We start from the raw sequence: 576,716 nt of genomic DNA, 5'->3' as shown, positions 1-576,716 counted from the left end.
AATGGTATGTTTTGGGGGAAATCCAGAAATGCAAAATATAGTTGCAGAAAGTTCCCATAATTGACACAAAATTTTGGTTTTATAATTGAAGTCCAAAATGACAAAATAAATGAGTACCAAAATTTTCTCTATTGCTATTAGGAAAAAATTAGGAAATAGTGGTTGCAGCACCAGGCTTGCATGAGTTCAAGAAAGCATTTGGACAAGCTCTCGGGTTCATGGTGTGATTCTTGGAGCATCTCATGCAGGGCCAGGAGCTGGACTCAATATTCCTGATGATTCCATTGCAACTCAGCATATTCTGTGATTCTATGATTCTATAATAAAAACATTTAAAAGCCTAAGGCTGTGAAAGCAATATAATCTCTGTCAAAACTAAACTTGGCACCTTATTTCTCTGGGACAAATTACCTGCTGGCATGAGCTGGCTCAGATCCACTGAGATTTGAATTGTCAAACCCTGACCCTGAATTTCATATTCCTCTCCTTTCACAGGAGCAAATTAACTCAATGAAAGAGGACTGGCACTTTGCTTAGAAATAGTTATGTTTGCCTATGTTATTTGTTTTTATTGTTTCTTCTGTTTATTGCAGATCCTGTGATTCAACCACACAGATCTAAGCATATTTTGCAGTATAGAATCCACTGCACTCCCCACAGATGTGGCCAAGTAAGGTGTAGTCAGGAACAAAGCACTCCTTTTTTCCAGTGCCAAAGAAAACATGGAAAAATTCAGTCACATGTGGGTATGTGCCATAGCCTTTCCTCCAAAACCACTGCTAGCAGTTTTCTTGCTCTGCTTTGTGGGCTATATGCAATAGTCAGCCACCTGTGGTTTAAACGAGCCTCTTTTCTGCTGCACTGGAACAGAACAAAGACGAGCTCTCACCACCGCTTTAGCTGAGGGGCATTAACAGATGAGCCACAGCTGCAGGCATTGCAATTTCTGCATAACTTTGACAAAACTGCATGGAGAATAGATATTTAGCTCCTTACTCACTTGGAGAGAGCAAGAAGTGACATGACAACAAGGGCCAGTGTCTGCTATCTATCTATCTATCTATCTATCTATCTATCTATCTATCTATCTATCTATCTATCTATCTATCTATCTATCTATCCCTTTGTGAGTAATGAGCAAATTGCACTTTCATCATTTATTGTCAAAAACATTGTAATTCTACTTGCACAAGAGATAGAAATACATCTATTTAAAACATTTTCCACTCCTATTGCTGTCTGTTTACACTTATCCAGACATGAATCTTCCTGTTCACACAAGAAGAGCTGGCAGCTACCTGACACTGTCCTGTAGTTAAAGGAGTTGTTTGCTCATTTCTTTCTGTTGCAGATCATCATGCTTGTAAAAGAACTTAATCTGAGTAAGCTACTTTCTACAAAGTAGAAATGCCAAATACCCCAACTGCCCCAAGAGATATTTCTTCTTAATATTCAGATGACAGACAGCTTGGAAGCACTACTTCAGTTTAGTATAAAAAGATCTATTGTAGTAAATCACAAATCATAACAGTAATGGAGACACATCATAAATGAAGCTGTGGACAGACAGAGGAATTAGGATACTAAATTTTCCTGTTTCCTTGTGCTTTTTCTAAAACTCAATCAAAATTTATACAAGTGAGTAGTTTTCTATGATTTTTGATGTTTCTTTCATGCAGAACCAACTAATTATAGGTATTTGTAATTTAAAAGACTCAACTTCTGTATGAGTGACACAGACACTGCACCTTCCCTGAGACAGCACAATGGAGGAATCTGGAAAGAGAGAGAATTTTGTATGCTGTATGTGTAAAGAAGAAAATCTCATTCTTCAGGATTAGTTATTTTACTCCTAAAGATGTATTTCAAAGAATTCTTCCTTCTGCTTGTGAATAACATAGTTTGCCTATGAAGTACTCTGCCACCTATCTGTATGAATAGCAGTAGATTATAAAATATCATTATTGTTCCTCTAAGAGAAAAAAATGCTCTATGCTTGTAGTTTCAGTTGGCAATGAATGTCATATCCAGGTTATGCCTGAAAACCATTTTCTGAATCAGTGAAAAGTATCAGACTGTAAAAATTTCATTTTGCTTAACTGGCTAGCACTGACTTAATTCTTACTCACCAGGAGTCCAATTTGCCTTGACGCAACACCCATTTCCAGTAAAGAGACCATCAGAATGGCTGCTGCCAAGAAATGAGGACTGAATTGCACAGTATTGTGTGAATTATCCTTCAGTTTACTTTGTAAGGTTTAGTGCAGTGTATCCTGCATTTTGACTATGTTAGCTGTATATAATTCTATGTTCTGAGTTTGTATAGGACTCACTGGACTAAATTCACTGTTTAACACAGTTTGAACTACCTCATTTAATCAAGCAATTAAGACCTGTCTTTGACCATTTTAGCCATGTGAAATCACCAAAAGCAGTCAAAGCATACAGGTGGATCTAGACCAGAATCTCCCTTCATACAGAGGTAATTTCAAAGGCAAGGCAATCCCATTATGGAAAACAAGCCAGTATAAATAGTATATGAAGAGGCCAGAGAAGGAAACTGGATTTAACACAGCAGCACACAGTGATACCCACCAGCAAAGATCATTCAAACAGAACCTGTCCTTCCCTCTACAAGTATTTGCCTCCTGCTTTTTAACATTAGCTAAATTAATGCAGACCTGATTTGGAATAGCACAAGCAAAAGAATTCAACTACTTAAAATTAAGAAAAGAACAGTGAAGTGCATGAAGCAAGTATGGGTCTTTCTAGTTTACCCATCTTGTAAGTTGAATTTCAATTGGCCAGTAACACTATGTAGAGATTAGACTAGATCTTTTAAAAATGATTCTGTGATATTTTCTCATAGAAAATAACAAAGAACTTGGATAGTATCAGAGTTGCTCACTGAAAAAAAGATCTGCCCTATAGCTAAGTTTCTATTACTTTCTACAGTATAATTATTACAGATAATAGCAGAGGATGTAATTTGAGGTGAAACTTCTGACTGAACCACTAAGTTTAGTGGAGTTAAAAATGAAGTCTGGATTTTATAAATAAAGTTTTAAGACCACACTGCTATTAGAAATTTCATGGGAAGCCAGAACAATCATGTTCTTGTGCCACTTTTTTCTTGTATTCATATGGGAATGGAATTCAGGGCATTGTCATCCTAGTAAAAATCACAATGAAGAAAAAAGTATTTATCTTGGTGATTTTATTTTTGAAAGATTTGCTTGGAAAGTTTTTATTATTTGCAGGCAGAATGAAGGTTCCCCTTACACTGAAGATTTTTTAACTCATTTTTAGATGGGAAATTTTCTCTTTCTATTGTCCAATTTGGGTTTTAATTCCCCACAAACCAATATTCTCCTAGTTGGTCTACAAAAGTAGTTGGTTTTTTTCTAAGGAAGCCTGAAACTACATCACACAAATTATTTTGGGTAGATGTTTTGTTCAACACTTCTCTGATCGGGCAAGAACTCTAAGAAATGTTGTTGAGATTCTTATTGAGCTATTCATAATGTTTTCCACTCTGTGTCTCAGCATGTGAGGCATTGTTCATATTGTCTCAAATGCTGTCCACAGATGCAACTTCAATACTGCATCCAGCTCTTACTTAGCCCAAGAGTTTTGTCATTCACAGGAAATACATCCTAACATTTCAACCCTGAAAGCAATGGGGAACCAAAAATATATCCAAAATACAGCTCTTTGAAGTAGAACAAAACAAACAGTAATATCAAACTACATCTGAGAGCAAGAACAAAGGCATTAATTTAAAACAAAAAGGATGTTTTTGTCCTTCCTGTTGTCTTTACAGTGCAGGTAAAATATGGATTATGGCTTTCTTCGAACTCTACTGATATAGTGTCTCTGATTGCCTTATAGAGCTACCAACAGCTCCCTCAGCTCCTTTGGGGATTTTCTAAGATGATTCATGTAAATGAATGTGTGGCAACTGCATTGAAAAGTGTGAACTCCAGAGATGCTGTAAAACCATTGATGCACTTGGGTAGTTTGGAAACCCACCACACTGACTGATGCATTTTTAAAGTACAAGTTTTAATTTCATTAATTAGGATTTCCTCCTGCAACTACTTATCAAAATATCTTTATATGTAGCAAATTCATGACATTAATGAGACAAAGTATTTAATCAAATTTACCAACAAACCAGAGAAGATAATCTGGCCTAGTGATATAACTGAACCACAGAGGTTGTGTCTGAAAACAAAGCAAGGCACTTTTATTCACTGTAAATGCACTAAATGGCAAACTGTATTGGGAATAAAATAGAAATTTTTACAACTAAGTAAGTTCCGTATACATAAATTGTGTTCAGAAAAGTTATTTTTAAACCTAGAGGTTTTAACAAATAATCTTTGGAATTTCTGGCTCATTTCCATTAAAAAATCCATGGAGTTGAATTCAAGTTGGCTGCCAATGTCTTTCCTGTCCAGATAATTTCAAATTGATTCCTATGTACCTTTTAAGTTTTTATTTTTACAATAACATGACACTCTATTATACACTAGATGAAAGGGGCTAGAAGAGCACGGAAGGAACACCAAATAAATATGAAGCTATTAGTAGTGATTCCATGTGTTTAATTAATTAATTAAATAATTCTTAAATACAGCTGTAACTGTATTTTCTTAATAGAATATTTTCTCATTATTTTCTTAATAGAACTGTGCACACATAAATACTATGTACCACTTTTCCATTTCCAGAGGATCTTCTTATCCCAGTCTAACTGTACCAATAAATCTTATCCAAAACAAGACTCTTTAAATTCTAGTTGCAAAGAGCAACTTATCCAAAGAAAATACTTGCTTTATTATTTATTGATTTATTCTCTAACAAGTTTGATACACATCACCAGTGAATTCCAAGGATATAACTCTGAATGATATATAGATTCTTGTATGGAATTCTTTAAAATCACATCTAAGTAGCCAGACAGATGAAAATTATAAAGAAATCCAAGTAATGAATTAGATATTTTTTTTCTGATTATTTTAGCCTTTATTTGGGTATGTTAAGTTGATGTAGAATATAAAAACTTCAATTGTGCTTTGTTTGCTTCTACTTGCTTTGAATATCAGCAATGCTTTGAATCAACAGGGATTATTTATTTATAGTTTATATTAATATGAAGGCTCTACTTTTCTGGCATTTTTGACACTCAATATTAAGTGGCATATTCCAGGTTTCTCAATACTATAGAAAGAAAGTATTCATGATAACATCTGAATAAAAATGCAGAATATTTAGTAAGCATGAAGAATTTTTATAAGAGTGCTCAGTAGGCCTAAGATGATTTTTTGAAAGCAGAATTCAACAGCTAAATGGCTTCTGAGTTCTCACTTTTGTGGTCACATTAGAAGTAAACATAAGACTGACTGCTGATTATGAGCATTATATTACAATTTTTATTGGTAAAGGGCTTCAGTTTATAGCTGTCATAATGATATAAACTTTAGCTTGACTGTGTGCTAAGTTTTAAAAAACTGTAGAAGTGCTGTCAGGGTACAAAAACATGACAACAGGTGATAGTAAACCAATAATGTAAACATATTATTAATAGTCCTTGTGTCTATCAAATATATTTAAAAGACTAAATCTATTAAGGGCAATATATTGCCAATGTATGGGTTGTCTGATGCATCTCTGTGGTGATTTGGGAATTTACTAATTTTTTTTTTTTCCTTTTTCTGTTATGCTTAGTTTTTTCTGATATCTAACTGTTCAAATGTGATGGGAATCTGCTAAAGAGCATGAAGCTATGCCTCTCTTTTCTTGCAATATTATGATATTCTGAGTTTATGATACTGACTAAAATTTATCTCCTCTCTAGATTAATAGAATTATGCAGGTTAGAAGGACCCCAGAAAGTTATTCCTACTGTAAATATTGGAAGATATTTAAAGTTGCAAGTTTACACTGGGAGTTTTTCTTTTGATGAACCTAAATGACTATGTTTCAGCAAATTCAGATGAGATCAAATTAACCACGAAGTATTTTGCTTTTTCAAAACCTCAGACATTATGTTTTGGTTTTGCAAGTACAAAACCACCCTGTAGTTTCATATTGAATTGTCAATCCAAAGGAAGCAATGAAAGAGAAGAGTGGCAATTATTACAGCACAATTATAGGATTTATTTGTCTTGTTAGAGGCTGGGGGTTTGTTTGAATACAAAAATTAAACTATCATTTTTTTTTTATGTTCCTAAAACAAAGTTGGAGAATCTTTTTTAATTCTGCAGTCTTTTAATTAAAAGATATTTTGTGGTTATTGTTATGGATAATACCTGACATTGAAGTTTCAGAAATAATGGGTTTGATATTTGAACCAAACTCTGCCCAGACTCAAACTCCAAATACTTTACAGCTTACAGAAGAATCATAGAACCATGAATCACAGAATACCAGGTTGGAAGGGACCTCAAGGATCATCTGGTGCAAACTTTGTTGGCAAAAGTACCATTCTGATAAGAATGTTCAGAATCCTGTCCATCTAAATCTTAAAAATTTGCCATATTGGGGAGTCCACTACTTCCTTAGGGAAATTATTCCAATGGCTAACTGTTCCCTTTGTGAAAAATTTTCCTTTTTTGTCTAATCAGAATCTCCCCAGGAGTAACTTGTCATCATTGTCTTTGATCTTTTAAGAAAAGAAAGCCTCTACCTTCTTCACAGCTACATGTTAAACATTAATGGTGATAAAGGTCTCCCCTAAGCCTTCTTTTCTCAGGGCTGAACAAACCCAGTTATCTCAGCCTTTCCTTACATGGGAGGCTTTTCAATCCTTTGACCATTTTTTGGCCCTCCTCTGGATCCTGTCCACATCTCTTTTGTATAGCAGTGGCCAAAACTGAATTCAGTATTCCAAGCGTGGCCTAACAAGTGCTGAGCAGAGTGGGATAATGGCTCCTTTATCTGTGCTGGTGAAGCCCTTGTTGAGCCAACCCAGTGTCCTGTTGTCTTGCTTTGCCACAGGAGCATATTGGCCACTCACATGGAGCTTGTTTTCCACTAAGAGCCTTTCCACAGGTATTCTTCCCAGCTGGGTAGACCCCAGCCTGTGCTGTTCACATGGATTGTGTTTTTCCAGGTGCAAGACATTGACCTTGTCCTTGTTGAACTTCACAGGGTTCTTGCTAGCCCATTCCTCTAACTTGTCCAGGTCCTCCTACAGGGATGCTCTCCCTTCCAAAGTGTCAACTTCTCCATTCAGTTTGGTATCACTGGCAAACTTTCTCAGGGTACATTTGATCTCATCTTCCAGATCACTTATTAAGACATTGGACCCAATACTGACCACTGGGAGACCCCACTTGTGACCCGCTAACAATTTGAAATGGAACAATTTACTTCCAGTTCCCTACCTACTGCATAGACTACTTGTCTAGATTGTAAGGCAAAGAAAAATGTCTTTTTTGTGCTGCCTAACCCTATGAAATTATCTTTTGGTAATTTATTCTGATAGAGTTTCAATAAATTCTTGTCTGGCTGGAATTAATGACAAACACAGCTGTTCATTCTGGACCTCAAATATGAACTTGAGAAAGAGTAACACATTTTTTAAAGGAACAATCTGATGGCAAATATCGAAGGGGCAAAAAGACTTCCACATTGTAACTTGTAATATTTCTGGAAAAATAGTTTTTTAAGTGTTAAGTGTATGACAAGTCAGGAAAAGGTTCTAGGCATTTTTGAAAATGTGGCCTGCTATATCTGGGAACAGACACTTGAAATAATCTGTTTCCTGTTTTGCTGGTCTTGGTAATCATTTTCAAAAGGAAAATACTAATTACACCTATAAACTTGAAGTTAATCAGCTGTCACCCTGCTAGGCATCATAAATGAAAGCATTTTCACAATGAGAAAACAGATCAAAACATGCTTCACATCTGGTGACTGCGAATACAAAGAAATCAGTCATTAGAGCTAGCAGTCTTCTGGGTAGAGAAATTTCTTGATGAGGGTAAATAAGCTTGCAAGTTCCCTATTTCAAAGCTGAAGTGGTCAAAAGAAGTGAGAAAAGAGTGGAAAGTTGCAATCTCTTCTTCCTCTGGGCGTGCCGGGATATACGGAGCTGGCTGCTGACCAAGGCTGATCTGGTAGCTGGCACAGCACAGGACACAACCTCCTTTCTTCTCCTAACCTTTATAGCAGCCAAACCAACCTACTCACAAGGCAGAGGCAGCCTGGGGAATGTGTTCTGGCTTGGAGGCAAGAAAACACATCTCACATACCCCATTCCCATTCTTCTGTCTCCCATACACGTGTCTTCCCCATGTCCCTTTATTGGCCTCAACATACTCCACAGGGAGGAAGGAAGGTAAGGACAGCTCTGCCCTTTGAGCACCTCTCCTTTTGGAAAAGCTTTGTGTACTCACACAAAGTTACTGGAAAACCTCTTTACAATGTCACAGTAACACACATAGATCTCTGGTGAATTTTGAAGAAGCCACATTCATAAATAATTTGGTTTCTCCCTGGCAAAGTTGACTGAACTGTAGGATTTCCTGCTTCCTCACCCAACAAATACAGACTGAATGTTATGTTTCTTTCTTAACTTAAATTTCCATAAGTACTTACACTAATTTACATCTGCCTGTGGGTTGGACCTGGGTGCTTCAGCTGCTGGCTAAATATCCAAAGCGAACACCTCCCTTTATTGCAGCCCTGCTCCCTACTCTGAAGTTAATTCAGAGCCGACTGAAAGCAAACCACTGTCCTGCCAGTGCTATTTCAGTTTTAAGGGTGTCCAGGATTTAAACCTAGACCTGGATCCAAACTTCCTAAATATCTTCCATCCTTTTAATTGGCTAAATCAAAATCTTGGATTCAGAAACCCTCAACAATTTCACATTATTCCAAAGGGATTTTACTGAAACATTACAAAACTAGCTTTTGGTGTATTTTGGCAGAGAGAATAAAGTGAAAATTCAGCCCGTGAATAATTTGTTGTGGGATAGAGAAAGCAGGATGCTGGCAGACAATTTCCTCAGAAATCTTGACATGTAAAATAGGATTTCTATAGCAACAGGTGTGTGGGGTGGAAAATTAGGTTAGACAAGATTTTCTCCTCTGTGTGCAATCGCTGCTGACAGGCATGTGTCTCCCAGAAGACCTAGGGAGACAGATATTGCTCCACTATTGTTCTGAGTCTCAGGACTGCTACAGAATTAGCTATTGCCTCAACCACTTTTAGGTCATGGTTCACTTTTAGGCATTGTTCCAGTTCTTTATGGATATAACTGCACTTAAAACACCCATAAAAGATGGGAATTGCAAAATAGAGGTTTCTGCAGAAAGCACTGCATGGAGCATATGATGACCTTGTCTTGTTTTTCCCTTCTGTCTGAAGGTTTTATGTCCTTTCTTCATGTTGATTGCTAGGTTTGTAAAGAACATCCATTAAACTTCCCAATACTTTTATTTTTGATTTAAATTCACATGTTCAACAACAAAGGCAATAGTCTGTATGTAGTTATCTGCTATATGGTATGGTTCTTACTGAACATATTTATTGTTTCTGTAATTCTACCTCAATCTCCCTTATTAGTATGTAAGCTAAATGCATCCCTTAAGTACAAGAAAAAAAGCACAGAAACAAGACACAAAACAGCATTTAAGCAACACCATGTAGGATTATTTTGCCTGTCACTCTGGTCTATAAGGATTAGCTACAGACACTAGATTAGGCCTATAATTTGATATATCTAAATCAAGCAGAAGCTAAATGATCCATGGGGATATGCCTAGAGCTACTCAATAGGAAAACATAGTTCAAGTAAGGATCAGATGCATCCCCAGCTGCTGTGACTTTAGATAGTGAATTTGTCTCTTGAGGTGAGGTGTCTGACGGCATGAGGGTCAAGGGAAGGTTCTGGGAAGGGGAAGGAAGCTTGTTGGTACACTGGCTCAGTGCACCTTCAGGAAACCTGTGGGTGCTGCTTAACAATGAGGAGTAGCTGACTTGCCAAACACAAATCTTCAGTCTAAGGATATTGACAAACTTGAAGCCTAGGCCAATTTAAAACCCATGAAGTTCAACATGGAGGAGCAGCAAGTTCTGTACCTGGGGCAGAAAGAAGACACATGTCAGTTGTGGCCCTGGTGGAAAATACATAAGGGTTTTAACGGATGCAAGGCTGAAAATAGGACCACAGTGAATTCTCAGGACAAATAAGGAAAACTGAAACATCAGGAAGACCAGAATGTCATGGGAACTTATGACTGTTCTTTATACAGTGCCAGTGGGGCTATGCTTGGCATAATCTGCCAAATTTTGGGCTCTCCCTAGTTCAGGATGGATGTAAAGAAACAGAGCAGTGTCCAGCAAAGACCTATCAAGATCATTCATACATGTATGAAGAAAATTTAATCCTCAGAGATCTAGGAGACTCCACCAGACCATAGCATGGCTGACTTGATCTGCTGCTGGCATTTGTCCTGTTCCACATGTGAGATTGCACTTGATGTCCTACAGGGCTCCCTTCCAACCAACATGTTTCTAATGCCATGATACTGTGATTTTATTTGCCTATGATGCAGGAGATCTGAACCTTAGGTCCTTGCTGGTCTCAGGGTATTTGAGAATATAACTCCCAAATTTTTTTTAAGCAAGTTCTGTTAGCTGCTCTCCAAACATCCCATTGAATCTTGGTCAACATTCAAGGAAAACAGAGAAAGGAAGAGAGGGAAAAAGAGAGAGAGAGACAGAGCAAAATGACACCAAAGTCAAACTCCTGTCCTGTGTTTTCACTTCCTAGAATCATGGCATGAAAAGCAAACAGAACCTGGAAGAGGAATTTAAAGCAGCTGATACCCTGTCCCATTACAGCTTGGACTATTCTTCAAAGTGAGCAGTGTTAGTCACTGCCTGACACTTTCATGACTAAACTCCAATATAAGCATAATTTAAGGAGTATGAAAATACCCTGAAGTTTTTAGTCAGTGGGCAATTGAGAGTGAAGAACCTTAGTGATTGCTGATAGATATATCAGGAGTGGAAAGAATTGAATATTCTATTGAAAGAGGAAGATGTAATTTTTAAATTTGTATTTGTAAGGATCGTGAAGATTAAAAAGGGGGAAGGGTTGTGACAGATGAGAAAGAATAATGAGAAGAGAAAGCTGAAAGGAAAGAGGCAAAAAATTGTTGCTAAAACTGAAGAAAAAGTTTAAGATTAAAAAAGGACCAAGTCTTCTGTGTCATTATCAGGAAATCTAGAACAGAGTGACACTAAGAAAATAGAAAAGTGAGGAGGTCTCCCTAGATCTAGACAGATTCTTTAAATGATAAATCAGTGTTCTCTGTAGAAAGAGGAGAGCTCAAAATACTTTCTATAATGAAGTCTAAAGGCAGTGAGGCATGAAGAACATCAGATATCATCTTGCCAAGAAGAAATGCCTGACTGAAGAATGGCAGAGTAAATTAAAGTCCTGTAATTATACATGGTAATGAGATTTTTTTACAAAGGTGTACAGAAACACAAAAACAGAAGCAAAGAGAAATTTTTTCAAAATGAGCCAGCAATGGAGATTAGTGAAACAGACAGTGGAAAAGAAGAGATGGGCAGGCAGACCTGAAGGCATGCCAAGAGTACGGTTAAAAAAAAAGTCCCCAAACCATCTGACAACAAGATCAATAGGAGAAAGAACAAGGAGCAGAAGACAAACAGAGGCATTTAAATCCTGGGGAGTGCTCAGACACTTCCTGAATATTATTCCAGACCAATGACCTGAAGGTGAGTTCATTTCCCTGCTCTGTCAGTCTTTAACTGTTTTGCTAAATCTGCCTGGGCAGAGATCCACTGTATTCTAATTGAGGTACTGGGATGAAAATGAAGTGGTACAGGGACAGAAGACAGCCCTCTAAAAATACCTGTTTTTCTGATCTAAATTGATAAAAAAGGTCTAGCATTTGAAATAGTGACTTACAATATGTCTAAAGCTAAGACATTGCTGCAACTACAGCATTCAGTAAATGTTTCCAAGTTATATATTAATTATCTAACTCTGGAACTGCAAGTCTAGTTCTGACCCCATAACTCTGTGTTGCCATTAAACTCAAATATAAAGCTAAGTATCACAGAAATTTGCCTGTGCTGCCTCCACCCATACCAACTCTTTAGAGTAACTCAATGGTGTTTCTACTTTACAACTGTCATAGTGATGTGCTAACCAACAGCTTTAGAGGAAATATAGCCAGTATTCTGTCACTAATTCCTAATAACTAATCCCTAATCACTAATACTGTAAATGCATGAAATTAAAATTAGTGAAAAAGAAAGATGTTACAGAGGTGTTAAAAGACCATTTTAAAATATATTAGTTATAACTTAATCACTGGCTATAAAATCAAAACTCTGGACCTGGACAAAACTCTCAACTTTCTCTCCAAGTGTAGAGCCAGCATTCCAGACCCAAGCATTGCACATATTTATCTTACCACATTCCACCAAAAACTGGAATCCAGTCACTTTACCGAAAATCTTAATTTCAAGGGAAATACATGTGTGTTTTTAAATATTAAATTTTAACTGTTCACAACCACAAATTCCCAGATGGTAAGCAGTAAGCAGTTGCAAATAGAAAAGGGAAACCTTGCAAAGCATGGAAAAAATGCTCTCTGGCAAAGCTAAAAAATTATAGGAACTGGCTTGCCTTTGCTATACTTTTTCCAAGATATTAAAAGAAGTCGACAGATGGCTGCTTGCCATTTGTCATAACCCATTTCAAATATGTCTCCTTGTTACCTTTTTTCATACACTTTTCCTATCCCTCTTTTCCTTCTTATCTTCAATCAAAATCTCTACTTCTTCTCAAGAACTCTTATTGCAGAAACATTTTCCAGGTTTTAGTATGTCATTGGAATATTTTAAGATTTGCCCTAGTGTAAGGGTCTCTCACAGCTTTGTAGCACATGCTGACAAAAACAGGAGAGTTTGTGCCTTAAATTCATTTGGTCTTACTGCTCTGAACCATGAGTGTTCTATGACTTAGATTATTGGAAACCAGCTTTCTGGCATTAATCTTCAAATTATATTCATTTTTGTCATTCAAAGTTTTGACATAGCAATCTTAGAATGTCTTGATGAATATTAATTAATTTTTAAATTAGTTAACTTATTCAGGTGCCTAAAGAGGGAAGTATAGAAACATCCAAGATACTATAAAATATTCTTCACCCAGTCTCCAGATGCATTTCCAAAAAGATACAGGTCTCTTATGTCTCCTATGTCATACATGCTGGGCTTTTCGGGGTGTCTGAGGTACCCTAAGGAATCTCAGGTGATACAAGAGATTTATGGTTTGGTACATGAACTGTGCCCTGATCACAGCTCCACTGAGCATTCCTAAGTTGATCAGGTATCAGTGATTTTCACCTTCCAGTTTCAAAGCTATCAGGACTATAAACAGTGAGAATAAAATAATGTTTTTCACTGATGTGGTTTTAATTCATCTTAATATTGCAATTATTAGCTGGCTGTTTGAGATTTTTTATAATTCTAATATGCCTCCTTTCCCGCTTCTTTATTCTTCTATGAAACTATAGTTTTCTAAATTCTTAAAGAATACAATTCTCTTGTTTTCAATAGAACTAAACCTATGCCTAAATTTTGTCTGGGCCAATCACCTACAATCCAACAATGCAGAAATCCAAAGATGAAAAGCAAAGTTACTATATGCAAAAGACTTCACAAAATTATGTACAGGAATGTTTTAATAAGTACATTATTCTGTGGAAACACTTTAGGTTCATTCCAGCCCGTACAGCAAATGAATTGAATTCTGCATGTACCCTTGTACAAACAGGATAAAGCTCCCTTTTCTCACCCTGTAGGGCAAAGGATATTGGATCTTAAGGCCATAATATATCTGTGCATAGAAAACTTATTGCAAATCCTGGGTCTGGTCCAGACATACAGATATTTTAAGGAAACCATTCATTTGGAGAGAAAAGAAGGAATGATATCCGTCTCAAATTGAAGTTTGAGGTTCTGGTGTTTTTAGGTTTTGTTGTTTTTCTAATGAATAGCAGCTGTTCAAATGTGCTCAGAAGGTAGAATGCTGAATAAGCTCCAGTGCATGGGATTATTGGGCAAGGATCCGGGCACAAGGTCAAAGGGGAGATATAAATAAATATTTATATAGCAGCTCCCATTGTTGTCAGTAAGGGATGATGGCTCAGCAAATCTAAAAATCTGCAAAGTTTTATTTAGGTGTCTGGATATGAATATGAGAGACTGTATACAGTCCAGAAATAAACCATACTTTTTCCAGTTAGAAAAAGTAATATGACTGTGTTAATCTGACTTCTTACATAAGCTATTGATTCCTGAAGACAATAGTTCTGACTGTGTGACACTGCTTTTTTAGATACGTCCTTCATTTAAGAATGGAAAAACAGTAGATGGAAGGTACTGTACACATGTAAAGGTATATGTGTTTCTGAAGTTTACTTTTTTTTCTGAAAATCCATTTCAAAAATATTGATTTGGTGCAATTAAGACCTTTTTTTCTGATATTAATGTAGGTCTTCTAAAGAACAGGTTACAGCAACCTACCTTTTTGTTGATGCTGAGAGGAGTTATCAATGGCTGAGAAAATAATGCAGACTGGCTAAAGTTATTTTACTACGTCTTACTGCTTTAACATTAGTTCTCTACAGGTTTAATCCAAATTTCTCATGCAGCCATCTTTGCTGCTACTTACTCACTTCTCTGTACATACTTTAGTACCCTCTACTGGTCTTAAATTTACTGTGATGTTCAGCTAATCTGAGGAGGTAGAGGCAAACCCCTAATAGACATCTGAATGATGAATACTTTCCCTTCTTCTGTTTTGATCAGAAGGTCATGATCTCTGTTCCAGTTAAAGGCACAACTCTACTCGGTAATGTGGGGTGGTTTCTATCTGTCCTACAGCTCATTAAAATTGTGCATAAAAGCACAGATAGTGGAATCAACAATAAACCAGCACTGCTGGAAAAGACATAAAATATTGCACAGCTAATCATAAAGAAAATATGGCCCCTATAACAGCTCTTTGTTCTCTACATTCTTGCTGTCATCTGTTGCACTGTTTTCAAGAATGTCAGATGTGAATTGATTTGCAACATCTTTGTTTGAGGGGAGCAAAGCTATTTAATGTATATGGGTTTCAAAACTCTATAGCAGCCTATGAACTGCCCTGGAAATACATAAATTCAAATTTCGTTCTAGTTGAAGAAAAAAGAACAGTAACAAAAATGGTCTAAAAGGAAAATATGGCTAAAAGGAGCACCATGGACAAGAAAGCACTGAATTTCTCAAAAGGCAGATTATTGTCCAGATAGGGAGTCTCATGAGCCACTTTTACAGTTTGGCAAAGTTATAACAAATAATGCAATCGCTGGACTATACCAAAAAGCCCCACATTTTTCAATGCATTAAATGACAATTTTGATCTTAAAGGCTCCTTACCCAAATATTCCAAAAAGGTTTCTAAGTAAGTGGGCATGAACTTGGGCATGAACATTAACCAATAAATAAAACTGTTTTAAACTACAGTTTCCAGAAAATGGAAAAAGGAGATAATTCTTGTCCTGAGACTTTGAACCATCCATGCCAATATTTCCAGTTTAGCCCCTCAATAGGATGCTGGACTTCAGTAATATTTAATATACCATGATATTGTGCACAGATCCTACAGTTCCCCATGGCTGAGATCCTCTAAAAATAATAAGTTCTGCTTCAGCAATGGCATACACTGATGCAAGAGGTTGACATGGCTTTCCAGTGCTAGAGGACTCTTGGAACCCATAACTAGAGCTTCATTACCAGATAGTGTCACCACCAGGTTCAGCTGAACCTAGTAAAGGATGAGCACCAAAAAACTGCTGTAGGTGGAGTGAGAGCCACATTGGATGTTTCATTTGGATTTTTTTTTTTTTCCTCTCTTATTTGTTTGGTGTTTATAGACTGTTACTTTGTATGAAAGAAATACATCCACAAACTTTTCTGGTTTGGGTTATTTTTACTGAGCAAATGTTCTATATAATACTAAAGCCCTTAAAGAGATTTTTTTATATTATGCTTAAGCTTGGTTACCCATGGACTTTCTCTCCCTTTGTTTTCATGCTTGGCCTTGTTACAAAGGAGCACAAATTTTATTCACGCCAAGGAAACCTTTGAACAGTAACAATAAATTAAGAGACTGGACAACTTATTCTGAATGCTTGCTTTTTCAATTGTAAAATGAGAAGAATGATCTTTCCAAGGGAAAAAATGAAAAAAGAAAATGCATTCTTTTTCTCTTGAAAATTGCTAAATGATTTCTAGCAACTTTTCTTATCCGACTAAATTGAAATTACCTTAACTGATTTCCTCAACCTGGTTCTCTGAGAAAGATCTAAATAATCTCTAAGATCTAAATAATTCCCATCTGCATGTCCATCTGAATGTGCCCCATCATTCCCTTTATTTTCCCTGAACCCTTATCCAGTAACCTATTAAATTCTTAAGATATTAGAGAATATGTTAGAGGGAGGTGAATTATCCAAGCTCTAGCATGTTCTTATACTGCCATGAAAATAAGAGGGTAAGAAGATCAGAGTTCCCTTTGTGCCCCTTGAAGGAAAAGGGAAGGAACACTAAAGGGGTAGTGACTGGTAGGCCAGTCAGGAACATGCATCTCTAAACTACTGACTTGGCACACTACTTCTTGCTCAGCTAGAGAGCAATAAAATGTGCTTAGTTATGGTACTAAGCTGAAAATATTGTGATTGCTTGGATCACAAGAGGAAGTGAAGAATTGTGTTTTAAGCAGCAGGAAATGTAGGGAGAAGGGCTGTAAGAGGAGGCTGGTTTGCTTAGTTCTGCTTCTCAGTGAGCCATTAAAGGATACTTTTAGTTGTTGTAGTTTTATTTTTTTTTAATTAGCCTGATTGTATCACATTTCTTTGGAAGAATGAATTAAAGATTATTAATATTTCATTTTCTATTTTATTTCCAGATTTCCCTGTTTGGACTGTGCCTTAGACTCGCGGGTAAGGTATGTTATAAGGACAAACTAATTCACGTAAGAGGAAAAAACACCCTCTTCCCAGTTCTTTCTGAATATTCAGATACAGAAATCATAGAATCATTGAATGGTTTTGCTTGGAAGAGGCCTGAAAGGTCACCAACTCTCCTGCTATAGGCAAGGACACCTTTCACTATACCAGTTTGCTCAAAGCCCCATCCAATCTGGCCTTGAGCATTTCCAGGAACAGGGCATCCATCCCCAGCTGTTCTAGGCAATCTGTTCCAGGGTCTCACTACCCTCACAGAAATGAATTTCTCCCTAATAACTAATATAATCCTACTCTTTTGTTTTAAAGCCATTACCCCTTGGCCTGTCACTATATGACCTTGTGAAAAGTCCCTCTCCTGCTTTCTTATGTGCCTCCTTTAGGCACTGGAAGGCTTCTTTGAGGTCACCCTAGAGTCTTCTCCAGGCTGAACAATCCAACTCTCTCAGCCTGTCTTGATAGAAGAGGTGCTCCAGGTGCTCCAGGCCTCAGATCCTCTTCAACCTTTCTTAAACAGAATAGAAGGGACACTCTTCCAGAAGTAAAGAATAGGGAAAATAAAGCTAGAGAAGTACTTGGGACAGAATTTCATTCAACCCACAGTACAAATCAAAACCAAATTTAAAATATCTTTTAAACTATTATTTTAAAATATATGTTTGTTGAATTAGTCTCAAATTTTTGATGACAAGTATCCAATTCCACAGTCTTTCCTACTGTATATATTACTTAAAATAGGAGAGAAGAACTGACTCTTCTTCAGTGCCTTCATATAGTTTAGAAATAAAAACTTCTGCATTTTGGGTTCATCCCAAGTCTCATGTGGGATATGTAATACCTCTATGCTTCTACTAAAACACTATAAAAACAGAACCAAGACAAACAGAGAGATAAATGGACAGATAAATGGCAAATGTTTTAATTTAGATAAAATTACAAAATAATAGATAAAAGAAAAGAGGACAAGGACATAAATCAAACTACCATCTGCTAGGAATAACTTGTGGGAATATAGCTGTCAAGTCCTTTAAATTCTAAACAGTACTACCATTGTGGGCATTTTTGTGCCTAAATTGTGTGTCTACAACTCCCTGTGTGTTTCGCATACACATAAGAAAATTTTAATCTTAATTAAATCAAGAGAGCAAAATGAAAATTAAGTTCCAGCTATGAATTCTGGGAAACAACTTGAGATAGAGATAATGAAGGGATGATTAATTTGACAAGTTATCTAATGTAAGTAAATATTGCTGGGTTGCGAAAGTAATTTTAAAGAAAATGCAGAGTTGATAGTTATATTTGCCCTAGGGAAAATATATATGAGTGATATTGTCTTCATACTCCTACTCAGTCTACCCTTTGTGAAAATATATTTATTGCCTGTTTTTCAGTCTTGGTTCACATGATATATATTTTATGTGTTTTGTTGAAAATCATGTATTTTACAAAATATGTGGAATATATACACTTTAATTCACAAATATATACATATATGTCTAGATATTTTTACACAGAGAGATAAAGAAGAAAAAGAGTGAATGTGTGTTACGAAAGCAAAGACAATCAGCTTCCCTGGCTGATTGTTGTTGTTTCATTGGAATGGAAACAGCAGAAACATATATTATCCTGAGGTGTGAAAAAAGTCTTCCTCCAGTTATTAATGTCTCAGCTGACTGTTTTGTGAATGAATGTCTAAACCAGGCAGAACCATAGGAAATTTAAACAGCTATTATAAACTCATGTGTAAAAATATTTGAGATTATACATGGGTGGAAGATTCAACTTGACTACTATATCATAATTGACACCCATCTTAAAGCATCAATTTGGTAATTTTGTTTCTTATCAAATGTTTATATTTTATTTACTGCCCATCCCATTTCCCTGTCTCCCACAAGAGCCATATCAAGTTTCAGGTGCTGAAACATTTTCAGAAACTGCAGAAACTATCCACATATAAAACATATGACAGAACTGTGACCCCTGAGACAGAGAATTTATTTATGATGATATTTAGCTTTTTCAATCCCTTATTTCCCTTTTCAATCACTATCTGGAAATGATACTTTACAAATTTTAGATTGAGTAATCCATTTCAGCGTCTGTATAAGAAACAAAGAAATTTTCAATCTGGCACTTGTAATAGAATCACAGAATTAATGAATTTGTAAGTGAACAGCATATAATGCAAATAAACCTAAAAAACATTTTTATTAGTCTTATTTTTTTACATGCTGGTTCTGGCTAGTCCAAAAAAAGCTTCAATAGAAAATATTGTGTCATTTTTTTCTATTATATAAAATCTATTATTTTCAGAAGTTTGTAACAGAATCATAATAAATTAATCATTCTGTTTGCAAATTACACTGCAGTTATTTGTGGTTTTTTTTAAATATAAGAATCTTCAGGGAAAGAGATAGGATTACTCTAAGATACCATAAGTAAAGAATGGAAAAATTCCAAGTTAGTATGTATTTGAATAATTTTAAATGGCACAAAATCTTCTACAAGACATGAACATTAAATTCATTTAATTAAATTATAATATTTATATAATCAGCAAGCCAAGGTATCTCAGACTGCTCTGTTGTGTGGTTCCCATGGACCCTTTCATTCTAGTTGGGGCAAAAAGCTACAGACTATATTTTCTTTGAAATGCGTCATTTTGTTTGATGAAAACTGTCCCAAAGCAATTAGTGTCATAGCTTTGAAAGAAACATAAGTAGAAATTGAAAAAACAAAGGGGAAAGGAGCACTTATAAATCTGCCTCTTATGCCCACAAACCAGTGCAATGCTGAGTGTCCTGATCTAGTGAAGTAATCCTGTTGGAGGAGATCCTCACAGCAGAAAGGTGATTTGTGTCACGAAGCCACAAGCCTGCCTCCCTGGGGGACATGTGCCCAGACCACCCAGTACTTAACCTGGTTGTATAAATGTGGAAAACAACAGTGTTAGCATAATGCTGGGCATGAGCTAACGTGCTCAGGCTTTTAATTCCAGGTTGCTTTATTTGGCTGTCCCAGGGCATGGGTGAAACAGATGCATAACTGCCTCCAGCTGCTTATGAACATATCCTCTATATGAATCTCAGTGAAGGAGGGGGAAAGGAGGTGAACACACCCTTCACAGCAAAGTTTGGCTGTAACCAATTTGCTTTGATTATCAGATCCCCTGTTCAAAATAACTATCTAGCCAGGTCGGCGTTTGGGCAATACAAATTTGCACATCAGGCTAAGACCAGAAGCCTCAAGGGAGGCCCGGTTGCCACAGACCCAAGCTCCAGAGAAGTGATGCCACCAGAATGTGCTTCTCATTAAAAACCACATAGCATTGTATGCTGCCTGTTTCTAACATTCTGAGGCAAATAGATTAATATATTTAAAACATTCCAGTCTTTTCAATCTTCTAAAAATATATCCTGGAATAGACAAGGTTTAATGTTTGATACAGGTACACCTATTCAGGACCTTCATCTCAGACTAATTCTCCTAGAAGAAGGACTTTTGGCAGAACAATCATGACTGTATGCTCAAAAAGACTAAGGAAAAAAAATTTCATTTTATTTTAACACTTTGCTTTTGACAGCAACCATTTTTACAGATAATCGGTTTCCTGTGGTGCTTCCCAACAAATAGAAAAGATTTGTAGCTGGCAGCATTGGTCAATCTGAAAAGCAGAGTAACCTTCAAAGTCTGCACATGAAGAAGGGAGGTTGCTGTAGGATAGGACAGGAGAGAACAGGAAAAGGTAGTGAAGGCAAGGCAAGGCAAGTCATACTCTGTTCTGTAATGTTAGTTATATTAGATGTCTACTTCCCACATTATTGTAATATACATTCCATCTTCCATTTGCAGTAAAAACTAAATTGTTCAGTTAATGTATTTCATATGAAATTCACTTCTATTGAAAAAAAAAAAAAAGAACTGGCTGGTTCATAGTTATGAATCTGACTTACCTAAGTGGCTGATAATTATGCCGCTAACTTGAGTGGACACAGAACCCCATCCTTATTAACTTGTGCTTTCTTATTGACTCACTGCATTTAAATTGTGTCTGGAAATGCCATCTATAAAATTGTTTTGAGGGCATTTTGTGATGCTATGTCACCACACTATTGCTTACAAATTGCTGCAAAAGTTACACTTAAGAGCAATATTAGGAAACAGTAGTAATGTGTACCTAATAAAATCCAGACTGTATGCTAGGGAACTGCTTTCTCATTGTGAGACTAGTTTTTCCTCACAAGGAAACTAAAGAAGTCCAGAAAGTGGCCTAATCACAGTTCAGTTCTCAAGAAAGTCATAACACAGGGAGTTAATACACCTTGGAAGAAAACAATGTGTAATTCCACAACACTCTGCATCCCACCTAGATAATTTAACTCTGTCTGACAGTCAAGGAATGACACAATAAATCACTAAAATGGTTGGTTGCTTTATAAAATATTTTATTTCTGGTGTATTACCTCTAGATACCTGGATGAAAAATATTTCTTACTGAAATTGGATTTTAAGCTCCTCCCCCAACTACTCCATTACATTAATTAATTCCTTTCCTTTACATAATGAGGTAATTGGGTTCTCCTTTACTTTCCATGCAGTTCTGTGTAATTTTTAAGGCTAGCTGTGATTTAAAACATGGCAGAGAGGTGGTTCATTTTTTAAAATCAAAATGGAGTATCAATGTATGTTGTTGACACAAGTATCTAATTGCATTGGAATCCTAGAATTCTGTCTATAAGGTTAGACACAAAGACTGTTTAAGAGTAAGGGTGTCGTGGTTTGACATGTCAAACCATGACAAAGGGTAACTATGCCAAAGCCTGGGACACATCCATTTCAAAACACATGCCCAGGTGGTGCTTCACTGGAGTGAGGACTCGGAACACAGGAAAAGGTGGCCCTTGGAAATCTACTAGTATAATGCACTGTTGCATGGCCCACTGTTCCCAGATCCAGTGTATTTACAACACAGGAGCAAGACTTCGATCCAGCACTTTCATGGTGCCACATGGAGGTGCAGAGGAAACAGAAGTGTTTTTCCTCTACTCTCTTGTCAGCAGTGCACAGGAGAGCAATCAAAGCTGGGTGCTGCATGTAAACATCACATGGAAGGTGAGTCTAGATTGGGAAAAAGTGTACAGGTTTTGCATCACAGTCCAAGTGCTGTCAGAAGTCGGTACCATGGAAGAAAGAATGCAAAATACCACTGTGATATCATTCAACAGAAAACATGAGAAGGTAACTACCTGATGTATGTTCAGTCATTCCCCATGTTTCAGCAATGTTCAGTAAACACCCAGTGATATCCTTAAAGTTCGTAATTCATGATACTCAGCTTATATTTGATTTCCATTAAATTTATGGGCTATTTACCTTTCCTATGCTGCCATCCCCTTCAAAAAGAGCGTTAAATGTTAAAAAATCACAGCTGCACCCCTGTCATTTGTCTTTTTAATGTACATGTGTTTGAATGCAGCTTCCTTTCTTCCCCTTTCCCAGTTTCCTCTCAGATAATATGTACTTCCTAAAAGCATGAATCTGTACCTAACTTGACAGAATAAGAGAAAAGGGGTTGACTGGATTGGATCCATCTGATCACTCATATTATGCCTACCCGTATTAAATGGTGAATTTAATCATTATACATACACTACACATATGAGAACACTGCAGCATTAAGCAATAGAAGAGATTCACAGGAAGAAGATCATTGAACAAACATTCCACAAGCATGGGTTCATTGACAAGCTTAATTATGCCTATTATACCTGAATGGTATTACTTTTTTTTTTTTTTTTTTTTTTTTAAGAATAAAAATATGACAAAAACAGAAGTTGGGAGCTATTCAGCCATAACAACCACAAACCCTTAATTAAGTGTGGTGATCCTGGATGTATTGAAGCCATAATTGAATTTTTATTGACTTTAATGGGGACAAGATTTCACCAGCAAACATTCAGAAATCTGTAAGAGTTTAAAAAAAATAAAATGAAGTCACTCAAGTTTCTTACACTCTGAGTATTAAATAAGAGCAAACCATGATGCTAATCAGGTTTGACTTCTAAAATGCAGTGTTTATGGAAAGAAGTTTGAACATTGAGAAATCCACAATGGGAACTATTTAAACTAAAATATTTTATGATGCTTTAATTACCTTGGGCTTAGTTATGATTTTGGCTTTTTTTCTCAGGACTGTCAGCTGCAGTAGTGATGGGTACAGATAGCTCCCTAGGGATGAGGATGTGAAAGTAGGGAATGACTGATTTTTCTATATCACAAAAATATTTTAAGTGCTTTAAACATTACAGTTTGACTTTTCAGTTCTGAACTATATCTTTTGAATAAAAAATGATACTTGACGAGGCAAGAAAATGTATTTAAAAGTCCAAGAAAAAATTATATTGCAGGTGGGTTGCAATAAGCCTGGTGAGCTTTGGACCCTTAATTGCTCTCAGAAGCCCCAGAATAAAAAAACCCTGCCATATTATCAAGTAAGCTGCAAAAAGCATAGAAGGTTGGGGAAAATAGACCTCTCAAGGCTTCCATGGTTTTGGCACATAAATATCCCTCCAGGTGCTCTACTGATGATCCTGTAGCTTGAAGGAGGAGCTCTAATAAGAAGACAGGCAGAGCAATTTTAATACATTAAATATGTCATCATACCTGCAGTTTCAGCAAATCAAAATGTTTAATGGAAGCAATATTCCCTTAAAAAATTTCCAGTTATTCAGAATGCTGCTTTCATGCTACAATGCAAAATCACATGGATGACTGTTGTCCTGCCCCTGTACACATCTTTCTTCTCCTTTTCTATGTTCTTTTTCCAGTTTTGGTGGGTTTAAACTCATAATAGAATATACTCAGGTTTTATACTCTGTTTATTCTCCTTGAATATTATTCTTTACTGTGTCTGTCTCCAAAAGTCTTAATCCAGTGTTTTGACGGAAAAAAATTCTACAGATTAGGAATGTTGGTTATGTTTTAGTAAGATTCTTAGTTTCAGCTTCCCTGTACTACACTACCTTCTAACAGTAGTGTATTCTAACAGTATTTTCTTTACAATCACTGTACTGTCCAAAAATATCTGGTGTATTAAGGTGACCTACAAGGTAGTCTAACGGAGGTTCAACTAAGTTGGCATGCAAGAGACTATGCCCATTTTTTTGTACTGCCACTGGCATGTACCTTGGGCATCAGACATCTTAAAATGGAAACACAAGCAGCTTTATAAAAATCTTTGAAAATAGCTTTTTAAAGTTTTTTTTTTTCAATTGTTCATAATAACTACATTATTATTTTCCAATCCTGTGCTTCATTAAACTACAGAGGTAAGTAATCTAAATTACATAAAAGTAATCTAAATTACTTCTGTGAAAGCTATTTATGAACAACAAATTTTTTGCTGGTTGGTCAAAATTGTTCCCCAGCTTTCAGAACCTCCATAAGAAATGTCATTATTTCAGAAGAGGAATATGTTAATAGTCTCAGTTCTTTAGATCATGGTGCTAATAACGCTGATCTTATGGGTTCAATCCCCACATGGGCCATTCCTTTGAGAGTTGGGCTTGATGATCCTTGTGGGTCCCACCCCACTCAGAATGTCCTGTGATTCTGTGAAATACTGACCAGAACAAGGAAAAATAATGTGTTCATTAATTCACAAAACCACTTCATTCAGACAGGCTCAGTTTATTTTCCAACTTAGATCAGACTGTTTAATACCTATATCACAGAAATTGCGTTTCTGTTACAAAGACAACCAAACACTTAAAAAATCAGCTGTGAAAGAAAATCCACAGCTTCAGACATTGATGGTGTGAAGCTCCCAATCCAAAATGTTGTGTATCTGGTTTTCAAAAAAGGCTGAAGTCCAAAGATTTCCTTAGTTCAAAGTGGAAACCCACCTTAAAATAATGGGTTTAATTTTTATTTGAATGTCTAAATATGACTTAAAAGCCTTCACCAAATGGTTTTCCACTATGGAGACACCACAACACATCTAACTTTTCTTCGTAAATTTTAATATGCCAGAGATTATTTGATCCTTGGGAAGCAGCATGGAACTCCTTTCAGACACAAAAATTTGAGACCACTAATGCTAGGCACCCCTGCTCCAAGCAAGAAACTTTGATACAGGTCAAAATCCATAAATTCTTTATTAGCCCTTCTTTAAAAAAGAAACTCATTAGAAAGAAACAGTTCTTATGAAAATCTTAAAATACAATGTGCCTGTTTGGCAGCAAGGGCTCCTCAGAAGTGACTTCTATACTTGATATTGACAAGATGTGGAGTCCTTTTACTTCACAGCTAAAACTCATTAGGCCCACAGGTCAAGCCCATTTCTCTCTTCAAAATTATTTTACTAGTTGTCTAGTTTTTGTACTCTCTCTTCACATTCTTTTAAGGAACTCAGGGAGCTCGATACACTCAACTGTTGATAGCTGGTTATCTAAAGCAAAGGTCATCTTCAGTCCTCTTTTCTGGTGAGATAAAGTCAGTTTCTTCGCAAACATCTCAGGTCAGTCTTACCTTGCATTTTCTGCTGAACTTCACAGTCACATTGTCCTTGCCCATCTTCTCTCATTTTAAGGGTTTATTGGTCAGCCACACTCAGTAAGGTGACTCAAAAGCATTTTTATATTATTGTTTTAGGAGCTAAAGGTTATAAAATACAGCGATACCAGAAAGCTCCTTTTTTGCTCCAGGTGCAAGTTAGTGTGTGCCAAGAGGAAGCAATTCAGTAGGCCAAGTGGGCTTCACCACCTTACTTAACTAGCACTGTAAAGAGGCAAAATTCTGATTTAAAGACACCTCACTACCTCTAGGGATAATTTTGTACCCTTGGCAAAGAATTAATTCTAAGCCCCTGGGTTGTTTAGGCTCTACAATCCATAAAATAACTTAACAATTTTTTGACAACATTTTCACATTCCCCATGTGTGTAGAAGTTATTTTTCATGGAGTCTTCAAACAAGCTGACACAAGAGAAGCCTGCTGGGGTTGGCTCAGTTTATCTGTAATGAGTCAAAAAAGACAGAAGCTAATATTCCACTCTACAACTGGAATCAGCAGCTTATCTCATTAACTATTCACAGTGGAGCTGCTATGCTTGAGGAAGCTGGATAATTCTCCCTTTCTTTAGGTGAAAACGTTACTCAAGCATTGTGAAGCTGCAATTTATCCTTAGTGCAAGCCTGCCATGAAATAACTACTTTACTATTTACAAAAAAACCTCATAACAACTTAGAGTTTTTATGGCATTTTCAGCTAAAGATGATTCTAACATTCCAAAACACAGTACGATGATTTCCATTTGCTAGTTTAGGTATTTTAAATCTTTACAATGTCTGAAAGCATTGGATAAAATTCTCAAAGCACATCTGTAAGTTCAAAAAGCCACATTGAAATCAAACTAGCAATAAGTGTTTCTTGACTGATATCTTAGATGCCAAATTGTATTCTGGAAGCAGTTTTATAACCAGATTCTGAACTTTGAAATAGGGTTTTAGGTTTATAACAGAAACAATTACAAAAGCAAGGCCAAGTCCCTGCATCTGGATTCAATGGTCGCACCATTGGTCTTGGAAGTTCCAAATCTAAGTCTGTACAAAAAAATGTTAAGAACTTCTGTAGTGTAGATACAGTGGAGGTATATTGGCTTATTCTTTAAGAAAATAAAAGATAGTGATAGGAATAAGCAAGAAATGTTTTTAAATGTATCTACATTTCCAGTTGGAAAAATATATTTATATTTCATTTTTCAGAACATATTTCTAAAAAAGATTAAACTAGTACTTTCAACTCAGCTTTAAATCTGTTTTAACCCCTCTCCTAGATATGGCCTCCAAGTGTCATTTGTAGCAGATTTTGCTACGTCTGCTTATCAGAGCAGACATATGAAAAACACTGCTTTCTAATATTTTGGCCACTGGATTTCATTTAGCCATTCAGATCACACAGACTTGTCTAATGCTGCACTACTAAAAACATTATAAAACTGAATAAGATACAGCAAAACATAATCTAAATCTGCACTTATCTATCTGACATGCTGAGCATTAGGAAAACATATATTATCTTCAATCACATGCTGTTATGCTACTTACCAGCTCAGATAAAAAACAATTATATTCTGCAAGTCTACACATGAGTAAATCAAAAAAGCTGTTCATTGCTAAAATCCTCTAATCTCTAAAATGATATGTTTTTGTTTTTGCTGTGTCCAGTTCAGTTCTTATAGAGGGCATTAAGGTATCTGTGGCCTATAGGAATATTTAAAAGATGAAGCAGAACACATCTCATGATTTCTCCAGGGTTTGTGGCATGTTTTGTTAACACTCCTAGAGTTTTGTTACTTACCTGGCACCAGCTATACAAAGCCTCTTTCAGTACATCTAGTCTTACTGCTGAAATACATTCAGTGTAAAGTCACCTGGGCATCCACTTCAGGATTAAGATTGCCTTCCACTATGTAAAATCCAGTGACTCTGAAGTGTTTCTGTGTTAGTTTTTGATGCAGAAATACACAGAATACCAAGAAGGGTAGGAGAAGCACTTGTTTCAGTCAAGAGAGTGTTTCTGAAATCAGGGATAGATAAAAAATGGAGCTGGAATAGCTGCCCAGTGAAATAGGGAAAATATCTCTGATTAGTGTTCCTGAGGACCTTGTTAAGTTTCTGGAAATAGCTGTACATCAGGATAGCCTGTGTTATTAGGAGTCTAAGTTTATTGGCCTAAAAGTCACATGTGCTTCCTACTGAGGTAACAAGAAGTGACAACACATTGTAGTGTTTCAAGCATGCACCACAAAAAGTGTAGCAAATCTTGGAGCTTAGAGGGAAGAGCCAAGTATTTGGGGTCTAAGTTTCATTGGTAGACAGGACTTGAACAGCTGAGCAGCAGTTCGGCAGCATTCTTAGGACAAAATTTGTTCTTCAACTTGAAATGTTGTTTTTCAGTATAAAAGGAACAGCAGTGGCTGAGAAGGTTAAAACTGAGGAATTGGAGAAGCGTTTTGTAATTTCAATGCCAGATAATATAGTGTAAACCACAGTAAAGTGAAGGAGACTCTAGTGGAGAATGTTTGCTGCCCACTGCTACAGATAATTATTTTTCTTTTTTTTATAATACTGTAATGAAAGTTAAATTCTTAGCTGAGGAAAGCAAGCAAATAAAATAAAGTTCTCATCACCTCTTTTATTTCAGCTCTTTTTTTGAAAAAAGGGAAATATTTTTCTTTCCTTGGCTAATTCTTTAGCTGACAACAGAAAGAAGAAAATTTGTCTCTATTATGCTTAATTTTAAAGATCGGGAAGTTGCATAGAAAATGCCCAACAACAGTTGCCAGTTATTACTCCCAGGTTATTAAAAGTCTGATAGAAGCAACCTATGCAGTTAAAAGAAAAACTTCCTCTTCACAACATTTCACTGGGAAAACAGAAATAAAGTAAGAGAAATAAAGAGATACTGGCACACAGCCAGAGGAAACTATACCTATTTCTTCTAGTGGTAACTCTTATTACAGATTGAAGTAGATTCTTTCATTCATACTTTTAATCACAGTGCCTCTTTATTCCATCACTTGTTAATACTTTAAGAAGCTACACCATTTCCTGCCCCTCTGCTTTGTCGTTTGGAACAAAGATAAAGCAGTACTGCATCTCTTGAGGTAACAAGAGGAACAATCTTGCCCCATGGGCTTTCATCCAAGTCACCCCTCAGATAAGCTAAGTACAAATGTGCTACACTGGTCTGGGGGAAACTGAAGAGCCCTGTGTAGCTGCGGCAGTGTATACAGCACTTGTCTGTCCTGTGCTCAAAGGTCTCCGGATGCAAGTCAATCCAGAGACCCGTGATGGGCAGAAGAGTCAGCCCAGCGCTGTGCTCAAGCAAACAAACTCTGCGCAAAGGCAGACATGGGATCAAGCTAACACAGCCATACAATCCCCGTCTGGAGCTGCCCTGCAGACACAGCCAGTGGGCTCCAGCCACCCACCAGACATGCCCAAAGGCACTGGAAGCAAGGACAGCCGTGTGACATTTTTGTTTGCACTGGCACAAGAAACAGTTCTGTTTTGCTGATGGCAGCTGAGGGCCCACCAAGGCTGTGGCAGCCCCTAACACCCTCTGTTACTAACTCCCTGCCTCCTCTGTTGCCTGTGTTTTCTGCATACCTCAGTGAGCCTTGGCCTATCATTGCTTTCCCTCCCACACTGCTGACCCTCATTTTTTCTTCATTTCTTGTTAATCAGCATTTACTCCAATTAGTTTGTGATATAACATGTCAGGCATTATAGTTCAAACACATGAAAGACCAAAAGTAAATAAAGGAAATACTGACGCTGGCAGTAGACCCAGCATGCCCTCCCAATACAAACACTCAGAGCCTGAAGACAAGTAGTGAACAAGTCATGACAGTACGTGGGTATTATTTCTGTAAGCTAACAGTTTGTTTTTCTGCATCATAAAGTTGAATGCAGTCCATCAACTTTTCTAGAACTCTTCATTTTTCTGATGGAAGTTAAACAAGGTCCTAATTCAGCTGCAAAAATTTATTCCCCATTTGCTGCCAAGTGGTAAAAGCAATAGTTAATTTATTACCAGCTCCAACAGAAGGCATTTTAAAACTGCTGCTTTTTCATGTGTGTCACTCATGGGATTTTCAGTCTTCTGGGCTCCCTCTTTCTGCTCTTTTGGAGACAGCTGTCAGGAAAGTTAACCTGTCTACCAAGTTTATTCATCATCAAAACTGTGATGGTCTACTCCTCTCTTTTTTAAACCACACCAATAAAAAAAAAAATCAGTTTCAACTTCAAAAATTTTGTCTTGTTTAATAAACAGAATCACAGTGCTCTCTCTCCTTCCTGCATGAGGCTGCTTGACAAGAGAAACTGAAAGAGAATCCCAACTCACTGCTATGAGAAGGAAGACATTTGCCATAGATAATAAGAGAGGAAAGAAGACTGGAAGTTTAATTCCACATACAGCTATTCTTTCAGCAAGAACCATGGGATAAAGCAGTACACTTCGATTGGCCAAGAAGCAGAACCTGGGGCAAGAAGGATAATCATAGAATAATAGAACTGGTTAAGTTGGAAGGGACCTTAAAGATCATCCTTCTACCAGACCACTTTACTCAGAGCCCCATAAAACCTGGCCTTAAAATGATAGAATAGAATCATCAAATCATCAAGGTTGAGAAAGACCTCCAAGACCGTCAAGTCCAACCTTTGACTGAACACCACCATGCCAACTAAACCATAGTACTATAACTGCCATGTCCAATCATTTCTTGAAGACTTCCCAACTCTATCACCTCCCAGGGCATTCTGTTCCAAAGTTCTTCATGTTCACCCAGGTGCTGACCAGCACCCCCAGGCCCTTTTTCATTCTGCTTTTCAGAGCTTTTCAGGCACTCTGCCCCCAGCCTCTAGTGCTGCATGGAGTTGTTGTGCCTTGAACACTTCCAGAGATGGAGTGTCAACAGCTTCTCTGGGCAACCTGTTCCAGTGCATCATCACCCTCACAGTGAAGAATTTGTTCAAAGTATCCAATCTAAATCTACTCTCTCAGCTTAAAACCATTAAGAGCAGCTAAACCATGTAAAAAAAAAAAAAAAAAAACCAAAAAAAAACAAAAAAAAAAAACAAAAAAAAAACAAAGAGGAAAATCTGAAGGCAAGGAGGAAAAAAGTTGTCTGAAGGGTATAGGAAAGAGTCCTTGCAAAGGGCAGCAACATACTGGCACTGCAGCTGCAAAGAGAGAAGCAGATAACTGGCTCTTGGAAAACCCAAAACTTCATTTCTGAGAGAGCAGTCATGCTACAATAGTTTGCCAAAACTGTGCTTTGGTGTTGGCTCTTACTGAAGGTTGAAGGTAACTTCTCAGCCTGTGAGCTAAGCGACCACAAGGACAGTGGTAGTGATGGAATTTTACCTCAAACACTGCCAATCTGAACAAAGTGAAGGTATTTCACAGTTAGTGAAGTTCAGTGAAAATAAGACAGTTCTCTCTAATTGTACCATTTCTCAAACTTTCATGCTTGACTTATCCTCAGCTGCCTCCCAGTCCTGTCAAAAAGCCTGCCATTTGCTGCTACCTACAACAAACAGGTTCTTGTTCATGTGGACAACCTTTTACCTTCAGACTAACTTTCAGAAATTACTGTATCAGAAACTCACTTGGTGCTCCCTACACTTCAAGTATTTCTACTTGGTTTCCCTTGTTCCTTTGAAATATTTTCCTACCCCTTTGTAAATTCTGTGTAAACAGCAGGTACCACAGCTGAAATGGCAAATATCAGCAACATGGATGATTTCCTTCACCATTTATTTGCTCTGCCTGTCCCTATACACAGTATAAAAACTTGTAAATATGTTTGTAAATATGTTTTCCAACCATTTACTGTACCAGATGCCAAACAACCTAGCATCACAGAAATTATACTGCTGCAGCAGCTGTCTATCTAGATACTAGTGCCTCCTCTTGAAATTTAGCTGAAACCACAAAGTAAAAAACTAAAAAAATACTGTGATCACAGGGCTGTCCAAGTACATGTAGCATCTATAAGTTCCATATCATGGACAATATTTACTGCTAACTCCCTAACTGTAAGTACTATATATAATTTTTTTTAAAATCCTGTAATTAATACTTTTCATCCTATAATTTACATTTTAAAATTGTAAAACTTTGCAATAAAGTAAACATATATATTAGAGCCGGATGTGCTTCATTGTCAGTCGTGTGGTTTTTACCCTGGGAACTGTTGATGCATTTACTGTTAATACAGAGTCGATACAACAATATGGGTTGGTACTGGCTTTGCTTGGCTGAAAAAAATTATTAAGATAGTGAACATCATCTTAGTGGTGCTATTTCTAAATGTCTGCAATACTTTATTCTGGCATTTATTTGAGTGTAGCTTATATATAGTGCTGTGTTTTAAATTTGCGACAAAAGCAGTGTGGAAAACACAAGGATGCTTGATCTTACTGCTGCTCAAGGCTGGTGTGCTGTTTGGGTGTTTTCTGCTTCTCACACTATCTCACCAAGAGAGCAGGCTGGGAATGCACAAGGAGCTGGTAGGGGACACAGCTGGGACTGCTCCTTGGATCAGTCCCCAGCTGATCCAAGGGATATCCACCATATGGTGGTGTCATGTTCAGCATATAAAGCTGGGGCAGGAAGGCAAAAAGAGGTGGGGGGGCGGGGGGGAGTGTAGGATGTTTGGAGTTACAGCATTTGCTTTCACAAGTCACTTTTGTTCATAATGAAATCTAGCTTTCCTGGAGGTGGCAGAACACCTGTCTGCCTATAGGAAGTAGTGCATGAATTCCTTGTTTTGTTTTTGTTGTGCTTCACTTGTCAAACTGTCATTACATCAACCTGCGATTTTTCAAACTTTTTCCCTTCCAATTCCTTCCCCCATATCAAACTGGGTGAGGAAGAGGCTGTGTGGAGCTAAGCTGCCCACCACAACACAAAAAAGGTTCTGCACCTAAAAGCACGGATGAGCTTTTCTTTTGAAAGTGAAACTTTATTAGTGCATTTAGAAGATATGACTTGTCAAGATTCTGAAAACAGCTTATTGCTAGCAGTTGTTTGCCCACCAACCCTTTTGATAATCACACCTCTCACGTTTCAAAATAAAAAATGGCTAATCGATTAGGATTCTGATTATTTCTATTAATTTGGTGATGATCCACTTGCCAAAGTTTTACAGCCTTAAACATAATGCCATTCACTATATTTACTTACCCTGGAGACAGAATTTGAAAGTTCCATACCAAAACACAAGGCATTCTTAAGACTCAAGATGCATCCATGCTTATTTCTGCGATTATTTTGTGCCTTGAAAGACTGAGTTCTTTGGCTTTTTAGAACAGATGAGGGAAAGAGCCACACTGGCCATCTAGGGAACAGAAAATTGTGCATATCCAAAAACCACACAGTGGAACCAATTAGACACTAGTGGTCTTCTGAATGCATTTTTCACTGGACTAAAGACAGGCTTACTTTTCTGTACTGAAACAATTGCTAATACAAGAGTGAAATTGAGAAGAGGGATGTCAATGATTTAAGGACCTTAAAGTTTGCTTCTCTCATGGAATTTAAAGGTAAAAAGCAATTAATAACTGGGCCTACATTCAGTCTGTTTAATTACTGTTTCCTGTCTTTTCCTCTATTGTTGTAATTTTCTATTTCAGTTCTGAGATTTTCTGTTCACATGCATTTGTTGGAGTGTCGGTCATGAGTATGATCGCAGAGACCGAATTCCCACAATACAGACAGGATACAGAGGTCTCTGCAGCAGAATTGTGTCAGTATGAAGTATAAGGATTAATGTCAAGTTGGTCCTTTGTGTTGTGATGGGAGACCTATATCAGAGAGCTACAAAACCTTTAAGGCTGGAAAAGATCTCAAGATCATCGAGTTCAACCATTAACCCTGCACTGCCAAGCCCACCACTACACCATTTCTTTAAGCACTGTATCACGATGGGAAGAGAAAGAAACCCAAACTGTTCGGTGCATTTTAGGGATTATGTGCTGAACTCCTGTGCGTATACGTGTGTGAGAGCGCACAAGATGCATAGCAGCACGTCTTAGCGCTTCAACAGTGCTGGATGCGCCCAAGTCCCAGAGACAAACTTTCTGTAAACTTCAGGTCCCCGAACCAGGCGAAACCGCAACTGCCGCGACCCCTGTCCGCCGGCTCCGGAGCCTGCTTTACCCACCCCCGCCCCCGGCGCGGGCCCGCCCGCAGCCGCCCCCTCCCCGGAGGAGCCGCCCACCCCGCAAGAGGAGCGGCTGCTCGGCGCCCTGCCCCTGCACAGCGCCCGGCGCGGGGAGGCGGCGGAGCGCGGCGCCCCGGCTCCCGCATCCCTCGTCCCCATGCGGCGGCGGGCGGCGGGACGCTGCCGCCGCGGGAAGAGCTGCGCGCCCGGGCAGAGCTGCGCGCCCGGGCAGCCCGTCCGGCGGCGCGGAGCCGCCCGCATCGCCCGCTGCCCCACGGAGGTCCCGGAGCGACGCGCTGGGCTCCCGCCGGGGCTGAGGGCTTGAGGCGTCCTGACTTTCGGCGGGGTCGTGGGGCACCCGGAGAAGGGCAGCGCTCGGAAACAATAGCAGTCAACACAAACCAGCACCCGGCGGTGTCTGCACGGCTGCCGCACATCGCTTATGCTTGTTCGGGGGGACCCAGCCGCGGCGGCGGATCCCGCAGGATGACGGGTGATGAGGAGCCCTAAATCGGCGTCGAGGCGGGCCACCGCAGGCAGCGATGAGCCTCGGCGAGCCGGTGGCGGAGGGGAGGCCGGGGTCCAGGTGACCGCCGGCCCCGCGCCGCCGGCCGCCCGCAGCGCCCCGGAGCGGCGGGCAGCGCCTGCCGACAGCGCCTCGCCCAGCCGCAGGTACGGAGCGCCGCACGGCCACCGCCGCCGAGCGCGGGCGGGTGCGGACGGGCTGGGTTTGGGGTTCCCGGCAGGGGAGCGGGGCGGCGGCTGGGTTCTCCCGCCGGCGGCCGTCGGGCTTCCCGCAGCCGGTACCGCCGTGTGTCGGCACCCGCCCTCAGCCCGAGCGCTCCCGTCGCCCGGTCCGGAGTGGACGTTCTTCCCTAATGAGAAGCATCTGTCGTCCGGTACGGCAGAAAGAAAAACGGAGGCGAGGGGGAGTACGGCTCCCCACAGCCCCCTCCGCCCAGCCGCTGCTGGCGCCCGGCCGCGCCCGCCCGCCGAGCGCCCCGCCAGAGCCGGGACAGCGCCGCCGCTCGGGCCGTGCCCGCCTCCCGGGCGGGGCCGCAGCCCATTGGCCGGCACGCCGCGCGGGCGGCGCAGGCAGCCAATGGCGGAGGGGCGGCTGAGCGCGCCCCCGTGCGGCGGGGCGGCGCGGTGCGCGCTGCTGCGGCGGATCCGCGGGGAGCGGGGCCGGCCCAGCCTCGGTGACACGGGCGGAGCGCGGAGTCCCGCCCGCCCTTCCGCAGCCCCCACGAGCCACTGCAAACTCCTCCTCACCCCAGTGTCCTGAGAGGGACCTCTCACAAAAGGAACGTAAATGGGTAGGCTGTTTTATAGGAGGAATTTTCATCAAGGAGAATATAAAGAAAACAGCACCTGAACATTCTTAAACAAATTACAAGCTATTTGTCTTGTAAAGAATGCTAAGCGTCCCATTAACTTGACCACAGATATTTGGGAAAACCCTTCATCCCGACGAGCCTCTCTTTTGAACTGTAATAGTTTGCACATGGTAATCTTAGGGAAAAAATGTGCATCTTGTTGCTTGCAGACCTAAGACAATCTGACTTTTATACTACAGGCAAATAACTAATGGAACTAATAACAACTGGTAAAAGTGAATTCTGTCATTGTCACAGTCTTGTATAAATGCAAATATAAAATGTTTGTTACTAATAGCAGCCTGTATTCTTGTATGGCTTTAATTTGGAAAGCTTTCAAATTATTCTGTTGGTAGGAATAAGAATAGAAGTGTTTAAAACTCATTTGTCCAGAGTTATGGTGCTTAATTGGTATTAAGACATTACATACATTGTTTGATTTTTAGAAATTATTAGTGCTCAAGGTCAATAACAGATGTGTTTTCTTGTCTGTGCTTCTTTAAATGACTCTCCATGGTTGTAGTCATTCAGACTTCGACACGTAGTTCCAAAAATCTGAACTTGAGTATTGGTAGACATACTATTAACTTTTCCTCTGAGGTTTGTGCTTACCGTTTTAAACAAATTGTCTAGTTTTATCATTCCTGATCGATCATAATACCTGTTTGGTTTAGATTGCAATGTTACAGTATATCCAACATCACAGAGCGACCCATGGCAAAGGACAACAGAATCTAGATCTATGGCCAACCAATTCTTTCACTTTCTATCTCAAAAATTCCCCATATCTATTATGAATGAGAGTCATTGAGCCACATTTTACCCTACCAAATGTTAATAGCCTGTCTAAAAATTAGGCAGCTAGGTGAGGTGAATTTGCTAATTTGCTACCTAATGAAGATCAAGCTTAGTTGTACTATTTCTACTTACCTGATGAGGTGCTTAACTGATATTATTAATCATAAGGTGATTATGGCTTGTTTTTGGTTTTTTTTTTTTCTTTCATTGACTGTAGAGGGAGCCCTGGCAATTTGCTTGAGCTAGATATGTCCCTAAAATATTTCTGGTTTTTCTGTGAGATGAGTACTAATCTTGGTGTTCAGAATAAGCCTATAAAATTTGTTACCATAGGGAGATAGCATAACTTTATTAGAATAGGTGTTTAGTAGAAGTGAGTAATGGGGGGAAAATGACACTGAAATAGAAAATGACATGGAACAAAGAAAATGGCTTTCCAACTGAACTTGACCTTGGTTGTCTACAGACTTTCTAGACAATGCAGGTAATCACTAGGTATAGAAAGGGTTTAAAATATATAAAGAGTATATAAGTTTTTAAAAATCATAATTTCTTCTCTCTTTTCTTCCTCCCTGCCCCGCAACAACGTAGGAGGAGCCAGGCGAGGGGAGGCGACAAGATGGGGGAGCGGGTGGCGGCTGGAGCGCTGTCCGTGGTGCTGGTGCTGGGGCTGGGGGTGCCGCTGGGCGCCCTGGGCTGCCCCCAGCCCTGCGCCTGCTACCTCCCCACCGAGGTCCACTGCACCTTCCGCTCCCTGCCAGCCGTGCCGGCGCGTATCCCTAAACACGTGGAAAGAATCAACTTTGGGTTCGTATGGCAGCGTGGAGCAAACACTTGTATGCTCTTAGTGTGGAAGCCTGGAATGCTTCGTGCACGTGTGGCAAACCAGGATCTCTGTGTGAACTTCTTGAGTAGAATCGTAGAGATGGGTACTTACCCATCGGTGCTGTATTTCAAACACTACAGCTGCTGGCATGGAGGAATTAGCTTAGCCTTTTTGTTTCAAACAAAAGTTACTATTATTTTCAAATAAATATTTATACCACTGTGTGAGTTGTTTTTTGGCAAATAGAACATTTAGTCTTTTAGAGTGTTTAAAAAAAGGTATTTAATTAAATCCATTATGAGATTTCTACAGAATATGGATTTTTATACATGATGTAAAAAAAATACGCAGTAGGAGTAAAATTCTATGATGTAACCCAGTAGCATTTTGGAGAACAATGAAATATAGCATATCTTAAATTAATACATTGGTAAGAAATTTGATCCATTGCCTTTGGAGTTGTGGTTTGTCTGCCTTTGGTGTTGCAGTTTTTTCCAAGCAACTAAACATAAGCAGTATAAGCATACTTTGGGAAGGGATTGCTCAGACTTTAATTCACTGTCCTCTGCCAGGATATTGCCAACTCACATCTTTCAGATTTTGAGACAAGAGGGCAGGGACTGTTGGTAGGCCTCATATCACAAAAGTACCTTGTTGGGTCATTGTGTGACATGGAAGAGTGCAAGAGTCGCAGTCTATTTCTCCTTGGTGTCAGGCTGCCCCTCTACCCATGACGAACTCACCCTGACAACCTCAAGGCCTGTAAGCTGCAACTGATCATGCAATGACTGGCAGTAGTGACCTTGATTAGGTTTTTGTTTTTGCTTCTCTGTAGTTAAAATTTTTGTCCACTCACATTTTATCCACCTAAAGCCTAATTTTGTTCTCAAAATACTCTTGTGCTCAGTAAAGCTGTATAAAAGAAATATGTACTCCAATCCCTAAATTGCTTTTGAAAATGGGATGTAGGCTTCTAAGTTACTAAGGTGTTTGGGCTGTTTTTTAGTAAAGTACATTATTTCATACAGTGTTAGCATGAACAACATTTCCTCCCTTTGTATTTCATCACTACAAATGACTCTTTCTGAGTTGTATCCTTTCCCAGGAAGAAACAGTCTTAACTGTCTGTTGTTGCACTTTCACTTTGAAAGAATGCCTTTATGATATTGCTGTTTTAAGTGCAATGCATTTAGAAGGTGAAGAATATTTTTCTAACTGGTAATTATTCAGGAAAAAAAATTTTAGACAAGTTAATTTTTTTTTTTTTAATTACTGATTCTGAAATAAGGGATTTTAATAAGATGTCTGCTATAAGCTTAGTGGATCTGCAGAAGGACTAAACATATTAATACAGTGTTATAAAATTTTAGCAAACTAAGGATCTTTAGATAGATAACATGGTGAAGATCCAAAAGTATTTTGTCCATATTCAAAGCATTTTAATTTCGTGTTCTGAGTTTCCTTGCTTTCTAGAAAATACTAAGAAATTGGAAAAAATCTCTAGAATTCTATGCTTAGTTTTAAGACTTCATGCCTAGATTGGAAAATACATTTAATTTTCTGTATACATATGAGAAACACAAATGTAGAGCTAGGCCACCAAATGTAACTCTTCCAAACTGGCAAATAAAGCCTGATTTGCTTGTCCAAGGCAAAACTGATTGATTTTCAAAGAGTAGATATTCTGTATTCCTTATCTAAGAGGAGTTTCAGGGCTCAAATGATGTAATTGGAAGGTCAATTCCTAGATCTCATGTATTTAGTTAGTAGCCAATTATATGTTGTAACAGTAAGTGAAAGAGGATGTGACTTACTGCTTCTTGTGCTGTTTGGAAGATAACCCATTTTTAATGTTTACTCTCCAAATCTCTGTGTATTTATTTTTAAATGCTGCTTTGGCAACACTGCAGCTTGTCTAGTTTGCCAGGCTCCATAGCATCAGGGTTTGGCCGCAGGCCATTAACTTATTTCCATTCTATAAACTGAGCTGCATGGAAAAATATACTGACAACTATTAGAATTTAAATGCCTATTTATTCCTTTTACTCCTAATTTATGGCTAAAATGCCACAAAGTGAGTTGAAAGAAATCTTAATGTAAACATGAACTAAGTATGCTTGGGTCTTGTAAGAGTCTTTCAGTAACTTCTGGCCTTTTGACAATGCATTAAGGTCCCTCCAGTTTTTCCTGAAAGTTAGGTTACACTAATTTTACATTTGCAGTCTGTGACAGTTAATGTATAAATTGTAACTGTATGTGTGATTTTTTTTTTTTTTTCCCTAGGTTCAACAGTATACAGTCTATATATGAAAACTCCTTTGCAGGACTTACAAAACTGGAATTGCTCATGATACATGGAAATGACATTCAGACTATTCCTAATGGTGCTTTGAAAGATCTTGTGTCTTTACAGGTAAGCTTATGTTTTCCTAAATTTCAAAACTAACTTCCATGAATAACAGAAAACAGAAATACATGGGTTTTTTTAGTGCCTTTTTAGGATTAACATACCATTTCCCCCCAAAATACACTGAATATCTATTAGCTGTGCCTAACTTGATAATGCCAACTAAAACTCAATTTTATTCTACCTCTGATCAGCATATAATTTCTCAATGGTGCAAAAGATTTGAGTGTAGGAGGAAAAGGTTTGCTTGATTGCTATTCTATTTGGATTTAGATTAAAAAAGTAATATTTGGTTCTTTTTTTTTTTTTTTTGGTTGATGCTTGTTTTTGTTTTGTTTAGGTTTTCAAAATTAGTTACAACAAATTGAAAGCCATAACTGGACAAACACTCCAAGGACTTTCAAGCTTAATGAGACTACACATGGACCACAACAGAATTGAGTTTATTCATCCCAATGCTTTTAATGGTTTAACCTCTCTAAGACTTGTCCACCTAGAAGGAAATTTGCTCCAGCAGCTTCACCCCAACACCTTTTCAACATTTATGGTCCTTGATTATTTCAAATTATCAACAGTAAGACATCTCTACCTATCTGAAAATGCTCTTAGGACCTTGCCTGCAGGGATCTTTCAAGGCATGCCCCTGCTGGAAAATCTTTACCTTCATGGAAATCCATGGGATTGTGACTGCGGTTTGAAGTGGCTCCTTGAATGGAATGAAGTTTCTGGAGGTAGGAGCATAAGCTACCAGTGTTTATTGAACTCCTAATTTTGATTTTTTTTCCTGTACTGTGCATTGATGGTTTTGTTATTTCCTAAGTATTATTACCTACATGATGTCTAAGTGCAGTATTAAATTCTGTTACTGTTCAATAAATGTGTGTATTTAAAAATACTGCAAAAAGCAAGCAGTTCTGTTTTATTAGATAAAAATATGCATTTAACAGCAAAGAAATTAGCCATTACATTTGGGATGATGGAAGTGGTAGTGAAGTTTATCACTGGAAAGGGGTTATAAGCTTTTACTGCATTTTCTTGCTCAGCAGTATACGTTTGGGCTGCCAACTGTCCTCAACCAACAAAACTACTGACTGTATCCTCTTGTGGAAGGTGGTCACATTGGATTTGAACTTATTTGTCCAAGGAAAGAAGGAAATCAGTTACCAAATTCCTGGTTAAGCCCTCTAACTTTGAATCTATTAACATTAAGGCTGTAGTATGCATTCTTCACATCCATCCATGTTTCTTTATTGACCACAACTTCCTTTTATGATGGAGCAAATCTATTTTAAATATTTGAAGTTCTTGTAATGTATTTATTTTCAACCATGTAATTTTTTCATAAAATGTCTTGTCTAGCTTTGTTCAGGCTTAGAGATGAGAAAAGTATCACGATGCCTAGGCTAGAATGCTCCTGATTGTGTGCAGAAGCAAAAAAGAGAGTTTTGTGATGCCTCTGTATCAGGAATACTCTAAATGAAGAAGAGTTTGAGTGTTAGTTTTCAACTTGGGCATCTCAGTGCAGCAGAGGAACTGGTGTCACACCAGAGCTACTGCTAAAATATTAGGAGAGAATTGGCATTTAATTGTAACTGAAGATGTCTCAAATGAGTGATGGAGTCCCAAGGTTTATATAATGATTTTTTGAGCACATATGGTAAATGATGGTAGGTCTTGTCATCTTAGAATACGTAATTCATTGTAATTTTCCACTTGACTGTAGGACAGTGCTTTTTGGGAATGTGAGGTGCTTGAATGGATAAGTCTTCCTGACTGAACAGATATTTGAGTCATCTAATAGAAATACTGTATTTCACTAGCTTACATTTTAATATTCTTACATTGTGTTCTTGATCCAAATTGTGTATGTGTATGTGTAATGGGTGTACTTAAGTTTTCCTGTAAGTTATAATAATGAGATATTAATTGAACTTTCCATCCTTAGTGCAGTGTTGGCTTGCTAGCATTTTTATTAAGTTAGGTTACCTCTTTACACTAAAACAGTAGTGATTTTTGGAGGGAGGAATAATTTATTCATGCAACTTTCATGTATGACAGATTTTGTATCTGTATATGACTATAGCATTAACTTATTTAGGAATTCTGTCTAGAAAGAGTTATTAAATTTCTTCAGACCAGTATAGCCACTGCCAAGTTGATTATGGGCCAGTTATTCCTTATCTTTGAAATATCCAGTTTGAATCTGCAAGTGACAAACTGCATATATATCTATATATATGTGTGTTTGTGTATACTATATATATATATATATATATATATATATATATATATATATATATATATTGCTGTGTGTTTCTCTTTTACCTGACATTTTGCCTTATTACCCACCTGTATATTGTTCATTCTTTCAAAGATCCTCATTCTTCAGGATGATACTTATTCCTAGGATAGCTGTAATACATTTTATTTACTATATGATTCCAAATGAAAAACATTTGAGTGAGCATTAAAATATAATAAATATATGATTGTTACTTTGCAGACAACATTCTGCATTGACAGAAGAGAGGAGTCAAGAATGTAATTTCCTGGTCTAGCTCTCCTTCTCTGTTATAGCTTTTTTTATTATTATTACAAAGTTTGCAGTTATTTCAGAGGTCAGGGCAGAAGTGGCATTTTTTTCCCCCTGCTGATAAATAGCTTGTAAGTGCAAAAACTAGTCAGCCCATTTTGGTAGGTACAGTAAAATGTTTTGTGTACTGCTGATACTATTCTTAATCAATAGAGAAAAATAAAAAGCTTCCTGCATTATTTAATGAGAAAGTCCAGCATTTCTCTGGTAAATGCTGTATTTTTGAAAGCTGAAAGGTCCCACTCCTCTTCATATTAGATCCACAAGTTAAGCTGTCACTACAAATGCAGTCTTTTTCACAGAGTAGTTTGTTACTGATTTAAATGTTGCCCTGCACACTTCGGTTTCCAGGCATTTAATTCAGAGGCAGTGAATCTAAATTTCAGAAAGTTGAAGAATTCAATCCTCTCATTAAAGTCAGAAGAAATTGTGGTCAGATTGAGAATCAGGTGCCATTCAGCTGTAAAACAAAGAGGTGCCATTCTATAAGTCTTGCCTTATGTGTCATGTGACATAATGCAATCCTCATGAAGTTTATTTTATATTTCTGAGAGTTGTCTAACTCTAGAACAGTTTTTCAGCTTATTTATCTCTTGTTTTCCTTTTTATTTTCTTTCTTCCTTTTTTCCTTTTTTTTTTTTTTTTTTTGCAGGTGTTTTAAAATGCAAAAAGGACAAAGCCTATGAAGGGGGACAGCTTTGTGCTAAGTGCAGCAGCCCAAAACAGCTTCAGAAAGAAGATATTCAAAACTTGAAAGATATTTCCTGCAGGAAGCCTGTAATTCAGTCCTCACTGAGGCAAAATAGCAGTACTCAAAATGAGGAAGATGGTGACAGTTATGAACTCCCTCTGGAAGAACTTCAGTCCTTGCCATGGAACATTACTCTAAATATGACTGATGAGCATGGCAATATAGTCCACCTGAACTGTGAAATCAAAAAACCCACAGGTTCTACCAAAATTCAGTGGAATCAAATCCAGACTCAGGACATGGAAATAAATGCCACAATTGCACTGGATTTTGAATGTCCAATGAATCGAGAAAACTATGAAAAACTATGGAAGCTTATAGCTTACTACAGTGAAGTACCTGTCAAATTAGAGAGGGAACTTATGCTCAGAAAAGAGCCTAAAATAAGCTATCAGTACAGGCAAGGTTCAGATTATGATGCTCTTTACTACACAGGTGTAAAAGCTCAAATACTGGCTGAGCCTTCCTGGGTGATGCAGCCTCTTATAAATATCCAATTAAACAGGCGCCAGAGTACAGGGAAAAAAGTGGTGCTATCGTTTTTTACTGTGTTTTCTCAGACAATTCATACCAAAACCACCAGACAGCAGAGAAACTGGGTAATGATAGAGCAAAATCAGAGCACAAGGAGAACGCAGAGTGTGGTGGAAGGGTCAGAGTGTCAGCTGAGCTGCAGTGTGAAAGCTTCTGAGAGCCCCTCCATTCAGTGGCTTTTTCCAGATGGAACTAAACTTCAGGCACCTTTTAATGAGAAAGACAGTAGGTTTTCGATTCTCAGTAGTGGCCAACTAAGAATAAAAGCAGTGAGTTATGCTGATGGAGGGGTGTACCACTGCATTGCCCAAGTGAGAGATGATACGGATATAATGGCTTACAGACTTGTTGTGCAGCCCACAGCTATTCAGGTAGCTGATTCAGATGTAGTGAGGGTTGAAAAAAATGTTGGTGATCCAATAGCTTTGCCATGCAATGCAATTGCCATCCCAGACCCACAATTGAGCTGGATTCTTCCAAACAGTCAGGTACTCAATGATTTATCAAACTCTTCAAAAGGCTATATGCTGTCCAATGGTACTTTGCTTATTCCAAGGAGCCATGTCACTGATAGTGGCCATTACAGATGTGTGGCTGTCAATCAGCAGGGATCAGATCAGATTGTTGTAAGGGTCACAGTAAATAAAATGGTGTCTGACAGGTCATTTAAACGAATAAAACTAAAGAAGCGTCCGGGCTTGTCAAAAACAAGAGGGCGGGTCATAGATGATGAAGAGGGGTCAGGGGCAGGAGGGGTGGAGGAGTTCCCACGAAGAAAGAACCACCTAAAAGACTGGGAAATACCTTTTAAACAAAAAAGTGACCAAGTTCCAGAGGCTCAAATTAAAAAGGGGAAGAAGAGCAGAAGGAAAATGAAAATCTGGAAAAGTACTGATGGAACCCAAGACAGCAATGTTGCAGAAGGCCGGAGAGTATTTGAATCTCGAAGGAGAATTAATGTGGCTAGCAAACAAATTAATCCACAGCATTGGGCTGACATTTTGGCAAAGGTCCGTGGGAGGAATCTTCCTAGAACAACAGCTACAACTATCTCTGTAACAACTTCATTGCCATCAGTCATGCAGGAAACTACTCCTGCCCCGTACTCCTTAGCCAGCCCTCCATCTTCAGAGACAGGAGCTGATGTGGTGGATTCCTCTGCTGATTCATCACCTGTGGATGAAGATGAGCAAGTCTCAGTCACTGCTTCACAGAACACGGAAGTGTTTACAGTCCAGCCTGTATTAATAAGGTCAGAAACTGAACCATTCTCCAACCACAGGGCTTTAGAAACACCTGCAAATATGGACACTCTAGAGATTACTTTGTCAGGTCCATATTTGACTCCTGTCTCTGCAACCCCACAAACACAAGGGGAACAGCATCTTGATGTCAGGACAGATGATTCAGTTTCCTTTGCTGAAGAACCTCTAGCCAAAAAAAATGTGACAAACTTTCCTAATGTTCAGAGCAGTTTATTTAGAATGGAAAACGTAGATAAAACTGTATCTTCTGTATCTGAAGAAAATTCTGCTTTTGCTGAGCTACCACTTGATGCTACTCTCCTTGCTGAATCTCAGACTGTAGATCTTCATAGCACCTTGGAGAAAAGCTTGACATTAAATGAAGTGGGCCCAATTAGTGTTGACACAGTAACTTCAACCCCTTCTCAGTTTGATGAGATCATCCCAACATATTCTGGAACTACTACTGTTCCTTCATCTACTTTTCCATTTGTTAGAGAAAAGAGCAATGATGCAAGATACCAGCGCAAAAAAATATCCACAGGTCATACAAAAATGGCAGACCTAAGTAACAGTTTTCTAACTGCCATGCCCATCAGTGTTCAGAGCGAAGAAGAACCTGAAACCCAGAGGAATACAGTGACTCAAGAAAGCATATCCAGCAGTAATGCAGACAATTCTCAAACAGAGGAACGTAGAAACCTAGCTATTCCGAAACACGGTCCCATATTCATTTTGCATAGTGCTAATGCTCCTCATAAAACAGCAGAGGGGTTAGAAACAGCTTTGTCCATGAGTAGATTGACCACTGTGGCCACCACAACAACTCCATATAGAAAGACCATGCCCTCATTTATTACTCAACATGGTAGAAAAAGGCCTTATGGGAGAAGGAGGAGGCCAAACAGAATCCGACAACGACCAAAGCCTTTGCCCCACATTGTTTTAACAACAGAGGGAATGCCTGTAATTCCAAGGACACCTGGAATTGAAGCTGTTACCAAAACTTCTTCTGCAACTCTTAAAAGCCCTGATCTTAAAAACACCAAAATACAGGCTAGGAAAGAGGAGCATATGCAATCCACTCCTTCATTAATTCCTGATTTGGGTGTCACAGAGGAAATTACAAAAATCAAAGACGTGATCACAACTTTCTCTTTTAAGTCTACTACTTCTCCACCTGGAACCAAACGTGTGACACCCCCTATTAGCCCTGAAACATTGGAGCTTCCAGTGACTGAACCACTCACAATTTTATCATCATATGCTGTAGATGATGTGCTTCCCACAAAAGAGTCAAGTGTATCTCTGAAACCAGAACAAAGTGAAGTGCCAGCATACCCCTCATTAGACAATGTCTCTGTGGAGAAGGACACGAAAGCAGATTCTAAAACTGTGGATCATAAGGCAGAGCAATCAAGGACCACAACTTCTCCTGTATATAGAAACAGCTCAATATTATCAACAAAACCAAAATCTCAAGAAGAGTCTAACCTATTTGACTTAGAAGTTGTAGTTAATGAAACAAGTGCTGGAACATTCCAGTTGGCACGTCCCACTATGAGTGACTTAAGTATTCCTGTTGGCACAGTTGAAGTTTTTAAGGACCTGTCAGTTTCAAAAGAGCTATGGAAGCCCACAGTATCTATAGAAACACCAACAAAGGCTGAGCCACCTCAGCCTTATGAGATCATTACTTTATCCTCCTCTTTCAGCACTGCAGAAACTCAGACTTTTCCAGTTAGAGAGACAGAGAAATCTGTTACTTCCAAGGCTGCGACAGAGCCATCTTCCTTGGACAGAAAGGAATCTATGTTACATGTGTTTTATCATTCACAGACGACTGAAAAGCCTCCTACTACGTCCACTGCTTTTACTTCATTTATAAATCTTGTCACTCTTCCCCCTTCCATTTCAAGCACTTCACATCCTTCTCTTCATTATACCACCAAGGACAGTAATGCCTTTAATCAAGAAAGGTTCCCAGAAGCAAAACAGTTTGGAGCAGGTGGTGACAAAATAGTGATGACCTCAAAACAGAATGTTCACCCTACTCCTTCCTCTAACCAGAACAGAATTAGCATACAGTCCAAAGAGCAGCAATTCAATGAGTTGTATAGTAGCAAATCAAACAACAGTTTACTGCTAAATTCAAATCTTCCCCATCCACCTGCTGGAATGATACCAATCATAAACCAAAGACTACCTGTTGTGCCTCCAAAGCACATTCCAGTAAGAGGCACAATGAAGCTTCCCGTAACACAGGGCCCACTTCGCTATTTTATAACACATCAGCCTCTTCATTACACAAACAAACCAGAGATAACAGCGTATGCAGCACATACCACCCAGGACAGAAAAAATTCTGCTTCCCAGAGAGAAACAGCTACCCTAACACAAGCCTCTCCAGTTCACAAAATTAATCCATTAACTGAAAGCAAATTCAGTAATCAGGGTCAGAATAGATACAAGCTTAATTCAAGACTTTTTGGAAATAACCATGTTCCAGATAACAGAGGCACAGCTGGGAGACTACCAAGCCAAGGGATCCCCTATTACCCCAGTTCCAGAATACCATTCCTTTTCAACAGAACAAGGATGTTCCCTCACTTAAATATGCATCCTAAACCAGATGTTCCTAGTCTAGTAGTGCCAAAAGACATAAATGAGAAGAAGGTTGCTCAGGTCTTCCCTACTGGGATCACATTGCAGAAAGCTACAGCTATTCCAGTGCCTCCAGTGCCACATGCCACAACGACCACATCACCACAGGTGATTTTAAAGATCACCCCTCCAGCCTTTCTCTCTCAGAGCACAAAACCACAAATAACCACTACAGTTCATCCTTTTAAAAATGTCCATGATCGTAATCAAAAATTTCCATCTGTTCCTTACATGGAAGGCATTATGCCACACAATTCAACTATAATTCAGTCTTCCAGTAATTTTAGGGTACATGGAGAAAGACCTAAAATTATCACAAAAGCATCTCAAACCATATCCATTCTTGCTGAAATGGATGTTTTTATCCCTTGTGATGCAGTTGGGGAACCCAAGCCTTTTATTACCTGGACAAAAGTCTCTACAGGTAAGACAGATAAAAAATGTGTTGTTCCGCATGGTTTGTGGGGGGGGTATTGAACAGAACTGCAACATGATCACAGGAGTAGTTCAAAACAGTGAAATATACTTCCTGTCACTTATAATCATTGTAGAGAAAATTATTAATTGCAACTAATCAATACAAGTAATAATAGATTCGCAGTGCTCCTTGTTGTAAAAGAAAACCTCTACCATTTAATGAGTTTGGTTTTGAAGAGTAATTTTTGGGTGTGAAAAGCAGCCAACTCTTCTTATTAATAGCAGTTAGAATTTATTACAGCAATACTTGTGAGTATGGGCTTGTTAACATTGCTGCCTTAAATATTGATGTGTGTGTCATCTCCATATGCAAAAGTAACAGAAAAGTTACATAAAGATTTAAGAGGGATCCTAAAACAAGGCCTTCAAAAATTTCCATGCTGTCCATGTTTGCAAGTTAGTGGTTAGTTCTGCAATAGGACTAATAATAAGACTAATTTGTGCTATGGAGAGTGTCAGGAGATATCATGTGGGCCCTCTGAAGTTGTAATTGGTGTTGTGTAAACCTAAAATCTCACTTAAGACTTCTTTATTTCAGTAATGTACATTTTAAACGCTTTGAATTTGTCTTTCTTTCTTTCCTCTCACCTTCACAGGAGCTCTAATGACAGCCAACAGCAAGTTACAAAGGTTTGAAGTCTGGAAAAATGGTACTCTCCTTATCCGAAATGCTCAGCTTCAGGATCGTGGGCAGTATTTATGCACAGCTCAGAACCTGCATGGTGAAGATAAAATGATTGTTGTGCTCACAGTTGTAGCCCACCAACCCAAAATTTTACTTTCCCGCTATCGAGATGTCACGGTCTACTTTGGAGATACCATAGCAATGGAGTGTCAGGCTAGCGGGACTCCAAGCCCACTAATTTCATGGATATTCCCAGACAGGAAGATCTTGCAGGCAGTCACAACCACAGAAAGCAGGATAATGCTTCATGAAAATCGAACTTTGTCTATCAAGCAAGCAACTTTTTCAGACCGAGGAGTTTACAAATGTGTAGCCAGCAATGCTGCAGGAGCTGACAGCATTGCAGTGAGGCTGCACATTGCAGCTTTACCCCCCATCATCCAGCAGGAAAAGCAAGAGAACATTTCCTTGCCCCTTGGTAGCAGCATTAACATCCACTGCACTGCCAAAGCAGCACCTTCTCCCAACATCCGCTGGGTGGTCTTTGATGGCACGCAAATCCGACCTTCTCAGTTTGTCAATGGGAATTTATTTGTTTTTCCTAATGGGACTCTTTACATTCGAAATGTCTCTCCCAAGGACAGTGGGGCCTATGAGTGCATTGCTGCTAACATGGTGGGAGCTGCCAGGAGAACAGTACAACTGCACGTGAAAAAGCACACATCTAATGCTAAGATCACTGGGAGCTCTCCTCAGAGAACAGATGTAACATACGGTGGCATCCTGCATTTGGACTGTAGTGCTTCTGGTGACCCTTGGCCTCGGATATTATGGAGGTTGCCTTCCAAAAGGATGATTGATTCCCTTCACAGGTAAATTACTGATTGGGGTGTCACAGGTAAATTGCAGTTTAGATGAACTTAGAGAAGACCCCACTCATATATGTACAAGTTTCCTTCCTGACTTCTGTGCATTTTGAATGATCCTCCCAATCCTTAAGAAGGAATTTCAAATTATATCAAAAAATATAAGTCATATGTTAGCATAATTTTCTTGAAAGCAGTATAACTCTTGAAAAGTTAGTTTCAAGATTTTAGGATAAGCTGCCACTATGTAAACATAGCAAAAAGTCCAGATATAGAGTTTGTGTGCTGCTTGTTCCAATGTGCTTAGTCTAAATAATATTGCAGAGGTGCCTGCTTGTCCCCAGGAGAAAAGGGATAATTGAATTTTATCTTTCAGGCAAATCATTACTTACAGTAAATACAGGGCAAGTAAATAAACTTATAATTACTTAAAAAAACACAATTATTTTAATGTCATATATAAACAAATGTTGCCACACAATAAGGTCTATGCAAACCTGGTTGTATATAAATGCCTAAAACAATACTTTCTCCAATGTTTGCAATATCTAGTAAACTATCACTTCTACAAACCTACAGTAACTGTCCTAATACTTGGCTAAAAACAAATTTCTGTACTATAAATTATTCATAGCTTACCTTAGAGCATTATAAAGAGACGAGAAATGCACTTTAATTAAAATGCATAATTGGGAACAATTTTCTTCACAGCTGAACATAGTAATAATTTTTTTTATATTGACAGGAAATATATTTAGGTAACCTTTATAGCACAAAATATAAAGCATAAAATCCAGATTGCATTTTATGCCTCATAGTGGTAGCAAAAAACTGTGTTTCCTTTTTATTTTCTCTCATGACCTTTATGTGGGCTGCTTTTCAAATACTGGAGATCTTCTTTGGGGAGAAAACTGTGACTACTGAGGGCATTGGTTTTGACCACAATACACCAATTCCATAGTGAAGTAGAGAGGAATAATAGCTCTTTTAGCATACTGGATTTTTTTTTTCCTTAAAAAAAGGAAAGCTTAGCAACATTTTGCTTCTTTGTGACTCTTCTAAATGTTTAATATTTATACCTAATGCTGGAGAAACTTCCTCATCTTTATTTGTTTTCAGCTGAAGACCCAGGTACCAGACTCCATTATGGTCCATAAAGCCTCATGTGGATTATATAATTCAAAGATCTCATATTTCAGTGTTATAGAATAATGTACAAGTAGTCAGAAGCATCAAAACCACCATTATTTGTTATTTAGTGGATGTTTAATAGTCAGAAACAGTATTAAAGTCGTTAAACACAACAAAATTATGTGGTTACAAGTATGTAGAATTATTTTTTTCTATTTGCTTTTTGGTGATTAATATTCTGGAAATTTCTGACCATCTAATTATTTAACAATAGCAATTTTCCTCTCATATTCTTTTTTTCTTTTAATACAGTTTAATTGTTATCCCCCCCAGATTTCTCTCAGTAGTTCATACCCAAAATGTGATTTTGTAGCTCATGTTAGGTTCTTTTTTCTTTTCTTACAGCACTTTGGAGACTAGAATCAAAGTATTCAGCAATGGGACTTTGGTTGTTCATTCAGTTACAGACAAAGATGCAGGAGACTATTTGTGTGTGGCCCGCAATAAGATAGGGGATGATTATGTGGTCCTCAAAGTGAATGTGATGATGAAACCAGCAAAAATAGAACATAAGAATGAGTATAACCACAAGGTCAAGTATGGAGGGGACCTGAAAGTTGATTGTGTAGCCACAGGTCTGCCAAACCCGGAGATCTCCTGGGGTCTTCCAGATGGCAGCATGATCAATACTTTCATGCAGTCGGATGACAGCGGCAGCCGGACAAAGCGATACGTGGTCTTTGATAATGGAACCTTGTATTTCAATGATGTTGGACTGAGAGAGGAAGGGGACTACACCTGCTATGCTGAAAACCAGATTGGGAAGGATGAAATGAAGGTGCGGGTGAAAGTAGTGGCAGAGCCTGCAACCATCAGGAACAAAACATACATCGCTATTAACGTACCTTATGGCGATGTTGTCACAGTAGCATGTGAAGCCAAAGGAGAACCCACTCCCAAAGTGACCTGGCTTTCCCCAACCAACAGGCCTATTCCTGCCCTATCTGATAAATATCAGATATACAGAGATGGCACCCTCCTCATTCAAAAGACCCAAAGGTCTGACAGTGGTAACTATACTTGTGTAGCACGGAATAGTGCTGGAGAGGATCGGAAAATAGTTTGGATCCATGTTGATGTTCAGCCTCCTAGAATCAATGGTCATCTCAGTGCAATAACATCTGTGAGGGAGACAGCCATCAGAGACAGCCGGAAACTTATTGACTGCAAAGCTGAGGGCATCCCTGCTCCGCGTGTCCTGTGGGCTTTTCCAGAAGGGGTGATCTTACCAGCTCCCTACTATGGGAACAGGATCACTGTGCATCGCAATGGTACGTTGGATATCAGAGGGGTGAGACAGACAGACGCCGTGCAGCTTGTGTGCATTGGGCGGAATGAAGGTGGGGAAGCGAGATTGCTTGTGCAGCTCCTCATCACAGACCATTTGGAGAAACCCTCCTTCAGAGATCCTGTCAGTGAAAGGATCACTGCCATTGCTGGGCACAGCATCAATCTGAACTGCTCAGTCCAGGGGAACCCCAAACCCAGCACAAGCTGGATTCTTCCCAATGGCTCTGAAGTGCTGAGTGGCAGTCGCCTGCACAGATTTTACCATAAGAGGGATGGGATCTTACATATCAGCAGCTTATCTGCTGGGGATGCTGGGACCTACCGCTGTACAGCCAGAAACCCAGGAGGTTATGTGGAACGAGTAGTCTTCTTGAAGGTGGGACTCAGGCCAGAAATTAGCAACCAGTACAACAACCTGGTGAGCATCATCAATGGAGAAACTCTGCAGCTTCACTGCATCACCCAGGCAAGCCACCGGGCACAGATCTCTTGGACACTGCCCAATGGTATGGTTATGGATGCCCCCCAGGCTGTGGGTCGCTTTTCCCTGATGGAGAATGGCTCACTGACAGTGCGTGAGGCTTCTGTATTTGACAGGGGCACTTACCTGTGCAAAGTGTCAACAGAGTATGGCACTTCTGTTATGACTGTGCCTGTCATTGTGATTGCCTATCCGCCTCGGATCACCAGTGAGCCAGCACCTGTCATTTATGCCAGACCTGGAAATTCAGTTAAACTGAACTGCATGGCCATTGGGATTCCTAAAGCAGAAATTACATGGGAGCTTCCAGATAAATCACATCTGACAACAGGAGCTCAATCCCGTTTGTATGGAAACAAATTCCTCCATCCTCAGGGATCATTAGTCATCCAGCAGTCCACTCAAAGGGATGCAGGCTTCTATAAATGCACTGCTAAAAATATACTAGGCAGTGATTCTAAAACAACCTACATACACATATTCTAACACTAAAACAAGTGCCTTTGACTGGATACTGATGTTCAAGTCACTGCCAAACATGTGCAATGAGAGGAAAGTACTGCTTGCAACAATGGCTAACTAGAGAAGAAGAAGGAATTAATCTGCATTTCTTTTGTACTCAATATGGTAGTAAGTCTGGAACTGAGAAGACTAACATGTTGAAAAAGATTGTTAAGACAGTGTAATGTGGTTTTTCATGCTATCCAATAGCATCTGAGAACTAAAGTCCTTTATTGTCAATAGTCCAAAGCTATTTCTTGTTCTAACAAGCACCTTAAAAGTACCAAAGAAGTATTAACTATTAATAAATGAGCTGCAATGATAGAAGTACTTTAGTAAAACATAATTTTCTTTATACCCTGCAGCGCCTTTTCATAATCTAGGCTTATAGGACATGATTATTAACCTTTCTGTTCATGCTTCTATCAGCTCTTCAAAATCAAAGACTAAATTAGCAAATAAGAGTGATCTATTTTAATAAAAATACATGCAGAGATTAGCTACCTTAACATATGGACACACATTTGCCAGATACTACGGATGCTATGGTCACTTAATTCATTATATATTTTATATATATTTTTAATCTGACTATGAGACTAGAAAGAGTAGCAATGAAATTGGTCTCATTTTATAAATTATTGGTCTTTACAAGACTCTGATACATTACAGTGTTTTATAATATTAAGGTCAATATACTGTACATTTTATAATAAAAAAATATTTTCCAAAATATGTATTCACTGGTTTTCTTCTTTTCTTCTTTCAGAAAATAAGGAACTCCAAAGAGTGGGAGTATGGAGTTAGGTCAAAAAACCTTAAGTCATGTAGTGTTATATGTACTTGTATTTGAACCAATTTCTGTTTGTTTCATTTATAGATGTTTTAGAGAAGACAAATTAGTATAATTGTTTATATTTTTATAAGTGATTTATTAATATAAATTTATGTATATTTCAGCATATATTTGCAATGTCAATACTCTTTCTGCAGTCAAAGATTGTTTACTGGATACTGTCCACAATTTTATGAAGATTTTTCTCTTATGCTGTAGAAGTATTTACTGCAAGGTGCTGACTATGCCCATGTTTCAACAAAGATCAGAATTTTGCAAATGTTAACTTACTTTTAAGCATGTGGATTCTCTCAGATATTCCTGAATTCTTAAAATTCTGCTTGTTCATAAAACTTATGTTTTAGAATATGGTTAGAATAAAAGCTTTATTTTTATTTTCTCTGTTTATCAAAACATGCCAGTAGTGTAAAGTGTCTTACTAATATTTACGTTTTGCAAAAGCTGAAAGCAAAGATTTCTGGCCTCACAGGTTTATCCAGTTTAGAATATAGTGAGCTGTTGCAAAATGTGTAATCATTGTAATGGTAAACAGAACTGAGCTACTTAAAGTAAAATGTATTTTATTAGAACAAGAATATAGAATTAAGTGAGAAGGGCATTACTGAAGATACAATTTATATTATAGAATATATTATAAAACTTATTTTGAAAAATTCAGTGCAGGCTAAAAATCTGTGGTTTGTACACAACTTCATTAAAGTTGTGGATATGTTGTCTAATTAAATAAATCTAGTTTCTTTTTTATGGTTTAAACCCTTGGGCCTTAAATCACCAAGCAGTACTTGAGGGGAAGCATGTTTCTAAATATCTGGCAGGGATGTAGCTGCTTGTAAGAATAGTTAATTAGTTAATGAAGAAAGGAGGCATTTAAGATTTTTAACCAGATTGCCCACGTGGTACTTTCTAATCTGGCTATTTTCCTTGAACGTATCAGATACATCTTTAGATCTTTTATTTTTAACTTTATAGTAGTTTTCCAATTTGGAAAACGGTCATGCAACATTTAATAATAATAATACATTCTGTAAAAGAGTCTGAAGTCAGCATTTGGCATTGTAGTAGGAGTCAAGCACTTTTAATCATTTGTCCAGCCTTCACTTAACAGTTATGGGAATTTAGAGATATTTTTGGGTGCTGAATTACTTCTGTATATTTCTATTAAGAAGATTTCTTTTTATGTTAAGGGAACAAAACAGAATCCAAACCCAAATTCAAACATTTGATCTTTTAGGATCAAAGAAGGCATCAGATCATGTTTTATTCCTCAGTCCAGAATTTTCACAGCTGCCAATGGAAGTTTTGGAGGCTAAGAAACGAAAGATTTGGCTCTAGACATTTTCTTAAGTCAAAACTTGTATGCTTGCAAAATTCCTTCATAAGGGGACTTAATTTTTTTTTAATGTGTTAGAATTTTCATTATGTTTGCCTTTACCCCTTTTGTGAAAGTATACTCCCAATGAGAGACATAAAATATAATTCTCTTCCAAAATAAATGTAACCACAACTTAAAAATATCAAATGAATGCTTTTTACACTCAAGCAGTGTTGGGCCATATGTTGTGTCTGTCATACTCTTTCTGTGCTGATATGACTGTTGTCCAGGATTTCTATCTTGAGTCCCTTTTGTAGAAAGAAAGATATTCACAGGGAAACTAAGTCTGTTCTAGGACTTATCTTCTTGAGCCTGAATCTACGTGTCACTCTATGTGCTGAATCATCCATCAAATGAAGGCAGTCAGGCAAGTAGGACACTGAGTTTAAATCATAATTTCTTCCTTTATTTCCAGGTAATTATCTGCAAGTTATGTTAAATAAATTAATGACAAATTCGCATTACTTCAAAGATGCAACACTTTATTAATTTTTTTTTCTTCGAAAATCTTCATTCCTTTTTCAGACCAAGCAAGATCCCTGCATTCAAAGGCTATGTAGTTTGTTCTTTTCTGATTTGGGGAATGCTGGGAAATTAGGTGTTTGCTCATGGTTTGAAGAGGTTTCTAAGATTTTATTTGATCAATCAAAGCAGTTTCTGGATAGTTTCCCTGGAAAGGAAAAACATTTCTTTCTTGCTTTTGCTTTGTAAATGGAGAAGAAAGATTTGTTTATCTTCTATTTGCAGAAGCAGAATAACAAGGTGACTTATTACAATTGTGCTGATTGAAAATTACTGCAGTTGTTGATAAATTTTTTGGCCTTTACAAAAAGAGATTCACTGTAGCCATATCCAAAACACAACTAGCAGCTAGTAACAGAAATGGATGTAGGAATATAGACCAGAAAAGCAATAAACAGGAAATTTAACTAGGGTATTCATGTCTAGATCTGATAAAATTCCTAAAACACTATTGAGTTCACTTGCATGCTTTAGTGATTATCTTCAAATGCTTGTGAAGTCCAGTTGTGATACAAGAAGACTGGAAAAAAATACCAAAGCTATAGTTGAGAAAACATGGATCAGCAAAACTCTGGTGTTAAGAGAGGTACTTTGTTTAGCTCATTATTAAACAATCAATTTAAGGGCATCTGTAGAATAACAGAGTGATAGGAAGCAGCTGCTCTGCTTGCTTCTGTAACAAATCGTATAACAACAATCTCACAAAACAATTATGTGAGAACAATCTTGTTCTCACACAAATAGTTAGTCCAGAGTATGGAAAGAGAGGATTGATATACTGTATCTTACTTTAGCATTTTTTTTTTTAATTATGCAGCCATATGGGATGTCCTCATGTCCAAACTAAAGAAATGTGATTTATCTTTTATAAAGTGGGAAGAAAAACATGTCAGCTGAATCCAGCTTAGGTCGGGTGACTTCCCACATTCATTAATGGCTACCAGGTATAGAGAAGACATTTCAAAAATATGTATTATTAAATTGAAAATATTAATGTACATCAGACCAAGTTGCATTTCTGAAGGATCTTTCTAGATGGGTGAAATGATTGGAAATAAAAAAAAAAAAAAATCACTCCTCCCCACCAATAAATATAAATGTGAGAATTATATTCAAAAGAAAGACAATGAATGCACAATAAACAGTGAAGAAGGTGTAGGAGTTGCACAAGTTAACATGACATTCCAAACAAAACCTTATCACTTTGAAATCTATTCAAGAGGGCTGTGTGAATGAACATAATGGACATACTCTTCTTGCAGTCAGGCTCAAAAAAAAAAAAATTGGAAAGAATCCAAGGAAGTGATTTAGAAAAGATAACTTATAATGCTAATTGAAACTAGATGAGCTTGTTCTGCCTAAGAAAAAAAAAGGTGAAATATTAAATTCAATAGTTAAGAGAATATGTAGTCCTTATCAAAAAAGTGATGAGTTGTTTTTCAGGCTCAGTGAGGGTAGTATGAGAATCTTACTCCAAGCAAGCTCTAGGCCAGATACTAAAACTTTGTAACTGTAAGAACAGTTGAACAATATTATTTTTCTTGTGAACATTTTGAAATTCCCATCTTTGGAGCCAGTTTAAAAAAAGTCTAATAACTGAAACAGGTAATCAACATCCTTGTCCAAGAAACTGAGAAATCTTGGTGTTTATTTACATTTACTGGGGGGGGTGGTGGTGGTGGTTATTACATTTATTTGGTGTTTCATTACATTCCTATCTTTCCTTGATTTTCCTATTTGGTAGATACATTTGTAAAAGAAAGATTTGTTTGCTAGCTTTAGTCTGGGCTTGTGATTTTTATCTATGTAATCTTCATTATAATCTATGTGGTTGTTAACCATTTAGTACATAACAGATATGGGAAGATGACAAATAGGTCCACTGTGACCACATCTTTATGGTGGATATCTCATGGAGACATTTCTAGGAGCAGCTATGTCATAGGATCTTTTTTTCATTCAAATAGTTTGGTTTACAAAGGAATCTCAGAGCACATCATTCACAAGCTTGCCCAGAGCAGAAATAAGGAACTTCAAGGACTTTATATATTTCTTTTACCTAGTCTGGATTTCATTTATCTGCATGTTTTCAAAAATGCATTTGCAATCTTTCAATGCAGCCAGCTACCATGAAAATATTCTAAAAGCTGTACAAGCATAAGTATAGCTTTTAATGTAATTTCCTCTTTTATTGTTTGCAAATTGACCACAGCAGGTTTTGAATGACAAAAGGCAGAGCAAATCCTCACAGAGAACATTTAACACTCTATCAATCATCCCTCAATGATGTTTCCTGAAAAAGATGATAAGACAGAAGCCACTGCACACAGTGAGGAAGCACATGAAGTAGATTGTGACAGGTTATCATCCTGCAGAAGAAATAGTGGTTTGTTAGAGCTGTTGCAATTTGTTGATGTTTAAAGTTAAAAATGTATTAGTTTGCCTGAAAGGTGTGTATACTTTTTGCATCTATCTCTCTTGGCCTAAGAAAATATATATACTGTTTTTTCCTTAAAACCTTTTCTTTCTGGTTCAGTCAATAACACCAGCATGGAGCCATTAATTAGAAGAAATTCTAGTAGCTATTGTAATTATCTGAGTTAGAATCTCACCTGCCATAAACCAGTTGATCCTGGTTCAAGAGCCACCCAAAATGTTCACCCATTCTGTGAGCATCCCCACCCTTTTACTTGGAAGAAAGCTGAGTTTCATAGGTGATATAATGGTGAGTGAAAGAGAGTGCAAGCAATAAAGAGACGGTGTAGTGGTAATTGAGAGCATTCCTATTTTTGAAGGGTCTTCACCACATGGGAAGTTCTGAGCCTCTGCTTACTCTTTTGAATAAGCAAACTTTTCTTTTCCTGGGAAGTATATCTCTCATATTTCTTTATTCCCTAGATGCAAGACCCACTGCTACTCTTCATATATGGTGAGAGTGCTGCTTCTGATGCATGGGGTAATGCAACAAGAAAGATGCTATCATGTTGGACTGTGGATGTTATGATGTTGAACTGCAGCTGTGTACCACCTACTAAGCACTTCTTTGAATGTGGGACCTCCACAAAGGAAAATGCATGTTGGCAGCAGTACTGCTGCTTATTCCCTTCTCCATGACCCCATTCATCAAGCACAGCTGGCTGTTATATCAAAGAATTCAGACTGGCCACGTCTGATGTGCCAGATCACTGAGTGGTTAAGAGACATAAATATATGATGTCTCACAGCTGCCAGAACTGGAGATGGCAGACAGCAGTGTGAGTTTTGACAAATGAGGGGTAGAATGACATGAGATGGATAGTCAAATTATAAAATTAAAAGAACAAGTGGTGCTGTCACACCTAAGTACCTCCTGTGGTGCTCTGTATCATTCAAAGCACACTTGATACCACATGTATGTTCTATAACCCTTGAATTAACAACACATGTATGGATTTCCCTGTTACCTTTAGTCCCAGTGTTAGTCAAAAATTAATTCAGGCTCTGAATCAAAACTAGATTTTTTTTCCTTGCTTCTACAATAAAGGGTCAACAGATTGAGTTGCTGTACTCACCTACTAAGAACTGCTCTGTGTTTTTATGAGCTTCTTCAGAATATTACAATAACAGACAAAATGAGGAACATTTTAATAAAACCCTATTTACTAAACTGGGAAAAAAAAACCCTGGTAGTCATGGATGAAAAATGTATGCAGCTCCTTTGAAGCTAGCAAACCAAACATCTCTCTGAAATCAGTGGGAAAGTTCCTGGACTCCAAATTGTCTAGACAAAGAAATTCTTAACTGTTTCTTAACTGAATCATCTTTTTCAGTAAAGTGAGACTGGAAACTGATAAGGAAATTAAAAATTGGAATATTTTGAAAAAGCAAAGGAAAAGTATGGCAACTGGGACTTGAATGTGATGCAAAGGGCCTTTCTTATATAAAAATGGAGGTTTAGAAAGCTAACATCTTGTCAAAGGTTTTTTTTACAGTGTGCAAAAAAGGTGTTACTATCTGATCAGTAGCTTTTAAAAATTCTGCTAATATCTTGCTTAAAATCTGAATAAGAAGTGTTATGAGGCAGTCCTAGTGACAATATTACTGTGCTGTTATTACAGAAAATGTACATAAACAAATATCCATAGTTATAAGAAAACAATATCAGGCATCTTATAATACATTCTTCGTATTGTAAACTGCAACAATTATATAATTAAAATTTATTTCTCTTCATCTTTGTGTCTCACACCTGTAACACAATAGGGGGGGCAGTGGGTGTGTGGATAATAAGATTGCTTACAATGCAGCTAGGCAAGGTGGGGTTAGCTGATATGTTATTTGTTTTCCTGAAGATTATGTGCCTTCATAACTGCAGGTAATGACGCTGACAAGCAGACCACTGTAGCTGGGGAGTTGGTGACCCACATCACAACTAACCCGAGTAGGTGCAGACCTGTGCAGAGCTTGCACTGCTGTGTGACATGTACAGCATGGCCTTCAGACCCATCTTGTGCTGTTCACATCCCTTGACTAAAATAAACTGGCATAGAAATTATAAAAAAGAAGCTTGAAGTCAGCTCTCACTCAATGCCAGCATTTACACTGCCTGCATGGCTTTGCCTTAATCTCACAGTGCGAGTTCACGTGTGCACATCTTCTTTGCTTGACAGTAGAAATTATGAGTGGAGTTGTTTACTTTTAAAAAATAGTTCAGATTACCAAACTGGCGCAACTGTACAATGGGTGGGCTCTTCCCAGCATTCCTCATCCTGATTAGAAGCCTGTTTGGCACTGCACAACTCAGAGTTTCCAGAACTTGAAGGGAAGAAAAGTTATCTATATCACCCTCCCTTTATAATGCTAGCTCTATTAAATACTGATTTAAAATACCCTTTATCGAGTGCAATTTACTGCAATCATAATGAAGCAGTACCTCCTGGTACAATGCACAGTGTATTCATTCCTCTTGATTGCATAATAGCTGTATATTATAATAAGCATTGTATGGGAGAAGTGTTTTCTTTTTAAAAGGCAGTATTGGAAAGAAAGAGAAAACTCAGGCAAAATCTCTTATACAATTTTTTTTGTTGTTTTTCACACACTGCTGTAAAGGAGGAACTCCTTCAAATGAATTTTTAGCTGCTTTATAAGGCCCAGAGGAATTTTCAGAATTTTCTCTGTTTTCTCTGACTTCAAGGACATCTTGAAGACTTGCCCTCAAACAGACCATATTCTCAACTTTCTTGTAAAGTTGCAGAACAAAAGGATCATTAATCTATTCCCTAGTCACCTCAACAGACTGACAGACAATTGTGCTTCATAATGACCATGAAGCCAACAATAATGAGAAAAGCAAGGATCTCATTCCTTTTCCCCTCATTAATGAACATTTTGTGTACCCTGGGAAGCACTGTAAGACACACACTTACAACAAAGATGTGCTTGGCCCCATGAACTTATGCTATATGTCATGCTGTTCCATTAATCACAGTGTTTTGACTTATATAAATGGATTCTTGCTGTGTAAGAGAATTACATATAAAGGGTTAAAAATAGAGGAGGCTTGAGGCAACCTTCTGGATACATGACACACCATCACCAAAATTATCTGCAAGAAAAGGTTTGAGAGACTGAGTTTTGAGTTTTCTTTATTGTGACTTTTTTTGGTATTTCAGAATTCACTTTGGAATGTATTTGGAATATGTTGTGCCAAGCCTTTAAAACAAAATATATCCTGTTACAGTTTTTTCTTACAGCTTTCAGTTCCATTCTTAAACTGCTGGACAATGTTTAAGAGTATTCAGCTTACCCAGCTGAACTTTTATAAAAGACCTATTATTAAAATAAAAATAGTTCTGGTGATTCATTCAACATGTCAGTGAATCTGAGGGAGATTCCCAGCTCATAAAAAATAAAACAAATCAGAAACAGGCTGATTTTGCATAATCACACACAGCAAATGGTGACAGGCTTAATATTTGTTAGCTAACAAAATCAGAAAAGTTGTGGTATTTTTCTCTCTGATTAACCTCACATAAAACATGGTAACACATGGAAACATGACATTTGAAAATATAGGAAATAAAACTACTTGATCATGGGAGATTTACTCGACTGTCTTGAACTGTCCCTCATTAGAGATTTCTTCATACAGGCTGATGCAGCCAATCAGCCAAATTCAATTACTGAAGATTGGAATTGTGCTTCCTGACATTGTATGGGGTTCCACCAAACAGCAGAAAAGAAAAACTTGCAGTAATTAGAGATGTCAGACCACTCCTGAGAGCAAAATGTAGCTTAATTTCTTTTACTGAGTCATACAGACACTGTTTTAGCTTTTCCCACCCTTACTAAAACCTGTGTAAAATTTAACTGTAGTTGATAAACATACATATGCAGCAAGGTATTAATAATTAGAGGCTGAAGTGTGAAATTTTGGTCCCAGGGATGAGGAAACAAAATGGCTAAAGTCTGCTTCCTGTTCAACAATGTCCAACTGCTTTGTGCCATCTCCCTGTTGCAGCTGTTCTGTGAGTTTAAGTACCCGTGGAAGAAAAATGGGAGTTGAGATGCTGCTACTTACGGCCAGTTTCTAATAGCCTGGGTCATAGTGACTTACTCCAAAAGCAATCCTGTGGCATGCTCTTCAGTGTGTCTGTCTGTACCATAATTTGCTTTCAATCCTCACTTAGACCAAAAAGCCAAACAGAAACTCCAGGATTATAACATTGTATCAAGTTAATTATAAATTAAGTGTAACATTTTGCAGATATATCTGTTTTCTCCAAAGGTGCAGATCCTTTTATGTGTACATGCGTTTGTGTGTCTTTCCTTCTTTCTTTGGCTAGATATGTGTGTCTTTGTGCATGCATATATTTTATGTTTCCATACATATGTTCTCTTTGTATATATGTGTATATCTGGATGTGCCTATATAAATTTTTGTTTAAGTTCACTCTCCCTTTCTTTGTAAATAAAGAAGAGAAATAAATTGCAGACGTGCATGGAACAAATTTATTTGTCCTGATAAGAAAAAACCACGTGCTTTCTCTTTACTTCTGAGCATGAAGTACTCTACTGTCATGTGGAATAAAACCTTAAATTTGAGGAAGACCAGCCAGTGCTCCAAAAGTCTGAAATATCACACTAGCTAGCTGAGGGAACATTTTTATGATTTTGGAAGTACCCAGATATTCCACCTCACTTAGAGGCTCAGTTATTGCTTTTCCTGGCAAGGGAGTATCTTCCAACTCATCTCTGAATAACCTTTTTTTGCTCTTCTCAGCCAGCATGAGATACTTCGGAAATTGATGACCCAGCTGCAGTGAAACAGCAAAATTTGCAGTGCTTTGATCATCTCAGGAAAACTCTCAGCTCTGGAAGTCTTTTATCTTATATTCTGCCAGCATGATCCATAGAAGACACTAGCAGTAGCTAGCAATAACTAGCATCTGCTAATGGAATATGAATGAGATTTACAATCTAAATTAATCAAATATGTTTTTAAAAATTCCATTGTGATTTTCCTTGGCTTAGTAATAACACAAATGAGCCGGAGGATTACACTATATATTTAAAAATACATATATTAAAATTGTATTGATGAAGCTTTTAATTTAATGTTTTCTTAGTTTTGCAACATTCTCTTAGAAGTTTTCAAGGCTGCCAAAATCTATATCCAGCACAGCAAGAGAGAAACGGTGTCTGCTGAACTCAAGCACTCTTGGATGGTGGTGGATATTTATACAACACTTCCTATTTAACCTTTCCCTCTACTTTTGTACTAATCTGCAAGACATGCTGAGAAAGATAATAAGCAAGATTACAAGATACAACAGGCAAGACATGTAGAAGTTATCAAAATAACTATTGCTGTTATAGGCAGTCTGACAGAGAATGGAGGCAAGTGAATAAATGATGCTTTGTTTCATGTTGGTACAAAACTTTTGACATAGGTAGTTAAAAATTAGGAAAGATTTTAGGCTGTGTTCAGCTGTGATACATAAACATAGCTCAATCCTTTGCAACAATTTCTCCACTGAAGAAAAATTAAGATGACACAGAAACCTAAGGAATCTCAGATATCAGGCAGCAAGATTTTTTGGGGGGTTGACAGTTACTTTTTACTATGATTATTATAGTATCAAGACTATACTCTCAGGTTTTAGTTCAGGAAATATATTAAACAATCATTATGTTTGGAACCAATTTTCAAATCACAGGACAGCAGCTGGCAGGTCTTTGTGTAAGAACAGTAAATTAAAAACAAGTACTGAAAATTTTTGGAAGAATTTTAAGAACTAGAGGACTGAACATAGAAGATGGACAAGAATAGCAACAGAAACCACTGGATTGTTTGAATTAAGTTAAACTTTGAAATATTTATTTTCACAGTAGCTCGAAAGTGAATTGTCCAAACAGCCTGCTCTTGCCAGTGTCTGGTTATTTTACTTCATATGTTCATTAGATTAGAACAATACTCAAACCAGATTAGAAATATAGAATACTCAGATTAGAAATAAGACACTGAGTCATATTTCTACATTATCTGAGTCTAAAAGAGTTTAAATAGAAACCATCAACTGAGTAATCCTGTAACTGCAACCTTTTCATTTTTGGAAGTGCAAGGGAGGGGTATTTTGTTATAGGCATAGCAAGTAGTAATGTCTAAATTAAGATTGTCTAACTCAATGGAAATATGAAAAGCTTCAGCTTGCACATATTTATAACTTGGTTAAACTAATTGCTGAATTTAAATTTTCCATACTTGTCCTTTGCTTATGATGCAGGATTTATGGTGTTTTCAGTTTTTTGTGTTCTTTTGTCCTTTGTAATTTTAAAGGGTATTGCTGAAAAAGGCTCAATTGTTTCCAAAAATGAAGCTAAGGAAAAGCTTTCCACCAATATCACAAACACTTTCCAACTATTTCATTGAAGCGTTTGGTGAAGACTAAGAAGATTGGAAGAAAATAATTCTAGGATCAAAGGAGGGGTGTGTGTGCTTGCTGTTTTAAATCTCAATCTCAGATGGCTTCTTACCACAAATGATGTGGATATGGGTTGGACATCACATTGGTTAATATGACTCCCAGCAAGAAAATGCTGTAAACTAAATTCTCAGTGGTGCCTCCACATCCTGTAAGGATAACAGACTCCTTCTTGGGGAATAAGAACCCAAAATTAAGTTGCCACACTTCAGATGTTCAGCATCTTTCATAATGGGCTGGGCTTCTTCACTACGCTGAAACAAACCTCAGGTTAAATTGAATAAAAATTTGTTCTCTTTATGAAGTATAGGAAAATTTGATAATGAAGAACTGAATTATAAGAAAAGGAAAAAAACTACCACCACCACCACCAAAACCAACAAAACTCAAATATTGACATGGGAAATCAAAATGAATCCATGACAGCACAGGAACTGAGTTTTTAAACTGCTTGACTTAACTGCTTGACTTTGATGAATATAGTTTTATTGAAATCAACTTCTAGGACATTGCTGGTAAAGAAGTCATCAAATTAAAAATCATCAAGCAATATCTGAGTAAAACAGAGATACAGGCAAGTATGAGGAGACCATAGCCTTTGAAAAAATGTCCTACATCTACATGAAAATAAGTGTAATTCAGTAATTATTTTACCCAATAGTCCTGGAAACCTCAAATTGGGACAAGATGAAATAAAGGCTTTTGGTCCCCAAATAGTGTGCTAATTAATTGTAAATACGTATTGCCATGTTGTAAAATTCTAAGTAAGCATGATATGCCTTGAGAGCATATTAATTTTTTTTTTTTTTCAGATGTTTCAGACATTTGAGAAGTAATTATTTTGGTAGAATATCTTTTTTTAATGATTTTATGTCTCCTTTCAGGAAAATGCAACCAACTATATGTCAACTGAGATCTTCTTCCTCTGCCTCACTTTGATTTCCAGTGAATTTGAGAGCTCAGAAATGAAGAAGGACTAGGACTACTAGAGTGATCAAATCCCTCCTGCTTTATAAAACAATGTGCAATCGAAAAAAATAAATTCATTGTCTAGACTTACCTGCTGGGATGCACTGCAGTGAAAACCACAGCTCTGTCTCCCAGTCTTCCAGCTCAGACATCTGCCAGGGATCCCTGTGAGCTCACATGTCCTCGCCTCTGTTTTATAAAAGAGTCTTGAATATGGAGAAGAAAGGTGGATGACATGCTAATATCTTGCCTCAATATGAATACAGGATACTGGGAAATTGGAACACTTCCTAGGCTCTGTAATATAAATAAATGTGTTCATTGTCCAACAGACTAAGAGAATATTGTTCTTTCTGGGTTCTTTTTATTTAATTTTTTTTAAATTTTTATTTCTTGACCTAAGATAGGACCAGGTTGTAAAAAGAGATGCATTACATTAACTCAGTCAAACAAATTACACTTTTTCTGGGATTCCTGATGACATATTTCTAATGTAGATTCTCAGTTAAGCATCTTTACCACTTATGAATGAATGGGCCAGTAATTACTGAATTGTGCTTGTATTCTCACCAAGTGGCTTAAGAACAGTCAAGAAATATTGCTGACTATATTTATATAAGAAATACTGCTGAAATATTGCAGAGTTTGAATGCAGACCATTTAAATGTTTCTTTGAGGTCTTAGTGTCTTTGGGGCTTGAGTGTAATTACCTGGTTTACCACCACTGAGACAATATTAGACACAGACAGCCAGAGGCTGAAATGACATGACGTTGTTCTCAAAGTATGGCCTCACTTGTGTACTTAAAGCACATATTTGTTTATGTTGCACAGCTTCCTGAGCATTTGTCACCTTAAAAGTTCAGCCCTGCTGTCAGCACTTTCAAAGTATTTGCTATTTTATACACTGTAGACTCCTATGGGCTTTTCCTCCACTTATTTTCCATTGAAACAATCCTTGGAGCTTTCATTTAAATTTATTTTGACTTCTCCTACTGTATCTGATGAAGTGGTGTCACATATGGTGATTTTGTTTACTGCCATAAAAATGTCCCTGTCATTACATTTCAAGGGGATTGATGCATTTTTTTTACAAAACTTTTGTTTCCTTTCACAATATAAGAAAGGGTTTTAAGAATGAGTATAGTCACTGAGAGGTTCTCTTCTGCTGTAAGCAAGAATTGATTATATAAAAACATACTAGAGTTTAAAATGCTACCACAAAAAAAGGTAAACAGAATATGTGTTGTTTAGCAATAGGGAAAGATTCCTTAGTTTTCTGGGATTTTGTCTTCAGCCTAGTTCTGAGAAAAACTTAGATTATTTTCCTTGGAAAAATAATTATGAGTTATTAGTTATTAACTCATAACTTTAGGTAGGTGTCTAGTCAGCCATTGCAAAGAGGGTATCCACATGCTTAAGTGCTTTTCTGGATTGGGGCCCTAAGCATTTTTCAAATAATCTGCCAGAAATGTATTTAGTTCACTGCAATGCAATAACTTTCCTAGGCTGAGCTATCCTTCCTTGACTTGGAAAAAATCCCTTTCTTCCCGGTTTTCCTTGGCAGAGTTAAACTTTTCAGTTCTTACCTCTATAGATCTCTAGGCAAACTAGCGGTCTCCCCAGAACTTGTCTGCTTGGTTTGTGTCAGGTTGTGTGATAATTTCACCAATTACTTGGGCCAATAGTCTAAACAAGCTTGCAGTCCTATTTTGAATTTTTGTCCTATTCCAGAACAAAAAGCAAATTTGGTGAAGGGAATCAGACATTTTTTTATTTAAAAGAGAAAAGACATCTAAATGCAAGCAAAATCAGAGCCAGCTTAATGCTTAATGAACGTTTATATCTTGACCTTTTAAGGCAAACCTTCTCAAACTGCAGACTAGATCTATTGAACGATTTAGTATATAGTCCTAACTCATATTTTGCATTACTCCATGGCTATCCTGCACCTGAGAGGATGAAAATTTGGTATCAGGATCGATATCTAATCTATGTTTGAGAAAAGTTTTTTCCTAGCTGACAGAAATTTTGTCCAGAGAAAACTCAACATGAGAAATTCTGTGCAGTTACAGTCTGTCTCAATTCTAGTCCCAAATCAAAACCCAGCATGCTTGCTCTGAGGACAAATACTCATTGAAGTCTACGCAAAGCCTAAGGGAAAAAATGAGATGGGTAAACATAATATCCTTGCATCCATCTTACCTTCACTCCCTCTCCTTCTTTTACCTTTCAGTGAAAATACCTGTAATTAATATTTTAGACAAGGGAATTCTCTGTCTCACAAATATGATGCTTGGTTCAGTTTTTCTGTCTTTCAAAATAGGATTACCAATATGTCTTACAGAAGGGGTCTGATTCAGGTCTGCTAGGAAAAGGTGACTTTGTCTTCCTCTTAGAGCTACTCTAATTGATGTTAAGTTAGTTATTTAGGAATCTCAATTAAAGCAGGTTCTACTGCAATATCCTAAAATGTGAACTCACTTTTCAACTGGATTTTGCTCCTGTTGTCTAATGGGGAGGATGTTTAAACATTTCAATATTCTCATGGTTAGAAGGCTGCTAACATCTATCCCATTATATGTTCTTAATTAGTTTATACATTATATTCTCTTTTCAAGATTATTCTTTATAAAACTCATGTTCGCGACAATAAATAAACACACATTTCTTCATCTCCAAATGTTTCCTTTAAAAATTTTTAGGTTTTCAAAGGGACTATTCAATTAAATTTTTCATTATTTTCTTTCCTTAAACTTTTTATTTATTTAAAATGATTTCTTTCATAAATAGTTTGCATCTTGTTGCCTCATTTGATAGAATTCTTTCTTATATTCTTTCTTCATTAGCTTTTAAGACAGTTCTGCCAAAAACTCTTCCTTAGCAAAGTGTTCCTGTAATTTGAATACAACTTCAAATAGAGGAGTTTGGTGGGTTTCTCTCTTTTTTTGTTTTTCAAGTCATTGGTGCACAAACTGTGATATATCCCATATAGGTCCCTGATTTTTATCTTCTGTCCAATTTTATTAACTATTCTCACAGTTCACCAAGGCTTAATAATAAAAAAATACTGTTAGATTACTTATACTAAATTATTTTAAATACTGAATGTCAAATATTTAAATATTTATTATTAATGCTTAGATACTTTTGTATTTGGGGAGGATTTTGGTTTGGTTTGGCTTTTTTTGTGCTGTTGTTGTTGTTTCTGTTGGTTTGGGGTTTTTTTTGGTTTTTTTGGGGTTTTTTTTTGGGGGGGGTTAATTACTTCTGGGGTTTTGTTCCCCTTAAACTCCATTGTCTTTCTAGGGTTCCATACGAAAGTACTTTGTACACTGTTTCTGTACAGTGTCTTCACCACTTTCCAACAAATATCAAACAGCTTCATTTTTCCCAGATGTGTAAGTGATGAAGATATTTATTATTTCCTTCACAAACATTACTATTATCATCTGCTTCTGAGAAATTAGTGTTTTCTGTAATTGCATAATTCTCAATAGTATTTCTCTAACAATAGTTGAGAAACATACTGACTTCCAACCCAGGGAAAGTAAAACAAATTCCCACATCAAGCTTTGTTTATACTCAACTTTGGGCCAATTAGTTTAGTTTTCCATGTTATCTGTTTATATCCCCAGATAAGACTCATGACATAAATGTTATTTTTTACATTTTTTTGTATTTTTAAATAATTTCTTATGACTTATGTTCTATGAAGACAGAACTGATTTTGACTGTTAATTATGTTTGGTTTAGTTTTAAGTCCTGAAGTATCTAGGATATTATTGACTGATTTCTTTATAAATATCTCTTCATCAAAAGAAATTATGAAATTTTTTGTTGAAAGGAGATAACTCTCAAAGTGACCAAACTTCCTGGCTCTTGCATAAATTTTACATTCTTTCTATCAATAGTGATTTCAGAGGGCTTCATTGAAGTGCTGAGCTTCAGGATCTTTGTCACGAAAGACAAAATCCCCAAGCAGACAACAAAGTAAGAAGCTGCTCGCAAACTGCATCCCTTGTAAATTGCATCAAACAAAATAGCTTTGGATGGAAAATTCATTTATTACCAAGGTAACAAACATTGTTGTCTTTCCCCTTCAAAAGCAGATTTTACATAAACCTTTACTATTTTCTCTGTGTACAGGAGAGAAATACCTATGATTATTGCTTATGAAAATATTTTACGTGCTAATACTTGAACTGGACAACAGTACTTCCATCTCGCCGTGCTTTCCCTATCCCCTGAAGTCAACATCATCACTTCTATTGCTATTTCCTCTGGGACCTAGAGATTCTGGGACCAGTCTTTGATTAGATGTACAAGTTTGTGTCACACCTCATGGTCACAGGGCACAGATCACTGATCCAAGGCAAATGTGACCAGGAGATTTGAATATGTTTAGGCTAACATTTTAGGATCATCTGGTCATGCACATCCAGAAACAAGCTGGGACAAAGGAACACAACTAGCTTAAGCTCCTTATCTGACACTATAGATAATTTGTCAGTGCATAAATGTTGACATGTGCTTACATCATGACCTGGATCATATCTGTGCTCATGGGTTGTGCAGGGTGAGGGGGAGCACAGACTGGGAAACTCCGGTCTGTTCATGCAAGGAGGAACAACTTCAGCAGGTGGGAAGGAGAACACTCTCCCTAGTCCTAAACCATATTGTCTCAATTCAACAGTCTTCCCAGAGTTTGGCACAATACATTTTTTCTCTTTCAGTGTTTTTAGGAACCAGAAAATACTCCCCAAAAGCAAGACAGCAGCAGTCAGCAGCTGGAAACAGCTGGCTTTCACAAAAATCTCTCAGTAATATACCAGCTGCTGGCTCTGCTGAATATCATTGAGAAAACTAGTCTGTCTTTGGTCCCACTGTCTTTGTTGCTGACCCTGCTCTATTTTAGAGTTTTTCTGAGAAAAATTGAGCATATAGGTATAGAGGTGCACTGAAGGAGAACTGGATCAAGTATTTCATACCTTCCTCCATGTGTTTTGTTAGGAGGGACAGAAGGTTATGCCTCTCTCACACAAAGGTCTCTAACTGCAAATGATGGGTCAAGACAAATCCCAGAGGAAGGAATGATAGAGGGAAATAATCAAATTTCATGTTTACAGTGAGACTCAGAATGCACAGCTGTCTTCATCAGGACCTGATGATTACTTTAGGAAAATTGTATTCTTGGCCTTGGTGGTTCTTTAAATTTATACAGAGCATCTAGTTATCTCATATAGGGCTTTGATTCTGCTGCTCAGGATAAGTCCATTTGTGCATGGAAGTCTGTTTGCCTGATATAGAAACATAAATAAAAATTAACTTGACTGCACTTTTTTATGCATCTCAGAAGTATTTGACTTGTCTGACTAGTCAACAACCATCAGAAAATAGAAATGGATTATGATAAAATAAAACCCTTTTCTGTCAATATTTCTTTGCAGGTTTTTCTGGCCATGGAAGCCTATTTCTGTGCTTTTAGGAAATAGGAAAATAAACCTCTCTTTTTTTTTTTTTTAATTTAAACCTTTTGGACAAAATATTTTACATATCTCAATGTCCATCATATAAGACTAATTTCCTACTGCATGTGTATCTTTTATATTAGGTGAATTTCATTAACACCTCACATAATTTATTTTGATAGGTTACCTTAAAAATCATATGGCGATAATAGAATTGCATTTGATGTGAGTAAAAAGTTTGGTATGTACAATATATCAGGCAGTTCCCTACATCCCTCACAAGAGCTAATGAAATCACTCCATATTCTGGCCTTCACCAATGGATTCGCCTGCCATATACTGAGCCAGAGCTCTTGGCACCACTTTTATAGGACTGTCATTGCCAGATTTCAGCCTGGCAATGTTTTAGGGCTGGTTAGACACCTGGAGCAGAAGATTATATCCAAATATAAAATAAGTATCTTCCCACTTGCCCATCCCCAGACAATGATTTTAAAAAATGCTTTGTCAGTTTGGGGTTAGACAGAGAGAGATACAGAGATGTTAGTTTTTGTTTCATACAGGACTGAATAGTTAATTGAACTTACATGGTGCAAAGTTTGAGCATGTGGCATGGCAATTGCATGTGCTAGTGAATTCCAACATTAGGCTAGGGTCTGAGGAATCAAAAACCCTTATCCTAGCTCCCTGTGAGAATTAGTTTGGATTTGACCCAAGGTAAGACTCCAGCTGTGCCTCCCTATTCCCATCAGACAGGAAACTTAAAAATCTCAATTAATCTAGACTAAGCACAATCTAAACTATATCATAGTTATATATTAAAAGCCATGCCTTTGTACAGAGATTTATTTTATTAACCAAACAAGATCAGTTAGTCTTGTCTAAAACATCTTCTGGTTGTCTAGAAAGTGTCTTTGTCTTCTGCAGAGATGTATATTAAGCATATCAACATAAACTCTCTCCTTGAAGCTGTACTATGTAAAGAAACAATTTTGTAATACATTTAAGACAAATTAGCTGTCAAACTTTTCTTAGGCTTTTTGCAACTTTTTGTGCAATCAGAAAAAGAAACATTTCAAAATCTGTACATAGTGGTAAAAATCCCATTCTGTCATTCTAAAATTATCTGTGGCCAATGTAAGTATTACCATGTGTAGGAGGAAACATCAACCACAGTCAGAGTCAGTACAACAATATCTGAGATGGGGTGGTGTTTGGAAAGATGGAATAAACCACAAAAAGAAGAGGCAGGGAACTAAACAGGAGAAGCTGCTCTACCAGCAACCTACCAGCAGTCTGTCAGGAATCCATGTCTTTCAAAGAAACTGGTTGCAAGTTTCATCAGGAGAGAAAAAAAAAAAGAAAAAATACATGTGGATAGTACAGATAAACATTCAAAGCAAACTTTACAATCCTGGGAAGTTTACTTGTCTCAAAACTCCAAGGACACAGACCTATTCCTATTTTCAAATGGAAGATACAGCTTTTCCACCTCGAACAAGCTGCAGAGTATGTATCCCACCACCTGCTGTACCTGCCTGCTGGACAGTTGCCACAGTACAATTGTTGTCTTACCTGTGTAGCAGGGAAACACCATGTGGTTCCCAATGGGTTTTCCATACAAGATATTCCATTGGTGAATACCTCGCCATTATTAAAGCTGTGATCCCTCCTTTGCCAGCTGTTCTGCAGTTCCACCCTTGCTTTCAGGGCTTAATAACTCTGTCTCAAAAAAAGTCTTCACAGGCTCAGTTTTAGCAAATAAAGTCTCAACACAAGTAAACACTGCAACATGAACTTTAAATTATCATCATGTTTATTTTCCATTATTTGGATGAAGTATTTATTGTTTCTACTTTCCTAAAGAAGCAAGTCCGAATTCTAAATTATGAGCTTTACTTTTACAAAAAGACCAGTGGTAAACATGTAAAAAAAAAAAAAGGAACTCTTCTCATGTAGTGCTGTATCTTCCTTTTATTTATTATGGGACTTATTATGTACATTGCTATCTGAACAAAAGTTTTCTGTTCTGAAGTTTTGTTAGGGTTAGTAATTTGCAATAGCAGCAATATTATACTAAAACACATATTTAGATGTAGATTTGGATTTATATACACATTTCTGTACTTCTCTAAAATTTTTTTTCTTTCCCTGATTATCATCAAACTCTCTATATTACAGCATTCCCATGTGTATTGTGGTCATATCTCTATTGCCCTTTGACCCTCGAATTGCTGTTTGGCAAAAGAAGTGCATTTCAGAACCCAGTATATGTTTCATAAAACTCAGTGGTTAGATATTATAGCTTTACAGTTGTTGGGATTTTTTTAATATCATCTCTTACAATTATCTTCAAACACTAATCTTATATTCACATATAATTCAGAAAGATACCTGAGCCTGTTCAAAATAAATTTTCATAAGTTATAGAGAATGAATGTCTGATGCATATATTGAAGTGTTTAGGACTTTTTTTTCCATAGAAACAGATTTTTTAGACATGTAAGGAAAATTGTATAGAGACTACAATAAGAAAGCCCAATTTACAAGAGCATGAAGAGACAGGGGGAATATATTCAAACTGAAAGAGAGTAGGTTTAGCATAGATATCAGAAAAAAAAAAGTCATTACTGTGAGCAATTGTGCTGTTTACTGGTCTGTTTGAACCTAAAATTTTATCATATACCTATAGACATCCTTTGAGTAAGGCCCTCCATTTATCTCCAGGATTTTGCTTTTGCTCCCTGACTAGTAGAGCCAAGATCTACAGCTGTTCCACCCGCAGTGAATTTTGGTTCCGTGTTTATTGGAACGCATTTTGAGCAAAGCCATGACTTACAGATTTGGAATCTGCTGTCTGAAAACATTCATATGAACAAAAGTTTTCTCAGATTATTCACAAATGTTAGTGTACAATAAAACTTTCTACACAGACTGAAGCCACACCCAGAATCTATTTAGAAAATGTTTCTTAAAATTCTTTCTACAATTTCAAAACGTCTAATCCAACATATTGTTTTTTCTCTCTTTTCTATGTACTCTCTTAATCTATGTGTTTTATTAACATGGTTCATCTTAAAATGGTTTCTCCCTGTGAATTTCATGTTTTGCTATTTAGATCTGCGGAGTTTAAATGCATTTAAAAGAAATCGCAGAAAATGTAAGGAGGAGAAAGGTGTGACTTTTAGACTCAGGTTTGTATGATAATGCAGTTTGGAAGGGAATCACATGCATCTTTCCTAGATAGTATATCAGCTCTTTCATTTTCCATCAGCCCAGTTTACATCACAGAAGTCATATCAAAAAGGCTGGACAGATTTCCTGCACATCATGCAGGTAGCAGCCTACTGTTGTGTTTCATGGAATACATGCCCCATATCACTGAGAATAATTTCATTTTAAATAAATTTAAATTAATTTAAAGTACGATCAAGACATAAGAGCTTCTTCAGCCAACATCTGGTTGATATCAAGATGAGAGGAAATTTTTTCCCTTTAACAGAAATGTTTACTATCACCACTAAATAAAAAAATAACAGGTTTAAGTTTTTGCTTGTTTATTCAGACTGTAGATTTTCAAGTTATCTATAGAAAGCATTCCATGTTTTATGTTTCAGTTTATTTTTCAGCATCCCTTTCCTCAATGGGGAACATAGAAGAATTTAAGATAAATAATTCTCAAATATTTAAAGAATATTGTAGATATATATATAACAATGAAACACCCTTTGTTTCCTCAAGCTATCTTTCAAAACATTAAATTTTTTGGAGTTCACTTATTTCCAATATATTTGGTTTAAACAAGATGTACTCAGAGCTAAGTACATCTAGATTGTCCCCAGTAGCATAAAGTGCAAATAACAGCTATAAGCACTGATAATTGCTGTTGTTTTTAAGAGGCTGAGAATCATGTCTGATAAAGATATTTTACTTTACTAATTTATTGTGGGTTGTTTTCTTTTAAATTTTATCTTCAGGACAAGTTAAGAAAATTTGCATATTTTTTTCCATTTTTAACTCCTGCTTAAATTAATTAATTTTAGACCCCATTTTTCACGTATCTTTGCTCAATAGACAAACATATATCTAAATTCCACTACTTGGGAAAAGGCTGTTACTATGAATATGAACTTCATGCTTGGTTCTGGCTGACTAAGCATCCAAGGGTGGACAAGGGCCACAATATCCCTAGGGGTACATTGAAAGTATAATCATATATTGTATAGAGCATCTGCCATAACACAGTCCCCATCTGGGGGTTTTTATGCACCCTCAAAGAACAGGAAAAAAAAAATAGAAAGCTAAACTATTTGACAAGTATCAGAACACAGATATAATGTCCAGACTAATGTTCAGTGTTCATGTGTAATGACAGTGTTCATTCACATATTATCATCTCAGGTAATTGCCAGCTCCTCTGTCAGGGGAATAGGTGGGTTATAAAGTTTTATTTCAAACCAGATGTCATGGCTTTTCCTCTCAAAACTTATATTCTGCTGTCAACAACAAAGAAAAGACTGGAAATCAGTGATCACATAGATGTTAGGCTTAAATCTGATAGTCTCAATGGCCTGGAATTTACTTGTGAAATTTGCATGCATTGTAATTTTTGCTTCTGAAATTGAAAATGAGGAAACACAAAATTTCTCTGTCTGAGATGGTAGTTTGGAGTAAGGGCAGCTATATTTGAAGGATGCTTATATTTTATGCCTGCTGTTGTTTTAAAGCCAAATTACATGGGACCAAACTTAAAGAGAGGAAGTGTGCACAAGATGTTTGTGTAAGGCATCTAAAATATTCTTGAGCTTCTTTTAAGTTGTTGGAGCAACTTTCTTCGTGTCCCCGGTATAATTACAGTTAATTTGACAGATTTTGTTAACAATTTTAACAATAAGAGGGTTCTTATTTTCAAGGGGAAGGTCAAGACTTTCAGTCTGAGTAGATCACCATTCCACAGTATTTAAACACTGACACCAGAGAAAAATGGACACATCCTGAATTACTGAAAAAATGGACACATCCTGAATTACTGAAATACAATCACTTGCATCTGCAAACTACCCTGAAAGCTTCAGGATCAATGATGATGATGGTGTCTGTGGATTCTGCACTCCAATTTGTCTGGAAGTGCTGCCAGAAATACTATGGTGCTCCTATGTTTATGTTTCTGCACTAAAACTCATCCAGGAACAACTCAACACGAAAGGGAATCCTAGGCCGTAGAAATGCAGACTTGAAATTTTATTTAATGTTATCTTTCAGGGAAACAATAAATTATTATTATTAATCATCTTCCTCCCTCCTTTTGGTCTAAACCACATTCTTTAAGAGTGAGTAATTATTCTTTTAGTAAAAGGTAAATTGGAAATTTGTCTTATGTAAGCAACATGAGAGATCAGATGTGAAAGATAAATGACTATACAAGAGTCCAAGAAGTGTAAACAATGCTTTTTGAAACAAGTATAAATACTGTGAGCAATACTAGCAGTAACAATACAAAAATTTCAAGGTAAGTTTGTTTCTAAACAGTTTATGTGTCTTGAGCCAACTCCATTCCTTTTGTATACATATCCACACAGGCTTGTTCTAAAAAATAGTAAAACCAATGCTAGAAAAAGCTCCACAGCAGACTCCTGATGAGGACCAATATTCAGTATAGTTTTTACCCCATGTGCTAACTTTTTGACTAGAGGTATTATCATTATTTTTTTTTACATTAAAATGTCTTCAAAGCAAATGTTCTATGCTATAAATTCGCAAAAGTTAACCAGATCACTGAAAAAAATTGAAAAGTAGGTTTGTTAATGAAGTAACAAATAGCACATGTCACTGTATGGCAACGTGCTGCATGCTAAGCCAGAAATTTTAATCACTTTTCAGACTAATTTAGAAGGAAATTATGCACATTTATACCAAGACAGGGGATTTAATCAGAGTATACAAAGCCACAAACATAAAGTACAAATATGCATAAGGATCCTATTCACATGGCTCTTTATCTGAATTCTTTTAAAGAGGTAGTGTTATGACCACAGCTTCTTCACAAATTTCCTGAGCCTGGTATTAACATCAGGGATTCACTGACCCCTGAACGGATCTACTCTAACTGTGTACATGGTGACAGAAACAGCAGGAAACTTGGCTGTGACATGAGGCAAATGGATCACAGAGAAGAGCAATAAAATTCACTGTATACCAAAAATGAATGTTGTGAATCTGGATTTTTGGCTGTGCTGAGTAAATTTGTTCCCCTGAGGGCAGTTTTTAAATATTTTTTTAACTCTAAGACAAAGTAGGGATGTAATTACAAGCAGAGAATACTAAAAATGCAACCAAGTTGCTGCTGTAGTGGAAGCAAAAGTAAAATTCCATTAATGTAACCTACAGAACCTATAGAACTATACAATACATATTGGTCATTAGTACATATGCCTAAAATAATAGCTGACAGATTGAAAATATGTGAAGTTACAGCTGTAACTGACTTTGTACCCGGATAAAGCAACTCTTAAGTAAAAGATAGTGAAGAAGAGAAATGATCCAACATTAAATATTAAAAAGGACCTCTTTCCCCATCTGATAGCAAGATGAACTGAGCTGTCTGTAAACATATAGAAAAAGTCTCACTGATATAAGCTAAGATAGGTCTCAAGTGAAAAAAAAAAAAAAAATTGTTCATTGTTTAGGAGTTAAACCAAGTAACTTAGTCAAATAAAATACTTTTGAAATAATAATATATCAGGGCCCAAGATGCCCCTAAGAACCTGGTCCTTAACCCATGAACCCATGAACTGCACTGGCATCCAGGACAACAATCCCTAGAGAAGTAAAACTTAAGCTATCCCAGCTGATATTCAGTCTTCCTCTTTCTCTGTTGGAAAAGACTTGAAGGCAGTTGTGTATGGCCTAAAAGTAGCATAGGGAGCATTTTTAGTGACATCAGATATCTGCCTTGCTAAGTTCACAGAGATGCCTAAGTAAGAAAAATATTTGCCTAAGAATTAGCCATTTTTTCCATTGTCATATTATTTCTTAATGTAAGCTGGTTCTTTAGTTCTGTGGCAAAATAAAATATCCAGATCTGAGCAGCCTCAATGTTCTCAGGTTAAAAAATCTATACTACTGGGAGGAGCTGTACATTGCTTTTAGCTTCAGATAGTTTTTAACTGAAAGTGCCTATGTATCTGCAATGCTTTTACAAATAAAATGTCAGAGGGAGTAGGGATCCTTAGCCTGCATAAGAAGCCCACAAAGCAGTGCAGGCATTCCCATAAACTCATGACATTGTAGATGCTTTAATAAGTGGGAATAGAATCATAGACCTCTTTGCTGGTCATTAAATATACTTCTTTAATAATAGTCTCAGAAATAGAGCTACAATGACTACAGGTTACATATTAAATGAATAAAACTATTTAATTTATTTTTCTAATTAGGTCATTAGACAAAACTATACTTAAGTTAAATTTTGTCATCAAAAGTGTCTGAATTCAGTCAAGGGAGACCAAAATTCATTGTAGAATTACTATTACCAGAGCTCTGGTACATCTGAATAGAAGGCAAAACCAGTTAGAAATGCACTCTAACCCCTTCCCCCCAGCACCTCCCCATTAAAACCTTGTTCTGCAATGTTTTCTGCACAGCCCAATCTAGAACCTTAGGGGTCCTTAGAATTGTATAAAGAGGCTTAACAGCTAACATGGCCAGTAGCAGAGTGGAATGCCAGTGTGGATTTAGCTTAATGCACAACATCCTGGGCCTATCCAGTCTACAAACTGCCCCCAGACAAAGCCTATTACACTGTGATGTATCTGGCTTAAAAAATCAAACCAAACAAATGAGACCAAAACAGGAGCACACAGTATTCCATCAGCTTTTTTCATTGTGGCAAAGAGCTGAAAGTTTATATGTGCATAAATGAAGGGGGAAACGTCCTAACTCTGTCAAAAATTTTGAAAGGTGAAATTTAAGTCTCCTTTTCACAACTTCATTTTTGTGGGAAGAAAAGAAGGCTTTCTCTCTCAGTCTTTTTCTGCCAGACATTTTAATCCACTAAAAACCAGGTATGAGAGGAATTTAAAAAATTTTTTGTTCCAATATAGAAATGAAACCTTATAGGTATTTTGAAACTTCTATCTTGAAAAATAAAGTTAAATTAATTATCAAATGTTTTTTTAAAGTTGCTATGGTTTGCTTGAGTTTTGTTTTTATTTCACTCTGCTCTGCCTTGCAAGAACACAAGAGCTGATGCATTTTTTTCATTCAAGAGGCCAGATTTTCCTCCTTTAAAATAAGAACAAGAAAACTGAGCTTCTCTCATTCTTCCTAGGATATGACATTTGCATTTAAAATAATAACCATTGCAAATGATCATATGTAAGACTCCATGTGCTATGATCTTCCATAATGTACCCAAGTCAAATTTCTACAATGCAATGGGACTGGAAAGGAGAGCTGAAAGGTTCTGTTAGCAGACTTTATCTTTCCAGACTTTCCTGCAAAGGGTTTTCTGATGAGATTCACTCAACTGGCTATACCCTAAAACACCTTTTTTTCCTTCTCAGTTAATACAGGGTTTTTTTCCTACAAAGGCTTGTCTGGGTTGTATTACCTGCATTAATCCCCTCTTTATGAGGCATACAGCAAGTGATTTGGTTCCTGATGTCTGCCATTCAAATAGGTACCAACATGGGGATGAGCTGAACCCAGACCTCAGCAAGTAATATGGTGGAGAAATGCTGATCTAGGAGAAGTCTGTAGTAATTGCAAATTTTAAAAAACTCTCCTAGAATTAACTTCACCTAGATAATTTTAATCTGAAGATTTTTAAGATCTTAAGTTAGTTTCCCCCCACTTTTCTTCTTTTATTATTTTACAGGGAAACAAATTCCTACTAAATATTTATGTGAGTTTGTTGTTAACTTCAATGTGCATATAGACTTGTTGAGGTTTGAGCAAAAGGTTTTGTTTAGCAGATTTTTCTTTTGGTAGTAGGATGAGGGAGAAGGGGAAACATAGTAAAATGTACAATAGATTTGATGACTTGAAAATAAATCTGATGACCAATGGACAAACATGAGAGAATAAAGTCTGAACATGTGTTGGAGAGAGAAAATCACCTTCCCATCTGCTCTTTCATGTCTGTAACAAGTTAGAGATGTGTAATAAAGGAAACATCTGGGTTATAAAATAAAATTCCCAAATTAGATCACCACAAATCAGTGGTTAATGAAACACTAGACTCTCCTCAGTGTTGGAAAAAATTAATAATTTCAATCTAAATTGTGGGATAATCTTTTCTCAACTGAATGGAATGTTTTGCAACATTTATTTATTTTATTTGCATTTATTCACTTTATCTAGCTAAACTTTTGTTCAGATTGAATTAAATAGTAAATGCAAGTAAGTTAATTTCACAGTGTGTTCCATGGAAGTTCACTTAAACAACTACAGATAATAAGATATAATTTTAAAATACAGGGGATCATCTGGTCCAAACTGCCTGCTGTAGCAGGGTCATCCCAGAGCACATGGCACAGGATTATATTCAGAGGATTCTTGAATATCTCTGTTGAGGAAGACTCCACAATCTCTCTGGGCAACCTGTTCCAGTGCATGGTCACCAGCACAATAAGGAAGTCCTTCCTCCTGGTGAAACTTATCGTGCCTCAGTTTCTGCCCATTGTAGTTTGTCTTGCCTGGCACTGCTGAGAACATGGCTCCATTCTCTTGACACTCTTCCTTCAGATACGTGTATACTGATTCTTCTTTATGGATCAGGTCCCCTCTCAGCTGTCTCTTCTTGAGGCTGACCGGCCCAGTTCCTTCAGTCTTTCCTCATAAGAGAGATACTCCAGTCCCCTTTGTTGCTTTCCACTGGACCTGCTCCAGGTGCTCCACATCTCTCTAGTTCTGAGGAGGCCAGAGCTGGAAGCTCCAGATGTGCCTCAGGGCTGAGCAGAGGGGCAGGACCACCTCCCTCATCTTGTGGGCAATGTTCTTCCTGACGCCCCCCACAATACCATTGGTCTTCTTGGCCACATCGGGCACTGTTGGCTCATGGAAGCCTTGTTGTCCACCAGCACTCTTCAGTTTATAATAGCTCCATCTGTCATGAAAATTCCTGTTGAATCTTCTCAATCGCTTGGAAACTTCAGGAACCACAGTGTACAGTCTTATGTATTTCCAATTTGGAAGCAGTAGAAACAAAGTTAAATTGCCCCATTTGTTTCAAGTAAGCAAACTATTCTAAACTATGTGGTTAAACACAGAATACTCAAGTATCAATGAGATAGAAAACAAAGTGTCATGAATGGCATAAATAGCATAACAAAATCAAAACTCCCCAGCAGTTAGCAGTTCTTAAATATTTGTTTCAGAGTCTTCATATGATACACATATTTCATTTGCTAATTATTGCTAATTATTGCTGAGCAATTATTAATTGTTCTTGCCTAGAATAATCATAGAATAATAGTGCATTTTAAAAAAAATCACACTAGTAAATTTACTATTAAAAGCAGATACCTCACTTCTATGCTTTTTATAGAATACCAAATTACTTTACCATAGAAACTTTGCCATAAAGTTTTTGTCTAATTTATACCTCATTTCAAAAAAAATGACATGTTTTTGAATTATTTTGATGAGTTGCAGAGACTGTAAAAAAACTATTTTGTCTATCATACTATCTAAACCATCACAAACATTTCATAAGACTATTGAATCTCTCCTTCATTTATCTCTAAGGGAGATAATTAGTGTTGATTTGAGACCAAAGTATTGATTTTATGCTGCTCTGAAGTAGCCAGGCAGTGAGTGGCCAGATGAGATGCTTAACATCCAGTATTGTTCCAGATCAATTTTTCTCATTGCAAGAACAGTACTGAAAGAAAACTGTGAAGGTGATAATCATAATAGACATCTTGGGAATGCATACTTGCTGGAAAATTTACTTTCCAGTTAGGGAACTGGTCTCTTGTCCCTATAATTGAAAAGCAGTTACTTTAAAGACATTGAGGGAAGGTCTCTCTTTTATACAGGATTTAATGCCAGATACTATTGTGATGAAAGAGTTGGTGTTGGCACCTGGAGAATTTCATATGTGACTTAAACAGTGAGTGCTTTTTTTTTTTTTTTTTTTGGAGATTTGAGGAGGTACTTCTGTAGGATAAGTCACAGCTACAATATGAGGAGGCCTTGTAAAAGTAAAGAATCTGTTATTTAACAAATTAGTCAAGGAAAGTACAAAAGAAGACTGGAAATTACTTTTGAAAACTTATGAAGTATTAAAAAAAATATTCCATATAAACTGTCAAGCTTAAAACTTTCTCCTGTATATAATTATATATATATATATATCATATAATTACCATATGCTTAGGCTTTTAAGGTTTCATATCTTGAAACCAAGATACCATAGCAAGACAAATATTCTGCCTGTGCACCTAACTTGCTAATAACAATAAAGTAAGCAGACACAAACCCACCGACATGTACCTGTAAGTTCAGATGCCTTTCCTCCCTTTGTATGTCCTCTTGCTATTTTGAGTGCTTAAAATAAAGCTTATATTAGGCTCTTCAGAACATGTTATTTAGACCTGAAACTGACTATGATGTGTGGAATTAATTATTACATAATTAATAACATAATTAATAATCATTACATTTCCATCATGTAGGCATCAGATTTGTGCTTAATTAAATATTTATACTGTGTTTTTTGAATAGATGAAAATTCTAGATAATAAATTAATATCCATTTCATTGATAACTTTTAACTCAGTATTTTATTTCTTTCTCCTGTCTTACAAGATCAAACATCTTTTCAAAATAATTTTACTAGCTACAAGTTCTTTCTTGAAATAAATTCAGGGACAGGAAATGCTTGCTGGAAGATGGATCTGAAGGAGGAATCCTTGTTGCTTGAGAAGTTATTCTTGCCTATACCCATGCTGCTTGAACTTGATGTTTCCTACAGTTTGGAGCTTGTATTAATTACTCTGTACATCTGTACCTCCCAAACAGATATTGATGTTTGCACAAAAGGCAAAAAGTGGTGTGGTCTACAAATATTTTAGATATGTAGTTGTATTACTCTCAGAAGGTAGATGACTTTACACTTCTCCATAAACTCTGCCCCAGCTAAAGTGAATCAGGATCAGACCACAAGGGATTTTTCTTCCGCCCTCATGGAACTTTGACGTCTGAACTTTGCATTTTTCTTAAAATGACAGCATCCTCTGGTGAGCAATAACACAGATTACTTTCACTGAACTGTTACAAAATCCCTTTCGAATCTCAACCCTACAGTGAGTTAGTCATCTCAGTGTTGCAGATGATAAAATCCTTCTCATAATATTACAATCGAGTCAGGCTGACCTGGTACACAAAGGAAATGAACAGAAACATATGCCTTATGTAATAGTTTCACATGTAATTAGTTTTCTATAGGTTGGATTTCAGCCACAATTTCATCATTCTCTCCATTTTTGTTGAATCCCTGTTGACATCTCAATAACTTTCTTCCATCACAGACAGATGCTTTTACCCTGTCTGGCTGGTGAAGTGGTATGAATAGTTTTCATGGGAGCTGTTGTATAGAAAAATATGTGTTCTGTTGAACACAAAAGCAAATAAAAAGCAGTTTTCTTTAAAATTAGAAATGTGTCAGAATCAATTTGTACAATATTGTATGAGCCAATTTCACACAGACTAAGATTACTGCTCAACAGCAAAGAGCAGATATATTTCCTGGACCAGCCAGCAGCCCCACTGTGGCAGGACCCACCTTCAGTGGGGGCAGCTGAGATTCAGTTTCCCCTTCTGCTTGGTCTAATTTAGTTTAATTGAGCTACAATATACTGATTTTATGATCTCAGAAAAATTTGTTAATTCTTGGGTAAGTGGATTTCTCCCCTTTTTTCTTGCCTTTTTTTTTTCTCTCTCAACAGTTTCAAGTTTTTGGTTTTGTTTTTTTCCAACAAAAAAATCAGTTGTAGAGAGATCTGTTCATCATCTTTGAAAGCCTAAAGTTTTTCCTTCCAACTATTTGACACTAAAATCAGAAGAAAAAAGGAGAGGCTCATCAGAAGAGCTCTTAATATTCAACCCGCCTTTAATTTAGTTTTTATTAATTCCATCACACAGGTCCAAGCATGTTTTAGAAATTTAAGGCAAGGAGAGGGTCTGCAAAATAATCAAATTCAAGGTTTTCTACACAGTGTCTCACAGAGGTTTAGGGCAGTGCCAAAGCATATCTATTGATCAGACCAGCAGAAGAGAGTTATTGCTGCAGGATGAGGCAGAGCAGAGCCACGCAGCTGCCAAGTGCCCAAACAATTTGCTGGAACACAGCACCACCTTAACAGAAAAGCATTTTTAGTACCTGAAATAGCTTAGGCACCTCCTACAATGTTTTCCAATATGGAAGGGGTTACAATCTTAGGAGCCTACAAATTTTGCATTCAGTAAAAGAGAAGAGATAGTGCTGCATAGAAAAGGTAGATTTAACCTGACCCACTGAAAAAGGTGTAAGAAAAAATCAGTTAACAACTTCACTGTTTCCATATTACTAAATTAAATGCACCCATTAGAAACAGACTACCAACCAAAATGGAGAATATTTACACACCAGCCAGAGTCTGCAGTCTGACTACGCTACAGTTTACTGGGAGGAGCTACTCCTGTCATCTCTAAGTTTGTGCAAGATTTCAATTAGCTTTCAGTACTTTAATAAGTTCAATGTGCAAAATTTAAAAATGGCTCTTGATTTCCCACTACCTCAATCTCAAAAATCTCTTATTTGACAATATTTTTACTCTTCGAAGGCACTGGGCAGTATCAGTTTGGCTTAATGAATGGGATATTATTTTTGACACAAGTCTTGTTACTGATAAAATTATGAGATGCAATGACGCAACCAAAGATTTAGAAAACCTATTCTACTTACAATTGAATGCCAGGGATTTTTTCAGTATTTTTCCTAAATATTTTAGCAGCAAAAAAATCATGTTGTGTTTTTTAGACAAACACTTCACAGATTGGATTGCAACCCCAAACCTGAGGTAAGAATGTTGTCTCACATAGAATAAAAGATACCACATGCAAGAGCTAAGTAGCAAGAAAAATTATGATAAAGGTCTTAGGTTTTAACCTGGTGAAGTGTGAAAAGTTTGGGTTTCTTTTCAGATGGTCTGTTCCACTGAATTCAGTAAGAACAGAGCCACTATAACTCACAAAAGGAGGAGCAGCACTGGGTACTTTCTCTTGACAAGAATCTTCCCTGTGCAACAGAGCTCACTTTCTATATGTGCTTCAAAAACAAACAAGCAAGAAAATAGTGTGACAGCATCTGAATAATGAGACCTTACCAGCTACTGGCTTGCTAACAATCTCACTGCAAAAAATTATTTCAGGAGTTACTTTTTCCTCTGCTCTTGCTGTACAAACAACAGAAAAGAGATAGTAAGTTTGGATTCTTTTCCTAGAAGATTGAATTTATTTTACCTGTGAACAGAACATAAAGAGCATCGCCATAGCTGGGGAAATATTTTACTTTGTGCTCATTTGCCTCTGTTACATGTATAAATTTTAAAACATATTGTACAAAAGTCAGAGTAGGTAGTTGAGAGATCACTTCCTACTTTTCAGTATGAGTGGTGATGACTGAATTACACTGTTAGTTTAATGCACTACTTGAAATGATAAAATTGACTTATGACCAACAAAACCAGCACAGCATTGCTCTGACCATCAAAAGTATACAAATAAAATTTTTTTTTTATTTTTCTATCGATAATCTTGAGAAAATCCAAAGAAGCAAATCTGTAAACATAAAGTCCTACCATTAAATTACTCAGATATTGCAAAAGCAGATAGGGTATCTATTCCTATGCCAAGAATGAACACATTTTATTGCTGTCCTTTTCCCTGTGTTTTACACATAACTTTTTGCTCCATTTGAATGTTTGAACATTTACTTTTATGATATGTGTTCCAATCTTCCTAGTAAGATTTAGCATACATGCCACCTAAACTTAAACAAGAGAGGCATCTGAAGCTCTTCCCCAGTCTCTGAGAAGTGCTTTGTAAGATGAAACAAGTGTCAAATGGAGAGTTTAGGCTAATGAATATGTTTGAAAATTAAGGCTTTAAGTATGTAGAGCAATAACATCATAGAACCATAGAACAACAGAATGGTTTGGATTGGGGCATATTTTAAAGAAGGTATTTAAAGATCCACCAGCTGAGCAAGCTTGTCATGGGCAGGAAAACCTTTCACTAGACCAAGTTGCTCCAGACATCATTCAGTCTGGCCCTAAACACTTCCAGGAATGGGATACCCACAATTTCTCTAAGAAACCCATTCCAGTGCCTCACCACACTCCCTGTAAAAAATGTATTCCTTTACATCCAATTAAAATCCACCCTCTGTCAGTTTAAAACCATTTTCCCTTGAACAAGCCCAATTCTTTCAGCCTGTTTCTGTAGGAGAGGTGCTCCAGGCCTCTGATCATCTTCATGGTCACTCTCTACACCCAGCAAGTCCACAAATTTCCTGTGCTCAGGTCTCCAGAGCTGCACACATACTTCAGATGGGATTTTATAAGAGTGGAGGAGAGGGACAGAATAACCTCTCTCATCCCACTGCTCTTGATGCAGCCCAGGATAAAGTTGGATTTCTGCACTGCAAGTGTATATTGTTGATTCTTGTACAATTTTAGTCCACCAATATCTCCAAGTCCTTCTCTGCAGGGTTACTTCTATCAATCCATCCCACAGCTTATTTTGATACTGGTGATTGCCCCACATGCAGGAGTTTACACCAGCTTAGCTGAACTTCATCAGGTTTTCACAGCCCCACTCCTCAGACCTCTCAATTTCCCACTCAATGACATCCCTTCCCTCCAGCAATTGAGCTGCCCCACTCAGATTGATTCTTTATCCATCCAAAGATCACAAGGGACCTAGAGGGAAAGCCATATCTGAGGCAGATGAGGTCACTTTGTTCAGCCTAGAGAGAAGACTAAGGGGACACCTTACTGAAGTCTACAACTTGCTTGTGAGGGGAAGAGGAGCAGAACTGATCTCTTCTCTGTGGTGATCAGAAAGGTACGAAACTGTGTTAGGAGAGATTTAGGTTGTATACTAGGAAAAGGTTCTTTATTGAGACTGTGGCTGGGCACTGGAAAGGGCTCCCCAGGGAAGTGGTCACAACACTGACCTGACAGATTTCAAGGTACACTTGAACAATGTTCTCAGGCACATGGTGTGAGCCTTGGGCTGCCCTTTGCAAGGCTGGAGTTGGGTTTCAATGCTCAAATGTGAAACTAGTGTCTTGTCAGGCTTATGCAATATCCATCATGCAATTATCATCCTGGAAATACTACATATATGAGTTGTCTTACCAAAAGAAGTTGTGATAAATGCTATAAATAAACACTGCAGGATCAGAACTTGTATGTGTAAGACTCATCTGCTCTGATTGTTAAATATATACGTGCTTGAGCAAACACATACTCATTTTGCATCCTCACAATAAGTATGGCTTCCAGATAGAGTACAGAGATTTCTATCAGAATATCTGCATATAATTCATTTGTGCTTGCAGAATCTGAATTACTAGTTTCTTAAGAGGCAATATTTTCTTTCTAGAGTCTCTTCTATAAGTACTCCTTGAAATACTGCAACTGGAATATTTGAAAAGGTCCCAGAATATTTTTAAATTTTAATTTGAACTTTGGAGGTCTTCCATGTCAATTCACTTCTCTATAGTACATAAGTTTAATAATTATCTTCTGTTACAGACAAATGCATGGACATGAACTTCTAGTTACCTTTTATCACCTCATTTTGACAAAGTTTTTTGTTGTTTTTCTGAATCAAAGTAGGTAGTGGTTAGTAGTTGAGGGGTTTTGTCATGAAAACATATCTCAGACTTTCCAAAATGGAAAAAGTACAATCACTTTACTGAAGAGAGTTTAAATAAATGTTGCAGAATGTTTCTTACCTTTGAAATGGGTCTATGTCTATCAAATGGAAGCTTCAAATGGCAATACAGAACATATCCTGTTTTTCCCGCTGACTACATGGGAGTTCCTTTTTGGACCTGGCTGACATCTGTCCTCTGGATGGACTGATTTTAAGAGAATGGATTTAGAAGTCAATGCATATTTCAAGAAAACTATCAACTATATTTATCCTATAGGTGAATATAACCTAACAAAATGTTTTGAAACACAGTTTTCTAGAACTTTGATCACTTTTGCTTTTAAAGTTAAATGTTGAAATGAATGCAAATTACAAGTGCTATTTCTATGAAACTTTGTACACTATATATTTCAATTGCAAAACATGGTCTTATGGCTTAAAGGAGACATGTTACCATCAGAAATAAAGAGATATCACAATGATTCAACTTACAATAGGTTGGTTACACCTGTCACATTTAGTTTTTTCACAAAAGTTAAACAGTAAGCCTGAACTGACCTGACAGTAACCCTCTAATCCACTTATTTTCTATAGATTAAAGTAATTTGAATAAATGTCATATTTATTCATTTATATTGCCACATTTTAAAAGCTAGATTGAGAAATTATTTTACGAGAAGAAAAAATTTGCCTCACAGCTTCCTTTTTTTCAGGGAAGTTTTTATTCAGTTAAACGGGGAATATTAGGGAAGAGGAAATAAGGTAAAAATTATCTTTTTCTGACTGCAGTTTCTGTCAGATATAACATGATCTAGATTGTGTAGTAATATTAAAAAATCCTTACATTTCAAAGATTTGTAGTGGCAGATGTGGTTATGCTCTTTAATTTATGTGCAGAACATGTTGACTTGGTGAGTAGATTTCCTGTCCAGATGATATATAAATAATTAAGGAAAAAATACAGGAAAGAAGCATTGTCTTCCTTTTCTGTAAGTTTTCTAGCAGACCTTACAATTCATCACAAGATGAGGAGACGACAGATAGCAGGGAAAACTCTCTGGTTCCAAGCAAATCCTGGGAGAGACATAGCTCAAGGTGACTTTTCACTCAGTGTACCAGACTCATTTAAAAATGTAAGAACTTGGAGAACTAATGGCCCAGGTCACAGAAAAAGTGACCTCCTTTCTAGGAGGAAGGCATTCAGATAGGTATACAATGACCTATGTTGCAGCAGTCTGAGGAATTTGTGCTTACTTTCCTTTCTAACAGTAAATAACTTCCTTTCTAACAATAAATTTGGGCTTACCTTTCTTTCTAATAGGCAAACAGTAATGTTAAATAGATATATATGGTCTTTTTGAAAAGCCCTGCATATTAGTGTGGTTTTTGCTTACAGCTGAGGTGAAAAATAAACAAAGATATTTAAGAAATAGGAAGAGAAGGGAATTTGATATGCTATTTGATATGCTGTAGATAATGTGATTCTCATCAGCATCTCTTTCACATGTTCATTTATGCATACTTTTATTTGGAATGGCGTTATATACTTACTGGATAAATGATTCTGAAGACCTATGACATTTGGCAATATTTTTTTTTTCTTTTCTCAATCTCACTTTCTGCAATACAGACCAGTTTTTTCTTGTTGGAGGAATATAAAAATATTTTTTCTTCCTTTCTTCACTCAGTTGATACATAGAAAATGGTTTCTATGCTTCCCTTAGTTTTCTTGCTTTATAACCTAAGCCATCCATGTTCAGTCACCCTTCTGCAGTTCTTTTTTTATGCACAATCTCATCAGCACCAGTGTTCTTCTCTGATCATTCTGGTTTACATCTTTTCTTAATTACAGTACCCCAGATAATACTCAGTGCTCCAGATGAGGCTTCAAGGGTCTCCAGAAAACTTGAAGGATCACTTAATGTGTCATACAAATGATATGTATCCTAAAGTGCCTTCTGCACAGCACTGTTGTCTCTCATTCTGATTGTCCTCCACAATGAGCTCAGTTCCTTTTTTGTTGTTGTTGTTGTTGTTAGAAAGTTGCTCCTTAGCCAGCTCCCTCCTACCCTGTGTGTGCAGATGGCAGCTCCTAAAGAACAGCTGTCCTCAAGGATGCTGCCACCAGCTCAGGAACCCAGGAACTGCTGTGAAGACTCAGAAAACCAAGACTGACTCAAATACAAAGAGAATAAGGGTTTTCTACTCTGGAAGAGGTAAAGGCTTGAAATCCAATGTCTCAAGGGATGCCATTAATGCAGAGCAAAGGGGGCAGTCATTCAGATTCCCTGCAGCTATGGCAAGGATGGAAAGAACAAACAACTGAATTTACAGCAGTAAGCAGAAGCATGGAATTGATCCCTGTGTTGGGAAACTTATATACTAAAGCAGCATGTTAGGACAAAAGGGGAGGAAAGGCTTTGGGAACGGGGGAAAACAGTCCCTTCTCTGGAGCTGCCCCTTCACCAGAAGTTCATTTTTAATTCAGTTAGTGGTGACAGATTTGCCACAAGAGGCATGGGGAGCTGCATCTCCTTTTGAACCCTCTCCATTACACACACAAGAAACAGATGGAGGTTGGCATAGGATGGGCTCATCGTGGAAGAAAAGCTCTCCCACATTTCCAGTTGTTTCTTAACCATCACGTGGCCCTGTCATCAGCCCTCTCCCTCTAATTAGTCCCTGTAGCAGAAATTATTATTCTATCAGCCTGTCCTTCAAAGGTGTAAAGGTGTATTTTAAGTAATAATCTTTCCTACATCATGTCAGATTTAGTAATGATGATCACTGTCAAAGGAGTGTTCAAACAGATGCAATTACAATATTTTAGTTTTTTTTCTCTTTACCAGTTTTTTCCTCTCTTCATATAATTTCTCTGTCCTGAGTCTTGGTTTTCTGAGGAGCAGACAGGGAGAGGTGAACTTACAAGCCACTAAAGAAAAGATTCAGTGTGTAATGGTATTTTTCAATATAAATTAAAATGGGGAGGAGAGGCAGATTGCTGCCAAATGGTGAAGGCTGCAACTAGTAATGGAAGAATTATTTTCATGCATTTAGGAGAAAGTGCTGAAGTGATGAAGAGTTTTATAATCTGTTTTATAAAGCATTTGACAATGTCCTTCTAGCATAAACCTGTCCAGCATAATTACTAGATTCCTTGGCTCTTCTCAGCAAGTTAAAATAAAATCTCCATCTTTGAAGAGTTGTGATTTCTGCCCTTTCAGAGGGAATGAACTACTCCTCCTGCTCCATGATATGGCCTCCTCCAAGTAGCTCAGGGCCAAATAAAATGCAATGTTTTCTGCTTGTGGTTCTTTTTACTAGTGCTTGAAAAGGGCTGCTGGGCCCTTCCTCTGCTGTTTCAAATTTGTAATGAGCCCCTGCCAAAGCCCAGGTCAGCAGTTTGCTGATTTTTTTTTTTTAACTTAATCCTCCTGACAGGCACAGGTCCAGCACCTCTCGAAGATCCTCATTAAGTATGTCTGCCCTGCTTCAGTCAGGTGAACACTGTGTTGATGAAATAGCCCAGAGGAACTGCATGAACCCAGCTCTTTTTACTTACACTAAAATACTACTTCTACTAGTCTTGGCAGGGAAAGGTGTTGTTTCTCTGAAACTCCCCACTCACCAGGTGGACTGCAGCAGCTCCAAGAGCATTCCAGCCATCGTCTTTTGGAAAACAACACAGAAAATTGCATCCATGTACAACTATGAGTCACTTGAGCATATACACTACTTTTATTGCTCCATTAATGATGTCTCAGTAAAAGACACCAGTGTTCTAATAAACAGCCTGCAAGACTTTGTAGAAAAACTCTAACTACCAAATGCATGAACAAATTCTTACACCAAATGTAAGAGTTCAGAACTGCTCTTTCAGACAGGAGCCTTTGACTCTGGGAAAGTTCCAAAAGATCTGAGCAAGTAGAGCCAACACGTGGCAGGTAGAGCTGTCTGTAAAATCCTTGATGGCTTCAGAAATAGTACATCAAAATCTATGACTTGGCAAAAAGCTGTGTGGTGTGTGAATACAGCTTATTCTGTAACCAATTTTGGAATGCTCATTCATCTTTCCTTCTTCAGCTAGCTGCTTATGTGAGTGTGAGAGGGAGATGTCTTGCAGTTTCACCTGTAGAACCCCTTAAGAGGATGGTCAAAGGTAATGTCCAGGTGCACATTTGATTATAATGACTGCTACAAAGTAAGCATGATTATAATGATTGCTACAAAATAAGCATCATCTTTCAAAGCTTCTCTTTCAAACAATGTGTTAGAAACCTACAGGCTTACGGCAGGTACAGAATCTCAACAGGACTATTACAGTTCTTTTAATTATGGAGGTGATAGAAATTAAATTTTCTGATCTCCCAGCATTTCCTTCAAATTTAAGGCTCCTGTGGATCTAGCTGCCACTGAATTAAAATCTCAGTACCTGAGGATGGGGTAAAACATTAAGTTGTGGTCATAGAGCTAAAAAGATGTCATTGACATCAAACTGGTGCAACTTAAGTAATTTTCCATGGAAAAAATTTTCTCCAGAATGCCTAAGGTTGTAATCCTGGAGGAATAAAAAGTATTTCCCCAAAGAAGCTGTGACCTTTGATCACCTATCTTTAGCCCTTCTATTCCCCACCAAGAGGATAACACTACTCAAACTTTGCCTTAATTTTCAAAAGCCCATAATTACACCCTAGTAAGTTATTTACTTAATGCACCTTGACAAAGTGATACTTGGTCAAGAGGAAGAATCTCCCAAGCATGCAAAGAGCAATTTCCTTTCAACCACTAGTGAAATAAAATCCCCTAGAAATAACTAATGTCCAAGATACAAAGCCAAGCAAAAGAAGGTCCTTCTTTGTCATGGCTAGGGGTCCCTTCACCTTGACTGAATGCTGCAGGACATGCCTTATTTGTTTTTCTAGATTTCCTGCCTCATTAGTGAGAGAAACCTACTGAGCAATGAAAAAACTTCAAAAATGTTTTCCAATGTTTACTGGAAAAACTGGCCAGGAAATCATGGTCAGGAGCTGCAGGGTGGCCTTCTGCACTAGCTCTGCCCTTCCCAGCAGGGCAGCTGGGTAAGCTTCTTTTTTATTCTGCTAATGAAACCCAGGTCAGCTGTATCTTTTTGCAAGTCTGTCTGACACTGGACACCTAAGAAAAAAGCCCCAAGCATCCCAGCATTTTTAAATTCATTAATGAGAATGGCACAAGTGTGATCAGAGCTTACACAAAGGTCCATCCCTTGACTCACAGAAAACTGGGTTATTTTCAACAAAGTCATGGATAGTAGTTTTAAAAGGGAGTGTCTGCACCTCCTGCAATAAATGCTACTCAAGATATCTTCCAAGAAAGAACTGTACTTGTATATTTAAAAAATAAACAGGTCTGACGAACTAACCAGAAAACTGAAAGGTGTCATCTTCTTCAAGGAAATGCTGGATGCTGAAAATCCCAAGTCCTACATTTCTGTTTCTGCTACAGCTTTCTCCACCAGCTATTATTATTTAAACTCCTGGTAAGACCCCAGACAGAAGATAATTTAAAACTCCATTCTATGTACATATAACAAAAAGATTACTCATGCACTAAAAAAGCTACATTCTTCCTGAAAATTATGTTCTTGTGAATAATGAATATTCCACTTTATCTGCCATGAAAAACAGAGACAATAACACTGCCTCCTACTATGGATTTTGAGGCTAGGACACACAGTTCATAAATATTTGGCAACTGCTTGATTTCTAAGGGGCAGGAAACTGAGGAAGGATAAAGTCTTATGTACATTTATGTACATTTCCCTCCAGAGCAAAATAAGCATTGCAAAGAAATTATGTAGCACATATAGCTGTTGCAAAATAAGCAGTTGTAGAATTTTGGATATTTTTTCCACATGAGCAATGAATAATCCAGTGACTTTAGGGTATTTTGTTAACTAAGACCACATTCCTTCACAAGTCATCACAGTAGATTTTTTTATTAATAATTGTATTAAAATGTTCATTAAGTTACAGTAACACTGGAAATATCACTTTCTTGTACACCCTCACTATTAGATCATCAGTTTGACAGTGAAATACCCAGTTCTCAAACCAGCTCAGAAATATATGTATTTCAGTAGACATTAAAATTACTTGGTCTTTAACCAGGTCTCTCTGGCTTAACAACAGCTAGAATTTTACAGCAGATGCATCTGCTATTAGAGATTTCTCTTTGCCAAAGTGTTCTTCTGGCTGGGATCAAACCCTTGGGTGTTGTGCTGGAAAGCTTGCCAGAATTAGGGGGCTTGTACTACATTTGGAGCTTTCTATCTATTCCTCAGTTTTCTTTTTTAGTTTGATCTTCTTTTCTGAAAAAGGTCATGGAAATTACAATGCAGTTAAAAAATTACAACACACAATATTCATGTGACATACTTACATAACAATCATATCTTGTCAGAATTTCAATATTTCCAATGCTCTAAATGTAATTCTGCAGGAGAAGGAAATAAGTAGAAAACTTGTTCTCATGTACATTAAGCTGTTATAGTGACTAAATATAACAATATGGAAAGCAACTTTATAATAACCTGTACAGTATTTTTTTTTCTTTTTCTTTTTTTTTCCTTTGGATTTGGTTCTAATGCAAGATCTTTTAAATTTTCCACTATTTTTCTTTGCAAAATATTTCCATATTAATATCCTACACATGGTAGCAAAGTGGTTATAAGCCTGTGCAAAAGAAAGAAAAAGTGACTGATTTTATGATATACAGCCAATCCAAAGCTTACAGAGGTTGACTCAATTCTTTGTTTTGGCTTCTGTTGGTTTTGGGATCAGAATCTACAGCAGGGTTTCAGAAACCCTAAAAGTTTATTTTAAATAGGAAATGATGAACTGCAAGCCAAACAATTTATTTGCAATAGAGAGAGAGAAAGAAGAGCAAGTCATAGATTATTCTTCTTTCCATGCTGTGGATTTCCATGCTGGGGAAACAGCTCTATTCATAGTTTTGCTTTAAAAATAACTCTATTTCCCATCTGAAAAAAAAAAAACATAATGATAACAATAATAAAATAATTGCTATTGTTACTATTGTTATTCACAAGAAGCAAGGCTGAGAATATCAAGGCATCTCATACCTTATGAAGCAATAAAAATTGTGAATTCTTAAACACATGATAGTGTCTTTTCATAACTTAGAATTTCTTCCTTTTTGGTAATTCCCATGAAAATAGCAATTTTAGACACCCAAAGCCCTTTGGATCACACATGTATTTCGAAATCTGAATTTCCATTGCATACTTAATTTATCCCAGCATTTCTTATTGAAAGTATTAAAAGCAACAATTTAACTGGATCCCACTATCTGTTCAGCTCATCTCAGAGATTCTGTTCCTCCTTTGCTTTATCTGGATGTATTTTCTGAGACCTGTTTCCCATTAAGTGGAGAGCTCCTGCCTTTGGAACAGCTACTGGAGGGCTTAAAAGTTCATTCCAGTGAAGACTGATTCAAAAACAGATTCCTGTGTCTTAATGGACTCTTTCTTCCACTTAAGACAACAGTGGAGCATAGATTTTCTCACCCCACATAAGACAGTGACACCACATCTTGCCTCTGACAGCAGCCAGGTCTGGGTGCATCTGACAAAAAGGAGCTGACTTTCATTTTAATGCTTAAGGGGTTTATGTTCTTAACATGATGGCCTACAGTTCCATTGGTTACACATTTTTAAAACACTTTTAATCCAGTTGTTCTCAAATTCATTAGAATTCCCTATCTACTGCAATATAAGAGGCATCTTAGTAACCTCTTCCAGAGGGTTGTGTGTTTTTCTTCAGTTTTACCCTATGTATTTATGTTAGCAGGAAATCTCTCTGATATTTCCCTTATCTAAAAGCAGTTTAAAGAAACTACTTTAGATTTTTACAGCAATGCCATATGTCTTTGTATAATTTCATCTCTGTGTGTATTAACACACAATATCTTTACAAAAATGGAGAGTATTTCAGCTAGAGGAATTTCATTTATTTATCCAGTAGCAACATAATCTCTTCCATTTCACAAGCTGATTTAATTTCTTACAAAGTTTGTCTGGCATGAGACAAATTGTTTTGTGAATCAGTTAATTTCACAGACTGAATTTCTAGGGTCTTCAAGCATCAGAATTTTGATTGATTTTGGATGGTGGGTGTCACCACTTCATTATCCCATGAGCTTTGCCAGCTCTGATAACCAAACAAAATACAAAATAAACTGTACCTTTCATAAGTCACTTTGTTGTTAATTATTGTGTAGTACTTTTCTCCTCAAGAAAACAATGTCTAAACTATACCAAATTTCTTCACATTTAATATTTTTTTTCCAAAGACACACTCTTTGGCAAAATGAAGGCTATAACTCCTGCATGTGATTTAAAGGATAAACAAAGAGGGGGAAAAAAATCTTCTGGTTCAATAAAATAATTCTGCCAGAGGAAAACCATAGCTAATGTCAGACTAGTGTGAAAGCCCACTTGGGCTACTTGTCTTTCCTTGAGGCTGCCTTTCACAGCAGGATGGTGGTCTCTCTCTCACCAGCAGCCTGCCTCCCACTTTAACTCCTCATTTTTGAACAACGTTTCCTTTTCCTGTCTGTAGTAAGTTATTCACAATCACAGAAATGTATAAATTCTGGGGAGTACAGATCTTTCATTCCTGAGTAGCTGCAATGAGAACTTAAAGTGCAAGCTCAGTGTGTAATATCTCTCATAGGCAGACACTTCCAGCAGCTCCCCTCCATGCAGTATGGAAATTACCCAGTTATTTCCATATCTATTGCCAAAGAAATGATCTGACTTTTTTTTTTTTCAAACATTAATATTAATCAGTTTTACAATCTATATTGCATATCCTAATAAAGAAAAAATGTCACCACTGTCAATAAATCTATGCCAAAATTATTAACTGAGAACCCTTTCTATGTCAAAAGTTGTTGCAGGAAAGTTCATCTCCTTGGGGGTTCTGAGGTGAAAGAACAGACAGCATTGAGGACATAGTGTATAACAAAACCAGCCATGGTTACTGACTAATACCACCCTGCCACAAACTGTAATCTGTTCTAATTGCAGTACAGGCTTGGAAGAAAACACCAGTCTCTCAAGGGGACAATTACCACTATGACATTTAATAGTTATACAGCTGGATATCTAATGCTTATAATGGCCCATAGCTATCCATTACGAATGCATATATTTTTCTTAATATATTAATTATTGAGCATGTGTATCTGTGTATTCAAAAAGGATAGACACATGTTGCCCAAATCTAAAGTTAAGATAGAGTTTCTTGGGATATTAGAGCCATTACTAATCAATGTTGGTACTTGAAATCTGGAAAAAGGTATTCAACAACAATTAAAACTACATTAGGTATTCATCAGTGGATTCACAGACATAACATTACTCTTATTCAGAAGAAAATTTGCCTTGGTATTTCATAGGCATTTATTTTAGCATAATCTATAATTAAAAGCAAGATGGAAAAAAGAAAGTTTTGTTATGATCTGAATTGTAACATACATTCTAATTTGTTCAAGTTAAATTTTAATTAAAAATAATAAAAGAACAATTATTTTTTGTAGATATATTTTTGTTGTGTTCTAAAATAGCAGCTGACTTAATTTTCCATACTTGAACTCTGACTGTGGCCACTTTGGAGATTGCACTCAAAATGCACATAAACCTAAATCTTAGACAAGCATTCAGTTATGCAGTGGCTAACTTCATTTCCACACAAATTGCACTGGTTTCTGAAAAAACACTGCCAGAGCAAAATTAAAATAACATAAATGAGGATTATTTTAGCAGTACTGCCTTTACAATCAAAATTTTGACAATCTAAATCGTAGAGATTAACATAGTACAAAGTAACACACTTGGCCTTATAATAAAGGGTCATATCTTGGATCATAATCTTTCTTTAGAAGAAAATCCTGCCTCTCAGAAACCAAATATGTAATAACTGTAACTTCATATTTGACTTTTCTGACTAGACCTGGTTCTTGTCATCCCCAAGCTGATATAGTGTCTGGTCTTTATTTTCTAAGAAAAATATAAATGTTTCAAATGTTGTGGTTCTTCAGAGCAAAAGTGAAATGAAAGGAGTTATACTTTATCCAAAATTTCTCATTATGAGATACAGCAAAGAATACAGTGAAATCATTGTCCAGAATTTTTAATAAAGGTTAGTTAGCTGTATGAAATTTAAGTCGTATCTCAAAACTGAACCATAGGTTTCATGCAGAGTTCATGGGTAAGGCATTAAAGTCCCTTTTTAAGGGCTTACATCTACTTTTATGCAGCAGATTGGATTATAGCAAAGATTTTTGTGCAGCTCTAACACTCACTGCTATTTTGTCTTCCAAAACTGAATTCCACAGCTGTCAAGAAAATACTGTGCATTCAGCAAAAGTCTGATTTTGGGTGGTAACAGACCCAGTGAAACACTAAATCCAGGTCCACACAGCACTGCACGGTGCTGGTTATGCATTTTAGCAGAGCTTTGAACTCTCATTCCAAGTCACGTCTATCAAAATCCATTGTATTGGGAGCATGCTGGGATAAACACTTTTTTTTTTGTAATTTGAGACTGCCAAATCCCACATGATGAATGTGAGACTCAGTCAGCTGCCCCTCATCCCAAATCCTTGCCCTGTGTCTGCATCTTCCTTCCTGTGGTGTGATACCACCACCTCTTCCCTCTTCCTCATGACCTTCCCATTTTTCTGCCTAAACCCACCACAGCCAGAGCCGTGGCAGCCCATGGGTGCATTTGGGACAATCTGCCAAATATAAATCTCATGGGTCAGTATTTAAGTGTCTTAACGTGTCTCCACTTTTCCAGTGTATGTGCAAAACTTTTAGCAGCATGTTGCATTTATAATATATGTGCTTCTACTTTCAACAAGAGGATTATTTGCTATTCAGTTTAAGAGTAAACATTAATATTTTTCAAATGCAAAAGAAACATTGGAATTCTGCTGTGGGTTTCCTATGTTTTTGGCTGTCTCTCTGCAATGGAGAGGGTGGCAGAACATCCTAGCATGCCAGTGGCACTGTAACAATCTCCTCTGCAGCAATGGCCTCCTACATGACGTTCCGATGTGGAAGTAGTGACATTTTGCAACAAAAACATTATTCTAAAATCAAAATTTTCTGTGCAGGTCTAACATAGAAGTTAGGAAATATACTGTTTCCCTAACTTTGTTCCTAGTTTCACAAAAGAATTCTTTGTAAAAAGCACATTGGTGGCAAAAGAGAAACAATGTGCAAGTTTCTTTAAAATATCTTGATGTTAACATGACATCAACACCTGAAAGGACAAAAGTCACAGCTGAAAGTGTGAATCCTATCTAATGAAAATGTAGGCCAAACTAAAAACTGTATCTTTAAACATAACCAGAGTGATACTAATGTAACACAGACCCTTACATTCTTCAATCTTCTGACATGTTTTTATTCTCCTTTCTATTATTTTGATTTAAATAATAGACTAAAATTGGTTCTGCTTTTACAGAGAAATTGCCATGTTCAGAAAGTCGTGACTACAGAGACAGAAAAGTAACAGACATACAGCAAGACAAAAGATTAAATTCAAACACAGAAGGAAAACAAAGGCAGAAATATCCCTATAAATTTAATGTTAATCAAATAATGTAAATAAAGGACAGGAAGTAGAACATCCATAGTACCAAAAAACAAAAAAGCAGCAACTGTGAGGTCCAGAGAAGATGAAATAAAAAATCAACAACACAAAAGCAACTTGTGAGCAACCAGTAGAGTGAAATCTGTACATCAAATGAACAATTATCTACTTGTACTGTTCACTGCTTGAAACCAGCTACTGCAATAATCAGGAATAAGGGGTATGTAACAAACCACATAGAAAATGCAACAATTTACAGAGGAAAATATTCATTCTAGATGTCACTGTCCTGTCAATCTAAGTATTAAAAAAATAGATATCCATGAGCAGAACGCATTTATAAATATCTGAAGATAAATCATATAAACACAATGTACAGAGGAAAATTTCTACAAGTTTTATGAGCAAGGTAATTCTGGTAACAAAAAGAGGCATGATGCTGAATAAGTCCCCAGATTTAAAGCAAAATGGAACTAAAAATAAACAAAAATGCAAACAAACAGAAAAATTAAGTTGGGTTATCTCTAGCCTGGATTAGCAACTGACTGTGTTTTTTCAGAAATATGATATTGGACCTATATATCTGAAGTCTATATAATATCAGAATTGAATATTTTTTTTTTCAGTGAATCAAGCTGTTTCACTCAATTCTCAACAGCTGCCAGAAGTCTCTGTATGTGATATATTTTGCCTTAGGTTTTTGTTTTCCTTTGTTTTAAAGATTTGTAAGTGTTTCAAATAATTTCCTCCTGTGACTTAATCTACTACCCAGATACCCCAGAAATGAGTGAAATCAAATTAGTAGATGTTTTAGTGAACTGCATAAATATTTTGCACGTAAGGAGTTCTCTTTATAACACAAGCTGTTCCACCTCCTGTTAGTATGTTCCTATTTCTAAATTTGTCAACAGCATGAATAAAATGTTGTGGACTCTGAGAGCTTTTAAGTTTGAAGCATCCAGAAACTTCCAGGCTCAGTGAAGGATCCAGGCTTTGAAATACACTGGAAAGCACTCAAATGAAGCATGTGCTCTTTGACCAATCTCAAAAGGACAGGGAATATTCAAAATATCTATGCACCACACAGTGGGGATCTCAAAGGTCACTCGATGGGGATGGGCTATGAGCAGGAGAATTGAAGACTACAGCCTTTTACATGAGTCCCAGCTCCCTTGCAGACATATTTTCCTTCACCAGGGCCTAGGAGTAATGCACAAAGAATTTCCATCTCTTCCTTTTTGGATGCTCATTAGTGACTTCATCTAAAGAGATGATTCACAATGGCTTTCTTAAGAACTTGATGGAAAAAGAAATTAGGTCAGATTTAGGAGTGTATGTTAATAAACATATTTGAACAAACTGGTAAATGGAATGTGCTTACAGCTCTACTGAGTGGTGTGACAATGACCTACTCCTCACACCTCCTGAGAAATGTGTGAGAGGCTTAGAATCATAGAATCATAGGATCATAGAATCATTAAAGCTGCAAAGACCTTTAAGATCCAAATGTTAACCCAACACTGCCAAGTCCACTACTAAACTATGTCTTTCAAACACCTCCAGAGATGGTGACTCAACTACTTCCCTGAACAGCCTGCTCCAGTGCTTCACAAGAGTTACAGTTTCCATTAAGAAATCTTTCCTAATATCTAAGCTAAATCTTCCCTGCTGCAACACGAGGCCATTTCCTCTCAACCTTTCACTTCTCACTTGGAAGAAGAGACCAGCCCTCACCTAACTATAACCTCCTTTCAGGAGCCTTCTTCAGGGCAAACCACACCAGCTCCCTTGGTAACTCCTCATCAGAACTGTGCTCCAGACCCTTCACCAGCTCCATTGCCCTTCTCTGGACGTGCTCCAGCACCTCAATGTCCTTCTTGTAGGGAGGGGCCCACAACTGAACACGGAGCATGGGGGGCAGCCTCAGCAGTGCCAAGCACAGAGGGACAATCACTGCCCTGGTCCTGCTGGCCACACTATTTCTGAGACAAGCAAGGATGCCAGTGGCCTTCTTGGCCACCTGGGCACACTCCTGGCTTGTGTTCAGACAGCTGTTGACAGCATCCACTCCCGTACAACATTCCTTGTGTTACCTCAGCACTTCTGTCCTTACAGCCTCTCTAATAATGAAGTAAATTATTTGTAGATGCTAAATATACTTTTTATATCTTCTCTTTACAAAATACATGCAGACTGCAGGCAGAGAAAGTGCTGCAGGAAATGCAGATTTAGCTGCAGGTAAAAACACAGAACTCTTTGACTAGAGCCTTGAAAAGCACACAAACTGCAGACTAAAATGGCAAGAGGAGTACAGTGTCAAGGAGTACAATTTGTGCATGTATGTGTGAAGAATTTAGGGGTGAGCAGTTACAATCAATTTAAAACAGGTTTGTAATCCATAGGAAAGAAGACTTTCTGAGCCTTGCCACTGTCAGGGAAGAGGAAGGTGTTGAATTGGGAAAGTAGCTGTAATGTCAGCAAAGAAAGATACAAGTCAAAGGACACCTTTTCTTATTCAAGACTTGCAATCTGTGGTACTGAAGTACTTCACATGAGAAAAGGGTAGGGAAGGGGGTAGGAAATGTCTGAATTCAAGGTCAGAAGAGCTGCATTGGGATGGAACAGGAAAGGGGCACAATGCAGTTTGGTAGGAACAGAGCCAAAATGTAAATGAGATAATATAAAATGTTTCTTTTCTAGATGATGTTTGTTACCTTTTCTTGAAAAGAATGATCAGCCTTGAAAATCAAGAGGTTTTCTGCTTTTAGACTGAGAACTAAAAAAACGCAGAGCATCTTTAATTATCAGTGCTGTATCTGTGCCTCCTCGGCTGCTTCATTATCTTCTTGACTGAGCACATCAGTGGCTCACAAAAAGGATCACAGACCCATTAGGCTTGAAATGAGAGGGAAAGTGGAATAACCTTCCACTTGGGGAACTGAAAATATGCACCCTAGTGAGTTTTTAGAGGTACTTGATACCTTTTTATTTATTTTGTGAATATCAGCTTAAAGCCTTGTCATTTGAATGGACTCAGTGAGTGTTTTCCTGGACTTAAAAGCACTTTCACACTCAGATGCCAGTGTTCCACGAAGGCATTGTGCATCAAGTTGAAATGCTGCCAGGTCTACAGAAGCATTAATGGTCATGAGAAACTAGAAACAGATAGCAGCTGTCTGTATAGGTTATATTTAACAGAATAAACATTTCATCTTTAAAATAATTTTGGTTCTTGAACTTTTGTAGGACATGAATGAGATTTTTCATAATAAAAACTGATATTTCTACATGTGCTTATGTTGCCTTCCTATTCAGAGGACAAACAAAAAGGAAGGTATCCTCCCATCTCACCTAGTTCTCCTCATTTCTGAATGAGCAGTATTTTTCATATCTGAAAAAGGAAATGTGAATGAGGACATTATGCTGAACACAGCAGAGAGCAAGTAAATATAAGTATTATTCTGGAATTTGCTAAGAGTGACATGCATCACCACTTGATGCATGTCACTCCTGATTGATGTCACTCCCATGTAAGTGACCTCCATAAAGGCTCCTTTATGGTTCATGGGTATGATTTTGTATTAATATCCCTGAAACAAATCAAATTCCAAGGCAAGGCTTTGATGACCAGCACAAAATCTAAATTAACCATATCTTAGAAATGTATCACTGAAGCAGATTGTTTAAGTTGTTTAAGTTTGGCTTCAGCAAAGTGCCCTTGCAAGACGAGCAGCCTAGGATATCTTGTAAGGTACAATGCGTGTCCAACACTTGCACAGATACATTAATCATGATATCTTTAAAGCTCAATGGTGGTCTTGGCTAATAGGACTGTGTCTATTTAGACCTTTCACACAGAAAGGTTATCACAGAACTATAGAATCACAGAGTGGTCTGGTTTGAAGTGACTTTAAAGACTATCTAATTCCAACCCCTCTATTCTTGGCAGGGACATCTCCCACTAGACCAGATTGTTTAAAGATCCTTACAACCTGTCTTGGAACACTTCCGGGGAGAGAAATCTTTGGGTGACATCTTCCAATGTCTCACTACCCTCTCAGTAAAGAATTTCTTCCTAATTTCTTACATAAATCAATGACTTTCTGTTCTTTAGAAATACCTTAGATCTGATTCTGCAGAAGATGAGCACTTTTCAGTGCTAGACTATAGTCTGGCCAAAAGCACTAACACAGACCTTAAACATCTCTAATTATTTTAAGGGACTTTTTTTCTGGCATATAGCTGACATTTTTTTAAACACCTGTGTCTTAACATATATAGGTGAACATACACTTAAGTCATGTTGCTCAATTTGCCAATTGCTTTACCATGTGATAAAGCATGCCCAACAGAAATCCGAATGTCATTTTTTCAAAATTCCCATCAAAGCAAATAGAAAAATATTAGTCTTACAGGTAAGGAGGAATGTCAGTGTGAATTGCCAGTGATGAAACCCAAATACTGGCATTCTGTTGTGTTAACAGAGCCAAATAAGTGAGCATGAGAAATAAAAGAAAAATAAATGAAACAGTCTTTTCTAATATTTTTATCCTTTTTGCAGTTCAGTTCTTTCAAATTTTTATTAGCTTATCCTTTCAAACCCATTCCTGACCACTGCATAGACATTTTTCTCTAGATAAAGTTAATTAATTCTGAGTGGCATTTCAACAGCTTTTGAGCAGATGTTTTTAGTTTTAAGTGGACCCTGCAGACTCAAAACTAATTTGCTGAATTTTTTCACCATAGAAAGGAAGTTAATGAGTGTCTACTACCACATTCCTTTCGCCTTCAGTCAACTTACTGTTTTAGAATGTTTTTAGCACCCATGTTATAGCAGTCTCATATTTTAAAAACCACAAAATCTAGTATAACCATTCATTTTGATATATTGCATGAAAATTATTGCTTTTAGGTTTTTTTCCTTATAATATGCTAAACCTTCTGTCCTGATTATAATATTATCTGAATGAGTGAAAAAAATTTTTGGCATAAAATTTATTCAAATTTCTTTTTTTTTTTTTGCTTTGAAATAACTCAAAGACAGCTCTGCCATGGTAAGTCAGTGGAAGTCATATTATTTTTGCATAGGTAATTGGACCAAATGATAAAATAATTGAGTCTACAAGTGACCTTTTGATGTATTCCTGAAAAAGAGATCAATCCTTATAATACATTTTGACCAACAATTAGTATTTTTTTTCATTCATGCAGAATCCATACATCTGTGGATTTATAGGCATACATTTGATTTTTTTGTACAATTATAGCATCACTGGATTTCCCTTCACCAAAAAGGAATACTAATTTTCCCACGTCAGGGACTTGATTTTGATCCAGAATGAGAATCTGTCCCACATTCAGAATATTCACTGAAGGGAAAAAACAAACAAACAAACAAACAAAAACAAAACAAAACAAAATAATAAGCCATACAGACAAAACCCCTTACTCTGCAAATTTTCACTTTAATTTTTTCTACAGGTGAGATGATTTAATTTGGCTCTTCTCTGGCCAAAGGGTGGAGACTGCTGCCCTCTGATGCCTCATTGGTATGCATGATAGAGATGATAATCCATCATAATTCCAGTGAATAAAGAGCACAGTGCTCAAGGCACATTGTGCTGTGCCTTGTAGATGTACCTACAGCAGATAATAAAATTCAGATGTCTTTACATAGCATTAACCTAAATGGAAAAAAACCCAATCTGCTAGGAATGGATATCCACAGTATGAGGCCATTGAGACACAGGCTTCTATCAAAGTTAGTCCAGAGTATCAGGGACTGAGAGAAAGGTCTAAGGAACTGAGCACTCCTTTTCCCAGTAGAGGTCATTACTGAAGAACAGAAAAGCAGCAATTTATACTCTAGTTAATACTAATGTAACACTTATCCAGTAGATAACACAAATTTTGCTATTCAGTTTAGCAGTGTGACACTTGCTCACCTCTTCCCTGCATGGGTAGAAAACTAATTGACAATATCAGCACTGAAGGATTGCCTAATCTGTAGCAAATAAGGCTGTAAATCTGATACTAAAAAATATCACAAACAAACACAACACCAGGAGGATGGAAGAAAAATTTAATAAATACATGCTATGAATAAAACCCATAAACAACAACAGCAAAGTGTTTTCAGAGAACAAGGATACTTCAAAAATGTTTGAGCAAATGAATAGACATGCAGATTACATAAGGATCTACCCTCCATCTATGGTCTTCTTCGGTGTCTGAGATTTTTATAAGGCTATTTCTCTAATTTCCATAAGTAAAAAAATTGAGACTCCGTAGTGAAAATTTGAGTCTGCATTTTGATAAATTTACTCCAGTTCGATCCTGTCCTGTTCTTCAGTTAACTTTCAGTAATTCTAGTGAGACTGCTTATAAGGTAGAGGTGACTAAATCTGGAGATCTAAAGGCAGAGCCATACTTCCACATGGGTTGGCAGGTCTTGTTCTGTGAGAATATCAGTGTCTTTTAAGGCAGAATCAAGTACAACTTGCAGCTCTTCATCAGGTGGCCCAGGTTGTCAGGCAGGGATAGCTCAAAATGTTTATATATTATTAAGGAAAGATCTGCTCCATTTTTTCATCTAAGTTGGCCAAACCTCAGCAACACTTCTGCAAGCTCCAGCTGCTGTTACGCCTAAATTTCCAGTGCACTGGGTTCCCATAAATAGAACCAGCTCAGACATGAGTAACACACTCCCCAACAGCTTTCTAGTCCATAAGCTTAAAGAAACAACTGCCTCACCTAGCAGCACTGCATACTTTGGTCCAAATATCACTTTTTAAAAAAATATACAAAAGGGCATGTTAATTTTGGCAAGCTTTTTGATACTTATCGCTCCTGTCAGTTGCAGACTGTGGGAGTTTTCAAAGTAAGAAATTCAGCAGCTCAAAGGATGAATGGCAAAACTCCTAATGATGATAAGCAGGCCTCCACAATTTAAAGAAAGGAATCTTTTTTTTTTGTCTCAAAGTTGGAATTAAAACTGATTTAATTAATTTATACACTGGGAAATATCTTTGTACTTCATTCAATTTCATAATACAGGACCAAAATAGAAAAGATTTGATCACTGAAGAACAAAAGTGAGCAGGCCAGCTCCTTTATTCTGATATCTTTTATAGTGTATTTTATAGTATGCATCTTCTGCATCTGTTTGAAGCCATCTGGGCTTGTTTCTTTGTCTTCACTGCTCTCTGGTATAATAAAGAGCACTTCATATGGAAACTTCATAGGAATGAAGGGAACCACACCTGCACTGAGCTCCAGAATCATTACCACTGTGTAAAGGTCAGCTTTAAGCCATCTGACTGTGTAAATCAAAACAGCAGCATGTGGCTTAACTGCACTCCAAGACCTTGCCAGAAACCTGTAAGTTTGAAGATTGCATAGTCTTCCTGGGGCCATAAATACAATTGTAGCATCCATGCCAATACCAGCATCTACAGTACCACAGTCCTCCATTACTTTTCAGTTTTATTCAGGCATGGATGCTCAGGTGTGTTCATGGAAATTTAGGGTTGTTTATGTGCTTATCATTTGCTAAGGGTATTTAAAGATGGATTCTCTCCCTCATGGGGTTTTTTAAAAGCATTTGAGTAAACTTGGCACCTCAACTTCAAATCAGAATTTTTCAATAAACTGCTCAAAATCTTTAATTATTTACCTCTGGTTAGTTGCTAAATACTTCTGAAAATCTGCTTCTGCATGTGTATGTAAAGATGCAAGTTTTGATATTTTTAGGTGACACCAGTTTCAAACCATCCCCCACTCTGCAACCAATCTCTATATGTTACATAGGTATGGTATAAATAAAATAAAAAAAAAAAAAGCTAGAAGTGATCAAGTATTCTCCAGAAATCATTTTCAGCCTTGCATTTCTTCAGGGGTTTATCCAAAACGTCTTCCAGTTCAAACTCTGGCTCCCAGGTTTGTAAAATGGTGTTTTCCTGGCTCTGTGAAATCCACCACAGAGGGCTGCTCCACAGAGTGCCTTGACTGCTGGACACTTCTTCAGGAATAAAACATATTGAAAGTCATTTAGGTTATCCAATCTGCAGAAAAATATACTAATAAAAGGTGCACACTTGTAGTCCAAGCTTCCTATAACCAAAATTGCCTCACCTATTTCTCACATAATTTTACCTGGGTCTTTGACCATTACATTTTCTTGGATGCAGTCTAGTTAAATTTTTTTGTCTATTTTTTGTCATTAATGTACACTCAAGTCTTCCATACCTTTCATTCTTCAGTGCCAATCACGAGAAAGACAATATCCCTTGAATTTGAATTCTGAAGAGTTATGAAATAAGATAAAAGTCTGTGCACAGAATAGCTGTTTTAGCTCTGGTAAAAATCTGTGTTTAAATGGCAGTTCCATTTTTGTGATTTTAAATGCTCATATATGCAAAGAGTCAAGTGCAGTATTGTACATCTTTACTTAATTGTTTTTACAACTTGATTTACTATGGGTATTAAATTAGCCCAGAGACTGCCTCATCTTTTTAATAAATAAGTTACAGAGCTTTTTCCAGGCAAATCTGTTCTGAAAATCTGCACCTTTCTTCTTTATTTGTTTTACTGTCACTCAGAGAATGAAAATGTATATAAACAAGACATCCATGAAATTCCATGCATTGGTGTCATAACTCCAGGGGCTTTGAATCTTCATATTTGAACAGTTCACTCAGACATCTGACTTGATGGAGCACAGATGTCTATGACATCACTTAGTTTTTTGGAAGACAAAGCATATTATTGCATATTATTCATTAACATTGAATATGTTTCTCTTTAATATGTGTTCCTGAAATCTAATTCCCAGTGTCATCCAGGATGCTTTCTGCAGATAAAGAACAAGTTCATACAGCTCTGCTAGCACTTAAAGACTCAGTCCCAAAGCCAACAAATGGAATTAATCTAACTAGGTAGTTTGTTGTTGATGCTAATAGCCTACACAAATTCAAAAACAGATCAAACAAATTCATGGAAGAGGTCAGTCAGGGCAATTAACTATAAAGCTCAGGGAATCTGATGGTGGTAAGAAAGTATGCTGCTGTTCATTCCCTGTTCATACACTTTTTCCTATACAGCTGTTATTATCACTTACCTAAACAGGAGAAAATTAGATCATCTTTAGTCTGATTCTGCATGGCTCTTTATATGGACTTATCTATATTTTGGAGAAATAAATAAAAATTCAGAGAAAATAGTTTATTCAGATCAGTAAATGAATAGACCTTCCAATGTAATGAAAGCCACACAAGGAATACTAAAATAACACTAAAAATACTAAAATCATGGCAAAAGTCCTTTGGATTTCAGTGAAGACTCAAGTCAGTGACTAACAATACTATTACTGGAAAAAAATCCCAAAGTGTCACTACCAGACATATAATGCAAGCCTAAAATAGCAAACAATTTGCAAATTCCCCGAGAGAAGTTCTATTTCTTGCATTGGGTAAGCCCTTTTGTTCTTCACTCTGGTTTTTGTCTATGAAAATACTCCATTGCCTGCACGTTGAGCTGTCATATGCAACATTTAATTTGTTAAAATTCCACTCTCTTCTGTGCTTAAGGTGTTTGGAGGGTTGCTTGCTCACTGCTGTGGAAATTCCAATGTCACTACGAAAATCAGAGCTCACTCTCTCTTGTTTAAAGTTTTGTCCTCATATATCAGTACTTCCTGAATTAACAACAAAGAGAGATCCAGAGTTTCCCACTAAAGTAACGAGGGAAGCATTCCTGACTTCTCCCTCCCTCTCCCTCTGCCACTATTACCTGAACAGATGTGGGCTTTATTTTGGGGCAGCTGTATTTCTTACCACATCCTGTGACTGCAGTTTATATTAAATTCCTTTCTTATCTCTCTAATGTCCATTATATCTGTATGCCACAGTCTCTTTACAGTAAGAAAGTGAGTGTTGATTAAAGCAGTATAATAAATCATTTATAACTCCTGTAAAAACCAATAAATCTTGATGTGGTCATATGTTGTTTCAAAATACACATTAATAAATACATTTAAATCAAAGTCCAGTTAAGGCTAATTTAAAAGATAAATGGTTAGGAATAAATATTAAGGTACAAAACCAACCATCATTAGATTGCTGCTCTGCAGAATACACAGAGTTTTCAAACATAATTAATGTCTAGAAGTTTAATAATCCAGCTGCAATTTATTTATGTTAACCAATCTCTCAGGCTTTTAAATTCAAGACACTTTGAAATCAGATCTTAAAAGTCTCCTGAAACTCCTGGTAAATTGTCGCAGTTCCTTAAAGTGATGCAATTACGTTTCTCAGAGTTCATAAAAAAGTAACAGTTAATTTCTCCTCCTGACTGCAGAAAAATCTGGAAATAAAAGTTCTAGTGCTCAAAAGCTAGAAGGGGGAGGAAAAAAACCCAGAATATCTTGCCTTTAGATTATATTTAAAGGAATTCCATTATTTGGGAAGTTTGACTCATATTCATGAGTAGTTAGGATGAAGATTATCACAGTTCTTTTTTGTGGCTTATCTACTAATAGCACATGTAAAAAAGGAAGGTGTGATATTAGTACACAGCAGCATAATATGCCTTGCTCAGGTATGGATTGAAGGTGAAAATATTTTAGTACAAAATAGGGATCAGGATTTGCAGTCCTAGAGTCTGAAACAATATTGCTAGTACATAGCCCAGATATGTGGGTTACAACTACTGCTCCCCACTGATTACGTTTACAAAGAAATGTATACACAAAGAACGCTGGTGTGTGCTGTCACCACACCTTTCTATTGCTGTAGAGAATACCATCTCATGCATATTAATTGATTCTACTCTTTGTCTAACCTCAACAAGGGAGCCAAAGACTACAGGTATTCATCTTGATGTGAGGTAGGGAGGAATCTTTCTAAAAATTAAAAATAACATAGCCACAAAAGTGAAATTTCATCCTGATTTTTAGAGTAAGTGAGCTTTGAATTTTAATTCTAAACAAAAACTGTGCAAGGATATTTACAAAATATTTCAACATGCAAAGGAACATACAAAACATTATAACACAACCACATTTGTCTCCACAGAAGTTTAAAGTTTCCATAACATATATTTATGTGTAAGAACATCAAAAGATAACTTGGTTCTTTCATTTATTTTAATGTCTTAGCACCACTCTATTCACACCTCTCAATGTGAAATGAATTAAATCTTTCCTTCCTTCTTCTTTTTCCCAGAGATAAACACAGACATGTGGATACAATGTCAGGAAAAGAGATTCATTCTATGGTAGAGATATTAAGAAGATGCAAGTTACATCTGTGCATTCACAGTGGGCTTCAACTAACATTGGCCTTTTTACCTCTCCTCCAAACCAAGATCCAGGAATCACAGGTCCCTTTTGTCTGAGGATTTGCATTTAACATGCCATTTGCATTGACCACAGAGGAGGCTGGGCATCTTACTTTCTTAGAGTTAAAGCTAAATGAGATTAAATATTCCTTCTTTCCAAATACCACATTCAAATATACTAATACTTTAAAAAAGTAACATTACAAAGATATCCTCATCCATATGTAGTAGGTATACTATTTGACAGCAGATATTATAAATCTAGGGATAACTAATTATTCTTTCCCATGTAATTTAATTGTCTGTAATTGAAGTTCTACAGTTTAATAATTTTAGTCGTTTATAGCTCAAAGCAGAGCTTGTTTCTCAGTGATAAACACAGACATCTCTCATAAATTAAGGTATAGCAATTAAAATTTGAGTACAGAGCAGACTTTTTCTCTGAAGTTAAAAGTAGCTGACACTAATGGATTGCATTCAGAAGTACTTCACAGCACTCTGAAGGGCTGCAGATCCCCAGTCCAGCACCTGCTGCCAAATGCCCAGCTGCTGTTTGAGGTTTATTCGTGGGGCCCGACTTTCCCAAACTTGTGGGGCCTGACTTACCCCAAACTGCTCCCTGCTGCCTGCAGCCTCTCCAGCTCTCTTCTTAGCAAAAGTCAGGCTTGTGGCACTCCCTAATTCAGTGCTCCCACTAAAATGAAAAGTACAAATAGATCCTTTCCCCACTACCTCTTCCAGTGAGAGGGACAAAAGGCAGGGATCATGAGCTGGAATAAGAAAAAATTACTGGAAACAACAACATCAGAAACAGTAACAGCAACAATGTTAAGAATTAAAAAATACAAAAGAGAGGGTGATTCACATACAGAAATTGCTCCCTGACTGGAACTCATGTGGAGTGAATCTTGAGACAACCAAACACCATTTTGCTCCCTACTGCAAGCTACAGCTCCCTCTTTCCTGGAAGTGAGAATCCCTTACTTCTGTCCTCCACTCATGACATGAATGATAGAGAATAAAACCCAGTCATGCCTACGTGGCTCCAGGGTCTGCCACCTCACAGCCACTGCAAAAACAAATAACTCTGTCTTGTCAAAAACCAGGACAACTTGGAAGAATTGCTCACCAACCCTACCAAGTTTGAACGCTACTGGTTCTGTTTGAGATCCAAAATCTTGTGGAATAAAAACTTAACTGCTTTTGCAAAATACCTTTTAGTCAAATGAAAGCCATAATTTTTCCCTGCAAAACTGCTTTTTTGCATCCTCAGAAAGGCACTTCTACAATGTGGCTACTCATACAGTCTGACATTTTTCATGGGAAACAAATTCTGTCTACAATTTTCTTACCTAAGTACAACTTTCTGACTAACTAATAGCTCAAATAAGATCTTTCCAGAGATTCATTGTTAGAGACACCTTGGTTTTTATGATTCACCTACTCAGTTACTTATAATAATCACAGAAAATAAACCTTCAGGCTTTACAAAGTCTCCCAAATCTTTTCACTTTCACTTTAGATAATGTAAAAAACTAAGTATGTGTAAATCTAAACACCTGCAATGACTTCCTTGCATCATGCAATTTCAAATCTAATAAACCCCTTTGCATTGATTAAAAGCACCTATTCCAAAAACTTCTTCTTTGTGGGTTTTTTAGAGCAGTGTTCCTGTACCTAAGCACTACTAGTTAAACAAGATAAGCAGACAAAATAAGTACAAGAACTGAATGTCATTTGCAGAAAAGAGTGAGCCAAAGCAAAACTGCCACTACCTTTCACTAATTAAATGAGTTTAAATGAGATTAAATGGGTTTAAATGAGCAAGGTTTGAATCTAAGAAAAGAAAAACTGCGGAAACTAGTTGTGAACTGCAACTATTCCAAATAATCAAAATAAAATATTTTTAGATTTTAATCAATGCACTTTCCCATAGAGATGCTAATTATCACTGATGTTTTTCCTCTATCTCATTCCTCAAACACCCAAAGACTGAAACCTCCAATGAGATCACAACATCAGCCTAATGTGAAGATCTGGTTCATCCTTCTAAGCCATTTGTTTTGAGATTTTTTTTTTTGCATTTTTTTACTATGGATCTTGTGATTGATCAGTGTGTCTGGGCAGTTCGGGTACTGGCAGAGCAGATGGCCTCCTCTCTTCATATGTATGCTCCCAAACATTTTACCATGTCGTTTCTAACTCACAGTCTTCTGGTAATAGATTCCTGCTAGTTTGTCTCACCTAGGAAAGTTTACATTGAGACTTAACTTGTATAACAGGACTGAACTCAGGAATGTGTAAGTCATTACCTAGCATGCCTTTTCAGCTTGTGCCTGCAATCATTTTCCAGTAGCGCTCATGTCAGAAAAAGCTGGAAAACATACTTGCAAAAATATGTGCAGAATTAAAAAAAAAGCCCATCAGATTAAACACTACCAGTTAATTCAAACTTCAAAAAAAATTTCTTTACACAGATATATAGAGCTACCTCCAAAAATAACACTTTATGTGGCAGATACACACGTAGGACAGAAAAGTGGTCAAGAGAAGCTGAGTCTTAATGATTACTGCATCCCAGCTTGGCAGGTAGAACATGCCAGTTCTACAGGCTGTTCAGAGTGTCCTGTCTTGTGCTTGAGATGCATTTCCACATACCTCCCTTTTTATGAACAAAATGACCTCATCCTACTTTCAGTCTTTTCCACTACCATAAATAAATATATACTCATGCACTTCATTTTTCCATTCCATTTTAACAACAGGCATGTCAGACCTTTCTGACCACTGAAAAGGAATATATTAGCCACAACAACACACTAGTTCAGTCTGGTTCTGTCCTGCAGCTCTTCCATGAAGTATTCAGAGTTGAGATTTTTATGGACAGGATATCAATCCTAGTTTTGGGCATTTCACTACTGGCATGAAAAGTGCCATTGTTTTCCTATAAAATGATGACAGCCGCCTAGAATAATAAGGAAATGAGCAGAAGTCTCTTCAGATAAAATGAATATTTTTTTAATTACCAGTTCTATATCTGAAAGTAAGGCATACAGAGATCTGTGCGCAATTTACAGTTTTTCCATCACAGAGATCAATGGGAGGGTTTTTAAACTATTTCATTCTTCCTACAGAATCTGCTAGCAAAGTAAGTCTAGTATGGTTTGTAATATTTATTCCAAATATTTTGCTTTAGGCATTCTTATTCCATTTTTTTTTAAGTTACCAAAGGTTGCCCTGATGGGAAAAAAAAAAATATTATAGCTCTCTAGTTCACATTTTAAATAGGTTGTTGATTTATTACAACACAATAGTCAAAATGCTGTTTCATTCTTGATGTTTCCAAACTCTAAGTGATCATTAAACAAATAAGCTAACACATGAGAAAATAATTTTGCCATAATTAAAGCACGTCTTGCTGTATATTTTCCCAGTTTATTGCAGCAAAACATACTTTTTTGAGCTGCTTGAATCACGATGATGACTCTGATATTCTTTTAGCTAACATTTTAGAAAAACAAGCAAAACAAACTATGATCCAAATAACTAAAAATGAAAAACCAAACCCCAAAATAAAATGCATGTACCTGCCATAAAATACCAGTATAGTCCAAATACACTGATAATCATAAAATTTTATTTGTGCTTCAGATTTTTGTATTTGGCTCTTGTTTGCAAGAGGGAATTGGAATGTTTGAGAGATTCAAGTCAAATATTAGCATAAAACATTTTTATTCACATAAATGAAATGCAGAGCCCTGGGAGAGGATATCAAAAGAGATAAAGGGCTAGACAAAGCCATAGCTAACCTCTTGTAGTGCTGGTGGTGTTAGATTTGTGGTAGCTTGGACTAGGTAATTTCCAGTGTTTCTTTCTAACTGACTAAAATGAATTGGTTTCAGCAAGATCAGCTGCTCTGGCTTAAATGCGTGTCAAGAGCATACTTAGAAGGTCTGATGTCATACAACAGCTTACACTGATTTTCATGCAGATGCCATTTACAGTGACTTAGTGTATTTTGCAGAACAATATCCTGCCTCAAAATTCTGACTGACACCAGTTTTTTAAAACCAAGTTTCATTTACTAGATTCAGATAAGAACAGTATTATGGTTTGCCATTCAGTTAGTTGAAACACTATAAGTGACAATATTAGCTGTTCTGCATTCTTTTCTGCATTCTACTCAAATACTCACACTGAATAAAATTTTTGTATTCTTGGCTAATGCATCTGATTAGAAATCCAAGTATACAATACACAAATGGCTAAGATACCAACATCATCTGATCATTAATATGACTGTAGACAATAACATGGCCTTTCAAACCCAATTACAAAGTGCTGCAATTATATCAATTATGGGATTTAAAATAGAAGTAATTCAACATCAATGACCAAGAGATGGCGGGAAAAAAAATGTGGGAGACATCCTAAAAGAGCTCTATTTTGAAACACATACTTGTTTGCAGTTTCTTATAGAACACAGGTTCAGGGAATTATTTTATGACCTAATATCCCCCAGCAGCATTTGTTCTGAAGTTAAGTAGCAAGGAGCTCTGCAGTGCCCCATGCTCTGCTGATTGCAGTCCTGATGCTCTGCAACTAATGGGGCCCAGATGGGACCAAGAAAAAACAAATTGAGTTGGCTGGGAAGGGACTGATTTATAGTGCTACTCATTCTCCTCCCCCTCCAAAACAAACAAGTTAAGGAAAGGCAACTCTACTTGGCTGCCATAGAAATCTCCAGCCCGTGTGACATGTGTACACTCTTAGAAGTCTCAAAATGGAGCAAGAAAATGAGGCCATCAGCTGTGTTCCTCCTGACAGCACAGACTATTTCAGAGCTAGCATAGCTGCTGTTTCTCTTTTGGACTCATTGTCTGGGAGAAACATCAGGCCTAAGAGGGATGGTAGGGTCAGGTAAGCTGTGTGTGATATCTCAATTAAATGGTATGTATTTTCTGTGTGTATGGTGGGGCTAAGGCTCTCCCAGGATTGTTGCATCTGAAAGCTGTAGTACAGCAGAAGTCCAGCCTCTTTGTTTCTTTCTGCTCACACAAACTATCTAACAAATACTGTATACTTGCCATATTGTGAGTTACTGGAGAATGTGTGAAATTAGGTATGTTTCCTTTAAAATAAATTCCATCTAGATATACAAATAAATCATTCTTTTGTATATAAAACTTCTTACACACAATTTTTGCTCTTTCCACAACTGTATTTTTTCTGCATCCAAAAAAAAAAAAAAATGTATTTTTGTTAATGCTAAGTCTCTTGTGTAAGTCAAATTTTAGAGGGTATGTTTTTTCATCTGGCCTTCTTCATGTTTGTTGTAAAGTCTATTGGTGATCCAAAAGCAATCTCATTCAGATAAAATTGTTTTATGAAGTTACAACTCAACATGACTGCTTTACTACCTCTCCACCTGCAAGCTGCGATATAGGATTAAATTACATCTTCAGTAATATTTCCTATTTTTTTTTAATATTATGATTTGGAAGTCAAATTCACATTTAAGTATTATTTTAGCTTCAAAAGTAGGACTCTGAAATTGGTGGCATCACACCTGCTGTCTGCAATTTCAGCAGTATGTAGAAAAACCCATCTGTGATATTGCTGAAGCTGAGTGCATGGCAAGGTGTCTGATTTCACCAAAATAGTGCCACACAGGACTCAGGCAGCATGTTTCTCTCACCTCTCATCTGAAACTGGCCTCCTAATTGTCTGCAGAAGCTGCTGACAGTAGGAAGGGTCATGAATACATGCTGGAGTGTCAACTTCAATGTGCTAACTAAATTACATATCTTTCCTGCACAATGTAATGTCATTTGTGCACTTTTGTGCACTGTATTCATGTTGTTTTGTACACCTTCTTAATTTATCAATCAATCTTTGCAATAAACAGCAAGAATCAACTGTGGCTTTGCTCACTTTCTCTTAGGAAAATGTACTCCCTGCTTAGCAAATCCAAGATTTTGGAAGAACATGGTCCTTTGCAGTACAGGAAATCTGTATCTGAGCATTACAAGAACAAAAAAGAGAGAGGAGGAAAAAATTGTTTTTAAGATTATATACCAAACTAGTAATTTAATGTTTAAGAAAGAGTTAGATGCTGGCTGAGGAACTGTTTAATAATGTTGCAGCAAAGAATGTAGAGATACCTCAAGGATATTCATGTTGCTCTGCTATGACAATGAAATAACTGGTAAAAAAAGAACAATTTCAATGCAAGGAAAAAGGAATGGCCCCCACAAGAATCTTTTCAAAATCATCCAAATGAGGATAGCATTTCACATTGCTACGCACCTAAAAGTACAATGATTATTTTGTAACTCAACTTTGCAGTCTTGTCACAAAATTTGGTTATGAAATCTTGGAGTTAATATTTCCCTGGGAAGCAAAAGATGCTGTTTGAAAGAAAGACAGACTCTCTGCTGGTTGCCATCTGAAGTGCTACAACCAACCTTACCAGCCTGAGGCTTTTGACATGGAAAGTGGGACCTGAGCCAACAATGTGGCCAGGTGATTGCTGCAGAGCCTGAGGAGTGACAGGACTGACCTGAGGGCCATGGATGAAAAGGGATGACATGGGAGAGGCTGGGAGTGGGGAGAAAGCTGGATCAGTGAGACCCACATAACCCAAGAAGTTCTCTGTTTCAGCCTCCAGAGTGTGTTGATCTACGCTCAGGTTCATGGCTTAGTGGTGGACTTGGTACTGTTGGCTTAATAGTTGGACCCAATGATCTTCAGGGTCTTTTCCAACCTAAATGATTCTATGACTAAAATAGTTAGAAGCAGATGTGTATGTCTTAAAAAGGAACAGCATAATGTTGCATTTCTACTGACCCCTTGTTTCCTTTAATAGGAAATAAATAAATCACCTGGTGACAGACACTCACAGCTGCCCCCAGAATTTCAAAGAACCACCAGACTAAGCAAGACAAACTATTTTCGCTGCAGGAGCATCAGAGTTTTAAACCCTTGTCCCATTCTGTTGGTGACTTTTAATAATCTTTCATTAAGATTGACTGCTTTGCAAAGGAAGCCAGCTAGATGGTCTGATGCCTTCTGTTTGCCCTTCTACATGGAAGGCCAGCAGCATTGAGTGTAATATTTCTTTTTGCCCTGAGCTGGTTTTGCTTATGACATAAATGTGGAAGAGCATTATTAAGGGTAAGCGATCTAGTATGACACTGCTCATTAAAACATTTTCACACTCTGCAGGCCATAAATCTATTGATGTTCCTGAATTTTATGAATGATTGCTGTGAAAAGTGAGGAATGTCTGCATAATTTTTTATTTTACATGTAAACTACACTATGGGTTCCAAATCTGTCATCGTAGTGCTGAAATCCATCCTTGACACTGACTTGTAAGAATGGCAGGTCTCACTAGGAGGAAAATATTTTTTTTTCTGGAAAGCAGTGAAATTTGGCATTATAGGAGACAAGTCTTTGTAGGGCTCTTTGTCAGTCATTAAACTATGGCTGTCAGCTAGATGTGTTTCCCATGTAAATAAAACTCTTTCCACTGTGTACTTTTTCCTTCTTGAAGAGCTGTGTTTAAATACAAATGAATGCAGATAATGATCACATTTCTTTAAAACAGAGATGGAGAAGCTCATGAGGGTGGATGGGGAGGAGAGCTGGCTTTCAAGAATTTTGAACTTTTAGATAAACTTTTTAAAAGTATAAAATTTGGCTGGTTTTGTTTTTCTTTCAATAGACTTTTGGGGTGAAAATTAATTTCTTTAACCAGTGTATTCAAAAATTAAAAAACACTTACACAAAGCCAGCCTAAGAGCTGGATACATTTTGTATTTTTATTGAACACCAGCACATGCCATGATTGCTTTCCTTAGAAAGGGACTCTACTAAAAATTAATGCTTTTCATGTAGAATATAAAAAAGAAAACACTGTACCTTAAATAATTTTTGAAGCACTGCATAATTCCAAGGATAGCAAGCATTCTCAACTCTTATTGATTTCAAAACCTAAGGCATTAGGCCTGAAGTATTTTTAAGGGGTTCTTAAGCTATACAAAAGTCTCATGTCTTTTCTAATGAAAATCTAACTCACTTGTAAACCAATTTAGTGCCAAGCATATCAAAATCTGAAGGATTTCCTGCAAGATTCTTGATCCAAAATAGAAAAAAATCTCCTTTCATCCATACCAAGCTTTTGAATAGCAGTTCTTATAGCTGTGACCATGAAAACAATTAGAAAATGTGATGTCTTTAATTCCAATGTCTTTAACTTGTCTGCAGGCACGCCAGGTGGGTCAATACAGTAAAAACCTCAGCATGGAGTCTGCCCTAAAGACTATTTTACTCTAATTATAGAATTACACTGGAGTGAAAACAGGCCAGATAGTAAGGAAAATTTCAAATCTTGCTTACCAAACACACGCACATTGTTCTGAGAATATCAAATCTTTTTCCCTGACATAGTTTTAAAAGTCAAGCTGTCCCACCTAGCTCCCTTAATTTTATTCTTAAATATAAGTATTGAATAGCTTTAATTCTGAGTTAAGAGCATCTTTCATTAAGGATGTTACTGAGACTGCCATGCATAAAAAGTACCTTATTTTTCCATGGGCTGTGCTGGTTGTTTGAGTCTTTCTGGATGACTGGGACAGCAACAGGCAAGCCCGCCAGAAATCCTAAATCTCAAACTCCTTTGCAAATGCTCAAGTGCTTCCCCAGTTACTTGCAAAACCTTCTGCTTTTCATTGTGCTCTCACACCACAAAGTCAAAAAGGAAAAGTTTTAAAAAGGAGAAAATGTTTTTTTTCATCTTCAAAAACTCAGGAGGCTCTTTTTATGTAACTCCAAAATCCTGTTGTGGGACGCTGGACTCCTGCAGTCCCAGTGGGTCTGTTTAGGTCAGAATTGAAGTGACCGTGTCTGGCTGAAAAAGCCAAGTAATAGTTATGAATATAAAAATATAATATTACTACCTTACTTTAATATGTGTATTTGTGTATGGTTATGGTAGTTATCTGTACCAAGGCTCAATCTCAGCACCGCCTCTCTTCTTTCTGGTTTAAAATTTCCACAAACAATTTTCTGTTTGACCTAATTTTGCATACATGTGTTAATCCAAGGATACTGAGAAAGCAGGCAGAAAATTGCTTTAAAAATCCCCAAGCTTTGAATTTTTCTGCATTCAATGAATTGTTAAGGGATGTTTACTATTCAATATCTGCTTCTAATTTATGTACTGTTTATTCTTTCTTCCTCTTTAATAAACTTCCAAGCAATATTTTGGGTATAACCAAAATCCAAAATACAGTCCTTGATCAAAAAGCCTTACAGTAAATAAAAGTTTATATAATATTCATCATATTGCATTTATGTTCTCTGATCTCCAGAAAGAAATATAGTATATTGACAGAGTAATTTGAAGTCATCTAAAGGAATTAGGAGGAAAGAGTCAAAAGCAAATTATTTTCTTCAATATCAGATAATCATATCTGTCTGGAATTTTAATCTTGTTTGTGAAGAATTCAGTGTGAAGGATGGAACCTTGCATATAATGTTACTTAATTTTAAAATGACACACACAGAACTTGAACTGAATATAATGAAGGAAATAATAATGTTAAAAAAAAAGGACTCCTTCCTATTCTACAGAGGGAATGAAAGAAAGATTTATGAAACAGGAAAAGCTCCCCCTTTACCCTCATATTTGTCACCTTCCAAAAATGTTAAATCTTTATTCAGGATGTATGATAGGTATATATAAAACTGTGTTCATCCCAAATAGATTTATTGGAAATTGATGTCTCCTTGTTCAACACTTTTGTAAGTCCAAAAGTAGTGTTGGGCAACACTGGGAAAGTTATTCACAGCTGGTCAAAGCAAAGATATTTCACTGCATTTTTGCCTCTACATTCTACTCCTGTGTGAAACACTGTAAATTATTATTTTTCTGGAACATTCACACATTGACCTTATCATTCTTACAGTACCAGAAGTGGAAAAATATTGTAATTTATCTCTGAGAATAAGATTTATAAAGAAATACATTAGTTTTTATGTACCTTTTTGGACTTGTAGATAAAATAGTCCTTTGGATCTCTACATTTCAGTGGCATTTGATTATTTACACTTAGTAGAGGTGTGGCCTTTGGCTTTAAATTTCGCAGAGGATGCACCAAATAGTATAATATAATTTCTATCTTACTGGAAGTGATAATAATAAATCTTTAATAGTCGTTAATATGTTTTATAATAAAATGTAAAATCCTGCAATTTCTTCTAGGAAGGTGAGAAACAGGTTAATGGAACTGAAAGACAAAGAAGTGACTAGTTGATTTGACAGTTGCACAAACGACATGCAACTTTATCTAATATGGTATTAAATAAATTGCAGCTTTTATATTACAAGATACTGAGATGCTGAGCATAAGCCCCTTCCTATCAGTAATAAAAGACACTGTGTATCCCAGAATGGCTGAAGATGTTTGGTATGCATTTTTCACTGATTTATTGTTTCTGCCCTGGAAAATATTACTTGGAAAAGGCAGTCGCTGGACCCTTTGGAAGCAGGAGGCTGTTGGAAGGGAGCAGAGGAGCAGGTCAGTGCTGTGCGCTCCGTGCGTGCTGCAGTTCAATCACGCTCTGAGCTTTCGCCTCTCCTAACTGCGAGCAGATGATTCCTCAGCAGCTCTTCTTAGAAAAGGCTCTGCAGAGCTACAGCACCAGCAGCAGGGTTGTTCATCATGACCAAAACAGCAGTAACAAAAATTCAAAGATCCTCTGTACTGGTGGGGGGGAAAGGAGCTGAAGATTGCTACTACCTATGTATATATACCTCTGTATTATTTTCTTCTGAAGTAAGTTTGTTGTCACCTCTGTATGATTATCTCTTGCTTTACCTACAGGAGCTTTGTTTTAAATTTTTATGTTTTCTAAAACTAATTTTAATATAATACCCCATTGGCAGTGTCATAACTTAGCTAGAATTTAGTCAAGTTTTCCATTGTAAGGATCTCTTTTTAGATGTCCAAACTAGAATTTAGGGGGGAGAAAAAACCTTTCTGGGGCATAAAGGAATAAAATTCAACTTACAAAACCTTCAGACCAGGAAAACCTACTTTTTCTGAACTGTTTCTTAAAAGTAAAGAGAGAAAAAATATTTAAGCATTACATACACAGTAAATTTTTTATTCCACTGTCTCAACTCTGTTGACTCCTCCTGTCAAGCAAAAATAATAGGCTTTGATATGATCAATAAGCATAATTATTCAGCATACAATGCAATTTTAATCCATTTTGGGTTTAGTTTTTTTGAGGTAATGGCATTTGGGTTTCTCAGGGGGCTGGACTGGGATCTGGTCCAACATATTCAGATTCATTAGCCGTGATTTTGTATCCCAAGGTAACTCTTTGGAAGAAAACAAATACATCTGGATTTCACATATATTGTAATGGAAATCTGCAAAAGGAAATGCTAAAGTAACTATTTCAATGCTAGTGCATTAGACCCAAAAATATTACCAAAGTCAAATAGATTTAGGGAATTTAAGTAACAACCAGGTTGTCCACAATATATTACAGTGAAAACTTATTATTTTTTTAAATAATGCTATGTGTCATGAGATGATGAGAACCATATAGAGGTTCATAAGTTGCATGCCTTTTCTCTAAGAGTAGTTTGAAATGTTCTCTTTTTTTCCACAGAACCTCAGAAGAATCAAATAGAGTGAAAAATGCCTATTTTTTATCAGACTTAATTTGATCAAAGTTGAAAGTCAAAGTCTACAACCAACAAAACAGTTGTTATGATCTCTGTGGGAAATGCCATGGAATTGTGCAGCCACATGTGAAATACAAGCTTTTCAATGAACACATAATTATAAAAATATATAACTTTTTTTTTTTTTTCTGAGCAGAGCTCAGATAAAAAATAAAAAATAAAATAAATATGTCTCTTTCTCTTTAGTGGCATTTTGTAAATACATAAAGTCTGTCTCCAAGGGATGCAGTTTGAAGTAGTTTTCCTTTAAATTAGCAGTGGTAAAGTAACTTTTTAATTCTTGAGGGGGGGGGGGGGGGAGGGGAAATAATCACTCTTTTACTGTATAGTATTTATTGGCACAAAGCTTTGATAGTCCAAGTCTTCAGCTGCCTTGGAACACCTGTAAGATATCCAGTTTTTAAGCTGGAAAACCGTATCCAGTGCGGAGTCCAGCAATGACAGCTGTGAGACAGGTGTGATAGCAAGGAGCCTGGCCGGAGCGAGCTGAGCTGTCTCGCAGCCGCCCCTGTCCTCCAGGAGCAGGATTGATTTGGGCTTCATGGGGAGGAGCCTTCCCAGGAGCTGGCAAAGCCAAACCCAGACTCCCCAGGCTCAGCAGGAAATGGGCCATGGTCCCTAGACACGTACACACGTCAGTCTGTGAGCTCCACAGGGCCGGAAGGCACGCACTCTTGTATATTAAATCTTTTCCCTCCAAATAGGCAAAATCACCTAATTCATCGCCTTTGTCTGGCTACTCTTTTATCAAATAAGTGCTTGGATAAAGAAGATACAGTATATTTAGGCAAACACAGGTTAAACTCTCATTGTAAAACTGGAAACAGCTTTAGGAAAAGAGTATAACTTCTCTTTAAAAGTGTTAGATTTATTTATTAAAGTCCCATTTTTGGCTCTGTAGCTTTCATTTAAGATAGTTAATAAATGCCTCAGCTGTTACACCTGCAAAAACAGCTCACATGGCAACATCCCCTTTCTGCTCAACAGACTTGAAACTTCAATTTTAGATCAGAAGTTATATTTGGGAGATGGAAATTTAGTGCCACTGCTTCATACTTCAACTTGTACAAGCATTTATCTGATCTACTCTCTCCCTTTTTCACTGCAATAGATAATCTGTTACTGTGGTTGATGCCACCTCTGCATCAGTTTCTACATCAGGTGTTTATCAACATCAGAGATAAGCCAAGGCTGCAACTGGATTGTGTTCTCATTTTATATGAGTTGTAGTAAGCATGGGCATTCTTTTATTCCATATATAATTGTATTGGCATTAATCTGCACTGTATTAATAGTAATAATATGTTCATATTCATCTTTATAATATTAAAAATTTATTTTATTACAATATAATCCTTCTTTGTTTTATTGCTTATCTGAGTTGTATATATTTCACAGATCATCACAGATACAGCTTTCACAGAGTACACTTAAAATAAAGAATAATTCTTCTCACTCATCTCACACTTCAGTTTCACAGGCATGAGACAGTGCTAAAGCACATAAAACAGCAGGGAAAGACAAACTGTAATTGCATCATTTCTCAAAATTACAGTGTTTCTCTTCTGAGTATAATTTTTTCCTCAGCTACAAGAGGTTACTAATTTGCTCCAATACTTCAATGAGCAATTGTAGCTTTCTTTGGGTAGCACATACTGTCCATCTGCAATAATCTCTGCACGCAGGGAAGCTTCCTCTTGTTTGGTTTGAGGCCAAGTCTCACTCTCCAGGCCACAGCACAGGCCTTGAGAGCTCATCTTTTCCCAGCATCAACTCTTCACACAGTATCTTCCAAACAGGGGAAAACTGACAGCAGAGAGAGAGAGAGGGCAGCTTCTACAAGAAAATCAATTAGTAGTTCTCTGTATGATTCCTGGAATAAGGGCCTATCTTTTTACTTTGCTTTGGACACACAAAAGAAAGAGCAAAGAGGGTGCTAACAATGCTCTGTGCCTAAAAGCACATTAAAAATTGTTAAGCTGACTTTAAATCCATGGGAACATCTATGAATATAAAATTGGCTGGGAATTTTTAGAGGTGTCAAGCCCAAATTTTTCTAGACAATCATGCACATTGGTAAAAACTAAAAGTGGAAACTGCACAAACATTTTATATGTTCCCTTCAGCAATGGACAATCCACAGTCAGCTCCTGTAGGTACTTCTGGTAGCAGGTGTCAGTAGGTCTCATGGTAGATTATCTTCCTTCTGTTATTTAATGCTGCAGAAACAGAACAATGCACACAGGTAAATCTTTCCCTTTAAGTTTTTCATAGCTTCTTGCTTTAATGGCACATATTCAGACACATGATACAGAAATTATTATAAACTTTTACTGCTAGACAGTATTCATAATTATTTTTTCAGTTCTGAATTTTTAGTTGCCCTGAATACAAATATTAAAGTCTTAATACTATACCAGCTAATTTTGCACAAAATAATGGAAAGAACGTGCTAGGTCCTAGAGTCTGATTTTCTGCCTTTCAGGCAGAAATGTCATATCATTACTTTTAAAAAGAAATAAAATTATGTAAATATCTATTTGAATTAATGATAAGTCTCATTATTATATGAAGGTTGTTCTAGAAGATACCAGCCTAAAACCATCTTTTAACTGTTTTGTCCTCAGACATCTTTGTCCTTAGATCAGGAATTATTTTTCAATATTTACCTGCTGATATGTATATGTAAAGGATTTATTTGTGATGCCACTCTTTGTTTTATTACCTTCACTGCACGTTCTAGAAATTCAGATGATTTGTTAATGACTCCACCTCCTATCAAATATAATTTTCTGCCAATTAGTAGACTGAAAGAGAAAAGATCTTGCATGGTTACTGCTCATGATACCTCACACAGCTTGGCTCTGAGGATATTGGCTCTTCTAAAATCATGTGTCTTTGACCTACAACTGGTCTTCAGAGTGCTCAACAGGGTCTTAAACTCCCCAGAGCTTTGATTAGTCTGTTTTAAGGGTAACATTGGTGGCTGTCAGGTCTTTTTGGTTCATGAGCAGTAAATGGGGCAGTACACTGTTCCTTGGCAGTACCTCCAGCATGTGTAGCAGGAGTCTATCCTCAGCGTGTTCCAAGAACCTGATGCAGAACTCGTGCCATGCTGTTTTCCCAGCAAGTGTGTGGGTAATCAAAGTCACCCATGAGAACCAGGTTCTGTCAGCCCAAGACTTCCTTGAGAAACCAATATAAAGTTTTGTCAGCCTCATCAACTTGATCCTGAACAAAAATATTTTCCTTTAAACCTTCAACCAGATTTTACCTATGGACAAATGTTACTCAGATATAAGCACATTCAGTTCTAAATAAATATTAAAATTACCTATGTCCCACATTCATTTTGTTCAGAACTCTTGCACAGGAATCAAAACCAGTGGTTTGTGTCGTTTGTTTGTGTTTTTCTATAGTTACACAGAAATTCTGCATACATCTATAAGAAATAAGTTACTGTAAACTTGAGATTTCTTTAGAATTACTTGTCCTTTTATATGCATGCTTTTTATAAACGATAATGAAAACTATGGCATTGAAATAATGAATTACAGAATTTGAAAAACCCTAGAGAACTGCACAGAAACACTCTCTGTAAGTTCAAATAACGAATTTGAACTATTTATCTACTCATTTAATAGCAGAGACTTTTATTCCCCTTAGGTAATCAATCTTAATTATGTAAGCTATGTTGATTATCATAGCATTTCTTTCTGTACAACAGCATCAAACTGAATAGGACAATTGTTTTCTTTCTAATAAGTAAATTACAGATGAGTTAAAACAGATGTCATTCAAATATCTTTTTTCCCTCTGAAGTATCACAAGACTGATTACAAATATTGTGTATGCAGGAAGTACTTCATCATTGATATATATCCTTCTGGAATGAGGGAGGGCAGGAGCATTGTAAAGCATATTAAGGCTTGAAGCAACCACAACAGAGCCTTTGTTCAGAGAAAAACTCTAATCTTGTGTTAACAGCACTGTGTTTGCCAGCCAAGTTTTTGTTGGCAGTTTTGAGAACAGTGATCCAATGGCTGGTCATGCCTGTGCCAGGCACATACCTTCCCACCCAGTGCTGGTCAGCCCTAAAAAACTCTGTCCATCCCACAGTTCAAGGCTGCTGAACTTGAGTCAGTTTTACCCCAAAGGCTGTGATGTTCAGGAGAGATTTTAACTGTCTAAGCTGAGCCCCACCAGAGCCCAGCACTGACCCAAAAGCACCATCGGCTTCCAAGGTGGGTGTGCAGCAGCCTGAGCACACCAGGGACAAGCTGGAGTTCATCAAGCCCCACCTAATAACACCTGCCATAAGTTTTGGGCTGAAGTTGGATAGCTCAACATTTGGCATGTTTTTAGATACTTCTAAATGAATATATTTAAGAGATCTGCATTTTACTGAGGGTCCTTATTTTAATTAGCATTACAAAAAGCAATTCTGTAACTGACAGAAGAATTGACAACATAAGATAAATATGTATCCTGAATATGTATTTTTTTTCCACATAGCTCCTATCCACTAAGCGAACTCATGAGAGGTTGTAAGCATGCTGTAGTTCTGAAATCATAAAGCTGGGCATTGATTAAGAAATAAAGGTTATAGGATTTTGCTACTTGCAAGCACTACATTCCCCTCTATTGTAGCCATCAATAGATCAGATGATGGTTATGCTTTTAATGGACTATCTACTCTTCTGAAGTAGTTCCCCCTGCACTTTCCTTTACACAGTGCATCATTTTTCATGAAGGTGTTAGTGGAGCTGACATGCACAAATTGGATTTTTTTCAAGTATAGTTAAACTGAAAGATAACCTGAAGGACCACTCCTAGTGTATTCCTGTAGTTTCAGCTTCCATTGTCTGGGAGAAGTCTAAAGTTATTTTGAAGTTAAAAAAACACACAAAAAAACCCCAAAACAAACAAACAAAAAACCCCCACAATCTGTGAGGATATAGCACCAACTGCTTCTTGCTGCAGATCCAGCAAACAGAGCATGCATTGGTCCCTGATCTTTGCTAGGATAGACAGTCTCTATAAAACCTTATGATGGGTTTTGACCAAATTTTATCCTTTGCTTGAAGGATGCAAAGATACTTTTCAAAAAGGAGTGAATAGCATTATATAGTCAGAATTCACATTTCCACACAGGATAATGCAGGCTGTGTGTAATGTCCCTCTTGTAAAATAGCCTTACACCATGGTATATTCTACTGCCTTGCCATTTCACATGTCTGTTTTAAAGAACAATTATCTCCTTATGTCCCATTTTAGGTTGCTTATATTTTATTCCTTTCAGTATTTCTCACAGTATTTCTAAAGTTAGACAATGAACTATCAAGTAACTAGTATGTTACTTTCATTAGTGAAGAGTCTTGCAAAATTTGGTAGATAACTTCCTGAAGAATGTGAGATGAATGTTCTGTGAGCTCTTTGGCACCACAGACTAGCTGAGCTGAGGGTTTAGGGTGACATAATACATTTTTCCATGTAAATGCTAGGAAAAAAAAAAAGCCATAAAAGAATCTAGATTTTATCCATATTGTCACAAAGTCTGGTAAGTGCATTAGCTAAGGGCAGTGATTAATTCAGCACTCCTGTAAATGAAATCTTCTGTCAGAGTAATTTTTAGCCTTAGTTTCAAGTACAACTTCATCATCGGCTGTTGGTAACTCATCACTTCCTAATTTTGGTTTTTTCTCATACTTATGCTCACTAACATATTAACTATTTTGTATTATCACAATAATGTGTCTTTTAATACAAATTTCCCAGTGTTTTCATAATAGTAGCAGAACATTTTCCAGCAGCAATGCACTTCCTTCACATATGATCTCATGACAAAATTATTCCTGACTTGCTGCCATATATACCCCTAGGTCATATATGTATTTTTCTTAACGGGTGAACATAAATTCTACTGTATGAAGAGAAGTAAAATATGCCTAACAGGGAAGAAAGCACATCCCATGATAGGACGGAGGCAAGAAAAATAAATGTTGTTCAATTACTGCCTCCTCTCCCCTGCACCTCATTTATCTTTGCTCTTTTTTTCATATAACCATATGTGACAGAGAAACTAAGTAGAACATATTGCACCAGCATTAGAAGGAACAAAATAAGGGACATAATTTTCATGACACTTAAAAACAAGACCTCAAAGAAAGAGAATTAGTGTCATAGAACATGCAACAGGAGTCATTCCAGGTCTTCCTTGAAAGCAGGGAGAAGACAGTACACCCAGATAAGGTTATACTCGTCAGTCACATCATTTATTTGTCCACACTAGCTTGACTGAGAGATGGATGACCACCTCTCTCCACCTTGTACCCACTGTGAGTCTTCATGAATCCTTGCAGAATGCACCTATAGGCTGTAAAGACATTTTCCCCTAGAGGAATTCTTGGGAAGAAAAAGAAAAAACAAAAACAAAACAACACAAGGATCTGAGAGCTACAGCTCAGAAGTGTTAATAAACAGTAAAGCACCTGGAAAAACATTAGCTGGAATAGAGAAACCTCATGAGTGTGTGTGGGAGCACTATTTTCTCACCAAGCCTTATTTCAGGACAATATTTAAATCAATCACACCATTAAGATGATTCCCCAGCCAACAAAATTATTTTCTGAGATTTCTGTGTAAATTTTGCTTCATAACATCATTGCTGTGATAAAAACTTCTGCTTCTAAAAATGGAAGAATCAGCATATGCAAATGTTCCGACTGTAAACAGCATGACAAAGAAACTAGAGGCTTGTTTTGAAATAATTTAAAGTTTGCCACATTAAGATCAACTGGAGGTGTAAAAGCTCCTGGCCTCTGACAACTGAACCTCTTATGCAGTCATGTGCCTAAAAAGAGTCAGACATGAAAATCTGCAAGCATTTAATTTGAGGATTGTTTGGGGTCCACAATAATAACCCACCAGATACTTGCAGTCATGTGAAATGGCTCAGCCATGTCAGACAGACCATAAAGGCTCACTGGCATCAGTCTGTTTGTGCACTCAGATTTGCCTAAGGTATATATTGCATGAAACTTGCAGAAAACAAATGCTGGTTAGAAGAGTCAGAGTCTGGAGGAGAGCCAGAAAATTATTTTATCCACAGAAAGTTAAATTCCTAAGTCAGAAATCTGGGCAAATATGGATTAGTGTAAGAACTGGATTAGCATAAGAAATATGGAGTCCCTTTGTACAACGTCTTTACACCAGCACAATACATAAAGCTCTAACTGTGCTCACATTTTATATCTGCAGATGGTTGAAAGGCAGAAAGGTTATGTCAATTTCTCTATTTACACACATAAGTCCAGTACTTATACTGAAAATAAATGGAGGATTTAGACTTATAACCCCTAAAAAAATTGCATTCCACAAAAAGATCTTATTAAGAAAATACTAAGCCCTCAGAATTTGGATATTCAACAGACCTGACTGCATCTTGTAAAAATCAAGAATCGCTCTTTATAAAGTCAGTATGTCATTCTTGTGCAGGCCCTTAGAGCTACAACCAAAATAATTTTTAAAAGATAAAGAATGTAATAGGATTTATAGTTCATATAAGTGATACATGCACAACTATATGAGATCTTAAAAAAAAGATTCAATATTTTTCTACACTAGATTATTAAAATTCATATGTTAATATAAAAGAGAGAGCAAGAAAGAAATGAGAAATTTGTTTGTAACCAAAACTTCAGATATTTTGCTAATCTGCAAAATCAATCATGGGGAAGGAGTAGATTTTATGAATGGAGAACAAAATATACACTGTTTTAACAGTGAACATTCTGTATTAGCATGAGAAATATGGCATAATTGTTTTTTCATATGCTCAGGAACTTGACTGAAAAAAAGTACAGCAAGTTGGAAAAACTAAATTAAGACTATTTCAGAGAAGCATCAGTCGCTTTCAATTGCTCCCTGACTAGACAACACCTTACTTGCTATTTAGGCATTAAGCTTGCCAAGGACAAATGGTCTAAGAAGTCATTCTTACTTCAAGGCCAGTTGGCTTTTCTCTATAATGAATCCATGAGTTTTACTTTATAATCAAGAAATCCTGCAAAACAGCTTAAAAACACTGGTTCCTGATGTGTGTTTCAGTCCAGACTGTCTTGTCTACACTGAACTGTTCAAACATGTCATATATCAGCCTTTTCAGAGACTCCTAGAGTTGTATGTCAATAGGAATAACTACATCATCTAATCTGACCTGCAAGATACCAAAACACCTTAGGTTTCATCCCTTTATTTCTGTGTTAAACCAGTAAGGCATCCAAGCTTGAGCTGAAAAAGTTAAGAGATAAGTCTACAGAAGTGTTCTTCAATAGTTTGTTCCAATGTGAGATCAAAATGGTGGCTTATTTCCTGTTTGTACTTATCTAGCCAGAATCTGCTGACAGCCACTGGTATTTATTAATATATTAATGACTCTAGCATTCCCCCCTCCACCAAGTAACCTATATACTTGTTAGGAGTCTCCTCTTGGTACATTTTCTAATCAAGGCTTTTTAAGCTATTCACTGTAAATTGTCTTCTATGATACTAAAATTGTTTTTCTGTGACTCTCCTGTTTCTCAAAGTCCTTTCAAAATGTATCAGAAGAACAGCTTTATAGCCCTCTTCTACTTCTTTTTTCTGTGCATAAAATCACTGAGTACAAAATTATTTCTCTAGACTGTAATTCTGGCAGTTAATGGCAAACTAAAAGGACACTGTCACTAAACCCTTTTCAAAACCATTGTTTCCAGAATATGTCCCATATTTGTCAGCTTGCCTTTTGCAGTCTAATATATGAATGCCCTGCTTTTGTAGAAAGGACCCAGCTTAGAAAGCAATCCAAAGTCACTGTTGACTTGTCTTGATGATAATTTAATTTTCTTCAGTCCTTGGAGCAAATGTGTTCAGCTGTAATTTTTGCTCCAAGTCACAAACACAAGGTCAATTGTGCTAGATCTAAGGCAGATCTTAGGCACATAAGGAGGTCTTAAAATAACATTTGCTCACAAAAGATTTCCTTATTCATAATATGCCAGTCTTTCTATTCTTAATTAATTTCACTTACATTTCTCTGGTACTGTGGACTATTTTCCTCTAAAATTAGAATTCTTTCTGTGTTATAGTAAGGCTTTCAAAGCCTTGTAGGTAGATTGTAATCCAGTAGTTATGACCTCCCAAACTAGTAATTGCAAAGGAAAATATCAGGTTTGTTTAACTGGCAATGTAGCTCAGTTTAGGATTCATTAGGTCAGTCTTCTTTTGCATTTTAAACATCCCAATCACATTACCACTCCTACTTTTTGGACACTTTCCTGATATTATCAGTATTTATTTTAAAGGCATGTCCTCAAGCTACAGATTTCCTTCGACACCTGTTCAAGCATCTAGCCAATAAAACTTTCATTTCAAGACAGACAGAAGGTATGATGCTTCTGCATAATTATCTCAACCAATCTGGGTCATAACTAAGCTGCTGCCCACTTCACAAAAAGGCCACAGATGAACTGTGCCTGACAGCTGATGGTCCATTAGTTTTTGTGAGTGCTCAGGAAAGGGCATTTTTCACACTACCACCACTCACAAAGCACATGGATCTGTTCATCAGCTGCAGTACAGAGAATTAGAGGAGGTGTCTTCTAGAAACATCGACCCACAAGAAGGACAAAGTCAAGAATATAACAGTAATGAGAAAATTGAAGCATCAGCTAACATTCCCCCTGTGAGCGGGATGCCAGTCGCTCAAATTGTGCCTGCAGTGAATACACCTCTTCGACAAGCACAGCATAGAGCAAATCATCAAATCATCAGCCTTCTCTGGGTCTGTCTCCTTATCCACAAGCTCAGAATGCAAGAAAGCCAGAAAGACTCTTGAATCCCTTCTCAAACAGCCTCAGTGTCATGCTCCTTTGCTTCGTTTCCAGCAGCATTGGCACACAGGGCACAGAGCAGCTGCTTTCCTCTGGCCGTGCTCCAGGAGCAGAGCTGGTGTCAGCACAGCTGACGGGACCCAGTAGGTAGCAAGAAGCCTTTCCTTTCCCCACAGCTGCGGTAGGTTAAAATGACCCTTTCTTCTCCAGGGCACAGAGAGGCTGTGGGATAGCACAGGAGGTGGTGCTCTGGCTGTAGGCAGTGCTCCATACACAGGTGGTGCTCCACACACAGAGGGTTGGGCTGTTCAGCTTCCTCCTCACCCTTATCAAACAGCCCCTGCCAAGGAGCAACTTTAGAGGAAAAAGTTTATAAGGAAAAAGTTCTTCACCAAAAGGGTGGAATGGGCTTCTCTGGAAAGTGTTTAAGTGCCCATCCCTGGAAGTATTTAAAAGATGTGTAAATATGCTTAGGGACATGGTGTAGTGGTGGACTTGGCAGTGTTGGGTTAACAGTTGGACTCGATGATCTTAGAGGTCTTTTCCAATATAAATGATTCCATATTAGAAGTATGGAATAAACAGAGTTCAGGTCATTCATTCACATCAGGCCTGTGTCTGTTCTTATTTTGTTTTTCTTTGCCTTAGCCTGACCTGAAGCAAAGCTCTTGATGTGTATGGCAGCAGACAATGATAGGTGGCTGTTTCAAGAAGGAATTCTTTACCACAGATGTTTTTTAAATAGAGTGGGTTTTTTTCATCTAATGCTTTTAGCAAACTTTAAGGAAGTCAAATCTGTTCTGAATATATGAAAATTCAGCTTTTCAGAAAGATGTGTTTCTTCTTATTCTCTTTTACTTTACATATAATTTGAGGAAATATTTTTATATCTTTTAATTACAGGAGTGCTTCTAAAACAGGCTGGTTTCTATCCTTTCTTTGCTAAGAAGTCATGTAGCAATTAATGACTTGTTGGGAGAAGAAGATGTTGGGTTTCTTTTTTTTTTTTTTTTTTTCTGAGCAGGCTTTTTACTCCATAGAAGAAAACAGAAAAGAAAAACGCAAATATAAAACAAAACATACAGAACTCTCAAGTGCAGGAATGCCACCTAAAGCCTGTATGGTATGTTTATCCCTGAAGAGTTAAGGAAGCTGGTAAACCTATCTGAGCTGTCTGCAAAATATCCTCCATTTCAGGCATTTTGTTTCCACTGTACGCACTTAAAATAAGTTGTCTTAAAATTTAATTATCCAAATTATAACTTACAGATACTTTAATTACAGTGCATCAGTCTTCAGATAAATTTAACCAAGAAGCTGAGTTTAACCCTGAGGAGCTGCACGCCACATGCTACTCCACATACCATATTTTAATTATATACCATATTTTAATTAAATTACAAAATAGTTAGAAATCAGCTTAATTGTATTTCAAACATATACCTATTCCCACTTGCTGGGGTATCTTGCATACAGATAAATTCTCTCAGATAATTTTAAAACACATCACAGAAATGTCTATTATACTCACAAGAAACTTGGATTGCAAAGCAGAGATTCAGAGGACAATTACTCATCAAGAATCTCCCCAGCAATATGAATAAAGTACTTGGGTACTTTCATAAGCAGTTTAAGCTACCTAGAACATAACTCATCTTCAGTTCTCCCACCTTAGAGAACACCTGGGCTCAGTGTTGCAAACTTAGCACTCAGATGACAGTGAATCCTGATATTCAAATGTGGGATGGCAGAGGACTCTTTGCAAGCAATCAAAGTAATTATCTGCATTTGATTCATGTCTGGGAGCTGTATTCACTTACATTTAGTCCTTCTGAACAGTTGTGTTGAAAGGAATGCTGGAGGAGCCTTTGAATCCTAACAGCAATAAAGAGTTATTTTATTTGCAGAGCAAGGCATATTTACTTGCTGGCCAATACTGTATTTCTCTACCCTCTAGTGGTGAAAAACACTTGAAAAAAACTACTGTGCTAAAAAAAAAAAAAAAAACACCAAGATTTTAGGAGAAGATATATAAGCATTCCAAAGTTCTTAATGAAAGATAAAATCAATGTTTAGAGTGAAAGAGGTTACCAGAGCAGTTAAAGTACCAAAATATACTAGGCTTTCATAATTAGCAAGGTGTCTATATTAACAAACCGAGCTTCAAATGAAATTTAAAGCAATGAGTTAGAGGTTTCATTAGCAACAGAAAATGGGTTTTGATTCAAATAACTGCTTGTTACTTTTTTCATAGTGTTTTCTCTAGGCATCTCCTTGGTAAACCTGAGAATGCCTGATGACCAAAAGCTAGGACAGAGCTCCTAGAGAAAAACACTGACTTTGGCACTGTTGGTTTCTGTAACATTCTGAAACTGGCCGTTAAGACAATATGGGAAGGAGGAAGGAAGGAAGGAAGGAAGGAAGGAAGGAAGGAAGGAAGGAAGGAAGGAAGGAAGGAAGGAAGGAAGGAAGGAAGGAAGGAAGGAAGGAAGGAAGGAAGGAAGGAAGGAAGGAAGGAAGGAAGGAAGGAAGGAAGGAAATCTATTCTGCTTCATTGGTAAACCCCAGCTGGTAAATTCCAAGTTAAAACTGAAAATAGTGAGACTCTAAAAGGAATTCTATAGTTAGTAGACATGTGGCATGTAAAATACCAGGAAATTTCATTTGTTTTCTGTATAAGTATTTTATTAGGCATTGGAGACAGGTTTCTTTTAAAATGAAAGAGGAGGATCCTAGTTCTGCTTCTGAAAATCTGTTTCATATAATGCCACCTGTAAAATCACTCTTTAAACTTGTGTAACAAGAAAATAAAAGAGAATTTACAATTTCAAAGATATTTCTTAATAACTCAATGCATAAACATTTATGGGTATATTCTGTAGTAGTGACCTTCTCCAAACTACACTCACAGTAGAAGTTACTTCACTGGCTCTCAAAAAGGGGACATTACAGTTCTCAATTACAAACTTCAAGATTTTTTTTATTTTGTAAATTGATAAGTAATTGGCATTGAGAGCAAAATATAGTACTCAGCATTTTTATAAGGCTACAGATGCTGTAGGATCTGTGGATTCCAGGTCACAACCCATAAGGTACAAGCAAAAATTCCAAAAGTATTTTGATACATTTGTCTCCTCACATCCCTCCATGCCTGTAGATGTTGAAGTGGAATGTTGGAAGACACAGTACATTCATGACTGAAAACCATTAGGCCACATCCATTTTCAGAGCACTTACATGGCACAATGGAATATGGTTGGATCAGTTCTGCTTAAGATGCACTTTGTTTAAAAAAATCACTTCTAGCATTTTATTTCACTTTAGCCATTTCTCTCCCCCCAACACAGTAACAAAAATGCATTTCACACCTTTGACCAACAGAGCTGTATTACAACCTTGGTTTTAGAATGCCATTGATATAAAAATATTTCAGGTCTCCTGATCATCCATGTTTTTGTTCTATGCAGACTGTCTAAGCTGTTTCTTTGTGACTTCATTAGGAATGTTCCCACCACTGATTTCTGGAGCGAAGTTGTTTTCCCTGAGATTGCAAACAATATCCCTGTGATGAACTTGTATGTTTCTTTTCTGCAGTGATGGAGTCACCCTGGTGCTCAGCTGCTCTAAGTGAAATAGATGCTTTTAGCAACTTCTTATTTTAAATAGGCAAGAGGATCTACTCTGAAGTTAATACTCAGTTCTGAAAGACAAGTGCAAGCTTGTAAAAACTATTTTAAAGGACTTAGATTCAACAAGAACTATTTTTAATGCTGTGTTTCAATGTCAGTGTTCTCCTTTTTTCTCTCCTTTTTATTTTTCCAGCGGTGAAAATTAAAATTAGTAAGATCAAAGAGAAAATATTTCATAGCTTTGGAATGCTGAATTCAGAATTCAGAAAATAACTGAAGATAGTTTTAAGCTGACCTGTGAAGTGTAGTAAAAAAGAACAATTACCGTGAGGCACTAGAAGTTGTTATGCCATTTATTTTACTAGTTTTATGTAAAATTTAAATATTAATAACTGTTAGTATTAATTCCTAGTTAATAAGTAATAGTCTTCTACTTCATCTTGAAAATCTTTGATAAAATATATTAGCACAAAAGCATTCATTCTATTTGAATTTACAGAAACATTTAAAACCTGTGACTCCCTGTGTCTTACCTAGTTTGTATTTACTGACACTGATGCTTTTCAGTATGTTATCTTATAAATTAACATACTATTTAAGCCTTTATGAAATTCTCATAGAGATTTTTCTCAATAGCCTCTGCTTGCATGAATGCATTTAATATCAGCATCAGAAAACAGTCTAAAGTGAAATACTGTAGATTTTAAATAATTCCCTGTAGTAGCATGTATAACTCTTGTTTTCTGAAAGAATAGCTTCAGTGATGAAAAAAATCATAAACATTGGATCAGGTAATACCTTCACACCCTCATATACAGTTGTGGTTTATTCCAGCGTCTTACAGATTTAAGCAGTTTTAAAGACCTGTTTTTCAAGGACATTCTAGATATGTGTGTTGTTTCCACCAGCTATCAAAATAAAAAACTGGTTTGTGTATAGTATAACTTGACAGAAAAAAATCATGCTCTTTTTTTGAGAAACTTTTTTAGATCTCTCCACCCCGCTTTAATCTTATTGCTTGTGGAACACCCTTTTTTGTTTGAGTTTTTTAATGTCTCCATTGTAAGTTTTAGTTGAGCAGTCTCAACTGCCAAAAACCTCTTTAAAATCTATTTCTCTCTTCTTTCCCATGATAAAAAAAATAATGTTTGAGTTATCTCTGTAAGTGTTGGTATGTACATATAGATTCATGCACATTAAGGCATGACTACCTTCACTTTATTCTTGCTGCTCAACATTGGCTTGCATGTGACTATTCCTAAAAAACTGTGTCCATGCAGATTGTCATGGATGCACACATGGCCTGCATTGGTCTGAGAGGCTCACAGCAGGGGTGTGGTATAGTGCTTAGGAGGCAGGTGCCTCTCTAGAATGGCATAGGTGACATGGCCACCTCTGTGGGACAAGTCCACGTCTGGGTGGCATGAGCCAATAAAAAAAAGAAGCTGTAAACCTATGACAAAAGAGTGCATGACTACAGCCAGCAGAAGGACCTCAGGAGTCTGAATTAAGCACCCTCTTATGCAGGCAAATACAAGTAGGAGTTTCTTTTCAATTTAAGATCATCTGCAGCAGTTTTTCTGGACAGACTGATCATGGCACTTACTGCTTTTAGTTACTTTATAGGAAAGTACAAGCTATTCTGAAGAGAGCTAATACCCATCTCTCTTGTAAAAGGTGGGATTCCTAAAAGGGAAATCCATAGCCACGTTTCCTTTGAAAATGCTCTTTGTAAACTCTCCAAATGATCTCCAAAAATCATGGGAGCAAAATACAGAAAAAAAGTTTATATTTTTTTAGCTAGGCTTCTGTTCCTCTTCATTCCACTGAAGAGGTAGACCATGCCTACATTCAGATTCCTGTCCTGACCATTTATACTGGCCCAAGTAGGCTGACAGCACAGAAAATTGTTTGGCAAAAATGGAAACACACTGATTTTATGGATTTCCTTGAGAGTTTAAATGTTGTGTAAGCAATGTGAATCATTCTCTGAGACTTGTGAGCAGCAGCCTTCTGAGTATATGTCCAAGGCTTCTATGATCTCAGCCTTCCATAAGGAAAATATTACTTCTCTTGATATAAACATAACTGCTTGAAAAAGAAGAGTGAGATACAGAAAGAAGGAAATACAGACAGAATGCATGGAGGGGTTAATTTCCCTTGAATGATTGAACTCAGGCAGCAGTGGAGTATAACTGATATGTGAGTTTCTATTTAAAAATTTATGTTGTCTGTAATGAATTCCCTAAGGCACCTCTACTAGCAAAACAATTATTTGTAATTCTCTGTCACCTTTCTTTATACCAGAGAGCCCGCCTATGGCTTCTGTAATTTTTCCCATGGAAGCCAGAATGCCTGTGGTCCAAGGTATAACAAGGTGAAACAAATTTCCTCCAGATACTCTGACACCTTGAATGTAGAATCTAACAATTTAATAAGAAGAATCTCCCTTTTTCAGAGAAACAACATGTTATATTACATATTTTCATTCTATAATAAAGTATGTACATTGCATATATATTTATACATAAAATCTTCTAATGTGATATAAATCTCTTCTATGTAGCTGACATATTTGTATAAACATAATTACAGATGCTTATACAAATGTGCCTCTATTAACTTCTTACCTTCTAATACAACCTGTGTAAGTTTACCTTGGAGGGTCATCAGGACTTCATCTTTTATAGTCTTGTTATTATTGTTTTGGGGGTTTATAGGTCTCATAGCGAAATGCTCTTGAGTGCTGTCAGGAATGATATTGCAATATAGTTAAGATAGGTAATAGGTGCAATATCATGCCCGTCCAGTCAGACAGGGAGATGTCACAGGTGCCTGTGTGATGTAGCTACATATACATGTTCTTTCTAACACAGTAATCCTACTGATAGAAAGGACCAGAATTTCAGTAGTCATATATGCCCCCATCCACACCCTCGTACATTAATGCAGTTCACTCAGTGACTGAGATTGAGTGGTAGCAAACTCTAGTTGTGAGTCATCCTCATGTTCCTGTGGTGACCCTGCTTTGGCCTCTTCACCCTCCTTGTCCATCTTTATGGGATGGGATGATTTTCATACACACTTGCATATAGGAGCAACTACCACTAGCACAGGCTGGTCTTCTGTTCACCTGCACTTCTGACTGTCCAAGTCTGACTGGCTGCAACATCTGTCCACTGGGGTCATGAGCAGCCATCACACTTGTCTTAGGGGCTAAAGCATCTGGAGCTTGAATAGCCCCAGTGTCTGTGGCTGGAACTGGAATAGCTGCAGTGCATATCACAGGGATGGAAATGGCCCCAGTGACTGCTGCTGCTGGCTACAGTGGTTGTCACAAGGATTGAAGTAACTGCAATGCTTGTCACTGAGGCTTGAGTAGCTGCAGCCCCAGTTGGAGCTTAAGTTCCCTAGTCCTCTTTTGAACTTCAGGGCTTTTTGTGGTATTTGGGATGCTCTCAATCACTTAACCCTAGATTTCAACGATATTTAAGCACATTCCAATTCCCAACAAGAGGTTTGTTTGCAAGGTATTCAGAAGACATTCAGAGGGATGGAGTGTCTCTCATATGAAGACAGGCTGAGAGACCTGGGGTGAAGAGGAGGAGAGGAGCCTTCAGGCACTTTATGGGGGCATGATGGAGATACAGACAGATAGCAATAGGACAAGGGGTATTGTTTTTAAACCCAGAGTGGGCATATTTCAATTATATGTTAGGAAGACATTCTTTTCTTGGAGGGTGGTGAAGAACTTGAACAGGTTGCCTAGAGAGGTTTTGTATGCTCCATTCCCAGAAGTGTTCAAGGCCAAGTTGGATGAGTCCCTGAGTATCCTGATCTAGTGAAAGCTGTCCCTGCCTGCAGCAGGGGAACTGGATGATCTTTAAGGTGCCTTCCAACCCAGGACATTCCACGAATCTATAGTAAAAATCTTTAAAATTCTCCAATGCCACTGCAACCAGCCTAGAGGGCTGGAGTGCTCCCGAAGAATTCGGGAGGAAGAAAATGCCACGAGCGGTTCATCCCGAGCCCCGAGGAAGGCGGGGCTGTAATTACGGTCCGTGCCCGCCAGGCGGCGCGGGCGGCGGAGCGCGCTCGGCTCGGTCCCGGAGCAGGCTCGATCCCGGCGCGGTTCGGTCCCGGAGCAGGCTCGGTCCCGGAGCAGGCTCGGTCCCGGAGCAGGCTCGGTCCCGGCGCGGCTCGGTCCCGGAGCGGTTCGATCCCGGAGCGGCTCGGTCCCGGAGCAGGCTCGATCCCGGCGCGGTTCGGTCCCGGAGCAGGCTCGGTCCCGGAGCAGGCTCGGTCCCGGAGCAGGCTCGGTCCCGGCGCGGCTCGGTCCCGGAGCGGTTCGGTCCCGGAGCAGGCTCGGTCCCGGAGCGGTTCGGTCCCGACGCGGCTCGGCCCCGGAGCAGGCTCGGTCCCGGAGCAGGCTCGGTCCCGGAGCAGGCTCGGTCCCGGCGCGGCTCGGTCCCGGAGCAGGCTCGGTCCCGGCGCGGCTCGGTCCCGGCGCGGCTCGGTCCCGGAGCGGTTCGGTCCCGGAGCAGGCTCGGTCCCGGCGCGGCTCGGTCCCGGCGCGGCTCGGTCCCGGAGCAGGCTCGGTCCCGGAGCAGGCTCGGTCCCGGAGCGGTTCGGTCCCGGAGCAGGCTCGATCCCGGCGCGGTTCGGTCCCGGAGCAGGCTCGGTCCCGGCGCGGCTCGGTCCCGGAGCGGTTCGGTCCCGGCGCGGCTCGGTCCCGGAGCAGGCTCGGTCCCGGAGCGGTTCGGTCCCGGAGCGGTTCAGTCCCGGCGCGGCTCGGTCCCGGAGCGGTTCGGTCCCGGAGCAGGCTCGGTCCCGGAGCGGTTCGGTCCCGGAGCGGTTCGGTCCCGGAGCAGGCTCGGTCCCGGCGCGGCTCGGTCCCGGAGCAGGCTCGGTCCCGGAGCGGCTCGGTCCCGGAGCAGGCTCGGTCCCGGAGCAGGCTCGGTCCCGGAGCGGTTCGGTCCCGGAGCGGTTCGGTCCCGGCGCGGCTCGGTCCCGGCGCGGCTCGGTCCCGGAGCGGTTCGGTCCCGGAGCGGTTCGGTCCCGGCGCGGCTCGGTCCCGGCGCGGCTCGGTCCCGGAGCGGCTCGGTCCCGGAGCGGTTCGGTCCCGGCGCGGCTCGGTCCCGGAGCAGGTTCGGTCCCGGAGCAGGCTCGGTCCCGGAGCAGGCTCAGTCCCGGCGCGGCTCGGTCCCGGAGCAGGCTCGGTCCCGGCGCGGCTCGGTCCCGGAGCGGTTCGGTCCCGGAGCGGTTCGGTCCCGGAGCAGGCTCGGTCCCGGAGCAGGCACGGTCCCGGAGCGGCTCGGCCCGGAGCAGGCTCGGTCCCGGCGCGGCTCGGTCCCGGAGCGGTTCGGTCCCGGAGCAGGCTCGGTCCCGGAGCAGGCTTGGTCCCGGAGCAGGCTCGGTCATGGCGCGGCTCGGTCCCGGAGCAGGTTCGGTCCCGGAGCAGGCTCGGTCCCGGTGCGGCTCGGTCCCGGCGCGGTTCGGTCCCGGAGCAGGCTCGGTCCCGGAGCAGGCTCGGTCCTGGAGCAGGCTCAATCCTGGCGTGGCTCGGTCCCGGCGCGGCACATCGCGGCACAACAGCGCCCATAATCCTCGCCCTGACTCCACAGGACATGAACATCACACAGGGACACAGCCAGCAAGAACACGAATATATAATGCACGTCTGAGCGCACACACGGGAACTCTGAGAGCAAACAAAGCAACATGATGACCAGCAACTAGTAAGCTAACGTAATAAATGTTTATAACTGCTTTGCTTGAACAATCTCTGCTTGGATCAATCATTATCTCAACCCTTCATACCTCATGCTGGGTGCCAAACAAGGGCTAGGATGGCTTAACCCCAGCTGCCATGCATGTACCATGCAGCCTCTTGCTCTTTCCCCCACCACCTTCCTCAGTAGGGAGGAGAAACCTCTTGGGCTGACATAGGAAAAAAAAAATATTTGAGACAAACTATAACAATGATAATGAAACTAATTATGCTAATATAACAATAATTGCAATGAAAAGGTGATAGAGTAACGAATACAAGAGAAACAAGCCATGCACAATACAGTTCTTCACAACCCATGAACAGATGCCGACCCCATCCTCAAGCAGCAATCAAACCCTTCTGGGGTAATTATAAAGATAGTTTGAATACTGGGCATGACTTTCTATAGTGTGCAATATCCCTTTGGCCATTTCAGGTCAGTTGTCCTAGTTATGCCTCCTCTCAACTCCTTGAGCAGCTCCTCACTGGCAGAGCATGGGAAACTGAAAAGTCCTTGACTTAGGGTAAGCACTGCTTAGCAACATCCAAAACATCAGTGTGTTGTCAACATTATTCTCATAATAAATGACAAAAACACAGGCACTATACCAGCAACTAAGAAGAAAAAAGACTCTGTCTCAAACAAAACCAGGAGAACCAGAGTGCTAGAATTGAAGTGCCTCAATGGATCTGGACTAAAAGCAAAAGAGTGAGCTATTTATAGCAGCACAGTAAAGCCGCATGGCTGAAGCCTTTTTGGCCCAGGGGATGATGTCTGAAATACCAATATGAGGAAACTTGGCAACCACACTACCACAAACTTTCCATGGTAAGCATCAGGTGCCTGCAAAGTTAGAAGCCACTACTGGGTGGCTGGAAACATACTCTATGACCCACGCCACTGGCCAGAGCACCATCTTGGGCCTTGAAAAAGAATTTCTGTGGTGACACTGCACCCCCAAAAGAACTGAATCAGTTGTGAATGTGACTCAAACAACCTCATAGACACTTGGGCCAAGGAACAAGGCATTGACTGGGTGTATCAAATCCCCTGCCACACACCAGCCTCTGGGATCATTGAACACTACAGTGAATTGTTAATGTGCACTTGGGACATTCAAGCATTGGGATACAAATTTAGCAGAAGCCATTTGTTTAGTTAACATTACAGGATCTTCTAGTTGATTCGTCCTGCCCAAATGAAGCTGCTGCACACTGTGGAAGCAGGTGAGGCTCCTTCAGGTCATACATGGCTGAAAGAAAGAGTCTAGGTTACATCATTTATGCCATTGGCCTTCTTGGCAACCTGGACACACTGCCAGCTCATGTCCAGACAGCTGTCAACCAGAACCCCCAGCTCCTTGTTCTCTTCCCCAGCCTGCAGCACTGCCTTGGGCTGTTGTGACCAAGTGTAGGACTCAGCACTTGGCCTCACTTAAACACTCTAACACACTCCCACATACTGACACTAGCAATCACATGTGTAAACTCTCTCACTCACATTCACTGATATGCTCACACTCTCACACACACCACCAATGCACATAAATGTGCTGACATTCCCAATTTTCCCATCAGAATATGCTGAATAACATGCTGTAACACAGAAACACTCAGAATAAATGCACACCTCCAGTTGAAAACAGGGACCTTTTTCCTCTCCTTCCCTTTACCTTTGAAGGTACAGCCAGAGGCCAAAGTGTTTTTATGATATGTAGCTATATTTTTAAGTTGCTCTTATTAATAAGTTCTGTTTCCATGATGATTTTGATCAGGTTTCTTTATTTTAATAATTTTGCGTTGCCTTTGCTTGTTGTTTACATACCCTTAGAGGTAATGTTAACAGTAAGAAATATCTGTTCTCTGCAACACAAAGCATGGGGTTTGGAAGAGAATCCACATCAGCAGTAGGGAAAGGTCTGGAGGTAAAAAGAACTCTCACAGCAAAATTGACAATCTCAACAACTGGGGTTATTCAACACGGTGAAGAGAAGGCTCTGAGGACATTATGTGGCCTTTCAGTATATGGAGGAGGCTTTCTAAGCAAGACTGAGAGAGACCCTCTACCAAGGTAGATAAACAGAGCCGGGGCAGTGGTTTCAAACCAAAAGAGAGTTCATTTAGATGGGACAAAAGGAAGCATTTGTTAGGGTAAGGGTGGTGAGACACTGCCCAAAGAACTTGTGGTATTTTATTCCTGAACCTATTCAGCGTTGTGTTGGATGGGGCTTTGGGCAACCTGATCTAGTGGAAAATGTCCCTGCCTGTGGCAAGGGGGTCACTCTAGATGATGTCTAAAGGTCCTTCTAACCCAAAACATTCCATGATTCTGCAATTTACAGAATGGAGCACTGTTGCTATAGGACATGTGAAAGCACGACGTGAGCTGCTGCTATTGCAAGGTGAAAAAGAGGAAGTTTATTTTCTGACTTTAGCATTTATACTTTTCCAAAGGTGACAGTGGATTGGAGGGTGAAGGTGCCACCTCTCCAATGACATTGGACAAACTACTAGTTGCATCAAGTTTCTCCGCCTCTATGGAGGAATGCAAAACAATAGGTTGTTTACAGAAAGTTGTGTGAGAAAGTTCTCTACAAGAATGTAAACTCAGAAGGCTTTAGAAAATCTTAAGAATCAGGGCAACAGAGCACATTCACCTGCTGCACTCTATTTCTTATCCCAAGTCCTGAGGCCCCTTCTGTCCAGCTCCAGACCCCATTTCTTGACCTATTCCATTGTTAGCTGTGGACAGCATGGCAGAATACAGACAGACTGCCCAAGCACGTCAGGCTTAGGCACAAGGTTTGGATAATCAAAGCCTGTCTGACTTGTATCTGGTGACTCATATCAAAGGAAGAAGAAATGCTTGTTTGAGTATGTAGGTTACAAAAGGAAGGCTGGGGAAAAAATGGGCCTCCAGCCAAAAGGAGCCAGAGCACAGTATGCTCTCCTGGTTGTAGCTCCAGTTCTTGGGGCTGATGGAGCTCTCAAACACCTTCCACTCTTTCTGTTGGACAAAGCAGCAAGTCACAACATTAAGCTATAAAGGGCTCACAGAAATGAACAGCATTTATCAGCAACATGTGCTGGTGAACTTCAGCAGGAGCTGCTTCTGCTGCATTATAATTCTCTGCATGGGCCATCAGTTTACCACGGTTTAATTACAGTTTTGCAGTCCTCTAAATACAGTGTTTAGCTATAGGTTTTGGCATAATTTCTCTCTCTTTCAGGGTAAATTAAGTTAATTATTTTGCAAAATGGTTTGTAAACAATCATGCTCGGTTTTACTCTTCATAATGCAGTTGAAAAAAACCACCCAAATCCAAAAAAAAAGAAAAGCTATTTTCCTAGTAGATGTTTCATCATAGAATTTTCATCTGTCTCCTCTGACTTCCAGTTATTTGAGCACAGTGAGGTTTAATCTTTTTAAGCCTGTCAGCTGAAAGTAAACTGCTAATTTGCAAGTGTTTTGTTAAAAAAACTCAGGAAATTTTCTTCAGATACAATTTTCTATGGAAAAGAAAAAAAAAAACCACTTTAGAATGTCTTAAGGGGAAAAAAAAAATCCTGGTGTATATGAGGAGTCTGCCTGATTTCTTGAGTGCCACAGATTTTCTTCCAAATGCTCTTTAGTGCCAGAAGATGGTGTGCTTCCACCACATCATGCTGCAGTCACCTTGGGGAAGGATTATGTTTGCTGTGTAAAATCAGCTCTCCTCATAACATAAGCAATAATTATGATGAAATCAAAATAAGTTTGTGGTAAAAAAATATAATTCATATTTAATGAATGTACTTATTACTGCATTTTCAGACATACTTCACTTCTACTTTTAATGAATTTTCAGAGGTGGCATTTTATCAAAAGATGTTTATAAAACAATCTTAAAATAATTATTAAATTATTGTTTGGAGATGATAATGTCTTTAACTGAAAAAAAATGGACAATTAAGATTTAAAATAATATGTTTTCTCTTAATATTTGAAATATTATTCAGGTATTTGAACTGTTTGTACATAAATATCTTTTACTTGGTTTCCTATTCCTTTATGCAGACCCTGCTGCAATTTTTATATTAAAATTGGTTTTGATGTTAAACAATTTATTCTATAAAAAGTGCAAATATTTTATTTCTGTGTAAAAGAGTAAACTGATACCAAAAAATTTTTGCTCCACGGTGTTCCAGATATTGGTAAAATGTCACAGTATTCAAAAGGAAAAAAAAAAAATTGTGACCTAGCAGAACTGCACCATCATAGTATGTTCATGTGCATGGAATGTAAGGGTCTTAAAGTGAATTTTGCTCTTTCATATCTTTTTTCCTATTAACTACCTGGAGTCATTCATAGATGCAGAAAGGAGAAGAAAATTAAACTTTCCATTTTAGGCCTTTCCAATTACCTTCTTAAAGTACTTAAAGCACACTTTTTATAACCAGCCTAATTTAGAATAATTCATATTTATATATCTTACTGTTAGGCCCTGATAAGAAGTGAAGCTTAGAAGGCAGCAATATGAGGACTATTACTTCTGGTGTGGTTTGCTGATGGGTTGAATCACAGAATCATAAAATGACAGAATTTTTTGCACTGGAAGTGATCTCAAAAATCACCTAGTCCTAACCCCCTGGGATGGGCAGGGATATCTTCCACCAGAGCAGGTTGCTCAAAGCCCCATCCAACCTGGCCTTGAACACTTTCAGAGGTGGGACATCCACAACATCTCCAGTGCCTCACCACCCTCACAGAAAATAATTTCCTGCTAATACTGAACCTAAGCACAGAGTCTTTCAGAGTGAAGCCACTCCCCTTTTCCTGTCACTACATGCCCTTGTAAAGAGTCTTTCTCCAAGTAAAAGCAGACCTTCTGATGTCTATAAAGGTTTTATAGTATTGAACTCGTGTTTATGACTTTAGCATGAGGAAATGACAGAATGAGCCCTACTACCTCATGGCTTTTACTCATGGGAAGCTCCACACACAAACAGAACATGGATGATGCATAGCAGCAACAAAGGAGAAGCTTTGTTGGCAGTGTGTGTTTTGTTTTATGTAACAATTTGCCTTGGTTGCCTAGCATGGTGGTTTCTCACTGAGTTTTCATCAGAGGCAATGCCAAATTTTTTGGGGCATGTATGCCAAGCAAGGAAGCACTACATACATCTTTAGCTGAATAGGCTGTAAAGAAAGGGATTGGCATGTGGGAGGTTGCTGGATTATTTTTTTCAGATATTTTCTTATCTCAAAATGAAAAATGAAATCAAGTTTTCTATTGGCTGTCAAGACTGAGGCTAAAGCAAAACAAATGCTAATGGAATTTGTTAAAATACAGGCATTTTTAATACACATTTTTCAATGTCATATTGAAAAACATCTCAGCTTCATGAGGAAGGATTAATAAGATTGCAGTACAGCTAAACCCAGACATCCTTGCAATTTGTTAAAGAACTGATAGCAGTGATGTAGCAAGACTGACTTCAACATAAATTCAGGTTTTGCCAATGGAATCCTGTGGTGTTCATCATCAGAGGGTTTTACACAGGTCTGAGGTGTCTGGCATGCATTAAATGAAAACAGTGAAAGAAATTAAATACTCCTGCTGCACCATGTTTATTTCAGGAGTAGTAGCTATAGTAATAAATAACAGTGTATGTACACAAATATTCAAATCCAACTTCAGAGTGGGACAGTGCAAGTATATGTTATATTTTGAATTTCATGCACATTAAATGTTATATTAAACTTACCTTGTCAAGGAGAAAGAAAATTTAAATAAGCCTTTGTAAACAGATAATATAATACTGACAAAACCAACTTTGTATCTTCATACATACTGAAATGTTAAAATCTATTGCAAATTTTGCAAATTTTGTCCATACCAAATGGAAACTTATTGAAACAGCTTTTTTGGCAAATCTTTAGGGGCAGATCACAGACTGATGTCTGAAAACCATTTCAGTATATTACTTACAGGGTATTTACTACATGTCTTTTAAGGAAATGTACAGTAGGAGTGCATATAACAAATGTGTAAAGCATTTAATACATAGATGTGTTTTTCCAAAAAGGCTTCATTTTACACTGGGGTACCATGAACTAGCTGAATCTGAGTCACTTCTGAGCAGAATCCTACACATGTGGCTGTGTTCATCTTCTGTACTTTACCCAAATTAATAAACCCTATTCAGAGATTTTTATCTTAAAAGTCTTCTTCATTTAAGCTTTTCAAGTGCCAGAACACACTCTGAGCTGTCTGGCAAAGGCAAGAAAGATATATAGTTAATTAGCATTTTGGAAAGTGTTATTCATTTAACACAAAGCAGAAAGATCATTTTTCTATTCCAGAGAGGTGGAATTTCTTGGTTTTTTCAGACGTGCTCACAGGAACAGCATGGAAGTCTGGAGGATGAGGGAATAGAGCCATTTAATGTGGTACTTAACGCCAAGTCCAGTTTTAAAGTCATATATTCTCTAAGAGCAGTAATCAAACAATCACTTCAAGATACCCTACCCCTCTTGAAGGGTTGTCCTGTGTCACTTGCAGCTATTGCAACACATTACAAAACTGAACAAACTGCTTAATAATATTGGATTTTAATTTCTTAGGTGCTTGCAAAGGGAAGAAGGATGATGCCCTAACCATAACCTACAGCCAGCTTTTATGAAATGGACTTTAATTTCTTAGGTGCTTACAAAGAAGAGAAGGATGATGCCCTAACCATAACCTACAGCCAGCTTTTATGAAATGGCAGTGTTCTGTGAGGCAGACAGAATTAATGCCAGGTGATCTGTATCAAAAAGAGGATCTCCTTCCATCCAGCATCATTAGCTGTTGGCACATTACTCAACAAGAAAAGAATTTGCCATGATGTAGACTTGAAGATAGCTTTCATTGTCACACAGGATATTTTCTCTTTCTCTCAACACTTCCTTAGAGATAAATATTAAAACACTTCTTTAAAATAATTTACAACCAGTAATAATAAAAGCTTATTCTTAACAATTTGTACCTCAGCATCCAAGCTGTGAAGAGGAGAAAAAAATTACACTTTCTAGAAGATGCAGAGGAGTATGGTGTTTTATGGTGTAAGGTATCTTCCCCATCATGTAGCCATGATGACAATCAGAGTTGTACATCTACTTAAAAGGTATTGGTCCAGATTTTTGGTACTCTGCTATAAGGAAACTGCATCAGCACTAGGAAAAAGCTAGAGATCAGTGGAAATGGCAAATGCCTTTGAAAACGCCATCTATTAAGTAAATTTGGAGAAATTAGATTAAAAAACTTGAAAAATAAACTAATAGCTTCAGGTGCAAAACCTTGCTATAAAGAAGCTTCGTGAACAATTTGCATTCACCTTCTATTCACAAAGAACAAAGTTTAGTGCAAGAGGAGTGCCTCTTTCTGGCAATAGAGGATCTTTGGCTATACACAGGAGGACATATCATAGATGTCAGGACTGTGACACCATGGAACTATTCTCTTAGAGTACTTCTGGAGTGTCTTTGATTTGCTTTAATAGGTTTAACAACCAGCCAGCCAGGATAAACTGCATATCCTAGAAACACCTCATCTCAAGAGTTCAACTCTGCTTGTCTTTGCTGGCAGGGCTTTTCTCTGAGTTTATAGGATTTTTCAGGCCCTGATGAAGAAAAATACATTATTTGAAAAACCCTGTGTGATCAGGGATGAATGAAGTCATTCCTGTGTCTCATATAGTACTAAATGCTGTTTATTTGAGCTCGAAGGGGAAATATATGGCTTAACTTGTAGTATCTTGAATGTTAGTCTATGAAGTCAAGTGAAGACAGCCATATGTGAGTGTGATGCACAGTTATAAAACAGCCCGTGTTTACTTGGGAAGATTGCTAATTAGTGATAAGTTCCTTGTAATCACAGGTAACCTTTGTCATGCAATTAGTCTGCAAAGCAAAGCTGCATCAACCATTGAATGAGTGGAGTTCATCCTAGCCCTTGCCACTGCAGCTAGAGAGAATACAGTACTGGAGCAGCATCTCTCCCACTGCACACCAGAGCTGGTCATGAAACTTTACCTTCTGATAAAACAAGCTGACTTTCCTTTGAAGACCTAAATAAATACAGAAGAGTAATTCTACCAGCCAGTACCATCTGTACTGTGATATTTTGAAAGCTGAGCCCTTCAGCTTTTCTCTGTACAATTAAAGAACACTCTGCCTTCTCAGGCTTGTGTTAGTGCCACTTCTATCACAGAGCCCCTCTATCCCTGCATCAGTTTCTAACAGGACTCAGCTACTCTTATTACTCACTGACACCATCTTTTCTCCCTTCCATCCCCCACTCCCTGTCCCTTTTACCTGACCAGAATATGTTGCTTGTATCCTGGTTAATAAGTTCCACTCCAAGCACTGCTATCTGTTCTTGTAAGGAATGGGACACATCTTTCAGTGACTGTGTTACAGAAGCCAAGAGGACAAAAATAATGCTGACCAAAATGTAATTGCACAGGGTAGAAGAACATGTACAGAAGATTAGTACAGTATGGCACAGAGAAAGTTTGCATCAAAGACATTGAGAACATACTTATGAAAAAGATTAAAAAGACAACCTACAAAATTTTGAAAGGTTACTTTCTTAACGATACGTGAAAATATGAAGCAGCAGATCAAATTGCACTATTGTAACACTGGTTAACCTATGTGAGAAACCATGGTTTTGAAATCTATCCAAGATTTATCTGGAGTTATGAGTAGTCAGATACTTTCTGAAATCCACAATTTCATCTTGCTTTTACTAAAAACAGTGGGCATTTAAAAGCGAATTAGTTCCTTCTCTATTTTTGGAAAGCATTATTGGTTGCAATGGTATATAATTAGTGCCCTAAACCAGCCTTGTCGCATATACAATTAAAGCAGAAATAGTACTTGTGTCATTACCAGGCTGAAGATGAGAGGCTTCTGCTGGGAGTTTTATGGTAGCATATTTCCTCCCTACACCATGGAAAGATTTCAGATCCTCCTCTAACCACTGTTCATCTGTAAACACTACCTTAAACTGGATTCAACTCAAAACCTAAATTGTCTGGATGCAGCTACTTTTCCTACATCTCAAGAAAATGTTTTGTGGTTTGTCACTTGGGACATAATGGATAATTACATGTGGGACTCCAGTGATGCCTATTAGTAAGCCCTTGTTCCATGCTGTTTATCATTTTGCCAAATCAAATTAACCATTTATGCTGAAATTTTCCATGGTGACTGTCTGCTCCAGACCAATTTTCATTTTCAAGAGGGAAAGAAGAAGAAAAAAGTCCAAGATAAACACACTGCTCTGTGAGCAGTAAAGCCACTTGAAATATTGTGGTTTGTAACTCAAATGCATCCCTGATCGTTTTTTCCTTACCTGCATTAAGATGCCTCTCTTCAGAATAGGTGGTTTTATGAAACTTGTAGTAGCTTGATACCTCTGGGGCTGCTACCCTCTTGTGAAATGGCTTAAAAAATAAAGTCCTACAGAAGCCATAGCAGAGAGGAGAGCTGCCTGATATGCACATAAGTCCACACATTCTTTCCTTTATGAAAGAAAGTTAAAAATCTGGGTGGAAGGCACTTTTTAAAAAACCTGCCAACCACCCCCACACCAAGCACAGGTTGGGGGATATTTTGCTTCCCAGTTATGCAGAGAATAGGCGTTTGAGATTGGATAAGCAACCCACAGGAAGGCTGAGAGTGAGGAAGAGTAGCTTCTCTAAGTATGGATTACAGCCTCCCTGGACAAAGAATGAAGTCAAAGAATCAGAACACGAACACCTAAGGGAACTAAGGAAAAGGAAAGGTGACAGCCAGGACAAATTCAACTAAGGGCAGCATCCTAAAATGCATTCAAAAAAACCTGATTAAGATTACATAATTGTCACGTCAAACATATCCCATTTTTTAAGTCCTTGACTTTGTAATTTTAAACTACTCTTATTGTAGTATTTTTAGATGCATTTTAATTTATACACCTGAAAATAGGTCATCTTAGTCTTTTGGGCCTTGTAATACTGAGCTGACCCCAAAAGCTTTAAGATTCTGGGTGCAAAATCCAGGCTATGTGACAAAGATGGAGCACATGGTACAACATCAAACCCAGCAAGCTCTAGCTTTGCAGTGAAAAACAAATTCAAAATCTAGGCAATTTTCAGTGACACCCGGACTTTGAACTGGAGATTGCTTATATTTAACAGTTTTTACACAAAAAGAGCTGTTTATTCACTTTACATTTTCCAGTTGTTACCAAAATGCCTTAGAAGTAATCATAAGAGATGAGAAAAATAAACTCCCTTTCCCATGCCATGAGTGAATGTTTTAGGCACTTGTTTAAATAGATCTTCTCTTTTTGAGTACTTCTAGCCTAATTAATTTTGAAATCTGAATTTTATATTGAAGGCTCTTAGCCCTCTCCACTTTCTTTTTCCTCTCTTTCTTCCTTTACCACAGGAAAGTCTAGCATGTAACCTTATGTCATACTGAAGGTGAATTTCTAAGAAATGTTTATCAGTCTTTCAAGTGTTATCATATTATGTGGGAAAAGGTGGATTCTGTTAAAATTGGTGATTTTATAGGGTAATAGACACAACCTATATGTATTGTGAGTGGCCTGACCTTTTTACTGTGTTTTAAATTATCCTATTAGGAAGAAATATTTGAAGAATAGTAGGACTTATTATGCAGCTTAGGGCTGATTCTTTCTAGTTTTAGATCTAATGGAACTTGTGGGGGACTGTGGCATTGCTCTGCTTATAAAAGAACTGTTATGCCAGGCATGCCCCCATACAAAGAATTTCAAAATCAAAAACCAAATTTAAAGCACTTTCCATGCTAAGAAAGATATCTGGAGGTTCTACTGCTGTACTTATATGTAAACAAATTCTTTTTTTAGTCTGATGCCAACTGTCATAAATCAAGACTGCCCAGTCATCTTCTGTTAGTGTAGTTAACGTGATGCATCTCTATTTTTCTTAGAGCTGATTGATTCAGAGCTAATGGTTTCTCTCTTCACAGAGAGTCCTCAGAATCCCCCACAGAGGTCCTTGTGTCTCTCTTCTGTCACTTCAAGGCCAGCTGTTGGATCAGACCAGGTTTATCACAGCTTTACCAAGTCAGATATTGGAAAACTTCCAAAGAGAGGCTTCCAGCCTCCCTGGCAGTCTGTTCCACTGCCTGCTTGCTGTATCGGTAAAAATAGTTCTCCTTACATGTATCAAGAACTTATCTTACTCAACTTATTGCTGTTACCTGCCATCTCTCTGAAGGGCCTGACTGCTTCCTCTTTGTCCTTTTCCTGTAGGCACCAGGGTGGCTGTGATGTGACTCCAAAGCTGTCCCTGTACCAGGCTGGACAAGTCTTGCTGCCCCAGCCCCTACGCACAGGGCAAGGCTCCAGCCCTCTCTGAACTTGCTCCAGTCCGCTGATGTCTCTGCTGAAGCGGGGCCACAAAAGTGCCTGCAATGCTTTAGGGGGTCTGTGAAGCACCAGGTGGGGTGGAACACCATTTCCCTTGAGCTAGGTACTTGCCAAGTGGAAATCCTATGAAAACTCAAGAATATGGTTTCTGTTAATAAAAGAGAAGAATTTGCATCTTCTGTTTTATTCCTTTCATTGTTTTGTTTTGTTTCTTTTTTTTCCTAATTGCTTTTATCCTCCTGTCCTTATTTGATTACACTGCATGGACTTCAAAATGATGACATATACAAAACTAAGACAGCTTCTGTATGCTGAAGATTGCCCATTTCACTGTGGTATAATTCCTCTACATAATCAATATTTGTAGTCATCTTCCTATGTCAATCTTATTGACATTCTGCTAAACAATATTCTCATCCTGTAATTTTCCTTTGAGAAGTCAAATCCTCCATGCCATCTTTTTTGTTAATGGCACTGTTTCTATAAGGACACCACAGGAGAATGTGCCTATTGCACATTCTACTTACGTTATCGTGTTGAGCCATAGAAAGATTTGATTGAAATTATTGGCATATCCATTTTTAAACTTCAAAAGCATAGTGTGCATAAAGAATGCAAGTATGTGGGAATGCTTATAACCTGCTATTCTGAATTTAAAATTAAAACAAGTTAGATCCTGTGCCACTGTAACAATTGCATATTCATTATATATATTCCTTACTTTATGTACTTTCAAATGCACTATGAATAAAAACATAGAACACAACTGCATTATTTCTATACAGTTTCCTTTTTTAAGCTTTACTGGGGAACAGAAGATGACTTTGAATACATCAAAAAGATGTCATTCAATGGCTCACAGGTCAGAGTAAAACTTAAGTGAAATCAAAATTATAACCAGTGCTTAATCTTCCATCTAGGCTTTCATTTCCTGCAGTTTTATACCTTTCAGTGAAAATAAGAATGTTTGCCAAGTTAAATGCAGACAGATTCAGGTGTTTTACAGGTCCTGAATTCAGAAATGGTCACAGCACAGCAGGGTAAGATAATGAACACAGATGGCACAACCAGTAGCAAGTGTCATTTCACACCACATAACCTGATGAATAACCATAAACTCTTAAAGACTCTAGGTCCACTCTTCTCCCAGTTAAGTAATACTGCTAAAAGGAAGGGGGAAAATAGTATATGTATAATAAGTATTAGGCAAATTGAGAAATCAGACCTTGATGAACATAGATGAAATTTAGAGTTTCTAAACACAGAAACAGAGATGCATATATTTACTCACATACTAAGTATAGATATATGTATAAAATGTTAAAAATGCAGATATGGAAAATACATATTGGAAGAATCCAACAGTAATTGACTTGTTGTTGACTTTGAAAGTAAACATGCTCATCATAAAAGTAAAAAAAAATATGAGGGTTATCTAAGAGTAAATAATGAAACCTACACCTCCTTCTTTGCATTCCCAGAATTACAAAAAATAAATCTGTGTGTCCTCATCACAAAATCAGGGGTAGACATTCTTTAGAGGCAGATAGGAATTTTAGCTGGAGAAATATATTTTTGTTACTGATTACAGAGTTCCTATTGTAGCTATTGAAAACATATTCCTGTTGTCCTCTAGAACAAAACATTCTGTGCTCTTGAAGATAAAAATCACTTTTCCTTCCATCCTTCTTATTTATCCTTCCCATCCAAATAATATAGCCCTTTTTAATGTTTCTTTTTAGAATATGCACAATCTACTCTTCTTGTTGCATATTCACTTCTTTATTTTTGGTTATTTTTTGCATGAATTAATGCTAAAAACTGCCTGTAGAGTTTGGAGTACATCACTTACTCATTTCTTCTGACACCACTTTTTGTGTTTATTTCTGGTGTAAATGCTTCTTCATAATTTATTTTATTTGCATATGAGGTTGCTTTTTTTCCTTGTTCCAAGAAGAAACCAAACTTAGCTCTTTTTATGACATATTAAAGCTAAGCAGACCTTCTTTCTCAGATGCATTATTGTGGTTTTGTTATACCATGTTTTACTTGTAACTATGCTATTTTATTAATTATTTATTGTCATTTTAATATTGAATAAAGGTAACATTGTCAATTTATTTTCCCAAAATCATTTACTTGCATCATAAAAAATATTAAAGACAATCAGATGGATGAGCTAAAAACTTAACATTTTTAAGGTAAGTGGGCTTAAATTTCTTTTTTTCATTTTTTTTAAAGTCTTTTAAATAGCTTTTAATTTTTTATTTTCATCTCTTTCCACACTGGCTTTGAATAAATGCAAAGGAGTTTCAGACAAAAAAGATTTTGCAAAACCTCTTCAGTTATAGCAAATTGATTACTGGATTTTTAGTTCTTCCCTTCATGGGAAAAGTTAATCACAATAAAATTTTAACATGTGATCTTCTCTTGCTCTGATATATTTTAAAATAAGAAATATTGAAATGTATGACTGATTACTTTTAATCCACTCTTATCAGATTGATAATTTCATACAAAGCTGTGGTTGATCATATGAATTCCTTGACCTTGAATGACCTTGACCCTATTTATGAGCCTGTATTTAGGAGAAATGTGAATGAAGTAGCTTCAAGTTACTGAAAACTTTGAAAAACGGTAATGTTACAATTCTGTACCCACCTTGCACTCGCATATTTGAAATCATTTTGTTTAGACCAGAGGACCTCTTATGTTTTGTTTTGTTTTTTTTTTTTTGGTTTTTTTTTTGCTATTTTTTCTTTTATCCTTTTTAGTGAGGTTTCTGGTTTTTCTTCTGTCTCCCCAGTTGCAATATCATCTTTAAATACACCTACTCAGAAGCTATTTTGACATTGATAATTTTGGAATAAAGAAACAGCACGAGTTTAGAAGGTTAGTGAAATGCTGACACTTTCTGAGTATGCACTTTTGAGAAGAGCATCTGGCCTAAAATATTAGTTCAGAAATCATAGAATAATCTATGACATTGAATGTAGAGAAATCCTGGTGAATTACTTAGTAGAAAGGCTTAAAGTGAAGGGGGTTCCCATTAATAAGAAACAAAAGGAGATGATAATAATGTACATAACATGTTAAAATTTCTGAGATTAACAATCTAGAGCACTATTTGAAATTAGCAGCAGTGGCATGATGCAAAGGTATCTTTATACTGGGGGAAAATGTTTAAGTCTTCAAAATATTCTTTCTAAAGGCTGAGAGTGAGGAACACAACTAGTCTTCATAAGCAACCTCTATGTGCCAGCAGGTGGAAGTGGGTATTTCACAAGCCTTTTGTCTTCCTCCCTGCAATGCAGGTGTTAATGTCAAAGAAGTAACAGTGAGGACATTTACAGCAGACTTTCTCCAAAGTATTCCAGAATCTGAGGGGGTTTGCCAAGAACTTTTTGTGTTTTGTTTGTTTATGTAAATTAAAGGACTTTAAACCAGAAGCCAGAATAAAGAAATCCTATCTCCTCAGAGGTTAGAGGCTCACATATTGTTTTATCCAGTAAGTTTTGAGTTCTATTAAATAAAATTGAATACTTTCTACAAGAAAGATATATCATGTTTGCATGCAGGTGACAGTATTATTCTGAGAGGCAGAAAACATGAGTTTAACTATCCTTTGGGAAGGAGAGTGATTTATGTATGCAACTAACTGAACAAACACTCTGGTTGTTTGACTATGGGAACAGATTTCCTAGAGGGGTGATGGGTACCCCAATCTGACAGTGTTTAAGGGGCATTCAGACATTGCACTTAATAATGTGCTTTAGCATTTTCCCAGGCAGTTGGACTAGATTATCATTGTAGGTCCCTTCCAGCTGCAACTATTTTACTCTTTTCAGCAGTAGATATTTCCAAAGTAATCTTCCATATTTAATCTCTCACTTTGGAAAGTGAAAAGACATTTAACAGATAATTAATTAACTTAAATATGTATGTAATAGCACATATCAGAGATGGCTGCATAAGGCTTCTTTAGGAATTGGTAAAAAACCCCAGATGAATCAGATGAAGAAGACAAACTTCTTGAAGTAGACATGCAAACCATGTCAGAAAAAATATTCTCTGTAAATTTCTACAACCTGTGAAAAAAATTAAAAAATTCGAAGTCAGATGTAGACAATAAGCTTATAGACATATATATTTAGGAAAGAAAAACCCCAGGTCTAGATCTGGTGTTCTACAGAAATTTAAGCCTGGTCGAATCACTCAACTTCTTGACTCTTTCAGGGCTACAAGAAGCAGAACTTCAGAAAATCTGGAATGCCTTGAAATCTAAATGATTAGTTTTGATTAAGTCAGATTAGACTGACTGCTTTCTTGGAGTATAAATTTTCTTTGCAGTAAAAAAGGCTCTTTCCACATCTGGCAAGAAACATTGCAGCAGATGCTGCTGTTCAGGTGTCACCTCACTTGGACTTTTTATGTACAGGCAAGCAAGGCATGGAGAGCTGAAAGCAAGGTGTCAATAAGAAACTACAAAAAATCACTGATAGGAGGGATAAACAAAGACTCTTGATCCAAAACACAGTGAAACCTATTAAAGTACTCCTGTTTGACCTCATTTAGTTCTGGGACTGTTCCCAGATGTGCTGACAGATTTAATCCTGTTTCTACCTTTTCTGATTTTCAGAGATCATATTTTGTAGTTTTCCTTCTGGTATTAATTCAGGCAGAAAACCAGCTCATTTTAATTCGTCCTTTTTGGCAGAATAGTGTTTGATGTAAATTGAATATTCTATTTGATGTATACAACCATAAAAATCCATGACCTTATAATTAAAGAGGTTCAGCATAAATAAGCCACTATACAAGACTTTCTGGAGTGTGAACAGGAAATCTGGAGTTTTCTTTTTCTACAGACCATGCTTTAACAGGTTTTTTACAGCAGAATCTCAAGACCTTGTGAGTAATTCAGTAACTTAATCCTTGAGGCATTTAAAAATATTCAGATTGGCCCACTTATTTTTCAGCATCAGCAAAAGTTTGCTGCTTTTTCACTTGTATAATTAAAACTTACTAAGCAAACTGTGTGTCAGTCCAGTTCCAACGTAATTTCATAGCAAATCAAAGTGATCAAGAGGAGCAATTTAACTCCAACCATGCTCTCATGCTGCCGTGATTCATTAGTTACAGTACCAATATTCAGAGAAGCTGCATATGCAGCACAGATATGGGTAAAGGGAATTTAGATTTAGATTGCAACACTCAGAATCACTTGAAACTTTACATTTAAAAAAATTCATGTCAGGAATGAAGCAAAGTACACTCTTGCAAGTTGTCATAGCTCAGTAGTTCACTCTCATATCTCATATCCTGTACTAAAAAGAGCTAGCTCAATCCCTTTTGCTATTACATATTTCAGATTGTTGGTAATGGAAATAAGATCAAAGTATATAAACCTTTCTTGGAAGATTCAGACTATTCCTTACAGGTCTTTACAATAACTTAGTACATCTTGGTAAATTTTCCACTGTCACTACTTTACATTGGCTAAATCTCTGTAGCTGCTTTTCTGGTGTACTCCAACAGCAAAAATCTGAAATCTTTGGGTAATTCAAAGTACTCTGTGCAGTAATTCCTTTTTTTTTTTTTTTTTTCTTTTCTTTTTATCTTTTTCTTTGCCATTTCAGTAACATAATTCATTTTTGTGTTTTACACCATCATAAACCATATGTGCTTTTATGTTTATCTCCTTTTTCAGAAACCTAAATCAAAATCCAAAAGCTTTCAGTATTGCTCAGCCAAGATATGTGCACACAAGAACAGCAGTTAAGACCCTCCAACTGCATTGGAAAGGGCAGGTTATGTAGTGGCTCGCTTGTGCACCTCAATAGGCATTAATGTCAATTTCATTTAAGAGGAAATTTATTCTACAAAACCTTCTCACTTTTACTGGAAGCCACTGACCGTGGAAAGATTTTTATTCAAAAGTGACAAACTAGCTCAGAGTTTGTTGTCTTGAATAGTATTCGATTCAAGCAAAACTTTTATATTGCATTTGGTATCCTGACTCAGTTTATGTTGCATATACAGGGTTAATACACTATTACAGAAGATTCTTTTTGACACTTTCAGGACACATGGTGAGTTCTTACCATTAACCTTAGATAAAAGCAAGAAATTTTAAAAACCATTTTGCTCCTAGTCCTAGGTTCTGCCAGGTTCTGGAAGATCTTTCCCAACACATCTTAGCCTTCAGCATTTAACTCCTATTTAATAGCAATAAAAATAGACTGGGTGTCTGTATTTAAAGAAGCCTTTGCCTTGTCTCCTGCTCCTCTTTGAGGTGTTGCTGAAAAAACTTTCAGCTTTCTTTGCCCTGGTGTTGTGTAGCCAATGCAGAGAGGTGGGGAGCTGCTACACTGCCTCAGGGCAGCAGGACTATGAGCTACACCCAGCTAATTCCTGACACCAGGCATATTGGAAAAAATATTTTCCTATTCCTGATCAGAAGCATTAACAATCAGTAGAAGAGTGGAAAAGCATTAACTTACTTTAATCTTTCCATTTCTTGCAGGAGAATCATAGAACAAAAAATAAATAGTAGGTTTGGGGTTAAAAGTATGGGGGAAAACAAAAGGCTGTCCCAAGGTGCCACAAGCTATATTATGTATTTTGCCCATTGCTGTGACTAAGAGACTTCAGCAATGGAATACTAAAGACAAAATTTTTCTCATTCAAATTAAAGTAATTTCATAACAAAGTTTGGATTGCCATTTCTATGTACCAAATCTCACTCAGAAGGATACTAATAATATAGTCAGAGCAATGCTTATGTCAAATTCCAGAGGAGAAATCTTGAGGAATATGAAGAGAGGATAAAGAAGAAACGTGTGTGCTGAGTATACAATGATTGTAAAGTTACATTTGTAATTTAAGCCTTCACAATGGCATGATTTTAAATTCTATACCATTTGTTTGTAAAGGAAATTAACTGTTATATTAATCAACACCAAACACCTTCCAAATGCAGAGATGATCAGTTGAGGACAGACCAAAATTGATGATCTCTTGCATTTCTCAATCCCAGTGGATGTTGTTTGTTACCCTATAAGTAGTATAATTCTTTTTGACAGTTCCTTGAAAACCTCTGGAAAATCTAGGAAGTAGAATATCCTTGATGTCTATTTGAAACTCTTTTTCTCCATCACCTCTTTTTCACAGGTATTACAACACCAAGTAAATGAGAAGCTGAAGACCATTCACAAAGAAACACTGACCGAGATGGGAGTTTCATGCAGTAAAATTCCTTTTTGTAGGAATTTCCACTGAAGCAAAAACTTGTCTCCAGATAAATTAAATGGAAACTAGCTGTGCATTTCTTAATACATTATAGAACACAAGTAATTGGCAGTTTCAGAGAAGTTAGATTAATAAATGAAAATTCAAAATTACTGAAATAGACCAAATTTCCATGGAAAAATAAATATGGATTGTATGATGTATCTGTAAGTTTAAATAAAATCATGTCTCCAACTGCAGTGGGAGTTAGAGACATGATTTTATTTAAACTTACAGATACAACATAAAAGAGTTTTTAATCAAGAAATGCTTGTATATATTATGGGTTACAAAGCAAAATTCACTACTTTAAATTTTATTAGTTGTTTATTAGAATATAGTTAGAAGTCATTAGTTTGTAGCAGGAGTCTGATGCAGATATATGGCTGTGCCATGGGCCAGGAGATATTAATGTATGTGTGACAGTCTTAATATCTGAAATCTTTGGAGACTTTCAAAAATGGGTATGCAAAGTTCCTACTTTTTAAGTAAAATAATGCAGAACTTGTTTTGACTGCAAGATTGAAGTGGAAACTCATTTTATATGGCTAGTGTGGCATTGTCATGAAAAACGAAGACTGCATATGGCTTCCTAAATCCAATACAATTCTCAAGCAGATATTCTTACCTTCATGGGACAAATCCTCTAAGAATTTATTAAAAAACTGTAGGATCATGTGTCAAAAATCTTACTAAAGCATGACAATGAATGATGAAAAAATATACTTTTCAAAGCGAAAAAGGTGAATTATCATAGCAGATATATTACAGTGCACTCAGTTTAAACATGATTCTTAATACTGATAGCATAAATGTCAAACTGTCAAATAAAATTGAGATACCTCTTGTTTAAAGGAGTGGTCTTTAATTTTCTATCATAAAAACAGTGGAGATCTGTGGAATAGTGACCAAAAAAATATGCACTTATTTGCTGATACATTTAATTTATATTTTTAAAACATCATGACATTATCTGATGCAGTTTTTGCTTAAAGACAGAGGACTACAGGATAATGAAAATGATGACTGCAGGTGTTATTTTATATTATCTATAAAAGAATTTTCATTTAGTTCAGCATTTAGAAGCATATTCAAGTTTGAATATTGTTTGTGTTTGGGACACTTTTGTTCCAGTAAATGCTGAGATTATTTTGTCCAGTAGACCTTGTGTTTTTTAAAACTCTACAATGTTTTATTTCTACACATTGGAAGTTTTGCTTTGATATTGAAAACAGATTTAGTTAAGCATTAGCATTTCTTTAGTAGGAATCTAGAAATGTTTTGAAAGATTGACATTTAAAAGAAAAAATACATTCCCTGAGAAGATTTGGAATATGTTTTGCGATAAATCGCCTGACAAAATCGTTGGAGGATTAAATCAGCCTGTGGATATAATAAAGAAGGAAAAATATTTTAAAAACTTTGTGGGTTTTAAAATGAACACATACCCAGGGAAGAAAAGGCCAAATAAAGGCATGAAAACAAAAAAAGATTAGAGAAAAAGCTTAAAATATGTGAAAGAGATATATTCACATAAAATATGTGAAATATCTAATTTCCTTCCTCACACTGAATTTGGATACCTCTTCTGCATAACAGATGCAATTTCAAATTTAGCTTTAAACAACACATGAAAATTCAGAAGATTCTGAGAAATAGTGTACTATGACTGCTAGGAAAAAGGTAAAAATTTGTTTAAATCATCCCTCAAAGTTCAGGAAATCTACACCAGTTACAGAGTGATGTACATCACATTATTTTGTGGCTTGCTTTTGCATTTCAAATAATGCATGTTTCAGTCTTTTTCAGGTTGATATATAGAAGTTTGTTTTGCAAAACAATTTCAGGTTATTGGTAATTAAACACTGCTGCTGTTTCATTTTCTCATGAGTAAATCTTTAATATACTTCTGGAATGTTGTAAATAGAAATGCTATTTGTGAGCCAGATGGGCAGCTTCTACCACATGCCTCTGTCAAGCTGGATTGTGAAAGGTGTCTTATCACAGAACTATCAGTGAAGCAAAGCTAAATAGCCTTGTGTAGATAAAACATATCTGTTGATATACCTTGTGTTGATAAATCAACATTAGCAAATTGTTGCTGAATTACAGGGAAGGATATATACAGATGCACAGCATTTATCATAATAGCTTTCAAAGACCGTAACTGTCAAAAGATGAGATAAACTTTATTAAATTATTAGCACAAAATTTGATAGAGCAACTTTATCTAAATCCCACATTAGCAAAGATAAACAGAGATATTGTGATTTATGTCTGACATCAGATTCCTTCAGCTGCTGATATAAATTCTTCCAGGCACCCTAAAGGCAAGTTACTAGATAAGGTAACACAGCAGAAGCAGATTCTCATATCTTTGCATGATTTGGACAGTGCTTTAAAGGAATATGATTTAGCTCTGTAACTGAAGAAATAATTAAGTTTATCTATGTTTTCTTCTTTAATTGCTACAAAGAAATACCTGTTACTTTGCAGTAATTAATTTTTTCCTCCTGTTTCCTTCTTGTACCTTCCCAATCCTTAATTTTAAGATATTTGGAAGACCTCACATATTGGGGAATTATAAAATATATATATATATCTATCTTTTTCCATGGTTTAGTAATCTGGAAAAGCATGTAGTGATTATTGCTAAAAGTGAAGGCATTAAGATGCACCAAGAGCCACTACCTGCAATAGTTCTGGCATAGTGCCACTAATTTGATGCAGGTCATCTTTCTTTTTTCACCAAAAAGGCTCTGGTAGAATTGTGGGATTAAGCACTTGGTTGTAGAGTTGGTAAGAAGTAAATGTTGTGCTAGCTCAGGTGTCAGTCATTGCTTCAGGGGCCTTCCAAGCACCCTGGGTGATTGCAGAGATAGGAGAGGTTTTACCTTGCACTCAGGGTTCTTGGTATCCAGCAGTCTGGATGACACTGCAAAATGCTTCCAAGGTCTGCAGTGCTTTTTGGAGCTCTGAGCAGACTCATTCTTCTTCCCCCTCCCATATATTTCTTCTTTCCGCTCTTCAAGTTTTGATTTATGCAGGAGTCCTCACTTCAGCTATTCATAAAAATTTTCTCTTATATTTACCTGACACCAATGCATGGAAAAACAAAATCAGTGCCTTAGATTATTAGACTGAGTCAACATCAAGGAGTCATATGCACAGTAGGAGCAGACAGGAAGAAAATAACAAAGATCATATTCCAGCATTTACTTCAGATTAGCACTAGTCCAATCCTGGGCACTAGAGGCTCACTACTGTTTGGCACATGTTCAGAGTACATCCTTTAATTTCATTTCAAAAAATTAATTTCCAAAAGGAATCCAGTTTGTATGCTCTGTCTCAGGGCTCTGTCTTACTCAAAACACAGTAAGAGGGGGATAACTGTGAAATTTGCTAGAATATGACTTCCTATCTGAAATCAAACACTAATACAAATTCATCCTTTGACTTCCTATCCTAGGTCCAAAAATTAAACAGTGGGGTTTGAACTTGTCAAACTGGAATTTTAGGCTTGTAGAAACTATTTGTTTTTTTCATACAGCTCAAGATCATGAAATCTGAAACTTTTAACTGAAGAAAAACCTATTTTCTAGCTAGTTCTGCCCTGGTCTGCCAGCTGTGTGGAAGTGGGACAATTCATGAGAGTATCCAAACCAGCTACAGCAGGTTGCACTCAAGGCGTTTTATACGCTTGCTTTTTTTTTAATTTTTGGAGGTCTTCTTATCTGTTCTGCTCTGCTCTGAAGTCTTTCATCTTTGTTCAGAATGAAATCTCCATTGGCACTTAAAATCTTTGGAGAGAGAATGAACAGTAAAGCATTAATTTACACTGTTAATTGGTGTATAAATTAAACCATGTTCCCTTGAGAGTAGCTGCTTCACAAGTCAGATACTCCCAAGGAAAGTTGTACTGGCACTTCTGCAGCAATATGCCTTTCCCTAAAACCTTCAGTAGTAAAATGAGATTCAGACAGGAGGAAAAGTGGGATAGCAGAAGACAAGGATTATTTTACTACAAGTGACTTAGTTTCTGATTTTTTTTTTTTTTTTTGCTGTGTCACAGAAACAATGTCTGAATTAAAAAGTTTCTTTTTGTCAGATTTTCCTGAATTTGTGAGGCTGTGTCCTCATATTCCCCAGTGCTTGTCTCTCCCAATCCCATGGCTTTCTGTGCCAATTCTAGCAAACACTGCAATAAAACTGTTCTTACTTTGTCTTACCTTACCTTCTTGTACTGTAAGGTGGGATTGTTTATCCTCACTGTGTACTTTTTCTAAATGGGTATTTAGGAAATGTTCTGGGAAAAAAGAAAAAAAAAAAAAAAAAAAAAAAAAAAAGAAATCTTATTGCTACCTCCCACAGATTTTATTCTGGGCTGCTCTAAAATGCTGGTGAACCAAATTCTCTTTAACTCATTGCATGTCCCCAAAACATACTGAAAGGGATGTTTCTTCATTTTTCTTTCCATGGCACTTGAATACACAAAGATCACCACACCAAACTTATTCTTTTCCCTCAGTTCTGCCCTAGTGTCTTCTTGCCATAGCGATGAAGCACCTGGAGAAGCTGGAGGTCCTGTGACAATGACCATGATATCTCTTATGGATCATCCTTCCTGCCAAACTGACCTGCAACCTCAGTCTGCCTGACTAGGACACTTCCCACTGAAAATACCAACTCATTGGAACTGGATCACCCTGCAGAAATATTCTCCTCTTGACAAATTGGAAAGAGCAGAAACAGGTTTCCATTTAAGTCAATCTGATTCTGGCCAACCTGTTAAGGGTTAAGAAGATTTTAACAAGAAGATTGCTTAAAGCTCTAAAAATTCAGCACCTTTTTGATTTTCCATTGCTAATTTACTTCTGGTAGCTTCATGTAGACAGAAATAATTTCCAAACCTGAAATCATAAGCAAAGTAAGGTTGTATCACACAGACCAGTTCTGACCAATGGGGGTTTGGACCTGGATGTGTAGTAAGCAGAGGCTAATATCTAGTCATAATTGGTTTGTATCCCTGATCATAGATCTTCTCCTTTTCTGAACTGTTTGGCTGAAAATAATTATTCTCTAGAAGCAAACTAGTGCTGGAGTTTGCCTGACTCCACAGAAATGGCAGACTTATGCAGTGACCCTAAAGGTTTTTACAGGAAAGCACACCAGAATTAATGCATAATTCATAGGGAAATAATTACTAAGATGCAGCACTATTACTCAGACTATTCAGGGGAAGCCTGTGGAGGATCCCTGCTGAAAACTTCTCTATGTCCATCAAAGATAGATTACAAAACATTTCCAAATCTGTAGCTGTTGCACAGCTAGGAGTAGAATGGGTTATGGTAGCATAGATTTCTCATAGTTATTGTTTAGCCTATGTTTGTTGTTAGCATCTTGTGGGACTGAGAGCCTTAAAAGATCTTTTTATTTCTAGAGTATCTGAGTAATCTGATCAAAGTTATTTTTTTCCTGGAATGACAGAATTGTCAGGAATAAGTCATCCCATCTAGGTATGCCAAGGGTCCCCTGTTCAGTAAGTAACAGAAATTTGCTCTAACATCCTCCTGGGAGAGATGGGAGACAGCTTTGTGAATAGTCTTTGCTGAACCACACAGAGCTGAAGGGCTCTGACAAATCCTGCCAAGATTATTTCCTCAGTCAATTCCATGCTTAAGAAGATAATGCAGATAGGCAGATACTTTGTCCTGTGCCTATGCATGGCTTAATACAAAACCACAAGCAGCTGATGCTCTCATCACATGGGTACAATTCAATGACCTTCCTGCTGAAATTCCAGAAGTTTAGAAGTTTAGAAAGTGAGCATGACAGTAAAGCCAAGTATATTCTGTGTGCTATGTGTGGCATTTGGCTTCCTGACCAAATATCTACATTTAACCATCTAAAGTGCAAGTCTCCATATATGTGTTCAGTATATAGGTGTCTATTAAAGTCAAGTAAGACTAATGAGCTGTTTAGATGATCATGAGGTCATTTAAGTAACTCTCAACTTGCTCAAGTTTTCTGATTAGATATACACTGACTACAAAGGGAGCTTACGCAGCTGTCTTGCATGAAGTTACTGCAAGTGTACTGAAATCAACAAAATATGTCATCCTAGATTTTGTAAAAGTACATAACAATGCCCCAAATATTATTGCATGCAAAGTGTATGTCTATAAGAAGATGAAAAGAAAATAAAAAAAAACAACACCAAAACTAGGATCAGACAAAGGCATTGGTCTCACTCTTATAGATGACCATGGCAACTGAAAGATGAGTCTTCAATTAATTAATTTTAGTACCAGTCTCCAGGGTCTTGCTTTCTTCTGCATAACCTATCACTTTCATATTAAGATACACCCACACTACATAAAAAATTTATTTCAAATTGGCACAAACTTTACCAAAATATTGAGGAAACTATAACATGAGAACAGCTAAGTCAAGTAGTAGCTCAGTGCTCCCAGGGTGCCCGATTTTCATTATCATCTGTGATGCCAGATTATACAGGAAGACTTTATGTATGAGATGTAGGAAAAAGTGAATGCTTACAGCAATATGCTGTGAAGGAAGCTATGTAGCAATTAATTACGTATCTTTGAAACCTCCCATTCAAGTAAAACTGCACACAGAACCTGCTCTGACTTGCCATCTAACAGTGATTTGCATTTTTATCAAGTACCACCTTCTGCAAGTAGATGGTTTCATCAAGTAGACAGTACATATGGAAAGAGTAGAAAATGACAAATGCCTTATTTCCCTCTGTGTTGACCTTCCCCAGTCTCCTTTTGGGAACTTGTCCTGTCCTTCTTCACCATATAGAACCAAGAAGAACATGCTGCACTAGATCAACATGGATACAATCCACCACAATGATGTGTTTTGACCAGAAGAAGCATCAGTTATTCTTTTACTGAGGCGTGGTAAAAAAATGTATGCAGAGCTTTGGTTTTTTTGGTTTCAGGGGAAGCATTAAGATTTTAAGTTCATCTTCCATTTTGCTTTGGCAGTTTCCAAGGGCATTGTTGTGGTTTAACCCCAGCCAGCTGCCAAGCCCCAGCACCTGTTCAGTAACTTTCACCAGCAGGACTAGAGAGAGAACAGGAAGAGTAAAATTTAGAAAACCAATAGGAGATAAAGATGGTTTAATAGGGAAAGCAAAGGCCACACACATAAAAAAGAAAAACAAAAAATCAGTTCCTTGCTTCTCATGGCTGGGCAGGTGTTCAGTCATCTCCAGGAGAGCAGGGCCTCATCACATGTAAGGTGACTTGCAAAGACAAATGCCATAATTCCAAATGTCTCTCCTGTCCTCCTTCTTCCCTCCATTTTATACACCGATCATGACATTCTATGGTCTGGAACATCCCTTTGGTCAACTGGGGTCACCTGTCCTGGCTGTGTCTCCTCCCAACCTTCCATGCACCAACAGCTTTCTCAGTGTGGGAGTAGGAAAAGCAGAAAATGCCTTGGCTCTTTGTTTGGCTCAGCAATAACAAAAACATCTCTATATTATCAACCCTGTGTTCAGCATATCATATCAGCTACTGTGAAGATGATTAACCCTACCCCAGCCAAATTTAGCAAAAGCATCAAACTAGATTCCAACAGTCATACAACAAGAAGATAGTTCAACAAATTTGCTTGTAGGCCTCCCAGAAACCAGACCTTTCCATTGTAAGAATTGTAATTTATTTATAGTAATTTTTTGCCTAGATGCTTCCTCCACATCTTTAAATATGTATGTGAACAGTGGGACAAATACTGCTGGAGTTAAGGAGATGTGATTGGTATTGATATACATAAACTGAGCTCCAAAACAAAAGCAACATTTAGATTTTAAATTGGAAGAGATCATCATGTTAATTTTGGCCTTTTATTCCTCTGCATGAAATTAGAAAGTACTTAGCAATTCTGCCAGGAAAAACAAGCCCCAGATATTTACTATGCAATGCACATTCTCGCTGAAGTACTGTATCACACGCTATATTGGATTTGCAATGCTGAACATAATTTGCTAGAAATTACACAGTTCCTATATTAGTTTGAAATGGTGTCATTTTATCCACAATGGTCCACTTCCCTGGATTGAATTGATGTGTGCATTTATGGAAGACTGAAACTTTGGGTGTTTGTTTTGCTTAAAGGAGGAATCATCAGTTTGTTTGTATTAAGATATTATGTCCATGAACATTTATACAATTTTTTTTAAGTCATGGTCTATGCAGTGTGAAAATTTCATGTATATCATAGAAGAAACTAGATGATTTCTGCATCTAAGATTTAATCATAATTGCAAATCAATAACAAATGCAAAGTCTCCACCTGCTGAAGAAGTATTTTAAAGTGTACTTTTTAAAGGAAGTGGGGATTATACTACTGTGTCCTTTGACCTTGTACATTTTGAACCTGCTGGCCAACTTCAAACAAATTTGATAAAAAACTACAGAGATGTCAAGCTCACTCAGAACTCTAAACTTATTCTAAGATACTAAAGAATCTGTGTGCACAAGATATGAAGGAAAGCAAATATTATTAGTATGGCTAATACCAAAAGGAAAATAAGAACTGTATTGTATTTAAACAAGTACATATTAACTTTGTCTACTGTCTTTGCTCATCAATATGTCATGTGTGAATTGGTGAATTCTTTGTGTGGTAAAATCTCTATGCATGAAAACACATATGAAGTGAGTCTTCATGCAAATAAATTACAGCAAATGTTTTAATTGCATTTTTTAATGTGACCTTCATGCATTTGTACTCACATGATATTTATTTCTAAAATATTTAATTTTCATTAGGCTTTTCATATTAAACATTTCGTTTACAGATCTGAAAACACATTACAAAGGCAGACAAAATCATTATCCCTGTTTCTCTGCAAATTAATAAGACTCAGCAGGAAGGACTTGCTTCATATAGTGTGACTAGTTAAAACATCTTTAGATATTTTCATAGCTAGATAATGATTAAAGGTTTGGAAATAACAAATCTCTTTCATTCTTTTCCAACAAATTAAAAAATGGGCAAAGAGTAATGCCATTTTAATCACAGTTTCATGGGATAGTCATGGTGGAGCTGTGGAGGAAGAGACTAGAGCAACATTTTGGCTCCAGTTTAGTTAAAATAAGTGCTGTCTTTTCTTTCTGTGGGCAGAGAAACATGCCAGGTCTTCTGATTTCTGTTCTTCTGGGGGCAGAGCAACATGCCAGGTCTTTCTGATTTCTGTGTTCTAGGGCTGCTCACACTGCCTCTCAGACTTAAGTATTACTGCAGCTCTCTGGGTCATTTTCAAAAGACAATCTCACTGTACTTTGTGGATTATCAATCCTCTTTCAAGGATTTTCCTTTTTTTTTTCTTTTTTCTTATTTCTTTTCTTTTCAGATGCATATATTTGTGCTTGGTGCAAAATATCCTCTCCATACAAAAGGAATCAATGCTACCTCAAAGCCCATGCTGGTTCTGCTTGTTTGAAACCTACAGAAAAAAATAGCAACTGTCACTAAATAAAAAAAAAAAAAGCTTGCTGGTTAATACACTTCTAAATGAATTGTGGTCCCAAGTAACATCAGCATCCTCCACATTTTGCTATTTATATGTAAGTATCCATCTGTCTGCTGAAGAGTTGCAGGAGAGTAACAAATCTACAGGAAAGCCCTTCATTTACAATTACCTTATTTAGACTGGGTGGATTAATTTTCTCTGCTGCTGAGAAGCAGGTTAATAGGTCCTCCTACTTAAATCTGAGAACAAAGTGAGTATTGCAAGCAAATACATTGCAAAGATTAATTCTTTTACGTTGTGAGAAACATTTATCTTATTTTATTTCTAATTTTCACTGATTGCCAGCTATATTCAGCTACATACTTTCAGTACAAAACACACAGCTAAGCTACACTAGCAATGTGGGAGCTTTATCTAGAATGTCACGTTACTGTGTTAGCACCCTTTCTTCTACATTAAGCACTGCTGACTGGTTGTTTTTTCTTATTTTAAAATATTAGCATTGACAGAAACAATTTAGTATTACTATTGTGTCTTTTCTGTGCATGAATGGCTGTTGTAGGCAACCCAAGACATTGTGACAAAACAACAATAACCTTATGTCCACCACCCTGGAAGAATTTCTTCGCTGCAAGAAACTATGGCGTAATTAGTGAAGAAATCCCAGTGAAACTTAGATGACATGTAGGGTTAAGTACTATGATGAATTAGCTGGCAACTTTACCACAGGCAGTCTCCAAATTGTTTTTGAAATGAAAGACATTCTGAAAACAAGTGCTGGTATTTGAGCAAGTAGGAAATTTTAGCATACTTTGTAAGTCTTTTCAGTTGAAGAAAGTCCTAGGTCTGTAGCTATCACCTTTTCTCTCTCAAGCAAGGAAATATGTTTCCTTGCTTAATAACAAGGAAATCAGATTTCACTGAATTCCAGCACCAACCACTCTCTGTCAGATGGAACCCTAGGAAACAAAAGTGAAACAATATGATTTTCCCCTAGTTTTTTAGAGCATTTGATTAACTGTATCATTAATATAGAGCATTTACAAATTCTTTTCTTGAAGAAAAGGCTGTCTTGCTTAAAGGAAAAATAAGACACTCCACAGGAGATAAAAAAATAAAGGTGAGAGAGATTTAAGTGCCAAAATTTCTGCACTGAAAGAGATTTGATTCTCTTTGTGCTTGTGACATTCTTCCACTGCAGAACCTAGAGAGAAATTTGTATTGGCTTACAATGGCTCTCATCCATGAGACTGGATAACTCCCCCAGACCAGAACCTGATGGCTACATTTTACTCTATTTTCTCCTGGTAAGATTATGGAACATTGCACAGTCTGAATTATTTCAGGGGAATTTAATTATTTTGCAGGGGAAAAAAAAATCTACTTTGTTAAATCCAGAATAAATTTCTATATGATATTGTGATTGCACATATATGAAAGGTACTTTTAATGCTTTTTTACTGTTGAGCTTTCTTTCTTTTTTGAAATGTAAAGTTCAATCCATGTAACTGACAGATCTGTTTTTAATGAAGTCAAGCGGCTCACAATATTTTTTTGTTTCACATCAGCCCTAATTCAGTGATTTTAATGGCTTCTACTCAGGCTTGATGACAGCCAGCTGGCCTACTCCTGAACACCAGAGACACTACATGTCTGCAAAGAGTAGGAATTTGTAACACAAGGAAAACCAGTATGAGGAGGACCGACTGTGGATGTCTCCTATTACAATGGCAGACTTTCCAGGGTGACCTCAGACCTGTCTTGTCACTGGCTTTGCCAGATACCCAGGGCTGGGGCTGCCCAGGCTGCTCCCCACCCTGCCCTGCTCCCCAGCTGAAGCAGTAGCAAGGGACCTGGCTGCTCAGCACTGTCCAGACAGAGCCCACGGTGGTCCCGTGCAGCTCCAGGTCCCATGGGAACCCCCACCCTGGCAGCCCTGGCACTGCCCTTCCAAAAAGAGCCTGGCAGCACTGCTGTGATGTGACCTGTCCCACCACAGCTCCACCAGCCCCGAGATCATACCCTGCACCTGCCTTACCCCCTTACTCGGCTGCATCCAGCCGCTCATTCCCTCCCACCTGCTGGGGTGGAAAGGGGATGGGGAGGGATGAAGTGAGAAAACTCAAGGGTTGAGATAAAGAGTTTAGTAGGCAAAGCAAAACCATGCAGGCAGCCAAAGAAGAACAAGGAATTCATTCATTCCAGGGTATTGCAAAAGTGCTTAGGCAATGCTCTTGCAAGTTTTATGTGGTAAAATTTTCTTATTGTGACCTGCATGACATTTCAGTTGTTCTGGTCTGCCCTGCAAAAAAAATACTTATAAACTTCTATTAATTTTCTTTTTATATATCAGTTGTCTAAAATCAAAGATAGAAGCAAATTGTCTAAATTCAGAAACATTTTAAAAGCCTCTTACTCTCTTTGATCCCCAAAATATACAAAATGTACAAAATGCATACTAATACTGCTTCTGTTCTGTACAGAAGCACCCAGTAACAATGTAAGGAACCCAGAAAATTTTCTTTTAAGAGCATATATTAATGAATTCAATCTGTTGGAAGTCTGACTTCTTCTTGGAAAGAGGACACAGACCTACTTTTGAAGTTGATTTCCAGATTAGATGTGATAGATGCTATGACTTTTCCCAGCTACAAAACAGCAGCAAGATGAAAAGTACTTGTGGGCACGAAGCTGACACACTGATTTTGTGTTGTACAGATTGATTCAAAGGTTGAGGAGGAAGAAGAGACATTTGTCATCCTGATGGCAGAACATAACATTTCATATTCCTGTGGAGATACTCTAATGAAACTTATCAAAGGGTCTTTTCACAGGCAAAAACCTTCCAAGACCACAAACAGATGAGTAACAAAATCCAGTGTCTCAGATAAATGCAAGCTTTAGTGTGCTACTGTGTTACTGATTTGTCTTTGTTACACCAGTTTTGTTCTTTCGCTCCTTTCACACCATTGCTAAACTCTCCCTTCCTCTTCTTTGACCTGAGCTTTTCTTGATGAGCACAATATCACGTGGAATGGAATATGGTCAATTTGGGTTTGCCATCCCAAATTGTCAACCTGTTCTTTGTTAGCCTGTTGCCACTCCCACTTTTGGGGTAGAGGAAAGAGACAAACTTTGATTCCAGGGTGGGAAATGAAACCTATTGAATTCTTTGTCCCCCTACCACCACCCACCCCATCCTGAAGGCCTCAAGCTGGAGGTGGCAAGAGGCTGGCAAGGAGCACCCCCTGTCCAGTGGACCCAGCCTGACAAAGGGGCACTGCGCACAGAGCGGTGTGCTTCAGCTAGAGCAGCCCCAGTCAAGAAGGAGAAAGGGGGGATGTTTGTTGTGATAGTGTTTGTCTGTGCAAGCAAGCGTTATTCATGATGAGGGTCTGCTGGCCAAGAAGTGGCTGAACATCTCTCTGCCAAGGGGTAGTAATGAATGAATTCCTTATTTTGTCTGCCTTATGTGTGCAGCTTTTGCTTTTCCTGTAAAAATGTCACAACAATGATCCACAAGTCTTTTTTTTTCTTTTCGTGTGTCTTCTCCCCATCTGCAAAAAAGGGAAAAAGTACAAGACTGAGTGGGTGTCAACTAGGGTAAATCCACCACAGATATACATGACAATTTTTTTTCCCTGGTACACGATATTTATATGGTTTGCTTTACTTTTAAGACAGTACTTTACTTGTATTTATTTAGTAATTTACCGATTCTCAATCAGAACTTAATGTTTTTAATCACACTGACAAATTTTGGCATTAGATCACATAAATTGTGATTCTTACTGTGTCTCTCCCTCTCATAAACACTTTGCACAACTTTCAAGATGGTGTAGAGCACTTTTAGAGAAAGAAAAATGTGCCCAGAGACGCAGTGCTTGAGGGTATGGGATCAGAACACTCCCATACCCAGTTTGCTGAGGGCAGTTTGCAAAGGATTAGTGAGAACTCGTGATCACACTCACTAAAGATGTGAAATTTGTTGTCACACTTGAAAAACAAAAGTCACTCAAAATGAGACTCCTTCAGTGAACTCATTTACTGAAATATTATTTGTACTCCTTTTCTGATTAGGGAGAGAAGCTGGATTACTGGGGAAGGGATAATAACAGTTGTCTGACCGGAGAGTTTTAAAACAATAGGGAAAAAATACTACAATAAAGTTATAGTAAAAATTGTTCCTGAAGTTATTGGTAGGTCTATCACTATTTTTTATTAATAGCATGTATTATTCTAAAGTTTCTATGTCCTGATCATTTGTACATACCACTTCTAATATATACTCTTTTAGAGAGAAAAACACATGATTTCATATTGCCAAAAATATGTTGCTTTTCTGATTGCCAGCTAATGCCTGATTGTCAGTCCTCTTTTCATTATTATCTCATCTATTTTTTTACAGAGCAAAGGTGTTGAACAATTGCTTTAAACATTTCTCCCTCAAGTTTTCTCTATTCTGTATTTTTTGAGTTTGGCCAAAAAAAAAGCGTAAGTGGTGGAAATTAGTTTTTCCCATATCCCACTTGACATTGTTCAGATTTATTTAATTTCTTAGAAAATATAAATGGGGGAGGCAATTTTCCTGATTAATAATGTACAGCCCAAAATTAAAGACAGAAGAAGGAAGGCAAAGGAGGATGGAGCTGCTGCCCTGAGCAATAATTTGGCTTTATAATTTGTAAGCCAGTAAATGTAGGATTTGAAAAGCACCTTATCTTTATGTATTTTTGATATTTGAAAGATCGGTTGCAGATGGGGAGACACGCATTCTGTTTGCAAGCTGACAAAGTCTGCTCTACAGTCTGCTCCCAGCTACGTGATCAGGTAACGTAAGAGAATTCTGAGGCACTTGGCAGCTGCACTATGTTTACAAATAAGGGCTTTGGTGGAGCTTATCTGCCTTACACAGGATCTTTTTCTTTGACAGCCAGAGGCTTGACGCTAGTGAGATTGTTTGAATGGTATAAATGCTCTTAATATAGAACCTAATATGTACAAAATGCATATTAATACAGCTTCTGGTGAGTTTTTCTCTACAGACAGTTTATACCTTATGTTTGAACTCTTGTAGGAATTTGACTTTAAGAATAAAGAGCTATAAATAGTGTACTTACCATTGGAAAGAGGTGAATTTATTTTGCTCTGCAAAATAAATAAATAAATTCAGATTACTTTGGCTCTTATAGTAGCTATGGGTAGCTCAGTATCAGGATGAACAGATTAATATGTAGAATATAAGAACCAAGGATAGAGTTTCCAGCAAAGTAAAATAATGTTCAATTCATGATTTGGCTTTAATATTTAATAGGAAACTGATGCCTCAAAACTTTATTTCTTTTACTTTTCACAAGGCTTTATTAAGTTAAGAAAAAGCAAATGTTGAGGGAGCTGTGCTCTGAGCAACCTGGTCTAGTGAAAGGAGTCCATAGTGTCCCTGCCCATGGCAGGGGCATTGGAACTAGATTATATTTGAAGTCCTTTCCAACCCAAACCATTCTATGATTCTAAGATTTAATGTGGAAGCTGTACCATTCTGACTCTAGATTTTGAGGCTTCACCCTTTTCATCACCTCATTCTTTTTAGTGTCATGGCTTCACGTATGTTGCCTGCTGTTTTTTCTAATAATTAGATATCACTGAGGATTGTGCTGCATTTATGGTCTAAGAATGCTCAAACTTCCTATAATTTCCTCACTATATAAAAGGTGAGGACTGTTTTTATTTTTACAGTCCATGAGAAATCTATGTATTTGGAAAACTTTAAAAAAGCTGATTCAGCAGCAGTGTAGGCACTGTGCTCATGGAGTTCATATAAAACCTAAAATGTTAATCTTGCTCTTTCTCTATCCCAGCAGCTTCATGCTAAGAATATTTCATGGTGATTCTAGGACTCCTGTTTTAAAACACAGAAGGTTTAAACACAGATTATAGCCCAACAGTACCGTGACTATTTCTAGGAAATGATAATTTAGAAAACCCCTGAGGGATCTCCTGGAGCTATTTTATGGTGTGCCTTAAAATAAAACAAAATACACATGCCATTTACTTTATAAAGACTTTATCTTGTCCTCTGTTGGATCTTCTTTTCAGATGACAGTCTGTGTGCTAATTGAAACAATTTACTGAGATCAGACTTGTCCATGTATCTAGAAATAGAATAGCAGTTTTTAAAAAAGTTTAAAAATGTCTGCAGTTTGGGTTTTTTTTTGTTGGTGTTCTTTCACAGCTTATGTTAAGGACTAGTGGCTTGTTTCTCATTTTCTGAAACTGATGCTCAGAAACAAGGAAATTTTGGGTCTGTATTTAGGTTTTTTTTTTTTTTTTTTTTTTTTTTTTTAATTGTAAAGTAATCTTATCCTTTGCCTTAGGTAGGATATTGCTTATACATTCTGAAATCATTCCATTCCATTATAAATAAAGTTTCTTGCCTCAGGGTGTCCAAGTTTGTTAGTAGGTGTCAATATGGTTTGAGCATCTGCTCTACTGAAACAATATTTTATAATATTTATCCAGCTCCTTATTGAGACATGACAATGTGTGCTCTTTCTCCTTAGAAATATGGAGATGTTTTTGTTCCCATGAACAGGGCTTGGCTAAGCAAATTGTTTGTGCTTGATGAATGATAGGATGCTTTAATGGAGCCAGTTGCTCCAGGAAAATGTTGTTGTTCTTCTATCATAGCAGGACAAGATAAAGGTCCTCATATTAGTATGAATGAAAGCTTATTTATAATAATACTTAGTCCAAATGAATCTTTCCTGAGCTTACCAAAGGCTGTAGTGAGAAACACAAGTAATTAAAGATACACCAAGCATAAATTCCAAGGGAAAAATATAGTTGAATATCTTCTGAACTAAATTCCACTTCAAAGAACTATTTACTGCCTTGAAGGAATATATTTTTTATACAACATGGCTTGCCCTTAGAAACTAACAAAGCCAGTCATTGCATAAAATAACAGAGTAGTATCAGCAAAATGAAAGTAACCATAATTTGTGCATCATGTGCAACATTTAGTTACATCTTCAAACATTATAATATCTTTAAAAAATATTAAGCTATATATGCCAAGTTCCCTTTTATTTATGAAGGATCCCAGTGAATTTTTTCTGGCTTGTCCTCTGAGTTTTACTTCCCTTTCCCACCTGGGTCTTCAGGCAGATATTGTCCTGCAGTTATCCTGTGACCAGTGTTACAACACCAGGATGCTGTTTTTCATGGATACTGTGAGAAATCTTCATTTTCTACACCGGCAATGACATAGAAGCACCAGGGCAAAAAGCCTCTAGTCATGCAGGGGCTTTCATGCAGGAGATCTAGAGCACCATGCCTGGAAGAAGTTCATCAGGTGTTGCTCCTCTCTAGAAGGAGTAATTCAGTAAGAAGTTGCTTCTCCCCAGGAGTGAGAAAGCAGGGGATGGGGATGTCCTACTGCTGGACAGACATCTGTTAGCATACAATTTGAATCTCCTTCATTAACTCAACATATCCATAAATGGCAGAGGGACCCTGCAGAGAGACTTGGGCAAATTATAGATCTGGGCAATCACCAACTGTATGAAGTTTAACAAAAGACAAGTTTCCAATTCTGCACCTGGGATGAGGCAACTCTGAATGTACAAACAGACAGGGGACTGAGATGTTGGAAAGCAGTGCCACAAAATGGACCTGGGGGTCCTGGTCAGTGGCAAGTTGAACATGAGCCAGCAGTGCCCTGGCAGCCAGAAGAGCCAGTCCTGTCCTGAGGGCATCAGGGGCAGCATGGCCAGCTGGGCAAGGGCAGGGATTGTCCTGCTCTGCTCTGAGCTGGGATGGCCTCACCTCATGTGCTGGGTGTCACAATATAAAAAAGATATTGAAGTATTAGAGAATGTCCAAAGAACAGCCACGAGGATGTTGAAGGGTCTGAAGGGGAAGCCGTAGGGGCTGAGGTCACTTGGTCTGTTCAGCCTGGAGAAGTAGACTGAGGGGACACCTCACTGAAGCCTCCTCATGAGGGGATGAGGAGGGACAGGCACTGATCTCTTCTCTCTAGTGACCAGCGACAGGACCCAAGAGAATGGCCTGAATTGTGTCAGGGAAGGTTTAGGTTGGATATCAGAAGAAAGGTTCTTCATCCAAGAAGATGAAGGCAGTTGGACACTGGAAAGGGTAACTGGTCTCAGTGCCAAGCCTGACAGAGTTAAAAAAACATTTAAACCATGCTCTCAGGAACATGGTGTGATTCTTGAGGCTGTCTTGTGCAGGGCCAGGAGTTGGACTCGCTGATTCTTGTGGATCTCTTCCAATTTAGGATATTCTATGATTCTACCTTCTTACCACCTTTCAGTCCCATTTGCCCTGATTATTGTACTCCCCCCATCCCTTGTACTACCTGGATTGCTATGCAAATACCTTTCTGCTCTCCTGCTACAGTTAAAACTCATTGCAGCCAAAAATGACTCTTAGGCATCCTTGTAAGCCTGGTTTTCTAGCTGTTGCTTGATGACAGGACTCTGCTCTTGCCCCTTTTTAACTGTAGATTAGAAAAATTATAAAAGCAACTGAATGAAATTACTTGAATGTCTTCTTTTCTACTACTCTTCATCTTCACAGTTTTCCTTTGGATATAGTTTCTATATTAACCCAGTAGGAACAAGGGTAGATTGATTTTCTTAGTATAAGCTGGGTTAGAAAAATTCCTTAGAACTCCATGGTATTTTCCTCAGGAAGTCCTCTGTCTGCTGTGTGAGAGTGGGTGACTTCACTCCAAGGTCATTACTGTTCCAGGTAGCTAAAGTTTTTAAAGTGATTATAAAGTATAATTTTCTTTAAAAGAATGAAATTAGAAAAATAGGTTGATTTAAACAGAGGTGATAATGAAGTCTTCTTTTCCACATAACTTTCTTCAGCTGGAAGCCATAAATCACCAATAAATTGCTATTATTAATAAGACTTTTCCAGTCCAAACTGTTGTTAGATCCTTAATTTATTAATATAGCATTTTACACCATTTAAAAGTGCAAAATGCTTTCCTCCTTGGTTAATTAACACTAGCTGGATACCCACAAGAGTATAACCCTGTAATGCATACAAATAACAAGATTTAATTGATTCTTCTATGGCCTATTAAAAATGCATTGAGAGCCTAAAGGATTTAAATGGGTAAAATAGAAGAACTCCCAGACTGGCCTCCATCTGATACTGAGACTGCATCCGAAAATTCTAATAAATGGAAAATCACCCAATATGCAATTTTCTAACCAATGTCTAACTGCACGAAAATAATGATATGGAAGTTAAAACAAGAAATTGTTACTTAATGCTAAGTGTAGTCCTTTATTTTGTGGGGGTTTTAGACTGAATGCAAGATGAGGCAAATAAGTTGAATTCAGCCTCATACATTATTCACAGGGACTGAGCTAACATGATCATTCTTTTTCGTTAAAGCCCCTGCAAATAGCACAGCTATTCATTCTAGCACTGTTAATACAATGAAGACATGTTAATATGGAATGTCAGTGTCTTAAATCTCTGTTACTATTCTCTCAATTCTATGTATCATTAAAGTATTTTTTCCCTATATCCTTATCTTTTTCCAAAAGTGAAAATTTTGATGCTTTCCACTTAATTTTTAATAATTCAAAAAGCTTGAAAATGCAGCACAAACTGAAATAATTTAAATTTATGCAATAAACTCATTAGACCATGTTAGTTGCTCTTTATTTCTTGCACCAGTCTTGTATTGAGAGGAAATAATTAATGGTGAAATCCCTGTTAATGGGTGGCTTGATGACAGATCTTCTTAGTTCATGTTGACCTTTGTTTGCTTGCAGGCCAAAAACCTCCCATTTTTTAATGTCTGTAGCCTTCCTGACCAATTTGGATACTATGGATCTGATTAATTGTTTGGAATGCAGTAGCCCCAGAGGATCTAATCAGACACTAATGTTCTCTAGGACAAGTGTATCCCCTTTTTACATGTGAATAATCATGCCTGTATATATATACTCAGCAGTGTTACAATAAAATAAGCTCACTAATGGATATTCAATTTCCTAAATTTTTACATGTCTAATGAAGACAAGAGGCAGAGTGGGGAAATGACAGAATGACACAAAACCTGTAGCAGACCTTGATACGTAGCCCAAACATTGAGATTTTTTCCATTGCCCTGTTTGCAAAGCCAGCATAAAACACAAGCATACATTATTTTTTCTGCTTTGTTGAATTTTTTAACTTCATACAACTATGAAGCAGTAGTGAGAGTAGTATTTTACATCTTTGAAAACACAGCCATGTGGTTGGATCTTTATGTGCAGACTTCCATGATGTGGTTGTAGTATTTCACACCTTCCTGTATAAATGCCTATACCTCAAGAAGTGTGTGAAACCCATGTAGAGTTTGGATTTTTGTAGCTAAACATGGAAACCTGTCTGCATGGGTTTGTGTAAATGTAGAGCTTAGAATAACCCTATGCCAAATCTAAGAAATGGATTATCAGAATAAAAATATTGTACTACCATTTTAAGATTCTTGCAAGGAATATCCTAGGTTATTCGGAAAGTAAAAGAAGCTGTTGAAACATCACCCACAACAAAAGTTCTGTCTTAGTCACTTTTTTGCTCCCTCTTTGGGAGATGTTTAGTCTAGCTTCCTCCTTTTTTTCAATTGTGTTGTATGGCAGTCTACCCCTGTAACCTCTAGGAAATGTTTACTTCAGTTTTTTCAATTTACCTTTGGTTTTAACCCAGTGTTATTGCTGAGGTTCATCTGAATGAGGTGTAAATGTGCAAGGAATCGTTCCAGATGGGAACACATGGATGCCCTCTTGACATGAATGCATGCAATCCTAACTGGCATGGACTTGGCAGCAGTGGGTTACGTGGCTGATTAATTTGTGGGGTTAGGTCGTGTGATCTCGTGAGCCAGACTGTCAAGCTTAATCATCTTATAAAAAGGAAGGCCTCATTAACCCCTCCATATCTAACAAGAACCACCAGTCCTGGGGTAATCTTCAGTAGCCAGAAGTGGTTAGCAGAACAAGAGGATTTTGTGAGTAGGAAGCACCAATCACTCTGAGGGAAAAAAAAAAAAAAAAATAAAGGAAAAAAAAAAAAGAAAATAACAAGAAGTTCCAACATATGAAGAATGAAAATTAGTCTAATGGCTTGGATCCTTAATAGAAGATATAAATTTAAATTCCCTCAGCCAATAGAAGTATTGAAGCTGCATCTCCCAGAACCTGCATGAAGCCACAAACCACAGAATTCTTGCTTTCATTTGAATGAGAGATGCCACAGAAAAAAAAAATAATAAAATCTCTTTAAGTGTAGAAAACCAACAATGGCATTGGAAGGTCATGTCAAATTTTTTTTCTCTCTAGTAATCTGCTTCATCTACTTAAGTAAAACATATTAAAAAAAAAAAATTCCCATTGAGAAGATCAGGCAACTAATGGGGATGCAGGAGCTCTTATCTAGAGAAAGACAATAGTAGGAACATGCCCAGGATGTCCTTCTGGACATATTTACCATTTTTGTCAATCCTTTTTCTTTCTCTCTCATACCTGCAGAGGAAGAATCACAGACGGCTTTCCTGTTACTGCTTGAGCTTAAATTCCAAGTTCTATATATAGCTTGAGACTGTTTTCCTACTTGTTTCATTATAACTGATAGCTGGCAGATAATTCCTATTTAAAACTCAAACTAGGGCATAGATGCAGAAATGTAGCAGCAAGCTCTTTGCCAGAATTTTGAAGTCTGGCACTCAGTCAGCCATGTGAAATGTGGCTTCCAGGTCCTCTGTTACTTGCTTACTAAATGTACTTTTTATTCATCACTGAAAGATCAGACATTTTACTACATCCCTAATAAAAGCCACACTTAAAAAACTTCAGCTCCACACTATTCCAATTTTGTAGGTGATATTCAGCAGTTCTACGAATAAAAGAGAAGATGGTCAAGAGTATCTCGAAATTCAGGTAGAGAGGAAAAAGACAAAAAAAGTACAGCTCTCTTGAAGATTTTGACTGGGAATAGTTACCTCCAATGTGGCATCCAGAAATAGTAAAAGGATAACAATATTAAAATTAATGAACCAGACTAAAAGTCAGACTAGAAAGACCAGGATTTCCCATCTGATTGCTCCAGAGAAGGGCAGGTCCACTTCTCCTTCCTAGCCATCTTTCTTTTGTCAGATCTTGTCTCACCACCAGCTGTACACCAGACAGTACTCTATTTTATTCTCTTGCCTGGCTTTCGCCTTTTCTTTAAATTCTACTCTGTTGAAACCCTGAGTGCCAGCCTTTCAGGATTCGTCTCTTCCCCCTCTGGACTCTATTCAAAGCTCTGCTCTCTGCACAGTGGATCCACTTCACCCACTGTACATTACTTATAAGATAAGTATCAGTCTCAAGACACATTCAGAGACTGATTCCCACATTCATCTTTGCTTTTCTCTCTGACACAGTAATACACAATGATTTGTCTTCTGCTGAAGGCACGAACTGTTTGAAATACTGTGGGATTTCACAGCCAGCCTCTGTTGCCTCTCTTTCTCCCCAGCTATTCACTTACCTGACACCTTGTTCATCTAATGTCAAGTCATCTAATGTCATCTCATTTGCATCCTGCTTCAAGCAGAAAAGTGGATTCAGAAGCAAGACAACAATACCTGAGATCTGTATACATTTCTGTGTATTGCTCAAATGTGCCATGCATTTGGGTCATGGTGAAAAGAGGGAACTGGGCAGAACAGGGGAGATTTGAAGAAAACAGGAATAAGTGAAATTATACATGAATGTGCTGCAATTTTTAGGACTTTAATTCAATGTCAGGATTACAAGCATCCAAACAGCAGATTAAAATCAGATGATTGCAAGAGGAAAAATAATGGCTACAGCAGGGTAAGGAAATTTAAAAATTACTCAAAAATTATCTCTAAAATTCCCATATAATCACTTCTTTAGTTAGCTTAGAGCACTGTCCAAGCTACAAAACTGTAGTCATCAAGGGACTGTTTTAGTAGGTGTGAGAGACAGTAGAGGGATGAGAAAATTGTACTGTTCTCAAGTGCATGAATTCAAAGCTGTCCCAGCATTCCAAACTCAAAAATCGATCAAGTCACCTTTCCAGATATTTTATGCTATGTAAATGAAGCAACAGAAGACTCAAAAATGCAGGTTCATAACCATAAGTAGTAGAAAAACAACTAAGGGCAATAAAAGATTACCATCATTATCACAGTTACATTTTGTCACCTGTAGGTAGTTGTGAATGAGACTGATTCTAGTTGCTCAGTCAGTATAAATAATTCATGCTGGTAAAGCTGATGAGGGAACAAGAAATAATGATGTGGTATTTGATAGTATGTCTTCCTCTGCACATTCATTTGTATTCTGTTAGAGTAAAGGTAGAGTCATGCTGTTTTGAACTTGTCTTTTTAAATGCTATAAATTGTTTTGGTAAATCTTGGTGGTATAATTACAACTGTCTATATCAGACAGTATTTTTTTTTTTTTTTAATTTACAACTATCTATATGTTTTTTGTTTGTTTTGTTTTTTAATTGTAAGATTGCTAAGCAAAGGGATGTAGAAAATCTTAAACATTTGAATTTTTTGCAATAGAGGTGTAACTTTGATTTCAAATAAAGTAGAAAAAAAATTTGTTTTGAGCTTTAAGCCAGAAAAACAGTTATTGTAAACAGTGCCAATGATAAATAACCATCATGGCAGAGGAGAATGATGGAGTGTGAGGAGTTCTTTTTTGTATTCATCATTAAAACTCTCTTTCAGCTTGAGTTATTATTTTGATAATTTTTGTTTCTTTCTATATAAATACAACACAGAAAACAAATTGCTGTCATATGAAACAAAAATTATTGTCTACATCCTTTGAAAATTAGGAAAATGAAAAAATAACTTATTGTTCATAAAACTGTTCAGAAAGTGTGGGTGAGTAGCTATTTTCAGTGCCAAGTACTCTATTCATCATTATCCTGAATTTGTGCTTAACCTTCTGAAATTTATGAAGCATAGCAAAAAATTTTGTGTTGTGATTCTTTTGAGCATATAAAATGTCGATAAATATTGCAGCTCAACTGAGATCCCACTGAGACAGAAATCTCTATGAAGAATTTGCAGATGCAAGGGTGTGGTTAGTTCTCCTGCTCCAGCTTTCTAACATCATAACCAGGAAAATGTGTGTGATACAGAATGGGTGTCCAACACCTTGTCCCCAGGGCTGAGGGAGAGAATGGAAGGACTGCTGGCTCCAAACATTTCTTTGGGTGCATGTGTGCTGGAGGTAGCAGACCTGGCCTTGCCCACACCCCCAGCCCTTGCCCCAATCCCAGCCCTGTAGTGGCTGCAAATCCCTGGCACAGCAGAGCCAAGGCCTCACACCCAACACCAGGGCCCCTAACCCAACTCCTGAGTGGAGTGTCCAAATTACTGCAGTCCCACCTGGGGGAAGAGCCCAGCATGGACAAGGGGTATCTTAAAGGCCAAACATGCAGCAAGGACACAACTTGGCCCTGCCTCTTCTTAGACTTTCTAGCAGCTAAATGCTGCTGGCACCCAGAAATGGTAGCTGTGTAATGTGGGTAGTTCTGTAAGGCAGTTTGTGGTAATTGGAAGTGGTGCTGCGGCGGAGCCTTGTCCCCAATGGGCTACAGCTGTGAGCAGCAGGTGAGCAGCACTGACAGCAATGAGCCATGGAGTGCCCAGGGACACTGAGCAACACCAAAGGGAGCAGAGGGCACACAGGTGCAATGCATCAACATGAGGGTATAAAAGGTTGAGCTAAAGGACAGGAAGGGCAGGGGCTTAAAGCTCTCTGAGGTTGTATGGTGTTACTCTGTATGGGTTGAAGCCTTCTGCTCTTGTATGATGATGCCTTGTGTATCATGGCTATCTCAACTGTTACAATGTAAGTCCTTTTCTGTATGTTTTTTTTCTTTCTCTTTGTTCTTCTAATTCCTCCTTCTTGGCATTTTTGGGTAACTTTAAATTAAATAGGCTTATAGTTTGCTGAATTGAATGGACTGTGTTAATGAGTTAAGAAGTTTTTTATGTTGATTGAATGTTGTTCTTAATTTTTGCCAAAGTTCTTTTATTTTTTGAAGTTGCTACTAAAGCTATTTCTTTGTTGTTTGGATCTCTTGGGACTATGTTGTCAGAATTTCTTCTGTGTGTCTTATTCAAAGAACATGAGTAGCTGTAAGACCTTTCTGAAGTCTTACTGAGTGGGTGTTTTGAGGCCTAAAAGGAGCTGCTTTCCTATATGTCCAAAGGAAAGCAATACCCTCAATGATGAACATTGGTGGTAATTTGAAAGGCTTCTAAGTCTTCCTAGTTAGTGCAGTGCATGTGGGGAATCGGCTGAATATCAGTACTAAGACAAATGTTCACTTAAAGGAAAATGGGTATATGACTCTCTTTAAGAGTACAGATCTAATGAGCTTCACTTCATAAAACAGCAGATCAGATCCTCTCAGGATTATGTGGTGGCAGTACTTGAAAGAGTACTGGGGTTTGAATTTTTTTCTTTAATAAAAGTTAGTGCCACCTCTGAGATGATGTTAGTGCATTACATTATTTGCTACAAATAAGAAACTTTATGTTCCTCCCTGAAAAAGTATGACCAGAGGAAAAAAACAAGATTTTTTAAATACAGGTATAGGTATGAGCTATATGGTGGAATAATGCCAAATACAAGCATCTCTATACAGTAGTCTATTGAGCTGTTTGAAAAAGTACTACCCAAATGGTCATCTCTGATCTTTATTGCAGTGTCTAAAAATACCAAGAAAATGGAGAACGTTCCTGCTCAGGAAAGTGGGCTGTGGTCTGCCACCAGTATTGTGCTAGCCTATTCAGACTAGTCAGCCTGTAGGTCTCAGACCAACACAGATAATCTGTGCTGCTGTCTCCTCCATTTCCAAAGACTGAGTATCTCTTCCTGGAATTGCCATACCTTTCAGTTACAGAATCACAATTAAACATGAAATATCTTATAAATGCTAAAGCAAAGCTGTTTAAAATATAGGAATGGAATTTCAGACAAAATGCAAAAGTTTTTCCTATATTTTCTCCACTTCTTGTTTACCCTTTTGCCAATATCTGAAACAAACAAAAAAGCATTACTAACATATCAACTGGCATGGTAATAGATGAGACAACAGAGAAAAAGCAATATTGTTAAAACACTATGATGAAAAGCTTTGAAATATTTAGTTCAAATGTCAAGAATAGAAAATCTTTGAAATTCTGTAGATGAAAATATTGAGCCAGCAGAATCCAAATTTTAAAATATGGAATATTTTTCTGATTCTGACATTAGGAATTATTTTGTGCGGATTAATGTGTATTAATTTTTACAAAAGGCATCCAATGAAAGGTTTTAAATTTCAAATCCATTTTAAAACCTTGTTTGAAAGGTTGATAAGAATTGAAGAGGAGTGACTGGAAAAACCTTTCATGTATATGAAAACAATGGCAGGTTAAATGACTACATGATGATACAGAGAAAGACTTGGAAAGAGAAGTTTAATTTTGGAAGCATTTTAAATGTACATATTTGGCACCATCTTCAGCCAAAATGTATTACATAGGTGGCAGAAGACAGAATCCAAACTCAGTTACTGCTTTTTGCTGGAATTGCATGAAAGTTGATTCACTCGCTTTCCTTTGCTTTTTGCTTGCTTCTTCATCCTTGGCAAGGGAAATGCAATGGAGATGCATAGAAAAAGTGCTGTGAGGAAGGTCTTGTCAGATGATACCTCAGTAAGTTGGGATAAGGTTTACCATAATTTACATCAGTAAAAAACCCCAGAGTTATCTGCCAGCAGACTCCTGGAATCAGTGATCTGTAACTGCTCTCAGATTTCTTCTTTTCTTCATTGCTGAATGTTCTTCAAGAAAGAATGGATTTGCTAGGTCCCATCCAAAACAAAAAGTTACTATTTGTTTTTCTTTTGAAAAATGGAAGGAGTAAGAAAATAATATATTGCCTCTGTTTAGAATTAGGGGATATTATGTGGTTTGATATGGTCTTAAACCATTACTGAAATAGCCACATATGCATATATGGCTATGAATTGAAGGTTTCAATATTTTCTGGCTTTTGCATATTAGCAAATATACTGGTTTTTTTGGATTAAACTCTTATGGAAGAGGTGGCAAACAAATAAGAAAGCACCACCTAACAAAGAAGCCATCTGTTTTTCTGCCACAAATAAAAAAAATCTATTTTGAGTCACTTGCATAGCTTGTACATCCTGCCTTCTCAGTGTTCATATCCAGTACATTTAAGCTCGGATCAGAGACCTTCCTGGTTGGCATTGGCTAAAGACTCTGTGAATATGCTGAAGATATGGGCTCTGAGAAAGAAAAAAATGAGCTGCTGAAAACAAAATGTTAGCACTTTTGTAAATCTGCCAAGTTTTTCAATATAACTGCCAACAGTTTGGTGTTCAGAGGAACTCGGCAGAATTGCTAACATGCATGCTGCATAAATGGCTATTCATTAGAAAGATGCTGTAGTTTATATGTGATTGCTTTCTTTGGCTGGCTAATATATCAAGTATGGTACTTGTTTTGTACTGTGAAAAACTTTCTCCATTACCATAGTAACCTCTTGCATGTTGGCGGAAGCTGATGTCATTCATGGTATTATTCATTCTTAGTGAATTGGTCCTCAAAGTGCTAACAGGTTCCAGGGAGATAAAGAACACTAAGTATACATTCTGGTTAAACACAATTTAACCCTTTTACCTCATTGGTTTCCTGGAGATTAATAGATACATATATTTGACATATGCATATATTTAATTTCTTTAGTATTTCTTATGTATTGCTGAGGAAAAAGGTTAAAATAGCACATTTGTCTAGCATAATACTGGACTAAAGTGAAAAGGCAGTAGTTCTCTTTATTCTCAAACATCTCAGCATTGCAGGTCAACTTATTGTAGGAAAAATAATTTAGCAATCTTTACTATTTAGCTATTCACCTCAAGTTACTTAATTCTTCATTACCAATGGTAGCTATTGTAAAATAGAAACTGTTCTGAGTATTTTTAACACTTATTAAACAAATCTAAAATTTGAATAGGGTTTTCTTTGAACAAGTTCTTCAGAAATTCTGTTACTGAAGTGCTAACACAAAGCTGGGCATTTGATTTTGATTGGAGTGGGAATAGGATCAAACTGTAGAAGCAGGAAGCTCTTGTATGTACTTATATATAACCTAGAGACCTTGATATCTTCTATAAATCCTTTGTCTTTTTGCATTTCATGTCTCAGGTATGGTAGTGTGGGGAGGCGGGTCTGGTAGCAAAGGGCTCTTAATTAGTTCTAGGCCAAGGACAGGGAGGCAGAAAGACTTATCCTGCAACTTTTTCCTCTCCTTTCCACAGTATCTACGCAAATGTAGGGAGAAGGAGAATATCTGTATCAAGGCCTGAAGGAGCAGAAAAGAAGACACAAGCCTCCCTTGCTGTGCTGAGTGCAGCTGTACAATTGCAAAAAGGGGAGAGACAAGGGTGGCAAGGAAATAAACCTGTTAGAGGTTGGTTCCACTGGATTTGTTGAAATCCCCTCCAGCACAGCCTTACTGAAAGAAGCATAAATTTTTCTGTACTTTTCTCTTTAGTTTTATAAAACATTTACTGTCTCTTCAACAAGGTTCTTCTTAGATAAGGGAAGTCTGATCTTCCATGGGCAAAGCTCATCAAAAACTTGAGCAAGGCACCACAACAAATTGCATAAAGGTCTGTAACTAAAGCAATGGCTCAGCACTTCTTTATTGAAATACTAACGATGGCATCATGTGTTTGAAACACTGACAGAGCTGAACAGGAGAGTTCATTAGTATTGCTGTGTATGTGCTGTCTAATCTCAGGTGGACACCCTCCCCTCTGCTGGTGCAAGGCAAAGTGCAATAGATCTCAGGGTGCTTTTGTCAAGGCTGTCATAATAAGCTGAGGATTAGAAACAAAGTGCCAGAAGTGTTTGCCTTTTACTTAATGGAAATTTGGATAATGATGGACAAGACAAGTTGACTCAGTCTAAACCCTGTATTTGTTGCCTACTAGTAAAGAAGTCTGTAGTTGAAGAGCATGTGAATACCTGAGCTGTGGTGTTGTGATATGAATATTATTAGTAAAATGAATCTTTCCTTGGTCCCTGTATGCAGTAAAGGTATCCATTTTTTGATCTGAAGTGACAAAGACTTATTTTTTCATTAATGCTTTCCTTGCTGTTTCCAATAATTTCTTTTAAAATTTTAAATTAAGGTCATTTACTTTGAATCATACTATTTAAATCAGCAAATCAATGTTACTTTAAACTTCAGCACTACTCCACTGAAGTATAATATCCATCTCTATCTCTTTAAAAAAGTGTTGAATTTTGAACATTTATGAAAGTTTAACTAAATCCATGTCTGAGTTTCCCAGCCTTGGCACTACTATTTTAATTCCATTAATAAGACATTTGAAAAGGGATTATTTTGGTTTGTGCAAGGTCAGAGATATTCATAATTTAAAAAATATCTTTCCATTAATTTTACTAACTGATTGGTTAAGTTATTTGAGGAATTTGCCTGTTCCTTGTATGCAAACTTTTCTGCACTAAAATGTTCATTCAAATAAGAATATGTTCTGTTTGTATTTTAAAAAATGGAATAAAAAGCATTCTCTTATCCAGCATGACAGATAAAATTCCAGTTGTTCTAGTGGTAACTAGAAAATTTCAGGAACCTGCCAGACAAATGTGCAATTCAGCTTGTTTTACATTTTTCCGAAAGAATGTAAAAGTGGTTAGCAAACAGTTTATTTTCTAAAGAAGCTTTAAATTAGTATTAAAAATCAGTATTTGTCAGGAATTAGAAAAATTTCATATCTGGAAAAAATGAAAATAACTCTCTGCTAAAACAATATTTTTCCTTTTCCCAAACAAAATTGACAGTGCTGGTTAGATTCATTTGAATGAATGATTGCTGGCATTACTGAGAATCACTCACCTTATTCAGATTACCTAAGGTTATGACATGGGTAGATTAATCTAAGAAGTTCATACAAGCAACACCTTCACTCCCAGTCCTTTAGCCCAGTTCAAAGGAAACTGGATGCAGATGGTCAAATTTTAATTTTTTTCCTGGATATATTAATTCCATTACATTTGAGCTGACAGGCTGGATTTCCTGTGGCATGGAGGAATATCACTGCTGACTAAGAATTCTGTCCTCAGTTGTGACTCCATACAAGGTGGGTTACTGGCAGAAGAAGAGGAATTTGCCAGGGTTGTTGCTGAGGCCCTGAACAATGAGATCCTCATAATTTCATCCAAGACCTAAGGTTATGTAGAGATATATGACAGTTCAGCATTTTCATCTTCTCTGGAAAGGACAGGGATAGAAAGAGATGTCTTCAAGGATGAAACTCTTTCTGTTATCCAACTCCTCCCTTTCTCCCTCCTGCTCCCCTCTGTTCTCCTCCAGCTTCCTCTGCGATCAGGCCCAAGCTGTCAAGATATTTTCAAATACCTCAGAGCTACACCTCATAGCTTTCTTACCAAGACTATCACAATTTTTTTCCCCCTACCACTAGAAGCACTCCCTTTATCACCTTTGGAAATTGTGGAAAGAAGAAAGTGAAAGACTAGCTGGCTGACCCATGGAGAACCCAAGAAGTATATAAGACATTACTTGTTGCGTCAAACTCATTTTTGGTTTGTGGGTCGTCCTTACTCAGGCTAGTGGCTATTCCTCATTGAAGTTATGAGGAACAGATCTCATTTTAACCAGCTACACTGTCCATTTAGTAACTCTGGTAGGCTATGGGCATGTATGTGCATTATTATTTACTACACTTCACTGATTGCACTTTTGCATGCCCTTCTCTTGAGAAAACTTTTCCTGAAAAAACTGTGGTTTTGAACCAGCAGAATGAAGGAACTGATCCTGTGAATAAAAAGTTCCTATCAGAATACCAGTTTCTAAAAATGATTCACTAAGAATTTAAAGTAACTGGAGACATGCTTACTGAACTAAAGCTAAATGCAGATATTCACTGCCTTGTGGTGCTGTAACAGACATGAAGTCCATCTGTTTTAATCTTGAACAATGAGGTTGAAGAAACAATGTTTTAACCTTAGAAACAAAAACATTTGTGCACCTTACTCCAGGATGTAAATCACTTGCACAATGATGAAAATGGTAAGAATCTACAGAACAGTTATCTTAGGTTAGTATTTCAGCACAAGTATGCAAAATGCCTAAATATAAGTTTTCTGAACAATTACTTCTGCCAGTGTAACATATCTCCCTCTGTAAAAGCTAATGGCACCTAATTCAATATTTTAAATGTAGCAATAACCAAGCAGCTGAAGGTCTTGGTAACCCAGTCCTTCATTAACACATCAACAATTAGTAGTTTTATGGTTTTGATAGGCCCTTATGGAGTCATTAATTCAGATCAGCAGTGGTGCTATTCAGAGGTTAGTAGCTGCTCCAGTATTTCAAATCTTGTACTTCCCCAAACTAATTGTCAAGAAGATATGTGGCATATTAAAATACTGTGTTCCTTGATTAATGCAAACTCATGAATAGAAATTGATGTCTTGGTCAAGCTTAGTATCTGATTCACTCTGCAGAATAGATCAAGATGCAGAGAAAATCCACAGCAAAATTATGTGTTTTTGTTCTGTGCTTTGTATTATTATTCAAAGTGAATAATATTAAATATGAGATAAACTTTGACACTTTCTTTTTAATTTTTTACCAGTTTTAAAATGTCTTTCTCTCTACTGTAATTAGCTCAGTGGCAGAATAGAAAATGAGTTATGACTCTCCAGGTTAAGATATAGAAATCTAAACTGAAAAACAAGTCCTTATTGATGAATTTAGATAGTAGAGCTGGAGCCAGAAAGCAATCCAACCAGGCTATTGTCTTATCTGAAATAACAAATAAACACAGATGAGTATAATTTGAAATGACAGACACAAAAATACTGTGAAATTCATATACACTTCACAGATAGAAAATTTTTCTCCTTGACTAACTTTCATAATGTTTCATTAACCTTGGTAGAAGACTGCAGCGAAGATATTTATTCAATAGAAGCAAGTCTGGCTGTTGTGTATTGGTTATGTGTAAATAAAGATCTTCTCTGTTCTGAAAGGATGACTCCTTCTCATTCCCCTGGTTCCTTTCTTTGTTCTCCTTTCACTTTTCCTGATGTTTCTGTTACCCTACATGACCTCTCATTTAAAGATAATGGTATTTAATGTGGGTGTACTACAACAAGCAATAGATTTATCCTTTGATGTGTATAGTCTAGGTCACTTTCTTCTCTTAATATTTTTGCATCACCTGCCATGTCTGTAGCCATAGTACATTGTTTACTTATTTGTCCATTTATTTTCTTTGACATAACCTGTCCATTTGTGTTCATGCAGCAAAATTGGAATGCATTCAAAGTTAGAAAATTAGGTAGGTTTGACTTGATTAAAAATATGCCTCCTCCCTTTCCTTCAATCAAATCTTCTCTTGCCCACTTTTCCGTTCTGAGATCACTTTGGTTCTGGCTGCCTAGAAACCTTTTACTGTCCTCATTTCACCTCATGCAATTTGCATGAACAAGTGTCTCCCAGCTTTCAGGCAATGATTCACACCTCCTACCTAAGCTTTTAGCTGTCAAACTAGATGTTTTTCTTCTACAACTGACTACTCCACTAAAATGCAACCAACACTGCTATGGAGCGTGTGTTGTGTCTGCATGTGACAAGCAGAGACGGTGTCCTGCCTCTGTTCTCTACAAGGTACATAGTTAAAAATTATATTTCTGGTGAAAATCATAGAATGGCTTGTGTTGGAAGGGACCTTAAAAATCTTCCAGCTCCAAGTCTCCTGCCATGGGTAAGGGTACCTTCCATTAGACCAGGTTATTCAGAGCTCTACCCAGTGTGGCCTTGAATACTTGCAGGGATGAGACATTCACAAGTTGAATATATCCTGAGGGAAAGTGAGGAGTTAGCATGATCTTTAGCTTGAATTGACCTGCTAAAAATATATTTTACTTAAAGGTGGAAAAGTGAAAGGCAATCCAGTTGTACATAAGAAGGCAGCTTCAAAACAACCACAGAGGTTCAGTTCAATTTCCTATGAATTTCTGAGCTGCAGAAGGAATGCTGTTCTTATTCATGTTATTCCAATGGCAAGACTGGCATTTTGGTAAAGCTTATGCTGTAGGAATGACCATGTTTTGTTATGGAATCTCTCTAGGCTATTACTTGTAAAAATACTGTGTGGACCCACACTAGAATTTTCTACCAACAGTAGCTTACAGAAATGAATGTGATTATTTCACACTACTTCAAATTCCTTCTGATTCAGAATTTCATCCCCTGATGATATATAATGGCAATGCTCTGGGGGAGAAGCAAGGAGCGATGATTTGTTTGAAGGGTAGTGTCAAATGTGACAGCAATTTAGATTCATAACTATCAATACAAGAATGAATGAATGAACTGCAATATCATTCTTTGTAGAATACACAAAGATTGGAAATTATACTTAAGTAACTTTCTGCTCATATTGGAGTTTGAATAGATGTAGTTAAAACAAGTTGATGGTTAGCTCACCCTTACAAAAATTTTACGCGAATTTTGGGGATTTTTAATCTGTCAAATTATTTTTACAGTGAATATCACTAAATTCAAATATTGATGTGGGGAATTTTTATTGCCTTCATTCTAATTTTATTGCCTTCCTGTCTAATTTACAAAAAAAAGTGTTGTGCATGTTTCTATGTCAGCAAACTAATGAAGTAAAAAACTGGGAAGCTTTATATGCATTAGATGATAAACTGACCTTTGAGGTCTTCTAATAGAAGAAGAATCAGCTTTGGAAACAGATTCAATATTGCTATTTTAATTAAATGTTGCCAGTTTAGTGGAATAATCCGATATTTTATTAACTGTTAGAATTATATTTTCATATGGTTTTCCTGCTGGGAAACAGTACATCTACCCAGCAGAGTTTTTCATCCTGCAGAGCCAGCAGTAGTAGCTTGGGTACAGGAACCACACAGAGCAGCACTGCTGCTGGGATTATGTTGTGATGAAAATGCTATCAGTGCCAATGTGTTGAGAGTTGGGCATGTATTTCTATGTTGTACTGGAATTTGGAGCTGGAGAATTTGATGCAGGAGGAATGACTCAGGACACTGGGAAAATAAGGCAACCTTTGTATGATGCCTTGTTGGATTATCTAGAATCAATTCTTCAAGGAAGCACCAGAAGTGAGGTCTTCCCTCAGCCTGATAGTGTGCCCTAACCACAAAGGAACAGAATCTGTCTTTATCAGCTAATTGAGCCAGAATTATGTAAAATAATAGCATAGGAAGAGCAGATTTAATGTACAGTCTTTTGTCTGAGCCCTTCCTATGAAGGTGAATTTCACAAGACAGCTCAGTCAAATTGGGGGACCTGCAACTGGCAGCCCAGGGCAATCCCCACCTCATTTCACTGGCCCTACAGCTGCTTGCTCTCTGCTTCCTTCTCATCTACCCAGCAGTGACTCTCAGAGAATATTTTCAAGCATCTAAACTAGCTATGGAGAAATGGGTAGCTTTCTTCAAATTTTGCTCCAACAGAGGAAGCATTAGGAGTTGGACTGCCACCTTTAGGAAAACAAATAGCTCCCAAACCAGTTTAGGTGCATTGGAAATGTACACCTTTAGGGGAAACAGCAAACTCATTTAGTGCTGGAGTCTCCTTCTGTGGCATCTAAACATCTCTTTCTTTTAAGTGAAGGAGGCACCAGCAAACATTTTTTTTATACCAGTGCACCCCTTTCTCTTCTTCCAAGAACAAAAAAATGAATTGCTTGTTCATATCTAGATACAGAGTTGTCATTATTTTGTAACTTTTTCAACTTTCACTTTTGGAAGTCTTTCAGTTTGCAGGGATTGTCCTCTGTTTTGTCTCACATGATATATCTCAATAATTTGAAACACTTAGTAAATAAACTTTTGGATGTAAATGTTTGCTATAATGGGGATTACCTCAGTACTACTGGCAACAATTTCACTTTGATATGAAATACTGGCTTTTAAGTACTTTTCTAAGGTACTTTACGCAATCATTGCTTCATTTCCATTTTAGATGTTTAGCCCTTAGTCCCTCAAACAGATTAGGTGGCTCTAAAATAAATCTGCATTACAGAAAAAGTCAAAGGAAAAAAATAGACATCACAAATCTAGGAGATCCTTTCTACCTGAAACATTGGTCTTTCTGTACTGAATTAAAATCAATAGGAGATGATAGGTCTTGTACATGAAAGTTGCTTACAGAGCACAAGAAAGAAATTACCTTCCTTTTGCATAACCATTGATTATTTAGAGGGCTGGATAAACAAGCAAAGAGCCATTGAAGGCCTTCCTTAGCCTCAGAGGGTTTTAGTCCACTTATGAAGAAAGTGCTACAGACAGAAGACAGCCAGAATTCAAAGTCAAGGAACCAGAAGACATAATTCAAGGAGCTAACCTGCAGGAGTATGAATGAAGGTCCAAATTCCGATACCTATAATGTGCAATACCAGCATAAAAACTATTCTGGGAGGATATTTCCTAATCACAAAGTTAAAGACTAAGCTCTCATTTCTTTCAATCCTCGTAGTTTCTTTACTCTTGTGTGTTGGTTCAGCTTCTAGATGTAAGGAAGTGTGTGCTCTGCCCTCTAGACTGCACTCCACATGCCCTGCTACCTGTATCTAATCTGGCTACAGGGACACTAACTGTTCAGTTGCATACCAGGTCCCTATAATCTCATGTGAAGATAGCTGTGATCAGATCCATGATTGCTATCTTGAGCTTCTCTGGAAAAACTTAAGTGTATTTCAGATATAGACTATTTACATGTGGATCACAATTGAGCTTTAAATGAGGGACAACTACTTATATCCCATACAACCAAACTTGAGTCAGCAGTGCAGATGCCATCATCAGCTAAACAGGGACCATTCAAGACCGAGTGAAGGGTAATCTAACACGTAGGAATTTATAATCTCTAGTATTTTATAGTGTGTGGCTATGTTGATATTCTGTGTATCATTGACATGCCAGCTAGGTCTAGAAAGGGTTGTGGGAGCAGATAGTTCTTTCTTCTGTAAATACAACCCTGAAGTAAATTTTGGCCCATGTGGGGTATAGGCTATACCCTGCAAACAGAGGAAATCAGTGTGTGAATCCTGCTAGGACAGCAAAGATGGCTCCTATTGAGAGGATGTAGTGGAAGACTACATAGTGTGTGTTGTGTAGGGCAGTATCTAGTGAGGACTTTTCTAGGATGCTTCCTGTTAAGCCTCCATAGAAAAGAGCAGCTCTGATGTGCACTTTAGCTAGAACTTAGGCAGGGTTCTCATCTGTGGGCAAAATATCTTAACAGCCAGTCTCCTTACTCAATAAGGTGGCAAAAGACAGTCACTGTGACTTGTAACTTCCCTGCCTTTATGTTTTTGCAAGATTTCTACCTACAGTGCCAGGAAACACAGCTCTAAAGCAGTAGGGTGTGAGCAAGCTGCTTATAGTACCAGGACAGAAACAGACGCATCCAAGCTGCCCTTTGTTCTCTAAGTACAACCTCATAAGAAGTGTTGATTTTGCATCTATTTCACAGGGTGATAATTATGACATTCCCATCGTTTCATTCCCATTTGTTGGGCATTAGGTGCCACTAGGGAATCAAGTGGGTCTTTGTTGTGTTGAAGTACATGTAGACTGCTCCCACACACACAGCCTTCCCGGACTTCTTCCTTCGAGCAGCTTACCGAAGGAGAGGGGCGGACAAAGCATGTCAAAGCCCGAAAAAGCATCAGCCCTTTGCGGCGTGCCCCGCGGGGCCGAGTGAGCTCCGAGCACGGCAGGTGAGTACTGCAAAGGGAGGCAGAGGGACGCAGGAGGGGTTCGGCGGGGTGACTGCTGGCGTGCGGGGTGTCTCTTGTCTCCTCTGACCGCCCCGCTGCCCCCGGGCAGCCCCGGCAGGTAGCGGCGGGGCGGTGCCGGGAGAGCCGCCCCCGGCCGCCCGGCAGCTGGGACCGCTTCGCGTCCCTCCGCATCCCTCCCTTCCCTTCGCTCCGCTTCGCCTCGCATCGCGTTCCGGGGAGGCGGCGGCGAGGGGCGGGCGGAGGAGTGCCGGGGGAGGCAGAGGCGGCGCGGCCCCGCACGGCTCTGCTCGGCACGGCAGAGGCAGACCCCCAGAGAAAGTGGAAGTGTGCCTCGCACAGCCGCTGCCCGGCACCGGCGGAGAGGCGGCCCCTCAGCCCGGCCTCGTCCCCCCGAGGTGAGAGCCGCCCTCGGGAGGGAGGGAGGAGGGCGGCGGGGGCCCGGCAGGCGCGCACCGCAGCGGGGGATGCCCGCCGGTCTCCCGCTCCGGGAGCGGGCTGATATTGGGCGCCTTTTGCGGACGGATTTGGCTGGTGATCTCTTGTGAGTATTAGGGGAGAGAAGAGAGGGTGGTGGTGTGTGTGCTTTTTCATCTGTTCTGCTCTCCTTTTTGTCCGTGTGTCCGTGCCCTGCCCGTGGCCCCGCCGGGGCGGCAGGAGCCGCCCGCGCTGCCGGTGGGGAGCGAGCCAGGGAAGCTCGGGGTCAGGGCGGTGCGGGGCTCAGCCCGGCTCATTGTGTGCTGCGGGCGGGGAACTAGCCCAGGCTCCGTCAGACGGACACTTTGCTTTCAACCAGCTCCTTTGTGGACACGCCGCTGCCCTTCCCGAGCCCCCGGCTGGGGCGCAGAGGCTGTCGCGATCCTGCCACTCCGCTGCTGGAAATCTGTGCTGACGGGCAGCTGGATGGAGATTTTCTGATAAACATTTTCTTTCATTGGTAGTGTCAGTCGGTTAAATCCCAATCTTTTGTGGGAGTGTGCCTCCCGAATGGGTGACAGAAGGACTTCAGAGCAATGTTAGCGTCAGGCTGGTTTGCAGCACCATCTCCCCTCAGGTGGTTCCTCACCCCTGACCCTCTCCGTGCCGGGCTGGATCTCTTCTTGCTCCCGGGTTTCGCCATTGGAAACTTGCGGCTACGAGCTTGGATACCAGCAGCCCTGGCTTTACCCCAGGGCTGCGGTTGCTGGCAGTGGGATCCTGATCTGGAGAAACGCTCCGGGAAAAATGACTTTTCCTTCCCTTTGGCAAGATAGCGAATAGCGTGTCAGGGTAATCCCGTGTGCTTCAGGAGGAGAGGTATGCTGCAATTTAGGTGTTTACACAGTGAGTTTAGGAACTTTTGTCTCCTGCTGTGGGTTGTTCCTGGGCAGAATCTCAGGCAGATCGTGTTTTCTCTCGACTTCTGTTCCCACAACTTTGTAAGAGACTATTCTCCTGTTGAGCTTTCTATTCTTCTATAAATTCCACTTATAGTCCTGATATTGCTTTTATCAGTACGTTACACTAAAAATGAGGGGCAGTGCTGAAGTAGTACCCCTTTTAGGTGGTGTTTTGCTTTGGGAATGATTTTGTGAGTATAAAAACGTTCTAGATTCCATTGCCAGCATCTGAGATGTGCCCGAGGTTAAAAAAAATAAAAGGAATAATAAAAGCATGTTATGTAAGTAGTACATGTATCTATGTGTGTGTTTACAATAGATTCAAAGTGATGGGACAAGTTCTCTTGAGTGGGCTATTGTTCAGTAACAGCAGGGGTGCCATTAAAAGTACCAATAAAGACTGGGATTAGGGCGATTCGCAGAGCAGAGCTCCGAACCATTGCAGTAATTTTGTGTTGTGGCAGCATTCAGAAATCCCAGCTGCAAATCACATTACACAAAGAGAAAGCCAGTCCTTGGCCTCAAAAGATGACACAGGTACAGCAAGCAATTTGTAAGAGGAAGGAACAGAGAGGAAGCCAATTGTCTAATGTTACATAGGTTAGGCCAGAGCTCAGTTTCCAGACAGCAACTGGCTTTAAATGTTTTGTCTCTGTTATAATAAGTTTTCATTATGAATTGAATCTTTCCTGATTATGGAATAATTTTCTAAGTACTAGCAATGATGTTTGATGTATAGTATGCAGAACCTGTATTTAATATGTAACAAGAATAAACATTGAAATATTTTGAAATGGGAGATCTAAATAATTCCAGCTGGAAGTGTACAGTTATTTGAACATGTCTACACGAGGTATCATATGTTCTGTAATTGTACAGTAGGAATTCAATGGAGTTTAATTTACTTGGAATTTGTAGTGCTGGTTGAGGCAACTGACCATCATGGTTTATTGCACTGCTTTGAAAGAGCTCTTGCATTTTATGTTGTCATTATGTTACTTTTAAGTTAGTGCTGTTATTTCAAACCAGCATAATGAGATGAAAAGCAATTGGCATTCACCCCTGTAAACAAGATCTTAGTGCTAAATTCAGATCCCTGCTTGAAGGTATCTATAAAATACCATGCTTATGGAAGGTCTCATATCAAGGAAAATGGCCATCTAGTTTAAAGCTGCCTCAAAATATTTTTGTCATGAAATGACAGAACAGCAGCTTCAACCACATTTTTACTCTTTTGGAAAGGAATGGTTTCTTACCTTAGATATGGGAGCTCTGACAAAATGAACATAAGGTAAGTGGCCATTAAAAATGGGACACTTCAATTGCAATTAATTACAGATTTGAACACCAGCCTCTTCTGTCTCTCACAATTTTGCTAACCAACAAGTTGCTTCAGGCTGATTTCTTGAAAATGTATTTTCAATATACATATGCACAGAAAAGGGTTTTTTGTTCAATTGTGAGATACAACAGAAAACATTCTTCCAATGTAAATACCGCTTTTGTTCAGATTTTTGTGAACATGATTTCTTTGTCCAGTTCTATAAAAAAGTGACAAAATATCAAGCTTCTCATCTGACTTAACCCCAACAAAACATAACAAAAACTGAACAATACCAACAACAAAGAAACTCAACCCCAAAAAAGCAGCATGGTCCACTCTGTATAGTCTGTCAGTAACGTTTCAATCCTCTGTGTTGGCTTATTGATGTCTTTCTGATCATAGTCTAGCAAACCTCACTTGCACATTCTTTGTGTTTTTTCCACCTCACCTTCTTTCTGCTACTGACTGTTATTAAAATAATTGTACCTAGCAAACACAGAAAAATATTATAATCCTGCACAAAATTAGCAATAGCTGGGGATGCAGCTGATGGTACCTGGGTATATTGTGTTATCACATATTGGCAACAACAGCAGCTGCTAGAGACACTTGCCATTTGTTGGGACAGACCTGCTGGTTTACAACTCTGTAATTCACGTGAATTACAGTTTTTGCATCTTTCTGAAAAAGGTGACAAATATTTTTTTGCTCAATATGATGAAAAAAGCCATCCTAGCAGGCATCTAACTCTAACCTTTGCTTTTAGATTTGTTAATCTTCCTTAAGGTGTGTGTTTCATGTGGTGCCAAGCATAGCTGTTAATCAATTTAGCTTTTTTGAGACATTTCACAACAATCAAATATTAATATTTGTGTATATATAGAACTATTCACACAGCCTTTTTGTGGAGCAATTATTAATAAATCATGTGCTAATTAATGGCTGTTAGTATGTATATTCCTGGCATGTCTTATTACACATGCAGAAGAGGAGGGTTGGAAAATGGATTTTAGCTTTTGTTAATTCTAAATATTTCACTTTAAAATAACGCTCTCTAATTCCTGGAAGTGTTAATGCAAACATTATATCAATTTGGTCAGGGAAAGAATTTTCTCTTTCCAGAAATATTTGGATCATAAAAGCAAAGTGTATAACCTGAAGTGTTGGACCTGGCTTCAGGTCCTGATGGTGACAATGTGAAGACTCAGTTACTGAGTAATGTAGCTAAAATCTGTGATCATTACATTTTCCCCCAAAATTGCATACTAGATTTGCAATACCATTTGTAGAAAGGCTTTTTTTTCAGCAAAACTTGTTCTTTCTGAAAAAAACACCCAACCTGCTTTCAGTCAGAACATCTCCATCAGTCTGAATGAATATTTTAATACAAAGGGTTGAATGTATCCACTGGAAAACAACTGATTTTATTGTAAGTTGCAGTAGCAGAAAAATATTATAAAAAATTAGTTTTCTGCATTGTGCTGTAGGAAGAGATGACTGAGATTTTTTTCTAAGGGATATAGTAAATGTGAATCTTTTTAATGGACTAGTTACTGTGGTGTTACATAAAAAGGGATGCTTAAAGTTGAACTAAGATTTAATTAAACAATCTCAGCAATAAAGCCTCACTGGCACTATGGTAGCCATGCTAATTTTTCTGGTGCTTCTAGGCCTAAGTCCCTCTCAAGTGAGTTGCTGAGAGAAAAAGTTCTGCAGCTGCAGCACGAGCATACAACAAAACCACTTCAGACAGTAAAATCCAGGTAACTGAAAGGTACTGCTTGTGGTTCAGAAGACACATTAGTTTTTATGATGGTCAGTGTCAAACTGGGGGTGAAATGTTTCTTGCAAATAGAAATTCTGTGTTCATGTGAAATGATATTCAGTGAACTTGAAATAAACTGGTGTAAACCTTAAAAAAAAGGGTTCTGCTACCTAGAAATCTGTGCAACTGCTTTTTTGAGAAAATGGATTATTGTGGATTAAAATTCGAACAAGGTACAAAATGTTTGGAAAGACTGCCTGCAGGATGTGTGGAATGTCAGTGTAATTGTGGGGCTTGTTTTGAAGCAGTTAAGTACCTTTGGTGTAAAGGGGCTGTAAAAAAGTTGTAACTGTTGTGTTTGTATTGCAGTAGTTTATTGTGGATCAATTCTCAGTTGAGATGTGTTTGTGTCAGGTGGTGTTTTATTAGGTGTAATAAAACAAAAGCATCTATCCAACTGCATTTATCTTAGAGTCTGAGAAATTCTATGTAGAAGGTGGGATTTTGTTGAGAGATTTACATTTTTATGGTATCAGCAGCTAAATTCCATCACAAAAGCTCAATCTGAGCAAGTGCCCAGACCTCCTGTGTCATCAAAAGAGAGAGATGAATACCATTCTGGAGGTAGGTATCTGAATTTACAGCCATGACTCTCTCTACTATGCCAGTCTGCTTTGGTATCAAAGTCAAGGGGCATAGACATCCTTGCCTGTAATTGTGCAAGTCAAATGAGCCTTCCTGAAGGGAGTACTATGAGTGCCTAATATTTCCTTGGCAGTGTCCTGGATATCAGCTAGAAAATAAAAGTTTTTGCTGTTTGTCAGATCTAGATTGTAGAGAAATATGTGGTGTGTCCTAATTAGGAGTTTTGTTTAAGGAACATTAATGATTTAACACCCCAATCTAATTACTCATAAGCTTGCTAATTTTGCAATTAGTGCTGGAACAAGACTTTTTGTGGAAAATTCACCTTTAAGGAAAACAGAACCACTAACTTCTAGCATTTATATAAAGCTTTATTTCTGTGACAATGTTGTGTAGACAATGTTTATAAGGAAATAGTAGTACTTCTACATGATGGCAAAGACTAAATGTGTCAAATGCTTTCCAAAAAAAAGTTATAATCAGGTTTTGAAGTCCAAATGACTGGCTTTAACATGTGCATCTGTAGGATCAAATTCTTCTCAGATATTACCTAGAGGAGAAGGCATTCTTGAATCTTGTTATACCACAGTCATCTTTGCCCTTCAGAGAATGAAAAGGAGGACTCAGGGTGTAGCCAGGGTTTACTGGCTGTATGTTCTTGCAGTTTATATCCAAGGCAGCTTCTTTATAAGCACAGATTATAAGGTGCAACTTGGAGCAGCCATAAGGCTGTTCTGAAATGTAGCTTGGCTTTACAAGGATAAAGGTGTTCTTGGTAGCTTGTTTCTAGATTATCTATGTAGTGTTTTTGTTGGGCAGAGAACCTGGTCCCATCAACCAGGTGTCCATAACAGTTTTCTCTTCAGAGAAAGTCTCTCAAGTGTTGTCTCAGTTTTGATAAGCAAACTTGTTCTTCCCAGAGATTGATAAATTTGACTAATTTTTAGTAATGGAAGGAAGTTCATGTTTTGCAGAATTCAAACTTAATAATCTTCTCTCTTTAAATGCTAGACTTTTAATGTTTTGGAAGATGGGGAGCTTTGTATCCATTCTAGAATAATATAATATAAATAAGATCTGGAGAGAGATCTGTTTGTTAGTTAAATGGATGTAAGTGGAAAAGAAACAGACAAGCTCTCAGGCTCAGAATACCTTACTCCCTGAATGAACTGACGAAGCAATTAAGCCTAAAAGCTTGTTATTTGTTTTTATTGTGCAACAGTTGTAGCAGGCTTTTAAACTAATCCTTTGCTTATTTGTCTTTGTAAAAGAAAATGGTTCATCCATAGGCAGATCTGCTTGTGCTTGGTAGCGTGGACATGTGCATTTAATGCGAAACAGCCAGAGCCACTTCAGCATGCGAGATCGTGCCCTGGGCTCACCATTCCTCAGTCCTGTCACATCTCTTCCTTTCTCAGCAGGACATGCTCGTCTACATCCCAGTGTGCCAACAGAGCCATATAAAGGAAAGGATATAAAAAAACTGCAAGCTACTCTGCTCTGCTTCTACTTCCTACCACAGATACTGTTTTTGATGTCAAGTTGCCCGGTACTTCCTCGAGCCCTTTCACTATTCCTCACTGAGTGTGTTTTAGCATCAAATAATTTGGCTCCCACTTTAGCCCCAGGTTCAAGTCTCCTGATTGTTCACACCACATATATGCTAATGAATTCAGTATCCCTACCAGCATTGGAGAAGTAATTCCTTGTGAAGAGGGACAGGGGGGGTAAATAAGGCATTGCTGGCTGGCTAATTTGCTTCAGGGTCTGCTCTGGACCAACAGTATGGGCACAGAACCTGCCAAGTTTGGCTTCCTTTGCTTGGGACATTTCTCTAGCACTCTCACAGGAAGTCTTCTGCCTTTAACTAATCCCTCCATCCTGATAGAAATGGCTTGGAACTACTCCTGAATGTCAGATCTAGCTGGGCTTTAATGTGAGCACTACCAGTAAAGAGACCCTAGCCATGATGGTGACTATATCTAAATATGCAGAGGGGTAAGTGGATGATAACAGCCATCAGTAGTTTTACTCCAAATCTGTATCAACTGAGATTTTGGTATCTAATAATCTTTTCTATATTTCCAGACATACGCTTTCTCCCTCTGTGAAAGGAAATATGTGTACAAACAGCACACAGGACCTGCAGGGCAGTCTAATAGGCAGCTGGTACCTTGAGGCCAAAATTGTTCATCAAGATAGGGAATTCTATCTCAGTGAGTTAAGGCTGGCTCATGGTGACTTTCATCCACAGGGTAAAATTTTTGTGTGTTTCATCTTTTGGTGTAACTACTAATCAGGCTTTCTCACTTTGTGTGCATTAATACTCAGTTGCTGCAGCTATTTCCTTCCAGAATCCTGAGGGATTTTTTGTTTGTTTCCTCCAAAAACAGTGCAATTTTTTTCCTTGGTACAGGACTGGTAGTTTTTGCATTGGTGTCCCACCATCATATTTCCTCAACTTTTAGTCAAACAGAATGTCTGAGATTGATGTTACATTTCACTTACAAAGCTTTATTAAAGGCACTGGATTAGTGGAACCGTGCAGTTGTTGCAGAAAGAGGAATCCTGGGCACGCAAAGGGAGAGCCCACAGCAGCTGGGCAGCGTCCTGCTGGCTGTGGCATTTGCTGCTGCTGCTGAAGCTCTCCATGGGCCAGAGGGAAGTTGTGCTCCAGTGGGCCTGACTGCTTGATCAGTAATTAATCTAGTTCCCAAAAGTGCAAGAGGGCAGAGTGAGATGGTTTGACTATGTTCTTTTTATATTTTTCCAAGAAAGGAAGACACTACTTTCAAACAGTCTTCTCATCATTAAATACAGCCACTGCAAGTTGTGTCTGCTAGAAAGAGGAGTCAAAGATCCTCATTATTTGATGTGGACATTGAAATTCAGTAGCACTTCAAACCTTTGGGCTTTGGTGGCCTAGGTCCTTTACAGACATACAATAAATGACAGTCCCTGCTCTCCAAAAGCTTTCAGTCTATCAGATGAAATGAGTGAGGGTAAGCTAGGTAGTGTCCACGGAGACAAATAAGATAGAAAACAAAATTTAAGTTAGAGGACTTTCATTAGTTAAGAATGTGCTCCATTTCTGTTTTATATAGTAAGCCGTCATTATACTAGCTAGGTCTTATTATTTTAAATACTGTAATTCAAGTAAAATCCATAGGATTAAAAAAAGTCAGTTCAGTTCCAGTGAGTAGGACTGAATTGTCAGCAATTCAAGAGCAAGTACCACAGAAGATACTGTGCCCTGGAAACAGGATGAAAGAAAAACATTTGTCTATTTTGAAGGGACAAAGCCAGTTTTTCTGCCAGGTTGTTTGTAGGTGTGTCAAGCCATGCATGGCCATACCCATTCGTATAATGTAGTGACTGCATGGCAGGTAAATTTTTCTGGTCTGGTTTGTGATGTATGATGAGAGTGATGGACCACAGCAGCGTGCTGTAGCTGTTTGCACGAGTTGCCTGGTCTTGAAATCCAAGAAATGTAACACAAAGACGAGCATAGGCACTTATGTCATCTACCCTTAGCTTGACTCAATGCAAGCATCCTCTTCCACACTGGGAATGAGAATATTTGAGAGGCCAGGGTGAGCTGGTGGAGCATAGTGGCACTGGTAGTCTGGCTGTGTGCATTCCAGAAGGTTTCAATCAGTGCTGATTAAGGAGGCTGGCACTTAGGAATGCCTAAGGGTGGGCCAGGGTATCGTCCATGCTTAAATGTTAGCTCATCTTCCCAGAAAGGACAGCAGTGTTGTGGCTGCTATTGCAGCATATTTGCTGAACTCGCAGTTGTGGAGGAAACATAGTCTCTTCTTTTTTAGGCCCTACTAGTGGGCTGGGTGCACATATGTGAATTCCTTCTCATTTCAAGCACACAGAGTTCTCACAAGGAGTCTGCTGCTGGGAAAGACATTTCCATTTTACAAAAGTTACGGTTTTGTATATAAAAGATGAGATTGGACACAAAGCCAGAAAATATTTGTGTAGTTTTGCTACACAATCATCTACTTGGTGACTCCTGCATCTTTCCAGTGTTGTTTCTACATTTTTGTCTTCTTTCATTGCTGGTAGGATATTAACAAGTCATGGATACCATTGAAAGAATATATACATTATTTAGTCTCCTTTTATTGATGATGTCTACTTTCACAAGACTTTGCAGCCATAGAGAAATGGCATTCAGGGCGTTTTAAGGGGGAGTGGATCAAGTGTGATACAGAATGCTGTTTTGCTTTGGTGTTTAAGCACAGAACATAGGTGGGAGTTCTGCTAACCTGGAAACCAGTGAGACTGAACAACTTGCAATACTTTATGTATAACTACAATAATATAACAGACTTTGAATTAATCTCTCAAAATTCTTTGCTTTTTCTTGCTAATTTAAAAAAAGCTACAGATTTGCAGATCATTTCATATTGGCACTTACTACATTTTAGCCAACATTTGACAGCTGAAAACTACAAGCCATTTCCAGCTCCCAGCTGGTGCTGCCACTGGCTACTGTTGACCTTTCATCTTCCACAGATATAATGGTTCACAAGTGAGATAATAAGATATATTAAAGGAAAACAGAAAAAAGAAACCCCAAACACTTTCATCCATTACCACCCAGTTTTTATTTTGTGACTCCACTGGCTATTTTGTGTAAATTTGGGAAGCCATGAGTTGTAGTCCTTCTCTTTCAAATAGCATTTAAATTCCTTTTCAATAGTGTTCTTTTAAAATACTGTAATGACTACTGAAAATGAAGACATGAATGAAGGTTAAAGTGTCTATCAAAAAGTACATGATTATTACTCAGATAAATGATTAAAATTATTCCCTGTTAAATGTTATTTCTAGTATCATTTTTACTATTATCACAGTAGTTAGCCTGGGATCATGAACTTCCATAGATGAACATGATGCCTTTCTTCTTCCCCCACCCCCCTAAGTAGTGTGGCTTCTTCCTGTAGGGACATGATGACAAATCACATAAAGTTAATTTGTTAGTATCCTAAACAGTGCTGAGCAGAATATAGCTGTTCTCATTAGCTCTTTTATTGCCTAAGTGTCAGCACAAAACTCTTGAGGACCTGTTTGTAACATGAGTATATCTTGATTTGTTTAATACACATTTTTATCCAATCATGGAGATGGCATTTAGCTGTGCTGTGACTTCCAAATCCTTTGTGAATTAGTCTTAAGTGACCAAAATCAATTGAAAATGTCTAAAGACTTAGTGTGATTGATGGATACACAGTTTTGTTTGCAGAGTGACTAGATTTTAAAACAGTTGAAGGTTTGCTTAAACATCAGGCAACAGAGTTATTTACTTTTAAGGCAAGAATTTCTGGTAGCTGTGTACTATCAGCACATACATTCTTGTGAAGTGTACTTCTTTTTGTGTTTGTGGAGTTATTATAATGGGATGCTGTCATAGCAATACAAAATATGTTATGTGATCCAAGATTAATATTGGAGCTTTCTCTGATGCTGCTTTGGTTGCTGATTTCCTCTGGATTTTGTTTGAAAAATATTCTTATGCTGACAACTGCTACCGAGATCTTACTTGTGTGGATTGGTCATGCTGGAGGATATTGAAAAATGCTTTGATGTGTGTATGTATGTAACCATAGGCATTGAAATTTGCTAGATATTCCTCATAATTCTCAATGAATCAGGAATTAAGTACACTAATATCCTGGAAAAAGGAGCATAATCCAAGGAATGAGAATCCCTGAAAAGGGCTGACAATTTTTGTTCAGAATACTACTTTATCTGTTTATTGTCCCTAAAAAGAAGAATTAGATTGCTTAAGTAAGTTAAGTAAGGAGTTAAAAAAATCAATTTAGGAGTTGAAAAATTGAATTAATATCCCAAGGTTATCTGGGAAATGTTTGCTCATGCAATGGTCAAAGATTGCTTTAAATATTTTATCAATGTAACACTGGTAGTTTCACTGTGAATTGTGGGTGTCCTGGGAAGGTGAGAGGACTGTGTTTTGAAACATTTCCTGAATCACGTTTAATTAATGCATTGATAATTTGAAGATGCTAGATTTTACTTTAAAATAAAGGCATTTATAATATCACTATGACTAGTGTATTCTGGGATGGAGTTTTCCATCTTCTCTCAATTTTGGCATGGGAAGAGGGCATGTGAAAAATGTGTATGTGTGGCTCTTTTGTTTTGTTTTATTTAAATCACAAGACAGAACATAGGACTTTGAGCCTTTGTGCTGCAAAAAAATGGAAGCATAAGCAGACTATATCTGTGACATGACAAATGGGGCCTTGGCATGTTAATAACACAGCTCAGTTAATGCTGGAGTGCTCATACTCCATCACAAAATGTACAGTATTGATGCTGGATATGACTTCCTCCAGTGCTGCCTGGCCTCTGTCCAGTTTGTGACTGTAGCAACACATTTACATGTTCTTCATTCTCAAACAATGAGAGGCCACAAAAGCCTGAGCATAATTCTCAATGTGGCAATATATTCCTATTTTGTGTGAATCTGTGTGTGCACATCTATATGCATGTTTGGACATTTCTGATTAGTATTTCCCAAGAAGCTGGAAGTTATCCTGTAATACAAATTAATTAGTACAAAATTAATTTTAAGGAGGGGGTAATTTCTGAAACTTAGTAAAAGTACATTCAGCAGTCGAACTTTGTAAAGTTGATGCTCTGCTGACAAATTCAAATCTCATGGCAGAAGGTGCTTGCTCATAAAGAAGATAGTGATCACCTTACATAAATGTTACCAGCCTGTATCCAGAGCTTCATCATTCAGTTATACTTTATAAAAAAAAAAATACTGTGCATGCACTTTTGCAATTTGTCATTGCTTTTCAAGCTTATTAACTCATTAAGTAACATTTAATAAGGATAAGCACAAAGAAATTAATTTATGCATTAGGTTTATTGCTTCCCTAATGAATTTATGTATTAGAGTTCCTCAATAAATATGCTAAGCTATTGCTATATTTTGTATACATTTTGTTCTCTAAACAAACAAAATATTTATTCGAGGTCTTTATTCCAGACTAAATATTGTCTATATAACATCACCTGGTTAAGCATGATGTGGAGTTTTTTAGAACGAACCTTGCCAACATCAATGCTTATTGACATCTTTGTCCTGCTTGATGTGTTCAGTAGTGACTTGTATCAGGGAAAAGGTGTTCTCTGTTATACTGGGAATTTAATTTATTGTTTATCCTAGTAAAGGTAGCTGTTGTACATTCAGTTCTTGCCTTAGGAGAATGAGTAATTGAGTAGACTTATGTGATGTATGGAAATAACCTATTTGTCAGTAAATAAGTGCACTTGGTGTGGGTATCTGGGTGTTGATAGTGGTTGGAGTGTTGGGTATGGGGACAGGAGCTGCCCTGTGATAAACATTGCTCCAGCTGACTCCATGGACCCTCTGTACCCACATCTGAGCCCCTCAGTTGGGCACTGGTGGTGCCTCTATGAAAATATATTTAAGAAAGGGGACTACAGAAAGCAACAGCGAGGGGAAAAAAGGTGTGAAAAACAACCTTGTGAGAACCCAGGTCAGAGAAAAAAAGGGAGGAAGTGCACAGTGATAGAGAAGGTATTTCCCTGCATCCTGTGGCAGGAGTGATGGTGGAGCAGGTGTATCCCTGCAACCCATGGAGAACCATGGCAGAGCAGCTAGATGTCCAGACTATAGCCATGAAGAAACCATATTGAGTGGGCAGATGTGGCCTTCAGGAACTTAAGCAGCCAGTGGAGGGACCACATGGGCTTTGAGCCTCTGAGAAGGGCTCATGTTGGAGCCATTTATGAGAACTCATTTGGATCAGTGGAAAAGTGGAAGGAACAACAGAGAGAAACTAGCTGAGGTCCATAGACTAACCACAAACCCCATCCCCCCATCTTCCTGCAGGCATGGGGGAAGGAGCCAGAAGAATCATAATGAAGGAGGGAAATGGAAGGCCTGGGAAGAAGGGTTAGGTTAATTTATGTCTTTGTTTCTCACCATTCTACTCTAATTTGTAAATATTTAAAATAATTTTCCGTAAGTCAAGTCTGTTTTGTCCATTTTGATAACTGGTAAGTGATCTCCCTGTCTTTATCAGGATCCATGATCTTTTCTATCATATTGTCTGCTTGTTGAGGAGGAAGGATGAGAGAGCAGCTGGGTGGGTGCCTGAAAGCTGGCCAACATCAACCTTCAGCAACAACCTCTACAATTATTTGCATATGGACTACCAAATCATAAATATGAAATCCTGTAATCTGCAACTGAACTGTCAGATTATGAATCTCGAATAAGTTTTATGGGTTGTGATCTACAATATTTATGAAAATAATGGACTGAAATATATGCAGGTTTTTTCTTTTTCTCAGTTTTAGAGACTAAGTACTGAACCCATGCTATCATGCAACCCTTGGGCTGACCTTTTAAAGAATTAATTCTAATAATTTCTGAGTATAAGTGGCATAGTTAACCACAAGGCTCCTTCTGCCTTCCAGGTAACTCACCATACTTTTACATAATTCACATTTAGAGCTATGAATGTGAAAATTATGGATTAATGTGTGGGCATCTGTCTTTATGATGACGTGTTTGGGCAGTCTATAGGCAGTTTGTTAAAGTACGTTTTGTTGGGGGGGTGGCAAATTTATTTCAAAAAGGTAAAAAAAAATTAAGAACGTATAGCAAAACTAAATGCATAGTGCATATTATCATGTGGCAAAAATAACCATGCTAGAGCTTAAGTAGAAAAATTGACAACACAACCAAATTAAGGGCTGGATTTGAAATTGAAACTATCCTCCAAATTGCAACCTCTGCAGGAAATGTAGGAACTATAATCTCTGGCACTGAATGTAGTGCAGCTGAAATGCTCTTGCATCTTTATGGACGTATACATTTAATGCATCTTCTTTTCTTGAAATAATGAGTTAGTACATATATAAATTGTGTGAGAGATTGGTGTGCAGCACTAAAACATTGTTCTGGAGAAAAAGAATACTTTTTTCTTGCTACAGTCTGAGATTTAAGGCTGTATATGTAATGGTTTCAGAATAAATGAGAACCCTAGCTATGTGGTTAAGAGAAAATTTCTGTAAGCCTGTGGTTTTTTATATATTGCAGCTAAAAATGACTTGTCCTTTAATGGACATTGCACTGATCTTGATTTAGTCGATTATATTGTCTGTGAATATATGATATTAATTGAGTTTAGATTAATTCAATCTAAAAAGCACGTTATTAGTATAATTTATTCAGTGTCTTTAACCAAGAAAATTGCATTTATTTAAAGCAATTCAAAAGAAGCAGACTTCTCCCTCATAAGATATCTGCAAAATCTTACTTCTCTAAATACAAAGAAGACTGCAGTTTATTGTTTAATACTTTATTTTGTAGCAGGGTGGAAATACTGCCTTTTTAATTGCAGCCATTGTAACACAATAAATGTAGTTAATTTCTGCCAAAGGACTTCATGAACTGTTTAATGAACTATTATATGATAGAAGGTAGCAAGCAAAATCCATTAAAATAAGATGAACTGTGGAGTTCTGCGACAAAAACTCTTAATTTGAGGGGAAAACATCCATTTTTACCTAGGTATTAATATTCTATAATTCCCATATTATTCTTATCACCAAATTTCCCCCTTTTGCTGTCTTTCATGCACACATTTCCCTGTACTGCATCATGTCTACTAGAACCAGTGGAGTTGATAAAAATGTATGTGAGCAATTGCAAACACCATAGACTGAACTGGCTTTCACAGCCTTATGGCCTTGGCTTCTAGGGACAGCTCTCTCTGTTTTGACCAGCATTTGAGCTGTAGAGGTTTACATTTTTGCTTTTCTTCTTGTGCTAGTGATGAGATTAAGGATTTTATTCTGTTTGGATGCAAGGTAAATGCTATTTATCTGTGCCCAGAGAAGGGCAGCAAAGGTTGTGAAGGGTCTGGAGTGCACATCCTATGAGGAGAAGCCGAGGGAGCTGGGGGTGTTAAGGCTGGAGAGAAGGAGGCTCAGGGCTGGCCTTGTCACTCCCTATAAATACCTGAAAGGAGGCTCTAGCAGCATGGGGTCAGCCCTTCTCCCAGGCAGCCAGTGGCAGGACAAGAGGACACAGTCTCAAGCTGCACTAGGAGAGATGTAGGTTGGACAGCAGGAGGAATTTCTTCACAGAAAGGGTGATTAGAGATTGGAATGGGCTGCCCAGGGAGGTGGTGAAGTCACATTCCCTGAAGGTGTTCAAGGAAAGACTGGGTGTGGCACTGAGTGCCATGGTCTGAGGTGGTGATGTTCAGTCACAAGTTGGAGTCGAGGTGTTTTCCAACACAACTGATTGTGTGTCTCTGTGTACCAGTTCTGCTAATCTAGAGTGAATTTTACATTGTTCATGGTGAAATTTGGTTTAGCACCAGGGTAATCAGTGCTGTCACACCAATTTGTAGAAGAAAAAGCAAGATCTTAAAAATGCATTTATTGTAATACTAATGTAATAAATAGTAATGTTTATTAGTAAAATATTAATTAATATTTATTATCATATATTACTCTATATATACTCTATATATTATTATATATATTATACTATATTACTATATATATTTATTAATATGTATATTACTATATTTGTACTAATATTTATTAGTACAAATATAGTAATACTCTACATCAGAAATCCTGTAAGAGTTCCCTGAAATTGAGTACGTATTGTTCATTATAAAGTACAGATTTTATGTTTGGTTTAAAAGTATAGACACATTTGTAAGAAAAAAACCTGTATCTTCTACCAAATTAAGATGGGCTCCTTGCTTCTGCCTTTCAGGTAGGTCACCCTACCTTTATGTAATACACATTAAGTGCATTAAATGTAGAAATTATGGATTACTGGTTAGACATCTGGGGGGGGGGGTTTGTTCTTTTTGGTTTGTTTTGGTTTTTTGGGTGGGTTTTCTTTTTTTTGGTAACGTGTTTTAGGAGAAAAAGAGAATTTTATTTTATTAAAAGAGGTTTGGGGGAGGGGTGGAAAAATAATCTTACTACTCAAGGTGCAGAAGTTGGGTTTATAGGTAAAATATCTAATCCTTCCCAAGCTGTTTCACCACAGGTCCTCAAAGACAAAATTTTGGTCATGCTCATTTTGTGGGTGAGAAATTTTGTCCTCAGAAGAGAAGGCAAAATAAATAGTTTAAAATATTGCAAGTTTGCTGTAAAATAACTGTCTTGTATATGTAGAAACACACACTAGAAAAGCACCACTTACAGTGGATTTATTACACTCTTTAGAAACATAGTGTGTACAAAAGAGGAACTAAGCAATGTCTATTCTTTATTTGGTCTCTGCTTTGTTTTATGACTTGCTATTTTCTAAAATTTCCTTTTGTGTATACTTGAAACAGAAAATAGTAACGTTCTTGCTAAGGATTTGTGAGACTGAATAAATGCACTTAGTAAATGTGTATAAGATACTTCCTGTCTCTAGAACAGACCTCTTAGCAACCATTCATCATACTTCTAAATTCGTGTAAAAACCAGTCTTTGAATTAATTTATTATTCACAATTATTAGCAATACATATTTGAAGTCTGATTCAGCATTAGCCAAAAAGACAATCTTGCACTTCCACAGTGATGACTTTATCTGTTTAATGAAGCCAGAGTTGAATCTCAGCAGGTATTTTAAGCAGTATTGCTACCTCAGCATTTCAAAGTGCAAGTCATTTAATCATCATGTGTTCAGCCTGGCAATCCCTAAATTAATATTTTGTGATTTAAAAGGATGCTTCTTTTTGTGCATGTGTACATATATATATATATAGATATAGATATATATATATATAAAAGATGTACATGTATACCTAGCAAATAAGTGTTAGTGAATTTGATTGCATTAGATGTTTTGCAGAAACTTTAAAAAAATAAACGCTTTTTAGCTACCAATCTTCCATGTGTTTCTCAAGTAGTTTTACCAGGAGTGTTTGCCAGCTGTCTTTTGAAAGAACAAGTGTTGGCCATGGATGCCATACTTGAGAGAAAACAGGGATAGATGGTATCAATGTTAAGGATAAATCAAAAATGAGACACTCACAGATGTTACACTATGTTGTACAATGCACGTGTTCATATTGTAATATGAAATGTAAAAGGATTAAGGACAGATTACTTTGTTTTGGTTCTTTGTTGAATATGTGGGGAAAATGATTTTTCCATTTGCTACACTGCAAGTGGCTGAAGAATGGAAAATGGGAAGAAGAGAGTTCTTCAACCAGTCATTTTGTGTGGTGCGTAATAATAAATGAGAAAACCTATTGCAGTAGGGTTTGAAAACCTATTTGTAGGGTTTTTCTGCGTGCCCACTGGTTTATGAAAATTCTGATGTGAGATTTACAGGAGACGTGCATCTGAGGCTCCTCTGTGGACACAGAGATAACATTTTCAAGCTGATGAAATTTATTCTTGTGGATAGCCTAAATGTGACCTGTCAAGGTAATGAATGAAATATTATACTTAGGCAGAAATAATACAATGGCTACTCTGTGACAAGATGATGTTTCTTAAATTGAAAAACAGATTTATTAATGGTGCTCTTATATAGGCAGGACTAATCTAGAATTCTGCTACCGTATTTAATTAACGAGTCAGCTACTAATGATTCATGCAGTTTGGATTGCAAAGTGAGTGATGATCAATTTTTTGCAGGGCTGTGCTCACAGCTGTGAAAAGGTGGTTGCACACCTCAGAAAGCTAATCCAGAAATATAGATCAGTATTTGATTCTGTCTTTTACTGATGTTAATCTAGTCAAAAGAAGTGTTTGCATATTCTTAACTTTCTTTATGATTTAGGGTTTCTGCTAATTTCTTTCTTTGAAAACACCATTTTTTTGTGTGAAAAAAAGTTTAATCTGATAATGTTGTGTCAGGGGAATTTCTAGGGAATAAACAGGACTTTTAAAATTCAACATGCTGCTTCTCATGTCTTGAAATCTGTGTATTGTAAATTGTAAAAACCAGGGGATGAGGCTCCAGCTCTCCAGAGGAGAAGGGCAAGTGTAGTGCTGAGAACTCAGGTGTGTGCCCCCAGTTTTGGTGACTGGAAGCCATCCCTGCAGATGAACATGTGAAGGCAAACAGCAGAACTGGACTGTGACAATCACAGCAGCAGACGCTGCTGCGGGTGGCTGGAGTGGGGAGTGTGACCCCCGTGGTATTGTCTGCAAGTATATGTAGCACCGTGGCAGCCAGCACAGATGGCAGGAGTGTGGAAATGGGAAGTTATCTGATTTATCTGCAATTGCCTCCTCTCCTTTTGTTGTGTTTTTAGTGGTATGCTGAGGAAATGGGACAATAAAGACATGCTCTGGGAGGGTATAATGGTTCAGCAGTGAAAAATGTTAATGAAGTGTTGGAAAAAAAGCATTTGGGAATGGAGTGTTCACATGTCAATATATATTGCCTTTTTAATGGGAAAGGTTCTCTAATGTTAATAGCCTGGTCATGATTTAATGCAAAAGGTGCTGTCTTTCAGCTCTACACAAGCCGAAAGCAGGAAGGGAAATGAGAAGAAAAACATGTGATTCTTCTGTACTTAAAGGATACATTAGTAGACTTTATGAGCTGTGAGTAGTGAACAAAAGAAGGATGTATGAAGTGACATAAAATAGATCTCAAGAGAACAACTTAATGTTTGAGTCCTAGGCAAAAAAAAAAACCTCAAACTCTTTAAAATTGCGTGGATTGCAAATTTTCCAGTTGAGTGACACAAAGGATAAGCAGGGAGAAAAGTTTGGAATACAGTATGAAGCTCTGTTTGTGCTGGAGCTGTTGTTCAAGGCTGGTGCCTGGCCAGTTTTAGTCAGAGCAGACTAAAAGCTCTGACATTTGGCCAGAGTTCATTGCTGGATGTAGCTGAGATTATCTGAACTACTTTATCACTAGGTTGCTGATCCAATGAGCTGCTTTAGGGTCCTAAATATTGTAGTAGCCTCTATAAGGTCATCCTTTCCTCCAGACTGGCTGCCCATAGCTTAATATGGCAGACACAGCTTCATTTGCAAGAGAGGTAAGAGAGACATGAAACCCATTCAGTCAGCTGACACTTTCTTCTGTGCCAGTCTGCACTGTCTATCCCCGCAGAGGTAAATTTATAGATAGCACTGTTGTCTCACTTTGCTGGGCCATATATGCAAGAACAAATGCATGATAGTGCAGAAGAAATGAGTCACTTCATGTCCTGAAGTTACATATCTTACTTCAGTCTCCTTGTAAATTTTTGATGGCATATAAGGGCAAATTATTTAAAAGGATTTTCCATAATAAAGGGCTCTTTCCCTTCAGTCAGCATTAGATTATTCTGTAGATCAGACACTGTTTTTATTTAATTCCTTTAAATACTAGTACAAATTTTCTTTTTTTTTTTTTATTTTAAATGCATCATTGTCATGTGGCTATATCTGTAACTAAAAGCAAGACCACACATTTTGCTTGGGGAAAGGATCTGTAGCTGCCTTTCTTCTTTCCCTCCGCATTATACACCATACCAGAGAACTTGCATCCTTCAGGCTGTATTCCCTTTTGCAAATATCTGTGAATGGAGATGAGACTGTACCCTGGAGTAGATTTTTGAGCCACGTGCACCCTCAGGCTGCACAGAGGTGTCTAATACTGTGGAATTCAGTTGATGGCTCGAGCTGGCTGTCTGTTGTTTATTTTAGGAGATAATGGGCTGTAGCAGCTAAAAGGTAGAATACTTGCTACATGGTGCATTCAAATGTAATCTTCTCCTTATTGTCATTCTGGGCATTGAATAGTTCAGATAAGCATATGGAATTTGCAATGAAATGCTGCCCAAAATAGTCTATAAATGTTTTATGGTGCCTAGGCTGGTAAGGGGTAAGAAACCTTTAAAGCACAACATTCTGTCTTGTCTGTGCCTTCTGGCCAACTATCAGGCCATAAATGGGTGCAGCTGCAGCAGCCTGTATTCTTTATGGCTGTGAAGATCTTGGAGGCAGATTCTTTCCAAAATAAAGCTGTTCTAAATCAAGGTGTCACATAGAATAACACAAGGTATGTGTAGTAGGCTTCAAAGTATACTAGCTCATCATGCTGGAAAATCAATTGACTGCTAGTTTTAAAACTAATTTTTCACTTTTGCTCTTCCCCATGATGCTCTGGTGAGGGAGTGAGCAGGAGCTGTGTGGTGCTTAGTTTCTGGCTGGGGTTAAATCCTGGCACTTATTTGGTGCCTGAACAGGGACTTGAACAGTTGGAGGTGATAAGAGACTGACCAGAGCATATTAGAAGGGGCTTATATCTGTTAACATTTGCAAGTCGTGATATTGATTCATCTGCTATTGATATTAATTTTTCTGATCTGTGCCATGCTCTTTTTTATTGGCTGTGTATGTTAAAGCTTGGTGTCGGCTTTTGCTGTTTGTTGTGCTCTGTATCAGTTAGTGATGTTTACCTGGGAGATTTGTTACTAAAACACTGCCCTTACACTTAATATGGCTTTTGGGCTCTGTATAGAGCCATTACTGTTCTTTGAGTTACCATCTCATGGAGACAAGTAACAAATATATTTCTTCCTCTGAGAGATATTTTTTAGGGAAAAAATACAAAATAGCAGCCTGAAAAAAACTACAAAGGATGTAAATCTGAAGCTGTTAATGCTTGTTAACAGCAGCAAGAAGGATGTAAGGTTAGCATCAGGCCTAGTGCAAAAATGTGATAGGAGGTGCTGTGGATTAGTTTTCAAATGGACATTCTGACTCAGAACTAGCACTTTTTAGCACTTTTTCTTTAGCGGTTTCCTGCATCAAATTGTTCAGGTGTCATTAGCTTAGAGTCAGCATTGGCAGCAGTGCCATCAGCTTGTCCTCAAGCTGGTGTGCATCTGGGACTGTCTCCATCCCAAGGGAAATCTCTCCCATGGGAAGGGCAGTCCTGCCCTTCTCTTGCTGCTCCTCTCACCCCCAGCCTCCTTCACAGAGGGAAGCTGAGCCCATATGGATGCCTTGCATTACCTGCTTCTGACCCCATGCCAGAAGTGTGAACTTTGCCTTGGTTGGGTTCAAGGGCCAGATTCTGTGTGTGGGATAAACCTGGAGAGTTTGGATCTACGAGTTCTGGGAATCCACTGCAAAACCAGCACATCAGCTCATCATCAGCATTTCTGAAGATTCTTTTTGTTGCTTAGTTAAGCATCTCCATATGTTCAGAGAGAAGTGCTGCTGCAGGTGCATGCTGTTTTTAAAGTAAATTAATTACTGCATATTCTGTGAATGCTATATCTTAGAATATGAAAAATAATATTAATTTGGGAATTTATTTTGTTTTTCCAATCTCTTATGGTAGACTATGGAACCCTGTGCTGTTTGCATTTCTAAATTTTTGCTCTCCTGGTCTATCAAGGATTTTCTTAGTTATTGTTTGAATATCTAACCTCTTTATTATTTCCTGAGTATGTTCACATAACTGAACTTATGCATATTAGTGCTGAAGTAGATGTCAATGATGTAATGGTTATATTTGTCTTCTTGTTTTCAATTTCAAAATGCTTGTTTTTAATACTCAAAATTTTACCTCCTGGATTTTTAATGTCCCGCTCTTGCCTAAAAGTTTTTGGATGAGGAGAAAATGTGGGGAAATTAGTTTATGGTATGACTTCCATAAAGAAATTTTGAAAAGGAAAGGTGTAAAAAGAGGTCTTGAAAATATTTTGGTCACTGAAGTGGTACACAAAGCCAGAAATGCAGGCAAGAGTAGGCAAGACAAAACTTCACAAGAACTGTAATATATAGTCCTGTATCAAAGAACTGTGGTGTCTTCATAACAGGGGTTTTCTCAGGGGGCTCTGAATCCAATGGAATGATGAACTGCCCTCAGTGCAAAGTAGCCTTTTTAGGAAATGATGGTGATGTACACAGCTCATTTCATCATTGTTCCTCACAATAACTTTTATACGGTATAGACAGCAATATAGGAGAGCTTATAATTCCTGACATAATGCTTCTCTAATCTACCTATTACCATGTTTTCCACATGGGAGACCCTCCCATCTCTAACCTCGAAAACAACTGACTTTTCCATTCATCTTTGCTTAATGACTGTACTAGGTTTACATTTGAACCCTATTTTTAAGTATCTGACTGTTCTCTTACTGAATCTTGATTTATTATTTTAGTATAATGTCGCTTTCTTCCATTACTCTCAGCTCTCAAAGCACCATGCCAGCTTCCTTTTACTGGGGCACTGTAATGATACTTTTTTGAGGGAAACAAAGCAGCATTACATTTTCATCTATTTTTAAAAAGAAATTTCAGTGAGGGTGTTGCTGTATTTTAAGAGTTGCACAGAACCTTACACCAGGCCTAAGTTCATATGCTCTTAGCCTGAGGTAATCCTATAAAAGTTAACATTAAACCTCTTACTGATTTCAGCACAACCAGGATAAGCTGATGTGCTGAAGGGTAATGAATGAAAATGCACAAAAATATCCACAGTGTTTTTGTTTGATCAGCCTAATAACCTACTAATGAAGGGTTTGCAGACATGTCTTATTCCAAAAGGTCATATAACATACTTAATTTATGCCCAAGGGGATAAATGTCAAGAAAACTCACCATTGACAATATTTTTCTTGAAAGCTATTTTGTTCAATTCTTACAAGAATTTTCAATTAAATGTCCACCTTCATGCAGCTTAAAACTGGTTATAATCCTAAATGAACTTGGAATTGGCCTTTTCTCCACAGCCTTTAATGTAGTCATATTGAGTTCCACAGCAGGTTTTTTTCAAACAGGTTTGTCCTTTCCATACCAAATCTATTAATAGTACTTGCTTGTGCTGCTGTAATTTATAACCAAGAGTAATGTGTTTACTCATAATCAAAGTTTCTCTATAGAAAACATCCATTTTTCATTACACCCTTTTTAGCAAAAAGTACTTGGTTCTCATGCATCCAGAAAGGATAAGTGAATGGAGATTAGGGAGGCTTACAGAGCCAGTAGAGTGCTGGGCTGGTAGTGACTTGTTTACTTGCTCACTTCTGGTGCCCTTTCACTTGGCCACTGGGAAACAGCAGGGTCTACAAGAAGCAGTATTACTCCTTTATTGAGCTCCCTTTGATGGTCTGGATTTCTACTTTGAGCTTCCTTTCATCAAGGGAAGCAAAAAGTCCTTGCTGTTGATGTGCAGGTGCAGCTCTTCCACTGTACCTTGCAGTCAAGCACATAGCAGAGCACTTTGTTTATCCTGCTTCAGCTAAACATGTCATTTGTATTCTTCTTGCTATTTTCAGCCTTTTTAGTATTCTTGAACAGCTGCTTCAGGTGCCTTAGTATGAAGCACTAATGTGGTTGTAGTACACTACAACACTATACAGGTTGCTAACGGGAGTCTGCTGTGTGCAGACAGGATATCTGCCTCAGCTTTGTGCTATAGTATTTATAAATACTACAGCACAAAGCTAAGGCTGAGAACTCAGGCTAATTTCTGAGCAAACTTCAGAAGTTTTTGAGTGTCCTGAGGATATTCAGGCTCTTGCCTGGCCAGGCTATCTTTCTGAGTACTGGATGCTCTGGCAAGAGAAAGGTTGAGATATGTAATGCATAAGGAGAAGGTGCAAAAACTAGAATGAGAGGCTCTGCTTCAGCTAAGTTAATGAAAACCAGGAAAATAAGTGGTACTAACACTGTATGAAGCAACTGAAAGTAAAGCCTGGAACCACAGCAGAATGTCCAATAACTGTCTAGTATGGATAAGTCTCTCTTAAATTAGCATGAACTTATATGCTAGATAACTAAATGAAATTTGATCTGTCAGGATAAGGTTGTGTGAGCCTGGTGATATGTGCTACATAGCCATTTTGCTGTTCATTCAGTGTTTGGGCTGCAAAATCAGGAATTGCCTTGTTGTGGTCTCCAGAGATCTGAGTTTAACCTTGGCTGTAACCCAGGGGTTTTGCTGCCACTGTCTGTAAATTCTTGATTTTTCCCTTTCTTTTTTGAATCAGAGACGTTACTATCTTGAGGGAGCTAAGATCCGGGTAACAGAAACCCATATATAGGTACAATGTAGGCAAGGGAAAATGAAAAGACATTTATGGAGCCATTTCCGTGACTCATTAAACCCAGAATAGAATCATATGCTTAGGCTTCCCTGTTTTTTAGCAACTTCAAAGAAAGGGATCCATCAGCACACCCTGTTACATGATTACTATTTGTCCAAAATCAATCTTTTAGTAATGAGATCTAGATAATGATAAGCTGCATGTGTTGCCTTGGTAACCTACTACCTCAAAAGTCTTATGTATAGCTTTAGGACTTGCAGAGGTATGGGGTGGGAATGAAGAAAAAAAAAACAGTATGCAGAGAAATATCCATGTTTGTCTGAGGGAAAGATCTTGCAGAGAACTTTTCTGTCTCATCAAATTCCAGGAGAATTATTTTTCATTAAAGTGGGCTGTATCAACTATGGTGATATTGATCCAGTTCATGTGAAATTAGTTGGTTTTGTTTTTCTTTCAGACAAACCCAGACTCTGTCTCTAATTAAAACAAAAAATATAGCACAAGTGTGATCTCTTTCAGTTACCATATAAAGGCCAGATCCAGAATCAAGATCTAGTCTTTCTTTTGTGTAAGCAAGGTGAAGAAGGGAAAATCATTAACTCTGTTGTATTTTTGTAAAGAGGAGCACTATGTCTTTAAAACACAAGAACAAATGGTTTTATCAGTACCAAAAATTGCTAATTTTTTAGACAGTTAAATCACTTAGTTTGTGATGACCGTGTGCTCTGATTTAGCAGCATTTCAGGGTCTCTAGCACTTCATGGGCACTTTGCCTGGAAGGCCTTGTGTGCATGGTTTGACAAAAAGGTTTTTTTTATTGCTGATGAGTTTTTAGGAAGAGAGATAGAAATACAAGACTTTTGTGGAGTTTTCTCTGTCTCCTAAAGAAAATCAGCAGTTCATTAAGTTAAGAGGCTGACTCTAAAACAGGTATTTCTCCACTACCTTTCCTTTAAATAATGATGTATTAGGATCTGGTTTTGTGTTGTGTAGCTTTTTAAAGATTTACTCCTCTTATAAGGTTAGGATAAAGGGAGTTGGCTGGATCTAACAGAGAGGGTAGAGCTTCTGAATAAATGAAACTCTACACAAGAATGAATGTAGGTAGCAGGTTGTGCTTGTGCAATTATAGCAATGTGAGTTCTGTTTCTTTTCTCAGCATTCCCTCCTCAAGTTTAGAAGGAAAAAATAAAACTCTTCACTTCAATGGAAAATAGAGATGAGACAATGGAGGAAAACATCATATCTTCCTTGATCAATGTAATGGAAATAAGATACACTAGTTGACAACCACATTTCAGTGACTTGCACAAGTCACAACCAAGCCTCTGTGTTGTGAATTTGATATAGTTTGATGTTTTTATGCAGTACCTGATATTTCAGTCAAAATACTCTGATTTTTTTTTTTTTTGCTGCTCTTCAGGAAGAACTTGAATCAATCTACCTAATGAATTTTAGGTATTTATAGGTTTATATATAATATTTATATTATAGGTATCATTTAAGGAAGGCTGAAATCAGTGAAATGACAAAAGCTGCATTAATGCAAGGAATCAGGCCTGGCATGTCTTTCTGATTCTAGGGCTTTGTTCTGTGTAGACACCAAACAAATACAAAACCCCTGCATGTGTTAAGTAAAGAATGGTGTAAGATTTAAACTACTCCTTTGTGTGGTAAAACAGTCACAAAGTTACCATCAAAATCAAACTGATGAAAGCAGTGTATATGAAAAATTGTACAATTGCTTTTGTTTCTTTTTCTCTGTTAGAAAAAAATCATAATTATAATGGTATCTTATTTATTGACATCTTCCCCAAACAGCTAGAAAAACAGAGAATTGGCATAAATTCATATTTTACAGTATCTCTCTTTTTATTAATAGATCTGTGGATTCACCTCTGCAAAGAGTAAAATAACTTTTGAATAAGGAATTTGATATCATTACTCTTATTGGTCCCTCCAATTGCTCAACTCCTAGTGCGCATTTAGCAATTTCCTCCTTGCCTGTTATTCACCTTGTGTATTTTCTGCCCAGCTTTAGCTGTCCTGCCTTTCAGCTGTCTGCCACTACAAGGGCATAATGTGTCTATTATGAAATGCCAATAATGATACACTCATCTTCCCAAAGCAACTCCAATGAATATCTACTTTCAGGCTAGTACAGCTATTTCCAAACAGTGTGTATGTATTACTAGAATCTTCTTTTTGGGCTAAATTTATTTGTGGAATAAAGTTAAATTGGGTAGGTACTCCACAAGAAAACTTGTTTTCTGTAGTCATGCTCAGAGCAGATTCATTACTTGAAATAAGGCAGGATATGAGGTGTGGTGATTTTTGCAAGTTGATTTCAGTATATTTCATCTGTAAATATTGATGAAATCCTGGGTGGGTTTAAGAGATGCTGGGCACACTCAGTATGTTATGAGGGGCAGTCAAAATCTTGCTGCTTTAGCATGGTGAATCAAATCATATTGATTGTGCCATAGTAAAGCAAAGCTGGATATGCTCATATCATTTTATTGGAATCAAGGTAGTAACTTTGCTACATCAAAGCACAAATAAAAATATATACTTTATAAAAAACACTAATAAATAGAGCCACTGACAGAAACACAAGGAATAAAGCTGTGGAAGACCCAGTAACAATATAAACCAGATAATGTTGTTACATTATCTGTTTCATTATCTTGTTGAATGCCTGAAGAAAATTGGGCTTTGTTTTAATGGCTCTTGCTTTTCATAGATGTTTTCATAATTGTAACAGCATCTAGTAACTCTTCTAATGTTTAGTCAGCACTAGATGCCAAACATAATAATCTAATTATTCCTTTCAAGTTTGACTCCATGAGGAGGTATATTTTTTCAGACTCATTTTGCTTTAATTTAGCATGTAAACAAATTATACAGTACTAATTGATTTTTGGAGAAAAGTACTTTTATTTTAAATGCCTCTGTAATGTTGTGAATTGACAAACATATGTGAACAGTTTGGCCTTTTCTGCATTTTTTTGTTAATAACACTGTTCTACTGTTAGTGTGCATAGGTAAGGAAATAAAGATATGAAAGTAAAAATTTTGAAAGAACTGATGTGGCAAGGAAGGATGAGTATAATTTTAGATAGTAATATCTAAAATTAATGTGATTGCAATTTGAAATATGAAAGTAAACAGTGTGCCCTCCAATTCTGAGTAGTTAACTTGCTGATACAATGACTGTCCCACACAGGCAATTATTATTTTATATTTACTGTTAATAGTAATATTATTAAACTACCTAAATGTGTTAATGTAATCATTAAAACTAACAATGTGATGGATATAGAACCTTCCCTATCTGAAGAAAATGAAGGTGCTAAAATCCTTGTAAGAGTAGATAGCATTTGTTTTGATTAAACCTTTTTAAAAGTTCTCATTAAAAGTCTCTGTAAGGCTTTACCTAATCCTTGTGATGCAACAGACTTCATTATAAGAGATGCATTTTTATTTCTTTCTTCCCCCTGAAATCAATTTTTGGTAAGAGACTCTATTAAAAAAATCCAAACTATGAGATATTAAACAAGACTATATTATGAAGTTATGGTAATTTTGATGATACCATAAATACTTGTTTGCCATTAAAGACAGTCCATTGCATGTCAGTGTTAGTTTACCTTAATGGAAAGAGAAGGGTGCAATCAGTCAAAACCAATATAATGTTCTAACAATACATGCCAGGCCTAAAATAGCAACCCTAATGAAAATCTCAAAATACAAATAAAGATATCACCAGTTGTTTTACTGAGTAGGGACTAACTTGCAGTCTCTTTGTTTTCTGCTTGCATCAGCTTATGTGACCTGATGATTGCTTATGTTGGAATCAGTTTATTTGCTGACAACCCCTTTTGTCTGTTTGAATCACCCATTTTATCAAGATGATTTTCTGTTGTTGTGATACTGTCCACTGATTTAATAAAAAAATAAATCAGAATAAAAGGCTGCTCAGTTTGTGAATGCTTTTCATCTAGGGAGTTTTACAAGTCTCAGGGGTATATTTGCTGGTTTTTACAGACTGAATTCCTGAGAGTCTCAGCAAGTTAAATTTCCACTTGTATAGAGCTGCATCTTTGCTAGAAGAATATAGAGGTATCTATTGGTGCATTTTAGAGATTATATATAGGGATTGGAAATGTTATGTAAAATTAGAGTTGTCATTCCTTTCATTTGATCTAAATAAACAAATAACTGAAATTGAAGCCAAAATGATGTTGTATGACCTTCTGTTTTACTTCAGAATAGTCTGTTTAGCAGCCCATAGGGCAGATGTGACTCGATATAAAATGGGTTTTGAGATGTGGCCTTGCTCAGAGGATGGAGACAAAAAAACAAAAAAGGATTCCTGGCATTTGATGAAGCCTAAAGCTGTCAAACCATTCTAGTGTGACCGTGTAGCCCTTGACACTAAGGTCTATGAAGCACCGACTACGTCTGCGTGTTTGTGGCTCTGGGAAATGCCAAGTCTGGAGAGGATCCCATGATAGCTTCCCCAAGGTGACATCTGCCCTTAGCAAAAGCAGGATTATGTTGTTGTAATTTAGTGGCTGTGTGTGATGGTTTTGTGACTTAAGTGTTACAGTCTGGTAAGTAAAATGTTGCTTTTATTCTAGGAACTGCATTCAGTTTGCATAACTAGGTTTTGCTAGCAGGGAGACCACAGAGGCAGCTCTGTGAGAACCTTCTCCATAAGGTTAATCCTTGTCCAGCAGAGCTAATACCAGCTGGCTCCATGGTGGGACTGCTGGTGGCCCAGGTTGAGCCTGTCAGTGATAGCATCCCTGGGGTAACTTAGTTAAGAAGAGGAAAGAGAAAAACAAGCTGCTGTAGAACAACAGCCAAAAGAGTGAGAACACACAGCCCTTCAGACACCAAGGTCAGTGTAAAAGGAGGAGCAGGAGGTGCTTGAGGCACTGAGCAGAGATCCCGCTGTGCCCCTGCAGCACATGGAAGTCCATGCTGAGGCAAATATCCTCCTGTAGACCATGGAGGACTCCATGCTGGAGAGGGTGGATTCCCAAAGAAGGCTCTGACCCCATGTGAAGCCTGGGGTGGAGCAGGCTGCTGGTGAGACCTGTTGCCCTGTGAAGAGTGGAGTCCACACTGCAGCAGGTTTGCTGGCAGGACCTTTGACTCTGTGGGAGACCCATGCTGGAGCAGTCTTCCTAAAGGACTGTACCCTGTGGAAGGGTTCCATGCTGGAGCAGTTGGGAAGGACCCACTTTGAAGAAGATTGTGACATTGTTGAAACCTGGGAAGTGAAAGGGAAGCAAGGGTGGTGTTTACAAGTGTTCTTTCTGAACCTTCATATAGATTTAGAGTAGATGCTAGTGACTTTTAGATTTGGTTATTAATGAGTAGGATTCTGTTTTGTTTGCAGAATCCTAATTTCAGGACTATGTAATGGCTTAAGTATTCATATGGAAGCTGTACTACTGCTACTGTTCTGCCCCTTGTTTTCAAAAATGTGTCCATGGGACACATGCCTGTGCGAATGATGCTGAGTATCTCCATATATTCATGCCTTGGTTTTGGCCATGAGTTTGTAGTCTGTGTATATAAAGATAGCTCCCATCTGTCCCCTACTTGAAGTCCTTCAGATGGAAGCAGATTACAGCTCTGAGATTGAAGATTCAAATACTGTAATGAAAGGATGAAGAAGACAGCAGACAGCAGACCAATTGCTAATGTTTTATTTTACTTAGATGCCTTTGCAATGTAATACATGTAAGAGTTCCAGCAAAGGTCATTATAAATTGAATGTGTACGTAAAGGAAATAACCTCTCACATTAAGTAGAATGTAATATTTCTTTATAACACTTTTTCAGAACTCCTTATTTGTCAAAGAGAAAACTAAATATATTAAGAGAATTAATATTGAAAATTGCCTAGAAGTGTAGAGCATCACAAATTTTATTAGGAGAGCAGAGCAATCACCTACCTTTTTGCACTAATGTAAGAATAGTCCATACCTAGCGCTGTGTTGATATGAATTTATTGTTTTCCTGTTTAGTACCCCCAGTTCCTCCCATCTCTCTGTTTAATCTGATTCCCTCCCCATCTCAGATCCCCTCCTCCCACAAGCTGATCTCCCAATGCTCTCAGTGGAAACACCAATTGTAGGATCATTACTGAGTGTATAATACTTACCTCTCCCAGAATTCACAATAAATTTTTGGTTGAGAAAAAATCAAACCTAAGTAATAAAAAATAGTAATAGAAACCCATTTTCCCATTCTCATCAAGTAATTCTTCTTTTGATGTGCTGAGGCACAATGGAATTCATCTTACAGCAGTTTCATAACTCTTGCTTGTTAGTTGGAAAGCATAGTCAGGAACTGAAACAACTTTTACTCAAAAATACCTTTCTTCATATTCCCTTTGTTCCACATATTTTTCTTAAACAAACCTGTTTAAATCCCAGACCAAAATGCTGGTTTCAGTTCTGCTGGGGAAAGAAATTTAAGTCCTTGGCTGCTAGTCCATACAGGTATATTGTGAATAGGTCTCAGATGACAAGCCATAGTATGTTACACCAGTGTGACAGTAACTTGAATTTCAACTGTGAACCCCATGCTGTCTCACAGATGTATTTTGTACTTGGTCTAATGCCTCCCAGTCAGTTTAACTTTTGAACTAAAGCACAGTGAGATCTGAAACAGTCGTGGTGTTATTAAGTAGGCAGAAAGTGTCCTGGTACATTACTGTGTTCAGAGATGTGTTGAGTCCTAAGGTATTGCTGGTCTCCATGAAGCTTTTCTGTGCTAAGAGTGGTCAGAATCTCAATGTTTTATGCAGCTTATCGAGAGTGTCTGAGGGCAGAAAAATCACTTTTCTTAAAATCCATTTAGGTCAAGCTGTGGTGCAACCTAGTTCAAACAGGAGTATGTTTTTGCTGTGAGTAAGCACAGTTGTGAAGCAGTTGCCAGCTTGTGAAGATAAAGACTCAATCAGTGAGACAGTTTCAGCTCCCACTCATACTATTGCCCTAGATGATTGCCTAGTCTCCTCACTATGATCCAAATCTGTGTTTGGGGATGCCCTGATTTGCATAGTATTGATGCATTAGACTTTGGAGCTTTAAAGACTCTGTTGCTTACTGCACCAGAGATCCCATTTTTGTTCTCCCACACTGGTTTTTTTTTTGAGTTTCATTTTATATGAATGCAGAAGACATACTGCCTCCATTTAGTGATTCAGAGCACACTGCAAGCCCCCACTGATTGCGGGGGGGTTGTGGGAGCAGAAGCTGCTGAAGAATCCCTGCCTGCCTTCTGACAGGCTTGGCCAGTACAACATCTCTCCTAAAAAGACAAAGCACCATCCCTCTCACTAGCCACCATCCAGTTTGTTGGTGTGCTCCTGGGGAGATATGGTGGGGGTGGGAGGGTCCCTACTCCCTCCAGGCCACATGCACCAAAGGGAAAGCTTCTTAAATGGAGCATGTGTGCGCAGTCATATCTGTGATTTGCATACACTTGCTTACACAGGGCAAACATGCAATAATTTTGGGGAAGCCCTGAATTTTGGGGTTGCGAACGGTGCTGGTTATATTTCTGGTTGTTCAGATGTGTTCCAATGCAGTAGTTTGACTTGTAGTCAAAATATATGCTGTTTCTTAATTTGAGGAAGTAGCTAATTTTTGTAATTAAAACCACTACAAGCTAAATGCTTTGAAGGTCATGACCCAAGATTGCTAAATGCAGAGTTAAAATGGTGATGTTAAACAATATACATTAACATTAACGCTGTATGTACCAGGCAGCAATTCACCATATAGTGTGAGGTGAGCAGCATTGCTTGGCTAGCATGTTTTCATGTTGCCGAGTTGCTATGGCAATATCAAACCAATGAATAAACCACATCACACAGACAGGGAGGTGAGTAAGTGTGAAATTGATTCAGTGGAACACAAGAATATGTGGGAACAAAACTGGTCAAGATAAAATTTCTGGTAGGAATATCTATTTCTTTTCACATTTTCAATAATATATTATAATTACTTTTTAAGACATTGAAATCTTGTAGGTATTTTTTCCACCATAAACTTGTGTATTTTTTATCTGATGCTATGTGTATATTACAACATATATAAGGCATTTAATCCATTAATAATGAATATAACTAAATATAAAAAGTACACAATTTTAATATAAATTAATTTTGTTGATAGTTGTATAAAGTGTTGGTAAGATAAAATAAGTTGACTACAAGTTTCATTACTAGCTGTCAGCTAATATTGTAGTAGTTGCATGTGAAAACATGCTTTTACATAGACCAGGATTAAACTTGTTCTTTGTTTTTCAGTGTGCATTATAGTGATAGAATCCACAGAAATGTCCTAGAAACACTGCATTTTGGATAGCACATTGATATAACAAAAGACACATAACTGTGCATATAAATGGATTGCACAAATATTGATCATGCTTCATTGCCCCATTTTTATATGACCAGTGTTTGAAATGTCTTAGGAAGAAAACATTTTGGATATTTTTTTTTTTTTTTTTGTATTTGTTTTAAAACATTCTGTGAAAAAACAATTACACTAAAATGTACTAACACCAGTATATTTTTGTTATCTGTGGAAAATAAAATATATATGAGGCATGTTTTTAATTAGGATTTCAGTTTTACTAATTTGTCTCACTTCAGTAGGATGATCAAATAATGAGAAAGCTTTTATTCCTGGAAAAGATCCTGCTATAGAGGAATAGAAGGTTATTTTTTGGTACATGAGTTATTAATGTTAGAAATTTATATTTGTCTGAGACATAAATCAATTTTTAGAGTATTTTTATGCTTTCTGGCAGGAGGCATACAACCATGAGTTTCAATGCTTGTAGTTCGTATGCTATTTATTTGATCTAAACTTCCTGCTTATTTATAGCTTAAAAAAACTTATGTGTGCTTTTGTTTCATTCTACCTCCCCGTGTGATTGTATCTGTGTTGAAGCCCTCTTTATTTTATTTGTTGCTGAAGAAAAATATGTATTATAACAATACTAAGTTAAACAGCATTAAATTAGATTTTGTTTCATTTTCTTAAAGGCCAAAATGGTCTTATCAGGTACAGTCAATAAAATGAGGACTGTAGTTTGTCTGAAATCCTACTCTGTCGCATAAAAGCCACTGTGGTCCTGCTTTGGTTACTTTAGTTTATTTACGGAACAGAAAACAATATTTGTTTGCATTTAACCTTTTTATTTAGTTTTTGGAGAACAACATTTGCCAAATTATTGGCAAAGAAGTTTCTGACTGATGCTTTTTACGTTGGGATAGAATGATAAGGCAAAAAATCTCATGGTGAGACTCTGGTTTTTCCTCCTTTCTCTGTGCACCCAAAAATAAAACCCACAGAAAATACACAGACTAACTGTATAAGAAACAATGACTTGCACATAAAGACTTTTACATAAATAAGGGCTTTTAGCTGGTGTGATGTTGAGCGGATTTTTTTGGATGTTCACAGAAACTTTTGCAATTTGGAGTTTTGAAGATAGGATAGGCTCTTTTGTGATACAACAGCATCTTGAAAAAGTCCTTCAGTTAAATTTTCCTCCATTTCCCTGCAAGTGTTAAGTTATGACTATATAATATTCCTTAACTCAGTTCATGTGCTGATAAGCAGCTGGATCTCAAGAGTGTTCATTTGTGTTGTTTTCATATGTGAACAAAATCCCTAAATTAATTGATCAAACCTAGACAGATCAAGGTTAAACAGATGCAAAAAGAAATAGTATAGACCAGGATCTAGTTTCTGTTGTACGCTGTTTGCATATGAAGTGCCTTTCTTCATTTGACGCAGACCATTTTAGTGGTGCACCTATATGATACCGGTCCAGCCTGGTGATATCCAGCAGGGACTGGCAAAGGCAGAGTTGTCACTGTTGAAGCTTCTGCCCTGGCCCATTGGTGAGCTCTCGTTGAGCTATGCCACTTATCAGTCTGGCTTGGATGAGGACAAGCACACAGCTGAAATAGGGGAAATGTTCTCTTTGAGGAGAGGTGCTTTCAGAAGAGATTCAGTTTTTCACCTGCTACTTTGACTTCCTCACTTTTAGTGCATATGGTGCCAAAATTGCAGAGACTTGTTGCTACTCTGAAAGCAAAGGAACATCTCTTTCAAAGGATGTCTGAAAGTTTCTTTATCAGCAGAGCTTGGTAAAGAGCCCAGTGTGTGCATAACCCCTGAACCATTGCTTGCAGAATCCTTGAAAGCTTTTTTTAAAGTCCAAGAGCTTTGCAAGACAGGTATGGCTAAGAAGCAAGTCTTTAGGGTGGGGAAGGAAGAAGTGTTTCTTCAGCAGCCCGAAGGAACCCTCCAGATGAAAGGATCCTTTTCTCAGCAATGCATACTGCTACACCTTTAGCTTTTTTACCTCCTATAAAATGAAATCACTTAGGTTATCTCCCCTGAGTAGGCAAGCTAAGATAGCTTTCTGTCCCCCTCTGCGAGTGGAAAAAACTCCTTCCTGCCCTATTCCTGCCCTCTGAAGCAGATGGTGACAAGGGTTCATTTTAACAGAAGCCTGTGTCCATTCTTGTAGTATCTCAAGTGCTGCCTGATGTGATGGTCCCTGTATGGTCCCTCAGCAGCATCAGTGTGCCCTTGCTGGCAGCTCTTGTGGCACTGCACGATTCCCAGAGAGACACCTGGCAGAAGTGAAAGGATGCATGTTAGGAGAGATGCATCCAGCTATGCACTTCAGGTAACCAGTAGAGCTGGACATCCTATGGCCCTGGAAATGTTCTCCTCTCTGAACTGTATTTGGGTGTGTGATGCTCTGCACTATCAATTATGTTTGTGTCAGTCCATCCAAATAAAGTCATGGGGATGGGAACAATGAATGCATGGAAAAAAAAAAGTGCTGTCTTTACCCCAGTAGTTAACTATGTATACAGTCCAGAAAATCCCGATCTGTGCACTTTGCAAGACTCAATAGGATGGAAGTGGCATTTTGAGTAAATTTCTTTTCTTAACACATTTTCTGTGTTTGACGTTGGTTTCAGCTTTCTTTACATAATCCAATGTGCCAGCAATGGGGCACTGAGAGCAGCAGCAAGATCCTACCTGCTTCCACAACACCCACTGCTTACCTCAGCCTGGGTGAAAAGGATGGAGGCATGTTCAGTGCGAGCAGAATGTTATCAGGCACTAATTCCTCTGAGTAATACAGCTGTATATAGTCAAATTCTTTCATAGGATTATAAACTCACTTGATATGTAGCTTTGTGTGATAGGAAAACCATTTTATTTAGAGTCACAATTCAACATCACAATGGCTAAAAGCCCTTATTTATGTAAAAGCCTTTATGTACAAGTCATTGTTTCTTATACAGTTAGTCTGTGTATTTTCTGTGGGTTTTAATTTTTGGTGTAGAACGGAGGAAAAACCAGAGTCTTATCATGAGATTTTTTTTTTTAATTAGTTTTTCTTTGGATTAGGTTCTACTGAGACATCAACTTTCTGCTTCATAAGTTACTGAGGTAATTTTTCCTTGTTCTTTGGATCACGTCTTTTTTTTAAAAACGAGGATTAATCTCATTAGGAATTTTTTAATACAAATTATCTTATTTGAGCACCTTAGCTAAGTTTTTGCTGTTAGAAAGTTTAAAGAGCAGATTTTTATGGTTAAAGAAGATTCTCAAGTGCAGGCAATTTTCAGTTTGCTTCAGTGCAGGATGAGGCACCCAGCTCTGACCATGAATAAGAACTGTACCTGTGACCCAGTCTCCACCATTGCTTTTTTTTGGAGCCAACTAGTCATGTCTGGTCAGAGCTGTCTGATATGGGCAGGGAGCAGAGGGCAGAATTTAGAAAGCTTCTGAGGGGGGCTGAGAACCCTTTTGTGTCTTAACTGGGGTGTGTGTTTTCTGGTATCTACTGAGCATTTCTGGGAGAGTCCTTAGTCACTAACACCTTTGTATTTGCTCTGGGGCTGGCAACAGTCTCTTTCCAGCCCTTTTGGAATATATGGCTCCTACTTGAGCAGGACAGTTGCCTTGGGAATTTCTCAGTACACTTCTGGTTTTCCTGAAATGTGTTCATTTGGTAAATCATTTGCAGCCCTAGGTGCTATCCACCACTCCTTTGTGCATCATCGCCAGTGGTTTCTATAGACTACCTTCAGTCCTGTGTGAGATGTCTGTTTCCCTCTGTCATTTTTCCATACATCTCTTTGGTGGAGGCTGTAATTTTTTTTAAATCTCAGACAATCTGCTTTGCCTTACTGTCTGTTCCTTAAGGGATCACATTAGCTGTAGATTTAATTAATTGATATAACTCTATTATAAATTTCGTTGTGCCATTATGTATCGCTTAAATCTATTAGTTGGGTGTTCCAGCTAAATAGTTGTCTTTTTGCACTGCACTACTGTAGAATGAACAAAGCAGAAGAGTTGCTCATAAGATAGGTCAAGTAGTGGAAATGGGAGCACAGAAACAAGCTTGCCTCTTTCCCTGGCAGTGAAAAGAGAACCAAAGCACAGACTCACTGACCTTGTACCTGAATCACTATTGTGACACTACTTGGTTCTTTCCACAGTCCATGATAAAGCATGGTGAATCCTGCAGTCTTGGTTCTCTATTTGTTGAGACAAAAGGATCCACAGGAGTTTTTTTCCTCCTACTTTCTGTCCTTGTCTTTGAAGAACTGGGTGACATGAAGACTATCAGCTCACTTGCTGATACTTCATTTATTGAGCTGCATTATTAATGGTCTAGTGCATAAGTTCCTAAAGAGGCATTGGTTTACTGACCTTTCAGTACCTGTATTTTTTTGTATTTAATCCTTAAATTTAAATGCACCAGATTATTTTTTTTATTCCTGTGGCAGAGAACTTCATGTATTGCAAACATACTGGAACACCTCTCCTATGAGGAAAGGCTGAGGGAGTTGGTGTTGTTCAACCTGATGAAGACAAGACTCCAGGGAGACCTTATAGAAGCCTTCCAGCACTATTTTCCTAATCCAAATCAACTCTTTTAAGTTTAAATTGTCTCCATTTTTTATAAGCCCCCTTTAAGTGCTGGAAGTTGAGGTTTTAATTTTCTTCCACTCATATGTAAAAATTCAGTGCCTGATTATCTGGAGGAAAGTCAGTTTTCTGTCAGGGTTGTTGACAATAGATGCTACAATATCTTGTCCAATAGTGCATTACGGTCTAGGTGGAAAGGTCCCAGAGAGGGCTTCAGTAGGTCAGAGTAGTTGACCTGATTTCCCAGTGTTCTTGACTCTTCACTGAACTCAGCATTAGGGTATTCTGTGTTATTAGTCAATGTTGGATCAGGTGTGACCTGGATTACTTGGCATTAAAAAAATTGCAGGACATGATTTTGCCAACTCAGGACTCTTGACTGTAACCCTGTATCAATTTCAACTGCTTTAATTACATCCTGATTACATTTTTGCCTTACTATTTTTATTGGCTATAGCAGACTTATGGTTATTAAAGCACTGTGAGCTACTGTCATTGCTCATAAAACCCTGTCATGTTCCACGTTATTGCTTGGCTGACTCTCTCTAGTAAAATCATACAGGACTTGGAGATTTCTATGTAAATTAGGTCTTTGTATGTAAATAAAGTTTTTCCTAGGAGATTCAGGTTGTCGTGTATAGACCCTAATATTTACAAATATTAACACTCCAGTGTGTGAACATAGCTGTGTCAGCTGAAATATGTAATACTGAATAGGTCGTTGTTTTTAATGTAGATTGTTGGTGAGAAGTTACTGTCACCACAGAATGTGTATATATTTCTTAGAGGCATGTAGTAATAACTAAGATGGTACTTATTTTCATTTGGATTAAGTGTGAGATTTAGCAGAATTGATAGAGTTATTTCCCTCTCACAGAGATACTTTTGACTGCTTCCTCTCTACAGAAACTTCTGAACTCACAACTTCAGCATTGTCTCATCCAAATAAAGTTTATAAATCTCTGGAAGATAAAGTTTTACAATAAATTTATTCAGCTGAATGTTTTACTGTAGTATCTGCAGTTAAACCTTAGGCTAACTGAGATGTCCATGGGTGTTCATTGGCATGCACTTTGCCTGCTGGGACAGAAGTTATGGTTGCTTTGAGCATTTGAGTAGATTGTAGTTCTTTCAGCTGCAGCTGGGTGATATAGTCCCTTCCTTGTGCACCTAAATAGGATTTGAAAACCCAGAATAACTCCATACTTGAGTACATATGGAAAGTATTGTTGCTGTTGTTTTTCAAATGGGACAAACATTTCCAAATTCTATGCATTCTTCACAGAATTAACTGGCAACCTATAAAAACCAATTGTATCCTGGACTAGATAACAAGAGGTTACCAGTAGGTTGAGGGAAGTGATTCTTACCCTCTGCTAAACTCTCATGAGATTTTATCTGGAATATTGCATCCAGTTTGTGCATTCCCAGTACAAGACAAACATGAGTTTGTTTGAATGGGTTTAGAGGGAGGCTACAGATATGATCAGAGGGATTCAACACTTCTTTTGTGAGAATAGTTATTCAGCATGGATAAGAAAACTCTCCAGGGAGATCTTCTAGCAGCTTTCCAGGACCTAAAGGGGCCTACAAAAAAAAAACTTTCTACCAGGGTCTGGAGTATGAGAGAGGTCAAGGAAGAATGCCTTTACACTGAAAGGGGGTTTATTTAGATTGGATAGAAAGAGAACATTTTACAGTGAGGTTGGTGAGACACTGGAACAGGGTGGTCACAGAAGTTGCAGAAGCCTCATCCCTGGTCCTGTTTGAAGTCAGTCTGGAAGGCACTTTGTGCAGTCTGACTTAAAAATACCCATGTCCATGGAAGTAAGATTGCTCTGCGTGAGCTCTAAAATTTCCTTCCAACCTAAACCCTTCCACGATGCTGTGATCCCTGGTCCTGATTATTTTAGCAATGGATAAAGCATAAAAGTTACTTCTAATTATTGTGAAAGATATTTAGAGTGTAGTTCAGAAACTGGGACAGCTGAATCAGCCACTATGTAAGCTGCTCAGTGCATCTGGGAGGAAATGCTTCTCCAAGGAAGCAGCAATACCACAACAGGGCAGCTGCCGAGATCAAGTACCCATGAGAATATTTATCAGTGCTTTATCTTGCTCTGGATGTATGAGAGGGATAAAATTCCTTTTCAAGATATTTGTTGTTGTTGCTGATAGTGAAGAGCAACATTGTTTTATTCTGTAAAACTTTCTTTTATATGTGCATTTTTAATTATCCTTCTTCCTTCTCTTTTCTTAGGGCATTGACTTTTTTTTCTGCACAAACTGTTGATACTGTGAAAAATCAAATTATAGGTACTTATAGATGAAGAAAGTGGGCATTTTAGTTTTGAAGCTGAAATAATGTAGTAGAACACAACAATTATTTCTTTTTCCCCAAAGAGACAAATCAAAATTGATGCCATTTTTTCTCTCTGAAGATTGAATAAAAAACCACTCAGGAGATTTCTTCCTCCATCTTCCCTTTCTTCCACCAAAACCAGGCTCCCTATGAGCCCCCCTTCCCCCGATCTTACATCCTGGGAGACCTAGTTTAAATAGGAAATTTTATTCAGAACTGAATAAAATATGAGATCCTAATCATATTTCCCTACAGCCTTTCCTTTTACCCTGAGGAGAGTAAGATTGTGCCTTCTTAAAATGAGAGAATTAATAATACTCCTCTTTCACAGACATGCTGTCAAGAGAGATCTGTTGTGACTTAGAAGTATAGGCTGGCAGGCTGCCCTCTGAGCTCAGGAAGGCATGGCACCATGCCCAGACTCTTTTTCTCTGGGCTTCAGCTTTTTCACATGGCTGTGCAAAAACCAGTCAAGACTTTATCCTAACCTTGCTTCTCCTGCTGAAGACCCATCTGTACTACCCAGAGGTTTCTGTTCTGTTCTCTTCCACTTACAACTCACTTCTGCTCCTTGTTGTCACCTTTCTGCCTGTAGCTGATGCATCTTAACTTTCTTACACAGACTGACTTAATTTAGCTCAGCTGTTGGATGACTTTTCCAACCTCATAATATTTTTTTATGAGCCTCAGGTAGGGGATAGCTAATCCTCTGGATATTGCTCTAATGATGATATGACTCGCTTTACTATGAGTTCAACCATTCTGGAGAAAGTGAAATTATTGGATGCTTTGTTAATGCATATAAACACTATATAAATACCTCAAATCAGATTTGTTTAAATGGGTTAAATTTCCTGTGAAGTGATTGGATTGTAAGGAGTTATAATAACACTATAAACAGTAACTTTTTAGAAACATCTTCTCACTCTAGTAAAAGGAATTATTTTTTCTTGGGATTCTGTTCCTAATGAAGAAAAAGGAATACCTGCAAGCAAGAAGATGACACTAAGAAGGGAGAATACCATGCCATTGACATTTTAGACTGATCTGAAATGAATACTCAGTCAACCTGACTGACAGTGAGAAGGCAGAAATTTTAAATGCAACTTCAGTGTTATCTATTTAATATTCAAAATAAAATGCTGAAAATATTTTACAATATTGAAATTTAAAATAGCAGTATATACTCAACTCTACAGATGGTAACTTTAACACTTATGATATATGCTATGTGATATATTAATATATAAGCTGTGTTCAGTAATTTGAGGAGGAAAATTCAGAAAGTTGATGACAGTTAAAGAAAGGGCTATCACAGACTGTTAAGCCTGCATCATCTAGACATTCCTGCCTGATGCTGCCAGTCCTGAAGAACTTTATTTCAGCTTTCTGCACCTGCATGGTGTATTTTGCTAGTTCTAGGCAGGATACAAAGGCAGGTGACACTGCAGCTACCTCTCCTGACAACATTACTGTGTCAGGAATCACATTTTCATTTGAATTTGTTTGTCTGGCAAGAAAAACAAGAGCCAAAGAGAACACAGGCTACAATTCCACTTACAGACTACTACAAACAGAAACTATCTCATGCATGTCTCCCTGGGAGAATTCTACTAGGATTTTGACAGCTGCACTTCTAAAGGTCCTGGAGTCATCATCAATAATTCACTAATATCATCAGATTTGTTTGTGGCAGCATCAGTCAAAAAAGTTGTTAAAATCTTTGGCATCATCACGAAGGGTGTTGAGAACAAGACAGAGAGTGTCTGTGCTATGTTTTGCTCTGCTGTACAACATTAATGTGCCCAAATCTTCGCAGTCGCATGCAGGTCTGGTTTCACACCCCAGGAAGGATAGTAGAGGAACAGAGAGGGGCCACTAAATTGATAAAGGGGAAGCAGCTGTCTTTAAGGACTAGAGTCACAGGGAAAAGATGAGTGAAGTTTAACATCATAGGGAGCTGTATGCATTTGAACTTTGGAGGAGATAGACTTAAAACAGATGACAAGAATTTTTTTTGCTATTGTAAGAGCATGTGAATTCAGATAATGTGACATTATAAAATAAGAAAACCAAAAGAAACATAAAATCAACAAATTAATTGGCAGTAGGCCAAGAAATACTCAAAGGAATAGACAGAAGTACACAATAGTAATCTTAGATATGAGATGGCCAATGCAGGGGATTATTTAGAGAATAATTTAAAGCAGGTGGCAGAAAGGAAGGCAGGAAGCCTAAACAGCTCCTCAGTTGTCAGTGGCAGAGACAAAGTGGTGTGCTAGGTGGTCTGAATTTTTTTGATTTTTTTTTCATGTCTGCTCACAGTGGTCACAAGGGTTTTATGATAAGTTTGTTCAGATGAAAAAAAGGGCTTGAAACTAAATACTGCTGAGTGAATATGGTAAGGCATAATGATTTTCCTTTCAACTGCCTAGGAAGATGCCAAGACCACTTCTAGATGGTTCCTGTGATGCTAACCTTTTACAGTGGTTGAGGAGACAGGTTTTGCAAATTCAGAACTTCCCAACTGCCACAGGAAACTGACATTCATTACAGGGATTTGGGGGGCTTTCATAGGCATCATGATTACTCTGTAAGGGAATCTCAGCCTAAAACCATTCAGCTTAACTCACACTCTTTATTGATTCACAAAACCTAATACTGAGCAACTGATATAGTTTTTGGCCAAAATAGCCATTGCCTTTTATAGTGAAACACTGTGATTTATAAACATACTGTATTCCAGACACTAAAGATTTACAGGTTGCAATCTATACATCTACCTCAAAATATCAATCCTTCTGCTCCTCCTGAGCCAGCTAGACAAAGAAACTGTTTTTATGTTAACTTATCAGCAGTTGTGAGCATGCATTTGAAGTGATACAATTGCAGTACATAGAATGGCACCATCAGCCAAATCAGTGTATGCACTTGTAGGCTTCCTAAACACAAAGTAAAATGCATTGGAAGTCAGCGTGAAGGGTTAAAACTGTGGGGACAAGCTACAGGTTAGAGTAATTTAATAATTTTGATCATGTGTTTATGCCAGAACGTGCTAGACTTCATCCCTCTGAAACTTCTTATAAGATACCAATTTATTGTTTTGGGGCTTTTCATGGTTTTTTGCTTGTTTGTTAGGGGGTGGCTTTTAGTTTTGCTTTATTTCCACTGCATACCAGAGGCAGCTACCTCTGTCCTGTAGTGAATTGTGATGACAATTCCCACTGCTGACTATGACATGTCTACTTTTCAAATGTGTGTATGAGAGTATCAGGATATAAATAAAATTCTGGTTAATGATGAACATCCTTCCCTGGAAGGGAATATAGAACAAGGAGTTGTGAATTCTTTCAGCTGTGGAGCTGTTAAGCATAGGTTTTCCCCTGGATACTTTTTAGTATCACTTGACAGCACAGACTTCAGCAACAAAACTCTAAACAAGGGTTCTTTGCTCTATGTGATATTGGTTGAACCAGTTTTATTGGTGTCTTATTATTGATTAAAATAATCTCATAAGTGGAGGACAGTTGTTTGAAACTAAATCCACAGGGTTTTTTAAGGGAAAATAAAAGTGGTTTGCAGCATTTGAATTTGTGGCACATTACTTCATGTGGAAGAAATATCCCCAGAAATGTAACCTAATGGCTGAAGTGAATGTCGTTCTTAAAATAGACTGTTACAAATGTCTTAGACCAGTACCTATTCTCTTGGTTCACAGAGACTTCTCCAATCATCCTAGGATATTTATGTTCAGGGTGCTTCTTTGTTCGAGTCCATCCAAGATACTATTGTGTCTTTAGGATGAAGATGATAGCTGTGTGTACCCACTGTTTAACATAACTTTGTTCAATAAATTTGAAAATTGTTGTCATTAAAGCATATCTGTATGGGAAATCAAAGTCCCAGTGTGCTATGAAGTACCCAGAGATCATCTTTCTTGATCCATGTTTGGGAGATCTTGTACAGTAGAAAACACGGAGTACAGTCAAGAGCCAACTTCACCTCTCTTTCACTGACTTAAAAAGAAACAGGCTATTGATGCTGCTGATGTTTATTTTGTATCACTAAGGCAATTTCCTTATTACTGCCTTCTTTCTATATTCTTCTTCCTCACACAGCCTAAATCTTGCTGCATTACTGTTGCATGCAATATCTGCATATTTTCCCAGTGTGATCATTTGAGTCTATTGAGGTCTGTGTTTTACTTCCGAGTTTTTATGAAAGACAATAAATACATTTTGGAAAAACTAACTAAATAGAATTTTACTTATGAGACACAGAACTGCAATTCTATCCTTCACAATTTTATTTTGCTCTTTCCTTTGGGACATGTTTCAAGATATTAACCATCTACCTGGGTTCTATATATATTAAAAGAATACAATCTATAGTGTCCACTGAACAGTGAGATTATAACTTTATCTACCTGCTTTAAACCAAGTGCAAAAAGAGCTAGTTTTGATGATGACCCTATTCACTGAATGCACTGCTATCTTATTTCAGAAAGACTAATGGTTCATAAGGGTCTCCTTGCTAGTTTTGATGGAGGTTTGTATAATACTTTTGTTTTCAAACTTTCCCATGTCTTTTATTCACCTATAGGTATTGATGAACAATAATAGTAATAACAAAGTTATTACTAGGTTGCTGTAGACAAAAAAAACCATCCTCATTCCTTGTTTGAAAAGGACAGTTTTAAAATTCTGTTTCTTCCCATATTTATGTTGTTTTATGCTTAACTTGCTTGAAATGGAAGGAAGTGCAGGACAAAAGGCTTGGATTATGTAGGAACAAACCTGAAAGCATGTTGAGGGATGCAAAGAAAGAGCAGATAACTAAGCCAGATTGTCACTTAAGAAAAGGGTACTTTTGAACTTTAAAGCCTCCATGCCAAACCATAGGCTGTAGTTTGTACATTGCAGTGGTCTGTGACTGCCATTCTTGTAAGAAATTGGGGAAAGGAGTGATACATAAAACTAACAAGATGCTGTTTTTAGTAGGGACTAAATAAGTATAACTGAGAGGAAAATAAGGCTCATTTTATTATTAGCATAAGCATTTTTTATCAAAGTCTTTATAGAGTTATATTCATGTATCTGTACTATGCATGTTTCTCTGCTGGGAGATGAAAGATTCTACAGCGTCCTGCATGGAAGCTAGAAATAAGATCAATGTTTATGAGATTTTGGGGAAAAGGACTTGACCAAGACTGATGTAATACAGCTTGCAGAGGCGTTTTGCTCCTGCCTTTACCCCTTCATGGGGGTAAATGAACTTTACCACAAAACCAGCTTTCCAAGGCTGGGGTCAAGCTGGTGGCTAAAGGAAGTGCTGGAAACAGGACAGCTTCTAACTCCAGGTCTTGTTCTCCCTTGCCCTGGTTTGCACAGGCTGCACACAGATGACAGCACCCCCACTGGTGTTCCCACCAGTGAAAGCAGATGGCAGTGGGCAGCTCTGCCTGCTCCCAGCCTGATGGACCTTCTGTCCACTTCACTGAAGCTCTCTGCCATCATTCCTCTTTTTCCTTTCACCTGCATATAATCTGTTTCCTCATTAATCATGGAAGTGTATTTTATCCTGCAGAACAGAAAAATGACTGTATGCACTCCTGAAGTTCATACATTTTGGGACATGGCTTTGCCAGCTGCACCAGCCACTGCTCACTGCCAAAATGCCAGCTGACAGACATGCAGCCAGTTGCTTGCTGAATTCTGTCAAGATGGTCTGGGCTGCTTTTGTAACTGTTTTTAAAAATCTGTATAAAATAGCCTGTTTGACTGCCTTGTATGACAGGCAGCAACCCCTGCAGTTATGTTGGTTCAGGATATAATGGTGAAGATCTGGGAAAGAAGCCACCCCTTAAATCTTGGAAAGCAGCAGTGGGAAGATGCTTGCATAGTCCATATTTCCATACTCACAGCATCTTTTTTTTAAATAAGCATCTTACCTTGTTTTATTCTATCTCAGCATTGGATTTGCATTGTGCTTGGACTATATGTACCTTTTTTTAATATTGTATAGCTATGCTGTGTTTGTGTAGTTGTAGTGATCCAATTTCATAGAGTATACAAGATGTGTCCAAAAATAATAAAAATAATAAAAAAAAATTTAAACAGAGTGACTTAGTTTTAAAACCAGAATATTAAGTCAAAATAATAGCATAAAAGAGGCATGAATAGAGATTTAATCCTGTGATTATGCCCACATGGTCCTCAAGGTCTTTTTGCTTCTCAGTCAGTGGACACCAAAAGCTGGACCCAACTACTCTATGCACCAAAATGAGTTATGGCTCTTGAACCTGTTTGGATATTTGAATCTGGCCAGATGCAGTACTAGACTTAGGAAAACATATAGTAGTCTTGGATTTGATGTTCTCATATGGGTCTATTTCAAAATGAATGGGTATGCATTAGGTGTATAATCCACATTAGGTACATCATGCATTAGATTTTTTTAATGTATGCTTTAGAAATTGGGTTTCCTACGCAACTGTGGCCACCTTGTGGATTCTTCAATAGAAAATTATATCTTATAAAAAAGTAGCTAGGAAAATTTTGATACTTAAAAACTGTTCTGTTGTGATGTTAGTCTGGTTACTAGCTTTCAGTCATCACTTTTTACTTGTTAGAAATTAATTATTCTTAGTAAATGTTACTAGTTAATTATTGTTAATAAATGTAAACAGCAGTACTGTTTCCTCTGCTGGGACTGTTAAATATATGCTTTCCACTATAAAGTTACTATTTTTTATTAAAAGATTATTGAAATTTTTAAAGTTTAGCTGTGAAGGAGGAGAAAAGAATAATTTCAGTGACACAGTATATTTCTCTTGGAATTGGGGCTCTTTAACATCTCCCTCAGTCCTTAAAAATAGATTCCTGGGAAAGAACACAATGAAGATGGAGTGAATTGACTTTGTTTACCTGCTGAATGCTCACCCAGCTGCTCTTTCCCTTGCCTTTTTCAACAGGAATGAAGAAAATGAGACAAATCTAGTGGGTCCTGATGAGGACAGGGATATCTGTTACCATCATGGGTTAAAACAGACCAGTAGTGTGCCCACTGATAGCATCTTGCCATGTAAATCCAGTAAAGAAGGCAGATGAGGAAGAGGAGGATATTGCCTTTCCAGTACTAGCCTGCTTGCTAGGCCTGCTCTGTTGGAACTTTTAATTCTATAGGAAGAACATCACCAGCATGTGTGAAACTGCCTGGCCTGGCTATTGGAGCAAGTGGCTCAGGCCATGCAGTCTCTCATGGTGTGAGAGACTCCCTGAGCTGTCGGAGCTCTGGACACCTGCAGTCAAGATAATTAGGAAGCTTCAGGATCTCTGGCACTGGAACAGGTTAAGTAATAAGGGATGTCCAAAGTGCCTCCTCATGGCTAGCTACTCCAACTTTGGACATGTTGGTACTTGAGATTTCCAGCCACCTACTGGTAAGTCAGGCAAGATTTCATTTCAGTTGTTTGAAAGGTGGTTCATTATTCATTAAATCAGATTAGAATCAGCTGACAAATCTTTCTGGTGTGACTCTTGTTTTCCCAGAGAGTTTCTCAGTGGCTCCATTTCCGATCATAAAAGTGAGTATTCCTCAAGCTACTCTGAAGTGACTGCCAAAACAGAGTAGAGGAGGCACAAACATTGGAAGAAATGACTTAAAATTATAATAAAGCCTGTTCCAAAAGATACTGGACAAGGTGATATATGTGCCACATATGTTATTCCCTTGTGTCATTACTTTCAAGGATGCTCAACAGCAATGGGCTGTTACCACGTGACACTGTAGTAATGGAGAACTGTGTCTTGGTAAGGTCAGACAGATACAAAGCAACTCATCAGCAGCTCAAATAGAATGCTACAGTAGGGATACACCAGGAAATGGTTAAAAAATATTGCAGTGTATTGTAAATTGGAAAAAACCCCAACCCCAACATTTTTTTTCTTCATTCATTCATTTTATGATTATCCTGCATAAGGTGTTGTAAAGCATGTATCTTTTTTCTGTTTCTTCATTTTACTTCTATATGTTCTGCTCTAATTAATTTAGATTCATATTAATTTTAAAAACACTTGCAGTCCAGAGGCATTTCTGTAACTACAAAACTACTTTTTTCATTTTTAAATAAAAGTAACTTTTGCCTACATTTCACACATGAGTCCATCAACCATAACTGCTACACATTGTATGCAGCTTCCCTAGAGAATCATTCTACATATTTTTGGATGCACAAGATTCTTCATGTTTGCTGACATGTTAAAAAGTTCTTAATTGATTAGCTTTAATAGACTTTTTTTATTCATTCCTATAAACTTTTATTGTTTTTGCTTCCTGAATTTTCTTTGACTGAATAAAATTATTTCTTTTTCCTTCTATTGACATTTAGGTAATGAAATATAAATCAGGCTTACACATTTTCCTTGAGTCCTGGTTACAAGGAAGAGCTCAAGATGCAATGTGATGGCTTAGAGAGCATATCTATTAGTTGTTTTCACAGTAGATAGAGAAATTATGTATTGGACTGACAACATATAAATGACAATATTCCATGGAAATGCCACTTTCTTAAGACTTCTTGACTTTCAATAAGAACTTTAATTAAGAAAAGAAAAAAGCTTTTTTTTTTTCAATGCATTTGTGCTCTATACCCAATGATTTTTTTAAAAAGGTTGGAAATTTAACCTTTCAGTCATGCCTATATCCAGATTCTGCTGAATCAAACAGATACCATTTACATCAGATTGACGGAATTTGAACCTATATCATTGTAAGGAGAATAATCATGAAGGGGATTCTTCATAATCAGTACTTTCTTCTGATAGATCAGTGGTGTGACATGTGAGGTGCTTAACAAATATGCAAACTTCCAGAAGGTTTTTCTGGTACAATCTGACCTTCAAGAAAGTTTGTTATAAAAACAGTGCCAAGCATCCAACAGTGTTAGGAAGAACATTTGAGGAACGGTGTGAGATTGTAATTGTAAACAATATTGCAATCTGCTTTGTGAACAATCTATCGTTTGTCTGTGTGTTTTTGTTCCCACTGTTTAATACTGTGGGAGTGTTTTCTGTTGCTTTGTTCATTGTACTTTAACACTATGCCAAGTTCTCTATCGTAGTAGTAGTGAAGTGTTGCTAATGACTTACCATGATTTTAACTATGGCGTTATTATCTTTTGTTTAGGAGGTTTTGGAGTTTTGGGTCCAGCACTGAATACTTGGGGCTTTATTCTTCTCTCTAGAGAACCATGGTCAGGAACATAAAGATATGGCAGTTAAGTGGAAAAACTCAAAAATTTCTGCTGAGGCAGGACATGTGCTAGCACAATGTGTTTGAAATCATGTTTTTATTTTTTTTTTCTGAGGGGAGGAGGCAAGAAGAGTATATCCCTCCCACCTTTGAACTGAATGATTTTAAGGGAAGGCAGATCAAGTGCTCTGAGGAGGAATCTCTGGAGGTTACTCAATAACAGCAGTAGCAGTATGAGAGATCATGTAAGCTTCAGGAAATGCTTTGAAAACAGCTGGAGATAAAGTAAGTATAAGGTGAAGAATGAGTGCCTACAATGTTTTTGTTTTTTCTTAGACTGATGGCCCCAGCTGGAGCTAAATGGGCTAAACAGATCAATACAGTGACAGTGTTTTGGGGAAGCCTGTGTTTCCCCAAAAGAAGTAAGGACAATTATGAGAGGGTGGGGGATAATGATTCTTCTCATTTGTTAGAGCATGCTTGGTCTTGTGTGGGTTGTTCAGAATACAAATTTTTGATGAAAATTATCTGCTGAAATTGTTCTTCAATAGAATTTTCTCAGAAACATTATTAAAATAATCCCTGAAATTCTACCTCAGAGTACTTAACTCTGAGCTTGTGCTGCATGTGTAACTTCTATGTAGAAGGCTTGTGTAAGTATTTCAATTTTGTGGAAAATTACTAAGGGACAGTGAAATGACTTGTTTGAAGTCATTCAAGAGGTTTGTAGCACTTTGAAGGAATTATGGAATTTAAGGTATAGAGTCCAAGACTAGTTGGAACTTGGTTACGCTTGTGCTGCACGTTGCTGGTAGTCTGTAATTTAGATGCTGGCTAAGGCAGACTTCTGGGAATAAGTCCTGATAAGTAAAACAAAGATAGCCAATTTAGTTTCAGGCAAAACAGGATCTGCAGTCAATAGAGTTAGGCCTTTAGATGATGTTACCTGGAAAAGCAAGCAGTGTGGAAAATATACTCCCAATCATGAACTTAATTTAAAGGGGAGCTTTCAAACAACTAAGATCTCATTTAGAAACATCAAGGTGGCAATTTATAAGATATTATGCAGAAGAACTGATCTTAGAGGATGGATTTAAATGTATAGGAGTGTAAAAATGTCCAAACTTGCTTTTTATGCTGGTCTTGAGAGAAGTCTTTTGTTCAAAATTTTAGGTGCATAATCTCTCCTCCAGAAGTACATACTTTTTGGGAGTAAGGTAAATATCAATCTGGGAGCAAAAAAAGTTTTCTATAAAATTGTCAGTGGGGAATAAAATGTATGTAATTTATATAAACTGCTTAAATTCCTGTCCACTGAAATGTGGCTGAAGACAGGAAAGGAATCAGTTTGGACCTCAGATGTACTTGTGACACTTTGGATTCTTAGTTTTACAATAGAATTGATCAGTGGAAAACAGCATGACAATAATAAGGATCTCAGTCAGACTGTGGAGTCAAATGTTGATTCTTATTTATCATTGTTAAATAACAGAATGGAAGCAGTGAAGCACAAATTCTCAGCAGAATACTTTTTTTTGACAGCTGAAAAGAAAGATGCCTGTGCCATTAGCAATTGATACAGCAGTCCCTAGAAACTTGATGGGGTTGTTTATGAAAAACAGAAAAGGAAAAAATAAATGATGACTCTGTCTTGGAATCCCAGGTGTTGTGACTGTACGATCAAAATTATGCTCTCTGTAATTGCAAAACTGGGACTGAAATAGCAGTGACATGACATTAAGTTATCTTTTTTTCTCAGTACTCTCTACCTTTGTCTCACCTGGTTGCATACCTTTGGATATGGCTGCCGTCACAAACACCTTGGCTGTGAGGAAAGGTTGGGTGGAAGTGAACAAAGGTGCAATGAGGCATGGCTTGTCGTATTGTTGATGTTGTGCTAAAGTGAATACTTGTGTCTTGTAATATTTCTACAGTCCTTCTCTCTTAATTTTTTTGTTTTGAGACCTGGCCACAATATGCTGTCATTCCCATGAAGGCAACGGACTTGAGTTTATTCCTGAGGGCGAGGATTAATGTACACTCAGGTGTTATCCCATTACATAATAATGATGGGGCAGAGGTGCTTGCCCAGACCTAAGTGTCATGACATGCTTCTATGTCTGCAGTTCTGACATAATCTGTTTGCTTTGATAATTTAGTCATTCCTTTAAATTTGAATCTTGTCTGTTGCCCATGATTAAGAAAGGAAGGGTCAATGGTAACTGTGGAAGAGAAACACAGACAGTAAGACCCTTGTTCATTCGTTGGATTCTTTCTCTGTAGCTCTTGTGAGAAAGTTTTTCTTGGGGGTTTTGGATGATTGAACAATAGAAACTAAGGGAAGGAAGGGAGAGAGGAGATCGAGGAGTGAGTTACACTGTGTACTGTTAAATTACAGTGGAAATTCTCAGGAAGGAAGATTTTAAGTTGCTCTCTCCAAATTTCTATTTTCCCTGCAAAAGTGCAATGCTGTTTCCTTACTAATCGGGCTATGTCATATCCCAGGTCATCAACTTTACATAAGCTTTCTTTTGTCACCAACATTCATGTGTCCCAAGTTCTTCTGGCTAGTTCAATGTTTAACCAACTGTGTTTCATCAGCTTAATGATATTTAGGTTTCACTGTTACAGTTTTGCAATCATCTTATCGAGATGTCCTGGACTAAGTAAACTTGAGACCCAGACCTCGTGTCAACATACAAAAAGCAGTCAGTCTTTATTTTATACCCCATTTTCCTACTATGCAAGTCTGTTTTCCCTATTAAGACTAAACTGTTTTATACTATTTAAATAGAAAGTAAGCAATTTGTCATGTAATTAATTTGGTTCCAGTATTCATATTCTCCTTTGTTTACTTGGAGGTCAAAAGAGGGCTATGAAGAGCTGTGCCTTTAAAGCAGTTTTTATTGGAGCTAATTAGGATATGTTATTATCTGTACAGAGGCTTTTGAGTACAAGTCAACTGTAATCCAGGCATTGCATGAAGTTCAATTCTGTCAGGTTTGCTGTCTTAGAGTAACTATTGACACCTAAAAAATTATAGTAAATACTCTTTCATGTTGCATATAGATTTCATCTAGGCACCTATAGTAGACATTATAAAATGCAGGCTAAACTGTCTATGCGTATTTTTCTGCCCTTTTCCTTTCATTTTCCCTTTGTATGTGACAAATGAATACTACTTCCATGATTTTTTCTTCCAAAGGTACACTAGGATTCTTTCAGTCTTTGTTAGAAGCCAACAGGGAGTGTTTCACTCCCAAGCAAAGCACTGGGCTCATAGTTTTGAAAGAGGAAAAACAGATTTAAAGATGCTTCCCATAAGCTTGCCTGCTGCCATTTTCCATGGCAATTCATTAGTTGCTAGGAAAATGTAAATGGGTCCTTTGGAGCTATTATTCTGACAGCCTTATGCTCGAATTTTGTCTTAAAAGTGCTACATAATGCAAAGTTATCTTACATCTATGTTGTTTGGCATATTTTAAGGCTTTGTATTTACTTTCTATGTTAATAATACTTGTAGAAAAATAGCAGAGAAAAAGCACATTTGTCACATCTTTGGCAAACACTTTCCTCCATTTTCTTTTTTTAGATAGCAAGCTGAAAAGCTTGTGTTTTTACATTGGCTTATGATGTTCACTCCATAATTATTATTTAATAAATTCACATCTAGATAAGTAATTTTGTATGTTACTGGATTTTTAAACTCATAAAAGAATATTTTTGATAGCTGTAAAACTGTGGACCAGTAATACAGGACATGCAAGTTTTATACTGTGTAAACAGAAGAGCTTTAAAGTAAGACGGTTTCTGCAAGACTGTTTTTAATGAGGGAAAAGATTTAGGGTTTTGGTTTTGTTTTTTTTTTTCCAAATCAAGGATCTTTTACCTGTTCTATAATTTATCTTTCTGTGATGTCACTTCTCAAAGGCTATGTGATTACATGTGTACTTCACTCACCTTAAAGAGTTAGTTCATCTCCTGGTCCTTTTTTCCTTTTTTGGTTTCTTGGCTGTTTGTTTTTTTAAAGTAGACTTCTAATGCAGGTATAATTGTGTTAGCAGTGCTCTTCATGCTATAGCTCCGTTTGGGACTCATAGCCATGTTTTCAAAGCTAAAACTTCCTCTTCTTCTTTTGGCACAATTGAACAAAAAAAAAATAGTATCTTCTTGTTAATGAAAAGTGTTAGGACTGTATGTCACAGTGTGACTGTAGAATACTGTGAAACTGTCTCTGGGGCAGTCCATGGGTCATGCTGGGTGTCTTTGTTTTGTTTTATTTTTAAATTCTCTTTTGACTACTCTTGACTTTGGTCTATTTTTTTTTTTTTTAAACAAGATTCAGGCACTGGACTCTTTCAAGCTAAGCCACAAAAGTAGTTCCCAATGGGAATATTTGTGTTCTGTTTAAATCCACTCACCCAGATAAGCGGGTCACTTCTAAGCCAATATTTTTTTCAGAGTGCTGTAATGTTCATAGTAGATTCATCCCAGTGCTTCAACATTGCCTCAAAAAGAAACAAACTCAAAATAATAAAATGCCCACAAACATACACGTATATATTTTAAAATGCATTAATATTTGTTACATAAAGGAGAAGTATTGAAGTGTGACATTCTCAAAAACTCAATTCTGATTAGAGTCATACCTTGTTGCTGAAGTTGTATTTAAGGAGAAATCACTCACCTTGGTTTCTTAGCTGATCTGTTTCCTTCCTGCCAAGTACTTCTGCCGCACCTGAATCATAAGCTAATTCAGTATGGCCTTCCCCTTGATATGGAATCTTACAAGGAGAATTTTTTTTTTAATTTGGAGGGTATTCCAAAGTGAGATAAAAAAAAGAGCACAGAGTTTTATTTTTTTGCTCCTCACCTTTTCTACTTTTCTACTCTTACACTGTTGCTGTTTGCTGTCTGTGACACAGGAAGATTTAATAAGGTTAATTAGTATAGCATAGTATATTGCTATACTTTGAAGCACTGTGGGGATTTTTCTTCTTCATTTCCAGAATAACCTTTCAGACGTTTAGGAGTGGCAATCAGTCATCAGGAGTGCAGGAGATGATGCTGTACCAGGCAAGGGAAGGGAGGTGGGCACCAGGCTACCCAATGGATGCAGGGTGTCCCAGGGGAGCTGGGCAGCAGCTTTGTGAGTGGGGCAAAGCTGGCTTCTGGGGAAGTGGAGAGCACTGATGCTGGAGCAGGTGCCAAAGCAGCTGCTAGTGTTCCAAGGAGCCAAAGGCCCTAGCCTCCATCTGTAGTCAGATACAAAGCATTTCAATGGGAGTCATAAAAAATATGAGCCCTGAGAGGCCTGAATTTACTTTTATATGCATCTGGGTATTTCTTTTGTGGAATTCAGAATGGGTTAGGTATGGGTATGATCCCAATTCTTCCCTCCACTGATTTGTACCACTGTCATGGTTTCTGTGTGGTCCAGCTAAACAGAAAGCTGTCTTGACATTTATACCCTACCTTTTTCTTTGTACAAATCTAGAGTAGGTGAAGTCAGTAGTATACAGGGAAGTGAATTGAAGCATAGTTACATTATACCATGGTCCCCTAAGGATTGAGATAATTGAACAACTTTTCCCCAAGAACTGAGGATTTTAGTGTTTATTTCTGTGCTGTTGTAAGGAGTGTTGCCTGGAGGTCCTTGAGGGCAGTCATCTGTGTATGTAACCTGCCTCTTAGGAATTGCACTTAAGGATAATATTTAGTGCGTGTCATGGAACATTTTCAGTGCACCTCCAGTTAACCATGCCTTGCAGAGGACACTTGGCAGAAGAAAGAACAGACTTTGTGTTTTGTGCAGCATCCAGTTACTCAGTGTGTCAGGATAGAACTGCTGGTGATAGTAGCAAAAAGAAACAACATGCAGTCTTTTCTTTTGGGGTTGTTGCAGTACAGGCTATAATGTCTTTTGCACCAGGGAATTGGGAGCGGCAGTAAGAGTGGCAGCATAAGAGTGATATGATTACTGGGTACTAAGTGATCATATTATTACTGGGCACTGATGTGAAATAGGAAGCAGTCTCAAGAGCACTCTAGAAGTAAATATAAAGCAGGTCATTCTAGGAATATTTTAATGTGGTAATACCATTGGGTTTTCTCCTGCTGGTGCTATTTTGGAGAGGGGGATCAAGGAGACTGTTTCTCAGCATCCTAGATGTTTTGAACAGAATTTACCTGCTGTGCAGCCAAATATTCAATATATGCCATAATGATCCTTTAATTTGAGTGTGATGACTGTGTAATGCTGACAGTAGCTTAAGTAGGTAACCCAAAGGAACCTCTGTAAAGATTTCATCATGATTAACTCATTTGTCATTAACTGTGGTATAGAATTAATGTGGATTGAGAATTACATTGCAATTTACCAAACACAGGATGGAAAATAGATAGTAAGCCATCTGACAAGGAATATCTATCATTGCATGAGGATTAAAATCAACAAATCAAATGACATGAGTTGTTATAGCTGCTGACCTAACGTTCCTTCAAGCATCTCCGAAGCATAACTCCAGTGCAAACATAAGTGTGTGTGGTTCTGCATTATGCATAGTTTTAAATCACCCCTCCCATATTTTAAAAATACTTGTATAGTTAACTCACCAGCAGTAGAGTTTCGAATGCTGTTTGCCATGGCAGCTGTTTGGCAACTGTCTCTATAGCAGGGCTGAAACAGCCAGCTTCTGGCAGGTTGGCAGCAGGTCCTGGCAAAGAAAATGAGCTAAAAAGAGGCAATGACCATGTCAGCTCAGAGGATCCCACATACTAAACCCTCATAGCTGTGCAGTAGTTAACACTTGGTGTCTGTTGGCTGAAGGAGTGAAAAATGCAGGTTAATTTTTTAGAAATAGGCAGAGGCCCAAAGTTGATTTGATTTTGGGCATGCAGCTCAAAGCAGGTGCTCTGCTGTGGTTTAAGGTTTTTATGTTCAGTTTAGTTTCACTGTTTCACCCTTTGGACTTGGTTATATCTAGCACACTGTCATGTCTTTGGATACAGACACCCAGCACATCAGGGTAAAAGATTGCTCTCCCATCCGTGCTTGCAGTCTTCCATACACTGTGGCTTTGATCACTTCTTGGAGTCCCATTTGAAATGGATATGATTTCCTGTGTTTAATAATAATCAGCTTTTGTGGTGATGGGGTATATTTTTCTCATTCTTCTGCTACTTAATGTTTGCTCTTTCTGAATATTCTTTCACTGAAAGCAGGAGGATCTTTTTATAACCCTGAACATACTTTTGGAGTATGTGGGGACATGTATGTGGGGACATCATTACCAGCCAAAAATAAAAGTTTAATGGGTGTACAAACAGACTGCAAGCTGAAGCATCTGATGGGATACAGTGTGAAAAAAAGGCCTCAGGCATCTTGCAGAAGGGATATGTACATGCTCCCAAGTTTCAATTAAATCCCGTTTCAGATTTTGCAGTGATTTTCATTTGAATGTGTGATTTCACTTGAGTCTGAAAGTGATATAAATCTGAAAATAGGCATATCGTCTTCTAGTTTGAACAGAGTTTAATGTTTTGTGTAAGAAAATGCCATAAGGTTTCACATACTTATTATCCTGTTCAGGTAATGAGAAAGAGTAGAAAAAATCCGCAGGCCAGAGATAATTTCTAAGAGTACAAAGTGACTACCAAAGTTTTTTATTTCCTTGATAGACATGAAAGCTAAACACCTGGGCTTGGGATACTTTAACAAAAATGGTTACTAGATTTTGAAAAGGAGTGAAACCCAAGCCACGTTACTGTGAAGATACGTCCATTTTGCAGCAGTCCTGCAGAAAAGGCTTTGACTGTGATGCTTGTATCCTAAATGGAAGAGGGGTGGTACTGGTAGGCTGTAGTGACTTGTAGTGAAAAGGAAGAAACTGATTGTCAGACCATTTTCTAAATTGTGTTTGTATATTGGTCTTGGCATAATTTCCTCTTTTTCCATTGAACAAAGAATAAAAGTATCATTCATGCAAATAGAATTTCTTTGCTATACTGTCGTGATCTTCCATCTTTTTCACAATGGAAATTTTTCACTGGTGGAAAGCAGTGTAGCAGAAAAGTACGTGGGGGTCCTGGTCAGTGGCAAGTTGAATTTGAGCCAGCAGTGACCTGGCAGCCAGGAGAGCCAACCCTGTCCTGGGGACATCAGGTACAGCATGGCCAGCTGGGCAAGGGAGGGGATTGTCCTGCTCTGCTCTGAGCTGGGGCGGCCTCACCTCCAGTGCTGGGGGCAGTTTTGAGTGCCACAATAAAAAAGATATTGAACTGTTGGAGAGTGTCCAAAGGAGGGCCATGAGGATGGTGAAGGGCCTTGAGGGGAAGCCATAGGGGCTGAGGTCACTTGGTCTGTTCAGCCTGGAGAAGAGGAGGCTGAGGGGAGACCTCACTGCAGTTACGGCTTCCTTGTGAGGGGAAGTGCAGGGGCAGGCACTGATCTCTTCTCTGTGGTGACCAGTGACAGGACCCAAGGGAATGCCTTGGAGTTGTGTCAAGGGGGATTCAGATTGGGTATTAGAAAATGGTTCTTCATCCAGAGGGTGGTGGGGCACTGGAACAGGCTCCTCAGGGAAGTGGTCACAGCAGCAAGCCTGACAGAGTTAAATAAGTGTTTAGATAATGCTCTCAGGCACAGGGTGTGATTCTTAGGGTTGTGGCTGTACAGAGCCAGGAGTTGGATTTGATGATCCCTGAGGATCCCCTCCAACTCAGCATATTCTGTGATTCAGTGATGCTGTTAGGGATACAGTATGGATATAATATTTAACTTGGATTAAATTTAATTAGAATAATCCATTGAAACTTTTTTTTTCCAGAAATTTATTCTACAAAAAAGGGCACCATACAGAAGCAAGCCTTCCACAGAAGGGATAAAATTACTTGGGAATAAGATAATTTGTTCAGTTGTTGTAGGAAACTTCAAGCCCAAGACTAAGTTTCTTGGCTCAGGCCTTGTCTTATTCTCTCAGGCCACTTGCTCATTGTCATCTCTAGTGGGAGTCAAACAGTCTTGGGAGCCAGGACGTCCAGCACAGGGAATTCTTGAAACAGTGACCTGCAAGATGCCTCTGTGGGAGGGCTTTCCTGGAACTGCAGTCACTAGAGACCTCAGGATTCATGATGTGGAGGCAGTCCAGATGGCAGGACTGCCTGGAGACACTGCAGGCTTTGTTCCCTTTCAGGTCACCAGCCAAGCTGGCAGGAAACCTGGCAGGCTTTTGATAGAACTTTGCCCCTCTTGCAGCCAAGTCATATATATTGATCATTGTCTGTTCTGGTGTTTTGTTGTGTTTTGACCAGGAAATCTATTTTGGGACCTGAAATCCTTTCCAAAAAAGAGGTTTCTTTATATATGGAAGTTTCCGCAAAATTTTCCGGGTTTTGTGAATTGGCATTGTACCCAAGACCCTACCAGACTTCTTCTTATCCTCTTCCTAAAATGGATATCTAAATGGCTATCAGCTACAGTTCTTGATAGTGAAAGGCCAGTTTTAAAAACTGTATTTTGATCTATCTGTAAATTAAGCAGAAAGTAATCTCTGTGTATGGTGCTATCTGTATAGATGTGTCTGTCTGACATCAAAACACTGACCTTTCCTGGTGAGGCTTCTTTCTTATGCTATATTAAATTTTCATACAAAAACTAGCCCTCAATTTTCTTAATTTAACTTTCATATCTACTTCCCCCCCACACACACACTTCTATGTATTTATAGTGTTACATACAGACACACAATTTTTTCCTAAGGCTTAACACTACTTCTACTTGAAGTTATAGGTCAGACATCTAGTTTCATAAACAGTCTCCAAGACATGAATTTCAGGAAAGTCATAGACTTGGGTATTTTTTTACTTATTTATTTTCATGAGTGCTAATGAAGTTTTAAAGGTGATATAGAAGTCCAGCAACTTTGGGGTTTGCCCAGATATGACAGTGCAAGGGACTGATATTTTCCTTTTGTGAAATTGTCCTTATAGAAGTGGCTTCTAGCCCAAAAGCAAACCATATCTGATGCTTAGTGGTACTGTGATGAGTTACCAGAATGGATTTTGGGAATGGATTTTGTTGATTGCTGGGAGAAAAATCATGCAACTGACATTTAACTAAAACTTGTGCTGCTGCAATAAATTGTGATTGGAAACATGTTTTAAATAAAGTCCAGAAAGACGACATTAGTGATCAATACTTGGCAATGAAAATTTGTTTCTGTGAGCATGTCCTTTTATGCCAGAGAGATTAACATTAAGACATTATAATTAGTATTTGTTTTGGCAGCTATATTTAAATCCATTCTTCTTAATCTTTACCTTATGTATACTTTGTAATGAGGAATCAGGATTCTGGGTATTTTTTAAAATTGTATTTATAGAGAGTGTCTATTTATATAGACACTGTTTCTGCCTTGATTTTTATATTCCCTTTAAATAATTTCTTGCTGTCTTTTAGACCACATTCAAGTCTTACCAAGATCAAGAATTATTTTCTTGCCAACATAGCCAGCAAATATTTGAATGTACAGTTTCATAAACTAGTTTATAAACTTCTTTTTAATTGGGCAGGTGAGCATTACTATTTTACTTTGTTATATGTATTTTTAGGGTTTTTTTTATAATGGTTTGCTTGTGTGTATCCTGAAATCTCTGTAGTACTTCTTTAACTGTAACTGAGTGTATTTCTCTTAGATTTATTTTTTAATTGCAATTTTCTGAGCAGCATAGTGGCATGAAAGAACTTGTGCTGCAGATTTTCCTGTCAGACTTAGAGAAAAGCATGTGACATGTGCCTTGGAGAACTGACCACATGCTGTACATTTCCTCTATGCTGCTTCTATTAATATCTTTATTACCCTTGAACTCAGGAGAACATCCTTGTATGAGCCCACCTGCCAACAGCTTCAGTTTGCTAAGACAGTTTTGGGTGGTCTTGGGAATGCTGAAGTAACCTTCAGAGCACCCTGCCAGAGCACTTAAACCTAGTGCAGCAGCTTGTACTGATTTGACCAGTCTCAGGCTTTGAAGAACAAAAGCACACTCCTAGTCCCTATTCCCTTTTTCTTCTTGTGGTACCTGTATTTTAGTAGCATCAGTCTCCTTCTGTCCTAGGAATGGATTTCCTCTACCGGACTTTGCTGGTGCTATTTCATTTGCCAGATTTGCCTGGTGCACAGGATCCCAGAACTGAAGAAAGGCTATAACTTTGGGCAGGTACCAGAAGGCAAAATACATTAAGTATGTCACAGCTACCATAACCAATGACCACAGGGTCCAGGGCACACATTTTCATTTTCGTGCTAAAATAAAGACTTTGGTCTTCTTTTGAGATTATAACACTTTAGGAACACATTTTCTATCATTTAGCACAATCATTTCTATCTCCCTCACTCAGACAATGTTACTGGTCAAGAAAGGTGATGGCAAAGGAATTGAGGAAAAAAGTACTAAATGCCACTGCAAGATGACATCCAAACAGTAACTAATCCAGTAACCAGCCTCATCACCCTGTCTTGCATCCTGGCTCTAAAACAATTTAAGTGTCATTTGCAGAGACTCACATGGTCTGGAAAGGTGATTTCACTGATTTCACAATGTGTTTCAGGTGGCTGTCACCTGTACCAAGCCTACCAAGTGTCAGAATGTAACTGCTGTGAATACACATCATTTGTTCCATGAAGCATCAAGGTTGTGTCCTGTACAGATCTGGAAATCAAAGAGTTCATCTAACCCCATAGATCTCTACGTTCTCAGACCAAGAGGAGTAGGTTCTCCATCTCAGGAACCTTTTATCTACCTATTTAGATACCAGTGTTCCCTACACTTCCCAATCCAAGTTGTGTCTTCCCCCAAAACCTTTAGTCCTTCTATACTGTGTCAGATCTCAGCACCTTGATCTTAACATAACTTTTAATTTTACATATCCCTAATGACAGTATCTGTGCTTGCTAAGCTCACATAATACATTTGAGAAACCTTGCACTGGATCCAACACCCTCTAGCCAGTGGAAACATTTTCATGACACTTTACTTGACACTGATTCAGGCTTTTAGTAATTATGTTTTAAAATTAAATGTCTGTTTAAAATTCAATAAGCCACAAGGTTATGTTGTAGGAGTTGCTGTTTGTTTTACCAAAAAGTTACATGTTTTCACTTTAAAGCCAATTATCTAATTTGTACACTGCACAGCTGGTGTCCTGGTGATATCTCTGTACTTTTGATTACACAGCCTGACCTTGCTCCCCTCACAACCCCAGACCTCTCATATCTGTGGGAATTTCACACTAGAGACTGCACAAAATAAGGCCATTCTTGAATATACATTCCATTGTAATTCTTTAGCTGTAAAAAGATTTTGATTTAAAAAACAGGTGAATAAATAAGAAACTGTTTATATAAGGGCAAATAGTGAGAATTAATTTGATTTGTAAAATAACTTCTCAAGGTTTTATATGTAGTACAGGCTGGACCTAATCCCCTTAGCAGTACATGTTAGCATTCTTGCCATATGTTTACTGCTATGACTTATTTAATTTTATAATATCCTGACTCCAGTATACTGTACATAACAATTCCAGGCATTCTTGCCAATGTAATATACTCCAAATAAAATAATTGCCCATGTATTTTCAGTATAGTATCTTATCTTTTTTTTTTTTTTGCTGTTATTGCATATTCTAATAATAATATAGTCTTACAGAGAACAAACTAGAAATAACTCTTTCACTTTTACAAAAATAGCATCCTAAAAAGTCTGAGTTTAATGATCTGAGGTAGAGAATCTTTTCCCAATACATGGACCCATTATAGACAGGATTACTCAAAAGGCTTTTCTTTCCTGTAGGTCTCTTTCTAGTCTTTGCAGACAAATCTCTTTCTCTTTAATGGCCTGATCCCTGTTCTGATGAAGTGTATTAAAAAGAAGTTTTCACTCATATGCTTTTTTTTTCCTTTATTCTCAGAATTTTGCACATCTTTCTTTCCTTCTTATGTCTCTCCTTATTCTCTCTGGGCACCATTCATGATTCTTATCAAGGGTTGTTAATAATCTCTTAGTCAGGTAGAAAAGTCTCTGACGTTGCCTTGTCCTTTCGATTATGAACATTTCCTTTGGTCATGTGGTAATGACTTCTATCCCATCAGATAAAACATTCTTTGTCAACACTGTAAATGACAATAATTCATGAAAGCAAATTAATTTATGCAGGTTTAAAGATATTGGCAATGTCAGACATGAGGGGAAAAGAAATGAAATGCAAATGTACTGATTTTTATGGTGGTTTGTAATTTTCTTCCAGTCTTTGTGAATTGAAGGGTGCTAAACATGAGAGAAATAAGCAGGGGATGCTGAATGAAGGAGTGTTGCTTCTGGAAGGAGGTAACTTCAGTTCTTATGCTTAAGAACATACATAGCAGGCTGAGGACACCTGAAGGGCAGAGCTGAAAGTGTCAAATAAACTGAAGTAGTATTGCTTCTGTTACCAGCTGGAGTCATGCCTGGTGCTTTCTGTACAAAATGGAATATAACAAATAATCTGAACTCCATATTTTAAAATATTTTAATTTTTACAGCAATGGGTAAAACATACCTAGTATTTTAGATTTGTGGCAAATAAGTGATGGTGGTCATCCACTGTCAGAGCTGTTTGTATATTTTATAGGAACAGATAATATATTGGACTCATAAAGTGACTTTTGAAATAGGAAATTATTTTTTATTCATTTTAAAATAATAAAAAATAAAGCTAGAAAATCAAGTTACAGAATTTACAGGTGTTTTCTTTGGTTTTCTACATATGGGATTTTGCTTAAGAACACTTGCATGTTTAACAAACCTGTGTGTTTTCAGAAAATTAAAGCTTCTTCAAAGCTCTTCAAGTTGTTCAGATAGTCAAAGATACCATTGAAGCCCATTGTAATCCCATCTTTTCTCTAAATATATGGGTAGTGTCCTTGTGCTTATGATTTTCATGTTTTGTTCCAAGATTATTGTGGAGTGAAATATTCCCATTGATGACATTTCTCCTATTACTGCAAATGTTCATACCTGCACCAGAAGAAGCTGTACTCAACTCACAGCAGTCTTCTCTATGCAGAAGTAAATAACTTAACTGACTGAAGATACTTGACTGCATGTGCTGGTGTTGTTGACAGGCAAGGCAGAGGGACTGTAGGGGAACAACACCCAGTATGATCCCCACATCAGTAAAATTATCTAAACATTTGCATTGTTCCTTAAGGATAGAAGCAAAAAATTTCATCGTAAATTCTGTGGAAGACACATGAAGAGATGTGTAAGTTTCAGAGAAGGGGGGAGAAAGATTCTACCACCAAAAGTTTCAGGCCTAGTATCCTTTTCCTGTGGACCAGATCATATCCATGAAATTAAAAATCCCAATCATGGTAAGGGATTAAAATAATTAAAATATTAAAATAATAATTTTAAATTCCTCTTAAATTCAGGGTAATTATTTTTTTTTCCAGACACATGGCTAATAAAAGAGGGACATTTTCACTGGATTAGCAGCATCGCAATTTTTTTTTGTACACCTTTATATTGCTTATGATTTACATATTAATTTCTGTGATTATCAATATGTCTTCTATATGTCACTCCCTATTAAATTTTTTGCCTTCAGCTTCTTGAAGATAATGTCCTCTTGATAATACTTGATCCCTGTAAAATGTGATTTAGTTCTTTAGTACTCCTCTTGAAATCTCCGTACATTTTAATACCATTTTCATGTAAAACTCTGGTGTCAGTTATTTGTGCTGTGAAGCCCTTAATAATGTAAATCTTATTTGTGAACCATCTGTCCTTCATCTCTCAGGTATAGTTAAATCATAGATCATCTGAAAAAAACTAAGCTTTCCTTACCTAGTTTATCAACAGAGAAGCTGCAATGCCATAGAGAGTCTTTGTGCTGCTTTTCAAAACTTCAGTATTGTCATAGTTAAATTGTCTTCCTTGATGGGTTATTATTCCTTTCAGACGTAGATCTAAACAGAAACTGAAAGGAATATAGCCTAGCTCCCACACTGATTTTCTTCTTGAATACTTCATACTCTATAAAAATGAACACTGATGTTCTTTTTGGTGTTGCTACAGGGAAATAAGTACAATTGGGTCATCCAAGAGCAGTAGATGGACCATGACATTACCTATTCAAACAGTAGCCTGTATGTATTTGCCAGCAAATCCTCTCTGCACAACGAACCTACTGTTTTAGCAAGTAACACAAGAGATTTTGTCCTCAGGTTTTGTTTAAGAGTTTCCTTGTTATTTATGTGTATGAATATTTATAAAAAAGCCCAAAGAGATACAGGAAATGTGCTGTAGAGATGCTCATTTTTAGAAGAGTATGTTATTAAGTTAACATTGTAATCTGCAGGAATATTCCATGAATGACCTTGGTACATAGCCACACAGTGAGTGGCCAAAACAGCTAAGCAGAAGTGTTGTGTTCTTTACCAGGGAGGAGCTGCCTCCTTCTTTGGCTAAGAGGGATACTAGGAAGAAAATAAAACTAAAAACTCAATGACACCAAACCACTGAAAGATCAGAGTGCAGGCATCAAGCTAAGGGATTCTGGAAGACTTAAAGAGACATTTTGGAAAATGAAGCTTGAACAAGAAAATGTTATTAATGTGTAAGGCGATATCATGCAAAGTCAAAGACTTTGTCTCAGGCTAATGTATGTCAAAGCAGCATTTTCTTCACCTTACTGCTTTCAAATATCTGGTCTTCTCTCCCCCCGATTTTCACTGGAGAGAAGAAAAAAAAATTTAATCAGGATAGAAACTGCTGCTGCAGCTCCCCAGCTGTGACACTGCTGTGCTGTCCAGCTCCCATCTCATTTCAGTGAGGCACAGCTCTGCCTCTCCTTATCCACCAAGGCCTTTTGCAGTCACTCAGGCTTGCCTATTCCTGTGCTCCAGCCTTCCACTGCCCTAGCAGGTGTCTGGTAGGGACAGGTGTCTGCTCCATCTTTCAGCAAGATTGCCATCAAACATCATTGTCAAGGACTGATAAGCTCCCACCTGTCTGCAGCACACAGAGCTGCACTGAGCACTGCAGATCTCTGCTGTACCTCTGCCTGCCCTCGCTGAGCTGCTGCTGTGTTAGCAGCCCCTGTGTGTGCTGAGCCAGCACCTGAGGGCTGCTGTCTCTGACGCTGCCATCCCGGGGCAGCCCTCCCAGATTGTGTCACAGGGGTGGCCAACTGGAGCTGGTCTGATGGATGTGCTTGTGAGAGCCCTACAGCTGACAGCAGATGCTCACCCTTCTCTCTGCTTTCTCTACCCTTGATGTGTTTGGAGCAGCTGGTGGGGGGGCAGAGCGAGCAGCTGCGGATTTTCCTTTCTCTTCCATTGTGATTGACTGAGGGCATACTCACCAGGAAGACTGGAAGCAGTGCACCTTGACTGCCCTCTCATTTCCTTGCCTTCAGTTCTCTGATAGTCATCCTCACTGCTGCCAGCATTCTTCTCTATCACCATTTCTTGGTATCCTGCTGATAAAAGAGGAAAAAAAGAATTGTCGACTCTCCAGGACATGATCGTATGAAAAAAAAAGCCAGAGGAGTGCAATACAAACTGCCTCAAATCAGAGAATAGCTAAAACCCCCAGCACTAGTTGTTTAAAAGCTGGACTTTAAAAAGCCATATTTGGGGAGGAAAGCATTTCTTTTTCCACTGAGCAATGTGAGGAAAATCAAGAGAAAGAAAAGGTCTGTGAAGAAGGTGGTAGCTTCCAGCTCTTTATCATTGGTTCATTTGTTGGAGAAGAGTAGTAGGATCTTTCTATTTAATTGCTGAAACTATCTCAGTGCACCTTGCTCATTTCATGCATCTGTTTCAAGGAAAGCATTTTTGAACTAATTTTTGGTCTTTTCCCACTCATTATTATTGTTTTCAACATGTCAGAGAGCATCTTGGGGAGCTGCAGGGCTCTCAGTTTACAGGTGGAGAATCACTGGGGAGCCAGGGGCTGCAGTTCCTTGTAGAGGTGTGCTTACCTATGCTGGCAGCTTGGGCCAACTAAAGTCTCAACAGAGAGCTTTTACCTCCTGTAATAAAGTCAAATTTGTGCTGACTAATGTGAAGTTCTTTGATGTTGGCTAACTACCATGAACTTGTTTTTAGTTTCAGATAATTGTAAACAAAAATACAACATGCAAAATAGGTTATAATTTCAAATATTTATACCAAGAAAGAAACAACAAGCAAGAAAAATTAGAAGGTTGAAATCTGAAAACCCTCCTTCCTTCTATCCACTTCATTTGCTGCCAATTTCCTGAGCTGCACTGTTAAGGGCACTACTTTTTTGCCTAATGTCTCAGATTGCATTAGTGAGATTGCACCAACTTTCATTTTGATTACTTTATGTTGTTATTGTTATCATTATTGTTGTCATTTTTTGTTTTTGTTTTTTTTTGTCTTTGCCAGGGTCACAATCACATTTATAACTCTTTGGGGTATATTCATGTCACTTATCCAAGTTGTAGTTCCTCAAACCTCTGAGACTGGTGTCCCTTTGGCACATCAGGAGCTGTCCTTCATATGTCCATCATCAGCACCTTAACACAGAGAAGAAAATCTTCTTACCTATCTTGTCACCCCAGGCTCACTGTGAAATAATCTGTATCTACTTAATCATATTTTTCTATCATCCTTTATATAGTTTATATGATCTCCCTAGTTAGTCTCCGAAAGACCCTGCTAACTCACTCTTTAGCTATGCCAATTTTGAAGCATTCTAAATGTGGTTATGCATTTTAGATTGAACCTCAAAGAATTATCTATAACTCGTCTTCTGTATTCTATATAGTATTCTAATCAAAAGGAGAAAGAAGTCAGAAACACTCAATAAAAACATGTTAATATCACAAAGCATTTGAACTTTCCATCTTATTGTTGGTGAGAATATGTGCTGTTTTCATATGTTCAAAGTCCATTTTTGAAATTTGCTTCTGATGATTTGAATGCATTCTAATTCAAAACTGTCCTTACAAATACTGTGAATGTGTTATATTCAGACACTATAGTTATATTTAGAAAATGTTGATATTTTTTAGCAGATGTAATTATTTTTCTTCTTAAGATATACAGAACCTAAGTCAATAAAGCTATGCCAACTAAATGTTTGATTTACATAGATGGAATATCCATAAGGATTGATAGTTAAAAGTGCTGATCCTCTCTTGACTTCAGCCAAGGCAATGAAAAGTTGAGCTTAGATTTGGTGAAAAAAAAATCTCACTGATTTCTGTAGTCAAATTAGCATTACCTATTGCTATGTTGTCTTCAAATATGACAGAAATGTGTTGGCAATGATAAGGAAAACTGGTTTTGAAATGACAAAGACACTGAGAAATGGATAAATGCATGGTCTCCATTTAACACCAACTGTAACAGAAGCATTTGGGAGATGTTAAGCAAATTAGTCTTGGTGTGCTATGCATAATTGCTAATTATTTTTTCCAAGATAGCTCATTTATGTAATTTTCCAATAATCTTAGGTCATTTGCTTTTAAGTGTTTCACTTTGCATCCTTTGAAGGCAGTGACAGAACTCCTGCTGGTTTTGAGGTTAAAGTCTAAGAATCAAAGAATGATTTATAGTCAACACCAACTTGTGTGGCTTTCTCTTCTAAGAATTTACAGCCTAGAAATAGCAATCCATGGAGATTTCAGCATAAGGTAGTTTGGCTAATGGGTGAAAGAAATTATTTCTTGTGCAGTTTTGCCCTCTGCCAGGATGGCAAGGTGCTGGTTGCTTCTTTTCTTTCTGAAGGAAAAATCTGCTATAAATTAAAGCAAAAAAGCCAATTAAAAAAAACCAAACAAAACTTATAAATTGGTTGGGATGCCATGATTTACCCTGCTGGATAATTCTTTTTTATGGATGTGTTTTACCCTATTATACTTGTACATTCCTTTTTTTACTTTCTCATGTGTCCTTTACTGTTTGAAATTAAAATTACTACTGCATTTTCAAGAAAACAAAACTAAAATAATAACTACTTTCGTAATACAGTGTTTGATTAAAAGAGTAAGTTTATTTGAGAGCAAAGAAATAAATCTTCTGCTTATATGAACAGCCAGCCATTGGAGAAAAAAGTGAATGTACTCTAAGAATAAGTTCCACAGGTTTTCAGATCATGGGGAATGAAATACACAAATAGTATATTATTATAAAATAGGAAAACTGTGTTTCAGCTGTCTGAATTTTAACAAAATCTAGCTCATGTGCTGATGGTTATTGATGTTCTAGGGATATGTGCAGTAAGTATACAAAGGTGCCTTACTCTTTACTGGGTCATGTGTAAACCAGCTGTTTGCTGACTTGATGGCTTTTGCCTTTATTATTCATGTTTGTACAAAACACAGAGATCTGAACTGGATATTTCATTTATTTCTGTTTGAAGGAACTGATTATCAAGCATCTTGTGTTTATTGATTAATCTTCAGCGCTCTTCATATCATTCTCAGTCTATGTTTGGGGAATCCTCCCTTTTATTATTCTTGATCACTGACATCTCAGCTGTGACCTGTCCCCTGCTTACTTGGAGCAGTTCTTTTCCACTGTCTTTCTGACTGTCTTTGTTTGTAACTTGCCTCACTAAATGCCCTTTTTTTTGACCTCAGATAATGTAATTAAAATAATATAGATTTTCTTCTTTCTCATTGTGGCTTGGACACCTCTATAAATCAGTGCCTTTAGTAGTCATCTTACTATACCTCTGTTTCCTTGCTTCTTCATATATTTTTCTCATTACCCCTTTCTTTCCAAAGCAGCTGTCTAGTTCTTGTTAATGTCTTATCCATTATTTGCTAGTTTGAGAATGAGATGTAGTTCTATTATGTTCAAGCAGAGTGCAATAGATTCTTCATCTCTCACCTGTGCAGAGTGCAGTAAATCCTGCATGCTGCTCTTGTTCAGTGAGCATATGGACTTCTCCATATCATCTTCAAGCAAGATCATATTATTTTATGTCATGTCAAAAGTTCTTACCATCATACACTTTGATTTGATTATTATTCTTATCAAGCTGGACTCTCACCTGGTCTTTGTGGTCAGGATAATGCATTCTTTACATGTTGACACAGACAAAGAAGAAAGAGGAAATAAGTAAATACGTGCATTAGAAAGTGAAGAAGGTGCAGAAGCAGAGATCACCCCAGCTGCATGTTGCTACATTGTGCACATACAGCAGCACTGTCAATTTAATAAAAGTGACATTTAATTAAAATGTCCTTTTCCATACCTTGTACCATTTCCCTCCCCTTTTCTCTGTGCTTCATAAGAAAACAGTGTAAGACAAATATGCATTAACAACCTGTGCTGAGTACATGAAGAAAGAAGTGCAGAAAGACTGGGGAAAGGAAGTGATATTGTATTTTGTGTGAGATAAAATGTAGTAGAAAAATCAGAAAACAAAATAAGCCTTGGGTAGCTTTCTTTACCTAAATTTAGTCTTTGCTTTTCAGATTATTTTTTATATAATTTAATAATGTTGCATTTTACTTACAGTGTCTATATTGAAACTGTTATGTACATCATAATTTTCAGCACAATAATTCTCAGTTGTCCAATGTTCATGTTTTATCTACTGAACCTTAGCATCTTGTAATTTCAGTTTAAACTTGAACTCTTTTTGGTCTTGGTCTATAGCACTTGTATATGGTACATGTGGTTTTGTTTTGGTAGGTTTTTTGAATGACATGGTTGAGTAATTTAAAATACTAACACCTCACCACCCCTTACAAATCTTCAACATTAATTAGTTTTTTTTCCCCCCTTTGTGATACCAAATACTGGAGGAATTTCTAAAATTTTTGAAATTGCCACCCTGTAATCTGTGCTGTCCTAAAGTCCTAGAAGAGTCTTATTCTATCACTTACTTCTTTGGCTTTTGCAGCTGCCCAAGTTATTTTTTTTCCTAAATTAGGAATACCTTCTATCTCAAAGACTCCTTCTGCAGTCCTTTCAGGTTGTTGTACTTCAATATTTATGTTATTGTAGTAACTTTTGCTCTGATAAAGGATACACAATTCCTCTGGTCTACTCTTGACTTTTTATTTATCTAATAGTATTGTAATAATTTGTCTCCTAGTTTTAAAATTATCAAACCAATAAAAAAAAATCAGGGATACAGGGTCATCACATTTGCTAATCATCAAGAGGATAGCAGTACATTTTCCATGTTGAATTGAATTAATCTTCTTGCCTCTTTCTTTCCCAAATATCCTAAACAAACAAACAAAAAAAAAATCTATCTCACCATATAATAATTTATTACATGGAAATTCATGGATTTTTTTTCTTTTTTTTTCTTATGTCTGGGCATTGTTATGGCTGTCATGTTTTTCTGCTTACCATTTTAACATATCTTGCTGGTATCTTTTCAGTCTCATAAGGGGCTTTGCATATAAAATGTCTGCAGCTTCAATTGGTAGCAGTCTTTCATCAAATATATTAAGAAATCTAATTTAAAAAAGCATATTCACACATTGTAGTGAAGAAGTTAATTATCAAGTCACTACCGGTGCCAAACATAAGCCTAACCATATCGGAGATTATTGGGATTTCTTCTTGTATTTGGCCTTGTTATTACCTCTGCTCTAGGCTCTCCCACAACAAGTGAGAGCTTCTTTATCTCATCCAGTTAAGGAACTGCCAGACCGACCTACTCATAGCCTGAAAAGCTCTTATTCTGGGTGTGGCATGAAGTAATACTTTCAAATGGCACATGATTTCTACAGGTAATTTTGCAAACTTCATCAGTAGTGGGTAATAATATCCTGTTTTCAATTCATTAAAGAATAATTACAGGATAGACCACCCATGTACATTCAGTTATGACAGTATATAGGGAAGAAGAAAAAGGATTTTTTTTTCACTTTTTTCAATCTCTTAAGTAGAGGAATGGGGGGGAAGATAGCCGGCTTCCTGAAAAACCAAGGCATTTCCAGTGACATGGGAAAACAACGAAAGGATGCAAAAGTTGGAGGAAGGGAAGAGAAAACAAAAACTCATCTTTTCCTCTAGTGGTTAACCACACTGAGTAATTGATTGAATGATTCTATTTGATTTGTTGTTGCAATCTCTGTAGCAAACCCCATATCCATCTGACATGCAAGTTCATAGAAAAAATTATTTGGAGAAACTGCTGTGTTTTGTTCTGCTGTGACTCATGTAGAGAAAATTAGTACAGTCCTTCTTGCTAAGTATCTGCATCTGCTAGGGCTCATCCCAGTTTCCTGATAAAGCATAGAGCTACCAGATGTTAGCTGAAGAGTGGCTTGCTGGCAGCTGGATAGAATGGCCAAGGTTTGATTGCTAAGTAGTATCACTTGTCAATGAGCCATGTCAGTGTTACTCTGCATTCCACCTTTTTTGTCTGCAGTCCTAAACCCATAAGTAGTGCAATGAAGTTGTAACATCTGAAGGAATATAACAAGCTTTGCTGCACTGAGCAAAAATGGATAAATGGGGAGCATCTGTCATGTATTTAAAACCAGTAGTCATGGTGTTTTTCTCATTATTCAAATTGCTTTTGGATAGTTCTGCATACCTCTATCAAATCTTTCGGTTACATGTGAATTGCAAAATACTAAGATGATAAAATTATTAAATTTTCAGTTGTTTGTGACACCAGGAGACACTGTAAGAGTAACAAGATATTTGCATGACATGAGTACAAGACAGTGTGTCAGTTCTTATTTTATTTTAAACCTTATTTTAAAGTGTTCTTGTTTGCTGGGTTGTTTTAGGAAGCACTTCAAAGGTGCATTTCTAAGTCTGAGCCTTGGAAACTGAGATATGAAAGCACTGTCTACTCTGAGATGGTGATCCCTAGATGGGTGTTTATCCTAAGAAATAGAACTATCCTAGTGATGGCTGACTGGTTCCAAGATTCTCTTTAAATAACCGTAATTTCATTGAATGCTGAATTTCTACAAAGAATGAAAGTGGCTGTTTTCTCTCTGTAGGGAGAGGTGGCAAAGATTTTTTCCAGAAGAGCTTGTTTTCTGACCTTGACTCTCTTTTATCTATATTTTTCCTTAGCTGGAAAAATCAAATACGTTAACTGTTTTATCACCAGATTTAGTACCAACTGAGTCTTTGTCCCCAGCTCAAGAGCATTTGTGCCTTTTTGTAGACTTAAACACTGGTGTAGTCTTTAGAGAACCACTGGAGCTGTGATTGAAAACTTGCCAATGTTACATTTACTTTACAGAAAGTAGGTTTGCAATGCCTTCAGAGCCTGTCTGTGTATAATTCCATAGTTTATATGGTCAGATTGTAAGAGCTGTTTATATGTTTTTTCTCTTTTGATTTTTTTGTTGGAGTTCAGTTCATGGCTAATATCCCTTTCTTGTGAATAACCAAATTGTACGATTTGTTTTCTAAAATCACCTACAATTAAGTATTCCCTCCTTCGGAGTCATTCCAAAAAACTAAGTCTTACTCTTTTTTCTTTCCTTATACTTGAAATTTTTGTTTATTAATCAACAACCCACCACCATAGTGGTTTCTTCTCTGTTCTTCCTCTACTCTCTAACCTAGCAAAATATTGCACTGGAAATAATGTCTTTCCAGCAGGTTAAATAGATTTTGGCTTCTTAAGTATTCCTATTGTGGCTTCCTTTTACCTCAAGTTCAGCTGCCCCTTCTCCTGAAGGTTCATCCTATCTCTGCATTTGCAGTTATCTATTGTTCTTAATTCTCTTTGATGTTGCCCTTCAATATGTCAGAATTTACTGCTGATAGCAATATACATTGCTTTCCATGTTTTCTTTCACTGCTTTTTCAAAACCCATTAATGATAATTACCCACATAATAAAACTAGATATGTTACAAAATTAAAAATAAAACCACACAGTTTTCTAAAATAAAAGATTTGAGGTTGAGGTTTCCATCTTCCAGGTGCCACCTCTTGAAAAGTGTGTGCCTTTTTCCCATTAATCTGGGGACTGTTATTCATACTTGAGTAACTGACCACATATTTTTGGCATACAGACTCCTGGAGAATGGGCAATTGCACAGTGCCCTGCTGCAGGTGGCTACATGCTGCTCATGGACTTGATTAGTCCAACAGTCGAGATGAGGGGCACAGACCCAAAATATGGTGTAGCAGTGCAACCCTCCTTTGTCAAACAGTCCCACATTCCTCCCTGATGACATGGACCAGCGCACGTTAGGAGAGAAGAACTCAGCAAAGAGAGGACAGCGCTGTTCCCAGTCTGTCTGATACAACTATCAAGTCAACAGCTTGCTGCATTCAAGAGTCTGTCCCACACATAAACACCCTCTGTAAAGGATGCAGAATCATAGAACATTTTGGATTGAAAGGGACCTTTAAAAGACATCTAGTCCAAGCCTCTTCTGCAATGAGCAGTGTCACATTCAACTTGAGGTTGCTCAGAGCCCTGTCCATCCCAACCTTGAATATTTCCAGGGTTGGGAGTCTCATAAGAGCAGAGGAGAGGGGCAGGATCACCTCCCTTGACCTGCCATATTTCTTTTGAAGCAGCCCAGGAAACAGTTGGTTTTCTGGGCTCCAAGCACATGTTGCTGGCTCATGTCCAGCTTTGCATGAGTAACTCCCAGTCCTTCTCAGCAGGGCTGTTCCAAATCCCTTGATCCCTCAGACTGTATTGATTCTGGGGGCTGCCTCGAAGCAGGTACAGGGCCATGTACTTAGTGTTGTTGAATTCTCTCTCTCATTCCTTGCAGGATGGAGGATGTAGTCTAGCCTGTCACATAAATTCTACCAAGTTCCACCATCAAAAATTTTTTCTATGGCAATGCAATACATAATCACATATATTTCAATTTAAAATGAGATAGATCCAAATACTTTTCCTTCACATTTTGTTCAAGCCAAAATCAGGTACTTATTCTCCCTTTTATGTCTGTCTGCTGAAAAGCATAATTTGTCCAATTCTCTCACTCACCATTGTTTACCAAGGTGCTCCTGGTTTTAACCAGTGTGGGATTGTGAATCCTGATGTTATTAGACATGTCAGCCTGTTTGCCTGACAGTGCCACCAGAGATTAACCTGTCAGGAACATCTCCACCAAAAAGTATTGCTCAAAGGCCTTTTTGTGAGATTACTTGACACTTGCTTATGAACTATGATTAACATTGCCTCCTAAAACACTCTGTATTTTTATTTTATAAGCCATATGGCCCAAACTGGCCTAGTGTTGTATAGGTGTGAAGGACAGTCTGGATAAATTTAATTACATTGGACTTCTGAGCTTTCCAGTAAAAAAGTTTCCATGGTAATGTAATTACTGTATTGTGTTTTATATCATTTATCCCTGTGTCCCCCTGGTTATTACTTGATTTTTTTTTCGCTTTCTTCTGGAAAACTATGTTTTCAGGAAGAAAACCAAAACACCTAAATAATTATTTCTGCAAAAGAATTTCTGTGCATATTTGACTTTTAACCAGATGTGAAATATGTGGCTATTAGGAGCTGAAAGATTTCACCTAAGGGTTTTGCTAATGGATCACTGGAAGCCTGTGAATATATATCTTTCTTCTCTTATGGGAACTTTGCAGAATAGTTAATAGAATCTGAATTAGTGATCCTCACTAATTAGTTAGACCCTTTTTTCTTTGTAGTCCTTTTAACACTTTGTAGCTGTTAAAATGTTATGTATACAAAATTGTAGGTGAGAACCATTTCAGATGAATAAAAGATTTAAATGTGGTTGGGCTGCCAGTTTTGCTATACAAGAGCTCTCACTCAGTGAAGTGTGGACTATGGCAAGCATGATGCATAGTAAGCAAATGGAGGTCTTCACTGAGTACAGTTTTCTTAAATTATTGTTTGATACTATAAAAATATTTTACTGCAGTTCAGCTGTAGGTTTCTCACAGTAGTAGCCAAATGGGTTTTATCTCACAGAAGTAGTAGCCAAATTCATGGGTAACTGTTCCTGGCAAAGTAATGCAGAAATTGTTCTCAGAGGATGCTGCAGCCTGGGTGCTTAAAATACAATGCAGGTCTGCCTTTTGTGTGCCCTTAATCTGAAACCCGGTAATGCGTCAGTGTACATTGACTTGTTATTCTACAGTGTGATAAATAATTGTATGGGCTTGTTCTTAGGGATGCATTTTCTTAGGCTTTTTGTCTTACAATCAGTGATTTAAATATCTTTTGATAACATGCGCATAATCGTGATATAAACCATGCAGAGCTTGCAGTTTTTGTCTCCTTACATAAATATTCCATCTGTGAAAAAGATGCATTGCAATACAAAGAAATGATAGAACAGGAACATATCAAGAAATGTACACACAAGCATGTTTTTAGTTCAATGTAAATTAATTGATGCATAAACCATGAGAGTCTGAATATGGCTGTAAGCTCTATCCTGATTTTTACCTTATATTATACTGAAAAATGATCTGTGATGCTAAAAGATGGTTATTCTTGGAAACCTATATCAATTTCCTATTCACACAGCAACTGGTGGCAACTAAAAATAATCCTGGTTTAGTACTAGCTAAAAATCTGGTCGCATTTGGCACATGAACAACATGCACAAATAAAATTTAAGGTCCCCTTTCTGCTATTTCATTCGAGCCCACTCATCAAGCTTAGTTTGCTGCCATTTGAAAGCTATTGAAAAGCCATTAACTGGCAGGACTGTGAAAGCCGCAGTGCAGCAGCACACCTCAGTGCTGGAAGAATGTGGCTGCAAGTGCACACCAATTAAATCCTTCTATTCCTGGGGATGTGGGATTTGGAGCGGTGTCAATCAATTGTGCTACAATAGCACGTGCAGTAGTCATGGTTCAAGACGCACAGAGGTTTATCGTAACTCCAGCAGCCGGGTGAGGGTGACTTGGAAGCCTCTGCAAGATCCTGGAACAGAAACTACGCTGAATAATGTATTCTGAGGTGTACTGGATACCTGAGGAAGGGCTTTAAATAATGCATTTTCTGGGCATGACAGTTGTAGCAGAAGAGAATGCTGAAACCTGTAGTGAGACTACAGCCTGAGATGAAAGAATGTCTCATTACCATTTTATCAAATGCTGTAAGTAACAAAATGGTTATTTTGCTTTTAAAACTGTCTTTATTTTCTGAGGTGTGTCTTTTCATTACATATGAAAAAAGTCGAATGCAGATGCTGCATGATGTCAACATAGTAGTGGGGAAGGGGAGTTGTTACTTTGCATGTGAATATATAGGCAGAACCCAGTGTTTCTTTCTCTCCTCTGTTCAGAGGTAACTTCATTGTGTGTCTAATAATGCTCTCATTCTGAACTTCATAATGATCAGCTTTTAAAACTTTTGTTTAAATTAATCACCAAAGAATGTAATGTCCGAAAAGAAGAAACGTCATTGACAGCATTATGTTAAGGACGCCTTTAAGGACAACCTTGGAACATGGCTCTCACACTTTTCAAGGATATATAAATAAGAATAGCTTTATAACTGTGAGTCCAACTCATCATCTACTGTAGAATAAATGCTTGTATTCCCTCCTTGTCAGAATATTTAGCTATTTGCTGTGACAGATTTAAAAAAATAACAATGAACTTTTAACCTTGAATCATACAAGCTTGCCTCCTTAAAGACATCCTGAAATTGGGATCTATGCTAAATGTATTTGATTCATTGCAGAGGAAATTCCTAACAGCATTTTTTTTCAAGGTTGCTTGTCTTCCTAGCTGCACATTTTTCAGTCTTATAGGATTTGCCTTTGAAAGCATCCAGAGTCTGAGTGGAAATTGCTGGGTTTACACCAGAGAAATGAATTATTCTTTAAATACTTGTTTTGTACAGCCAGCAGTAGTTAAATAGCCATAGATATTTTTTACTTGAAGGACTTAGAAAACTTCCGACTTTAGTGAGTATGGCACAGTTTTTACATATCAAATAGCAGACTGCTGTAAAAGGTTTTTCTCTCTAGATCGTGGTCTTTGATGACTTAAGTGCACCAAGGACACTTTAAAACTATTTTTAAAACACTGTGTTACAGTTAATAAACAAATAATGTGGTTCTTTGCTGTTTTAATATGAAATTAAGGTGGCCTGAAAGTATTTTAGTACTTCAAGTAAAAATTATTTATATGGGTTTCCTCTTGTCTGCATTCAATGGGACTGGTGTATGGACTGCTTTTAATACTAGTGGGGGTTAAAATTCCCTGTTCATGCTGAGAAGCAGAGTAGTTTTACTGCAGTTTTAGAGGTGCATTCTAGGAATAAATCTTTGAGCTTGTATTGAGATTTGATAAATTTAAAAAGAGCAATTTGCAATATAACTATCTTGAAGATGTCAAAAAAGTATTGTTTGGTTTTTATTCACTTTTAAATTACTCTTACAGTGAAACTGTAGTAAATCTAGATAGGCATGTGAGTGTCAATAGCATGCTAAATAAGCAACTTTAAGGTAAAACTATAGGAAAAATACGAGGATGACCCTGAGGTTCTTCTGTTAAAAGGAAGTAAATGATGACTAATTGGGATGTTCATTTCATTGATTGCAGAGATGAAGGACTAAAACACAGCAGAAGGGAAGGTGAATGTACAGCATCGATTTTGTCAATAATATTTGTTTCCTGTTTTTCAGATTTGGAATTTTGATTAGTGAATTCTCAGTAAATTGGGGTGTTTTACCACAAAGCACTTTTCTTTCCAAATAGTGTCCTTTAGAAGACAACGGATGCTGGTTGGAACCTGACAGGAGCTTTTTTCACTGCCCATGCTTCTCAGAATTGGCAGAAGTGCTTCCATTTCCACCTGTAATTAGTGAAGGAGAAGCACTTCCTCTGCGATGCTCCCCTGAGCATTATTATCTGACTTAAGGTGCCAGGATGTTGCAGATATTTGTGTTTGGCAGACAGCTGGGACCAAAGCTGGGCCAGGGCTGCGTGCGCAGTTGCAGCAGCAGCAGTATTCTGAGATGTGCTGAGAACAGCTGAATCTCACAGTGCTTGGAACATGACTCTTCACACCCCACTTCACTTTCAACTCATTTCACCAATGATTTCTGTATCAGAAAGAAAAGACACTGATCCAGAGCAGAGCACTGTCTCTTGGACTACTTTGGGTAGAGAGGAAATATCTAAAAGGCACAAATTAATGAGACTTAAAAGCTAGTGTTTTATGAACTATAGTGCTATGTACCTAGCTTTTGCATATGTTTGCATCTTGGTTTTTTTTAAATCTTTGCATTAGATATGGGAATCTGAGCTGAGAAGGGCTATAGCTGTTTTCTGATTATGTTAGTAGAATTTTAATAATATTCTTTCATTTTTTCATGGCATTGCTCCCATTAGAAATCTGTGAAAATCAGATATGCTTCACCATATAAGTCACCATCTAGTCACAAACCTTTTCTGGCTGGAAAGATCCAACTTTAAAAACTCTTCAGTCCACTACAGACTCAAAAAATCATTAATGTTGGAAAATACCTCTAAGATCATGGAGTCCAACCATTGTACTAACACTGCCATATCCACCACTAAACCACAGCCCCAAGCACTATATCTGCCTGTGTTTTGAACAGTTCTAGCGATTGCAATTCAACCAATTCCCTGGGCAGACTGTTCCAGTGTTGACCACACTTTCAATGAAGTAATTTTTCCTAATATCCAAACTGAACCTCCTCTGGCACAACTTGAGGCCATTTCTTCTTGTCCTATCTTTTGTTACCTGGGAGAAGAGACTCAATATATCCTCCTTTAAGACAATTGCAGAGAGTGATAATGTGTCTCCTGAGCATCCTTTTCTCCAAGTTAAACAAGCCGAGCCCCCTCAGCTGCTCCTTGTAAGACTTGTGCTACTGACTCTTCTCCTGCTCTGAGCAGGGGTAGCTATGTGGCCAAACCAGATTTTCTGGGACCATGCCAAGGGAGGTCTTTCATCCCACTAATGCTTTGGAACTGTGCCTGCTGCAGCCATCATGTTGTCTTTAGCTGGCACCTGCAGCATTTAACACTAAGCCGAATGTGTGTCTGCCTGCTGGAGCAGCTCATGTTGTCACTACTCGTGCCCATCTCCTTTTTGCAGCCAAGTATTGCTGCTGCTCAGAGCTGTCCCTGTCTGTGCTGGTAGCTTATCCTTGGCAACCTGTGACTGTATTTAGAAAAGAGAACAGTGGTTTGTAGGAGAGTATCACATATGATCTGCCAGCTGCAGGGTACCATTTCATCTTGATTTGTGTGATAGAATTGTACAAATGAATGTCATTTTGCAAATTGGGCAGCACCTTGCTGCTGTCTTCTGTCTCTTTTATATCTAGTTATTATATATATATCATCATTTGCGTGTTGTGGCAGTGGTTTTCTACCTTTGCTCTGGATATCCTCTGAGAGATCTGCAAAGGTTACTAAGAAAAACAGTACTTTAGCAAGGAGGATTAAGTTTGTTACTCCAGAGTCTGATTTCCACTGTAAATGCTGTAGAGGTGCATAAGTCCAAACAGAATAAGAACCTTGCTAGAAGGAGTTATAATCATGCCCAGTGGAAGTCCAAGCCAACTGAATTTATCCAAACATTAGTAAAATATAATCTGAACATCAGCTTCTACTTCTTTCTGGTTTATCTGTTTCCAATTCCTTTAAATCCTTTGTATGAATTAAAACCCACTGAACTGTTCTCTGTGACAGACCAATACCTACAGTGATCTGGGATGGAAATACTAGTTAGATGTTCATTGAAAAATTTAATCCAGGATTTGGAACAAGATTGAAAATAAACATAATAATTTTATTCAATATCTATCCCTTATTACCTTCAGGACCTGATTACATGACAAGGATTGTCCATGAAGTGGTAGCTCTACCTGAACCTTATGGAGCTTGGAAAGGGTGGGGGAAAGATGTGATATGATACATTAGTTTTAGTTTTCAGAGGATGGAGACTTGAGCTTGATTCTCCCATGGATGAAGAAGTAATACTGGGGGTGAAACACGTGATACCTTCGTATCAGATTTCTTACAGTGAGACAGCCTGTGAAACTTTGATCTGTGCCTCAGTAGAGTGACTTACTGTAGTTTAGACAAAATAAGAGAGGAGAAGCCTGAAAAGAAAAATTGGAGACCCATACCTGGTCTGTGACACAGGAACCATTTACCTCTGTGGCAGCATGTGCAGGATGTGTGATGACCCAAGTAACAGTGGCACATTGGTGCTCTGTCACACTAAATGGTTGGTGATATAAGAGAACTAGCACATTTTTGAAGTGTTTTCTCCTTTCCATGAATAAGATTTCTTCTCTTCCAGAGTTAGGCAGGAGGTGGTAATAATTTATTTATTGTATATTCTGGTGTCCCAGAGAATTCTCATATCTTCTTGGACATCTCTTCTGAGTCCAATGAGGAGTTCCAGGTACAAAATAATACAGAGAGCTGTAAACAGAAGCAGGATGTCTGTGGCAGTCCTTATTCAACACCTATCCCTTCTAAGCTGATAGTTCATGGTAGCGTCTGCTAACTCTTGTGTCATGGTTTATTTCTGTAATAACAGAGCTAAGTACACCATGGCTGCAGGGAAAAATTCCTTTCCCTTGTACATGCTTATAACACTATGACCTGTGGCATGAGGTTAAGATTGTTACTGAAATGAGATGCCTAGCATGGCTGAGTGATCCTGCCTGCTGGAAATGAAACTGGGAGGCAGAGTCAAGAGTCATCTGCCCTGGGAATTCTGAAAGAGAGGGAGGAGTGGCTCTGTGAAATGAACCACTACTTGGGAGTTTTAAGGTCCTGTGAAGGCACATAAAGCAAGTCTGGAGGAGTAAAGAGATTTTGATGAAAGGCATTTGTTTGAGAAGCTTATACTGTAAAAAGGTATAAGAGAATGTTAATACAATACATGATATTCTGTATCCCATTTTGACAGACTGAATGTGTCTGATGTATCAGTGATATGCAATGGAAACTTTTTTTAAAAAGTTATATGATAATTCAGGTGTCATGAAAGATATCTAAAATAAAAGGGTTTTAATTATTCAAGACCAAATTATTCAATTATTAAGAACAAATTAGTTGTATCTTACTAACCCTAGTACAAATGGAGCCAGAACTAGACTATTCTTACTTCTATCACACTTTTTAGCTCTCTGATTCTCCCTGTGATCACAGGATAAGTGCAGACCAACAGGAAAATAGGATATTATTTACCACCTATGAATGCCAGTATCTCTGTACCAGTTGGCTGTATTTACCTATCTGTTCTCCAGATCATGAGTTCATGTGATAGTGACAAAAATGCAATATGAATTTTTTAATTTGAAGTAATTTTTTACCTAATCTAAATATTAACAAGTTTGAGATTCATGATGCTGGGTGCAAGAAAGAGATTAAAAAAAAATTATATCAGTATGTAGGGAAGTAGGGAAGTTATACTTAGGAAAACATGTTTTAAGCTGTCAATAAGCCAATTAGCTTGGCACATTTGTAGTAGTAGTCTAATAATTTGCTAAGTGTGTTTCCAGTAAATAACACAGTGACAACTTTCACAGTAACAACTTTCCCAATCTCATAGAATAGCATTTCATAATTTTATCAAGATGCATTTTTATATTAAATTTATATTAAATTAGGAAAAATACACTTTGAAATAATAGCAAAAGGAACAGTATTAACTTGGACAACTGAAGACTATAACATTTCCAACTTTGCATTCAACTAAGAATAGGTTTCATTTACAGTACCTTAGTGGAAATCAGAGTCATCCACCAATTATTTTTTGTCATTATTTTGATTGCTACTCTAAAAAATCCATCAGTAAAGAGAAGAATCAGCACTTTCTGTGGACAACTTTACTGAGGGCTTATAAGAAACTCCTTATAATTTTGGAATTTGGAGAGCTTTTTTCTTCTAGTTACTCTGCAAACAGCAAAGAAATCTATCCACCCTGAAAATCAGATGAAAGAAGATTATAAAGGTAAAAGTACTATATTTTCTCACCATATTGGCACAGCATGTGTGAAGCTTGAGATTCCAATATTACATTTTTTGAGAAGTTTGCTGCAGGAACAGAGATCAGAAAAACACCACACAAACCAGCACAACCCTCCCTGCCTCTTTATTTCCATGTATGAAATTGTAGTGATATAGACACTTTTCAATCCTGATGTAGCTTCTTGTTCCAAACAATCACATTTATTTCTTTTTATTTTTTCGTACAAATTATTGTACTGCATTATGCTGAATTTTGCACAGTTCCTAATTTATAAAACCAAACAGAAAATATATTTAGATAATTCAATTAGCACCTGAATCAAAATTGCAACAGCATAAACATGATTATTTTAAAGCAAGTGAAATCTGAGATGGAACTAATTCTGATTTGCTCTTAAACGAAAATAATTAATTCAGCAAAAGCTTTGTTTGATTTGTAGTAAATAAAGAGTTGTCCTAATTTATTATTTTTAATATATCATAAAGGAACACCACCAATTAAAGAAAAAATGCTGTTTTCATTTGTTTGCTTTTGAGCAAATGCCTTCAGTGAAAACAACAGCAATATAAGATCTACTAAGAGAAATCTGCAAGTTATGACTACTGCACATCCCTTCAGCCAACAGATGGGTCAGTGTGGTACTAATTGCAGAAACACAGATGCAAGTAGTATTGCCAGAACTGGTTTTCTTGCCAGTGCCAGTCTTGTACATTGAGACAACAGTCTCTGACAACTTCTCCCCATCTGTAAGGTGATTAAGACAGTCCTGACTTAGTCCAGTTTAAACCTCTTTTTGATGTAAGGATGGGACCTGGCAAAGAGCATGGACAGGAGGGCACCACACACAGTAGAAGAGCACTTGGTCATTTATTACCAGCTTTTAATCCAGCTAGAATATGCATATTTCTGTTGGAAGTGTACTTTACTCTCTTTCATTTCATAGTGGAATTTAAAACAAAAATCTTATTTTCAGAAAAAAAGAGAGAGATAAAATCTGATCTCTTTCGCTGTAAATCCTACTGTGAATGTCTCTCCGTGCAGTATGACATTTCAGAGGAGATGGAAGCAGTATTCAGGGCACACAGGCAGTAGATCTGGGCCACACCACCTCAGGTTGGTGGACTCCTGCTGTGGTCCCATTTGGTGCAAATCCTGTTATGAAGTACAACACATAAAATATATATGGGACATATATAGGCATCTACAGAAAATAGAGCAATATGTTAAGGTCATATTTGGAGAGTTAATTGATAGCTTTCAAATGGGAGCCCTTTCCCATTAAAGGAATGTAAGATTTCTCCTGTGAAAAGTTTTGTAAATGTTGACATCTAAACTGAGAAAGGAGGGAAGCAGGCATGTAGAAATTTCCTTTTTATTCTCTCTTTGTGAGAAGAATATTATTTTTGTCTGTAGGTAGGTTATTGCAGGAAGCTCTAAAAAAAGGTTAGAAAAATATATTCCTTACTCAACAATCATTTTATGTGAAAAGAGAGACATTTTATGTTCAGATTGCACATGAATTGGACAGCTTGTTTTTCAGTTGCTTTCCTTTCAACACAATTATTTAATTCTGGTAGCTGCAGTACTAATCTTAGTTGCAGAAGTGGCATATGTAAATAATATAGACATAGTTGTGAAAAGTAAAGCTTTTAAGGCAAATTAAATTACTTAATTCCTCTTAATCAGCAATGAATATATAGATTTATTTTGTCTTGGAGTGACATTTTTCTTTCTTGTGAGCAGTAATGCCAGAGTTGCAATAATAATTTCTGTTTGATTTCTGCTTCAGTTTCTTCAACATCTAAAACCTGTTTATGTCCATCCAGTTATTTCTTCAGTAAAGGTGCCTGAAGATTTGTGTAGAATAGGAGTCCATCATTTGATACTGCTTTTTTTTTTTTTTCAGTTGGTCAAATGAGATAAAGCTGTTCAGTTTCTTCTTCCTCTTCTTCTTCTTCTTTCTCTTCTTCCTCTCCCTTTTTTTAAAATTATCAACCATATTTCCCCATTTTAATTTAACCCAGAAAGGACATTGCTGCACGTGTTCACAACAAATGTTAGGCTTATTGTAATTTCTATTTCCATGCCCCTACAGCTGTCCTATAGTAATATATGGCCACAAGTGTAATTCTTAATGGTAGATGTGGAAGGTAACCTTAGAGACTGCTGTAAACACTGGTGTCAGGAAAGCCACTAAACCTGCTTTCATTTTCACTTACCCTTGAAGATCCAGTTCTCACTAGCAATCATCCTTGCTCTTCTAGCCTTAGCCAGCCTTACCTTGGACATACCCAATAATTACCCCTCCACTGCAAGGGAGAGAAGCCTTTCAGATGCCAGTGGTGTGGCTTTACATGCTAGAAATTCTCATGAGTTGGTTCTTCACTTTACTGAGGGGTTCTCTTTACAGAGCTTTACAGGGTCATTAGGAGATTTCAGAACTGTGTGAAGGAGCTGACCTGAGTGTGAGGAACACAGAGCTGCTGTGCCTGTGTTGCTGCTTTTGTGTGGCCGTCTACTCAGTACACCAAACAAAGAATTTTGCAATCTCACCTGTTAATATTATCCATATATGCTATTTTTGTCTTGGTACTCTGCCTAAATTTGCACTATATTAAATTCATTTTATTTTTCCATATTCTCTTCATTATTATGGTATATAACCTTTTTCCCTTTCATTCTTTAAATTTCTGTTAACTTTTCTCTCCTTAGTCACTGCTTAGCTAAGATATGCATATTTAATTCTTTTCATCTTTCCTCATAAATCAGTCCCTCGGGCCCCAAAACCATTTGTGATTCAAGAAACTTCTTTTGAACTGCTCCAGTTTGACTGTCTAGAATTGAATGCAATATTCCAGATAAATTGCCTTTCTGCAGAATGGAGGAGGGCCAGTTTCCAGTCCTCTTGCTATTTGAAAACTGAGATGGTAGTCCCTTGATGTGCACAGAACAGTGACCAAAGACCTACTGCAGAATTCTTATTAGCTCCACTGTGTGGTAAACTACTTTTCCATCTGCTTTTACTTTACAGTAATCTCTGTAGATTATTAGATTGCATGTAGAACCACAGTTCACTTGGCGTAGGATTTCCTTTCCTGTGTTCTTGCCAGTCCTTATGGCTAGGTCTGTGAACTACTGCTTCCTTTTGACTTTTAACTCCCTATGATGTATGATACTCAATATCCCCTTTATCTTGATTCACATAAACCTTAACTAGCTTCTATATATGCAGGTTTTTGCAAATTTTGATTTATGTGGTTTTTTAATGTGTTTTTCTGTAATTCTTATATGCTATATGACTCTTGAGCCCTGGCATATTTGCTGGCTAAATAATGGTATCTGAGAATGTCTGTGATAAAAGAACTGCCCCAGGTTTTGAAACAATCTGATTTCTTGTTTCTTTATTCAAGCAGTTGGTTGCTGCTGCTGCCTTTCAACTTTTTCGATACCCTTGAGGTATAGCAACTGTAATTCTGGCTTCCTCTCACTGTGCACTAATGTGTTAATTCACTTTCCCAAATTTCAGATTTACAAGTATTAACAACAGTCTTAGTGTTTTTCACTGTCTATTGTGTTAAATACCTGTGTAACAAAACTTTTATACTATACTGTGATGGCAAGAAGAATTTTCTAGTGCATCTCTTTCTGAGCGCATGTGCTTCCCTTCTCTCTATCCTATACCTGAAAGTGTGGGCTAGAGAGCCATGTATTATTACATTGTCATTTAATGCACTGCAAGGAAATAACTATTATTGTCAAAACTTAATTGTCACTTCATAAGTATTGTATTGCAACCAAATAAAGACAGCTAAGTCTGTGCAAGGACTAGAAGGAGTTATTTTTTTTCTGCAGGACTTCTCATCTATTCTTTCTTATCTTTCTTTATTGTCATTTGACAAGCCCAGCTCTTTTTCATTCTCATTCTACCTTCTGACTTAGAGCTTCTTGTTTTACTTGCTTTTGGTGTGATTTACAACAATTTGGGTTATTCAAATATGACCAAATATTCTGATGCTATTTCCTCACAGGCTTTGCAAGAGACAAGCATTAATTAGTATATTATTCCAAGAAATGTACTTTGTTTGCTTCTAAAAACACCAAATAAAAAGTGACATAAATTCATAGATCCAAAAGTTGTAAGGGTTAGTGCAGTCAATGTGTTTTCTCTTCTAAGTTGTCTATATATAGATATATATTAAAAATAAAAATGTGTTAGTGTAGTCAGTGTTAATCAGATGACCGTTGTTTTCTGATTTCTTTAAATTCTCTTCAGATCCAGACATCGGGACTTGAGCTATTTCTTAAAAAAAAAAAAAATTATCTGTTTTACCATTAAGCTTTGGGGAACACATAAGCATAATTTGCTTTGATCTTTCCAAGGAAACAAAGTCTTTGTGATTGTTATTTGTGTGTGTGCATCTTGTAGGTTTTCTCTGCATGATAATTACCAAACCTGTTACCCAGTTGCAGGAAAATGTTTCAAAACCAGGTTAATCATGACATGATTTATTCAAACAAGTGAATACTACATTGTCTAGTAGTGTTATACAACAATTTCACTATAGTTAGAAATTATAATGTGGCTTTTCTACCATATGGTTTTCAGGTTTAGCTTCCAAGCCATTATTCCTTGCCATACAAGGTACCATGTCAAGTCTTGCAAGGAAATTTAAGCATGTTGCGAGTAAGTTTCTTCTTGGTGTGCTGGTTTCAGATGGGTAGAGTTAATTTTCTTCACAGTGTCTAGTACAGGGCTCTGTTTTGGATTTGTGCTGAACACAAGGCTGATAATGTAGAGATGTTTTTGTTAATTGCTGAGGAGGGCTAACACAAAGCCAAGTTTTTCTGCTTCTCATAGAACCACATTGGGGAGGGAGTTTTTGGTGCATGGGAGGCTGGAGGAGACACAGACAGGACAGGTGACCCCAGCTGACCAAAGGGATGTTCCAGATCACAGGAATTCATGCTTATAATAGAAAGCAGGGAGGAAGAAGGAGGAAGGGAGTGCATTTGGAGTGATAGTGTTTGTCTTCCCAAGTAACTTTTCCACATGATGGGGTCCTGCTCTCCTGGAGATAGCTGAACACCTGCTAAACCATGGGAAGCAGTGAATTAATTCCTTTTTACTTTGCTTCTGTATGCAGCTTTAACTTTCCCTGTTGAACTGTATTCCTACCTATGAATTCTCTTTTACCCTTTGTATTCTCTCCCCCGTCCTGCTGGCGAGGCAGGGACTGAGCTTCTGTGTGAGGTTTGGTGGCTGGAGTCAAACCACAGTGCTTGGGTGAAAATGCCATGCACAGTTTGCACCACTTACCTTGCTGCAAGAAAAAATAAGGTGTTGGTGGGACAAGCTGCAGAGGGTGTGTCTACACTTCATAAACAGTGAAAGGCATTGGACTGCTGATGTTCTAAAGCATTGTTATTTAGCTCACTGGATCATTTTTGAAGTGTCCCTACTAGTTCTCTCTATGGCAAAGGCTCTGGATGGTATCTAGAGACTCCTTCCAATAGACAGAGCAGATGAAACACCCTCAGATTGTGTGTTCTATTTCCTGTGCAATCTTTCATCTATTTCAAAAAGCTTTTATCCTCAAATACTGTTCCCTGCCTACATATACCCTCCTACTACTTACTAGAGCATATATAAAAACTTTTGGGTTTATATTGTAAAATACCTTTCTCCTATGTTGCAGTGCAGTCTTCATATTAGACATTGTGAAATTTAGAAGCCACAATAACAGATTATTATATTTTAGAGCACAAGAGCTTAGAAAAATCAAAGGAGAACTAGGAGTATATGCTGTGCTGTCTAGATGTGTTTCATTTTTTCTGCATGAACCTTCACTAATAACATGAACTGGTCTACAACATTTAACTGACAACTGTTTTGTCAGGGAATACTTCTATCCTAAGTCTTGTGTCTGGTTGCTCAAAAAAACTTACTTAAAATGCAAAAGAGCAGTGTTTCAACCTATTGTCTGCATACTCATTATTTAAAGAGGTTACAATAAAGTCCTGAGTTCACTATGAGCCCAGACTTTCATCTCCAAAAAGCCCACCTGAGATATTCTATGAGATGAATGGGTTAATGTGTTTTACTCATATCTCAGACTGTGCAGTCTTTCTAGTTGGAAACTCCTGTGCTCCAGAGCAGACAATGGTGTCTTAGTTTGTTTCATGAAAAGTTCTGATGTTTGCAGGAGAAATTACTTGAAATATGCTGTTGGTGGGAATTCAGACTGCACCTTTCTCTCATCCTCCAAGGGAGTACAGAAGGATAATGGCAGTAGAGAGGAGATGGAGATAGCAGCTTTATCAAAATAAACAGTATGAGCTCGACCAGATCATGTATGCTCATTTTGCTTGCATTCCTGTAGTTTCTGGATGAGATCCACACATGAGGATTACTGCTCTGCGACATACAGACTTTCTTTCAGACCATGCATATTTGTGAATTCCCTGTACATCAAAAACAGACAAAAGGAAATTATTTTTTTGTGTTTCTAAAAAATGAGAATAACCCCATACATATGTATTTGAAACCTGTGTTTTATTACACTGAAGGCTAATGCACAGGCAAGCAGTTTGGCTGCATTTGTTGAATAAGCTGGCAAACAGTTAATGAATTTTACCTAGAACATAAAATCTCCATATGTCACAGTTTATACATGGCATAAATCACAAATGTCAGTGCAGAGCCCTCTGTTATATTTAATCAGAATCTCTTCTATCACTACAATGGCAAGATCCCAAACTGGTTGGTTCTTTGATTTAAATATAATAAATTTTTAGAAAATGCCAATGTAACTTCACTGAATTGCTGATAGATAATAGAGTCTATTAAGGAGCTTGTAGAGTTAATAAATAGCATATGATAAGTAACTTTTCCCTGGTATCAAGCTGGAAATTGATTGCAGCTCCTATTTACCAGTCTAGTCACATCAAAAGGCTCTTGAAGAGTAGCATATGGGAGTAGGGTTTTATAAGAGGGTGGCTGCTTGAATGTGCTTAGGATTGCTCTTCAGCAGAGACAGAATTGGGTGTTAAGCAGAAATTGAGGAAGCTTTGTGTATTGTGTCATTTAAGAGCCCTAACTTTCTAAATACATCTAAAAGAAGCTCTGTGGAGCCAAGAATAGGAGAACCACATCAGCTCCTTTACTGCAATGTGATTTATTCTCAGAGGACTTGAAATTAATTGAATTCTTTACATTCTTTACAAGGTAAATAGTTTACATTTATACTGCTCCCTCATGATTATCTGCTTTTGGGGTGGGAAGGGAAAACAAGAAAAAAGAAAAAGGATGAAGTCCATTGCTACAGTGAGCAGATCTGTACTGAGCTGATGGAAGGGTTTCAGCTGTGGAAGTCAGGCTGAGTGGTTGCAAGCACCACACTTCACTCACAGCTTAATAAATGTAATGGAAAGGCTGTGCAAATTACTGGTAAGTAATTTTCTCTGTGCTGAACAAAAGATTTTCAAATCCAAGTATTTTGATGCTGACCTTAATGTTTCAATTTGAGATGGATTTAAGCTAGCCTTTCCTGTGGCTGTTCTTAGCCACATTTCTTTTGGAAACTGTAAGATCTGTAGAAAATATGTAATAACTTTTGATTTCTGAAGAGCGCACCTGTAAAAAATGCATTGATCTGCATTTCAGACACAATGACTTAAATTATGCTATAGCATTTACATCACCGATTTCATATGAAATTAATCTCAGTTTCCTAAATACTAATAAATTGTTATTTCTAATTCAACATAATAAATTTAAATAATATGCATTGTTGGTAGAAGAAAAACCTCCTGTATAACAATGTCATTTTTGTGTATAACAGCAAAGTGCATTACTGAAAGGGCCAGTGCTTAAATTTCTGGTCTGATTACTGTAAGCAAACATGGAGTGCACAATAATGTAGCTTTTTGGACTGGATGAAGGTACACTAATTTACACCATCCATATATCTGAATCTGTAAGTGCCAAAGCAAGTGCTGTTCATTGCGTGCCTTTCCCACATCTTTGTTAGTAGTGTGGTTATGGTTAGCTAGCCAGCTTTAAAAGTATTGTACAATACTACTGTCTTTATGAAAAAAATGCCTTTTAAAATTTGTTGAATGAATGCTAATCTATTTAACCATTTATTGAAGTTGTTCGAATTTTGAAATATTTTCTCTTTCTGCAATTCAGGACTATTTCAGTTATCTATATTAGAATGTAGATGTTTGATTGAAGTTGTGAAAATGGACTACTATCATATCTTTAGCAAGAATAGACCAAAGTAGGGGCTAAGTGTCAGAGGACCCAAACTAAACACAGAATCTATTTTGGAGGGTTTTTTTACACTTTTTTCTTTAGTGAGATTAAACTGCTTAAAGACTATTGTTTTGGTAGCAGTACATATTTTCAGAATCTCAAATTACCATTTTTTCAGTTTGTTTCAATGCTATAGAGACAACAGTCTTTCAAATACATAGAACTTAATTATTCATTGTTTAAAATATACTAAAAACCATCATGTTTGCATACATAAAGGTAAGCATGTCTCTTATTTTGAAATTTGTAATTTTAAGCATTATGCACCCTCATTCCATGTCACCTTATTTGAGAGGCTTGCTACATTAAACAATGTCAACAGTTTGGTTGTTTGCTTGCCTTTAATGAAAAGTTACATGCAACATCAAATTACAACATGTCTGAGCAGAGAGGTGAGCCTGTGTGTACATGTATGTAGGCATTCAGCTTTACTTTCTGGAAATGCCTCCTGACTTGTCACCCAGATTATTCAGGTACATAATCACTCCCATATAATGTAAATTATCATCTGAGGTGCAATTTTTAGGGTGACCAGGCTCCAAGTTTAAATGCCAGACCAAGTGACTAAAGTTAATAGACATAAAGCCATAAGAAGCAATATAAGGGAAAGCTGTATCAATATGGTTTCTGAAAAGAGGTATGGCAAAAATGTCCCTTCATACCATAGTTACATGAACTCAAATCACCTTCAGAAGATGGAAGAATATTTCCCTAACAATCACATTCTTCCTCTCTGTTTATATCCCATCACCCTTCCTTTGCTCTTGTTCAGAAGCTGGTGCTTGTAATGTCACAAAATATTCCTTCTCTCATCTTCACTGTGAGAACCAGTGACAATTCAAAGCAAACCATTCATCTTTACTCAGAAATCTCTTATTTATACAGGCAGGATCAAAACTGCAATTTGTCTTGTGATGTGGATGTCATACTCTCCAATTGTGAGTAAATTGCTATAATTTTATGAAGCTGTTGTTTTAAAGCAGTGATTCTTCTCTTTCTTGTGGTGCATGGCAAACTCAGTCAATGAAGCAGCTTGTCACTAGCAAGAGCAGAGCATTGAAACACTTTTTAGTTTTGTTTTGGTTTTTTTTTTGTTCATTACAGTGGTAATTATGGTGGTCCTGTACTAATTAGTAACCAATGTAATATGGTAAAAGTTTATCTGGTTTTGATATTTCAGTGTTCTATAGAGGTTTCTAAATTGTATGTTTATACAGAAGATGCAGACCTTAAAACTATATGCATACTGACAATCATGTTTAATCTAGTAGTTTTTGTCCAGAATATCCCATTAAATAAATAATAACCCAGTAAACCTTGCCAGTTTTTTCGTGGGCAACACTGCCAAGGTGTTCTCCAGTGCATTCTATCATGACCATCACAGTGGCCTTATCAAGTTCCTGCACATTAGTATAATTTGTCATGCACTGAGGCAAGAACCGCATGGAATAATATTCAAATCTGATATTTTACAAAATGAAATAGAAACTCTTAAGAAAATATATTCAGAAGGCAACCTTTCTTCCCTATCCACAAATCTTTACCATACAGCCTCCTCATTAGCAAGATCAAAACCAGCCCTGTTTGGGATCATGTTTTCCATCTATCTTCTGCTGTTGAATGGGGGTCATACAGTGTTCTTGTAGCAAATCAATGTGGCAGTTTGTGCCAGTTTTCCCATATATGGGGAAGGAAATGATGGACATGTTACTTGCTGCATATGTTACCTTTTTAGGAGGCTCTAATAGCATTTCTTTGAAGTCTAACTGTGGTTGAGTTGTCATTCTCTAAGCAGTAACTGTTTACATCCGCCTAATAAAGTTGTGGATTTTATCAGCTATTTGTCCTGGAGGATTTCTTTACAGCTGAAGCTGTTGCTGCTGTTGGCAGTGCTCACTTAGGACAGAGTAGTTGGCGTACTTCAAATGGGAGAGCTTAATCCTGGGGATTGAGTTGATAGAAACTTTGAGCAGTTCAAGAGAGGAAGTGCATATTTGCATGCCTGAGACAGACAAACCCTATACCTCAGTACAGGCTGGGAACTGACTGACTTGAGCTGAAATCCTGCTGAAGAGTGTGCAGGGGTTACAATGGGCACAGAATTGAATGGAAGCCAGCCATATGTGCTGATGATAAATCAGGCAAACCACAGAGGGGGCTATGTTCAGAGGAGTTTGGCCAGGAGATGGAGGGAATTTATTGTCTGATGCTACTTGTGACTACTGAAGCTGCACCTACAAATATGTGGTCTTGATCCCACCAATCTAAGATGGACACTGAGGCAATAGAATCAGAGCAATGGGAGGCAACCAGGATAACTGGCAGAAATTACAAAGCTGAAGTCTTCTCAATAGTGACAGTAGTAACAAAGGATAATGGCCACCAAAAGAACTCAAATCATTTTTGATAGAAATTGGTGCAGCACTTAAACAGTTTACCCAGACAACTTGTAGAATCTGTTAACAGAGGTTTTCAAGACTGGTAGACGAAACAAAGTTATAAGATCCAGTGTTAGTGAATTACCCCATGCTTTGTGAGTATTAAGCCACCCACAGAATTTCCTCCAGTAGCAAGCATGTCTATAATCATCCTGTCTTTGAGGTGAACTCTCCTGAGGTGTGAAAGAAGCTCTGCCTCTTGTGCCATCACCAGTTCCTCTGCTTAGTAGGACCACAGAGCAGAGCTCTGCCCGATTCTAAAACTCAATGGTGCATTCCTTATAGATGAGTGCCTGAAAGATTGATTCAGGGAGTTTGCCTTGTCTGCATTTATACTGTTTCTTAATCTAGGCTTAATCTAATGAGGTTGCTGACCTGCAGCTGTTACACCCACCTTCATGAAGGAGAAAGAATGAGTAGAGCAGGGGTGGGCTCCCAGCTGCAGGCAAACATGGTTTAACACAGTGAGCTGGTTTTCTCTCTGTGGCTTTGAGCCTTGCTGGCAGGCATTATAGCCACATTTAGAAGGGTTAGGGTGTAAGTTTAGGGTGTCACAAGCCAAAAGGCCTGTGTAGGCTAAAGGCTTGGCTGCTGAAATATTTTACACACAGCAGAACAATTCTAATAGCATAGATTTGAAGTGTGCTTATTCTGCTGTCCTATCACAAGAAAAAGAAGATGTCACTTGCAAATTACCTCAGACTGAGCAGGATGGTGAGTGTTGTTCTTCAATGGGATCGAATACTCTGAGCGCTGGGATTGAAGCCAAGAATGAAGTTCTATCTTCTGCAGTGTTACAGAGTTACCCTTTCATTTCCTTGTGTCTTCCAACAAGGAAATAAAAGAAATGAAACATACAATTTTTGCTATGAAATGAAACATATAATTTAAGGTCAAATGGAAAATTTTGTTTTATACAGCAGGAGTGGTTGGCTTTGGCATGCAAGAAGAAAGAGTTTGTGTTTTGCCTTAATGCAAGCCAATACTTTTATCCAGTTTTTAGTTTGACAACTCATTTTCTTCTAACTAGAAGGGCATGCTAAGAAGAGAACAGAAATTATAGAGCACGGGTAGCCTATGTTAAAAGTAATTGACTTAACTTATCTGTAGAATGGTATTCTGTGTCCACTTCTGTCATAGAGTTTCCCAATGACACTCTAGTCATTTTTTGGATAAATGTGTGCTCCTCATTTTCTAGAAGTCTGGTTTGAGACAATGGGTTGTAATTTATAGTGAATACATATAATATTTAATACAATATATAATATTTTATTATCTTTAATTTATGAAATAATATAATAACTTAGCAAATAAATATATTACATTATACATAGAATTTATAAAATTATTGTCATGCAGACCTAAGACTATTTTTTAATATTTTATTATAGAATTGTGATACATAATAGTTTATAGAATACTATGCCTTTAAAGCAAACAAAACATGTTAAAAAACCCCCACAAGATTCTTGAATGGGACACCCAAAATCAATGAGTAATTTTAAAAGAAAATCTTTGTTTTTCACTTCATTTATAGAGAATACAGATAAGAATACTCTGTTGTCCTTTTTTAAATGAAAATAAATAAATATTTGTGATACTTTTATGTGTTGTGATGAAATGAGCTTTACAAAACCCTGTCAGGAGATTGTTAATTGTGCCTTCAGAGCAGGGTTTGAATGGAATTCAATAGATTAAACACATGTCAAACCACAAGGAGGAAACAAAGTCGTCATTTAGTCAGCAGTACTCGGGTGTGCCCTCAATGAGATAGGGATCCTTTGATGATGTGACTATACAAAACAGGTAGGAAAAAACTGTTTATTGAGTTGCAGAGTAAGGCTAATTTTGGTATTTCTTAATTACCTAAGGTGAATTGAGTCTGCATTTCCTTCAAGAGGTCTTACTTCAAATTGTGGAGGGAAAACCTCCTTCATCTGGGCTGCTGTTTGAGCCCCTAGCCCCCATATGAAGGAAATTAATATACATAAAGTAGAACATGAGAATTAGAAGTGATGGGGTGGTCTGTAACCACCACATCTAATTGCCTTAGTGCGGGATAGTGGGCACATTGTTGATGGGTGTGGATGATAAGATAATTTTTCTTCTCACTGAATACAGGAATTTGCCAACCTAAAGCAAGCTGAAAATGAATAAAAAAGAGGCATGGGCATCAACTAGCATTAGCCTTCATAGTAGCTTCTTGTTTGTAAGCAAATACTAGCTGCTTGAATTGTACTGAAATATTTAGGTATTTTGTCCATCTCACATTTGAACTTTCAGATTTCTTTCTATCACATTTGTGCACACGAACTGATCCAACTTTTAAAAAATGTATCAGTGATTTAATGGAATGAGTTATGTGTTATTTTCAAAAAGTAAATGATAATGACAGAGACTCTCTGTAGTCAGCCTCGGTCGAGTAGGAGGAGCTTACACGATGGACTTGCACACGGTTATAATTGGTGGAGGTTTCATGGCACATTTGAAAGCAAGATCTAAATTTGCTTGTGTTTAATTCCTTGCAGGCTGTTTCCAGCTATGTAATGTTTTTCGGACCCATGAGATGGAAATTGAGCAGTGCTTGCTGGAGTCCCTCCCCCTCGGCCAGCGGCAGCGGCTGGTCAAGCGCATGCGCTGTGACCAAATAAAGGCGTACTACGAGCGAGAAAAAGCTTTCCAGAAACGGGAGGGCTACGGGAAGAAGCTGAAACATGGAAAGAACCAACGAGTTTGTTTTAATCTTGCTGATATGATACAGGATGCAATCATACGTCATGATGATAAAGAAGGTACATATTATTAAAGTTGTATGATATTTTCCTTTGTACAGTAAAAGTTTCAGAGGAAAAGCTTTCTTGTTCTGCTCCTCTATCTCTAAGTAAAATACAAAATACTGATCATAAAGTGATTGTCTCAATGAAATATGCAGGCATATATTACAACTTTTGCATTGCAACTTTTTACTGAAATTAATAAGGTGTGGAGAGTAAACCTTCAAAAACCTAATTAATTTATTTTGAGATTAATATAAACTAATATATTTCAAAGCAAATAAGGACTATGAATCTATGATTATGCCTGGCCTCTTACATACCTACATGAGCCATAGAATTTAATACAAGTTAGTTTGAAAATTGGCTTCTCATTTTTAGCCAGAATTTGGAGTAAGGGATGCTGCTGATAGTGACACTGGCGTTTCTAGAGCAAGGAAATTATGTTGACCCATAGTCACACCAGATAGAAGGTCATCTTTCTGCTTGTGAAATTATGTTTATGTCCTTTTGAAATATGCAACCACACTTTAGTGTTCTGATTTTAGCTTCTTGGCATTGTGTGAATCCCTGGTGCACCTGATAGTAACCTGAGGAATTTGTAGTTTACTCCTCAAAAGTGAACCAAACCTTGCAGTAAGAATCTCCCAACTTTTAGAAGTCCCCAGAAATCCCCATACTGTTGTGTGGTAGGGAAGGATGTAAGAAAAGAACTGATGTAATGTTGTTGGCAACTCCTTTGCAAACAGAGTTTATGTCAGTTCATTGTAATCACATTAGTGTAAAAAGGAGAAACTCTGAGACAGACACACATCATACAAAGAACCTGACACGTTTCGCCTAATTTTATCAGTTTGATTAGGCACACCTTTTTTATTCACTCCTGAATCTCCATTTTATTGTGTATTTGCTCCATCATTGCTTATCACTCAGGTATAGTCCTATACATTTAGATCTTTAGAAGAAATGAATCTTTCTTTCTGAAAATTATTTTAAAGTGAGTGAAAAAGACATCATTATAATTAAATAATAAATAAAATTCAAAACCTTTCATTCCACTCTCCTGCTTCTAGGAGGAATTATAAACAAGATTTTCTTCCATGTTCTCATAGCCAGCTTCCTTTAAAAACCAAGCAGAATACTAGGTATGACTCTTAACATTCTGTAAAATTCAGATACTTTAGTCTGTTTTTTATATTCACACTGTAGAAATGTAGTTTTCTTGTTGCAGAGGTGGAAGGGCATCAACAGTGTTTAGTGTTACCTATATTTGGCCTTGAGCTGCACCTGAATCAGAATATAAAGTTCAGCAAGTGCTGAGACTGAATAATGTAAGCAGAAAGGGAAAATATCTCAGGCAGACAAAAGTAAAATGGAGGAAAACCAGGAATGTTGTCCTGCACTTGAAACAGATAAAACAGGTCCCCATACACAAGGAGATCAAATAGCCCACAGATAATATAGTCCTGAATTTGTTGCCTGTGGTGCTTTCCCAGGACTATGGAAATGTGTGATGTCTTTAGGCAGCTTGGAGACCTGCAAGTTCCTGTCTGTTGTGTTTTTAGCCAAATGTTCCCAGAGCCTGTTTGCTTTGGGGTGAAAAATGCTATATTAAGAATTGTTATCATCACAAAAACCCCAAACCAGAACAACAAAAACAACAAAGTTCAAACTCACAGACATGAAAGCTGATTTCCTGCTATTGTCACTGAGTGGAACATAACAACCACAAGTCTTCAATGAATACACCTACATTAGAATTTCTATTCAAATTAGACATATGCTTTTGTAATAAATATCACATTCATTTACTATGTTTGGTCGTGTTTTATGGAACATGCAACGTAGATTCCTTTCAGGCAAAGCTGTACTGGAAGATGTGGTCTGGAAGTACAGCTAGTGCCCCAAAACAGTAATGAGCTTTCAGTCTGTAAGGCTCAGCTAGACAGAGCCTGGAGTAATCCCATGGAAGTAGTGGGGTGTAGCTGAGGAATTTGGGCTTTTGCTACAACCTGTTTCTCTTCTTTATTTAATGATATTTTACAATGTGTTCAGCATTCAACAGCATTGCATAGGTGTAAAAGACAGCTAAGAAAGTTGTTTTGCAGTTATATGAATGAAATGCAAAAAAAATGTATTATAGAAAGTGGAAAGAGGGCACAGCAAAGGGATAGAAGTAGTTGTCTAAGTGAAGTTCAGGGGTTCAATTTTAGTATCATAAATTATATAGACTGGACAGCATATTTTGAAGTGGTGAGTTGTAGTTCTGGTGTGGTACATGAGATAAATTGGATACCATTAATATATATAAAGATTAATTTATAATGTGGCTGGTGCAAAGACATTTCACAATTGAGTGTGGTGAGAATTTCACTCTAACAAATTCATTGTCTTTGTTATTAATGAAAAATCTTCTCCAAAATTACTATAACAGCTGCTAGTGGGCACAAAATGCATTGCTGTTACTGTATGCTAACAGTGACCATTAGTTTGCTCTAAAATTAATTTTAGAACAGGCTTTAAGAAATTTTTTACTAGTGACTGGCTTTGTACCAAATTTATAAATTAAATATATGCTAATTTGATTTATCAATAAGCTAAAAATTAGTGAAATGATGTATCTTTGCTTTTTTTATTAATTGTATTTTAAAATTAATTTTATTTGTAAATGTTCTTTAGTATTTTACCTGACCCAGGGAGATTGAAGGGGAATCCTCCTTCTCTGTCTCCTTGCAACATCCTATAGTTTCTCTGTTTTAAAGCAATATGTTTTTACTGCTGTTTTATTGGGCCACATCCATCCACACACTACTAGCAGTGAGCATTTTGGGAGATTCTGCAACTATTATTCTCAGTGTTGGCATGTACAGAAGCAGAAGCTGGTGAATAAGTGAATGCCTTCTTTTTTGACACTGATTTTGTACATCCTTACTGCTGGCAAGGGAATACCTTTTGTTAATTTTTTTAAAATACTATATATTTTTCTTCTGTGAGATATTAAATTCCTAATAAAAATGGACAGCAGGAAACTTGTCTTGCTAGCATCAGCCATATAAATGTACTGCAGAATGGGAGAGGAAGCCAAGTAGGCTTCTGCAACCCATTCCTTCCCACTGTGAACTAGCATGCTTGCACCTACATGTGGCATTACCACATGGATTCAGATATTTTCTAGTACACACACAAACCATACATCAGTATTTGCTGAGCCTGCACATCAGCTGAGATTCATCTACAAGCAATTAGAAAATGAACTCGGCACTCAGGAAATAAACTGAGCCAGTCTCAGTCTGAGTTTCTGCTTCAAATTCAAGGTAGTCAAGTGGATCTTTAGTATTTGGGCCATTTGAGAATAAGGGGTAAGCATCCCTCCTGAGACAAAGGTTCAGTTACTGGCACTGACAGCACTGAGAAACAGTGACTGCTTTAAAATATGTGTTTTTTTGGAACATGAGCTGATAGATAAGCTTGCTACAATGAAAACAGTAGCTAAAAGTGGATGTGACAGTGCTGTACCTGAAATCTAACATGGGGGAAACTAAAGGACTAGCTTTAGTATATCGCATGTTTCGGTATATTCTGTAACTCACCTTCTCAGTCATGCTGCAGATTTACACAAGATGTAGGATTGTCAGAAAATCTTTGTATGTAGCAAGTATCTTTTGTTGTAAAACCTCTCAGTTGTAAGGCAGTCATGATGTGTACCATAAAGTCTGCAGGGCTGGCAGGTGGTGCTAGGTCAGGGTACCAAGTGCAGAGGCATCAAATTCAGTCTGGAGACAAAAGAGGTACTCCTGTGAAAATCAGCATTACAAAAGGGAAATGCAGATTCCCTAAACCTATTTAAAGCCCATTTCATCCTTCTGATGAGCAATATGCTGATTCTGTGACAGCATTGTGATTCTAAATAGTAGTGATAGCAGGGTGAGTGAGTGTTAACATAATGCTGAGTCTCTAGCAATGATTCTTTGTCCTTTTGTAGTGACTCCCCGTTTTAGACAGTCCTCATCAATTCTCCCAGAGTTTCTTCCCAACCCTGCAAAGTTGCCAATGTGACTTTGCCTTTAGGGAGGGAATGTTGGCATATGGTGGCTGGGGACATCCTTACTCTCCCTTCACTCACTATGGTATGCCAGGAAAAGGCGATTTAAAACGAAGATGATACCAATGTCCTACTTTTCCTGCAGTGTTCACTGCCAAGGCAGGTCTCCCAGGACTGGGTCCTAGCCCCAGTTTATTGACTGCCAAACAGTTTCATAGCGTAGGAAAGAAAACAGAAATCCTATCTCACTTCCCTTCCTCTGATGCCAGTACCTCTAGCTGTTTGAAAGATGTAATATTATTGTGAGATTGGTAGTATCATGATATTTTAAAGGGTTGGAATAATCAATATATTGGAAGGATTTAGTACCATTAATTATTTTAATGAGCACTTTTAATGAGTTGTAATGTACAACGTTATGATAAATTTCAGATATGTTAAATAAAGGGTGTGTAAGTGAGCATAAAAGGGGGTACAGGTGGGGCTGGTGCTGATCTGTAATTTACATCTGAACAGCTTTGGGCTATAAAGAAGGCTCAGGGGAAGGAAAACAAAATCTATTCAGAAGAAGAATGTATCTTTAATTTAAGGTGGCAGATGAGTTGGCCATTAGCTTTCGTTAGGAGAATGTCAGAGATGTTATTATAATCCTTCCTATTTGTGGAAAAAGGTAGAAATAATCTGAAACAGAAAACTGAGGCTGAAATTGAGCAGAAATAAACCAATTTTTTATTATTTTCTTTCATTGTTTTCAAATCTTCCAACCAGCTTCTTATTTTTGCATTCTCTTACATTATGCTTGGTTATGCTTTGCTGTCCCTAGCCACTTTTCCCATTAGAAACAGCTCGGTTGGTTACATACAAGATGTTCTGTAAAACAGTGGATTGCACTGACTGTGTCTGGCAAACATCTCAGGGCAAACCTTCTGATCCTCAACAATCAGTTTTAACATTGCCAGCATTGTTTTTGAAAAGCTGGAAGAAGCAGGATGTGGGCAGTAGTGACAGGCTGGTGAGAGCAAGGCTCCATTATGTGAAACCTGCTGTCAGGCAAGAGTGTGTGGCACAGACTCTTCTTGGCAAACACCTTTATAATTAAGAATAATGGGAACATATTCAGGAATTCTGACTTTCAGGCTACCTTTTTTAGATGTTTGATGATACCTTCTCTTATCAAACTGATTTCAGGCAGCTTTTCTGATTTTTACATATTGCATATTTCAGGGATGAATAGTGAGAAAGCAAGGCTCTGATCATGACAATGCCTGGTTTTTAAAATTCAGCAAACCCTTCAATGAGGATTGCATTTTTGTGTGCCAGAAGTTTAGAGGAATCTTTTCTACTAGAAGAGACAGAAAGATAAAAAATATGTTTACTAAAGACAGAGAATTTTAGTAATAGAAGAGTTTTACGGAAATACAAAGTAATAAAATGCATTATTATGCTTAATATTTAGAAAAGAGGTGAAAAACAGGTGTAACATTAAATCTCTCATCTTAGGTCTTTATCATTAAGGCAGATTTTCCTTAAATTAAGCAAAATTAACTTCATCTTGAGTTTAAAATAAAGGTGACTCTGGAAAACAGAAGGAGCTCTGTGTGAAAGTGCAGATTAATCTTCTGTGCCATCACAGATTACCATAATCTGTGGTACAGACACACTCTTATATGCTTCTGTCTTTAAAAATCTTCCTACCTTGTTTCTTATGATTAATATTTAATATCACCTTCTTTCATTCCATTCTCCTCCCAAAGGTACTTTAATTAGCATTTCTTTTGTATACTGGATATTGCTCCTACAGCCTTCTGAAGAGGCAGGGCTAAAATAATAATGAATAATAATAACTAATAATAAATGATGAAAATTAAGTGCATGGGATATCTATATATACTTTATATATAAATATGTACACACTTTTTATACATGCATTATACCAAAGGCATAAAGGCCAGAAATACAAACACAGTTGGCAAATCAGATATTTTTTTGTGAAATCTGAATAACTTTCCCCAGTTTTCTATGCACTCTTGATTTTACACTCTATTTTGGGAAACCTCACTTTTACCAGTTATTCCAGCTGTGAGAAGAATAAAATGACAAATAGTTGTAGTGTGTTTAACATACACATGTAACCTTTATGACAAAACAAAGCTCCCAGATTAAAAAAAACAAATAAAATTTAGACCTTGGTTCTAAACCTGAATTAATAGGAAATGACATAAATAACACCAGTTAATAAGATATTGCATAGTGATAAAATGAAGAGGGAACCTCCCCAAAAAATCAATTTAATCTAATTTAAGTTTGAGGAATTTAAAACTTTGAATGGTTAAGAACATCCAGAACAGAACTAAAATGTATTACATACTGGTATTACCTTATTTTAGCATGTTCAGTCCTTTTTAAAATTTAAATCAAGGATTTCTCAGATTTTATAGTGCTTTGTTTCAGATTGTTCTAGCATTATTTAATACATTTTAATTTCAGATTATTATTTACTCTCACTCTAAACTTAATTAAAGTCTATTTTTTATCTTTCCAGGGAAGCAAATGGATTTCATTATGCATGTAATAATAGGGAGACTTCCCCACACAGAGCTATTTTGGATTTTACAGTGTTTCCCTTGAATTAGAGGAGAAAAATGTACATTAGACAGTAATCTAAAACTATTTACAAATGTTGATTTGCTGGGTACTATTGTAGAATAAATCACAACACACATGCTTTTTTCAATTTAATGTTTATTGTCCAATCCCTAAGAGACATGAGCACTAGACACTGAGTAGTAGAGCCAAGAGCCTAATTAGAGCATATGAAATTAATGAAAGTGCACAGAAATTTTGTGAATTGGGGCATTTGGAAAGAAGGAAAAGTATATACTGTAAATGAATGCTTTCACACGACAAATTCATGCATTCTGGAGAGGGAATTGTGTCTGTAACTGTGGATGACACTAATGCAGCTGACTGTCCAACACGCTGCTGGTGCTTATTCTGTCCTCTGTACAGGAAAATGATGAGTCAACCATCTCAACCCACCCATTGATGAAGAAGCTTTTCCAAAGTCTCAGAAGGTAGAGACATTTCAAACCAGAGCAAGGCTATAATCCTATAGATTCAGCTTGGTTGTTAACTTTCTTTGGCTCTATGTGTGCTGAATTCAGCAACATGGCATCTTTTTGTTATGATGCAGGGAAACACAATGCCTTTAGTTATTGGGTAACAGATGTTTAGTAATTAAAGCAGCCCATTTCAAAAGCAATCATAAAATCACAGGGAGATGAAATTTGAATACATCTGAATTCTTACAGGATTCCATATGTGCTTTTTGTCCGTGTGTTTATATTTTTAGTAATTTGGTGAAGCTGAGAACTGAATATTAAATGATTTGCTATTGATATAAATATGTATGATTGCTAGTATACAACACTTCTTTAACTGGAAAAAGTAAGACTCACTAAAAAGGTATGACATGTCAAAAAGTGAAGAATAGACTTGAGGGTGTAGATTTAATCTGTCACTTTGTTCTCCATGTGGACTGTCTAACCACGGGAGTGCTTCTGCCCCTTGAGTACTTTTCTCTTAGCAGTGAAATTTTCCTGGTTTGTTTCAGCTGCAGTTTTTGTCTCTGCACGTGCCCAGAATTACCTGGATCTGAACAGCTATCCTCTGCCTGTACCAAGTGGGGAAATAAAGAAAAAGCATCCCTCTATTTTGGGTCCCCCTCAGTAGAGAGATTCAAACCAAGTGTAATTTATCTGTCTTTTGATCAAATAGAGTTATGATGTCCTCCTTCTCTCCATAAAAACTGAGCTTGGAGCTGTGAGCCACCCAGTTTTGGACGCCCACAGGTTTTGCCTGTGGGTTGCTTTGAAAGGCATTTTTTGTGTGTCCCACTGACTTTTCTGTGCCCTTCTGTCCACACACCTCAAGCATCTTGAGCAGTGTCCAGCCTATGTCTTTCTCCTGGGGAAGGACCTGAGAGGCAAACTGGATCTGGTTGTTCTTTCTTACATTACAGTAAACTGTAGAAAGTTGAATGAATAGTAAACTGTTGTACAAATATCTCAATGCTATCATTATGGCTGCTACTAACTGTTTTGAAAACAGGAGTATATTCTGGGCTATTTGCAGTCCTGTTCCACATGCTTAATCTCTGATTAATAAAAACTGAGATATGTATTTGAACTTTGTTATTTTCTTTTGGTGGTTTAGAGTATCTACAAGTTCATCTGGAAGGATTTGTTGAAAAGCATGCCTTTTTCTTACTTATATAGAGAACTTCTAGAAACTCAGCTTTTGGATTTTAACTTGAATCACATATTTCTAAAATGTAGGCACTGAGTTGCTTGTTTTCTATGCAGGTAAGCCCATTTTGAACTTTAACCCTACATAGAAAAAAACCTAGATTAACTAGATTAACTAGAAATCATAAATGTTGCTTCAATCACAAGTGTAAAAGATATTTAATATTAAAGAGAGGACCTTTGTAAAAACATACATTTTCCCTATTTTTTAAAATTTATTCTGAACACATTTTCAAAATTCTCAAATATTTATTTTGGTGGACTATAATATGAAGATTTTCTGCAGCTGGAAAAGTCAGTATGTATATTATTCATGACTTCTAATCAGACTTATTCAAAAGGCTTTTGCAAACTAATATAAAGAAAATGTCAAGAAAAACTATTTTGAAGACCATTACTCCTAAACAAGAATCCAGCTTTTTAAGAGTGTAATCTGTATATGCATGTCTGATAGACACATATCCATTTTTATTACATTTTAAACCTATTAAGTTTATCTATAGTTCCATACTCATGGTTTTTTGTTTTGTTTTGTTTTGTTTTTTTTTCCCATAAGACCTTCCTTTACACTTAATAATAAAAAGTTTTTCACTTGAGCATATGTTGTGGTTTAACCCAACACATGGCCAGCAGCCAAGCTCCATGCAGCCACTCACTCACTCCCCCACCAGAAGGATCAGGGAGAGAATCAGAAGAGTAGAAGAGAACTTGTGAGCTCAGACAGAGACACTTTAATAGGGTAAGCAAATGACACACACACAAGCAGTGAAAAACAAGGAATGAATTCACTGCTTCCCATGGGCAGGCAGGTGTTCAACCATTTCCAGGAGAGCAGGGTCTCATCACATGTAAGTGACTTATGAACACAAATCCCAGTTTTCTAAATGTACACCCTTCATCCTTCTTCTCATCTTTTTACATACTGAGCATGATGTCCTATGGTCTGGAACATCCCTTTGGTCAGTTGGGGTCACCTGTCCTGTCTGTGTCTCCTCCCAAGCTCCCGTGCACCAAAAACTCCCTCCCTGGCGTGGTTATACAAGAAGCAGAACAGGCTTTGGCTCTGTGCAAGCTCTGCTCAGCAATAACAAAAACATCTTTATGTTATTGACCCTGTGTTCAGCACAAATCCAAAACATGGCCCCCTACCAGTCGCTGTGAAGAAAATTATCTCTACCCTGGCTGAAACCAGCACAGCATGCCCCAGCATTCAAGTATGAAGTATGAAGAAACACAAGAACTAATCACTCACAAATTTGCTGTCATGCCAATAAGGGTTCGTTGAGCCATTAGCAACCTACAAATTGGCACCTGGCAGTTCTTCCTATTCATGTGAAAGGAGATCCACAGTGGGAAGCAAGACTCTAAATTGGCAGCAATCAGAAGCCTATTCTCTCTGTGAAAGATGGTATCCACTGAGTAGCAGGTACTGCTGACATTCTCTGGTTATTGTTATAAGTCAATGATTAAAAAAAAAGTATTGCTGCAACAGCCAAAGATCCCAGTCTATTCTTATGAAATAAAAAGAGAATAATAGAATATTTTCTATGCAATTTGCTTTTGATTTAATCTCCAGTGTAATTATTGTGCTTCATATTGATTTCCAATAATATTTCAGTACAAAGGGGAAACTTTTCTGTAGCTATCTTTCAATATTACTTACTTTAAAATGCTTTCATTTCAGTCATAAATTACACTATGATAGAAGTTGTGATGGGGAACTACAGAAATCAGTGGAGAAAAAATGCTGTGCTCTCCCTCGAAAAAAACTTTTCTGTTGTTTTTTTTTTCCTTTTTACGAGTAAACCTTTATAGCAATAATTCAGTTATTTACAAAAATGAACTTAAATAAGTCTTTAAAAATGTTTTCAATTATTAAATATCAACTTTAGCATTTTTCTACCAGGGCATATTCAAATTGCTACACTGGAGTATAAAGTAAAATAGAATACTTAAGCATAAGACTGGGAGAAGACTTTATTCTGATATCTTGAAACATGCATACTTTAATTTTATGACTATCAAATCAATTGCCAGTTTGAGAAGAACATTCCTTCAAAATTTCTAACAAATGGAGTTTATTTGGAGGTTTTGTGGAGTGGGATAACTAAGTGGAGTATCTTTCTCTAAATCTATCAAAGGTATAATTAAATGAATATAACCAGGGTCACTAAATGCAACAAATTTTTTTTTAATTACTAAATTTTTTAGGGCTTTTTTGTTATTCTCTTTTTTAACAAGAGTGTGTGCCAAATTGTGCACCAGTGATTGGGCAGCCTTGGTTGTGAGTACAGACTGGGGAGTGAGAGGCTGCAGAGCAGTGCCAGGAAAGGTTCCTGGGGTCTTGGTCAGTGGCAAGTTGAGCGTGAGCCAGCAGTGCCCTGGCAGCCAGGAGAGCCAGCCCTGTCCTGGGGGCATCAGGCACAGCATGGCCAGCTGGGCAAGGGAGGGGATTGTCCTGCTCTGCTCTCAGCTGGGGCAGCCTCACCTGCAGTGCTGGGGGCAGTTTTGGGTGTCACAATAAAAGGAACACACTAAACTATTAGAGAGAGTCCAGAGGAAGGCACAGCAATGGTGAAGGGCCTTGAGGGGAAGCCATGTGGGCTGAGGTCACTTGGTCTGTTCAGCCTGGAGAAGAGAAGGCTGAAGACAGACCTTATTGCAGTTACAGCTTCCTCATGAGGGTGAGAGAAGGGGCAGACACTGATCTCTTCTCTGTGGTGATCAATGACAGGACCCAAAGAACTGGCCTGATGTGTCAGAGGAGGTTCAGCTTGGGTATTGAGAAAAGATTTTTCACCCAGACAGTAGGCACGGGAATAGGCTCCCTGGGGCAGTGGTCACAGCAGCAGCCTGTCAGATTTCAAGAAGCTTTTAAACAATGCTCTTAGGCAGATGGTGTCACTCTTGGGATGTCATATGCAGGGCCAGGAGTTGGACTCGATGACCCTTTTGGGTCCTTTCCAACTCAGCATAGTCTATGATTCTTTCATTCTGTCTGAATTGTAGTACCTTTCCTAGTAAAATCACAAATACATCTTAGAATGAAATAGATTTATTTATATACTGCCTAGTGGTTTTTCTTCCTCACTACAGATTCAAAGCACAAACAACATATACTGCTTATTATTTCAGTCATCTTTCTGTTCTCTGAGGTGTGAGTTGGAGGTTCTTTCTTCTCAATGCACTGAGGTATCAACTCATTCTAGAAGGCTTTTTAGCTGTTAAAACCTTTTTCACTTCAAATTGACAGTGAACAAACTCTGTAGCTGTGACAGAAATTAGTAGAAAGCTTATATGGCATAATGCATAGAAAACTGATCATTAATTGCAGCCTTTACACTAATAGGCTGCAATAGTGGAAGAATTGAAGGTTTCAAGATACAGCCAATAAATCTAGGGGAATGGCTAATTTAGGTTGTGTTTCTGTGTGAATTGCATCAAAGGATGCAGGTAGTTACGATGAAATTCACAATATTTCTAAATGTCTTCCTTTGAACAAGCATATGGTTCAAGGTAAAATTCAGTCAGCTTGGAAACACATACTGCTTTCTTATGTTTCTGTCTGATGACTCTATTACAATGCAGTGTAAACATGACCTTGAAGCAGCAGTGATTTTACAGGACAATGAGATGGTTAGAGGAGGTAATTTCTCACACATGCACTTTTTAGGGTTTTGATTACATTTGGGCTCAAAAGATAAATATGATAGCTTTAGCAATAAATCCTTAAGTTAGGGTCAGTCCTCCAGATTTTAGCAATCACAAGTACTTCTGAACATAAAATGGTAATTTTTTCCCAGACTTCCTCATTTACCCATTGACAGGACAGAAAATATGCCTTGAATGTTCTTAAAGCTGGAAACATCTGTGTGAAATTTTAACTGCTGCTTTGTTTCTTAGTCTACTAATAGAACATTCTATAAGCAGGTGCCAACTATTCTTTTAATAATGGCCATCTGATCTTCACTGGCTTCTCAGATCCTATACAGGGTGAACATTAGATCTCTTTTGCTTTCAAGCCTCTCCCTAAAAATCCTATGGATAACATATTTGGAATTGTACAAGTTGAACAGAAAAGGACAGATGTAAAGTCCAAATATATGCAGTTCTACTCCTGCTTCTGGATTAGTCTTTATCTCTTTTTCTGGACTTAGGCACTTCTAATGTGGAGCTCTCTCTGGGTTCTCCTTGATTTACCAGATTTATGTACCAGCTACCTGTCAGATGTATTGTTTGAGCAATTGAGGCTCTGTAGTTGTAGCTCATCACTGCATCCCAAATCTACCATGTGGCTCTATATCAACATGGATTCAATGGTATGAGTCAGAATTGAGAGCTCCTCTTCTGTCAGTTGATGTTTGTTTCTTCTTCCCCTTGCTGACATCAAGATTAAATTCACAGAGTTAAAAGATCAGTCTGGCTAAAGGACCTCAGAAGGTCCAATATCCCAATACCATGCTGACTTTGAAGAGGAGTGAGACCACTCAGGTAATGAACAAAGGCAGCTCTTATTATTGTAGTGCAAGAGCAGGCTAAGCAAAGCAGAGAAATTCCTGTGGAGAGTAACTGATAATTCTGCTTCAAAGCCAAATTGAACCATCAGCTCTTATGTCAGACTTTTGCCTTCCACAAACTCTAAAAAAGAGGCGATTATACCAGGTACTGTGCAAGTGTAATTTTCTGCTCTTCGTGCTGGCCTATAACTCCAGTTCACACTGTGGCAATCCATACCTGTAAAACATGAAATAAAACATAATATAAAGCAAAATTTACTTTGTGTTGGTTGCTCCAGCTTTGGAATAATATTTTTGCTATTCTGGTGGCTGACTGGTATCAGAGAAGAGGAGGCAGAGGGTTTGTCATGCATCACATCCTATGTTCCCCAGATCCTCAAATGCTTCATTGGTAACCCCGTGTAAGTTCACCTTACATAAGATTGGTATTGTCTGTAAGCTTGGTAATATTGAATGCAGAATAGTTTGTGCTTCAAGTTTGTCTCTTTGGTTGCACATTTCTTTCAGATGAACTGTTATAAATCTGTCATTCCAATCCCCTGTGTCCCGGTGTGTTTTTTTCATTTCATAATGAACTTTGAAATCAAATGAAGTTTACATCACTGCAATCTTCAGCTGCCCAAATCTGACAGCCTTATCTCAAAGTAGATACATGGAAATGTTTTCCTTTGCTTATTCTGAGGCGGTTTTAAAAAGTGTCAGCCACAGTTTCTAAGTTTGTTAGCTCTTTCCTTCCATGATGGCTTTATACATATGATCTGTTGTTCTTGGGGTGATAATGTGTTCATTGCTTATTTTTCAGCTGTGTCTTGTTGTTGGCATATTGGTAGTGGTGGTTGTTGCTGTTACTGGTGTGGGAAAATGAAGTGTTAGTGGCTTTGTGGGCCACTGGGAGCATGGGGGCCACTCCAGGGCAGCTGGACAGGGTGTGGCAGCTGGGGCCTGTCCCACTGCCCTAGCTGGATGTTATGTCAATGTTATATTTTTCTAATTCAGAAAATTTCATTTGTTATTTTATGATGCTGTTCCTACCTGTTTACTGCAGGCTCTTTGTATCAGATTTAGCAATTGTGTGGCTGCAGAGTAAGTCAGTTCAGCAAACTGATTCAAAAGAAAGTGCATCACCCCCTAGAATCAAAAGATAAATTCTAATTCTGTGTCACCTCTCTGAACCAATTCACTTTCCTGGTGCACAGATGCTGAGGCTGATGCAGAGAAAGAAAGGAAACATTCAGATGTCTTGGAAACAGTGATTTGATTTTAACAGATCCCTTAGGATACTTCAAATATCAAATGACACTTAAAAAGTGTGTTTCTAACACAGTTTAAGCTAAAATTGAGGCTGCCATTGGTTGCTCTCCTTTCTGTCTGGCTCTGCCTCTGCCCCATCCTTTTGTCTTCCCATCTTTATGCTCATTTTGGAATGAGGCAGGGAGATGAACCATCTGAAAACTGCCTTTCAAAAGGTTGGTCTTCACCTGGTTTAACTCTCCATCCCAGCTCCTGGCAGCATGACATGTGGCACTGCTATGCAAAGATGGGGGCAGGAGTGTGTGAATTAAATGCATGAGCAAGAGGGAAGCAGCTCTGTTTTTGACAATGCAAATTGTCACAGATCACACACTGTGAAAGGTGGTGCCTGAGCCACAGATGTAAAATAGTGAGATATGCCTGGAGCTACACATTTTCTTCATAGTTTTGGTCACTCATATGTCACACACACAACTATTTGGATAAATGCATGGATTGGTAATGCCCCTAGTTTGTTCTATACTGCCTGGTTTAAGTTTTCTTTCTTGTGCACTGCACACCCTGGGAATTCCAGGAGACACACGGGATCTAACAGGCAGTGGTCCACAGCTGGCAATTAGTGCCATTTAGCAGCTGCTGAGCAGGACAGTAGTCTGCTATCCTTGAAGATCTCGAACACAAATCCCAATGAGCTGCTTACAAGGCTTCTAAGCCAGCTGGCATAAACTTGCTCTGCATGTTGTGGGAGTTAAAGATGGACTGACTTTTGCTTCATAAGGAATATAAGTCAGCAGAAATCTGATTTATGCCAATTAAGTAGCATTGGCATAGGACCAACATAAATGTTGGTGAAACAGAGGGGTGTACAGTCTGTACAGATGAAAATTTGTATTGTATGCAAATTCTGTTACTGTTGCAACTAAGGAAAACATGGGTATGACAATGGTTTTCAAATTAAGGAACTGACCGCAGAATGAGTTATTTTGCTGATATGTGTTTTAGTGTTTATCATTTAATGGCTATAGGACTGGAAATTTGAAAATTCTGCAATAAATTTAACTTATTTAGTAAAATGCTTTAAGGTCCGGGTTTTTACTCAATTCTAAAAATATTTGAATGTACAATCAGGTGTTTCTGTAGCTGAAAAGTTGGCCTAAGAATGATAATATTATTTTAAAGAGCTTTTAAACATGTCTTTAAGGTGAACATAATGGGTTGTGAGTTCTTGACTGTAGTCTGATGATAAAGTCTTACTGGTTTTAGTCATCTTGGTCAGGGACTCCAGAAAAATCCATACATGTGAGACAGATAAAACATGCGTAAAAAATGAAATACATGATCTAAATGCTAAAATATTTCATTCCTTTTTTTTTTCATAACCTTGAAATAAATAAATCTCATTAACTAGCTGGAAGTGAAAATTTTAAGAAAAGCTATGTTTAAGTTTACTGTATGATCAGCTGCTTTTCTCTAAGGTTAATTTTAGAGTGTTCAACTTCCACTAAATGTTACAATTCTTTGTTTTATTGTAATTCTATCTTACTAACAGACATTCTGGATTCAGTGAGGTCTGTGCTACCAGTTTTTGTTGACATAGCTATTTAATCCACAGAAGTAGCTATGTTGGCAAAACCCTGTTTGTGTTATTAGCTGTGGTGATATATCCAGTATTTTTAGCTGAGCATGTGTTATTTTGTAAAATGGTGCTGAATGATTTTAGCAACACCTCTGTTAGGTTGGTGCAGTGAGATAAAATCACAGCTTTATTAGCAATTAAGACCTTACCACAACAATTCTCTGCCTCTGGCCTTGCCAAAGCTCTAAATGGAGGCAAAACCATGGGTCACCACAACTGTTTTTTGATCCTGGGTGTGTCCCTTGAAGCAGTGTCTTTGGGCCATAGAATTGAATGACTACTTCCAGTGTTCTCAAAATTACTGATTTACGCCACTGTTCTGCCTTCCACATCACAGCTTAAGGGTCTTACATTTCACTGCTGCCCATTGTCACTTTTGTGTAAGGAGATAGGTTAACTTGTTACTGCTTGGACACTGTAAGAGGAACACACTGAGGGTTTTTAAGCCATTGGGTTTGTGGACTTAATATTTTCCAGTGGAGACACAGACTGCACTATGCTTAATGTACACAGAAATTAAAGAGGGGGAATTTGCCTGAAGGAAAAGTTTTAAATGTAGCAGTTCTTGAATAAGTGTAGTCCCTAACTCATAAATTATTCTGGCTGTGTCTACAATGATAGAAATGTCTGTCCCATGAGAGAACTGTGACTCTACTCATGGATCTCATTGGAGTTTGACTTAGTGAGCATGTGGCTCAGAGGCAAAACCATTATTTTCCATATGGTTTTCCAGTTCAAGATACCTCAGGTATGAGGAGGGCTGTGCCCTCCACCTCCAGCATGACTGCATTGCAGAAAGCTGTCAGGGCTGGAGAGTGCCTGGGCATGGACACACCAAGCTGGTGGCACAAGGTCTGGTAGGAAAGTGGCACAAGACCAGGCACAAAGAAAGGGACTTGTCACATGCTTGGCATGTGCTGCTTGAAGGTCGTGCCTACACTGAGTGATCAGGCCCCTCAGCTGTTTCCAAGGCTGTGGTCTGATTTCTCCACAAAGAGAGTATGGGAAAGAGCTACCATATGTTTTGATCTTCCAGCATTAAAGCTGGGAGAGATGCTGAGTGGGGCTGTAGGAATACCTGGGTCAGTCTGTTTCATTGGTGGCTTGGTTTGGCTCTTTTACAGGTAATATTGTGTCCAATGAAGCACAGAAATCAGCCTGACATTTCACATCACATTTTTAATTTCAGAAGAGAATCAATGACCCATTTGCTTTGCGGTCATGGTATTTGGAGTCTTGGCTACCTGAAAAAAATTATAAACTATGGGAACTCTGACAGAGGAGAATGGAAATGTCAGCCCTTATCACTTCTCTGTTCCAGAAGTGGGCACTATTGCTTGGATATGCAAGGCTAATACTCTCAAATTCAACAACTATGGAAAGAGTAACTTCCCTCTCTTCATTTCTGTAGTCTGTGAATGACACGCTTATCTGTCCAAATGTGCATATTTTGTTTATGGATTGCTGCCTTTAATCTTTGTGCAGAAAAGATGAGAATTTATTTCCAAGAGTTCTCCTGAAAATGAGGAGATCTGAACAAGTTAGACAGATGTTGCCAATGAACTCTGGAAATATTTTATGGAAAAAGCTGTAGGATTACAAATCAATTGTTTGCAAAGCTCATTAAGGGCATGACTGCTCTGAATAAACACTGTCAACTGATGGCTTACTATGAAGGAAAACTTGGGACATTGCACTAGTGATAGTGATAGCAAATGTCTTTGTTAGGTAAACACATAAAAAAGACACCTAAAAAGAATTATTAAATTACCAACACTGGTACTTGGGTTCTAAAATTTAATTTTTAGCTACTCATAGCAAAGGCACAAGGTAAATATTTTTTCTAAGACTACATTAACCAAAAATTTATGACATCTTGCATTATTTCATTTGGTATTATGATTAAGAAATTACCCGAGACTAGCATTCATCTGTTTTCACATGGAGCTGAATTGTGTAGCAGGTTTCTCATAAACACCTTTGGTACAAGCTGAAAAGTATGGAGTGACTGCTGAGGAATTAGAAAAGAAAACTAAAGATATATGAATGTGGAGAGGATTCTATGTGATTAATCTGTACAGAGTTTAAGATACTAGCAGTGGACCAAATATCTGACTGTGGAGGAAATAATGGGAAAAACATGACTTTTAATTGGTGGGAGTGGAAGGAGTGGAAAGATGCTATTCCACATCTTTCTCTATCACTTCTCTTGTGATTCAATTTCATGGTCAGTTTATCCCCAAAGTTCTCTCAGCTGTTGGCGGAAAGTGGTGGCTACACCATTCTCCCTATTCATACCCATTACCCAGTGCCACTTCTCTGAACCTTGGAACAAGAATAAAGTTTACACTCGCTGGCTGCTGCTCCCCAGAGGAACAGTTAATAGGAGCATACACTGGTACTCCATATATAGCACAGTAGATGACCAAATGTTAGGTTTTACATATGTTAGATGCCTTTATTTGGTCTGTTCTGTTACTGCCAAAACTGAATTTGAATGCAACATTGCCCAGAGCCTAAGTTTGCGTTGCCATCCCTACAGATCCCTGGTGAGTTACTCATAGCCCTGGGCCCTCTGAACTCACCTTTCAGGCTCTGCTGTGACTTCAGATCAGTACTTCTTTTGTCTGCAGCGTAAATGAGGTCACAGATTGCTCTCTATGCCTGCATAGCTGGATTATAACCACAGTACAGTGTAAGTGCTGGTTGCTGCCATGTATATCAAAATCCTTAATGCATTATGCACCACAATTACACAAATGTAAACAAAACTGTGTTAGGTAATTGTCACATTGTCATCAGCCAGTTGCTATAACAACTAAAACAAAGCTCAAAGCAAGCCAAGACAAGCCCAGGAACAGTAAAGCCTTACAGCCCTAGTTCCACAGGCAAAGTTAGTACAAGACCTGTGCCTGGTAACAGGCACAGCAATAATGACTGTACTGCATCATAAGGCTATATAATAAGTCATAATCTAGTCAATAAAATCAATGGAAAGTGAATAGGTATTCAGCTCTCTGGAATAATTTTGTTAAAATTACAACATCAAGGATATGTAAAAAGCTCCATTGATTATCACCGTTCTTTTCTGATGAGACTTCAATGTATCCAATGCTTTCTAAAACACCTTTATTAGATATGAAATTAGGTATGAAATTCTGTTCTAAATTGTCAGTAATTTTGTGTGTCAATTCTAAAAGATATCAAAGAATGGATGGACCTCTTTATACACACACACAAAGGGCTTCAGAGTTCCCTGAAAGGTTTTTACTCTGGAGTTGTTTGTTTGGCTTTTTTTTCAGGTAAATATCAGCTTCCTGCTTTTAAGTCAGTTTTTAGTCTCATCATTCCTGTCAACTTTCCTTATGTGAAAGATTGCAAGTAAAACAAGTTTTTTTAAAAAAGTCTTATAAAATCTTCCTTAAAATTGCATTAGTTAATAGATATTTACCATTCCTTGAATAGAGTTTTGTATTACTTTCTGTCCTCATTAGGGCATTAAATCCCAAACTACTAGCATAGTTATACTAGCAGTAGCTAGTATATTTACTATCTAACTACTTTTAGATAGTAGTTCTATCAAAAGGAAAATATGAACAACAGTTGTCTAGTAGGAAGGGGAATTTGTTTCTGTGATCTATTCTGGATTTTCTTTTTTTTTATTTTATTGTGTTTTGCAAAGGGGTTAAATTCAAGGAAAGGATTTTTTTTCTTACTTATTTTTAAATACAGAGGCATGTAGTACATAATCCTGATTCAGGACACAGACTTTTGCCCAGTTGAAAGGAGACTTTGCATATCTTGCCTTACTCGTCTGTGTGATATGAATTTCCTGAAGCACTGATCAAGCTGTGTTCAATAATGAGGAAAAAGACACCAGATCCACAAAAAAGAGAAAAAAAGCTACTGATCTTTTATCCACATTCCCTAATGTTTTTTTATGTGACTCAGTAATTTGTTTATGGTCACAATTATTTAATATTCTACTTGAAGATTGGAGTTAACATATTAATTCTTTATTCTGTAATCTTGGTCTACATTTCTGCTGGTAGAAAAAAAAACCCAAAAAACAAGGCAAACCAATTAAATCTAATGGATTTCAAACTCAGATCCAGAAATGATCTGTTGTTCTTTTGGTTTCAACTGCAAGGAGTTGTAAAATGGATCTGGAAAGGCATTACTTTGTTTTGCATAGCTTCTTTATGGGAATCAAGTCTTTGGGTGTTGGGGGAGGAAGATATTAAAAAAATTGCCCTTTACTATTTACGGGTCCAGATGAAATTCTTGTGGAATACTGTTAGAAATGCAGTTTTCCAGCCCACTGACCTTCCCATGTGTCCTGCTTCTGCCAAAAGAGTGAAATCTTCATCCTCTGTCTTTGCATAGAAGGACCTATTCTAAAGCCTATTTTGGTGATCCCAAGGCTCAAAATAATTGAGTTCATCTCAGTGACCCATCAAGACATTCTACAATTGATTTTTGCAGGTGTTATTTACCCAGATGTAGAGTTATATAAGCCCCTTAGTGAATGGAGGAAGGGAAAAGACTCCTTTGGTTAACACCTTACCTTACCTGTCTTATCCCATCTTGCAAAAACACAGACTGAAGATGCTGTTTCATATCAGTCCTAGTCAATATAAGACTTCTGCCACCAACCCACAGTGTGCTTGCTCTGCCACCACATGATGCATGAGGTTTATTTTTTCCCCTGGAAAACAGGGGATGGAGGAAAGGGAACACTTTGGAGTATTAATTTCTTCAGGTGAAATTCTGATGGGATTGGGAGAATTAAATTCTTTTCAGAGCCTTAAGAAATATTCTGTGTATGGAAATAATATTTTCTGCCCTACTAAAGAAATGGCATAACATAGGAACATTGGGAATATTAACTCTCAAGGAAGATGTAGTTGCATGCCTGTTAAAGGAAGGGGGATTTATAAGTCTTTACTCACTTTAAACCTGAGGTAGAGAAAGAATCTCCATTAATGGTCAGAAATTCAGGTATTAAAAAAAGAAAGAACTTAGTTCTGAACCTCTATTTTAATGGTATCTCTCTGAATGAGGACAAGTCTGTGCTTCAGTATGTGATTTGTGGATCTGAGAGAGCAGAAAGGAATGGTTTGCTTTTTATTGTTCATCTGCTTCTCCTGACATTATGAAATTTTGTAATAATTCTGCATCTTCCCTCTCTGGTGCTGTGCTGTTCGTCTTGCTTAGCAGGTGTTATGCAGTTTTTTTTATTATATGTTACCTAATGCTCTCATTCTACTTTTGTGGATGTGCTGGGGATAACAGGGACTTCTAATAATGGCTAACTTTCAAAGTGGCATTTGCCAGAACATATAAGTCTTTTAAAGTTATGTAAATTAAATGAGGCAGAACCTTTGGTGGGGACAAATAGGTACCATGGAACTATTCATAAAGTAATAATTTATACAGTACTTTTGACTGATCTTTGATTTTCAAAGTTTAAAAAGAGCAAAAGATTAAATATATTTACATAACTATTGTAAATATTTGCCCATTACATCAGTGTCTTTTTGCTATATGATATTTTTAGTAATGATAATGTCACATATTTCACTCTATTTTACAGGCTTGAAACTATTTAACCAAATATTCTTTCCTAGAAGAAATCTTTCTAGGGCACCTGATCAAAAATAATTCAGCACATTCAGAAAACACTGCTTATCTAAATTGACAGTATTTGAAAAGAAAACTGACCCCTTTCAAATAGGTTAAGTGTCTGAAAGCTGTAAGAAACTTAAATGTACAATGAAAATGGAGTTGCAATATATCCTTGGGAGAAAGAAAACAGATAAGAGAAAATGCATAGATAGGAAAGAGGTGGTGGTCATGAGACTGCTGACAGATTCACAGAAAAGCCTTAAGACAAATCTCTGGCCCTCCTGTAGGACAGGAATCTCAGTGGAACCCATTTCCCAACTTAAAATTTCTTTGAAGCTGTTTGCACAAGTCCATCCAGGATCTTAACTAAGAATTTAACTCAAGATTTTCAGATGATGAAGACAGAACTGCCGGTGCTCCTACTCAGGAAATATTATTAGCAACTATTCTCATGGAGAGAGGCCTTTCAAAAGGGTTTTTCATGCCAGTTTAATGAAGACAGGGTTGCAGTGCTGGTGTGGAGTCCCCTGGTACTGCCAGGCATTGCTGCTGTGCAGTTCTTTGCAAGGAATGAGCACTGTTTCCAGGAGTTAGTCAGGTCTTTGATTCAGACTGAAAAGGTTATAAAGGCAATAAAGACCATGGGGGAAAAGTGCTGAAATTTTCACATTTGAGTGAGCACCAATGTGAAGGGTTGTGGTTTGGCTTGCACTTATAAGCCTATATTCATTTCAGAGGGGTTTGATAGATGTAGCTGGAAGTAGAGTGTGGCTCCAAATATTGTTTTAAAGATTATGCTGCATCAGTGATCTGACAATGCACTGGAAAGGTTAAATTGAGTGCAGATCATTTAGCTTTGATATGATGATTAATTTCAAGTGATATCAGTTATGAATAGTAGTTTCAAGTATTGACTGAAAAAGCCAATATATTGCATGGGAACTTTGAAAAGTGAAATAATGCCAGTTAACTGTGATTTTGCTTCCAAATGAACTAATCAGGTGACTGAGACCTTGACATGGCTCTTTCCTCCAGCCCTCCCCTCTCATATGTCCGAAACTGTCATGCTCATCTGTACACTTGAAAAGTCCTGAATGCTGTTGATATTTACTGTTCATTATCAAAGGTCTTTTGCTTTACAGGCTTAGCTGTTAAAACGTGTGAAATGGCAAATGCTGACATGACAGTTTTCCAGTTACACTAGAGGTTTGAATGTATTACTAAATCCCCTGATTAAGATGATTAAGAATCAGCCTATTAACAGTTCAGAATTAGGTGTACTGCTGTTATATTAGGTATATTAGTTATATTAACTCTTGTTCCTCTTTTCTTTGATATTTCAGTGCTACGGCTGTTGAAGGATGGTGCTGACCCTCATATGCTTCTTTCCTCAGGAGGCTCCTTGCTCCATCTGGTAAGAGTGATTGAAGATTATTGTTAGTGACTGTGGATAAACAAAGTGGGAAAGTGAGTAGCAGATTTGGCATATTAACAAAATAGACAGGTTTGACAATTTTTTTAATCTGCACTGAGCTCTGCCATGGCTGTGATTGCATCCAGACATTTATTTTAAATAAATGGTCATTTTCAAATTGCTTACAAAAGAATGGATCATGTCATAGGAGTGGTAGCTAACAAAGGAGATGAAGTGTTTTATTTATAAATTATCTGTGCAGCAAGGAAGAACAAAGGAAAGACACCTTGATTCTAAATACAAATTATATGGTTCAAAGATTCACAGTTCCTGTATGAAAAAGACCCCATGATATAGCATTCTTCCTTTTGTTTTTGTCATATTTTCTTGCAACAGTTTCCGACATGTAGATATTTAACACATTATCTGCATTTAGTTTTTCATTATTTGCATAGCAATTCAGATTAAGTAGCAAGAAGATAAAAGAAAAACAATTTGTATATAATAATGAAAGTAAAAGCAAGAGGTAAGGACATGAAAGGCAGACAGAAAGAAAATACCACAGGAGAGGAATTTTGGCATTGATGAAGCCACTAGCAAAACTCATAAATAATTCCTACATCTTATGATCCTCGTCTGTGATGCTTCAGTTGCAGACATGCTGTCTATGAAAATATTTTAAGACATTTGGATCCAAATTTATTTACACCGTGGCTCAAAAGATGCGACTGAGCAAAGTAACAAAAAGTCTGCTGGCAGAGTGCTTCATTTCAGGGCAGCTGGATTACGTTTCTCATAGTATGTATGCAAACTATAGTAATTTATTGATGAGAAAGAACCCTTGTAATATTACTGGACTTCAGCACACCTGTGACCATGCTCTTGCAAGATACAATGTTTTTGTTGTGTAATTAATCCTTGTTTTCCATTCTCCATGGCTGTGCTATTTAACCAAGGACTTTAGGAAACAGAGACCAAGGTAAGGGGAAAGTGCAGTATTTATTTGGAAGAGAGAAAATTTTAATTCTCTTTTCTCTTCTCCAACTATTTGTCTGCTGTAAAGATGCTCAACCACTCTTTAAAAATGCAGTCCAAATGAGATTTGGGATTTTTGGGATTCCCAAATGTTACCTTATGCCAAAAGCCGTAGGAGACAATCGCTACCTTTAGTGTGGGTGATTTGACATAAGTGTCAGGCACTTTAAAATAAAAGAAAGAAAAATTAATCTTCAGGGATTTTAAGTTGCTTTATCTAGTTTAGCTGAAGAAGAGTTTTTAACTGCAGATAAAATCTGCAGTTGAACTGTGCCATTTTAGGTTTCTTGATCTGCATCACGCCCCAATTCACTGTCACAATCAGTATCTCTCAACTGGTGCCTGCTGCTTCACAGGCACACATATGCTTCCAAAGGAAGGAAAGCTTTCTGCAGTAAGACATTTTCAGTAGAGAGCCATGTGTAACCTACTGCCTCAGTTTAGTCGGAGTTACTTGTAAGTACTCATAATTCATTTACAGGAAAATGCTCATCCTACTGGAGATAGAGGCAAACCTGAATTCAATGAAATTCGGATTTGACCCTGATTTGGGAGCAGTAAAGACAGGAGAGATGAATCGTGATACAGGGAAACAAGATAAGCCAAATTTATTTTCCAGCAAGAATTGAAACTAGTAATTTAGCATGCACCTGTGCTATATTCTTAAAGCCCACTTAGATCCATTCTAAGTGTTAGTTTTACAGCTGTGAAGCTGCTTGGTCCAAAGTGGAGCTTAGTGTTTATTCTTTCCACTTGTAGACTAAATGTTTTTGTGTCAGAATGAATGGAATATATATATATCTTGACATTCTTCTTAAAATCTGATTCATTATATAATTCCATTTTCCTTTTTTCATATCTGTTAACTTCCAAAACATTATATAAGTCTAAAAAAAAACCCCAAAAAATGTGATACTTGATAAAGATTCTGGTTTTATCTCTGTAGAGTATTCCAATATGGTTGAATCTAGGCAAGCTATGGGAACTTCAAAATTATTCACTGAACTTTCTTTAGGTCCCATGACAGGAGAAGTACAATAAAAAGTGAGTAGGTGTCTGAGCTGCCATGCAGTATGAAGCACATGGTGCCAGGTCAATTCACACAGGCAACAGCCCACCCCCACCCTTACAACAAAGTATATGCATCACAGTTTTATTCTGGAACCTTAACTGAACTTGTCCAATTGTTTCACAAAATCAATTAAAGAAGAATCAATGAGCAACAACAAATCTAAGCTGCAACTAATCAGAAAAAACTCTATGTCTATTATTAATACACAAAATGGGTCAGTGATACCTGTCATCTCTAGAACTGGTAACTGGTTAGTTTTGGTTTGTTTTTTTGGTTTTTTTTTTGCTTAACAATGTCTTGAAAATATGATTTGTGTTCTATTATGCTGATCTGTAATATAAAATGTCTTACCTCTGATTTGTTAAATTTCAGCACAGAACAGCTCAATTTAAGTTGTACTGATACAATGAACGATACCAATGCAATAAACCAAAACTGTTTCTACAGCTGTTGGATAAGTTACACGAGCTAAAAGAAATACATCAGAATTTAATTTCTGTTCTATAATTTAATGGTCAATGTATTTGGAATTCATTTAGGACAGACTGCTTTTTTATCCTGATAGAATCTAATATTAATCTTTTGGGTTGTCTATATTTATGATTGCACTGGTACATGCAGCTACTGTGTTCTGATGGAGATCTCAGATATATCTTGACTTCACAGTTGAATCCAGTTACACTTTTCTGCGGTGGTGTGTTTTTCTTTCATTTGATATTTGTTTAATATCTGTTTCCCCCCCCCCCCAATCCTCCCTTTCCCTGCCCCTTTCCCTAGAACCTTCCCTGTCATTCATTCTAGCCCCCTCCTCAGCTTCCAGATGTTAGTTCTGCCCTAAACTCCTCCCCTGCTATTCCCTCATTGGTTACTGTTCCTACACCCGTCCTCCTGAGTTCTGTATAAAACCTTTGCCCCCCCGCCCGCCGGGGTCTTGGGGCTCATGGAATAAAACCATCTCGTTCACCCCCAAGTCCCGTGTTGCCTTCGTCTGTCTGCGCGCCACGAACTGAAACTGCAGAGCTTGCAGGGGAAAGCGGCCGCCCGTTCTCTTCCCTCACCGCCCAGCACGGCACGGCTCGGAGTGCCGCGGCGAGGAGCGCATGCCGCGCCACAACACTTTTCCTTCTTCCACACTTCCTTTTGTATGCTGGCTTCCATGCCAGATTTAAATTAGTCCCCCCCCTAACCTCTCCCCCGAGGGGAAAGAGATGGGTTCCTTCTCTGAAGAGTTATTGAGATTGTGTCTGAGGCCAGAGTTAGGATCTTAAGTGTCCTGATTGTCTTTTAAGGTATTATCCATAACCTTATGTATAAAAAGTCACAGATGTGACAGAAGAGTAAAGTCAACACAATGTCCAGGCTATTTTCTTCTTCTCTTCCAAATTTGTGGCCATGACCAAGGTATAGAAACATGCACGCACACACGCATATACACACACGTGCATTTTTACACGATTTTTACTCACAATTACACCCTCAGTGTGCAGGGTATTTATCTGGAAAAGAGACTCAAATAGGAATCAGTCCAGTTAGTGAATTGGAAATAGAAGTGGGCTATGAAGAGGGGTGTATTGTTGCCCTAAGCTGCATAAAAGGCAGAAATTTATGTATGCATGGACATATGCATGTGTGGGTGTGCATATACTTAGATACCACTACTCATGATGGGATCATCAAGCACTGATGTCTGTGCACTGATTTGGAATGGCAATATTGAACAGGGGAAAAAGCCTCATCCTTGTAGATTCAGATTCATCAGATTTCAAAAGGAAATAGGGGATTCTGTGAATCATGCACATGGACCTGGAAATCTCCACACAATTATTCCTATAGATTCCTCAGCTGTTGTTCCCTACAAGCACAGCAGCTGAACTACAATGTGTCATCTGCCCAATTTAAATTGTACGTAATAAATTTAGTTGTACACTGAGGAAAACACCATTGCTAATCTGCTCTTTTTCCTTCCAGTGTGCTCGCTATGATAATGCATTTGCTGCGGAAATTCTAATTGACAGAGGAGTAAATGTAAATCATCAAGATGAGGATTTTTGGACATCAATGCACATAGCCTGTGCCTGTGATAATCCTGATATAGTCCTGCTACTGCTACTAGTAAGTAAAGCAAGCCAATGCATTGTGTGCTTGAAAAGGAGACAGAATGGAGCATGCTAAGGTCTGAAACTGCTATATGAAAGCAATATAGTTCTACTAATCGTATCAGTGAAAGCACGTACAGTGTTTGGTTTTTCTTGACATTGCTTTTGTGCTCAGGATTTTTATAAGGCATTTTTAGGACTTCAATGAGAATAAATTGCAAACATCAGTGTCAAGTATCTCCTATTTCTCCACTGTGGTCCAGATCTTATATCTCTGAAACACTCAGTCCCAAATGGAATATTCAGATAATTTCTTTTCTTTTCTCCTTGTCACTTTCTGTTAAATGTTGAGTTGCCAGACAATCTTAAAAAGCAAGTATTGGCTGACTTATGCTCAGTATCCATAAAAAGTATTTGTGGACATGGTCAAAATGAGACAAATTTAATATTTATATAAACAACTTTGACTTTTTATGCTGAGTTTGCTCAATATAGTAATCTATATGGCATTCAGCCTTTTTAGAGAGCAGTAGTGTGCCCAGGTGGCCAAGAAGGCCAATGTCATCCTGGCCTGTATCAGCAGTACTTGTGCCCAGCAGGAGCAGGGCAGTGATTGTCCTCCTGTATTTAGCACTGGTGAAGCCACACCTCAAATCCTGTGCTCAGTTTTGGGCCCCTCACTACAAGAAAGACACTGAGGGGCTGGAGCCTGTCCAGAGAAGAGCAACCGAGCTGGGGAAGGGTCTGGTGCACAACTCCAGCTGCAGGAATTTGGGCTGTTGAGGATGTAGAAGAAAGGACCAGAGAAAACCTGAAAGAACGTTGTAGCAAGGTGGGGGCTGGCCTCTCCTACCAGGTAGAAAGTAGCAGGACAAGAAGAAATGGACTCAAGGCACATCAGGGGAAGTTTAGATTGCATATTTGGAAAAACCTTCTGTGCTGAAAGAGCAGTCAGCATTGGAATAGGGTGCCCATAGAAGTGGCAGAGTCAACATCCCTGGAAGTATTTAAAAGGTGTGTAGATGTGACAGATATGGACATGGTTTAGTGGTGGACTTGGCAGTGCTGACTTAATGGTTGAACTCCATGATCTTAAATGTCCTTTCCACCCTAAATTATTCTCTGGTTCTCTTTTGTGCTTCCTTGCCTAGGACCACAAACTCTAGTTTTATGCAATGGTACTGATGCAGCTCATTCTCTCAGTTCGTGTGGCATTGCTCTTCAAAACTGTAGTGTAGAAGCAGCTCACAGTCTGACTTAAAGTTTTTTAGTCTTTTTATATAATTTAAAAATGTTTATGTTTTAAACATGTTGTTGTAAGGTCAGAATTTTTTTTCATGCTTATAATTTTATTTCAGTGTTACAGGTAAAGGGAAGGTAGATAGATTTTTAGACTGTATCCTTGATAATACATTTAATGAAATCTCTTTGGGAGATTTAGTCCATTCCCTCTGCTCAGACAAGAGCTAGGCACACCAGCTTGCCCAGGACCAAGTCTTCAAGGATGTAAAGTCCACAGACTCACTGGACAACCTGAATTGTCCAGGCTGGACAACTGGGCAATCTGTACAGTATAAAACAAAACAAAACAAAACAAAGAACCAAAAAAAAAAAAAAAAAACAACCAATCAGATACATCTGGTTTTAAGCATTGTAATTACTCCTGGCAAATAATGGATAAAATTTCCAGGTTGATTTATCTCTTGTATTACCTCAATCTGTCCAGTGTAGATACCTCTGAAGCCTATGCATTATGCATGTACTCCTAGACTGATAAACAAACTAGAACAGAGAAGTTTATTCATAAAAAGCTCTTGTACTGTGGGAAACTCTTGTAATGGGGGGAATTTTCAAAAATTCTGAGTACAATGCTGTTGTCATTAATAGGAGCAGTTTAGATTATAGAGGGCTTTTGTAAAATTTTCCTTGATCACTTTTGCAAGAAGCTTAACCTAATTAAGCTTTGAGTGTTGCTATATAGGGTTATGTCCAAACTAATTTTCCAGGCCATCATCTGAATATTTTTTGACTTGGTCCCTGTTGTTACAAGCTGCCTTCCTCTGAAGGTTGTAAGCAATTTCTGATATCTTGGTTGCCTAATATATTCAAATTTCAATAAGCAGGGGTACACACGTGGATTTTTTGCAAATAAAGTTTGAATTGTTCATATTATTTATGATAGCTTCTGGCAAATCTGCCCACATTTAGGTGGTCAGCACTTTAAAAGGCAGAGTTTCCTTGACCAGATAAATAATATCTTTATATTCTCCCTTCTAAAGTCAAAATAAAGAATTTGAAATTTTGAGATTTAAAGATTTTTAAGGAAATGGCAGAGGAAGGAAAATATTCTTAGGTAAACAGTAGGTTTTGTACCATCACATTAATGTTCTCTTTGATAACAAATGACAATGTGAAGATGAAAACTGAGGTTGGAGAGACTTATTTTTCACAATTCTGAATTGCCTTTGCGTGAGCAATTCATATTAGAAATTACTTTGCCTTGAGGTTAGTGTTTCATGGACCATGTCTAATGAGTAGCATGAACCTTGATAATGCCAATTTGAGCTATAGTCAGCTTCTATTATGCCACAGTTTTTCATTGGAAGGAAAAATAATGCTTCTTGTAACCTCGGGAATTACTTTTAAATAAATATTTATTCTGGACTGAATTTATAGCCCAGGCAGTACCATATTTTCTGTTTTAAAGATGTGCCCTAAAAGGTAACAGCATGATCCTTTAATTGTTCAATTCAGATTTCTGGAAAACTCTCAGAAGGCAGTGGAGATTTCCTCATTAAGGACTTAAAACATTTCTTGTCAGGGAAGTAGGAAAACAGAAAATATTAAAAATTGTATATTAAAATACCAGAAGGCTATCAATGAAGATTTGCTTAAACACTCCCAGTTTCTGACTTCACCCCACTTTTGATGGGCTCAGACTTCATTTTTCTCTGGCTGACACAAGATATTGTCTTGTCATTCATAATCTAAACTGGTAACTCACAATGTCTTTGCTCTGGTAGACAGCAGACAAAATCAAAGCTCATTCACTGCAAACTAGGAGGGGCTGTAGCTGTTTGCAATGGGGTAATCTTCTGTCATGGCCTGCTGGAAGGCTATTGGAATTGTTAATACTTTTTTTTTTGAATGGATGCAGAATGAAATGCTTGAAGCTATTTCTTTCCATAATTTCCAACACTTTACCTTAGGTAAAGCTTTCCAGGGACATATTTATGTCTTAGTTTTGTAGCTGTCAGCAAGGGGAGAGGGGGGCACTGGAATGAGCAGCCAGGAGAGACATCCTGTGTGTGCTAAGCAGGCAGTCAGTGAGGAGCTTAGCCCGGGGCTGGCACGGGAGGAGATGCAGAGATCAGAGGTGGTCCATGGGGGTCTGCCTGCCGTGCACGCCGATGAGGAGGGAAAGGTCACGTTCATCAGTCACTGCTCCACCACATCAGCACTGTGTGTTCTCCCCGTGGCATAGGGAATTGCTCTTCATGGATTTTGTATGAAGGAGGCTCCTGTAGAAGGTTGAAGAGAATGCTGAAGTGTTTTTCATTTAAAAACCGAGGTGTGTAGGCTTATATACATTTGTGCCCACATTAAATCTCTTAAGAATGTGAACAGCAACCAGATTTATTGGAGGGATCTGCTCTGTCTTGCCTCACTGCTTTTTGTAGGCTCAGGACTGAATGTGCTGTCAGCAGCTCTGTCTGGTTGGGGTGTGTTCTTTTTCATCATTCAGAGTGCATTGAAACATTGGTTTTTTATGAATTCCCTACACTTGTTCTATATTGAATTCAAACACTAGCCAAGATTTGTACCTTAGTATCCAATGTTCTTTGTCCCATGCTATCAGAGTTGCAGAATGTCCAAGAACCAGCATTTTGGTGCTGCTCCTGCTTTGTTAGTTGTAGCAAGTGGCCTTTAAATGGCTACAGCTTTAAACTTGTACCCATCACTTACAGTCTAATTAGACTTACAGTCTAAGCTTTGTTCCTCCACAAAAGATACAAATTTTTAGCTTTAAATAATTTTAATTGATACATAAGAGTGGGTAACCCTTACTTTACTTGTGCACTGTTCAAACTGTCTTCTTGTCATGACAGCTCAACCCCACACAGCTTCTCATTCACTCCCCCCAGGTCAGGATCACAAGGTTAAAAGTGAGAAAACTTTTGGGTTGAGATAAAGACAGTTAATTAGGGAAAACAAAAGCTGCACACATAAGCAAAACAGAAGAAAAAATAATTCACCCTGTACTATCAGCAGGCAGGTGTTTAGCCATCTCTGGGGAAGCTGGGCTCCACCACGTGTAACAGTGTCTTGGGAAGACAAATGCCATCACTCTGAACATCCTCCTCCTCCTTTCTCAACTTTATATGCTGAGCATGAGGCCATATGGTGTGGGACATCTCTCTGAATAGTTGGGTGGCCATCTGTCCCTGCTGTGTCCCCTCCCAGCCCCTTTGCACCCCCAGCCTGCAGTGGTGGGGTGAGGAACAGAAATGGCCTTGGCTCTGTGTAAGGGCTACTCAGCAATAGTTAAAACATCCCGATGTTATCAACACCTTCTTCAACACAAATCCAAAACTCACACTGGCTACTGGGAGGAAAATTACTCAATCCCAGCCAGAACATGCACACATATGGTGGAATAAACATTGACACTCTTGCAGTTTTGTATATTAACCTTGGCTACTCAGAAGTAGGGTAGGTAGATAAAAATTGCAGGTGGAGATGGTATTCTGCTGTTTGTGCAGTATGCGGCACAGTAGAGATTTATTCTTTATTTATTCTTTCATGGAACTGAAAGTATTACTGAGATAAACTTGGCACTTAATTAACTAGAAGAGATCAGTACTACATCCTCAGAACACTCTTAATAATTTTTTTTAAACTGACCTTACTAGGAAAAGTAAGTGTACCTTCTGTCTGCTAACTAATTAAATGTTTCATCGTGTACTTTTTGGAACCTAGAATTGAAGCACAAAATGCAAATCTGGCATAGAAGGCTAAAAGTAGAAATTAAAAAAAAAAAAAGATTGAGGCTGAATATTTTTTCATACCCCTTTTTAAGAACTTAGGAAAATCTGTGCTTGGCAGTGTGCAAAAGGGAGCTACCATAAAATCATTAGATTTACAGCAACAATAGATGAGCAGTGTCAGACATATAATACTATCCACTGCATGTGTAATCCACGTTTGATTTTGGTGTAAAATCCTCTTTCCAAAACCAGATATATTTTCACTGGAAAAAGTTTACATGAACTGACTTCCCGGTGGGAGTAGAAAGGAAGTTGTTATGGGGCTGTAACTCTCTTTTCTGCTCCCCCATGCAGTTGAGACTGGCACATATCTGAAGTCATGTAATCAGGCAGCAGTTGCATAGTTATTTTGCCCTTCTTCTTTGCAACTGCTTCAGACTATGTTAGCAAGCAGAGATTAACTGTCAAGATGCCATTATCTTTAGAACTTAAAGAAAGGTTTTCCTATTTCATAGCTCCAGAAACAATTACTTCCTCAGAGGAGGCAATTCTGCGCTCCCATTCAATCTTGCTCAGTATGACTTCCTCCTTTGAGTCAATGGGAGAGGAAGCAGGGAAGGGGAAAGAATAATGAGCAGTTATAGGTCATAGGAGACAACGGCTAACAGTTTATAGTATAAATTATCATGAAGTACAAAAGAAAAATGATTCTTCTGTCTTTCTAGAGGCAGTTCCAATATTTGTAGTAAGGAAATTTAAATAGCATTTTTTTTTCTATGGAAGCTGTGGGTATCTATTTGAATTCACTCAGTTTGCAGAAACTAGTGAATGTGTGAGGAGTGTAGGAGGGAACTTCCAGAAAGTGTGTACTACTGGCTTATAGCCTTTCATCATTGCTAGCTGGGATAACATAAAACTAACCTAGATGGAGGCCACTACTTATCTAATCTAGGTGATGCCTTTTAATTAGTTGCTGAGTACCAGATAGCAAAACTCATAGGAAATTGTAGAAATATTAGTCCTCTGTAAAGACTGGTGAAAAGTAATGAAGCTAGCTAGTCATGCAGCACTAAAGATGGTTTAAGGAGAGATAAGAACAGGAACTTAACTGGATACAGCAAAATGGTCAAAGCATTTAACTTTGAGCACTATCATGAAAGTAATGAGATAACCTAGAAAAGAAATGAGACTAATATAGAGAGAAAAGAAATAGCATTGAACTTCAATTGACAGCAGACATAACCAGTGAAGTAGAATCTGCAGTTCACTGTACAAAGAGTGCTAAATCATTATATAAATCAAAGCTTTTTTACATGGGAAGTAGACACAGAAAGTAAGATGTAAGAGGCTGTAAATACTTCTTTGATGTCTAGAAATCTCACACATTCACATACACTTTCCCTCTCTGCCTCCCTTTGTCCCTCCCCCCATTTCATCCTCCCTCCCTCTGTCCCGGTGGAAAACATTTGGCACTGAAGATGGAACTTAAGATACAGACCATGGCTATTAAGCAGCAGACCTGTATACTCTGGAGCTCTTAGCATCAGAGCATTTCCAGAAAACAAAAGCTCTTGGAGGTAAAAGAGAGTTAGACTTGTTGGAAAAAATATCAACCCCAGTTTTGGCTGGAGCAGATCAGGAAAAGTATGCTGAGGGATGGAAAACATATGCAAAAATGGGGAATTTTGGATAAACTTTACTCTAATTCTCTTTTTCCCCAGAGAAAGATGATCAAGGAATGAAAAGACAATGAAAATCAACATCTGGCTTTGATCTTCAGTAAACATAGTTTTGTACTATAAAGTCTTCTTCATAGTTTGGGAATGTTCCACCACTGGGGGATATTTGTAGAAGGTGAAAATCATTCTTCATGCCAAGTGGCCTCTGCTTGAATCACTGACATAATTATTCTGTGAGTTACTCATAAGTGAGTAGCTAGGGAATTAAGGAAAACTCTTAGTTAAAGTGTAGAAGTGAAAAGTTGCTTGGTAGTGAAGAACATGCTAACAAGAAAACAGCCTAGCTATTAATAGAGAAATGGGCCTGAGAGCTGCTGAGTTTTCATTAGGATTGGTCCTATGACATTATTTTATTTAGTTTCGAGTGATAACCTTGAGAGGAAAAATAGAGGTATGATAATGAAATATGTTGAAGACAATGTTCCAATGCCTTATCTGTTAGGGTGAGAATTATAATATTGTGCAGAAATCATAAGGTATTTTTGAAGACCTAAGTAATAAAAATGGCTTGAAATTTCAGAGTACAGATACAAGGTCATGCTCTGAGCAACAGACATTTCTGTGATATGCTCAGGAACCATCAGCTGGAAATTTGGAAAAAGAACTCAGAGTTTACTAAATATTAAGACAATTTTATGCTGCAAACATGTAACTGCAGGTGGGAAAAACAGATTCTTGGATTTGTCAGAATGAAGATGTTGTCAAGAGAAAGAGAAGAGTGGTTTTGCTACTGTCCAAGTAATGACAGCCTGCAGTTAGCTATCAACAACCACATTCAGAGATGGGAAATTGTACCAAGGAAACTTTCAAGGATAAGAGAGTAAAAAGCTTATCTTAAGAGAAGGGAGTAAAAATAATATGTTGTACTTAAAAAAATCAAATCAGAGAGGATGTAAAAATTTCTGTAAATATATGAGGATAGAGAAAGAGGTAAGAAAAAAAGCTTTTGAAACCTGGTTACTGCTAGCATGAAAGAAAATAATTGCAAAGGTGTCCAACAATAAAGACAGAAATTAAACTAAGCTTTCTTAATGTTAGGAGAAATATGTTGGAAAGCAGCATTCCATGCAGGAGCACTAGGGATTGAAAAACCTGATCCCTAATTAGCTTTAAAATTTATCTTAAAGTTGTGAATGAGATTATGGGTTATGTGTTGCCTGCATTACCAAACTGATACTTCAGGAGATCCATTCTAGTATTATATTTCCACATGACAGCTGTTCAGAAGGCTGTTGGATATAATTATTCTGATTGTGTTCTTAAGACAATAAAGTGACATACAGAGGATATTAAACACGTAATATTGTGAACAATAAATAGCAAGTAAAGTTACATGGTAGATATTTGATGCCTGTAAGATTATGTTAAATTTCTATAGCCAAAAAAAAGACAGAAGAAAAGTTTATGAAAGAACACAGTTCAGAAAGAGAAGTACAGTACAGGGCAAACAAACCATTTTCCAGGCATTTCAAATATTTCTGTTTGTTTGCTTTTAATACTGTTTCCAGGTATTTGAAAGCAAAATACATAATGGCCAAATAGCATGAAGTCAAAGAAGAAAAAAAAAAGGTTTTGTTTTGTTTTTTTTTTTTTTCCTCAAGAAAAGAAGCCCCAAGGCCACAAAAGCTAGATTAATAGTCTCTGGAAGTAAATTGAGAATGGCATTTAGATTGGAAATTAATTGTGTTTCTCAGAAGAATTTATTCTTAAAAAAAATTCTGGATTTTCATTGGGAAAAAGAATGTTTTATTATTTTTTTTAAATGTTAAGAAATTCTGTTTCCAAAGGACTGACATCTGGGAAGATGGACATATACTGGCCAAATTTAAATAAAAATCATGTATTTAATTGGTATAGGGGATTGGAAAGCCAGTATAATTTAGTAATCATGAAAAACAATAAACTTCTTTCGTTTGGATCTATATATATTTTTGAGCAATGTTTTCCAACTGTGACGGATTTTGGCTTGATTTTGACATCAAGTACTGAAGTAAACTGAACTTAGAACCAGACCTTGAATCACCATATCATTAGGATTTAAACCAATTTTTTAAAATGAAGTATTAAATGCAATTTTTCTCATTAAAATATAATAAGAATATAATTTTAAACGTTTGTACCTTTAATTAATAAAATTATTTTTAATATATTATTTATTTGGATAAGAGCTGTTCTTGAATGCTGAAAAAAATCCCCAAACCATTCAAACCAATGGACTCCTCTCTCAGTTATATATGGCTTTTTGTGTGTTTTCATTTCAGAAATACTGGAATGAAATATCACTATGGCATAATTTGTAATGCATAATTTAGAAGGGCTTGGGAGCATGAACCTATGAAAAAAGAACCATCAAATGAATGTCTATGAATTCTTGAATTTGTGAGTGAGCCAGTAGGGGAAATTGCAGCACAGATACAATTTATCAAAAGTTCAAGGACAACTTACATTGATATGCCACCATGAAGATTGATGTGTAAAGTCATTGGAAAGAAAACTGCTGCAGGAAAATCCGGCTTACATTTTGAAAGCAGATGGTTTAGGTAAATTGTAACAGTGCAGGGTTAGTGGAACTAATAAAAGAGGTGGCATGAAGGTCATTAAAACACTCAGGTTTTCACATGTGTTTGAACACTTTTCAGTTAGAATAGGAAAGGTGGAGAAAAAGCATTGATTTTCCAAATCTAGAATAATTGGTGTGGACTATGTGTGGAAAAAGTAGGTAATTCAGTTCAGTGTAGAACAATATAAAATAATGAGACTGGGTTGGTAGTGAAGTGTAGGAGTTAAAGTCATGAAAAGAAATATAATGGAAAGTTGGATGTACATATATTTTTCTGTTTTTATAATGAGTTTGAGCAAGATGTGGTTGCTGCCTGCAAGGATGAAAAGCTAAAGAGATGTTGGAAAATGTATAAAAGCTGGCTTCTGAAAGCACAGGAGAAAAGTAGCCTTTATATTATTTCTAAGTAACAGCTGTATCTTCAACTATTTGAAGATTATGAAATCAGATTTGTCTTAAATTTCAAATGACTCCCATTAGAAACTATGATATATTGTGAATTTTTAAAACACACTAAATATTTTTCCAAATGTTAAATAATGGAAAGTATTTGTTGAATTAGTGAATACTGCGAGATTACTGACTTGCACTTTTTGGGAAGAAGGATGCTCCTTAAAATTCTGACAGTACTGGAAGGTGGAAAATTTCATTTTCTGGAATGAAGACCAGAGAATGGTAAGGGATTGATTGTGGACAGTTGTTTCTTTGCAAGGTGATAAGCATTTGATAAATTAATACCTATTACTTCAATATTGACTGCAAAAATTACAATTTATGAACACGAGGAAAAGACTTGGTCTGATAAAACACAGACAAGTCCTTGATGGATGGAACAGCAGTATGTCTGTGAAGTATTTATTTCAATTTTGTGCAAAATTTCATCACTTTTCCAATATATATATTAATCCAGAGAGAGCAACTATTACAAATAGACCTGGAATCTTATGTTTTGTTAATATATAAATGTCAACTCTGGTTATACTTGTATTGCTATGCTTTATAAGCATATGTTTTTCTTTTCATATAATCAATTACAAACTTTAGCATGGAGTGTATATTTTCCTCACTGCTGTATTAGGGACTAACTTGCTGCAATCCCACACAGCAAGTTACTACTGACTATGACTGGAAGATTTTCTTGTCTACTGCACTTTTTTCATTACCTAAACACAGAAAAATAATAGAATTTTCTGGTCTTCTTATAAGTTCTCTAATTATATGGTGATGTTCTGAGAAGCCAGGTTTGTGTTAAAGTGACTGACATACTAAACTCCTTAAATAGATTTGGTATTTCACACAATGATTTGTTTCTAGAAGGTCTAGATTTAATTACTAACCAGCAAGACAGCATCACCCTGAGTGCAGATTAAGCTACTGTACAGTCCCTTCCCTGTACACTTGGGAGCATGTTGATGTTATTAAACAACGCAATTAATCTGTCTCATAACAAAAACACAAATTAACTGAGTTAAAATAACAGTTTTGTACTCATACTTCCTTGCATGATACATTTATCTTTGCAGAAACTGTATACTATACACAGCTATTTTTTATTGCACACTGTTTAATCTCCTGCTTTTTACACCAGAGACATGTAATACAGATTTTCTTTCTTTTTACTGTGTGTATATACATTAACACAAGCTCTTTTTTCTCTGCATTAATAAAATGGTAAGATTTGATGTAATACCTGAAGTAGCTCTACTTTCTCATGTGTGCCATTTCAAGTGTATTTAATTTACACGCACACACGCTTATACGCATATATATACACAGTATAGACACATACACACACACACACATACACACATCTCTGTATGTAATCTCAAAATGGACATTCAGCATCTGTATTTCCCAAGTTACATAAATACAGACATGGACATGGCAGTGTGCATAGACAGGAAGGGAAGATGGCTTTCCAAACTATGGGGATTAAGAAGATCATCAGGTTAAACAGGGCCTTGGGGTTTGCCCCTAGTTAAACTTTCTACATATATGTTATTTACATTGAACCTGTAAACTACAAGCTCTTCAAAAAACAACTTGCAATCTTTACTGAGCCATCAAAATCAACTTCCTTTCTTTGCAGCCATGTAGTTGTTTTGTTTGCTCTGCCCTTATCTGTGGTGTGCCAGAGGTGGAAACTCTTTCAAGTGAAGCTGCTAGGCAAAACTTTCTCCCATGTTTTTTTTGGAGTGTATGTGTGTGTAAATATATATGTGTGCATATATATATGTATGTGTGTATCTGACTACTTTCCCATATATATGCATGCAATATATACATACAAACACATAGACCTTTGTAAGGAAATGTATTAGTAAAACTTTGACCTCAATGTCTTATATTTTATTTGTACTTATCAATACAGAGGATGCTTCTCATCTCCATTTTGCCTACAAAAAGTTATGCCTTACTAACTGTCCAATTCTGTACACAAGTGACTGTTCTTGTTAACCCCAGGGAATGATCTTTATAATTCCTAAAGTATGAAATTTGTTTGACCTTATGTAATTGCAAGTTTGCTTAATGGTTATGAAGTAACTGTTAACTCTAACTGTAGTGTCAGATTAAAAGACTTTTTGACAGACAATTCCAAAGGCTCACTCCCTGCTGTGCAAAGGAGATTTTCTTTCTATTTGTTCTAAAAATAAAAGGCAATAATTTCAAAAAGTGACCTTTTTTTGGAGTATTATATAAGACAGGGACTGATCATTTTTCTGTGTGCCTGTCATAATTTTTGATGATTACAATTAAAATAAAATTAGAAGAAAGCATGCTTCTATACTGTTATCAGAGACATTCAGTGCTCGAATAATTTATTTTTTTTCCATAAGCTCTGCTACTGATGGGAAGTTTGCAAGTCCCATGTGCAGAAACAGATGGGAAAATTTTAGTCTTTAGTCATCAATGCTCTTTGAAGTTTCCTTTCTAATTCCCTTTTCTTGCCAAATAATTTGAGAGCTGGCAATATCAAGTCAAATACCCCTCCTTCTGTACTTCAACTATCCTTTTTTTGACCTCATTCTGATCTATTGGATTTTTGCTGCAGTGTCTTAATCATAGAACAGAATGAGAATACTATTCTAAGCAAAAAGAACTTTTTTGTGATATATAGCATGTAAGTCAAGTTTTCTATAATTTCTTCAATTCTTTAGTCTACCTCAACTTTCAATAAAAATACAACATTTCAGTGAGAAAATACATTCTGATTTTTTTTCTTTTTTCATGCTTTCAGATAAAATGGTTTTAAAAGAGTTAAAAGTGTCAACTTATTTTTGTGACATTCAAACAAGTACATCCAATTCATATAATTTTTCCAGATAATTTTTTTTTTTTTCATATTAAGCTAAAAAGAGTGTCTTCATGTTCTTGGAGACCTTCTGATACCCTAATGTCTTATCTGTTTTTCTCTTTTCTGAGAAGCCCTCACTGAAAATGTGCAACATGTATTTTGAACCAATAAGTTGCCTCCATAAAGTAGGAAAGTGAGAAAGAAACGCAGTTATTGTTTTATTTTTTGTCATACTTGGCTTTGGAGATGAAAATCATAGATATATAATTCTTCATTAACTGCTCTTTAATGTAACACCTTTTTTTCAATGGAAAGAAAATTTTTGGCAGGTAAAATATTAAAATATTGATATTGTATTAAGACAAGTGCATATCTTGAGAGTAAGATTGCTTCCTGTAATTTCTGGTTTAATAAAACATATGTGCAGAGACTGGAGAATTGGATGTTTAAACTCATAGTTATGTGGGAGCCCTAGAACTGAATATGTTCTGCCCATGGCCTGTCCCACCAGAATCTCCAGATTAATTTGAACTACACTGTGGCCAAACTAAAATTTCTCATGCCTGAATGCACATCTAGCCAATAAAAACAAGAGTAAAATTGTTGTTGTTAAGGCTTGTTTCCTCACTGTAATAAAACCAGCAGTGATTACATATGAAGACACACTGAGGCTGAGGCAATTAGTGTTCAAATTGTATGGCAAAATTCAGTCATGCATTTGAGGTACTGATTTTCATGACATTAAGAATAATCAGTTGAAGCTGTTGAAAAACTTCAGAATGAAGCATGGAAGATAAAAAACAGAAATGGATACAACAAAAATAATTATGTTCTTCCATTTTCTAGTCAAACTAGCTAGATGATTTTCAGTGTTTCCAGATATTTGTGAGGGAGAAGAGAGAAAATAAAAATAATTTCTTGAGGCAAAGCTAAGTCAAGGAAATCAGACTATATTTAGAAATTAGGACCTTAAAATCTGAGAAACCTTTGTGGTCTATAATAGGATTCACAATTTGAAGAACCACCATAAAAGACAACTTGCTGTCTGATTAAGATCCAAGTACAAATCTGTGTGACTTTAGAATTAATAGAATGCTCCCCAGTCTTCATGAATATTGTAGTTCTAGGGCATGGAAATAGTGGTAGCTTGAGAACTATACATTACTTTTTATTTGACTGCTTCTGTAAGTAGGTTTTAACTTTTTATTTCATAATTGTGTTCTTAGTTGCATTTTATTTTGAAAGATGCAGTTGCAAACGTTACACTTTGAGTGTTTTCAGAAGTGTTCAATACTGGAACTGAGTGGGATTTTCTCTGCCTTTTTCATGCCATCCAGCTGATGAGCGGAATTTAAGTCCCCATGGTGCACAAACAGATGGGAAAATGTTGGTCTTTCGTTTTCAGTCATCAGTGCTAATTCTTTTATCTTCTGCATGCATTAGTCAAACAGACTATGCCTGTCAAGCAATCTGTAATATGTGCCATGACAGCCTTTTTTTTTTTTTTTTAACTCTACTGAAAATCTTTTCTCTGAACTGTCATTGCCTACATTCTCTTAGTTTAAGGAGGAAAATGCTTTATTCATGAACTAAATGATTGCCAAAATGGTTGTAGAACTTTGATTTTAAAGTATGATATTTTTTTACTATTTTGTGAAGTAATTCTACAACCAAGCTGTGCATTTTCAAATACAATTGGGGATTTTTGTAGGCATTGGTGGTCCTATATATATATACAACTATCTGATGGTTTTTTATGAACAGACTCTTTATTGGCACGTACTCTTATCCTTTTTCACCCAGCATGTCACAGTGATACATGTCTGGGACTTTTGGAATACTATGATGCCCTTTATACACACTGGCATGCATCTATAAATCTTAATTTCTAGACTGTAACAAGAAAGGAAATTTGTTTTCATGAGCAGTTAAGTTGCATATTCAGATTTTGGTGCCCATTTTTGCAACAAGGAACCCAGAAGAGCCATGAATTAAAAAACTTTTATCCACAGAACAACTGAAATACTTTACTTACAAAAGGACGTGTGAATAGCAAACTGCATTTATATGATCATTGCTTGACTGGTTTAGCATGTATGTATAATGGAAATAAGTGAGTAACAGTGGCATTACATAAATTTATATTAACAGAAATGCATCTATTTTCACAATTATGTGAAAATATTGGCATAACATTTTCAGCACTGCATTATCTCCTGATTTATTGAAAGTGCTTTTTTTGGAAACATGTTTTATCCTGTTCAGTTTATTTTATATGCGTGGAGGGCACTTATAATGCTCTGAATTCAGCTTTGATTCTGTAGGCTCTGTTGTCACAGACATAAGGGATTGAGCTTTGTGTTTGTGTTTTTATGATGTGGGTGGGATCAGGCATGCTGAAAATGAATTCAGACCTTTATTATATCACAAGTTAAGCTCATCCAGATGGCAGACAGTTCCTACTCCGTGTGAAAGAATCGTTTTGGTAATGTGACAGGCATGGGTTTATAGACAGCAGGAACTCTTACAGAGCTGAAAGCCCTGAAATAGAGCAAATATTGCATACAGTAATATTGCAGCCTTTCCTGTGTGAGAGGTGGAAACTCCCGCTGCAGGTAACCATTGATTCAGGGTTATGGAAGGAGTCCTGTAAATGCTGCACTGGGCCAGCCCAGTTTGCAGAGCTGTGCTCTCTGCAAGTTAAAGGAAGTGAGAAGATTTTCTATTTGTATTGAGGGAGAATTTGTTTTCATGAGTACACCTTAACATGATGCCCTACTATGAAGGAAATCCAGTGAGCAGGAGGATTTGTTCCCTGCATTTTCTCTAAAGCTATAGAAGCCCATGTAAGGCATGCATGAAACATTTGTTAGTATACCTAACAGTTGTTGCTTTGATTTGTGATCCATAGATTTTAGTTCTGAACTTATATGTATAGATATGGAGTTTGGGTCCTTGCTATTTTACTAAGAGACTTTGTAAAGAAAGGAAGAAAAATTTTCAGTTTAGAAACTCTCTCTTAATGAAGCCCCTGTTTGAATTTCTTCAATACTTTTAGGAGTTCAGGTTTCAATACATAAGAATTTATTGATAACAACTTTTTATTTTGGAAAAAATTATGGCATCCATTATGGTTGAGGGATGGTGGTGTTTTGATGTGGAACTTAACTAACTGCAAGTAACTTAACTGCCCAAGAGGAGATGTAGTTTATTATTTGTAAAACATAATATTTTGAAGCTCAAGTCATCAGTCTGGAGTTACTGAAATTCCCATTTAATAAAATATCAGGCGTGTCCCCTACAGACACGCTTTTGCTTTTGTATAGGTGAAAGGATTGCTTTTCTATAGGTGAAATTTCCACTTCCTTGCTTTTCTTCAAGATGTATGGAAGGAAGGAGGGTGATAGGGTTAGCTGTGCAGTAGATATCCCTATTTGGAGTATGATTTTCCATCAGACACACTCTTGTCTTCCAAAAGGGAAGTATGTTGTCTTTTTTTAACCCTTTTCTTTTGGCAAGTTACATTAAGGGTCAATAAAGCTAAAACTGCAGCTAGATCAGCTTTGAGGTGACTCTACTGTTTGCCATGGGCTGTACTGAACTTCCATATCTTTGTAGATGGCTTATAAATGTTTTTCTTTTCCTTTCTTTGTCAAGCCTGGGGGTGGAGGAGTAAAAGTAAATATTTAGAAATAGGTATCCTTCATGGTAGACTTCTAGTCCTGAATCAGCCCTTTTCATGGGCTTCTTTTGACAGTTTTGTTCTGGAGCAGGAATCTTTTATTTACTCTGGGGTGTGTAGATATTGGTTATCTATCTCCCAAATATCTGAAGAATTGATGGTGTCACGGGGAAAGGTCTTCCTTAAAGGTTTATGTGGAAAAAATTTAAAATTAAAGTATTAAGTCTGCAGTCAGTGTTATTTTCTAGACTGTTTTGTGCACATAAAGAGAATACAAAAGAGGATACTCAGCTCATGTCTGTCAGTTTTCTTCTTACTAAGCAGGCAAAACTCAGTTATGATGGCAGCAGGTAGGGGAGCTGTCAGTGGAGGATCTGTAATTGTAATCACTTTTTCCCCCAGCTCTTCTAGTAGCTCTATTGTGATTTCTGTGAAATCATTTTCTGCCTGCAGAAAGTCTGTTGTTGAGATGAGTTGGACAGAAGACATGCTTTTGAACTGAGAGCAGCTGCTCAATCTCACTTAATCTTTTATTTCTTTGTCTGTGGTTTCCTAATGTGGTGAAGTCTTTAGCTGCTTTTTTTTTTTTTTTTTTTTAGCTTTGCCTTGAGAATTGCTCCTCATCTGTTCAGCACTGTGAGTTTGTGTAAAGTGGTATCCAGTGCTAATGACCTAAACCACAGCACTGTGTAGAGCAACTTCATTTCTTTTGCTTTGTTAATGAATTATATTCAAACAAGTCTAATAGGAACCACAAAGAGGAACCAGCTAGATTTGTGGGATTTGGTATCTTAAATGAAAATTTATGCAAGCCATCGAGGTTAGAGAGCAAGATTGCCTAGCATCATGGAGCCATGAGCATGTAGGACTTCCTGTATGTTTCCTTATTCTTAAACAAATAGAACTTTATATAGAACATTTTTTATAGATGAGAGAATAGTATGAAAATGTTTTCTTTTCAGTGATGGTAGGTAGATATATTTTTCATTTGGGAATCATAAGTTGTATCACAACACTAGAAATAAGAAAGAGTAGAAGGAATATTGGGCAGATAATAAATAGTAGAGAAGAAAGTTTTAAGACTTTCTAAAAAAATAAATACTTAATGAAAAATTTGCCCCTGTGCATGATAAATTGAGTTTTAGAATCAGTTATTTATTTAAAAAAATAAAAGGTTGAGAGATTGATTGTTTATTGATTGCTTCTGACTTAACAGTATCACTAATTAGGCTTCCTAACTGTAGAATGTGGACTAAACTCAACTTTTAGCTTCCCAGTGGAATTTGGACATTGATCCAGTGGATACAGCTGCAGCAACATAGCCTTAGGAGTTTGTGACTGCATTTTTACTTGGGTGCCTGTCCCAAGGGGTAATGGGTAGCTTCTTTAGGGGCAGAGCACTGAAGAGGTCTGTTCACATGTAATGATATCATGCAGTTGCTAGTTATTGTAAATTCTTGCAAATCAAAACTTCCAGTAGTGCTTAGACTTTTTGGTTCTTTCCCCATTTTCTTCCCAAGATTATTTGAGGAGGAACAGTTCAGCTCCTATGGCATCCTGTAAAGCAAAAGCAGTATTCTCTGCACTATTCTAAATTAGCTCCCATTTATACACTAAAAAATATGCTAGTGGTGTAGACCCTGATTAGTGGTGGTCTAGTCCTGTTCAAGGTCTTTATTCCTGATGTGGGCAGTGAGAGCACACCCTCAGTAAGTTCACAGATGGTGCAGAGCTGGGAGGCAGGGATGATACACCATATTAAAAATGCCTATTATTAAACCCATAAGATAAATTGGGAACATTTCAAACATTTCTCAAGAAATTAATATAGAAATACCCAATAAAAATTAATTGGAGATGAGTAATTCCGTATTGTATCTTTCCTTCTGTGATATTACATCTTAGAAATGAATTAAAAGTGGGCTTCTGACCAAAGTCATTATCCTACTTTTCCTGAATTTGATATAACAAAGGTATTTTGGTTTCTTAACTTAACAAAGAAGAAAATGATCTTTTGGCATTACATGGAGATTATCTACATGCAATGAAGAATAGATACCTGCAAGACTTTGCAGGGTTCTTTTATATGCAAAGTAATGAGATAGGAAATTGTTTTGCTTTTGTAATTCTGCCTTCACCAGCAAACTCTCATAGGTCAGTGAGTAGAAAGCAAAGCAAAAATCATACTTTCTAATAGTGGAACAAGTGCAATAAAAGTTGTTAAACCATTCCCTAAAGATACCATGATCCTCAAATTCACCCTTTATTTGATTTCCTACCATCTTTTTTATTTTATCTACCAGAACAGATAGTAGAAATTTATTTTCATAGAACTGTAGTGAATGTAAGATTTTACACTTGTAAGTCTCCTTCCATTCCTTTTCACTAAGCATGAGAGTCAAATACTCTCATCTAATTTCATTTAAAAATTCATAAGAAATACATCTAATCTAAATTTGCTCTCTGGGTTCCCCTTACAATCAGTGCAACAAGATAAGAATAGAAGAAAGTAGTGTGTTTTGTAGGAGGACAGATTATTTTGCTGAATAGGATATGGTCTAGTAGGATGTAAGAGATGTTTGAGACAGGTGAGATATTTTTTTGATGCCTGTCTGTCCCCTGGAAACTCAGATCACCTCAGACAAACAGTTCAAGTTTGATAACATAAAGCTTATATGAACTTGCTTATTTTTTGTGTCATATTACAAGCTGAGCCAGACCTGAGCCCATTACAAGCTTTTATTTGATACAATACTTACAGTGAAAATTCCTGAAAAAAGCAGTCATGTCTTCTATTAATAATTTCATATCGCATTTGACCTCTGCTGCTGTGGTTTTAAGAAAAGCAGTCCTTGGCACTTCTCATTTTTATTAGCTAAACTCTTTATCATACAAGCTATTAAGAAAAGTAATTAAATTTACCTGAAGTCACACTTATTTCATAATTCCTTGCCATTAAAGTCATAGAGAGAAATTTTAAATTAATGTTACATGACAATTCACTAGTAATGTAACTTCTACTAATGTAACACTAGTAATGTAAGTGTCTATGTCCACCAGACATTTATGATATTTTCAAGGATAAGAGCTTTCTTACTAAAAAAAAAAATATTTTCCTATAAATTCTTACATTAATAATCTTTAATATAGAAAATACCATCATGCTGGTGGTTTCTTTTCAAGCTTCTCATGAATCTGCTCATTTCACTAGTCCTCAACCCCAAGGGCTGTTCTTACTTGTCAGTCATTTATATTGAATTTTGAATGAAACTTAGAGAAATTTCAGCCTGGCTTCTTTAAAGATTACAGTTGAAATAATCAACTCATTTTCATTGTCTCCAGTTGGTGACAAATGGCAATTTTATTTAGCAATGGATGGTTCACTTTGAGGTTGGATTGATGGATGAGGCCTCAGGAGGTCAGGCCAGCTGACAGGGTTCCCCAGACCAGCTGTCTGCCCATCCCTTCTGCAGCCGTGTCCATGCTGCTGGCCATTTTGACCACAGCTGGTTACTGCTGGAGTATTTTAAGGCAGACTGTAGTCAGTGGCAGCTGACTTTAAAGTGTTGTGCTGCAAATGGTGGTGGTTCCAAAACTCACCGATGAGCAACCCAGACATCTGTGTTGCAAAGCCAGACTGGACAGCTAGTGTGGCAACAATGCCAGCTGTCTCAAACAAAGACAGCCCTTTTGCCATTCATGAGTCCTTCATTTTGCCTTTGCCTTTTTGTATGTTTGGTTTTGTTTCAGGTTATAATCAGCCTGGTGTCTAAGAACTCAAGCTTTGAAATGTTTTTGAATAGGATCGTGTAAGAACTCCAGTCGTGTTTTGAGATTTCAGTACAAAAACCTAAAATGCTTTTAATTCTTGTCTGTAGGCTGGAGCAAATGTGCTTCTGCAAGATGTTAATGGAAATATTGCACTTGATTATGCTGTAGAAGGGACTGAATCTAGCAGCATCCTTCTGATGTACTTGGAAGAAAATGGTAAGTCAGCTCTTCAGCTTTTGAAATGCTTTTATTGAACATGTCATAAAAATAATAAGGACGTGTATTGAGCTGATGGAAGTCACACCAAAGCCAATTGAACTATATCATTTTGGGGATGAAGGGGAGGAAGATGATTTGCTACCACACATGTTTTCAGTGTGTTTAAATTGGAACAACTAAAAAAGGTTAATGGCAGTTGTCATTGTCAAAACTGCTTTTGAACTTTTGTAGGGAGATGTTAGAATGTAAATTCAAAGTAGAGAAACTGCAGCAATACAGAAACTTTTAAAACAACTAATTCAACTATTCAAGGACTAGGTTTCACATTTTGTTTCATTTTCCCATCATAGTTCCAGAGAATATTTCTTCCGAGTGACAGACTGCTAAATAAATAAATCTTTTCAAATAATTTGAATGAAAATGCATTCTGAATTATACTTTATTCATCATTCAGAAATACTAGTATTGGGTTAGGGTTTTTTTAACTGTGAAAATACTGTAGCAAGATTTCTATTATGAATTATGTTTAATATGTTGTAGATGACAGGACTTGTATTGAAAAACTAAGTTTGTTGCTCAACAGTTCCAAACTTAGATAAGAGTTCTGGAGTGAGATTTCTAACATTGCCTTTGACTATGAGAGGTTGTCTTAACATTGTATGTGCGTCATCTTAACATCAAGGAAAAGGCATTAAGCAAATGTAATGAGTAATAATATAAAAAATAATATTTTCAACATTGCCTCCATATAAATATTTTTTTTAACATAAAGTAAGTTAAATTATATTCTGTTAATGAACCCTTAAGGAAAGTGTCAAGGAAATCACAGTTTCAGGTCCTATACTGCACACATCCAGTATAATATTGTTTCCTCAGTGTGTAGCAGTACCTTCGCAGCTCTGTTTTTTCATTTTTCTAATGGCAAAGCAGCTATTTGCTTCTAAAAACTTTGTTGCCTTGAAAAACACAGATATTTGTCTAAATGTTCCAACTCCTTTGACTCCTGTTTAATAGGTAACATGCAAAACTCCTGTAGCATACAAGATGTAGTCTGCTTATAGTGGGATCTCTTTTACAGTAGATAGGAGAGGCATTATTCCTAATTAAACAGTGTTTCTGTGAATATTGGAAGTTACCAAATTAAATTACTAACTTTAGGTAGATAAGCTTAAGTTAATAATGCAGACCTTTAGGTCAATAGAGGGAAAGGGGAAATGCATGCATTGTTTAATCTAGTTCTAACCTGGCTAGATGAGGAGAACTGACTTCTAGGACTCTTTCTTTCTGCTGACTAATAAAAACTGAAGTTGACAAATTCTAGGGTTAGATTGTTAGGATTGATCAATTCTACCCATTAGCTGCAGTAGTGCATGAAAACCTGGTCTTTGGGTGATCAGTGTCAAAATTCTGATCAGCTTTGCTTGGTCTGCTAGAATTATTCTTGTAACAATAGACAGCTCAAAGTATCCTTATTTTTCACTTGCTAGTACCTATGAAATATTTGTATAACCTACCAAGTTTAATAATAACTGAGAAGGAGATTCTGGATAGAAAATAAACTGTATAAGTATGAATTACTTTGAATTTCCTAGCCTCAGTGTTTCTCTGTGGATTGTTTTGGTGAAGTTTTCCTCGTGGCAGCAATCCCCATGGACACCTGCATATGAATACCTCAACACAGAGCATGTCAGGACCAAGCCTCTTTATACAATATAAGCTGATCCTGTAGTAAATACCATTTTAGGCCTGTAGTGTTAAGAAACACACACCCATAGTATCAGCTTTTAAATACTACGTATAAGGACTGTTTCCCTATTCTCTGAACTTCCCTGCATTCATAAAATATTTTCATTTCATTTTCATGTTTCAATTCTCCATTCAGTTGTGCATATTAAGAAGAGATACAATATTAAGAAGAGATTTGTGTGTAGAATAGACTATACTATGATCATTGCCTCTAATTGCAGAGATCACGGAGAAAAGAACAATTAGGTGCCTTATAGCTTAGCTAATGAGAAAATCAGAAGCTATCAATTTACTGATGAAACAAAGTAAGATTGGAACAAGTAGCTTTGAAGCCACAGAAAACATTGTTAATTGGAAACATCAGAGTTCTTAGAACTCTAGTGTGTATATAACTTCTTACAGATTTTACTGCTGTGGTAGTTCACTGTATCTGTTTAATTTCACTACAGATCTTAGTGACTGAACTACTCTTCATTGTTAGAAGTAACTTAATTTACTCTGTGGAAGGCCTGGAGCCATAAGTGATAACAATAGCCTTGGATGCCTTTAATGATTTATATATTTTAAAACTGGAGTTAGTTCTATGAGTTTTGCTTGTAAATTATATGTTAGGGCAACAGGAGTATCACAAGTACAAAATATTGTAATCATCTAGAAACTGCCAGAAAGCTTCCATATATACTTTTCTGTTATGGAATATTACATATGAGGATGTTTTGTGGAGATTTTCTTACTGAATTCTAACGAAATTATTACTATTTCATTAAAATATTCTCTTTTCCTGTACAGAAATTAGCTTTCTCTGCTGTTATATTATATTATATTATATTATATTATATTATATTATATTATATTATATTATATTATATTATATTGTATTGTATTGTATTGTATTGTATTGTATTATATTATATTATATTATATTATATTATATTATATTAGTAATGTTACATTGTATGCTGAAAGTACTTATTGACTGAAGAAAGAAATTAGCAGACTTCAGTTACTAAGAGAACACAATTCGAGGTACACATCCCTTGTATATTAAGAGCATTGTTTCTGCTCAGTAATAATTCTGGCATATTGTAAGCTTAATTTAAAATATCTCTAATTGAAGATGGAAGGGAAAATACAGTAACCTGCTTTATGTTTAGGAAAGTATGGGAAACAATTTAACTGTATCATATTAGATTATGTCCAAGGGGCATTCAGAAGCCTAGTGGACTCATGAGCTCAAGGACTCTATTTGGACTGAGTTATCTAAATTCTCATGTCTGGTAACTACTCTATAGCAAACCCTTTTTAAAGCAGAAGAGATGCTTTGAAACTAGGCATCTGTAATGAGGCATGTGAATTAGGATCTGAACTGCATGCTTCTTTCTATGTGCTATGGAGGGAGCCCAGAATGGCCAGCTGAGACATAGAAGTCTGCTGTGTAGGTTGACTTTTAGGGTATTTAAATTTACAGGTCTGTGTGTAGGTGCCTACCCAGTAGTCTATACTCCTATCACCAACAGTGCAGTACTAGGAAATGCTGACTGTAGAGAACAGAAGGATTATTAATTTGACCATCTACAGGAAAACACCAGTAAAAGCTGTTGAATTTGCTCTGTGCCAAGATGTCATTGGTTTTCCATGTTACTGGTGTTCCTGTTTTCTTATGAAAAGAAAGTAATGACTTATTTAAGGTTTCAACATTTGCCAAGACAAGGCCACCTGAGAGTAAGCCAGGTGGGACTGGAGATTCTACTTCTCTCCAGGCTCCCATTCCAGTGCAACCCATCTTTATGTAATTTCTTTTCATTTGAAATTTTCTTTGTTGCCTCTTACACCTTCAACTTCATATCCATTCACTGTTTGCTTTCAGAAAGTGTCTCTTCATTGTGGAGTTGCGGTGCACTTCATTATTATGAAAATAATAATGTGTCCTGGTTTAGGGTAAATTTGGGAGAAAACTTCTAAAGGGGTCCCTCTAGAAAGCAGATTCAAGCAGCCCCTCCCCCACCTGGTTTGGGAAAAGATTTCATTGGATAAAAATGGAAAAAAACCCTGGTTTTTTAACAAGAAAAGTATTCAGAAGCATATAAAATGAGTAATATTAAACAATAAAACCTCTTGCTGTTCTGAAGAGATGGCAAATTCAGAAAGTCCTTGTCATCGGGTGTAGCTCAGCTCACTGAGTCTCTTATCCGTCCCTCCTGTGCTGGAAAATTCCATGTTCTGTGCCCTGGTGGGTCACAGGTGTGAGCTCCCAGTATTCTTCTGGGTTTTCAGTCAAGCAGGGCCAATCAGTTTCAAGAAAAAGAGAAACCACAGTCCAGGGAACTTCTCTGCCTCAGCTAGCTAAAAACTAAGAGCAAGGAGAGCTCTCTCCAACTTCCCACTGCAGGCAGCACAGTCCAGGACAAAGATGTGGGTGCACAAGTGCAGTTTCTGATAAACTCCACACTTCTTTTCCTCCCCTTCTCTCTTGGAACCAGTCTTAAGGTGCAGAACTTAATATCCAGGGTAATCAGAACAGACAATTAGGGATACCAGCACTATAAAAAGTCACCCTAGGACATAATGTAAAAAGGTGATAGTTGTTTCACTATTTGTCCTGCTTTATTCTAAACCTGAGTGATCATTTAAATCACCAAGAAAGCCCACCCAGCACCTTCCATAACCTTTGTTTTGGTTAATAACAGCTTTATATTTTAAGGCAAATCTTTTGAGTAGTTAATGGCATTTTAAAACAATCAAACATTAAATGACTGCCAGGGTATTGTCTGGTTTTGGAGACAGAATGTTCTATTGTACAACTGTGTCAGTGAAACTCTGATTATGGTATATGTTCCTTGCTTCCTCCTTTTCCATTAGTCTGTTTTAAATATTTAATAATTTGAAGAATGCAACATTTTTGTTCATTTCATTACTTGGTATTTAGTTGTATAGTGGATTGCATGACTCAGCTATGAACTAAAAATGACTGACAGATAGTTCTTGATTCTGTATTTGCCAAGTCAATAGGAGGTGACACATTGACTGTAATTAATTTCTGAAAAAATATTCTCCTTTGTCCTCAAAGGTCTCAGGCTTCAGTTTTCAGTAGTATAACTGTGCACTCCAAGTACATCAGCCTTTTTGTTGAATCTGAGAAAAGAATATTTGGACATTTACTTTTCTTTTTAAAGAACTGTCTACATACCACACGTCTCTCAAAGCAAATTTAATGTCTTTCTTGTCTGTTGTGTAGTGAGAGTTTCATGCAGTAGCAGATAATTACTTAAGCAAAAGAAAACCATCTGTTGTGATTTTATTTTTTTGAAGATTGACTATATTTAAATAACAGATTTACTCAAAGGTGTGGATAGTATTCCTTTTTCTACTGTGACACAGGTACAAGAGAAAAACTGGGTATTGCTTTTCTGCAAAGTATTTTACACAATATTATTCACTTTCTGTGGGGGCAAATGAACTTAAAATAGCCAGTTAAAGGTTATTGACCTTTGACGGTAACAGAGATTTCATGTACTTAAGCAAAATCTATTATGATATTCCAAGCTGGGGGAATAATGGGTCTGTTTTGTTCCCTGAGTATTAAAAGGATCATATTCAGGTGTCTCAGAAAACTGCATATAAAGCAAAAAAATCATGTGCAAGCCCTATCTATTTAAGTGGCTTTGTATGGTTTAAATCAGTTAAAATATTGTGCAGATTTTGCAAATAAAGACCATTGTTTGTTAAATTCTACTAGCAAAGGAACTAAGCCTTAGTCTTTAGCTGCAAAATAGAATAAATAAATTTATTTTTCTGCCTTGCAGCAGTTGGTAGAAGTAAAAAAAAAAAAAAAAAGAAGCTAAATGTTAGTAGAGAATCCTACACAGAAGACAGCTTTTAACATTAGCCAGAAATAGCCAACTTGTCAATTACTACAATAAGGAGAATTTCCCTGAAGCCAACAGTTAACAACATATGGGAACATATGACATGTGCAGAAAAATCTAATTTAGAAAAGTAGTGGGCAGGGATTAAGAAAAAATTTACCGCAAACCTGACACTTTACAGTAATCTAGAATGTGATAGGAAGATATACCAAAAAATATTTTTGATTTAAACTGTAATTTAATTTGAAGTTATCCATAAAATCTAGTGTGGTTGCACTAAAATCTCCCACAAAGCTGCTTACCCATTCCTTTCCTGACAAGGACAGCAAGATTGCTTACCAGTTACTGTCACAGGCTAAACGTTCAACTTGGTGGAATTTGTCAACTGGAATAGGCTCAGGTAGTGAGAAACAGAAAGACAAAAATCAGAACAACACTTTTCAGGCTTCACTTCTTCACTCCATACTCTTCTACCATCACAGGCAGCACATGGAAGTGGGGGAGTTGGTACATGGCTGTCTCTGTCTCTGCCCCTTTTCTTTTTCACACTTTTTCTCTGCTCCATTCTGGGCTTTTTTTCCAGGTATGGAGCTCCTTTAGGAGAGTCTATCTGCTTTGCCACGGGTCACACTTGTCTGCCAGGCTCAGCTGTGTCCTGCTGAGGGTCTGCTAGAGCTGACAGGACAGCCCCTGCCCCTCTCCACACAACCCGTCCCTACAGCCCCACAGCTGCCAACACCTGGACAGTACCTCTCCTTGTGTGTTTCCCAATACTCTGGCACTTGTTGTGAGAAAAAGATCAAAATGAAGATCCTAGTTGTGTGCATTTTGCATTGGGATTATTTGTTGGTGGTCAAAAAGAATGAATGTGTACACTAAAATTTTTTAGTATTGAGGTTGTGGTACATAAGCCCTTAAATGGATCTAGTAATACAATGAGGGGACAAAAACCCTTAGAGTTTCTTTAGTACAGTAAAGAAAATAAAGGGATATAAATCAATGTTATTTCAGAAAAATACTTTTCTAGACTTTAATATTTCAAACTATTTCACAGACATTAAGGAATTATTGCTAATATACTGCAATAAGAACTGACTAAAATGCCAACACATTAAGATTTTTAGCACTAAAGATCAGCAAGCTTCGGCTAAAACTAAATTCCCTAATATATTTTCTGGTTTAGAACCATATGCACCATGATTTTGATTTATGTTTACACATTTTCTTTCAACAATATTGATGCAGTAGGTTGACAGAAAAATAGGCAATCAAAACAAAACAGCCTCAGGGTGGCTCAAAGTTTTTTCCCTTTGATTCTTGTTGATTGGGAACTACCTACTCATATGATTATCACACACAAAAATATTTGTTTTCTGAAGAGAGCCTGATTAATTGATAGTAGGATTTAGGTGTTAGTGTTTTCAGTGAGAACAAAGGAATAAATGAAATGTTTCTGTAGGTCCTTTCAAAAAATGAAGCACATGGAAAATGTGGCACATTGGAAAATGTCATAGCTGAGAATGGTCATTTTCCTTTTTTTTTCATTTGCCTTTGTGTTTTCTAATGTAAATGTGAATAAGCTATCTTAATTTTTAATTTTTTATAGTTCTTGGGGGGATTTGAAATCTTAGATTCTCCTTAATATTTTTGTGCTTCCAGCATGTCACCCATAAGATTCTATCAAAGGGAAAACCCTTAAATTCACTGTGCAAATTTTTGACAGTGAAATGAGCATTTAAAATTATAGCCAGTAGTTTATGATCTAGTTATGAAGAGATGCTAGAAGGAAAACAGCCTTTGCTAAGATTTGAAAAAAGGTTGTGAAGAACATCAGAAACTAGGGATGCCCTTTCAGTATCCTTTTTAAACAACTTATCAAGAAATAATCTATTTCATTACCATCATTATCACTTTTTTATAGAATTTCTAAAACTATAAACTTAATCTAGATGGAAAAAGATGTCAGTGCCCACAGTGCATCCACAGGCCCTGTGACCTCTCCTCCAGCCCTCCTCCCAGGGGCTTGGCTGCCTGAGCTCAAGGCCAGCTGTGGTGGCCTCGTGACCTGGGAGCTGTCAGGTGGGAAGGAGCTAAGCTGAGAGTCAAGGCTGGGAGCAGCATTGTCATGATCTTTCACCCATCCTTTGTCTCTGGAGCCACATTTAGTCTCAGGTCCTTGCTTCAGGGAGTCCTGTGCCCAGCCATGATTCTTACTGACCCCAAACCTTGCTTCATCTTATTTACCTGGATTTATCACTGAAGGCTTTTCTGGCAATCACAGAACTTCTGTTATCCCTGATTCCCATCACCAGACCTGCTCAATTTTCTTTTTTGGGTGTTGTGGGACTGTGTCCTGGTCAGCAAGGATGGTGACCTGCCTGGCCTGTGTTCACCCTCAGCTCCTGCCTCCCTTACATATCTTGGGTTGCCTGCTTTTACTTCTCTCTTACAAAAAAATGTTAACTATAACATACTAAAACCTTGCAGTAAAATCTGTAGTGTTGAAATACCATCTGTGATGATCTAATTCCAGACATGATATTTACCACAAGTATCTGGAGACAGTGATATAATTATTTTGCTTCTGTATTCAAGTATTACTATAACAAATAGAATAATAAACATGCAATACATATCCACAAATGAATGCATTAATATAAAGCCTTGAAATTGTGCCAGCTTTTTGAAATAAATTACAAAAATTATTTTTGTTTTCATGCGAGTTAAGAGACAGTTCACTTAACTAATTTTAGCTGAAAGGATCATCAATGTCCTTGTTGTAGAAGAGAGAGGAATAAAAGTATGTTCACTAGAGTGGGAGAATTGTCACTCTGATATCCACATGAGGAGGAGGTAGGAACTTCACTTCTGAGAGCATATTCATACTAGAAGCAGATAAACCTAACCAGCCCAGGAAGCCAACTGTGCCTTGGACTGCATCCAAAGCAGCGTGGGTAGCAGGTCAGGGGAGGAGGTTCTGCCCCACTGCTCCACTCTGGTGAGACCCCACCTGCAGTGCTGCATCCAGCAGCATCTTGGGTCCCCAGCACAGCAAGGACATGGAGCTGTTGAAGCAAGTACAGAGGAGGCCACCAAGATAATTAGAGGGTTAGAGAATCTCTCCTATGAGGAAAAGGTGAGAGAATTGTGCTTGTTCAGCTGGGAAAAGAGGAGGGTTTGCAGACGTAGTTGCAGCCTTGCAGTACCTGAGGGGAGCCTATAGGAAAGATGGACAGAGACTGCTTACATGGGCAGCAATAATAGTTTTAAACTGGAAGAGAGTAGGTTTAGATTAGATGTTAGGGAGAAATTCCTTACTGTGAGGATGGTGAGGCACAGAACAGGTTGCCAAGAGAAGCTTGGTAATGTGGATGCCCCATCCATGGGAGTGCTCAAGGCCAGGTTGGATGGGACTCTGAGCAACGTGGCCTAGTGAAAGGTGTCTCTGCCCACAGCAGGGTGATTGAACTAGATCATCTTTAAGGCTTCTTCCAACTCAGGCCAGTCTATGAAACTAATGATGCTTCACTAAACATATGTAATGATATCGTTAAAGGCAGACAGGCAAAACCCTCCAGCAACATCCAGTCAGTACTGCTGCAGTGAATTAGAGCTATAGACCTCAGTAGTTTTATAAGTATACATTCTTTTGCAGAATCTGAAAATATTGGCTTCCCTTCTCACATAGTAAATGTTGTTAGCATGTATCTGTTTATATGCTGACCTTTGAAAAGCAGATTTACATAATGCCAAGTGATACGCACAAGGGCTATTGAACAATTCAATCTCACAAAAATAATGGTTTTTTACAAAGATATCTACTAACCAGCCAAAAAAGTCTCTCTAAAACGTTAAGCAAATAAAATAATAAATACATCCAGATATTTCAAAGAATTAAAATTACTATTTAAAGAATTTTGCTGTGATTAATTTTTTTTTAACATGCCTATCCTATTCTATGCCACACAGAAGAAAAATACAAATTCTAAACTGTGATATCCCCTGAATTATAGAAGGGTAAGAGAGGCTCATCATACATGGGGTGAAGAGCCTTGATGTATCTACAGCTCTGTGCAGGAAGGGCAGATATATAGATAAAAATGAGAGAAAACTCAAGTATGAGAAGAGAGATCAGCTTCTCAAAGCCATTGCAAGTTTTTAATGTACATTCGTGTTTGCAAGACAAGATTCTGTTGTTGATACTTTTCAATACTGTTGTTGATACCTCTCCTTAAGAATGTTAAGCCCATTGGAGAATGAGACCTCCTGCATGCTACAGCAAGAGCAGCTGCCGGGGGTGTGTGCAGTGGGTGTTTGCCAGAGGGCTTCAGGTTTTCCTCTGTACTGGTCCCAGGAATGGGTGTTCCCCTTGCACACTTCTTTGTACTGGACATTTGTGAGGAAAATGTGTTTAATAGCAACCCTCAGTTCTGTTTGCCTTGTACTTCTTTATCACTGAAACTTTTGGAAAGTTACTTTTGCATTATTTATCTGAGGTTTTTCTATTCCTTTTGGTTGACACTTCTATAATGATATGCCAGGGAAGGTGAGACAGCCAAAGCACATAAAATGACCTTGTCAGGTGTTTTTCTTAAACAGTGAGAGGTAATTTATTTTGTAGCTTTTAGGTTATGCTCCTGCCTGACATCAGTGCTGATACTTATCACCAAATGTGTGCCCTGCAGGGTCACTGATGTTTTAACTGTTCCTTCTTCATCTTATCTCCTGTAGAATTTGTGACCATGTAGCTCTTCTGATTTTACAGGGTATTTGGAGTGGTTTTTGCATCATATGCCTTTTTTTTTTTTTTTTTTTTGCTTTCTAGTTTTTGAAATATGGATATGTTCCCATAGTAGATGCCAATGTGTTTTTCTTCCTCTTTTTATTCATGCTGGCTGTCGTCCCACTTCAGCTGAATATCTAAACCACATTTCCCCTTTGGAAAGCAACGTGAAGGTCACTCTTTGATTCAGGCAGTGAGTTATTTACTGTATAAGTAGCATTTTTTTGTTTAATCTAAATTCCTGGAAAGTATCACACTCTGGGGAGGGAGAGTGAACTCCCCAGAATTATGAACTTGATTAAAGGAAAGCACTTATTGACAAGGCCTCCTTGGTCGAGCTTCACAGAAAGATATATTACATGCTTGATAAATCTACTTCTCAGCTCCCACCAGAGAAATCTTTGCTTGAAGCCTAATAGCTCTTGGGTTCTTGGAATTCAAAACTGTGCTTCTAAGACTGAAATTTAGATTATTTTTGCATGTTTTCATTTTTTTTTTTTTTTTTGTAAAGGTAGAGAACGGGAAATTCTATTGTTTCTGTAGCATTTTCAAACCTACTCTGGATATTTAAAATTGAAGTCTGTGGAACCATGCTGCTTTGGTACCCCTCTTGCTGTGCTGATTTACTTCTGTTTGTTTAGTGAAATATGTATCATTCATTTATTCCACAATTAGTCTGAAGCCAGTAAACCTGTCTTGAATAGGTTTCAGATTCACACAGACTGTGACTTTTGTTGCTCTGTGGCATGGTTTAATGTGTTTTCTCTGAGCTCATGGCTTTCATTACATTTATGATAGAAAATAATTATTAGCAGCAATTAATGCAACTGAATGCTTTTCTTTATTTCCTCTTAAATTTGAGCAGAGTTAATTTTTCAATGGCTAGGTTTTTTGTGGTCCCAATAAGTCACACTAAGGAACTATAAAAGGTAATTTACAGGGAGTAAGGATCAATATTTCACTGTTAATATAGCAATGTACTGATATGTTAATTCTCTGACTATGTTGGGTGTAAGTCAGTATAAATTGCTAGAAAAGGCTGAGTGGACTCAGCTGACCTCTGCCCTCAATGTGTAGGCATTACTGTAATTTATGTTAAAAATTATGAAGGAAACAAACTCATAATAACTGTATTTCACTCTCAGGGTTTTTTTATTATTTTTCATTTTTTCTTCTTGGGAAAAGCAGAAACTGTATTTCTAATCTGTGGATTGTGAACTTAGTTTTCAGTTTTGCGTGTTTGAGGTATTCTCAGACAAAGAGGTAGTAAAATAATTTCCACCCAAGTATGTGTATGTGTATCTGTTTGTCTAAATTACATTCACATGAAATATTACAGGGTGGATCCAGATACAAAAAACCATAATTTTATCCGTATCATATTTGTATTTGTGTTTTATATTTGGTGTTCTTTAGTATCATTTAGGTGAAAGGTCTAAAAAGAAGAGAATAGGAAGAAAGTGCTCACACTGAACATTTCACTTCAGAGCTGAAACTCTTACAAGTGTTGCAGGCAACAGAACATAAAGCAGTATGTTGGAAAAAAACTGAATTATTTGGTGAACTACATATTGTGCACCGCACCCATTTATACAAGGGTATAAATGTGTACCCATTTATACAGGGCAGATTAAAAATAAGAAACTCAAAATATGATTTACCCTTAAATATGCTAAAATTGTTTTGGTAATGTAAAGAACTTAAAGAACTTTTGAAGGTAAAACATTTTTAAATATATATTGATTAAATTAATTTATAGTTTGTCAGTTTTCAACTCAGTGACAAATGCAGAAGAGAAACAAAAAATCATTTCTTCATATGATCTTTTTGCTATGCCATGGCCAGAATAGAATTTTTATACTCAAATTTCATTTTCTATATATACATTTAAATAATATCATGAAACTAGAAGCAGAAGAATGAAGCACCCAGTAGGTTATTTATTCCTATCAATCTAGTTGCTAATTTAATCACTTTATACTTTTGTTGTATCCTGGTTCTTATTTTAAACCTCGTCAGACTGGATACTATGCTTTATTTTGATTATAAACTGCCTTGCTTATCTTCTTTTTCATACTGTTCTTTGACAATTGTTTCAGCAGCAATGCTGACACAAGCAATCCCATACCCTTCATTCCTCTCATCCCCTTCTATTTGTTCCTACTGCCACACCACATTCCCTCTTGGTTTATGGGACCCTGAAGTGGTCTTGGCTCAACTGGAGAACTAATCCCAGTTAAAAATAACCCAGACACATAAAAAAGTGTTGAATTTTAATGTCATTTGCTTGACTTCACAATCTCTCAAGCAGTTCACCCACCAAATTTGAGGGACTGGTCTGGATACTGTGATGTATTTGCAGGGCTGAAAGAATGAAACAACAATAAAATTAAGTAAGTCCCAAACACTCGAGTGGCTTCCTTAGATTTTTAAATTATTTTCCCAATCACAACTATTTCACACTCCCAGTGGGTTTCATGATATTTCAGCTGCTTTACCTGCAATTGCTCTTGCAGTCAGTGGGAGATCAGGGTGGTTTATTGGATATTGCTCATTGACTTAAATCATCTATGTATCCACTGATAAAGGTAGGCATAGACTTTCTGATAACTGTAGGTAAGTAAACACTCAAAAATATATACTAAATTCTATTTACATGTTGATTAAGCTTTTAAAAACCCAGAACACAAAATCACATATCTGCTCTTTATTGACGAATAAAATAGCAGAAGGATTTATCCTTTTCTTTTTCCAGGTGTAGAGCTGAATTCCTTACGCCAAATGAAGATTCAGAGAGCTATGACAATGCTTACAGACGTCCGACAGCTCATCTCAAGTGGAGGGAGTGTGAATCAAAAGAATGAGGAAGGAGTTACCCTGGTGAGTGGCAACATGTAATCATCACCCTGGGAATATGCATGTGGTGCCACAAGTTCAGCATGCTTGCAAGGCAGTTTTCTTAGGAAGGTTTTGGTTCTACCTGTTGTTTTGAGAACAGATGTATGTAAATTCTATGCATAATATAGATTTTAAAATAGGGCAGTGCAACATCTCAATGACAACTTGTTTTCTCCTGGCCAACAAATATGCAACATAAAATTTGATAGCAAAAATATTAATGCCATAGTTTAAAGCTGTAGGAGATACATGTGGTCTCTGACATTCTGTGTGAGAGAGGGGCTGAAGCTTCACTCAATGATCCCTGGTTTGGTTCATATCTTCTAGCTGAGCCCTACTAAAACACTGTTTCCTGTAAGCAATCCAATCTTGATTCAGTGTATTGAAGCATTCACCAGACACGTGGAAAAGTACTTCTGCTGACAAATTTGCATGTTATTTATAGTCACTGGGTTTTATTATACTTTTTTTTCTGCAATTAGATCTTCTATCCATTTGTTTTGTCAGGGCTTCAATTTCTTCAGCTGTCAAATAATTCTAAATTCATGTGTATTTTCATAGCATGTCTGTGGAATGTTCCCTTTGCATATAAAATCTTCCACATCATTATCAATCAATCAATCAATCAATCAATCAATCATTCAGTCAATAAATGGTAAATAAGCAGCCTTAATATATTTAATACATTTTGAAAAGCCCCTTGGGTTTTTTTCTGCAAATAGTGTACAAATATAATTAGAACACTAATAATTATTGCTATCATTTCTGCATTTGCATTGAATTACATTGCCTGATACTGAATTAATATACTCAATTATTCCATATTTTAATATGTGGGGAGTGTTTAAGCTATAACTGAAAAAGTGATCAGCCTCAGTACTTGGATTGAATCCTGCCACTGGCTCTCTGCAGAAACAGAATTCTGTGACTTTTGGGGTGACAACCCCAAGGCAGTTAACTGTATTTAAAAACAGGAGGACAGCAGGGAAGGGGTGGGAATAAACAGCACAAGTTTTAATTTATTTAATAAAATCATTAATTTACCTTCTTTTATCTAAGCTCCTAAATCACATAGCTATTGTACTTCTACTGCTATTTTAGTCAGAATTGTCTGAGTTATACTGAGTTATGAACTTACTATATAAAAACTTTCCTATAGTTAGCTGGAACAGTTGAAATACATTTCTGAAATACGTTTAACAGAACTGAAAATACTAGGAGAAGAACATTGTAGATACTTTGGAGTTTTTGCTATTTTCTTAGCAGAAGGTTGACAAAAGGGATACTTTTTGCATGAACAGTTGTTATGCTGAGATCTGATTTTTTAAAGATATAGATACAAAGTAGGTGATTTTGATTTTCTTTGAGATTTCTATTATGTGAAATTTTTGTTTGACAAACTGGTGGAAAATTCAGTATTTTTTAAACAATTGTCTCATTATTCATGGGTGTTGAGTCAGCCAGTCTGTGATAGCTGTATGGACATCAGAGGGTTCTTGGAATAATGTTTTGTTCCTCTACATTTATCTGTACAAAAAAGACAAGTATATCTGTTTTAAGTCTCAAACCAATTTTGTTATCCCTTGACACGATATATATATATATATATATACATATATATATATATAAACACATGTGTTAGTTAATATGAATCAAGCAAGAAATTGTTGTTTTAAATATATAAATACACACGTTATCATTGACTCATAACACCTACATTTGTGCACAAGCAATACCAACAGACACAGAATTTTTTCTGCTATATTCTCCTCTAATAATTTTTCTTTGAAAGATTCCATCCATAAAATATTTCCTAGGGGCTTTTTCACTGCTTGAAAATAGCACTTGTCAAGTTGATGTCTGAATTGAAAATGTAGCTTTTTCTGTTAAAACACACCCTCCCTCCACTATAAAGCTATGTCAAATTACAGGAAAAATTTCAGGGTTTTCTACATTGGAAATCATAGCATGCAGAATCAAAGTTCTGCCCCCAGGAGAGTTGTGCACCCTTTCCAGGGGAAGATTTTTGATGAGTTGACTGTATTTCTTCCCACTGTATCAATCATATTCATAGTAAAAACTTTATGCATGCTCTGTGTTGCAGCTGAACCAGAAATAGCAGGTAAGGGAAATTATATCCTGAATTCTCATTTTAGTGTCTCCTATTCTTACAGTGACTTTGGAACTCCATAGTTGTAGTAGTAGGTTTATTGCGAGACATTTTTATTGCCGTTATCCATCCATTTCAATCACCAGAAAAAGAATATCTTCTGCTAACAATGCTTCGGGGAGAAAAAAATCATGCAGTGGGGCTGTGCTGTTTGGGGACACAGGGACCAAATATAATCTGACTTCTCAATTTCTGCAATATTCCTGTGCCCTATTCTTACTGACCAGTGTGAGTATTAAGTTCTTCTGGCTGGGGATGATCAGTTATATTTTGCCAAATTCCAAATTCAGGCCTTGTCCCCCTTGTTCCCAGAAGCGAAGGGAATGATTTAAATCATAGCAGAGGACGATGAAAAAGTAAAGACCATTAAACCATAACCTGGATCGATCTCATGATATGAAATACATGCTTCAACAGACCTTCATCACATATAAGAAACAATTTTCATCAAAACCTGCAAATTACATTTTTTCCCTGATATAGGGTTCCTTATTACATTTTATTCTTCTACTAGATTATTACGAGAGAAAATAATTTTATTGCCTTATTATGTCTTTCCCTTTTTCTCTGTTCACAAGACCTGTTTGGTATTATATTGTTTTTTTATTTATTTTACACACTTCATGTTTCTTTTAAATAAAACTACACATAGGTTTTTTATATTAAAAAATATCATCTTATAAATAACATAGAGTGGAATTGATTGCTGATATAAATGCCAAAGATATACAGAGCCTTAAATAATAATACATTGCAAAAGATAATGTCTAGCTCCTCAAATCAGCCATTAATAAAGATATTTTAAATTTGGTTTTTCTTTACTTGTCATTACAGTTTTCATACTTTATCACTCTTACAGTATTTGTTACTCAGAATGACAAGCCCTGAGCAAACACAGCTACCTTTGGAGTTATCCCTGTTTTAGCAGGAAGTTACACTACTTGACCTCCTGAGGTTACTGTTGACCTGAGTTTCTCTCATTCTGTTACTGCATTTTTCACCCTCCTTCTGTTTGACTTTGACTCTTAAATGAAGTTTAGAGATACAGAAAATCAACCAAAAATTCTTTAAATAATTATAAATTAATATAATTAAGTATTTAGGGAAGCAATGCAAGTATAGAAAATAAAATCTTTGTGGTTCAAAATCAAAAAAGTATTTTTTGTCACTAATTTTGTGCTGCAGTGTCAATGTGCTTAGTTTGATTATGTGCTAATAAATTCATTTTGGAGTAGTGTCAGCTTAAATCTGGGATATTTGAACTGATACAAAAGAAAGTTCTAGGCTCAAAGAGAGCCCAAGCTCTGTTGAAATCTTTGATTCTACCTTAGTTAATGAAGTCTTTGAATGAGTTTGAAACATGTTGTCTTGAACCTATATATGAAAAGTGATAGACTAAATTGTTTAATAGCTCACAAAAAGCTAGAATTATTTTTTTCAGGCGTATCTTTTTTATAAATGCTCAAAGAGGTTTTGCAGCAGTTTTCTTGCCTGTAGTAATCACATTTACATTTTGTGGTTGCTGTAACTGTGATGTAGTAAAGATATGAAGTACTACACCATGGATGAGTTCTTTAAACTATTAACATATGCAAAAATTAACCTTTATATTGCAGCTGCATGTGGCCTGTGCTAATGGATACAAGAATGTTGCATGTCTGATACTAGATCATGGGGCTGACCTCAATGTAGTGGATAATCAGTACTGGACACCCCTACACTTGGCTGCAAAGTATGGACAGGTAAGGCATGATTTTTCACCTGCTTTTCTTTCTTTTATAGTCTTCTGTAGCAATAGCAAATGCTTTCAAGTCTGGGAGACTATTCTACTTTAATGAAAAAAACTTTCTCATCCCTCTAGTACAGATTGGCATCTCAAATAACAGAGAATGAGCCTTGTAAATGTATTAACCCAATACAGCTCAATCTACCACCAGCAGCAGTTTGTCTACAGCAAAAACTAGGTTTGCTTACATTTGAAAGGAAGACAAAATAAACCCTTTGTCTGTTGGTTTTTTTTTGTTTTGTTTTTTTTTTTTTTTTTTTTGGTTTTTTTTTTTTTTTACAATCTAATATTGAAGTTTATTTAGAATTTTGCTGTGTGTATTTCTGTGAATAGATTTCCAGGATTCATCTAGCAGCTGTGTTCAGTTTTCTAGTCTCTGAGGTGTGGAAGTGTGTCCTGGGTTTGGGATTTAGAGGCCACTCCTAAACATGACTTGTCCCTCTTAATACTTTTCCAGTTTTTAGTTTTCTTACCTTTTCAGTTCTCCTTCATCCTCAGTCTCTCTAGATATGTTCAGTGAGTCTTTGTTACAGTTTGACTACTTTAGGACAGTTCTCCACAGCTCTCTACCCACCTTAGGGCATACAAATCACCACTCACCCTGCTAAAAATCTCTGATACATTTTAGCACAGACTTCAGAGAATAAATAATACACTTTACAACAAGAAAACAGCAAAAATGTACCAAAATTATAGTAAAATACTAAAAGTAGATGTGTTTATTTAGATGAGTTTGTCCTGCTGGGTAATAGATTTCTCCTACTGAGAGACTCTGTGTCTGCTCTTTTATAGAGTGTCAAAGATCTGCATATTTTCATAACAGAATAAGTAATTGAGTTTTATATATGTGTATATATGGCCTGAAGTTTATCCTCAACAACTTCAGGTAATGTAAATTTACAGAGAAAAATTTCAGATGGAGATATACTGAACCAACATTTTGTTAGCCAGTGAGGTATCGGGGGTCTTTTCAATTTACTGTAGATTTAATTTTCTCATCCTATCTTAACCTATGCTGTTCTGTAATTCTGCTACAGTTCTACTGCTCTGACTGATCCCTCTGCACTCACTCTGTGTTCAGACTTCAGCAGGCAGGAAAGCTCTTACTCAGAAGTAAGGAATAGCAGTGGTGCAGCCTTGAGCTTCTTATTCTCACATTTTAGGATGGCTTACAGGTTAGGGCATTGTACTGCCACAATGTGGTCATTGTACTACAGCTGTCCATTTCTTCTATTGTAAAGATTAACCTGAGTTTAATTGAAGAGGACTTGGAAGAAATCACTTGAAAGGGCTGGGAAAGGACTTACCTTTCCTTTTATATGTGTAGCATGCACATGCATGCACCACTAACTCTGGATGACTTGAAATACTCTTTTTGTTGTGAAGAAATGGGCTTGTACATGTAAAGTTTGTAGTTGACAATGGTTAATGGAAAAAATGTCTTTCCTATTGAAGAATTCTAAGAGCCCAGATTGCTATTTTTTAAACGATCCTTTTTGTTGGCACTTTTGTTGGATTGCATCTCCCTTATGTCCCAGATGACAATAGTGTTAATTCTTACTATTTCAGGAGTTTTCAGTGAGGAGTAAGGGACCAGCTGCTCTAGTCTCTATACAACCAGCATGGGTACACACAGACAAAAACCATGAAGGGACATTGTACTCTTCTTCACTAAAATTAGCTAAATACAGACTAAATATTTTCATTTTGTAGTGTTAGTAAATAACAAAGTTTAGAAATATCTTATGAATTATATACAATTTCTCAATATTATTAAACAGATAAATACAGCTTTTGTATGATTCAGTTTTGTAAGAAAAAAGTAAATAATTTAAATTCCTTTATTAAAGGGATTTATTACATATCTTCTACTTCTTTCTGGTAATTACATTATCAGGGTGTTTTTAAAATTTATTTTCTTATGATGATAATTTTGAAATATTATTTAGCCTTAGAATGAATTCACATGCATACCATATTTATAATTCCATTTTGAGTATTCAATAATAGACTAATATGAGCATTGTTCCTATTTTGGGTAAAAGTAATTTGGCAGAAAGGAAATAACCTTAGACAAGATATGAATGGGATAGTCTCTTTTAAAGTAAAATATATTTATGAGGAAATGGTTATTTTTTAGCCAAAAATTTTAATGTTCCCTGAAAAAGCAATTAATATAAATTCTGGACTTGATCCCTTACAGATTCGCACTCTTCTAACACATATTTGTGGCATATTTTTTTAAAAAGTCACACTTGAAAAACTTGCTGGAGTGATAAATATCTTTTACTGGAAGACTCTCATAAAGTCTATTTTGTTTTTGTTTGATGTCTTTTTAAGTTCTTGGGAGGATTTCTGTCCTTTCAGAAATGTATCTGAACAGCAAAATAATCTTTACTTGTCTTATGACTTGTCTAATAAGCAATGATCTTTTAATGAGTGGTCACAGAAATTTCAAAAAATTTGTTGTAAGCCATTGTCATTGAATAGTTTTCTAGCACTGGTGCTGCACTACCTGCAACCAAACCCCATCCAATATTGGAATAATATTATATTCCAGGAGTCTTAAGGACTGATAGTTTTTTCTGTTTATAAAATAGCTGCAGATGTATTTTTCATGTGGAGAAGCTTCTCACCTTAATATAATGCTATTAAATTAGCTACACAAATTACAGATTTGGTTTTTGAGCTATTTTATGGTACATACCTTACATACATTTATTTTACATATTACAAAAAAAAGTTGTCATATGAAGAAATTGTTACTCTATTTTAGAGTAACATCCAGACTAACTTGAAGCACTTCAGCTCTCTACATATACTGTTCTATATATGTAAATACATAAAATGGGAAAAAACCTACACATTTGGCTATTTGTAAAAGCACAGCAATAATGGAGATGGTATTAATTTACATTACCTGGAGAAAATAAAAAACAACCAAAAAAACCCCAAAGGAGCTGTCTAAGTTTTAAATTTATAGTGAGAAAATCTAATTTGCTTCTGCACAGGAGGAAACTTGTAAAGAATAAAGGCACTATAAGCTTCTTGTTACAAATCTCAAGTTGTGAATGAAGTGGATTATAAAAATCTTCCTGCTCCATCTTCCACAGTAATTTATATGTAAAATTACTGGTGAAAGATACATCAATCTGAATGAACTAATCATGTGAAAGACATTACATCCACACCTGATAATAAACCTGGCTCGTAGAGATTCCTTGGTAATGGTAAATCCATTTTTATTTCGGATGGGGTTCTTCTCAACCAAATTTAGCCAACTAAACTTAAGGACAAAGTCAAAGCTTTTTCTTGTCTAATGGGAAGAATCACCTTTAGAAGACAACTCAGAGAATTCTAGGGGATGCATTTAAAACAGGGGAGAGGATTCATTGCTTATAGGTCTGACCCTCCCTGGTTATAGAAGCCATGGGCATATGTCTACCATATGTCAGAGGTATAATCTGAACATTTTTAAATCCTTCATGAGGAATCCAGATCAGAGTGTGGGGCTAAAAGATGGGGCAACTGCCCACTGGTGTTCTCGGTGTCCCCAATCATCATTAAGGGCACATGGAGTTGATGCCTTATATTTAGAAAACATAAAGTTGACAGAGGGAATCCTAGAGGAGGAGAAGAATCAGATACTTAAAACAAAACCAATCTTATCACAAGCAAAGCATAGTAGAATGCTGTTGTGTTGTTTCCAAAGAGGGAATAAGTAAGAGTTTTAAGTGTCAGTATGTATTACCTGATGTTGAAAAAAATAATATCTGTGTCTATCTTTACAAATATTTGTAAAGAAAACCAATTTAATGGATAAATTTACCATGTAAAAACATTAGTAGTCTGAATATTAAAACAGAGCATGGATTAATTATAAATTAATTATCCTGTGACAGAACGTGTAGATCCAGAGTAGAATATTTCTTTTGCATAGGAGTACAGGATATTGCTGGTGAGTTTGAGGGTTGTGTACAGGATATGGCTACTGAGTACAGAATAGGACAGCTGAGGCTACTGCCTGAAGGTCAGTTTCTGTAAGACAAGAATCTGCTTTACAGAAACAGATTAGATTATTACTGAGTGTAATAAACTGTTAATTGAAATAATACAAGTCTGCAAACATTAAAAAATAGATCAATTTTTAAACAGCGGTATTCTGAGTTTCTAGGACTGCTGTAATTTCTTCCAACCCCCCCCCCCCCACATAAGTATTAAGGTTAAAGGCAATTTTGTGTTTTTAATACATAGTAACATTATATTTTAAAAAAATATATTATTGATATTAAGATCAGAGTTGCTTATCTTAATAATTTTACCCTAATAAAAACATAGAAAATAACACACACTCAAATCTGCACCTGTGACACACAAAAACCTCTTCAAAATAAGATTATCAAGACAACAAACATAACCTCAAGAAATCGGAATATGTCAGGGTTGCCTATGTAAATTTAATTTTGGACATTGTCATGTTTAACCCTGTTTTTGGTGGCAGCTGGAACTCCTCTGTGCCGCTGTCACGCAGCAGGGGCAGCGCTGGTGCATTTGTAGTTGCTGTGCGTGCACACCAGCGCAGGGCACACGTCGTCGTCACTCGGGTACCACCCTGCCCGTGCTGGCACTGGGGCCAGCTGCAGAAGGGCAACTTGTGTTCCTCAGGCTGGCCCCTTAATTTGAATTTACATTGTGGACAGCTAGTAATCTGGCACTGGTAGTGCTGTCCCTGCTGGACATCTTCCAGCTGCTGTGATCAGGAGAGCGCACACTTGCCTTCCCCATGGTGGGAATAGGCTGCAGCTCTGACATTTGCCTTGGGTACTTTGGCACAATTCCCAGGCACAAGCTGTTTCTTTGCTGTTTATCACAGAAATGTCACCTTTCAAACAGCTATCGGAGACACGCAGGTCAGAGCTGACTCTGCAGTAGCTTAAACACTGTCTCTCCCAAAATTTCATCCTTGGGGGATGATGCCTATGTCTAAACTGTTAAATCACTAAATAAAAGAGGACTCGGGATTAAGCCAGGCAACAGCCTGGCTCAAATTCATATTGTTTAAAGCTAGTTTCCTCTATAGGAGATTAGTCATGTTTGTAGAGAGCTGGTTGGAGTGGTCCAAAGGAGAGTCGGGAGGAGCTAACAGTTAAGCAGTGTGGATTATAAGGGATACTTAAGCTTGCTCCAATGCACTCTCCTACTTAGTAAGACAGATTTAGCCTCTGGCTTTGAGGTTTAAAGGGTTTCATGATGTCAAAAAAAACCCCAAAACAAACAGGACATTTTTTCAACTACTGACGGAATCTCTTCAAGAGTAACTCCTGTACTAGAAAGGATTTCTTCCAGTATAAATTTGAAATATTCCACATAAATAAAAAGAACTTATAGATATCATCAGATCTACCTCATGTTTCTTAGCAAAATATATAAATCCTGTGTCATTTTCAAATGCGTGAAATTGTCATTCTCAACGTATATTCTCCCTTACACACATTTGATTGATCTGGATTATACTCCTCTGATTCATCAGTTCATCAGAACACAATATTTATTTCAGATTGTAAAAGGGACTCTGCTCCTTGCTTAAATTCAGATTATATACCCTCTTACTATAGGAACTAATTTGCTTATCATTACCAAAACAGATTAGTAATTTCACTCAACTATGACTTTTTTTTTCTTTAAGTGCATGTTGCATTCAAAACAAACAAAAAATCTGCATCTGTTTCTAGAATTTACTTCTGTGTAGATGGATATATGAACTCATTGTGGGAGATGACACCTAATCTCTTGAAGTTTGGCCATTGCCACAGGACTTCCTTTGAATGCAGTTTTGAACTTCAGCAACTTCCACAAATGCTTTCAGTGAGAAGCACCTAAAGAAGGGGGTGCTTCTTTAGTGTTTCAAAAATAATGAATTATAGTCACACAGGGGATAAATATTTTCCCTGTCAAGTAGTTGGAGACTTCAATTTATGGTCAGAAAATCCTCTAGAGCATGTTTTATTCAGAGATATCTCACTCCTTTTCTGTAGTCTTTTTTTTCATATTTGGCATATCTGATTGCACTCAGGTAGAAGAGCTGTATTTCCCTTCAGATCAAATTACACTCAGTTTCCTCAAACAGAGAGCTCACTTTAGCATTTCTGCTTGTGATATCTTTTTTTCACTCCCAATATATTCACAAGATTTCTATAGATTATTCAAATGCTAATTGTGGGCAGAGAACATAAGGAATCTGAAATTCACACGATACCAAATGATAACAAATTATTTTGAATTTCATATACAGACTAGGAAAAATCTCAATTTACAAAATTACTATAAAATTCTCAGTGTTTACATGGGTATTTTTAAAGCTGAGGTGTGCCTAGTCTACACTATATATTTGGTTATTGCAGGATCTCTCCTATCTATATAAATTTTATTTTCCTTAAAATAGCTTTTATAGTGACTTTCATATATGAGAGGCAAGTATGAAAAAATATGTCTAACAAGGCTTTTCAGGCACAAACTTTGAGAAGTGGAAGATTTGTGTTTCTGTAATATAAATATATAACTTGGAGGACCATAACTTACAAGCATCTTTAATTGGAAGATCACATAATATTTTCCCTGAGTTATTTTATTTTTCTCTGTTGCACTTCCTGGTAGAGAGAAAAATAGAAATGTAGGTTATCAGTCTTCAAGTAAATCAGCTGTAGAAAACTGACTTTTGTCACCTGCTTTAACAACTGAAAACAGCATTAGGCTTCCCTTTTTTTGTTGGAATTGTTTCAGAGGTTAAAGAGGCATCTTCTTAAACCATATAGGTTAAACTTGCTGACTGCAGAAAAGTAGTGGTGACACTTGGGGAGCTTGAGCTCCATTCCAGGCTCTGTGCCTGAACGGACGCAGTATTTACGGTTCATTCCTCTCACACATAGCCTGATTTGTCCCATTGCCTCCAGTCTGTTTCATTCTTGTCCTTGTTCTAGTGCCTTATTGTCCAATTCATTTGCCTGGCTTCATGTCCTTTCCTTACACGTTTTATCTGAAGCCTGATTCTTTGCACAGTCAGCTTCTGCCCCTCCTCCTTTGCCTGGTTCTCATCCAAGCTTTCATTTTTTTTCTACTTTGACTTCATGCCAACCTTCCTGCCCTTCTGTCCCACTTGCTTACAGTCCCAATCTCCCTTGTTCAATCTCAGTGGTTTTTTCCTCACATGTCACTTTCTTCTTTCATTTTTCTGATTAGTCTGACTCTACCTACATCCTGGCTCCTTGCCACATTTCTCTTCTTCCCTTTCCCTTCATTTATTTCATGCTGTTAGTTCCAGATTCCAGCTTTTTATCTATGCCTTCTTCCATTCCACGCACTCCCCTCAATGCTTTCTACCCTGCTGCTAGTCTTATTCCCACAACCTACTTTTCCTGATTTGTTCCACTTTGCTGACCACAGTTTTGGTCCCCTTTTCTCTGCACTCAAATAGAAAATAAAAAATCCTTCCCAATCTATATTGTATTAAGAATGGAGATCTATAATTAGTTTCAGACATAATTTCCTGTGTTTAGAGCAGTACTGTGGATCAGATTTGCAATTACAGAGGAAATGCTATTTAGCCTCTGAATATTATTACTCTTTTTTAGGGCTTTACCTATAAAATGTTGTCTGTAAGGGACAAGCATACTTATCTAAGGCATACTATTATATAATGGAGAACAAATACATTATTTTAGAAGCTCAGTTTACAGAACTCTAATGGATTAATAGTTACCTTACTCCCTAATGTTGGGAGTCTCTGTCTTGGAATTTGTTTCACTCCCCAGGAGTAAGGTTCCTAACCTATATTTTTCTTTTTTATGTCCTTGATGCTTGGTAATGTGCCTATTATCACCCCATTTCATTAGCTAAATAGTCTCCAGTGTTATTCTAAGGAGTTATATTGCTCCATGACTTATCTGATCTTATTTATTCGAATATAAACATTCACAGGCAGCAGTCCTAGCAAACTGCCTAACAAAAATCACACAGGTGATTTTTGCATGCATTTAACTCAGTCAGTTAAATTTTGCTCATAGAAAACTGGTCCTTATGAGTGCAGAGGTAGATCATCTTACTCAGTGGTGAAGACTGCAGATTATACTGGTGTAACCAGTGATATTTCTTGTGTTCTGTCTAAAGGTTGTGCTGTGTTTTGTGAACATACACCTTAGATATATTTGGTGATTTTACTGTATTTCACACAATAGTGTGAGACTGATGGACAAAAATAATACCGATTTTGATTTAATATTGTTGTTCCACTAGTTTCTTATTGTACATCTTTGTCTCACTGTGAATGACTACATGATGGGGGCCATCAGTGGTGAACTGAGAAGTGTCAAGAGGTAGAACAAAATTGCCAGAAGAAGGTGGTGAGGACTTAGCCTGAGACAACTGAGGAGTGGATATGAAGAAGTGTCTGGGGAATAAAAAATGGAGAAGGAGATTAGGAACCAAAAGGTTGATGATGAACCAGGTCCCTTAGAGATTACAGAATATGTCCAATGCTGAAACAGACAGAGAGGAATGGAGAGAAATTTTGGTGATGATAGGGAAGAAAATGAAAGACTGAAAGAATTTACTGTTGGGGATTCATGCAAATTGGATAATGCATATTCATTGCTGTGCAAAACAGCACATGAGGACATTTGCATAAAACTGCCAGCTTTCTGAATTTAGGACTTAAGCAGGTATCCCTCTGATGATAAAGAAAAGAGAATAAATGATCTGAGTTAGTGGCTCTGGGACTGGGACTTGGATAATAAGAGCTAAAAGCTCAGGCAGAGCCAGCAGTTTATCCTTTGCAGGTGCTCGTACACATCTAATGTCCCTGGCTTCAGTGGAAAATATCTGACCAGAGAAGAGAGGAAGGAAGGCACTTCTTGGAAATACTGGTTCTGCTCTACACCTAATTAATTTCTAATAAAAAATAGCAGTTTGAGAGCAGTTTGGAGATGCCTTAGCAGCCTCAAGTGCATGGGGAGATTCTTGAGGAATCTCTGTTACTCCTTCATGCCCCATATTTCATACTCTGTCACTGCAGTTACATATCTGTGGCAACTTGCAGTCTTACTAACAGTGGTGCTCCTGAGCCTTTGTTTTATCAACAATGGTGCACCTGAGCCTTTGTTTTATAAATCTCAGCATTGTTTTTTTATTTTTTAGATAGCATTTAATGCATGGTAAAACTTAGCCTCTTTTTCAGTACAGGGCAATTGTATTTGTAGGCTTTATAATGTGTGTATTGCAGTAAATTTATTTATGCTTCTTTATGTCACAGAATCACAGAAGGGATAAGATTGGAGGGGACCACAGTGGGTCATACAGTCCAACCCCCCTGCTCAAGCAGGATCATCCCAGAGCACAGGGCACAGGATTATGTCCAGTTCTTGAATATCTCCAGTAAAAGAGACTCCACAACCTCTGTGGGTGATTGCTTCTTGTGCATGGTCACCTGCATTTAAAGAAGTTATTCCTCATGTCCAGGTGAAACTTCTTGTGACTCATTTTCTGCCCATATTGTCTTTTGTTCTGTTGCTCAGAACCATGGAGCAGAACATGGCTCCATCCTCTCGACACCCTCCCAGTCCCCTCCCAGTCTTCTCATCTCCAGACTGAGCAGGCCCAACTCTCTCCATTCATCTGTGCAGGGAGATGCCTCAGTACCCTACTGACCTGTCACTAGGCATCACTGAAAAGAGCTTGTCTCTGTCATCTTTCTATCTCCCCTCAGGTATTTACCCACACGGATGAGATTCTTCTGAACCTTTGCTTCTCCAGGTTGGATAATTCCAGCTCTCCCAGTTTTTCCTCATATGTGAGGTGCTCCAGTCTCTTAATTATCTTAGTGGCCTTTTGCTAGACTCTTCCATGTCTCTTTTGTATTTGTTCAGAAATGGGCACAGCACTGCAGGTGTGACTTCATCTGTGCTGAGTAGTGAGGAAGGTTCACCATAAGTCAAGTAGGGGCAACACTTCCTAATTGCTGTTCAGGGAACCATGTGCTTTCTGCCTAGCCAAAGCACATTGCTCACTCATGTGCAGCAAGGTATTTACCAGACCCCCCTGGTCCTTTTCTGCAAAGCTCCTTTCCAGTTGGGTGGCTCTCTGCATGGTTATTTGGAAATAACCCCTTGGGCCTGGGGTTGTTCTTTTGCACTTGGCCATGTTGAGGTTCATGAGGTTCTTGTCTGCCCGTTTCTCTGGCCTGTTGAGGTCCCTCAGGATGGCAGCACAACCCTCTCACATATCAGCCACTCCTCACATTTAATGCCAACATAAAACTTTGCCCTATCAACCAGATCTTTTTAATGGGGATATGAAACATGTCCCATTACTGTTTCCTGAGGTACAGTGCTGGTTACTGGCCTCCACCTAGTCTACTGACCATCATCAGCAGCCTCTGGGCTCAGCCATTAGACCATTTTTTAGTCCATCCGAGTGGTGGAGTAGCCCATCAACTGTTTCTCGTCGGCAAACATCATGTCAGAACAGGTTGTGAATGGATGTTCACATTCTAGGTTCACCAGTATTTTCAAGGCTTCCTCATTAGTATAAGGTGCAGCCTAGAAGAAGTACAGAAATAGGTACCTTCAAATATATTAGTGATGACCAAAGTCACAGCCCCATGTGCAGTGGGAACTGAAGCCAGAATGGTGCATGAATGGGAATACATAAATCATGGAGAATCTCTGAAGGCCTTCGAAAATGAGGGTAAGATTCTTCTGGCTTGGGGAGAAAAGAAGGAGCCAGGGGAACCTAAAAGGTTGGACTTTCAGATTAAAGTGAGAGACAGGAAAATATTATTTGTAGTAGCATTCTCAACAGTCAGAGGATAAGATATCCAGTAAGAGATAGAAAAATAGAAATATTGCAATTTGAGGAAAAGAGAGACAGCCATCCTTTATGAATACAGAAAAAGTAACTAATTTTGTATTTTGGGAAAGAGGATATTCAGAGATAAGATCTAAAAGGAGAAAATTAAAGTCTGAGATGTGTACTGGTGTTCTTTCTAAAGGTACTGAATAAATAGTTAAGGGTACAAAAGGAGAAGCAAGACAAATGATATTTTATAAGCCGATATTTTAAATAACTACAATTACTGTGTCATTTTCTGCACAGTGAGTCATAATGCTGTCTATTTTTTTAAATTTACATGAATTGGCAAAGACTACAGTGGAAAAACAGGAATATACATATATATATATATATATATATATATATATATCTACACACTAATTTTATTCATAGGTTCTACAATAATTCATTAGGTAATTTGTTATTTCTTGACCTGGTCATATGTATGTTATTTGTAACTCTGCAATTGAAATGATTCTTCTTAGTGGTAATTTGCTGTCATTATTCTACAAATATTTCTTCTGTTAAACACAGTTCTGAAGATATGTATTTTTACATTATAATCTAAATTGTATTTTAAAATACTCCTTCTAAAACACTAGTGAACGAGTTAAATTCCAACACAAGAGAGTTGTGTGTCCAAAATCAGGTTATTGAAATTGTCGGTGACCCAAATACCTTAGTCTTGGTGGCATTTCATCAATGAGTCCCAGCAGGAGATATTTCATTGGCAGCAGGAAGCACTGATATTGGAGCATGGTATTTCTTGTGATAAAAATACAAACCTTTGGTAACCCAAAAAGCTGTGTATTGTTATTAAACTGAAAGTGCATTTACAGCCTCCTTCCTTTAATACAACTAATATCACTTTTCAGAGATTATTCAACAGCTCCATAACTAAGCATGTTCCTTTTTTCCAAATACAGAGAGACCATATTTTTACATGGGTTTTAATTTCTCAGCAGAAAGCAGGGATAATTGGATTTGGAAATAAACCTTTTATGGCTTCCCCACTTCTTGAAGTTTGCTGAATTTTATGCTGCTACTACATGAAAAGAAAGCCAGTATTAGAAAACTGAGGACAGCAAGATCTTTTTATTTTATAGAAATTTGCAACAATATTTTCCTGGTTTTCTATTATTTGAAGCTTGGGATTTTTTTGCATCCTCATTATCATAGTGTTTTCCAGTAATTTTCCTTCTGTGTACTGAATCCAAATTTAATTTTTTTATTAAAATACTTTTTCTATTTATTTATTTATTTATTTATTGCTTGCATTTATGCCAAATGACTATCCTTTTCCTTAGCTGACTTCCAAGTCAGGTCTCATTGATCTCTAGATGTGTTCTTCTTCTCTGAAGAATCCTTTGTTTCCTTCACAACATTTTTCTCCCTGTGCTCATCCTTATCTCTCCTATTTGCTTTAATATATATTCAAAAATGCATATAGTTCTGTCATTTAGTTGGGCTCTACATTCTTATTCTGAAAGTATTTTTTATTCCTTATGCAGTCTTTCACCCATTTCTGACCAGTTTATCAGGACAGACATTGCTACAGCCTTTGATGGGAAAGTATCTCTAGAGACTTAGGTGCCGCCATAGAAGAATTTACGAAAAACAGTTCCTTGAAGGAATTGAAAAATAGGTTTTAGACTTTGTCATTATATGATACTCTGCCCTCTCCTACTGTGCTATAATTTTTACCTTTACTAATAGATTAGATTATTTTGGTGAACATAAGATAAATGTGCCAATTTCTACTACTGACTGAGACCAGATTTACTTCTGTGATAGTGGCAGTGAGTCAGACTCCTTTGACAGTGCTGGCACAGTTGTTGGATTAGTTAGGCACAAGTGCTAATGGGTGGTAGGTTTGTTCCTTTGTGAACTGGTTTACACATGTGTGCTTGGAAGGTGATTTGGGGGTGGAGTTTTGCCAAGGTATCCTGAAATTGTAGGAGAATTGAATTTTACTCTGCCGCTTGTGATTTATAGAAATGTTTTTAGTAGCTGAAGAAGGTGGGGGTTGGGAGGTACTGCCTGTGGTTTATCATATGATTTCAGATAGTGCAGGAAGGAAGGAATAAACTGAGTGACAGGCACCTGTCCTGCTTCTCCCATTTCAAACACCTCTGGTTTTGCCCATTTTAGACCAATCTTGTGAAGCTGCTTTTGATGCACCAGGCTAATCCCAATCTTCTTAACTGCAATAATGAAAAGCCTTCAGGTAGGTGAAAATCCATGTACATGGTGTATGTATTAGCTATTGTGACACTGTTTGCTTTCCTTCCTGCTTTCTTAGCTGTAGTTTATTTAGTGTGTAAAGTTATATTTACATACACATGTGCACATTCTTACATGCATTGCTGAAAACTGCTGGTCATGGTAACGCAGGATATCATATCAAATGACAGCATGTCCTTCCACTTGTTTCATTCCCTGTTTATTTTTAGCTACATTTCTTACTTGTGAGTTCTTCCCTGTCTTTGTGGTAGCTGTATTCACACATTTTTGGTGTTTTCTCACTGAGTTCCTTACTGTCTCACCTGTTTGTAGTACAAGGCCTCTTGAGTTGGAATTTCTACAGCTGTTGTCTGAAAACAAATTAAACACCTAGTTTTGAAGTGTAGCTGCCATTGTTTACTGCAGAAAGCACCTTCTTAAACTAAACAGCAACGGGGTGCTGGAGCACTGGCTCTAAGGGTAATAGAATTGTGGAGTCTGATAGGTTGGAAGGGGCTTCAGATCAATTGATCTAACACAGAGACCAAAGCAGAGCTAATGTCACTAATGCTAGCTAACAGTGTGGAAAAGAAGAAACACATTGTTGTTCAACATTCTGTGCCTAGGATAAAATGAAGATGGAACTCAGTAATGTACATAATAGAAACTTTCTGTCAGATTATGGGTGGAACTTCCCTTGCATAATAAAGCAAACCATCTCATGCTACAAGTGCTGTACTGCCTACAAATACAGGGAACTTCATGACACTTAATCTCAGAAGAATTGTTTGTAGTTAGATAGAGTTTTTATTTGTAAAAAGAGCTGTGAACTAAACTCAGATAATCTAACAATACATTTAGCTAACCATATTTTAGTAAGTATTTAACACAGTTACCTGTCTTTCTGGTCTGCAAACAGAACTGTTTTCAGCACTTCTATATGTATAAAACATATAAATCTAGTTTGTAGAAATGTAAAACATTTTAAAAGGATTTAAGTGTATGTTTTAACAGAAATAAAATGTTGAAAAGGGTTGTATGGTTTTTCCTGAAGTCCTGTAAATTATTGAATACTTCGGTTTGGTACACAGCACGAACAGTTCTGAGGTTTTGCATATGAAAACTTAAGTTTGTACTGAATTTACTTTGCCTTTGTTTTCCCAGTAATTTTAAGTATTATTTTATGAGTGATACTCGAGCAATTCCTTTTGTGTTATCTAGCCACATGTTTAGTCTTAATCTGATATAAAAATTTTAATACAAAGGAGATTTTCTGCACCATTTTCTTGTCTGATATCTTGGTGTTCCAATGTCTTAGATGTTGCAGCTTCTGATTTTATTGAGGAAATGCTTCTGAAGGCTGAAATTGTTTGGGAGGAAAAAATGAAAGACCCTTTAGCTGTTTCTACTTTATCTCAAGAAGAGCCATATGAAGAGATCATCCATGATTTGCCCACAATTTCCAATAAACTGTAAGTAAGTGCTGGTGGTGTTATAGAGCAATTCCCTGCAGCCAGATTATCCTTTGAACCATATCTGCCAATCCTGTGTGTGTTTGGAGATATTTAAATCCCACCTGGACCTGGTTCTGAGTAACTGTCTTTGCCTGAGCAGGATGAATGGACCAGGTGTCCTCTAGGAAGTCCCTTCCATCCCCAGCCATTTTGTGATTCTGTGTGACTTGATGGATCAAGTAACTTTCGTTTTGAAATATCCTGAATAAACTTTTGAATTTTTATCTCTTATGTCCTTTTGTCAATCTTAGTTTTATAATTATAGATTTTGAATAATAAAATATATTATTACAATTGCCAGCAAGAATTACTTGGGGTTGCCTTAGCAGAATTATTAGAGGTTAATACTGTAGACTTAAACATCCTTTTTTTATGGTAGATGGGTATAGTGTAAGTAAAACTATCATTGCCTATGAGAGAATCAAGGACAAATCCTGAAAAGAGAAAAATCAGATATGTGATTGCAGATGAAATTTTACTGGTCAAAATTATATTTACAAATTTATATTTAGATTTGTACTGCTTAAAATTCAAGCGGAATCAAGTAGCATTTAGCAATGAGGATTTAAAACTCAGTATCGAAGAGTCCATTTGTGTCTTAAATTGTAAATGTTGATACTTTTGCATTTCCTTGTCAGCCTGAAAAAAAGATTGCCATGCATATGTGAAAAGAGATGTACAATAGGTATGAAGAACAATTAGTTGTGTTATGGTAATACAAGACATACTGATATTTCAAATTCTTCTTTCCAGATACCGTGATCCAGGGAATTTTAAAAGTTACAAGTAATGTTTTTATACAGTGTGCAGTTGCCATATATTGAAAGTATATATTTGTTAGTTGCAAAACACTGACTATAATTTTTCTGTAGTAATCAATGAAGAGTGTGTGAAGAAAACAATAACCTCTTATAGAGAGACAGATAAGGTATATTTGCTTCCATTTCATAGGAGTTATAATTTATGGTTGGCAGAATGAGTGTAGATACATTAAAATTTGGAAGATGTGAGCAACTGTCATGAAATGATCAATCTGTTAAATTCAGAACTCCATGGGATATGCTGATAATTAGCAAAGATTCAATATTTCATGGGTGGTAAACACAGTGTGTTGTTTCTGCTTCATGATTTGTAGTCATCAATATATGTAACTGGATATATGATACTAATGTTTATGAAATTACTAATTTTTCATGCTTGGTAATTCCTTACAAAATAAGCAGTCCTCTAGTCTGACCTATTGTTTCAATAACATAAATCATACTCCTCTGATTTATGTGGTCTTCAATTGTCTTTTAAATGGAAAATTTTAATTTTGAGGCATGAAACTAAGCCTTTGGATTCTGAAATGTAACTAAAACTTTTATTTTTAATTATTGATATGTTGTAATACTAGAAGTAGATGGGAGGTAACACTTGTACCTATGTAATAATGCCTAGCAAAAGTTATTCTAGAGGTTTTAGAGACTTTGAGAACTTAGTCATCATTCTTGTATCTAGATGATGCATTTCCATGTGTTTTGTATTCTAGAAGTTTGTACTGTGGTGTATATATTGCACTGAATACTGGTTTTAGTGCTAACAGCTACTAACCTCTGGAAGATGTGACCGGCACATATTTTAAGTGGTCTGAAAATATTTTTTCTGTACTCCTTCCTTTCTCTAATACATCGATTATGATAGCTATTTTTTGAGAGTTTTCTGTATAGTGACTCTTTATATGACAATAATGCAACCTGCCATGTGTAAAAGCCTTCATTGGAACTTTTGAAGAAGCAAAGCCCACTGAAGAAAAAAACATAGAAAATTGATATATGTGTGGAATTGGCTGAGTTTAGCTTCTATTGCCAATGTATCCCAGTGTAGGACTGTATCTAGTTAGTGGTGCTTGCATGAGAATATAGCATGAGGTGAAGCCAAAGCCAAAGCTCAGCTCCGTGCACGGACTTTGGCAGTGATCCTTTGTGCATAGCCAGGGGGCCATTATTAGGATACAGTAAGCTTGAAGGAATGCTACCTTGGCATGTTCTCGAGAATTTTAGAGTCTGTAGGTTTAGAGACTTCCTCAGCCAGAGCTTTGCAGTCAATTCTTCTGTCAGTGCAGTGAAATATCAGCTGGCCAGCCAGCTATTCTGAGATGGGAGCATTCTTGGAAGGCTAAATTATTGGTGTATCTTGCCCATGCATATCTCAGCTATCACTACTGAATATGGAAGACTGTTGGTGAACCATACCACACAGAGTTCCATGATACTTATAAATCCTCTAACCTTAAAGTGGCTGAAAATCAGGTGTCATCCAAAAGTTAGTTATCTCAGGTTTACAGTATCATGCTTATAATTGTGAAACCTAAAACCTTTGCAGAGAGGTATTATTCCAAATGATAGTAGACATATTCTTAAGATACAGTGAATTATCCTCCCGAGTGGCTCCATGCTTCCTGTTAGAGAGGCAACCTAGATGCCTGGTTTCAACTTTTTTTCTTCCCATGGCTAACGTTGAAAACAAAGAGTTTCATCCTTCATGCTCTGTTAAGAGTCTGTAGATATGTATACATTAGTTTGAAGACAAATATCTGTGCTATTTTTGTGTACCAATGTCTTGGTTTGACAAGACAGGAGTCTGTGAAGGAGGGCAAAAGCTTCCTGTGCAATGGAGAAGGTAAACCCCCTCCCTCCGAATTACCAGGATTTTTAAATTAAAAGGCTCTCAGGCAAAGATATGGGAATAGGAGTAACAATTCTTTACTAGGAGAAACTAAATAACAATTTAAAAAGGCAAATGCAATTGGTACAAACAGAACTAGTGATAAAGTCCACAACCTGACACCCTGAGGAGTCGGGGTGTTGGTAGCAGTCCAGTTGAAATGACAACTGCTCCTCTTGCAGTGTCTGATGAATTGCAGCTGAAGTGGTGATCTTTAGAAGGGTATAGTTTTCTCTGAAGATCTGGTGGCAGTTGGGCCGGTCTTCCTCTGGGAATCCAGCGGAGGGGCCACTTCTCTGGGAATCCCGCTGAAGGAGCTGCTTCTCTGGGAATCCCGCAAAGAGAGAGCTGCTCTGTCTCCCAAAAGGTACCCCTTTATACAATAAAAGAGTGCTTGGCTTCCCCCTCTGGGTGGAGCATCTCACAATGGGATGGTGTTACGTTTCCAGCCCTGCAGTGAGTCAGTCAATGGCCCATTAACAAACCATTACCTCTTCGGAGCAAACCATTGTTCTTGGACGAGATAATAAACCTGCCCAACCTCCAACAGATGGCAAATAGAATACAAGCTTATCTTACAAACCAGGACAACCAAACCAATATTTAGTGCTGAAGAGGAGTGGTCAATAATGATCCACATGTACCTTTGATTTATTTTATATTGCATCCATTCTTCATCAACTCTTTAGATGTAAGAAAGTAATATGAGGTGGAAAGTTTTGCAATAGTTCCTAGTAACTCCATTTTGTGTCGATATTGCTTTGTGGCCATTTCTCAGAAGAAAACAGTATTCAAAAGCAGACTCAAAGATGATGAACAAATTATAAATAGATGTGTTTTGTCAGCAAATCTAGTTTTGCTGGTCGAAATTTAAATTACAGCATTGATTTCTGGAAGAACACTGTGAAGAGATGAATTGAAATCCAGGAGAGGAAACAAAATTTAGTAGTCAGTATATTTGAAATATGCTGTTACCAAGCAAACCTGGCTTTCTGCATTGCACTCAGTCTCACCAATGAGGTGTGGGTGGCACAGGGCAGGGTTGAAGTTATTTCTCTTTGTTACTCCTCTTGTCTTGCTATTTTCTTGTGCTTTACACAGGCCTTCCATAAGCTGCAGCATCTTTGAGGCCATACCTGCTCCAGCACAGTTCCTTGGTCATAACTGACCAAGTAAATTAGCTGAAGGACAGAATTTTAGTAATGTCATGAAATTATTTGAAGGTTGACCATTGCAGCAAACCTAAGGTCTATGCTGGAAAGTTTTGCCAGTCTTAATTCTAATGGCACAGTCAAGTGAAAATTTGTTACTCCACTGGCAAAAATATCAGCACAGAATACATTAATTGACATAGCTCACAGTTCAGAACATTACATTGGCCATATCTGTTTAAAAGTGGCTTTAGGCTCATGCTATGTTCACAATGATCACTGTACTTCTACTCCAGTACATCTGCCTGTAGAGCACATATAGCGCTGTCATCTAAGTAGTGATAAATAATAAAAGATTAAGAACTTACTCTCAAAGTAATGTTAACTTAATCACACTGTACATTTTCTGATGCATGTTTAAGTAAATATTAATTATAGTAATTATGTGTTTCAAAATCAGCACAAGAATGTGAAATAAAATTAAAATAGATGCCTTCAAGACAGAAAAACAGAAGAGTGATTCAATTTTTCTTACATTTCAATTCTTATTTTCTATGTAAGCATTTATGTAGCACTTGCCTTTTAATTATTCTAGTGTTTTCAAACATTCTTCTAATGTTTAATCTATTCTGAAGTTTCTTTTATGTAACTTTAAGAAGCTTTTTAGACTGAAATTTCAGAGATTATATTTTTTACAGGTGTCAGATGGCTTTGAAATTGTTTGAAGTATCTCAGAATTGCCTGTGGAAGGCAAATTTTCTCCAACAAAAGCAATAAGCTCAAAGGCCCCATGAAAATATTACTTCAGATTCTGCCTTGATATAATTCTTTTATCAAATTAAAAAGTGCCCAAGTGCTTCCAATATTGATGACGAAACTTCCAATTATTTAATTGTCAGCTCTTAACGTTTCATATTATTTCTTCTTTTTTCCTTTAAAAGTGACATGGTAGAGGATGACAACTTATAGAAAACCTTCTCACTTTATCTAAAAAAGGGTCCAATAAAAATACACAATATTTCAAATTAATTCCATACATGAAGGCTTCTTTGAATAAAAATTAAAATCACTGTTCCTCCATATAACATTCAATATTTTTTCCAGTCAGATAGGCAGGTAGAAAGTCCTACCACATTCAAATAATATTACCCTAGATAACACTTCTTGTCTACTGTGCTACATTATTTTGGCATAAGTCTTCCTTTGTGGTTAATTATTTATTAATTATCCATTAATTATCCATTAATTTTCATAAAATAAGACAGTTCATGCTACATTAACATAAAATCTTGCCTACATTAACATAAAATTTTCCCTTGTACTGTTCTATAGTTGAGCTTTCAGAGGCATTGCTTGACTTAATCTTGTGACTAGTAGAAATACTTTTCTAAAGAGCCAGTGTTTTCTGGAAACATTTTATTTCAGTTTATTTTTCATACTATCTTCTTGAACTTGAATTAGAATGAATTGTTGGAGTAATTTTAATGTTTTTTTCTTCCACAGAATCATTCACATTTTTGTTTTAATATGAATTATATGTCATCCTTTCCATCACATTAATTATATTATCACATAAATATATGTAATTTAAAGGCAATTCTTGTGTATATCAGTACATACATACAAAAAAAGAAAGGTGCCTTTTAAATTAGGTTTTTATTGTCCTCTTAAGTTTAAAATGCATCTGTCAAAATAATAGGCCCTCATTTTCCCCCCATACTTTGCTGTGATTTACAACCTGCTTCTCCTTTTGTGACACCTGAAAGATTAATTTGGTTTTGAGGAGTTTATAGCTGGATTTTAAGAAGTGTTTCTAATGTGTGTTGTGTAGTTACCACAAAAGGTCAAGACTGAGTGGGTAAGGTTCAACTTAACAGTAAAAAAATACTGAATCTTCACAATTTAAAAGAAACATCACATGAATATTAAAAAAATATATGAGGCAGTGCTTTGGTTTTTAACACTTGAATTTTGTTTACGCTTTTTTTAAAACTTTTCTTTGTCTGTAATTAGAGAAATTTGAGCAGTTTTGCATAGTAGCAAAGGGCTACTCAGAAAGAAATCCTCATGTTAATTATGTTTTGCTCAATTCTGAATCTGGGTAAAATGTGAATTAATATTTGTCATTTATGTTTGTGTCACAGGTGTTTAATTTTTTCTACAGTCTAATCACTAATATGTCTTATTCTAATTGTCAAGTTCAAAGTGCAGTTCAAATTGAAAAAATGAGGGTACGTCTTTTGTCCATGTGACATCTGGTAAATTTATCACACGATTATTTATGGTAAATCTAAGCACTAAATGAAATTTTTATTTTCAACAATGTTCCTCTAGATATTTTACATACAAATATCTGAAGCAAAACATATTGAGGCAAAAAAACCCATTTGTAATTCATTATAAAATGTTTTAACTAATTCTTTCAATATTTGCAGCCTTATAGTTTCATAAAAAGTTTTGTCAATCTTTTTTTTATTCAGTAGGAAACAACTTTGTCTTGTTATTCAATGAATTCTATCTAGAAGATGTTTTATATTTTATTTCTAAAATTATGTGTGTATTTAATTTCTACATTATGTATTTCAGTTTTGTTTCCAAGAGAAGCTCTTTTCCCCTCTGCTCTCAATGTTAGCTATGAGTATTCATTTAAGTTAACTGTATAATTATGTGGGTTTTTGTTTGTTTGTTTGTTTGTTTTTATCAGTGATTAAACTCAAGTAACTTAGAGTAAAGATGAGATTTATTTTAACTAAGTTTGGGCTTTATTCCATAGTGGAATGCACTATTTCCACATTCTCGTATTAAGTCTATCGAGTCCACATTTGCTTTCAAAGAAATTATGTATGCATTTTGGCAAGGAGCTGGTGTACACTCCATGAGATTGTCTCATTTGCACTGTCAGAATCCAGACAATTATCTTTTAAGATATTTGTATTCTCAGCTCCTACAGATGATTCCTTGCTAATTCCTTGGATGTACAACTCTGAAAAATGATCCAAGATTTGGCATTGCTGTTTTTCACAAGTGTCATATTGTCTTAACTGCCAGTAGGGAAAGCAAGTCCATATGTATAAGAATAGTTTTAACTTTTATGTGGATGAGGAGTATTGCACACTGCTCAAGTAATTTCAGGAGTCTGCTATTTGCTTACTTTTTTATTTGGCTATTTTTACCTTAGCACAATTTCAGAGGTGCTTCTGGTCATAAAATTTATCTGGTATATTGCTGGATTAAAAGTAAGATAAGAAGTGATGGAATTTTATTTTAATAATTGCAATGGCAATATATGTAGTTTAAACATACTATTTTTCAAAATAGTGTTGTGTAGTTTAACTGTGCTTTTTAAATTCAGTTACAAAATTGGTTATTGATTTGCCAACCTAGTGCTGTCACCAGGAGACTCGTGCATATTCTCTTTGTCTTGCTCATTTCTGCTTCAGAAAAGACATGCATAAAGGTGAATTTTAAATCAAAGTATGTTGCTCTGCGTCTCTGGGAACAGACCAGCCTATGTGAACAGTTTATTTCTCACCAATTTCTTTTCAGTACTTGGACCAGGAGCTTGTGTTTCAGCCCTGAGCTGTATCTCAGTTCTGTGCTTGTGCCACCCACATTTGATTGTCTGTCATCTTCAGTAGGAGTTCTAATTGCTTTATTGATTCTCTTTGTAGGAATCCCCTGGCTTTACCGATTGCCAAGCAAGACAGTTTGCTGGAGAAAGATACCATGTTCAAAGATGCAGCTAAAGGCTTATGTAAGCAGCAATCTCAAGATAGTGCATCTGAAAATATCACTGTGAACACCACAACCAAACTTGAGCAGGTAACAGAATGCAGGGTCTTGAAATTTTCATTAGTGCTTAGGTCTGGAAATTGTAAACTTAATGAAGCTGGTGATCATTGTTTTTTTCCCCTCACCATACAGCACCATCTCATTTGCACTGTGGAGCTTTGTCACCTTGATCACTGCCTGCAGTCTGTTTCCTCTGCAAATTGAGCAGCTGCTTCCTGCCAGCTACTGGTGGCAGGTCAGGGGCTGTGGGGAGGACTCAGAGCCCCTCCAATTTTATTCATGGATGACAACAGGGGAGGAACAACTGTTGGTGCTGCCCAGATTGTGTGCTTGTCTCAAACTTCGAGTTACAAAAGAAACACAACCTGGGAGACTGAAAAAACAAAAATGTCTAAGGAATATCAAGTTTCGAAGTAAAAGACTGCAATTCAAAGCTAGCACTTGCCAGATTTACAGCTGCAGTGTTTACTCCCTTTCTTGTGATAATGCATTAGAGTATCAGCACTGATTATTTGGATACACTTTACAGTTTTCTCCACGGGAGGACAATCTCATTCAGTATATAGGATGAATGCAAAAGGAGACAATTATCTATTGCTTATAAATCTAGCACATTCTAGGTTTTAATGTTTAGGACTTAATTTTTTTGTTGTTGTCCTTTGTGTTTAGTTTGGTTTTTGTTTTATTTGGATTTTTTTTTTTGTGATACAAATGAGTTTATTTTCTGTTACATGCATTTGGGAAACACACATTCCAGAAATATTTAGCCATTTAATAAAAATCTACTTTAGGATAAAGGGTTGGGGGAGGGGAACATTTCCAATAAAAATAATTTATTGTGAATTTGAAGCATAACAAAAGAGCAAGATATTGGTTTGATTTAAGCCACGTTTGGTTCAAAGAAACTGCATCTCTGTCTTGGCAGAAGAAGGCATGCTCCTCTGTTTTTTATTTGGATGTGTTTCAGAGGAATGGCTTGATCACATGAGATCAATCAGTGCATTGATATGAGTCAATGATATGAGTCAATCTGTGAAAGAACTTCAGCTGTGGAATCATGTGGAGTGCTTGGTTCCCTGTCCAGTCAGCAGATACCACAAAATGTTTTGCACTTGGCTTACATCTTGTTTTCATGTCATGCAGTTTCTGATGTTGCTGACTGATGCGATTTGGTGGAAACTGTCGTTCCAAGGGACAAGCACTGCTGGTCAGAAAAGTGAATGCTTGCAACCCTTTAAGGAGGAATCCTCCTGTAATTGTAGGAAAAGAGAGGGGAGTATTTAGCTTACAGTTTTGCCAAGACTATTGCTTGCTTCTAGATGTTCAACAGAAGTGTTTACAAGAACACAGATACTTCTTTCTGCCTGAATAATTTTGATGTAACCCTAGCCAAAATTATTCAGGTTTTCATTATCTAGAAGCTAAACTTTTGTTTTATAGTTTGTGCACAAAGACATACACAGAAACCAATAGGATTAACAAATTTCAATCTTCCAGATGAAAATGAACAAACAGAAGTCTTTATGCTGATAATTTTACTGTCCACGATGACCTTGAGTCTCTTCACAGAAACAGGACAGATTTACAAAAAGCACTCTTGTTTCACTGTTTACTAAAATGGAACTTCCCACAATACTTACAATTCAAAGGCAAGAGAGCAGATTTAAAGGTGAATCTCTTTTAGCTCTTTTATTTGAGAAATTTCTGCAGGAAATAGTCAGAAATTCTACTCTAAACTAGCCAGGAGTGTGTATCCTATACATTTTTAGGAAAAGGGAAAGCTAGAAAATATCTGTAGTTGCTGAATTTGGAGTGATGCTCCCTATCATGGAAGGATAGGAAGAGTTCTGGCTGAGAAATTATCATTAACAGGGGATAGGTTAGAAATAGTGCTACTTTTAGTGTTTTTTTTTTTAATGACTTGTTGCATTAGAAAAGAATTAATACAACTTTTCAGTTGGCAAGGGCTTAATGAGCTTTAGCTCTTATGAAAGAAAGAGAATAAGCTACTTTAATTACTTCAGGAAACAGATACATTTTAGGAAAGTCTCTAGATTTTGCCAAATTAAAATTTGTAATATTTTTTCCTTTGATGCGATTGTGATCCTGGAAGTAGAGGGATTGTATTCTCTACTACTTGCCATGCATTATGATCTGTAGGTGTATGTGTATCATATCTGTATTTGTCTTAATAATATTTAGACTTCGTTTCTAAAGATTAAATCTATCCATTTAACACTTCTTTATTTTTATTATTATTATTATTATTATTATTATTATTATTATTATTATTATTATTATTATCTTTTAATTTCAGAATTTGGGAAGTAAGTTTTTATTTAGAACTGATACCAAAGGAAATATTTGAACAACCCCTTCCCATTATTCCTGCCTTTTGGGTGTCCTAATTCTACTGCGTTTCTAATGATTTGTCTTTTATTCTTACCAGTTGCATTCAAGCTACACTCAAACTAATCATGTTCTGTTTAATTTTTCAATAGGTTATGTGGAGTCATTACTTGGATTTTATGTTCATACATTATTGAAATATATCAGGATGATATTTTGCATGCTTTATGTCAGAAATACCACACATTCTTAGGCAATATGGCATGCAGATTAGGCCTTTATTGGGGGATCAAAAAGGAAAGTTTCATCCTAGCACATTTCAGACACGAATTTTTAATAGGAAAAGTCTGTAATGTTCTGGTTTGGAAAGAAATAGATGTTCAAATTTATATATTGCTTCAGGTTTTTTTAATTGCAAAAATGCTGAAAAAGAGACTTAAGGAAATATTATTTCTCATGTAGATTTCTATTAATTGAGTATAGGAGATGGGGATGAAGTGACTACTTCAATAAAGCAATTTGGACCTTTCTTGGCTTGTATTACATTTTTCCTAGATGTCAAGATCTCTGCTGCCAAACAAAGAAAGCACTATGAATGATATTCAGAATTTTATCACATTCTCAATTTATCTTTTCATCTGGAAAGGATATTTTTTGATAGCAGATTCAAACTAATGACTTGGAATTGAATTATATGCACCATGCTGCAAATAAGTATAAATTAAATTTTTTATCTTAATTGAGTATTAAAAAAAAAAATTGCATTATACTTCTTGTTTATGTATTGTTGGCCACATGAACTGTGTGACAGAGTATCCTCTGATGCCCTCTGGATAGTTCCAGTATCAGTTATGACACAGATAAGGCTCAGCTGCGTATAACATAATATTACACATAAGAGCTGGAATGTATAACATAATATTATACACAAGAGCTGGAATGTATATCTATTTCAGTGACACAAGTATGTAAAAACCAATATATATATATATATATATATATATATATATATATATAATATATGTATAACTATAACTATATATAACTAAATAATATATATAACTATAAAACTATATATAGCTAAAGACTATTATATGAGCAGATTCTGAATGTTGATAAATGTATGCAATTGAATAGAGTAAATAGAAATCTTCATTGCAAGCATTACACAAATCTAAAAACTAATCACTCCTAGAAACATAGTTATATTGGAACATATGCTGTATGTATGGCTATTTTTGTTTTTATGTCTCATAACATACACATCAAGGAATTAGAATGATAGCCAGATAGATGCATTGAGATAAAAAGCACAGTATGCTCAGAAAAGTGGATGAGAATGGAAGATTAAGGTGCTCATAAATAAGATATTAATAATGTACATAATGGTTATTATCAAGTCAAATCAGTTGTGAGTTTAAGGGATATAGAGTTTCTTATTTCTATGTTGTTATTTACTTCTTGAACTATGGAATTTGATGCAATGAGTCAGGTAGAAAATACTGAAACTTCAAATCCTAAACTTTGTAGAAAATGTTGAAAAATTTTGATTTCCTTACTTGGAGCTTTACTTCACATTTCTAACCATACCTACAGAATGAGCATTTTTGGTCATGCCTGGATTATGAAATAAATGCAAGCCAGTGCCTGTTTGCTGGTCTAGGGCTGTGTGGGACAAGTTCATAGACGTCTGTAAGGCAAAAATTTCTCCCTCCTGAGATGGGCACATGCCCAAATGACCAATGGGAAATGATCATTGTCGTGTGACGTGAATGATATCCAGGTTTCATCTGCATGAGTGCTAGCTGGTAGGAAGCAGGAATGTATAAGGAAGTGTGTTAAAAGTTCAGAAAATGAGGAGAATCCCAGAGCAGTACTTCTATCCAAACCTTGCTTTTATTTACAAATACCTAGAAGAGGTTTAATCTTTGTAGAGATAGATTAAAAGAAGCTCATTCTATGGCACAGATGTTCTGAGTTTTGATAGCACACAATGGGTGCAGTGAAGGCCTGTTTTGTTCCTTCATGCCAGATGACCACACTGTTAAGGAAAGGACGCCACAGACTTGTCTCTCTATTCTCTCTCTACAAGACACTTAAAAATATCATTGGAATTCTTTGGTTGTTTGTTTGTTTTTCTATTCCAAAGTACATCATCAAAACAACACCAAAATGTAATTTAATATTTTGTTTTGCCAACTGAAGGCAAAACAAGTTTTGCTCAGCTGCATATCCAACTGCGATGATTAAAAACAAAAAGAGCAAGAAATGCCATCTTCTGTGTGTGACAGAGGAGTCATCATTCACTTCAATGGGGTGAGGAACAAGCCTTTCCAATAGGTAGACAATAGGTGCCTTACACCTGAAGGCTCAGGTAGTGAAATCTGAGTATCAGGTTTTCTGAACTAGACTTTGAACCTATGGCAACTGAGCTGCAGCTTAGAAGCTGTGTGTCAGATCTCCAGTACTAAACTCAAGTATCAATAGTCTTTGGGCTCTTCCCCATGACAGAAGCATGCTCCATGTTCCCTCCAGTATCTCCCAGTCTGCTTCTGCCTCTGATCTCCTGTCACTGGCAAAAGATGAAGGTGCTGAGGTGTTCACCACAAAGGGCAGTGTCTGCTTTTCTCTTGAGCCTTCATTTTAAGCAGAACAATAGAAGAAAGAAGTTTCATCTTGATAGGCCATTCTCAAAATAGACCCTGAGTTATTACAATAAATTCTGAACAAACTGCTTAATTCTATGGCCGTTCATGTAAGAATTTTCTGTTTCTGGGTATTTTACTGACATAAAAAATTAATCAAACTACATTTTAAGTGTAGACCATTATTTATAAGCACACTACTTAATGTGTCAGTGATTATTTTGTCTTTAATCAAATTTCCATTATCACTGATTCTTTTTTACTCTGTCTCCCATTTTAGGTGTAGATAATTATTTTTAAGCACACTGCTTAATGTGTCGGTGTTTATTTTGTTTTTAATCAAATTTCCATTATCACAGATTCTTTCTTCTTCTATCTCCTGTCTCAGTCTTTTGGATCTTTTTTGTTTCATTAGGTTTTTATTTGCCCTTGCAGAGCTTATATTATTCACTCTAATCTCAAAAGTGTTAAACAATTTTACTCACCAGTTTTGGCTACAGTGGACTCTTCTGATTATCTTCTGGTTTCCATAACAACACATTTCCAATTTCTTACTAATTTACTTCTATTCTGCAAGAAAAATTCAAGTATAATTTCAAATCCCTGTATGATAAACAGTGGTCTGAGAGCTTAGTTAAATACTGCAAGAAATACTTTACAAGTCCAATAACTAATTTCTTGATTTCTTCTGCTATAAACATTTAATGAAGAGAGCAGGAAAATTGAATTTGATCCAAGGATCTTTATGAATTTAAGGACTGCAAATGGCACTCTGGTATCTTCTTAAGAGCCCATCAGACTCATGCAGTAATACACCATAACATTGACAATAATTTTTATATTCTTCCCTTGATTACAATTAATTATGTGGATTTATCAGGAGTCACAATTTTCCAGTTTCCTAATGCATTTTTTCCCCATAAATTCTAGTGGTCTTGGTTTGTACTGTAAGTTAGAATATTATAGTAAAGAATGATTCATTGTGAAGTGACTTTATTTCTCTAATTTGTTTCTCTAGATCAAGCTAATGCCTCCAGCTCCAAATGATGACCTGGCTTCTCTGAGTGAGCTAACAGACAGCAGCCTGCTTTATGAGATTCAGAAGCGTTTCAACAATAATCAGATATATGTGAGTTGCTATTCACCTATCAACAGTAAGCTTTCAAAAAACCACCAAAAGAGAATAAGAAAAATAGGATTACTATCATAACGACTGGACAGTAACCTGCCTTGAACTCATGACTAGTTTTAAATATATGAGGGCATGTGTGTGTGCAAGCTCTGCACTTCCTCAAGTTTGTTTAGGAAAAGGAGAAGTAAAAAATAAAATCTCACTTCAGACAGGATTGAATACAATTTATGTGTGTTTATTTAATGGAGGAAGTAAGTTAGTAAACATTGATGAACACACTTGTCATGAAATGAGTGTTTTAAGGTTGCTCAGATCACTGTGTTTGGGGCAGGGGTGTACCACCATGATTTGTAACCTTCCTTCTCAAACCACCAAAAGAGCCTTCCATTTTCAATGCTATGTTAATTTAAAAGAGCATGATTACTGAAAATGTAAAAGAATTTTAGATTTAAAAGCTTAGAATTCTGCATCAGACTTCTAATTATTCATTTTTTCCAGCATCAGAGAAATAATTATATAGTAGTGTTAATCATTTGGATACCAAAAGAAATTTTTGTATCCCTGTCTATAACTTACCCATAACTTATTACTAACTTACTAAACAGCTGAGTGGAGTGTAAATGTGAAATATGCATATTATTTTTAAATATATGAGTTGATTATACTCTTTTGACTAAAGGAATATGGAGGACCTGTTATGTTGCTGTGAATCCATTTGAAATTATGGGAACTGAATAGGTGTTATGATATTCAATGGTAAAAAAAAATTCTGTGGTTTGGAATCATGGATCAAATGCTAAAAAATACTCATTATATGAGTATTTGTTTTTCTTTATCTCACTTTCAAAGATACCGGATAATTTAAACTGAATTAATGAAGATCCACAGAGGAAGTCTTTTATTTTAAGATACTGAAGATTTCACCTGAAAGAATCTTCTACTCTGGAATTCTCTTAGCTTAATAGAGTTTTTAGGCAGTGATCATGAGTATTTGTCCCAACAGAAGCCACTGTGCTTTGTAGAGTGTCAGCATCAGTGCTGAAGTTGCTTTCATCTTGACTTGGTTCTTTGACTTAGAAGGAAAAGTCCTTGGGCTCCAATTCCAAGCCAAACTCCTCATTAGCACTAAACACTTTCTGATTCATGTTCTTTTGGAAACTTTATAAAGTTTCATTCTGCTGGAAAACCCAACAGTGAAGCCAGGGTAGATAGGAGAAGGGAAATAAATGGATGCATTTTAGAAGAAAATCAGTACATTTACTATGAAAGAGAGCATTTCCCACCTCCCCAAATCAAAATGATTCATCTTGAAAAAGACAACATGACTGAAACTGTTCACATGATGCTTTGCTATCTGACCTCTTCAGAGACAGAAGTTTGGCAATTTTATAGCAGCAAGTCTGGCATTCTAATAGCAGCAGCTATTTATGTGGAGTGGAAAGTATAGCAGCAAGAGTGGCCTACAATCTCACACTTAAGTGCACAGAATTGTAGACTGGTTTGAGTTGGAAGGGACCTTTAAGATAATCTGATTCCAACCCTCCAGCATGGCCAGAGACATCTTCCAGTAGATGATGTTGAACTCAGGGCCCCATCCAGTCTGTCCTTGCACATTTCCAGGCATGAGGCATCCTCTGGCCAACCTCTTCTAGTGCCTCAGCACTTTGACAGTAAACATTTTTCTCCTAGTAGCTATCCTACATATTTTTCCTTCTAGCTTAAAACCATTCCTCCTCATTCTGTCACTACAATCCCTGATAAGAGTCCCTCCCTATCTTTCTTGTAGGCCCCTTTAGGTATTGGAAGGTTGTTCTAAGTTCTCCCTGGAACCTTCTCCAGGCTAAACTGTTTCAATTTTCTCAGCCTGTCTTCACAGCAGAGGCGCTCCAGGCCTTTGATCATCTTTGTGGCCCTCATTTTGTCCTAACAAGTCCATGTCCTTCCTGTGCTGGGACCCCAGAGCTGGATGCAACACTCCAGGTGGGCTCTCACCAGAGCAGAGCAGAGGGGCAGAATCCCCTCCCACACCTGCTGCCCACACTGTTTGTGGTGCAGCCAGGCCACAATTGGCTTTCTGGGCTGCAAGAGCACAGTGCTGGTTCATGTCCAGCCTCTCATCCATCAATGGCCTCAAATATGAAATAGTGAAATCTTGCAAACATGCAATCATTAGATGATTTACTCTTTCTGATATGGTCAGGATAGTTTTTCTAGATGCATGCTCATATGTTCCTATACACATACACTTGCATAAACACTTGTATATGTATCAATTGCTCCAGCTAACCCCACAAGCAATGTATTTTACTGTATCAGCTCTGGATAACCAGTATAGCATTTCTAAATTTTGCCATCTCTTCCATAACAAAAAATCACTTGAGGGGCTTTTTTATATGGTAGGCATGCCAGGATTTAGACTTGATGATCCTTGTGGTCCCTTCCAACTCAGCAGCTTCTGTGATTCTGTGACATTTTTTTAATTTGGCAAGTGGTAAGTTACAAATTAACTTTCAAATAATCCACCAATAATATATGTAGTGCAATTTTTCTCTGCATAATTTTCAGTTATGAAGAATTCAGTTTTATTACAAAAATACTAATTAATTATGTTCAAAATGTAAATTTAGATCTCAAATTCAAACCCTGGAGTTAAAAGCTCAGAACTCATGAATTATGTTTAGCATGTTGTTAAAGATTTAAGAGGTTTTGCTGAGAATTCTTTTTGGAAGAAAGCCTCCTTAAAAATGTAAATTTATTACTTAATAAAGCAATTATGTCTTCTTTTTTTCAGACCTATATTGGTGATATACTGTTGCTTGTTAACCCATTTAAAGAACTTCCTATTTATTCTACCATGGTAAGCATTCTCTTTTTAAAAGTTTGCAGATATTTTTTCACAATTCATATAGTTCATTTAGTCCAACCACTAAAATTAATTAATGTATATGCCCATTTTGTGTGGAGAGCATCTCAGTTTTAGTATTTTTACTATTTTAGGAAAACCTTAAAAATTTCTTCCAAGGTACAACTATTTTTTCTGTGTCTTATTGCTAATTTGAATGAGCAGGATCTCTTTAGGTAAAATAATTCCTGATGACCTTGATGGTTTGTGCCACAGCCAGACTTACAGAAATAGATGCATACTTCATAGAGTGGTTGTCTGAGTTCACATCCCCCTGCCCAAAGCATGATTATGGAGATAACAACCTTGGATCACACACAAAGGCTCAAAATGTCTGTCTGTGCTCCACACCAGGCTCCTCATCAGGGACACTGCAGAGAGCAATGCATCAGCACCAGCTGAGCTCTGCCCTGGGCTTGTGCCTGGCACAGGCAGAGTTTGGGTAAGGGGGATCAAACAGTGTGAAAAAATCCAAGTGTTTTGATGTCTCCTTCATCTTCACCAAGATATTTTAGAGATACAGTGTTAGTATAACTTAATTTATTCTCCCCTCTTCTCATTGATGAGATCACAGAACTCAGCCTCCCTGATAGAGAATGTCCAAATATGTCTATTTAACTTACAAGAATTATAAAGGGTTAAACATTTGGTAAGCAAATTGTAATTTGTGACTGTTTGCTGTGTCATGTGGCTTGGTGTGTAACAGTAGTAAATCTGAAAGAAACACAGTGATATTCATGGTAGAAGCAGCAGATTCTAAGTAGAGTCTGAATTTATTTATAAAAATGGAAATCATTGATCATCCCCAAAGCTTTAGATGATGGTATTTTTTCCTGTCACTGTGTATTTTATATTAGATACATTATTTTGTGCACCAAGAGAGAACTGTAAAGAGTTTACGTATTAAAATGTTTCCCGAATGTTTGCTGCATCTTTACTTCTCTGTGATAGATCTATTTAATTAAGTTCATCAAGAGACAGTTTTTGTTCTGTAATGGTTTGAGTCACCTTGGATAATAATTGCTTTCTCCTCATCTTTGTAATCTGCACACTACTGTGTATTATGCAGGTATTTCCCAGATGATCAAGAAACCATGGTTGAAAAACCACTTTGTTTTTGAAATGCTCTGGTATACTGCAGCAGCTTAGCTGATATTGTATTAAAGTCTCTAAGTGTTAGATAGTCAATGTATTAAAGTAATAAAAAGTGAAGATGTCAATTCCTCACTAAATGCTGACATGCTATATGATGTGGCTCATTAGTTAGCATTTTTGTTTGAGGTATGTAGTTTGTTAGCTGTCAAAAAGATAAGGAATGCAAACATTTATTGAGCATGATACTATTTTTAAAACAAGGATGAAGAAATGAAAATATTATTATATAAATATTTTAATAACAGTGGCATTTTATGTTTCCTTTCTTAAAAAATAACTGTATATAACTTCTTGACAAACAATTTTGTTATTGTGCACTGATTGCCCACACTTTGTTCCAATAGAATACTGCTAAAATAAGTATTTTATAAGAAGTTATTCCCTCTGAGATGGCATAAAGAATCATGTATTAATGGACACTGATGTACTTTGCTTCTTATGAAATTCCATGCAATTACTAGATGATAATATTATTTCATTTTTACATGGAAATACACTGTACAAATACACTACACATTATAATAGCATTATACAAGGAACATGCAAGTACAGCTTTAAGGGTATTTTAGTGATTGTAGAAGTGCTTGAGCTGTAACAATGCTGCTTTGTTACATTCCTGCAGAATTTACTTGTGCCCGATTAGGACAAATATATTCTTGAAGTTTGTGTTAGAAAAATATGTCAACTTGCAACATTTTTCATTGAGCATACTTGTGTGAAGGTTTTTCTTTGTACTTTTTGAGATTCTGAAATGATTCCTGGAGAATTGGTGTGGATTCCATTTCCTTTTTTTTTTTTTTTTTTGTCTGGTAGACCTTAAGGCCTGACTGAAAATATATAAGAGGATACATTCAGCTTCACTGTTGTAGATAACCCAGCATTGAATATTTCATATCTAAATAAATAAGACAGGCATGGGACAGAAAGGGGTGATACATCAAGATACTCTCAGAAAAAAAAAAAAAAAGAATTGGTTTCTATAACAGATAATAGGGTTTACTCAGGCTTTAAGGGTCGTGTGTGTTGCTAGCTGTGTGTGTCAGTAGTTATTCTATATTGCAGAGAGAGTATTTGTAAGAGAATGCTCTGCCATGTAATAAATGAATTAGTACTATAAATGTAAGGTATTAAAAAAGTAGCATACTAGGTTTTGTTTTACTTAATGCCAGTACTGTTAAGTCCTCTAGTTAAGTCTTCTAGTTATGTTTCATTTTATATCTTAATTAGACCTTCTGTGTTTAAAGCTGTATTTTATGTAATTAAGATATTCATAGCTGTTGTAAAGGTACCACTTCTATACATAGAAAGATTCTGTTCATAATGCTTAGAAAGCTTTACAAAAGAGCAAGATTAAGGAGGTGAAACATAACTGTTTTGAAATGTATATATAATTTTAATTTTCAGGTCACCCAGCTTTATTTAAGTAACTCTGGAAAACTGTGTTCCTCACTTCCCCCACATATTTTTTCCTGTGCTGAAAGAGCTTACCACATGCTATTCCAGGAGCAGCGTCCCCAGTGCTTTATCCTCAGGTGAAAATTTATCTTTCTATTAATTAATTTGTACCTCCTGCCTTTCAGCAGTTTCCCTTGGGCCTCAGCAGTTGAGATTTCCATTTTATTTTTTCTCTAACTGATTTTTTCTGTGTACTGATCTCTGTATCATACATTAGAGCAAAATAGAAATGAAAAGGGTTTAATTACATCTCAAGTTCATAAATTCTCTTGGGCAATTGCCACTCCATGTAGCTGCATCTAATTAGGAACAAGAGTCAATGGTAAAGAATTCAAAACTGCTGTGTATGTTTGCTAATATTACATGAATCAGAATTAGAAATATAATCTAATGACAATAAAAATAATAAGTCCTTGACTAAATTATAAACCTCTGTGGTGATGCACTTGTATTGGAGCTTGCACTCTGCCTCACGTTTGTGTGACCATAAGTTTGTTCTTTTACTCACCAAGCTCAAAATGGATTTTAAAATGGACTTTAAAATGGACTTTAACCTTTAACCCTTACTCACAGTATTGATTCAATCATAAGTAACTTCAAGATTGAGAGTAATTTTGTTAGTAATCTGTGAAACAAGTTTAATACGAGTATGCTGGTTTTATAATGGTGAAATTTGGCATTCACCTGGAATGTTTTAATCGCCAAATCTATTAATCCTTCTTTTCTCAAACTCTTTGAAAACAGTGAGTCTGGTGAATTTGATGTACCCAGTCAAAGAAATGTGTTGCTCAGTCTCATCACTTTTCTCTCTTTTCATCCTCTACTTACTTCCATATCTTGTGAATCTTTAATCTTAATATCTTCCATGGGATTAGAAACTCAATGAGATTGTAAAAGACCTTTGATATCACCAAGTCCAACCCTTGACTGAACACATTGTCATCTAGACCATGGCACTGAGTGTCATGTCCAGTCATTTCTTGAACACCTCCAGAGATGGAGACTCCACCATCTCCTTCAGTAGCCCATTCCAATGTCTAATCACCCTTCCTGCAAAGACCTGATGTCCAGCTGTCCTGATTTAGGGTAAATTTGGGAGAAAACTTCTAAAGGTGTTCTTCTAGAAAGTAAATTCAAGTGGGCCCTCCCTCAACTGGTTTGGGAAAAGATTTCTTTGGAGAAAAGTGGAAAAAATTTGTTTATTTTTGTTAAATTGTTCAACAGGCAAAGCATTCACTAGCACAAAACATGAATAATATTAAACAATAAAACCTCTTGCCAATCTGAAGAGATGACAAACTCAGTCCCCTTTGTGGGCTGCGGCTGGGCTCACTCAGTCTCCGATCAGTCCCTCTGGCGCTGGAAATGCCACAGCCCAGCCCAGCCCGGTGGGCCACAGGTGTGAGCTGCTGCTGCTCTCCTGGTGTTCAGTCCAGAGCAGGTTTGAGCAGTTCCAAGAAAAAGAAAAAACAACAGTCCAGGAACTTCCCTGCCTCAGCTAGCTAAAACTAACTAAGAACAAGGAGAACTCTCTCCCACATCTGTCTGTGCTGCAGACACCACGGTCCAGGAGCAGGATGCTGGGAAGCAACTGCAATCCCTGATTACAAACTCTGTGCTTTTTCTCTCCCCTCCTTTGCTCTTGGAACTAGTCTTAAAGGTGTAAAACTTATTTCTGGGCGAAACAGATAAATGGGGATACGAGCATCATAAAGTCACTCTAGGGCATCAACCTAACCTCCCCTGGTGCAGCTTGAGGCTATTTCCTCACTGTATTGTTTCTGGTTGCCTGGGAGAAGGTGCAGATCCTCACCTGGCTACAGCTTCTTTTCAGGCAGTTGAAGAGAGTGATCAGGTCTCCCCTGAGCCTCCTTTTCTCCAGCCTAAACAACCCCAGCTCCCTCAGCTGTTCTTCATAGGACTTGATGCTCCAAACCCTTGACCATCTCCCTTGCCCTTCTCTGGACTCCCTCCTGCACTTGAATATGCTTTCTCAAAGTGAGGAGACCAGAACTGGACACAGGGCTTGAGGTTGCAGCCAAATTTGTTACCATTTTACAATATTTTCCCCCCCCACCCCAGTCACTTCACATCTAATCAAAAGCTCACTCATGGAGATACAGCATTTTACAACAGGAAAGCATTTGGCCAAATCACTGAAGAACTTGCTATCACAATTATTTTCACTTTGTAGCAATACAGCTTTATTCATGTATGCTTAACACCAAGAACTGTCTTCGTACAAACTTCTAATGGAAGTTACAGAATAAAATAATATTATTAGTTATGCTCTTAAATAGCCAGTAGGTGGACTTTTCATTATTAGCTTCCTTCTGATTGCATTTTACTCCCGCTTTTCAGGATATGAAAATATATTAAGCACTGACAAGATAAGTAAAGAGCTGTCTTGGGAGCCTAAATATAGTCCTGTTAAAAGCTAAGGATCCTTAGTAAATCAAACTAAAGATTTATGGCATGCTGATTGCTAATTTGTGAGTCAAAAAGTCATAATGAATACATAAAATGGAATGGTCTAGCTTGTTAACAGCGAGGGAGGGGTGGCAATATCCAATGACACTGTTGTGACATAAATCACATTTTTAAGCCAAATAATCTCGAACAGAGAGAAGTCCTGTGTTTTGCAGTGGAATTCATTGAAAGCTTTGGATTTCCTCAGTTTAGCATCACCAAAAGCATTCTGTTCAATTTAAATTTTTTTAGAAGTATAATTCTATGCATTTTAAATGCAATGGGCTGCTGCATATAGTTGCATATTTGTATTGAAACATTGCTTAGAAATACACTGTCCAATTCAGCTTACTTTTAGAAATATAATTTCTAACTAACATGAAAGATTGATCAGTTACATATAACATTACTGTTAATACAAAACTCATTCTTTTGTATTTAACAGTTTTGCTTGCACATATTTGTTTTTAATCTAGAAACCTCAATCACTAGGAGCAAGACTCAGTGTCTCACTTACCTGCTTTGAAAATGGAGCAGAAATAGATTATTCTGACCCCCCAAAAGTGTGCGAAATTAGTCACTGTTCCCTGGATATATATTACTATATTAATGTGAATTTGGAGTAGTAATGCTCCATGTAGTACAATAAGAGATTTGTTACAAAAATTCATGCAGAACGGCACACCTGTCTTCCCTTAAATCTGATAGAAATCTTATATGAACACATTCTGTCAGCAGTTTTCCATCATTTCTGATTATAGTTCAAGTACTGCAGGAGTAAGGTTTTTTTGTTAAGTATGGTATGAGTGTGGTATCTTTGGTCAGAATTGAAAATTAAGCACAAAAAATAAAACCCCGTCATTTACAACATCTGTAATGACAGTTATATTGCTCCTCACATGTTTTATATGTTATCATATTTTCTCTAACTAGATGATTTATAAAATTTCTTTATGATGGAACTGTTGTTTACCAAACAGTAACGATCCAATAATTATCCACTATTCTGAAATCATAAAGGTATAGACAAACCTGCCTAAGATGCAGAAACTGGGGGGTAAACAAGTACTTCTCTGTACTTGCAGAAAGTAATTCTTAAAAATTGCCTGGGGTTGGCTGTTTTCTGACTTTTTTACCTGGGCTTCCTTGATTAACTGTTTCCATGTGATGGTTCTATTTCCAAGTCTCCCTTCATGCAAAATATATGATAATGGATGATAATCCAAATGCTGTGGATTTGACAATTGTAGATTCTTTATTTCCCCTGGATGTATTATGTCTCATGTTCTTTTCTTCACATGACTTTGTATTTTCACTCTTTCAATTGGTCTTTTTTCCTAACAATTTAGATTTTAATTTGTTTTAAATTTCAAAACAGAACCTATTTTTTAAATTATTCATAGCACTTGAAGATAGAAAGATTTGAGCTGTAATTAAGGTTGTATTAACAAAATATTTATAAAGCAATAATAGGAAACAGGCCCTCCATCAAGTAGTTATAAAGAAAAGCTGGAAAGCCAAAGGAGGAAGAGTGATAAAACTTCATGGACTTCCTAACTAAATTTCATGTTTCTTCCTAACATCTCAGCTAAGCTTACCCTCTTTCAGTTTGCACAATTATTCATTGTCCTGCCACTCCAGTTTCTAACTAAGAGTCCCACTTTGGCTTCCCTGTCAGAGATTTTGCTTCCTTCCTCCATCCCACCACTTTTCTATTGTTTCTTTCCACCTTTGTCATTCTATTGCCTTGTACCTTATTTACTTTGGTCACTTTGCCTGTTAGAAATTCTTATTCTTTTGAATATTTATTCCATATAACAAACAAAAAATCACAGTGGTCTGGATAGAACAACTAAAGTAAGAGTGTATTGCAGAAACTGGGCAGGTTGTAAAATCAATCAGCTTTTTCTTTTCCTTCCTGTTCCTTTTGTATTTTCTTTCCATTCTTTCTATTGTATTCTTCACTTTCTATTTCTTCTGATTTCCCATCATTATGGCAAAAGTAATTTCCCCATCTGCAAAGGAAACCAAGGCAGCATTAGTGAGCTCCTTTGCTGGACAAAAGATAAAGGTAAACATAAAATCTGTGCTGTAAGTACCTTCAAAAAGACTTGAAACCATTAGATTTGATTGGTTTGTGGTACAAGACAATGTACCACAGCTCTGACAGCCTTCATGTACATAGACAGTCAGTCTATCTCCTATGTTCTGTTCTTTAGTTGTCATCCATAAACCTTCTGTTATTTGAAATAAAGGTTTGATGGAGGTACCTTCAATCTATTCAAACAAAGCTAGCAGAAAATTTAAATGACATTTCAATTGTGAAACTAGCACTGATTCCTCCCTCTCTTCCTTGCCTGTCATCTTGCAGTGGAGAAAGTGGTTCTGGGAAGACTGAAGCCTGCAAACAGATAGTGAAACACCTCACTTGCAGAGCCAGTTGCAGCAGAAATACCTTTGATACAAAGATAAAACATGTAAGTAGCAATCTCACCACTGAGTGGAACGAAGTAACACCTTGGCTTCTGGGATAGAGAGATATTTGAAATGTATGGAAAAAGGAGTTACCTCTGTAGAAATTCATAAATGGCTTGTTTTCACCTTTGAAATCAAAGGAAGTTTTTTTCCCATGAATGGGAATGGGATTAAGCTCACCTTGATCTGATAAGAAGAATCTCTAAAGTGGAGACAGTTTTGTTTCTATGTTTTGGTGACTTTGAAAATCAGTATTGCAGTGAATAGGAAACATTTTTGTGATAAGGGACTGTTTCTTACACGTTAAATTAATTGCCTTCAGTAAACAAATAAATAAATTTGTCTGTATGTTACTTGTTGGACAGTATTAGAAGTGTTGAGACATCTGAAGTAATCGTATGCAAGACAAAATGTAAACTTGCAGGAAAACTGCAAGGGTTGAACAAAGTCATATGGCTCAATATCTGTGTACTAAATATATTTAAGAAACAAGTAAGAGTTCTGAATTTTTGTTCAGTCATATTTAATTTTGAAAATATGTGCTTCCATATATCCATATTTAATTCCCTAGAAAGGTTCACACTGACATTTTAAATTATGCTGAACCCTGGATTGCTAATTCATGTTCTGTATAGAAATTACCTTTCTTGATGAAACTTCTCATCCAAGATATCTACTCAGAGAGATAGCTATCAATGTGTTTTAATGGAGGTGGAAGAGCATTATCAAATTTTGGTTATAGAAAGATCCTTTAAAACTAACGTAGATGGGATATCTGACTTTAGATGGTAAATGTGTCAGATCTCATCCATAGGGAATAGAGTAGAAATTCTAATTTAGTTGCTTTTTAAGGTGCCTTAATGAACACAGATGTCTGGATTAATTCCTGCTGCAGTTGTGCATATAAGCATTAAATTAATAAAGTTGGACAGGTTAAAGCAAGTGTTGAATTAGTCTAAAAGCAAATACATCCTAAACATCACTACTGGAGTGGAACTGGAACTAAACTTGGCTGACTAGTTTTCTGCTGCCACCTACTGCACAGACATCTGGTTTAATTAATACTTGTGAATGGTTTAATTTTTAGAGCTTCTGTGCCACTCCACAGACCTCTTCCCTCCCCAGCTGATTCATCCAGCTTCATGGAAAGAGCAATGCCAGAACAAGTGTATATGCACCACATTGCAGTCAGCTTCAAGGATGCATAGAGGAAAGTTCTGAAGGGAATCTGTCAGAGTGTAAGGAGTGTAAGCAACAAATTATACACAAAAAATATAAATACAATGGCTGTGACCATGAAAGTCTAACATGGAAATGCATTAGTGAGACATGCCATAAAAATGTCTGAAATTGTTTTTTCACCTCAGTTTTTCATAGTATAATCCTGAAATAATTATATTTGAAATCAATAATTTATGCAATTTCTGACATTATATAAAGCCTGTAAATTCCTTTGTTGTGTTATTAATATTGACCAACTGTAGATTCACAAGCTGCCAAAGATTTTAATATTTTTTGCCAACTATGCCAGCTCCAGGAATATGACTCCAGTCACTCATATCCAAACTACTGCTAGAAGCAGATTTCATAGGTGAACCTTTCACTTAAAACTTCCACTATTCTGACATTGCTTTTTTGGAACATATTTGTTTTGAGATTTCTTACTTTAATTTCTATTTCCTTGGCAGGAAAAAAACTTGCTAAGTATGTTTTTAAATTCCAAAATGGTCTTCTTTTTTTTTTTTTTTTTCCTCCATTTATTAATCAATAAAGCAAACCTCACAGATGTTTCTTGAAATATCTTCCTATTTCCTCTCTTTTTACTTCTTTAATATTGTTTTGCAGGTAAACTGTATCTTGGAGGCCTTTGGACATGCTAAGACACCCTTGAATTATTTTTCCAGCTGTTTTATAAAGTATTTTGAACTACAGTTTTGTGAGAGGAAAAAAACGTTAATTGCAGGTAAGTATCATCTAATCTGTAAATTTTAATGTCACACTCAGTGTTAGATCAGAGATCCCAATGTGCCATGCAGAGAGTTGGACAGCAAGGGCTTCAAAGTACATGACAAAGGCCAGGGGGGTTAGGGAGGGTCAGAGGAGCAGCTTTCACAGCCTGTGTTGGAGCACTTGTCAGGCGAGAAGGGGGCCCTGTTCTAAGCAGCCACAAGGTGGCAGGGAAAGGCAAGAAACAAAGTGAAAATGCAACTCCTCGTATTTCCCAGGAGGCCACATTTCATTTTCTTTCACAGATCAACAAACTGAGAGCTGTGTAGTGTAACACTGTGAAGTAAGAGTGAAAAAGGGATTGAGTTGTTAAGTTGTGCATTTGTACCTAGTGTTGTATTGGGTATTTTAAGTATCCCTTAAATTAGTGAGTAATATAACCTGTTTAGTAAAAAAAAACCAACCAACCAAAAAAGACCAAAAAAACAAAAAACAAAAAACCAACAACAAGTCTATTCTGTAATACTGAAATTAGAAGCAAGTTATTACAGTTTAGAGCTTCTTTTTAAAAAAACTAGGAACCATATTTTTTATTCTTCTTAGAGGCAATATAGTGTGAAATTTGTTCTTACTTTCAGTGTGAGTCTTCTAATACCTAGTAAGCATTCATTAGTAAAAAAACAAACAAACAAAACCAAAACCAAACAAAAACCAAAAACAACAACAAAAAAGATAAATACAAGAAAATTGAGCAGACCTTCAGTTTGGTTCTGAAAACTCTCTCTTCAAAAGCCATCAGAGAGAGCTTTCATTTCTGGTCCACATAGGTCATCATAAAGCTACTCACTGTCAAAGCAAGGTATGTCTGCCAAAATAACTACATGGTTTCCTACTTGTACTGTTCCTGGATAGAGAAGCTGTATCGCAAGACACACTTTTGTTCCAAGTAAATTAGATTCTGTTAAATAAGCATTTCCAAATCTACTCTTTCTTTATAATTTTAAATATGCTTCTGCTTTCTGAAGAGTTTCCTAAAAAAAATCTTTGGAAATAGTTTCATTTACATTTTCTTGAGACAGTTCACTATACTATAGAAAATAGATAGTTTCTTCACAGGAAATGTCACACATGGGAAATTACTAACGCTTTTTTTCTGGTTTGTTTTGTAATGAGTGTAGGATAATTGCAAAGGAAATTCAAAACTAAAAATGTGTGATTTTGTTTTTCGTTTATAAGCTCTGGTGGGAGGAATGCAAAATTAAATATACATTAGCATGGGCTGAAGAGCATCTCAGTTCAGTTTGTAAAAATAAACCTCAATCCCTAAAGCTAAAATTTTATAGACCCTTTGTATTGTACATATTTAATTTTAGTATATTGTGTCTGCAGGGACATGAGTTTATGAACAGCTTTACTCAGAACTGACAGTTTAATTCATAGCCACTGCCTGTGACAGGATCAGTTAAACAGGTTCTTGTGTCAGTTTTCTGGTACACTAATTCTGTGGTTTTATGATTCTCAAGTCATAGGCATCAAATGAGAAAATGTAGGGGGAGTCAGGTCAATTGAAAATATAAACAAATTACTTATCTACCCTACTATTCCCCAGTTATTTAGGAATTGAATCAGTTATTCTTACCAACTCTATGGCTGGCTAAAATCACATAATTTATGGTCAAGAAAGACAAGCCTTGCTAAGCAGTAGAAATGTGTTTTATATCTCTGAAATTTGCAACTGATCCTGCTCTTTGATTTGCATCGTAGGTGTTACCATTTCTCAGCCACTGCATCGCATCTGAATAAAATTGTCCCAGGATTAGACCACCATAAATGAAAAAAGAATAATGCATGTTGTCTTTGGCAGGTTTAAATTCCACCCAGGCATACTTTGTATTTATTTGCAAGATCATTTGCAGCAGTATTTACTGTCTTGCACTACTTAAACATAAATGAATAATTTAAATATGCAGAGCACCTGATTTTGCTGAGCCATAAATTTACAACTCATTGATACTAATGGGGCTAAATATGTCTGATTCGTAAACAAAAACCCAAGTGATTCTATACTGCCTCCATCAAAGGGTTTGAATGGTTTAAACTCCTCCAGAGATAGATATTACAGGTGAAAATCCAGAGCAATTTACTATGGCAGGGATATGCAAAGTACATGTGCACACCTTTATTACAGAGGGCAGGCCCAAGATGGCATTCCTTGCGTTTTGAGTGGACACCAGTGAAGTTTGTGACAGCTTCTTGTTCATGCTGAAGTTCTTTTAGACCCTGGAAATGCTCTGACTTTTATCACAAGGTTTATTCTTCTAGCAGAAAGTACAATATACCTAAATAACAGAAATGTTCCCCATAATTTTCATAATTGATTCGTTCTTTAGCACAAACTCTATTTCTGCCATGATGGTTTGAAAACAAGGATGGAGAGTTTAGTGTGGTTCTACTCAAAGCCAGTACAGATATCTGAAGAGGTTTTATGTAACAAAAAGTTTTATTAAAACAAACACTTAGAATAAACTACAGGCCTGTGATTTCATTAAGTTTCTAAAATAAATTAAGAACTCAAAGACTCATCTTCTGGCAAAAAAAATAATATCATCTGAGTGAATGATTTACTACCACTACATAATAGTAGAATACTGATTTTTTTTCCCCAGAATGGTCCTTCAGGTAAGTTGATATAATTCCTAAGGTGAAAATGAATGCCTCTATAAAATTCCTCAAGTTACTCAAAAAGAAACAAAGCAAGGACTGATATTTTTTTTTCCTTTTTTGGGTTACATTGAAATGGACTGAAATATGTTTTCTTGTCTTTACAAATAGCTGTGCTTAGGACAGCATGTTTTTGAGAAGGAGCAATGTAGTTTCTAAGAATGCATAGCTGAAACAGATTTCACTGGCCACACTTTTAATACATAATCTGCTTGCTGACTGTGTAGCTGCTGAGTAGATCAAGTGAGCTGTTAAAGGAAGTATAAATTTGAGCCTGTAAGTACAATTACCATTGCACAAAAATGACAGACATTGCTTTGGACCTTTATAAATTTTCTCCCTTTTATTTCACACATAGATTAACAAACTTATTTCACTTTGCAGAAAAGCATACTACCACGATAATTTCCTTTATGACTCGTAGCACTATTAAGATGATGCTCTGTTTGATTCTTGCTGATTGGAAGCTTGGCTTTTCTTAACAGCTCTTCCCACTGCTGGATATGCTAGTTGAGATGGAATGTATTTAGCCTTATTACAGTGCAGGTGACTTGAAGTACTTGGAAAGGACTGAATTAATTTGTGTCATCTGAATAAGTGATGTTGCTCATGATTAAAGTTAAATGATAGATGACCTTTGATAACATTTTTCCTGCTTGTATTAATCAATGGATGTTAAAAACAACTGAAGTGGTAGTTATAAAAGCCTTAGTGAAGAATATTGCACACAAAAATGTGATTAAAGATTTGCAGTGAACTCTTTTCAGATTAATTAATGGTTGGATTCGTTTTACTGTGAAATAAGTTACAAGCACAATAAAAGATGGAAATCATCCTTGAGGTTCATCTATTCTGTTTTACCCTGTAGAAATGACAGCCAGGTAATGATTGATTCTGATGAAAGTGTGTGTCTGGGCCAGTCCTGCCATGATTGCATTGCTTCAATTTATAATGTGTTGCAAAGTTACTGGAGCCAGAAACACACATGATTTCCCAAGTGCCCCTTTCTACTTCCCGTATAGGTTTGGGTATTTTAGTTTTTTCTGTAGTGTAGCAGCAGAGGATTAGATGGATGATACACAATTTCTCATAATATTGATTCCATAATAGCAGTTCACTACTACATTTTGTAGGATGATTAAATGGGCCAGATCATGTTTCCTTGCTTCAGCAAGTCAGATGTACAACTCCTCTCTGTCAGCCCTACTGTCTCTTAGCCAGAGTCCCAGGCATGGTTTTGGGTGCCAGCACATGTCAGAACATGTCTGTGCTGTTGCACAAAGAAAGCATAGAGGATGTTCTGGCTAATGTACCACTGACCTTCTGTACTCCTTAACTGGGAGAGTACAGAGTAGTTCTTTGAGACCCTGCATAGTTGACAGAATTTAGCTGCTGAGGCTTTTTTCAAAACAATATGTTCAAGATTCACCCATTTCATTTCTCTCCCATCTACACTGTCTTTCAGCATTATTCTCAAAGGCTGTGTTCCCTCATACACACAACTTCAAGGAACCTCAGGTTTGCTGTGTTTATTTCAACAGTATAAACAGAAACTTAAAGAACTTCAAAAGATAAGTGGAATTTAAAATAAAATGACCAGACAAATACAGATGACGCAGCAATAACCTAGCAGTGGACATTAGCAATTTTATGGTGACAGGAACTGACATTCTGCCTGCTGGCCTAATGCCTCATTAGGCTGATGCAACTACCTCTGATATACACTCTCATTCACCAAAGTGTTTCACTTTGCATTAGGAAACACCTTTGAGTCCAAAACTGGTTCTGAAAATATTGCTTTAATCGCAGACAGCTTAAAAAAGTTAAAAAAAATCAGAAAAAAATCTAAAATTACATTAGTGGCATGCATTTAGAGAACATACTTGCTGTGCTGCAGGATGCATGCACTAATATTTACAATGACTACATGTTCAATAACTACTTCCAGTTTATGAAGAAAGGCTGTGGGAACCTATAGTTTAATATTCTCATCTGCTTACTGTATTCAAAAATGTAGGTCCTCTGTTGCTGAGAAGTGCACCTTATGCTCTAATCTCAAGAGCCCTTTCCACAGCAAGGATGCTTGCAAAGAGTCTGTGAAAGCTCTGCCATACTGCAGGTATTGAAAAGCCTAGAGGTGCAGCAAAATGGATTGTGTCCATGTGGTGGAGGTGCTCAGTTGTGTGTGAAGAGAAGTGCTTCTGGTCTTTGCACCACAGCTAGTATTTAAGTAATGAGATAAATTATGCCAGCAGCTGGGTAAGTGGGAACTGGGATTAGGTTCCCACTCACTAGAAAGGCCCTGACCTCTAGCTGCAGTTGGACATTCCCTTGTTCTCTTAGTCTGTTGCATCCGGAACCACATGGTGGTGTTCTCCAAGGGGAGAGCTCATGAGGAGCCTGCCCAAAACAGTGGATAGTCCTCTGTCTCTTCATGGGTATCTCTAAAATGCCTGTTATCTTCTGAACAGATAGATCAATCTGGGGGCTCAATATTTCCTTCGCTTCTGTGTTTTGCTTCTTTCAGAATCTTAGTGGGCCTGAGGTTATGTATGGTCCTGTAAGCTGTTTTTCTGTAGGCAAATCCTGCTCAGATTCATCCTCCTTCACCTTCTTCCCCAGACTGCTGATTCACACGGCTTCTCATTTATTCAGGTCATCATAGCCCTTCTGAGATGCCCATGTTTCCTCAGGCTCAGGTCAGTGAGCTTGTTGAGAACCTGTTCTGCAGAGGATTTGTCTCTTTGTAGCCATCTAGAAGCTAGGTGGTTAATCTAAATTATTAATCTCTATGTTCTGTTCTTGATTACCAGCAAAGAAAGAAGAAATGCTTCCAAGTGTGTTTTTTCAATAGATCTTGAATCTCTCTTCCATCTTTCTGTTTAGAAGGACAGTATAGATGCCAGTGCTCAGATGTCTATATTTTGGTGAGATAACTAATAGCTTGTCTCTTAGAAAGTCTTGCCAAATACAACAACTGGTACAAATCAACATCAGTATCTTCAAAACTAAGTAATTTTGATGGTAATATCAAACAGTAAGTGGGGCAATATGTTCCACCAATTCTAATGGAATTAGGGTTTTGTATGTGATTTGTATAGAAAACCATGGTAATAAATAAATGGTAATATATTTTATATGCTCCCCTCAGATAATTTTATAAGAAACATTATTAACTGTTACAATTGTAGATTATTTAAGACATTTAAGTTTAGAACAATCAGTATAATGATGAGTTTATATGTTTGTTTCTTAATCAGCTAGGATTTATACGTACATGTTGGAGAAGTCTCGTGTCGTTATCCAACCTCTCAACCAGAGTAATTTTCATGTTTTTTACTTGATGATGGATGGATTGTCTGCTGAAGAAAAATACACCCTTTACCTCAGTAATTTATCTGCACACAGGTAGGAAAACAACTTTATATTTAGTATTAATAGTTTTTTATATTAATGTCTCAGCTGTTGAAGTCTTTCTTCCAATTGTTAAAATTTTTCTAACTTTTCAATGAGTTCTGAAATTATTTATTATGGAGCATTTGCTCATGAGGATATAGCTCTGAAGTACATATGTACTTTCTTAATAAGATCAGAGTTTTATGTACATTAATATTGCTACCTTAAAGGAGAAAAAGAAACTTATTAGCTATTTTTCTGTCTTCTGTGGGCTAGAGTAGGCCTATTGTTTTTGGTTTTTCCCTGGTGAAAATTTTGTTTCATAAGGTAAAACTTTTATTTATTTATAATTTTCTTATGGAATATGTTGATTTTGGTGAAATGTCACTTAATGTAACTGATATCTCTATTTTCATCTTGATACTTTATATAAAAATTTGTAAGAAAAAACAGAAGAAAAAGTTTTGACTGCTTTGAACCCAAAGATAGGATTCAACACCCAGCACCTAAAATTATGTGTTTCTGTATGACTCCACATGAGCTGATTGTCTTGGCTTCCATTTGCAATCAAAGGAGATTGAGTTCCTGCTCAGCTGTACAAAGACTCACAAATGTGGCTCAGCTCATCCAAAGCACAGAGCTATAAGTGTCTTCATAAACTGTGCTGATTACCTCGCCTTTAACAGTAAGAGCTTAAATATAAAGAGCTGAATATAGACACCCAAATGTAGCATGTCTAAGGCTTAATATACTCCAAAGGAGATTTTTGATTTTTTGAGGAAATTTTGTGATTTTCTCAGAATTTATTAATTCTGACTGTTTTAGAATGAAAAAATATTCCTCCCTTAGCTAATTTGCATTTTACTTTTCAGGCTTTTCTAAGTGTCACTGAAATGAGAAAAGGGTATTCAGTATTAATGATCTCCTCCTAAACTGATTACCTTTACAATTAGTATAATAAGTAACTGTAAAAAGACCTATAGTAATTAAAATTATGTAAGAAGAATGTTTTCAGGTTTTCACATCTAAGCCTTTTTTCCATGGATTTTTTTTTTCCCTCAACTTTTTCATTTTCCACTCTGGCTAGTTACTTGAATAAAATAGCAGTTCTAGATTTAGGACCTGTAAATAGAAAGACACCACATTAATTTTTGTGGAGAAAAAGTTTGTTGATTATGATTTTTTTCTTAGATGGAATTCTTCTGACTACCATTGGTTAATGTTTTAAGCTGTTACCATTGCTGTATTATATAGAATAGCACATAGCACTAGCTCTGAAGAAACCTCTGATTAAATTCTTGTGCTAAAAGTGATTCACTTCAAAGCAGGGAGAAGAGTTAAATTCTATATTTTAAATTGTTTGAGGACTTTGAAGACCAAAACTATTCTAAGTTCCTAATGATTACTTTATTTCTCTTCTAGCATAAGTTGTTTGGAAGCACTCAGTTTGTTCAGAAAATGAAACAGTTTGAAGTCCCTTTGCAAGAAGCTCAGACAGAAAAGAACTTGGTGTAAACCTCAATAATTAGATTTACATGAGCAAAACTTTATCTGATAAGATATCTGATAATCATCCAAAAAGAACAAAATAGTATTTCTAAGTAGATGTCTGAACATTGCAGTACCAAAGCTTTAGAAGTAATTTATTGTGGAATATTTGCATAAACCTGCTTTTATCAATAAAGCTTTGCTTTGCCTATGTAGAGTAGATTGTATCTTGCATTATTGAGAGAGTTTGGGCCAAATTTTTCTTACCTTAAACTCCTGAGTGCATTACTTAATTGAGTTAGATCTTTCCCAGTTGATAAAGTTAAATTAGGGATGAATTTCTACTGCATCAAACTTACTCATGAATCAGGAAGGCAGGATCTGGCCTCTTTTATAAACTCATTATTTCTGGCTTAGTCAAATTTTGATGAGATCACATAATTCTGGTAACATCCATAAGTGATTTTTAAATGTTTTCTTTGAACAAGTGCAATCTTGATTCAAATAGTAAAATTAACTAGATAACAGGCCTTTTAAAATCCTTTGGAGGTTGTTTCTGCCCAGTTGTTTTTTTTGATAATTTTTCTGTTCCTCTTCACATTGCTTAATATTGCATTTTTATGTAGAAGATACAACAATCTTAGTAAATAATGGCTATTAAGATCACAAAGTAACTCTATTTTATCATTTTTTTTCTTAAGGCATTGCAATGTAAGAAATAAGATGTAGCATGAATTTTTTAATTCTTATTTTAGATAAAAATACCCCAAAGATTTAAAGTAATTTTGTCAGCATGATGCTGCAAAAGATGAGACGTAAGTTGTGTTTTATATAATATATAATCCTGGACTGAGAGTTAATGTAAATTGCTTAAAGGGGAAATCCCTCCCTTTTGGAATCACTAAGAATCTTTGTAAGGCTGGGGTGTCACCCCATCATGATGGGGAAGTTGTTTGGTTGTAAATCTCTGCTGTTTGGTGCTGTCCTGAGAGGGAGCTTGAGCTCAGAAACTTAAATATGTGTTCTTGCAAGCATTGTATTTGCTAAGGCACCATGTGAGGATAAATAGCCGCACACTTTCTATTGAGCCTACATTACAGCTAGGATCTCAAAGTAGCAAGAATTTAATTTACATAGGGAAGGATTTGAATGAATACATCTCCCATCGTATCTGCATGTGGATCATGATGGATAAAGACAGAAGTAATTGCTGAAAGGTAAGATCATTTTTCAAGATTGAGCAAGGGAAGCATGTCAGAAATGAAGAGAGAGTCTCAAAAGGGGAAGTAAAGGCTTTTTGATTGACAACTACTCCTGTGCATTCATTATACTTGGAAACTGATTTTTATCAGCAGATTGTTGATTAAAAACTTCCAAAATTTCTGTTAATTTACTGTGTTTCAAAGAACTCTAGGACTTTTTATCTTGATGATGATAATTATGTGTAATACAGAGACATTAACAATTTGAAATTATATTCTCAATTTGCTCTTGATTTGCTCTGGATTACAGTTTTTTTTTCTGGGTGAAGATTACAGTCCATGACTGTAAGCAGTACTTTTGTGGTCTCTGAAGTTTAGCCTCACAAAAAAAGCATGTGCTAACTTTTCTAGCACATTTAGCTTTGCCTCATAGTTACAGTAGGTCCTAACTTAGTGATGAATCTTGCAACCAAGGTGAAACAGAGAACAGTAAGAGAAGCGACAGTGGCGATAGATCAATTTGTAAATGATCTTCAACACTAGTGAAGAAAAGATTGGAAACAAAAGGAAAGATCATAGCAAGAGGAGAGAAAGTATTTTAGGAAAATCTTCCAGAAAATAAATAGAAAGTCCTGCTTTTGTTGCTTTGGGCCAATTGCTTCATATTAGTATTTCTATTTCAAAGCTGTGGCATATAGAACAATGTAAGAATGTCATTGTGTAATATGTATATGTAAGATACTCAAACATACTGTTATTAAAAATCATGTCTTTACATTTGTGTATTTATATTTAAAAATATAGCTTAAGGCCACTTAACTCAGGAAAATTATTTCAGAAAAGATGGTAGGTTTGAGACCTGTTCAACTTACCATTTTCAGTTTAAACAAGGTTCCTATTTCTCCTAATTCATTGTACTGTAAAAACAAGCTAATAACTTCAATTGGAGGAAAATGTTATATAAACATTCATGCAAGCTGAACTGTGGTCAGCACATGCACTTTTTGTATTTGCATTATCAAACTGCTGTTCCCAGATGTGTAAAACTTTCCTTTCTCCCATAGAACAATGCTGTGCACTGCACTGTGTGCTCTCTCTGCCTGTGATGTTTCTCACATCCCTTAAAAAGCAGTGAAACTCTTCTGCAACAACAGATGTAGATCAGTTCATGGGACTGATGTACTTTCTTTTACAGTTTTTCAGTGCAGGTGCCCTCTTCACTCTCAATAAGAAAAACTTGAATTTAATATATAAAGGTGTAATTTTAGTAAAGTGATTGATTTTTTTTTTTGTTATAGTCTAAACTAATCTGAATCTTGATCAGTGAAGAAATAATTTCCCATTCTAAATTATAAGGCTGGTCTTAAAAAAAAAGGCTTAAAAATTAGTGTGATAAAGTGAATGAAGTAGAAAGATCCCAGTAAAGACAGCCTTACGTATGACTTTTTTTGTGTTTCCAGTCATCATCTTTTCTAACAAGCACTAATACAATGACTTAAAAATAATGATTATTCTAGTAACATCCATATTGATCCCCACTCCTCATTTCCTTTGCATATAAGAGCCCAAGATGTAAATTTTCAAGTACTGTGAGTAGCCAGTTACCACAGATTTCCTCTTTTCAATACACTCAGGTGGCAGCCTCTCTATTTTCTAACTATTGTAGATATGGACCATGAAGAAACTGTGCATTTCCATACCTTTTCCTTCCTTCTCTCTTCCTTTTCTTTTCTTGTATCTTTGGATGCCTTTTATTTTTTTTTTTTTCATTAATTTGATTAGGTTCTCATTTAAAGTGCAACAGAAAGAAATAATAATCTTGAAACTACCAGTTTTTCATACTTGTGCTATTTGTCTACAAACCTTACTATGGCAGTCTAACAGTAAATTCATAGAGAAAAGTTGTAGGGGTTTGGGGATTTTTTTGTTTGTTTTGTTGTTATCTGGGGTTGTTTCTTTTATTTTGGGGCTTGTTCTCATATTTGTGGTTTTTTGTTTGTTTTGTTTTGTTGGTGGGTGTTTGTTTTTGTTTGTGTATGTGTTTGTGTGTGTGTTTTGTGTTTTGTTATTTTTAAATTTTTCCCACACAATCAGATAAATAGGCATTTTAGGAATGTTCCAGTCCTCTGATGTTTCCATGCTCTTTCCTTGTAGTAAATCCTAATAGATTTTTTTTCTTATGAATATTGACTTTTTTTAAACTTTCAGTACGGCCAAAAGCTCAGTTCACAGAGGTGATTACAGGACCATTCTGATCCCTTTGTTTCACAATTTTCTTGATGCTGATATCTGTGTATGATGACTAGAGGAAAATCCAAGCATTAGGCTTAAGTTACAAAATTAGGTGTTGTCAATGAAACACAACTAGTACTGTAAGAGCTGCATCAGATTTTCCCATCCTGCTGAAATTATAATTTCTATCGGAAGTGCCAAGTTATATCACTTTATCAAACTGATGTTAGACATTGTGTGATGAAACTCAGCATAAGATAGTACCAAAATTCTGAGTCTTGCCCAAGTAAAGCCTAGTGTTGAGACTCCCTGGTTGAGGATCAACTTAGTTTTAAAATCTTGCTGACAGAAACTAAAGCTCTAGGCTATCAGGAAATTGGAATTAATTGTATTTAATTTTAGGAGTAGGGTAAAGATCATACTCAGAGGTTCCTCTGCAAAAGTATTCCACTTTTGCATATGGGCAGTGTCAGCACAGGAGAAGAGGGAAGCTGTGGCAGGATTTATTAAGATCACCATCACTACATCTGAATGGTCATGAAGATAAAATACTTCCTCCAAAGATACCTTCTTCCAAAGATCTCTTAAATTTTAAACAAGCATTCAAGTTCTGGTTGAGAAAGTAAAGTTGTGTTGTTTTGTTACTGTTTTGTACAAGTTTTCCTGTCCTAACTTGATTATGTGCAGAACATTCCTTTTGTCTGAAAATCTTGCATTTTAAGTACATTAACATTTATAAAATAATGCAGTGATAATAGTAGCTCAAGCTGTGTACAGTAGCATGCCAAGAGAGCAAAGGGCATAATGACTTTTGAGCATATTTGACAATCTTTCTAAATAATGTGGTAGTGTGACGATACACTTTCAAACACATGGAAGATTTCAAAAAGAAGAGAGTTAGGTCTAAGTTATTTTTGCTGGAATTTGTTTCAGTACAATAAGTGGATATGGATAGGTGAAACCCTAAATAAAATAGAAAATAGTTTGGGTTTTTGTTGGTTTTTGCTTTCTTAACTGCATGGTAGCAAATAATATAAAAAATAATAAACTTCCATCAGTTTACATCTTCCTGGTAAGATTTACTTATATTTCAGCTATCTAGTGAAAAGCTTTAACTGTGAACATTTGTTTCTTGACTATCTTCATGCAATGCTACTGTGAAAATCTGATTTACAATGAGTAGTACTATTTTAAGGTTAAGATTTGTAGATTCTGCATGTAATGAGGCAATTCCAGCAAGGTCTGACAGCTAAACTAGACCAGGCTAGTTATCAGGGAGGTAATGGGGAGAGATATAAAGCAGATCTATTTTTCTGAGATTCTGGAGCAGATTTAAACTGGTTTCAGTAAGATGAATATCTATGTAATCTTGAATATTTTCAATGTAAAAATAATTGTCTAAATTTTATCTGTTTGTCTTTTGTTTACTGCTTGTTTACTTTGCTGTTTACCATGTGTTCTTTTCCTATCTACAGAGTATTTACTGATGTCAGAACTTTTAAAATTGTTTCTTTTTTGAGACTATATCATCTTTACTGCATGTAGGTCATATGCATATTCCAAAAAAATGTGCTTTCACATTGTTCTCTTTAATATTTTTCTCTATCCTCTTATAGGATAGGGTTTCAGTCTCCAGTTCCCATTTATTTCAACTGATAATAGCCTTTATCCCAATGCTCCGACCTTCTTCAGTTTTCCTTTGTTTTCCTCATTCATGCAGGTTTTCTGAGCAAATAGTGGTCATGTTTATTCATCTTGGTTTATTCTTTATGTAAGCAGGAATTGAACCAAAAGGAATGTTTATGTTTTTGTGAGGTTTTTTCCTTAGCCTCTTTTTCTTCTCTTATTCTTTCTTTGAAGGTCAGGCTCCATTAATCTCTTGGATCTTTGCTCTTCAGAGAAGGAAGTGTGTAGAGACACCAAATGACTGATGTGTGTGATTTGTTATGCTGAATAGTAATAGTCATGACTGACTCAGTTTTATTGAAAATGGAAACCAGAAAATATATGTTGTATTAAGATTCAGCTTCATGTTTCAAAGTGATATTGATTGTCTAGAACTAATATTATCTAATTCTAATGTAGCATTTCGCAATATGTATTTTCAGATATATCTGAGATTAAAAAGTAGAACGGAGGGTAAATTTAGGGATTTTTTCCATTCAATATTGATTTCTAAAAAAGAATATTTGAACATATTGATTTTTTTACTCTGTGGTCTAATTAAACTTATTTTGCGTATTTGTGTACTTCAGTTCTGTTCAGCTAGCTTTTAGACTTAGTCTCATATTTTAAGCTTAGATTGGCTTATTTTAATGAAAACTAGATGGAATCCAAAGGAGCCTATTAGTGTACAGTAACTAAGAGTTTTTTTGGTGCCTTTTAGCAGGGGAATTATGATGACCAGACCATCATAAAGATGGTCCAGACTAAATCTTCCTACTTAAGATCATCACTGTGCATGTTAATATTCAGGAAATATCTGACAATATTGTCAGTGTTGAAGTTAATACACAGTTTGTTTCTGAAAATTCATTACCTTTCCTCTATCTCAAACCCCCTTTTGTGAGAAATTTGTGGATAGCTGTGTCCTAAAAGATACATTACTAGGAGCTTTGCATTGCAATTACAGAATATATAAACAGGATCACATCTTAGGTTTTTGAAACAAAGCGGAACTGTTATTTATCTGCTTTATTTTGCAAATTAAGTGGTTATTTTTCTATTTGCAGATACCTATATCATATATAAGGTATACCTCTATATTATTAATTTTATTTCACAGTATTTGCTTTGAGTATCTGGCTGTGCATTTGTTTTGAGTGGTTCACCTGAATTCAGGGTTAGGTACATACACACCTACGCACTTGCATTCTAATTACATGTCAAGATATTCAAAGCATTTTTCTTCTTGAAAGCAGAAACTTAGCTTTGGATTTTAATGATTAATTTATTTATTCCAGTTTTGACATTATCAGCGTTTAATAGTACTGCTCTATTTGCAAAGGATACTTTAAAAAATTATACCTCCAGTGATGTTTAACAATCATTAACTTACTTGAAATTCAACAAGAATTTTTATTTAGCAAGGTAAAGGTAGTAAAATTGCTCAAGGTCTTGTCTGAGGTCCCAAGTGTAATTGTTATTTGTCTGGCTTTTGGAATAAATGCTGGAGAAATTCTGCTTTGTTCAAGAGTGCAAGTCTGAAACTCATATTCCTCTGGGTATTTTCTTTCATTTGATGTTAACAATCCCCTCTTCATTGTATTACTCTTCATATAAATTGATTGAATAGTGGCAGAGGATGTTCAGTCCTCCATTGGAAGATTCTGAGAGGCAAAGAAATAATTCATTTTGATTACCTCTATTTTCAACAACTTTTTTTCTCTCCATCATAACTCTGAACCTGTAAAACTATGTGTAAACAAAGACATAATGCTTTCTCAGGAATGAATTTTACATTTATAGTGGTGCAGTGGAGTCAAGGCACTCTTATTTGTATTTCAATGTTTTCCTAAATTAACTCAGATATCTGATAATATTTGATAAGTTACATTTCCTTGGTGTAAGTTTGGAATAGAAAAAATTGCATCAGACCATATAAAAGTGCTCTGGATTTTGCATTTTTATTGCTTTAGTCAGTTTACTTTTGCATGTTTAGTTTTATTCCACAAACTTGCATTTATATTATTTGACTGGCATTGATACCATTTGATATTTATTTGATTTAGAGAGCTTTGTCTTTTTTGTCTTCTTTGGTATGATATAGAAACAGGTGCAGAAAATAGGAGAAGAACACTCTGCCTTTCATGGCTGTGGCATGGCATGAAAGATGAAGAATAAGAGGCAAGAAAAAATTGAAATCTATTTAATTCAAAAGAAAGAAACAAACTTTGTAATTAAGAGCAGTGGGATCTTTAGAGTTTACTGAACACATCTGTCTTAATTTTAGCAGAAAACTATACATAAAATAAAACATTGTTTAGAATAAATTGCTTTAAATGGGGAAAGGAAGTGCAAAAATAAACACAACATGTACAGATGATTCTCCAATTTGTTGTGAATTCTGTTGATGAGTATCTTACACCTTAAAGTTCCTGGGGCAAGTTCAACCTTTTGTCAGAAAAAACAGGAATCTCCAGAGAGCTATGAAAATTATATATATTAAGGTTAAATTTTATCTTCTATTGAAGAAATTAAGTCCTGACTGTTTAAGCAGCCCACCAGTGTTTCATGTCAGTCAGAAAATGGATGTAACTTCAAGAGGTGAAATTGCCAAAGAAACCCTGGCTTGAAAGTAGATGTGATTACTCACATAAATGGTAGGAAAGTTAATTTGGCTTTTACTTTAAGTACAAAATATATCTCTGCACTTTACTAGGTTGCTAATCGTCTCATATGTGGAGGGAGATTCAGTGGATTCAGCTCCTGAAACCACTTAGCTATTACATTACATAAATCTAGTGTGATAACACAGTTCTGCAATTTATGCTTCAAAAGTCACTCTTAGAATCGTTTGGATACAATTACTGTAGATGAATTTCCAGTCAGGACTGGGTGTTTCAGAAATTGTTATTGACATACAGAGCCCCAGTCATTGAACTCAGCTCATCTCAGATCTAGTGGAGCTGATACCTCTTCACCATTGTTTGAACTTGCTGCCTTCACTCAGCTCCCTGTGCTGCCATGTATTTTTCATTGCACTGGTAGCCAGCTCTCTCCAGGAAAGTCAGGCAAGGTCAACCCAAAGTGTAGCATAGTTTTCTTCCTCTAGTTCTTTCATTAAGCATAACTCAAAATTACCACTGCACATAAAGTTATACCTGATTGTGTGAGATTAGTGCCATTTATAGTTTCCATTTACTGATTTCCACACTATTTTCCGAAGTTAGTTACTGAAACTGAATTTTGTCTAAAGCCTACAAGTAACTAATTAAAATTTTCTGAATATGCTAGTTGAGTGCTATTGACCAGAGGATGTCAGGATCTTAGTTTTGCTCCTAAAAATGGCAACTCTATCAGTCTGGCTTCTGAATTTATTTTATGCAATATAATGTGGGACAGAATGGTGTGTAAATTTCTTTTAATGGATCACCCATCACCCAGATGATCTTTGGAACTTTTCAATTCTGTGAATATCAGACCTGAGCAACCAGAACTCTGGTCAGACAAGGAGACATGCTGGGGAGAGCTGAATAAGTCCAAAGTGTTTCAAGTTTCTGGATTTTGGGTTCAATGATCTTAAAGACTTTTTCCAGCCTAATGATTCTATGATTCTCTGGTCTGTGGCCTGTCTGTGATAATAAGCCCTATGTTTGTCTGATTGTAAGTTTAAACATTTCTTGAACAGAATATGGGTGAGAAAAAATACTAAAACAGATGCAGTTTGTACAAAGAGAGATGCAAATCAAGAAAGCGTTCTGAAATGAAAAGCTTACTACATATTTTCTGCTGACTGAAATGATAGGAAAAGGGACTGAAACAATGTAGAAATACCATATGGCCAGGAAACTGTATTTGTAATCATTATTGTAGAGAAGTGTAATGCATGGCTTCTGACAACTGCTGGCACCTTCTAATTTCTACTTTAACCTTTGTGGGATTTTAACCAAATCAAATAATTAAACGGATAGAAATCAATTTACCAGGCTGGCATTACAGCTTAGTATTAAACCTACACAGTAATTACAGTATTTATTTTGATGCTGGTACACTGACACCAGTTTTGTGTTTTGTTTTCAACCAAGAAGAGGATTATGAAGACTAAGAAAAGTGCTAACTAACCACTGGTAAAAAATAGGTCTGTGGCTTTTCACTGTAAATAATTAAAATAGAAAAATAAGTTATTTCATAGAATTATTTTGTTTTAAAACAATTGGAGACTATTCTGTGTCATTAGAATTTTGAAGCCACTCTGATCTAGTGGGTGGCATCCCTGCCCATAGCAGGGGAATTGAAAATAGATGGGTTTTAAGGTCCCTGCCAGCCCAAGCCTTTCAATAATGATGATGATTCTATGTATTTTTCTATTTATACCATTGTTCACTTTATTTTTTTATCACTTTTCTGTCTCAAATTGAGATGTGATAACACTGACACTGCTAGAGATTGTCATAGCATTTCTGAGTATTTCTTTGGGATTTCTTCTGTATAACTCATAACTCATGTCTTTAAGTTTAGAGAAATTAGATTCACTATCACAGATGTATCTGTACTTCCTTGTTGCTGCAGTCTTCCCCCATTTTCATCATGCTCTCTGACATTCCTTTCCCAGTATATTTTCAGATCCATTATGTATATTTTCCACATTTCAGACCTAATCTCCTGTTTAAACAGGACTCCTAAATCATGTAGCAATTAAGAGGAATTGAGCAGCATATATTAAAATATGTCCTATGATGAACTGAACTTCAGTGAGTATGTTGTGGAATTAGGTTGGCCTCTAAGACAAAACTGGAACAAATGGGAACATCTCAAATTCTTTTTTTATGTAGTTTATTCTGGAGCAAATTTTTTAAACATGAAATTGCAATCCTCTCCAATCTATTACCATTCCTGCTTCCCATATATCTTAGGAGGGAAACGACTAGTTTAAAGCATAATTTATTCTGTGATCATATTTCTTCTCCATTTATTTTTATTACCTTTTTATAATTGTATTTGTTTTCATTTTTGTTAGAAAGCAATGTATTTGAATGAAACTTAGCTTTGCAATCCCTATGTGTAAATACAGCGTGGATTTTAGCACTAAGACCCAGTAGGAAGACTGTCCTATTTTGACACACAAACAATGAAAGTACTCTGAATCTTCAAATGTGCTTTTGGAAGGCCAGTTTATACAGTATTTTATACAATATAAGGTCAGTGTAAATAACTTGCTTACATGTCGCCTTTCAATTGAGATCTCAGTGTGCAGTCTCTGAGTTTTACTTCAGGTTTGCTGAGTTTCTGTGTCCTTGGTGCCTTACGAGAGGCAAAGGAGGACACTGCAGGAGATTTAATGTCAGAAGTATTTAATTTGAGACCTTTCATCCAGCACGATTTTATTGTTAAGGCTGAAAAAATATGAGAGAAACAGGCATATACACCCATCCTGTTCACATTTTGGATGGTCCTGGAATGCATTTGAGACAAAAATGGTCCTGAGGCAGGAGGCAAAGCTGGTCTTGGCTGAGTATAGGAGAGCAGATGGCAGTTCTCCATTACTGAACCCTGTGTCCAGCATCACGTAGCCTGGTGGCTGTGTGAAAAGCAGAACACTCCTCTTACATTAAAGGAGTAGCAATTGTTAATTGTGGATTGTTGATTTCTAAATAGATAACATATATAAATATACATTAATTTGCTCCATTTATAGTTGCAAAGAGAATATTCTTGCTTTGTAGAAAAAAGTAAATTCCAATAAAGTTTGGTACTGCACCAAATCATATATGTGTAGTGTATGATACTTTCTTAGCCCATGAAAGGTGAATTATCATTATTGATTAATTAATTAATTTTATCAATACTTCTAAAAAGAAATTTCAATCTTGAGTAAATAATATATATATATTTTCTAGTATTTCAAAAGTTGCCTAGTGTCTTGGGGGAGCCTTACCTTTTATTTTTAACCAAGTTAAAAGTGCTTTAAATGGATCTTACTGTTGAGAATTATTTGTTTAATATACGCATCTGAATACACATGGTCATACCTGCATATACAGGAAGAAGAGTGCTTCTTGTAAATCAGCTTATCTGAAATTGATTTGTGCACTACAATCAGTAATATGAGATAATTTTGAAGCATATTATCAGTATTTTAACTGGATATTGGTGAGAGTTATAAGCAGGTTTCCTAAGCACTTTTTATAGTTTAGATCAGATACTGTGGCTCTTAACACAGTAAGCTTTATTTAATGAATCAGCATTTTAAAACTATCAAGTGCTGGTGGAGAAATGGCTTTGAGGCTTATAAACTTCATGACATCTGCCTGGCAACCAATGCCAAAGTCTGAACACAGAAATACAAAATTGCTTTTAGTTGTAGGAGCAAAGTTCAAACAATTTTTGAAACATTTCAGGAAGCAGATTGGACCAGTTTGTACTTGCATGCAGACTGGCTAATTTTACATCTTCAGCTACTTTTTTCATCATCATCAATATTATGCTCTTTATTTCATGTATATTAAGCTTCAAAATTATACTTTTAGAGTGGTAGTTCACAGATGTTGTGATTCTGTCCTGTAAAATATCTGAATCATGAGTCAGATAAAAAGTTCAAGGTATACTGTCTGTATTAATTCTTGTGTTACCATCAGACGTGTGAAAATTTCTATTTTGAGTCACTCTTATTGCAAATTCATTTTTTCCTCTAATGGAATAATTCTAAATTTATGTTTTTATGTGATTTTAGGAACAGGATGCTTGAGTCTCTGATTTCAACCTATTCCATAGGATTATCAATATAATTAGGAAAAAAAAATATAGCTGATTGAAGCCTACCAACATTTAGCATTTTGAGGCTAAAGACCAGTATGTATTTCTTTGCTTTCCTTTTCAGTTTATCCACTCTCTGTAAAACTCATGTACTTCATAGTACACATAGTCTTTCTTACAGAAGTATTTGAAACTTAATTTATAAAATATCAAGGCAAAACTACTTACCGGATAACACATGAGCTTTTTGTGCTAAAACCAGTTTACAAAACACATACATAACTTGTAATTTTGTTAGCTTAGAAAACTAAAAATAAAAGCTGTGTTCTGGCTGTCATCAAATCTGTCTACAGTGTTTATTTAATTAATATTATGGTGATACCTTAACTCTTGACATTAACAAAGCAATTCAGATTTTTTAAAGTGCTGTTTTTGGTACTTTATTGCACGAGTTATGAAAAATATGTGCACTTTAATGATAAGGAGTAACTCCAGCTCATTGCTACAGGGTAACAAGGTTCAAAGGGTATGAAAATTTTTCAGATTCTAATATGTTTAAAAACTGGGGATAAAGGGAAAAAAAAGCAATAATACATGCCCCTTTTCCCTGAGAGAAAAAAGCCAGAAGCTATTCATTATCATGTTCTGGAAATGTCATTTACTTCATTGATGTCAACTGTTTTGCTTTGTCTTTATCTCATTCCTGTTTACACATCAAACAGTGCTAAGTGCAAAGCAGCTTTTCCTCACTAAGCAGAATACATTGTCCTCCCATATTCACATGAGATATTTAAAGAAATAAAAAGGTTTGTTGAATTTTTTTACTCTGTGAGTTAGTAAGTATGGTAGAGATTATTGGAATATATTTTTGAAAGGTAATGGCTTTCTTTTATATACTCAATACCCTTTATCCCAGCAGTTCTAAAAGCATTTTTTAAAACATATGTAGAACTATGAAGTCATTAACTTTCAGCCAGGCTAATCAATCCTAAAATTTAATTATACCTAATTTGCATCTTGGGAATTAGTAAATAGTCACAGGAATAACTAAACTCTTACAAAAATTTAATGTATTTTAGAGAAATACTTCACAAATATTTAATATGAGGTCAGTAAACTGACATAGTTTTAAGAATACTGGTTTTTAAGTGCTTATGTTTTGTCTGTAACTAACCCATACCTGAATGAACCTAAAGTAAAATTAACGGATCTGGTAATGTTGAATTTTTACTGATGACCATTGTACTTAATCAGGACTACTACCCTGAACTGCATGAGAAAGAGGAATGGGGACTGCAAAGGAAAAAGCCATATGCCTTTCACATAATTGTGCAAGTATATGGTTCATTGGGCAGCACTAATAAGGGGAAGGAAGGGATTTAGCTTGTTAATCCATGCTTCTTAATACAATGTCACATTAAATGACACCCACAACATGCATATTGATTGTGTTAGAGCTGGAACCTGATTATGAAATACTGCTCCATCCTCCTGTGACATTGGCTCTCTTGAGATTTTTCAAGCGACAAAGCATCAACTAATGAAGATTTTGTAATAATGTTCTGGTTGAGACTTTATATAATGACAAGTAGAGCTGAAAGATAATTCTGTGTGGCTCATTGTGAAGTGTATCAGAGACTCCCCAGATGGTGTTGAGCAAAAAGTGCCATGGTTGTGTTGGGACACGCTCATCTAAGCTAAATAGCTAAATATTGTTTTCTGCACTATGCCTAGGTCATACAGTTACAGTTCAGGACTGTTTGTGTATCTTTGTAGTCTCCATTGCATAGAGTAGAAACAAGTGTAAGATAATGTAATTAAGGCCTAAAAAATATGTAAGCAATGCTTGGGACAGCTGACAGTCTAGGTCGCCAGTACTACTTATTTCCTCCAGACTCACACACCTCAGTCTGCCTTTCCTTCTTTCTCAGTGAACTAGAGCTCAACAGAGGGTCTTCACCTATAACTTCCAGTTATTGATATTTATTTTGATAATAAGATTCAATAGAAATCAGTGGGACAATGCATGGGTTTGAAGTTAGTTACACAGAAGTGTTTTGCTGAATTGGGGCAATACACAGTGGTGAAATAATTCATTATTCTACTTCACAGTACCTGTAAACCTGACAAGAAAAGAAACCAACTTCTTGTTTTTCCAGTGGCATAAAATCACTATATATGATGTCATGATGGGCATGGTCTGTGTCTGTTTTTGAAACAAGATTTTATAGCAGTTGGCACTGAGAGCACACTTGTGTATTCTTTTTAATGGCACATTTTAATTAAGGTCAAGCTGTAAGAAAAACCTTTATAGCATCAGAATAAAATGAATGTTTCCAGTCAGTATTCCTGAATCCATTCCATCTGACTGATGTGCTCTTCTCTGAGCTATGGGCACAATATTTCCTAGCAGTTGCCTTATGATTTATGGAGAGGCTCATGCATAGCAAGTGACAAGTCACTTCTATATCCTACTTATCATCATGATTAGAAAGAATTTGGACACGTCTGTGTGAGGGGAGATATATACAGGAAATCATATCCAGGATGAAGAAGATGTTTTGAAAGTGCCTAGTTTCAATCATCCCTTCTAAATTTCTTTAACCAAACCACACATAATGTTTTTGGAGAACTATTGCATGAGAGGTTTCCATAGGCTTACAGCGTGATATAAAAAAAACCAAAAAAATCCAAAACACCCCAAGCAAACAAACAAAAAAAAAAAAACAAACCAAAACAAACAACAGAAAAAAAAACCAAAACATGGGGTTTTTGTCCTAAAAGTTGGAACAAAAATCTTCTGGCTTTGATAAATGAATATTAAGCATCAGGATCTCAGTTTTAAGATTTTTATTTTTTAATATTTTAAATTTGTAAAAGAATATTATGACTTTTATTTGTATGCTATTTTTGTAAAATAAATAAGAGCTTTATAGAAAAAAATCTAGATTTTCTGATTCACAACATGATCTGCAGAGGCTTGCACTGCCTAATTGAGTCCTGTATGGAGCAAAGTATTGACAGAGAGTCCTGTATTTAGTGATCAGTTTATCTTGAGTATTTATTCTTTGCTCCTTCCATGTAAATTCTTTACGCAATATTTTTTGCCTCCTTTTAGCAAACAAAATATACTGTATTTTGTGTTCAACTGTGCCAGAGTAGGAGTTGATACTATTCTATTTCTCTCTGGATAAGTTATAGAGGTATCCTACTAATAGCAGAGAAATTACAAGTGGACAAGTGGATCAGCAAAAGAAAGCACATCATAGAAGTTTTAATTCTTCACAGGAGCCAGTTGGCCGAGAGTCTCAAAAAAGAACAGATTAGGACATTCAGTGCTTCTCATGCTTTTTTTTTTTTTTTTTTTCAGTTTTTTTCTTTTACCAACTGAAGAAATATAAACAGAGAAAAATAATATTTTCCTTTGCTCTTGATTAAGAAAAGGCCTCTAGAGATCTGGTATACAATGGTACAAGCCTTTTTATCAAGACAGGATCTACTGTGCAAACAGAGAGGTCCTTTGAAAATCTATTGCCTCAGCAGCACAAAAGAAAGAAAATATAACTGATTTGTGACCTAATGCCAGGGCGGTTTCATCCAAGTTCACATTCATGTTCCCAGTTCTTATCAGGACCATGATTTTATCATTCCCAGATCTTGAAACTTGTGATTTTCTACCTCAGGATGGTGTTTAGAGTAAGCAAAGTTTTTGTTGTGACTTCCAGCCTTATCTTTTTTTTCACTTCATATGTGAAAAAGCATAAGAACTAAAGTCTAAGTTAAGTTTGAGTTAATTTACTGTACACCTCTACCCAGAAGCCCAGTGGAATAAAGATCTTATCCTCTCTGAGTGATTATATGCAAGAAAGAATTCTTATTCAGCCATCCTGGTAGCCCTATTAATAAATCATTTCATGTGGAAGGTACATATCATTTACTGTCTAGATACAAAATCAAGCTAAACTGTATTTACTTGGAGATGTGGTGGTCATAGCATGTGTCCTGACAATTATTTTGATCCAGCTTTCACTGGATATTTTCACCAATTCCACTAGTTTGTTCTGTGCCCCCAGTCTTAAAAAAAAAAAAAATATCCAGGTATTTTGAGGATATATATATATATATATATATATATATATATATATCTATATATCTTAAAAGATATTTTATTTGGTTTCTAGCTCATAAAATATAATTAAAGTGTCTGGAAATTTTCTGATGATAAATTGGTCGTATCATTTTTTCTTAAATGTGAGGTTGATTTCTATAAAATTTAAGTTTTCTAAAATTTTAAAAAAGAAAGATGATTTAGAACTTGTCAAAATATTTGTTTTCAAGATCAGAAGAAATTTTCCTCCTCATAAAATAAAAATACAGTGCTTTTTTAACTACTACACTTCCTTGCTTTTCTGTGTGGTTTTGGTTGTTTGGTTTTGGTTGGGTTGTTTTTCTGGGGTTTTTTGGTATTAAAGATATATTGTCTCTTGCTAATCTGAGCACAGATTGTTCTGAGTATAAACAATTAGAAAAATGAAGATTTTTGCCTGTAACCTGAGGGATTTTTTTACTGAAGATCTTGACTGTGGTTGCTGAAATCCTTATTACCACAAGCAGCATTTACTTCACTCTCATCTATAATAGTTTCAAGACTTTTTTTGTACTGATTTTGTACTGTTTCCTTTATGCCAAACCTGGTATAGCCCAAAAAGCTGTACAACAAAATGGAGGTGTGTCAGCACTCACTCTCCACCAGAAAAGGAGTCAAGTGGGAAGCAGCTAGATGCTAGCTTAAATCCCAACTACCTTTTTAAATTGTAGGGATTTAAAATTTAAAATTTTACAGTGACTTAGAACCACTTAATGATTTTACCCTACCAAGAGTTCTTTTAATTATTAATGAAAAGATGTTTTTACTTCAGGAGAGACCTCAGAAAGGCAATGTCCATCTGACAAATCCACAGTTCATCTTCAATTGAAACCAAATTCTAACAGTCCAGACAAAAGGGAATTTCTGGTGAATTGGTTGCAACCCATGAATCTCTTTCAGACAGTTTCCCTGCCAGATATGACTGGAACCACTGCAGTGAAGTAGATATTTCTTTATCCTACAGAGCAATATGTAATATTGTGTGTGGCATAAAATGGCTGCTCCTACAGAATAGGTGAACATTTCAGATGCCAGATTCTACAAATGCAAAGTGATTAGGATAGTGTTTTGGTAATGTTTAATTTATTTTGTTAGTGAAATATCAATGTTTATTATCAGATGTATTTTTGTTTTTTCACAGATTTTAAATAAATGTAGCAGTTCTAAGCATAAACAGAAATTACATGAATTGTTTATGTTGAATGAGGTAGATCACTTTGTTACTATATGCACTTGGGTTACACTTCAAAAGAAAATAAATTAATGTAAATCAGGTATTATTTTGCTGAGTTTCTGTCAGCAACAAACTAATACTCAAAAATTTTGTTTTTAGTCTTTGCTTGTCTTAGCTAGTTGTAGCTTTAGTCTCATTATTTGCTCAGTCATCTAAGCAGAGGATTAATTATTTGAACAAAGTATTTAACTGGTAGGTTTATGTAGAAAATTTTGAAAAATGCTTATGTCACAAAAGTTCAGTATTGCTCAGATAAGGTAACATACATATTTCTTCTTATTATTTGAGATCTGTGTACCAAATATATAAGTCGAATAATTGTGATTATGTGCAACCATTTTAAGGAGAAAGATAAGGTAAACAGGTAAAGTAATTATGGAATTATATGGGTCGATAATATTTAAGAACTGAATGCCATGAAAAGTACTTTTTTATACTCTTGGTTGTACTAGTCATACTCTTACCTGAAAATATGATCTATGGTGTCATTTTAATGATAGTTCAAAAATTGCATATTATGATTAACAATAATCTAAAAAATTACCACCATTGACTTTATCTTCTAAATACTATTTTTTTTCCTTGTATAGACTAGAATAGATTAGATTGCTACGTTGCTGCAAATTAGAACTTTTAGGGAAAAAATCAGGAAGAAAGATTCTATAGTCAATTATTTCTCACTAAATGTCTAGTTTGTCATGAAAAATCAAGTGTACCATTGTGCTTTACTGAAAGTGACTATACTGCAATTCAATTAGTTGATCTTCTTTAAAAAAAAATAAGTTTTGTGAATCAGTGAGTTTCTTCTTTTCTGAAATAAAAATCACCAACCATATGTTTAGAACTTTTTTGTGTGCTGATAAACTGTCTGTTAAAAGTACTAGTCCGATGCTAATATCAGCATGATATTGCTGACATAATATTGCACTATTTAAACAAGTAGTTACAGTCAGCGAAAAGGGATTAATTACCAGAACTGCAGAAACTCTTTGGTTTGTCAGTTCTGAGAGAGATAAAAACATCACTTGTCTGGGTAGCTACCTTCATTTAAGAGGCTCAACTTCATCCAAAATCTGAGAATCTTTTTCTAAAGCTACAGTAAACTAATTTGCCTGTGCATTTACAGAATGATTTGCCCACATAGATATGCCAGTAAGGCTAAGTAAAATTGCACTAAGTAAGCATGAAACCGGTGCACAGCCTGAGTGCATCAGATATTATGGAACATCAGCTCTGGATTGTATAGCAGTAGTACCTCTTTTACTAAAATTATTAGCAACACTCAGGAGTCACGAGATCTGGTTTACATTTGAACACAGACTATTTTGTTGGAAATTTATAGGAACATTGCACACACTCAAATAATATTGTAGGTGTTCATGGGTATAGTTCACAATAGTAAAAATCAAAGTAAAAATAATAAATAAAATCTCCATGTAGATTGAAAATCTAAATTTTAAGCAGTTTAGTTCCTCTTCATCACTATCAATGCCAGTCTGCCCAGGCCACTTGAATGTCAAAAGACAAAAATACACTATAAATATGATGAAAGCTACTCATCCTAGAAAAAAGTTTATACTTTATGTAAAAATTATGTATCTTCAACCAAGAAATGTTTATTATTATTAGGACTTTTGCACTGTGACACATCTCTTTCGTCTTGCCTTAATTTTGTAGAAGAGGGGATAATTTAAGATTTGTTCTGGACTCTAGTTCTTAAGCATAAATAGGTGACAGTAGTAATATTGAGACAAATGATGTCTCAAACCCTTGTAGTCCTCAACATCTTTAAGGTGGAAAGAATGAGCTGCTAGGGAACTGTTTTAAAAGAAAAATAAAAGTCTATCTAAATGTTACTAAGTTTCTGAGGCAGAATGAACTTAATAAATAGGAAAATATATTTCCTTGTATGGTTAGAAAATATTTTGTTACATTGTATATTTCCTACATTTTGTGAGGGTTATATGATACCCATCAGCAGTTCCAAGTATTCCATATGATTGATCTGTCCTTAATATGAGTATACTCTGTATTATAAATGTATAACAGTCAAATGTGCAAATCTTCAAAGCAATGTTTCATATTTCATTTGTCCTTAAATAGTTTGGAAAATGAGTGGGCCTCATGAAATGTTATAAAATAATTTAAGTGCTTTTAGACTGGGGAAACTAAATTGAAGTGCACCTTAGAAAATGTCCAACTACATCCCTTCCCAAGAGCACCAGCACATCTGCTGATTAAAAGTCTTCAGGACGCGTATAGCTGGGAAAGTCAGATGCTATTCCAACAGGCAAGTCCCAGCAGCTGCTGCAGTTTATGGATGGTTTGTAGAGCCACAGGCACCTGGTTTGGCAGGTACCCACTTTGCCCCCTGCTGAATCAGCAAGCACTGTGCTGAAGGCAAGAACTGGCACGTGTGGTTGCAGCTCAGCCCTTGTCTCTCGGGGAGTGAGGGCTCTGCACCACTTTGCTGGGCTGCAGCTTGCTTTCAGAGGGGTTGGTAGTATTCACACAGCTTTCTGCAACAGCAGTACCCACCAGCACTTCAGCTGTGCTAAAAAAGTGCTGGTTAAATGGGGTGGCTTAAAAAGAAGTGTGGAGTGTTCTCTTCACACATCAGGAAAGACTACTCCTGTTCAGTATAGAGAGAGACAAAGAGTTATTTAGGGAGAAAACCATTGAGGAGGAAGGGTTTTTTGCAGAAATGGCCATATGCTTCCAACTCCTACAGCATTCAACAATAGAATGTTTTGACAGCAGAGTGGCTGCTGCTGTAAATCTCCGAATTATGGAGCAAAAGTGCCACCAACTTATGATGCATAACATGTTACTGGCATAAACTCATGCAGCAGTTCAGAAGAGTGGAAAGTTTTCTGACGGATTAACCTTTACACCAGAAGGTTCTATGCCAGATTCAGTATTAAATGTATTCTAGGCTGCTTTTGATCCTACAGGCAATGTAAAAATCCCCAGGGAAAAAAAAAAAAAAAAAAAAAAAAAAAAAAAAAAAAAAAAAAAAAAAAATCATAAATCTGACTATGTATCATCTGCTATAGTTGATTTGACAGCAATTTTATCATTTCTACCTATCTCAGTCTGACAAAATGAATGTTTTAGTAACCTTGAGGAACCAGTGCTGAGTCCTGGCAGTGATGCTCACAGACACACGTTCTCAATGGCTTGTGAGCCACCAGCTTTATCCACTGATATGAGAGGCTTGTTCATACTTGAGATGACTGCTGAGTTAGTCCTCCTGTGGGTGTAAAAGGGACTTATGCTCCTAGGCACACATTTTTAACCCCATCATTTTTCTTCTGCCCACTTGCTGGGGTAAATTATGCCATTATCACTGCAAAGGGAATCCACACTGGTAAATCTGATATGGATTCACTAAAAATGCACTTTATGTTTCATTGTGGGTACTACTTAAACCTCATCTGTTATAAAAGTGCAAATACTAAATAATTCTTCCTACATGCATTCATGTAAAAGGGCATCGTTATAAGAGCTACCACCCCTACTAGAGTGCTTCCAGACCTTCTGCGGTAATAGTTTATTTTGGAACTATGTCTCCTCTATAGTTGTATGAGAACATGATTGCAAACAAGAATTGTCAAAAATTAAACCAGTATTGTTTCCCATATTTAAGTGACAGATCGTGGACTGAACATCAGTAGAGAGCAGAATACTTGTGGGGAATTTTTGTTGTAATTGTGATGAAGGGTGAGGGCTGAAATGTGTGTAAATTGTCTACCTTTCTTGGTGCAGTGATGATGTTATTTGGACAAAGGTGTGGAGAGTTGTTTATTTAAGTGACATTTGTGAAGATTGCAAATTTTGTGATGAATGTGTATTTTAATGATTATGCTCATTTGATGAAAACAAGAAAAGAAAATATCTTACATATTCAGCATCATGTTATTAGAAGTCAGATCCTGTAAGATATTCAGACACCTCACTCTTAGTGATTTCAGCTCTATAAGATACCTGAATACTTTTAAAAATATGGACTTACTTCGAGGGTCAAAATAAATGGTTGTAAATACTAGATTGCTGCACTTTTCAATTATCTATTTTGTTACAGTTTGTGATTAATCTATTTTGTGTTATTACTCTTTATGTTGATTACATTTTCTTTTTCCTGAGTTAGCTGCTGCACTAGTCTCTCTCTCTGATAATCTGTTATCTCTGTTAATCTCTGCTAATTGTTTTTAGGAAGGTACATAAAATTGCCTTTTGCTTTGCAGTGTGCAAGGCAGTACACCTTAAGGGCTGTACACTTACTACTCTATGTACTTCGTTACTGCTTCATTTTGAGAGATGTTGAGTACACCCATCACCCATTCAGCTGCTGGGGGAAGGAATGATCATTGTGGTAGTTAAGGGCTGATCTATTCCCTCATCAGCAAGAGGGGAATTTGGAGCAGTCAGAGCTATCAGAAGTTTTCTTCAAATCTACCTTCTGAAGGGGAATCTCTGGTAGTGCAAGAGTGGCAAAACTGGCAATGGTATAAACCCAGTTTGAAATTTCAGCTGCCATGTAGGACTAAAGTTAGGGCTGTGGGGAGTCTTAAGCAAAAGTTTAAGAAAGAAATACAGCATGTTCTGTCACTGGTACTGCTCCCTCAAAAGGCTGAGAAAAATCTGCAGTAAACCTCTGGTTAGAAATGTAAAGCTGAACTTTAACTTCAAAAGCTTGATCATGCACCAGCCTTGTAAATACCAGATATTCTGTTTTCCCTCTTTGCAGGTATCTAAGCCAGACTGTATCAGAAGAGGCGATGTTAGCAGCCAATCCTCAAAACAGGGAGAAATTCACCATACTGAAACAAGCTCTAGGTGCTCTGGGATTCAACAGCCTGGTAAGTTACATGAGCTTATGTTATATGTGGCTAAGTAATCATATTAGCTGAAAGCAGGCCATAAGTAACTCTCGCAGATAACCTTTTGTGGGTAAGAGAAGCACCTTTCTGTCTTTTTTTTTTCCCCATGTTAGTTAAGACATTGAAACAAATACAGCACTAGTTCACTCCAGGGAAATTACTGTAATCACTTTTAATTAGACACAGAACCAACAATGTAAATCTTTCTCACTCCTAAAGATTCACAAAACAGCTTCAAGGTATAATACTCTGAACAATTAAATTACATAGATAAAAAGAAGCAATCAAATCCCATATGACACCTCATAAAAGTCACGGAAATTTTTTCCTCTTCCTGATTATCTCCCCATCCTTTTTAATTTTATGAAACACACATATGCTAACAGCACCTAAAAATAAGTAAATACCTATTTAGGAAAGAAAATTAGAGTCAGGTAACTTGAAAGAGCTGGCTTAATTCCCCAAAAGTAACAAGAGGATAGACTTGCTGTTTGTCTTTAATTCTATGAAATTAATGAAGAAGATAATTTGGAAAATTAATCAAGAAGAGGTTCTAGGGGACAGAGGTGTGAAAGAAATAAGAAGAAATAGAAGGATAAATATAAGAATTCATGTAAGCTGTGCATCCCTTCAAGATACTACAATGCTTAACAAACTCCCCATATTTCTTAAATATGTGTATGCTACCTAGCACTCTGTAGCTGGAACACTTCTGCAAGAGAAATACATAAGCAACAGTAGTTTTAGGAGGTAAGAACTTACTCCTGTACAATATAATTAGAAAGAAGGAGACAAAAGGTTAATGTAAATATACGTTAAAACATCATCAAAAATGACAGATGGGCAGCAGTTGTAATAAAAAAAGGATCAAGGGCTATCAGCAAAACTTTGTTAATCTGCTAAAGCTGTAATTTAAGTGGGAGATAGACTTCTGTGGTGGTAGTGGTACATCATGGAGCTGTTTGGCATGTTAAAGCAGTAAAAATTGTCACCTTTCAATGTAACGAAGAGTAGGGGAGTAGGGTTTATTTTAATTAATGTTCATGAAGCCATATACAAAATTGAACACAGATTACTATATTTGACAATATTATTCCTCACTTTTAGTGGCTAAAGCTCTGTACTATGAGATTTCAATAACATAAGTCCAGAAACTTTTGGATTAAACCCAGTGTTCACAGTTTCGTGGATCTCTCTTGTTCTTTCATTAATGTTTCTGTTCTGTTGAGGAAGGGGTTCAGCCTGTAAGTAAATAATTGAATGCTAAATAGATCATGATTTGTAAGCTTGCAGTAACTGTCTGAGAATGCTTCATATACAGTTTTCTTTTGAGTCCAGTACTTCACGCAGAATTCTTGAAAATAAGTTACCCTTCAGAAAAGTGTCAACATCTTGAAAGCTGCTCTGTAGTCAGGCAGCATTAGAATAATATTTAGGGGACAAGAAATCTGTGAAACTCTCAAGTACTGCAGGCTGATCTCCTGTGTTGAATGTTAGATGGCAATATGAAGATAAAACACATTCCTAAAATTTCTACCCATTACTTCTGAGGTGCAGGGAGAGGTCTGTATGTATCATTCTTTGACTACATAGCCATTTAATGATACAGTAGATAATCCTTTTGAAGAACTACATAAAAATTCCTTAGCAGTCATTACTGCTATCTTCCAAAGAATGTTAGTGTTTATTAAAACCAACTACTGTTTTAAAGGTGGGGAAACATGCATATTACACAGTGATAAAGTGTTTGAGACTCTGGAATGTGAAATATACCTGAGACTTTACCAAAGTCACCAGAATCAAAAGCTATCCCAGTCCACTGTCATTCAGTGCTGCACAGTAATCCCCAAACCAGTTCTGAAAGAGTTAACCTACAAGCAAGGAGTGCCATTTCACCTTGCCTGAGATACTATCCCAAGAAGCAGAGAATAGCAGTGAATGTCAGTTTGAATGCTATATTAGCATAACTTCTATTTTGAGTGTTATCTTGTTTAGACTTATTCTGTATATATTGGATTTTTTGAATTTTCAGCTTTGGTACCATGTAATACTAAAATACACTGTTGCCCTATTGACACCTCTCTCATACAGTAAGAGATTGACATTCTTGTCTTAAAGTGTAGTTTAGAGAAGCAAACATGCTTAAACAGCACTGGAGGTGCTATAATCTACCCCAGAAAGACTGTAAGCTTTTCTAATGTCCTTTGATGATTGACATATTTATCAGGGAAAGGAACATGAAGAAATGAAGAAGAAAACTTGAGAAAAAAAAAGGGTGTGTTAGCTAAGTATTTAATTAGATTTAATTAGTAGTGTATGTATAATCTTACTCTGCAAATTCTGATAAGTGAAATTTTCTCAATGTCACTTCTGCAGTTTCAGAAGATTCAGGTTCTAAATATTATTTTTCAAAAGTATTTCAAGAATTATCAATTATTTTGCTGCACATAATGCCCTCTAATGTCATAGTGGATATCAGGTTTCCTGTTTTACCATTTTAAGAAGCTCCATTGTTATATAACTGACCTTCCAAAAAAAAAAATCTTCCAAAAACACACAATGCTTTCCATATTTTAGGATTCAAGGTTCATATTCCATGAATCATATTTTTCCTTGAATTTAAAAATACTTTAAATTAATACTTAATTAAATTAATACTTAATTAACCAACAAAAACAGTCAAAGAAAGTTAGTTTTCTTCTTGCTGTGATAAAAAGGAGGCCAGAAAGATGCTGTCCCTAAAGATAAATGCTTCACAATTTGACACATCTCAGAAGAGTATGCAATTCCAGAGGGAAAGTGTGAGGGTAAGGAAAGTTGCTTTTCTTTCTTTCAGATCTTAATTACAGCTTTTCATACCAAGAACCTATAGAACTAGACACTTTGATATTTTTGAGGCAAAAAATGTCCTGGCTGTTCCCAGATACATAAATTGTCTGAATGGAAATTCTCTATGGACAAGATAAGTTTTATTTCTTGGAGAAACAATGCATCTATTAAAGATGTATCAGTATTTTTATCACACTGGGAAAAACTTTCTTAACCTGGTGGTTAATGTGACATCAAAACAAGGAAATAAAAAGTAATTTTGTTAGTTCATGTCCTAGCTAGGTTCCAGTTTGATTTCAAATTTTCTGTTAATAATTCACATGTGAATGCTTTTCAACTTATCAAATGCTGATGACACAAACTAACAGAATTTATATTTTTATAAAGCATTGCCTTGCACTGGTGTTTCCAACAGCTCTTTCCTTTATCTTTAATTCTGAAAAAAATGTGTGCAGGAGGTGGAGAACCTGTTTGTGATTCTCTCAGCAATTCTGCATCTCGGAGACATTCGCTTTACGTCCCTGACAGATGCTGAGACAGCGTTCGTGTCAGACCTGCAGCTGCTGGAGCAAGGTCAGTAGGACACGACCTTGGAGCATCCCCTGCTTGCTCCCTCAGCAGGGAAGTTGCACTGTTCCACCGACAGATGGAAACACAATTCCAGGGAGACAAAAAAAAAAAAAAAAAGACTTCTGAAAATTCATAACCGTGGGAAGGCAGTAGGCAGTATCCAATTCATTTGGATGTTTTATAAATTACAGATTTTTATGGGATGAAATAAAGTGCCAGTATTGCAAATTAGCTAATTAAATGTCATATTTAATGTTATTGTTTGCCAAAAGAAATTGTACAGTGCACTTTGTGCAGTCTTGTTTTGAAATGCTTTCGCACTGCTTGTCAACAGCTGAACAGTTTGCCTTGAATTGAATCCCTCACATTCAAAATCTATCTCTTAAAAGGGACTCTTGTTTCTGTGCTGTGAAATTTGCCCTCTTGGTCACTAACAGATCTCCTCCAAGTGGCTTATGGATACAGAATGTCAAAGAGTAGTATACCTTCACTCTAATACCACAGACAGTCTGCCAAACCCTGGGGAAAGTCCTGAGTAGTCTTTGAAGGGGAAAGAAATCTGTAATGTAATGCACAGATACATTTATACTTCACAAAGTACTGATTATAGTAATCTGATTTTATTTGTTAGTTAATTGTGATTACTCCTGTGGCAGCACCCTTGTCTTTAATGTTTGGATTCTTTCACTATTCAAAAATAAATCTACAGAAGAAAATCTGTAAAAAATGAAATATGCAGGTATAGCATAAATCAGTCTTCACATTTTCTTTTCCTTTCAGTGGCAGGGATGCTGCAGGTTTCACCAGATGAGCTTGCTTCAGCCTTAACAACTGATGTTCAGTATTTTAAAGGTAATCTGCTCCAAGCTTACGTTCTTATAGATCAGACTGTTCAGTATTTTAAAGGTAATCTGCTCCAAGCTTACATTCTTATAGATCAGACCTGGTGACAATTTGAGCCTTCTGATTTAAAAAAAAAATTAAAAGCTGTCAAATTTTTTATTTCTTATTTCTTCTATAGTCCTGTAAATATTCCCTCTGAGGAATATGTAGGCTTATCTGCCATGCAGTAAATCAGACTGGGCCACTAAATTAGAAATGCCTTTGTAATATGGAACAAAGCAGTTTCACACTGTGATGCTGATGGGGCTTCTAACTTGATTAATGTTACAAAAATGTGTAAAGATAACAGATTGGATATTAATAAAGAATATTAGTCAGAACTGTAATCAACAGGACTGTCTTAGGGAAGAAGTCTGAAAATAATATTTTCAGTAAAATATTAGTTCTGTGTAGTACTCATACACATTTCTTTTGAACAAAGTATAAAGGCGTGTATTTCCAATCATAAAATCTTTTGAATGTTGACTGTCTACTCATCTTGCAATGGAGGCTTTAGAAAAAAAGCTAACACCATGCAAATGTTTGGCAAAGGAGAAGTAACTGTAGCTAAATTTACTGTAACTAAAATTACTTAAGACAAAGTTTACGGCACACTTTCATCTCCATTTTCTGCTTTTTCTCTTAGGAGATACAATTGTTCGGAGGCACACTATAGAGATTGCAGATTTTTACCGGGATCTCTTGGCAAAATCTCTATATGGTCGTTTATTTAGCTTTTTAGTCAACACAATCAACTGCTACCTTCAAAATCAAGATGAGAGTGGCAGGTAGGAGTGCCATTGGAAACTATTAGTTGTTCCATTATCTGTTCAAATTCAGAACTGTAAAAGAATCATAAGTGCTTTAAATGGTGCAATTTAATGCACACTGATAAAGTTTTAAATAATTTTGTAATAACGTAACAGTGATGTTTGTATCTTTAAAGCACTGGCCATTCTTTCTAGCTGTTTCTACTGTAACATATTTGTTTATTTGTTTGCTTATATAGGGGGCCATGGTACTTTATGTGGTAATCTAGATTAGTGGTTACAATTAATAGCCTTTTTGGACTTGACAATACAGAATGAGCTAAGTCTTTCAACATGCAAAATGCTGCTTGGAGTTCTTTTAATGCAGAACATACTTGTTCTTTCTTCCCAAAACAGTGACCTTAGCACAGGGTATTAGAACCAGAATTTTATTCAAAAGCCTTCAAATTAATGTTTAAACTTAACTTACTTAAATGTTCTAAGAATGTTCTCTAAGTTGGCATCTTCTAAATTCGATGCAGTTGCTCTCCAACATGGCTTCTTGGAAAAATGAATGCTAATTAATGTGCATCAGTGGAGCAGTCAAGAAACAAATTAAAGAACAAAAAACCCGAAATCTCAGTGGAATCAAAGCAACAAACTAAATCAGTAGACCTAATTAGATGATCATATGCCTGTGACTTAATCAAAGTTCAACAGCTCATATGCTCAGCTCAGCTTTCTTAAGAACATGAAATACAAGTGGCTTGGAATTATTGGTAAATGGTAATCTACTAATGGCAGATGCAGAGCTTTCATAAGTATGTTTTCTTTATATCATATATCTATATATCATATATCTTTATATCAAACTCTTTTAGAGTTTGAGGACTTCACAAGCTTGTTTTTTTTCCTATTCATAGACTAATTAGTGACAAATCTCTTCTATGGGTGTAGTTAGGAGAAAAAGGTACCATGCCTCAGTAACAGGTTTCTGCATCTAAAATCTGTCCATCATTAGATATACACCATCAGAGTGTCTCACTTCCTGCTGAAGTAACAAGGAATGATTTTACTTGTCTGTTTGTGGCAGTAAGCTAGGGCAATTTTCCAGTCCATGGCCTAATTTGACATACTTTCTATATAATCAGGGAGGGCATGAGGTCACAGTTCTTCCTCATTCATTCCTGGGATTTATGGAACAGAGGCTTATCTCAGTGTATGTCTGTGGCAGGCAACAATCCAGCTCAGGCATTTCTAATTACAGTGAGCTTTTTTGTAGTAATTATTAAGAAAAAAAATTATAATTGATATATTAAAAATAATAAAATTATTTTAAATAATTTTTCAGTGTGTAATTTTACAATTTGATATCTTATATTCTTTCAGAATAGGGTGTTGTGTACTTCTTTTGTTAATATAAGCCTATAATTTTTAGATATCATAGGATCTTCAAATAATGAAAGTCAAAACTGTTTGTAGGTTGTCTACCTTGTAGTTTCCTTTTACTGCAATCACTAGGTAGAAGAGGTGACCTTTCCCTTATTAAAATATTTCTCAGTGAAAGTATTTCTACCTGTGAGAACATTGTAAGTCCCAGCTAAAACAGGACAGCTCTTTATGTAGAAATGAGGAATTTGCAGTAGTCTCCTCTGACCACATATTATACCTATGCTTGAAAAGGGATAGTTCTTCATTGAGGCTGGTTATAGAAAGCTAACCAGCTCAGAATTAATTGGCAGTACTGACAAGATATACTAAATTTTATCAGGCCAAAACCAGCTTCATTCCCTTTCAAAACTTGAAACTAAGTAGCTTATTCTAAGTGGAAATAAGGTTGATTGTCCTTCACTGATATTCCAGCCATGGTTGAAGTAGCTCACATACAGTTTTGTTTTTTGTTTTTTGTTTTTTTCTTGGTCCAGCCTAATCATATTGTTTAGACTGGAGGAGTAAATCAAGGCATAGAATAGTTCTAGATGCAAGTTGGATTACTGCAATGAATTTGTGATTAGTGGTTCAGATTTACTTCAAATACATCTGAGCAGCTCTCAGTTAGCAGCATTATATCTCCAGTTTGGTGCAGTTTTAATAAACTTCTGCTGAAAGATCCACCAAAAACATTAACTTACATGACTACATAAGTCTGATACATTCCAGGCTACACTTTATTTCCCAGTTGGAAACTGACAGAATTACTACTTCTCAGATGGGATGAAGCCTCCATCAGAAACCTGGAATAAGGTTTCTAACTCAGTTCTCCTGTTCTGTTGTGAGGCCGTTTAGCAGTACTTCCATCACACCAGTGAGTATTTATGAAGCAATAAAATTATATTTCTTGGCTTAACTCCGAAAGAAGCATTTTTTCTTGGCATTTTTGAGGAATCTGGTTATCCATGTTTAAATTTTATGGTGGAAATACTTGATTTTGATCTTTAATAATTGATTTATATTTACTAAGAAAAAGCTTGTGACAGGTTTTAGGCAAAATAAAAGGAATTTTTATCATTAGATCTAAGCAAAGGGGAGATGATTCTGTGAAACTCTTCAAAGATCAAGTTCTAAAGGTATGAAGAACAGAAGATAAAAAGTGTTGCCAGAATCCAGCAAATTAATTACTTTGAAATACTATTCAATAGGTATAAAGCGAGAATTTTAAGGATGGTGTTAAGTAAGATAATGCACCTCTAGAAATGTTGATCTCTTCCATAAAAACTTACAATTTTGTCTAGTTTTAACTAAATTACAACACCATATGCTAGTTTAGACTGGTTTCAGGATCTGAAATTTGTTTACTTTATTCATTCTGATAGTATTTTTAAAGAATCAACTGTGGAGAAATTATTTTGCCATAATTGGCCCCTAGAGTGGAATTAGAAGAAAGCTAATAACATTTCTCACTAGTGCTTATAATTTTTTTTAATTATTGATTTTATCTTCACTCATCTATATAATTATTTCCAACTCTACTCTCAAAATAGTCCTGGTGAATTTCTTCCTAAGACTCTTAACTCTTCAAGGTTTCCTCCGTTTTACTTCCATTCCGATATGTATGCTGATTTTCAGTTTTGTAGATTCATGGTTGCCTTAATGTGGCATTTTGATGTAATTGATGCACTTTGGCAAAATTGGATCTGGTGATCCAAATGAATAATGAAATGAGTTAAGGTAATGTTTTAACAATTCCTGACTCATTCTGCAAGAGAGCTTTTTCTTTATGGATATTTAAGAATGTCTGTGGATTCTTGTGAAATTGTGTTTTTCACTTCTCATGGAAAAGAAGCTAATTAGGTAATATGTCCCTGAGAAAATCTTGATACTGTGTTCCTTTCCTGCTAGTAAGTTTAAGACATGTTGTTTTATCAGCTAGTTAGAAAAGATTTTCTCTATTTGTAGATAAAACCAGATAAAAAGCTGATAAATATTTTGTAGATAAAGTCTGGCTGAACAGCAGGTCCCAGAGGGCCTGGGTCTAGCTGGAGACCTCCTCTCTCTAGCAGTCACTCTCAGGGTCCATTACTGGGCCCAGTATTGTTTATATTGTTGACCTGGATGATGGGTAGATGAACCAGCAGGTTCACTGAAGACACAGAGCTGGCAGGAGTGGCCGATACCCCAGAGTGCTGGGCAGCCCTCCAGAAGAACCTCGAGAGGCTGGAGAGATGGGCAGGGAAGAGCTGTGTGAAATTCAGCAAAGGCAGGGTCCTGCACCTGGGCAAGAACAACCCTCTGTTCCAGGACAGCCTGGGGCTGACCTGCTGGAGAGCAGCTTTGGGGAGAAGGACCTGGATGTCCTGGTGGACAACCATCTGTCCATGGGCCAGCAGTGTCCCTGTGGCCAGGTGGGCTGATGATGTCCTGGGGTGCATTAGGAAGAGCATTGGCAGCAGGTCAAGGGAGGTGATCCTGCCCCTCTGCTCAGCCCTGGTGAGACCACACCAGGAGTGCTCTGGGTTCCTCAGGAGAAGAGAGACATGGAGCTCCTGGAACAAGTCCAGTGGAGGTCTACAGAGATGATTCAGAGATTGGAGCATCTCTCTTATGAGGAAAGGCTGAGAGAGTTGGGCCTGTTTAGCCTTGGGAAGAGACACTGAGAGGGGAACCTCATCTCAGCCTATAAAATCTAAAGGGACGGTGTCAAGAGGGTGGAGCCAGGCTCTGCTCAGTGGTGCTGAGCAATATTGGAAAAGGTAATGGGAAGAACCTAATGCACAGGAAGTTCTACCTGAACAGGAGGAACAACTTTTTTACTGTATGGGTGACCATGCACAGCAACAGGCTGCCCAGAGATGCTGTGGAATCTCCTTCACTGGAGATATTGAAAAGCCATCTGAGTGCAGATCTGTGCCATGTGCTCTGGGATGACCCTGCTTGAGCAGGAAGGTTGGACCAGATAACCCATTGTGGTCACTTCCAGTCTGAGATTCTTCTGTGGCAGCATTACAGACAAACAAAGAAAGCTGGCATGCAGACATGTTTTCTGTCTGTACCACCAGGTCAGCCATAGATTTCTGTTGCACACAGAGCATACAGATTATTTCTAAAGAGGTCGTTTTTGAAAGCTTTTACATTATGACTATATACTCATGCCTATCAAAATTCAAATAGTGCCAAAGATTAACAGTAGGAATACTTAGTTGGACAATGGAAGGACTTCAGCTGTCTCATTTACAAAACTCTTAGCATATTATCTGATTTATACAACAAGATATTCTGGAATATAAATCTTCCTAACTTCAGGGAAAAAATCGGAAAATAAACCCTAAAACATGTATTTATCTATTACTGAACTCAGCAGAAGGGTGCTGGGAGTGCAGGAAGGAGGGAAAGGAACTACCTATTCAGAACCTGAACCCACAGCATAATGAGACTTGTTTCTATATGTGGAGAGAAGTCTTTAAAACAGACAAAATATGAAACATCTAATATAATTTGGTGCATAATAGCATAATTTGAAATCTGCTTAATTCTGGATAATTTCCAGTGTTTCATTTAACTAGATGATGCCATTTTTTAGAGCACAGAACAAATTTCACTTGAAAGAACTGAGGAAGAATATGTGCTACTAATGAAAGAGCTATAGATCTTGAGTCCACTGGCAAATATATTTCTTTTTTCCTGCCATAACTGTCAAGCCACTCAAAAAAATGTCTGTCAGATATGGAGCCAGTGTTTCCTTCTGTTGTGTCCAGCCACCATCTCTGTATGCACCATCTCTATATGCACCACTCACACCTGGGTAAGTTAAAAGAAAAATTACAGTTGTTGATCAAGATACCTGAGAGACATGGCAGTGACACCAAATCTCAGCAACAGGTTCAGAATTTTGAAAAATTTCCCTCAAACATTTAAGAAACAAATTTTGTTTGGTAATTGTTTGAGATGAAGAACAATATATCCAACTGGAAGTAGTCATCCTATTCCCTTCAAGAAATATGTTTATGGCAACAGGTATAATCTGTTCCCCTGGGAAAACTGAGGGTGTTTTAATTAGGATTCTGAAGGACCTCATTTGAAGTCTAGGCTATATACTTAATCTGATCAGAGAAATATTTCCTCATTAATCAGTATCACTTCCAGTATATCCAGATCAGACCTAAGCCTTCCTCATTACTGGCAGCAGTTGGAGGAAGAGCAAGAACTGTTGTATCTTGGACAGATGAAAAGATGCATAAGATCACCCTCCCCCAACAAATTCATCTCACTGCTCTTTGCTGGCAGGTTGCAAAAGATATCAAAATGAATGAATTCCATGGATTGTGGAGCTAAAAAGCATCTGCAATTAAATAAAAGTTAATGAATTACATTCTGTAGGTTTGTCTGAAGCACTGGGTCAGATGTATTGTAAAGGGAGTTCTGGTCACCTTGCCAAGAATGGCAAATGGCTTGAGAGCATCACTTGATGAATGGCAAGATGTCTGCCAGAGTGGTGGATTGGGACATCTTCTGTATGTGTATTGTTTTTAGGAGTTCTCGGGAATTTTTATGCAGTTTCTCTATAATTCAATTGTTAAGTGTGCAAGATTAAAAAGGTGTTTCTAGTCTATAAGGATATCTTTACAGAAATGTTCTGAGGAAAAAAGGCAAAGTTGGAGACATAGTAAAATATTGTAACCTGAAATGCTGTTTGGTGTATCAGAAAACCAAAAAGACTTATAGTGAACATCCATGGTTTTTTTTTAAAGTATTTACTCCTGTGTGCTGATATAAGAGATAAAAAAAGTCATTCAAACATCAGAAAATTCTTTTTTTCTACTTCATATTCTACTTTATATTCTGGGAAATATTGTCAAACTTGAAATCAAAGTCTCAGTCCCAATTAAAACTATAGTTCTTTTAGTTATACATATTAAATATCTGAAATATAATGAATAAATGTGTCAGTGATGATTAGTAACCATAAAATAAGAAAATAAGGAAATTTCAGAAAAAAATGCTTTTTTCTAATATTTGTTCTTTTAGACCCTAGTGACATGTCCTTTCATTTGTTAACATGGAATCATTCATGCTTTATTTTCCCTTGGGAATCTCTGCTATGATTATTTAAAGAAAGTAATTTTGCTGGAATTAATATGATAGACAGCTAGCCAGTAAAAAGATATATGGACCCTCCTTCTGGCAAGAAAAGTGATATGGAAAAGAGAAAGACAAAAAGAAAGATTAAAAGAACAAAGTAGTTTGCAATCACATATAAAGCAATGCTTTTAATTTGGATATTGTGTTGTCAGTTGTTATTTAGTTTTCAAAATCTGAACAATAATTTAATACAGAAAATTACTGTCATGGTTGAAGAGATTTGGCACATAAATAGCACAATGTAATAGTAAAATGTCAATGTTGTAGAGGATACAGAGCCTAGTGCTGTTATACTTGTCCCGTAGGCAAGATATTAATTATGTAAAACCTCCAGCTCTTTTAATGTGGTGCATCTCCTAATAAAACTAGACCAAAATTATCAAGAGGAGTTCATAAAAATATTGAGACTACATGTATTTCTGTCAAAAAATACATCTCCATTATATTTGTAAGCCAATATATTTGTCACAAATATCACAGTTTTGATAAGGAATGCACTAAGGCTTTTACCCAGAGTTTTGGAAGCTAGGATCAGGTTCCTGTTTTCCTGACATTTAATAATTCATTAAGTCAGTTTGTATTGGTCTTTTCCTAATGCAAATGTTTATATATTCTTTGAGGGAAAGTAAGAGAGACTAATTTGACAAAATAAGAGTCACAGATTCAACAGGAATGCAAACAATCCAGTCTCAAATTATTAATTGAATCAGTCAGAGAAGTGATAAGCTGTTTTGTCTGTATTAAGTAGTTCTCAAAAATTGTAAAATATAATGCAATATTTCAGCTGTTGTACAATGCTACACAGCAGTTCATGTTTTGCCTTCCTATAAGGAAGGCTACATACAAATGGGTGAAAAAAAAAAGAAAATTAATAAAAAAAAGAGTGAAAACCTGCAAAGTATTCTAAAATGTCAAGCTTCTTTTTTTTTTTTCCCAAAACAAATTTAAAGAACATATTTATTCTGGATTTTCAATATTAATTTCTTGGTGGTAGTTTGGTTTTAAAAATTTAATTTTTCTTTCTATAAATTGACAGATTTCATTGAAAACTAGTTCTGACAAGGAATGTACACTCCCTATCTCTAATCAGGAGCAGTTGTGAATGAGGCTTACGTTTTAAAACCCAGTTTAAATTGCATTTATTGCTAGAGATGGATGTGGTGAAAAAAAAGCTTTTTGCTTTTTCTTGTAGAAATTCCCTTGGAGGCTAATCAACCTCCCGATAACCTCCCCTGCCCAGCAAAGCCATTCTGGACTAGATTTATTATGTAACAATCTATGTCTGACATTTATGCACACAGCCATTCCCGTGACAATCAGGAGTACATTGAACTAGTGTGCTTTCGAAATGAAGACAAACTTCTTGGGCATGATTTCTGAAAAAGGCTCTGCTTGCCCCTGAGGATTGTTTTTCCAAGCTTGTTTTATAATATGCATTTTTTTCAAATTATTTTACTTTGTTTGTTTGCTATACAGGAATTTATTTTGAGGGCTGGATCCTCATCAAATGGCATGATATAGGGTTACAATGACTGCAATGGAACCATATTAATGTACTTCAACAGTGGTTCACCTTTTTCTCTTTTACATCTATAGCCTAATACTCACAGAGCTTTAGACATAGAGGAAACCTGGATTATGGAGAAAAAAATACAGAAGCATCTCAGAACAAGCAGTCTGCAATATTATTGTTGCATAGCAGGCAACAGAATATTCCAAAATATTCATTTTGCTCACTGCACTGAATTTACTTTCCTCTCCAGATCAGGCTTACAATGACTCAGTCCAAAGTACAGAATAGTAACACCTCTGTCCTTTTCCCAGTTCTTCTGTCCAAATCCTAGGTGACTGCTCTACCCTGACGCTTCCACTCTTCCACTTGGCCACAATAAAATCCCTTCCCTCAATGCACACACCAAATTAGATGCAACGTCAGGAACTACTCATTTATACAGAGAAGGAACATCTGCCTTCTTCAGGCCTGACCCCCGACTTTCTTTCCCCTGGGACATGCAACCTCTTGGGCAGCCTGAACCCAGAAATTCTACTTGATGCTGACACAGAGAGGATTTGTGCTTAACAGGTTTCCCTTGAAGTACATTCTGTAGAAACAATTCTGGCTGCCGAAGAAATATAAATGGGAAAGAATAACTGAGTGCAGCCAGGCATTTTTGAAACATCCCCAAAATGGTTGTCCATGATGTCAGAAAATGGGTACCTATATTCTTAGAAACTAGACTTTAGTAGGCTAAGATTTTTTCCATCTCTTACAAATTTAGTTTTTAGCATAGCTGTTAAAGCAATCTTGAGCCTTGTTCTTTTTTTATTTCTGTTCAGTATGTACAGGTTGTTAGTAGAATTTTGATTTTATTCTGTACATGGTCTCCTTGTGTATTTCATCCATGTTTATGAAATACAGCCTGCTTTTGTCCTAGAACAGAAATACTTCTGTCAGAAGCAACAAATGTATTATTCACTTGCTTGAATTCTTATTATCTGTAATATCTTTTTTTTTCCCCAGTGACCAGGTGTTTGAAATTGGAGTATTAGATATTTTTGGATTTGAAGAATTTCAAAAGAATACTTTTGAACAGGCAAGTGTGGATTGCTTTGCTGAATTTAATGTACCTGTTGTTATTTCTCTAATTAACCAGTTTTGATCAGAATATAATTATACATGAAGGTGAAAATTTTATCTTAAAATATTTTTCCCATTATACCTATATGTGTATGCATTATATGCTGGGTTTTGTAGAGTTCTTGGAAATTTTAAAATAATATAGTAAATATCTATCGTGATTTTGAAAAGGGGTAGCATTAGCACTGAAAGACAGCCTGAGGGAAATAGTATTGTTTCTTTTCATTCTTGTGTTATTTATACTTCAACTAGATCAATGAGTAGAAGGACAATATACTGAATTGGAAGAAAGATCAAAAGGTCTCCAGATGCCTTGGAGAAAAAATAAAATTTAAGTGCTGCATTATGCTAAGTGCCATTATTATCAGATTTACCTCTGTGTGACTGCAACATGTAACTTTTCAAAAAATTGAATTGCATCCATGGAAAAGAAATTAAAATTTATGTCACTTAATGCTTTAAAATCCTTTAAATATCAAACTTTCTTTAAGATATTCACCTACCATCAACATTAATCACTGCACACTAGAGCTCTTGGAAATTATATATTTCAGAAAGTATTAGTGACTTTACACAACACACTCAAAGAGGTGTTTAAGTTTGTTGTTCAGTTGTTCATTCATTCTGTGATGCAGAGGAAGAAAATCAAACCACAGAACAAAAAATCAAAGCAGAGAAAAGAATCGAGAAGGCACCAGCAGGAAGAAAGGACTTACTATAGTTTGAAATGGTTTTTTGCCCCTTTGTCCCAGTCAGTCCATTGTTTTATGGCTCAGCTTCCTCCTTGTGGTGAAACAGTAGTCATAGGGCCATATCAGTTCAGCTTTTACAAGTTTACATTGATACCCAATTTCCAAATGTTTGAAAGCACATGGTAGGTTTACCTGTACATCAAAGAAGCATGTAAGAAGGCAATAAAATAAATTCCAGTTTCCCTTTCACAAAATTCTTTTTGCTGTTACAGTTCTACCTTGCTTGAACATTTGCTGGATTAAGGACTCTTCCTGTGTACAGATAATTTACTCATTGTGAATGCCACCTTCAGAGGAAACTATAAAGTGAAAAATTGAAAACATTTTAACAGATGAAGTATATAAAATTAAAAAAAAAACCAATAACCCTCCTTATTAATAAGTATGAAGTATTATATTCACTTTAAATGCTTCTCAAAAGAGAGGGGTTCATCTTGGGACTTATTGGTTATTTTCCTTTGACCCTGTTCTGCATTGATTTTTTGTCATGAAACTGATAAAAGGTCTGCAATTGACATCATGAAATACCATTAATTCAATTTTATGGCATAAGTAATTTTATGCTTAATAACTGCAAAGGATACTTGAAGAGAAAATACAAGATCTACAAAAAATTAGTAAAAAGGAATTGATTATTTCTGTGTAGCAAACATGATAATTTAAAAGTCATATTTGCATTTCTATTTCATTTTTTCTAAATAAATATACTTCAAGAGACATTTACTGTCCCTCCACCTGGACTGAATGCATTTTATTGAAAAATATGAAGTAATAATCTGAATCATTATCTCAGAACGGCATTTAACTGCATTCCTGAAAAGACAGAGCAGAAGTGAGAGTTTTTTTTAAATGAACTCTATAATGGAGTTAACATATCTGATTCCTGAAGTGGTGGGTGGGTTCTAGTATCAGTGAAGAGAAGCAGTTTGTATCTCCATGTGGTACATATAATCATGTAGACTTACCCCAAACAGCCTGAACTTCAAATCTGGAGCTCTCTAGCAATCTACTCTAGTTCTGAGTTCTTCCAGGGCTTGTTAACCCTAACAATAAACAGTCTTGTTAGCCGAGATAGGGTCCTCATGCAGGACATTGCATCATGTCTGCAAACATGCCCAGTGTCAAGGCCTGTGATTGTAGAATATTAGCATTAAATGTTACAACCAGACAGTAGTGGAGTCATAAAAATTATTTTTAAGTCACATTTAGATTAGCATATTCTAAAATTAATTTTAGGGAAAATTATTTTTTTAATTAGTGTATTATAAGGAATTTTTTGTGATATCTGTTTTTCTGGTTTCTTGGAAAAAAAATGATGACTGTTTTAAAAAAAAATTTAAACCTCCTGACTGCCCAAAACTGGTGACATTCAAAGTAGCTGTGGAAATCTTTCTAAAGCTTTATATCAGGCTGGTAGATAGGCAGTTTGATGTCATAATTAAGAGAGTAATAAGATAGTAAATCACATGTCAATTTTAATAAACTGTGCTTGAAGATGGTTCTGACAAACAGAGATGCAAAAACTGGGTAGAATAACTTGTTTACTCTGTTGTATGTTTTGGAAGGACAAGGCATTAGAGTATTAAAATATCAAAGTCAAAAGAAAAATTGGTCTAGGAACAACTCATGACCAATGCAAAGGAAAGCAACTGTCAAAGGACTAGAAAAGTAAGATGAATGATGCCTACATCAAGAATGTGATAAATTCTGCAGGCAAAACTATATGGCTGACAGATTGTAGAGAGAAAACTTTTATAGGCCATTGTAAACGAGAATGCATTAGAAGTTAAAAAACATTATTGTTTCCCTTGTATGACTGTAGAAAAGTTATATCGTAATTTTTGTAAGTGAGGGTGAGTAAGGTAAGACTTTAAGTAAGGGTGAGTATTGGTAAGACTTTATTGTATAGGACATGCGTGATATAAGAACAAAAATGGGACATGTAATTCTAAAATAAAAGTAAATAAGTGTGAAATAAGCAATAGTGAGAGGAGTTTTGATTTTTGGTATGAAATTTAAAAGTTGAAAGGCAGGGAACAATGTTTTTTAGAAGGCACAATCTGAAGGAGTCTGCTCAATAAAGACTGAAAGCTTCTCAATCACCAGGACTCAGTGAGTTACTGCTTTTACGCTCATCAGCTGAGCTATGGTAAATGACTACAGTAGACTTCTAGTTCACCCTAATAACAATTTACAATCACTTCCTAGCAGTGAGCATTAGCTTGGGAACAGCATTTTCCTGGAGCAGTTGCATACCTGCTGTGCCAGAAGAGCTTTGTATACAACCACACTGGAACATGGTCAGAAGTGAGCACAATTTCTCTTTCCTATTCTGTAGGGAAATGGCCTTCATTTTCTGGTCATTTCAGGAAATAGAATTCTCTACCAAAAATATAAATGGTAGTTTCTAGTGTTAATTCAATGTTTTCTCAGACTTCCCTGTCTGAGAGGGAATCTATTTGTTTACAGTTTATTCTTCACCCCTCTAAGACTAGAAGTCTGCTTCTCTTGTAGCAGAAATTAAAACTAGGCGAGATCTTATTCATGGGTCCTTCACAGCACAACTCCAAATAGTACAGTCAAGGAATGCTACAACCTTCATACTTATGATAGTATATTTTTGACCACAAACTCATGACCAATGAATATAAGAAACAATAATCAGGATAGATAGTTGCCTGTACCAATTTTCCCCCAGCTATATCTAAGAAAACTGTATTATAGAAGAAGAACCAGACATTAGAGGAGAAAGAGTAGCTTTTCTTCCCCCTGTCTTAGAAAGTCAGGTCTTTCTACAGAAATGGAAGTCTGTAGTTGTAGATTCATCATAAAGAACAATAATACAATAAAGTCCAATTGTCCAAAAATGGACAATGCTAATAGTCTTTTCTGTCTGATATAGAATTCAAATAAGAAACTGAAGAATGTATTTAGCTCTTGCTAAACTATTTGTTTAGCTCTTGCATGGTATTTTATATCTGTAAGCCTCTCAAGTTTTGTGGTAGAAAGTATCTACATATTATTCTTTTTATAGGAAATATAAGGCATTTATCTAAATTAATGCTGCAGGTCACTGGAGCAGTCAAGTGTCTCTTGAATCCCATTCAACTCCAAACCCATTAAAGTACGTGCACATTATCTCTGTGATGCTCTGGGAGAGGCACCGCTTCCATGGAAGCTCTGTGCAGAACATCTCCTGCAACAGGAGCCAGCGGGCTCTGAGAGCACAGAGCATTGCCTGCCCCACTCAGAACTCTACCTCAGTCACTATGGTGAAGCAGAAGAGGTCACAGAACCCAGCTGTGTTGGAATTTTCACTTATGTCTATTATTAGGTGTGGTAGATTTTAACTTCTCGGCATGATATTTCTATGGTTAACTCTGCTGACACTACATGTTTGTCACATAACATTTCCTAGCCAAAACAACCTTAACAGATTATTTTACATTAAATTTCATTGTCTCAGCCATTAGACTGCTTCTAGCTGTCTAAATGTCAGGTCATGTTGTCTATTTTGAAGGTGGATGGATATGAATAGACAAAAGTTACATTATATAACTTTTCTACAGTCATTGTTGCCTCAGTGATTGTAGATGGGAAGTCACACACGGGTTTTTACATTTGGACAGTTTGAAAGAGAATTTAAAGATTTTATGTGGAAGAAATCAACTTTCTTTGGTTTTGCGTGTGCAGAGCATAGATGGAAATTGCTGTGTGCATCTTTGGAATAGGCAGCTGCTGGTGCACACTGAGCTCTGTTACTATGTAGGGACTTAATGCAGAACCTTCCACTGCAGTTCCCAGTGCTGGAGTATTCCTTATTCCCTATAGGATGATGGAAAGTCCTTACTATGTTAATTCAGTTTTTAACAAGGAAATTTTTAAGTCAGAGTTTTGCTACCTCCATACACAGGAGGGTTTGAACAACCTCGCTGTGGAGCAGCGAGGACCGGGTGATCCTTGGCACCAGGGAGCCAGGCAGTAGGAGGAGCCAGAGGATGGCCATGCCCTCCCTGCTGGGCAGCATCCCTGGAGCCAGGGCTGGCAAAAGTCCCTGTCAGCAGCCCCAGCCTGGCAAGCAGCCAGATGGGGCTGGGACCCTGTCACAGGCAGCTGGAGAAAGAGCTGGAAGCTGGCACTGCCATGGCATCACCTGGGACTGGGCTCACCCGCAAGAAGTGGATGGGGGCCCCAGGAAAAGCTGAGCAGGGCTTTAAAAGCCTATCCCTTCCCTCAGGGGCCTGGCCATCCTGTGTTTTACTTTCTTCCTCAGTCCAGTTCCATAGCCTTTGTCAGGGTGTACTCCTCCCTCTTCCCTCTTAGAATCTTTGGTCTTCTTCCCAGTGCACACATTTCTTTTGTTTATGCAGGGCATTATTGCCTGTCCAGTGTTATTTTTTACAGGAGACTTTTTGTAGCCAAAAATAAAATAGTTTGTCTCAAACTGAGATTCCCAGCTCAATTCAGTTTGTGATTGATTGGTAAAATTCTGCACAACATTTAATTGATATACATACTTACTTTCCACAGTAGCAACCTTTTTTTTATCCCATGGTACTTAGTTTCTGGCCAGCATTATGAGTGAAAAAATAATTTAGAACAGTTTCAGAAAAATTCCAAACTCTTTCAGGGAAAAATTGTTGTTATCATGGTTTTTTGTTAGCTTGGTTGTTTAATATTTTCATGTCTACAAAAAGTCAGTGAGACTATTCCAGTTTGTATAGAAATAGTCCCTTTTCTGAGGGGCATTTCAGACACTCCTTTGTAGAAGGCTTCTCAGGTGACAGCTACTTGTAGCAAAGTTTCAGTATAGCACCAGGCTCTCTTTTACATCATCTGAGGAACACAAATCAGGTAATGGCAACTGATCCCAGAGATGACATGGAGTCCCAGTGAATTAAAGATCTTCTGACAGAGGTAGGACTATGTCTGAATTTGTGTTGGAGCTGTATGGGGAAAAAGAAATCTGTGTGAAATCCTATTAGTCCTATAGGCAAAGAACAAAATACAATGGTTTTGGTTTTGTTATCAATTCCTTAGAAATATTCTGATAGGTACTATACAAAAGAAAAGGATGTTGAAATGTTTGGGTAGCAGATTCAAAGGGGAACACCATTCAAGATACTTCTAATAAATAAATGTTAAGCTTAGGTTTAAAAATATTTTCTGAGTCCAGCCTCAGAAAAAAGATTATTCTGTGTTTCATTATCCTAGAAATTACATTTCTGAGAAATGCTAGAGCACTTCCTTCCAGGTTAAATTTGACATTGTTATTTCATCATCTCAACCCATAAATTAGGGCCTGATAGATGTGTTGAAGTGACAGCTGTTAGCTGTACTCCATGCTCTGAATACACATTCCTTGGGAGAGTTAATCCTTCTGCATGACCAAAGGATGTAAATGAGCTTTCCAAAGGGTCTTTGCATCCATCTTTCCCTCACTGATTAACAGTCACCAAGGTTGCTTTCCACAGATTTCCTTCTTTGGCAATGCCTTTTTCAAATAGGCATAAGACCCTGAAAACTGGATAGAGTGAAGAGCAGGAGAATTTCATTAGTCATGGGGGCTTTTCTGTCTTCAGAGCACAGTACAATTTTGGTATTACCTAAATTTTAATTTGGAGTGTACTTAGTTGCACTAACTGTTCAAATGTGATGAAAGAGACCAAGCTAATGCTGTCTAATGTGATGAATACTTACTACTTTTACTAAATGTCACTGTATTAGTTTCCAAAATCTAAAATTTGAGTGGTGCTGTAAGTTATGGTTGTTTTGGTTAAGGGTTATTTTTTTTCTTTTTTTTTAATTTTTTTTTATACTTGAACAAATTATTTTCTTCTAAAAATTTCTGAAAGGACTTCTTAGAGAAGACAGACAAATATATGGTGTATTTATTTTCATTGAGATATGAGAGTGAGTTAATGTTAAAAGTTAAAAGATTGGTAGAAAGAGAACTACTTAGAAGACATAATATGGAGTCCATAAGATGCATATCAAGAACAGTTTAACAATATTTAATGATAAGAAGTACCATAGGTAATGTCGAGCCAACTATTTGTTTTAGGTAAGATTCTATTTGAATGGTTTTTGTTTTTAATTACTGTTATATTTCAGTTAATTTACATGAGTACAGTTAAATACATGTTTAAAAATGTGATTCTATGACCTTTTCAAATCTTTGGACAGAAAGTAATTTTTTTGTGTAATAGTTAGAAGACTTGAAGCAAAAGAATTTGGGTTTACAAAGCTAGTTTAGTTCATATTCATCCCATTTCTACATTTCAGCTGCTTTAACTATTACATCAACCTGTGCCAGGGTTTTAATTTGAAACATTCATTTCATTACCTTTCCCCAGCAGGTTGTATAAAACTGAAATGGAGAAAGAGGCGAGGAGAATGCGTTGCTTTCCAGCAGCCCCTGGCTGTCTCCTGGTTTCGTTCTGCAGAGCTGTCCCAGCCACTGCTCTGGAGAGAGCAGAGCAGAGCTCTGGGGCAGTCTGCAGTTCCTGCAAGTGCTTGAGCTGCTCTCTGCCCTGGCCTGCAGTACCTTGTGGCATTGTGGCAAGTCTGCCAGTCTGGGTGACAGTGTTGTTTATGTTGCCAAGAAGCACCTCAGTGTATGCCATAATACACTGGTTGGTAGAATTTAAACATTTGGTTTTTTCTTTACCATCTATGAATGTTTTAACAAATTACTATTCCTTTTATTTTGCTACTTAAAACCAATGCTGTTTATCAGATCTTTGTAAGACAAGACAATCTTTCCTTCATCTCAAATTGTGTAGTTCAATAATTTTGCTGCACAGTCAGCTTTCAAATACTTTTTAATGCCTTTTAAGAGACTGGCTCATGATAAAAAGTAAGCTTGACTTTATAGGGATTTTGACAGCTTTTCTTATTGTAGAACACACCTTTGTAAAGTTGAATGACCTGGTTCTCTAAATAAATCATCTGCAAATAAAGATGTATACAGCATGCATCATTTTAAGGCTTTACCATATTCTGCAAAGTGTAAGTTTGTCTACCTTATAAAATAATGTTAACAAGCTTCTGGAAAAATTTTGTAATTAGAATTCAAGAAGTGATCAGTAAAGCACAGCTTTCCTGCCACAGAGTTAAAAAAGCTGTCTTTTCCATAAAATAAGTAGATACTGGAAGTCAGTTGTATACTTCTATTGTTAATAAGGTAACAATCTGAATGTTTATAAATCCCACTTTAAAGAAATATTGCTTTTATTTGAGGCTGTCTTTTGTTTGCACTGTCATGCATTAGTAAAGACAGTTAATAGACATTTGGTAGTAAAATGAGCTTTGTCTCATTTCTTCTGGCTGTTTTTCACACTAGTCTATTTTATTGTATAGCAAGTACAAGTTTGCTATGCTAACAGGAGGTGTTAATGGAAAATTCAGGCAACTCTTACACATTATTTGGGTCCTTTTCCCTCATCTGGATGTTAAGCCATGTAATATTAGGATTAATCAAAATAATTCATACCTTTTAATAAGATTTGCTGTTAGAATTGCTTTACACACTTTATTCATGGAAGATATAGTTAAAAGCTGGCCAACACAAATATGTGACTAGTTTTAGACTGAAAAGAAAATGCATATAGGCATTCCTTGTATCATTCCTCATATGAAGTGTTCTTAAACCCCTTTTTAAGGAGTTTCTCTTTTCTTAATTTCTTAGTCAGAATTTATGTAGCATTGGAGGAGGTTTTCAAATTTTCAACTAAAATTTCCACTTCAATGTCAAAAAAACAGTTAAAATATTTATTCCACAAGGTTATTAAATATTTAGTTATTTTAGCAGGTGGACTTTTAATAAAATACAAAAGCACACTAATAAGCTGATATCTGTTTTTAATTGAAAATCAGATTTCTGTGAATCTATTTAGTTGTACATCCTATGAGGCATCAAAGAAAATATTTTAGAAGTTCCCACACTATTTATCTCCCCAAAAGTTGAACTTTTCTATGGAACAACATTTTCTTCCCAACCTTCCTTTAGAATATGTATAAAATGGAGAGCAGCATCTAACAAAATGTCCCTAGGTGTTTTATAGGTTTTGATAAAATACAATGAGCTATTCAGGGACTGCTTTAGACTTCAGTGACATTGGATATGGAAACAGAGTTTTGTCTTTTTTAGCACTGAACTAACTACAGACTCAGGATCTTAAGCAAATATGTAGTTTGTTTTTGTTTGTTTTTTTTTTTTTTGTAAAAGCACATTTTATTTGTATAATCTTCCTGAATATAAAATGCAGAAGAATATTAAATATACTAATAGATATGTAGAGTTACCTTTCTTCATTCAATGTAATCAGTTTAAATTTCCACTGTATTTGAAAATAGTTATATTTGATAACTCTTATGTGGATTTCATAATGAACTGTGCAGGCAGAAAAATTGTGCATTCCCAATTTAGCAATGGTTGTTAGAATCTAAATTTCCCTAGGGTCTTCCTAAATTTGTGGCCTACCAAGAGATACCATATTGTGGATTGACATTTCTTCAAAATCAATATTAGACATGCAGTAAAACCTACATTGAGGAATTATCCAGTAAATGTCTAATATTTATTTTTTCTTCATTTTTCAATAGCTGTGTGTCAACATGACCAATGAGAAGATACACCAGTACATCAATGAAGTTCTTTTCCTACAAGAGCAAGCAGAATGTGTACAAGAGGGAGTTGCCATGGAAACGATGTATTCTCCTGGTAACCATACTGCAGTCTTGGATTTTTTCTTTCAGGTAGTTTCCAGATCCATTTTACACCATGTGCATTTATACATAATCTGTGCATGTTAGGCTGATACAAACTTTTGCTTGTGTTTTCCAATATATGAATCTTCAGACAAGGCTATGGGTCAAAGAGGCCAGATCTCAGTGGCTCACAGGACTTGGAACAGGGCTGAGGAAGATGCAGCCTGTACTGGTTCACGTGTAGCCTCTGTGTGTCGTGGCATGGTGACTGTGCTGCCGTCGGGCTGAGAGGCTCTGTCCTGAGCCTGACAGCTTCTCTAGTGCCTAAAGCTAGCTTCTGGACAACTTCTAAGAAGCAAGTTATACAATCAGTTTCTAACAGATCATTAATAGTGACTATTTTTGGCAACAGAAATACTGTTCCCTACATTTCTTATAGAAGGACCAGCCTTGAACACTTACCAAAGTATTTTAATATTTTTTCTTTTTCCTGTTTTTTGAGGTGATATATGTTTTTGTTTGCTAAATTACAAGCTGTGTTACTTTACAAAGAACAACCAAAATTCTATTTCTCCCGTATAAAATGAGAAAAATCTATTTTTCATTTCAGAAACCATCAGGCTTTTTGTCAATGCTGGATGAAGAAAGCCAATCTATTTGGTCAGTGGAACAGGGTCTTTCTAAACGCATTCAGTCTTACCTGGATACATCAGATACAAATACAGTCTATTCCTCCACAAAAGATGGAAATGGCAACCTTGCCCCAAAGGATCTGGGCTCCTCCTTCACTGTTATGCATTATGCTGGGAGGGTAAGTTGTTTGAATATCATTTACATGCAGTTAATAAAAACATTTAATAAAACAAAATTTTACATAGCTTCTCATACTCTTGGCTATAAATAGGATTTCACTGTCAAGTGTTAAATTTTCAGAGGACAACTCAGAATCTCAAAGCCATATCTAGTGTATAAAATGTGTAGCTTACATCCCAACATGAAGGATATGGGCTACCTAGTCCTGGCTTCTAAATTTTGTCTTTCTTGTAAGCATTTAATGTAGAAAGGGGTGATACAGACCCTCAGCATAGATGTTTAATGCCATTCTAGTTGGCTCCACTTTGCATATAGATGTGGTTCCCGAACAGTACAGGTTCCCTGTAGCGACTCTGCTGTATATGTAGATACCAGGGTTACCAGTATGAATCTGGTAAAAAAATCAAAACCAAAACTCCCATGTTTTCTATTAGCAGTCATAATATTTTTTTTTTCTACAAAAACCCCAGAACATGCTAAATGTCTTTTAGCGTGACTGTAAAATTAGATTAATATCTTTTTATTCTTCTGCCTGCAACATTCACAGGAATAGTACAATCAGTTCTTTTAAATAGACTACTTACCCTTTTCTTTCCAATACTTCATTTTCAAACTGTCCCCAAAATCAAGTACAACTCAAAGCAAGCAAGTTAGATATTTGTTTAAAAGGATAGGTTTTTTTTGTTGCATTTTTTTGTTTTGGTTTGTTTCTTTAAATAATCTGACAGCGTTATAAATAGGGACAGATTTCTTTGTGGCTCCTCATTTGCTGATGGAAGTCTGGAGTTGTGTTTTGACGCAAGCAAATTTGTTCTTGTCCAGTGATAGAAATGTGGTCATTAGGGAAAGGGTTATTTGAGTACTGCTAAGTTCCTAACCCAAATACTCTGAATAACTCCCTGGAGGTTCTTCTTTCATCACAAAGCCTTCTACTTAGAATCAAATTATTTGCCAAAGTTAAGTGGTTTGAATACCTCGACTAGTGGGACTTGTGAGTAAGAATGTGGACACACAGTGGTTAGATAACAGTGCAACCAAGATTTTGTGAAATTTACTAGGACTTCAAGTGATGGAATAAAGAACTGACCATGAACTTCAGATGTATACTTTTAATTTAGAAACTTTTTTTATACTGTTACATAAGTATTTTTAACTCAAGGCATCTACATTAAAATGAAAGCCAGAATAATAAGCAGATTTCTTCAAAATTGAAAAAAATTTTTGTCTTAATGTCTAAAGAAGTATTCAGAAGATTTGTAAAGACCAGTATTTCACATTCTGAAAGTTAAACTGTGAGTGGTAAAGTGGACGCTTTTCAGTATCATGTGTTGTAGTCTTGCATGGTTGTTTAGATTTTTTGTTTTATAACATAGACACTTGGTTTGACCTTTTCCTAATAATAGTAATGACATTTAATCTAAAAGCATGAACAAATAGACAGCTCTCAAAGTAATGTAAATCCACACATTCTTTTGAAGTCAGTGGAGATCCTTTGATTTGCTTTGACCAAGGAACTATTCCAGTCAGGTTGTTCTCTGCATCTTTACAACAGTAAAATGCTGCCAAAATAGAAAAGTTCTCTTGCAACTCCTTAACTCTACTTGCTTTAATAGTAATGGAGCTAAATCCTTGTGAGACTGTTATCCAGCTATCATAGACTGAAATTGCCAGTGTTTCATGATATGTATTTATATAAAATTTTGATGATAGTGTGACTGTACTAAATGACACAAATTGAGTTTATTCTGAGACTATGTTGAAAACCTGAATATGAAAAAGTCAGATTTTAAAACTGCTGATGCTGTTCTTTAGATTGCGCTATTACTACATTTAGTAAATTTTTTTAGAAGTCATTGGTGATACATGCTTTATGAAAATTGTTAAAGGATAAAACTTTTAAGTATACCAGGATTTATTGACACTCAAAAATAAGAATTTCATATATAAAGTATAAATATAGTTTGGCAGGTTTTGAGACCCTTTTTTATAGTCTGATATCAATTAAATGGGTCTAACATAAGTGAAGTATAAAGCAATTTTACCCTTGATTTTTGCCTTCAGAGATCTCCAAATTTAAAACAAGGCATCTTAATTTTATTCTCACCACAATTTCACTGATTTTTACTCCTTTAACTTGGTAAAGCTTCTCTGTATTTACATGAGTATAACTGGAAGATGAATCAGACCCAGGGGGTAGAGCAAGAATTAGCAGTGAATTGTGACAGGTAATGAAACATGAAAGTCTTTATTTCTAGCGTTAATCATTTATGCTCAGGTGATGTGTCTAGGCTGGCAGTTGAGGAGGAAATCACACTGAAGGCAGAAGGCTCTGTGTGAAGGCAGACATCCTGATTTCTCTAGGTAGCAGTTGTAGCTGCAATGTATTTCACAGCCAGTGTTAAAGAGCTACTCGGAGTCATCAGAAAAAAAAAAAAAAGGTAATATTCTGTGTTGGCCTTTGGTATGAACCACTTATGACTCCTGTAATTTGGGCTTCTTTTCATGAGTAGTGTATGCTTGTAGGTCAAAGGCCAGAATTAATTAGGTTCATTTCTTTACTCAGACACTTGCAGTAGCTATTTTAGCAAGTCAGAAGTGCAGTTAAACTGGAAAATGCAGTTATAAAAAATACTTCCTCACTGAAAAGACCTACTTTTTTATATTTAACTGAGATTGACAGACAACTTTTTGTGAACAAAAATGATACATCCAGCTTTATATTCTGAGACAATTACAGCTGATACAGATGTGTCCATTTTAAAGATCTCTAATATGTTCATACTTGGTGAAATTTTATGTCAAGATACAGAAAAATTATCTTATCTTCCAGTATCAAGTTTTTTTAATTGAATGTGTCATGAACTGGGAGGTATTATGCATTTCCTTAAATTTCTTGCTCAGCAACTTTTCTTAAGAGTAAATATGCCGTATTATTGATCCAAGCATAATGAGCCTTAAACTATCCCAGAAAAAGCAATACTGAGAGAAATATAGAAGACAGAATGGGTCAGAAGTCAAAGAAAGAAAGCACGATGTTAAATTGAGACAAAGAATGCACAGGAGGCTCAAAGTAACATGTAAGGAGGAAAAGAAATCCAAATAATTTGGAATCCATAATTAATTTTCTGGCTGAATCAATACTTTAAGGAAGTCTGCATGTATGATACTGTTCTGAGAAACCTTGGATTTTTTTCATATTTTCTTGTCAGTTTTGGAGCGAAGAAAGAGGAGCAATATACACAAGTTCACTTCTGCATATGGAAAAAATCAACATGGGGGTCAAATATTTTAGTGGAATCTGAGAATGAATATGGTTTTACACGAATGTGACAGAATGATCCAGTGGAAGAGAGAAAATGAATTTTGCCTCATTTCTTTTGAATTTTGCTATTATTCCTGAACAAGATTAAATCTGTCTTTTTCTGCATGGGTAATATGATATATTGCTTATGAACACACATGAACACATGCTTAGCAAAGGCCACTGTGAGCCTCAGTACTTTATTATATCAAGTATTTTACTTTATCTCCTAGTTTTAATTTTACAGCTGAACAGAATCCTACAGTGCCTTGACACATTATGAGTCTTTTTAAAGAGATGTTTAATGTCTTGGTATCTGAGTGCTGTAAGACAAAAAGCTTATCTGTTTTGTTCAGGCAGGAGGTAGAAGAGAATGATTTAGGGGGTTTATGACTAAAAAAAATAATTCTAGTGAAAGGCTTTATCTGAAGGTTGTTTAACATATTTCTCTGAATACTGGCAGTCTGGTTTCTTCCAGAAAATTTCTGCTTATCTAGGGCATTGCTTTGTTTCTGAGGCCTGATATGACTGTAGGTATTCTGAGACGCTTCTCACAGAGATTGTCTATGGGGGAAGAGGCACATGCAGAACCTTGCAAGTTTGCCTTCAGGTGGCAAAGGGTTTTATCTGATCACCAGCTGAATCTATCCTAAGAATCTGTAATACTGAATGACTGAATTTCCAGGTTCATTTATTGACACTATTAATATTTGCATTGTGGGTTCTCACTTAAAGAAGGGCTTCACATTAATTATATCTTTGAATTGTCAGACATATCAATAGCCATGATTTTTGAAGAATAACATTTCCATCATTGAACTTTCTCAAGGGTTCAAAGTTCTTTATTTTTTAAAATTTTTGTGGAAGAATTAGCATATCACTAAGTAAATCAGAAATATATTGTCTTAGCACAATGCCAAGAGACACAGCTTTACCTAATAGTCATATTTAACGTAATGGTATTTGCCTCATTTTCATGTGATCTGAATAATACATTATCACAATTTAAGCTTTCTGCTGTTTAAATTAAACATGGATTTGCAAACTAAAGAAGCCCCTTGTTGCTGTTTGCCTTGCCACTGTTTTGACGTTCTGTACTGTAATGAACTGACCTACAGATCAAGTTCTTTGCTCTGTAAACCAGTGCATGTAATGTTCCTCTAAGTGCAGATCAATGTCTTTCATTTCTCAGCTACCTGCATATCAAAAATACCTCTCAGCTGTCAGCTCACCTTCACCAAGGCAGTCTTCTCTCAAATGCCTTGTATATCCCAGGCAGATGCTGAAACTGAACCTCTAAATCAAAAGACAAAAGGAGGGGGATTAATCAATAAGGATTATTTCACTTCCACTATTTTTCCCCCAGGCTGAATCCTCAGACAGAACAATCAAATCAATCTAATAAAAAACTGTACCAAAACATATAAGGGCTACTTGACATTCTGGTTTTCACATAGGCAAGACAGGCTTGCTTTTTTTCCCTTTCTCTCTTTCTTTCTTTAAGTAGTCTTGATTTGGGATTTTCACTTGCTGGAGAAAATTATAAAATGCTTTCCCCATCTGTCTATTTTGTTTCTAAATAATTCCTTCTTTCAAAATGCTATTTTATCACAGCGTTAGAATAAGACTTGACAGACTATAAAATTATTTAACTCACTCATTGCTTAGCAAGATTTGTTTTGGGAGGTTGATAAACCCAGTGATACTTAAAAAATGGCACATGCAAGCATATCACTCACATTCAAGTAACTGGCAGAAAATTAGCAACTGCAGGTGTCTCTCTGTACACCAAATTGTCTTTGGACATCTTCTCAAAGATTTCTCTTTTGCTACATGAACTAATTATTTTCTTATTACCTAAAATTTACAACACAGGCAAAACTGAGTTTCTCAGTTACATTTTGCTATTAAAATAATAAAATTTTCATTTTTAACTGGGAATGCATCCAGAATGTTCTTAATATTCCAGGTGGCATTTCCCTAGTTTGCTTCAGGTTTTCTGCCAAATCTGCCATTAACCATGAGCTTTTTTGGCCTATCACAAGATATGAAAATTATTTACCGAAAAAAAAAAAAAAGTATTTTGAGGACTTGATGAAAACTATGTGTAAAGGTGGTCCTGTTGATAAAATATACTGGGAGACCAAATAAACTTGGAGAAAATCCCTTAAGCAAGTGAGATATTATGAGATAGGATACTTTAGGTCAGAATAAAATATATAGAGTTTTCTGGCATTAAGATAACTAATGAAGCAAAGAGACAAGAATATTTAAAAAGATAAGAGGAATATGCAGTTCCCAAAGTCAGCTCTGTGCATATCAGGTGAGTCTCCTGTTTTCTGAGTGTTTTAGCTCTTGCTTCTATCTGGTAGCTCTTGTGGTATTAAAACCAGCTATGCTAATTTATACAAGCAGAAAACAGGTTCAAAACAAATAAACTTAGGGTGCTTTTCTTTTCCTCAAACTTAGTAATTAGTGTAACTCCTTGACGTAGAGTCTTAAAGAGATACTGGAAATGTTAATGAGATCTGGAAACAGAGATTTGAGGAGGAAATGTGAGTCAAGAGATACTAAACACAAAGGTGAGATACAGCCTGCAAGACAAGAGTGTCTTCATGGGCAGAGCCCTGAAAGCTGAGGAGAGAACTGGTGACTGGCAAAGTGGAAATACTCCTCAATTGTTTTCCTGAAATATTCAGGACTAGATGAATATTTGGCCATACCCAATATGACGTATATTAACTCTCTTCCTTTATGAACTTAAATTTAGAAGGAAAGCAAATCCAACTCCATTTTGTTTTAATCCCTTATAATGAAATAAAATGCAGTATGGATCAGTATTTTTTTTTAATAGAAACATTTCAGCTATTCAGATACTATATAAAGGTCTTCTTTCCTTTGGCTAATATATAAAGGTCTTCTTTCCTTTGGCTAACATAGACATATAGGTTTGCACACTGTCTACCCTAAAAAGTTACCATTTAAAGCAAGATAAAGCAAACTGTGATAAATAGAAGAGACAATAAGGAGTATGATTTATAATACTGGACCCATTATCTAAGTAAGTGATACTTTCTAAAGCATACAATATTTTCTTGCTTTTTGAATCCCCAGAATAACTATCCACTGTGCTTGAGTGCCAGGCAATGCAGAGTTTGGGCCAGTGTTTATTTTACAAACTCAATGGAAGAAAACTGAGGGAAATGTATGTGCTTTAGATTGCAGGTAGTTTGCTATCTCTGATGAGAGCAAGATTAAATCAATAAAATTGGCAGCTGGAAGAGAACTTATTTCTTTTTCTATTTTGTGGGACTGGCAATGACTATGGAACCCTAGAGTATCATTTCATTGAGTCAGTTTTCATGTCTTTAGGCAGTGAATTAATTTACCACATCTATGGGAAAATTTTTTAGAGTGTTAACAATTTCTTCATAAAAGGGAATCCCCCTAACTTTTATCTATTTTATGATATGAAATATATCTTATGAATATAGTTCCAGAAGTTTGTGATGTATTATCCCAGCATCAATACTGAAACTTCTCCCTGTTTTAATCTAGGCAGTTAATCATGATATAATATCTCCCACTGCTGTACTTACCTACTCTTCCCACCAATACTAATTCTCTTCTTCTAATTTAGTGAAAGCCCAAGACATTCAATTAGGAACTAGCTTTATGGATTTGTCATATAAGTTCTGTTAATTACCTTTTATGGACCAAGATGGCACAACATTTATGTTGAGTACACTAAAAGCATTTAACAGTATACTTAAAGAACTCTAATAGTTTGCTAACTATGTTTATGTTCTTAGGAATGCAATTAGAAAATACATTAGATTTGTCATGCAAAAGAACCATAATTCTCTTGTTATACCTTGTTCATGTCAGATGCTATAGTAATTGCATCATTTGGCAATTACTCACTCTAACAGATTATACACTTCCTAATCACATAATTTCTTTTGTGAGCAAGATAGCTTTGCATAATTGTCAAGTGACCCCGTGGAAAATTAATGCACTGATTAGTGTTACTAATCTTAATTATATATTTACAGCTTTATTAAATGTACAAGAATAAAATTTCCCCAAACACCTAAGGGGCTTAGGATATAGATCCAATACAAAAAATTAAAGAAGGCTTTAGATAGAAACATGGTCCCAAGGTAAATAAAACTGAACTGCATTCTAAGTTTCCAGTAATACCTGTCTAAGCATGCAAGTACTAAAATCTATATTTTTCTTTCTTTTTGACTTAAAAATTCCCTTTGGGTTCTACTACTATGTAAGCCAGAGCTTCTTGCATCTAAAGTCTGTAAATTCACTAGTTGTTTTTCATCCACCCCCATACAAGGTTTAAAAAAAACCAAAAAACCAACTGCTTTCTTGTCTTAGTGCTCTTTTTGTATGCAATGTCTTCAGGGATAGGCTCAGTATTAAAAGAGACATTTGGTTATATTTCTTAATTTTGGATGTACCCTCAACACCTCTGGCTAGAATTTGGATTTTGCTCAATTTTTAGAGTGTCTATCCCTTGTGTTAGAATTTATCTGCAGTCAGATGACAGATGCAGGGACAATCTAGCTGTCTATTATTGAAATTACAACAGCAGGAAACTGAGGTGAACCAAAACTCTTATGTCATAATTGTTAGAAATGTAAATGGGATTTGTGTACAATCTATTGACAGAACTTACCTCCAAAGGATATGTCAATGGTTGGAAATTGTCCTGAGTGTGAGTTTGGACTCAGATTGCTTTGTCATGATTAGTGGGGTTAATGTCATTGACAAGGAGATCCGTGAGCTGGGAGTGGCTTTCTCATCCAGGGAAAGCATTGTTAGCTCAGTGTCTCCTGCTTTACAGTAGGAGACATTTGATTCAAAGCCCTGTATTATGGAAATGTTTTAAAATCAGACTAATGAAATTTCTGTATAGCTGCAGAGGCACATAATGTTCAACAACCAGTTCTTCTGGTCAGCATTGTAGGCACTTAGAAAATGCCAAAAATACCTGATGCCAGATTTTAACTGTTGGGTGGAAAAAAACATAGCTTCATTTCTACTGCTGTAAGATTTTTAAAAGATGCATTGGTCATTACTAATGATGTCACAATATTTTATTATAGGTTACATATGAAATCGCTGGTGCGATAGAAAAAAATAAAGATTGCCTTTCACAAAATCTCGTATTTGTAATGAAAAGTAAGTAAATGATTTTGTGGTTACTGTTGCAAGAAATCAAGATATTATGACTTGATTTTTATTTTCATTTTAGTTTTAAGAGACATATGTATATATATATATATGTGTTATATATATTATATATTATATATATATATATATAATATATATTTTTTTATTTCCAGTAAAAAAAATCACCCTCATCTTTATGAAGTATTTGCATACAGTATTGTTTGAAATTTGCTCTAATTTAAAAGCTTTTAGATTAATGAAGATAGAGCATCTTTATCATGTGATGTGATGTAAAGAAAAATAAGGTGTAATATGATGGGTGAGAATGACTTACAGAAGACAATGAGTATGAACTACAGCAAAAACAAAACTCATAAAATAGAAGGAAATTGGGCTCCCAAAATCAGAGGCAGTGGGATGTACTCCACTGCTTGAGTACCCTTCTAAAAGCAGTAACTTGTGGGCGTTCTTATGTTTTTCGGTGAATAGATATAAATGTCCATTGAAATGCAAAATTAAATGCCTTTCAGTGTTCATATTATATAATTATGCCTAATAATAATAATAATGCATGTGATTAATTAATTAATTAATTAATTAATAATTATTAATAATTGGATTAATGATAACTTGTATAATTTTCCCTTTTTGGAGAGGAAAAACAAAATGTTTTCCTCAGAGAATTGCCAGAGAGATGACCCTGAGGTGTCATGTCTCCAACCACTGTAGTGTTTTTTACTTAATATATTATATACTTATATTTCTTTCCTTAGAAGGAGCAGCCTGCTGTTAAAATGTTTTGCATTTTAACAATTTTACTGCAAAATTAACTGAGCATCCTAATAAAATAATTGATGTGTTTTAGATGCAAAAATTGTACATTCCAAATGAAGAAAGAAATGAAAGAAATTTTATTGAATATAAGCATATTGCTTGTAGTTTTAGAGATATTATAGTTCTTAATGCTTGGAATATATATGATAATCTACCAAAGAGAAGGTATGACAACTTCCAATACATTTGATGTGAGAGAGCATTCTTCCATTCTCTCACTTAGTCCCTTTTGCACTTTCATTGCTGTTTTGTGTAATCAGCTATGCAACTATTAAAAAGCAAGAATGAAGGATGAGATTTGATATAAAGAGTTTAATACGATGAGAGTGAATATATATACAACTGAGGAGTCAATAATAATATTAATGAATTCTGTGAGGAGAATATTTACAAACATGTAAGTTTAAGGACTTTAAGGACTAACTGCCTTCTTTATTAAGTGACTTAGGCTTAAAACCTGTTAACTGTCAGTGACATATACCCTTTAGAGTCAGTCTCATAAGTTGTGTAATGTATAACTTAAGTGCATGCATCCTTTGATTTTCATTGAATTTTGTTTCCTCAATCAAAACTTTTAATTATAATAACATTAAAAGTAATTTGTATATATGTGTAGGAATGTGGAACATACCTGCTGAAAATTATCAGGAGAGGTTATTGACATAGGATGTACCTGTTTTAATTCAAAAGACATAATTTCTATGCCTGTCCTAATCTTACTTATTGCTGTTAAACATATGTGTATTGATGCCCACTGATTGTGCTGAAAAAATTTCAATTATCTGCTTACATATCTTCCTCATAATTTTAATGTTCCTGTAAAGTAAGGAATAGCAATCTCCACAGAAAAAGGGAAAAAAATCTATTCAATTTATCATATATAGTAAGAAGCCTGTAAACATTTACTGAAGAGCAAACTGAAAATTTTTTACCTGCTGTGCTAATTAGCAGGTAAAATGATGCTTATCCCATTCATCTTTCTGTTTTTTTTTGCTTATTTGTATTATGTATGTGATTATAATTCCAATTTTCTAGTTATTAAAAAAAACTTTCACAGGAATTCAGCATGGTTAAGGATGTATCACATGAGTTCTTGCACTTATTGGTGCTGTGGCAGTACAAGCAGGATGTAATTATCATGTTCATCTTAAAAATCCTGTGACCATAAATTTATAAAGGATAATCAGACTGAAATTAGGATGAAGTATACTATCTGTCTTAAAATTCATATATATATATTTTTTTGTTGTTTGTTTAAAAGCACCTCCTGGAAGTATACGTACTAGTAATAACATATATCTATGCCATTGTCTTTTTTCTGTAAGTGTTTTTAATTGTGGTCTTGATGTAGAGAAACCAAATTTTTTACAGTTCTCTTCTTTGCCTTGCTCTTTTTAAAAATCCCTTCTCATGTTTTGTGAATATATAATTATTTAGTGCAATTAGTGTCTATAATTTATTTTTGTCAAGTGCCTTAGTTGTTCCTAAATACTTCATGTTAGGAAATTGTGCAGAACTCATCTCTTACATTGCTTTAATATATGGATAAATAGGGAATCTGTAATGGAACAAAATTCAGAGGTGATAATCCCATAAGTAATTAAGTTTAGACACATTGGTCTGAAGGGTTTTGGTTTATGCCCTCTTTTTGTTCAGCACAGGATCTGAATTGATGAAAATAGTGTTACAATTTTCAGATATTGAGTTTTCTTTCATAGTGCTCATTTTTTGATTTTTCCATTTGTTTTAGGCTTACTTATTTAATTCTCTCCTACCATGTGTCTTTTCACTGACAAATACAATATATATAATTTTCTAATTTATATTTTATCTTCATGCATTTCTTTCTATTTTTTTATTGCCAGCAAGTGAAAATGTGGTCATCAATCAATTGTTCCAATCCAAACTGACACAAACTGGATCACTTGTTCCTCCATATCATTCCCTTAAAATCAAAGGGTGTAAAGCAGCTTTGCTAAGTAAAAAAACATCTGTAACCTGTGCAAGTGGAGAAGCGAAGAAGTATATTGAACTCAGCAAGGTAAGAATTTAGAATTCTTTCTGCTCTTGGCTCCTTGAAGACTTTTATTTTGTCATCTCTGAGCCATCTTGTTCTCTGTTTCATTCTCTGTAGTCATTATGCTATTAAAATAATTTACTACTTACTATCAACAGTAAAGCAGCAAAAGTGAGGAAAGGTTCTAATTTACAAACACTAACAATTGTGGTTCAGAAATATTTTTCTTGGACTCTTGGAGCAGAAAGTCAAACAAGATGATGAGGTCCTTCAAGCCTAAATCATTCCAGGATTGCCTGGTTCTAGGGCTTATTAGCAGTGAATGCAGTCTTACCAATTTTTGTCTGTATATATTGTTTTGTCTCCTTGAAAGACTTTATGATGAATAGTTGAGTAAATTAAGACATAGGAAGTATAAAAATAAAATCTTAATGCCATTATGTCAACATGAGAAGATTTCTGGTTTGATAAATACAGTTTTTTGTGATTTTGTATGAAGATCAAAATGTAAATTTTGGCCACCATTGTTATTTAAAATGGTCTCTTATAGTAAATTTTCCCAGTTAATTTTAAATCAAATAAAATATGCCTAATTTATGAACTTACCTCTTTTCCTGATAATTAAGTCAGACAAAAAAGTTAAAAGAAAAAACCCAAACCAACACCAACCACAAACCATAAACAAAAACAAAAAAGAGAGAGGAGCAGGAGAGAAACTTGGAAGATTATCAGAAAATTAATTGTTCATTAACATGGAACATCTCTCTTGAAAAGAAATAATGTGACTTTGTGAGTTAATTCATGACAGAGCTTTGGAATTTATCCTTCTACAAAAGAAGCACACACTTTTTACAAGTTCTGCATTAGCTGTCTCACCAGGCTTCTTGAATTTTACAACTCTATTTTTGGTTTACAGCTGCATAAAATTGATTTTGTCATGGGATTAAGGAGCCTGCACTCATGTGTCATTGTGGAAGGCTTTAGCAATGGGACTTTCCTTATAGTCCCCCTGCTGATAACAGCATAATTCCTGACTACTGTTCTTGTCAGTAATCTCAGTTGAAAAAAAACTGAAGCCAGTGGTGTTGGTTTAAGGCTATATTTAGAAAACAGCTGAGGCCTTACAAGGTGCCTTTAGGTGCCTTTCCACTGTAGTAACAGCTCCCTAGAGGAAGCTACCAAAAAGCTTGAAAAAGATCCTAGTCTCATACATGGGAGAAATCATGAAAAGCATATCTGAGTTAGAAGCCTAATCAAACCAGGGCAAAATACTGCACAGCTGGGATCTCGGAAATTATGATGGTTTTGACATGTCCAGAATAGATTTTCACCTGTAGTTACTCTCTTGAGAGACAGAAGACATTCAATTCCTTTGGGTAGCATGATATCTGAAGTCAGACATTTCAGATTCATTGAGAATGCTGTAAACCTTTAGGCATTAGTTGGAAGGTGGGAAGACTTCATCCTTCATCTGTCTGCAGAGACAAGGATGGCTTTGCTTCTGAAGCACAAGCTTTGAGAAGAGCTGTGCAGGTGAGACAGAACATTTTGTTGATACTAAGTTGGCCTAATTTGAGCAAGGTGCTGTGCTGCCCTGCAGGACTGGAGCAGAACTTTAGGGAACTAAGCTGTTCCACTGGCAAAAAGCAACGCTCACTTTTTTTTTTGGAATAGACACTCAATGCAGGAGCTGGAAGTAGGTAAGGGCTTAAATTCTATTAAGGATCAAGCCCACATCTGTAACCGTGCAGTCCCAAGTAATTCCTTCCCTTGTTCAACATAGCCTTGAAAATCTGCTGTGGTGGACTGCAATAATGTTAGGTTTGTTATTTTTTATTGTAATTGCAAATGCAATGTAAGGGGCTTTTTCTTGTCAGCTTAACATTTAAATTATTATGAGTTGGAAAATCATGACCACTGTATTTTTATTGGCATGTATTCAGAGGTTAATGGCAACAAAAAGAAGGAAAAAAAATAGAATAGAGGAGGGAGAGAAGGAGGGACATTAAGGCAAAAATTATCAACTAGACACTGACATTCCTTTTATATCTGAAGTTTGAGTCACAACATACATCATACTGTAGGCAGTAGGAGTCATGAAATGGAAGGTACACATGGTGCTGTGTATGGGAAGATACCTAGGCTCCATCATATCCAGGGAAGGGAATTAGAGAAAGTTAAAGTCAAAGAGGATTTTGTTGTGAGTCCCCTCCTCTTTCATCTTGTCACTTCAATCCTAGCTAAATAAAGGTTATATAATTATAAATGTCTATAATTATGGCTATGTGTTTGTTTACCTTTCCATAAATGACTCTTGCTGCTGAGCATGATGGCATAAGTAAGGATACCTCTTTGAACTAATGCTATAATGGTAGAATCCAAAACAGAAATGCATCCATTCTACGGTAGACATGAACAGATCTGTTAACTGGCCAGAAGTTTGGAGCTCAAAGGAGTCATAGGAATTTGGGGATGACAGCTCAAGCCTCTGTGACTTATGAAGATCATGTGCCCTTTTCAGATAAAAAAATATCTTCATTGATACTCTCACAACTCTTGCTCACATCAACTCTTGCTCCCTTTTTTTTTCCTAATCTTTTCCCAGTGCACATTTTGTCTCTGTTGTCTTCTCCTCACTTACTTTGGAAGAATTTGTATGTTTCAGAGTTTATACAGCAAAAGTCTTTAGATAATTTTAGGAGGAGATTTTTAGCTTCTTAACCGAGATTTCAAATACATATATGTGGGGGGGTTTTCAGGTAGATTAAAGGTACAAGATATTCCAATATGAAGCTGTATATTACAGGGTGATATAGCCTTTTTCCTTAGCCCATAGGTGACAATTAAATATGTCCAAGTTTTGAGAGTTTGAATTAAATTAATTTTTTGTCTTTGTCTTTTTTTTCATTTTTCATTTGTTTTCTCTCTCTCACTCTGAAACAAATTTTTCTTTCCCATGGGAAGTCATATGTAACATGGACAAGCAGGCAGGAGTTTTAGCATCTGAAGTGTTGTTCCTAGATCTCCCATTAAGCCAGGAAACAATCTTGAACTATTGACTTAAATATTGAGAGGAAGGGGTGACAGCATTGTCTGTAAGGTGAAGAAGATTTTATTTTGGTTATATTCCCCAGTTATTTTTAAACTTTAACTGAAAAGTGTCATTGGCATGCTAGTGGATCCTTTTATGAGAAAAACTGGAACAAGCAGATGTCTTTTACTTTTTAGTTTTGAAGTTGAGAGTGAATTTGCCTTTAAAATCTTATTGCATCCTAGTAAGTGAAATAAAAAAGAGCTCCAAAGTTTAGCATGGTGAGTAGAAAATTGCTTGCACTACAATATTTTAACAGCATTTGGCTTTAATGGGCCAAGCTGAGAAGATGTAAGCTTTTTAGATAAAATTGGGAAAAGGAGTAGGCCAGAATATGCTGACTCAATAGAAAGGGATTTTTATGGGATAAGTGGACTGAAGAAAGGCAATGGATAGTCAGAGGTGGAAAGGTTGTCATTGATAAAGGAGTTTAAATCTCACAGCTTTGCCAAGTCCTGGAATGCAATAATTTTGCTAGCCCTTCTGTAGAAGATTTAACAAAAGACCCTAAATTCTGGGACCACTTTTAGTATGATTATTGCCATTTCTGTATCAAGGATAGGAAGTAGAGCAGCAAAAATAAATTCATTTTCCCCTCCCAATTCTGATGTATGGGATAACATTGGATCTAATGAGATAGGAAGTTGTTAATAATTTATGACTCTAATTGGTGAAAATGTAATAAAAAAGAGAAGTTTAACTGTGTTCAGATGTGCAAGAAAAATAAGAAGAGTTTTAAAAAATATTTGTATTATTGTTTTGCTGTTGAGATTTTTTAAAATTGTCTGTACTCTTATATTTACTGACTTAAACACCTGTCAAAGGCATAAGGCACCTTCTTACAGAGTTACAGAATTTTCCTACTTCTAGACTCTATGGGATACTAACTGCACAAGTCCTGCTTCTGCCATGAAGTTCTGAAACACATTGATTTGCCCAGTTATTTGTAAAAAGTGTATTATCATTATAATGTATGTAGCTGCTTTTGAAATCAGAACTTACTCACCAGTCATGGCTCTGCAAATACCTGAAGATATTTATCCACCTTCTATTTCTTTCTGAAGCTCAATCCTTGTCTATGGCACAGTGTTTGTACAATTTTTTTCCTTCATCAATTCATTTTTCAACTGCAACAATGACAATAAAGGTCTACTGCCTATCTTGAGATAAAATTGTTGTGTGTATGCTTTTCTCTTCCACAGCTGTTGAAAAAGAAAGGAACATCCTCATTTCTTCAGAGACTGGAACGAGGGGGCCCAACCACTGTGGCAATACAACTCAGGGTCAGTGAACATCTTATGGACAGAAATTTGCAAAAGAATTTCCAGATGTTTAAAAGGCAGGATTACCCTCTGCAAATGGCAATGGAAGAAAGAAAAGTCTTGTGTTTGAGAAATCTACTTGCATGACCTGTCAACCCTTTTGAGAAAATGATGTTAAAAAGTTAGGAAGAGCATATGTATTGAATAATTGTCTTACCTGCACAGTAATTATTGATAATTGTTTGTTTGTTTGTTTGTTTGTTTTCCCCCAGAAATCACTTGCAGATATTATTGGGAAGCTGCAGAACTGCACACCACATTTGGTTCATTGTATAAAACCTAATAACTCCAAGCTGCCAGATACTTTTGATAATTTTTATGTGTCTGCTCAACTGCAGTACATTGGTGTTCTAGACATGGTCAAAATTATCCGACATGGGTATCCAGTACGTCTCTCTTTCACAGACTTCTTGTCAAGGTAAATTCTTTCAAGTTTCATAGAACCTTTTTTCTTACCTACAGTACAAAACCTTCTGTTTTGTTCTGGTAGTGCTTGTAATGTTGTTTTGCTTATGAGTTTTTCAGACTTTTTTCAGAAAAAATCTTCTCTGCCTCAAGGGGTAAAGGCCTGTTACTTTTTAATTGAACAAATAAATGAACTTTAGAAATATATTTATAAATTCATGAATCTATAAAATTTATATTGATATGTAGAAATATATTTATAAAGATCATCAGAAAAATTAAGTTTTAAAAGTTTGACCTCGTAAAAGAGCCCTTTTTTACAATTTATATCATTTGCATGATTTAAAATATATAAAATGTTGCATATTTTCTGCAGATAATTAAAAAGGAGAAAGAAAAATAGTCTAATTTTTCAACTTTTTAGGTGTAAGTAAGTGTCATGGGTTTATTATTTTTATCTCATAGTCTAGGATTCACTTGTGCCTGGTCCTGAGGTACTAATGCTCATACCACAACTGCATTTTTATTATTGTTAGAAATCAGTGACATATTGAATTAATGTGAAAAGACATAAAGGTCTGCTTCTGTCAGCAGGCAAACTGTTAGTGCCCTTTCCCAGTTCAGTACTGGGGTTTTGGGTCACTTAATTCTTAAAAGATTCAGGAAAGAAAGAGGATTGTCTTGCCCAGGAAGTATTTGTTTAGCAGCCTCATGCACTCAAGACAATTCCATCTCTCTGTATGTTCTACTCCTTGATTAATGTATATCAGCCAGTCATGATCTAGTCTTATTTTACTTCTGAAAAACAGCATTAGCTGCTTACACATAAGTTTCAGTTGTCTTCTTGGAAAAGTTGTGGATATTAAATTACTGCTTGGGCAGAAAGTTGTTCTCTGTAAATACTCAAAGAGTGAGGAGTATAGGAGTTTATAATCGTATTTCTTTCCTAATTAAACCATTTGTGCCCTACCACAATATTCATTCTCCAGTGTGAATAAAGCTGGGCAGGCTGGTTGAGGAGAAGATGCAGATAATGGGAGATTTGGGAAAGCTTTCATGTTCTAAAATTCCATTGGCAATCTCTATACAGCCATTTCTGTATAATTGAACTGGACCTTTGAGGTACTATTACACGAGCACAGTGCCCCAACCTTTCCAACTGTTAGATCCTTACTGTGATTTCTGTCAGATATTTGCTTCCTTGTCACCCAGCCTTTTTCACTGCAATTCCCAGATACAGGCTGAGAATTACCACAGGCCTAGGATCAGTCCTGGTGAGCAATGTCTATCTAGGCTGCTGCTCTCTTTTGGAAGGTAAAGGAAATCAATCATGTGTACAAAAGTAATTTTCAGTGCCAGAGAATGGCACTCTTAACAGTATAGGGACAAGTCTGGCATATTTTCTTAATTTTGAGTTTTGTTAAAAATGTAAATTCAATCTTTTTCATCCATGCCTTCGAGTACCTCCTGAAAGCAAATTTTTGCATGAAAGTCTTGAGGAAATCTGTTGTCTCACAGTAAATATTTATTTACAGTAACAAGAGTAACACAAGACTAGCAAAAAACACCAACAATATGATGCCAGCAACACTTATGCTGTTAAAGTATTCTGATTTTGTTACTCTATAATCTTTATCCCTTTTCCTCCACAATAAAGTACCTTTGCAGGTTGTTTGCAGCTGATCCCCTACCATTGTTACATATTTACATCAGGTCATTATAATTTTATTGCTATACATAAAATTATTTAAACAGTGATGGGGCTAGCATGGTGTCACCAAAAAAGAAGTTAATTTTTTAATATTCCCTGTAACTGTATATTGAACCTATTCAGAAGTTAGCAATAACAACTGCATACAGTTTCTCAATACTGCTGAATTTTTAGATTGGTGTGAAAATAGAAACATGGAGTTCTTGGTCCAGAGGTATTGAAAAAGACTATCTGCCTTGTGAGGTTTTTTATAGTAGTCATCCATGCCACACAGGCCAAGGCTTATCTTCCTTTGTGGAGGAGATTTTCACTTTACTCATCATGACAATATAACCTTCATATTCACAGTCAGTGTATTTGTATATTTCATTCCATTTAATAGTTCAAGAATGTGGCTATTTGCTCTCTTATTGGCTGAAAGCATGAAATTTTTAAGCAGAAAATATATTATTAAACTGCATTTCAAAAGTAATGTCAGTTCTTAATGCTGTATGTTTTTTTCAGACAATAGACTGCAAGTAAGAGAGAAATATTGAATTCAGAGATTATGAGTTACCTTTTCTAAAAGTTTCCTTAAAACCTTAATTTGTTCTACATCTCTATATTGCCTTGGTAACTGAACAGGATATTTTTAGAAACCTGATAATTCATTTCAGTGATTTTTTTGTTAACTGTGTTAGTTTTGTTGACTGTTCAGCCATACTCTGGTCTTGTCTTACTATTAATTGATTGGAATGAGAAATTATTTGTCGTACTTCTATACAGGCTTACAGACCTGAAGCTGATGGAATTTTTCACCTTTCAAATTCTTATTTCCTTTGCTGTCAAACTGGTATTTCTAGTATTATAAAGAGAATTTGTGGCCCTGCTCCCAACCAGAATTCCCAAAAGATAGGGAATTACTATCCTCCCTCATCATCCCTGCAGTTTTTGTGCATTTACTTTTTGGGTCTTCCTTATCATATAGGTAATGGGTTCAGAATTCAAAATAGCTACCAATTAAAAATTAAACCTTTTTTTTTTTTTTTCTGCTAGCTTACAAGAAGAAATAATGTTTGAATTAGGAGACTTTGTGGTAAGGGGATGGAATGTTGGAAAACCTATATTCTATCACCAATCAGACAGTAGCAGATCATTCTTAATTGGATGAATTTGAATAAATGTTTACTGCTATCTAGGTAGGGATTAATATGACTTTTATTTAACCTATTTATGAGTTCCATTTGAACTCCTACAATGCCTTAAGAGAGAGGTAGCTAAAGGAATGTCATATTTTGCAAGAGCATATCTTTCTGGGCTACAAAGTTTAATCATTATTTCTGGTGCTATCCCTTTGGATCTAGTGGTTCTGCTTCTGTCTTATCAAAGTTGCCAGCTATGAGGTGAACCCCTCAGTCTCCAAAGTTTGCTGATCAGAAGATAAATCTTGTGGAAATTCTCATTATTAAATGGAAGCTGTGGCACTTCTTCTCAATGAATATATAAAAAATGAGAATTCATAAGGTCAGATGCTAGTAAATCCTATTAAAGTAGGATAATTAAGAAATCATATATGTGATTTCAACAGATTTGCCAGCTCCAGATGCAGAGTTTCTCCTGAATTTACCTGTAGTGATGGCTGAATTTCTAAAACTCTGTGAACAGAGAGACTGGGATCAGTTTTCACCTTACCTTAAAAACAGAAAACCTTCAGTAATGCCCATTTTCCACTCCTGGAAAAGTTTACCCGTATATTTTGCTTATTATCTAGAGAATGGTTCTCAGTGGGCTATTTTTTTTAAATTCTAGCTTTGCTTTTTAAGTCAAGGCAGTGGCACAAACAAAATTTTAAAGGGTTTAAAGTTTCCAATTTGCAGTCTAAATTGTACACATAGGTAAAGTATCCTCAAATATCTTTTTTCTTGGAAGAAAGAAAACAGTAAAATAGCTGTGTAATTAGCAACTGTCTGCAGATGGCTGTTTCTTTCTAGTATTTAGTGTTTAGATATCTTATTTTAAATTGCTTCTATTTTAAAATAGATCTAATTTGGAATAAGATATACAAAAAGACCATTAGTATAAACTGTAATTTATTATGGTTTTGGTATTTGGTGCCATGGAATAGGAAAAGTATCAAGTGTCTGCAGTGTTTCCAGTGCAGAACAATAGGGCTCAGAAACTCTCTGGGGCACAAACAGAGCCTCGTTATACAAGCCTAATATCTAGAATCTAATCTCTTTGCATCAATTAATAAAATGAATCCTGGCTGACTTTTATGTCATTCACCTCACATGGTGCTCAAAGAAGACATGCAAAAGCCATTTTGAATATAAATTTTTAAAAGTAATTTTAGTGTTCAAAGACCCATAAAGTGACCTCAGCAAAGTACAAGAATACTAGTGTTCAGGTAAAAATGAGGCAGTAAGATGCTTTGTTTCACTCCTTCTGAAAAATTTTGTTTTGGTAGCATCCTCCTCTGCAAACACTCCATGTTTTCTAAATTTAAATAGAAATTAAAATAACTCCTTCTTTCTACTTTAATTGTGCTCACCAAGTTGCTGAACTATACACAGTTCTTTTCTCTGTCTGTTTTTCAATTTCCTTCCTTTCTTTCCTTCCTTTCTTTCCAAGGAAGAATTTATCACTACTAACTCAGAAACTGAGGCTCACATGTCCCCATTTTCTTGTGTCTGGGACACTGCTTGGCAGTAGAGACTGCAAGATCCAGTTACACAGGTCCTTAAATGAGGCATCTGTGTTTAGCCTTCCCTGCCAAGTTTACAGGAAACACTCAGAGCTGTTGAAGCTCAGGATAACCTCTGTGGATTATTGGAATTGATAAGCAATTTGAGCCTCTTACTTAGCAGATAAGAATGGCAGGATTTCTTTGGCAAAAATCATGTTATTCAAAAAGCCCAAATTCTAGTGTCCTGTTCCTTGCATTTATTTCTGCACTTTTTGAGTGTTTCTTGGAATTTCATTACTGTCTCTCAGGTTTCTAGATGGCCTTTCCTGGGTTTAATTCTATCAATTTACTCTTCTGTTTTCCATCATGGAGGTCCCATTCTGCCTTCTGCTGCTGCTCAAGAAAGAGCAGACAAAATTCATAGTCTGAAGGAGTACTTGAAGGCTGTATGTAGAGACATCCTTTACAGTATGGTGGCAAGAAAAGTCACTAGAATGTTATGACTTACTATTTCTAATAGTCTTTTAAAATTTCTTAAATTACACCAATATAACCTTTAGTTTTATTTAGGCTAATGTAGCCATGAAGTTTTATAAATAGTAATTTATCTTGTTAAGACAGTGTCAGATGCTAGTTTGGAGGTGCAATGTCATGCCTTCTTCCTTATCAACCTCCTCCTCCTTGTCCTCTTTCCCTTCCCCCTTCTTCCCCATCTTCTCCTCTTTATCTCTTTCTTCTCCCTCCTTTCATAATCTAACCTTGCTCTCCTATATGAATAAGGTAAAAAATATCTAAATCACCAACTGTAGGCTTTATTCAAAAAATAAAATAGTTACCATTCTGATGATTTTTTGTTTTAAAGTAACTTCAAAAGATGATGAAACATACATTTTAATAGGAAATATTAGGAGAGAAAAATATGGAACACAAGGATAATAGATTCTTATGGTAATCATAGCAGTGAGGGTGAAACAAGTATGTTCAAAGACTGTTCTAATTACAGGTTTTCCTCTGATGTTGGTATGAAGTTCCTAATTTGTTCTTCAAGCTGCACTAAACTGCAGATCCTGAATTTTGTACTTCTAGTCAGGGCAGCATTCATTGATAGTGAAATGCTCCAATGATCTTTACATCAGAACTTTAGTGGTTCAGAGTACTAAATTATTATTAACTCTTTCAAATAATTGACTTTGCTAAGAGATCAATCTGAAGAGATATCTTGTTTTCTCAGGAAAGATTATGTTAATGTTGATATCATTGCTTAGTCAAGTAATGTCTGTCTTTTTGCTATAAAGCCCTTTTTAATAGCTATAGTAATGTTTTCACCAAATTCATGCTATTAGCTGATGATGTATTGCACAGATGTGTTGTTTACATTTGTAAAACATATACTTGAGTCATCACTGTATATCTAAACTCCCTTTGTCCAGAAACATTATCCAGAAACATTTTATTGTTGACTTTTTTCTCTTTCTTTCCCCTCTCCCTTTCCTCTTGAAAACAGGGAAGCTATAATGTTTTATAATATATAATTTTTGAATGTAAAAAGTCAGCAGAACATTTCAGACTCTCATGAGTAAGTTAGGGCATTAGTGAGAATGATGTACAGAGCAGATTGCAAAGTGATGGGTCATCATCACACCGGCCCTTTCAGCTTAATTGTCTGCTATGCAGCATCAGTAATCTCATAGAGCACTACATTGATATTTCCCATGATGCCTTAAATCTTTGTAAGGAGAGCTAGAAGCAATCTGACTGGTGCTACAAAAGCAGTATTTCATTAAAGTAGATGTAATGATATCAGTTTATATCAAATGGCTTTGTCGCTTCAGACCTGGAGCTGGAAGTGATATTTCTGATTGAGGATAATAATTTTTATTTGTCTTTCTTTCAGAATGCAAGCAAAGGTGAGTAAATGAAGTATCTTAAAGTCATCAGCTTTGAGGGCACTTTAAACCCAAATGAATAAACCTGGTAATGACTAACTAACTTCCTGTGAGGAGTGAAGGTCGTCCTTGAAGTTTAAAACTGTGATTTTCAAAATGTTTGTGTCCTTGGCAATTTTGGTAATTACTATGGAATCACAGAATGGTTTGGATTGGAAGGAATTTTAAAGATCATGTTGCTATAAATAACTTGCCACGGAAACCTTCGACTTTACAAGGCTGCTCAGAGCCACTTCCAACCTGGCCTTGGACACTTCTAGTCATAAGACATCCACAGCTTCTCTGAGAAACCTGTTCCAGTGCATTTCCAAGGCCACAGCAAAGAATTTGATCCTAATATCCAATTTAAACCTGTCTTATTTCAGTTTAAAGCCATTCTTCTTTGTGCTATAATTTCCTGCCCTTTTCAAAAGTCCCCCTCTGGCTTTCCTGTAGGCCACCTTTAGGCACTGGGAGGTTACAGTAAGGTCACTCCAGAGCCTTTTTCCTCGCCAGGGTGGGCAACCCCAGCTCCCTCAGCTTGTTTCCATAGAAGAGGTTCTTCAGGTCTCTGACTATCTTCATGGCCCTCCTCAAGACTTGCTCCAAAAGGTAAATGTCTGTCTTGATCTGAGGACCCCAGAGCTGGACACAGCACTCCAGGGGGAATCACAAGGGCAGAGCAGAGGGGCAGGATCACCTCCCTTGACATGCTGGTTACACTTTTTTTTTTGATGGAGCCCATGATAGTGTGGGATTTCTGGACTACAAATGTACATTTCCAGTTCCTGTCTCTTCTCATCCACCAGCACCATGAATTAAGCACTTGGATAAAGAAGTGTCATTGGCTAACCCCAGGTGGCAGCTCAATCCCTCATGGCTACTAGCTCATTTCTTCCTCAGTGGGGTGGGGGAGAAAATTAGGGGAAAAGTCAGAAAACTCATAGGTTGAAATAAATACAATTGAATAGAGAAAACAATATAAATAAAAAATAAGGAACTTATTTTCTACTTCCCATTGGCAGACTGGAAAGTATTTAATCATGAATACTGGTGATTTGGGAAGACAAACACCATCACTCTGAAAGTACCTTCTTCCTTTTTCTACCTCAGCTTTTATTTGTTCTTTTCCTTTCACCAATCTTTTGGATAGGGGAACCCAGTTTAGGATAATATGCAGCACTCAGAGTTACTCTACTAATTCCTCATGAAACCTTACTGATAGGGGTTGATTATAATATAGGAGATACCAGAAGCCAGAATGCTCTGACATTCTCCCTTGCAAGGCTAGTAATGGAGTAAATCACCCTGGGGAATTTCTGAGACCTAACTAGTTATTTGGGATTGTCTTAGGGGCTACAGACTGTTTCAAATCTGTGCAATGTGATAGTGTAGCAAGAGTTACCAAGATACTCATATTATAGAAAAACTAAATAGGTCTTTCCATGCAGTCTGACTGTAGATGGACTCTTCTGCTCTACTCCCTTTGGAGTTGTTTCTTTATTTCCATTTAGCTTGTTTTCCCCAGTCTCCCCATTAGGTCATTTTTGATATTTTAGAAACAAGAAATGCACAAGATACCTTCATATGCCTTTGGTGACTTGCCTAATTAACCAGGACTTAATTTGTAGGGTGTAAAGAAAAGTGATCACTTTTAAGATGGGATCACTTTTAGGATGGGATTCAACTGATTAGTCTTTTAGGTTTATCCATTTTTGCAGGCATTTCCCAGAATCAGTGTAGCTCCATTCTATGGTAAAGGAAAGAATTAATGCTTTGTAACAAGCTCTAAAAAAATCAGAGAACATTTTGCAGTCAAGACAGATGCAGTTTTTGAAGCTGTACCATGGCATCATCAGTTCTCTCTCCCACAGAATTAGTCTTGTAAATACAAAGTATCAGTGCTTATATTATGTGTCACAGAGTTTGGACTGCGAGGATGGTTAAGCTGCTGGTGTTTCTGGGGCTTAGTGAGAGTGACAAATGACTGACTATAAGAGAAAAGCGTTTCTCTTTTGACTGGAGTTTTCAGGGGAAGACTAGACACCTGACTTTATTTAGAAGGCATCTAGCTATATTTTGAAGGAAAAATAAATATCAGCCTTGTTTGCTTGGGCATCTTCAGAAGCTTATAATGCAACCCTCATTTGCTAAAGCAATTACAAATGTGTAAATGTCTGTAAACAATTGAAGTCAGTTGAATTATTCATATCTGTCATACACTTAACAGTACTACAAGACTGACAAGAAAAGAGGTCCCTTGAGCAGGAGGATGTAATTAGGTCATTAAATAGCCAGACAAAGGGAAATAAAGATGACATGGCCAGTTAAGTCTGATGGTTCCTAACTTTCAAATGTTTGATGTGTAACCTGAATAATCTTCCAGCATTATGTATATTACATTTAGTATAGAATGCATGAAACTTAGTGGAGCTTCTTGCAGTGTTTATTGTTTCATGCAATAGAGACTGTCCCAATTTTTAGGCTGTTTCAGTGAGAATCTCATAGTATTGTTCTCCCTTCATTATTAGGTGCATAAAGCTATATTAATTTCCTTAGGCAACTATAAATCTATTTGGCACACAATAGCATAATTCTGACTGAACTGTTTCAACAGTTCTTGTGGTTTTCTTTATTTAAACTTCAAAATCTGTGAAATTCTAAAATGTTGATTTAATTTCTAGATTAAAGTGCCACCCTTGGTACCTCTGCTTTCCACTAGCACTTGACATTTCTTATCTGTCAGTTTTAATATAATGTTTATTAGATCACTAAATAACCCTTACAATAATTATAAAAATCTATGCATGTTTTTCATCTGTGAATTTTAAAGCTTGTGCTATTTCTAGACATAGAGAAATGTTGTCACAAGGTGCTAAAATACCTACCACAGCACTGGATTTAATCTAAAGGTATGGATTATAAAAATAGAATTATATTGGTACACAAATAAGTATAATGAAAGTTCTTGACCCATATCTCAGAAACTGAGTTCGATGTGCCTATAACAAGCAGCTAATAACTTTATTTCAGAACCTTAAGGTTCCAACAAAAATCTTTATTGACTGCTTCATAATTTGCTGACATCACATAATGACAAAGATAATGGACATAGATTTATGTGTGGCAATAAGAAATTCAGTTAAATACCTTCCATAGAAATAAAGCTTTTAAAATATTATCAACCACTAATATTTTCACTAATCTTTATACATTGAAACTCTTCTAAGGAAATGCTTGTTAGAATTACTGACCTCCTAGATTAATACAGCATATATTTAAAATAAATATTTTAATGAAGTAAGTACCTAGCACATTCATTTATGCCAGTAGCACTATGCAGGAACTTTGAATTATCAGATTAAGATGCAAATTGTCACATAGATTAATTTTACTGTACAATTTAAAAATAATTCCATGTTATTTATTGCTTAATTAAATATATCTGTGTTTAGAAAAATATTGGTTGATCTTGAGTGCTGTTTTTTTATGGTCATAGGACTTGTATAGGTCATAGGACTTGTATAGATGCAGTCCAGCTGCCTCACATGCAAAAACAACTGTGACCCTCCTGCTGTTTCCTCTTTCTGTGGCTCTGCAGCTGTTAAATTCTTTCCACTCCACCTCAGATATTCATGGCACCCTTTTTCTCCTTATCCATATCTCAATATTCTCTACAACCATTTAATCTTCAGCAGGAGAACCTGGAATGACACTTCCTTAAGCTAGATTTCCTAGTCAGGCTGAATAATAATAGGCAGTTTATACTGGTGATATCTGAGAGCAAACACAAAATCCTATGCAAGCATGCACATAAAATCATTTTATGCATCTTAATCACTGGGTCTTACTTTGCTTTCCTGTTTAGACCAATGTGGCATTAATTTAACATCATGTGTTTTTTGTAGAATTACTCCAGCTATATTCCACTCTAAATGAGAGCAGAATCTGGTCCACTCTTGGCACATGACCTTAGTATATCTTGAAAAATGATGCTCTTGTATGGCTTGTCTAACCATTATACAATCCAGAGCCAGGAGAATCCCTGTTACCCAGACTGATAGTACTCACAGGGTTCAGAGGCACAAGGGAAGCTCCCACAGAAGATAGAAGTAGAGATGATCTCACAGAAAAGCTATTTTGACATATGGTTTAAAAGGGTCCAAAAATCCTTCCCCATAATCCCAATTAATGTTATCTACTAGTGAGTACTGCGGGAAGGGATTTTTATGTTCCCATTCCTCTTTGGCTGAGTACTGGTTGCACAGGAGAAAAAAAACACCAAAAGGAATGAAGAGAAAAAGGAGGAACAGCAAATCTAATCCTATTTCTCTTTAATATCACAATTTCCATTTGTCTCTGGTTTTACTTTCTGCTTCTGCAATATACATCTTTCTCAGAAAATTTCCCAAAGAACTGGGCAGTGCCTTCTTGGCAGGCAGTGAGCCACTGAAGTAGCAATGTCACCAGGAGACCAAGCAGGAAAGTGTCAGTGTTTCAGTGTTTCAATTGGAGGACTTTTGATGTCCTATTAGCACATGGCTGTGTTGCCAAAGGAAAGGCCCTTCACTGATGCCAGACCTACAAGACCTTTGTGTTAAACAGAAGCAAACTAGCAGGTAAACAAAGAAATTTAAATGTATTCTATAGCCCATATAGAATTTAAATTTATTCTATAGCTCACTGTGTACAGTGAAGCAGTTTATGGCCCTGTGTGCATGTTGGCAGGATGCCCAAGCATGGAGAGGTAGTTAGCTGTGGAAAAGACCTACCTAGCAAGAGCTAAAGGTAAACATTTGCTGAAGTAGAGTCAGATGTATATGTTTGTAGATGTAATAGAATTGTTTATTTGCTCAATGCCAGCGTATTTCTGAGACAATGTGTGATTTTTGCAAATTTTTAAAGTAAATATGTTTTACATTGTTTTGTCAAGATGAAATGGGAATGTCATCTTTAGGTAGGATGGTGCAAAAGTATTGTAAATCTTTAGCAAATCTTTAGCAGATGTTGCAAATTCATATTTTGTATTTACATAGTTGAATCCACTAATCCCAAGAGCTGAACTATAATTTATATTCTACTCACTATTCTGCTGCCACATTGTCTGAGATAAGAAAGCCTCTGCTTAATTACAGGAAGTATATGAATAAATAATCCAGGACTAAGACACACATATCTTCATTACTTCTTTTCTTCAGAAACTGAAATTCAGATGTTTAGAAAAGATTAAGGCTCACAAAGTCTAATGTAAAAAAACCTATAAAACTCAGAAAAAATTAATTATTCCAATTAATTTCATTATCATCTGTCATAAGGTAGTATCTTTATCTGAGAAATTGGTCTTCCTTTTTATTCAGTTTAAGTAAAAACATCCCAAATGACCACTTCTGCAAAGGTGTTGGCTTCAGTGAACTTCATAGCCATGACCCTCATTCAAAAGTCTTTACTGAGCTCTACATTGGCCCAGTGACTGACTCACATTTGAGCTACTGTAAAATTTTGTTCTGGGGATATTCTGAGCATTCTTCCAGTTTTATTTTTTAGTCCTAAATGTTGGGTTTTTTTCTCAGTTACTTGTCATTTATTGTCATTCTTGAGTATATTTTCCTTTTTCTACACACATATTAAAGCATGCTGCATATTTCCCTATAACCCCTTGTATAGGAAGTGAATTTTTAATTGTTGAAGTAAAAAAAATCAGTATATTTTACAGGAAAAAAATATCTATAGAAACAAGGTAAAACTATGATTAGTGGTCAGTTTGTTGTAAAATGACTTTTAGCATTATTAGTTTTCCAAAATTGCTGTGCTTTTATTTTTTTTCCCTTAATTCTTATTGGACAGCAAATCTAGACACTTAAGACTGTGTTTCTTGATATCAATTAAGATATTAAAAATATAATATGCTAGGCAGGTACTTTGAAGTTTTGGTTCATTGCCATATATACTTACAAATTGTTTCAGGTACATTGCACTTCATGCTCACATTTACAATATTCTGAATTATTTCTGTAAGTCTCTATGAAGCAGCCTTGGTGTGAAATTTGTTTGTAAAAAGGTGAACTTTATAATCTTATTCTGAATTTTTGTAGTCCTAAAAAAGAAACCCCAAATGCAGTCTGTCTGATGTAATCTGTTATTTCTAAAAGCATAATTTTCTTCTTCACATCCAAAGATTTATTCTCTCAAAAATTTTTAATATATGCTTTGGTTCTTAATATTTATGCTCTATAATAAGATATTTATGTCATATATATTGTACAGAGATTGAAAGAATCACTTTTGTTTTCTTGGAAACTATAATATTCTATTTCCTCTTTTCTAATTATTTGGAATTTCCCATATTCCTCATATTTCAAAAATAATTAGGTTATTCGTTCAAGAAAAAAAATATAACAGAGGGAAGACGAATTAATGAATATTTATTATTTACATAAAGGTAACATTTATCAAAAATTTCCATCCTATTCTTTGCTACTCACTGATTTTATAAGTTTTCTACTGAAAAATTTTCAGGCAATCTCTCTCCAGCAGATAGGCTCTCTGGATGTTTCAGCTTTCACTTGATAGAATTTTCAAATAAAACCTTGCCTAACCCACTCTTCCCATCCTCCGCAAATCTAAACAAACAAAACTAAAAATCCTGAGTTATAAGACATAGTGACAAGTTTGGCAAACAAATTCCATTTCTTTCACATATTTCAGATATCAACAATTAATGATTGTCAAAGAAAGAGAAAATGTAGTATAGAAAGGGGAAAAGAGACAATTTTCTGAGACAGCACAAGCTGAACCTTTATGATGGCAATTTTTGTATTTCTTCTAGCAAAAATATGGGACATAAATTAATTTTGATTGCTGCCTTTTATTCACTACCTTTTGAATAGATCTTATTAAATCATACCAGTTTACCTTGGCAAACAGTGTACATTGTAGTAAGCAAAAAAAGAGGAAATTAAGCTACAACATAATGAATTATACTGACAAGAGTGTCACTCATTTTTCCTTATATAAGTTGTGTTTGGATATTGAAAACTTAAAAGCAGATAACTTATCACTCTTTAAAAGCAGTTACCTGCCAGCCATATGTGATTTTTATTTTTTAAGCAACAAGACAAAGACATGGAAAGAAGGAGCTTCCTTCAGGAAAGATTTGACTTGTGGTGTTAGAAACTATCCTCTTACTGAGGACATTGGATTGCAGGCAGTAGCTACCTCTAATTTTATTATTTTTTGTGTTCCTTTCTTAATGAGGCAAGAGAGAGACCTGAGAATAAGAACAGCAAAACAACCAACCAACAAAAGTAGTTCTGTGGCTTCAGTTCAAAGACATCTTTTATTAAGCTATTGATTTGGAGCTGCTTGTTTTCCTGCCCTTTGTACTTGCCGTGTTTTCCTTTAGTGTCTTCTGTCACGTTGTGCTATTGAAATTGAGTGAGTCATGTTTATTCCAATGCTTAAAGATTTGCTGTGCATACAGAACTGGGAGTACAGCCCTACGGCCCATTTGTGCACACTCTGTGTAAATCAAATAACGTGCTGAGCCTTAGAATATTGCTGTGGGTTACTGTGCCATAACCTGAACTGCAGAATATTCTGTCTTGGGGAAAAACAGCCTGCTGGATCTTGTCAGCTGTGCACTTAGGGAGGTGAGGGAGAAAATGATTAGATAACATCCTTATCTGTGAAGACCCAAGAGAACTGAGTTTTCCCTATTCACAAGCTATTGGCAGCAGTATCTACTCCAAACAAATAAAAAGTTTCCCTGATAGAGCACATCATTCAGAAGCAAAGGAAGAGAGGTCAAAGCACATATCTGCAACACCAGAGAATCCTGGCCAGCCTGTACATGCTCACAGTGTGAGCCTGTCTAGCCAGAATATCTTTCTTCTGTTTATGCTTCTGAAAATGACAAGTTAGGACAAGGAGGGTGCTGAAGGAAAAAGCTGGGGAAAATGGATCTTTTCTCACACTGATGTCATGTGGATGGGTACTGGGGAGACCCTCCTTTAATAGTAGTGTTCACTGTCTCAACTTGTAACTAGAAGAGGTTTTGTATTTACTTCCTTCCAGCAGTACATTAGTCTTGGCATAGCAGTGGAATGGTGTTGATTCAAATTAATCCTTTAGACCCCTCTGTTTTGTATTTTATTTTTGATCCCTTAGTGAATGAGTTGCTCTGACTAGCCATGAAATGCTGGGGATTTTTAGCTTCCTGGCTATGAAGGAGATTCACTTTGCCTGATATTAGATGTCTAGGCTGGAGGCAAGATCATCTTTATATTCAGTGAAAAGACACAATGGTCTTACAGTGCACAGTTCATCTGACCTCTTGTAAACATCAGTATTACAGTGAGGAATATGACACCAGAATACTCTATTCTACTGAATTTTAAGAAAGTCTAGACAAGTGACTTGTCAATCCAAGTTTAGCTGAAATGTATTTCCAGGATTAAAGGCCTCGAGGTAGCACTGAGTATGCTTTCTGGATTCCTTAGGATCCTCTTTAAGCATTCTGCATTATCTACTGGGGGCAAAGTGTGTGACCTGTCAGGTGGGAAGAAGCCTGGTACTTAATTGGTTGCATTCATTAACTTCAGAGTAAAGGAAGTCTGGAGTGCTGGGGGAAGAATTCTCTGTGAGGGAAAATTTCAAAGATTCCCCAGATTGCATTTCCCCAAAAGCAAGCCCCCTTGTTGCAAGTAATTAAAGTTTATTTATACAAGCTTGCATCATAATTTCAGTATTCGGTGATACTGTAATTTCTGTGATAGAATAAATTATAAAAAAATAAATTATTTTGCTCATCCTGAGAATGATTAAATTTAAGATTATATTAAATTATTGTGTCTACGTGGAAACACAAGGTCAATCCACATTAAAAAGTACCTGATACCCAAAAAAGATTTTGCATTTTGATAATAATGTCACACTTGTAAGTTTTTATTTCCTTCTTTATATTTTAGTTTACTGTCAATTTAAAGAAAAAGGTTTTCATTTTTTCACTCATTTACAGCTAAGTACAGAAGAAATTATGTAAGCTTATGGTTAGACCATCCCTTTTGTCCAGAACAAATGTGGGCTCCCACCAACAGGTGTAGTCCTCTTATTCCATTCATTCAAGAACTTCCATTAATTCCCTGGCATTGACATGGGTATATGCACAGCTGGACTGAGAGTCAAATTGGGGCACCACTATGGCTGAAAAATAGCTGCAAACTTTGTGTTGATTTTATCTTTATACAAGATGAAAATGGTTGATAACAGATGATAACACAGGAATTAAAGGTACTTTTTCATTTTGGATATTGTCCAGTAGATTTGAAAAAAGTGATAGGGCAAATAAGGAAGTTCTCTTAGACCCTCTGTTAGCCACTGCAGGGTGAGTAGCTCAGTCAGACAAGTAGGTATGAAGATGAGCTTCCTCTCAGGCACCCAAATGAAAGCATCCAGTCTGGACTTCTCCTCTGAGTCCACCTGTGGCCAGTGGAGAAAGGCACCTCCAGAGGGCAATGTCTTCTCATTTTATCAAAAATATCTAGAACGCATAGAAAAAGTCACGGTGGAAATACCTGTCTTCACAGGCTGTTTTGAGAAGAAGGTGACTAACTCAGGCTAGCACAGCTTTTCAGTGTCTAACATAGGGAAAGTAGACCATCTTCCAAATGTCCTGCTGTATTCACAGAGGAAGTTTATGGCAGAGTTAAATTTCCATAGCTTCCTCTTTCTCTGCTACTATAACCAATCCTCCTTTTCTAAGATAGTGCTTGCTTTCATAGATAGAAGGGGATTGTGCGCTGTGATTAGACAGGATAATGTGGTGGAATTTCAGAGACTTTAAAAGCTGGAGGAAAGTGGTGGATCATTTTTGTCTGGCACCCTGTATAATACAGATTATAAGGAATGTTTGGCTATCCTTGAATTCTATCATTTTCATGACATTAAAGAAAACTTGAGCCAAATGTAGAACTTCAACCTTTTAAATTTTAATTTGGGTTGGTTTTTTGGGTTTTTTTTTAAGGGGAAAAATAAGTTTCTTTCAGTTTCTCCTGTAAGGGAGTTTCAGGCTGACCACTTTTGCAGTTACTTCTTCATGCATTGTGAGGCAATGCTTAGTCATGAATCTTCACTTCAGTCAGCAGTTGCTAAGCTTTCCAGCAGTTATTTCTCTAACACCTCTGATTTCCCATGACTTCTAAGAAAAAACTGTTAATGCAAGTAGGGGAATAAGGTGACTCCAGCCTTAATAGAAACCTGTAAAATAAATGTCCTTATGACCATGCAGCTAGTTGAATATCCCCAGTTTTCTAATGCTAAACTGGATTGTGAGACTAAATACAAGGATCTGTGATGAAGTTTTGGACCCTTCTTACCACAGAACATTTCTTGGGCACAATTTGGGAGCTAGGACAGGCTGGTGACCAGTCAGAGAACGCAGCTTAGACATGGTTACACTCTGTTGGAAGGAGACAGTTCAAAAGAACAGAGCAAACTACGTAATATTACATGTATAAATAAATCATCAGGCTAGGGTTTTTTCCAGATGACTTCTATGCCAGAGAAGCAGTCCCTCTCACTTTTCATTTACTAGTGTAGACTTAGCCATGTGGTCCTCAGCAGGACTGCTACCAGACAAGAGAGTATCTCCAGACTGCAGGAGCTGAGGTACCCCAGGGTCTGTGCAGCTGCACCAAACTAGAAGTCTAGGTGAAATTTGGTCCTACAGCAGTTTACCTGTAGATGTTGCTCCAGACTTGCCACATCTTCTGGGACAACTGAGGTCCCTGGATTCATTCTAGCACTGCAGCTTTGCCTACCATGGTGTGTGAAAGGGATCCCAAGACAGCAATATTTTGGGTTGTAGCAGAGATATAGGTGAATTCAGCTGTTAAATAAATAAATTAATTAAATAGCAGGAAATGTAATTAACACACAAACTTCAAAACTTCTTAATTTCACTGGGAGTTTAATCAAAAGAGGCATGTTTGCAAAGTGTATATCCTTTTCAAAGCCTAGCTTTTTGTATCAAAAAACATTCTGACTCATTACATGCAGTCAGATCAAGACAAAGGAATACCTCCAAGAAAGTATAGTAATATTATGTAGCATTAAGATGTATAAAATTCATTAATTTTTTTAGTAATAAGTTACAATAAATTTAGTAAGTCGACAGTGAAAGTTTGAGTTCTATATTTTATTGGACTTTGTATTACTTAAGTTTCCTTCTTGATATTTTTATATGGTACATCAAAGAGACCTTTAATATCCAGCATTTTCTGTCTTTGAAGGTACTCAATGCTATAATCAATTATCCTCTTGAACTTCTTTCCAGTAGTGTAAAACTGATCTAGTTCCTGGAAGTCTCTTTGCTACATGACCTTCTGTTCAAAATGAAATACATTTCAGATTGATGAAAATAATTTTTGTCAATGTTGCTTTCTTATGAATTACACATTAAGAGGCATAAGTTGTATGACACATACTGAAAACTTATTTTCTTCCTTTCAATGACCCAGTTCAGTCCCAGTGATCTTCACTGGGGACGCTTTTCATTCCTTTGGCACTGATTTTCAGTGAGGCATCCAAAGAACTGACAGGAAGTAAATTTGGGTTTTAGGCATCACTTGTTATTAACCAAGGTCATGTCTAAAAATATACAAGATTTAGAGCAGTTTGCCTTCTTGTTTTCTTCACCCTGATCAAATCCCAGCCTTCCAGTTTGGATATTCCTTTGAGAGTCAAAGGAAAACTGACAATTTCTACAAAATGTCAATAAAGTCAACACTAGAGTAACTACTTCTGCTGATTTTTCTAGGTATAAAGATTTGGCTGATACTGCAGCAGGAGAGAAGAAGAAGTTGAGTGCCAAGGAGAGATGTCGTCTTGTTCTTCAGCAGTGTAAATTACAAGGCTGGCAGGTTTGTGATCTACAGAGCAATTAAAATATCATTCTTTAAACAAGCTAGCTGAGTCATTTCCATTGGTGGCAAGCCACCACATCCTTTGCAGCAGTGTATTTTTTTGCCATTTAATATATGCTTGGGTAAATTATAAAACTAATTTTCAGATTTTTATGAGTAACTGATCATTGCGTCAAAAAATCTGTGTATTCTTGTGGGAAGAAAATATTCAATTAACCAAGCACACTGTGTAAATTTTTATCCAGATTTTTGAAGGTATTTATTATATACATTTTAGTGGTTGAATAGTTCCTGAGTAACCTTACACATTTTATTTATTTAAAATCCTAAATGCTCTACTGTCGTAACAGGGCAGACTCAAAATCAGCTAATTAGGATTTCCCAGGTAGTCAGTGCATTTGTAGGTGCCAGCATGCTGATCCACAGACCCACCAGAGAACCTGAGGTTGCCATACATCAAGTAAATTAAAAAAAAATTTTAAAAAGTGCCAAACACTAAACAGGAAACTATCAACTCCCTGTCCTGTCTCCTTATCCTGTTTATATCATATAATTCTCAACAGTATGAAGACTTCAAGGTGAATGTCTCCATTTGTCCCGAGTACTCAGTTTTCTGCTTTGGATAGCTTTGTAATTGAGTAATTGAGGGACTAATTTCTCTAATATGTGCATTTTAAAAAGAAAAACGTTTCTTTTCATAGTATAGAAGTTATTGAATAGAAATGAAGCTTTCTGTGGCTTCACACACAGCACACTCCTGCAGGCAGCGTGAGGTTCAGATTGTGGCCTTTTTCCAGCCTAGCAGAAATCTGTTCCACAAGGGAGCATCCAGACCAATTTCAGGGATAGCTGTGAAGTTAAGGGATTGGACAGTGGATAGGGCTCTCTTATAGGCTTCTTCAGTTTAAAGGATGAGGTCTTCTAATTAATGTATAACCTCTGAGTATTAAGATGCCCAGAAAAGTTTCTGCAAGCTGTTCATAAAGGCCAAGTTCTAAGTCAGAATGTGTGCTATGGATATTTCTCAGTGGCCCAGATTGCTTAGTAACAGGAGCAAAAATAGGCCCCCACTAGGCTGGGAGCACACATGTATGATCACCTGAACTCAGACATGTAAGAAAATTTTTCTTTTATCAAAATACTATTTAAAGCCACAATTTATTCACCAAGCAAAGCAGAGGGCGCATATAGCACCTTTCCCTCAATATAAAAGACCAAAACACTGAAAAAAATATTACTAAAATAGACTTGTTTTTCCTACCCAGGCTGTGTAAGTTTGCTCTGATCTATGTTCTGCATCATTGCCACAAGGTTTCCTATTACAAAAAAAAAAAAAAAAAAAAAAACCATTAACAACTAGAAACTGTACCTTCACTTACAAGTACCTGGAGATGAGAGAACCCCTCACATTTAGAACTTATGTGGGGATACAAGCTTGACATTGGACAAAAGCTGTGTAACAATAATTGCATAGTGTGCTCCAGTCACAAAACACAGAACAGAATGCCTATCAAGTTTATTTCCCTGGAGAAGAACCATTGTTACAGCACAGGAAAAAAACAGTTGGTCATCACTGAAAGCCTTGAGCTCAAGATTAGTGATTCTGTAGTGATAGGCATTTGAAAACAAGACTGAAATCTATGAAGACAAACATTTTAAGAGAAAATTGCAAAACAGAATCCTTCCATCATGCAGAGGACTGAAGATTGTGATCTCAAACAGATTTTAGAAGTTCTGACTCCAGAATCTCATTAACTCCAGAAGTCAGGTGTGCAAAACTACAGCAGTGCATAATGCATTATCCCTCAGACCAGAAGGGCACAAAACTCTTCAAAGACACTGATATGTTAAATGGAATGGGAGGGATTGGGTGCGAGAGTTATACCATTGTCACTCAGTGACTAAGAAGCACATGGTAACAGATTCAGCTGCAAGAAACAAGGTTTGAAAAAATGAGTGACCTTCTCTGTACACCTTTTTCAAGCCACAGAGAGGCTTTCTTCCGAGGCTTTCTTCCATAAAAAGAAACAGAAAGATGAAAAACGTAGAAGAAAATTTAAGAAAATTCACTCCAAGTCCAATTTCTTAAATATTCAGTGAATACCAGCTTGGTACCAACCTATTTTGTATAGGTGATAAAAAAACATATAACCAACAATCAGCAGTAGTGACTAATGTCTGTGTCACATAATCTCTCTCTCAATTATCTTTTTGATTCATTTGACTAATCATGAAAGTTGAACTTTAAATAACAATCTAAATGAAGATGCTTACACAATCTGCATTTGTCATGGGTGCTCTCCTCTATGCTTTTACAGCAGAGGACTCTGCAAAAAAAGAAAATATTTAACAGGTAGAAAGAGGGAGGAGGAAAGGAAAGAAAAAAGGCTTTAGGAAACAAGCATGATGCCAGCTAGCAAAGTCAGAAGAAAGGAGTCATCTGTAGTGAATTACTAAAAATCATCCAAAAAAGCAGGGGGTTACACATATAACCAGTTTATTCAGACACTGTTGCCAGCAGTAACTACTTCAAATGAGTCACTGCTGGAACTGAAAATCTATTTGTTGCAGGAGTTCATGAATAAATCAAAAATTGTCTTCCCAAAAATGTTACATGCACTTCCCTGAAGAGCTGTTGCAGATTCAGGTAAAAAAATAAACCAAAAATATAGCCAAAATGCCCTCATCAAAGATGATGATATTTATGAGAAAGCAACACAGATCTGAAATCAACCTCCAGCTTATATGTCATCATCTGAAGATGAAGTTGTCAATAAGCTCAAGAGCAGAGGGGGAAAAAGAAAGATTCACTTTTTAGCTGAGTGAATCTGGATACTTTAAACTTTCTTCTGACAATATACCTCACCATCCCATTTTGAGAAAGGTGATATTAACCTGAGGGAGGGAAAAGTGTTCTGAATTAAAATCCCTGAAAATGAGTAAAGAAAATAGTATCTTTGTGTTTATTTCCTGCTTGACAATTTCTCTGTTCTTTCTCAATAAGTTTTGTTTTAAGAGCATTTTGTTAACCTACAAAACAATAAAGCTCAGACCCTAATCACAGAACATGTTCTTTCTTCGCTAGTAAATACTGCAATCTGTTTTCAAATAGAAAAAAAGTGCAGAAGATCCAATACCAGGGTCCAATTTTGGTTTATTTTCTACTCTTTAGCAAAGCATAAGAGAAAACACTTTTAGTTGGCCAATGTCTTGTGCTCGCTTCACCGGCTTACATGTTAGAATCAAGTATTTATTATCATAGAATAATTAGGGCTGGGAAAGATCTCCAAGATCACTGAGTTCAGCCTTTGATTGAACACCATCACATCATTAGACCATAGCACTAAGTGCCATGCGAATCTGCTCCTTGAACACTGCTAGGGATGATGACTGCAACATCTCCCTAGGCAACCTTTTCCAATACTTCAACACCCTTACAGTGAAAAAATTGTCCAATCTTAACCTCCTCTATGGCTTAAGGACACTTCCCCTTGTCCTGTCACCAGTTTCCAGGGGAGAGGCAGACCCCCACCTTGCTTCAACCTCCTTTCTCTTGTAGCTGTAGAGTGATAAGGTCCTCCCTGCGCCTTCTTTTTTCCAGGCTAAACAATGGAAGCTCCCTCAGCTGCTCCTCACAGGAGCACTCCAGATCTTTTACCAGATCCATTGCCCTTCTATGGACATGCTCAAGAGCCTCCATTTCTCTGTTGGAGTAAGGGGCACAGAACTGGAAAAGGAATTTGAGGTGTGGCTTCACCAGTGCTGAGTACACGGGTACGATCTCCTCACTGATTTTGCTGGCCACACTATTCCCCACACAGGCCAGGCTGCCATTGGTCTTCTTGGCCATCAGGGCACACTGCTGGCTCATGTTCACCCAGGTGTCAACCAGGATCCCCAGGCCCTTTTCTGCTGGGCTGCTTTCCAGCCATTCTGACCCAAACCTGAAAGGATATCTGGGGCTGTTGTGGGCAGAGTGTGGCCTCACATTTGGCTTTATTGAATGTCATACCATTGGTCTTGGCCCATTCATCCAACCTGTCCAGATCCTTCTGCAGAGCCTTCCAGCCTCCTAGTAGATCAACACTAAAACCCACCCTGATGTTGTCTGCAAACTTACTGGGGGTAACTCAATCCAAACCTTTGATAAAGATGTTAAACAGGACTGGTCCCAATACTGAGCCTTAGAGTACCCCACTAGTGACTGGCCACCAATTGGATGTGGAACCAGCCACATTCACCACCACACTTTGGACTCAGCTGTCCAGCCAGTTTTTAACCCAACAAAAAGTGCACCTGTCCAAGCCATGGACTGACAGCTTTCCCAGGAGGATGTTGTGGGAGTCAGTATCAAAGGTGTTACTGAAGTCCAGCTAGACAGCCATTTCCCTCATCCATGAGACAGGTCACCTGTCATGAAAGGAGATCTAGTTGGTCAGGCAGGACCTGCCTTTTCTAAATCCCTGCTGGCTGCTGATCCCCTGATTGTCCTGCAATTGCTGCATGGTGGAACTCAAGATGATCAGTTCCATAATCTTCCTTGGCACTGAGGTCAGGCTGACAGGCCTGTACTTTCCCAAATACTTCTTCAGGTCCTTGTTGTAGATGGGCACCACACTGGCCAAGCTCCCATTGTCTGGGACCTCTCTGGTTAGCCAAGACTGATGATAAATTATGGTGAACACCTTAGCAAGCTCTTCCACCATCTCCTTCAGTACCCCCAGATGGATCCCATTCAGTGCCCTCTGAGTGTCTGAGTGGGACAATAGGTCTCTAATTACTTTTTCTTGGATTTCAAGGAGTCTGTTCTGTTCCCTGGCCCTGTCTACCAGCTTAGGAGGCTGGTTGCCTTGAAAATACCTAGTTTTTCTGCTGAAGACTGAGGCAAGGAAGGCACTAAATACCTCTGCCTTTTCCTCTTTGCATCCAAAAAGGGATGGAGATTTTCCTTGCGTCTTATATTTTGTTAATGTATTATATAAACAATTTTCATTATATTTCCCAGTGTGGCTAGACTGAGCTCCAGACAAGTTTTTGCCTTTCTAGACCTTTTTTCTATGTGAGCTGGTGACATCCTTGTACTCTTCCTAAGTTGCGTGGCTCTTCTTTCAAAGGTTGCAAACTCTCTTTTTTACCCTGAGTTCCAGTGAAAGTTCGCTATTCAGCCAAGCTGTTCTTCCCTGCTGGCTTTGGTCACGTAGGGACAGAAGTGTTGATAGCTTTATGAAATGTTGCTGTTCCTTGGGTAAACTGAGCTAGAGATAACTAAACTAGGACAATAAAATAGTGGTTTCATTGAAGCTGACATACCATGCAGTTTCAGTCATGCACATAACTTAAGTACTGGAATTATGAAAGTGCAGAGCTACTAATGAAAGACAATTTTTGCATCTTGACTCTGTGTGCAGTCTTGATAAGATATTCTTTCTGCTTAAATATATTCTTCATCACTACAAGCTTAGCTATTTGCTGTGACTTTTAAACACATCTGATGTTAGAGAAAATTAGATTGCTAAATCAAAACAAACCATTTTTCCTCTAGGCAGAGAGAAAGTAACAGACTTGTTTAGCCCCTGGAGGAGTCAGTGCGGTGATATTTAGTAACTTTAGAGTTAAATTGAGAAGAAGTACTGGATATTCCATGTAAAGCAGAAGAATCTCCTGTTCCCCAGAATATGTGAAGGTCTTTATATCAGAAAATCCCCATTTTCCGTGCTGTATTCATTTATTGTAACACACTGATGCATTACCTAAGCAAAACCTATCATCCCAATGGCATGGTTTAATTTGCAAACATTATCATGCTTTGGGAGAAGTATGGGCACAAACAGTCCTTGGCTCTTTTTACTGACATAAGGAAACTTTCATTTGTTTGGATTATCATTCCTCACACTGTTAAGCTTGCAAATATAAATTCAATAAAAAAGAGTTAGCCGTTAACTCATACCTTACTGAGCTTTCTCATCACAACTTGTAGCTCTCATTTTGTTTAGCTAAGGTCAGTAGTCTGCAATTAACCCTTCTTAGTTACTTCAGATGAAGCTTGCTGAAATGCAAACAACTAGTACCATATCAGAAGAAAAAGAAAACATCAATTTAATTTGCTTTTACTAGAAAGTGCATCTGTTAAATACAAGCACTGCAAAGGTCAGACCTTCACTGAAATAGTATTTTAGCCTTTGACTGCTAGAAATGCTTATCTGGTTAAAATATAGCAATCCTTAGAAACATCTAATAAAAGCTTTGTCTTAGTTTACCTTTCCAGTATTTAGCCTGCTTCCTCTAACACACAATGATTCCTTCTTATCAGCAGCTTTGAATTCTGAACACAAGAGATCACTGATTTGTCAATGACTGTCTTAAGTTTCAAATGGGATGATCAGGTAGACTCATTAGGTATGGAATAAGCAGTACAGGAGAGCCAGCTGGAATGTTTTAATGAAGTTCAAAATGAGGTAATTGCTTGAGACAGGTGCTGTGTTAGTGCCAGTTCATACTTTCACAACTACAAACATTGCTGAAACTGATTCAGGAGCCAGCAGTGTTTGTGGATAAATGATCTTTGAGGAGCTGTACTATCAAACTTGCAGTCATGAGCACTAAAAAAGAGAAGTCCTCAATATAGAGAAATTCCAGAAGTCAATTTATAAATCATAAATTCTTCCAACACTTATAGAACTGCAAAGGGAAAACAAAGTCTGATCCACAGTTCTTACCAGTCAGAGAAAAAAATAATATTTTTTTACTGTTCTATGGGTGTTTCATTTATTGGATTTGAGAGAGCTGTCCTTAGGTATTTTTAAATTTCAATATAATATTAGCATACTAATATGCTAGTTTTTGAGAAAGAAATGTATTTATGGTTAAATAGCAGAATGTAGAACATAAGTGGCTTATATTAAATCAGAGGAATGAGCAGAAGTGTATGAAATCATGTATATGTAAATTTTATGCTCAGTTCAGAGAATCTTTTAAATTATTTTTTAAACAGAACTGTTTATTTTGGCTTAAAATGAAAGTGGTCATGCTACACGGATTGTATTGTACCTGATATGCTGAAGTACTGGGGCACTTTGCAAGCAATCTAACAGATAAGGGGTTCTTAACTTTTTTCTTTCCCTCAAATAGGAAAACTTTAGACTGTATAAATTTTATGCTAGTTCATTCATTTGTTATTTAGTCATTTTAACTGAAGTCAATTTCCTGTTTGTTTTGAATATCTTACTTTAAAAGTCAATTTTCTTTTAGGCAATTAATAAACAAAATCCTGGGGACTGGGGAGGTGGGAGGGGTCATACTAACAGAAATTATTAAAACAGAAGCATTTATTTTTCCTTCATACTTTGGATTATATCAGTAAAGTGATATTGTCCCATTATTTTTTTTTTATCTTGTCACTCTATTAAGTATTGGAAATAATTTGCTAGTTGCAGAAACCACCAGGGAGTGACTTTCTACCTCACCAGTACTACCAAAAGATTGACCTGGGCCAGACACTGCCCACAAGCTCACTCAGTGACTTTGTGCCACACTTGACAAACCCATGCTTCCCTTCAGCCAGGGAATAGGATGGATGGTTGACTTTGACCTCAGAATGCACATAAGCTCTCACTCTTTTAACATAAAGCTCTATTTTTAGTTCATATTTCTATGAAAAATATTTTTCCCCTCTAGAATATATTCCTCCCTCTCTGTGTCCATCTTCCAGGTTTTGCTTAGGATTACTAATCATGCTAACTCAATTTTCTTTTTGATATCTTTTGCATCTCAGATCTAGATACCATGTCTTCCTCTTCCTCTCTCCTCTCCCACCTCTCCCACCTATTGACACTTTCCTAGATACTCTGCTTCATATTTGGTACCAGTCTTCATCCCTTATTTGTCTGTGATTAGTTTTCCAGTCTCCTGCCTTAGGATTTCCTCACTGTGCCACTGCTCTCCCTGTCCCCTGTTGCCTGTATTTCTCATTCATACCAAGAGACCCTTTCCTATTGTCTCTTCTGAGTTCTGAATGAGTGGTTTGGCTCAGGTTAGGAGGGAGATTATAGAGCAGGCCTGGGGAGGACATGAGGAGGAGGATATACCACCACATTTTGGTGCTGTGTCGCTTTCTAGAATTCTGAAAACTAGAATGACATGTCTGAAAAATACCAAGATCCTATGAGATAAATTGGGGTAGGGTTTCACCTACTCAGTGTTTCTTACATGCATCTTAGATTTCCTAACTCCTTCCTTTCCTTTTCTGTAAAACAGTTCTTCATGTTGCCTTGGAAGTATGAAGAGCTGTGAGGTTGGTACAGTCTAGGGAACAGGAGTGACCATTATTCTGCCCTTTCCCAGAGACCTGAATGACAGTTTGTCTCTCTAAAGTCCAGCTCTTGACAAGAATTTATATAAATGTTTGGTATATCAGACTACTCACATATTTTATATTAAGGCCATAAATAAAGTATGCTAAAATGTAGGTTTATTCAGTATGTACCACAGTGCAATGTCACTAGTTTACAAAGAAGGACTATTAAAATGTATTAAGCAAATCAGAGAGTTAAATTTTAAAAATAAAATTTCAGTCTATAAAAATCAATGCCCTGTGTTTGTCATTATAATATCTTTGTAGACATGTACACTGCAAGAGGACACATTTTACAATAGTATTAAGGCTTTTTTCTAAATTTCATTAATGCTCTATGAAAATGTGTGTCATTGTGTAAAATATCATTAGACTATAGTTCTCTGTCTTTTGTAGGTAGCTATTTTGAAAGTACTGCCAGAAACACTCAGCACTCCCACAAATTGCCTTTTTTAAACTAAAGAACAGCTTTACAGATTCCCTTGACACCTATTAAGTATGAGCTAATACTGCCTCCATGCCACCTACACACAATCTCAGCATCCATTCCAGAGTTTTGAATGTCTGTACTTCTACATCCTACACCTTTTCTATACAATTGAAAAATAAAAAATAAAAAACAAAAAAGTAAAAAAAAATTAAAAAAAAAACAAGAAAGAGAAAGAACAACTCCCTCAAAAAAACAAACAAACAAACAAAAACAAAACAAAAACAAAAACAAACAAAAAAACTAACCAACCAACCAAACAAAAAAAACAGCTAGCCTGTAGCAACGATTGAAGCTTTGGTAGTCATCAATGACAATTTTACTTAGTTTTTTAAAAATGTGTCATTTTGAAAAATAACATTTTAAACCCTAATGCTTTCCTAATTAAAATAACTATTACTGTAATTCACAGATGGTTTACTATACAGGAGTCTGAATTACATTAAAATTTCAGACTCAGATTGAGAGCATTTTGCAGTCCAGAAAAAATATCGAAAAGTGAGTGTTATAGTGGAAGAATATTTGAACTTTTTTTTTCCCTAGGCAAGCAGGAAACATTTTATGATTAAAGAAGAGACCAGAATGAAGACAGGTGGCAACCTCAAAAACTGTTTTGATATGTGACATGTGAAATTCCATTTTTCATCATTATTGCTTTCACTGAGCACCAGAACTGTAAAGAAGGCAGTGAGACTATCTTGTTCTCTTGGTCAACCTTAGAGGCTCTCAGATTTAATTCAAAGACTAAGCAAAAGAGATTTCTATCTGTACTAACATAATCAAACATGTAATAGTAGTTTCTGCTACATGTAATAGTAGTTTATGCTTCTGTCTAGAGCTCTTCTCTCTGTAGACTTGGCATATGATGTAAAAATCTATAAATAGCTTTTATCTGAATGTAAAAATGGATTTGTATTGACATTTTGTATTTCTTCATTCACTTAAAAATTGTAGCAGTCTCCTACTAATGAAGTTCATAGCATAAGTAATGCCACAATAACTCCATTTATATTTTTCCTTGGGTATAGGATGAGAGAAAAAAGAAATAAGGCTTTGCATGTCCCCTAGATAGCTTTGTGACTGCAGTGTCAGATACTTGTAGCTAAACCAACATAATCTTCAGCAATTGTCTTGACTGTGATTTTGTGACTGCACACTACCCAATAAATTGCAACTCATTGTTTAGCTAAGTTACACATTTGAAATAGAGCCTAAATGCGACCAACCCGTGTGTCAATGAGACTAATTGAGAATGGAGCTGTTAATTTTGCCATGGGCATTACTAGAGCTTTTTTAAGCTTAATAAGATCTTAATAAGAGCTTTTTAAATGTTTGAAACTGGAATTTTCATCCACTTTTCTACTGTCTGAGTATCAGTATTGCTGTAGTAGGGGGAGAAGCCAGAACTATGTGTAATTAAGGACAAAGGACAGAAATAAGGAAAAACTGGAACATTTGGCATAGGCTTGAGACAGTAGGAAAAAAACTGTTTGATACAGAGGATTTTTAGAAACGAAAGGTGAAGTGTAAAGAGAAAATTTAATCAGTGTAGGGGAATGTAATTTTATTAAGTATTTGTTCTCGGGCTTTGTCTGAGAGCTGCTCAGATAGAACAGTAATTATAATAACCACATGATAATTTAATTACAGTTAACTATATGAATAATAATTCAGTTATTTTTTACAGAGAAATCTGTATTTAAGGCAATGTAAGCAAGACAATGAAGATATTAGTAGCCAAAACTAGTAATAAGGCAGGTTCAGAATGTGTTTTAACAAGACGGATGGGAAGAAAACCTCAGTGAGCAAAGGGTTAAGATAACCAGATTAATAGAGAATTTTGAAAGCTGAGGAAGAAAAGTAAAAAAATTTTGTTAGACGTCGTCAGTCAGAAAAATGAAGATGAGAGCATGGCCCTAAGAGCAGCGTGTGACTGCACAATTGGATCTCAGGGAGATTGCCTCAGATTAACCACCAGACAGAGAGCCTATTCCCTATTTCTGACTTTCTACAATGGCGAGACAAGTAAAATGTCTTTTGTGTCACCTACTTCCACACACTTTTTGATAATTAAAAAGGGACTATTTTAAAGGGAAAAGAGAGACTAATGGAAAAAAAAAAAAAATGAGAAGCATTCTAATTTTGCCAGTGCATCTGATTTTAATTAAAAGACTAACAACTGCACCATCATTGTTAGTTCAAACTTCAGGATTACAGACTTTTTAAAACATTTGATTCAAAATAGTTGCTCTCTACAATAGAGAGAAGGGAAGGGAAGGGACAAAATTTTGCCACAATAATTTCTGAACTTAGTTAATGGAGTTTAGCTGTGAAATATATATCCTGATTTTCTGTCATCCAACCCTACAAGGATGTAATCTAATGGTGTTTGGATTAAAAAATTTGGAAGGGTGTGCAATTAACCCTCCACATACGCATCTCCCGGATCTAAAGTAAAAATCATCAGTGGAGCAGGATGGCTCAATAAGAAGAGAGTAAGTTTTTATGCTGGAGACAAACAAGAGTTGGAATGAATTTCTGCAATTTTAGCCAGACTTGTATGAATTAATCAGTAGGCCTATTAGCCATGAAAAAATTAATAGTTAGGGAAAAGCTAGAATCTTCTAGGGTAGCACAGTTTTCTGGCACTGTTTATTTATTTCTATGAAATTAAGAAAGTTACTTCTACAAAACTCTTGAGAAAAATGATTGGTTTATTGTTTGGGTTTTTTTCCACTTGCTGGTTTTGGAGTTGCTAGGTTGTTTGTGGTTTTTAAAGTCTATTAGAAAGGAATGCTTTTGAAGATGATACAAGGAATTTTATAGGACTGTTTCAGCTTGTTCAGAAGGTATCAAAAGAAAGGTGTTTTCTTTTGGTCTAACTAGTTAAATTTGGCACTAAAGGAGTGAGAGCATCTAACGATTGTTACTTCAAGAACTAGATGATTAAACCAAGGTACTACACAACACCAGAATCAATACTTAGGAGATTATTTTCCACAAATGAGTCCCTGTCTCTGACTTTGATCCTGAAAGGAGACTCAAAGCATAGCTTCAGTAAGCAAAGCTGGGAACCAGGATTCATAACTTTACTGGATATTGGGAATCATTGTCACTAATGACAGTGAGTTTCTCCCATCCTCCAACTTCAGTTAAGTTCTTCCTGTTCCACAGATGGCAGCTATCTCACCATTTTCTGTTCTACATGGGTTTGTCTTGTCACCTTTCCTCATGCACACCCCCTTCTACTTTATAAGACCTAAACCTTATTTTCTATTATGTTGTCTAACACATTAGACTCAGAATGCTTTTTCCCCCAGCTTGTATTTAAATTGAAGATTGTACTATTTGTTCTGGATATTTTTGGAACTGAAGTGGAACTATCTGTCTGACAGCTTGTTCATCCTTTACAAATACATCTTTTATTCAACCAAGTGATAACTGCATTTCTGTTACAGAATTAGCATTTCACTGTTCCTAAATTGCAGATATTATTTCAACCTTTTGCTGGATTGTTAACATGCAACATCTATTTACCTGTCATTGTTTTGGCTTCATTTGTTGATGTTTTCTCTGCTTTTTGTATTTGGTATTTAGATAGGAGTTCGAAAAGTGTTTCTTAAGTACTGGCAAGCTGACCATCTCAACGATTTGTGCCTTCAGCTTCAGAAGAAAATCATAACCTGCCAAAAAGGTAACAGTTACAGAACAACTATTCCTGAGCTGTTGCTTTATACATGGAGCAGAATATTTCATAGCAAAGAGATTTTCTCCACCTTGAATAGTTGCTATATATTTATACATTTCCCTACAGATATACACAGATTTTCAAGATAGTAGCATTGGTGATTTTTGCACTCTCTGTTGGTCAAACATAATTTTATGACAGTCTTGAATGTAATTAAAACTTAGAGGATCTTGAATATTTTCTTTTCAGAGTAAGTTCCATGATTTTTCAAGGCATTAGTATCACCTTTACTTTCTTTTTTGCACATCAAATATTATAACAGTGATACAAAATCGGAATATTTTCAAAAATATCAACACTAAAAACAAAGCTAATAAGTGAGTGTGTTTAGTTGCCCTTATTTTTCCCCTTTTCTTAATACTTTCTTATTTGACTGCTAGTTTTTTATGTTTTTATGTTTTATGTTTATTTTTCCTCATTTTACACCTGCATTTTTCATAAGGTCACTGACATTTTTTGACATATTTTTAAAAGGAGGTATTATCCACTGCCTCTTGATTTCCTGTTAGTTATGCTCCATTTTCTGTTATTCTCAAATAACTGCTGAAAATATGAATATTGCTTTGTTTGAAGAAACTTCTTTCACACCATTCATTATTTACCTAATTGGCTGATGTCTGCAACAATTCCCATTTTCACCTATTTAAATGAAATTAAAAATACAAAATCTTATCTTTTTTTTGTCAGACACATAATATTGTAGATTTAAGAAACATAAACCCCTTTCATTTTAATTATCTATTCCTCGTTGTAAGCATGTAGTGAAAAAGAGGAAGTCAAGAGAAAACCTGATGCAAGGGAAATCCAAATGGTAACAGTTCAGAAATGAACATGGAGAATCACAGGTAACAGATGCCACAGTTCAGCTGAGTTTATAACTTGGGCATGATTTTTTTAATGCAAATTACCCTATTGTATTTACGCATTTTGAAAAGCAATACCAGTTAATCCTCTTTACCTTCTTATGCTGACTTATCAAAGAAAGAAAATATTTACCTTTCAGAATACAAATTGCAAACAGAATGCTTCAATATAACCCTACACCAAAATTTAAAACATCCTCAGATATGTCCATGGTTTACAGAAGTAAGGGAGCAGATCACCAAAGCCTGCCTAAAGAATGAAGAAAATAGGGCTTCATGGCTCCTTACAAAGTATTTTTCTTGGTTTTGCTTCTATCCTCCTTAATTAGAGTAACTTGAAAAGTCCTTTTTTTCCAAAAGTGTGTTTAAAGCTATGTCTCATCTGCATGCTTTTTATGATCTGGGAAACCTGAGAAAATTAGGAACTTGGATGAGTAAGCAGTAGTTAGACGTCAACCTTGTGTCATTAGCTCATGAAAGAAGCTGCCTTTTGCAAAGAGGTCCAATTGTAAACTTGTAGAATTAGCATGCCAAAGAGCTTTGGCAGGTCTGGAATAGAATAGAGTACCAGTATGCTGTCCTTATGTTATCCTAAAATTGGTATCCATATACTTTACACTGACATAGTGATGCTTAGTGAGTAATGGTGTCAGTCCCAATGCACTTTTGTACCCTTGCCCTTTACATGCAGGGGACTTTGGAAGCTAGACCTGTCCTGAAAACACATTGAATAATAGCCAAATTAGTCAATAATCACAATATAACAAACAATAAAGCTGTTAAAAAACATCCAAAGGAGGGTTATGAAAATGGTGAAGGGCATTGAGGGGAAGCTGTGCAAGAAACAGCTGAAGTCTCTTAGCCTGCCTAGTCTGGAGAAAAGGAGGCTAAGGGAAGACCTCACACCAGCCTACAACTTTCTCATGAGGAATAGAAGGGCAGACACTGATCTCTTCTCACTGGAGACCAGTGACAGGACCCAAGAGATCATCATGCAACTTCGAGGTTTGTTGGGCACTGGAAGTGCCCCAGGGAAGTGGACACAGCACCAAGCCTGACAGAGCTCAAGAACTGTTCAGACAATGCTCTCAGTTACACATGGTGTGATTCTTGGGGTGTCCTGTGAAGGGCCAAGATTTGGACTTTGATGATCCTTTATGGGTACTTTCCAATTCAGTATATTCTGATTCTGATTCTAATTTATGTATCAGGCTTTAAATGTAACATCATATACCTAGATAAGAGTTTAGCTTTAAGGGGAAACAAAAATTCCTACAACTCCTTTTACTTCAAATCTAACTAGCAATCCCTTCTTCTAGGTTTGGGGGAGGAAAACCCAAAACAAAGCAGACCATATAAGTTCTTCCTGGTATCCTGAAACTTATCTTACACAAGCAAAGCAATGGGTCAAACTAAAGCATGTGTAGAAGCGCTTTTACATAAAACTGTATCTGTGAGTTTAAAGACCTTGTCATATTTTTTTCTGCAGGTATGAGAACTACATATGATGCATTTTGACCTGAATTGCTGTGCAAATTGTTTGTACTCATAGGAAGAGCAATCATGCTGAAGTTCTTCCATCAGAGTTCATGTAGATGAGGAATTAACTTGAATACATTGTACACACAATAGTTAATAAATTCCTCATATAACCCAGATCTGTGGTCTACTGGAATTTTGATTATTCCAATCCTCATCCTTAGATGAACTCTAAAGTACTAGGTATTTTTCTGCCCTATGGGTGCTAACCTCAATTATTTTAATTTTCATAATGAAAATTATTTTAGATCTACATAAATGAGGAGCAAACTTCGCAAGGCAATCATAGTACCCAACAGCAGTAGATGAAACTAAGCAGTAAAAGTCTAGGACCTGAGAGTTTCATTTCACAGCAGTTTTTTAGGTTATAAAATTGTTCTGTATTTAACCGAAACCAAAATCTTTCATATGTTCTCATAGAGAAGGAAGTGTGGAGAAATATCTATCACTTAATGAGAAAACTGAACTACTTAGTTCATGAAAATGTATGCAAAGGAGGGATGTCTATCTGCCAACCCTTCCTAGTAAAGCTTTGTTGAATGTTTCTCCTTCATTTTGGTGAAAAAGCATAATCCTAAGTAGCTGTACTGGATCTCATTTTACTGGACCATTCTAGCAGGCTACTCTAAGATGTTCATTCATGCCTGCTAACAATCCTATCAGAGAAGTGATCTCTTAATTTCTTTATTTTAACCAACCTTGGTGGCGTTGCCAATATTTGTTCAATTTTTTGTCAAGTTAAAAACATACACAGACACACAGGCTCTTGTAAAAATGTTACTTTAAAATATTTAAGAATTTTTTCAAAATCACCCAGGATTTGATGCTTATTTTTGCTCTGCAGAAGTTAGGTTTAAAGAGAATATTTTAGGATAAAGCATTTTTTTATAATTAAGCTTTTTCAAAATTTTTATATTCATGAGCAGTGAACTCTGATAATATTTTATGCAAGTATTCATTCTTTTTGCAACAGTAACCCTTAGATTCAGACTCAGTAGCATCTTTATTATGAATAGTCTCATAAAATTGTAAACAATAACTGTACTATTAATTTCCCTTTCAAGTAAATTTGGTATATGCATTAATGTTTCAGAGTTTAAAGAAGTCAGATTTTATGGAATATAATTAAATGCATTAATTTGTTGTTATTATAAAAGTACAAACCTTCAAAGCTGTCTATCATAAATTATTATTAGAAATTATTTTAAACTATCTGAATTTGAAGGTTTTCAAAAGCAGTGAATTTTGGATAGAAGCACTATTAGCATGTTAACAAATTTCTTATATCTTGTCGGGTGCTGAGCATGTCTACAAAAGAAATCTTTTTTTTAGTGTCTAAACAAGGCACTAGAAGATGATAGAAAGTATCTTACATTACACTATGCTTTAGCTGTTTATTTTATTCAATAACATTTTGTATTCATAGACTAGTTTTATTTTTCTCTGTTTCCATTTTTCCTTTAGATTATTTCAGCTTGATTCTTCATCATTTAATGTTGTTGTGCAACCATTTAATGTTGTTCTGCAGTAATCTTAAATCTGAAATTTAACTATGTTGTTGTAAATACCTAATGCATTTTATCCTCCAATCAGCATTCTCGGTATCTTCTCCCAAACTCAAACAAATACCTTACCCAGGCTGTTGTCTGCTAACTTCATGGATGAAAAGCTTTCAATTGACGAGAAAGAGAGAAACCATAAGAAGTGATGAATTTTGACCTGGTTTTGATTCATATAAATTGATGAAAATCAAGACTATTCAAGGCAACAGACAAGTAATTCTAAAACAGGTTCTTCCCTATGACATACCCAGCAGTGGTTCAACATCTGGAAGGAAACATGTGGAACTTTAAAAAATAAACAGCCACACAAACACAGTGCTTTCAGTTAGCATACTTCTGCCTTCTAAGCCAAAGCATATGTTCAGAGAATATTGACACCACCTGTTGCAGGTGCTGGGATTAAAATGGTGCCTAATTTATTATGGGCACAGAGGCCCCTGTGCCATGTGTTTCTGATCAACTGTACTTCAGAAAATCCAGGATACTGGCTGGTATTTGGGTAGGATTTGTTGTAATGAATGTACTTACATAGGAAAGTGCTACAGAAAGCTGTTATAGGAGATGCACTAAAATCTTTTCCCAGCATAAAGCTGACAAAGACTGTGAAGAAAAAGCCTAATAGATAAATGAAGCTGATGCAATGTAGATGAAAACTTCTACCTGAAAAGTGCAGATATGATGTGACAGATACATTTGAGAAATTTGCATTTAATTAATCTAATTGTTTTAGCTGAAAGGAAATGAGCAGTGAAAGGTCTTTTAAGTCAAACAAAAAAAAATCTTGTGATTTTGATGAGGTATTAGGTACATTGAAACACTTAAAGCATTTTTTAAAGCTGACCACCAGCAGTCATTTAATTCCTACAGCATTCACTGCAATTAATTTATCCAGGCTTTTATTTTGAAACAAACTATCTTTTGGCCTTTGCAGTGTAAATGTATGCTTTCATAATCTGTAGTATACATCTTACATTATGCATATGTAAGATGTATACACTCTATTACATCTATGTTGTAATGTAATAAAACCTAGCATTCAGTGAAAGTAAACATTTTGAGTTCTGATGGCTCAAATTTAATAATTTACTGTCACTACTTTGTTTTAAGCACTGTCAGTAGAAAACAGAAAGAGCTCCATTTTATTATGTTATTTATGCCATCAGATTTCTTTCCTAATTTGTATAAGATATTAACTGAACTTGGCTTGCCCATGTTTACAGCAGAAACCACAGTGATATTAATTCCCCAATTAGCTGTCTTTCACTGGTCCATATTTTCTCCTTCCACTATGGCAGTTGTAAGAGGATTTCTAGCTCGCCGGCGCTTGCTGCAGAAGAGGAGCATCAAACAGCAAGAGGTCACCTCAATCAAAAGCTTCTTGCAGAATGCTGAGGATATGGGATTGAAAACATATGACAACTTGGTGATTCAAAATGCCTCTGACATTGCTCGGGAAAATGACCGGCTCCGCAACGAGATGAACGCTGCTTACCACAGGGACAAGGGAGAGGCTAGAAACAGGCCAGAAGAAGGCCAGAAAAGGTAAGATGAGAAATACCTGCTGTGGAGAACTAATGAGTCTCTTCAGTTTTTGTGAATTCCTTTCCCTGCTTAGAAAGCAATAGAAATGATGGAAGGATTGCAAGAGGATTCTCAAGTATATGCTCATCTCAAATTAATATCAGGTCATATCTTTTCCCTGTATGTCAGGTAATTAATTCTAGAAACTTAAGGAGACTACCATATCCTGTTGGGGGGGCACTGAACTTAGAGGAACTTATTCAAGTCTCTGAACACTTATTTTTTGCAGAAATACTTCTAATTCTATGATAGATTATGGTTTAACTTCATTAGACCAAACAAGCCAAGGAAAAATTTCTCTGACTTAAAATACCAACACTGAGAAATAGCCAAGGTAATGAAAAACAGATATTAAAGTCCAGAATAATAAATCTTGATTTCTCACTGAAACAGTGAGGAGGATGCTTTTATTTAAAAATGGGCAAATGTTGTTTTTTTTCAACTCACATCAAAATTTTCAGGAGTATCTATTTTACAAATCCAGTAAATGATGGAGAGCCATTCTCTAGGAACTGAGTCTCTGATTTCTCTCTTATACAGCTGTGTAGGCAGAGTTAGCATTAGCAGTTAATCAGTATGTGTGAATAGAAAGAATGTGTCCATAACTTGCTGGACATATAAATGTTTATTTTTCCATAGGAACTTAATTTTCATCCAGAACAACTCCCTTTGCTATCATTGTTTTTGTCAGTGACTTTAATAAAAGTGAAAATGGCAGTGCATCTGTTTAATTAGCTTCAAATATCCCAGTGATTACATATTGGAGGAAATGCCTTTGTAGGAAAGACTGTAATTAAACATTACAGCAAAAACAAATTATCCACTGAGCACCATGCTTTCATCTTTTGCTATTTCATTTGCTACATGGGCAGCTGGCTATATCCTGTGCATGAATTTCAGCTCTGCTGGTGATTTGCCATGCAGAAATACAATTTAAAAAGACAAATGCTTGGGGATTTGTTTGAAAAATGGCAGTATAGACATCTTCTATCTATTACATTACTACTCTGAGTTGAAAGGGTCTCAATGTTTTCATTCTTGGAAGAATAAAATGTTTGAAGAATTTTTGTTAAAAATCAATTGGTCAGGAGCAGCTGGAAGGTTATTTCTCAATATGTATTCAAATAACAAAGGAAAAAATAGGGAAAAATTGAAAAACTGGATTGTAATTGAAACAACTAAACATAACATCACAATAATAAAAATTATTATTAAAAGTAATAATTAATAATTAAGTTTAAACTGGAAGACAAGGATAACTGGGTGGAATTGCTCAAGCAGCCAATGTAGCTGGTTAAAAAGGTCACCTAATATTTTAAAGATTTGCATTATCTAAATAGAATTTATAGTTGTCTTTTTAGAAAATAATGATAAAGGCTCAGCATTTGCTGCCTCAGTAACTTTCTATTAAAATGGATTTCCCAGAAATTATTATTCAGATTAAAAACCCAGCTTTTGATTGTGCGTAGCAATCAAAGTGTGAACAATTCATTCAGTGAATGTCTGGTCAACAACATGAGACTGCTTAAGCAAGGCTGCATTTGTGTAAAAAAGGGCCGGTGTCCTGATTTATCATGAAGCAGGAAATGGAAGAAAGCTAGCAGCTTGATCTGGATTTGTTTGTCAGAAGATTACTACCCACATCCCCTCGACACAGCAGGGGAGTTGTGAGATTATTTACCAAAAAGCTGTTGTTACATTTGCATGAACAGGTTCATTGTTATTGCTTGAATAATGCATCTGGGCCTCTTTTCTGTGTTTTCAGAGCTGAAGACAAGGGTGGGAAGGTCTCTGAGGACAGCTTTGCCGGCTGTCGAACATCTAAGCACTTTCACTCCAGCTCCGTCCCCGTCCCCATGGCAGTGGATGGCTTGGTGCATTCTGCGGCTGGGTCATCCATCAGATCCCCCTCCCTGCACTCTGTTTTCAGCATGGACGACAGCAATAGCCTGCCATCACCAAGGAAACAGCCTCCTCCCAAACCAAAGAGGGACCCCAACACACGACTGAGTGCCTCCTACGAGGCTGTTAGTGCTTGCTTGTCGGCAGCTTCTAAGGAAACAGCTAATGAAGGTTAGACATAAAGGCAGAGACAGTCGCAAATGCTACTCTGAGTTATTGATTTATTCTTCTCACTTTGATCCTTTTAAACACAGTCAAATGCCTTTGAGAGGTCCTGCTTCCTTGAAATATTTCAGTGGCAGTAAATAAAAATAGCCAATTTGTCATTTATTCCCAAATCAGCAAATAATACTCATGTGTTCTAATTGCCCAGTTTGACAAAATCAAAACCTATTTGTAGAACTCTCTCTAGAAACAAGTAATGTGTCAACATGAGATTTTCTACCCCACTGACTATTTTATTTCACCTTTTAAATTGTTAGACTATCTTACATCATTAAAACAGAATGCTCAAATCTTGAGTTTCACTGACTTAAACATTAAACTTTCTCCTACATTGTCTCTACGCTTACATTAATAACTTATGCATTCAGTGTTTGCTTGCCAATCTTTTTTGCCATAATTTGGTTACAGTGATTTTTGTTTAGAAGGAAAGTGCTGCAAGTGTCCCAAAGTATCTCAGTTCATTAGGGTGCACATAGCATAGAGTTCACTTGTTTTATTCTCCTTTACCTTTGAAATGAATGGGTAGAAGATGAAGGAAATTAATGCATTCTGCTTTCCTTGATAAGCCTGACTTATCGTGTTTTGTGTAAATGATCCTCAAAGTTTATCAAGGAAGATCCTTCAGCCTGGGTTTAAAGCTCTCTATAACTCACTAGTCCTGCATACAATGGATAGAAATCTTTGCAGCTCCCTCTCTCAAAATAATTACTGTTCTCATGTCCAGTTCATTAGGTGAAAGTCCATTTTTCTTAACCTCTTCCTTGCCCATTCAAGCTCTTTGTAAGAAGACATGAGCTACACCCAACATACTTTTAAGTTAGTATGGTTTAAGGAGGTCCATAGTAATTTAATCTTTCTGTATCCAAATCTGCAAGAGATTTAACCAAGAAGTTCTAGCAGAGGTGTTTTGAAATAACAAAAAATTATATATGTATGTGTGGTCTTAACAATAATGCTTACATATACTCACAAAACAATTTTGGAGTTCTTATATGTATGAAGCAATAGTGTGAGTTTCTCTGCCATGTAGTAATTTTCCAGGAATTATGTCTGTTTTGTATCTTTGTCCAAAACTAACTCTGATTTATACGATGTAATTTTGATCTTAAAAGACTAATCATCTAGGTATCTAGTCTCTTCACTCCATACATGCCTGGAGGCTATAAAGAGACATCTAGTTTAGTTAAATGTACACTCACTTGGGGATTTGCCCTTAGGCTATGGGACTCCCTAAAGTTATAAATTATTTCCACACCTGCAGTACCAAAGAAGAGAGGGGCATAATATCATCCTATAATTAGAGATTTAGAGATATTACATAAAAGAGGGGCATTTCGTTTACTGGCAATCACATATTTGTCAAAGTAGCACTGTGCTGACTCCTAGTTGAAAGCATGCCCCTCTCTCTTGGAGCAAAGGAAAAATAAGCACATATTTCCATGTGTTACAGATCTTGCAGTGCACATTTGGATTCAAGATATACTTTCTGAGGTGCGAGTTCTCATCTTTTACTGGCAGTAGAGATTACCAAAGCAGATTATATGCTCAGGTAGCAAAAGCCTGTGGTTGGGTAGCTGAAAATTCTGTATTTTATTCCTAGAAGTATTTACACTTTTGCTTGGAGTCCTGTGATTGTGACTGCTGCTTATTGTAGAACTAAATGGACAACATTTGAGGGCTAAAGTACTAGACCAGTGTAAGAAAAAACTGACTTTAACTTGGTAATAACACAGACCTTTTTCACTTTCCTAGTACTGACCCGTCCAAGACCACACAGTGATGACTATAGTACCATGAAAAAAATACCTCCCAGAAAACCAAAGCGAAGTCCAAATACAAAACTTAGTGGCTCTTACGAAGAAATACCTGGCCAAAAGCCTGGGGATGTAAAAAAAGCAAGCACAGTAGTTAAACCAGGTGTCTATGACACCGTGGCAGTACAAAGAGCAGCTTCTACTGATGGACCACAACATGGCGTTCTGAATCTCTTTATGTCACAAGGAGAGGAGGAAAATGAGCCTGTCTATATTGAAATGGTAGGGAATGCTGTGAAAAGCAGTTCTGCTGAAGCAGAGAGTCCAGAACAAGGAGAGTCTGTATATGAAGAAATGAAGTATTTTCTGCCAGAAGAAGGAAGCAATGGTAATGGAATAATTCCAGTGGTGACTGGATCTCCTCCTCTGTTGTTTGAAAGCAAAAAAAATATTAACATTGAAGATGGAACATTGGATGGAAGCAGTCAAGCAGCTTTGATCTATAAAGATTCATGTGACATTCCAGCCCCTTTCCCCAACTTGCTCCCCCACAGACCACCACTTCTTGTATTCCCTCCAACTCCTGTCACATGTTCACCTGCTTCTGATGAATCACCTTTAACACCACTGGAGGTCAAAAAGCTTCCTGTTTTGGAAACCAACCTAAAATACCCTGTGCAGTCAGAAGGTTCAAGTCCAATATCACCCCAGTACTCCAAAGGCCAGAAAGGGGAGAATGAAAGACCAGTATCTCCAGGCTTGATTGTGTTCAGTGTTTCCACCAAAGTGACTCCTCCTTCCACACCACCTCCTCCACTGCCACCACCACCTCCTCCTGTACCACCTCCAGCTTCCTACCGGGCTTCCACACATTTTGCATCTCCTCCAGAGACTTGTGCTAGTTTTCTGATTAATGCAGGGAAAACAGGTACAAATTCAGATCTGTCAAAAGTACCTCAGAGAACCAATCCTGCTCAGCTTGGATGCTCATCTTCTCCATTCTCCAAACTGCCTTACTCCCCAAAGTTGGCAAGAGCAGATCACAGGAAATTGAACTCAAATTCATCGTCTTCATTTGCATACAACCCTGCAAACTCAAGGTCATTGACCAGTCCCCTTGATGAGTTAACTAGCTTGTTCAACTCAGGAAGGAGTGTGCTACGAAAATCTGCAGCAGGACGTAAGATCAGGGAGCCAGAAGGTAAGATAGTTCTCTGTGTTTCTGTATTGTGTATTGTTTCTGCATCAAAACTTTCTTACCTTGGAAACTGATAAAGAGGACAAAAACGCAGAATGAAACTTTGATTAGTTTGGGGTTTTTTTAAAGGTCTACGACAAAAGGTTTTTTGTTGTAGTCATAAGAAACACATATAGAATATAAATGACATATAAAAGCTATGTCTTCAGCTTTTGCCTGAGATATCAACTTTTCTTCTACCAAAATGATTGTATGGCACAAGTTTAAATGATCTTTTAACATTCCAGCTGTCTCAGTAAAATAAACAAAGATGTTTCACACATTGTGTGAAAAATTAGTTTAGGTTATCAAAATATAAAAATACTTTGAATTAAATACATGGCTAGGTGGCTGGTAGATGTGCTTTACTTTGAAGGCTGTCTTTTAAAGTTTGATCATTTAATTTCCATGAAATTCTGTATTTGGGGATACAGTTTTTATTATTTCCCTAGATAATGCTTGGACGGAGAGTCATGCAGCAAATAATATTTAAAAAATTAAACTAAATCTTGGTTCTGCACCTCAATAACAACACTGACTCCAATACTTTTGGAGTACTTGAATCCATTACTTTTCTAATTTAAAAAAATAATTTCCTATTGAAAATATTCAGCATGCTTTATATGGAAATTTCTCCCCATAGCAATATCCCCTAAACACAAAATTTTGTGAATTTAAAATTTAGAGTGAGAAAATCTCTAGACTGTTTCTCTGCTTCTTCACTTCTATCTATCCAAACAGTTTGTCTTAATCAAGAACTGTGCGCAGCACATTCAAAATAAGCAATATATAATCATAGAATTACTTAGGTTTGAAAAGAACATTAAGATCGAGTCCAGCTGCAAAACTATCACTTTCCATTATTTCAACTAATCATAGTTTTCCAGCTGCACAGTTTCCAGCTCCTCCTGTTCGTTGCCCATGCTACATGCCTTGGTGTGAATGAACTTCCATTGGCCTATTGATGTCCCACCTCTTTGGGAAGAATCCCAAGTCGTACTTTTGAAATACAAAACAATCCTGTAGAGAACAGGATGGATTCTCCTAATATTCATTGTCCATTTTCTTAAGTACCTACCACTCCACTGATTTTAGTATCATATCCTAATTTATACAGCTATACTATAACAGGAGCAGGTGTTTATTCTTGCTCTGCATACATGTATGTCTGTCTGCCACCCTGCGCCTCTATTCCTAAGAATCTTGTCAACCTTCAGCCAAAATTGTTTTTCACCAAATACTACAAGGAGATAAAGGTCTCAAAATTAACTGAGTTCCTACAAGCTTTGTGAAAGTTAGTGTCTAGGTGGAGATAAGTAACTTTCAACTATCAGAGGAACTATGGCAGACAGACCCCTTGTGAGTCCTCCAGACCCTGCAAAAACTTTAGCTGCACCTTGCTTGTTCTTGTATGCCAAATTCATTTCTGTATGTTGAAAGAGCTATGAACTGAGGCTTCATCAGTTCTCAACCTCAAGAGAACGTTTTTTTTCTTATTGATGAAATTGGTAAAGGAGTTATTACAGTAGTTTTGCTTGCTTTGACAAAATTACTCAATAGCATTCAGTGTCTATAAATATATGTAGGATGTTTTCTGTAGGTTTTTTGAGGGTTTTTTGGTTGATTTTGTTTGTTTAATTGGTTGGTTGTTTTTTTTTAAGTTGGGAGTTTTGTTTTATCATATAGTTTATAAATTTTTACCTGGTGGGAAGTAACTATTAAAGTTAGTTCTTTGGATGTATCTTCCCAAGTCTCTCTAAATGTACCTAGTGAGAAAGTGTTGTAAACCATTCCAATCAGGTCAAAAATAAATAACCTTTACCTTAAAATAAAAGTTGCTTTGGAATGGAAAATTTTTGCAAATGCAATGATCAATTTTTGCAATGCAATGACCACGATAGAGTTCAGCTTGGGTCTCATGTTGGAGGAAGCTAGTACATTAACAGAGGGCACCATAAAAAACTCTAAATTTACCTTTCACATGGAAAATGTACTTCTAAATATTTTATCAAGGGAGCAGTAAGTATGAAAGATCAAAGTTCAAGAAAGATATACCATAAAAAAACTGAATCAATATTTTATGAGCTAGGAAGCTACTGTATACTAAGTGCAGTTGCATATGAATAGTCGAATAAGTAGATGGATTGAAAGTAGCTAAGAAATACAAGTGAACATATGTGTGTGTTTTTACAATTTGCCTTTTTTCATGTATTTCAAGTGTTCATCTATTTTCTAGGGTAACAGCTGGCAAAAATTTATTTTACCTTTCATGCAAAGTAATACGATGGCAGTCATCAGAGCTGACTCCTTACAAGTTGTGTAAAGCTAGAAGTTGTCATGTGCAACTTCTGATTTTTTTATCACCTCTTGCCTAATGTATATTAAACTCCTAGAAGACTCCTTTTCTTTTTATAATTTTTAGTATTTTATTTATTGGCAATGATATGATGGAAAAAAAACTCAATAGAATGACATAGAAAGTTGAAGACATAGAAAGTTGAAGGCTAGAACAGCACTCTATAATGTGCAGTTTCTTTTATTTTCAGAAGTTATAACCCATTGACAATCTTAACTAAAACTAGAAAGTAAAATTCTGGGCCATTTTGAAGTCATGGAGAATTAGCTATGGGAATCAGGGAGTTTCTGTATGGGATTATCAGCCTTGGAGATGAAAGCCTCCTTGCCAATATATAAGAGCAGTACAGACAGATCCCCTAGCATGCCTGCCTCTTGCCTTGAGGAGTACTTTCAAGGCCTGAGAACATTTATGTCCTTTTGGCTCCTGACCTCTTTGTGAGAAAAGCTCATCCAGAATTACAGTAGAACACATTTGTGGTTTTCTGATGTGCCGAAGAGTTATTGTGAACTCAGCTGAGAGCATTGTCTTTCAGAAGGGCAACAACAAAAAAAATCAAATGGCAAGAACTTTATTTTCTTGGTGGTCGAGCCTGGCCTTCTTTTTCATACAACACTAGCCCCTGCTGGTTCAAACAATGGTCTGGATCATATACCATGCAATTTCATGCAAAATACTTCACATGTAACAAGAGAAGTTGTTTGCCCTACAAAGTGGTAACAGTTGAGAACCTGGATAAGGTGATTTCTTGAAGATTGGGAAAAGTTGTCACTGAAACTGCAGCTGTATTGTTATATAGGGATTTGTTTTTACCCCATATAAAATGAGACTTGAGAGTAGATAAATGATAATATACACACATACAAATCTTTTCTATTCTCTGTGATTTCTGGAAGTGAAACTTTTAGTTTGCAAGACAGACTGAAAATGAATGGTCATGTGCAGAGCCCCTACTCAAATAGAGAGGACCTGAGACTTGAAAGTAGACCTCATGAAACCAAATTCAATCCTTTAATCACAAAACAGCACTCCTTAGCAGGTTATCCAAATATTTTTGACTCTTCAACATATAACACATTCCTTATATAAGAAGGAGACAATTACATCTTTAAACATTTCATATTAAATATTTATGAGCAAAGACAGAATTCACTGTTCCTCAGTGTGGAGGAACGATACTCAGATTTTGCTAGGTCGTGATGTTATTTCTCTTAATTGGTACAGTTGATATTAAATTATTCCATGCAAAGGGGAATCATTTCACCTTCAGAACAAAAGGTAGAATAAATCCTAACCAATCATCCATGCTTAGATTGGCAGAGTGAGTATTCATGTGGATTTTGAAGGGAAAGGAGCAAAGTATGCTCCTTCCAAGGAGATATGATTTTACCTTAACCTGGGTGAATTTCTCACCATTAGTCTATTGAGATTAAGGCACAGTGTTTTCTCTTTTTCCCACTTGTTGAGAAAAAAATTGACATAGATATTTAACTTCTGTGTCTCAGTAAAAGAAAATCCACAAGTCTGCAACCCCACATCTAGGCGCCTAAGAAGAAAAATTAGGAAGACATTTCCTTTATTATATGTCACCAATATAGGCATCAAGTTTTGTGAAATACTGTTAGTGTTTAAGTACAAGTAAATATGTATATTCAAGTCTACCCATTCTTCAGTGACCTATTCCTTTCCAAACAGTTTGGTAACAGCAAAGGGGTGGAAACTTTAGATTGTTAACAGTTTATTGTTATCAATACTGCTATTGTTTGTCCAGTATCCTTGACATCCATTCACTATGTGAATCCTTTTCACTTACTTCCTAAGTGACATAATTTCAATATGATATACATATGAGTGTCTTATTCCACATTCTCCAGTTTAAGCATTTAAAGTCACAATAAAATAGTTACAACTGACAAATAAAACTGATATTTAGATGTACCTTGGGACTACAGCTTGCCAAATACCCTCTATTGAGATTGACTCAAACTTGGAGAACAACAAAATGTAATGTATATGTATGAAAAGTACTGTCCTGTCAAAGGCAGGTATCCCTTTGATAGCTGGTAAATAATTTTCCTTTATCATCAGGTAGAGCAAGCTATTGTGCACCTAACTCAACTGTGGATTGCAAATTAAATCCCAATTGTTCTTCTGTGATGAAATCCCAGGCCTTTTCCCTCTAAGCAACCCAGCTTTTTGTCTTAAGCAACTTAATAAAGATAATAATCATATCTCCATCTCCTTCCTATTTGTACAATGAAATAGATCTACTTTCTTTGTGGCAAAAGCTGAAAACTTAAAAACCATGAGTAATACAAAAAGCTGTGTTTTCAACTTTTATCTTTTACCTGTAAATGCTGGGGGAATGATTGTATAAGACATCAAACTTCTACATCTTTAAAGTAAAATTCTCAAATCATTAAAACTTAGTCAATTAAGCTTCAGCACACTTCTCAGAAAGAGATTAATAACTTTTTACATAATTGCCTTAATTAATGGGGATTGAGGGTGACTTTCTGTGACTAATTTTCAGATCAGATTTCTAAACACAGGAGAGTCATGAACCTCTGACAGAATATGTGGAGTTTGAAGGGACCTATCAGGATCATCAAGTCTGATTCCAGGCCCTGTGCAGGACACTCCAAGAATCACACCATGTGCCGGAGACTCTTGTCCAAACACTCAAAGTGAAAACAGGCTTGGTCCTGTGACCACTTCCCTGGGAAGCCTGTTCCAGTGCCCAACCACCCCTGGGTGAGAAATCTTTTCCTGATACACAATCCCCTCCCTTGCCAGCTGGCCCTGCTGTGCCTGATGCCCCCAGGACAGGGTTGGCTCTCCTGGCTGCCAGGGCACTGCTGGCTCAAGTCCCAACTTGCCACTGACCAGGACCTCCAGGTCCCTTTCTGTGGCACTGCTTTGCAGATTTTTGTTCCCCAGTCTGTCCATACATCCAGGGCTGCACCATCCCAGGTGCAGAATACAACACTTGTTAAACTTCATATAATTGTTGATTGCCCATGTCTCTGCAGGCCTCTCTACCCTCAGGGGAGTCAACAGCGCTTGCCAGTTTAGCAGCATTGGCAAACTTGCACTTTCACTACAGGCTACTTGCAACTCTTAATCTGAATCTCTTGCTGTAAGTGCAGAAAAGTGGGAGGAAGTGCTGGTAGTAAGAGTTCAATGTGACTCATTACAAAAATGCTCTTTCTTGGCTAGTCACAGATGCCCTATACAGAAAATTACACAGGAGTAGACAGAACTGCTGGCAATACAGTTGTTATTCAGCCCATGCCAGGTGATTTTTCTGAGGAAAAAATTACTGTTTCTATTATTGCAGCAGAAAAAGGTTAGAAGAGTCTAAAGAAAGTATACTCAATTCCTATTTTCAGAATATCTATATAGCCTGTAGAGCCTGAAAGATACCAACTTAATCTGCAGTCTTCTCCTGATCTAGAGTCTGCCATTATCTGGATAATGTATCAGAAAAGACCTGTTGTTTCTGGATAAACACAATGTTCCTAGAATAATTTCCCATTTCAGAATGGAAAACTGCAAATGTCTGAGAACTAGTATATTTTACTGCTGAAGATGGTTCTGGGTTTCTATTATGACTTTTTTTCACTAAAGTATTTAAATTTCTGGTTGACTTCACTGTTTGTTGTTACAGCCTAAAGCCTTGTAATATGGAATTTGCTTTGGTTATCTGTTCCAACATGTGAAAGAGGCTTTGTGTGTGATTATCATAAATAAATTTAACCCAAAGATTATTAGAAGAACAAATCAAGTCTAATTTTCAGGTGAAAAAAAAAATTGTCATAAAAATTCATATTTATTTTGCACTCTAAGTGCTTGTATTGAAAATGAATCAGATCTTTATCCCTCCTCCTTACATTTCCAAAAGCTGTATTAATGAAATAGAAGTTGAAGGAGACTATGGAGCCCCAGGATCACAGAGGAAAATATCACTTCATTTTTGATTTCCAACGACCTTACACTGTGGCTACTAAAAAGGGTTCCTAGAGTAGGCAGCACCTTGGTCTGACCCACTGCAGGCTCTCTCATATTCCTACCAAGTCACTGATGAAGAGGAAGAGCACTGAAGAAAAGTAATTGCACTGACTTTTCTGTTCCTTTGATATGGTCTGTTTCTGAGAACTGCAGGCATTTCTTTTAAATTCATTACTCTGTTTTGTATCCTCTCCATTGAGCTGGTTTTACCTTGTGTCTCCTTCATTCTGTCTGATACTTGAGTAGAATGTCTATACCACACTGGTTCATATTAGTGCATTTCAAACCCAAAGTTTTTAATAATATGCCACTTTTAATTGTGACTTGGATAATTCAGTGTGAGAACCCCGGTCTTGGTCAGGGGTCTCCTGTGGTGGTAAAGTCTCTCCTCCAACCTGTACTTCCAAAGAAAAACTCCACAGCCTCTTGTTGTTCTGTCTCAAGGCAGTTTATTGTGAGTTATCTAAAAGATTGTCTTCTCGGGCTGCGGCTGCTTGGTCAGCGGCCCAGGCAGAGGCACACACACACCCTGACACCCTCTCTGTCTGCTGTCCTCTTCTTCTCTCCCCCCGCCCAGGGCTGCTGCTATCCTTTATATGATATATTACATATTACATGTTTATAGTTTTCCCCCAATACCTACTACCTATATTACAAAGTGCTTTTCTACTCTAAACCAATCCATAAGTGCCAGCATCCCCAAGAACATGGAGGCAAGGAAGAAGCAGGAGGAAGAACAGAATCAGCCCACTTTCCTCCATCTTAGAACTTCTGACCCCCATGTACAAAGTAAAACCCCCCCGTACAAGTGCTAAAACCCCCCTGTACAATACTAAAAAAAGTTCCCCTCTGTTTTGTAGCTACTTTTACTATACTATCTAACCCTTTGTGACTGCTTGTTCCACCTCCAAAGTTGGTAACTCATTCCATGGCTCAAACTCAAAATCATAGCTGTTTTTCAGCTGTCTGACAGGGTCTAAAATGCTTCTGACCAAGGCCTGGAACCTCTAAAAATGTCTGAGAGACATTTTGAGTTCCAACAATTCAGGTAGACATTTACAGGATTTTTATTTTCATAGCAATGTCTGTTCTTCAACATCTGACATGACATCACGGTTCCAAATTCAGCAATGATCCAGAAAGCTGTCTCTTTGCTAACAGTGTTATGGGCTTCTTTAAATAGTAAGAATTTTATTTGTAATTCACAACGCAGAACCACAAATTATTTTGTTTAGGAACCACTACATAATTAATTGTAAACCAATTTGAGAAATTGGCCATATCTAAAAGAAAAATAATTATTTGTACCACACTTATGTTCCTGATACCAAAGAAGAATATGGGTATTTGACAGTAAATTTCATGCCACTTCATTTTACAGGAATTCCAGCATTTTAAATATAATGAAGAATGAAATATGGACATACATTTTAGTGAAGGTCTCTGATAAAATTCTTAGCTTGAGTGAGAAATCTCTTCAGATGTTTTTAACTTCTTTGCATCCATCTCAGCATTAAATTATCTTTTGTGAAGGACCTCAGTAGAGAACAATAATTCCATTTCACAGAAAATGTCAAGATTGTGACATTTATATTTGTTTTAGGCTGAAATGAAAATAAAGCTTTACAAAATTCTGTGCAGAAGTACATATTCTTTCGTGTCCAGGCTTTCTAAAGTGTTTGTAAAGTACTGAAACAGTCTGCCTCAAAAATGTCAAAAATGCTTCTTACTGAAAATGTTAGCAACTAAATATGTTGACCTTTTTTTAAACCTAGATAAATTCAATAGTAGTCATGTCAAGATTGGTCAGGTTGACATTCAGGAGTATGACTGTCTCATAAACAAACCAAGCTACTTCTAAACTCCTTGGCTCAGGTATCCAAGAGCTGTGCAATCTCCAGCTCCTCAGTGATGACCCAGTTATTGGCAGGACTCATGTAGCTCACCATGAAACTGTAATTCTATAGACCTGGATGAGTGGATTGTGTTCCAGTTCCAGCATTGGAATTTTGGGGGGCTGTATGAAGAAGCAAGAGAAAACAACTTAAAAGAGACTGATAAAAGACTTGATCATAAATGTAAAGTTACCCTGACCCTCCTGCTCTCTCCTCACTGCTACACTCTGATGTGAGAGAGTAGTCAAGTGCTTTGGAGTACTGGAGGTAGGAGTACCATTTACAGGAGTTAGGGACATCTGCCTTCTTCCTGGCACCACTAGTGCATTGGAAAATACAGAAACCTTAGGTTCAGTGCTCTTCTGGCTTGAGTTTTCATTCTCTTTTAAAATGAAAGGCATGAAAATTAGTTCTATCCTTTGTGTGGTGAAAATTTTAAAACAAAAAAACCTTATTAAATTAGGCCTGAAGTTTTACATTTCATTATTTCTCTTACATTTCATTATTTCCATAGGGGCTGATTGCAGAAGAATTCTGACATACTAGTAGCATTCAGTGACAATTTTTAGCCACTGCTTATCTATATTTGTGCACAGTATGGATGTTTATCACACTGATTCTGTGATAGCCATATGTTCTTGCTTTGAGGTTAATGATAGTGCCATTGACCATCACTCTATCCTTTCAAAATTAACTTAAAAACAAACTAATTATATCTCTAAATTCATTTTTTTACTTAGAAGCTCACTTGGAAAGTAAAATATGAATATTGTTTGAGAAGTTTTCAGAACAGCTGTCCCTGTTTGGTGGGCAGGATTGCAGTACAGGTGAACCAGAAATTTTCCTTGGATTGCTCCTCAGGATCTGCTCAAACAATTTATCTGCTCAGTGCAGTCACTAATGCCAAGACTTCAGTGCTGCAATCACTGCCAGAGCTGGTATGCGATATCCTGAAAAATATCTGTAGAAGCTTTCTGGTAGCAGTAAATAGAACTGATGTGATGCTTCTGGAAGTAGCAAACTCCTATCTATTTGTTTATTTGTTTGTGGTTTTGTATGTTTATTTTTACAATATTTGAAACTGTGTTTGAGGGGGAGGAAGGTTGAGACAGTGTCTCATCACATAGTTTCTTTTAACAGCAGCTAAACCCCAGCAGTAAAGGCTGTTCTGTAACTGAGATACCACACAGAAACATAAACAGACTTATATGTTCAAGAAGAACTGCTGTACCACACAAACTTGAAGAAAACAGTTTAGAAAAGGGAAGTTGTGTTTCTCAGCAAATTGCCTCCTTTTCCAGCACACCAGCAGGTTTTTAAACACACAAATACAGAAAGTAGACTTTTTGGTCAGCAGTAAATAACCTATCAGTAAATAAAACTATTAGCAGAGTAAAATCAACTACTTCTTTCCCATATTAGACTTGAAAACAGGGGACGTGGGGTGAATAAGTGTTTCTTCTAAGGCAGGATATTTTCCCAAGCAGTGCTCCCCTCCTTTCTGCCCTATGTGGTTTGTTATGGACCTCAAAAAAGCCTTCAGAGATCACTTCCTAGAGAAGATGTGATGAATGAAATTCCCAGTCTCTGAAACAGGTACACTGACTGGAGTCCAGCTCACTTGCTGCACTGAAAAGATGTTCCAAGCTCTTGCTCAGATACTATCAGGCAGGAGAGATGGCAGCCTGTCCAGACATTCTTCATTCTTTACCACTGTTTGAGAAGGCTGTTTTCTCCATTTCAGAATGGTATTCTCTAGTCTCATGCTGGGAAAAAAAAAAAAAAAAAAAAAATCAAACCAAACAAAAAAAAAAAAAAAACCAAAAAAAACCCCCAAAAAAAAAAAAAACCAACCACCCACCAAACTAATTCAAACAACCCAGAGTCCTCCAGACAGGGAAAAAAGGCATTTATGTTATCTCTCACACACCACCTCTGAGAGTTTACCTCATCCAGGGATATCCCTGATATTGCTTCTAGGAAAGAGGGAAAGATTTGTAGCTTGTAATGACTGACACTAAAATAAATGTAAAATTAGTGCTGTCTTTCTACCAGCACAAATCCATCAGAGAAGAAAGCAGAAGAAACCTTCTTGTTCTTGTTCTGTACTTTCCAGAGCTGTGGTTTACAAAATTACAGTTGAGTTGATGGCTCTTAAGGGCTGAATGAGACCTAGGAGTTCCTGCAGCTGCTTCTGCAACCTCCTTTTTACTACCAACCTCATCTTCTGAAATTTGGCCCATTAGTATCAGATTAAAACAAAATTCTTCAGAGGAGCTCATTCCTTCAAGCAGAGATAGGTTTGTCACTTGATATCCTTCATGGCCTGTGTCTCCTCTCTTTGCTTTCCAGTCTTAACACAAAGCTCACACAAATGCAGCTTCCCAGACAAAATAAGTGGTCTGTTTCTCTACTTACCTGCTCCATAAAAGAGTGTGGGTTCTGGAGTATCTTGTAACACCATTTGATAGCTCCGCTTAGCTCAGGGAGAAAGGATGCTGGAAGTGACAGTACAAATTCACTGCTGCCCTCCTAGGAGCATCACTGGTGGGGACAATCGCTGCTGTAAGGGAAGGCTTTGTGAGGTGAAATAATCCAATGAATAATTATTGCCTCTGATGGCAGGGGCAGCCAGCAGCACAGCTAAAAGGGTGAGACAGGCAGCACATGCTAACAGGCTGGGGAAATCCTGTCTTGACAGTTTTCAGCCTGCTCCATTTCTCTCAGCAAATAAGATGCAGCTGTTTGCCTGCAGCTCTCAGAAGACAAAGTAAACAGTCATGTTGCCGAGGGTCACGGTGTGACTCCCTATGAGTAAACTGAATTACTCTGAAGCAACATGCATTTATCCAGCAAAAGGACACCAAAGACAACCTGTGCTCAGGGTAACTAGCAAATGCCACAGACAAAAATGTCACAACAGTAAGTCAGAGCAAAACAAGAAACGCCAAGTGTAATTGAAAAGGTACAACAAAACACAGGGGTAAATATTTGAGCAAAAAAAAAAAAGGCTTGTTCATCTTTAATCTTCCTCTCCCTTTCCTTCACCAAAAAATATCTGCAAATTTTATGAAATCACCATATATTTTTTTTCCCTCACTTCACAACATTCACTTGTAATTGTAAAAACTATCCAGGGTCAGCCTAGACTAGGATTCAGTGTGTTCCTAATTTTCCCAAGAAAGAGTGAGAGCACATATCAGAAATCCCTTCCATCTGCAACGTCTTGACTTTCAGATGCTGGGTAATGGGATCCATCAGTTCTCTCTTATTAACATGTTTAATGACAAGCTGCTTGATTTGAAATTTACATTTTACTGGATACCAGCTGTAGGTTTTAAGGAAAATGAGCTATTTAGCTTTTACATTCCATAGTAGCACAGGTACAAACAGCTTCTCCTCCTGTACTACATGAATTTTTCTGCCAGAATTTATGTTTTCCTATTTTCATAGTTGCTGATACAGAACATATAACTGTGGATCTTGATATCTAAAACTGTGTATTGATAATTAGTTAAATAAATAATAAATAAAAAAGTAAATAAATAACTGTGTATTGATAATTCGTTTCCATAAATGAGGAAATAGTGTCTGATTTTATACTGAGATTGTTTCAGCTTTAGGACTGAGATACGTCCTGCCTAGCTTGTGACACTGAATTTCCCCAGCTGGAAACTCATCATTAGCTCTCTGTTTAATTAAGGAAAATAAATGTGTGCCTTGAAAGAATGATCATGTCAAATCATACTGAGAGGAATGCATGATTTCATTTATACCAGAGCAAAACTAGAGAGAATCTGCTCTTTCTCTGTGGTTACGATGAAACCTTTAAATATGGTTTTAGTAGCTGTGCAATAGTTCAGTGCTTTAGCAGCCCCATATGAATTTGAGACAGTTTTCTTCCATATTTGTCCGGGTTTGGGTTTTGTTTTGTTTTGGTTTGTTTGTTTTTGTTTTTGTTTTTTGGGGGTTTTTTGGTTGTTGTTGTTGTTTTTTCTGAGATAGATTAATACTGCCCACTGATTTTTGATCCTGGTAGCTAATGCTGTCAAAGTGAAAGGCTGCATTTGTTTTACTAAGTGAGCCAATGCCAGGGAATGTCCTTAGAATGGCAGATCACTGCTGTGCACCGTTGAAGTGCAGAGCAATCCCCAGTGTTCCTTGGGACCTGGCAGGCTGGCTCCCTTCCAGGCACATCTGGGCATGCTTCATGAAAAGACACAGCTCCAGGAACTATTCCCAGTAGATGATTTGGATTCTTCTCTGCTGTGGAGAGCAAGGAAAGTGTAGTAGTACTGATATGGGTCTCTTACCATTTGCCTCAGGGCCAGAGAACAGTTGTGATCACATTTGAATAATCAGGATAGACAAAGCAAGCAGTGCTGCACAAAGCGTCCAAAGTAAGCATGAATGGGATCCAAAACCTGCTGAAAGCAGTGGAGCCTTCTGTTATTATTGATGAGCTTTCAGTTAGACTGTAAATGATCACTAAATGTTAAAAGGAGAGGCATTTGAAAAAGAACATATGGGGATTAATGTATCCACAAATATTATGGATATACCTGCATTTAAAAAAAGGAGAGTAAAACAAGGGATTTGACAGAAAAGTAAAATACAACCCATAAGGTGAATTACTGCTGGGCCTTTAATAATATACTGGTTTTCATATCTTGCTGTACAATGAATCTATGAAGACTCCACCTAAATTCTGATACTAGTCATCAATTTATATTTTGTCTTTAGACTTTATAAAATAGGCTAAGTATATGATTTCCTTAGAAAACTAATTGTCTCTCAAAATATTTCAGTTTTCTACTTTAATCTGTCATATGAATAGAGCTAATACTGGCTCATTTTCTAATTTAGTGATAAAACATTAGTTCTGCTTAAATACTACTTATGAAATAATTATGATGCTTATGATCATACATTTTATGTTTAAGAAGAAAAAGTTTGATAATAGGATATTTGGAAGTTATAGCTCAATTAAGAGTTTAAGACAATCTTTCAACAAAAAAGTTCTAGCATGTAGACTTTCAGTGTATTGGTTTCTTTTAAAAGTGAGATAGTGACTAAAAAATGAGGGGGGGGAAAGCAAATACATTAATTTACATCATTGCCATACTCTCAATTTATTTTACAAAATAAATGTAATTCTGGTCATCCTGTGCCTTATGACTTTATCTTGAGTTTTAAACTCAGACTCTTCCAAGAAGACTAATAACAAACAACTGTGGGTTTCATGAGCTGCTTCTTTTGTTTTTGTTTTTTGAGTTACATGAGCTGCCTCTTTTGCATACAGTTCCTCTTGCAGGCCTGGGAAAAGGGTGCTGGGGGCCCTGGGAGCTGGACAGGAGCTGGCAGTGAGCCTTGGCAGCAGAGACAGCCAACTGCATCCAGGGCTGTGTCAGTCATTCCTCCACCCAGCACTCATTGTTAGACCACATCCGGGTACTGTGGCCAGTTTGTGCCTCCCGCTGCAGAAAGATGCTGATAACCTGGAGCAAGTTTAATCCAGCAATCACAGAATTGTTTGGGTTGGAACTGACCTTTGGAGATCACCCAATCCAACCCCATGGCAAAGCAGGGTCACCTACAACAGGTTAACCAAGAACATGTCCAGGTGTGTTTTGAATGTCTCCAGAGATGGAGACTCCACAAGCCCCCTGGGCAGCCTTTTCAGTTCTCTGCCATTCTCAATGTAAAGAAAGTCTTCCTCAGAAGGTGGAAGGTGAAATTTCTTGTGTTTCAATTTATGGACAGTGCTCCTTGTCCTGTCACTGAGCACCACTAAAAAGATCCTGGCACCATCCTCTTGATACCCATCTTTGAGATATTTATATGTGTTGATGAAATCCCCTTCTCCAGACTAAACAGGTCCAATTCCTGTGGGCTCTCATAAGAGAGATGCTCCAAGCCCCTCATCCTCTTTGTGACCCTCCACTGGACGCACTCCAATAGTTTGTCTATCTGTATTGAGGAGCCCAGAACTGGACACAGCACATGCTCAGGGCTGGACCATGGTCCTGTGAGCAGAGGATGGGGCAGGGGGAACTTGTCCAGTGTGGGGCAAAGCTGATTTCAGGGGCCCTCTCCTGAAGTCTGGTTGAAGTTTGCTGATGTTCACAGTTAAGCTTGTTCTATAGACTCACATGAATCTCCTCCAATGAGGAGTTGAAGATGCATATATATAGGAAAGTAGTTCAAGTACCTTTATATAACCCAGATTGTTTTGAAATAAAATATAGGGTTCTTTCTCACCCCCAAGATCAGCTAAATAAGTCACTATGAAATATATTTTCTCTATATAGTTTTCTGTTCAGAAACTAAAGGGGTACATTTCTTACTATGATTGAATATACCAAACTGGATAACAAATTTCTGTCTAGATAGTTGTCCCCACAGATATGCAGTATATATTCCACTGCTTATTTCTGCCAATTTAGTATGATATTCTAGCTTCATAGTAGCTGTCCAGAATTCTTTGTAGTATTTCATTTTACAGATACAAGAAGAAATTATAATTATTTTTCCAAGAGCCCTTCATGAATGCCCTGAAAAGATATCAATGTACCTGTGAAACAAAAGGCTTCTGCAAACACCAATGCCAGAAAAATTCTTTCTACTTGTTCATTCTCAAATGAATTACACATGTCAGGCAAATCAATAAATCTTTTGAATAGCAAGAAAAGTAAGGATCCCAGCCACTTGCCCAAGAAGCTTTATGTAAAAAGTGGCACAATAATTATGTAGGTGGATTATGATCTATAGGCAAGTGCACTGACTAGTAACATCTAAAAGTGACATTTCCTTTTCAGACAAATTTAAAATGAGCTGCAAAGGTGCATTTTGCAGTCAACTTGCTTGTACAAAAGCTAAATCAGGCATGCTTTTATAATTGTACCGTATGCATTTTCCATCTCAGACTTTCCATCTCAGCCTCTCCCAAGTCAGTTATTGTGGGTAGAGCTGGCCTAATTTTTTCAATACAAAGCAGATTTGCTTGAAGATTCATTTTATGAAGCAGTGTCACTGAAACAATCCAATCAGATCTGACAAAATATAATGATCAAGGAATGAGGGCAAGGGAGGAAGGAACAAGAATCAAAATTAACTTTTTCACTTTTCAAGACAGATTTTTTTAAACAAGGAAATTTTAAGAACATTTCAGTGTTAGATAACTAACAGCTAAACAAAACCAGGAAATACTTTTTCAATTAAATTAAATATTTTGAGAGAACCAGAATGGATTTGTAGTTTCCATATCATTAATTAAGTTTTTAATGTTGGGGCTTTCCAAATCAGATGGAATTTTTTTTGGTTCAGGCATAAAAATGAAAAATTGACTTAGGCCCTAAAATCTTCAGGTTAAGCATCTATTACCTGGTGAAAAAAATTATTTGCCTTCCCCTTGAAAAATTTTCATGTGTTTGAAATTTATAAAAATATATCATATCTTTGGGAAAGCTGAGGATGTTATTGGAAGTATGGATGAATGCACAAATGTTGATTTTAATAGCTAGTCTTTTGACCTCTCTTTGTTCTTGCTATCATTATGACAACCAAAATCAAGGAATAACTCTCTCAGAGTTGTCATAGAAGGAACATTTTCATTTTAGAGTATTACAGGAGGACCTGTGCACCAGGGTCAGCCATAATACATCAGCCCTGCAGCTAAGGCCAGTCCTCAGAGGGAGCAGAAATAGTTAGGAAGACTGAAATGGAGAAAATATTGAATTCAACTTTGTCTTCTATGAATCAAACCTAACTATGGCAAGGAAAGAATATGTATATATGTTCTACATACAAAAAAAAAACCAAAAATGCAAAACAAAACCAAGCAGACAGAAAACCCACCAACCAACAAAAAACCCCAACAAACACAGAAAAGAGAGATAAAACCTTAAGAAAATGCATGACCTTGCCAGTGCAGCATTTCATCAGCCCTGTCACACTGGAGTGGAGTGGGGATAGCCAGGGATCCAGGTGGATACAGGAACTGCAGTGGGGTGCCTGCTGCTATCCCCATCCACGTTGTCTTGCAGTCTGAAGTGTCCCTGGCCCCTGAGCTCCAGTGGGCAGCACCACTCGGGCACAGCCGATGACCTGAGCCTGTTTCTTGTGGAGCACTGGGCTGCCAAAGCCAGGCAGGCTCAGAGGCAGCTCCAGGCACTTTGCTGGGAGCTTTTCCTCCACCTGCAATCATTCAGAGGGAGAAAAAGAAAAAGAAAAAGGGCTTTGTTTTGCCCTTCTCTTTGAACAAATGCTAAAAAGCTTTGGAACTCCTACAGGATCAGACCTCTTCTTGATGTTTTGAAGAAATTTAACTAAGGAATATTGCTACTATGGTTTAATCTCAAAAGTCAGTTTGTTTCTTGCAGTAGGAGGTTAGAGAAAAGGCTAAGATCACATTATATCTGTTGCTACTATCATTTAGTGCAACGATGAAAAGCATTGCAGTGATGACAGTGCTATGTAAGCTCATGTGAAATAGAATCTAAGAGACAATACAAACACTTGGTGAGCTATATCCACTGATATTTGTGTGGAAAGAAACAATACAAATTAAATTTTGTAATGCCTTTCACTCCCCTATACTTGAAAAAGCTTCAAGTGGAGCAGTAACAAAAAACCCAACCAACCCAACCAATAAAATAAAAAAAAAAATAAAAAAAATCACTGATTGAAACCTTTCACTTTTATCACTGGACTTTTGAATTTAGTGATTAATTTAATAAAGTGACTTGGTCTCTCTGTGTTAGTTTAGTTTTCATCTAATTACATGTGAAAGCCACTAGTTAAAAGGAAGCTGACAATCATTTTTTCTCTTTCTGTCAGGTGCTGAAACTAATCTGAACTTGAGGAGCAGGGAAGATCCAAATACATCAGATTCTGGATCAGAAACACAGGATAAAAATGCAAATAACCATGGAACTCAGTCATCTAATCCATTGTCCGGTTCTGTGACTGCTGAAAATGGAAATTCAGTATCAAATGGTAAGTAGTTTTTAATCCCAAAACTCTTCTAACATAAAATTGCTGAAGTGTTTTCTTGAATAAGCTTTGTAAGTCAGGCTGGAATCTTCTGAGTTGTGAAATATCTCTGGAACTGGCTTAACTTTGTATGTGTGAACTGATAAGCCCCTCTCCAATAAAAGCTGAATGGAAAGAACATAAAACAACCTCTGTTGAGGAATTTGTAATTCCTTCAGCTCCAAGTCTATAAGCAGCCTAAGGCAGAGAGGAGTGTGATTTAAGCTTCTGATCCTATAATCAATGCAAATGGCACAGAAAATAGGAAATCAGTGTCTCCCTTTGCTGTAGGTGCCTTACAAGTGAATGAAATATTGTGCATCATTGCAATACAAAATGGTACAAGAGCAGTGACAGAATATGTTTCAAGGTTCTAAAAGCATTAATCCTAAGGAAATAACACTTCTCTGAGTTCAGATTTTTAATAGAAGTTGCTTTTTCATTTTGTATAATGAATATAATTGCTCTTATTTTTTATTTTATTTTTGATAGGAGTAGCACCTTTGTACATCTCTGTGCTATATAACAGTGACTTCACCATAAATCTTCCACACTTAGCAGAGTTCTTATTCTGAAAGAAAGAGCTTTTTGCCAAATACAAAAAGTAATCAGAAAGCCTGAAATAACCTTTTACATTGAAATGCTTGAAGTTGTGATCCTGCATTACCCAAAACAGTGCCACATATAATTGCAGTAATAATGTATAGAAAACATAATTTTGCCCAAAAGAAAAAAAAAATGCCAAATTCAACTTACCTTTGCTAACTTGAGAGTAGTTGCAGGAAAACCCAATCCAGGTGGTGTGGTTTGTACTCCAGACTGAGCCCCTGATTAACTTAGGTTCTTGTAATTTTCCCTCTGGCCCAGCTAAACTGATGCTTCCAACCTTGGACTCAATTAAACAAGGTCTTACTCAATGTACAGCTGTGGCCTCCTAATATTTACTTAGGTGTACGTAAAGGAAAGCTCTCAGAACATAATCAACAACTCCATTTGTCTTTCCAAGCTCTACCAAGCCTCTGCTTGCCATGTCTGTGACAATGTGCTGTTGCTGTACATGGAAGCTTTACTTATTTGATAAGGCAAATTATCAAAGTGCTTTTTACAGAAATAAACAGAAAATCATTGATAACCTGATTCTTAGCTCAAGGCTGTCCTGGGCAGTCAATCCTGAAGTGTATTAACATCGTACAAAATCAATATTTTTTCAGAACTTGCTGTTTGGCCTAGGAAAGTATTTTTATTCATTTTTTTGTGGTCTATAATTATGAAAATATTTTACATTCTATCTTTTATTTGAATTAAATGAATAGCACCTACTTTTAGTAGTTACTTTGCATTAAAATTTAGTTAATTTTTTACTGCTTTATTTGAGATGGATCCAAACTGAATCCATGTAAATAAATTTTTAGTTCAGGAAATTATTTGAAAAAGGGGGATGCTTTCCATTCACAAAAACTGTGATTTTTTTTTAGAGGGAAATTTATTTCAAGCATTTCATTCAACCAAAAACAAAAGGAGAAGTTTTAGTTTGAGTACAGAGAATTTAATGTAGACAAGAAAGCAATAGTGATAACTGACATATAATTTACAAGACTAGCATTACACTAGAGACCTTGGATGTCACACCTTTCCCCTATACATATGTAATATATAATTTCCCAGCTTCAAAAAGTGATAATCCAACCTCAAAACAACACATAGTTCCATTACTGAGAGAACAGGGTCAGATTCCTTTTGCAGCAAGCAGTAAAGAACTGAAATGCTGGACTCTCAGACTGGACCTGGTTCTTGAGCTTCAGACAAGGGATTCACCTTCTTCACTGTCTGTGTGTTCAGAGAAGTCCAGATGATGTAGAAGATCCATATTTATGAATACTTACAGGAGCTTTATTCAGAAGAAGAAAGAATATTAAAAAACTGTTGTCCCTAGTTACAAAGTTGTGGGAAGGGACTGCTATGAGGAGGAAACTAAAAGGAGGATAGAGGGGCTTTAGAGGGTTTCAAGCTCTGTTTTAATTCTCATTTTTCTACTCTTATTTTGATTGCTAATAAAATCAGTTCATTTCCCCACCCTGAGTCTGTTTTTTCCTATGACAGTACCTGGTGAGTGATCTCTCCTGTCCTTATCTTGATCCACAAGCCTTTTGTTATATTTTTCCCCTCTATACAGCTGAGGAGGGGAGTGATGGAGCTGCTTGGGTGGGCACTCAGCATCCATCCAGGGTCAACCCACCAACCAGCATAAATACCTATCATACTGTCCCTACATGGTAAAAAAATATTTTTTCTGTTTCAGTAAGCATGGAAATAGTAAATATTCAGGAAATATGTGATTTGGGGGTTTTTGTTTCTCTTTTAGTAAAACATATTAAGACCTTTTGAACCTTATTTTGAAATCAACCAGTGCATAAATCTCAGATTATAATTTAATATTCTTCTGCTTTAGGATTACCAGAGGAAAATGACTTTTCCAGACTGTCTGCCAGCACTACAGCAGGCTCATCGATTCAAAGGCACAGGGAGAGCCACACTAGTCAGGTAAATATTTCATTGATGGCCTGCTGAACCACTAAAAGACAAAAAGATCATAGTAGGCACATGTTGAAAGCTTTCTCTTGATTCAAATTTGGGTGTTAGCATTGGAAAATGCAGACTTTTTTAACAGGTTTGTATTGAGCTAAAGACAATAATGAATTTACTATCATTTTTTTTTCCACTGGAAAATAATCCTGAAAGGTTCTTATAGTGAGTTCAAAGTTTATGAAATTTATTGTTGCTGGTTGTGAGGATGCTATTTCCAAGCAGGAAATATGTCTTTTTACTCTGAGAGTACCAAGGTATTATCTCTTTCAAGATACTGATTAATTCACATCAGAAATACTTGCATGAATCTAGTAGCATGAAATGTATAATTATATCATACTTTTTTATTTAAAAGCAATGAGGACTTTAGAAATGCTCTTCACGATTTTTGTAAATATGCCAGTAAGTAATAAAATATCTATCAGTTAAAACAGAAGCAGGTACTAATGTAATGTGAAGCTTGCATTGTTTTTCTTAACATTTCTAATGAGTTAAAGTAATTAAAAAATTGCAAAATATAATTAATTTTGATGTGCATTAAATGAACAAAATGGATAAACTTTTTCATAAGATGTTTTCTTAATTCTTTCTTCAACATTTTGTATCTAATGTGAACCATTTTACTTTCTAAGTAGCCAATTCTGGCATGAGGGCATTCAAAAATTTTATTATTATATTACTTCACTTAAATGGTATTAGTGTATTCTCCTGTTGTCCTTATGTCTTCAGTGCACTTTTCTAAAAGGGTATTCCCAAGCCATTTTTTTTAATTTGAGGTTATTGTAAGAAGTCTACAGTAAAGCTAAATATTGTCCAAATAGAAAACAAGTTGGAGCTAAGAGGACTTTTCTCAAGAGAAATATCTCATTAACCAATTTTACCATTTCCAAATTATTTTACCAGAAGGTAAGAGAAGTACTTTATTACTTGTTGGCTGTGGGGGACAGCTGACATTTCATAACAACAAAACACAGGCCCTAGCAAAGTTAAATGAATGCCTTTGACTCCAGCAGGAGCAAGATTCAGCCTTTGACATGATACTCAATGTTAACATAGCATTGAAAAACAGTAAGCTTCAACTGGATGAATATGTGAGCAAACTTTTACAAAAGCCTTCACTTTTTGTTTTTCTGCCTTTATTGTCAGAAGCACGTAACTACAGCCCCTGTGCTGAGCTGAAAAATTGTGCCAAGACAGCATCAGCACTACACTCATCTCTTGAGTAAGGCAGCTAGAGCTTACTGGAACATAGATAGGAACAGACCCATCTTGCACACCACACCTCACCATACCTATCCAACTCTCAAAAATGGACTTTGCCCCTATTGTGAAAAAAAAACCTTTCTGTCTCCAGAGGAGTATCCTGGATGAGGATGTTTCCAGTTGTCTCTGTTACATTTTTATTACATCAACCAAGTACTTATTACCTAAGAGTGTGGCCAAAGAGACATTTCCAGAAAATGAAAAGCCCAAGTCTCTGACACTGCTCCAGTCACACAGTGAGAAGCTTTTGTCCTGAAGTACCTCACACCTCTGTTGCTAATAAAGCTTACTGGGTCAAGGTGGTGATATTTAAATTACTACATCAGTACAGTACTGAAAGTTAAATGAACTGGATATAGGGGAGTCACTGTCCTCTTCTTCAATTCTTTGCAAATGGAAACATTTAAATGCTTTATTTTAGAAGCAAGTTGCTAACAATTTGCAAATTTGTGCTCTTTATTTTTCCAAAAGTACTTCCAAAACCTGAATATAATTTCTTTTCAGTATTTTGAAACGTCACTTTTCAGTAAATTTTTAGATGTTTTGCCAAAGTGTTTCACAATTTTTTAAAATAAATTCTATGCAATGTACTCAGAATTGCATGCAGGGACAATCCTTAAATTCAAGCTCAGTAAGAACTGTGACAAGTTGAGAGAAGAAATCTGTAGTTGTGATTTTTGATACATTCCTTTAATGAATAAACATCGTCAAAATTGTGTTGCCAAAAGAAAAAGAGAAAAATGTTCCTCTTCCCATAAAAAGAAAAAAATATCTTAAAAAAAAATCTGTGCTCATAGGGCTGAGAATTCTTACTGTGAAAAGCATTCCTCACTGTTGCCAAAGCATGGCACATATTTGAAAATGACTGGGTTTAATTACTGTTGACATTTCTTAGCATGCTGCTAGTGACTCTAACAGGGTACAAGCTGATTGTAAAAATCTTTGCCAGGTTTCACTGTTGTAACCTTATCACTTAAAGTAATTATTGCACAGCTGTATGAAGTGGGACATATTTTTTCACAGGTCCATGATTGACTAATTGCTCTAAAGAGAAAAATTTAGGTCCTTGGATATCTTAGCAGACACTGTCACTTCAGCTAAAGGAAACTGGTTCACCAGCTTTCAGGGACTTCCAACATTTATGGATTTTTAAAATGCCTCCCTGCTAGTTCCTTACTGAAGTGACAATAAGTGTTAGTTCATTTCATTTGTGTCACAGGATCTCAAGGTGAATATACATTCCATTAAGCTGAGACACTGTGGCTACGGTACCATTGTGTTGTCACATCAGGTGCTAATTACCTGCATCACTACCTGACACATCCTGCAATCCTGCACACACTGCAAATCTGCACACTCCAGAGACAATTCTGCAGGTCAGTGTCCACATGCAGCACATGGATCAATCTTTTAACAAACTTTTTTGAAAGTAGTTTCCAAGCGTAAAACATCATCTGGTTGATCATCCTAAAATGAAGTCTGCTGAAAAAAAAAAAAGAAGAAAAAGGTTCATTGTTGGACATAAATGCTAATTTTCTAGGGCAGTGGTTACATAAAAGCAAATTTTTCCTGAATGAAAAAGAACAACAATTGGAAAATTCAAATACTAACAAAATATTTCTCATTGGAAAGTTACGGAATAGAGCTCTACTTTATTCTCTTAGAAAAAGTGGAAGAGTATTGGGGTTTAATTTTTGTCTCCGCAGGAATGAAAGAACATACATCAAAAGAAATGAGTCTTGCATGTCAAAAGAACAGTAAACTACATTTTTTCTTCATATTGTTTTGTGGCTTTACAGCTATAGAGTTCCAAGTGTTTTTATCAATAGCTTGCAAAATATCACATAAAAATATAAAGAAACTAACATCTGATATAGCACTGTCACTTCATCTCCCATTCTCTGTGAAGATGAAAACTGAACCATGAATTTGGGGGTGAAACCAGTTATTGAAAGGTTTCATGGGCTTTAGTTTGTTCAGACAGTAGATCTGGAAATTATTTGCTAGCAGAGCCACACATTTTCTCCTCCCCAGCACACTAACTTTCCTGTGTTTTGTGCTTTCCTTGTAAACCAAAACATTCTAGTCAAGGAAATATTCAAAATTGCATGCCAAAAATCTATAGTAAAATGGTCCTGCAAGAAGCAATAATCTAATCTAACCTTATAAGAAAACTTTACTCTTAGCAGCAATGCCTCTAACTCAATTTGTACAGAAAGTGTTTTGTAGCCTCTTGCTCCCAAGACAGCAGAAAACTAGGGATCTTCCTTTTCTAAGCTTAATTTAAATTACAGATTTAAAATTATTTAAATAATTATTGTTTCAATTGCTTCAGTGATTTGTCTAAACAGTTTAGCAGTTCCAAGTGTGCCTGGATCTGTTGTCTCAAATTCTTCTGCCATAATTTCCTTCCAGAGGCAAAAACCTCACCAAAATTAAAGAGATGTTTTTTTCTGGTCATTTTTACCATGAACTTGCTTAGTTATGAAATTCTGATATGACTAAGAGTCACTTATATTCAGTTACATTCTAGAAAGTGATCCCAAAGCATACTGGCAATTTCACAAATTTTGAAACTGCTTAGCAGGGGCTAAAACCCAAAACCGCCTCTAAAATAAAAAAAAAACTGTATTAAATATTGCTCCTGTGCTCTTTTTCTTTTACACAAAGTATTTGTCAGTTCCTTAACCAATCCAATGTGCTGTCTCCAGACTGTTTTTAGTGATTCCTCTGTTCTCAATAGCTGCTATGAGTGTCTATGTTTAAAAGGGCATAAAGAACATTGAAATATATAAATTCTTTGTAATGTCAGCAACGGCAGAAAGATGAAATAGAGCAAATAAAAGCAAATCTCTTTGTACCTCACACAAAAGTTAAGAGGCCCTGTCTTTTTTGCACAGATCTGGAACTGTGAGGGTTTTTTTGGTGGTTTGAGGGTTTTTTCAATGATATTTTAAAGTTGTTATTACCATTCACTATGAAGTGGGAAGTGGTGTGAGAAAGATATAGTGGAATCAAGAAAAGCTAGCCAGCTAAAAGATTCCTTTTTTTCTTATGTGGGCAGCAAGAAGCAACATAGTCTGTCTGTAACAGGATGAGATGGACAACCTGAAGATAATGAACAGATGGAAGTAAGGGACAGATTAAAGACTAGAGTGATAATAAGCATGGGGGGCGGGGGGAGGGTGGGAGTGGGGAGTAAACCAGGCACAGATAATGGATGATTCTAAGAAGTAAGTCTGGAAAAAGAATAAAATAACTGAGAGAGAAGGTAAATAATGAAATGGAATAAGGGATTTGGAAAGACAAAATATAGAAGAGCCAAAGAAAAGGAATCAACCTGAAGAAGTTATGAAAAAAAATCTAAAAGGAAGATAAGAACAGGAGGGAAAGAACCAAGGACAGAGCAAAGGGTAATCCAGTAAAAAGAGGGACTAAGGAGGAAAAAAGTAGAAAGTCTATGTAATATTCCAGATATGATATTCATATCCATGTACATATCAATGTGATCTTTTATGTATGATAAAATAAAAATAATTGTAATGATTACCTACATTTATAGGGTTCATTCTGTGCAAGTTAGGTCTTAACTATAGTCTCCTGATGATTCAGTTGTCCCAGAAGAAAGGTATTAAATTTTCTGTTGATAGATGCAAATCCTCTGTCCAGTTTAGCTTTGAATGGCTGAATATTTGCTTAATTGTAATGATGGTGTCACATACATTCAATCCTATAGAAATGCTCCCAGAACAAGACACAAATAAACAAGCAGCTTTCCATCCTGTTAGGTTAAGTAATATCAGACATATTACATACCCTGGTATAGGATTTTGGTTACCCACTTCTGAAATATGTTTTATCTGCCATGTGTTCAAAGAGGTGAGATAAAAAATCATGGTTATTTTTTCACATATGGTTATATTAGAAAATCTGCAGTCTTATCTCTTCCATTTTGTTTAAACCCCATGGTGCAGCTTGGCAGATTGCAGTAATATAGGAGCCAACATCTGACAATGTTAAATTGGAAGTGTCTTTTCATATTCGTGAACTATGTATTTGTTGTTTCATTACAGCTTAAGCCACAGCTCTTATTTCATGAAATCTCATTGCTTTCAGCAGTTTTCTCTCAGAAAGAGCTGCATATTCATTATGGTTTCAAGGGTCTTCTTTGTTCCTGCTTTATTTAATATTTGTTGCCAATCACTTCTTTTGTTGACTGTTCAAAAGTTTAAGAGAATGAATAGTCAAGAATGTGTTGCAATGTGTTACTATCCCCCACCCTTTGTCACAGTCCTAAACACTGGGCTCTAACATTCATTGTTATTGTCCATCATGTTTGCTCATTAGCTGGAAGCAATCTTTGATCACCTTTGAAGCAAAAAAAGTGGCAATCAAACAGGTCTGGTATAATAAAAAAAACCACTAACACCTTTGTAAACATGCAATATCCAAAAGACATAAAATACACTTACCATTGATTGGAATCAGTATACCCCCCTGCATTGTGTTTTGTTCATTACTTTGACAGTAGCAAAGAATATTCTTTGTAATGACACAGCAACGAAAATCAGGTCCTATAACACATTGTGGCTTTATTTTTAGAAGTCTTACAGTCAAAAGCATGTGCCTTATAGATTAAATGGTATGAGGTAATGCATAGTGTGAATTCAGCAGTAAATGCATTATCTTCTGTATATGTTGAAGGGCTCTTGGAGGGATGATGCCCCTCTGCTAAGCAGGTATATCCCACATCTGCCCGCTGTGACCTCCACAGGTGAGAGAGCAGATCCTCCTCTTGGAACCAGTGGATGTCACAGCCACTTCCCTACACATTCCAAGCCCCTTTTCTGTCTCCAGTGCTTCATCTTCACTGCATTTGCCCCTGGTAAATGAGATTGTAGAAGAGAAGGGAACGAAATCTCCTGAGTATCCCCATGCCCTCCCTAAGCTCTGGTGTTTGGCTAAAGGGTGTAATTATCCCTCCTGGACTGCCACAATGGCCAGTGGCTCACCCTAAAAGGCTGCTTCAAATCTGACCTCAATGGGAGTGTGGCGCTACCACCCCACTGGCAGCACCTGTGGAGAGTCACTGCACTTTGCACTTAGAAGTGCTGGGTGGGAGAGGGAATAAATTGGTTCCTCTGCCCTTCATTCTCTTGCTGTCACACCCTGCTGCATGCAGATAAGAGAGATTTAGATTGCTAACAGACCGTAAATTAAATGTTTTCTTCTAACATTATTTGACCATAAGTGTTTTTATACAACAAAGGATGATACCCAACTACAGCAAATAGAAGTTGATTGCTCTTGTAATTGCTTTGGAAGTATTGTGACAAGCATAGTCTCTATCTAGTAAAATAAAATATTTCCATTAATGTCATAAAAAGTCAGAGATAAATTAAGTAGCACCATGACTTAGTTTGTCAGATATTTTGTGTTATATTAGGTGCAAAGCAGCATTAGCATTGTTAGGTGAGCTATTCCAAAAATCTCTGTGATAAATGATTTGTTTTCAGAACTCATCTTGATAAAGACACAGTTTCTGTCTGAACATATTTTTCTCAAGAATCAGAGGCAAATTAGGACGACATCTTGAAGGTTTTAGAGAGCATTGCATAATCTCTTTATCTGGAGATAAATATTACCTTAGAGAAAAAAAAAAAAAACAAATTTGATATTTGTTGATGGTTGATGTTTTAGTTACTCTTAGAATGTGTCACCTTTTAGTTGACATCAGAAATCTAGAGTTAAAAACACTCAGCTAAAAAAAAAACAAAAAACAAAAATTAAAAATTGAATGCCACATGATCCAAATAAAGAACACTCTTGTTTTGAATGTATGGACTTGTCCAACTCTACTTGCAGCTCAGGTAATCTGTGTTCCTGATATGTACTGTCATATGTTATTGAACATTGCCTACCTTGTACTAATATTTTCTACCAGATTTCAAATTATAGTTGTACTTAAGATTTTTTTTCACAAAGATATATTGTCTTTGGTTAATTGCTGAGATATTGCCAGTCTGCATGGAAGATAGCTAACATAATTCATTGGAAATACTGTGATATAATTAATGATATATTTTAATAATGTTGATATAACTACTTCACCAAAAGATACAAAATTATGGAAGACAGGTCCTGTTTTGTGACTAAAATCTAATTTTCAAAAAATAATAATAATTTTAAAAATCACCCCAAACCAAACAACCACCTCCCTCCCCCTCAAATAAAATGAAAACAAAAAATCAAATAAACAAACAAATAACACAACAACCATAACAAACAAAAAAAGAACAAAAAAAAAAAAAAAAACCCTAGAGGAAACCACTACAGTAAGGCAGAAAATCAGACACCTTCCACCTGAAATAGAATTGCAGTTAGATGATGAATGTAAACTACCCTGCCTGAGGCACAGTATAGGTGTGTGTAGCCCAAGATTCTCTTTCCAATTAAAAAAAGAAGCCTCTGCTACCCAGAATAAAGTCAAAGACACAAGATGTCCCTTTTGCAAATATAATCTCTCAGTTTTCAGTGGTCTGTAAGGAAGGGCTTCCGGAGGCAGAATTCATTTAGTAGATAATTATCTTTAGTACATTTTTCTTTCATTAATTCTTCTGTAAAATCCTATCACAAAGTGAAACTAAGGCAAACAGTGGAATTAATGTTTTAGGATGACGTTTGGGAGATTTCCAAGTGCTATGTGATAGCAGAGGGCTGGACTGGGCAATCAAAGACACTTGTGTTTGAATGATCTCTGACACAAGACTATCCTTCTTCCAGCATCATTCCACACCTGATATTTGGAAGAAACTGGAATCTGTCCCTTGAAAAAAATATCCAAGAGATAGCCATAAATTTCTTCAGAAGAGAAAACATTTCTGCCTGAATTATGTTCCAATGCATTTTTGTTAGTAGATGTTGTTCCTCTTAAATTTTATTTTAAGTACAAAGTTACTTTCAAGATTAACCCAAATTTTTATAGGTCAGCCAAGTTATTACTTCATTTGGTATGTCATCTATATAGCAATATTTCTTCTAAAAAAAGTTTATTCTTTTGATTTAATTAGAAATTTTAACTAAGAGAGAAAGAAATATTTTCCTGTTTAGAAAAAAGGAAAGGCATTGCATTTTCTGTTACGGATCTCACTAATGTTTTGTTGGCATACCTCCTCCAGAAAAATTCTAGATTTGCACCAGAAAGAATACCTGTCTTTGCCATTTTCTCCTTTCCAATGAGCCCATTTGACATCCATTTAGAGCTTTATTTTTTGGATATTATAAAGTTGCTCCAACACAAAGAAAAACCATCATCAGTTTAAAAGAAAAATTAACTAAAATCACTTTATTTTTGTATATCACATATCAAGTTATTACATTCAGTGGATCTGCTACTGCAAAAAAAAAATGCCTGTCCCAGAATTCACATGACAATCCCATGAATCAGTTTGGATCCCAGTGTTATGTTTCTATTTGAGGATTTTAATTGGAATATTGAATCACGTAAGATCATCTATCATAGCTGCTCTCTGCTCTGTGCTGGGGTCATTCATGGCCCATGTAAGTTTCCCAGTCAAACACAAATTTATATATTGATTTGATTTATGTTGTATGCTTACCTAGGCTTCTTAACATACCTCTGGCTTATTGTGTGCTTTCCCCTTATATATTTAAATTAATATTATATTGTTAAATAACATGTAGACTAACAGATTTTTAATTTTCCTTGATTCAGTAATTGGTAAAAAAATAATCCTTTCCTGTTTTCTGCTCTTTTTTTAACATAAAAGAAAACCCCAAACAAATCTGTTTGTACCTGAAGGGTTAAGATTTTTTGGAGAGGTTGCAGTGTGCCTGTTCTGTAGTTTGGAAATAAAGTTGTGACATGCATGTTTGGGAAAAGTCAGGGCTTGTCAGATAAAAAACATTAATAAAGCCAGTAAAATGAGTTAGAAACATTTTTGTGGGAGTTGCATATAAGTTGAATCAAAATATGTTGCTTTTGCTAATAGTTGCATGCAGTAAGAATTATCTTCCGAATTACTGAATGAAATGGTGTCTAATTTTGAAACCAGAGGTGAGAACATCCTTACCATTATTGTCTTTAAAACTGAGGATCCACAGAAGATCCACTGGAGTCTGTGAACTGCTTTTGAGGGCTGTAATAAAGTTAATTGTGGGTCACCTAATGGCTGAAATTTATTTGGCTTTCATATTTCAGCAACCTACAAACTGAAAGAGATTTTAAAAAGGGGTTTTGTCAAGGCAGTTTCATTTCTAAAATAATTATGACAATTCATCATCAACATTATACATTTATCACATAATTCACTTTAGATCCTGATAAAAGTTTAGAAAGGTAAAATCATTGCTCTTCTGAACTCAGTCTTCCCGTGATTCCATGATGAGACTTCAATTGCACTAATGGAAGAGACAAATTAATGATGTAATAATTAACTGTGAGCATTTAGTGACAATTACTTTAAAGCACCAACAGTGATAAATCTATTGAATAAAACAAATGACATTATTTCTCCAAATAAAAAATATGAACCAGCCAGAAAATGCAAATGTCTCAGGAACACAGGTTGATATGCTTTGCAGGTCCTTAAATTGCTCTGTGATTTTCTGTTGTGCTTATATATCTATAAGCAGGAATCTTACTAAAACATAAAGAAGCAATAAAACTAGAACTGTAATTTTTTGCAAAGTGCATTATTTGTATGTTTCAAATAATATGTAATTATCATATGTAATTAAATACTTAATTTCTGGTGAATATTAGTAAAAACAATGCACTTACAAATGAAAAAAATTACTAGAGTAGTATACACATAGTTTTTAATAGGTAAACCCTACCTTTCATCAGTGAGGGAGCAAACTGAGGTGAAAGAATGAAAAGAATCTACCAATAATAAATCTGGTTTTCAGACTGTGTAATGAGCCCTTTAGTCATAGGCTGATGATTAAGACTCTGTTGCATTTGACACACAAAGAATTAAGTTCTTTGCTTCTGAATGCTACAAAACATCCTCTGTAAAGTTATAGTGTTTGATCTTTTAATGCAGAATGAATTTCTTGAGATTCTAGAGCTAAAGCTCTAAATAACTTGAGTTAATTTTAAATGTGTCAGTCATTTTATCTGGCATATTTTTTGTCACAAATTACTTAAAATATGAAACTTTTTACTTTCTATAATTAAAAACTTGCTGAATTTTTAACTTGCATATGAAGTAGACTATAATTAAAATAATTTATTGACCTAGCTTATAGCAACTCATCTTAATGCTAAGGCAAAGTTGAAATCCAATGTCTTCTTTAAGCTGTAAAGTGAAATCTAGGCAGAATTTACTAGCCTAAATCCAAAAGGCAGTTCAGGGCCTCATTCTCCAATGACTATGCAATACTCAAATGTGTACAGGCAAAATTGTGCTCTAGGATTTTCATGACTGCCAGCATGTAACCAAAGTGCTCTGTCTCCAGTGGTTTTTTGTGCATTAAAACTGCAAGGGGCTCTCTCTGAAGGATTTGCTTTATCACACTAATCTGACAGCCCAAAGCACAGGAGTCAGAGTCCTTCTGCTCTGCACTCAGGGTTTACCCCTTGTAGTTGCAGTGTCCTCTCAGCATGTGGGAACTTGGTCTCTTGCTTAACCTGAAAGAACTGTGGTGGCTTACCCTGGCTGAACACCAAGTGCCCACCAAGCTGCTCTATTGCTCCCCCCTGCAACAGGACAGAGAGTAAAAACAAGATGGAAAAAAATTCATGGTTCAAGATATAGAAAGTTTACTAAAGCAAAAGTTAAGGTTGTGCATGTGTAAGCAGCAAAGGGCAAAGAAAAGAAAACAAAAAGATTTTATTCTCTACTTCTGATCAGCAAGCAATGTCTGGCCACTTCCTGAGAAGCAGGGATTCAGCCTATGGGGAAGTTGTTCTGAAAGGCAAACTTTGTAAATAATTAATGTTCCCCCTTCCCCCTTCTTTTACTTTTAATCTGCAGATCTCATATAGTATGGAATATCCCTTTGGTCATTTTGGGTAGGCTGGCCTAGTTGTGTCCCCTCCCAAAATGTTGCCCATCCCCAGACTACTGGTCAGGTGGGAATGCTGGAGAGACAGCACTGAGGCTGTGCTAGTGCTGCTCAGCAGCAGCCAAAACACCGCAGTGTTATCAGCTCTTTTCACTGCAGTGTTATCAGCTCTTTTCTTTTCTATTTCCCAATGCAAAGAGGAAAATTATTTTCATTTCAGGTAGGACCAGCACAGAGAAGCTGAATCCACATCTTCTAATTTTTCAATATGCTCTAACTTCTGGAGAATGATGAAAGTCCTTCCTTACATCTTGTGATGGAACTGAGTCATTGGAGTTCTGTCACCAAACAAAATCCCTGATGCCAGGAGGAGAGAATTTGCTTTTATACCATTAGAGTTTGGGGTGTGAAGTGGAAAGAAATCCTGAAAGCTCTTCCCTGGGCTGCTTGTTACAAATTTATTTTGTCCATCTTGCCATATTTTGCAGTGGAAAATATGGATATTGTTTAAATCCTTCAATCCATTGCATTTTCTGGTTAATAGCTGTGGTAACTCCACAAGTTCTTCTTTTGTGTGTGACTTTGATACTTCAGCTTTTCTTCTTTGCTCATAAAGAACTCTGGATACTAAACACAGGGATGGTGTTTCCACCCAAAGGCAGAACTATTAAATGCCAGTATTCAAATACTGTGTTTTGTGGGTCTATCCCAAATGTCTGACTGACCATTGATTTTGAGCATGAAAATCCTGGTCTGCAGTTGTTGTTGCTGATACAGGTGGTGGAAGTTTTTTGTTTAATGTCCATTAAAAAGATCCATAGTCTTAAAGTAATTAATTTCTACACACATCATTCACCCTTTACAAAATACCTTTTCAGGATATAGAATAATAATGAAGAAACATAGCTTACTGTTTTACATCGTGCTCCATGTACCTTTTCTATAATGAATATGTATAATAGATATTTAACTCGTCACAGGTCTAATCATAAATGGAGAAAAGATATCATGTTATTCAAATAGATCTAATTAAATTAATTGGTTCATTTAGAGCTCTGCCACTTCTTATGCATTTTCCCCCATTTCATTTCGACTCTAGTTTCATCTCATGTCCTTCATTCAGGCTGTTTTCCAGCTAATTTACCAGATCAGTTTCACAGTGAATAAATGTTTGAGATATTTTTCCATCCTTGTTTTAGAAAATGAGATAAAATATGTACACTTATTTGTGAACTGAACCAACTTTTTTCCACTGTGCACTGGAAAATGAGCTCTAAGTGATAACCAAATATTAATTTACAGCTTGCATAAGCAAGGCCAGTATAATAAAGCTTTTCAATGCCTTTAAGCCATAAATAGGATTTGTCAATCCCATGCCCAGGCAAAATGCACTTACTTCTTACATGTATCTATGTGCCTTTATATTCCTTGGAATGGCACTAATACTGTCTCTTTTCAAATACTCTGTCCATCTCTCAATCTGAAAATTCTTCCAGACTTCATTAATCCTGCTATCAAACTTTTGTCACCAGAACACATCCAACAACACAGTTTTAAAATATCTATTTTTTATGACTATATTTATCCTCCAGTATTCAGGCATGCCTTTGATTAATTATCTCTGAAAATCTTTCATGTGAAACTATTGCAATTATATTCTAACCAAACTTGGTTCTTGTGTGCTCCAGCACCTCTCTAAGAAGCATGCCTAGTGTAGATTCCTGGAATTTCTAAAATTTAGGGACAAATAAGGTGTCAAAATTGGGAAGACTGTAGTCCAATCTATGTGTGTTTCAGAATGGATTATGCCCATAATTTAAACTCATATAAAACTACATAAAATGGCCAGGACTGGGTAAGCCATGGTGACTCACAAACTACCCAGCTGTTGTATAGGGTAAAACACCTGACCTGTCTTTCTTGATAAGTTGTTTTCAAGTGAAAATTTTTGTCTTCTAATCTTCTATAAACCACTGAAAAAAAGGTAATGTGTTTTTTCTCTAATGTCCCTCTAGCAATATATGGGAAACATTTCATTTTTATCTGAGTTGCTGAGATGCCCTGTTGCATTTTGTGTAAATATAAAAGCAAAGAGGTTTTTAACTTGATAGTGATATACAATTGAAATACACTTTAATTCTTTCAAACATTTTCATTTTTTCTTCTTTAAAAAAAATTCAGAACTTTAAACTGCTTTTTTTTATTATAACTGTTATTATAAGCTAACGCGTTTCTCTTTGAAGCATCAACCAACCAGAAATTGAGCAAATTCCCTGTACATATTCAGGAACATCCATGCAAGGGTTCATTCCTTCTCTGACACCATGTGAATGTGAAAGGTCTGACTTGCACAGGACATATTTGAAATTTGAAATGTAAAGCCTGGTTAGCCTCTATACCCAGCCACTTGCTATTCCATGAGGGAAGAGCAGGAGCCACAGGAAGAGCCCACAGACAGTTCTTGGGCCCCAGGAACCCCATTGTCTATCAGTGACAAAAATGCCCTTCATGTCACTCAGCTTCCCTCATAACTGGAACTAATCATGCGTGGGGTATCCCACGAGCACTGCACATAATTTCCTTTTCATAACAAGGATGCAGCTATCCCTCATTATGACAAGTAAAATTCAGCTTTAATGTGAGGCCATTGTGTGAGGTGAAATGTGGGCATTTTAGTCATGCCATAGATGCCTCTTAGAGGTGCTCCTGAGGTTCTTAAGAAAGAAGGTAACAGGATAAGGGTTGTGGACTATTAGATGTTATGATAGGCTTGTTTCATATTTTCTAGTTAAATGTCTCCTGCTACAGAATGCTCCCAAGCCAATAGATCTCAATACTAGCTCAAGGGGCTTCTCTACTGTATAAGTGTCAAGTCTTAAAAGATGGTGAGATGGACTTCATTGCTTCATGGACTTGAGCTGCCATGAGGGCATCAAACTGACTTGAACAAAATAAATAATCACTGCAATAGAAAAGTTAAATGGAAGGGAACAGTTTCTTCAATGTGTATTATGAATCTATTACAGAACAGTGACTACTTTAGAATGAATTTATAAATAGATTCAGGGCAACTGAAACTAGAGTTAAAGTTGTTCATGTATACTCTGGAGGAAGACCAGGACTGGCCCCTGGTGCTGAGGATAACACCTGTCTTTGACAAGTAGCTTTACTGATTCTAATGTGCAACAAAGGTTATGGTTTCTTGGTTATGATTATTTGGATATTAATATTTAGAGGAAAAAAACTTGCTACTCCTGCAGCAGCTGTAGGCAGTCTGCTTTGTGTGTTTTAGAGAATTGTGTTACTGCACTCTTTGATGACACAGGGGAGTTTTTTCTCTTTGTTTCAGTTTTGGCAGTTGCTTCATACAGCTTCAGACATTGTGACTTCAGACTCTGGCTTTCACCCATGGGATTGCAATAAGGCAATTCTAAATCACTAATGTTCTTTATTTTCAGTGTAAAGAGTTTAAAACCTTTTTGGAGGACAAGTTTGCTTCAAATTATTAACAGGCTCACTTGATCTGTTTTCTTTATCCACCATTATTATTATTGTTACTGTTATTATTATTTTCTTCTCACAGGTAATTCATCAGCTTAGACTTTCTGAAAATGAGAGTGTGGCTCTACAAGAGCTTCTAGATTGGAGAAGAAAGCTGTGTGAAGAGAGAGAAGATTGGCAGCAAATATTGCACAATACTGAGCAAAGAATCTCAGCCCCACCTCCACCCCCTTGTAAGAAGCCAACGCTGCTGAAGAAGGTAGAAGATACCTCCTGCAACAGACTCTCTTCAGGCATATGGGATACCACCATATGACTCAGATGTGTGCTTGCAGACTGTTAGAAATGGAACCATCTAATGACTTCAAGCTGCACAATCAGCAAGTTTTCTTCCCTTCACAAAATGTGCAGGGATTTGTTACAAGCACTAATTCAATAGCACAGGATGGAGGAGTTGTTTAGATCTGTCACGTGTGTGTGTGTGTGTGTACATGTGTGTATTTGTTCTTTTCATATATATATACATGTATACATATATGTGTGCACCAGCAAGTATATATATGTATGCATGTGTATATATATATATGGAGACAAACTGCACTATAAGTACTTAGTTTAAAAGTACAAAACAGTCACTAAGTTCTCCCATGGACAATGAAGAAAATATATTAATGATGATGGGGAGAAGTGACTGACAGACATTTTGGAGAGATCAGGAAAGTCTGTGTGCACACTGTACAGCTGTTTTATACAGTACAAAAATATGTTTCTTGTTCCCTAATGAATGGGTTTATTATCTTACATGTATACATATATATATATTTCTTTGTAGATGTCTGTGTTCCATGGAGATTATTTACATGTCTATTTCTGGTGTTTTATAACTTCATGCAATTGGTGCTGTCGTTCTTTCTTCAAAATACAGGTAATAAATTCAGTACTTGCATTTTTCTTTTACAGATTATCTTTAACAACATACCAAACAGTTTTAACACAGTTTTAACAGTTTTCAGAACTGGCAATATCCTTTCTAAAATTCAATCCTGAAATTCTTGCAAAGCTCCTATGTGTAGGAGTGATCTGGTGCTGTTCACAGTCATGAATTAGAGACCATTACTTCTTTTTGATGGACTTGCATTTCTGAATGTGTGAACTGTGAATTTGAAATTACATCTCAAATCTTATTTCATTCTGGGTTATGTAAAATAATGAGGCATTCATTTAGATTACAAGTGTGGTTTGAAATTCATAACTGATTATGCATAAGGTCAGGTGTCAGTGGAAAGATACATAATGGTAATGAGGTATGAAAATAGGTCTATGATTTACTGTTACAGGCCAGAAGGCTTTGCAGAGATGGGTATATCAAAGTATTATGTCCTTATTATGGTAGCACAGTGATGCATTTATAACTCAAATTTCATGTAATGCAATAGTTTCAGAAATTGCAGCATTCTAGTCAGTGTAGATGAGTTCTGAGCAGTAATGTTAATTTATGAAAAACATGCTGCTGGGAACTTAGTTATTGCCCAGCAGTCTTTGAAACACTGCTTTGCCACTAAAAGGTGTAATTCATATATATTTAAAGGTACTTTCCTGGGGCGACTTATTTTAAGTTCTTGGAGTATGTAGAGCCAGTGTGGAACACTTCTCTTGGTTGTTTGTCCCATTCCTATTGAGAACCAGGAAAAAGTGTTTCCAGTTTTGCAAGTGGATGTAAAACAAATATTTTCAAATGTAAGCTAGGTATAGAATGGCAAGAATGGAAGTTGTTGGAAAAGGAAAAAATACATAGAGTTGTAGGTTCTTCCATCATGCTTGACAGAAGTTTCAATCAGGGTGAATACAAAAAACAACCACATGCTTGTTTGATTGTTTATTCAGGGAAGCAACAAAACTCAAACTGTTCCCATGAGTATCATCAATCTGTAGGCAGAATTAAGCATCTTCTCTTGCATGAGATTAAAACAGACATTTTGAGTGGACAAGGAAGGGGAGACACCAAGTTAGCTCAGAATTTTTCTTTGTTACCCCTGTTAGCTTCACAGAAGTTTTCTGTATAAGATTATCCATTTCTATATCATGGAGAATGAGGAACTCTAGATTCCAAATCTTACCTTTGACTGATGTAAATGGCCACAGACAATTACTTTATCCAGGAGGGGCAGGTAATCCCGGTGAGTGAGGTTATGCAGAAAACAACTCTCACCTGCTACACAGTTATGTTAGAATGAGGCTGTGCCTGGAAGAACTGAGGTTTCTGATTTTTTGCTCAGATAACCAGGGACACACAGAGATCCCTCTGTGAGTGCAAAATGCAACAGCTCCAGAACTGGATGCAGAAGAGCTAATTAACCTGATCTTGCAGCTATTTTGCTTCCAGGATGCAGGTTGTTATCCCTACATGGCACAGCATCCCTATCCATAGCCACAACAACCTCTAGCCAGCCAGCCTGGCAGTGCTGAGCACCTCGGAGCACTGAGACGTGCAGAAGGCCCTGAGGCTTATCGCTCCCCAAATGGGTCTGGCAAGCAGCCCTGCCATAAACTCTATCATATTGCTAACCCTAGTGCTCTCTAGCTGGCTCAGCCACTGCTAGCAATCAATCCACAGCAGCCTGGAAGTTTAAGACAAGCTGTAAAAACTGACTGAGAAGCCAGTTTAGATCATGCCAAAATCCCTGCTGCTGCAGTGAGCTTGCTCGCAGTCACTTAGCTATTTGTAAGGTGAGCTTGTGTATCTCCAGATGACACTGTTGTCATTGCTGCACTTGGAATGCGAGAGTGCCCAGAGGGGAGAAAAGGCATTTGTCAAATGGAGTTTAAAACGGGAAACAGTATAAATATACATTATCCTACTTGCCGTCCTTACCAAAAGTTGTGTTAGAACTGTGAGCAACCTCAGGAGCTCAGCTGCAGGAGTTCAAATGAGGTCTTAAGGAACTTTTTTGCTACTTGTTCAAAGTCCACATTGTGCCCTATTACAGCAGTATGGACCAGTGTGGAAAAAAAGGTGTGTAGATTTTCTAGCAGTTTCAGCAACAGAGTTACATGAGAGAAGCCAGTACACCCCTGATTTTTGCAATCTGATTCTACAGACAATGAGCAAAGCAGATTATAATTCCCTGTGAAGAAGGCCTTTGTGCTATTTTTTGCAAACTTGGGTAAGGCATATATTTTCTGGGGCTATTCTTTAAAGCATGTCACCACAGTGCAATATGACAAACTTAGAAGACTTTTTTTTGTTTGTTTCAATTTTTTTTTTTTTAATTTCAGGTTATTACATAATGGCTAAATTTTTACTTAGGAAGATTTTTCATTATATTCCATTAAAGTACAGTACTCTAGGAATAAAGTACTTGCTTTAAAACATGTTTTAAATATTTTTATAACGGCAGTAAGACACTCTAGAGTGTGACTTATGAAGTCATAATTCACACCTAGTGTGTTCATTGGTCTCTTGGCCTTTGGCCTTGAGCCTAACAATGCAGTTAGTGGGGAATTATTATACCATAATTCACACCCCACTGTGTCTTATTGCTTAAATAACCATACCCCCAGAGGTGTCTTAAAACTACCATTAAAGTTTATATTGTGTATCAAAATGTGTTTACAGGGCTGGGAAAATATACTATTGACATTTTGAAAGGTTGAAAAGTAGTTTTAGCAGAACTGTACAGTGCTTGTAAATTAATCTCCCCAGTGGAGTATACACCAGCCAATTACAGTATTTCTTGACTATATGAAGTCCTGTCTTGCACATTAAAAAATAGCTTAGAAATAAAAAAAAGCCTTATGAATTTAATATTCTGAAGGGGAAAATGAAACTCTATGGGCATGCTAATGCCCATAATATCCAGTGAAAAATCTAAAATATATTTATATTTGCAATAAAGCAATTTCAGGAAGCTGGGATTATCATCAGATAATCACTCCTCCACATTGTGCCTTATTGCTTAATTTTTAATACGTGAAAAAACCGAAATGCCTAACAAATCAATCTGTCCTTCAGCATAAGGTAAGAGGAATCAGATGCATTTTACACTTTAAAAACTCATTGATCTTAAAGCCAAGGAAATTATGAAACCGTATTAAGCCACAATAAAAGAAAAACAATGTCTATTGGCAGGAGAAAATTTTTTAAGCTTGTATACCTTACTTGTTACTCCTGAAATATCACTTGGTGTTTTTTAGTTGCTGAAGTTACATTCCTGTTGCAGTTTTTAAGCAAAACTTTGCTTTTAAAACTGATTTAGATGTTCAAAGAAATACATGCACCGATATTTTTCAAAAGATCTGTGTACAGCATGAAGTGATAAGCCTTTTAAAAATTTGAATTGTTTACAAAACAATAGTATGATTGTTGAGTAAGTGAATTGCATTTACCCTTTTTTTTTTTTTTGCCAGTGATCCTTTTTTATTCTAACGGGTTCAATTACTTTCATTAATAACTTTGTTATACTGCAGATCCTTTGTGTGTGGGACAAAGAATTTCATTAACTTGCTAAGAAAGCATAATAGATTGTAGCATAGTTCTAAAGTGATAGTAATAGCCATATTAGTTGTAGCTTTTAATTATGCTGTATAGTATTAGCATCCCTAGTAATCCTGTTATTCTTATCTCTATAAAGCCTGCTAATATCTGAAATGCTCGGAGGAACTTTAAGTAAGTTTTACTATTCACTTGTTAAATAATAAATGTAACTAAACTCTGTACAAATCAGTTTTCCAGAATGGTGTTAAACATTTCATGGCTTTGTGTTTTAAATATACAATTTTTAAAAAGAAAACACCACCTGAGCATAAATATTTGACAATAGCTGAACAAAATAGAAGAAAATGCTTTTCTTCCAGTTCTGCTGTTCTCTGTATACTCAGGACTTTCCTTTTGAGAAGAAATAAATAAATACCAGTGCTGGTTTATACTGTGGCTGTGAGAATTAGATCATTAGCAAAGATTGTCTGTTCTCCCCACTGTGGTTTGGCCTTGTCACCAACCCATGAATGTATGCTGGATCTGGTCAAGTCATGCATTTTGCTGTGAAGTGCCACAGGCAAAAGTTCAGTCAAGTCATGCTTTGACTTCTTGAGGATTTTTTATTTATTACAGTAAACAAAACAACCTCCTTGTAAATTAGTTAGACATATTTATTTCAACCTTAATTAGCTTGGTTTGGTTTTCATATATGTGAATTAAGTCCCCTCTTAGCACTTTCCTATTTCCTTTCCTCTCAGCTTAGCTTAATTTTCAATCATATTTTTATGATAAAAAAGAAAATGTTGTTAAATTAAATTACAGCATAACCTTTATGACTATATTTTGAAAAAAATCCTTTAAAATACTGAAATAGAATATTTAATTATTTCAACATGTTCTTCACTTTTGCTAGCTGAAATTATGTCCTGGATGCAGCCTGAATTTACACATGATTTCAACTCTTCACAAACATACATTTTAATAAATTCACTCTTCTCTGAAAAAAACACACTAATGGATATTTGTTGTGAAATGCAAGAGCATTGCTGATGTGTTTTGAAGTATCAACAGGGAAAATTTGACAAGCACGGGTATATTGCTGTCATAGCAATGTTCATGTGATAGTTATTAGCTAATATTTGTGCCCTTGCTGTGTTTTATTTGGGTTCTAGCCCCTTCTCAGTCTACCTGGATATGTAGTCACCTGTCTCCTGATACTCATTAGAGTACAGAAAGAAAAGTGCTGAATCTGTCATATACTCTCAGAGAAAGGGGAGAAATGTGCTGCAAACTCATTCTAATTAAAGCTTAATATAAATTAAGCTTTATGTTTTACATGTTTCCAAAAATGAGTATTGGAATGCAGCTTTCTCACTGTCCAAGTGTGACCAAACCACTAGGCTAGAAAGTTGTGATGTTGAAATAGCCACAGCTATTAAATTGATTTTTATGCAGATATAGCTCCTCTGTCTTACAACATGGCACAACCTGGTGGTCAGGAAATTATTTCAAAAACTAGGGAACCTGATTATGTATCCTTTTGGGAAGAACTCCATGTAGTTTGTTTGAATTAACACCATCTCTAGCTGATTTTAGTGCAGAACCTCCTTAAAAGAGTGGTCAGACCCTTGCAAATCAGATAGGCAAGGAATTGCCTAATTTGACAGGACTAAGACAGGAAAACATTCTTCAGCAGACAGGTAAGTTTGGGCAAATGCTTTGGAATTTTCCAGATATCATGACCCTCCTCATGGTGCTAACTAGTAGCTTGAATATAGATTTGGTCTAAATTCTTGCCTAATGAATCTAGTCACAATCAGTCAATGTAGTTAAAAATAACTTGAATAGAAATTGCTTCTCTAGTCATTTCAATCTATACTTTAGTAACGTGATTACTGAAAGTATTTGTTCACATCTATCTTTTACTGACATAGCTGCCATGTCTGTAAATATGAATTCAGCACAAAAGGGCAAAAGTAAAAAAAAGACAATATAGGAATTAGTGCATTTGAAATATATATTCTATGTCCATTATGAGACTGGGGCTCCTTGAACTTTAGAATTATCATAAGTAACATGGTAGATGCTATATCATCTAAGATCAAGAAAATGTCCCCAAAGCTCTCAAAGTTTAAAGGCTTCCTTCTGCCTTAAGCTTCTCTCCTACGTAATCCCTGAGCTCTCACCAGGCATGAGTAGTCACCAAAGTCAGACATCATACAGCCTGGAAAGGGTGCATCTGTTTTCTCCTGGGAGAGACAAACACCCAAACCTCAGCTTCTCTAAGGTGGGAAAGACATTCTATTTAGTTGATCAAAGGCACAGTGATGGATGATTCCTATCAAATATCTTGTGTAAGTTTGCTTGCTTTTCTGGAGAAGATATAACATTCTGTGGCAGTCTTATTTGTTCAACAGAGAGGTTGATTTGTAGCTGGGGAATGTGGACCTAATTTAAGTCCATGATTTTACAAAGATCTTCAGTTAAGTTCAGGATTTGACCCCAGCTGATTTTTGTGGCCCACAGATGGTTTACTTATTTCTGTGTGTGTACAAGCATCCTGCCACACATTAAAATAAGATATTCTAATTAAAAAAAAAAAAGTATTTGTCTAATATTTTATGTAATCCCTGCATAGGAATAAAAGGCCAGATCCTAGTGAGGATTCAATTCCTATAAGGAAATTACACAAGACCTGCCTTTTAAGTGCCTTATTTCTGGAGAGGTAGGCAGGACTAAACTGGGTTTCCATATTGGCTGTTCTGGGCTTCCAGTTCCTAACCCTATTGACTCCAAATTATTCATCATGAAAGAGACACTGTATTCAGGGGAAGAAAGGAGAATCATACATTTGTTTAGATTGGAAAATACCTCTGACATCGAGTCTGACAGTAAACCAAGCACTGCCAAGTCAATCACTAAACTATGTCCCTAAATGTCACATCAACAAGTCTTTTAAATACCTCCAGACTAAACTTTCCTGGAACAACTTGAAGCCATTTCCTCTCTTCCTAACTCAACTTGTTACTTGTGAGAAGAGACCAGCCCACACCTCACTACAACTTCCTTTCAGGGACTTGGAGGGGGTGGTAAGGTTGGATTCCTTTATTGCAATTGCTTTTGAAATTACTATTGAAATTGCTATTGAAACTTCTTGCCCCCATGGGTAAAGCTGCTTCCTGTCCAATCAACCCCCCAACCAGTTTTGTTACATAGGGGTTTTCCACTAGGGATCCAAAAATTTAATTTGTTTTTGAGCAATGTTAATGTTCTGCCAGCCCATTCCTTCAGGCTGCCAGCATCCACTGACACATCAGCCCTGTCCTCCAGAGATTAACTGAAGCATTGACTCCCCTTCATCTTGCTGCATACACAGAATTTGCTGTGTATTATGCACAAATGTATTGACTGTACAGCTCATTAATAAAGATACTATTTTCCTCAGTGTTAACCCTGAAGGAAAGCTACTATGTAGCTGACAGCTGGACTTAATGCTGTTGTAATACACTCTGAAGCTGGTGGTCCAGCTAATTTGTGACCAAACATGAAGGCCACCTACCTGAATCATCTCATCACTTAGACTGTTGGTTGCTTTTCAAGTAGATAAAGAGATGGCTGTAAAGAAGTTCCTAAGTTCCAAGAAAGTAATCATTGGCAAACTGGAAGGAAGCAGAGATTCCACATTAAATCTCTTAAGAGTCATCTAGGACCCAAATATTTGTTATTTGAATAGAATTACTTGTATAAAACTAAGGATTACACCAAACTCAAATAAGCTTATAAGAATGCTGGGCCAGAATTCAAAATTATAATGAAAATTTGCCAAAGATTCTCTCACAGTGTGGGAATGTAAGAGATAATCATTTAACCCTCAGTGGAGAAAAGCATGCCCCTAGTCTGAGACATGACAGGGCTTCAAGACTCAAAGCTTTCTAGAGAGAGAAAAAATCAGTTTTGGAAGACCATGTCTAGGAACTGAGTATAAAAAAGCTCACTGAGTATAAATTCCACTCACTGGTGGAGTTTGTGAGTACTGTACTGATACAGCAATCTGTGGCACACAGCACTTGGCATAAAATAAATTGTATTGTCATAAGTGTGGTATTGCATGGAGATACACTTCGTGAATGCATGTGTGCATGTGTCTTTTGCTGTCTGTAAACTTAACATGATCTCCTTAGGTGTTACTACAAATAAAGCCCTTATAAGAACATGGGATTCACAATTCAAACTTTACAAAAGGTCTGCAAATTCTATTCTAGTATATGTCTACATGTGTTAGAAATGTTTTCCTTTCCCTGTACAGTGATAGCTCCAAATCCCTTTATTTGGAGAAATAATATTTCCTATGTCTCCCTCTGCTTTTCATACATGGAAATAATAGGTGGGTGAGAGTTCTGTAAGAAGATAAAGCAAGATTTAGCTGGGTACAATCAGAGAACATATCAAAGGTACCACTGGACAGGAAAGTAGTTTTACAAAATCATGACAGTTGAAAATTAGGAAGCAAGATTTTCTCTCTTTCCTTGTTTCTGTTTTTTTCATACATTTTTTCATACATTTAACTTTCAAACAATGGCTTAAAATATGACAAGGAATCTTAGAACCATATAATTCTTTAGTCTGGAAATACTTAAGAGAGAAGATCTTGAAACTGCCAAGAGCCAGGAGTCATCTTTTTATCCAGATACTGTTATTACAAGATCCATTTTGCTTTGTTGCAGCCTTGACCTGAAAACACATGAAGATAAGATTGAGAGCAGCCCTGAGGAGAAGGACTTGGGGATGTTGGCTGACAAGAAACTCAATATCATCTGTCAATGAATGTGCACCAAAGCCCAGAAAGCCAATTTGCATCCAGAGCATCCAGAGTAGTGGGGGCAGCAGATTGATGGAAATGCTCCTCCCCCTCTACTCTGCTCTTGTGTCTCCACTTGCAGTTCTACATCCAGCTCTGGGGACCCCAGCACAGGAAGGACATGGACCTGCTGGAGTGAGTCCAGAGGAAGATGGTCAGATGGCTGGAGCTCCTCTCCTGTGTGAATGGGCTGAGACAGTTGGGGTTGTTCAGCCTGGAGTGCTGAACAAGGTTGACCTTATAGCACCTTCTGGCACATAAAGGGGGCTATGATAGAGCTGAAGAAGGACTTTTATAAAGGCTGTAGTGATAGGACAAGGGGTATTGGCTTTAAACTGATAGAGGGAAAGTTTAAATTAGATATTAGGAAAACATCTACTGTCAGGATCATTGAGACACTGGAACAGTTTTCCCAGAGATATTGTGGATGACCCATCCCTGGAAGTATTCAAGGCCAGGTTAGATAGAGTATTTGTGCTCTCTTGTCTAGTGGAAGGTGTCCCTACCCATGACAAGGGGGTTGGAATTAGATGATTTTCCACATATTGTGTGATTCTAAGATACCACCTTTCCAATATGATAAGGAAAATCTCTATAATCATTCAGCTTTCAAGGTTTATGAGAATGCTTGCCATGGGTGAGCTGTGATAGCTCACTTGCAGGTGATGAAGCCATGAACTAATTTCCTCACAGGATTTCAAACTGCCAACAAGTTGTTGCAAAAGTGCTCACTTAGTTTAAGCATTTAATGTTGTCATATATATAGAAGACAAAAGACATGCTGCTGTTTTCATAAATCTTCTTCTGAATTATAAATTGTTACTTAATAGATATGAGAATGTCTCTCACTTTATTGAGATTAGTTGGTTTTGAAGAGGATATTCCATTTTCAGGAACCACCATAGAAAACCCTTCCAACACCTTGTCAGGGTCAAGTGGCTGAGGACTCATTATGGCTTCTAATAAAAGCAGAGCTCCTTGTTTCTAATTGCAGAACTTAGTTCAGATAATTCCTAATTTAAAAACATATAAACACATAGCGGGATATAAAACCCACAGGTAATGAACCAAGAGCACTTGCCCTTGGAAGGGGTCATTCAGACACACAGAAGTTTCTGATTTCAATCTGATCATTGACCTCTGTAGTTGTGAACTTATGCAAAGTGTGCTCTGAAAGCTTTTGTAGGCAAAATGCTTGTGGTTTTGGAAGTTTTACTTTTTCCCCTGATTACAAAGAGTCAGTAAAATAATCCAGTTTGAAACCTCAAACATGTAGTCAAGTGCAAATGTGAAGAGGTGAGCAATCAGGTCCCACACAGATAAAGATTTGGAAGTCATGAGTGTTTTTGCTGTAGATTGTACAAGACATGGCTGGAAATTACTGCTGAAGGATAGCTTGGTTCTGAGAGCTGACAGGAATCCTTCTTGCTTCATAGATATGTTAATTCCATATGTTTATCTTTACCTGCTCTTTTCAAGACAAAAGAAAAACCAGTTTAGCTACTTTTAGAACTCCTGAACAGGCAACATGTAAACAAATAGCTGTGCAATATTCTTTATAGTTGTGCTTCATCATTCTACTTTAGCTCAGTTGGATCATTGAGACTTTTTGCAGTGCAAATCAGGATAACTACTGATCAACAATTTATTCTCAAAAACTGAAGTCTGTATTGTTCAGTATGTCAGTGCTTGTGAAAAATACTCCTTTTGTTCATCAACAATCTGATGCAAGACAACTTATTCCCCTTATTTGACTCTCACCTCCTACCCAGTCAGAAATAGTCATACTTCTACTGCACTGTTCCTAGCGTACAAGACATGTAGTAATATGTTTGAGGCATGTATTGAGCACATTTGATGCTTCAGATTCTTTTACAGTATAAGAGTCATAACTTCTTTAACATCATTAGTAACGGTAATAAATTCACAGCTCTGTGACTGACATAAACTGTTAGTACACATTATGTTCTGAAGCATTATGATTAGAATGAAACCTCTTTCCCAGCCATACAGGGTACTGGGCACTCATGCTCATCATGTCATGAGGAATAAGTTTCAAACCCGTCACCTTGCAAATATAAAACAATATTGTCACTTTGAGCTTACTTGTGATTTTTTATAAGAAGCTTCACTGGCACCTGAGGGGAAATGTATACTATGAAATAAGGATTGAATATCATTAACCAAAAAGTTTATTAGATGCAAAGAAATGGGTAAGCAAACAAATAAAACCAACTTGAAATATTTCTGCTTTCAAGTTCTTATCACTTTTCATTTAAATTTGAAGTTTTTGACTTTGAGTATAAGAATAAAATGGAATTGAAGAAACATTTCTGCTTCATTATGTGCAGCAAAAAGGATGGACAATAGAGAATTATTTTTCACCTCTCATGTGGATATGATCATTATTTATTGGAGGCTGTTTTGTAACACAATGACCATCTGTCAGTAAGCACCAAAAACACTCCATCATACTGGCTGTTACTGTTAAAATGTCACAATCACTGACTACTCTGAGGGATTTGTTTGGTTTTTTCTGGCTAAGAACAATTACATATTTAGAAGGCCAAATTAGCTCTCATTGAAGTTGGTATAAATCCTGAACTGCTCTATTGGAATCCAGGTATCATCTCTAGATTTATAGAAAGGTAGCAGATATCAGTTGTTGACCCAGACCTTTAATGGGAGGATATCAGGGAAGGAGCTTCCTCTCAAGTTTTGATTTTTTTAAATACCTGTGACAAAAAGGAAAATCCCTAATTAATTTGCATAGTTTAAATAACTGACGCCATGTTTTTTTCCCCACATTGACAGGATAGCTCAGAATTATGGTCTGCTAATCTGTAGAAAGGTACATATAGCTGTTGTTTGACAGGTTCCACTTATAATTGTTCATTTAGCTGTTAGTTTGATTGTTGCATCACGCTTCTTTGTGCACTTGGTTTGGAGAATGGATGCTCAAAGGAAACAGCAGCTGCAGTCAGAAACACAGAATTTAAACTGGGTGTAATTCTGCACAAACCAGAATAATTAAACCCTCTAGGGAAAGTCTGGAATGAGATTAGTTAAAATGGAGCCATGTGATTACAAGTGCACCATTAACAATTTTTTTAATATATATAAAGGGAAGCAGTTCCCTTAGGGTGGCAGAATGAGAAATATGGCCTATACATTGAAGGTCATATGCAACACAGGGGTGGAAAATATTTCTTAATTGAAACTCCCCCTCTCCATATAATTTATTATTACCACGGGTTATAATTACTTAGCCTATTAAAATGCTTGATTCAGTTAATGATTTAGTTAGTAAGTATCAGACATTTCAACTGAAGGAGGAACAGGAAAGCAAAGGGAGGTAGTGATGGGGGAACTGTAGTCTTGAAAGAAATTGAGTATCTCCAAGGAGTCTTTGGAAACTGACAAATATTTTTTGTTTCTTGGGCTACTGAGGAGCCTACAGATGCTCAGCATTTCCCAGAGAAGGATCTGATATGAAAGGTGTGGAGTTGCGTTATTTGTATGTTTTATTATCCCTGTATTATGTATTGGTTTATTCCTTTGTACCCCCGTGTGCAACTTGGTTTATCCCCAGTTTTCCCGCCTTGTCCGCCCTTCCCGCCTTCCCAGTATCTATCCATCACCCTGAAAGAGGCATTTTACCCCCCCCCGGGTGCCTTGTCTATCACTCGGTGCCCCTTCCCATCCATCCAGAAGCTTCTACTCAGGGCACCGGGTGATTGGGCGAGGACCTGGGGCTCCCCCCATATCCTTCCCCCATTGGACCCCACCATATCCCCCCATCCCGGAGCCACCCCCTATCCCTATCCCCATTGGTCGTTGGATACCCCTCCCTTACAGTTTATAAGCCAGTGCAAGCACCTTGTGCTTGTTCCTGTTGGCTGGCATCGTTCTAGGTTATTTGGCCCCGTTGGGCTACAATAAACTTGGACTTAGCCCCCAGCAGGATCCGCTCTTCATTTACCACCGCGAGGCTTGCTAGCGCTGCCCGGAACCCACAAAGGCACTCTCCAAACCCCAGCTGGGAGCGGCTCAGGGTGCCTCCATCGCCCGCCCTTGCCCCACAAGAGCTAGCCGGGGCTGAGAGAAAAGGGATTTGGGGCGGGAGCGCGGCAGAAAGGGAGTGTGTCCTTAAGGTTGCTACCTCCTAAATCCTTCCCTTGTTGAATCCCATCTCTCATTTCCTGTTTCCAAAGCCCCTCTCACCCCATCACAAGGTGGTCAGACCTAGCAACAGGCTGCACAGGGAGGTGGTAGAGCACCGTCCCTGGGAGTGTGCAAGAAACATCAGCACAAGGCACTTGGTAAGGTTATGCTCAGTCAAAGGCTGGATTCAATTGTCTTGGAGGTCTTTCCCAGCCTTGATGAGTCTATGATTCTCTGTGTGAGGCAGTTTGCAAGGCATGAGCATAGAAAGAACAAGAAAAGGAAATATGCTAGCACACAGCTGGGCAGGAAGGGCACAATCCTGCACGTTCCTTCCCTCCTTCCTTACATGCTCAGCATGGAGTGGGAGGAGAAGGAGAGACAGAAATGAAGTTTTGTCATGTGGCCTGACAAAATCATGGTCATTAAAATGGCATTTTCCTGTACTCACGGGTAGCTAGATGTGAGTAGTTAGATGAACAGTCACAAACATTTAATTTGAAACTTGCTATGTCCTGATCTTCACAACTTATCAGTCCCCAGAAGCAAAGGTCTTCTGAAAGCAACTGCACCTGCCCACCCCTATGCCCTTGTCTTGAGAAAGCATGGCAGTCACTCTTCCAAAAGGCCACCAGATGTCATTTTGCAGCTGCATGCAACTACCTGTCCTTAAAAGATTAAACCTTTACTGGTTTGACCGCATGCAACCTTACGTGACACACTAGCATTGCGTGGGCTGTGTAGACCTGAAGAGATTACTTAACCAGTTTGTAACATGAATGTTTCCTTTGTCTGACTTCTTTCCCATAGATTTATAAATTTATAAGCTCATAAGTTTATGAGCTTCCCATAGGCTGATGATAAGTTATCCAAACCTGTGTATCACAGTTTTTGTCAGCCATTCATCTAAAATTATGTCCTGGCAGTCAAGCTTCACAGTCAGTCATTTTTAGAAGCATGTGACTGGTGCGCTAAGTTACAAAGGATTGCTTCTGTTTCCTACTCAGATGACATAGCATTATAAACACAAGCTTGATTAAGTTACTAGGCTTTGAGTCATAGGCTGACAAAAGTAGGAGCATGGTAAGAAGGGCAATCCCACAAGCAGAAGACAAGGACAGGTTTATTAGCCAGTTGCCTTTTGGTGCAACTTTCACCTTAAACATGGTGATAATTCAGGGAGTCCAAAGCAGCATATTTCCAAGGGTGTGTGGTTCTGAGTATTGAGGAGACTTGTTCAAAAGATTTGTCAACACACAGCAAAATGATTTATGGGAATAGCAGCAAATAAGTCCCAAAAAGTTTCAAAAGAAATTATGCTGTGTCTTTCCATTTACATTAATATTGCTTTCAACTTCTTATGTGACTGATAACAGCTAAAATAATATACAGGATGTTGTATTTACTGTGCTTTTGTTTTATTTTTGGTGTACATGATGTGACACCAGTGGGGCTGATGAGCTGCCTTAGCTTAAGATGTGACACTGTATGACATTTAGCTTTTGTGATATGATGAGGTAATGTGACATGACACAAGCATATGCCATGAACCAAAGGTCAGAATAGATTCAAGTACATACACCTGTTGTCAGCCTGACCAGTCACTGCCAATTTGTAAAAAGTCTTCCAGACTACACACATTTTTCTGACAACAATTGATGGTCATGACACAGATGTATTAATTCACTGGCAGAAAAGCTTACCACCTACTTATCTATACCATGTTTCTATCTAATGGAAATTGATTAGAAAACATTTCTTCTCCTCAGAAGCTTTACTTACTTGCATATTTAATTTTGGGCAGCTGCCTGTGCAAGATTCAAAGAGATCATGCCTATACCAAACGGCAGAATATCCCTCTTTCAACATCCACTACTGGCTTGCACAGGAACAATGAATATATTGTCTCTACTCATATGACCTGAGGGATCTCTTAATCTATGCTTTGTGTCCTTGATGGTACCCTACTTCACCCAAGTCCTGAACCCCCCATTCATTCTGGGGATTTGTTGAAACTTGCTGTCACTGTCTTCTTGTATGTCTTAATATGCTTTGGCTGAAGACCACAGCCTGAGGAGGAAAGGCAGATGGTATGTGACTAGATTCAGTTTCAGGGATGCAGAAGCTGGCAGGCACTTTCACATCCCACAGCTTCGGCAGAGCCAAAGGGACTTACCAAAACTGGGACTTGCACAGAACACACAGACACTCAAGGCTAAAGCTGTGATCCTGCTCAGCTGTTAAAATTTTGCTAAATTCCATTTCAATATTTCAGTTTAAAGTTTTCCAAATACATTGAGTAACACTTCAATTCATGCACAGCCCTGCTCAAGTCTTGGCAGATGGAAAAATAAGACAGTCTCTATTATGCAGCACTGACAGATTTATAAACTATGGCTGGACCTTGTCATATGTGTCCTATGTAAGCACAGAGTTCTTTCAAATGCAAAGACCTTTCTCAATATTGCAAGAAATAGGATGCTGGAGGTCAGCAAGCCAAGTCATCCTTTCATGTACTGAGTCAGGGCCAATAAGATCTACTGTCTGCAGGTCTTCACTAACAGGTCATAGAATCACAGAATCATAGAATATGCCTAATTGGAAGGCACCTACAAAGAACATCCAAGTCAACTCCTGGCCCTTCACAGGACAACACCGGGTAAACACCATGTGCCTGAAAGCATTTTCCAAGCACTTCTTGAACTCTGTCAGGCTTGGTGCTATAACCATTTCCCCAGATAGTATGTTCCAGTGCCCAACCACCCTCTAGGTGAAACACCTTTTGCTGAAATCCAACCAAAACCTCCCCTAACTCCACTTCATGACATTTCCTGAAGTCCTGTCACTGGTCATGAGAGTGAAGAGATTAGTACCCCTCCTCCACTTTCCTCATGAGGATACTGAAGACCACAATGAGGTCTCCCCTCTGTCTCCTGCAAGCTGAACACACCAAGTGACCTCAGCCCAAACTGTGCACAATATTCAGAGTAAGGCCACACCAGTGCAGAGTAGAGCAGAACCTGCTGTTGCACACAACTAGTATGTTATTCACTGCTACAACTCCAGTTTCCTTTTGTATAGTTCCACCCGTCTAACAAGAATGTCTTTCTTGTGCCAAATTTTTTTTTTTTTGATAATGAAAGTGATTTCCTCATGCTTTCCCTCATGACTACACAAGTTCATTGCTTATTTTTGCCTTTATATGCATATATAATCATGGTGAAGCCCTGTTTGAGTGAGAGGATGATAAACCCAAGAGAGGAGATATTTCAGGAATGTGTCTTGCAAGAAATGTTCATGGATTTGCATGTTTTATCACAGTGTCCAAAGCTACTGAGTTTATGAACTGTAGCATTTTGAAGTCAGATCTCTCAATATAATACTGCTTACACCAACAGATGCCTTTGTTAATTTGGATGTCAAGCTGTGATTCCTCTTACTTAAATTTAACTGTCTAACAGAGAGATGAACACTTCAAGCTTTTTACACTGGCTGAGAAGCAAGCACATTTAAAGGACAATTTATTTCACCTTCTTGGATAGGTGCTTTAGACATGCAATATTTTCTGTTCACAACAGAATCAAATTGGACAACAAGATTAGATTAGACTCAACTTTCAGCTTTTAGATGTGAAAAGAGAGTAACCTCAGCTAGTAAGTTAATAGAAATAATATGTGAATAGATACCTCACAACTGATAAGAAACAAAAGAACAAGTATGCTCAGAGCTCTCTGATAAATATCACTGAGGTTTAGGATGTACTACTACACATCCTCAATTTACCCATTTTCTGATATTTACTTTTAATACTGACATCATCTTCCTTTGGCCTAGAAAGTCAATGAATCTTCAAGACTATTAACATAAGAAGTCAAAAGTAGAACAGATGTTTTCATCATGCTAGTAAATTGTTGTCTATCGTTAGTTGTTTTTAATTATCTTGCTTATGAAATTTAAAGTCCTAAAAGGTCTGGACACTGCCTTATTTTTAACTTCTTTACCCACTTGTCTGGTTTGTATATGGACCCTTTTCTTGATGTAAAATTTTACAGCCACCAGAGCAATTTGATCACCTGGAAATGTTCAGTAGCAAAGTAAGCAGTTAGGTGAATAAATAAAAATGCCTCTTTATACTCAGTGTTAGGCTCTAACTGCAAGAATTTTAACTGAAATATAGGTTAGGCCCTTAGCTATGATCTTAATTTGTCACCCAGTCTGTTGAGAAGAAACATTTTTCTCATTGTTTCTGCTTCCTTAGCCCTGCTCCGACATATTGCTAAATCTGAAAGAGGCTTTAAGCTGCCACTTTTGTATTCATTGTTACTAATTATCCTTTCAGTTCTTTGATTGTGCTTTTGTTATTTTAGTTCTCAAAACTGAAGCTGATTATACCAGTTTCTTGTTTTTATTTTTATTTTATTCTGGTAAATGTCAAATGTGGTGCAATGTGCAGTCTCAGAGGAAAAAGCACAGTATTAAGGAAATTGATTATGAGAATGTTTTAAATAAGTGCAGTGTTCTCAGGATCAAATATTAGAGGGAGGATTAAAATTTGGTTTTGTTTTTCTCTCTATAATCAATTCAAAGTTAATTGGATTCAGTATATGTCCTTTCTCTTCCTATTGATTTTTTTTGTTATTGTTCCTGTTTGATTGCTGGTTTTCTAGCTTTTTGGATATTATTTTCTTCATGTTTTTTTGGCTTCTTCCCACTTAGCTGCTTCTAAATTATTTTTAATTAAAACAAATAATAATCACAGACACAATATTTTATCTTACTTTATAAACATAATTAATTCTGCAGAGCACCAGACTGGTTACTGGGTAGGCAGTATCCCCTTTCCCTCAAAAGGACCGTCTAAGGTCAAACAAGGTTGTGGTGAATTCATATGCATGAACTGTACAGAGGAAGGTCACTTTGGCCACAAAACCATCACAGAAGAGTCTTTAACGAACATTCTGTTTGCATGCAAAAAGAAGAAACACCTTGTAAGTTAAGGTTTCTCTTGACTAAACAGATTTTTAAGTACTCAAAACCAGAGTCTTCAGGAAAGCAGAGTGATGTGCAGACAGAAGATTGCATGCTCATTCTTCTTGTGCCTGGGCATCCGATCCACGGCCTCCTGTACAGACTGTGCGTGCTCCGAAATACCTAAAGAGCTAAACTGGGTGTAAAGGCATAACAGCTATTGGTGTTCTCCTGCTGTCTTGACCACTTGCTGCCCACCTGCCAGCTGCCTTCTGCAGGTTGGCTTGCTGCCATATTCAGGGGTTTAGAATTTACATTCCAGTCACAGGGAGGACTGGGAACAAGAGAGCAAGAGGAAACAGCAAGGATATCCCCTCCTGTTGTTATGCAAACCCTGATTCCTCTGATACTCCTGTGACAGCTTCTGAATGCTGGGGTCTGCACATTATTAGAATATTTAATATAATCCTAAATGACACTCCAGGAAAGTGAGTTGTCCCCCTTATTTCCTTGACAATTCTCTAGATTAACACTTGCTGCAGCTGCTGTTCCAGAAGTAACTTTCCAATGAGGTCACTGTGCAAGCTGACACTGTCTTTATTTGCTGGAAGGTATCACAGCAAAATCTTGGAAGGTAGATCAATATTAGACATTAAATTAGATATTAAATTAGAAATTAGATATTAAAAATGTATTTTGAGTACATCATTTCACTTAAAGAGCCTCCAAAACAAACTGAAAAAACATACACTTCATTAAGTGGCTTTACAGTCCTGCATGTATGCCACCTTATTTTCCTTGCTGTCAGACACTGAAGAGTGGCAGAAAGTAAAAAAGGCAATAAGCTTTATTGCACAATGCCATGAACTAGACTAAATCTTGTTTCATCATTTCACAAATCTTCTTGACGACCTTCTTCGATTTATGAGGAAATAAAGTTATTTTGATATCTTCAAAGAAAATCTGGCTTTTTGAGGTTGATCTTCTCAATGGGCACTTTCATCAGCAACTTTTGGAATGCATCAGAGTTTGGGAGTATTTTTCCTGTTGCATTGGCAAGGGCCCACACTTCAGCTCAATAGCTCCTGACACTCTGAGACAGACCTCATTCAATGTTAAACCCGGACATCAGTTGCTATTTTCAAAAATGCCCTGTAGTACCAGGCATCTGAATTGTTTCAGCAGCAATGAAGAATTCAACTTCTGGTCTTGGACCAGCTTTTGCAAAGAAACCTGAAGCAAGATCCCTTGAGAAACTGCATTGGAGAATTTGGATCCAATGGTCTTCAAGCATTTTTTTAATTCAAGAATTAAAGTAATGTGCTTCTGACAGAGCAATCTTAAAGGGAACACAGAAGCACTGTTTTAGCACACAAATAATGAGTAGGACTCTCAGAGTGATTTCACACCAAGAGAAAATGAAATATTAATAAGAAAAAAATTGATTGCTTTCAGAAAGCAAAAGTTTTGCATTTGTAGTACTTTCTGCTAGAAACAAAAATTGAGCATCTTCAGTTTCCAAATCAAAATATTGAAGTATTTTAGAGCCACTTAGACCAATATAGGCAATTTTTTCTAGGTTTCTAAATCTAGAATGGTGATGACAAGTCAGGGGGTGAGGGGTTAGGTTATGCCAAACACCACCTCCAATAAGCTGTGTAAACACAACTGCATGAAATTTGGTGCCTTACATGTTCTGCCAGTGGGCTATACAATTTCATTCTATCCATAGCAAAATCTGTCCATGGGAAACAACTTCTGTTAAATGGTGTGGGAAGACTTATCTTGTACCATCTGTCCCGTGAACAAGCCACACAGTCTTCAGAGAAGAGGAGCTGCTGATTGCTCCCTATCTCCATCAGAGAGAAATGAAAATCAAACTTTTGCATCTTTCCTGCCACCCCATTGCTAAATTATGATGAGACAACATCTGTCCTTCAAAGTCTTGTAACAGATAACATTGCCTGGAAAGCTGAAAGGTACTATGTAGATTACTGAATGCATATCCCCTGAAATGGAATGTTATTTCAACATTTAACAGTTACTGTTGTCTTAATCTGCAGATTCCGCTTGTAATCTGGAGAACAAGAGAAGCAATCCTTTAGTTTGGTGTATAAATAAATTTATCAGCTGTTATCATACATCTACAATTTGTTAATGTCCTTTAACCCTTCCTCATTGCCTCTAGTCTGCAGTAAATTTGCTTTAGCTTTTACACGTCCTCTAAACTTACACTGGCTGACATTCACAGAGAGCATACATATGCTAAACTTCTCTGTCTTGAGATACATGGATTTTTTTCCTAAACCTGGAGTGACTAGGGGCATTAACTAGTAAAAATTTGTCTTCTCCAGAAAAAAAGTCCTGCCAATAAATGCAATTTTGACAACATCCAAGCCCATACTTACAAAAACACTTTAAACAGAATAAAGCAGTAGTGCTGCAGATAGATGCAGTTCTGTCTATCTTATCTTCCTCCCTTCCCTCAGCCTCCTCACTTCCACCCTGTGCACCCAAGCAGTGCAAACTGGTATGGCTGAGTGGTGAAAAGCAGCAGGAAACAGGCTTGACCTGTCCTAACAACGACTTTCAAACTGGATCAATTCCCTGATCTGCCTTTTCAAGACACCATGCAGATGATTGTTTTGGTGCCAGAGCCAGCATGGTGCAAAGGGCAGAAAAACATGGGAAAGCAAAGAAGGTGTAGAAAAGAGGAAGTTGCAACTTGCAGGAGCATTACTTCCTCACTGAGGTGCTGGGAAAACCACAAATCTAAAAACCTAATCTTGGAAAATGAAACTAGACTCCATCCAGATTAAGGCAATTCAAGAGGCATGTAGGTTCCTATTTTGTGACAGAATGGCATATTTTCAGGAAGAGGAGAGCCCTTGCCCTAACAGTAATAAAAATTAAATTGCTATTTTCTGCCTGGCTTCTTAAGCCTGTCTCTTTGCAGTATTGGGCCTGCTCTTAGCTGAGTCCTAGATCAATCTCATGGAAGACAAAATATCATTGAAACGATCAATTAGAGAATAAAATGAAAGGACATTTATCAGAAGGTGCAATGCTTATTTCTGTACAAATAGGACAAAAAATAATGAAGCATATAGATATTTTACATATTGATATGTATTGATCACTGCTGTAACTCAAGAGGGAAGTACATTTAAGAACTTGCCTTTGTCTGACACCTTATTGACAGCTCAGGTCTGTTCTGTTTCCAATAGATAGAGACATAAACCAGGGTTAATATCCATCATCTTATCCAGAGTAGCAGTTCCAGTAATCTTCTTCCTGGGCAACAAGCGAATCCCTTTTCAAGTGACTTCAAAACCCCAAATTCAGAAAGATCTCAGAAGGAGTAAATAAAGTAGAAGAGGGCAGCCAACTCACATAGTTTCCATGTCATATTCTCACAGTCTAACATTCTGTTCTCTCCAAGGAGGAAATAACAATATAATGTACAGCCCTGCCACCACTGCTATTAATATCTTGGAATGGGTCCAGAAGCACATGGGTGCAGGAGAATACACTGTTCCTGGTAATCACATAAATGTTTAGATTTTTTTTTTTTACGAGGCCGAGTCTGGATCTCTTTTTTATGCTGCACTGCAGAAGTCCTTATTTTCCAGCTCCTCGAAGGCTGGGCCAGTCAAGCTTCCCTTTTTAAAGGCAAGTTGCCGCATAACAGAAGTACTACAAGTTCCAAAACAACATATAAGCTATTTTAGGTATTTTAGTGCACTAAAAAAAAAAAGGAAAAGAAAAAAAACAGTGAGGGAGGATGGAAAGTAAAAGAAAAACAGAAAAGGAAACCAGAACATGGTGAAAACAATTTTTCCTAATGTTTTGTAGAATATGCACAAGCAATTACCATAGAAAAAGCATTAATGATATAAATTACCTTAATAAGGCACAGTTTCTTCTCAATACACAACTACACATACTTCACATACTTCAAGTGTCTCTGAAAATTCTTTCCTCAGAGGTTTTCTATGGTCAACTTCTCCAGTGTAGCCTGTGTGATGAACGCCTCAATGGCCAGCCAGGGACCTCCCCTCCAGATGCAATTGTCCATCATTAGGTACACCTGAGCTCTAGAAGGACACAGGGAAAGGCTGACTTCTTCAAGAGGTGAAGAGTGACCTCCAAGCACAGGCTATAAATAGGAGGCACTGCTTTACCCATAATGTCTGAATTTTTTTCTTTCACTAATTTAAAATTAAAACCTAATGGAAAAAATAAGAGAAAGCCAGGGGGAGAAAATACTACATCCAGTCTCCAGGTAACATCTGGGCTGACTGACAGTATACAGTTGAATGTAGCTTGTGAGCCTTGACTTGCCTCCCAGAGCACCCCCACAAGTGATGTACCTGCTCAGCCTGGCTGTGTCACAAATGGAGCCAGTTCTGCTCCAGTAGAACTGGATGTCTCAGATACTTTTCACACAAATATTGGTTTGGGTCCTGAAGCAGCAGAGCTGTATGTGAGTGTGGTATCTGAGGCTTCAGCCCTGCCAAAGCTGTGCTGGAGGAGGTAGTGCAGTGCCTCCTGCCCTCATCCACAGCCACACAGCCCTGCTATGGAGCCAGGGTGTCATGCTTGTGTGGCACCCCTCCCTAGGGAGCTCTCTGGGGACATGGAACACTAGAACTGGAATGCCAAGCCATTTCCTGGAGGAATCTGAATCTCTCTGTCTTAGAGTCTGTAGTAGATGGATTCCACTACTGCAAGCTGTTCTGAAGCTTCCTTAGACATTTTTAAAGTAGTGCAAACACAGTATTGAAAACAGCCCACATAGTCTCTAATTATTCTACTGGATAACCCTAAGGGTAGGGTTTTTTTTCATAAATTCTAGAAATGTATGGAAAGGATACAGCAAATGCTTTTTTCCTATTAATATTATTGTTATAGCAAGATACTTGAAAACATTAGGTTTTATGTTCAGATATAAACTTCCTCTGAGAGCTGTAGCTATAAAGATATTTTTTTTTTGTCAAACTATTTTGACATTTTGGGCTAGATTTTTTCATAAAATCATTTCAGAGAGTGTTCAGAAATCTCATTTTATAGTCCAAAGAAGGTTGCATTGAGGACTAATGGAGAAGCTGGAAGATTGTTCAGGCATGATTTTGTCTGCAGCAGAAAAGCATATTTGGTGCTGGATAGGAGTCCATAAAGCAGAAGGTGCTGTGTTCCTGGTGCCTACCACAAGCAGGTAGAAAGGGGATGAATTAAACATCTGAATATTTGGCCAGTTGTCAAGAATACCAGTTGGAATGTTCATTTGGACATGTTTGTTTTCTAGATAGATGTATTAGTTCATTTGTTTCTGACTTTGTTGAATTTACAGTGGCTGGACTACTCAGTAAATGTGAAACAAATATTTAACATATTCAAACAAGATGCAAATATATTAATAGATCCATGATCAGTTCATTGTAATTCTGTAGGGAAGGAAAGGGAGGGAGAAAGCATTGCTTCATGGCTGTGGAAAGAAACCTTTTGGATTTGCTATTCCTGACATCTTAATAATTAGAAAGGAATCCAAAAGCAGTGTTGCTCAAAAAATATCACCATGGAACACACCACGCAGTCTCCTAGCTTCAGTATGTGTTGCACCATCTTAGGAAAAAATTGCTAGTAATTTATTTATTTAATAAATAAAATCTTATTATTTGTGGATGTTTTAAAGTAGGATAGAAATGTCATAGATTTCCTTATCACTTTTTCTCTTCATGTGAAAGCAAAGGGTCACCATGGACCTGGGCAGACACAGATGCATGAGGACAGCACAAGGTCAACATTCCTGACAGAACTTACGCAGATCACACAGAGGTGACAGACTGTGAAAGAATTATGTAGACTCCTAGTGCTCACACAGGACCAGACATAACAAACATGTCAAATAAATGTATGTAATTAAGCCTTTAAGCCTGAAAAGCACAGTCCAAGGTATCAAAAATTTTGCTTCCATTTAAGACACTTATTTCATATTCCCAGGAAATATACTTGAATCTTCTAGGTCATAGCCACTGACATAAATGGAAGGAGAAAAACCTCCATTTATGTCTTGTTTATAAACACTTCCCCACTTCAGTAGTTCCCCCCATCAAGAGGAAAGGAGAGCACAGAACACTCCTAAGGGCAGAGCAGAAAAGACTGAAATGGTAATCTCTCCCAAACTGGCTTGATGAAGAAAAAAAAAGACAAAACAAAAGAAACATTCAAGTAGCAAAGCACTCTTCACACAAAACCCTGAGAACCTGTGCCTCTTTTGACCTGCTGCCATTATTTGGAGGTGGATAAAGCAGAGACATGAGCAATTAAAGGAAAGCAGAAAATACATGTGCCTTGTTCAACATACAATTACCTGTTGCAAACACACCCTCAAGTGGCTGCTGCCCCTAGGACCATCTGTTGTTGTTGAAAGCCTGTGGGCATTTTTGACCACAAAATAACAATGCATACTCAAAGCAAGTCCACAGTCCTTAGAAGAGAAAGAGTAGATCTATAATTCTGTTCACCCACTTTTGAATCCAGCTGGGCTGAAGATAAGAAACCTTTTACGTTAATTGCTGTTCTAGGATCCTGGGTACAGTTAGCTCATCAAGCTGGACTAAAAAATATGGCAATGCAAGAAGCTAGAACTCCAGTCAACATCAGTGTAGATAAAACACACAAAGGAGAGAGTATGAAGTACAGTCACCTCATCAGCCACAGCACCAAGCAGATTGTACTTGGACCTAAGATAAGTCTCTTTCAACTCTTGTGATACAAATGGCTGAAATTACCATTGGAAAGTGAAAGCAGCAGGAGCAGTCCTTCTTATAGTGTCCTCAAAGTCCCCTTAGGAAGACCAAACCTCTAATAGAAAGCAGCTAGGGTCGCTGTGGGTAGGAGGTGGTATGAAAATGATCTATTTCTATGAAGTATTTTCACTCTGCTAGCAGTGGCCTTCTGCTACAAAAGCAGGTCCTTCAGAGGAGGGGCAGTATTTGTGAATGGGTCACTGTGGACACCTTGAATGCATTTCTGTGGTGAAGCTCCTGCTATCAGTGAAACAGCATGAAAAAGCTGGAGCTACATTTAAAATAGCTACTCATGATGGAAAATGTTCCAGTCAGAACAATACAAAGTTCTTCAGAAGCTAAAGAAAGAAGGAGACATATCCAGGCCGAATATGCCCTAAATGTTGCAGTTATAGCATTCATAATTACTTACCACTATCAAGTGTCTCTGATGTTTTTTCCAGTTCAGATGTATCTTTAAACTTCTCTGCCAGCTGTTGAAGGTCCTATGGTACCATCTGGAGATAAAGAGCTATCACTATAGTGTGCTTGTAACTTGTGTAAATGTTTAAATACGAATCTTACAAGTGTCACTTAAAGGAAAGATAGAGCAATTCGATGTGAAACCCTGGTTACTAATAAACACTGAATCAAAATAAAAACCTGCTTGTCTATTTGGTTTTCTCTGAACAATTTGGAGAAAGCAAAACCTTATTAACTGAAGAATAATTATAAATAAAGTGTTCATAGCTGGTTTGCCTGATTAGGAAACAGATGGGAGAAGGAGTATTTTTGAAGGGTCCTTTTTCTTCCCCAGGCACAGTCTGAGAGAATTTGTGGGACAATCTGGAATTCTGCTTTTCCCCTCATACTCTGTGCACATATCAGTTTATACATCAGAAGGATTCAAAGCTGTACGTAAGCATTCCTGTGACATAACACTGACTTAAATTCTTTATGGGGAAAAAACATATTTTGCCTTAAAGTAGCTATCAGAGACTGACCACAAGTTTCCATTTACCCACAAAAATCAATACTTTTTGCAGTGGTTCCTTCGATTACATTCTACTTGCAAGAGCTTGTGGGCAAGTTAACAGAAACTCCTAGATAAAGGTATTCAGGTTAACAAGCTTATCTAAACTCTTCCTCATCATACAGCAGAGTCCATCAGTCAAAAAATCTCTGTGCCATTTTGACATCTAGACACCAACAAAGGAAGACTCCATGCCATGGTGAAGAATCTTTTGTGATTAGTTGCTTCTGAGGGGATTATGTTTGGTTACATGATCCATCAGGGAACAGCAGCAAAAAATAGGTTAATGTAGATATTAACATAGAGCAGATGGAAGCTGCCAACAAGTTTAAGATCTTAACTTTGACAGAAGTAATTGAGCAGCTCCATAGGATGATTCATGTCAGCTATGTATCTGATATTATCTTTGGTACTAGTACTAAATGTCCATTTGGTTCACAAAAGATGAAAAGAACCTCAGGATGAATAGTAGTAACTGTGCCAGGTGAAATACAATTCAAACATTCACATGAGCAACAGTACAGATGCCTGTGCTGAAAGGTAAAGAACAACCTGTGCTTTCTAAAAGATCTCAAGGTTCTGGATCAGAGTAAAAGCAGACTTATGGCTCCCTTTGTATCTACAGAAGGCAAAATTGGCTTGCAAATTTCAGAGTACCATAGATGCCATTACAGAGCAAACAATACCAAATGAAGAGTCAATTCTCTCAGTATTGCTTTTGGGTTCAGAGGAGGAATGAGTTGATGGATCTCAGAGCCCCTCCCCACTCAATGTTATTTGACATTTTTTTGGCTGAGGAATTCCAGGCAAACTGTCAGGGTGGTTAAGTATGGATTTGATTATCAAAGCCAAAAATTCTTATGAACAGCTTATGAAGAGAGAATCACATTTTTTTTGCTCAAGAGACAAAATTAATCTCCAAGTTTTGGAATCTGAGAAAATGAATATTCACATCCACATCCAAAAAGGTAAATTTACATGTCTCTAATTCCCCATTCCTGACAGTATAAGTATCTTATACAGAAAAAACAGATAGAGCACGGATGGACAGAAATATGATTATTTGGCAAGACAAAAACAACCAGTGGTTAATAATGAAAGGACTCAAGGGCACTGAGCTCTGATTGAGCTCAAGTTCAAACTTTCTTGCATCTGCTACAACAAAAGTGCCTTCTGACTGTGCATCATTACACAGCAAAATTCAGTCTTGCTTATGTGATGGCTTCCACTTTCTTTGTTGCATCTCAGTAGTCAATGATTAACTATGAGTGTACATATTGTTAATACTGAGTCAGACAATATGCCATTACCTTGTAGAACAAAGGGGAAATTCCATTATCTTTTCTGGAATCTAAATGAATAATTTTGTTCTGGTGAGACACACTTTGAGCATGTCACTCTAAATAAATATTGCCCTTATTTTTTAATTCATAATCATTTTGTCACTGCTTCATTGGTGTTCAATACCAAATGCCTACACATAAATATTCCAAAATCAGTTTTAAACAAATTACTTGAGGTACAGAAACAGCCATATTACGCTGATGAGAATGTTTGGGCAGGATGCCAACTCTGCCCTTGAACCCATGGGTGTCAGTGAACCAGATGAGAGGTTAGCCTGCCCTCACCTACTCCTAATTCAGATGTAATTATAAATGCACACTGCCAGATTTAAGGACAGCTTTGATATTCCACAGTCACAATAATCATAAAGCCAGGCTCAGTTTTGTATCCGCTGCAAAAAATAAATTTGGTAAGACCCATACAACCAACATATTTTTAATTAAAGGTGTTTTAGAAAAGACATGTTCATGTAAGCCTCTCATCTTTACATGATAAAATTACATAGCAATGTAGCTTGAGATGATAAATATTTTTTCTTTTTCTCAGTTCAAATAGGTCTTAAAGGATACCCATGTTTTAGAACTAAAACAGGGGGCAATTTTAATGTTTGTTCTATATTTCTACTCCCTCAGAGTCTGTATAAAGTGTTGGAAATATTGTTGTGGTGGGTTGAGCCCAGCCAAACACCCACCCAGATGTTTGCTCACCTCCCTCTCTCATAAGACAGGGCTAAAAATGAACAAAAGCAAGAGAACTCATGTATCTAGATATTAACCATTTAACAGGGAAAGCAAAAGTTGTGGTCATAAGCCAAGCAAAATATGGAATTAGTTCACTACCTCTCATCAGCAGACAGATGCCCAGACAATCCCTGGCAAACGGGGCCTCAGCACATGTAATGCTTGCTCAGGAAGATGAAGTCCATCACCCCAATTATCTTTCTTTCCTCCTCCCTGCCCTGAGCTTTTCTTCCTGAGAGTGGCCTCACATGGTATGGAATACTTTTTGGTCACTTTGAGTCTGCTGTGTGTGTCTCTTTCCTATTCCTCAACCTAGTCACTTCTGGCTGTGTGTGGGAAGAGTGGAAACCCAGATGCTGTGCAAACACTGTTCAGCAGTAGCCAGAACTTTGGGGTGTTAACACTGCCATAGAATTCCTGAAAGGCAAAGCACAGCACCATACAGGCTGTTGTGAAAAAGGTTAAGTTCATCCCAGCCTCACCCAATACAACTGTTAAAGTTGGTAAAACTATTTACAGATAAAATTAATGTAGATGGGAGACACAAGAACATGCTCTAGAACATTTCTAGCATGGATGTACTCTTGATACTACACAATCATTCTGAATTCACCCATATGATCCATCTCATACCAGTTTTGAATACTTTTATTAATGGAGTTTTGTGGGACTTTTTTGGTCAGGCTGATTATTATGATTGTTGTTGCTATTGTTATCATTATATATATATATATAAAATTGTTATAATTATTATTTTTTTGCCTTTACTGCTACTGATATTTTCAAAAATATGCACTTCTCTTTTATCTTGATTATTAAGCTGGACTTTGCAAGCAAGTGCTTACACAAAACAGCAGGATTGTTCTGGGAAAACAGGCCCTGTAGCCACTGTATGTTAAAAATATCATAGGTATTTTACTGGCTTTTTTAAAATTCAGTTCTCATGATTGATAATCATAGAGGTCATCCTGAAAGATGATAAAGCAGTTTTTATTTTCAGAAGAATGATTTTGGATTTGTTTATTTCCTATTTTAGCCGTGTCAGCAGAAGTTGAAGACAGGTTTGTATGTGGCAAACTACTCTGATTTTTCACTGTCAGATACTTTATGATCTTGTTTGCTTAAACACAGGAACATAAGACTTTTCTGTAGATTACTCAGGTTTCCTCTTCACCAGTTCTCCTAAGTGTTTCTTCCTTTCTTGGAAAACAGCACCAAATCAAAACAACTGAAATAGATACATGGAGAAAGACTATTTTTCAGTGTCTTAAATTAATACAAATAGAAATTTATCTTGTGATAAGTGAGACATACAACAGAAATCTGCTTTAGTGCATCTGTATGAAAACTGGAGAATGCAAGATTGCCACAGGTGTTATGTTGTATACAGGTAAATTACAGATTAGTTTTATTTGCATGCAGGCTTTTTTGGTGTGGATCTTAAAAAGACACATATTTTTTCTGTGTACATAAATGAGGTATCTTCCAAAATACTGTGCAGTTAATCTGAAAGTTTAATATAGACAAAACCACAAAAAAATGAATTTTAAAATCCCCAAATAAATAATATCAAACTATTTAAATGCAGCAGTTAAAAATGAAGTTTCCTCATTGAATTGATCTCTCATTATTATCATTATATCCAAAGGTGGAAATGTTTTTGTTCTGTGAAACTGAGACCTTTAGAAATAATATCTACTTGCGCCTCATTGAATCTAAATGTTTATATATAAAAAACTGAACTAAAAGTGCCAGGATGGCTATGTAAGAAAGATGAATACAACAAACACAACAATAACAAAAGCAACAAAAACTTAATTTACTATTTCTGCAAAAAGGAATGTCATCTACAACAGTCCTTGGCAAAAAACCCTCTTGAAGCAAACTTTGTCTCATGCAATCCTATCTAAAAAACAGATAACAAAACCTAAGGAAGCATTTTGAAAATATGCACTTACAGCCAGTCAAAATTTAAATACATATATATGTTTACATGTAAACAAATATTTTAATGAGAAAATCCTAGCTAGGGGTGGCAGTGGAAGGGAAAGAGCATGTCTGCTGACTTGCCGTTCAAGAATATTGCAAAGCCTGATGCCTAGAGCAATTTTGTGGGTCTTTAAGTTGAAAGCTGATAAGTCAGCCTAAATAAGTGAAGTGATTTGTGGCTTCATCTTAGTGTGAGTGCTCACTGAAGTGGTATGCTGTTTTCTAAATGAGAATTGTCAAAAGGTGGTAGCTTTTATCTTGATGTGGAACAGAAAATATTTTGAAATTTCAAAATTTTCTTGGGAGACACAATATAATCTGCTGCTCTGTGTGTGCCTAATTAAACAGTGAATCACATAGCTCAGGTAAAAAGACATAGAGAAAGCTTTAATAGTAATAACAAGTACTGCAACATCACTAGTGTTTGACAAGTTTAGCTTCCTGGGGATTTTGTTTGTTTATCCTGCTATGGAACTTGAATTCATCTCCATGTTATTACTAAGTTATTTTCAGAGAATGATTCTATAACGATTTCCATTTTTATTATTCCATTCCAGAATGGAAAAGAAAAAAGGCTTTCAGAACTATTAAATGTAGAAAGACGTTCTTTTTCACAGCATGGTAATATCCCAGCTAAGACCTAACCTAACTAGAGAATTACCTTTTTCCATGGAGTTGTGTTCTATATGTTAATACATGCAGCATATCAATTCTGCTCTAGGTTTATTACAGTTCAAACCAAGAAATCAAGTTAAATACACATTGGGCAATTGGCACTAACTACATCATACCAAATTAGTTAAAATATACTCAGTGAAAATATCAAGATAAAGGCACATAGTTATCCTAAAGAGAACAAAAAAAGGACAAGAGATAATGGTACAGCAACTTGTTTATATATAGTAAGCCAGTTTTATTATATATAGAATATTACAGGACAAAAATTTTAAAAAATGTAGGCAGCTTCTACACCTATGAATGATCTACACATAGAAACTCCCTTCTGGCTCTTTGAGAAGGTAATATCCTGCCCACTGCCCAGGGCTGAAAAGACTTTAGAACAGTTGATAGAGGAAGAGAGCTCAGACCAGCACACTCAAAGGAAGTTGTACGTCTAACTCCACATACCGAGGTATTTGTGGCTGTAGGAAGAACCACAGCAAGGTGCTGACCAAACTAGACACATCTACATTTATAATGGCAGCTAAGCAGGTGTTCTGAAAGCTCCAGTTTGGACTTCATTAGATTGCAGCATTCAAGGACTGATACAAGGTTTCTGGGCATTGTCTTGCACGCAGTGGTAATGAGGCCCACAGAAATGTCAGTGCTATCTAGATGGTTGGGAATGTGGTTGACTGAACAAGAGAAGTATGGAGGGAATGACAAAAGCCAAGCACACCAAACATGCAGAAATACAGAAAGAAGCAATGGAAATTAGAGAAAAAATGATTGACAGAAAAAGGGAATTTTCTTTCTCCCTTGCTTTCTTGCCAAGACCCTGCTTTATCCATTGCCTTTGACTAAGTTGTGACTAACATCTATTGCTCTTACCCAAATGGGATTCAAAGCCTTTTTTTCTGAAACCTAAATACACATTCCCTGGTGATGTCTGGGAATTTGTTCCTGGGCCCTCCTGCAAGGATTTAAACACTTTTGCTAATCTGGCTATTAGAGATCCCAGTTTTCAGCTTATAGTACTCTTTGCATTGTAGTGCAGAGAAGAGGCTTACTAATGTTTAAAGATATACCTTGTGTTTTTGTATGTTTAGGTTTTGTTTAGGAATGCTTGTTTGCTTTCAGTGATAATAATGGTTTTTTTTCACCACAAAGTGCAAAACTTCTTGGTGCATGAAGGAGAAACAAATACTGCTGCAGTGTATTAGTGATGAGCTTGGTAGGCATCAGAAGCTTCTCTTTCCTAGTGGAACACCCGCTCTCTTCCACCAAAGAGGCACAGCAAGTGTGCACAGCTAAGTTCTCTTAAATAATGGACTAAATCAATTATCGGAAGTCAGCAAATATTTTCTATGCTAGCATCTAAATGGATAAATTATAACACTATTTGTTTTTTACTTTTTTTTCCGAAGATAATAAATGGACATAGTTCAATTCAACAAGTTGGGTTTTTTTTCAACAAGTTTTACACATATATAGTGACATTAATAGCACATTTCAAAATGTATTCAGTAAACTAAATTTTTTGTAAATAAACAATTAAAAATTATCCCTCAATCTAGTTGTTACACACTACAGATAAATGTATTATGGTGCCCTTTATTCATATTTTTCAAAGATGGATTGCTTACTAATTATTCTTTAGATGGGTGTCTTTCAATACACAGTATATTCTGTGTGTAAAGCTTGCTGTGAATGCCAAGCATTCACAAAGATATTGTGAATGCTTTCTTTAAGTTGCTGAAGTCCTGTTCTGCTCTGACAATGGGTATACAAAAACAGCAACTCCTTATATATCAGATCTCTTCA

At 36.8% G+C, this 576,716-nt stretch overlaps 2 protein-coding genes across 9 annotated transcripts; both read left to right on the top strand.

Annotated features, from left to right (window-relative positions):
• The first annotated feature begins 36,610 nt into the window (after positions 1–36,610).
• On the top strand, positions 36,611–53,174 carry MXRA5 (matrix remodeling associated 5). The gene is made up of 6 exons (XM_021545574.2): positions 36,611–36,798; positions 39,101–39,230; positions 39,565–39,955; positions 42,470–47,434; positions 48,084–48,984; positions 50,515–53,174. The coding sequence occupies exons 1-6, from the start codon at positions 36,611–36,613 to the stop codon at positions 52,424–52,426; spliced, it is 8,487 nt and encodes a 2,828-aa protein (XP_021401249.2). The 3' UTR covers positions 52,427–53,174.
• A 143,384-nt stretch (positions 53,175–196,558) lies between these two features.
• Positions 196,559–555,531, top strand: MYO16 (myosin XVI). 8 transcript variants are annotated; one of them, XM_031503852.2, is made up of 36 exons: positions 272,184–272,617; positions 291,780–292,043; positions 314,750–314,820; positions 318,896–319,039; positions 339,166–339,274; positions 352,428–352,552; positions 356,357–356,482; positions 369,559–369,634; positions 370,949–371,102; positions 378,673–378,823; positions 384,806–384,916; positions 387,711–387,776; positions 390,381–390,508; positions 395,272–395,377; positions 397,221–397,338; positions 403,304–403,451; positions 426,908–427,019; positions 430,325–430,442; positions 431,220–431,291; positions 431,968–432,109; positions 441,168–441,240; positions 450,644–450,796; positions 451,359–451,559; positions 459,986–460,061; positions 462,752–462,927; positions 467,197–467,277; positions 467,529–467,734; positions 485,838–485,940; positions 498,378–498,474; positions 503,788–504,034; positions 505,839–506,146; positions 507,953–509,155; positions 526,292–526,450; positions 528,936–529,027; positions 543,951–544,127; positions 553,070–555,531. In XM_031503852.2, exons 1-36 carry the CDS (start codon positions 272,590–272,592, stop codon positions 553,073–553,075), a joined length of 5,727 nt encoding a protein of 1,908 aa, XP_031359712.2. In that variant the 5' UTR covers positions 272,184–272,589; the 3' UTR covers positions 553,076–555,531. The 8 variants fall into 8 exon arrangements, with proteins under 8 accessions (XP_021401265.2, XP_021401270.2, XP_021401271.2 ...); XM_021545590.3 differs by lacking the exons at positions 272,184–272,617; positions 553,070–555,531 and adding an exon at positions 196,559–196,721 and having other exon boundaries at positions 543,951–548,791; XM_021545595.3 differs by lacking the exons at positions 272,184–272,617; positions 553,070–555,531 and adding an exon at positions 196,902–197,137 and having other exon boundaries at positions 543,951–548,791.
• Positions 555,532–576,716: the final 21,185 nt, after the last annotated feature.

This window comes from Lonchura striata, chromosome 2, assembly GCF_046129695.1.
Source record: "Lonchura striata isolate bLonStr1 chromosome 2, bLonStr1.mat, whole genome shotgun sequence".
NCBI lineage: Eukaryota > Metazoa > Chordata > Aves > Passeriformes > Estrildidae > Lonchura > Lonchura striata.
Note: the sequence above shows the minus strand (reverse complement) of the source record. Positions and strands in the feature narration are given on the sequence as shown.

Bases quoted from the DNA above. Each gene is read 5' to 3' on its own strand.
- MXRA5 (XM_021545574.2), top strand. From the start codon at position 36,611: ATGGGGGAGCGGGTGGCGGCTGGAGCGCTGTCCGTGGTGCTGGTGCTG. The intron at 39,231-39,564 runs GTAAGCTTATGT...TGTTTTGTTTAG, and splicing joins AAGATCTTGTGTCTTTACAG to GTTTTCAAAATTAGTTACAA. The intron at 47,435-48,083 runs GTAAGACAGATA...TCACCTTCACAG, and splicing joins CTGGACAAAAGTCTCTACAG to GAGCTCTAATGACAGCCAAC.
- MYO16 (XM_021545589.3), top strand. From the start codon at position 272,590: ATGTCTCATTACCATTTTATCAAATGCT. The intron at 431,292-431,967 runs GTAATCTGCTCC...TTTTTCTCTTAG, and splicing joins TGATGTTCAGTATTTTAAAG to GAGATACAATTGTTCGGAGG. The intron at 485,941-498,377 runs GTTTGTGATCTA...TTTGGTATTTAG, and splicing joins GTAAATTACAAGGCTGGCAG to ATAGGAGTTCGAAAAGTGTT.